This window comes from Plecotus auritus (genome assembly GCF_963455305.1).
Source record: "Plecotus auritus genome assembly, chromosome: 3".
Lineage (NCBI taxonomy): Eukaryota > Metazoa > Chordata > Mammalia > Chiroptera > Vespertilionidae > Plecotus > Plecotus auritus.
Genome location: NC_137772.1, coordinates 93,871,462 through 94,448,177, shown reverse-complemented (window position 1 = coordinate 94,448,177; position 576,716 = coordinate 93,871,462). Strand labels below are relative to the sequence as shown.

The window sequence follows — 576,716 nt, the reverse complement described above, 5'->3', positions numbered from 1 at the left end:
TCTCAATTTTTTTTTAATATCACCAAAAGCCTGGAATGATAGATCATCCCTTCCCCCAACTGGTGGGCGGAGTTATAACATAACTGGCATCTGCGCTGGGACATCCCTAAGACATTCAACCACCTATCAGCGCGTGCCGAGTGCCCTGGGCCCCACCCCTTCCCATTCCTCCCCTCAAAAGGCGTGTTCACCACTGCACGTGTTGCTGCTCTCCCAGTCTGTGAGTCAGCCTGGCTGGGTCCCTCCTTCTCCTCCTCCACCTCCTCTAATCCTGGTCTTTCTACCCTCCTCCATAATGAATCTCGCTCGTTAGTGCGGAATAAACCTCCTCTTTAACATGCCTTGGTCTCCGACTCTCGTTTCCTGCGCCTCGAACCTTACAAATATAATTATATTTTTCAAAACAAAGCTTTCCAGCTTTGTATCATCCCACTCTACATTTCAAATTTCATTAAATTTCATTAAATTCTCTATGCATAAAGAGTTAGTTCTCAAAAAGCCCTAGAAGTATTAATTTTTTAATGGATTATCTCACCCTATTTTATCATTTAAGACTGGGGCAACCCAACACATGTGGAGTTCTTATGACTAGGCCAGAATCTCATGTTAAAGGTGTCTGAAAAGATGGCAAAGGAACCCAGAACCAGGACAGAAATCACATACTGAGGAAAACAACCTGTAATGTAGATCCCATTTTAAGCCATAAATCACCAAAATAAGGACTAGTAGTGTGCTTGGCACATAAACGATTCTTGCCAAATTTGATTTAAATAATTAATTTGTTTTAAAGTTATGTGTGAATAAATCAGACTCTCCTTTTGAAAAGTAGTCTTGAAATCCCATAATAAGCAATTTATGTTACTGAGAAGGTAGGGTTGTTTAACATATTTCACTGGGTAATTGAACCTCCACCCTGGGTTAGATATACCTATTGGATGCTCTTATACATTCCTGCACCTTTTGTAGACCTTAGCACTTTGTAATAATTTGTCTACATTCCTTCCCAAGAAAGCTATAAGTTTCATGGAGGTAAAGATTTCTAGATTATGTTCACTGCTGTATTTCTAGGGCTCCACATAGTGCCAAGTTAATACAAGATAGATTGAATAGGTTTCATTGTAATGAGTGAATTAACAAATGAATGAATGAAAGAATGAAACACGCATTCTAGTGCTAGATAGAACAATGAGAGCTATGCAATTCATTCTGGAACCATCTTTCATCAAGCCACAAGAAACTTCAAGTACTTATATTAACACGGTCAGGCTTTCTTCAGCCAGGAGTTCTCACTGCTGTTCTATCTTCCTCTCCTTATTCCTTTCTTCTATTTTTTGTCTTGAGTTCATCTGTTTTGGTCTTAGTGTTCTTTCTTAAACCACCTTAACTCTTCTTTATTTAAAAAAAAAATAGAGCTAAATTAATAAATATCTATAAATACTCCACAGAAACTTATGATGAGTAACATGAAACCAAATTTGCCTACTACAGAATTCTCTATGCATAAAGAAATGTTCCAAATATTTATTTCTGGCCAAAGACTTGTGTATTATTTTGACTTTCCAAGAGAATTACCTTTATGTTATTGAATTTTTCACATGTAGCTAGATGATTTGCACACTGATGATTTGGGAATTACATTGACCCTAAATTGACCCTTTTCTGTCTAAAATTAAAATTTGCAGCTATCTCAAAACATTAGGAAGTCTAATGCCCCTGAAGGTTTGTAGTTAAAGTCATAACACAAAGGCTTAGCATTCATAGGACTCATCTCTGATTTCCTGGATTTGGATCTATAAAATGAAAAAAGGAGGGAGAAAGAGGAAATATGGTAAAAAGGCATCCAGCTTTCTGGGTATTTCTCAACATTACTGGCACCTTCTTTTCATTCCTTTGAATGAAACTATTGGACTCTGAAGTGCAGTGCAGAGATCGTGTTAGAGAGTACTCTGGGCTGGAATCCGACCTCCTTAGCTACTTATTCTGCCTGGCCCAGGTTCAGGAAAAAAAATCCACATCCATGGCCAACAAGTAAAAACTCACCTGACTCAGGTGCTATACTTCCAGCCATCTTCAGATGAAACGAGACCTTTGGATCACGAGTCTACAATATTTCTCATCCCTGCTATTTTGAAGGATGCTAATAACAGGCTCATTATAGAGACCCAAAGTCTGGACACAAACCTGTGAAGGGGATCATTTGATTCTGAGAATGTCATGTAATAGGAAGGGTGCTGTGCTCAGTCTGAGACATAGGTCTTAAGCCCAGTTATACCACTAACTTGTGTGACAGAGATGGGTTCCTTTATCTGCCTGCACTATAGAAAAGGGAAACCTACCCTGCCAACTCCACCCATATTTTGTGAAAACAGATCAGCAGATGACTTAGTACTGTACTTTGAAAAGCACCTTGCAAATGAATACAATAGTATCTAACACCCGCCCATGTCCCCTTTCCAGAATGCATTGGGTTTTTGTATGTCTTTGTTTTTGCTAAGACCCTCCAGAAAGCCCTCAGGCAATGAACAAAGCCTTTCCTTCAGCACATCAGTAATCTCCCAGGGTGTAGCTGGGAAAGAAAAAAAAAAACAACACACTATATTAATGGCCTATTCTTTCTCCTCCTTTTCCTCTTAACAAAAAGAAAAATAACAAAAACTACAACTATCACTATTGAGAATTATATGAAATATTTGTTTTGCATTGTCTCATTTGACTCCATGAACAACCCTTTGGTAAGAATCAGTTGCCTCATTTTAATATCAGTAAGTATTATTTTACCAATTACTAATCAATTATTAATCAGTAGGTATCAGTAGCCCCATTTTACCCATGATACTGAAAATGAGTTTAAATAACTTGCCCCACTAAAATATCCAGGGACTCCCAAACCCCAGTGTTGAGAGGAAGAAATCCCTTCAGATCAGAATTTCAGACATTGTGGGAAGTTAGTCAGAAAGAGTATTTTTGTTTGAAGATTCAGAGACTAGCTTTTCTAAATTATCCTTCAAACCTTCTTTCAGGGAGCACTTATGAAAATAAGTCAGTTCCGGAGTTCTCAACCAAATCTCTCTCAATTTAGAGAGACCTAGATTCCAAAACAAAAAAAGTATCTAGTGCGATTTACAAAGAGAAGAGGCACATGAGAAAGAAGCATGTCAAAGTATGCACAAACAAGTTTTCACTCCACCACCCGGCATATTTATAAGTGACCACGTAATTGTCATTTAACAGTCCAGCCTGTAGTATAAAATGTCAGCAACTTTAACAGTTTTGAAAACTGAGCAAAAGAGAGACAGAGAGAGAAGTCTGCTGTTTACACCCACACAGTATTGTACACATGGCTTGAGTGCCCCAAAAATTCCCCTAAGCATTTTTATCTTTACATATCATTTGTATCACTTCACAATTTAGTCAGCCAAACCATATCCTTTTCCAGCTTTAGTAAATTGCCTTTTGAAAAACTGCAACAGACAAAATATCACAAAGTCTCCAAGTTGTAATCTCTACCCTGTTTTTCTACCAAGATGAGTAAGATTTTCCTATTTAGCTTTTTTAAGTACATAAGCAGCAGATGTATATAACATATGAGTGTCACCATTAGTATATTTACTTACACTTTTCTTGCATTGTATTGAGTTTTATCACTGTCTGGATTACAGCATTTGCAAAAGGTAGTAAAGAAATTACTGTGCAAGAGTATATTGGTTGAAAAAGGGGGCAGTTTTTGCCCTTCCTAACTCTAATTATTATGGATAAAACCTTAGCTATCTTTAGGGAGAAAATATAATCCAAAAGTGCAAATGCTTTGTCACTTTTACCAAATTTATTGTCAACATTTAAGTAAATCCTTTAATACACTATGGAGAAGCCAAACTTTATAAACCACTACAAAATGTTTAAGCATAATTCATTTTAGGCAGTCAAATAAGAAATCATCTCACCTTTCTGTATTGTAAAAAGACTTTGTTAATATTGAAGAGGATATATTAACTAAAACTTTATTCATCCAGCTAATATTAAACTGATGTTCAGTAGTTACTCAAGAATATATTTAAAACTAAGATTAGAGATAGAAAAATAAGTTCAAAATTCTTTGTGACCCTATACCCATTAAGGTTGCTAACACATTAGAAAGGCATTTGTCATATAAATAAGTACAGTGCTTTGCCAAGCTAATGAAACTGTTGGCATAGGACACACACACACCTGGAAAGACTAGAAGCCACTGGCAAATTAAAGCAGTAATTGATCTAAGAACAGCAATAGAAACATAACACTGATACCTGGTGCCTAACAGTGACAGGAACTCTGTATTTGTTCATGGATATGGCTGGATTGTAACCCTAAAAAAATTGCTTAGGGAGAACTGTAAAAATGCTGAACATCAAAGGCAAAAGTGTTGAACATTTTTCACATCTCAGTTTTGTTTTGTTTTTAACAAATTTCCTACTTGAAATTAATATAGTATTTCTTGAGATTAGTGTTACACAAGTTGCTGAGTTTATTTTCACATCCTAAGGTATATGAGTTTTACTTTCAGTTTTTACATAATGAGATGCATGTTTAATCAATACACATTTAATTCACGCAATTCTCTACAAGGTCAGGTGCTTTCAAAATGATTGTACTCTGTATTTGTAGAGCACTTTAGCGTTTTAAATCATTTTCTTTTTGTTTGTTTGATTGGTTGTTTTATTTATTTCAGAGAGAGGAAGAGAAAGAGAGAGATAGAAACATCATTGAGAATCATTGATCGTCGGCCTTCTACATGTCCCCTACTGGGGATTGAGCCCACAACCCAGGCATGTGCCCTGACTGGGAATTGAACCAGTGACCTCTTGGTTCATGGGTCGACACTCAACCACTGAACCACACTGGCTAGGCAGTTTTCAATCATTTTTATTCCCTTTATCTCATTTAATGCAAACAACAACCATGGGAGTAAACACACACACACACACCCAGCTTCATTGTCCCCATTTTACAAGTAGAAAACCAGCTCACAGAAGTCAAAGTGTCTGGGCCAATGTCACAGAACTAAGTGACAAAACTAGGACTAGAATCCAAGCCTTCTGGGTTTTCCTTCAACGTGCCACCCATACATAGTCAGCATAACAAAACTACAACCATAAGATTAATCACACAGAAACTATTTCTACTGTCTTCACTCATTGAACAAGTATCTATTCACTACCTATACATATGCTAGACACTGAACTAGAAAGACAAAGAATAGTTAAACAACTCTGAATGCTTTTTCAGGACTTTTGTCTAACTCTTTTCTTTCTTCTCCCTGAGGAGTGTACTGAGCCTTAGTTCCCCTGTGATCCCTGAAAACCAGCTAACCCCTACCTCAGTTTCTCCTACAGTGGCCTAAGTGAGGCCATAATTTGAACAGATGCTTCAATATAATAAATAATAGGGTAATGATAGAAAGTGTCAGAAAAGTACCACAACACCTTACATAAAAAAAAACTCTTAAAAATGGATCCAAATATATAAATAGGGTACGAAAGCAGATCTTTCCCTATAGATCAAGCAAACAGAAAATCAATGAGAAAATATCAGCCTTAAATGACACATTACACCAAATGGACATAATCAACATTTAAAGAGCTTTCTATCGCAAAATGACAGAGTATACATTTTTCTCAAGTGCACAAGGAACAGTCACAAGGATAGACTATATTTTGGGGCTCAGGCTTAGTCTCAATACACTTTAAAAGACTACAATCATATCAAAAAGAAAGCTGGGAAAACCACAAATATGTGAAGATTAAAAAACATGCCACTGAATAATTACTCAGTCAAAAAAATAAAGGAAGAAATCAAAAGATACATAGAGACAAATGAGAATGACAATAGGACATAACATTTTTAGGATGTAGCAAAAGCGGTACAAAGAGGGAAGTTTATAGCATTACAGGCTTACCTCAAGAAACAAGAAAAATCTCAAATGAACAATGCAACATTAATCCTAAAGAACTAGAATATTAAGAAAAAATTAAGCCCAAAGTCAGCAGAAAAAAGGAAATAATAAAAATTACAGAAGAATTAAATGAGATAGAGAACAAAAAGACAATTTAAAATTAATTTTTTAAAGAGCTTGTTCTTTTAAAAGATAAATAAAATTGACAAACCTATGGCTAGACTCACCAAAGAAAAAAGTGAAAAGACTCAAATAAATAAAATTAGAAATGAAAGAGAAGTTGCTATGGACACCATAGTAACACAACAGATTATACAAGAATACTATGAAAGGCTATCCACCACCAAATTTGATAATCTGGAAGAAATGAACAAATTCTTAAAAATATACAACCTGCCTGGACTGAACCTTGAAGAACTGGAAAACAAACAGGCTGATCAACAGTAAGGAAGTTGAAACCATTATCAAAAACCTCCCTAAAAACAAAAGTCCAGAACCAGATGGTTTCACTGGTCAACCTGATGGAATGTTTGGTGAATGCTATCAAATATTCAAAGACAACTTAATACCTATCCTTCTCAAACTCTTCCAAAAAATTGAAGAAGAGACAATATTTCCTATTTTGTGAGGCCAACATTACCCTGATACCAAAACCAAGAAAAGACAACATAAAGAAAATTGCAGGCCAATATCTGTAATGAACATAAATGCAAAAATCCTAAACAAAATACTAGCAAATCAAATACAACAATACATTAAAAAGATAGTACATCATAATTAAGTGAGGTTCATTCCAGAGATGCAAGTATGGCTCATCTTATGCAAAGCAATTAATGTGATACACCACATTAAAATAAAAGATAAGAAGTATATGATCAAATGAATAGGTGCAAAAAAAAAGCATTTGACAAATACAATACCCACTTATGATTAAAAACTCAATAAAATGGCATAGTAGAAAAGTAGCTCAACATAATAAAGGCCATATATGACAAACCTTCAGTTAATGTCATACTCAATGGTGAAAAACTAAAAGCTTTTGTTCTAAGATCAGGAACAAGATATCCTCTCACTGTTATTCAGCATAGTTTTGGAAATCCTAGAGCAATCAGGCAAAAGAAAGAAATAAAAGGCATCCCAACTGGGTATAAAAAAGTAAAATGGTCACTATCTGCATATGACATGATTCTATATATAGAAAACTTTAAAGGCTCCACCAAAAGACTATAAGAAACAATAAACAAATATAGTAAAGTCACAGAATATAAAAACAATGTACAAAAGTATGTTGAGTTCTTATATTCAAATAATAAAATATCAGGAAAAGAAACAAAAAAAAAAACACATCTCATTTGCAATTGCAACAAAAAAGATAAAATACCTATGAATAAATCTTAACAAAAGAAGTGAAAGATCTATACACTGAAAATTATAACATAATATTGAAAGAATTAAAGAAAACACAAAGAAATAGAAAGATATTCCATGTTCATGGATCAGAATTAACATAGTTAAAATGGTCATATTACCTACAGCAATATACAGATTTAATATAATCCCCTCAAGATCCCAATAGCATTTTTCAAAGAAATAGAACAAACTAATCTTCAAATTTGCATGAAACCACAAAAGACCCTGAATAGCCAAAGCAATTATGAGAAAAATGAACAAAGCAGAAGGTATCACACTCCCTGACTTCAAATTAAACTACAAAGGTGCAATAACCAAAACAGTAAAGTATTGGCAGAAAAATATACACAAGAGACCAATGGAATAGAATTGAAAGCTTAGAAATAAACCCATACAAACATGGACAACTAATTTTCAAAAAAAAAGGAGCCAAAAAATACAAAGGAGAAATGAAAGCCTCTTTAATAAATGATATTAAGAAAATTGAAAAGCCAAATGCAAAAGAATGAAACAACACTGCTATCTGACACCATACACAAAAAAAATTAACTCAAAATGGATTAAAGACTTGAATATAAGACCTGAAACAATAAAACACATAGAAGTAAACAGATACCAAACGTATGGACCTTGGTCTCAGAGGGGCTTTTGTGAATTTGACTCCAAATGCAAAAGAAGTAAAAGTAAAAATAAACAAATAGGACTATATCAAATTAAAAAAGATTCTGCACAGCAAAAAAAAAAAAAAAAAAAAAAACCTGCAATAAAACAAAAAAGCAACCAACCAAATGGAAGGAGATATTTGTAAATGATACTTTCGATAAGGGGCTAATATCCAAAATATACAAAGAACTCATACAACTTAACAACCACAAAATAATCCAATTAAAATATGAGCAGAGGACCTGAACACTCTTCCCAAGAAGACATGCAGATGGCCAATAGATATATGAAAAGATGCTTAACTTCATTAGCTATAAGGGAAATACAAATCAAAACCATGATGAGATACCACCTCATACCTGTTAGAATGATTACTATCAATAAGATAGAAAATAACAAATGTTGGAGAGGACATGGAGAAAAGGGACTCCTCCACACTGCAGGTGAGAATGTAAATTGGTACAGCCAATATGGAAAACAGTATGAAGGTTCCTCAAAAAATTAAGAATAGAACTACCATATGACCTACCAATCTTTCTTCTGGGTATCTACCTGAATATTATGAAAACACTTACTCATAAAGATATATGTACCCCTATGTTCACTGCACTATTATTTATAATAACCAATATATGGAAAACAACCTAAGTATCCTCTGACAGATGATTAGATAAAGAAGATGTGGTATATATGTGCAGTGAAATACTACTCAGCCATAAAATAATGATGCAATATTGACATTTGCAACAACATGGATGGATCTTGAGACTATCATGCTAAGTGAAATGTCAGACAACAAAGGACAAGAATCATATAATTTACTCACATGTGGGTTATTAAAGAGAAAGCAACAAATGAACAAACAAGCAAACTCAAAGACATAGACAATGGTGATTACTAGAGGGGAAAATGGGTGGTGAGAGATAAAAAGGAAAAAGGGGGTCAAGTATATGGTGACAAGAGACGTAACTCTCAGTGGTAAGCATACAATGCAATATACAGATGTTGTATTATAAAAATGTACACCTACAACTTATATGCCATTAACCAATGCTACCCCTATAAATTTAATTAACATTTTTTAAATACTGACACTAATTTGTTTTATTTTTTTTAAGATTTCAATTTTTAGAGTAGTTTTAGGTTCATAGCAAAATTGAGTGGAAGAGATTTCCCACGTCCCCATACATGCATTGCCTCTCCCATTATCAACATTTTCCACTGCAATGATACATTTATTACAATCCATATACCTATATTAACACATCACCACTCAGAGTCCATATTTAAATTAGGGTTCACTCTTGGTGTTGTACATTCTATGGTTTTGACAAATGTGGAATGGCATGTATATACCATTAATACAGAGTATTTTCATTGCCTAAAAATCCTGTGTGCTCCACCTATTCATCCCCCTTTCACTCCCTAACCCCTGACAACCACTGATTCTTTTTATTGTCTTCATAGTCTTACCTTTTCCATAATGTTATACATTGGAATCATAGCATATGTAACCTTCAGGTTGGCTTCTTTCACTTCGTAATATGCCTGATGTCTTTTCATGGCTTGATAACTCATTTCTTTTTAGTGCTGAATAATATTCCATTGTATGGTTGTACCATAGTTTCTTTATCCATTCATCTAACTGAGGACATCGTGGTTGCACCCAAATTTGGCAATTATGAATAAAGCTGCTATAAATATCCATGTTCAGGTTTTGTGTGGACATAAGTTCTCATTTCCTTGAGTAAATACTAAGGAGCATGATTGCTTGATTGTATGGTAAGAGTATGTTTATTTTTTTTTAAGAAACTGTCACACTGTCTTCCAAGTGGCTGGACCACACCAGCAATGAATGAGAGTTCTTATTGCTCCACATCCTTGTCAGTCAGCATTTGTTGTCAGTGCTTTGAATTTTGGCCATTCTAATATGTATGTAGTGATATCTTCTTTTAATTTGCATTTCTCTGATGACTTAGGATGTGGAGCATCTTTTTATATGCTTATCTTCCATCTGTATATCTTTTGTGAGGTGTCTGTTAAGGTCTTTGATCCATTTTTAAGTCTGGTTTGTTATCCTGTTGTTAAGTTTTGAGAGTTCTTTGTATATGTTGGTTAACAGTTCTTTATCAGATATGTCTTTTGCAAATATTTTCTTCCAGTGTGTGGCATATTTTAATTCTCTTTACAGTGTGTTTTCACAGAGCAGAAATTTCTAATTTTAATGAAGTCTAGAGGATCAATTATTTCTTTCATGGATCATGCCTTTGGTGTCATAGCTAAAAGTCATCACCAAACACAAGATCATCTAGATTTTATCCTTTTAATGTCAATGGGTTCTGTAGTGATATAGTAAATGTATCTTTCCCTAGCTTTTAACCCCACTAACATTCTATAAGACCAGGTTAAATTCTCCAACTGGACCCTACACACCCCCTTCATAAAAAATTCCACCCATTTGTCTCTGTTTTCTGTCTATCTTGTTACTGGACAGTAAGTTCTTCTAGGATAAAAACCACATCTGTTTTATTCTTGTTCAAATCCCCAGCAGGTTCCACAGGCCCAGCCTATCGTAAGTGCTTGATAAATATTTAATTGTTTTCTTGGCCAGTTGTGGAAACTTGAGCAAGTCATGTCTTCTCTTTGAACTTCAGTTCCTTCATTTATCAACTCACAGATTTGAACTATGTCTATAGTCAAAATATCTAACCATGTGTATGGTTAGCATTTCCCAAAAGGAAATGGATTGAGATGAAGCATGCTCAACCTAGGGCAGAACCAGAGGCTCTGCCCCAACCTTCATTGTGCAACACCAGTCTCAAGGGGACACCTGATACGAGATCTGAAGGACAGACAGAGGATGCAGGACCCAATGTAAAAAGACCCAATTGGGAATTAGGAGACCTGGTTCCAGCACTGGTTCTGCTAGTCCAATCTGTGACTAAGAGGAAATCACTGTGGGCCTCATATTTCCTTGTCCATAAAATGACTAGATGAGCACTAAGAGATCTAAGATTTCTTTTTTTTTCCTCTTCAGAGCCAAAAGTTGCTCAGTCAGAGCTGTGCTGACCATAAAAGAGACTTGAGCCCATTATTATTGCTAATATTCCCATGGTCTCGTGAGCTCCAGATCTGCACATTTTTATAGGGATATGGATGGGAGGTTGAATTAATCAGAAAAAAGAGACTTCATTTCCTCTAACATAAACCATATTAGACTACCAGGAAAAAAAAAAGTAAGGGTTATCTGTAGGGAAAATTCGTATCATCAATATAATAACTCCCCAAGCTGGAATAAATGCACTTTTCAGTTTTGCATCTGTGTTGTCTCTGGGGAGTTATTCTACTATGTCTGTGTTTTAACATCTGTCAGCTAAATCAGAGACTTAACTGCAAAAATTGTAGGGCTCAGAAGCACCATGTGGTTTTGACACTCCCTGGGTGACACAGGGTCAAGAAAGCAATAAATGAATTGCCATGAGACCCAATATAACATTTTCATCAGTAACACAGCTTTTTGTTTGTTCCAAAAAAGTTTTTGCTCCAAATAACATGTACCCATTTTCTCCAGAACCATATTTGGAGATTTCAAAGGAGCAGTCCATAACAACTAGAAGCATCTGGGATGAACAAATGGCTTTCTTTTTAAAGAATGTCATGTCTCTAAACATAACAGAACTGATATTATTCATCAGAATCTACTCCAGGTATGTGGAGTATTACCTTGAAACAATATATGTGTGTTTTGTTATCTACTACACAGTATTACAAGTACCCTAGCCATGTGGGCTCACATTAGTATAGAAATGTTTCCTATAGTCCTACTGCTTTAACCAAAAGTTAGTCCTTCAACTTCCTCTGTTTTATACATAAAGAAATTTTACTAGGAGGCAGTGAAGTAACCCATCAGCTCAAACAGCCTGATTTACATTAACATTAGGACTTGAAATCACAGAATTCTCAAGATTCATATAAAAATTGAGTTACCAAATCACTCTCACTCACAAGGCAGAAAAGCAGTATCAATGTTTGAGAATACCAGGTGGCCCATCAACAAATCCATATAGCAAGTCTTCCTTTAGGGTAGTATTTCCTTCCCTAAAGTGGCCTACATTTTTAAATACTACCTACTAATTCCAAGCAGGCTCTCTTGACTATAAATGTGATAGCTAAAGCCCTATAGAAAGAATAGCCAATCGATTTCTATACCACATTTTCACTTAGACTTCTGCTTCAAAAGCTAATGTTCGCTAAAATGAGGGTTTCTGAGTTCCTTTGCTTTTCACAAGTTTTGAACTCCACACCCAGTAGACACTCAGAAGGCCTCACTTAAATACTTATTCTATACTAACCAGAAACATGAATGTTTTCTTGCTCTTCCCTATCCTTAGGCAGCAGCTAAAGCTCATTTGATATATAATTGTTAATATTTAGTTCTTACTAAAATGCATCCACTGTTGTAAGCTCTATACATGTATATCATCATTTAATCCTCAAAACAACCTTATGAGGTAAGTACAATTTTGTCATCCCATTTTGTAGACATAGAAACAAAAGGCATGAAAAGGTTAAGTTATTCAAGGTTACATAACTCATTTATGTAACCTTAAGGTAATATCTGATGGAGTCGGGATTTGAACTCAGGCTTTTCTGCACTAATAGGTAAGCTCCATGAGAACAGACTTGTTTTATTCTCTGCTGTGTTCTCGGCCATCTACACGATACTTGGTATAATGTATATGCTCAATAAATATTTATTGAATGGATACACTACATCCTCAAACCAAGAGAATGACCTGGCATCACAGCACCAACTTGAACCAAGAGTAAGTTGCTTAGAGAAGCATTTTGGATGAGAATTCTTCATGCAACATCTGGGCTTTGCAAAATGCAAAAGCCCCTTGTGTCTGCCTGAAAAGAGCTGGGAGAAATCCTTCTGACCTATTTCTTACAAGCTACTGCCTGAGCCCCCTTCTCCCAGGCTACCCTGATTAGATCACTGCTGAAATTGGGTCAATGTTTAAACACCTCAGTCATCTTATAATGCTTTAATCATTCAAGTTTACTCAATCATCTGCACATTAAAGAAAGAAACTGCTATTCCAAATAACAACACCCAGAATCTCCTTTAGATCTGTCTATAGAATCACATTAAGACACAGATTTAGAGTTTGCCTTTAGTTTATCACAAAGGAACTCTTCCAGAACTTGACTAGAGCACATGAGGCCTCACTCCTCCACTTCCCACCCTTCATCACAAGGCCACCTAATTCCTGTCTTCTGCCTCTCTCCCAGGCTCCTTCCTAAATTAAAATTTTGGCTTACCCAGACTCTAATGCCTATTTAAAATAAAACCTAAATTACTACCTTATGTTTGGGGCAAGTCAACACTACGTCTGGCATCTCTCATTTCTGCAGGAGATTTGAACAACCCACCCGGCACAAGTGGAAAATTGGTCTTGCATCACATACTCTGTTGGGATCACCACATTTGGAATTCTAGGTTTATTCTCCCACAGAATCAAATTTAGCCCAAGCCTAGAGAACAGTTCTGTGCACTTTGACATTCAAAATAATATTTGCTAAAATGTGTGGGGGTTTGCAGGCAACTTGAGCTGCAGCAAGAGGCATGTTATTACTGACTCAACTCCTACATGGGTCCCATCTTAATCATCAGGCACCTGGTCACAGCCTTGGCTTGGTTTCACAACCTCCCCCTTTTTTTCAGTTCAACCTCAGAAGATACAGGTATGTGTTGTGGAGTTGTTTTGCTTTGTGAAAGCCTAAGAGTAAGCTATAATGGTTATAGTATTTTCTTTTAAGGAAATCTTATCAGACAGACAAAACTTATATGAAGGCAAATATGTCTTGGATAAATAGAAATAATGTTGGTTGTCTCCAAAGTAGCCAAAACTGAAGAAGTAAGTGGCAATCTTTAAAATTCTCCCTTATTTAAAACCATATTTCATACCTATACTTGATCCTCAGTTGGATTTGTCCCTCCTGATGCTGGTTTTCACAGGCAAAATGGCACTGATAAGGATAATTTCTCTTCTGTAGTAAAGATTAAGCATTATTCAGGTTAACTCAAGGAAAAATTATATTTATGGTTTTTAAAAGATAAGTGAGCTGGACTGGCTCAGAAACTATCAGAATCTTAGGTAGTTACTCTCTTCCTTCTCTCTTTAATCATATCTCTTCCTCTTGACATGTTAGTTTCATTCTTTCCCTTTACCAACTGGTCTCCATGTAACTTCAGCTTCCACCTGACCAAAACTGCTGCTTTGGCTCAAAGACCAGCACAAGACCTTTTTAGCTAGCTGACCTAAGCCTCAGTGCACCATCTTCTGATTCTGAAGGACCCATAATATCTTTGTGGGCCAGTATACACAGGTGCTGGTGACTAGTCAGTCAGGCTGCAGACATCCCTGGATGAGAAGTCAAGAGCCCAACAAGGTCCAGACAGACAAGGCGATATTGTGTAGTATACAATGTAATTATTAAGGGACTGTGGGTGGTCAAGCAATGCCTGGCATCTGCAGTACAAATGTTTTTAAATTTTTATTCTCATTGAGAGCAAATTTGCTGACACCCACCATTTAAAAGTAAGGTTTAATCCTACTATAATTTTTAATCCTCTTTCATTCTTCTTTGTAATAGAGCTATATTGCCCTCCCTCATTCTTAAAAGTAAAATTGGACAAAAACTTTAAATGGTAAATATGGTCATAATTTGAAAAGTTCTGAGAGTCTTTGATCCAGTGGAATAATGTATGAACATTTGAGTCTTTCAGAAAGTTATTTGTCAGTGAACATCATTATGCCCTCTCCAAATTATCCCAATATCAACCAAGAACCTAAAACATGTAGGATGCACACAGTTTGAAGTAAAATCAATAAATATTGGTTAATGTCTCTCAGCATCTCTGTTTTATACAAGCTGCACCTACCTCCTGCAGCTCACAAATGCTCAGAAAATAATAAGACCTCCTATTGGCAATTCTATCACCGTTTTAGCATGCCAATTCTTGACACTCCTTCCAATTTTCTTTCTGATATTAAGAATAATGTTTACAATGTGATAACAGCACATTCCCAGTGTGAGTATGGCCAACAGTCATTAAAGCAAACACCTAGGGCCATCTCTGCAGAATGTGCTTTACAATACTGATCCCCATGGGACAAAGTAGCCTAGTGCGGTGAGGGAATTATAGAATAAGCATTCATTGACCTGCCGCTGAACTTACCACTTGCTGTTTTTCTCTTATAATCTAAATCTGGAAATGTGCTGTCTGGTCAGCAGTGCACTATCAAGTTATTCAGCAAAGTGCTCCAAATGCCATAAAAGCATGCCTGTGTGTTAGAAAATGAACTTGTAAAATATAGTCTAAGGATTGTGTGAAGGCCATATTTCAGACAGCCAAACTGCTTCTGCCAAGACACCTTTGTAATGCATCCAGGCGGCAGCTGTGTGTATTGTAGACACTGTGGGTGTGAGTCTGTCTGCAGAGTCACAGCTGACCCTGCCACTGGCCTGCCCTGTCACTGAACACCCTTGCTGGGACAGCATCTGAATTCATCTCACTGGGCACTGACAACTTTCCAGGCCTGCCTCAGAGAGTTCCTGTCTAATCAGCACTTTCTTTAGGCTAACTTCATAAGACACATCACTACTCTCCAACCACTGCAAAGTAAAACACAGACACAAATAATGTGACAAGTCTTATATAATTTGATAAAGAGCAAGTCAATTTTTTAGAAAACACTTTAGTGTCTATTTTGAAGGAATAAATTGTGCTTAAAAATATACCAGGTATTCCATAATTATACCTGGGCTTTTTGTTTTTCAGATGGGGACTTGATTTTAATTTATCCTTGGGTTTATTAGTTAGGCTGTTGTTTTGCCTTTTGTCTTTTGCTTTTTTTTTTTTTTTTTTTTTTTTTTTGCTTTTGCTTTTTAATAAATACTTTGTGTTGATTTTTTTTAGTAAAGCTACCTGTGTATTTATGTTATCTGTATCTATAAATTGTTATCACTCCATAAACATTTTTGTTGGCTCCACCTCCTAATTTTCACTTAATTCAGATGACTATTCTTCAGAACAATCGCTCTGTCTAAGTCTCTGTCACTCGGTCTAAACTGCCCATCCACTTGCTACTGCTCCCCCAATCATTCTATACACTGCACTCGGAGTATTGGTTTAGTTTTCCCCACAATACGAAATGGTGCAAAGTGAAGAAGCAATTACCATTACTGTCATTTATATGGAAAAAAATTGAGCATTCCCAGACCCAAAAAATAGCCTACCAAATCATACCAAAATACGCTTAATTACATCCAGTTTTACACTAAGTATAGCACACTACGAACTCTCTTAGTCATTTCTGATAACTCAGGACACATTTTCCAAATAATACACAAAGTTAATTGAAATAAGGCACAGATACTCACAGATACAGTGCAAAGCTCTGGCAGCTGATGCTGAGATGCCCTGTGCAGTTCCAAAGGGAAGAGCTGGCTGGCGAGACCACTCTCCTGCTCAGATTGCCACTGCCTCCATTATGGCTCTCTGCAAGACAAATGCTGAATGTTATTTCTGCTTTTTACCTTTTCACATGAAAGTGAAAATCTTCTTCAGAGTGTGTGTGTGTGTGTGTCTGTGTAAACAGGTACTAATGTAGATCTTTCATGAAAGCAAAGGAGCATAACTTTCAAAGAGCATATCTGACCAAGACATCTCAGGGCTTAAAAACTTTCGGTGACTACTTAATGACCCCCTTCCTATTTCTGCACCTTAATTTCACACCAACGTTCCTTTTCTATCCCCCACCCTAGCACCTGTCCGCACACCTCAGGGCTACAGGAGTTTCTTTCAGTTCCTCCTGAATTCTTGCCCCATCAGTCATTCCCTCTGCCAGAAATGCCCTTCCCACCACCGCTTCACCTGAAGTACTGCTGCTGCTCCTGCTCTCAGCTTAAACTATATTCCCTTCAGAACCTTCTCCAACTGCCCACCCAGGTGAGATCCTGTCATTTATTCTCAAAGCACCCTGTTTTTCATCATGCATATCATCACAATTGTACTTGGCGTGCAATTAGCTGTTGAATGTGTGGTTTGTGCCTGTGTTCATCTTTGTCCCTCCCAAATGTCTGACATAATAGGCACTCAGCAAATACCTGCCACAAGCAGAGTGCATTACCTTTACATGATATGATAAAAGTTCAAAAGAACAAATTAAGTTGCATGTAGAGCAGGCTGGGGGGTGGGTCAGAGAGGGGGGCTTTCCACCAAAGGGAAAATTTTCCCCTCAGTGCTTCCTATTGCCCTGAAATCCACAAATAGACTTAATCTGGGTCTGGCTGAGAGGCTAACTGGTGATGCTTAGACCCCAAAACTTAACTGGTCAAACTGTACAGGAATCTTGTTGCTAAATAGAGGGAGCTGCAAGATTTTATTTCTTTCTAGGAGTTAATGTCTAACAATGTAATAAGCTCTTAATTACATTTTCTTATTACTCTTTTCTTAATACATTTTTTATTTTAGAACATTTTTATTGTTTAAAGTATTACATATGTCTTCTTTTTCCCCGATTGACCCTCTCCCCTGGCCACTCCCATTCCCCAGGACAAGCCCCCACCACCCCAGTGTCTGTGTCCATTGGTTATGCTAATATGCACTTCTAACTCCCTCCTTCCCCCGCCTTCTCTCTGAAGTTGGACAGTCTGTTCAGTGTTACCTTGTCTCTGGATGTATTTTTATTTATCGGTTTATGTTGTTCAATATATCCCACATATGAGTGAGATCATTTTACATTTATCTTTCTCCAACTGCCTTATTTAGCTTAGTATAATGCTCTCCAGGTCCATCCATGCTGTTGCAAATGGTAAAAGTTCCTTCTTTTAGCCCTGACTGGTTTGGCTCAGTGGATAGAGCATCGGCCTGCAGACTGAAGGGTCCCAGGTTCGATTCCAGTCAAGGGCATGTACCTTGGTTGCGGGCACATCCCCAGTAGCGGGTGTGCAGGAGGCAGCTGATCGATGTTTCTCTCTCATCGATGTTTCTAACTCTCTATCCCTCTCCCTTCCTCTCTGTAATAAACCAATAAAATATATTTAAAAAAAAAAAAAAGAAAAGTTCCTTCTTTTATATAGCAGCGTAATATTCTATTGTGTAGATGTAGATGTACCAGTTTTTTAATCCACACATCTGCTGATGGGCACTTAGGTTGTTTCCAGATCTTAGCTATTGTAAATTGTGCTGCTATGAACATAGGGGTGCATATGTCCTTTCTGATTAGTGTTTCTGGTTTCTTGGGATACATTTCCAGAAGTGGGATTACTGGGTCAAATGGGAGTTCCATTTTTACCTTTTTGAGAAAACTGTATACTGTTTTCCACAGTGGCTGCACCAGTCTGCATTCCCACCAGTGCACAAGGGTACCTCTTGCTCCACATCCTTGCCAGCACTTGTCCTTTGTTGATTTGTTAATGATAGCCACTCCGACAGGTGTGAGTTGGTACCTCATTGTTGTTTTGATTTGCATCTCTCAGATGATTAGTGACTCTGAGCATGTTTTCATGTCTCTTGGCTTAAAGTGTCTATTTAGGGCCTTTGCCCATTTTTTGATTGGATTGTTTATCTTCCTTTAGTTAAGTTGTATGAGTTCCCTGTAAATTTTGGAGATTAAAACCTTATCTGAGATAACACTGGCAAATATGTTCTCCATAGGGTGGGCTTTCTTGTTTTGTTTATGGTTTCCTTTGCTGTGCAGAAGCTTTTTATTTTGATGTAGTCCCATTTGTTTATTTTCTCCTTAGTTTCCATTGCCCTAGGAGCTGTACCGGTAAAGATATTGCTTCGACATATGTCTGATATTTTGCTACCTATATTGTCTTCTAAGATTTTTATGGTTTCCCATCTTAAATCTAGGTCCTTTAACCATTTTAAATTTATTTTTGTGTATACTGTAAGTTGGTGATCTAGTTTCATTTTTTTTTCAATGTATCTGTCCAATTTTCCCAACACCATTTACTGAAGAGACTGTTTTGACTCCATTGTATGCTCTTGTCTCCTTTGTAAAAAATTAATTGAGCATAATGGCTTGGGTCGATTTCTGGGTTCTCTGTAGTATTACATTGGTCTATATGTCTGTTCTTGTGCCAGAACCAGGGACTTTTGAGAACAGTGGCTTTGTAACATAGCTAAATATCTGGTATTGTGATCCCTCCAACTTTTTTCTTCTTTCTCAGGATTGCTATGGCTATTCAGGGTCTTTTTTATTCCAGATGAATTTTTGGAGAGTTTGTTCTAGGTCTGAGAAATATGCTGCTGCTATTTTAATGGGGATTGTATTGAATCTATAAATTGCTTTGGGAAGTATGGACATTTTAATGATGTTGAGTCTACCAATCCATGAACATGGTATGTTCTTCCATTTGTTCATGTCTTCCTCTATCTCTTTTTTCAATGTCCTGTAGTTTTCTTTATATAGGTCTTTTACCTCCTTAGTTAGGTTTATTCCTAGGTATCTTAATTTTTTTGGTGCAATGGTAAATGGAATTGTATTTTTGTTTCTCTTTCTGTGAGTTCATTATTGGAGTATAAAAAATGCATAGATTGCTGGGTGTTAATTTTTTATCCTGCTACATTGCCAAATTCATTTATTAAGTCTAGTAATTTTTGATAGAGTCTTTGGGGTGTTCTATGTACAATATCATGCCATCTGCGAATAATGACAGTTCTACTTTTTCTTTTCCAATTTGGATGCCTTTTATTTCTTCTTCTTATCTTATTACTATGGCTAGCAGTTCTAGTACTATGTAGAACAGGAGTGGTATAATTGGGCATCCCTGTCTTGTTCCTGTTCTTAGGGGAAATGGTTTTAGTTTTTGCCCATTGAGTATGATGTTGGCAGTAGGTTTGTCATATAGGGCTTTTATTATATTGAAGAATGAACCCTCTATTCCCACTTTGCTGAGAGGTTTTATCAAGAAAGAGTGTTGGATTTTGAGAAATGCTTTTTCTGCATCAGTTGATATGATTGTGTAATTTTTGCTCTCAATTTGTTTATGTGATATATCACATTTATTGACTTGTGGATATTGTACTATCCTTGCATCCCTGGAATAAATCCCACTTGATCATGGTATATGATCTTTCTAATGTAATGCTGGATCCAATTTGCTGGAATTTTGTTAAGGATTTTAGCATCTATGTTCATCAAGGATATTGGCCTGTAGTTCTCTTTCTTTGTAGTGTCTTTATCTGGTTTGGGAATTAGGGTAATTCTGGTTTCATAGAAAGAGGTTGGAAGTGTGCCTTCCTCTTGGATTTCTTGGAATAGTCTGAGGAGGATAGGTTTTAGTTCTTCTTTGAATTTTTGGTAGAACTGCCCTGTAAAGCCGTCCGGACCAGGGTTTTTGTTTGCTGGAAGATTTTTGACTACTGCTTCAATTTCTTTGGTAGTTATTGGCCTATTCAGGGTTTTATTGTTGTTGGTTTTTGTTTTTTGTTTGTTTGTTTTTAGCAGGATTTCAGGCACCTTTATTCAGGGCAGATACTGTGGTCAGTGGAGCTTCCCTCAGGAATCTTCCCATTACTAAAGGAAGCCAACTCCTACCTAATTCCTAACTATCCGTCCTGCCTACCATGTCCAGTTGCTGTTTACTAGGCTTGAAAACACCCTGCACACAGGTTCCATCTGATTGGCTGGAGTGCAGCAGGCTCTGGGGCTTGCTGGGCTAAACCTGCAGCACATCAAAGGAGTTTCTGCACTGGGCAATTAACAGAGTTAGTTCATTTTATCACAGAAGAAATTTACTCCTTTGTGTTTTCCATATAATTTATAAATAGAAAAAATTATTTAATATTATTATATATTTGCAATACAATCAATCAAATCTGGTGATATAGGAAACAAAAAAATCATAGTGTTCATTAAGCGCAAATCTAACAGTCACTGAAAAAGTCAACTTTTTCACTTTTTTCTATAAAAATCACTTCTCTGTGATAATCACATGGATCTCCTCCAGTTAATACTGGCCTTTGGGCTTAGCATTCCCAACACTACATTTTTGAGTGGCAAGAGTTATCCCTGTCTTCTACCATGAATAATAAAACCATTACTCTGCAGTTTAGGTAAGAAGTAGTTTAAAGAAACAGTATTTCTTTAAAAACTTGAGCCTACCACAAGTCTTTTATTATTTTCTAGTGAAGCAACTGGCATGGTCTCTTTTCCTTTTCTGTTCCTTTTTTCCAATCAGTAATTCAAAGAAAAGATGGAGTAACTGAGTTTTAAAATCCTGCCACATTTTATATGGTAACTATTGCAGATGAACAATGTAGGGTCCTACTGAAGTCTTCAAATCTCATGCAGAACTCTAACTAATGAATGCCTCATTACATTAGGCAATTCTATCATTTTCTATATTTAAAAGTGCTCACACTAAAGTGGCAGTGGTTACTATTCATTACTTCAGCATCTGACCTCAAAGACTTAGACAAAATCATGGTTCAAGTCTGTTTTGGCAACAGAGTAGTGCCAGGTATTTCTGAATAAACAATTTTTAAATGTTCTTAACTATTGGAAAAGTATTACCAACACATTATTTGGTGTTAGTTCATCAATCACACTGGTGAAAATCAAAGAACCCTAAACTCTATAAATGTCTTACTTTACAAAGTCTAACTATAAAGGAATAACTTACTATATGTCTAATAGAAAAAAAATTACACAGCAACTTTTATTAAACAGCAACTACTACAAAAGGAATGATAGAAAAAAATGACTTCACAAAAATACACTAAAAATTTTGACAATTTTATGGAAGAACCACCAAAGTTTTAGTGTTTAATATTTAATAGCAAAACTGACCAAGATCTGAGGTGTGAAGTTATCATGTTCAAAAAATGGGGGGTTGGGGATCACTCTATCAACTAAATATATAGTATGTGATAAGAAGAATGCACGCTTTACAACATAAAACCTGTCTACACATAGTAATTAGTTGCAAAAAGCCATCTGGTCTTCTCTTGGCTTATAAAAACAATGTTGCAGATTCCAGTGTAACTCTTCAACTCTTTTGTGTAGCAGGTATCTTGTTTTCACCTTGCAGTTCTTCCACGCCAGCCTATGTCATGAGGTCTGCAATGTTTTTCTCCAGGTCATCAATTCGACTACTCATGTCATCAATTCTTCCAATGATCTGGTCGGACATGGTCTGAAATTTATCTTTCATCTGTTGCAGGAGTGTCTGCACCACCGAGGTGAGCTACTGCACGGTCTTGGGATCAGTCTCGGCCATCTCCCCGGTTCCCAGCTTGGCCTATTCAGGTTTTTTTTATTCTTCCTGATTGAGTTTTGGAAGCTTTTATTTTTCTAAGAATATGTCCATTTCGTCTAGGTTTCCAGTTTGTTGGAATAGAGATATTCATAGTATTTTATCATAATCCTTAGTATTTATGTGGGTTAATTGTTACTTCACCTCTTTCATTTTTGATTTTGTTTATTTGGTCCTCTCTCTTTGTTTCTTGGTGAGCCTAGCTAGAGGTTCATCAGTCTTGTTTATCCTTTCAAAGAACCAGCTCTTGGTTTCAATCATCTTTTGTATTGTTTCTTTGGTCTCTATGTCACTTATTTTCCCTCTGATCTTTATTATTTCCTTCCTTCTGCCTACTCTGGGCTTTTCTTACTGCCCTCTTTCTAATTCTTTGAGTTGTAGGATTAAGTAATTTATTACCATTTTTTCTTGTTTTTTGAGGAAGGCCTGTAATGCTATAAACTTCCCTCTCAGGACTGCTTTCACTGTGTCCCATAGATTTTGGATTGTTGTGCTTTCATTGCCATTTGTTACCAGGATGCTTTTTATTTATTCCTTGATCTCTTTGGTAACCCAGTCATTGTTTAATAGCATGCAATTTGGCTTCCAAGTGTTTGGGGGGTTTTTTCATTGTTTTTATTGTAGTTGGTTTCTCATTTTATGCCATTGTGATCTAAGAAGATACTTGATATGATTTCTATCTTCTTGAATTTGAAGAGATTTTCCCTTTTTCCTAATATATGGTCTATCTTTGAAAATGTCCCATGTGCACTTGAGAAGGATGTATACTCTGTAGCTTTGGGATGAATATACAGTCTGAGGATGTAAATAAAGTCCATCTGATCTAGTAGGTCATTTAGGATTAATGTTTCTTTGCTGTGTTTTTTTCTTTGTTTGTTTGGAGGATTTATCCAGTGATGTCAGTGGGGTATTAAAATCCCCTACTATGACTGTCCTGCTGTCAATCTCTCTCTTGATATCTTCCAGAAGTTTTTTTATGTATTCGTGTGCTCCTGTATTGTGTGCATATATGTTTACCAGAGTAATTTCCTCTTATTGAATTGCTTCCTTTAGTATTATGAAGTGGCCTTCCTTATTTCTTGTTATGGCCTTCACTTTGAGGTCTAATTTGTCTGATATAAGTATTGCTACCCCAGCTGTTTTTTTTTCACTTCCATTCACCTGAAAATATTTTTTTCCATCCCTTCACTGTCAGTCTATGTGAGTCCTTTGTTCTGAGGTGGATCTCCTGTAGACAGCAGATATATGGGTCATGTTTTTTTATCCATTCAGCTACCCTGTGTCTTTTGATTGGAGCATTTAGTCCATTTACAATTAAGGTTAATGATAGGTACTTGTTTGTCGCCATTTTTATTTTTTATGCCTGTGTTCCTTCTTCCCTTCCTATTTCTTCTTTCTACAACAGTCCCTTTAGCATTCATTGCATTGTTGGCTTGGTGATAATAAACTCCCTTAGCTCTTTTCTGTCTGTGAAGCTCCTGATTTCACCTTTAATTTTGAATGATAGCCTTGCTGGGTGTAGTATTCTTGGATTCAGTCCTTTGCTTGGCATCACTTTGTATATTTCATTCCATTCCCTTCTGGCCTGATGTGTTTCTGTTGAGAAATCAGTTGATAGTCTAATAGGAAATCCCTTATAGGTAACTCTCTGTCTCTCTCTGGCAGCCTTTAAGATTCTTTGTTGCTGGTGTTTGCCAATTTAATTATCATGTGTCTTGGTGTTGGTCTTTTGTTGTTTGAGACTCTGTGAGCTTCTTGGACTTATGTGAGTTTTTTCTTCCCAACATCAGGGAAGTTTTCTGTCATTATTTCTTCAAACAGGTTTTCTATTCCTTGCTTAGTTTCCTCTCCTTCTGGCACCCCTACAATGCGAATGTTGTTTCGTTTAGTGCTGTCCCAAAGCTTTCTTAGGATCTCCTCCTGCTTTTTAAGTGTTTTTTCCAGTTGCTTCTCTACTTGGGTGTTTTTTCCTACCTTGTCTTCTAGTTCACTGATATGGTCCTCAGCTTCTTCTAGTCTACTGTTGATGCTTTCTATTGTGTTCTTTATTGCAGCTATGTCATTCTTCATTTCTTCTTGGTTCTTTATTTCCTCTTGATTCTTACACATGTCTTTGAATTTGTCTTCCATCCTTTTCAGTGTCCTTATGACCATTGCTCTGAATTCTTTCTCTGACAAATTGCTTGCCTCCATTTCGTTTACTTCCTTTTCTGGTGAGGCCTCCTTTTTTTTTGTATGGGGGCTGTTTTGTTTGTTTTTTGTCTCCCCATTTTTGCTCCTCTCAGGGAGTCTAGTTATGTGGCTCACTCTCTACCACATTGACCAAAAGGCACAAAATGCAACTCAAGAAGACACAACACAGAGGGAATAAAACATGAATGTATCATGACACCTGTAACTCCAAATAAAGCTGACCACCAGAGAAAAGAGAATTAGGGGAGAGAAAAGAGTGCAAAAATGATATTGAGAAAAGTAAAAGAGGTAAGAGATAAAAGAAATAGAATAAAAATGAAGGAGAAATAATATATATGTACATGGGTAGAACACTCCACAAAACCAACAAATAAACCAAAAAATCCAAACAACAAACATCCAGAAAAAAAAAGAGGGGAGGGAGGGCTGAATGTGAAGAGGCAGAACTTATTTCCAGAAGGTAAGGTAAATGAATTGAATGAGTGGGAGAATTGCCATGATTCACTATAGAGGAGGTAGAAAGAGAATGAGTGTATAAGAAGAAAAGTAAAAAACAAAATACTCAATAAAATAATACGTATAGAGGGAGAAACCAAGATGGCGGCATAGGTAAGCACCTAAACTGCTGCCTCACACAACAATTTCAAAACTGCAACCAAAAGACAGAACGGACACCAACCAGAACCACAGGAAAGCTGGCTGAGTGGAAATTCTACAACTAGAAGGAAAGAGAAGAGCTCACTGAGAATTGGAGGAACGGTAAAGGGTTGAGGTACAGCAAAGGGTTTTTGTGCATGCAGAGAGGAAGGGCGGCTGAGTGCCTGGCTGACTTTCTCTGGCGGAGGTGGAAGGAAGCCCCCGACTGCACTGAACCCCAGTTCCGACTGCACTGGAACCCAGTTCCAGGCGAAAACCCATGGACCCAGGCTCATACAGGGGGGAGTCTGGACTGTCACGTAGAGAGAAAGGCACCTGGAGACTTGGAGACCCAGGGGAGACCCAGGGGAGCCCGGGTGGGCAGGGGTCTGGAGGCGTGCACACCAGTGCGCACAAAGACTGCGGAGGTTGCCACAGGCTTTCCCTAGCAGAAGGGAGTCGGAAGCTCCTGACTGCACTGAACCCCAGTTCTGACTGCACTGAACCCCAGTTCCAGGCGAGCCCCTGGGGACCCACACTCTTACGGGGAGAATCTGAACTCTCGGGCAGAGACTTGGGAGCCGGGGAAAGCAGAGGTCTGGAGGTGTGTGCGCAAGGGCAGGGCTGATGGGAAGCCAAGACTGTCTGCTCTACCCTGAGACTCCACCCCATCCAAGCTGAGCACAGAGGCTTTTGCAATTTGGCAAGTCTAACCCTATAAGGCTGTCTCCAGCACCGAACTTCTCCCAGCGTAGACACAGCTGATCCTCACAGCCAACTGGCTAGGAGGTCAATTCCTCCCAGTGATTCCAACAACAATCAAGACTTAACTACAACAAGGCTGTACACACAGTCCACAAAGGGGTGCATCAAGAGTGTCCACCTAAGGTTAACTGGGGAGGTTGACCCACTGGGCCATATAGAAAACCTAGCACACAAAGCTACTCTACCAACTCAGGGAAGCAGTGAAAATGTGGTGACAAAGAAACAGATTCACAAATGAAAGAAATGGAGGAAAACAAACGACTGGATATAGAATTCAAAACCAGAGTTATAAGGCTTTTCAAGAATATCCTAGAAAAGGCCGATAAATATAACGAGACCCTTGAAGATATGAAAAAGGACCAACTAGAAATTAAACATACACTGACTGAAATAAAAAATATTATACAGAGACCCAACAACAGACTAGAGAAACGCAAGAATCAAGTCAAAGAATTGAAATACAAAGAAGCAAAACACACTCAACCGAAAAAGCAAAAAGAAAAAAAAATCCAAAAAGTTGAAGATAGTGTAAGAAGCCTCTGGGACAACTTCAAGCATACCAACATCAGAATTATGGGGGTGCCAGAAGAAGAGAGAGAGCAAGATACTGAAAACCTATTTGAAGAAATAATGACTGAAAACTTCCTCCACCTGGTGAAAGAAATAGACTTACAAGTCCAGGAAGCATAGAGAACCCCAAACAAAAGGAATCCAAAGAGGATCACACCAAGACACATCATAATTAAAATGCCAAGAGCAAAAGACAAAGAGAGAATATTAAAAGCAGCAAGAGAAAAACAGTTAATTACCTACAAGGGAGCACCCATACGATTGTCAGCTGATTTCTCAACAGAAACCATGCAGGCCCGACGGGAGTGGCAAGAAATTTTCAAAGTGATGAATAGCAAGAACCTACAACCAGGATTACTATACCCAGCAAAGCTATCATTCAGAGTTGAAGGGCCGATAAAGAGCTTCACAGATAAGAAAAAGCTAAAGGAGTTCATCACCACCATGGGGAGCTATGGGGGGAAAAAGGAGAAACAATTGTAATAATCTGAATAAAGATTTATTTAAAAAAATAAAATAAAAATAATACGTATATTAAGTATATATATAAATATATATGACCAAAAAAATCCCCTTTCTTTAATCTATTCATCTATTTTTGGAAAAAGAAGAATAGAGTAGAGAGCACATAGGCCTGAGTTTGGTGAGTGAAACTAATTAAGCTATTAGTAGAAGAAGGGAGCAAGTGAGGAGAGGAACAATAAAAGCATAAAATAAAAACAAACAAAAAATCCAACAAGCAACAGCAGTGAGAAAAGAAAAAAATCGGCTAGCAAAGAAAAAGAAAAGAGTAGGTTCCATGGACTTGGAGCAGGGGAGAGGAAATTAGATATATAAGTAAGCCAACAGAGACTACTATAATAGTAATGCATCAATAAAGCAGATAAAGAAGATTAATTTTTAACAAGGAGTAAAAAGAAAGGAGAGAGAAAAAGTAAAGCAGGAACATGAGAAGGGAAACAGGATGAAAAAGGAAGAAGTGGGGAAGAAAAGGTTGGCAAAAAGGAAAATATGAGATAAAGTAAAATAATGATAAAAAATAAAAATAGCATGTAGAACACTAATCCCCCCCCAAAAAAAATAAAAGGTCAAAATAATAATAATAATAAATAAAAATTATATTAAAATAAAATAAAGGAAAAAGAAAAATATTTTTAATTTCTTAAGTAAAAGATAAAAAATAAAAGTGAAGTAGTGAAGTTTGTTTGCTTCAGCTTGGTTTTAATGTCCCATGGGGGCTGGTTTAAGACCTCTCTCTACTGTCCTGTATGCCATGTCTCAGTTTCCTGTTAGGTAGTCAGCACCGTGTTGAAGTTCCCAGCGATCCATACCTCTTCTGTGTCAGACTCCACAACCTTGGTTTCAGGCAGGTGGGATCAATCTGCCTGCTTTGTTTTTCTGCCTGCTTTTAGTTGTATTTACATAAGTGTCTATTTCTGACACAGGCTCTAGGTGGCAGTGTTTCTGTATTAGTTTCTGGGACCAAATGGCCCCTCAACCCAGTCCCCGTGGGCTCCCTGGGGTATTCAGAATTCTTGTTTCCCTGTGGATCTCATGGCTGGGTGTGGCTGCACTGCTAGGAGGAGCCCAGTCTCCAGGAGAAAAATGGCTGTTCAGGGTTGGAGGGATCGGACTGTCCCAGATCTGGCTTTCTAGTCATCTCTCCCTATTTTGCTCCCCAGCTTCCACAAAACCACCTTCCCCTGCACTGCAGCCTTAGTGAGTGTTTGTAATGGAAAGATCCTATGTACTGGGTTTAGTGAGTAAAAGCAAGGAAATTATAAAGACAGGGCAACCACGCCGCTGCACGTCTCTCTGGGCACAGCCTCTCAAGGCTGTGGACTTAGATCTAGAGTCCCCCACTGCCAGAAGCTCTGTGGACCCCCTTCCACAGTTGAGTACTACACTGTCCCCAAGGGACATGGACTTGTTGCAGCGCAGTTTCCTTCTGACCCTCTAGTCCCAGTTGCGTGAGTTTCTCTCTCCAGCCCAGATCCCTGATCCTACTATTCTCCAGGCACCCCCCATCCTTTCTGTCCATGGACTATCTCACCAGCTGTATTTAATTCACCAATTCTGGGTGGATATTATTCGATTCAGCTGTTCCTTCTGTCTGCTCCATGAGAAGGCACCAGACCCATCCACCTATTTGGCTGCCATTTTGTCTCCCCCTGGACAAACTTTTTAGGAGCCTGCGGCCAGGGAGGCTGGAGTCTCAGTGTTCTTGGGTTCGTAGCCAAGGCAGTAAGTCCCTGGCCAGTGTGGCTGTATGGTCCCAGGTGGTGTCTGAGGTTTCTCCTTCCAGATGGCATGGTCTCTGCAGCAGAGCCAACCACCCCGGGAGAGATTGCAGCTGCAGCAGAGGCTGCCCAGATAAGGGAGCCTGGTCCACCAGCCCCCAACAGTCCTGTGGAATATAACTGTCACACACACACACACACACACACACACACACACACACACCACATCCACGCACTCCCATTTCGCTCTCCCACTCACTCACACTTTTCCCCTCACTGCCGTCCTGTCAGCTGCCATCTTTGATCCAGTATTTTAGAACATTTTTTAATTATTGTGAAGAAGTACAGTGACTTCTCATATACTTCACACCTAGTCTCCCCTATTTTATACTGGTATAGTATATTTTTCACAATTAATGAGCCAATATTGATACATTATTTATTAGTAACTAGAGTCCATACTTTCAAATTTCCTTAGATTTTTCCTAATGTCCTTTTTCTAACCCAGAATCCCATCCAGGATACTAAATTACATTAAGTAGTCAGATATCCTCAGTCTGTTCTTAGATGTGATAGTTTATCAGACTTGACTTGTTTTTAATGACCTTGACAATTTTGAAGATTACTAACAAGTATGTTGTATACACTCTTAATTGACTTTTTTAAAATCTAAGAAAAATATGCAAATTTACCGTACCTTTGTGACACCCACAAGCCAATCAGGAGTGAGTATGCAAATTAACCCAACAAAGATGGTGGGTTAATTTGCATATGCAGGCGCTGAGTGGCTGGGGGTGGGATGCTTGCATCATCACCGTGGCGACGACACAGGTGTTCCGCACTGCCCCAGCCACACTGGGCCTCTAGGCAGAGTGGGGAGGTGGAAAGGTGGCTCTGGGCCAGATGAAGGCAAAAAGGCGGCTCCAGCCAGAGCAAAGGCGGTGCTGGCAGCCAAGGGAAGGAAGGCCCATTCTTGCACAAATCTTCATGCATCGGTCCTCTAGTTTAGCTATAATTCATATACATAAAATTTATCTTTTTGAAGAGTGCAATTCAGTGGTTTTTAACACATTCAGAAAGATATACAACTGTCACCACTATCTAATTCCAAAACATTTTCATCATCCTAAAAAATAAAAATTCAGATTGGAAGATGGCGAATGGCAGGAAGGTAGGGGGAGGGAGAGAGTGTGAGAGAGTGAGGGAACCATAGAGGAGAGTGTAGACGTGTGTGGTGTGTGTGTGTATGAGCTAGGGACAGTTAGATTCTGCAGGTCCTCCAAGGGGCTGCCAAACCAGGCAGTCTTAGACGGCGGAGCCCCGCGCACAAAGCGGACACTTCTGGGTGGCCAGTGCGGGCACAGAGACCACGCCATCTTGAGAAACAGAGCTGCTTGAGACTAGGATCCTGGCCTCGGCACTACCCAGTCACATCTCAGATGCAAACCAGGACCCTGCAGCCACTGGGGACAGAGAACTGAGACCATAGCTTCAGACCAACAGACAACAAGAATCCAGACTTCCTGACCACAGATTTCTGTGAGTCAAAGAGCTTATCCCGCTCCCCGCAGGATCACGGATAATGCCATAGTAACTGATAGACCCACCCCTCGCTTGCGCTGCAGTGCCCCTACGGGAATTTGAGCTTGGGAGCGTGCGCAGGGATGCAGCGCCTCTATAGGAATTTGAGTTTGGGAGCCCGCGCACACACAGAGACTGGTATCTTTCCCCGCAACGCAATCGGGCAACCAAACCCAAAGCCCACGCAGGGCGGCAGTGCCACCTGACTTTGATTCTGGGCAAGCACACATGGAAGTCTGTTTTCCGCAGTGCACATGGACGTCTGTTTTTCACAGCGCACACGGAAGTCTGTTTTCCACAGCACACACTGAAGTCTGTTTCCCCGCAGCGCAGGCATGCCACAGTGTTACTGTGCAACCCAGTCCCCCATGGTGACCAGGACCCAGATTCTCCCAGCAAGAGGCAGCACTGAGCAACACTGACTTGACTCTGTTTCTTATCGTGTGCGCCTGGGATCCCTGACACACAGCGCATTCACACTAAGAGCCAGTGACTCCAATTCTTGGTGCATGCGCACACGGGGACCCTGATTCCCAGCGAGAAGCCGCACGAGACAACAGAGACTCTGATACTCAATTCTTGGTGCAGACACAGGGAAACTCTGACTCCTGGCATGCGCTAGGGGACTCATTTTCGGCACACGCCAACAGCGCAGTGCAGGCGGGGTCCCTGATTCTAGGTGTGCACATGAGACCACACTGAACGCTGGTAACACTGACCCTGGGTGAGCCTGGTTCCCACCAACCCACGGCAGCCACATGTCCTAGTGTCAGAGCACTTCAGTGACACTCGGGTGGTGCGAAGCTCCCACGGCACACAGCCCAGGTCCACGCAACTCAAAGTTTGAACCTTCTGGTGATAGTCAGAATGGGGAGACGACACAATCCCCAGAGGAAAGAAAATGAGGAGTCGCCAAGAAAGGAAATTAGTGAAATTGAAGCATGCAACATGACCGAAAAAGAATTCAGAGTAATGGTCATGGAATTCATACATTGGATGGAAGAGAAAAATCAACAACCTATGCAAGAATCAAGAAGAAATGAAAAGTGATATAGCTACAATCAAAAACACCATGGAAAGTTTCAACAGTAGACTAGAAGAAGCAGAGGACCAAATTAGTAAGTTAGAAGATCATGTACAGAAACAAGCCAAATCTGAAGAGCAACTGAAGAAAAAAAATTAAAAAGCAGGAGGAAAGCCTAAGGGAGCTTTGGAACAACATGAAACGAAGTAACATATGTATAATAGGGCTGCCAGAGGACAAGAAGAGCAGCAAGGATTAGAAAATCTATTTAAAGAAATAATGACAGAAAACTTCCCAGATATGGGGAAGAAAAAAGTTACACAAGTACAGAGAATCCCAAGCAGGATCAATCCCAAAAGACACACACCAAGACACGTCATAATTTAAATGGCAAATGTTAACGAAAAAAGAGAATCTTAAAGGTGGCAAGAGAGAGACAGAGGGTTACCTACAAAGGATACCCCATCAGATTATCAAATGATTTCTCAACAGAAACACATCAAGCTAGAATGGAATGGAAGGAGGTATACAAAGTGTTGCAAAGCAAAGGAGTGAATCTAAGAATACTCTATCCAGCAAGACTATCAATCAAAATTGAAGGGGAAATCAGGAGCTTCGCAGACAAAAAAAGGCTAAGGGAGTTTATCACTACCAAACCAGCAATGCAAGAAATGCTAAAAGGAATACTGTAAAAAGAATAAATAAAAAGGTAATAAGGAACACAGACACAAAAATAGATATGACTACAAACAAGTACCTTTCAGTAATAACTTTAAACGTAAACAGATTAAATGCTCCAATCAAAAGACATCGAGTGGCTGAATGAATAAAAAAAACACAACCCATATATATGATGTCTACAAGAGACCCACCTCAGAACAAGGGACTCACACAGATTGAAAGTGAAGGGATGGAAAAATATCTTTCAGGCAAATGGAAATGAAAAAAAGGCTGGGGTAGCAATACTTATATCTGACAAAATAGACCTCAAAGTGAAGGCCATAACAAGAGATAGGGAAGGCCACTTCATAATACTAAAGGGATCGATACAACAACAGAATATAACCCTGATAAACATATATGCACCCAATGCAGGAGCGCCCAAATATATAACAAAACTGGAAGATATCAAGGGAGAGATCGACAACAATACAATAATAGTAGGGGACTTTAATACACCACTGACATCACTGGATAAATCCTCTAGACAAAAAAATCAGCAAAGACACAGCAATCCTAAATGACTCACTAGATCAGATGGACTTAACTGACATCCTCAGAACATTGCATCCCAAAGCCAAGGAATATACGTTCTTCTCAAGTACACATGGGACATTTTCAAAAATAGACCACATATTGGGTCACAAGCAAAGTCTCCCCAAATTCAAGAGGATTGAAATCATACCAAGCATCTTCTCAGACCACAATGTCATAAAATTAGAAAAACACTACAATAAAAACAATCCAAAAATCTCAAACACTTGGAAGCTGAATAGCATACTATTAAATAATGACTGGCTTACCAATGAGATCAAAAAAGAAATTAAAAGCATCCTGGAAACTAATGACAACAAAAACACAACAATCCAAAATCTATGGGACATAATGAAAGCAGTCCTGAGAGGGAAGTTCATAGCTCTACAGGCCTACCTCAAAAAGCTAGAAAAAATGGTAGTAAATCATCTAACTCTACAACTCAAATAATTAGAAAGAGAGCAACAAGAAAAACCCAGAGTGAGCAGAAGGAAGGAGATAATAAAGAACTGAGCAGAAATAAATGACATAAAGACAAAAAAAAAATACAAAAGATCAATGAAACCAAGAGCTGGTTCTTTGAAAGGATAAACAAGATTGATGAACCTCTAGCCAGGCTCACCAAGAAGCAAAGAGAGAGGTCCCAAATAAACAAAACCAGAAATGAGATAGGCGAAATAACAACAGACCCCACAGAAATACAAAGGATTGTTAAAAAATACTATGAACAACTCTACTCCAACAAACTAGACAACCTGGAGGAAATGGACATATTCCTAGAAAAAGATAACCTTCCAAAACTCAATCAGGAAGATTCTAAAAATCTCAATAGGTCGATAACTATGGATGAAATTGAAGCAGTCATCAAAAAACTTCCAGAAAACAAAAGCCCAGGGCCAGATGACTTCACAGGGGAGTTATACCAAACATTCAAGGAAGAACTAAAACCTATCCTCCTCAGACTACTCCAAAAAATTCAAGAGGAAGGAACACTTCCAAGCTCCTTCTATGAAGCCAGCATCACCCTAATACCAAAACCAGATAAAGACAACACAATGAAAGAGAATTATAGGCCAATATCCCTCATGAACATAGATGCCAAAATCCTTAACAAAATTCTAGCAAATCAGATCCAGCACTACATCAGAAAGATCATACACCATGACCAAGTAGGATTTATACCAGGGATGCAAGGATGGTACAATATCCGCAAATCAATAAACATGATACATCACATAAAGAAATTGAGAGATAAAAATCACATAATCATTTCAATTGACGTAGAAAAAGTATTTGACAAATTCCAACACCCCTTCTTGATAAAAACTCTCAGCAAAGTGGGAATAGAAGGATCATACCTCAACATAATAAAAGACATAAATGAAAAACCCACAGCCAACATCATACTCAATGTGAAAAACTAAAACCATTTCCCCTAAGAACAGTAACAAGACAGGGATGCCCACTCTCCCCACTCCTGTTCAACATAGTACTAGAAGTACTAGCCATTGCGATTAGACAAGAAGAAGAAATAAAAGGCATCCATATTGGAAACGAAGAAGTAAAACTGTCCTTATTCGCAGATGACATGATATTGTACATAGAAAACCCTAAAGACCCCATTAAAAAATTCTTAGACTTAATAAATGAATTTGGCAATGTAGCAGGATACAAAATTAATGCCAAGAAATCTATGGCATTTCTTTACACCAATAGTGAACTTACAGAAAGTGAGACTAAAAAAGCAATCCCATTTACCATCGCATCAAAAAAATTAAGATACCTAGGAATAAACTTAACTAAGGAGGTAAAAGACCTATATGTGAAGAACTACATGACACTGAAAAAAGAGATAGAGGAAGACATAAACAGATGGAAGAACATACCATGTTCATGGATTGGTAGAATCAACATCATCAAAATGTCCATACTACCCAAAGCAATCTACAGATTCAATGCAATTCCCATTAAAATACCAATGGCATATTTCAGAGACCTAGGAAGAAGTGTCCAAAAAATCATCTGGAATTTTAAAAAGACCCCAAATAGGTGCAGCAATCCTGAGAAAGAAGAACAAAGTAGGTGGGATCTCAATACCAGATTTCAAGCTGTACCACAAAGCCACTGTTCTCAAAACAGCCTGGTACTGGCACAAGAACCGACATATAGATCAATGGAATAGAATAGAGAATCCAGATATCGACCCAAACCACTATGCACAATTAATACTTGACAACGGAGGAATGAATATAAAATAGAATCAAGACAGTCTCTTCAACAAATGGTGTGGGAAAATTGGACAGATAACATGCAAAAAAATGAAACTAGACCACCAACTTACACCATACACAAAAATAATCTCAAAATGGATAAAGGACTAAAACATAAGATGGGAAACCATAAAAATACTAGAGGAATCCACAGGCAGCAAAATCTCAGACATATGCCGAAGGAACTTCTTCACCAATACTGCTCCTAGGGCAATGGAAACTAAAAAGAAAATAAACAAATGGGACTAAATCAAAATAAAAAGCTTTTGCACAGCAAAAGAAACCATCAAAAAAAACAATAAGAAACCCCACTGTATGGGAGAACATATTTGCAAATGTTATCACTGATAAAGGTTTAATCCCCAACATCTACAAGCAACTTATACAACTTAATAAAAGGAAGATAAATGATCCAATAAAAAAAAATGGGCAATGGACCTAAATAGAATCTTTTCGAAAGAAGACAGAAGGAAGGCCAAGAGACACATGAAAACATGCTCAAAGTCACTAATTATCCTAGAGATGCAAATCAAAACAACAGTGCGGTACCATCTCACACCTGTCAGAATGGCAATCATCAACAAATCAACAAACGACAAGTGCTGGTGAGGATGTGGAGAAAAAAGGAACCCTCGTGCACTGCTAGTAGGAATGCAGACTGATGCAGCCACTGTGGAGAACAGTATGGAGTTTCCTCAAAAAATTGAAAATGGAACTCCCATTTGACCCAGTAATCCCACTCCTAGGATTATATCCCAAGAAACTAGAAACACCAATCAGAAAGGATATATGCACCCCTATGTTCATAGCAGCACAATTCAACATAGCTAAGATTTGGAAACAGCCTAAATGCCCATGAGCAGATGAGTGGATTAGAAAACTATGGTACATATACACAATGGAATACTATGTTGCTATAAAAAAGAAGGAATTCTTACCACTTGCAGCAGCATTGATGGACCTGGAGAGCATTATTTTAAGTGAAATAAGCCAGGCAATGAAAGAAAAATACCACATGATCTCACTCATTTATGGAAAATAAAGAACATTATAACCTGATGAATAAAAAGATAGATACAGACGCAGTAAAGCACTGAACAGACTGTCAAAATACAGCGGGAAGGCTGGGGAGTGTTGGGGAGAGGGGGAAAGAGATCAACCAACGGACTTGTATGTGTGCATATAAGCACACCAATGGACACAAGACACTGGAGGGGGGGGATGAGGGCATGCGACAGGGGGTAGGGGAGGCTGGGGGAAGGTCAATGGGGAAAAAAAGGAGATATATGTACTAATATATGTAATACTTTAAACAATAAAAAAAGAAAAATAAATAATAAAAAAATAAATAATAAATTAAAAATAAAAATAAAAATAAAAATCCAGTACCCATTAGCAGCCATTTCCCATTTCCCCATACCCCCAACAACTGCCAACCACTAATCTATTTTTCTATTGCTACAGATTTGCTTATTTTGGTATTCATATAAATAGAATCATAATATATGGTCTTTTGTGTCTGATTTCTTTCATGTAACATAAGGTATTCATTCATGTTGCAGCATATATCAGTATTTAATTCCTTTTTGTAGATGCATTGTATTTCAATGAATGAATATAAAACATTTTATTTATCTCTTTATCATGAACATTTGGATTGTTTCCACTTTTTAGCTTATGAATAACGCTACTATGAAAATTCATATATGAGTTCTTGTGTGGATAAGTGCTTTTACTTCTCTTGGGTATATATCTAGGAGTGGAGTCACTGGGTTGTATATAGTAACTCTATGTTACTACATAGTAACTACAAAACTGTTTTTTCTAAAGCAGCTACAACATTCCCAACTTCTACACATCGTTGTCACACTTGTCTGGTTATTTAATTTTTACCTTTCTATGGGGTATTCGGTGGCATTGATTGTAGTTTTGATTTGCATTTTTCTAATGTCAAATGATGTTAAATATCTTTGACATGCTTATTGACCAATTGTATGCTTTTTTGGAGAAATATTTATTCAAGTGTATTGACCATTTTTTAATTGAGCTATCTGTCTTTTTATTGTTAAATCATAACAGTGCTTTGTATATTCTAGCTACACCTTTATCATATGGATTATTTGCAAATATTTTTCTATTATGTGAGTTTATTTTCACTTTCTTGATAGTGTCCTTTATGATCAAAGTTGTTTTTTTTTTGATGAAATTTAACTTACCTATGTTTTCTTAGTTTGCTTGTGATTTGGTTGCCTTATCTAAGACCATTGTCTAATCCAAGGACAAAGATTTGCATCTGTTTTTTTCTAAGAGTTTTATACTTTTGGCTATCACATTTGTGCTTTTTAATATTGTGATTAGACATTAAAATTTACAATAAGGAACCAAGCTATATTAAATATGAACAACCACAACAATGTGAATAGAAAGGTATGTATTACAGGTCCTGCTGTACCTCAAAATAATCATTTAACACAGAGAATTAAGGGAGCACTTCACCTTTATGATCCTGTTTTTCTTACTTATAACCTGGGGTAATGAAATATGGTCTCTAAGGGAAATATCAGCTCTAATAATCTGTAAAGTAATAAAGTCAGGTGGAACAAGGCATATTCTTTTTAGAAGAAAATATTAAATATTAAATTACACATAAAAATCATGTTAATGGATATATCCATTAAGTCATGTCAGCAAGATTTCTTCAATTGATGTTCATACTTGCTGAGAACCAAAGGTATAAAGTATTCAGGAAATACCACAAAAAATAAGACAAAAATCCAAGTCTCTGGTTTGGGAGTATTTATCCAGACATTTGGGGTATTGATACTTTTTTAGTTAATTTTTTTATATAGTACAACTTTATTCTTTCACATGTAGATATCCAGTTGTTCCAGTGCCATTTGTTGAAAAAGACTATTGTTTCCCCCATTGAATTAACACCTTTGTCAAAAATCAATTGACCATACAAGTAATCTCTGACAAAGGAGACAAGACTATATAATGGGGTAAAGACAGTCTCTTTGATAAATGGTATTGGAAAAACTGGACAGATACATACAAAAAGAAATGGAACTAGATCACTTTCTCCTACCATATCTATACTAATAAAAGTGTAATCTGCTAATTAGACCAGGAGACCTTGTGGACATCCTTCCAGACAAAGCCATGGTGGCGGGGCCAAGGTAGAGGCAGTTAGGGACAATCAGGCCAGCAGGGGAGGGCAGTTGGGGGTGAGCAGGCTGGCAGGGGGGCTGTTGGGGCAATCAGGCCAGGAGGGGGGGCAGTTGGGGGCAATCAGGCAAGCAGGGGAGGTCAGGTTGGAGTTGGGGACAAGTAGGCCGGCAGGCAGAGTGGTAAGGGGCAATCAGGCAGGCAGGCAGATGAGCTGTTAGGAGCCAGCGGTCCCAGATTGTGAGAGGGATGTCTGTTGCCAGTTTAGGCCCGATCCCTGCAGTCGGACATCCCCCAAGGGGTCCCAGATTGGAGAGGGTGCAAGCAGGCTGAGGGACACTGCCCCCCTTCATCCATGAATTTCATGCACTGGGCCACTAGTATAAAAATAAACTCAAGCCAAAACCGGTTTGGCTCAGTGGATAGAGCGTCGGCCTGCAGACTCAAGGGTCCCAGGTTCGATTCCGGTTAAAGGCATGTACCTTGGTTGCGGGCACATCCCCAGTAGGGGGAGTGCAAGAGGCAGCTGATCCATGTTTCTCTCTCATCGATGTTTCTAACTCTCTATCCCTCTCCCTTCCTCTCTTCCTCTGTGTAAAAAATCAATAAAATATATTAAAAAAAAAAAAAAAACTCAAAATAGATTAAAGATTTACATGTGAGACCATAAAACTCCTAAGATAAAACATAGGCAGTAAACTCCTTGACATTGTTCTTAGTAATATTTTGGGAGGATATGTCTCCTCAAACAAGGGAAGCAAACAGACAAAAATAAACAAATGAGACTACATCAAACTAAAAAGATTTTGTGCAGTGAAGGAAACTATCAACAAAATAAAAAGACAATCTACTGAATGGAAGAAGATATGTGCCAAGGATACATCCAATAAGAGATTAATATTCAAAATACATAAGAAACTCATACAACTTAACACAAAAAAAAAATCTGATTAAAAAGGGGCAGAGGACATGAGTATACATTTCTTAAAAAAAGACATACAGATGGTCAACAGGCATCTGAAAAGATGTTCAATATCACTAATCATCAGATAAGTACAAATAAAACCACAATGAGATATCACCTCACACTTGTTGCTTTATCAATAAGTCAACAAACAAGTATTGGTGAGGATCTGGAGAAAAGGGAACCCTTGTACACTGTTGATGGGATTGTAAATTTGGTGCAGCCACTATGTGAATGATATGAAGTTTCCTCAAAAAAAAAATATTAAAAAGAGAATTACCATATGACCCAACAATTCTACTTCTGGATATTTATGTGAAGAAATCCAAAACACTAATTCAAAAAGATATATGAACCTCTATGTTCATTGCAACATTATTTACAGTAGTCCATATATGGCAGCAAGCTAAGTGTCCATCGATAGATTAATGAATAAAGAAATGTACATATATTCAATGGAATATGATTCAGCCATTAAAAGAATGAAAGCCTACCATTTATGACAAGGATGGATGTAGAGGGTATTATGCTAAGTGAAATAAGCCAGACAGAAAAACACAAATGCCATATAATTTCACTTACATATAGAATCTAAAAGAATAAAATTAATGAACAAACAAAACAGAAACAAAGTCATAGGTACAGAGAAAAAAATTAATGGTTGCCAGATGGGAGGGTGTTGAGGGATGGGTGAAAAAGGTGAAATGGATTAAGAAGTACACATTTCCAGTTCTAAAAACAGTCATGGGATGTAGAGTACAGCATAGGAAATATAGTCAGTAATATTGTAATAACTGTGTATGGTGTCAACTGGGTACTAGACTTATTGGAGTGATAACTTCATATCCATGCATAAAAATGTCTAATCACTATGCTGAGTGCCTGAAACTAATATAATCTTATATATCAACTATAAGTGAAAAATAAATTTTAATATACACTAATCCTATCTAATAAAAGAGTAATATGCAAATTGACCATCACTCCAAGACACAAGATGGCTGCCCCAATGTGGTCAAAGATGGCTGCCCCCATGTGGACACAAGATGGCCACCACAAGATGGCCTGCAGGGGAGGGCAGTTGTGGGCAGTTAGGGATGACTGGGCCAGCAGAGGAGGGCAGTTGGGGGGACCAGGACCACAGGGGAGGGCATTTGGGGGGGCAGGCCTGCAGGGGAGGGCAGTTGGGGGAGACCAGGCCAGCAGGGGAGGGCAGTTGCGGGGGAACAGGCTGGCAGAGGAGGGCAGTTGGGGGTGGAGGAACCAGGCCTACAGGCGAGGGCAGTTAGGGGTGACCAGGCCTGTAGGGGAGGGCAGTTAGAGGCAATCAGGCCGGCCGGGGAGCAGTTAGGCATCAATCAGGCTGGTAGGGGAGCGGTTAGGGGCAATCAGGCAGAGGCAGGCAAGTGGTTGGGAGCCAGCAGTCCTGGATTGTGAGAGGAATTGGGCCTAAACGGGCAGTCGGACATCCCTTGAGGGGTCCCAGATTGGAGAGGGTGCAGGCTGGGCTGAGGGACACACACCCCCGTGCATGAATATCATGCACCTGGCCTCTAGTAATAATATAAAATGAGATAAATAAATAAGGTTTTTAATAATTGATCATAAATATTTGTATTTATTTCTAGACTCTTAATTCTCTTACACTGACCTATATGTCTATTATATGACCATATAATCTTGATTACTATAGCTTTGTATTAATTTTCTAAATTAGAAAGTGTGAATGCTCTTTGTTCTTTTTTAAGATTATTTTGGCTATTCTGAGTCCCTTGTATTTCTGTGTAAATTGTAGGATTAGTTTGTGATAACTTCAAAAACAAAAACAAAAACAGCAAAGGTAAGAATTGCATTGAAACTGTATATCAATTTGGAAAAAAAATGCCATCCTAAAAATTTTATGTCTTCAATCTTTAAAGTTGGGATAGCATTTCATTATTTAGGCCTTACTTAATTTATTACAACAATGTTTTATAGCTTTATGTGTACAGATCTTATACTTCCTTTGAAAAATTTATTCCTAAGTATTTTATTATTTTCTATTCCCTTTTAAATTGTTTTATTAATTTATTTTTAGATTGTTCATTACTAGTGTGTAGAAATACAATTGATTTTGTGTATTCATCTTGCATCATATGTATTTGCTGAGCTGCTTTATTATCTCTAATAATCTTTTGTAGCTTTCTTTGGGTTTTCAATGTATGAAGTCAAACAATTTATAATTGAGATCATTTTAATTATTCCCTCTCAATCTAGGCACCAGATTTCTTTTCCTTTTTTTTTCCTCTCTCTCTTTTTTAACTAATTACCTTGGCTAGAACTTCCAGGATAATGTTAAATAAAAGTAGCAAGAACAGATATTCTTGTCTTATTCTTGATCTTATGGGAAAGCTTCCAATCTTTCACTACTAGGCTTAATGTTGGCTTTGGGTTTTTTATAGATGCTCTTTATCAGGTTATGTAAATTCCCTTCTATTCCTAGTTTGCTGAGTGTTTTTATAATGATTGATATATTTTGTCAAAGGCTTTTTATGTGTCTATTTAGATGATCATATAATTTTTTTTACTTTATTCTATTAATATATTGTATTATGTTGATTAATAGATTTTCATATGTTGAACCAACCTGGGATTCCTAGGAGACATTGCACCTGGTAATAGTGTATAACCCTTTGGTTTGCAATTTTTGAAAATTTTTTGCATTTATCTTCATAAAGTATACTAGTCTATAGTTTTCTTGCGATGTCTTTCTGTGACTTTTAGTATCAGGGTAATATTGGCTTCATGGAATGATTACAGAAATGTTTCCTCCTTTTTCAGGGGGAAGTGTGCTTGCAAATAATTGGTGTTAATAAGCTAGAATTCACCAGTGAAACCATTTGAGCCTAGACTTTTCTTTGTGGGAAGTTTTCTGATTACTAATGCAAACTATTTGCTAGAGATCTGTTCAGATTTTTTATTTCATACTGAGTCCATGTCAGTAATTTGTTTCTTTCTAAGAATTTGTCCAATTTATTTAGGTTATATAACTTGTTGGCATACAATTGTTCATAGTATTCTCATATAATCTTTTATTCTGTGATTGATAGTAATGTATCTTCTTTCATTCTTGATTTTAGTAATTTTAGTCTTCTCTCTCTTTTTCTTGGTCAGCATAGACAGAAGTTCATAAATTTTGTTGACCTTTCAAAAAAACCAATTTTTGGTTTGTTGATTTTCTCTATTGTCTTTCTAGTCTCTATTTCTATTATTTCCACTTTAGTATTTATTTCCTCCTTCTTGCTTTGAGTTTAGTTTCATCTTATTTACTAGTTTCTTTAAAAATTAAACTATTTTGCCTGCCCTGTGTGGTTCAGTGGATTGTGCATTGTCCCATGCACCAGGAGGTCACAGTTTGATTCCCAGTCAGGGCACATGCCCTGGTTGCGGGCTTGAGCCCCACTATGGGGTGTGCAGGAGGCAGCCCATTGTTTTTTTCTCATGGATATTTCTATCTCTCTCTCCTTCTTGCGGCTTCTCTCAAAAAAAAAATAATAATAATAAATATTTTTTTTAAATTAGACTTTTCAATTAAGGTATTGTTTTGAGATCTTTCTTCTTTTTTAATATAGGCATTTACAACTATAAATTTTTCTTTAAGCACTGCTCTAGCTGTGTCCCATAAGTTTTGGTATGTTTTACCCTCCTTTTTATTTATTACAAAGTATTTTCTAATTTCCTTTCTGATTTCTTATTTTACCAATTGGCTATCTTGTTTAACATTTCCTCAAATTTGGAAAGTTTGTGGACATTATTTCTTTTTTTTTTCTTTATTGATTAAGGTATTACATATGTGCCCTCCCCCTCCCACCCCATTGCCCTCTCTACCCCCCTACTCCTGCCCTCACACCCCTGGTGTCTGTGTCCATTGGTTAGGCTTATATGCTAAGCCATTATTTCTTTGTAATAATAATATTCTTTCTGTCCCTTTCTTCCTCTTTTGCTATTTTGGGACTCCCAGTATATGTATGTTGGTACTTTTAAGAGTGTCCCACAGGTATCTGAGGTTCTATTCAACTTTCATAGATCTTTTTACTTCTCTTCATACTAAATAATCTCAATTGACTTATCTTCAAGGTCTTTGATTCTTCTGCTTACTCAACTTTACTGCTGAGACCCTCTTGTGAATATTTTATTTCATTTATTGTAATTTTCAACTCAATAATTTCTATGTGGCTCTTTTTAATAATTTCTATCTCTTTTTTGATATTTTCTATTTGTTGAGATGTCATTTGCCTATATTCCTTTAGTTCCTTAAATATATATAAAATAAATTTATTTAAAGTCTTCTTCAGCATGTGGAGAGAGGGAATAATGGCGGCGGAATAGACAGACGTGTTCTGAGCCTTGTCCCGGAGCAGAAAGAAAGAACAGCTGAGGGTCGCACAAGGAGTGTTTGTTGGCTGGTTGGGAGACAGCTGAATTCCAGAAGGAGGTGGGGGACTGCTGAACGGGGTTCCCCTGACCTGGCAGCACCAACTGCGGCTGGGTCCCCTCCCGGAGCTGCGGGCTTGGACGCGGAGTCTGCGCCATCTTGATCTGGAAAGTGGAGCTTATCTGAAGCCTGAGAGTCCACAACTGCGGCACCCCAGGAACAGCTGCGAGCCCCAGAACAACGCTCCCCAACTGGCGCAAGCACACGGGTTCAGAGGAGCTCTACACTCCACCACGGAAAGGTCAGATTTCGCCTGGGATAAGGTGAGGTCTCTGGTCCCAGCGGGAGAGAGGAACGCGCGTTTTGCGGGAGCTGGAGGACCAGGGAAGTCTGTGCCTAGAAAAATCCGTGGCTGTAGGGGCTGGCGTGATCTGTGATTGTGGAAAGGGGTCCTCAGAGCTGCTAAGAGAAGGGCACTCTAAAAAGCAACCCATTTTGATCTGAAGTGCAGGGACACCCTAAGAATTTCAGGCAGTCCAGACTTACGCGCAGCCCGTGCGCTCCCTGGGTGCCTGGGCTTACTCGCAGTCCTGGAGTTCGCACACTTGGGCTTTTTCCTCTTCAAATCCTTGCTTCTGATTACTAAGCCCAATACATAGGATCACCCAGTTGGGGACACCCTGGGAGACTGCAGGGGAAGGTTGTTTTTCTGGAACCTGGGGATCGGAGCGGGGAGTGACCATCAGAGAGTCAGCTCTGAGGCAGCCCACTCCCACAGGCCAGTGGCGAGTGCCACAGGGAAAGAAGGCTCTAACACTGCCTAGAGAGGCCATAGATAGACCCAGAAGTCAATCCAGAAACACTGCCACCCAGGGGCTGAATCACAAATTGACTCTTGTGTAATCAAAAATAAAGGAATACGAGAAATTAAGACACACCGCCTGCTTAAAATCAGGACTGGCTTACAACACCGAAGAGCAGTGGATCGCAGGGAACTGCAATACTGTCTGGACTGAGAAACAGGCGTGCCAAACAGAAAAACAGAGGAAGTGAATGACCTTCACTACTTCACATTTTATTTTTACCTTTTATTTTTTTATTTTTTTTTTATTTTCATTTTTTGCATCTTTTAATCAAGAAACTTTTTTTTCTTTTTTCATCACTTGATTTTACCTTTTTAATGATTACATTTTTATTTTCAATCCGTATTATCACTACTGCTATTTTATCTTTTTTTTTTTTTTAAAGTGTCATTTTATTTTCTCTTCATTTTATTTTGGGATTAGGGTTCAACATTCTATTTTTTATCTTTCCTTTAGCATCGTTTTACTCTATCTCAACTCTACCTTTAGGCCATCACTCTCTTCCTAACCTCCCCCTTTTCAGTGTCCTGTTTGTCTTACCCTTTTACTGCTTTAGATTTTCCCTATTCTTTCTGTTTACCCCTTGTTAAAATTTCACCCTACTTACATATCTAATCTCTAATCCCCTGCTCCAAGTCCACATACACCTCTCCCTTCACTGTCTGAGCTATCCATAAACTTGTCCTTCTCTCTGTCCTTTTGTTGTTGTTTGCTTGAATGTAGATTATATCCAATTTTTATGTTTTTTTTGTGAGATTGTTTTGCTTATTCTTCTTTTGTTTATTTTTTTGTTTGTTTTGTGCTTCAGCTTTCCCTTGCCTCACTCCATATTAGTTGGTGTTGTAGTTTGTACTAATCCCCAGGCACTTGTTGCTGGCATTTGCTGGAATTAGTGATTGTTCTATTGGAGTTTTATCCCCAATATATATAGTCTGTTCCCCTTTCTCTCTTAGTCACTTTCTTGTCTCTCTTACTTTTTTTTTTCTCTTTACTTTTCCTTTTCCCAATTTCATTTTCACACTCCTTTTTTCTTTTTTTCTTTCTTTCTTTCTTTTTTCCTCTTCTTCTTTCTCTCCTATCACCTAATTTGCCTTTCACTGGTGGTCACCTTTATTGGAGGTTATTAATATCGTGAATACATTCCTGTTCAGTGCCTTGTGAGTTGTACCTGGTAGTGCTGTATTTTGTGCCTTTAAATCAACCCAGGAGAGAGAGAACTACATAACCAGACACCCAGAGAAGAGAGACCATGGGGAGACAAAGAAGCAGCCCACATATGAAAGAAAAGCAGGCATCACCAGAAAAGGAAGTAAACGAAATGGAGGCAAGCAACCTTCCAGAAAAAGAATTCAGAGAAATGGTCATAAGGTGGCTGAAAAGAATGGAAGACAAATTCGACAATATGAGCAAGAACCAAGAGGAAATGAAGAAGAACCAAGAAGAAATGAAAAATGACATCGCTGCTGTAAAGAACTCAATAGAAAGCATCAAGAGTAGACTAGAAGAAGCAGAGGACCGCATCTGTGAGCTAGAAGACAAGATGGAAAAAAATACCCAAGAAAAGCAACTTCTAGAAAAAAAAATTAAAAGGCAGGAGGAGAGTCTAAGGGAACTTTGGGACAACACGAAACAAAACAACATCCGCATAATAGGGGTTCCAGAAGGAAAGGAAGCTGAGCAAGGAATAGAAAACCTCTTTGAAGAAATAATGACAGAAAATTTCCCAGATATAGGGAAGAAAAAACCCACACAAATCCAAGAAGCTCACAGAGTCCCAAGCAAAATGAACCCCAAAAGACCGACGCCAAGGCACATTATAATTAAATTGGCAAACACCAACGACAAAGTAAGAATCTTAAAAGCAGCAAGAGAGAGACAGAAAGTTACATACAAAGGAACCCCCATCAGACTAGCAACTGATTTCTCAACAGAAACTCATCAGGCCAGAAGAGAATGGAATGAAATATACAAAGTCATGCAAAGAAAGGGGCTGAATCCAAGAATACTGTACCCAGCAAGGCTGTCAATCAAAATTGACGGTGAAATCAGGAGCTTCACAGACAAAAAAGGACTAAGGGAATTTATTACCACCAAACCAGCAATGCAAGAAATGCTAAAGGGTCTACTGTAAAAAAAAAAAAGAAAGAAAGAAAGAAAGAAAGAAAGAAAGAAAGAAAGAAAGAAAGAAAGAAAGAAAGAAACAGGAAGCGAAGAAGTAACACAGGGGTAAAGAATAGGAATGGCGACAAATAAGTACCTATCAATAATAACTTTAAATGTAAATGGATTAAATGCCCCAATCAAAAGACATAGGGTAACAGATTGGATAAGAAAACACGACCCATATATCTGCTGTCTACAAGAAACCCACCTCAGAAAAAAAGACGCACACAGACTGAGGGTGAAGGGATGGAAAAAGGTTTTCCAGGCAAATGGAACTGAAAAAAAAGCTGGGGTAGCAATACTTATTTCTGACAAATTAGATCTCAAACTGAAGGACATAACAAGAGATAAGGAAGGCCATTTCATAATACTAAAGGGAGCAATCCAACAAGAAGAAATAACTCTGGTAAACATATATGCACCCAATACAGGAGCACCCAAATACATAAAAAAACTCCTGGAGTATATCAAGGGAGACATTGACAGCAATACAATCATAGTAGGAGACTTTAATACCCCACTATCACCATTGGACAAATCCTCTAAACAAAACATCAGCAAAGAAACATCAATCCTAAATGACTCACTAGACCAGATGGAATTAATTGACATCTTCAGAACATTTCACCCCAAAGCCACAGAATATACATTCTTCTCAAGCGCACATGGGTCATTTTCAAAGATAGACCATATGTTGGGACATAGGCAAAGTCTGTTCAAATTCAAGAAGATAGAAATCATATCAAGCATCTTCTCAGACCACAGTGGCATAAAACTGGAAATCAACTACAATAAAAACAACCCAAAGAAATCAAACACATGGAGACTAAGCAGCATGCTATTAAACCATGACTGGGTTACCAGAGAGATCAAAGAAGAAATAAAAAACATCATGACAACAAATGACAATGAAAACACTACAATCCAAAATCTATGGGACACAGCGAAAGCAGTCTTAAGAGGGAAGTTCATAGCTCTACAAGCCTACTGCAAAAAACAAGAAACAGGGTTAATAAATTACCTAACCCAACAACTCAAAGAGTTAGAAAAAGAGCAACAAGAAAAGCCCAGTGTAAGCAGAAGGAAGGAAATAATAAAGATCAGAGCACAGATAAACGACATAGAGACCAAAGAAACAATACAAAAGATCAACAAAACTAAGAGCTGGTTCTTTGAAAGGATAAACAAGATTGATGAACCTCTAGCCAGGCTCACCAAGAAGCAAAGGGAGAGGACCCAAATAAACAAGATCAGAAATGAAAGAGGTGAAATAACAACAGATCCCGCCGAAATACAAAGGATCGTTAAAAAATACTACGAACAACTCTATTCCAACAAACTGGACAACCTGGAGGAAATGGACATATTCCTAGAAAAATATAACCTTCCAAAACTCAATCAGGAAGAATCTAAACAGCTCAACATGCCAGTAACTATGGAAGAAATTGAAGCAGTCATCAAAGAGCTTCCGGCAAACAAAAGCCCGGGGCCAGACGGCTTCACAGGAGAGTTCTACCAAACATTCAAGGAAGAACTAAAACCTATCCTCCTCAGACTATTCCAAAAAATTCAAGAGGAAGGAACACTTCCCAGCTCCTTCTATGAAGCCAGCATCACCCTAATACCAAAACCAGATAAAGACAACACAATGAAGGAGAATTACAGGCCAATATCCCTCATGAATGTAGATGCCAAAATCCTCAATAAAATTCTAGCAAATAGGATCCAGCAGTACATCAGAAAGATCATACACCATGACCAAGTAGGATTTATCCCAGGAATGCAAGGATGGTTCAATATCCGCAAATCAATAAATGTGATACATCACATAAACAAATTGAGAGATAAAAATCACATAGTCATATCAATTGATGCAGAAAAAGCATTTGACAAAATCCAACACCCTTTCTTGATAAAAACTCTCAACAAGGTGGGAATAGAAGGATCATACCTCAACATCATAAAAGCTATATATGATAAACCCACAGCTAACATCATACTCAATGGGCAAAAACTAAAACCATTTCCCCTAAGAACAGGAACAAGACAGGGATGCCCACTCTCACCACTCCTGTTTGACATAGTACTGGAAGTATTAGCCATTGCAATTAGACAAGAAGAAGAAATAAAAGGCATCCAAATTGGAAAAGAAGAAGTAAAGCTGTCCTTATTTGCAGATGACATGATATTGTACATAAAAAACCCGAAAGACTCCATCAAAAAACTAACAGACTTAATAAATGAATTCGGCAATGTAGCAGGATACAAAATTAACACCAAGAAATCTATGGCATTTCTATACACCAACAATGAACTTACAGAAAGAGAGACTAAAAAAGCAATCCCATTTTCCATCGCACCAAAAAAATTAAGATACTTAGGAATAAACCTAACCAAGGAGGTAAAAGACCTATATGCGGAAAACTACAGGACACTGAAAAAAGAGATAGAGGAAGATGTAAACAGATGGAAGAACATACCATGTTCATGGATTGGTAGAATCAACATCATTAAAATGTCCATACTACCCAAAGCAATCTATAGATTCAATGCACTCCCCATTAAAATACCAACGGCGTATTTCACAGACCTAGAAAGAACTCTCCAAAAATTCATCTGGAATAAAAAAAGACCCCGAATAGCCACAGCAATCCTGAGAAAGGAGAATAAAGTAGGAGGGATCTCAATACCAGATTTCAAGCTGTATTACAAAGCCACTGTCATCAAAACAGCCTGGTACTGGCACAAGAACAGACATATAGATCAATGGAATAGAATAGAGAATCCAGATATTGACCCAAACCAATATGCACATTTAATATTTGACAAAGGAGGCATGAGCATACAATGGAGTCAAGACAGTCTCTTTAATAAATGGTGTTGGGAAAATTGGACAGATACATGCAAAAAAATGAAACTAGATCACCAACTTACACCATACACAAAAATAAACTCAAAATGGGTACAGGACTTAAATATAAGACGGGAAACCATAAAAATACTAGAGGAATCCACAGGCAGCAAAATCTCAGACATATGCCAAAAGAACTTTTTCAGTGATACTGCCCCTAGGGCAATGGAAGCCAAACAGAAAATAAACAAATGGGACTACATCAAAATAAAAAGCTTTTGCACAGCAAAAGAAACCATCAACAAAACAACAAGAAACCCCACTGTATGGGAGAACATATTTGCAAATGGTATCACTGATAAAGGTTTAATTTCCAACATCTACAGGCAGCTTATACAACTTAATAAAAGGAAGATAAATGATCCAATAAAAAAATGGGCAACGGACCTAAATAGAAGCTTTTCGAAAGAAGACAGAAGGAAGGCCAAGAGACACATGAAAACATGCTCAAAGTCACTAATTAACCGAGAGATGCAAATCAAAACAACAATGCGATACCATCTCACACCTGTCAGAATGGCTATCATCAACAAATCAACAAGCGACAAGTGTTGGCGAGGATGCGGAGAAAAAGGAACCCTCGTGCACTGCTGGTGGGAATGCAGACTGGTGCAGCCACTGTGGAGAACAGTATGGAGTTTCCTCAAAAAACTGAAAATGGAACTCCCATTTGACCCAGTAATCCCACTCCTAGGAATATATCCTAAGAAACCAGAAACACCAATCAGAAAGGATATATGCACCCCTATGTTCATAGCAGCACAATTTACAATAGCTAAGATTTGGAAACAGCCTAAATGCCCATCAGCAGATGACTGGATCAGAAAACTATGGTACATCTACACAATGGAATACTATGCTGCCGTAAAAAAGAAGGAATTACTACCATTTGTAGGCACTTGGATGGAATTAGAGAACATTATGCTAAGTGAAATAAGCCAGTCAATGAAAGAAAAATACCACATGATCCCACTCATTTGGGGATAATGAAAAACATTATAAACTGATGAACAAAATGATAGTTACAGAGGCAGTAAAGCATCAAACAGACTGTCAAATTACAGTGGTAAGGTTAGGGAGAGGTGGGGGAAATAAGAGATCAACTGAAGGACTTATATGCATGTATATAAGAGTAACCAACGGATGCAAAACATTGGGGGGTGAGGGCATGTATGGGAGTGGGGTGGGGGTGGGGGGCAATGGTAAGATATGTACACATATAATACCTTAATAAAAATTTGAAAAAATAAAAAATAAAAAAAATAAAACAGTTAAAAAAATAAATAAATAAATAAATAAATAAATAAAGTCTTCTTCAAGGAAATCCATTATCTTGGGTTCCTCAGATACAGTTTCTGTTGACTGCTTTTTTTCCCTGTGTATGGGCTATACTTTCTTGTTCCTTTGCATATCTCATCATTTTCGGTTGAGAAGTGGTATTGTAATTAATATAATGAGGCAATCCAAGAATACAGATTCTCCCCCTTCCTTAGGTATTTTTGTTACTGCTATTTGGGGGTAGTTTTTTAGTGACTTTCCTGAACCAATATTATAAAGTCTGTATTCTTTGTTACATGTGGCCATTGAAGTCTCTTCTCAGGTGTTCAGCTAATACTTAAAATTTTCTCAGATGCCTGGACTCAACAAATTTCCCAGGCTTTCCTGAAGGATTCTGTATACCAATACATGTTTGGCCATACTTTCAACCATCAACCAGGCAGTTTACAACTCCACCTTACCCTTTATGTTCTGCTTGTACAGAGCCTCAAGATTAACCAGAAGCAGCCAAAGGTGAGAGCTTAGAGGTCTTCCCTGATTATATAAACAGCCCTGGACCTGCATAAACCCACACATTGCATGTGACCTTTTATATTCCCAGGTATAAGTCAGAGCTTTTTAAAGTCACCTACGCACATCTCATTCCCCAGATTTTCCTTTTAAGCCTTTTGGTTATCCCACTGTTTGCCACAACTGTTATCCACTGCTTCAGGCAGTTGAGATTTCAACATTTGCTTCTCATTGCTTTTAACAAACATCCCCAAGGAACCAGCGATTCATATTTGGTAACCTCTGAATCAGGTCAAAATAAAGACAGCCCTGTAAGTGGGGCCTTCCAGAGGAACCACCGGACAAGTCAAATAATGACAAGTCTCTGGAAATGGGGATTTGGAAGAACTTCAACCCCATAATTCCCTTTCCAGTGACTACCAGGCTGCTGATTTTTACTGTGATTTGTTGGCCATTGGTTCTCATGGCTACTGTGGAGCTGGAAAAGGGGTGGGGAGAAAATAGCCAAAATGAGACAAGTTAAACAGCACAAAGCTCTAGAGCAAGCATGTCAAAGTTCTGTCATTTTTCTTGAATAAATGCTCCCTGATTGCTGCAAGCCCTTAGATCTGAGAAACTCAATGAATCACAATAGAAGAAATATACACATTTAAACCCCAAGGTATATCATAATCAAGTTGCTGAAAACCAATAATAAAGAGGAAAATCTTCAAAACAGAGAAAAAAGACATGTCACAGAGAACAATAATTACAAATAGCACTGACCAGAAATAATGTGAGCTAAAAGACAATGGAATATCATCTATAAAGTGAGAAAAAGCTATACGTTAAAATGCAATATCCAGTAAAAAGTATATTTCCAAAATAAAGCGGAAGTAAAGGCATATGCAGACAAAATAAAGCTGAGAGAATACATAATAAACAGAAGATATGTATGTGAATAATACTGTCCCTAATGGCCATTGGTGCCAATTTAACTCCAAGAGGAACACCCAATTTGGGGAGAAGACTTTATTCAGTACAAACAGCTCAATTGTGATACAGCACCGCTCTGCAACAGCATGACTGTGAGGGGGCCTTCAGGAAAAACCCCTGTCCCGCTAGACACCACTGCTCTGCTTCAGTCTGGCCCTCTCTGCTCCTCTCTGCCAAGACAGCACAGCTCCCCTCTCCTCTGGCAGAAACTTCTTGATGTTTCAGCTCCTGCTCCACTCCCCAGCCAGGAAAAACAGTCTTTAGTCCTCAGAGGAAAAGAAAAATGAGCTCTCTGAGCCAGAGGTAAGCTGACTTATATAGACAGAAGTCTCCACTCCTGGTCCCTGACTGGTTGATCCTCATGCAAATGAGGACTCCAAATCCTCAGTCTGATTGGTCCAAAGTGCTGTCCTAATTGGTCAGAATGGAACTGCTCTGATTGGTAGGTGAAGATGCAAATAAAAATATAGCTGTGCAGCTCCAATTGGACAGGGAAAGTCTCAATCCTATTGGGTGAAATATGATTCCAGAAGCTCCTTTATGAAGGTTGGCTCAGAAGGCAGGAATATAGTGCATGCAGGTAGGTCAGTGCAGGAGGAAGGCAGCTTAGTGCAGGCTTCTACCTCTGAAGTGTGGCTTGTGTGAGAAGCCTTGTTTACCAATGGCTGCTAAGCTCTGTTTATAAATTAGAGTCCTGTTAGCCACCAGGAGCCCTTCTCAACAGATACATTCATTCTTGGGGTCAACAGTATAAACAACCTTTTTCTCATTTATTAATTCATTAAAAGTCAATTGATTATTTAAAGAAAAAATAATTACAATGTGGTGTATGATTCATAACATAAGTCTAGGATCCCCTCAGTCTGTGGACTTCTTTTAATCCAGCATGGCATAATAAACTGACATGCATTGCCAGGTAATATAGCAGCAGAGAACAGAGACATAAGGCCTGCATTTGAGCCTAAACAACACACCCCAAAAATAAATTCATCAGAAGCAGATGTACTTTCTAATTACCCACATACACCTTGTACTTCTTAAGCCTTTGCTTCTGTTTTCCTCTTCCTCTGTTGTTTGAAATAACTTCCCCTTCCTATCTCTACCTAACTAAAATCTGACTTTCTTTCAGAATCCCATTCAAATCCTTCCTCATTTATGAAGCTTCTTATAAATATTTATCTCTTTTCCGCATCCAGCGCAGCTAGAGAGAGGTCCAGTTCCTGAGTAGGGGTGACTGGGGATTGAGAAAATGAAAGAAAGAGACAGACACAGAGATAGAAGGAAAAAGTTGGGGCCGGGTGGGACAGCTGTCCTCTGATGGAGAGACAGTGACCCAGAGCCGATACAGTGTGTTCATTTTATACAGCAAAATACCAGGAAGTTTTACTAAAGCCCAAGACAAAGGAGATTATGTGCATTCTTGTGGCTTCTTGGTAATAGTCACTTCTGGGTGGGCCCGGATAATTGTGTTTGTTCCTGGTGCTTGGCTGGATTTAGATAATGAAACCCACCCCCTGGCACCTGAGCTAAAGGTCAGGCTGACAACACACCTGCCTCTGGCAAGGGATGTTTCCAGGGCATGGCTCTGCCGGGCACCGCTGGATTCAGATGACAATCAGCTCAGGGGCCTTTCCCAGGTGCTCTCTACAGCTTCTCTTGACTTTCCCAATGCTAGAATTAGAACTCGGTCCTCCAGACACTTTGTTCAATGTTCTTTATACCATATCAATGATTCTCAAAGTTTTTCTGGTGGAGAGTTGCATGAAAGTAATGATATTCTTGCAAAGCACGCTGAAATATTTATACATTTAAAAATTATTTTATTCCTCAGTTGAGGACATTGTTTGTTTTGTTTTTAATTGTTTGTGTGGTTTTTTTTAGAGAGAGAGACAGACAGAAAGAAACCTCTATGGGAGAGAGAACATTGATTGGCTGCCTCCCATACATGCCCGACCAGGGATTGAACCCACAACCTAGGTATGTGACCTGCCCGGTAATAAAGACTGCAACCTTTTGGTGCAACCAACTGAACCACCAGGCCAGAGGTATATATTTAAATTTTTAAAAGTTAATGTGCTATGCTTAATCAGATACTCTCTTACACTAGATTCTAGCAGAAATCAGATATCAAAGCTTAAGAAAATATTGGGCCCTGGATAGGTGCCTCAGCTGGTTGGGCATTCTCCCCTGCACTAAGAGATTGCTGGTTTGATTCCCATTCAAAGGCATATGCCTGGGTTTGGGGCTTGATCCCTCATAGGGGGCATGCAGGAGGCAACTGATCTCACATCGATGTTTCTTTCTCTCTCTCTCTCTCTCTCTCTCTCTCCCTTCCTCTCTTCCTAAAAATCAATAAACTATTCTTTAAAAAGAAAAGAAAATATTGGAATAAAACAACATGTAATGCTAGGGAAATTCTTTTTTTTTAAATCAAGAAAAGGCATTCACTTTTCCAATATTTTAGTGGCAAAACAACTTGGTCCTGCCTAAAGAATACCAGTGTACCATGTGCCATCCTGAAATTTTACTTTACTCTCCATGAAAGTTTCTGAGCAACACTTTACTGAGACAGAACCTCATTCTAATTTCCAAGGAGATATGCAGAAAAATAATTTTCCCAATCTCATATTGCTCTAAAATAAAATGGACTCTTTGTAATTGGACAATGTTTTATTTTAGAATAATGATATTTGGATTGATGGCCTAGGATATAGTTTGTTCCATTATATTAGATGTAAACTCTCTTAGTAATCCGAATATACTCTCTAGTCTCAGGGCACTTTATCTAATGTATCTCATAGCACATACACTAATGTTAAAGTGAGAAAATCCTGACATGGAGAAGAGAAGCCATTTCCACTTCATATGGCACTAATTAAGGATTCTGGTGCTGAAAGTCTGGCTCTATCTAGAGCACATGTGGATTTCTAGGGTTATGTGATGTACTCCATTACCTGTTGTGCTTGTTACCAAGAGAGGTGCCAAAATCTTTGCTACTCATTCCTGAAAGAAGTCCACCTTTCTCACCAGACACCTGCTGAATTACATATCACCCCACTGAGAGATGCAGTATGGGTTAAGCTATAAACAAGTCTGAGGAAAAGCAATTCTGTGTTCTCCATAGAGGAGACAAGGACACAGGGGCCAGGCTGGTTCTCCAAGGTTAGTCCCCTTTGGAAAAGCTACTGCTTCAGAGTTCCCACAGTATTCAGAGGTTGGAGTGCAGCTGGCTTTAGTCACCACTAATGGCAGAACAAGAGGAAATGAGTCTAAATCTCATCAGAGGAATCTAGGTTAGACAAAAGGAATAATCTCTAAAGACAATTAGCAGGATACAATGCCCATGTAGTTGTCCAGCATTTTTAAAATTAATCACCAGTGGCTATGACTAATTAAAAATCATGTCACCATATCCAGAAATGAAAACTGGCTATTGCCACAGCCAATTTCAAGAATATATTATTATGCCCTGGGAACTATATAAAAGCCTTGTTCAACTCAGAAATGGCTCCTGGAATATGTCTATACAATGTGAAAATTCAAAATTTTAGTTTTAAGTGACTATTGAAATAAACGTTGTGAAGCAAGCAAGCTACAAAAAATAAACCAGAGAGTGTTTTAAAATCTGTTTATTCAAAATTGGAGAAAAGCCACATCATTCACTATATATCAAGTCTAAACTTAGATATCCCAACATCATATAACATTATGTGACAACCAGTTTTTGAAAAACAGTCAGACCCCCAATTAGTAATAAGGAATCTTTGATTTCAAAAGTGGACATTGGCCCTGACCGATTTGGCTCAGTGGATAGAGTGTCGGCCTGCGGACTGAAGGGTCCTGGGTTCGATTCCGGTCAGGGGCATGTACCTGGGTTGCGGGCACATCCCCAGTGGGGGGTGTGCAGGAGGCAGCTGATAGATGTTTCTAACTCTCTATCCCTCTCCCTTCCTCTCTGTAAAAAATCAATAAAATATATATTTAAAAAAAAAAAAAAAAGTGGACATTGTTCTTTGACTAAAAATAGTAGAAAAGCTCAATCCCTTATATACAGAGTAATCTCTTATGATCTCTTTAATTTATTGCACTTCCTGTGACCAACAAAAACGTACTGAATACCCATTATGTGTCTATTTTGTGTAAGGCTTTTTATAAACATCAAACTGAAAATTTAAATATAAGATAAAAGTTTAAAAAAAAAACCCTAAAAGATTTTTTTAAACTATTTAGCATGTTTATACATTTTAGACATGATAATGTAATTTAACTAGTTCATGTGTGTGTTTTTCCTTTTCAAATTTATGAGACATATATAAAATTCAATTTTCAAATAATATTTTAAGAGGCTAAGACTTTAAGAGCACATTTTAGAACTGTGACACTCTCTCACACAAATAAATTCAATGATGTATGCACATGAATACTATAATTATGCTCCCAACCCTGCCCCCTACACTTCACTCCCCCCACTTCTCATTTACCTCACTCCCCTCTCCCTCCACCCACCCCTGGGATGTCTGGTCTCTAGTCTGGGAAAGGAAAGTGCCTCCTCCACTTCCTCTCACAGGGTCTCTCCCCAGGCCTGCGTCCATGGGGAGAAATGCTGACTCATAGCCTCACCGGTTAGCAGCTCTCACTTCCCTAGCACTGCTAAATGGGAAAACAAAGTGAGCAACCCCATGGGTGTGGAGAAATTGTCTTTAAATTCTCCAGAGGGCTGTGAGAAAAAAACACCCCAAAGCCTAGAGAGTCTGGCAGACTGTAGGAGCTACAAGCAAAACCTCAAGCACAAGGATCAGAATGTTCCGCTGCCAAAGACAGAAAAGGAAGAGAAAGAAAAGAAAGGAAATTAAAGGTCAAGGGGACACAAAAGGCAGAAAGAAACGTGAAAAAAAGAAGTACCTAAGGTGAAGTGGTCAGTGGCCTGCCCACCTTTTCTTGGGGGTCACTGTTCTTCCGGTGCCCCTCCCACCAAGGCTGGGGTCCTCTCTGCAAGAGTGCCTCTGTGCCTGGGGCAACCAGCCAGCATAATGGTTCCCTGCTTTCAGCTGACTAAAAAATACAATAACCTTTGGTCTTACACCTGCAAAATTGTGTTTGTATGCTCACTAGATTCCTTTCCAAAAGCTCTTCACTTTTTCATTCCACAAAGGAGATAATTTAATGCAAGTCACTTGCCCAAGAACATAGTTCGAGCTGTGTCTCCTCAACTAGACCCAGGAGACTCCACTGATAATAATCTATGATTCTATGTACTTTAAGACCTAAGATATATGGTTCATCATCCCCAAAATTTAAAGTGTTAACAATAAAATTAAAAAGTTTTATTCTCAAAAGTAGTTGTAAAATTCTAGTTGTAAGTTCTAGAATAGGTAAAACTAATCTATGATAGGAAAAATCAGAACAATTGTTACCAGGGATGGGGAGTAGGGCATGAGGATTATCTGGGAAAGATCATGAAGGGAAATTTCTGGAATGATAGTAATCCTATCTAATAAAAGAGTAATATGCAAATTGACCATCACTCCAAGACACAAGATGGCCGCCCCCCGTGGTCAAAGATGGCTGCCCTCATGTGGACACAAGATGGCTGCCACAAGATGGTCTGCAGGGGAGGGCAGTTGTGGGCAGTTAGGGGTGACCAGGCCAGCAGAGGAAGGCAGTTGGGAGAAACCAGGCCAGCAAGGGAGGGCAGTTGGGGGGAACCAGGCCTGCAGGGTAGGGCAATTGGGGGTGACCAGGCCTGCAGGGGAGGGCAGTTAGGGGCAATCGGCCCGGCCTGGGAGCAGTTAGGCATCGACCAGGCTGGCAGGGGAGTGGTTAGGGGGTGATCAGGCAGAAGCAGTTAGGGGCAATCAGGCAAGGCAGGCAAGCGGTTGGGGGCCAGCAGTCCTGGATTGTGAGAGGGATGTCCGACTGCCCGTTTAGGCCCAATCCCACCTAAACGGGCGGTCGGACATCCCTCAAGGGGTCCCAGATTCTAGAGGGTGCAGGCTGGGCTGAGGAACACTAGAGGCCCGGTGCACCCCCCTCGTGCACCGGGCCTCTAGTGTTAAATATTTAATACTGGTTTGGGTTACACAGCTATATGCATTTCTCAAAGCTTTACCAGTGGTACATCTAAGATTTGTGCATTTCGTCCAGCCGACTTGGCTCAGTGGTGGAGTGTCAGCCTATGAATCAGGAGGTCACGGTTTGATTCCTACTCAGGGCACATGCACAGATTGCAGGCTCCATCCCCAGAGTGGGGCATTCAGGAGGCAGCTAATCAATGATTCTCTCTCATCATTGATGTTTCTATCTCTCTCTGTCTCTCCATTCCTGTCTGAAATCAATAAAAATACATTTTTTAATTTTTTAAAAAAAATTTGTGCATTTCACTGCATGTAGATTTTATCTCAAAGGGGAAAAATCATAGAAAATATTTAACTTAAGTGAAAGATAATGCATACTGAAGTGTCTATGGATGAAGTGTTTTGATGTCTGCAACTTACTTTGAAATGTATTCAAAAAAAATAAGATGGGTTGATGAAAGGAAAAAGAAGTAGATACATGGAGATCTATAAATGTGATAAAGCAAATATAGTAAAATGTTAATTATAGAATCTGGAAGTTTTAAATTTATATATTTAAATAATAAAAAAGCATTTGACAGGTGTTACTGAGTGTGAGATTTTATATTCAAGTATATCCTTCTGGAGCAAATATTATATCTGACTTTCATATCTACATGATATGCATGTATAATGCACCTATTGTATGTATACATATGCCACAGATACACACATAACATGTTTTATATTAAAATATAGTGATTAAAAAGGCATCATTTAATTAATAAACAGTATCAAACAGCTTTTATATTATCACTTGAACAAGCTGACTTTTGTTAACATGAGACAATAATTTTTATCTATTGACTCACAGTTTTACATGCAGAGATCATGCAGAGAAGTATACTGGGCATCAACCTTATGCATAGATTTCTAGGGATCTGCTACATAATGTTGTATGTGGGTGACAGGAAAATATCCCATACACCTCCCCTTGTGTCTATCCCTACATGACATATCCACATTGCTAAATCCTTTAGATTACAAGAAGCAGCAATTATAAAACTAACTTAAAGAAGACACATGGAAAGGGATATGGGTAGGTGGGGGAATTTGGGAATTAAACTCATATTGAATATTAATAATTGGTATTTATTTATGACTGCCATCCTTCCATAAAGATTTTGATGTGCTTCCAAAAATATATATATGCAATAATTGATAAAACTAAAAAAGAACATCAGCACCATTGAAAATATGAATAAGAGTGGTGGTTTTAGATTTGTTATTATTCTAGTCTCTGTTTTTTCCTTCATATATCAAATTTTCCTCTTCCCTTTTGCTACTCATTTTTTTTCTTTTGTCTTTTTTTCACTGCTCAAATTTTTTTCTCTTTTCTTTTCCTCCTGCTTTCTCATCATTTTTCTTTTTCTTATTATAGGTCTATCTGCTTTCTCCTCTATTTTTCTTTTCAAAGTTTTTTCTTGTCCTTTTTTTCCATTTCTTTTCTCCCTTCTTTATTTTAAACCATTTCCTTCCCCTATTACTCTAATTCTTTATTCTTATTTTCTTTATTTCAGCTCTGTATCTACATATTCCATCCCCCCACTTTTTGTTGGTTTTTGTTTGTCCTTTTGTTTGTTTGTTTGTTTGTTTGCTTTGTTTTGTTTCCTCCTCATATTTTTTCTTTCTTTTTTTTCTATCATTTTTGCTCTCTTCTCTCTTTCCTAATCCTCTCTCCTCTGGTGGTTGCTTTTGTTTGTGCTGTAGAGGTCTTGTATACGTTTTGGTTCATTTCTTCTGCTTAGTGTTCTTTTGTGTTGTATTTTGTTCTGTTCAGTCAGTACCACCATAACAGCTCATACTACATTGTTTGGGGTGAGTGAGCCACATAGTCAGCCAGCCTGAGATGAGACTCCATCCACAAATGGGACAATAACATTTAAGACCCAACTACAACAGAAGAACCCAAATAACTCAAGCAAGAGAGTTGCCTAGAGCACCCAGCTCAGGAGATCTAAGAGACTGCACCACTGGATCCCACAAAACACATCTCCTATATAATAAAAGGCCAGAGGCATCACAACCAAAACATCCAGAGACCAGACCACCACGGCCCCTCCCTGGGCTGGCCCCACCCCCAATCTAGTGGTTAGGGGCAATCAGGCAGGCAGGCAGAGTGGTTAGGGGTGATCAGGTAGGCAGGCAGTGGTTAGGGGCAATGAGGTAGGCTGGCCAGCAGTTAGGGGAGATCAGGTAGGCAAGCAAGTGGTTAGGGGTGATCAAGTAAGCAGGCTAGCAGTTAGGGGTGATTAGGTAGGCAGATGGCCCCCTAAGAACTGGCCCCGCCCCCCAGCAAAGGAAGAGGGAGGCCCAGGCCAGCCAAGCTATCGCACCCCAGCCTGTCACCTGCAGAGGGAGGCCACCAGTGGCAGGGGAGGCGGACAGCGTTGCACAGATGGCAAGCATTGGCAGCTGTGGGGGTGGGGCCAGCTGCCTTCAGCCAGGGGAAGGAAAGCCCCGATTGGCCCTGATCTCAGGCCAGGCCTAGGGACCCTAACCAAAGGGTCACGGGTTGTGAGAGGGTCCAGGCCAGGCAGAGGGACCCCCCCGAGTGCATGAATTTTCATGCACCAGGCCTCTAGTACTACATAAAACCACCCCACAAAATCTGGGAAGCATAGCAGTTTGATATAATACATAGTAGAAACAAAAACAAAGGGGCAGCAAAAATGGGGAGAAAAAGCCCTAACCAGTTAGCTCGGTGTATAGAGCATCAGCCTGCAGACTGAAGAGTCCCGGGTTCAATTCCGGTCATGGGTACATACCTGGGTTGTGTGCTCTATCCCCAGTATAGAGCACAACCAATCAATGATTCTCTCTCATCACTTGTGAAACTTATTGGATCCTGCTCTGAAGATGTCTGAAGTTGGCCATTGGGTGTGCTGGTCCTGGGCCTCCGACTCTGGTGCAAGCCAATGTAAGACACTGCCTGTGACTGGCCCTCAGCAACCTACTTAGTGCTACAAGCAATCCACAGTTTATGGCTGCCTCTGCTGGGCCTGGGTGTTCCCAGAAAGGACCAACCTGTGCACCAAGGCTGTATTTTACCATCCCTGGGCCCTAGGAGCAGGTTGGTAAAAGTCCCAAGGCACCCTGAGATCCACTGCCTTAACCTGCTGGCTTCCTGTTAGGCTTAGTCAATGAAAGGACCTCTGAGAGTGCTCAAGTTGAATGAGAAAGGTTTTCAGTGAGTCACCAGGTAGGGGCAAGTGGTATTCACTAGATTGTTACACGTTCAAACTTAGTGCCAGTGCTGGGTCTGGGGCCACTCAGCCAAAGTCCCAGGGAATACCAAGTCTAGTCGTCACCTACTGGGTGCCAGCAGATCCTTGTTGGTGGAGTGGTGCAGTCTCAGGGAATCTTCAGAATGATGCCAATAGAGTTATCAGGCCCAAACAGACCAAAATTTAGCTGTGTGAAGGGAGGGCTGGTGTGAGAGGGAAAAAATGGCCCCTGTTCTAGAGCCATGCAGCTCAGCCTGCCCCAGATTCTGCCAAGAGGATGTGGAGCTCAGTGGAGATCCTGGGAGATGTGAGGATGTGGCTAGTGGGTCTCCTGTGACCGGAGGTACTGGTCAGGCTTTAGGGAAGGTGGGGCATATGGCCTCCACCCCAGAGCCACACCACTCAATCTATCCTGGGTTTTTCCCTACCTCAAGCAGGGGAGAGCTACTAGGAGTAGAGCAGGTGGAGCCTCTGGGGCTAGAGTCCAGAAGGTGGTTCTGAAAGATCTTCCATGAGGAGGAAGTGCCACTTTTTCATGGGAAAGTGGGGGAAATGGCTCCCACCCCAAAGCCACATAACTCAGTGACTGACACCCCCTGAGTCTACCCAGAACTCTACTCTGCAGCAGGGCATAAGTTCCACAGGGTGGGGTGAGGAGTCCAGAGGGTGGGGCTATTGCTTTCCCCAAACTGGTGCTGCAAGGAAAAGAGTGCTTCCCTCAAGAAAAAAATTGCATCTGTGGTATGGGAGAATGACTCAGCACAGGGATCCTGGTGGCTGTCCCTTCAGCTCTCTCCCCAGAAGCACAAATCCCAGACTTCCCTCATGAGACTCTAACCCACTCTTCCCTCCCTCCACTGGAGCCAGGGTGAGTGGCTATGAATTAAATGTTGTGCATTGGTCTATATTTCTAGCAGTCTCCAATCTCTCCCTGGTGGACAGAAACCCCACTGCTTTTCACATCCAGATGTTATGTGGGTACCTCTTCCAGGCTCTGGTGCTCTGGGCTGGGGAGCCTGGATTGGGGTTTAGACCCCATGCTTTTCATTCTTTTTTTTATTAAGGTATTATATGTGTACATATCTTACCAGTGCCCCCCACCCCACTCCCATACATGCCCTCACCCCCCAATGTTTTGCATCTGTTGGTTACTCTTATATGCATGCATATAAGTCCTTCAGTTGATCTCTTATTTCCCCCATCTCTCCCTAACCTTCCCACTGTAATTTGACAGTCTGTTTGATGCTTTACTGCCTCTGTATCTATCTTTTTGTTCATCAGTTTATAATGTTTTTCATTATCCCCAAATGAGTGAGATCATGTGGTATTTTTCTTTCATTGAATGGCTTATTTCACTTAGCATAATGTTCTCTAATTCCATCCAAGTGCCTACAAATGGTAATAATTCCTTCTTTTTTATGGCAGCATAGTATTCCATTGTGAAGATGTACCATAGTTTTCTGATCCAGTCATCTGCTGAAGGGCACCTAGGCTGTTTCCAAATCTTAGCTATTGTAAATTGTGCTGCTATGAACAGAGGGGTGCATATATCCCTTCTGATTGGTGTTTCTAGTTTCTTAGGATATATTCCTAGGAGTGGGATTACTGGGTCAAATGGGAGTTCCATTTTCAGTTTTTTGAGGAAATTCCATACTGTTCTCCACAGTGGCTGCATCAGTCTGCATTCCCACCAGCAGTGCACGAGGGTTCCTTTTTCTCCACATCCTCGCCAACACTTGTCGTTTGTTGATTTGTTGATGATAGCCATTCTGACAGGTGTGAGATGGTATCGAATTGTCGTTTTGATTTGCATCTCTCGGTTAATTAGTGACTTTGAGCATGTTTTCATGTGTCTCTTGGCCTTCCTTCTGTCTTCTTTCGAAAAGATTCTATTTAGGTCCGTTGCCCATTTTTTTATTGGATCATTTATCTTCCTTTTATTAAGTTGTATAAGTTCCCTGTAGATGTTGGGAGATTAAACCTTTATCAGTGATAACATTTGCAAATATGTTCTCCCATACAGTGGGATTTCTTGTTGTTTTGTTGATGGTTTCTTTTGCTGTGCAAAAGCTTTTTATTTTGATGTAGTCCCATTTGTTTATTTTCTCTTTGGCTTCCGTTGCCCTAGGGGCAGTATCAGTGAAAAAGTTCTTTCGGCATATGTCTGAGATTTTGCTGCCTGTGAATTCCTCTAGTATTTTTATGATTTCCCGACTTATATTTAAGTCCTGTATCCATTTTGAGTTTATTTTTGTGTATGGTGTAAGTTGGTGATCTAGTTTCATTTTTTTGCATGTTTCTGTCCAATTTTCCCAACACCATTTGTTGAAGAGACTGTCTTGACTTCATTGTATGTTCATGCCTCCTTTGTCAAATATTAATTGCACATAGTGGTTTGGGTCGATATCTGGATTCTCTATTCTATTCCATTGATCTATATGTCTGTTCTTGTGCCAGTACCAGGCTGTTTTGAGGACAGTGGCTTTGTAATACAGCTTGAAATCTGGTATTGTGATCCCTCCTACTTTATTCTTCTTTCTCAGGATTGCTGTGGCTATTCGGGCTCTTTTTTTATTCCAGATGAATTTTTGGAGAGTTCTTTCTAGGTCTGTGAAATATGCCGTTGGTATTTTAATGGGGAGTGCATAGAATCTATAGATTTCTTTGGGTAGTATGGACATTTTAATGATGTTGATTCTACCAATCCATGAACATGGTATGTTCTTCCATCTGTTTATGTCTTCCTCTATCTCTTTTTTCAGTGTCCCGTAGTTTTCCGTGTATAGGTCTTTTACCTCCTTGGTTAGGTTTATTCCTAAGTATCTTAATTTTTTTGATGCGATGGTAAATGGGATTGCTTTTTTAGTCTAGACCCCATGCTTTTCAAAGGGAAGCCCCTGCAGTTGAAATATCCCTCCAGAACCTCAGCTGCCACCCATGGGAGTAGGATCAGCCCTTTTTATGTCTCCATCCTTCATACCAGTCTCAATGTGGTTTCTTCTGTATGTCCTTAATTATAAGACTTCTGTTCAGCTAGTCTTCAGTTGGTTATTCAAGATGACTGTTCTATAATTTACTTGTAATTCCACTTTGGTCCTGGGAGGAGGTGAGCGTAACTTCCACCTACTCTGCCACCATCTTGGGTCCTTTCATTTATTTCATCTTTATAACAACCCTCAAATGTGAATGCCATTTTCCCTCCTTTATAAATGGAAAAACAGAGGCACCAAAGGGCTAAGTAATTTGCCCAGTAGGGAGTAAAACCAGAATCCAAAGCTAGGCAGGCTAACCCCACTGGATCCTGCTCTAACACTACTGTGCAGGAAAACCTCATATGTGATGTGGGGTATTATTATTTCAGCAAAAACCTACAGTGTTAAGTTGAAGCTTCTGCCTGCCCATTTGAGATACAGTAGATGTTCCCACTTAGATGCCCAAAGCAGATATCAGTACCTCAAACAAGCCAGCCTTCCAAAGCCACGAGCCATGCCTATGTATCCCAGCTACTTAAGTCCTACTCGAATGACTCCTAGGAATGACTACCAGAGCCCTGCCTCTGGAACCTAGTTTAAATAACTAAGCAAATCCAAAAAGAAGCCTTTGGCCTGAGAACTCAAGTTATTCCTTGTGGGTCAGATTCTAACTGTGCTTTTTCACTGGAGATGGCTAAGTGGAGCTCCTGACATAGTCAGACCTTACTCATAGAATCAAAAGGCCTCCTCTGGAGCATTCCACAGTAGCAGTCCAAACAACTTGTGTGAACTGCAATACTAAGAGAATTTATTCCCAAACAGTACAGAAGGGGGAGCGAGGAGGGGTGGAAATCCCAAACCTCTGCTCTCTTTCCAAGATTTCAAAGGCTGAATGCAATAAATTAAAAATAACAAGATTAAATTGTGAAATTGTAGTGAGTTTAATGTCTCCAATAGTTTGTTTTACCATAAATTCTTTTTTTTAATCTTTATTGTTCATATTATTACAGATGTTCCTCTTTTTCCACCCATAGCTCCCATCTACCTGGTTCCCACCCCACTCCAGGCCTTCCCCCCACCCCCACTGACCTGGTCCATAGGTGTAAGCTCTTTATCCAATCTCTTCCCGCACCCACCACAACCCCTTCCCCCTGAGAATTGTCAGTCTGCTCCCTTTCCATGCCCCTGATTCTATTACATTCACCAGTCTGTTCTGTTCATCAGGTTTTTTATTCATTTGATTTTTAGGTTCACTTGTTGATAGATATGTATTTGTTGTCACTTTGTTGTTCATAATTTTTTATCTTTACCATTTTCTTCTTCTTCCTCTTCTTAGAGAATACCCTTAGCGTTTCATATAATACTGGTTTGGTAGTGATGAACTCCTTTATGTTTTTCTTGTCTGTGAAGCTCTTTATCTGACCTTCAACTCTGAATGATAGCTTTGCTGGGTAGAGTAATCTTGGTTGTAGGTTCTTGCTATTTATCACTTTGAATATTTCTTGCCACTCCCATCTGGCCTGCATAGTTTCTGTTGAGAAATCAGCTGACAGTCATATGGGCACTCCCTTGTAGGTAACTAACTGTTTTTCTTTTGCTGCTTTTAAGATTCTCTCTTTGTCTTTTGCTCTTGGCATTTTAATTATGATGTGTCCTGGTGTGGTCCTGTTTGGATTCCTCTTGTTTGGGGTTCTCTGCACTTCCTGGACTTGTAAGTCTATTTCTTTCACCAGGTAGGAGAAGTTTTCCATCATTATTTCTTCAAATAGGTTTTCAATATCTTGCTCTCTCTCTTCTTCTGTCACCCTCATAATTCGGATGTTGGTACACTTGAAGTTGTCCCAGAAGCTCCTTACACTATCTTCATATTTTTGGATTCTTTTTTCTTTTTGCTTTTCCAGTTGGGTGTTTTCTGCTTCTTTGTATTTCAAATCTTTGACTTGATTCTTGGGATCCTCTAGTCTGCTGTTGGATCTTTGTATATTATTGTTTATTTCAGTCAGTGTATGCTTAATTTCTGATTGGTCCTTTTTCATATCCTTGAGAGTCTCACTAAATTTCTCAAATGTTTCTAGAAGATTCTTGAGTAACCTTATAACCGTGGTTTTGAACTCTATATCCAGTATTTTGCTTTCATCCATTTCTTTCATTTGTGACTTGTTTCTTTGTCTCCACATTTTGGCTGCTTCCCTGTGTTTGTTTCTATGTACTGGGTAGCTGCTAAGTCTCCTTGAGTTGATAGAGTGGCCTTGTGTGATAGGTGTCCTATATGGCCCAGTGGCTCAGCCTCCCCAGTCATCTGAGGTGGACGCTCTTGGTGCACTCCTTTGTGGGCTATTTGCACAGTCTTGTTATAGTTAACCCTTGATTGATGTTAGTATCACTGGGAGGAATTGACCTCCAGGCCAATTGGCTGTGATGACCAGCTGTGTCTACACTGGGGCAGGACTTGCTTCAGTGGGGCTTTGGTGCTCACTGAGTCTGCCTCTTGAGTGTGTCTCTTATGGATGTGAAGAGTTATAATCCGGTATGGTCTCACTCTGACCACTGGGTACACTGGCTCTTGGACCTCCAAGGAGGTGCAAAGTCAGCCACTGTCTGGGGCTGCCCAGCAGGAGCTACAGAGACATCTGCATATTCCTCCTCTTTCAATGGAGTTTGGAATTGTCCAGATAAGACCCAGCTGTGAAGCAAGGCTGGCTGCTGCTGCCAGGCATTGGGCCTTCTTTTGGAAGCTCTGGGGCTCTCTGACCCAGCTGCAGTTTGACAAGTTTTAGGTGGAGAAAGGACAGGCCATTTATATGCAAAAGCCGATGCACACAGCTTGGGTGGGGTTGTAAATTGGGTGGGGCGGGGTCTCTGGGAATCACCAGGGCAGAGCAACCAGCAATGGCTGCCAGGCTGCACCAGAGAGGTCCCCATGTCTCCACATCCCCTATGCCCCTGTGCAGAAACAATGATCGCTGCGAGCACCTCTGAGAGAAAGCCGCCCTTGCATTCCTGTCCCGATGCCAGACAGTCCAGTTTCTCCCCATATGTGTCTGGGTCCCCCATAGTCTTACCTAGAACTGGAGTTCAGAGCAAGCGGGAGCTTGTATCTCCCTCTCGATTAAAAGAGCAGCACATCCAGGTGGCAGCACTTTCCACGCCTCCGCACCTCTTACCAGTCTCAATGTGCATTCTTCATCTCTCTAGTTGAACTTCCACTCAGCCAGCTTTCCTGTGGTTCTGGGTGGTAGTTGTTCTGCCTTTTAGTTATAATTTTGATGTGGTTGTGAGAGGCAGCAAGTATAGGTGTTTACCTATGCCACCATCTTGGTTCGTGTTTTACCATAAATTCTTAATCTGCCAATGCCTTTTCATTTCAGTAAAGTGTATCCATGCCTGACTCTAAAAGAGCTATGGCTGAATCTAAGGATGGCTCTATCAGACTGGCTGTGATTTCAAAATGTAAATCTGAGATTGTAATGGTTTTCAGTTTTATTCCTCAACAAACAAGGCAGCTCTAAGAATTTCATGCACACACATGTTTCTTTTACAGAGTGATCCTAATGATAAAAAACAAAACAGTACTGTAATGTGAATGCCTCCTTAGGACAGACCCCACTCAGCCTTTTAAAAAGAGCCTGATAGCTGTTTTTAGTGCTCCTCAAAATTGTGTTCAGCCCATCCCACTCAGGCCCAGGGAGAAGAGACTTCTGAGTACCCCAATTATAGAGTCCAGCAAGCCTCCTGCATACAAGCCTACAGTCAACCCCTCTCCTCAGGAAGAGTACTCCATCAGTTGCCAGAAGGCTTGACAAACTGAAGTGTGTAAGATACAAAAGGGACAAAGGAGCACTTCCTAAGGGAAGGTGTAGGTCACCAGGATAGGGAGTTTGAAAAGGGGGCTGGGGAAGAAGGACAAAGGAATTCAGTGGGAGCAAGAAAGGGAGGTAGGGGTATGGGATGCCTGCCTTAGTCAATAGTAGTAGTGTGTCTTCTCACAAAGAGTAAAAGTAGAACTAATCCAGCAATTCCACTTCTGGGTATTTATATCAAGAAATCCAAAACACTAACTCGAAAAGACATATGCACCCTATGTTCATTGCAATGTTATTTACAATAGCCAAGATATGGAAGCAACCCAAATACTCATCAATAGATGATTGGACAAAGAAGATGTGATACATATATACAATGGAATATTACTCGGCCATAAAAAAAAGAATGAAATCTTACCATTTGTGACAACATGGATAGACCTAGAGGGTATTATGCTAAGTGAAATAAGTAAGACAGAGAAAGACAGATATATGATTTCACTTGTATGTGGAATCTAAAGAACAAATAAATGAATAAACAAAACAGAAACTGACTCATAGAGTCTGAGAGTTGCCAAATGGGAGGGGGGTTATGGGTTAGAAGAAAAAGGTGAAAGAGTTAACCATTAAAATTGGTAGTTACAAAATAGTACAGCATAGGGAATATAGTCAATAATATTGTAATAACTATGTATGGTGCCAGGTGGGATTTATGAGGGGATCACTTCATAAATTATATAAATGTCTAACCTTTGTGCTGTATACCTGAAACTAATATAAAATAATATTGAATGTGAACCATAATCTGAAAAAAATTTTAAAGTTTAAAAAAAAAAAAGAATGGGCTACTCTGTGGATTAGAACTGAACACCTGAGTGTCACTAGTTGCAATGGGTAGGTGTGGAGGAACCAATAGTCCTACAGCAACCAAGATACCTCACCCCCAGGAATAGGAGACAACAACACTATACTTTCTAATGTTCCCTAAATACAACAGATTGACAATCAACAACCTGAAGTGATAAGAAAGGTGGATTTCCTGCTGCACAGGAGTTATAGTGCTTGCTTCTACATTGTTATGTTTGCTCTCCTATTAGCTCCTTTTTAGTTGCAGAGCTCTGAAGTCTTTTAAACAAAAATGGTATTTGCTGATTCATGAAGACAGAAAGTAGAATGGTGGTTGCCAATAGCTTGGGTAAGGTGGACTGAGGAATTGTTTAATGAGTATAGTGTTTCAGCTTCGCCAAATTAAAAGAGTACTGGAGATGGAGGGTGGTGATGGTTATACAATAATATGAATGTACTTAATGCCACTGAACTGTACATTTAAACATGGTTATTATGGTAAATTTTATATTATGTGTGTTTTACCACAATTTTTTAAAATTAAATGGTATTTGCTGATTTTCAGGGTCAATAAAGAAAAGGGAAAGGTACCCCGGTGAATGTGTCCCCCATTCCACAGCTAATTTTGAGATCAGAAACCTAATGGGAAAAAGGGAGTATTAGCAATTGCTGAAAGAAAAAGAAAAGTAAACTCTACCCCAAGAGTCTGAAGCATAGAAATGAGGGAAAACTGTTTTTTGAGAGGCAGGAAAAGCCTCCAAATTGGCTCTGGGTGGTGGCAGTAGAAAAGCCTTTGAGCAAGTCAAGTTTAGCATTCTTCCAGGTATACCCCATGAAAAGGCCACCACTCTCTCACTCTTTTTTTATTTTTAAGGAAATGTTTTTCTTTAATTTTTCTTTTATTTTTTTAATCTTTATTGTTGAAAGTATTACATATGTCCCTTTTTCCCCCCATTGACCTCTCCCACCCCACCCCACCCCCCACCCACCCCAGGTCTTAACCACCCTATTGTCTGTGTCCATGGGTTATGTATATACCCAAATGAGTTCATTGGTTGATCTCTTCCCACCCACCCTCCCCTGCCTTCCCTCTGAGGCTTGACAGTCTGTGTGATGCTTCTATGTCTCTGGATTTTTTTCCCCCATCAGTTTATGCTCATTAGATACCACATATGAGTGAGGTCATGTGATACTTACCTTTCTCTGACTGGCTTATTTCATTTAGCATAATGCTCTTCAGGTCCATCCATGCTGTTGCAAATGATAAGAGTTCTTTCTTTTTTTACAGCTGTGTAGTATTCCTAAGATTTGGAAACAGCCTAAGTGCCTATCAGCAGATGAGTGGATTAAAAACACTCTCTCACTCTTCATTGTCTTTTCTAAACCACTGCTGTTCTATCTTTCCTCAAGAGCCTCTTTGAAGCTTGTGCTATCCTGTAACACCATTGTTTTCCAACCTCCCCTCCAGTATACCAGAAGGCCTTGGTGTCAGGCTCAAAGTCTCTCCTGGACTCGTGCCAGCATCTGAGGAACTTCAGTGTTCATGATGATGACTTAGCTTATCTGATTTCCTTGGTACTCATGAGTACCAGGCACCGTATCAGTGACTTTGCATCACCACAACCTCACAACATACCTGAAGTTCAGCTATAGCTATTTAGAAATGACAGAGGCTGGGAATTCTAAACCATGTTGGTCAGCCTCTTAAGTTCATGCTCTCCTCCTCTACAACACTGTCTCAGAATGCATCTAAAATGTAAACCTGAAAATCTTGCTCTCTGACCATACCCTTACATAGATATCTCTCTCAGTAAACTCCCTCCATTTCATCAAGAGTCCAAACCCTCAAGTCTGCCTTTAACCCCAATTTATCAACCCTTCCTAACACTTCTTCCTTCCAGACCTATGGCAAAAGAAATGCCAGGAAAACCTTTCATGAGATTGTTTCTTTGACTCAATGCCCATGTGATGACTCTTCCCCCACCCCACCCCACCCGCTCTGCCCTTTGATCACCAGACTACTGATTAAATTAGTGAAATCCTCTAGGCCTAGAATTATAAGCAATGTTATGATGGTGATGTAAGTTCTGGTTTTAACTTTAATAAGTGTGTTAGATTGGTTGAAACCAAGTGGAGAGTAAAGAGCTGAAGGCAGGTGGCACTGGTTAGAACCATAGCTACTCCCAATTAGCCTCATTAAATGAGACACTCTGCTTCCTCTTAAGGGTCTTTGTCTAACAGGATGATGTCACTGCTAGCATTCACTGAAAGACATGTTGTCTCTCTCCATCCTAAAGACAGTGACTCAGCACAATAGGGGTCCCACACGTGGCTGGAAAAATTCCTCAGTCCCTTTACCTTCCATCAACACATACCTACTACTATGAGACAACAAAATGCACTCTTCAATAATGAACTCCCTCCCTCTTCTCAGGGGTCAAGGTTTGCAGAGGGAATTTGGAAGTGAATAAAGTGAACTTTTGTAATTTAATGTAAAAGCATATTTATGCCAATGTGTTCTATGCAATTAGACATAACAAAAATGTAAAAGAATATGAGATAGATCTGTAACAAGTTCTGAACCCTTGGTTATCAATAATACATAGAATATCTGGTCAATCACATCAACAACATTCTCAACATCTCTAGTCTCTTGTTCTCTTGTTCTGTCCTGTTCCTTCTCTCTGACAAATCCCCAGCAGCTCTCTGACTTCCTCAGTTCTGAATATTCTGCTACTATTGGAGAGAATCACCAAACCCTGTTGATTACCCAAATTACAAATTTAAGAGCTTCAACCTCAGCTCTGCCTTAAATATTCCTCTATTGTATTTCCCTATAGAAGCACTTCTTAAAACTATTCCATGTTCTTCAAGTTCCATACCCAACCATAGCCCCTAACTTCAAAAAAGAAGTCATCCACATGTTCCATACCATCCACTTTTCAAGTTTTATTTCCATTCATCTTCCTTACTTCTTTCTTACCCCTAAAAAAAAGTATGCTACTCCTTTCCAGGGCCAGTCACTTTATCTGAATTTTGATCCCATCTTGCCTTCCTCTTCTAGGATATTTCATCAGTTCTTGAGTCTTCTCCATCAAATAATCAATAAATCAAACATTTCCTCAATTCCACCTACTCCTCAAACCACCACTCGTAGCTTCCCTTTCATTTGCCACCAAGATTATTTGTGGTACTCATGCCCTCCACTGCCTCACCTCCCATTCACTCTTCAGCTTGTCATAATTTAGTTCCCAATCCTATTCCTATATTGAAGTTTTCCTGGAAATGTGAAAAATCTCCTATTTGTCAAACCCAGTCTTAAGTTCTCATCCAACTCCCCTTTCTGGAGTTATGACATGGCCATAAGGTGATACAATGCGGGGTTAAAAGCAGGAATACTACACTCGGTGGCCTCGGTGCAGTTCAATTTCCATTAATTACAAAACCTTTGACCTTGAGTTGAATTACTCAAGCTACCTGTACCTCAGTTTCCTCATCCTTAAAATGGAGAATGTGCTAATAATAGCTCATGGCATTTAAGATTTATTAGCTAGCTTAGTAAATGAAGAGGTGCAATCTGAGATAGTGAAAAGCTAGACTGGGAGTCAGGGGAACAAGTGTTTAATCCCAGCTATAGAATCTTTGTAATAACAATATGTTTGGGTCTCATTTTTTAAATTGACTGAGAAATCATAAAAGTCCTTGCCAGCCCTAAACACTTCTATGAGAAATTAAACAGTTTAGTAACAATTTGAGAAAATGTACAAATGAGTGTTAAATGAACAACTTGTGGTAAGGGCCTCAAGGAAAGGTAAGGTTACTATGAGCAGAAAATTTGAAGGAAGATGAACCAGTAAAACTTCAGTGAATCCTAAATGATGAAGAGGATTTTGATAGACGTAAAAGGAGGGTGAGGTTTCCAAGTTTTAGAAGCAAAATAACAAAAGCATGTAGTGACTTAAGGCACAGCCAGAAAGACCTCCATGCCAAAGATATCTTCCCCATGACCTTCCCATGTCAACAGGTTCTGAATTTCAGTTAATGGTTTTGAAGTTGTAATTAAACTATAAATGAGTTTTTTATAATTAATAGAATGAATTTAACCTACACTCTACCACCATTTAAAGTAATTTGTAGAAGATTGGTTAATGAAGGATGTACACCAAGTATTAATGGTGGTTGTCTCTCGGCAGGGGTTGAGATACTTTTTAGATTTATCTATATTTTCTAAAATGATCATGAATTATCATTTATAATTAGAAATAATAAAAGCATATTTAAGGTTTAAGTGCAATGCTAATGATATGCTAAGGCCACTCAACAGCTCGCTATGATGTGCCTGACCACCAGGGAGCAGACGCTACAACCAGTAGGTTAGCTTGCTGCTGGGGTTCAGCCCATCAGGACTGAATGAGACGGGCCAGACATGCCCTGGAGCCCTCCCGCAGTCCCTCCCCAGATGACCAACCTCCCGTGTCCCTCGCCGGCCCTGATCATGCACCGGTGGAGTCCCTTGCGCCCTCTCGCAATCCAGGACTCCTTGGGAAATGTCAGAGAGCTGGTTTCGCCCAATCCTGCAGGCCAGGCTGAGGGACCCCACTGGTGCACAAATTCGTGCACCAGGCCTCTAGTTGGTACGTAAAGGGTAATAACTACTCATTCTTTTTTGATGTTTTTTCAGTGACAAATGTCTGTCAGTTATTCTTCACCTCAGTCCTTACTCTCAGATTTGTGGAACATTGGAGAAGTTACTGGAGTTCTGAGGAGTAAAAGGTGGGCAAGATGATTCATAAACAAGCATGATGGGGATTATTTTTATATACTTTAAGATATATTTTAATTCATTTTTTCCTATAAATCAGATTTTCCATAGCCTTTCCACCATTATGGTCTCAGAGAAGGGAAAAAAAGCAACTCTTTCCTCAGGAGCGAGGACACTACTTAGGAATATTTCCTACCAACCTGAGAGGACGTTAAATAAAACTTTCCAGTGACGTCAAAAAAAGAGACAAGCAGGGAGAGAATTATGGCATGGTTTCTATACCTTGGGCCTAAATCTCAAAGTGAGAGGTTGTTAGATAGAGACTGAGGGGGAAATCAAAAGTAGAGGGGTTTCCACCCCCACTTCCTATTGAGACTCCAAGAAGAAATCTCATCCCAAAACAATTTCTTCACCAATATAGAAAAGTTTCAGGAGAAGAAAAACAGTATGATTAGAAGAAAGAAGTTCTGAGATAGCACCCCAAATTTTTCCTCAGCTCCCATGTGGCATGGAAGAGATCCACAAATTCCCATGTGACCCCACAGAGGGATTCCTGGTGGATTTCCAAGCAGGTTGCCAAGGACACAGAGCAAACCACCTAGTGTGGGAATAAATGAGAATCCCAACAGGCCTCAGGAGCATGTGTAGCGCCAGCAAGAGATCAGGTGGGTCCAGTCATGTAGGGAAGAGCAATCACCAGGGTCCAACTGAAAGGAGAGAAACTCAAGTTGCCAGCAGACAGGCAATGACCTGCAGACAAGTGACACTGCTACAGAGCACAGAGGGCAGCACAAAGGCCTAAGTCTCCTCTGCCCAGACCTTGAGGTAACTTAATATCCATGGCTCTGTGGTAACTGTTTAACAAAAGACTTTCCAGAGAGGAAAAGCTCTAATTTGTTGCATTTGGGGATTTTCATGCCACCAATGCAGACTTCAAGCTACCATTGTACTTGGAGTTGGGAAAAGATGAGATACATATAAACCATTATATAGTATTTTCACTTATAGATATAACTAGAGGCCTGGTGCACAAAATTCATGCACAGATAGGGTCCCTAGGCCTGGCTGGTGATCAGGGCTGATCGGGGCCTTCCAGCTGCTGGCTGGGGCCTCCCTTCATTCTGCACCACCCCCTGGTCATCAACGCATGTCATAGCGAGCAATCGAACTCCCAGTCTCCCGGTCAAACTCCTGAGGGGACACTTTGCATATTAGCCATATATATATATACATATATATATATATATATATATATATATATGTATATATATATATATATATGGACATAACTTTGACAGCATATATAATAGTGAAATGTAGTCAAATAATTAGGAAGTGATGAGTTTTGAGCACTATTTTTTCACTATTATTTATTTAATTGTAAGTTTATATAACTTAATAGTTAATAAAGATTGTGTTTAAAAATTCACTTGCAAAATTTCCAAAAATTTAACAGTCAATTCTAGTAAACTAATGCAAGACAGCTAGAGCATGCTTAAGAACACCTACTCATTTTCTCTGAATGTCACCTAGGAGCAATATAGGGGGAATGCAAGGAAAATAAAACAACTGGATCATTCACCCAATATAAATTATCATTGATTGACATGTGTAAGTATCTACTATCACCTCCAACACCATTATTTCTAACCTTGAAGGCTCAGGAAGAAGATGAAATCAGTCACACAAAAAATTAATGAAACTATATTTTCTTGACACATCTACATTTTAGTGTGTGTCAATTAGAAATTCTGTGCCAAGTAATGAATCCTCCAATGACGATAGCATATGTGGGTGGGGCTTTATTATTCTCACATAACAAGGCTTGTACTTCATAGTCACAAAATGACTGCCCCAGCTCCAGACAATATATTTGCATTCAAGCCAAGATGAAAAAGAAAAAGCCCAGCATTTTCTGTACCTTCTTATCAGGGGCAAAAAAACTTTCCCAGGAATCTGCCTTCTCTTGCCCCTCCCCAATCTCTTCCTCCCAGTGGACTTCTGCTGCTTCAGTCTTATTGGTCAGAATTGGTTTTTACTCAGCCAGCCCTAGATGTAAGGAAGACTGGGGGAAATATCCTAATTGGCTTAGGCCAGTCAGGATTCACTGTCCCAACTTTGACATGCTGCTGCCAATATATGAACAAAATCAGGATTCTGGTAGCACGGAAGAAAGCAGTAATGGAGAACTGCTGGAAGCAAGTCTGGTACAACATAAGTCAATATTTCTGATCCCAATTCACACGAGAAAGTGGAAGGACTATTTTAAATGGAGAGGAACCAAGATTGGCATTTGTTTACCAGAGTATAAGATGGAAATACAAGAAGATTCTGGAAGTATCTCTCATATCTATGGCAGAGGTTATTAGGGTGCAAACAGAAGTGAGGCCTGGAAGAAGTCAAACTCCTAGAGGAAGGCATTTTCTTTTAGCCATTTCAAGAGCAGGAAATGGGGTAAAGACAATGCAGTCCAATGTTAAGGAGGTTTCCCTGTCAGGAAATATTAGGGAATAATAGACTCTTGTTTTAATACTTAAGGTTGCTTAGAAGTTTTATCAAGCAATGATTTCTAGGGACCTGAGTTCCACTTGCTCCTTCCTTAGCACACACTTCAGGTGTCATTCTTAGATCTAGGAAGAACAGTAGAATAAGAAGGAAAGTGAAAGGAAGATCCTTCCTTCCCTGCCTCTGGGTAACCTCTGGACTGGCAGAGGTTAATTACCTAAGAGGTTGGGGCTTATTCCTTGGTAAAGGAGCTGAATGACTACCAAGGGTCCTCAAACTTTTTAAACAGGGGGCCAGTTCACTGTCCCTCAGACCGTTGGAGGACCGGACTATAGTTTAAAAAAAAAAAAAAAAAAAAAAAAAACTATGAACAAATTCCTATGCGCACTGCGGGCCCGGGACGAGTTGGCTGCTAAGCAGGACAGGCAGCAGCACCCGGCGGGCCAGATAAATGTCCTCGGCGGGCCACATGTGGCCCGCAGGCCATAGTTTGAGGACCCCTGGACTAAACATTCATGGGTGCTAAGTAGCACAGCCCAGAAGCAAATGAAACCCATCTTACCCTGACTGGGAGTGTGACTGTCATTTGGTTAATCAACTAATTGTAGGAGTCAAACCAGATCAGGAAAAAGGCAAGTCACAGATGCTCAGGACTGGGGCAGGTGGGAGCAGGCAGAGTGAAAGACTAACTACTTAGTCAAGAATTAAATGTTAAAGTAAAAGTTCCACATTAGCTTTTGTGAAATAAAATGTAGATCCTTTAATTGAAAAAGTTGAATAAATGCAAATAATTTCAAGTAAAAAGGTTCTGAGATTCATCTGCCAAAATTACACTTGTGAAATAAGTTTATTCCTTTTTTTAATGTTTTTTATTGTTTAAAGTATTACATATATTAGTACATATATCTCCTTTTTTTTCCCAATTGACCTTCCCCCAGCCTCCTCTACCCCCTGTCGCATGCCCTCATCCCACCTCCCCCAGTGTCATGTGTCCATTGGTGTGCTTATATGCACACATACAAGTCCTTTGGTTGATCTATTTCCCCCCCCACCCCCGTCCCTAACACTCCCCAGCCTTCCCGCTGTATTTTGACAATCTGTTCGGTACTTTACTGCCTCTGTATCTATCTTTTTATTCATCAGGTTATAATGTTCTTTATTTTCCATAAATGAGTGAGATCATGCGGTATATTTCTTTCATTGCCTGGCTTATTTCAATTCACATAATGCTCTCCAGGTCCATCCATGCTGCTGCAAATGGTAAGAATTCCTTCTTTTTTATAGCAGTATAGTATTCCATTGTGTAGATGTACCATAGTTTTCTAATCCACTCATCTGCTGATGGGCATTCAGGCTGTTTCCAAATCTTAGCTATGTTGAATTGTGCTGCTATGAACATAGGGGTGCATATATCCCTTCTGATTGGTGTTTCTAGTTTCTTGGGATATATTCCTAGAAGTGGAATTACTGGGTCAAATGGGAGCTCCATTTTTAGTTTTTTGAGGAAACTCCATACTGTTCACCATAGTGGCTGCATCAGTCTGCATTCCCACTAGCAGTGCATGAGGGTTCCTTTTTCTCCGCATCCTCGCCAGCACTTGTCGTTTGTTGATTTGTTGATGATAGATATTCTGACAGGTGTGAGATGGTACCCCATTGTCATTTTGATTTGCATCTTTCAGATAATTAGTGGCTTTGAGCATGTTTTCATATGTCTCTTGGCCTTCCTTCTGTCTTCTTTCGAAAAGATTCTATTTAGGTCCATTGCCCATTTTTTTATTGGATCATTTATCTTCCTTTTATTAAGTTGTATAAGTTGCTTGTAGATGTTGGAGATTAAACCTTTATCAGTGATAACATTTGCAAATATGTTCTCCCATACAGTGGGCTTTCTTGTGGTTTTGTTGATGGTTTCTTTTGCTGTGCAAAAGCTTTTTATTTTGATGTAGTCCCATTTGTTTATTTTCTTTTTAGCTTCCATTGCCCTAGGAGCAGTATCGGTGAAGAAATTGCTTCGGCATATGTCTGAGATTACTCTGCCTGTGGATTCCTCTAGTATTTTTATGGTTTCCCATCTTATGTTTAAGTCCTTGATCCATTTTGAGTTTATTTTTGTGTATGGTGTAAGTTGGTGGTCTAGTTTCTTTTTTTTTTTTTTCTTATTTATTTATAATTAATTTCTTTATTGATTAAGGTATTACATATGTGTCCTTATTCCCCCATTACCCTCTACCATTCATGCCCTCACCCCCCTGTTGTCTGTGTCCATTGATTAGGCTTACATGCATGCATATAAGTCCTTTGGTTGATCTCTATCCCTTACCCCCACCCTCCCCTATATTCCCTGAGGTTTTACGTTCTGATTGATGTTTCTCTGTCTCTGGATCTATTTTTGTTCATCAGTTTATGTTGTTCATAATATTCCACAAATGAGTGAGATCATGTGATATTTATCTTTCTCTAACTGGCTTATTTCACTTAGCATAATGCTCTCCATCTCCATCCATGTTGTTGCAAATGATAAGAACTCCTTCCTTTTTACCGAAAAGTAGTAAAAAAATTCTAGAGGAATGTACCACAGTTTTTTAATCCACTCATCTGCTGATGGGCACTTAGGCTGTTTCCAAATCTTAGCTATGGTGAATTGTGCTGCTATTAACATAAGGGTGCATATATCCTTTCTGATTGGTGTTTCTAATTTCTTGGGATATATTCCTAGAAGTGGGATCACTAGGTCAAATGGGAGTTCCATTTTCAGTTTTTTGAGGAAACTCCATACAGTTCTCCACAGTGGCTGCACCAGTCTGCATTCCCACCAGCAGTGCACGAGGGTTCCTTTTTCTCCGCATCCTTGCCAGCATTTGTCATTTGTTGATTTGTTGATAACAGCCATTCTGACAGGTGTGAGATGGTACCGCACTGTTGTTTTGATTTGCATCTCTCTGATGATTAGTGACTTTGAGCAGGTTTTCATATGTCTCTTGGCCTTCCTTCTGTCTTCTTTCGAAAAGTGTCTATTTAGATCAGTTGCCCATTTTTTGATTGGGTTGTTTATCTTCTTTTTGTTAAGCTGCATGTGTTCCCTGTAAATGTTGGAGATTAAACCCTTATCGTTTATATCTTTGGCAAATATGTTCTCTCATGCAGTGGGCTTTCTTGTTGTTTTATTGATGGTTTCCTTTGCTGTGCAAAAGCTTTTTATTTTTATGTAGTCCCGTTTGTTTATTTTCTCTTTAGTTTCCATTGCCCTAGGAGCAGTATCAGTGAAGAAATTGCTTCAGCGTATGTCAGAGATTTCTCTGCCTGTGGATTCCTCTAGTATTTTTATGGATTCTCGTTGTATGTTTAAGTCCTTTACCCATTTTGAGTGTATGGTGTAAGTTGGTGGTCTAGTTTCATTTTTTTTTTTTTTGCATGTATATGTCCCATTTTCCCAACACCATTTGTTGAAGAGACTGTCTTGACTCCATTGTATGTTCATGCCTCCTTTGTCAAATATTAATTGAGCGTAGTGATTTGGGTCAATTTCTGGGTTCTCTATTCTATAGCATTGATCTATATATCTGTTCTTGTGCCAGTACAAGGCAGTTTTGAGAACAGTGGCTTTGTAATACAGCTTGAAATCTGGTATTGAGATCCCACCTACTTTGTTCTTCTTTCTCAGGATTGCTGTGGCTCTTCGGGGTCTTTTTTTACTCCAGATGAATTTTTGGACAGTTATTTCTAGGTCTGTGAAATATAACATTGGTATTTTAATGGGGAGTGCATTGAATATATACATTGCTTTGGGTGCTATGAACATTTTAATTATGTTGATTCTCCCAATCCATGAACATGGTATGTTCTTCCATCTGTTTACATCTTCCTCTATCTCTTTTTTCAGTGTCCTGTAGTTTTCTGCGTATAGGTCTTTTACCTCCTTAGTTAAGTTTATTCCTAGGTCTTAATTTTTTTGGTGCGATGGTAAATGGGATTGCTTTTTTAGTCTCTCTTTCTGTAAGTTCACTATTGGTGTATAGAAATGCCATAGATTTCTTGGTGTTAATTTTGTATCCTGCTACATTGCCAAATTCATTTATTAAGTCTATTAGTTTTTTGATGGAGTCTTTTGGGTTTTTTACGTACAATATCATGTCATCTGCAAATAAGGACAGCTTTACTTCTTCTTTTCCAATTTGGATGCCTTTTATTTCTTCTTCTTGTCTGATTCCTGTGGCTAGCATTTCCAGTACTGTGTTGAACAGGAGTGGTGAGAGTGGGCATCCCTGTCTTGTTCCTGTTCTTAGGGGAAATGGTTTAAGTTGTGCCCATTGAGTATGATGTTAGCTGTGGGTTTATCATATATAGCTTTTATTATATTGAGGTATGATCCTTCTATTCCCACCTTGTTGAGAGTTTTTATCAAGAAAGGGTGTTGGATTTTGTCAAATGCTTTTTCTGCATCAATTGATATGACTATGTGATTTTTATCTCTCTTTTTTTTGTGTGTGAAATTATAGTTTAATTGGCATTTAGGTGGTTTGTAATCCATTCATCCACAAATACAAAAAAATATCTTAATTTTCTCTCATGGAAAGATATTTGTTTTTTTTTTTAAGCAATCTATAATATTCACATTTATTATTTTACTTCATTTTAACTTATTAACACTTTACTATACTATCCAAGATAGTCACAACAAAATTTATGATAATATATCCCCTGAAGACAAAAGACAACTTTCTGTCTTCCTTTCTCCTTCTTTTTTTTTTTTTTTTTTTTTTGGAAGATTTTAGTATGTTTTTGTTTGTTTGTTTGTTTGTTTTTATTTTTTTTAAGTTTTTTTTATTTTTATTTTTTTAATTGTTTGAAGTATTACGAATAGTAGTACATATGTCTCCTTTTTTTTTCCTTCCCCATTGACCTTCCCTCGGCCTCCCCTTCCCCCCAGTACATGCCTTTACCTGCCCCCTCCCCCCAGTGTTTTTTATCCATTGGTTATGCTTATATGCATGTGTACAAGTCCTTCGGTTGATCTCTTACAGCCCCCCCAACCCCCCGCAACCTCCTCTGCCTTCCCACTGTAGTTTGACAGTCTATTCAATGCTTCTTTGCCTCTGTATCTATTTTTTCCCCATTTCATTCCTTTAAAAAATCTTGCCTCTGCAGATTAGAAATAAACATATAATAACAAAAAATGTTTGAGTCCCAATTTCCATGTCCAACAGTTCTGAGTCCCCATTTCAATGTCAAACAGTTCCTTATGTGTACATGTCAGCAATGATATCTGGATGGTGGGCACATGGTGGCAATGCAGGTCCGACCCTCTCTGGTTTGGTCCTAGGCAACTTGCTGCATCGCACAGCTGCTGACTGCTCGCGTGGCAAGGCGTCATCAGCGTCTTCCATCTCTGGACTGTTTCTCCTCTTGTCTTCATGGTTGGAGCAGACCTGTCAATTCCTCTCTGTTGCAGGAATCCACATGGTCTTGGAGTTGTTTTCTGAAAATGTACAAACATATTCTCGACCAAAAGTTAATAAAGGAATCTTTTCTATATAATTGCTTTGGGATCCTTTTTATTTTTGCCCAAACGATTTTCCTTTGTCTTATTTAGACACCATGTGTGTTTTTCATGGGTGTCTTGCTGTTAGCATTACAAATGAAAACTAATTTTGTAAAGTAAAAATTTTCTAGATGTAATTTACTTATAGGATATTTTTCCTTACATGGTATTACCCTTCTATCCCCCCTTTTTTGATTAATGGAGGCTTTTGTAACTTTTATAATGCAGTCTTGATGACTTTAAATTTTAATTTTTTGACAAAAATATGACTGCTTTAGTTTCATTGCATGTTCAGGAATTTTACCATGAGATGAACTACCAATAGAAATTTTAGTTACCATATTAGGCACAGCTTTTTGTCCAGTACAATTAAATTTTCTTGAATATTCACTTATTTCAATTAGCCTATTTAAATTAATCTGAAAACTTGATTATTATTTTACTGTCAAATTTAATACTCTACCAACAATCTTAATTTACCCTGTAAATATTAGTGGAGAGGATTGTTTGCATTCTTGAGTAGGCCCTGAGCATTCCTGGTGCTAGGCTGGATTTAGATACAGGGCAGCTGCTGTCGGCCAAGTCTCAGTCTGTTACCTGGGTCCCAATCTGAGCTGGGCCAAGTCACTGTCTGTCACCTGTGTCCCGATCTGAGCTGGGCGTGGGAAGCAAAGCAGCCACCGGGGCAGGAGACCTCCCTCAGACGGGGTGAGGGTTCAGGCCCCTGCAAGGTTGGGGGGGTGAGGGTCTGTGCCCCACTTCTGTTGATCCCCAAGTTCTCTCCTGATGGCCCCTCTGCGACTGTGCCTATCTTAGGTTGTTCCTTCCCTGAGGAATCTTACCCGTCTCTGGCTAACCAGTCATCCTCTGGGGCCAAGCAGGGTGATGTGAGGTTCAGTTCTGTCTCCTTGGTAGCCTATGCCCCCGTAGCCTCCACGCCCAGCACCTGCCTTGGGATCCCCTGGCCTGCTGGCGGGGCCTCAGCACTGATCACATATCTCGGGGAACTCAGGTTTCTTCTCCAGGGAGGGCCCAGCTCACACGATTGGGCGAGAGACAGATCCATGGTACCAGCCACCACGAGGCTTCATGCTCAGCATGAACAGAAAGCTCAGGCAACAGCTGAGGGCAATTGGATTGTGAGAAGAGGGTCCCTCTTGGCACAAAAGGCAAGAGGGGCCAATATAGAATGCTCAAGTGCCTTCCCAATGCCTTAATTCCTTCTGAAAGGGATTATATCCTTTCATGTCCTTTTTTTTTTTTTTTAATTGCTGCCAAACATTCCAAGAATTAGTTTGTAAGTTTGTTTGGGATAATTGTACAATATGCTGTTGTAAAATATCTAAAATTTTAATAACATTGTAGAATAATATCATGTAAGGATTTTCTTTGCTCTAGGCCATGGCTATTAAATTTCAAACTGGCTGTCAATTTCTTTTTGTAACCTTATATAAATTTTGTCAGGAAGGCAAAAACACAAATTATTTCCCCATAACCCCCCACCCCCTATTTATGTCCCACACCCTTGTTGTCTGTGTCCATTGATTAGGCTCATATGCATGCACATAAGTCCCTTGGTTGATCTCTCCCCCTTACCCCCACCCTCCCCTACCTTCCCTGTGGTATGACGTGCTGTTTGACGTTTCTCAGTCTCTGGATTTGTTCTTGTTCATCAGTTTATGCCGTTCATTATATTCCACAAATGAGTGAGATCATGTGATACTTATCTTTCTCTGCCTGGCTTATTTCACTTAACATAATACTCTCCATCTCCATCCATGTTGTTGCAAATGGTAGGAACTCCTTCTTTTTTACCGCAGCATAGTATTCCATTGTGTAGATATAGCAGTTTCTTAATCCACTCATCTGCTGATGGGCATTTAGGCTGTTTCCAAATTTTAGCTATGGTGAATTGTGCTGCTATGAACATAAGGGTGCATATATCCTTTCTGATTCGTGTTTCTAGTTTCTTGGGATATATTCCTAGAAGTGGGATCACTGGGTCAAAAGGGAGTTCCATTTTTAGTTTTTTGAGGAAACTCCATACTGTTCTCCACAGTGGCTGCACCAGTCTGCATTCCCACCAGCAGTGCACGAGGGTTCCTTTTTCTCCACATCCGCGCCAGCACTTGTCATTTGTTGATTTGTTGATAATAGCCATTCTGACAGGTGTGAGATGGTACCGCATTGTTGTTTTGATTTGCATCTCCCTGATAATTAGCGACTTTAAGCAGGTTTTCATATGTCTCTTGGCCTTCCTTCTGTCTTCTTTCGAAAAGTGTCTATTTAGATCAGTTGCCCATTTTTTGATTGGGTTGTTTATCTTCTTTTTGTTGAGTTGCATGAGTTCCCTGTAAATGTTGGAGATTAAACCCTTATCGTTGATATCATTGGCAAATATGTTCTCCCATGCAGTGGGCTTTCTTATTGTTTTATTGATGGTTTCCTTTGCTGTGCAAAAGCTTTTTATTTTGATGTAGTCCCATTTGTTTATTTTCTTTTTAGCTTCCATTGCCCTAGGAGCAGTATCAGTGAAGAAGTTCCTTTGGCATATGTCTGAGATTTTTCTGCCTGTGGATTCCTCTAGTATTTTTATGGTTTCCCGTCTTATGTTTAAGTCCTTTATCCATTTTGAGTTTATTTTTGTGTATGGTGTAAGTTGGTGATCTAGCTTCATTTTTTTGCATGTGTCTATCCAATTTTCCCAACGCCATTTGTTGAAGAGACTGTCTTGACTCCATTGTATGTTCGTGCCTCCTTTGTCAAATATTAATTGAGCATAGTGATTTGGGTCAATTTCTGGGTTCTCTATTCTATTCCATTGATCTGTATGTCTGTTCTTGTGCCAGTACCAGGCTGTTTTAAGAACAGTGGCTTTGTAATACAGCTTGATATCTGGTGTTGAGATCCCACCTACTTTTTTCTTCTTTCTCAGGATTGCTGCAGCTATTCGGGGTCTTTTTTTATTCCAGATAAATTTTTGGAAAGTTCGTTTTAGGTCTGTGAAATATGTCTTTGGTATTTTAATGGGCAGTGCATTGAATTTATAGATTGCTTTGGGTAGTATGGACATTTTGATGATGTTGATTCTACCAATCCATGAACATGGTATGTTCTTCCATCTGTTTATGTCTTCCTCTATCTCTTTTTTCAGTGTCATGTAGTTTTCCACATATAGGTCTTTTACCTCCTTAGTTAAGTTTATTCCTAGGTATCTTAATTTTTTTGGTGTGATGGTAAATGGGATTGCTTTTTCAGTCTCTCTTTCTGTAAGATCATTATTGGTATATAGAAATGCCATAGATTTCTTGGCGTTAATTTTGTATCCTGCTACATTGCCGAATTCATTTATTAAGTCTAGTAATTTTTTGATGGAGTCTTTAGGGTTTTCTATGTACAGTATCATGTCATCTGGGAATAAGGACAGTTTTACTTCTTCTTTTCCAATTTGGATGCCTTTTATTTCTTCTTCTTGTCTGATTGCAATGGCTAGTACTTCCAGCACTATATTGAACAGGAGTGGTGAGAGTGGGCATCCCTGTCTTGTTCCTGTTCTTAGGGGAAATGGTTTTAGTTTTTGCCCATTGAGTATGATGTTGGCTGTTGATTTTTATATCTCAATTTGTTTATGTGATGTATCACATTTATTGATTTGCGGATATTGTACCATTCTTGAATTCCTGGGATAAATCCTACTTGGTCATGGTGTGTGATCTTTCTGATGTAGTGCTGGATCCGATTTACTAGAATTTTGTTGAGGATTTTGGCATCTATGTTCATGAGGGATATTGGCCTGTAATTCTCTTTCATTGTGTTGTCTTTATCTGGTTTTGGTATTAGGGTGATGCTGGCTTCATAGAAGGAGCCTGGAAATGTTCCTTCCTCTTGAATTTTTTGGAATAGTCTGAGGAGGATAGGTTTTAGTTCTTCCTTGAATGTTTGGTAAAACTCTCCTGTGAAGCTGTTAGGCCCCGGGCTTTTGTGTGCTGGAAGCTTTTTGATGACTGCTTCAATTTTTTCCATGGTTATTGGCCTATTGAGATATTTAGATTCTTCCTGATTGGGTTTTGGAAGGTTATATTTTTCTAGGATTATGTCCATTTCCTCTAGGTTGTCTAGTTGTTGGAATAGAGTTGTTCATAGTATTTTTTAACAATCCCTTGTATTTCTGTGGGGTCCGTTGTTATTTCATCTCTTTCATTTCTGATTTTGTTTATTTGGTTCCTCTCTCTTTGCTTCTTGGTGAGCCTGGCTAGAGGTTCATCAATCTTGTTTATCCTTTCAAAGAATCAGCTCTTGGTTTTGTTGATCTTTTGTATTGTTTTTTTGGTCTCAGCGTCGTTTATCTCCACTCTGATCTTTATTATTTCCTTTCTTCTGCTTACACTGGGCTTTTCTTTTTGCTCTCTTCCTAACTCTTTGAGTTGTAGGGTTAGGTATTTTATTACTATTGTTTCTTGCTTTTTGCAGTAGGCTTGTGGAGCTATGAACTTCCCTCTCAAGACTGCTTTCGCTGTGTCCCATAGATTTTGAATTGTTGTGTTTTCATTGTCATTTGTTGCCATGATGTTTTTTATTTCTTCCTTAATCTCTCTGGTAACCCAGTCATTGTTTAATAGCATGCTGTTTAGTCTCCATGTGTTTGATTTTTTTGGATTGTTTTTATTGTAATTGATTTCCAGTTTTATGCCACTGTGATCTGAGAAGATGCTCGATATGATTTCTATCCTCTTGCATTTAAAGAGACTTTGCCTATGACCCAACATATGGTCTATCTTTGAAAATGACCCATGTGCACTTGAGAAGAATGTATATTCTGTGGCTTTGGGGTGGAATGTTCTGAAGATGTCAACTAATTTTATCTGATCTAGTGAGTTATTTAGGATTGATGTTTCTTTGCTGATTTTTTGTTTAGAGGACTTGTCCAATTGTGATAGTGGGGTATTAAAGTCTCCTACTATGATTGTATTGCTGTCAATCACTCCCTTGATAACTTCCAGGAGATTTTTTATGTATTTGGGTTCTCCTGTATTGGGTGTTTATATGTTTACCAGAGTTATTTCTTCTTGTTGGATTGCTCCCTTTAGTATTATGAAGTGGCCTTCCTTATCTCTTGTTATATCCTTCACTTTGAGATCTAATTTGTCAGATATAAATATTGCTACCCCAGCTTTTTTTTTTTTTTTTTCATTTCCATTTGCCTGAAAAACCTTTTTCCATCCCTTCACCCTCAGTCTGTGTGCGTCTTTTTTTCTGAGGTGGGTTTCTTGTAGACAGCAGATATATGGGTCGTGTTTTCTTATCCAATCCGTTACTTTATGTCTTTTGATTGGGGCATTTAATCCATTTACATTTAAAGTTATTATTGGTAGGTACTTATTTGTCACCATTTTTATTCTTTAACCCTGTGTTCCTTCTTCGCTTCTTATTTCTTTTTTTCTTTTTTCTTTTTTTTTTTTTTTTACAGCAGACCCTTTAGCATTTCTTGCATTGCTGGTTTGGTGGTAATAAATTCCCTTAGTCCTTTTTTGTCTGTGAAGCTCCTGATTTCACCTTCAATTTTGATTGATAGCCTTGCTGGGTACAGTATTCTTGGATCCAGACCCTTCCTTTGCATGACTTTGTATATTTCATTCCATTCCCTTCTGGCCTGATGAGTTTCTGTTGAGAAATCTGTCCCTCGTCTGATGGGGGTTCCTATGTAGGTAACTTTCTGTCTCTCTCTGGCTGCTTTTAACATTCTTACTTTGTCGTTGGTGTTTGCCAATTTAATTATAATGTGCTTTGGCGTCGGTCTTTTGGGGTTTGTTTTGCTTGGGACTCTGTGAGCTTCTTGGATTTGTGTGGGTTTTTTCTTTCCTATATCAGGGAAGTTTTCTGTCATTATTTCTTCAAACAGGTTTTCTATTCCTTGCTCAGTTTCCTCTTCTTCTGGAACTCCTATTATGTGGATGTTGTTTTGTTTCATGTTGTCCCAAAGTTCCCTTAGGCTCTCCTCCTGCTTTTTAATTTTTTTTCTAGAAGCTGCTCTATTTGGGTATTTTTTCCTACCTTGTTTTCTAGCTCACAGATGCGGTCCTCTGCTTCTTCTAGTCTACTCTTGATGCTTTCTATTGAGTTCTTTACAGTAATGATGTCATTTTTCATTTCTTCTCGGTTCTTCTTCATTTCCTCTTGGTTCTTACACATATTGTAGAATTTGTCTTTTATTATTTTCAGCCACCTTGTGACCATTTCTCTGAATTCTTTCTCTGACAGGTTGCTTGCCTCCATTTCGTTTACTTCCCTTTCTGGTGATGCCTGCTTTTCTTTCATCTGCAGGCTGTTTCTTTGTCTCCCCATGGTTTCTCTTCTCCGGGTGTCTGGTTATGTAGTTCTCTCTCTCCTGCATTGATTTAAAGGCACAAATTACAACACAACCAGGTACAATGCACAAGGCACTGAACAGAAATGTATTCATGATATTAATAACCCCAAATAAAGGTGACCACCAGAGAAAGGCTAATTAAAGGATAAGAGAGAAAGAAGAGGAACCAAAAAAAAAAGGAGTGCAAAAATGAAATTGGGGAAAGGAAAAAAAAAGTAAGAGAGAAAATAAAGAGAATAAGAAAGAAGAGGGGAACAAACTATATATATGGGGAGAAAACTCCAATAGAACAGCCACTAATCCCAACAAATGATAGCAACTAGTACCTGGAGATGAATACAAACTACAAACAACAACTAATATCAAGTGAGGAGAGGGAAAACAGAAGCAAAAAACAAAGAAAAACAAAACAAACAAAAAAAAAGAATAAGCAAAACAATCTCACAAAGGAGCATAAAAAAATCAATATCATCAACAATCAAGCAAACAACAACAAAAGAACAGAGAGAAAAAACAATTTTTTGGCTAGTGAAGACCGAGAAGAGAGAGGTGTGTATGAACTCGGAGCAGTGGATTGGAAACTAGATATATAAGTAGGGTGAAATTTTAACAGGGGGTAAAAAGAAAGAATAGGGAAAATCTAAAGCAAGAAACGGGTAAGAGAAACAGGACAACAAAAGGGAAAAAGTTAGGAAGATAGTGATGGCATAAAGGTAAAGTTGAGATAGAGTGAAATGATGCTAAAGGAAAGATGAAAATAGAATGTAGAACACTAATCCCAAAGTAAAATAAAGAGAAAATAAAATGACACTTTTTTTAACAAAGGTAAAATAGTAGTAGTAATAATACTGATTGAAAATAAAAATGTAATAATTAAAAAGGTAAAATCAAGTGAGTAAAAAAGAAAAAACAATTAGTTTATTAAGTAAAAGATGAAAAAAATAAAAATAAAAATGTGCAGTAGTGAAGGTCATTCACTTCCTCTACTGTTCTGTTTGGCACGCCTGTTTCCTAGTCAGGACAGTCTTGCAGTTCCTTGCATTCTACTGCTCCTCAGTGTTGTAAGCCAGTCCTGATTTTTAAGCAGGCAGTGTGTCTTAATTTCTTGTATTCCTTTATTTGTGTTTACACAAGAGTCAATTTGTGATTCAACCCTTGGGTGGCAGTGTTTCTGGATTGACCTCTGGGTCTATAGGTCCTCTCTAGCCAGTGCTTAGATCCTGCTTTCCCTGTGGCACTCAATACCAATTTTGTGGAGTGGGTTGCCCCAGAGCTGGTTCTCTGATGGTTATTCCCCGCTCTGATCCCCAGATTCCAGTAAAACAACTTTCCCCTGCAGTCTCTTAGGGTGTCCCCAATTGGGTGATCCTATGTATTGGGCTTAGTAATCAGAAGCAAGGATTTAAAGAGGAAAAAGAAAAAAGAAAAGAAAAGAAAAAAAAAAACAGCCAGTGTAAGTGTGCGAACTCCAGGGCTGCGCGCAAGTTTGTGCAGTCTTTTTTCCCCTTTGGGTCTAAGTAGCCAGCACACTTTTTTTTCTCTTTTTTTATTTTTTTTTATTAAGGTATTATATGTGTACATATCTTACCAGTGCCCCCCCACACCACTCCCATACATGCCCTCACCCCCCAATGTTTTGCATCCATTGGTTATTCTTATATGCATGCATATAAGTCCTTCAGTTGATCTCTTATTTCCCCCACCTCTCCCTAACCTTCCCACTGTAATTTGACAGTCTGTTTGATGCTTTACTGCCTCTGTGTCTATTTTTTTGTTCATCAGTTTATAATGTTTTTTATTATCCACAAATGAGTGAGATCATGTGGTATTTTTCTTTCATTGAATGGCTTATTTCACTTAGCATAATGTTCTCTAATTCCATCCAGGTTGCTACAAATGGTAAGAATTCCTTCTTTTTTACTGCAGCATAGTATTCCATTGTGAAGATGTACCATAGTTTTCTGATCCAGTCATCTGCTGACAAGCACCTAGGCTGTTTCCAAATCTTAGCTATTGTAAATTGTGCTGCTATGAACAGAGGGGTGCATATATCCTTTCTGATTGGTGTTTCTAGTTTCTTAGCATAAATTCCTAGGAGTGGGATTACTGGGTCAAATGGGAGTTCCATTTTCAGTTTTTTGAGGAAACTCCATACTGTTCTCCACAGTGGCTGAACCAGTCTGCATTCCCACCAGCAGTGCACGAGGGTTCCTTTTTCTCCACATCCTCGCCAACACTTGTCGTTTGTTGATTTGTTGATGATAGCCATTCTGACAGGTGTGAGATGGTATCGCATTGTCGTTTTGATTTGCATCTCTCGGATGATTAGTGACTTTGAGCATGTTTTCATGTGTCTCTTGGCCTTCCTTCTGTCTTCTTTCGAAAAGATTCTATTTAGGTCTGTTGCCCATTTTTTTATTGGATCATTTATCTTCCTTTTATTAAGTTGTATAAGCTCTCTGCAGATGTTGAAGATTAAACCTTTATCAGTGATAACATTTGCAAATATGTTCTCCCATACAGTGGGATTTCTTGTTATTTTGTTGATGGTTTCTTTTGCTGTGCAAAAGCTTTTTATTTTGACGTAGTCCCATTTGTTTCCGGCACACTTTTAAAATTTTTAGGCTGTCCTTTTGCATCAGATCAAAATAGGTTGCTTTTTAGAGTTCCCTTCTGTTAGTAGCTCTGAGGACCCCCTTCGACATTTACAGATCACACCAGCCCCAACAGCCACGGATTTTTCTAGGAGCAGACTACCCCCGGTCCTCTAGCTCCCACAGTCTGCGCACTTCTCTCTCCTGCTGGGACCAGAGACCTCACCTTATCCCAGGTGAAATATGACCTTTCTGTGGTGGAGTGTAGAGCTCCCCTGAATCTGCGTGTTTGCGCCAACTGGGGTTCGCAGCTGTTTGATGGGTGCCACAGTTGTAGATTTTCAGGCTTCCGATAACATCCACTTTCCCTTTCAAGATGGCGCAGTCTCAGCATCCGAGCCTGTCACTCCAGGAGGGAACTCAGCAGCAGTGGGGGCTGCCAGGTCAGGGGAGCCCTATCCAGCAGTCCCCCACCATCTCCTGGAGTATAGCTGTCCCTCAACTCACCAACAAACACTCCCCGTGTGACCCTCAGCTGTTCTTTCTATCTGCTCTGGGACAAGGCTTGGGACACGTCTCTCTATTCTGCTGCCATTTTTTCAATCCTCTAAGTTTATTCTTATAGTGTAACGTATCTAATGCTTTTCCCTTCTCATATAGTATTAACTTGTTTAAAGAACATTTACACAATAACATTTTGAATTTATTGTTTTCTGGGTTTCTCAAAGTTTTCTCCTTAAAGTCTTGATTTGTGGGAAGAAAAAAAAAAACAGTTGCTATGTCTTTAAACAAGTGCTCAGACTTAAAAATGTTAACTAATTTCATTTCCTTGACAAAGTTTGTCTGTGATCAGAATTGAGTCATACCAAAAGTACTTCTACAAGATTTGACCTTTTACTTAAATCCCACATTGATATGATATACTTAAAATAGTTATCAAGAAGATCTATATTTTTAAAAGCACATTTAAAATAAATCACTTTTTAAAAGCAGAACACTGTTTTCAATTAAGTTTTTACAATCAGTTTCAAAGTTATGTTTCCTCTTCTATTTTCTTTATATTTAAATTATGCCCTACAGTGCCATGAAAACAATGCTATACAAACTGCACTTCATCTTTGTATTTACTTCTTGTCAAAATAAGCTCTACAAATTGATTTGTTTTTAGAGTCCTTTATGACCAATCAGCCCAAGGGTAAAAACAATACAAGCAGCAACATTTTTATTGTTAATAAGAAAAACCTAGTCCAATTATATGAGGATAATTAATTCTTAATTACTTTCAATAAAGAGTTTTATTGGAGTAGAAAAATTTCACTCAATTCTAACAATGTTTTATCATTTAGAAAAGTTTTAAAGACAGACTTTTTGCTTGAGTCCCTGAGCAAAGTGATCCTGTGACACCAAAATGGGGTTAACTGCTAAGCTTGGCCTTCTTTATATTTTAACCACATAACACTTTTGTCATCAAACTCCTGTTTGCCCCTTAAAATGGTGGGAGCTTACTAGATAGATATGTAATCTAAAAAGTATACATTCCAAAATAGATATTTTTCTTATTTCTCACATTTTGTATTTTTCTTTTTGGTTTGGCCCTTTACTCCATCCATGTTAGAGGCTGTTTATAAGTGGCAGATTTTACATTTCCCTTAGTGATATACTATGAATGTCCCAGAGAAGCAAAATTCTGATCTGAGTTATTACAAGTCGGGAAAGAAAATAATCTAGAAATAAAATATTTTGATATGTGTATATTTATTTATACATATATATTTAATATAGAAATGTAATCAAAGTCACTATAAAATGAACTTGTTACTTCTAAAGTTGGCTCTGGTAAGTGCAAGATTTTTATTTTATTTATTTATGTATTTATTTATTTTTACATTTTTTTCCTCTTTTTTCTTAATTGATCTTTATTGTTGAAAGTATAACAGATGTACCCTTTTCTTTTTCCCATTGACCAGCATCCACCTTGCACCTGCCCCACCCAGGCCTTCACCACACTATTGTCTGTGTCCATGGGCTCTGCATATATACATATAAGTCCCACAGTTAATATCTCCCCTGCTTACCCATCGCCACCCCCATCTTCTCTCTGAAATTCACCAGTCTGTTCCATGCTTCCATGTCTCTGGATCTATTTTGTTCATCAGTTTATTTTGTTCATTAGATTCCATATATGAGTGAGATCATGTGATACTTATCTTTCTCTGACTGGCTTATTTCACTTAGCATAATACTCTCCAGGTCTATACATGCTGTCTCAAATGGTAAGAGATCCTTCTTTTTTATAGCTGCATAGTATTCCAGCTTTTTTATCCCCTCATCTACTGATGGGCACTTGGGCTGTTTCCAGATCTTAGCTATTGTAAATTGTGCTGCTATGAACATAGGAGTGCATATATTCTTTCTGATTGGTGTTTTGGGTTTCGTAGGATATATTTATTTTTTAGTCCTCTACCGAGGATATTTTTTCCATTGATTTTTCAGACAGAGTGGAAGGGAGGGAAGAGAGGGGCAGGAGAGAGAGAGAAAAAAACATGGATGTGAGAGAGACACATAGATTCTTGCCTCCAGCACACAGGTATTGAATCTACAACTGAGGTATGTGCCCTTGACTGGGAATCAAACCCGAGCCCCTTCAGTCCAGTGGCCAACACTCTAACCACTGAACCAAATTGGCCAGGGTTGATTTTTTAAATATTGAATCTCATAGAGTATTTGTTAGATCCCTCCTCCTTTACTCCTCATACCATAGCCTACGTACATTAGCACAGGATAAAGCCCCAGAGCCCAGAGTGTGATTGGAAAACAAATTTATTAGAAGAATTTAATGAAAGAGTGAAGGTAGAATTTAATGAAAGAGTGAAGACAAATTTATTAGAAGAATTTAATGGAAGTGTGAAGGCAGATTGGTTTGGCTTGCAATTAGAAGAGTTATAGAAGAGTCAGGGAGTGGGGAAGCTGAAAAATCTCATCAACCCAAAGGGGTAAGCACAGGCTGGAAAGGAAAGACAAAGGTCAAGTTTGGGATGCTAGTTGGATGGCAGCAAAAAAACAGTCTAGGAGAGGGTCTGAACAAGTAGGTCACACTTGTACCAGGCACAAACCACAATGAAGAAGGAACATGGATGGAAGACAGGTCAGGTGACCAAGTGGAAGATCTGATTTGAAGGCACAAAGGACAGCAACAAGAATGACCATAGACTGCAAGTAAAGTCAACCTTTCTCTTGAGTCTTTCTTTTGGCCCAGTTGCTGGACCAAAGATCTCTCAAAAGATTTACCACTGTAGTAGAAAAATATACTGTAGTAGAAAAAATACTAGTACGGTATATTTTACTTCCAGGGAATTGGCTTAGGAAAGTTAGGAGCTACATCTCCACCTTGCTGAAAGAGAGAGCCCCATACCCAGAAGGCCCAGTCCACCCAACAGGGATTTCCCTGTGCTGTGCCCCAAATATCTCCACCAATTAGATAAAACTGTAATCTGAATTTGACGTCTCTCTCAGTCAAATTCTCAGATGAAAAAAGCTGACAATACAAAACCCAAAAGGCATAATATTGCGGTGAGTCAGCTCAAGCAACTTCTCAGACAATTCAAGTTAGAGAAACCTAACAGGGGGGCTCAAGAGGGATGGGGGGAATACCTATCATTCAGACAGAAATTCTGGCCTGTTTCTTTTGAGGTGGGTAAACCATTTAAAGACATTATGAAGTAGATATAAGCACCTTCTAGTGAGAAAAAAAGGACATTGTTTTTAATAGAACAAAGATCTATCACATCATTTCCTGATACCAAGGATGACAATATAAAGTATATACATTAAGTTGTTAAATAAAGTGGAGGAAAGGATATCTATAGATTAATAAAACTCTGAGAAAAAAATGGAAATAAATAATTTTATTATTATTATCTCGTTGCCTTTCCTTTCATTGAACTCTAAAATCATGATCATATCCAACAAGTAATACCCATAAATATGAATGTAAATTGAATTATAAATTATATGTTCCTACATTTTTCATAAATACTGTAATGGATAATTTATGTGTCAACTTGTCTGAGCCAGGGGTGCCCAGATTTTTGATCAAACATTATTCTGAGTGTGTCTGTGAGGGGGTTTCTATTAACATTTGAGTTGGTAGACTCAGTAAAGCAGACTGCCTTTGCTACTGGGGGTGGGCCCCATCCAATCAGTTGAAGGTCACAATAGAAAAAAAAAAAGGCTAAGGAGAGGAAGATGGTGGCTTGCAGGACAGAGGTGAGGGAGAGGAAGTGAGTGAGTGAGGGTATGAAAGGAGAGTGTGTGGATGTGTGTGGTGTGTGTGTGAGTGAGAGAGGGAAAGTTAAATATCGCAGGAGCAGCAGGGGCTGGCAGACAGGCTCTCTTGGACAAGGAGAGACTACCACTGCTGCGGGCACTCCCTGGACTACAGGACTCCAGCACGGAGCCCACGCCATCTTGAAGGGGAGAACGGCCTTTTTTTAGGAACTCATCAACACCACCAACCAGACAGGCCTTGGAGCTGCCCTGCAACCCAGCATCCACTCCAGCCAAAATCCTGCTGCCCCACCCGCAGACCCGCGGACCCTGGGACCACCACCTCCAAATGTGCACCACTCGGCAGCAGTAAGTGCAACCTCCCCATCCCCAACAGCAGAACTCCAGACAAAACATTTGCGTGTTTCCAGCCAGGGCACTCCACTCCCATAGGCAGCGCCTGGGAGCCACTGGGAGCCCCCGTGGGTGTGATTTTGTACAGACAAGGGTGCATGGCCCTGCAGTAGAAATTCTGAAGTCCCTCTTCCTGAATAACTGCCCACGGACACCCCAGCTGTGCAAATTCAGTGCCAGGACCCCTCGGAGTGCATCAGAGCTCTGCGCCAGCAAACTCACTGCCACAGACATGCACATTTCCAAAGGGCAGACACCCTGAGCCCATATATCCACAGGGTCCTCTGGGGAGCTGCTTTGAGCCCCTGCAGGGTGTGATTCTGTACAGACAAGGACACGCTGCCCCACAGTAGAAACTCTGAACACCTTCCTCCTGAATAACTGCCCACATACATCCCAGCTGTTTAACTTCAGTGCCAGGGCCGCTGCTCAAAGTGTGTCAGAGCTCTGCGCAGGCAAACGCACCACCAGTCTGCTCACGCACTTCCAACAGGCAGGCACCCTGAGCCCATCTACCCACAGGGCGCTTGTGGGAGCTTCTGTGAGTCCTGGCTGGGTGTGATCTTGGACAAACAGGGACATGCTGACCCCGGCAGTAGAAATTCTGAATTCACTCATCCTGGACACCTGCACAGACACCCCAGCTGCTCAACCTCAGTGCCAGGACCCCTCAGAGTACATCAGAGCTCTGTGCCGGCAAACACACCTCCACAGATGCGAATTTCCAACAGGCAGGCACCCTGAGCCCATCTACCCACAGGGTGCTAGTGGGAGCCACTGTGAGCTCTCCCTGGGTGTGATCTTGGACAAACAGGGGCGCACTGCCCCCCGGCAGTAGAAATTCTGAATTCACTCATCCTGGAGACCTGCCCACAGACGCCTCAATTACGCGGCTACACTACCAGGGCCCTTCAGAGAGCTTCAGTGTGCCTTGCAGGCAAACATACTGCGGGTGCCCCTGTGAGCCGCCACTGGGAGTGAGCGCCTATTCACCACAGGTACAGCAGCAAAAGCTGAGTATGCCCACCCCACAACTACAGAACTCTGGACACCACAGTCACACCTTTCCAGAGTGCAGGGCCCCAGAACCCCATGACCCCAACAGACAGTTCCTGGGTGCCACTATGAGTCCCTGCTGGGCACGCGTGATTTCAACTAAGGGTGTGAGACAGCAAAAATTGGGACACTCCCCTCCACAGCTGCTGACTTCTAGATACCGCAGTTGTGCCTCTCAAGTTCGCAGGCCTACATCAAGAGAACTCAAATAGCTCAAGTAGGGAGCTACACTAGATTACCAAGCCCAGGAGAAGTGAGAGATCACACCAGTAGCACCATCCCCAAAAGAACCTGGGTAGCAAAGCAATTGGATCTAAAATTAAAACATTACAGGAAAACAAGGGAAGACAAAAAAGCAATCCCCAAAAGAAAGAAAAAGAGGAATCACCAGAAAGGGAGTTAAATGAAATTGAGGCTAGCAACTTAAGAGAGAAAGAATTCAGAGTAATGGTTATAAGGATGTTTAAATGGCTGGATGACAAATACACGCAACTCAATGAGAATTATATGGAGCTGAATGAGAATGTCACCAACATGAAAAGAAACCAAAAGGAGATGAAGAACGACATAGCTGCAATAAAGAACACAATGGAAGCCTTAAACAGTAGACTAGAAGAGGCTGAGGACCACATCAGCGAATTAGAAGACAAGGTAGGAAAAAACACACAAACACAGCAGCAACTGGAAAGAAGACTTAAAAAGCAAGAGGAGAGCCTAAGGGAGCTTTGGGACAACACAAAACGAAACAACATTCGCATAATAGGGGTATAAGAAGGAGAGGAAGAGAAGCAAGGAATAGAAAACCTGTTTGAAGAAATAATGACAGAAAACTTCCCTGATACTGGCAAGAAAAAAAACCCACACAAATCCAAGAAGCTCACAGAGTCCCAAACAAGATGAACCCTAAAAGACCAACACCAAGACAGATCATAATTAAATTGGCAAACACCAACGACAAAGTAAGAATCTTAAAGGCTGCCAGAGAGAGACAGAAAGTTACCTACAAGGGATCTCCTGTTAGAATATAAACGGATTTCTCAACAGAAACACTCCAGGCCAGAAGGGAATGGAATGAAATTTCCAAAGTGATGCAAAGCAAGGGACTGAACTCAAGAATACTATACCAAGCAAGGCTATCATTCAAAATTGAAGGTGGAATCAGGAGCTTCACAGACAAAAAAAGACTAAGAGAGTTTATCACTACCAAGACAGCAATGAAAGAAATGCTGAAGGGACTGCTGTAAAAAGAAGAAAGAGAAAGGCAAGAAGAAACACAAACATTAAGGAAAAATATGACAACAAACATGTACTTGTCAATAATAACATTAATTGTAAATGGATTAAATGCACCAATCAAAAGACATAGGGTAGCTGAATGGATAAGAAAACATGATCCAGCAGAAACCGGTTTGGCTCAATGGATAGAGCGTCAGCCTGCGGACTGAAAGGTCCCAGGTTCAATTCCGGTCAAGGGCACGTACCTTGGTTGCGGGCACATCCCCAGTAGGAGGTTTGCAGGAGGCAGCTGATCGATGTTTCTCTCTCATCGATGTTTCTAACTCTCTATACCTCTCCCTTCCTCTCTGTAAAATATCAATAAAATTATTTTTAAAAAAAGAAAAGAAAGAAAACATGACCCATATATTTGCTGTCTGCAAGAGACCCACCTCAGAACAAAGGATTCAAACAGACTGAGAGTGAAGGGATGGAAAAACATTTTGCAGGCAAATGGAAATGAGAAAAAAGCTGGGGTTGTGATACTAATATCTGATAAAATAGACCTCAAAGTAAAGGCCATAACAAGAGATAAGGAAGGCCACTACATAATACTAAAGGGAGCAATTCAACAAGAAGATATGACTCTGGTAAACATATATGCACCCAATACAGGAAAACCCACATACATAAAACAACTTCTGGAAGATATCAAGGGAGAGATTGATAGCAATACAGTCATAGTAGGGGACTTTAATACCCCACTAACACCACTGGATAAATCAACCAAATAAAAAAATCAGCAAAGAAACACCAATCCTAAATGATACACTAGATCAGTTGAACTTAATTGACATCTTTAGAACATTTTACCCCAAAGATACAGACTATACATTCTTCTCCAGCACATATTGAACATTTTCAAGGATAGACCACATATTAGGACACAGGCAAAGTCTCTTCAAATTCAAGAAGATAGAAATCATATCAAGCATCTTCTCAGATCACAGTGGCATAAAACTGGAAATTAACTACAATAAAAACAATCCAAAAAAATCAAACACTTGGAGACTAAATAGCATGCTATTAAACAATGACTGGGTTACCAGAGAGATCAAAGAAGAAATAAAAAAACATTATGGCAACAAATGACAATGAAAACACAACAATCCAAATTCTTGGGACACAGCGAAAACAGTCTTGAGAGGGAAGTTCATAGCTCTACAAGCCTATTGCAAAAAACAAGAAACAATGGTAATAAATTATCTAGCCCTACAACTCAAAGAGTTAGAATGAGAGCAACAAGAAAAGCCCAGTGTAAGCAGAAGGAAGGAAATAATAAAGATCTGAGTGGAGATAAACGACAGAGAGACCAAAGAAACAATACAAAAGATCAACAAAACCAAGAGTTGGTTCTTTGAAAGGATAAACAAGATTGATGAACCTCTAGCCAGGCTCCCCAAGAAGCAAAGAGAGAGGACCCAAATAAACAAAATCAGAAATGAAAGAGGAGAAATAACAACAGAACCCACAGAAATACAAAGGATTATTTAAAAATATTATGAACAACCCTATTCCAACAAACTAGACAACCTAGAGGAAATGGACATATTCCTAGAAAAATACAACATTCCAGAACTCAATCAGTAAGAATCTAAAAATCTCAATAGGCCAATAACTATGGAAGAAATTGAAGCAGTCATTAAAAAGCTTCCAGCAAATAAAAACCCGGGGCCAGACGGCTACACAGGGGAGTTTTACCAAACATTCAAGGAAGAACTAAAACCTATCCTCCTCAGAATATTCCAAAAAATTCAAGAGGAAGGAACACTTCCAAGCTCATTCTGTGAAGCCAGCATCACCCTAATACCAAAACCAGATAAAGACAACACAATGAAAGAGAATTACAGGCCAATATCCCTCATGAACATAGATGCCAAAATCCTCAACAAAATTCTAGTAAATCAAATGCAGCAGTACATCAGAAAGATCATACACCATGACCAAGTAGGATTTATCCCTTGGATGCAAGGATCATACAATATCCACAAATCAATAAACCTTATACATCACATTAACAAACTGAGAGATAAAAACTACATAGTAATATCAATTGATGAAGAAAAAGCATTTGACAAAATTCATCACCCATTTTTAATAAAAACTCCAGCAAGCTGGGAATAGAAGGATCATACCTCAACATAATAAAAGCCATATATGACAAACCCACAGTCAACATCCTACTCAATGGGCAAAAACTAAAACCATTTCCCCTAAGAAAAGGAACAAGACAGGGATGCCCGCTTTCATCACTCCTGTTCAACACTGGAAATGCTAGCCACAGGAATCAGACAAGAAGAAAACTACAAGACATTGAAAAAAGAGTAGAGGAAGACATAAATAGATGGAAGAGCATACCGTGTTCATGGATTGGTAGAATCAACATCATCAAAATGTCCATACTACCCAAAGCAATCTATAGATTCAATGCACTCCCCATTAAAATACCATTGGCATATTTCACAGACCTAGAAAGAACTGTCCAAAAATTCATCTGGAATAAAAAAAGACCCCGAAGAGCCACAGCAATCCTGAGAAAGAAGAGCAAAGTAGGTGGGATCTCAATACCAGATTTCAAGCTGTACCACAAAGCCACTGTTCTCAAAACAGCCTAGTACTGGCACAAGAACAGGCATATAGACCAATGGAATAGAATAGAGAACCCAGATATCGACCCAAACCACTATGCTCAATTAATATTTGACAAAGGAGGCATGAACATACAATGGAGTCAAGACAGTTTCTTCAATAAATGATATTGGGAAAATTGGACAGATACATGCAAAAAAATGAAACTAGACCACCAACTTTCACCATACACAAAAATAAACTAAAAATGGATAAAGGACTTAAACATAAGATGGGAAACCATAAAAATACTAGAAGAATCCACAGGCAGAGAAATCTCAGACATATGCCGAAGCAATTTCTTCACTGATACCACTCCAGGGCAATGGAAACTAAAGAGAAAATAAACAAACGGGACTACATCAAAATAAAAAGCTTTTGCACAGCAAAAGAAACCATCAACAAAACAACAAGAAAGCCCACTGTATGGGAGAGCATATATGCAAATGTTATCACTGATAAAGGTTTAATCTCCAACATCTACAGAGAGCTTATACAACTTAATAAAAGGAAAATAATGATCCAATAAAAAAATGGGCAATGGACCTAAATAGAATCTTTTCGAAAGAAGATAGAAGGAAGGCCAAGAGACACATGAAAACATGCTCAAAGTCACTAATTATCTGAGAGATGCAAATCAAAATGACAATGCAGTACCATCTCACACTTGTCAGAATATCTATCATCAACAAATCAACAAACGACAAGTGTTGGCGAGGATGCGGAGAAAAAGGAACCCTCGTGCACTGCTGGTGGGAATGCAGACTGGTTCAGCCACTGTGGAGAACAGTATGGAGTTTCCTCAAAAAACTAAAAATGGAACTCCCATTTGACCCAGTAATCCCACTCCTAGGAATATATCCTAAGAAACTAGAAACACCAATCAGAAAGGATATATTCACCTCTATGTTCATAGCAGCACAATTCACCATAGCTAAGATTTGGAAACAGCCTAGGTGCCCGTCAGCAGATGACTGGATCAGAAAACTATGGTACATCTACACAATGGAATACTACGCTGCAGTAAAAAAGAAGGAATTCCTACCATTTGTAGCAACCTGGATGGAACTGGAGAGCATTATGCTAAGTGAAATAAGCCATTCAATGAAAGAAAAATACCACATGATCTCACTCATTTCTGGATAATAAAGAACAGTATAAACTGATGAACAAAAAGATAGATACAGAGGCAGTAAAGCATCAAACAGACTGTCAAATTACAGCGGGAAGGTTAGGGAGCGGTGGGGGAGATAAGAGATCAACCGAAGGACTTGTATGCATGCATATAAGCATAACCAATGGACACAAGACATTGGGGGCTGAGGGCATGTATGGGAGTGGGTTGGGGGGGGGGCAATGGGAAGATATGTACACATGTAATACCTTAATTAAAAAAATGGGGGGGAAAAAGAAAGGAAAAAAAGGCTAAGTACGAGAGAATTCCTTCTGCCTGACTGCCTTCAACCTGGGACATCAGGTTTTTAAGTTCCTCCTTCCAAACTTGAACTAAAACTCCACCTCTTACTGGGTCTCAAGCCTGCCAGCCTTCAGACTTGAACTACACCATTGACTCTCCTGAGTCTCCAGTTTGCCAACTTACCCTTCAGTTCTTGGGACTTGTCAGCCTCCACAATCACATGAGTCAATTCCATCTATACATGTATATGAGCCAATTCCATGCATTTATTTATGTATTCCATACACATACACGCATATACTCACACACACACACACACACACACACACACACACACACACACACACGTCTTACTGGTTTTGTTTCTTTGGAAAACCCTGACTAATATAGATATTTCCATAAATTTTATAGCAAGGTTGTATGAAAGATAAAGATATATCAAACCTTAGTTTTCCTCTTACCCAAATGCCCAGCCATATTTCCTGTTGTGACAGAAACTCAAAGTATGATTTGAGGTAGAAGTCACACCCAGATTAAAAGGGAACAAGCCACAGTACCGCCCCTACCACTACCACTGTATTCAGAGCTGCCACATTCAGTCAAAGTAATTTGCATCTAAATCCCCCACCTTCATATGGCCTTCTGGAGACAAGTTGTTTTAAACAACATTATTTCTAAAAAGAGATCAAGAAGTAAGTGAAGAGTATTCTTTGGGACCACATCTGGTGTATACTGTAACTATAACTATATACCTCCCCTCAGAGTGACCTCACTGATTTAATGAAAGAGTGAAGGTAGATTGGTCTAGCTTGCAAAATGACTTGATTTGACTAAACACATCGTATCAATGTAAGAGTTAGCGATATGTTTCAAGCCAAAATCAAAGACAAAATAAGAGCAAAACTTTTAAAATTACATGAAAATTTTATTCACCAGAATTCTAGGCAATGGTAGCTAATGCTCACAAAATAAACAAACAAACAAAAAACACCTCCAGAGCTAGATAGTACATGTTTCAGAGAACTGCACACACCACAGAAAATCAGTGTGGCATGCAAGGGCACAGAATGGGAGAACCACCCAGAAGTACACTCTAGGCAGAACAAGAGAGAGATTTTTTGCAGTTGTCCTGACTGGGGAGCTGGTGAGAAGGAAAGAGGTGTAAAGGGAATTTTTAGAAAGCTTTCTGTATGATTTCACTATGTGAAACCTCTAAATGAAATCCCTTAAAAATAAACCTAGAATACATATTTACATTATTCTTCAAGGTTTCTCAAGTTAGATTGATATTGAATGTTGCACTTAATAAATATTAGACCCATAAGGAGACTTGGCTCTATGTGAGTTGTATTTCATTTAAACAAAACCCATCTTCAGCTTTTAACATCTTTCCCAATCTCCAGGCAGTACAGATCTTTCCTATTTCTATAACAACTTAGAATCCGCAGTAAACAATGGAGTCATTATCAGGAATGATAAAAAGACTGAGCTTTGGTGTTTTTTGGTGTTTACCTTCAGATATCTTATTTTATTTTTGTGATTCTTCATGTCTTGTGGCATACAGCATCCATCAATCAACTCTAAAACAGTAAACTGAGGTGTATCCAACAATTTGGCTCTTGGCATAACTCTAAGTTTCCTCCATAATGTCTCAGATCAGTAGAAAGGTTGCATAGACCTCATAAAGCAATTGTAAAGAAGGCAACAAATACCAGCTCAAATATATAAAAGGCTAATATGCTAAGTGTCTGACCTTCCAACTGGTCACTATGAATGACATGCACTGACCACCAGGGGGCAGACGCTCAACGCAGGAGCTGCTGTGATGTGCACTGGCCATTTACAGAGAAACAGCACCCTGGGTGGACCTGGTGCCCACAAAGCAACACATGGCCTCCCCCAAGTGGGACACAGGCCCTGCCACCACCCTGGAGCCACACCCCACCAAATCATAGCCAACGCTGCCGAGACCTCAGGGGGCAAAATGTGGCTCACAGCCCAGCCTACCCTGGAAATGGTCACTGTGGGTGCCAGTAATGATATCACGTAGCAATGCCTGGCTTCCTCTCCCTAGCAACTATCCTCCTTGCAGTTTCTTCAGCCCAGGAACACACTTGCATTATAGCTAGGTGCAAACATTTTACACTTCAACTAAATGTCTGTGAAGCGTTTTCCCATGCCTCATCTCATTTGATCCTCACGGAAGTCCTGGAGTAGGTAGATAGGAGACTTGGTGGAATCCTATTTTCTTTGCATTAGCCGGAAAAACGAAGATTTAGAAAGCTTAGAAACTTGATCAGACTGAAAAGAAGTAAGAAATGGTGGACCTTGAAAATGACTTCAGGTTTTCTCGCTGCGCAGAATATAGTCAAACACTGCTGCAGTTAAATATTTTACCCTTTGTTCTCCCTGTGTGATCTACAATAATAATCTGTTTTGTGTTGGTATTTACTGCTGTGTTGCTGACAATTACCTGAAAGAGAAGTTGGGGTGCTTCACTGGGCTGGAAAAAAATTAGCTAAATCAGAAAGCAGGTCTAATTAACCAAGTTTATTCTATATCTATAAAAGGTTAAGTTGACTCACTCATGCACAATACATATAAAGCTCTCACTGGCGCCAATCACACGCATGTGTTTCAATCTGTCATTGTCAATCGTGAATTTGGTTGACACTTCTATTATAAAGAAAGGGCAAATAGTGATATTAAAATATTTCTTCTAATTAATTTCCTTTCAATATGCACGAATTCGTGTACTGGGCCACTAGTGTATTATAAAATTACCATCGAAAATCCCTAAGGAGTGTACCATATTGTAGACACAGTCTCTCAGTTCAGTCTAACACATCTAGATTTCCCTCCAAAGGTGGAACAGATGAATATAGCTTTTATTAAGATCAGAGACCTAGCTTCTGTTTAGAGACTATGTGGTAACAACAATATATTGTACCAATCAATATTAGAATCACACTCAGCACAATGAAAAATTCACATCATGAGCAGTACATGGAAACTAAGATAACCAAGGGAACAGCAGGTTCTTTTCTATAATTTCCTGTGTGCACCAAGGCAAATAGTCGTTGGAGTAGAGAGCATAATTATTTAGGTATAATTGTATTTAAATTGAACATACATTTGATAGGATTCCACTCTATGCAGAAGAAAACAACACAATGAGAAAGAAGATACATCAAAGTGGTGACTTTAACCCTATAAGTAAAGACCCAGTGCCCCTCACTCTGAATCTGTTTGAATGTTTAGACTCACCAGGAAATACATTTGGCAAAAAAGTCCAAAAGATAACAATTTTTCTTAGATTCTTAGAATTAGCCTAAAGGTGGAGGAAGGAGAAACTGCCTCCAAGTAGGCACTAACCCAGAAGAGTTAGAGAAAATATCTAAGAAAAGCCACAGTCTGTTTTCCACTGGCTTCACAGATAGTTGTGGCCATATGAAAACCAGAAATGACAATGATAATAGACACAACCCATGTTCTAGAAAGCTGAGAAGTTAGAGGAGAACACTTTCCTGTTCCAGAGTTAAGAGCATGCAATTCATCCAAAGGATGCTGAAATAAGGAGATGTGTGTGAGCATAGCTAATTTTCAACCCCTTGGCTAAACAAAGCATTAGAAACCCAACTTGGAAACTGAACAGTTGCTCTTCTACGTAAGCCCTTTGGCCACCTATGACCATCCCACCTATCCAATCATCAGAACAGGACAGCCCAATGTAGAGGCAAGTGTCAATGTCTGCATTTGAGAGGAGCTACAGAGGGATCTGATTGTACAGTATCCTCACTCTATAACCTCTGATTGCCATCAGCCTAAGATGTGATTCCCAAACTAGCGCTTGTCTTTTTATTGGGTTAGAGAAGAAAATGCAGAGCAACAATGGGACAGTAATGATGAGAGGTTGGGGGTTGAGTGTAAAGAAGTAAGGTCTGGGAAGCTAAACAGAGATAGCTGCTGCCTAAAGAGGGGCTGAGCTGGGAATAGCATGACTCATTCATCTATTCATTCAACAAATACTGATTGAGTGTCTCATGTATGCTTTGTTGGACATTTCTCTCATTTTTGACTTCTTAAGGTGGGATTGTTTCCAGTGCAATTTTTATTGAATCTCACTGCTTCATTTGCTTTTCCATATGCTGGGTCACACTTACCTTCATGCAGTCAGAGGCTTCTGGCCCTGGAGGCTATGAAAAGAAGAGGAGAATTCAGCCACAGCTCTAGACTAGGAGAATTGCCTCAGATATTGTCAGCTTCCAAAATCAAAGCAGAAACTGGGTTCACAGTGTTCAGTGGTTAAATGGCGCATCATTTTCACTGCAGATCCCTGAAGAGACATTTTTAGAACAGAAATTTGAGAACACTTGGATTATTCACTAGAGTTTAAAAAGGAAGCCAGTGAAAGTAATTTATTGTATTACAAGAGATTTTCAAGTTCAGAGATCAAGGACAGAGTCTATAAGATTTCAATAAGTTAGCATAAAGCAAGAGTTTTATGTGGTGAGGCTGCCTGAGGATCCATTTCATCTTCTGATGGAAGAAAGATGCCTGCAATTCAGTTTCCACTTCTCAAAAATACCTTATTCTGCCTGGGGTTAAGCAGTTGAGGAAAAGCATGTTCCAAAGCCACAAAATTTATATTTTCCTTGAGCTAGCATAAATGTGACAATGCAGAATTGAAAAGTTAGAAAACAAGATCATAAGCAAGGAAATCACAACCACTATTTTCTGAAAGCTGTCCTCAAGACCCAGACTAGGGTCTTTGCTCTCCTTGATACTGTTTATTAATCTATCTTTCTTTTCTGTCAAAAACTATATCTATCAAAAAGGAAAAAAAATAACACTGACAAGCTAATGTCCTGCTAAACCTATACCTGCCTGAGACAAAGCTGAGAGTAGATAATAAAAAGATACTATAAGCAAGAGAAAGAAGAAAGCAGAAGATGAAGCCTCTCTCACCTCATTTAATGTTTTGTTCTAAAAGCATCCCATTTCAAACAGTCTGGTTATTTTTATGATTAATTGAAGCAATAAAGCCATAAAGCATAGTACAAAATAAGTTATGTTATTATTATCCTATTAGCTTGAGTCTGATAAGGAAGAAAAACTTTTTAATGATATGAACACTGAGAAACACAGAACTGCAGATTACCTAACTCTAACCTATAGTTTGTCATCTAATTATGGCAGCTCTTAAATTGAATGTGACAACTGTTAATGACAGGGAAGAATAATAAAAATACACAAGGATTTTGCACTCTTTATATTACAAGTGTCTTTAAGATCTTGTTCCAATTTAAAGAAACAAGCTGAAAATCAGAGGTGATTCATTATGAGTATGGTTTCAGTAAGAAAGATAATATGAATAATCAGTTGGCCCATTTTCAAAGACAATGCCTAGACCCTACATTAATAGATTGGCTAATGGAATGTACATTGATATGTCTTATTTTAAAAAATGTTTCTGTATCTTTTTCTTTGATTTCTCACATTAACCAACTTTTTATGATTAACCAACCCAACTACCGATTCTGATCACAAGATATAAGAAGGCTACTGCTAAAAACAAATCAACGGATTTATTAAAAGATATTGTGGTTCAAATAGAGAGGACAGATCTGAAAAATGAAAGGAAATGCTTCCCTTCGATTTACTACAAGGGAGAGAAGTCATTTAAAAAAATTTTGGAAGTTAATTTGCTAAATGATCAGTTCCCTGATGACTAATTCAATGAATGACCAATTCCCTGAGCAATCATCTGACAAATACTTTAGACAGGGCAATTTGTCATAGTCATTGCCTCAGGCCTATACAGGGGCAGAAGCAGAAGCAACAGGGACAGGAACAACAGTAATTAAGACAAAAATTAGTGTTTTAAAAAAAACTTGATCATTCTACAGAGAGTGTTGAACATTCTAGATGTTCTAAGGCAGTGGTCAACAAACTCATTAGTCAACAGAGCCAAATATCAATAGTACGATGATTGAAATTTCTTTTGAGAGCCAAATTTTTTAAACTTAAACTTCTTCTAACACCACTTCTTCAAAATAGACTCACCCAGGCCGTGGTATTTTGTGGAAGAGCCACACTCAAGGGGCCAAAGAGCCACATGTGGCTCGTGAGCTGCGGTTTGCCAACCACTGTTCTAAGGCTCTGGAATGTAAAATACAGGCACAGTTGATATTAAACAGCAGTTGACCAATACATTTCCAGGAGAAGAAATGCAATGGCACAAAGGCAAAATAAATTTATTTTTAAAACTCAGTTTTTCAGCAAATTCATCATTTGGTCAAATGATTCCTGGAGAATTAGCTTTTGGTAAGTTGGTCATTCACCAATAATTTTGGCAATTTTATGTTGCATGAAGCAGCCAGCTTCCAAGGTGAAAGAGCAGAGTATTCTGGCTTAAAGAAAGGAATTAACTCCTAAGTCAGTTCCATGGGGTAAGGGTCCACGTCTCTTTGGTTTACTGCTGCATCCATAGCACTTATCTCAGGGCCCAACACCTACCAAACATTCAAAAAATATTTGTTTCATGAGTAAATGTTGAGAATTAATAATGGACAGTAATATTCTATACACATTAAGAACCCAGATAAGGGGTGTTAAGCTATGAATTCTGCACCTGATCCCATCTGTAAGAAGGAATTCATTGAGCAGTCAAAGTAACATCAATGAAGTAGGCAGAGGAACATTAATCTGTTTACAATTAGTAGGACCTGCTGAAAGAGGAGAAACTACAATCTAAATGTCTCTTGATAGGTGAATGGATAAACAAAATGTGGCATATACATACAATGGAATGTTATTGAGCCTTAAAAGTGAAGGAAATTTTGACACATGTTACAACATGTATGAACCTTGAAGACAAAATAAGCCAGGCACAGAAGGTCAAATATATAATTCCACTTATGTGAGGTACCTAGAGAAGTCAAATTCAAAAAAGAGTAGAATGATGGTTGACAGGGGTTGGTGAAGAGAGTAATGGAGAGCTATTGTTTAAAGGATATAGTTTCAGTTTGGGAAGATTAGAAAGTTCTGAAGATGGACAGTGGTGATTGTGCACAACAATGTGAATGTACTTAACGCCACTGAGTTGTACACTTTTAACCAAAATTCACCAAATGTTTTATCAAAATGTTAAGTGTTATGTTATGTATATTTTACCACAATTTTTTAAAAATATCTAAAAGTCAGAGAGAATGATTAGATTGGGAAATTGCATTTCCCGTACGGTTGGAACAAAGCATTTGAAGTACACAAGATCTGAGTTAGAGTGGTGATCAAATAGCATATCATTGAGGAAACATAGCAACCCCTATACAGAGTTTGGATTTGGTACTGATGTTTTAGTAATTCTGACTGAAATGTATTCATAGTCATTCATTGGATGGGGGGATGGGAGGCGGGGGAATACTGGTCATAAGATGATCTAGGAGGATATTTCATGGTCTAACCCAGGATCTCAGGTAGAAATGGAAAGAAAGAAAAAAACATTAAGACTAAAAGCATCACAAAGAAAGTATAAATGATTTGTTGATATATTGGATGAATGAAGGGGTTAAGAAAAAGAAAACATCAGTGTTTAGCCTGGAGGTAGAAAAATAATGGTGCCATCAAGAGAACAGGTATGGTCAGAAGAAGTGGTTTACAGGTTAAAAATGATGATTTCCCCTTTTGGAATGTTAAGTTGGAGATGACAAAAGAAAAATCAAAATGGGGAAGTCCAGTAGCAGCTGAAGATGTTTAGTGATGAATAAACAGTAGGCAGCTCAATCTACCAAAGGGAGGCTGAGGACATGAGCCTCATCATGTGGCAGCTGGTGAATTAATAGCCTTCAAATAAAAAGAAAATAAAAAGAGTCAGTATGAGTGTAGTAAACAAACTGTCATCATTGAAAAAGATTTATTACTACCACAAAAACAAATTATTGAAAAGGTTATGAAATAAAGAATAATATAACTCTGGCCAGGTGGCTGAGTTGGTTGAAGCATCATCCCGTACAACAAAAGGTTTTGGGTTCATTTCCCATCAGAGCACAATCCTAGGTTGCAGCATATCCTTTGGTCTAAAATTAAGCACATTCTATTGAGATGGATTATAATGTTCTTCATGTAGTATCCTATATAATAAAAGCCTAATATGTTAAGTGTCCAGTCATCAGGTCAGCTGTTCAACCAATCAAAGTGTAATATGCTAATGACATGCTAAGGCCGCTCAACCACTGCTCTGACATGCACTGACCACCAGGGGGGCATACAGTCGACTGGTCGACCAGTCACCATGAGGTGCACTGATCACCAGAGCAGACGCTCCGACCTGTAGGTTAGCTTGCTGCTGGGGTCCGGCCGATTGGGACTGAGTGAGATGGAACGGACATGACCTGGAGCCCTCCTGCAGTGCCTCCCCGGCTGGCCAACCTCCTGCATCCCTCCCCAGCCCTGATCATGCACCGGTGGGGTCCCTTGGCCTGGCCTGCGCCCTCTCGCAATCTGGGACCCCTTGGGGGATGTCGGAGAGCTAGTTTTGGCTCAATGGTGGAATGACACATGGCTATGATGCACATTGACCACCAGGGGGCACCACTCAGCCAGAAGCCAGGCTCACAGCTGATGAGTGCAGGTGCAGTGGTGGGAGCCTCTCCCACCTCCACGCCAGTCGGACATCCCCTGAGGGCTCCTGGACTGCAGGCCAGGCTGAGGGAAGCCGCCCCTGAGTGTACAAATTTCGTGCACCAGGCCTCTAGAACTTAAATAATTTTTGAGACAAATTTCCTTGGATGAACTAATGGAATCAAAAGAGAAAACTTCAGGATCTATGCTGTCAACATTTCAATCCAGTTTTCTGAATAATTCTGAGATTTCTTAGTCAAACATCAGCATACATTCTAACAACATAATGTATGAAGTATTGCCAATACCCTATCCTTTGATAATATTATCACATTTAGTCATTCAACACACATGTACTGAGAACTCACTAAAGATATTGACACAGAATTAGAGTGGCAGGAATGCAAAGAGGAATACCACATACTCAATGCCTTAAAAGAGGTCACAGTCTAGAGCAGTGGTTCTCAACTTTCCTAATGCCGCAACCCTTTAATACAGTTCCTCATGTTGTGGTGACCCCCAACCATAAAATTATTTTCGTTGCTACTTCATAACTGTAATTTTGCTACTGTTATGAATCGTAATGTAAATATCTGATATGCAGGATATCTTAGGCGACCCCTGTGAAAGGGTTGTTCGACTCCCAAAGGGGTTGCGACCCACAGGTTGAGAACCGCTGGTCTAGAGGATAAAATAAAATAGATGAAGCATTGATCCTGACCTAGTACACTAATATACTCTTATCCTGGCTCCTGGTGTACGTCTCCTAGGAAAAATGCCCACTTCTAGTGTTTACCATAGTTTTTTTTTAAAAAAGCTAGTATAGTATCAATTAATTATAGCAAATTATTACAACCAATTGTTACATCTTGGTTAATCAATACATAAGCAATTATTATAATTACTAGAGGCCCGGTGCACAAAATTCATGCACGGGGATGTGTGTCCCTCAGCCCAGCCTGCACCCTCTCCAATCTGGGACCCCTCAAGGGATGTCCAACTGCCCATTTAGGCCCGATCCTGGTAGTATCAGGCCTAAATGGGCAGTCAGATATCCCTCTCACAATCCAGGACTGCTGGCTCCCAACCGCTCACCTGCCTGCCTGCCTGATTGCCCCTAACCGCTTCTGCCTGCCAGCCTGATCACCCCCTAACTGCTCCCTTGCCAGCCCAATTGCCCCTTACTGCCCTCCCCTGCTGGCCTGGTCACTCCTAACTGTCCTTCCCTGCAGGCCTGGTCCCTCCCAACTGCACTTCCCTGCAGGCCTGATCACCCCCTACTGCCCTCCCTTGCAGGCCTGATCCCTCCCAACTACCCTCCCCTGCAGGCCTGATTGCCCACAACTGCCCTCTCCTGCTGGCCATCTTGTGGTGGCCATCTTTGACCACATGGGGGGGGGCTATCTTGTGTTGGAGTGATGGTCAATTTGCATATTACCTCTTTCTTATATAGGATTACTTTATTTGTTTGGAGAAAGATAAGTGATAGAAGTTAGGCAGAAAGGAAATAATGACCCTGGCCAGTTGTTCCATGGTTAGAGCATCAGCCTGTGGACCGGAGGGTCTCAGGTTGGATTCCTGTTCAAGGGCACATACCTCAGTTGCAGGTTCAATCCTGGCCCTGGTCTAGGTGCATGCAGTCGACAACCAGTGGAAGTGTCTATCTCACATAGATGTTTCTCTCTCTCTCTCTCTCTCTCTCTCTCTCTCTCTCTCTCTTGTTTTTCCTCTCTCTCTCTCCCCCTCCCTTCCACTCTCTCTCTAAAAATCAATGGAAAAAATACCCTCGGGTGAGGATTAAAAAAAGAAAAAGGAAAAGAAAGAATGAGACATCAGGTTACCAAATAATTTAAAAGCTCCTTTCTACTTAAATATGTAAAAAGTCTTCTTTGATTAACCCAGAATCAACAATACTACACAGCCCCTCCAGCTGGAACTTTTGCAGCTTTTGCTATCTAGCATTTCAATCTGACATGTTAAAAAGGACTGATTCATCCTGTTAACTAATTATTTCATAAATGTATCCTTTCCTCTCTAAATATCATGCTGGCTCCTTAAGGATAAGAATTATGTCTTACTTTTCTTTTTAGACTCCTATGAGCTTAGAGTGGGTCTTAGTAAATATTTGTATAACCTAATTAAAATGAATTAATTATGTGTCCTGAAGTCCTGTGTCAGTTACATTATATTGTAGAACATTGCCATATTCATAATTAAATATGTTGTCCTTGATTAACATCAAATGATTTATTCACTTTTTGTTATTTTTAATATCTAAAATGCTACTTCTCTTTCTCACAGCTAGTTCCTACATCTTTGGAATTTACAATATTTTCATATTTCCATAATGACACCTGCTGGTAAGAGAAGAATGGATGAACTGCAGGGATTTTATGCTTCTAGCTATAGGCAGTCATAGTCCAGTTGAAACAACTAATGTTTCTGAATAAAGAGTAAATCTCAATGACTCCACTTATTCAAGTGCTAAAAATTTGACAAAATAAAATAAGTACTATTTCAAATACTATTTTCTAACTACAATTAAAAGTTATCACTATAAATTCTGTCCAAAGCAACTGATGTAGGATAGTCATTATTAGGGTCTTAAAAAATATCAGTTTACTTATGTTAAATACTAGAGGCCGAGGGCACAGATTCATCCAGGGCGTGTCCAGCCCATCTTGCCCAATCCCGATCAGCTGGACCCTAGCAGCAAGCTAACCTACTGGTCAGAGCATCTGCCCCCTGGTAGTCAGTGCATGTCATGCGACTGGTCGAACAGTCAAATAAACGGTCGGACACTTAGCATATTAGGCTTTTATTATATAGGATTTTACTCCATTTGAGAGGCATTTAAAATATGACTATTTAAGAGATTATCATTAGTAGCCTGCACATCTTACCATTTGGAAGAGCAAGTGAAGAAAATCAGAAACCTGAGCACATCTGGAAATACTGCTGGAAGCTTAGTACGAGCCCTAGGTTTCCTGTGATAACCAAATAAGAGACATGACCACTGTGTTCATTGGCTCTACACTATAAGCTTCAAGAGACAGTGCTGGCTCACACTCTAAGTACTCAGCACGTTCCCTGGCACAAAGTGGGCATCATGAATATTTTTAAACAAACATGCATGCTCGTGTGTGTGTGTGTGTGTGTGTGTGTGTGTGTGTGTGTGTGTGTGTAGTGGCCAAATAGACTAGATTCTGGGTAGATTTTGTCCATACACCAAAATGTTAACCAGGTTAGGTATACTCACTTTGGCAATACCTGAGTGAGCTTATTTATATAACTTAGTAATTTTGAAAGCAGAAAAATTAACCAGGATAGCCTCAAATACAATATGGGTAAGCTGTATGCACCCAGGTTTCTTAAGCAATTTCTTAAATATATAACTCATTATAACATGTATTACACAGACTCTTTCTTACTTAACTAATAATTCCTCTTCATTAGAAATCAGTTATGTGTGCCAGCGACAAGAAATAGGTGATCTCAGGAAGAGTTTTCTTTCTAACTGCCTGTGGGTGAGAGTCCACACTGATCTCATTCAGCTGACAGTCTACTTGGAATTGTTTGCTCTTTACAAGTATACTATCTTCTGGACTTGCTTCAGTTTTATTTCTTTCACACAAAGAAGGAAAAGCTTATAGGCAAAGTCTGTGAAATAGAGTGTTTTTTATTTCCTATTTCAAAAACATTCCCCTCCTTCCAAAACAGCTACACAGGGAACATCATTATCATGGCCTATTAATCAAAAAATGCAGTTTTCTTTAAAAAAAGAAAACCCTTGGGGAACTTTAATGTTTCTTTTTTATACCCTCACTATATGTTTATAAAACAATTAAATAAATATTATAAATACCTACTAAATACCAGCCTTCAAAAGCACTGAAAAAAATATATATTTTTGGATTTTGAGCTCAAAGAAAATAGTTCATTGTCCAGTATTACAGGTAGTAAGTAGCCTCATCTGCTATGAGGACTAACACACTCTGAGAGCAAGTCAGTTCCTAACTTTGTCAGTTCCCACCCCCATCTCTGTGTGCATGTGGCGGAAGCAAACATAGCAGGAAGATTGTGCTGTTCCAGGGTACAATGGCTCATTATGACACTCCATGAATGGTAAAGCATAGTTCTCAGATTCCTACATGTCATGTGTATTCAGCATCTCGCTTGGGACTTTGCTCGTCAATATTTTTTATGGATAGATGAAGCTTTGTAGAAAAACTAGAGGGATTCAGAATAATCTAATCCTTGGGCCATCTATATATATAAAAGCCTAAGTGACTGTTCCACCATTCAACCATTTGACCATTCAACTGGTAGCTATGATGCACACTGACCACCAGGGGGCAGATGCTCAACACACAGGCATGAAAACATGAAACAGACTGATGAATCTCAGAGGGAAGGGGGAGGGGGAGGAAGAGAAGAGATTAACCAAAGATCTTATATGCATGCTAGAGGCCCGGTGCACGGATTTGTGCACTGGTGGGGTCCCTCGGCCTGGCCTGTGGGGATCAGGCTGAATCCGTGCACCCAGCCTCTGACATCCCCCAAGGGGTCCCACATTGTGAGATGGCACAGGCCAGGCCAAGGGACCCCATCTGTGCATGAATCCATGTACCAGACATCTAGTATCAAATAAATGCGAGTGTGTGTATGTGAGTGTGTATGAGTGTGAGTGTGGTGGCAAACACACTAAATTGAAACTTCTGGCCCAAAACATTATATAGCTAGCTGATTAAAGCACTTCATTCTTTGCTTTAAACTCAGAGAAAATATCATTGTGATTCATTTTGTCTAGGGCTTTTTAAAAACAAGAATCAAGGGGAAACCCCAACTCTTTTCTTCATACCCTCATATCAAAATTCCTAACCTGGGTCCCTGATCTAAGGTAAACCTGAGAAAAATTTGAGAAAGGTCAAAGAAAATAGGGAAATAATATATATTGAGTGCTTATCACAAGCTGAGCATTATGCTAAGTATTCCTTTAACACAACAATCCTGGTTGGTTATCATCCAAACTTTACAGCTGAGAAAACTGAAGTTCAGAGAGGCTAAGAAATTTGCTGAAGCCACAACTCACAGATGGCAGAATAAAGGTTTCTCCTTCCATAACAGCATGCTGCTTCCCCTCTACATATGTACTCCCAGGTGCTACAGAACCTGTCCACAGGAGAGTGAAGGTATGGAAGAGGGCAGATCTGGGTTTATGGAGCCTAAAGCTTATACAAATTTTAGGTCCCTCAATTAAATTCAAATGATTACAAAAATGAATATTTATGGAGAATAAGTAAAGAAATTACACGTATTAAAAACATTTTTAAAGATGAGAAGTATCACAAATATTTTCTTCTTTTTTATTGTTTAAAGTATTACATAGGTCTCCTTTTTCCCCAATTGACCTCTCCCCAGCTACTCCCACTCCACAAGACAAGCCCCCACTGCCCCAGTGTCTATATCCATTGGTTATGCTAATATGCATGCATACAAGTCCTTTGGCTGATCTCTTACCACCACCCCCTCACCCTCCCGTGCTTTCCCTCTGAGGTTGGATGGTCTGTTCAGTATTTCTTTGTCTCTAGAACTGTTTTTGTTCATCAGTTTATGTTGTTCATTATATCCCACATATAAGAGAGATCATGAAATATTTATCTTTCTCTGAATGGCTTATTTCACTTAGCATAATGCTCTATGGTCCATCCATACTTTTGCAAATGGTAAGAATTCTTTTTTATAGCAGTGTAGTATTCTACTGTGTAGATGTACCAGTTTTTTAATCCACTCATCTGCTGATGGGCACTTAGGCTATTTCCAAATCTTAGCTATTATAAATTGTGCTGCTATGAACATAAGGGTACATATAGTGATTAGTGTTTTTGATTTCTTGGGATATATTCCTAGAAGTGGGATTACTGGGTCAAATGGGAGTTCCATTTTTACCTTTTTGAGGAAACTCCATACTGTTTTCCACAGTGGCTTCACCAGTCTGCATTCCTACCAGCAGTGCACAAGGGTTCCTTTTTCTCCTCATCCTCGCCAGCACTTGTCATTTGTTCATTTGTTGATGATAGCCACTCCAACAGGTGTGAGATGGTTCCTCATTGTCATTTTGATTTGCATCTCTCAGATGATTAGTGACTTTGAGCATGTTTTCATATGTCTCTTGGCTTTCCTTATGTCCTCTTTCAAAAAGTGTCTATTTAGGTCCTTTGCCCATTTTTTGATTGGATTGTTTATCTTCCTTTTGTTAAGATGTATGAGCTCCCCATAAATGTTGGAGATTAAACGCTTATCTGAGATAGCATTGGCAAATATGTTCTCAATGAGGTGGGCTTTCTTGTTGTTTTGTTGATGGTTTCTTTTGCCCTGCAGATGCTTTTTATTTTGATGTAGTCCCATTTGTTTATTTTCTCCTTAGTTTCCATTGTCCTATGAACTGTATTGATAAAGATATTGCTTCAGCCCTGACCGGTTTGGCTCAATGAATAGAGCATCAGCCTGTGGACTGAAGGGTCCCAGGTTTGATTCCAGTCAAGGTTGGTTGTGGGCACATCCCCAGTAGGGAGTGTGTAGGAGGCCCTGATTGATGTTTCTCACTCATCGATGTTTCTAACTCTCTACCCCTCTCCCTTCCTCTCTGAAAAAAAAAATCAATAAAATATATATTTTTTTAGAAAAGATATTGCTACAACATATGTCTGGCATTTTGCTGCCTATGGAGTCTTCTAAGATTTTTATGGTTTCCCATCTGACGTTTAAGTCCTTTATCCATTTTGAGTTTATTTTTGTGTATAGTGTAAGTTGGTAATCTAGTTTCATTTTTTTGCATGTATCTGACCAATTTTCCCAACAACATTTACTGAAGAGACCGTCTTGACTCCATTGTATGCTCTTGCCTCCTTTGTCAAATATTAATTGAGCATAATGGCTTGGGTCTATTTCTGGGTTCTCTGTTCTGTTCCATTGCTCTGTATGTCTATTCTTGTGCTTGGACCAGGCAGTTTTGAGAACAGTGGTTTTGTATTATAGCTTGATATCTGGTATTATAATCCCTCCAATTTTGTTCTTTTTTCTCAGGATTGCTATGGTTATTTGGGGTCTTTTTTTATTCCATATGAATTTTTGGAGAGTTTGTTCTAGGTCAGTGAAATATGGCATTGGTATTTTAATGGGGATTACATTGAATCTATAAATTGCTTTGAGTAGCATGGACATTTTAATGATATTGATTCTACCAATCCATGAACCCAGTATATTTTTCCATTTCTTTATGCCTTCCTCTATCTCTTTTTTCAACGTCCTGTAGTTTTCCAAGTACAGGTCTTTTACCTCCTTAGTTAAGTTTATTCCTAGGTATCTTAATTTTTTTTATTGCAATGGCAAATGGGATTGTTTTTGTTTTGTTTTTTAGTTTCTCTTCCTGTGAATTCATTATTGGTGTATAAAAAAAAGCCATAGATTTTTGGTGTTAATTTTGTATCCTGCTACATTGCCAAATTCATTTATTAGGTATAGTAGTTTTTTGATGGAGTCCTTAGGGTTTTCTATGTACAATATCATGTCATCTGCAAATAATGAAAATTTTACTTCTTCTTTTCCAATTTGGATGCCTTTTATTTCTTCTTCTTATCTGAACGTTATGGCTAGCACTTCAAGTACTATGTCAAACAGGAGTGGTGAAATGGTTTTCTTTCTGTTTTCTTTCTGTTTTCTTTCTGTTTTCTTTCTGTTCTTAGGGGAAATGGTTTTAGATTTTGCCCATTGAGTATGATGTTGGCTGTAAGTTTGTCATATAAGGCTTTTATTATGTTGAGGTATGATCTCCCTATTCCCACTTTGCTTAGAGTTTTTACCAAGAAAGGGTGTTGGATTTTGTCAAATGTTTTTTCTGCATGAATTGATATGATTATGTAATTTTTGTCTCTCAACTTATTTATGTGATGTATCATATTTATTGATTTGTGAGTAGGGGACTTCAACACCCCATTGACACCACATACAACTTAATATCACATTTATATACATGCATCCCCAGAATAAATCCCACTTGGTCATGGTGTCTGATCTTTCTAATGTAATGCTGGATCCTATTTGCTAGAATTTTGTTGAAAATTTTAGCATCTATGTTCATCAGGGATATTGGCTGTTCATCAGTTCTCTTTCTTTGTGGTGTCTTTACTGGTTTTGGAATTAGGGTAATATCGGCTTCATAGAAAGAGCTTGGAAGTGTGCCTTCCTCTTGAGTTTTTTGGAATAGTATGAGGAGAATAGGTTTTAGTTCTTCTTTGAATGTTTGGTAGAACTGCCCTGTAATGCCATGCGGACCAGGGCTTTTGTTTGAGAGTTATCAGCCTATTCAGGTTTCTTGATTCTTCCTGATTGAGTTTTGGAAGGTTGTATTTTTCTAAGAATATTTCCATTTCTTCTAGGTTGTCCAGTTTGTTGGAGTGGAGTTTTACATAGTATTTTTTACAATTCCTTGTATTTCTGTGGGGTCTGTTGTTACTTCACCTCTTTCATTTCTGAGTATTTTTATTTGGGTCCTCTCTCTTTGTTTCTTGGTCAGTCTGGCTAGAGGTTCATCAATCTTGTTTTATCTTTCAACGAATCAGCTCTTGGTTTTATTGATCTTTTGTATTTTTATTTTTTTATTTTTTGTCTCTAGGTCATTTATTTCCACTCTGATCTTTATTATTTCCTTCCTTCTGCTTACCCTGGGCTTTTCTTGTTGCTCTCTTTCTAATTCTTTAAGTTGTAAGACTAGATAATTTGTTACCATTTTTTTCTTGTTTGTTTTTTGTTGTTGTTGTTTTTGTTTTGCAATAGGCCTGTAGAGCTATGAACTTCCCTCTCAGGACTGCTTTCACTGTGTACCATAGATTTTGGATTGTTGTGTTTTCATTATCAGTTTTTTATTTCTCCTTTGATCTCTTTGGTAACCCAACCATTGTTTAATAACATGGCATTTAGCCTCCAAGTGTTCAATTTTTTCATTGTTTTTATTGTAGTTGATTTCTAATTTTATACCATTGTGATCTGAAAAGATGCTTGATATGATATCTATCTTCTTGAATTTGAAGAGACTTTACTTGTGTCTCAATATGTGGTCTATCTTTGAAAATGTCCCATGTGCACTTGAGAAGAATGTATATTCTGTAGCTTTGGGGTGAAATGTTCTGAAGATGTCAATTAATTCCATCTGACCTAGTGAGTCATTTAGGATTGATGTTTCTTTGCTGATTTTTTGTTTAGAGGATTTATCCAGTGGTGTCAATGGGTTATTAAAGTCCCCTACTGTCAATCTCTCCCTTGATATCTTCCAGAAATTTTTTTATGTACTTGGGTGTTCCTGTATTGGGTGCATATATGTTTACCAGAGTTGTATCTTCTTGTTGAATTGCTCCCTTTAATATTATGAAGTGACCTTCCTTACCTCTTGTTATGGCCTTCACTTTGAGGTCTATTTTGTCAGATATAAGTATTTCTACCCCAACTTTTTTTTTTTTTTCATTTCCATTCGCCTGAAAAATCTTTTCCCAACCCTTCACTATCAGTCTTTGTGAGTCCCTTGTTCTGAGGTGAGTCAGCAGATATATGGGTCATGTTTTCTTATCCATTCAGCTACTCTATGTCTTTTTATTGGAGCATTTAATCCATTTAGGTTTAAGGTTATTAATAATAGGTACTTGTTTGTCACCATTTTTATTCTTTATGCCTTTGTTCCTTCTTCCCTTCTTAATTCTTCTTTTTACAGCAGTCCCTTTAGCATTTATTACATTGCAGGCTTGGTGGTAATAAACTCCTTTAGTTCTTTTTTGTCTGTGAATCTCCTGATTTTACGTTCAATTTTGAATGATAGCCTTGCTGAGTACAGTATTCTTGGATTCAGACAGACCCTTGCTTTGCATCACTTTGTATATTTCATTTCATTCATTCTGGCCTGATGTGTTTCTGTTAAGAAATCAGTTGATGGTCTAATAGGAGATCCCTTAGAGTTAACTTTCTGTCTCTCTCTGGCAGTCTTTAAGATTCTTACTTTGTCGTTGGTGTTTGCCAATTTATGATGTGTCTTGGTGTTGGTCTTTTAGGGTTCATCTTGTTTGGGACTCTATGTGCTTCTTGGACTTGTGTGGCTTTTTTCTTCCCAACATCAGGGAAGTTTTCTGTCATTATTTCTTCAAACAGGTTTTTTATTCCTTGCTCAGTTTCCTCTCCTTCTGGCATGCCTACTATGCAGATGTTGTTTCATTTCATGTTGACCTAAAGCTCCCTTAGGCTCCCCTTCTGCTTTATAAGTTTTTTTTTTCCAGTTGCTGCTCTTCTTAGGTGTTTTTTCTACTTTGTCTTCTAGCTCACATATGCAGTCCCCAGCTTCTTTTAGTCTACTGTTAATTCTTTTCATTGTGTTCTTTAATGCAGCTATGTCATTTTTCATTTCCCCCTGGTTCTTCTTCATTTCCTCTTGATTCTTACACATGTTGTTGAATTTGTCTTCCATCCTTTTCTGTGTCCTTATGACCGTTGCTCTGAATTCTTTTTCTGACAAATTGCTTGCCTCCATTTTGTTTACTTCCTTTTCTGGTGCTTCCTCTTTTCTTTCATATTTGGGCTGTTTCTTTGCTCCCCATTTTTGCTGCTCCTTTGTAGTTGTTTCTATGTATTAGATCAAACTTCTATATCACCCAGATTTTTTGGGGTTTGTCTTATATAGTTGATGTTTTGTGGTACCCAGTGGTGCAACTTCTCAGGTCTTTTGGGCTGGGTACTCTAGGGATGTTCCTTACTTGGGATATTTGGGTTCTCTTGATGTAGTTGGGTCTTGAGTGTTATTATCCCATTTATGGATGGAGTCTCCTCTCAGGGTGTCTGTTATGTGCCTCACTCTCTACCATGTTGACTGAAAAGCACAAAATACAACTCAACAAGACACGGCACAGAGGGAACAAAACACAAATGTATTCACGACACTGATAACCCCAACAAAAGTGACCACCAGAGCAAAGAGAATTAGGAGAGAGAAAAACAGAGCAAAAATGATATTGAGAAAAGTTAAGAGAGAAAAGAAAAGGAAAAAAAGAAGGGGAAAAAATATACATATATGGGAAAACTCCCCCAAACAAGCAAATAATACAAACAATGAAAACAACAAAGACCCAGAAAAAAGGTGGGGACAGAATCTGTAGAGGCAGAGCTTATTTCCAGAAAGTAAGGTAAAGGAATTTAATGAATAGGGGAATGGCCACAGTTCAGTATAGAAGAGGTAGAAAGAGAATGAGTGGATAAGAAGAAAAGTAAAAAACAAAATAATAAATAAATAAATAAATAAAAAGACAAAAAAAGTTTTCTTTAATCTATCTATCTAGTCATCTATTTTTTGAAAAGGAGAATAGAACAGAGAGAAGATAGGCTTGAGTTTAGTGAGTGAAACTAATAAGCAATTAGAAGAAGAGAGCAAGAGAGGAGAGGAAAAACAAAAGCATAAAAAAATTGGCTAGCGAAGAAAGAGAAAAGAGAAGGGTGCATAGAGTTGAAGCAGGGGAGAGGAAATTAGATAGATGAGTAAGCCAAAAGAGACTACAATAATAATAATACACCAATAAAGTAAATAAAGAAGACCAATTTTTAACAAGGGGGAAAAAGAAAAGAGAGAGAAAAACTAAAGCAGGAGCAGGAGAAGAGAAACAAGATGAAAAGGGGAGAAGTGAGGAAGAAAAGGGTGGCAAAAAAGAAAAAATAAGATAAAGTAAAATAATGATAAAAACTAGAATGAAGTTGCCCTGGCCGGTTTGGCTCAGTGGATAGAGCGTCGGCCTGTGGACTGAAGGGTCCCAGGTTCAATTCCAGTCAGGGGCATGTGCCTTGGTTGCAGGCATATCCCCAGTGGGGTGTGTGAAGGAGGCAGCTGATCAATGTTTCTCTCACATCGATGTTTCTAACTCTATATCCCTCTCCCTTCCTCTCTGTAAAAATCAATAAAGTATATTTTTTAAAAAATAGAATGAAGAAAAATAATCCAAAAAATAAAAGGTTAAAAAATGTTTAATAAGATAAAATAAATTAAATTTTTTTCTTTCTTAAGTAAAAGATAAAAAATAAAGAAGTGAAGTGTTGTTCGCTTCAGCCAAGTTTTAATGTCCCATGGGGGCTGGTTTAAGACCCCTCTCTACTGTTCTGCCTGCCACATCTCAGTTTCCTGTTAGGTAGTCAGCACCGTGTTGAAGTCCCCAGTGATCCACTGCTCCTCTGTGGTTTCAGGCAGGTGGGACCAATCTGCCCACTTTGTCTGCCTGCTTTCAGTCGTATTTACACAAGTGTCTGTTTCTGACACAGGCTTTAGTGGGGGTGTTGCTGAAAAGTTTCTGGGACCAAACAGCCCCTCAACCCAGTCCTGAAGGCTCCCTGGGGCTATTCAGATTCTTCATTTCCTCTGAAGAGCTCAAGGCTGAGTGTGCCTGCACTAGTTGCCCTCGGGTGCTGGGAGGGGCTGGCTCTTCAGGAGAAAAATGGCTGCTTAGGGTTGGAGGGACAGGAATGTCCCAGTGCCAGATTCCTGGTCACCTCTCCCTGTCCTGCTCTTCTCTACAGCCTCTTCCCAGCCTCCACAAAACTGCACCTCAACCTGCACCGCAGCCTCAGTGAGTATTTGTGATTGAAAGGTCCTATGAATGTTCTCCAGGCATTCTCTGTCCTTTCCGGCCATGGATTGTCTCACCAGCTGTGCTTAATTCGCCAATTCTGGGTGGATGTTAATTCGATTTAGTTGTTTCTTCTATATGTTCCATGAGAAGGTGCAGGACACATCGGCCTATTCAGCTGCAATTTTGTCTCCTCCCCACAAATATTTTCTTGCAATGTATTCTTGTACTTTTGGTTTTTAATAAGGATATATCCTGCTATCATATCTGAATTTTAATACGAAGAATAATTCTGGGGGAAAAGACAAAATTAACCTGAAATTAATGTATGCACAAGAACAATTCAAATATTGCTACATTGCATTGAGCTACATAATTGGATAATTGGGTTCCTCTTATATAGTGAGTTTATAATTGTATATGTGGCATTACCAAGCATATTCCAGACAGGAGAGAATGTATTGAGCTAGGCATCAATCTTCTGCTCACAATTTTATGTCTGTTGAAGGTAAGAATTTCCCCCAGTTGAGCTTCTCAAGCCTTGCTTGAAACCTTCTTTATTCTCCACTATTCCTTACTTGTAGTGCCAAGTGTCCTAGGGCTGGCTCCTATCCTTAAAATCTCAAGCCATCCCCTTTGCTCACCATCCATGCTGGATGAGTCACCCAGTGGGCTGTAGGAGTATTCCTAGAAGCCATTCCTCACTCCCATGGCCACAAAAGGGACTGCAAACTGCATTAAAAGTGGTCTTGAGTGACTGATTTAAAACATCTTGCTTTTGCAAAATTTAGAAACACACATGATCAGATGAACACACTGGTAGAGCCCCTTGCAGAACCTTCATTAGATTGCTGCAGACTGGCAGCTGATGTGGAATAGATCATATTGTAGGAAAGTAGAATTGAAAGAGAAGCAATCCAAGAACCAAGAGGACATTTAATGAGCCTACTAAGATCTCTGAGTGCCCCTATCTATAAGATAGGCTTAGTTCAAAGCAGACCCAGAGTAAGAGAAGAAAAGTAAAGGTCCAACAATAATGCTTCCATAATGTTAACAAACTGAAATCGCCAGTGAAACAGAGTCTCCTCCAAATGTTGCCTCCACAATCCACTCTTAAAAAAACTTTGGGAAGCAGTTTAAGTTAGCCTTTTGACCTTTTTTTCCCTCTCTCCCAGGGTGGAAGTTGTTTTGTTTTTTTGTGTGTGTTTTTTTTTTTTTTATCTTCCTTACATGTGTATAAAAGGTCACTTTATAGAAAAATTTTGCAGTACTATTGTCCCATAAATTATTTTTAAGAGCCTATTATAGACTGAAAGGTTGTTGTTGTTGTCTTCCCCCCCCTCTTATCAGTTCATCAAAGCTTACATGTCTGGTTTCAGGGAAGGCAAATTGGTTTTCATCGAGGATTGAAAAAATAAATATGATCCTTCACAGAAGGACTGCGAGGTCCCTTTATTCCATTAGATATTGCCTCTAGAGTTGATCTTTCAAAGGGAAATGTCCATTAATTTCAGCTCCAAATGACAAACAAAATTGACCCCTTAGGATGTGAGGCCTTCATTTATACGTCTTTATATAAACAACTGCCTCTTTCCCCTCCTGTTGCTACCTGAATTGGGTAGGGTGGACCAGGGAGCTTAGAATGCCTCTCTTCCCAGACATAGATAATCTCCAAACAAATCCTGCAATTTTGTAGCCTTCTCCTAATCCCTAAGCCCAAATGCATAACACAGGTTTTGCTGACAGTCATGACATTGAAAACCAAATGCCTTACCATACTTGCTTAGAGTTCTACAACAAAAACACATCACAGATTCTCTTGTCATAATGCTGCTTCATGAAAGAAAGGAAACATAAAATTTAGCTGCTAGCTATCATGTGCTAGGAACTTTCATATATTCTTCATACATACTCTTTTGAAGTAAACAGTATTATTCATACCTTATGGATAAGGGAACTGAGGGTCAGAATAATTAAGACATTTTCTCCAAGATCTTACAGCTGTAAAGGGGCAGGAGCAGAAGACATCTAACATCTGGTGAAGTGGTATACACAGCATAAAGTGAGTAGGCCATGGGTTTTGGACTTAGCTCCTGGCTCTGCTCCTAAAAGTAGTGTGACCTGAGACAGATGATGGTGCCCCTTTCCTCATCATAAAATAGGTATAAAAATAGCACCATCTCAGAGGTGCTACAAATACTGATTGAATTTTTTATGTAAAAGACCAGCACTTAAAAGTTACTCAGTAATTTTTATTATTTCCACTTCCTCTCAAGCTTCTTAGAGGCAGAGGCCACATCTTTTTTTCTTATTTTCACACACTTAGCCCTTAGCAAGTATCTGTGAAAATGGACCCTGCCATGACCAGTCCTTTTTTGTGACAGCTGACATAGTATTTTCCAAAACAACACTGGCATTATTGTGCCCAAAATATTAAAATTCTCATTTCAATAGATTGATTGGATGAAATACCTTACATGAAATGCAAATAAAATGGGAAATTGTGGGGATAGCATTTTGCAATTTATTAAAGCATAAGTTCCAGCATCTCTTCTTCATTAAAAATTATTTTAAGCCCTGGCAAGCAAGATTAGAATGTCAGCCTGTGCACCTGAGGGTCATGAGTTCAATTCCTAGTCAAGGTCACATACCTGGGCTGCAAGTTCGATCTATGGCCCCAGTCGGGGTGCATGGGTGAGCAACCAATTGATTTGTCTTTCTCACACTGATGTTTCTCTCTTTCCCTCCCCTTGAAAATAAATGGAAAAATATCCTCAGGTGAGGATTAACAACAGTAAATATATAGAGAGGCCCAGTACATGAAATTCATACACTCAGTGGCGGGGAGAGGGGTACCTCAGCAGTCCAGGAGCCCTCGGGGGATGTCCAACTGATAAGCTAGCAGTCGGACATCCTTAGCACTCCCACCACCACCGCTGCTCTCCAGCCGTGAGCCAACTTCTGGTTGAGCAGCACTCCCCCTGTGGGAGCACACTGACCACCAGGGAGCAGCTCCTGCATTGAGCGTCTGCCCCCTGGTGGACAGTATACATCATAGCGACCAGTCATTCTGCTGTTCAGTCGATTTGCATATTAGCCTTTTGTTATATAGGACTAGTGGCCCAGTGCATGAAATTCATGCACATTAAAAGGGAATTCATTAGAGGAAATATTTTAATATTGCTATTTGCCCTTTCTCTATAATAGGAGTGTCAGAGATGAAAGAAAATTAGGAAAATGTATATGAAAATCTCCCTCCTGTCTGAGTCTGGGAGTGCTGTGCGACCCAGAGTCAAGTCCCTGCCCACCTGCTCTAAGCCAGTGGAATGCAAGGTGAAACAATAATCAAGTTATCAAACAAGCATTCTGAGCAGCATCATGCCTCTACAACAGGCATAAAAGGCTAGTAGGCCAGGATTACATCTGATCTAGTCAGGCCTGGCTTCTAGGATCCCAAACCAGCTGCTCAGACACTAGCTTAAACACATGAGTGCTGAAGGCAGTCCTTAGCCCTAAATGAAGGCTACACTAGTATAAAAAATTTAGCCTACAAATACACATTTCAACAAGAATTGGTTCACTTCTCTTCATTTCCATTTCAAACACCCTAGTTTAAACTATCATTATCTCTAGCCTAGAATTCTTCAATAGCTTCTCTAACTGGTCTCCTGTTTCTGCCTCTTTCATCCATTCCACACTGCAGCCAGAGAGAATTTTTAAAAACACAAATCAGACCATATTACCCCCTGGCCTCCCACAGTCCTTAGATGCAAAACAAAACTCTTCATTATGGCCTGGAAGGCCTAATGGTAACTGGCTTCTGCTAAACTCTGTATTCATGAATGAATGAATGAATGAATGAATGAATGAATGAACGAATGAACAAGTGAATGAGAGAGGCATAGCAATGCACTGTCTATCTAGGATGAAGCCTAGGATGTCTTTCATAAGACAGGTGACTATTATTGTTCTCACTTAACGTTTATATATAGAGTCTTGAGCACACTGAGATATGTACAGAAAAGCAAGGGTAATTCAACCCCTATACTTCAAGAGCTATATTCCAGTATGTGGTTTCCAAACATAAAAGCAAGGGAAGGGTCTTGCTTGGTTACACTTGTGTCATTCTCTTTTTTCTTCTTCAGACTTACACAGAGACAATGGTGTATATAGAGCCATGAACAATTGTGAGAAAATAAACTAGAAATACTAAGAAAAAAGTAGATACACTGCTAGGAGGAACAGAGAGAAAGAAATTAGTAAAAAGATTAGGAATGGATCAGGGAGGGCAGAGAAGGGAAGAAGCAATGAGGAAGAAAGGGAAAATCCATATATGGCTCTCCATCTCTCTCTGCCTGAAAGAGCCATTTGACTGGGACTCATTTGAAAAACCATAAATTAAGGTGAGTTTCTGTGACCTCAGACAGAATTGTGACCATCCAGGAATGGACTGCAGTAGCTAGAAGAGTACATAAGTACACTTGGCTCTCTGGGTGGATAGACAGAAGGCAAGAGGTACAGTTGGTTAATATTCTACCATTATTGCCTTACCTCCATTTCTTAAAATTCTTTTCCCGCCAGTCCCCAAATATCCACAGACACTGACTATACAAGAACAACATTGCCTGAGTGAGCAAGTATGAGATGAATAAACCTTCTTCCATTCTCCCTACCCTTTTTCTCCCATGATTTTGGAGTCATCAACCACTAACGTGAGAGGAGCAAACTGCAGGTATTTTAGCTCTTTAAATAATCCTACTGTTTCCCCCTTTTTCTAAACTACTAGATTATTGTAAGTATATGTGTTATATCTTGTCTTATCTCAATATTTATGAGATAAGATGATGCTTCTCTCTCATTGATATTTTTATCTCTCTATCCGTTTCCCTTCCTCTCTCTCTCTCTCTCTAAAGCTCAATAAAAACATATTTTTTAAAAAAGAGTGCCCTCTCTCTCTTTTTTTTATTAATTTCTTTATTGATTAAGGTATCACATATTTGTCCTCATCCCCCCATTCCCAACCCAAACCCCTCCCCACGCATGCCCCCATCCCCCTGTTGCCTCTCTCTCTTAATAAATGATAAGTTCCTTGAGGGTAGAAACCATGTATTCCCTCTTTTATTTGTATTCCCCAGCACTCAGCACAGAGTCAGAAATATAGCAAGCATGTAACAAAGACTCATCACAATAAATATGATTTGATTATTTATTATCTGTAAAAATCCTCTCTCAAGGGCATGAAAATTTACAGCCTGACATTAAAGAAAAAACTGAGAAAGACTCTCAGCTAAAATGTCAACAGTAATCTTAATCAATCAGTGCACTCAACCTCATCTGCATAGCTGGTATACCACAACAAAAAAAACATTCTGATAGTCCATGATGTGAGCAGTACTAATAATAGTTCATCCCATTGCCATGTAAACATTGAGGAGTTAGCCCATCAATAGGTTTGCTGGAAATGCTGATCCAATTCTAAAAATATAACTTCCTTTTCTCTTCAAGAGCAATTTTCTAGGTTAATACAAATATGCAAGAATACTGAGACCCATCAAGGCTTCCAGAACTCGTTCATTAGCTGAATGTGTCAAGTGCTTTTTACACTTGTGAGGACTGAACTGAGTTGTCACTGCCAATACTGATCTACTAAATAGTAAAAAATGCAGCAGAATCTAAGGTTGTGATGACCACTTCTTCCCCTTGAACCCATAGCAGGAATCCTGAAATGATGAAATTCTTTCCCCTGAGTCTATTCTTGGCCTCAGAAATTTTCTGGACCCAGCACCCCAGCCCAGGCAGCCTGAGTCAAGCAGACTGAAAATTTGAGATGAAGTCTTGTTCCCACAAAAAGCGACTGTAAAAACCAAATTTAAATCAGACTGTGAAACAGTTTGCATTTATCTTCAGTGACACTGAAAGCCTCTTTATAGGAGTTATCCCTGTTGTTTCTATCATCCTGTCCCATCCCCAACAAAGCTATGATTCTAGATGTTTAAGCTAAATCAAGCTGCCAAAGTTCCATGCTGTGTGCCTACCCCTGACCTTCCACTGGTGTTATTATATTCTCAGGACCTTTCTTCCTCCAGCTTCCTTCTCTGTTAATACCTGAATATCTACTGTGTTATTCCTCTTGGATCCTTTTTTCTTAGTTCCATATTTGATAACTGCTTAGTCTGACAAACTCACCAAAATCAATGTGCTAATGCTCCAAAGAAATATATTTGAATTTTAGCAGGGCCCTTCGGGAAACAATGGCCTCAATCACAATAATAGGAACAACTTCCGACTTTAATGTTAATTGGCTAGATGAGAGATTTGGGATCCTGAGAGAGAAACTGCTCCTTGTCATACCTCCTTGCTTTTCTTTCTGAGTGCCCACTTAACAACTCTTTTTCAATTTGTCACTGGCCTGGGTCTTTTCTACATCCATTTCAGCAAGCCAACTTAACCACCACATAAGAACATAAACCATAAAACACCTAAGAAAATTCCCAAGAAAAGCTAATGTAGTTGAAAAAATAAGTACCTGATATCTGTGAGTCTTTGGGCACATGCTAACTGGAAGAGTTTGCTATTCCCCAGCACTCAGCACAGAGTCAGAAACATAGCAAGCATTTAACAAAAACTCATCACAATAACTACGATTCGATTCTTTATTATCTTTAAACATCCTCTCTCAAGGGCATGAGAATTTACATCCTGACATTAAAGAAAAAAACTGAGAAAGAATCTCAGCTAAAATGTACCTTCCCCCCGCCACCACCACCAAAATTTAAAATCCTGCCTCTATAAACATTAACCTGGAACCTTCCAGATACTGAATAAATTAACTATCCAATACCACTTAGGTTAAGTGGCTTAATGTTTTCACGGGATCTGAATAGGCCTAGACAACAAAAAGTGGGTGGGGATGAGTGTGTGTTTTCATTTCTTTCATGATCCCTAGTCTCTGTGGACTGGTTGTTTCTAAAACTACACATCAAAAAAGCTTTAACTGCTTGAGTAATTTTTGTTTTGCAGTACATTATTATTCACTTTCAGTCATGCAACACAGAAATGACTTAGAGGATTACAAGAGTGTAGTATAAAGTTTCTAATACAATTCAATGGCCCTTAAGTAAAAACACGAACACCATCGACTGCAGTTATCCTGTGCAATGGCAGAGAACTGTCACTCACGATTATGTGAAAATGCAAGAGAACTGTTTAGACAAGTTCCTCACCAAGACTTTCCATTGCTCATACAATAGAGGATGCTTAAGATCAAAACTCTAATGATATTAAATCAGTTTTCTGGTTATAAAGCATGCTAATGTATATTAGGATAAACATTATAATAGTTATTCCTAGGAGGAAGATCACAGAAGTCACTTGCCAATCAAAATTTGTGCATTCCAAGTTAAGCTAGAGAAAATTATTGAGGCAAATTTACTACTAAAGAGTAGTAAATGTAAAATGCTTGAGATACACACCTCAACCCCTGTTGTGGGTCCTGTTTTACTAAATGTAATCCACTTCCTTATATACTTGTTCATTTGAGGTTTTGGAAAACTATCAGATTAACAATGGGCATAGAGTAAGTGCACAGAAAAATGTTGAATGAATGAATGAATGAAAAAATGAATGGATGAATATACTAAAATATACTAAGGAGCTCCAATAAATGTAGAACATTTAGAACAATAACATATAGAGTCATATCTCACTTTCTTCAAAACTGCTGTTACTACTCTGCTTGTTATTTATTCTCCTTAAGGCAATTTCTCCTTTTGAAATGTTTTAAGACTTTTATTTTCCCAGCAATAAATTAAATGTTGGTTAAGCATCTGCAGATCTATATACCATTTAGTTATACTATTTTTTTTCCTATTTCATAAAATGCAACGGTTGTATAACCCTGCCAGTGTTAAGTCATTAGCAGACAAAGATAAAAACTCATGAACTTCCTGTTTTAGTTTATCTCACATTCTGCTTCATAGCCCAAGCAGGTTTCATAATGAACATTTCCATCAGCTGGTGTCTCAAATTCTTTATTTTTAAAATACAAATGATTTGAGCAATATCACTATGGTTTAGAAATGTTTTTCTCCCTGTTGATCTATGCCATGATCTCCTCTGGATGTTGTTCAATTAGATGTCTTCTCACTTTTTCACAAGTAACCTGTTTTAGTAGAAGTTTGAAAAACCTTGGAAAAGAACTATAAAACATTTTCACTGTCAATAGAGTAAAAAAAAAAAAAAAAAGAAAAAAAAAGGATTGCTTGAGCCAGACACAGCTCCCCATAGAGCTAACCTTTTGATCCTGGAATCCTTTCATGCACTTAAGTCTTCTCTAGAGTCAATGGAAGTGTTGTGTATGCAAGGGCAGTAGGATCAAGTTCAGTCTCTTCTTTAGTACTCTGTAGCCAAGTGGAATAGCCAGCTGAATCTGGTTTAGTTAAAAAAAAAAAACTTTCCTGATGCTTTGAAGTTTGGGGGGGGGGGGGCAGTATAATAATATCAGGATTTGTAGGAGGTTATTTTGCATAATCCTTAATAAGATATTCTTGTGGCTTCAAAAAGTTAGTGGGATAAGAAAAGCAAGAACCACTGATACTCATATGAAGTATTTTGCAGAAATAACCCAAAATGTATTCTAGAAAGATGTGAAATTACAGGACCATCCAGGAGGGAATGCACCTAAAACTGTTTCTGATAGATGGATTTCTTCTAGTTTTAACAGAAGAGATGTAATATAATATCCCTCAAAAAAAAAAAAAAAAAAAGAAGTCTTCACATAAAGTAGAATGGTGGTTGCCAGGGACAGCGGGGAGGAAGGAATGGGGAGTTGTTGTTTAATGGGTACAGAGTTTCAGTTTTGCAAGATGAAAAAAGTTCTGGAGATGGAGGGTGGTGAGGACTGCACAACACAAATGTACTTAATGCCACTGACCTATACACTTAAGTTAAAATGGTAACTTGTATGTTATGTGTATTTTAACCACAATTTAAAATATATAAAAATAAAATTTTACTGTATCCAAATGTTTACACTATTTAGAATCAGCAAAATTAACTGGACTATTTCTGCATGGTTTGCATTCACTTGTTCTTTTTTTCCCCCTTGAAATGAGTACAAAATATTCTGATAAACACAAAGAAGCTTGTTGGAGGATTCTACTATTTGTAAGTGGATTAAGTATCTCTGTGACTAATCCAACTATTTGAATTGAAACAAGGCACTCTTTACTTTAGAATCCTTATCACCCTAACCCCACAAGTACTCACTGATGAGGCCAGAGGGTTGAGCAAGGTGACTCTGCACTGCCAAGTGGAAAGGGGGCTGGAGAAGGGAGAAGGAAAGGGGCACGTCACAGAAGCCACAGAATCTCCCCTCTGGAAGCCTGTACATTTCATTATATCAAGAGACTAAATTTCATTTTCTGGCATTTTGACCTGGACATGAAAAATTTAAATTAACACCACTGGATACAATTACTGTTTTTAAAAATAAGCATCTTATTATCAATTTATGGAAGGGTTCTAAAACCTATGTGATTTACTCATATTGGGAATCCAGCAGCAACTTGGGTCTGGAAACTAAAGTGGTCTGACTAAATAAGTGATGGTCTCAACACTAAGTGAGAGGTAGGAATTACTTTCCTTCTGGTTAGACAACACACACACACACACACACACACACACACACACACACACAACATGATACAGCTGAAACAAACGGCAAGCGCTATGTTCAGTAGCTGATAATAAAGTATCACTTTAATATAGATGAATAATTAATTTTCCCCACTTTTCTGAATCCAGATGTTGGACAACCTAATCTTTGCTCCAAACAATGATTGCCTCTTTAACAAATCTCTTAAAACTTTAGTAATGGTCTTCAGACAAAAAGAAACTCCACTAAGAGGTAAAATCTCCAAATTCTCTTCTTTGCTATTTCTGACCCAGGAGATATATGGCTCCACATGTTCACTTATCAGTCTACCCAACTAAAGGAAGCATTTTGTTACCTGTTTGTGGTATATTATAGGATTATAAAATTAAATGACTTTGGCAGAATAAAACAGGTCTCTGGTGTTCAAGAGAAAATCACTGGGCAAAGAACAAGCAATGCATAATGGCCAATAAACATGCAAAGAGATATTCAGCTTTGTTTGTAATGTAAACAATGCAAATAAAACCAATACTGTTTTTTTTCTATCAGAATGGCAAATTCTAAAAGACTGACAACAATAAGACTGTAGGGGAGAATATGTGGAACAGATATCTTTGTGTACTGTTGATGATAAGTATAAACTGGTACAACTTGAGCATACATTTAGAAACTCAGCAAGTTTATCACTGTCAAACTGTTAAATATTTGTACTTTTTGACCCAGAAATTCCACTTCTTAGAAGTTTCTTTAAACAGATCATTGTACATGTGGACAAAGAAGATGCAAAAGGATATCCGTTCAGTGTAATTTATAATAGTAAAAATTTGAAAACAAATCATGTCCATTAGTAGGAGATTAGTTAAATAAATCATTGCTCATTCATTCATCCACTGTTGGTTGAGGGACTACTGAGTGCCTGCCAGTTGGTGGCCTGGGCCTCCCTCTGTGGGGCAATCATGGAGCCGCCCTGATTGATCGCCCTGCTGGCCAGTCACCTGGGTCACCCTCTGTGGGGAGATCATGGGGCGATGGCCGGGCCCCTGACCAATCGCATTACACCTGCCTTGGCTGGCCTGGCACTAGTGGGTGTCATAGTGTAGTCCCGGGTGGTCGTTCCACTGTTCAGCCATTCAGTCAATTTGCATATTATGCTTTTATTATATAGGATTATATAGGATATACATAATATATCCATTAAAATAATGATGTAGATTTATAGTTATTAGCATGGAAATAGATTACAAGACAGTCTGTATAGTATTATTTATGTAAAAGTGAGTGTGCATTTACTTATATATATTTACATATAAATATATATACATTGAGAGACATCTATAAGGATGATCACTAATGTGTTATCATATTAAAAGTGGTTATCTCTGGGACTTTTTGTTGTTAATCTCCATACTTTTCTATACTGCTTAAATATTTTTACAACAAAGCTATATCATTGTTATAACCTAAAAATATTAAGAGTATATTCATTCTGAAGAGATGAAAAGAGAACCATTGTTACAACTTAATCATATAAATGTTCAGAAGAAAATACCAGACAGCCACAGGATTCCAGAAATCCAGCTGCACTTCTAAAAAGTAAGATGCAAAAACAGATGCTGCCCACAAGGATAAGGTAAATAGGGATGAAGCACAAGGATTCCATAGAACTCAAGTGCATAGAGCAGCTGAATGTACTCTGCTAAACTAGAAATCCAAGCCCACAAAGTGCCCAAAGACAGCAAAACCTAAAAACTAATAACAATGCACATATCATACACAGAGCTTTTATATAAGTTGGATGTTTATTTGCATTGAAATCTTGGTCCTTTAACAGTTTATAATGTTGCTTTTTAACTCTATATATTGGGATTTTTTTCTTTAAAAATGATTTCCCATGAACTCTCCATCCGTTTAATCCTACAAGACAAATTTTAGTCTGAGCAGGTGGAGAATGCACATCTTGGTTAAAAATTCAAAATACACTGGGTTTTATCTGATTTATGATTTTCTTAGACAAAGTATCAAGTGCATATCAATAGCACAATCCTCATCAAAATAATTCCTCTTTTGCCTTAATGAGTAGAATAAACAGGATGTGAATCATAAAGATATACAGAAACTGTAGCACAGAATGATATACCAGAACTCATACCAGAAATTCTCCCATGATACTATTGAATCTCAATACAGTATCCTATATAATAAAAGCCTAATATGCTAAGTGTCCAACCAATCAGTCACTATGATGTGCACTGACCACCAGAGGGCAGACGCTCCAACCAGTAGATTAGCTTGTTGCTGGGGTCTGACCAATCGGGACTGGGCAAGATGGTCTGAACACACCCTGGAGCCCCCCCCCCCGCAGTCCCTCCCTGGCCCCAGTAGTGCACTGATGGAGTCCCTCAGCCTGGCCTGTGCTCTATCGCAATCCAGGACCCCTCGGGGGATGTCAGACTGCCAGTTTCAACCCTATCCCCACAGGCCAGGCCAAGGGACCACACCAGTGCATGAATCCATGCACTGGGCCTCTAGTCCTATATAATAAAGAGGTAATATGCAAATTTACCATCACTCCAACACACAAAATGGCTGCCCCCATGTGGTCCAAGATGGCCACACCCATGTGGACACAAGATGGCCACCACAAGATGGCTGGCAGGGGAGGGCAGTTGTGGGCTATCAGGCCAGCAGGGGAGGGCAGTTGGGGGTAACCAGGCCTGCAGGGGAAGGCAGTTGGGGGGACCAGGCCTGCAGGGGAAGGCAGTTAGGGGGGACCAGGCCTGCAGGGGAAGGCAGTTGGGGGGGACCAGGCCTGCAGGGGAAGGCAGTTGGGGGTGACCAGGCCAGCAAGGGAGGGCAGTGAGGGGTGACTGGGCCAGCAGGGGAGGGCAGTTGGGGGTAACCAGGCCTGCAGGGGAGGGCAGTTGGGGGGAACCCAGGTCTGTAGAGGAGGGCAGCTGGGGGGGACCAGGGTGGCGGGAGGGAAGTTAGGGGTGACCGGACCGGCACGGGAGGGTATTTGAGGGTGACCAGACCTTCAGGGGAGGACAGTTAGGGGTTATCAGGCTTGCAGGGGAGGGCAGTTAGGGGTGACCAGGCTGGCAAGAGAGGGCAGTTGGGGGCAATCAGGCCAGCAGGGGAGCAGTTAGGCATCAATCAGGCTGGCAGGGGAGTGATTAGGGGGTGGTCAGGCCAGCAGGCAGAAGCAGTTAGGGGCAATCAAGTAGGCAGGCAGGTGAGCAGTTGGGAGCCAGCAGTCCTGGATTGTGAGAGGGATGTCCCAGATTGGAGAGGGTGCAGGCTGGGCTGAGGGACACCTCCCCCCCCTCCTCCCATGCATGAATTTCATGCACCAGGCTTCTAGTATGAATAATAAGAGGACAGAAACATAACTACATCAGATCTTTTAACTTTTAGGAATGAATGTTCAGAGATTTCTCATGTTAAATGCATGGAACAATTCTTTAGAGGGTACTAAGTATTCTATTTTGAATATATTTTTGTTTTCATCATGTTGTTGTTTACCCTTACTGTGTTAGTTTACATTTTTTTACCTTGTAGTATGTACGCATCATAAAACATCAACTTTATATGAAACCCATATGAAACATCTGCTCCAAGTTTTTTTTTTACATGAAATATGACTTTTAATATTGCTTGTGTTTAAAGATGTCAAAGGACAGTATGAATGGACCTAGATGGTATTATGCTAAGTGAACTAAGTCAATAAGAGAAAGACAAATATCATATGATTTTACTAGTATTTCTTTATATAATTTAAAGAACAAAATAATCGAACAAAAAAATTAAAACAGATTCATAGATACAAAGAATGGGGGTTTGGGGACTGGGCAAAAAAGGTGAAGGGATTAAGAACTACAAATTGGTAGTCAAATTGATAGTCACAAAATAGCCACAGGGATGTAAACTACAGCATAGGGAATATTATCAATATTGGTGCAATTACTATGTACAGTGTCAGATGGCTATTTGAAATATCGGGGGGAACACTTTGTAAAATATATGATTGTTTAACTACTATGCTGTACACCTGGAACTAATACAAAATAATGTTGACTGTAAACTAGAATTGGAAAATAAATATTTTAAAAGTTAAAATCAAAATAAATAAATGAATAAAGATGTCAAGTGATCTTAGATACTGAATTTGGATTCAGAATGCAAAAAATGTTTCTTTTTTGCTCTTGTGTATTTTATCTCTTTGGAAAAAATATTGTAGTAAAATGACTAATGAATTAGAAGAGACTGGTAATTCTTTATAGATTTGAAATTTTAACTGGATTATATGGCCAGTTTAAATTGAATTTATGTGCAGATTTCTTTAAAATGTGGTAGTTTATGCTGAAAAATGTGTTGATTCAATATGTTAATTCTAGAAATGTACAGTTCTTATAAAAAACACACATTAGAGCTGTCTTATTGAATAATTGCCAAGTTTCTGTGACATTTCAGTGTTGTACAGAAAATCTGGTATAATCAGACCTTATTGCATTGATTATGGAATGAATCTGCTCCAAGTCTTTAAGGTGGAATCAAACCTTGCATTCACAGTTTTTATGATAAAAATTGAAAACAAAACTTGAAGACATTTGTTCAAATAGAGCAAAATAGTCTGAACAGCAAGCTCTTTGGCCACATAGAAATCTTAACAACAAGTGTGTGTGTGCACATGTGTTAAACTCTATTATAGATGCATTAGCTATATCAAATATTCCAGCTTTTCTCCTTTCAAAAGTTGTTTCAAGGAATCAGAATAACCTCCCAGTAGATTTTTAAAAGATGAAAAAATATTCTATCATATATGGCTTTTCTGATTAGAGTTAGGACACATACAACCTTACTGACAGAACCCGTGCTTCAGGCTGCCATTGTTAGCAAAGCTGAAAGACTTGTTAACTTAACTGTAACCTGGGCCGGAAGCATAAAGCTCTTTCTGGTTTCTCGCCCATACTTCCCCATTTGTTATATTCTTTAGATGAAAAATCCAACTTCAAGCAGTCTGCTGGCGTTCCTAAAAATAAATTAAGTTTCACAAACCTGACTATATTGCAAGAACAAAGAAAATTTAGGAAGCCCTACGAATATCAGACTGACCCATTAATTTTTTTTATGTTTACCAAGTTAACATGAATAGGTCCAGTTACCCGAATTGGGAAAGGAAAAGGTAAGAGTTCAGGTTTCTGGGCTTTACATTAATAGTTCAAAGCTAGACAGCAGGGTGGGAGATTGAGCACAAGTCCCCTGCTTGCCTGCCAAAGCACGTCCTCATTGCAGTTGCCTCTTTGTAAACCTTGGTTAATGGAGCACTAAAGGAAATGACTAAAAAAGAAAGAATATACCATGTTCATTAGTTTGATGCTGCACAGTAAAATGTTACTTTCATTTTCTTTAATGACATTTTTGTAGAATGATGTCAGAAATAAAGTTTAAAACACAGTTTTAACCTCAAAACCTCTTAAAATAGTTGAAAGAGAATTATCTCTAGGCTGAAAAGTGCAGTAGTATAATCTTTCATCTTAACTGTTCAGGAACAAAGGGTTTACATTTGGTTTACTATGTATGTGTGTTTTCATCACCAGCGATCAGTATTGAATCAATCCCTCCTGTTGGTTCTATTGCAATAATTATGTTTGAGCCCTAGCTGGTTTCGCTCAGTGGATAGAGTGTTGGCCTGTGAACTGAAGGGTCCTGGGTTCGAGTCCAGTCAAGGGCACATGCCCTGGTTGCAGGCTCAATCCCCAGTAGGGGGCATGAAGGAGACAGCCAATCAGTGATTCTCTCATCACTGATGTTTCTATCTCTCTCTCCCTCTTCCTTCCTCTCTAAAATCAATAAAAAATATATTTAAATAATAATAACTATTATTTTTATGTTTGAAATGACCAAAAATATTTTATTAGCCAGTATTCAAAATGTTGGTACTTAAAACTGAGTAAATGTTGTGAAATCTCTTAGACTATATCTAAATGATAGTTTATTTTTTAAAAACTAAAAAGCTCACTTCAGTAGAATGTAGTGTACTAACAGCTTATTTAACAAAATAACAAAGAGTTGTTTTTAATGTGATTTTACTTAAGTTTTTGTAGTAATATTTACAATAATATATTTATCACTGTCATGGCAATACAATTTGGGAATTATTAATAAAGGTAGAAAAATTCATCCACTGTGTTAAAATAAATGGTCTCTGAAGAATTTCATGAACAAACTGAACTACCAAGCAAAATAGAGACAGACTCATAGATAGAGAGCAGGCACATGTGAGGCGACAGTTGGGCAGGGGCGGGGGGGAGGCGGGTAACTGAACAAAAAAAAAAGAGAGAGAGAACTCATGGACATGGACAAGAGTGTTGGGGGAGATGGAAGAGGGTATAGAAGGGATAAAAAGTGATGGGAAACTAAATAAATAAATAAAGTTAAAAAATAAAAAATTCCATATAAGGCTAAAATCTCACAATTCTAATCAGTTTATTAATAAGAACTAAATGAAACACTTCTTCAAGACATATGCTTCTATCCCAAAAGGTTAAAGGAAGGAGCAGATTTCATGAACACATAGAATCTATATACTGTTGAAAAAAAATGTGTTTTTTTCCTTCAAAAACAAAAAAGGAAAAAATTAAGAGGGCACTTCACACACCTTACCCTTACTCACTCAGAATTCTTTGAAGGGGGCCTATGTATGTTTTATCCTGTGACAAAGCTGTACTCTTTACCTCCTTCTCACCCTTGCCCCAATCACTAATTCCCTCCAAATAACAATCGAGTATCAGTAAATTTGAACCTGTGGCAAAGTGAACAAATGCTCAGCATCTGCTGAAATAATCAAAGACATGAACTAGACTGGTACTTCTTCACACCTTATCAGGCTAAGGTCCAGTTGGCTTGGTGTAGACTTTAAGGACCAGCAGACGGCTTCCACAGGTCACCTGGTTGATTCCTAGGTAAGGTTCCACCTAGCTAAATAATTTCTCCCACATCAGTTTCTTTCTTATTGCCAAACATCTCTAGAAAAAGAGATTCCAAAGTAATCATTCCAATGCTTAACAAACCTCTTCCCTATGTCCAACCTAGCTCCCTCCTGTTGAAATTAAAGACCTTTTCCTTTTGTTCTATTCTCAGCAGCAAGGAGAACAGCTGGTCTCCATACAATATCCCTTCAGATTCTTGAAAAGTTTTATTAAGCCACTCATCAGTTTCTCTCTTCCAAACTGAATAATCTAAACTTTGTAAGTCCTATTTTTCTCTAACCTTTTGATCAGTGTTTTTCTTTCTTCTGTATTCTCTTCTTGCTCTAATGTATGTAATAGGCCTGCACTACTGAAAGCGAAATCTGAGATATAGAGGCATGCATTAAAGTGGACTTAAGAGAGGTTTGGGGGATTATTTAACAGTGTCTAGGGATGCCAACATGGGGTGACAGAAAACTGAAGAATTTAATTTATAAAGCCAAGATGGTCTTGGAAATATAAGTCTTGGTCATTCTAAATTTTCCAGTTTCTTGCAGAGTCATTGTATTTTCAAGACTAACACTGGATAATGTTACGTTCAGCTACACATTTTGTGAATGTGAATCTTGCCCAAAAGTTGAAAAACATGCTGTCCAAGGCACTCTTCAGTACAACTTTGGACTGCAAGAAAAACAGCTAGATAATATTGGCTGACTCAGAAAAATGCAAATCTCTAGCAACTCATTGGCTAATAAATGCTGAATGAATTCAAATGTTAAAATCACACACCAGGACACATGGTTTGACTTTATCTCAAATTTTTATTAATGCATACAGGATAATCAATGCCTGAGATAAACATTCCTTAACCCAAGATGGTCAGATATGCCTTTTAGTTCTTGGGTGTTTTTTATTTTCAATCCTTACTGAAGGATATGTTTTTTAATTGATTTTTTAGGGGGAGAGAGAGAGAGAAGCATCAATCAGTTCTTCCTGCACACATCCCAACCTGGGATCAAACCCACAAACTAGGTATGTGCCCTGACCGGAAATTGAACCTGCAATGTTTTTACTGTATGGGACAATGCTCCAACCAACTGAGCCACCCAGCCACAGGATGCCTTGCAGTTTTTATCTAAATTGCAGGTGGCAGAAAGTCCTGAAAATGTCAAAGTGTTTCTTAGAACACCCTGGGATCCTGTGCCTCAAAGAATGTGTTACACATAACACAGTAAGAGTATTATTTACATGGTGGGGTGTTGTTGTGGGTTTTGTTTTTTGTTTTTTTTTTTCAATTTTTATTAAATAAGAATAAATGCATTCAAATGTATGAAGTTAAACATTTTACTCTTGTTTATGACCAGATACTTTAAAAAAGAAAAATTATTTCCTCAAAATTAAAGATGAAAACTTTCCTATTTTTATGGCCTCAATAAGATTAAATACTGATTAGGTATACTCTGGCAAGATGCTTAATTTCTATTATCCCAATTTTGACAAAGTGTAGTGCTTTACAAGTTCTTGTTTCTCAAATACCACATTTCTGCCTCAGAACTTTTTTTCTCTCAAGGTATAATTTCCCACACTCCCAAACATATGTGGTTCAGTCTGTATTTCCCAATTGTAGGTCAAATTCTATTATTAAGGACAAAACAGGGTGTCTTAACTGTTGTATGACTGTTACTGAACACATTTGTGAACTTTGTGTATAAGTGTGTATTTGAAATGTGTCTTTAATTTACCATCCTAGTATCTAGACAAGTTGGTCTTTCACTGACTGAAAAGATATTGAGCTACTTATCAAAAACAAATTGCCGCCATCCTATATAATAAAATAGTAATATGCAAATTAACCATCACTCCGCTACACCCACAAGCCACGCCCACCAGCCAAACAGGAGTGAATATGCAAATAAACCCAACCAAGATGGCTACGGCCACAGAGAGCAGGAGGGAGGCTTGGGTTTCCCGGTAATGGAGGAAGCCAAGCTTTCCGCCTGCCCTTGCCAGCCTAGGCCTCCACTCAAGGCTACAAAGTTTCAATGATAGAAGATACATAAACCCAAACAGAAATGGCAGCAGCCACGGAGCTGGAAAGAGCAGGAGGCTAGGGTTGCCCCCGGTGATGGAGGAAGCCAAGCTTTCCGCACACCCTGGCTGGCCCAGGCCTCTGCTTAAGGCTACAAAGTTTCAATTATGAAAGATACATAAATCCCCCAAAAAATGGCTGCCGCCACAGAGCAAGCAGAAGGCTTGGCTCCGCTCCAGGCTACAAAGTTTCAATTGTAGAAGATAAATAAACCCCAGATACCAGGGCCTCCACTTGGGTCTCCAGGGGGCGTGGCCAACCTGCAGACCACCACAGGCCCCTCACCCAGGCCACCTCATGCCCCAAGGGAACCCCCACCCTGATCCGGGACACCCTTCAGGGCAAACCAGCTGGCCCCCACCCATGCACCAGGCCTCTATCCTATCTAATAAAAGAGTAATATGCAGATTGACCATCACTCCAACACACAAGATGGCTGCCCCCATGTGGTCAAAGATCCTGCCCCCATGTGGACACAAGATGGCCACCACAAGATGGCCAGCAGGGGAGGGCAGTTGGGAGGGACCAGGCCTGCAAGGGAGGGCAGTTGTGGGTGATCAGGCCAGCAGGGGAGGGCAGTTAGGGGTGACCATGCCTGCAGGGGAGGGCAGTTAGGGGAAAACAGGCTGGCAGGGGAGCAGTTAGGCATCAATCAGGCTGGCAGAGTTGTGCTTAGGGCAGGGGTGGGCAAACTTTTTGACTCGAGGGCCACAATGGGTTCTTAAACTGGACCGGAGGGCCAGAACAAAAGCATGGATGGAGTGTTTGTGTGAACTAATATAAATTCAAAGTAAAGGAGCAGAGGGGAGAGCAAGAGAACCAGATAGAACAGCCGGATCTGGCCCGCGTGCCATAGTTTGCCCACGGCTGGCTTAGGGGGTGATCAGGCTGGCAGGCAGAAGCGGTTAGGGTCAATCAGGAAGGCAGGCAGGCAAGCAGTTGGGAGCCATCAGTCCTGGATTGTGAGAGGGATGTCCAACTGCCCATTTAGGCCTGATCCCACCGAGATCAGGCTTAAACGGGCAGTCGGACATCCCTCGAGGGGTCCCAGATTGGAGAGGGTGCAGGCTGGGCTGAGGGACACCCCTCTCCCCCATACATGAATTTCGTGCACCGGGCCTCTAGTCTGTAAAATAAACAACTAAATAAATTAGTAGCATAATGAAATTCAGAAATCAAGATCAATTAGGAGATGGATACATTTAATATCCAAAATTTGTGCTTTTTTTCCCTCCCTTCCAACCTCTGTATACTGAAAGAAGGTTCAGGCAGCAATAATTGCAAAGATAAGCCCTTAACTCCCACTGTGAAGCCAAGGGTGAAATTCTTGACAGGCTTGGTGTACTTGCATTGTAATGCAAAATACAGGGTGCCAGATGTAGGGTGGGCTCCTTTTATGTGTGTCTTCCAGCCTTACTCCTCTGACTCCAACCAGTGTAAATTTAATTGGGTAGCACATGAGTGAAGAAGAAAAGGTTGTAGATTCTAGATCATATCTTATTGGTACCAACATTTTGCTATAGCTGGAGAAAGTCAGGCAAAGAGGAATAACAGGCCTGTCAATATGGCATAAACCAAATTTGGTGAAGTGTTCTTTTTATCCAGTTGTATTTTGATCACCTGGTTTAATGAAGACATCATGGAACGTTAGGACCCTGAATTGCTCAGCCACACCACTATTTATTAGATGCCTACAGTATGTTGTCATTACCTGCCCAGAGTAACCCTGGCTATTAATTAATTCAGGGCCAAGAATCAAACGCGAGCATCTTGGCTTAGGTTTGAACCTACTCCACATTACACCACAACCTCAATTCCTGGGTGACTAGTTATTGCTGCATTCCACTGTCATAAACTGAACCCCACAGCAGAGTGCTATATTAAAACGGTGTTGGCTGTATTCCAAAACATCGCCTATTCATGAGCTCTGTTTCCTAGAAAGAAGGCTTAGTAATAACTGTAGTGTATCTCCAGAGTCACAAAATCTAAAGATCAGGATGACATTCAACTGAAATGTAACACAGGACTTTAATGATTGAATAAAATTGTAGGTTGCTCTTAATCATCACAGTTCACTAAAATCAAAGTGCTAAAATGTGTTATTCAATGCAGATAAAATATTATTACCTTTACTATTTTATGTTTAAAAGAAAGCATTGAATCTTGGTCATTTTAAACTCCAATGTATTTAAACTGCCAGTCATTATACTGAACCTCCATGTAGTCCCCTTTTCTTTCTCCAACAATTACTCTTGCCCTTGGATATGGGGCCCTATCCACCAATCTTGAGCTCTTTTCCCCTACCCCACTAACAAGGATTTTTATAAGCTCAATCATACTAGATTCCAGTTACTAGAATATAAATGATTATATCTTTTAATAGGTTATTATTTCCAAAGGACTCTATATTTTAATAGAAAAAAAATCTAAGCCAGTTTCAAATTTTAAAGGAATATATAAATTATTAATCTGAGTTTAGTATATTAAATAAAAATAGAAATATAGTATAGTTGAACTTAAAATTCCCAAGAATCCTTTACAAAGTCTCACAAGAAGAATCAAAGATGATCAAGGCTCCAGAGTATCTGAATTACTTTTTTTCCTATACTTTGAAAGGAATGTCCTGAACTAAAATTGAGGCAAAAATTGATGCAGCAATGATGAAAATTGTGTCTTAAATTTTGACCAGATCAGAATTGGAGAAGAGGAAGACAGAGCTTTTCACACAAGGCTTGCAGGAATGTAAACCAGGATGAACTTTCTATAGGAAAATTGGCAATACATACCAAAAGCCACATGTATATAGCACTTGACTAGTCATTTACATCCAAGAATTTAGCCTTGTTGTGAAACAGTCAAAGATACACTCGAGCTCTGGCCAGTGCTCAGTTGGTTGAAGTGTAGTCCCATACACGGGGACGCATAGGGGAGGCAAGCAATTTTTTTTTCTCCCCTTCCTTTGTCTCTAAAATAAAATTTTTTTAAAACATACCTTCACATGAGGATTTTTAAAAAAAAAGACAGACAGGCATCACCTTGTAGCCACTATGGTCAGACAATTCTGGCTGGATACACTGATTAGAAAACATCCACCAATGGATGGTGAACACACAGTACAGAGTATAGATGATGTGTTGTATAAATGTACACATGACACCATTATAATTTTGTTAACCAGTGTCACCCAATAAATGCAATAAAAAGGAAAATATTTTTTAAATAAATCTTTATTGTTCAGATTACAGATGTTCCTCTTTTTCCCCCCTTGGCTGCCCTCCACCTGATTCCCCCCACCTAACCCATGCCCTTAACCCCCACCACTGTCTTTATCCATAGGTGTAAGATTTTTGTCCATTCTCTTCCCACACCCCTCACACCCCCTTCCGTCCGAGAATTGTCAGTCCACTCCCTTTCTATGCGCCTGATTCTATTATATTAACCAGTTTATTCTGTTCATCAGATTTTTTATTCACTTGATTTTTAGATTCACTTGTTGATAGGTATGTATTTGTTGTCACTTTGTTGTTCATAATTTTTATCTTTACCTTTTTCTTCTCCTTCCTCTTCTTAAAGAATACCCTTCAGCATTTCATATAATACTGGTTTGGTGGTGATGAACTCCTTTAGCTTTTTCTTGTCTGTGAAGCTCTTTATCAGACCTTCAATTCTAAATGATAGCTTTGCTGGGTAGAGTAATCTTGGTTGTAGGTTCTTGCTGTTCATCACTTTGAATATTTCTTGCCACTCCCTTCTGGTCTGCATAGTTTCTGTTGAGAAATCAGCTGACAGTCATATGGGTACTCCCTTGTAGGTAACTAACTGTTTTTCTCTTGCTGCTTTCAAGATTCTCTCTTTGTCTTTTGCCCTTGCCATTTTAATTATGATGTGTTTTGGTGTGGTCCTCTTTGGATTCCTTTTGTTTGGGGTTCTCTGTGCTTCCTGGACTTGTAAGTCTATTTCTTTCACCAGGTAGGGGAAGTTTGCTGTCATTATTTCTTCAAATAGGTTTTCAATATCTTGCTCTCTCTCTTCTTCTGGTAACCCCATAATTTGGATGTTGGTACGCTTGAAGTTGTCCCAGAGGCTCCTTACACTATCTTCATATTTTTTTATTCTTTTTTCTTTTTGTTTTTCTGGTTGGGTGTTTTTTGTTTCCTCATATTTCAGATCTTTGGTTTGATTCTTGGGGTCCTTTGGTCTACTGTTGAATTTCTGTATATTCTTTATTTCAGACAGTGTATGCTTAATTTCTGACTGGTCCTTTTCCATTTTTTTGGCATTCTCATTAAGATCCTTAAAGGTCTCACTTAGTTCCTCAGAGGTTTCTAGAAGATTCTTTAGTAACCTTATAACTGTGATTTTGAACTCTATGTCTAGTAGTTTGCTTTCCTCCATTTCTTTCATTCGTGACATGTTTCTTTGTCTCCGCATTTTGCTGCTTCCCTGTGTTGATGGAGTGGCTTTGTGTGGTAGGTGACCTATAGGGCCCAGTGGTTCAGCATCCCCAATCACCTGAGGTGGACACTCTTGGTGCACCCCTTTGTGGGCTGAGTGCACAGTCTTGTTGTAGTTAAGCCTTGATTGCTGTTGGTACACTGGGAGGAATTGACCTCCAGGCCAATTGGCTGTGAGGACCCGCTGTGTCTATAATGGAAGAACTGCTGCGCTGGAGACACGCTTATGGTGCAGGACTTGTTTCAGTGGGGCTTTGGTGCTCACTGAGTCTGCCTCTTTAGTGTGTCACTTATGGATGTGAGGAGTTGAAATCTGGTGTCGTCTCACACTGACCACTAGGTACACTGGCTCCTGGATCTCCAAAGAGGTGCAGGTCAGCTACTGTCTGAGACCACCCAGCAGGAGCTACAGCGATATCTGCAGATTTCTCCTCTTTGCTTGGGGTTTGGAAGTTTTGGAGCTGTCTGACCGGAGTTGTAGTTTGTTAGGTTAAGCTGAGATGGGGCAGGCCATTCATATGCAAAAGCCGCTGCACACAGTTTGGGTGGGTTTGTAAATTGGGTGGGGCAGCGTCTCAGGGAATCACTAGGGCGTGGCAAACAGCGATGGCTGCCAGTCAGCCCTCTCTGTGTCTCCCTGCATTTCCGCGTTCTTGCATTTCTGTTCCCGCGTTTTTGCGTTCCCGCATCCCGTGCCCCAGTGCAATAAACAATGATTCCTGTGCGCACCTCTGCAAGAAAGCCACCCTCACTTTCCGACCCGATGGCAGACAGTCCAGCTTCTCCCCATAGGAGTCTGGGTCCCCAGAGTCTCGCCGGAAACTGGAGTTCAGAGCAGTCGGGAGCTTGTGTCTCCCTTCTGATTTAAAAAAACAGCGCACTCAGTCGCCAGCCACCAGCCCAATTCCCGCACCTCCGTACCTCTGCTTTTCTGCACTTGTGCACGTCCTACCCAGTCTCAATGCTCTATTCTCTTTCCTTCTATTGTAGAACTTCTATTCAGCCAGCTTTCCCATGATTCTGGGTGATAGACGTTTTGTCTTTTAGTTGTAGTTTTGGTGTGGTTGTGAAAGGCAGCACATACAGGTGTATACCTTGTGCCGCCATCTTGGTTTCTTCAGGAAAATATTTTTTTAAAAAAAGAAGATATCCACCTCATAATGCTGCCTGAAAAATCACAAACTGTAAAGTGCATGAGTGAAATGACTTTTTTTTTTTTAAGGAAAAAACTATCTCATACATAGTCATGCATATATATTTACATACTTACTTTAAAAAAATAACTGTAAAAATATACTCCAAGCTTTAAGTGGAGTTATCTCCAGGGAAGGTGATAAAGAGAGAGTTGGCAATGTGTGAGAGAAAGTTTAATTTTCTGCTTTATAAAACTAGTTTATTGTTGCAAACTAAGATGGTAGTGTAGGTAAATGTGGGTACACACTGCCTCCCATAACCACATCAAAATTCCAACTAAAAGAGAACCCTGATAACTGAGGACCAAAAAAAGGGAGACTGCATAAAGACTAGTAGGTGGGGCAGAAGCACGAAAGGGCTGGCCCAGCTCCCACAGCAACTGAAGTTCCAGAGAGATATCTCAGCCATGGATGGGTTGCCGCTGAGAACTCTGGGGTCTAATCCTCAAGCTGGGTCCCCCAGAAGAGAGCACCAGAACTGAGAAGGGTACCCACATAACATCTGGCTGTGAAAAGTAGCAAGGCTGCTGTCTGCCAGGGAGAAATGGCTAGAAATTCAGGTACCTCTTAAAGGGCCAATACACAAAATTCCTGTGTAGCCACCACCTTGTGCTCTGGCAGAGGGAGGGCAGTGTGGACTTGAGCTGTGTGAGCAGAATCCAGGATCAGGGGCTCTAGGGTTAGAACTCAGAAGGCAGACACCCCAGTTTCCTGAACTGAGTCATTCCCTCACACTGCAAAGGTCATATTTCTCAAGCAGACATTTGCTATATAGGCGACCTTGCTTAGGTGGAAGACAGTTGATCCACCCTATTGGAAAATACCTTGCCCCACAGTGCAGAGTTGCTCAGGCCCATTAAGGACTACAATTAGCCTCCACCCTGTTGAAAAAACTCTTGCCACATCTTTGGATGCTTGCCTGAGGGCAATTCAAGACAAAATTCTATTAGTCTGTAGATAGAGGTAGTCTCTGGAGGTTTTGAAACTTTGCCTGATCTAATTACTCAGAAACCACATCTGACATTGTCCTGCAATAGAAACTGAGGGGCATAGCAGATCTACCTAATACATAGTCATAAACCCAAACAGGCAGACAAAAATGAGGAGACAAAGAAACAACCCCCAAATGAAAGAACAAGAGAATTCTCAAGAAGAAGAGATAAATGAAAAAGATAAGGAATTTATCTGATACAGAGTTCAGAATAATGATGATAAAGATATTCAACAGCATGAGGAAAGATATAGTAACTATGAAAACAGAAATAAATAATGGTATAGCACAAATAAAGAACACATTGCAAGGAATACATGCAGATTAGGAGAAGCTGGGGATCAAATCAGTGAATTAGAAGACAGAGTAAAAAAAAATCACTTGATCAGAGAACCAGAACAAAAAACAATTAAAAAACAGGAGGACAGATAAAGGGAGCTGTGGGACAACATGAAACATAACAATATTTGAGGGCAGTGAGTGGCGCAGTACCTCCCAGCAGGCTTCCAGACATTTGCAGGGAGTGCGCACCACCAGAGTGAGCAACCATACCAGGCCTCCTCACCAGCCTGCTGAGACCCAGAGTCCTAGGATCCGGCTCCAAGACCCCACAGTGAGTGCAAGCCAGGGGGAACCCTGTGCTCCACCCTCACCCCGGACCCAAGAACCATACTACTAGCCTGACCCAGAGCCACCCGGCGTCAACTCCACCATGAGCCCCAGGACTTGCTGCCAGGGCAATCTGTAGCAACCAGAGCACATCCTACTCCACACCACAGGAGAGTGCCAAGGGGAGCTCTGACTGTGCAACCCAGAGCAATCTTTGCCTGCTCCACCTCAGCCCCCATGAAGTCCTGCCAGGGCCACCAGGAGAAACCCAGGGCATGTCTCACTGTGGGCTACAAGAAAGTGAGAACTGTGCAACCCAGATCAACCCACACACACTCCACCCCAAGCCCAAGGTCTTGCTACTGGTGCAATCTGGAGTAAGTCAGTGTGCACCCCATTCAGGCCACAGGGGAGCTCTGACTATGTGACCAAGAGAAGCCCACATCTGCTTCTCCCTGGCACCTGGGACAGGCCTGCAGGAGTTAACTGGAGCAACCCAACACACACCTCACTCTGGCCATGGGAGAGTGGTGCCAGAGTGACCCAGAGCAAGCTGGTGTACCTATCCAGGGGCCACAACACCACACTGAAAGTGCACTGCCAGAGGGACCTAGGGTGCCATCCTGCCATGGGTGCAAAGGCCGCACAATGAATTGCATGCCAGAGGGCTCTGGGTCCACACAGGGAGTGGCACACCAGAAGAACTGTACACATGCTCCCACCACCCCGAGCATCTGAACCAGACAACTGAGGGACTAGATCAGCCGTGGGCAAACTACGGCCCGTGGGCCGGATACGGCCCGTTCGGCTGTTCTATCCGGCCCGCGGAGTCGAAAGAGCAGAGGGTTCTCTTGCTCTCCCCTCCGCTCCTTTACTTTGAATTTATATTAGTTCACACAAACACTCTATCCATGCTTTTGTTCCGGCCCTCCGGTCCAGTTTAAGAACCCATTGTGGCCCTCGAGTCAAAAAGTTTGCCCACCCCTGGACTACATCCATAGGAGAAGGAGATACAACTCAAAGCAGAGAAAATAAAGGCATGAGACTCATGGCAGACCCAGCCACTGGGCTAACGATTTCTGGACCATTGCCCTGATAGGGTCTTCAACCTCTCAAACCCCAAACAGGGTGCCCAGGGCCAGAAAGAGACAGAAAAAATGGAAAAACAAAAAACCCTCAAAGGAAAGAAAAGGGGGAATGGCAGGAAAAGGAATTAAATGAAAGAGAGGCATGCAATATGTCAGAAAAAGAATTCAGAGTAAGAGTCATACAGTTCATAAACCAGATGGATGAGAAAATCAACAACTTACGTAAGAATCAAATGGAAATCAAAAATTATATAGCTACAGTAAAAAACACAATGGAAGGTTTCAACAGTACACTAGAAGCTGACGACCAAATTAGCGAGCTAGAAGATAAGGCAGAAAAACACCCATTCTGAACTGCAATTGGAAAAAAAAATTAAAAAACAGGAGAAAAGCACTAAAGGAGGTTTGGGACAACATGAAATGAAGTAACATACATATAACAGGGCTTCCAGAAGGACAAGAGGAGGAGCAAAGATTAGAAAACCTATTTGAAGGAATAATGACAGAAAACTTCCCTGGTTTGGGGAAGAAAAAAAATCACACAAGCACAGAGAACACAAAACAAGATGAACCCAAAAAGGCCAACACCAAGACATGTTGTAATAACAATGGCAAAAGTTAATGACAAAGAGAGAATCTTAAAGACTGCAAGGGAGAGACAGAGAGTTACCAACAAAGGATCACCCATTAGATTATCAAAACAATTTCTCAACAGAAACACATCAGGCCAGAAGGGAATTGAATAAAGTATACAAAGTGATAAAAAAAAAACAAGAAACTAAATGCCAGAATACTCTATACAGCAAGGCTATCATTCAATATTGAAGGGGAAATCAAGAGCATCACATTCAAACAAAGGCTAATGGAGTTTATTACTACCAAGACAGCAATGCAAGAAATGCTAACGGGTCTGCTGTAAAGAAGAAATAGAAAACAAAGAAGGAACACAGGCATAAAGAATAAAAATGGCTATAAACAAGTACCTATCAATAATAACCTTAAATGTAAATGGACTAAATGCTCCAATCAAGAGACACAGAGTGGCTGAATGGATAAGAAAACATGACCCATCTATATGCTGTCTACAAAAGACCCACCTCAGAACAAGGGACTCACACAGACTGATAATGAAGGGATGAAAAAATATTTTTCAGGCAAAGAAAAATTTTAAAAAAGCTGGGGTAGCAATACTTATATCTGACAAAATAGACCTCAAAGTGAAGGCCATAACAAGAGATAAGGAAGGCCACTTCATAATACTAAAGGGATTGATACAACAAGAGGATATAACTCTGGTAAACATATATACACCCAATGCAGGAGCACCCGAATACATTAAAAAAAAACAAAACTCCTGGAAGATATCAAGGGAGAGATTGATAACAATACAATCATAGTAGGGGACTTAAATACCCTACTGATATCACTAGATAAATCCTCTAAACAAAAAATCAGCAAAGAAATAGCAATCCTACATGACTCAATAGATCAGATGGACTTAATTTACATCTTCAGAACATTTCACCCCAAGGCCACAAAATATATGTTCTTCTCAAGTGCACATGGGACATTTTCAAAGATAGACCACATATTGGGTCACAGACAAAGTCTCTCCAAATTCAAGAAGAATGAAATTATATCAAGCATCTTCTCAGACCACAATGGCATAATATTAGAAATAAACTACAATAAAAAGGATCAAAAAAATTCAAACACTTGGAAGCTGAATAGCATCCTATTAAACAATGATTGGGTTACCAAAGAGATCAAAGAAGAAATAAAAACATCCTGGGAACGAATGACAAAGAAAACACAACAATCCAAAATCTATGGCACACAATGAAATCAGTCATGAAAGGGAAGTTCATAGCTATACAGGCCTACCACACACACACAAAAAAAAAAAAAAGAAAGAAAGAAAAGAAAAGAAAAACTGGTAGTAAATTATCTAACTCTACAACTTAAAGAATTAGAAAGAGAGCAACAAGAAAAACCCAGAGTCAGCAGAAGGAAGGAAATAATAAAGATCAGGGCAGAAATAAATGACTTAGAGACAAACACGCACGCGCGCGCGCGCACACACACACACACACACACACACACACACACACACACACACTACAAAAGATCAATGAAACCAAGTGCTGGTTCTTTGAAAGGATAAACAAGATTTATGAACCTCTAGCCAGGCCCACCAAGAAGCAAAGAGAGAGGACCCAAATAAACAAAATTAGAAATGGAAGAGGCAAAATAACAAAAGACCCCACAAATACAAAAGATTGTAAAAAAAAAAATACTATGAACAACTCTATTCCAACAAAATGGTCAACCTAGAAGAAATGGACATATTCCTAGAAAAATACAAGCTTCCAAACCTCAATAAGAAGAATCAAAAAAATCTGAATATGCTAGTGGCTATGGAGGAAATTGAGGCAGTAATCAAAAAACTTGCAGCAAACAAAAGCACTGGGCCAGTCAGCTTCACAGGGGAGTTTCACCAAACATTCAAAGAAGTACTAAAATCTATCCTTCTCGGACTATTCCAAAAAATTCGTTGGAAGGCACACTTCCATGCTCTTTCTATGAAGCCAGCATTACCCTAATCCCAAAACCAGATAAAGACACTACAAAGAAAAAGAATTACAGGCCAATAACCATGATGAACTTAGATGCTAAAATACTCAACAAAATTCTAGCAAATCAGATCCATCATTACATTAGAAACATCATACACCATGACCAAGTGGGATTCATTCCATGGTTGCAAGGCTTGTAAAATATCCACAAATAAATAAACATGATACATCAAAAAAAAAAACAAATTGAGAGGCAACAATCACATAATCATATCAATCGATGCAGAAAAAGCTTTTGACAAATTCCAACATCCTTTCTTGATTAAAACTCTCAGCAAAGCTGGAATAGAGGGATCATGTCTCAACATAATAAAGACTTACATGACAAGCCTACAGCCAACATCATACTCAGTGGGCAAAAACCAAAGCCATTTCCTCTAAGAACAGGAACAAGACAGGAATGACCACTTTCACCACTCCTGTTTGACATAGAACTACAAATGCTAGCCATATCTATCAAAAGAGAAGAAATAAAAGGCATCAAAATTGGAAAAGAAGATGTAAAATTGTCATTATTCACTGATGACATGATATTGTATGTAGAAAATCCTAAAGACTCCATAAGAAACTACTAGACTTAATAAATGAATTCAGCAATGCAGCAGGATACAAAATTAACAATCAGAAATCTATGGCTTTTTTATACACCAAGAAAGAGAAACTAAAAGAAAAATCCCATTTACCATTGCACCAAGAAATTAAGATAACTAGGAATAAACTTAACTAAGGAGGTAAAAGACCTGTACTCAGAAAACTACAGGACATTGGAAAAAGAGATAGAGGAAGGCATAAACAAATGGAAGAATATACCGTGTCCATGGATTGGTAGAATCCACATCATTAAAATGTCCATACTACCCAAAGCAATGTATAGATTTAATGCAATCCCCATTAAAATACCAATGACATATTTCATAGACCTAGAACAAACTCTCCAAAAATTCATATGGAATAAAAAAAAAAAGACCCCGGCGAAACCGGTTTGGCTCAGTGGATGGAGCGTTGGCCTGCGCACTGAAGGGTCCCGGGTTCGATTCCGGTCGAGGGCATGTGCCTTGGTTGCGGGCACATCCCCAGTGGGAGGTGTGCAGAAGGCAGCTGATCGATGTTTCTCTCTCATTGATGTTTCTAGCTCTCTGTCCCTCTCCCTTCCTCTCTGTAAAATATCAATAAAATATATTTTTTTTAAAAAAAGACCCTGAATAGCTGCAGCAATCTTGAGAAAGAAGAACTAAGTTGGAGGGATCACAATACCAGATATTTAGCTATATTACAAAGCCACTGTTCTCAAAACTGCCTGGTACTGGCACAAGAACAGTCATATAGATCAATGGAACAGAACAGAGACCCCAGAAATCGACCCAAGCCATTACGCTTAATTAATATTTGACAAAGGAGGCAAAAGAATACAATGGAGTCAAGATGGTCAGACTGTCAAACATCAGAGGGAAAATAGGCGAGGGTGGTGGTAAAGGGGAGAGATCAATCAAAGGACTTTTATGCACACATATAAGCCTAACCAATGGACAAAAACATCAGGGGGGTGAGGACATGAGGGGGGGCGGGTTTGAGAGGTTAATGGAGGGATGAGGACACATATTTAATACCTTAATCAATAAAGAATTTTTTTAAAAATCAAAGGAAAAGAAAAGAAAAAAAAAGACGGTCTCTTCAATAAATGGTGTTGGGAAAACTGGACAGATACATGAAAAAAAAATGAAACTAGACCACAAACTTACACCATACACAAGAATAAACTCAAAATAGCTAAAGGACTTAAATGTAAGATGGGAAACCATAAAAATCTTAGAAGATTCCATAGGCAGCAAAATATCAAACATATGTCATAGCAATATCTTCACCAATACAGCCCATAGGGCAATGGAAACTAAGGATAAAATAAACAAATGGGACTACATCAAAATAAAAAGTTTTTGCACAGCAAAAGAAACTGTCCAAAAATAAAATAAAATAAAAAGAAAGCCCACTGCATGGGAGAACATATTTGCCAATGCTATCTCAGATAAGGGTCTAATCTCTAACATTTACAGGGAACTCATACAACTTAACAAAAGGAAGATAAACAACCCAATCAAAAAAATGGACAAAGGACCTAAATAGATACTTTTCGAAAGAGGACGTAAGGAAGGCCAACAGAAATATGAAAACATGCTCAAAGTCACTAATCATCTGAGAGATGCAAATCAAAACTACAATGAGTTACCATCTCACACTTGTCAGAATGGCTATCATCAACAAATCAACAAATGACAAGTGCTGGTGAGGATGTGGAGAAAAAGGAACCCTCGTGCACTGCTGGTGGGAATGCAGACTGGTGCAGCCACTATGGAAAACAGTATAGAGTTTCCTCAAAAAGTTAAAAATGGAACTCACATTTGATTCAGTAGTCCCACTTTTAAGAAATCAGAAACACCAAACAGAAAGGACATATGCACCCCTATGTTCATAACAGCACAATTTACAATAGCTAAGTTTTGAAAAATGCCTAAGTGCCCATCAGCAGATGAGTGGATTAAAAAATGGTGGTACATCTACACAATGGGATAGTATGCTGCTGTAAAAAAGAAAGAACTCTTACCATTTGCAACAGCATGGATAGACATGGAGAATATTATGTTAAGCTAAATAAGCCCCTCAGAGAAAGATGAATATCACATGCTCTCACTCATTTGTGGAATATAATGAACAACATAAACTGATGAACAAAAATAGATCCAGAGACAAAGAAACATCAATCAGAACGTCAAACCTCAGGGAAGGTAGGGGAGGGTGGGGGTAAGGGGAAGAGATCAACCAAAGAACTTACATGCATGCATATAAGCATAACAAATGGACAGAGACACTAGGGGTGTGAGGGCATGAGGGGTTGCCAGGGAGAAATCAATGGGGGGAAAGGGAACATATGTAATGCTATATGTAATACTTTAAACAATAAAGAACTTTTTTAAGAAAAAGAAAAGAAATGCTAAAAAGACTGCTGTAATGAAAAGAAGAAATAGAAATACTGTACCCAGCAAGGCTGTCAATCAAAATTGAAGGTGAAATCAGGAGCTTCACAGACAAAAAAGGACTAAGGGAATTTATTACCACCAAACCAGCAATGCAAGAAATGCTAAAGGGTCTACTGTAAAAAAAAAAAAAAAAGAAAGAAAGAAAGAAAGAAAGAAAGAAAGAAACAGGAAGCGAAGAAGTAACACAGGGGTAAAGAATAGGAATGGCGACAAATAAGTACCTATCAATAATAACTTTAAATGTAAATGGATTAAATGCCCCAATCAAAAGACATAGGGTAACAGATTGGATAAGAAAACACGACCCATATATCTGCTGTCTACAAGAAACCCACCTCAGAAAAAAAGACGCACACAGACTGAGGGTGAAGGGATGGAAAAAGGTTTTCCAGGCAAATGGAACTGAAAAAAAAGCTGGGGTAGCAATACTTATTTCTGACAAATTAGATCTCAAACTGAAGGACATAACAAGAGATAAGGAAGGCCATTTCATAATACTAAAGGGAGCAATCCAATAAGAAGAAATAACTCTGGTAAACATATATGCACCCAATACAGGAGCACCCAAATACATAAAAAAACTCCTGGAGGATATCAAGGGAGACATTGACAGCAATACAATCATAGTAGGAGACTTTAATACCCCACTATCACCATTGGACAAATCCTCTAAACAAAACATCAGCAAAGAAACATCAATCCTAAATGACTCACTAGACCAGATGGAATTAATTGACATCTTCAGAACATTTCACCCCAAAGCCACAGAATATACATTCTTCTCAAGCGCACATGGGTCATTTTCAAAGATAGACCATATGTTGGGACATAGGCAAAGTCTCTTCAAATTCAAGAAGATAGAAATCATATCAAGCATCTTCTCAGACCACAGTGGCATAAAACTGGAAATCAACTACAATAAAAACAACCCAAAGAAATCAAACACATGGAGACTAAACAGCATGCTATTAAACCATGACTGGGTTACCAGAGAGATCAAAGAAGAAATAAAAAACATCACGACAACAAATGACAATGAAAACACTACAATCCAAAATCTATGGGACACAGCGAAAGCAGTCTTGAGAGGGAAGTTCATAGCTCTACAAGCCTACTGCAAAAAAACAAGAAACAGGGGTAATAAATTACCTAACCCAACAACTCAAAGAGTTAGAAAAAGAGCAACAAGAAAAGCCCAGTGTAAGCAGAAGGAAGGAAATAATAAAGATCAGAGCACAGATAAACGACATAGAGACCAAAGAAACAATACAAAAGATCAACAAAACCAAGAGCTGGTTCTTTGAAAGGATAAACAAGATTGATGAACCTCTAGCCAGGCTCACCAAGAAGCAAAGGGAGAGGACCCAAATAAACAAGATCAGAAATGAAAGAGGTGAAATAACAACAGATCCCGCCGAAATACAAAGGATTGTTAAAAAATACTACGAACAACTCTATTCCAACAAACTGGACAACCTGGAGGAAATGGACATATTCCTAGAAAAATATAACCTTCCAAAACTCAATCAGGAAGAATCTAAACAGCTCAACATGCCAGTAACTATGGAAGAAATTGAAGCAGTCATCAAAGAGCTTCCGGCAAACAAAAGCCCGGGGCCAGACGGCTTCACAGGAGAGTTCTACCAAACATTCAAGGAAGAACTAAAACCTATCCTCCTCAGACTATTCCAAAAAATTCAAGAGGAAGGAACACTTCCAAGCTCCTTCTATGAAGCCAGCATCACCCTAATACCAAAACCAGATAAAGACAACACAATGAAAGAGAATTACAGGCCAATATCCCTCATGAATGTAGATGCCAAAATCCTCAACAAAATTCTAGCAAATCGGATCCAGAAGTACATCAGAAAGATCATACACCATGACCAAGTAGGGTTTATCCCAGGAATGCAAGGATGGTTCAATATCCGCAAATCAATAAATGTGATACATCACATAAACAAATTGAGAGATAAAAATCACATAGTCATATCAATTGATGCAGAAAAAGCATTTGACAAAATCCAACACCCTTTCTTGATAAAAACTCTCAACAAGGTGGGAATAGAAGGATCATACCTCAACATCATAAAAGCTATATATGATAAACCCACAGCTAACATCATACTCAATGGGCAAAAACTAAAACCATTTCCCCTAAGAACAGGAACAAGACAGGGATGCCCACTCTCACCACTCCTGTTTGACATAGTACTGGAAGTATTAGCCACTGCAATTAGACAAGAAGAAGAAATAAAAGGCATCCAAATTGGAAAAGAAGAAGTAAAGCTGTCCTTATTTGCAGATGACATGATATTGTACATAAAAAACCCGAAAGACTCCATCAAAAAATTACTAGACTTAATAAATGAATTCGGCAATGTAGCAGGATACAAAATTAACACTAAGAAATCTATGGCATTTCTATACACCAACAATGAACTTACAGAAAGAGAGACTAAAAAAGCAATCCCATTTTCCATCGCACCAAAAAAATTAAGATACTTAGGAATAAACCTAACCAAGGAGGTAAAAGACCTATATGCGGAAAACTACAGGACACTGAAAAAAGAGATAGAGGAAGATGTAAACAGATGGAAGAACATACCATGTTCATGGATTGGCAGAATCAACATCATTAAAATGTCCATACTACCCAAAGCAATCTATAGATTCAATGCACTCCCCATTAAAATACCAACGGCGTATTTCACAGACCTAGAAAGAACTCTCCAAAAATTCATCTGGAATAAAAAAAGACCCCGAATAGCCACAGCAATCCTGAGAAAGAAGAATAAAGTAGGAGGGATCTCAATACCAGATTTCAAGCTGTATTACAAAGCCACTGTCATCAAAACAGCCTGGTACTGGCACAAGAACAGACATATAGATCAATGGAACAGAATAGAGAATCCAGATATCGACCCAAACCAATATGCGCATTTAATATTTGACAAAGGAGGCATGAACATACAATGGAGTCAAGACAGTCTCTTTAATAAATGGTGTTGGGAAAATTGGACAGATACATGCAAAAAAATGAAACTAGATCACCAACTTACACCATACACAAAAATAAACTCAAAATGGGTACAGGACTTAAATATAAGACGGGAAACCATAAAAATACTAGAGGAATCCACAGGCAGCAAAATCTCAGACATATGCCAAAAGAACTTTTTCACTGATACTGCCCCTAGGGCAATGGAAGCCAAACAGAAAATAAACAAATGGGACTACATCAAAATAAAAAGCTTTTGCACAGCAAAAGAAACCATCAACAAAACAACAAGAAACCCCACTGTATGGGAGAACATATTTGCAAATGGTATCACTGATAAAGGTTTAATTTCCAACATCTACAGGCAGCTTATACAACTTAATAAAAGGAAGATAAATGATCCAATAAAAAAATGGGCAATGGATCTAAATAGAAGCTTTTCGAAAGAAGACAGAAGGAAGGCCAAGAGACACATGAAAACATGCTCAAAGTCACTAATTATCCGAGAGATGCAAATCAAAACAACAATGCGATACCATCTCACACCTGTCAGAATGGCTATCATCAACAAATCAACAAATGACAAGTGTTGGCGAGGATGCGGAGAAAAAGGAACCCTCGTGCACTGCTGGTGGGAATGCAGACTGGTGCAGCCACTGTGGAGAACAGTATGGAGTTTCCTCAAAAAACTGAAAATGGAACTCCCATTTGACCCAGTAATCCCACTCCTAGGAATATATCCTAAGAAACCAGAAACACCAATCAGAAAGGATATATGCACCCCTATGTTCATAGCAGCACAATTTACAATAGCTAAGATTTGGAAACAGCCTAGGTGCCCATCAGCAGATGACTGGATCAGAAAACTATGGTACATCTACACAATGGAATACTATGCTGCCGTAAAAAAGAAGGAATTACTACCATTTGTAGGCACTTGGATGGAATTAGAGAACATTATGCTAAGTGAAATAAGCCAGTCAATGAAAGAAAAATACCACATGATCCCACTCATTTGGGGATAATGAAAAACATTATAAACTGATGAACAAAAAGATAGTTACAGAGGCAGTAAAGCATCAAACAGACTGTCAAATTACAGTGGTAAGGTTAGGGAGAGGTGGGGGAAATAAGAGATCAACTGAAGGACTTATATGCATGTATATAAGAGTAACCAACGGATGCAAAACATTGGGGGGTGAGGGCATGTATGGGAGTGGGGTGGGGGTGGGGGGCAATGGTAAGATATGTACACATATAATACCTTAATAAAAATTTGAAAAAAAAAAAAAGAAAAGAAGAAATAGAGAAAGGAACCTCAGCATACAGAATTAAAATGGCAATAAATAAGTACCTGTCAATAATAACCTTAAATGTATGGATTAAATGCTCCAATCAAAAGCCATTCAGTGTAGCTGAACGGATACAATAACGTGACCCAATTATATACTGTCTACAAGAGACCCACCTCAGAACAAAAGATGCACACAGGATGAAAGTGACAGGATGGAAACAAATTTAAAGCTGGAGTAGCAATACTCATATCCCACAAAATAGCTTCAAAATGAAGGCCATCACAGAGACAACAAAGGTCACTACACATACTAAAGGGATCGATCCAACAAGAGATTATAACCCTTATAACATATATGCACCCAATACAGGTGCACCTAAATATATAAAAAACCTTAAAGAGGACTTTAACGGAGAGATAGACAACAATACAGTCATGGTAGGAGACTTTAACAACCCGCTGACTTCACTGGATAGATCTTCCAGACAAAAACTTAACAAGGAAATAGTGACTCTAAAGGACAAACTGGATCAGATGGATTAATTGACATTTATAGAACATTTCACCCCAAAGCTGCAGAATATACATTCTTACCTAGTACACATGGATCTTTCACAAAGATAGGTCACATGTTGGGACACAAAACAAAAATCTACAAGTTCAAGAAGATTGAAATCATATCAAGCACCTTCTCAGATCACCGTGGAATGAAATTAGAAATCAACTAAATACTAGTAGCATCTTATTAAACAATGAATGGGTTACCAACCAAATCAAGACAGAAATCAAAAACTTCCTGGAAACAAATGAAAATGAACACACAACAACCCCAAATCTCTGGGACATAGCAAAAGCAGTCCTGAGAGGGAAGTTCATAGCACCACAGGCCTACCTCAAAAAACAAGAAAAATAAACAATAAACTATTTAACCCTATAACTTAAAGACCTAGAAAAAGAAAACAACAAGAAAAGCCCAGAGTAAATAGAAGGGATGAAATAATAAAAATTAGAACAGAAATAAATGACATAGAGATGAAAAAAATAGAAAAAATTAATGAAACCAAGAGCTGGTTCTTTGAAAGGATAAACAAAATTGATGAACTTTTAACCAGACTCAAAGAGAGATGACCCAAATAAATAAAATCAGAAACAAAAGCAGAGAAGTAACCACTGACACCACAGAAATACAAATGATTATAAGGAAATACTATGAACAATTATATGCCAACAAGCTGGATAATGTGGATGAAATGGACAAATTCCTAGAATAATACAATCTCCCAAAACTATATCAGAAAGAATCAGAAAAACTGAATAGGCCAATAACAACTGATGAAATAAAGCAGAAATCAAAAAACTCCCAGCAAACAAAAGCCCAGGTTCAGATGGCTTCACAGTGAAGTTTTATTAAACATTCAAAGAAGAACTAACATCTATACTTCTTAAACTGTTCCAAGAAATCTAAAAGGAAGGAACACTTCAAGCTCTTTTTATGAGGCCAGCATTGCCCTAATTCTAAAAGCAGATAAAGACACTACAAAGAAAGAGAATAATAGGCCAATATCCCTGATGAACATAGATGCTAAAATCCCCAACAAAACATCAGCAAATTGGACCAAGCAATACATTAAAAAGACCATACACCATGACCAAGTGGTATTTATTCCTAGGATGCAAGGCTACTACAATATTTGCAAATCAATAAACATGATACATCACATAAACAAAGTGAAAGACAAAAATTACATGATCATATCAATAGATGCAGAAAAAGCATTCAACAAAATCCAACACCCACTTTTGGTAAAAACTCTCAGTAAGGTGGGAACATGATAAAGGCCATATACGACAAACCTACAGCAAACATCATACTCAATGGGCAAAACCTGAAACCATTTTCCTTAAAACAGGAACAAAAGTCAGGGATGTCTGCTTTCAACACTCTTATTCAATGTAGTACTGGAAGTCCTAGCCACAGCAGTCATACAAGAAGAAGAAATAAAAGGCATCCAAATTAGAAACGAGGAAGTAATACTGCTGTTATATGCAGATGACATAATACTGTACATAGAAAACCTTAAAGACTCCACCTAAAAACTACTAGATTTAATGAATGAATTTAGCAATGTAGCAGGATGCAAAATCAACACCCAAAAATCGATGGCTTTTTTATACTCCAATAATGAATTCTCAGAAAGAGAAACTAAAGAAGCAATCCCATTTACCATTGCAACAACAGCAAAAAAATTTTAGGAATAAACGTAACCAAGGAAGCAAAAGACCTGTACTCAGAAAACTATAGGACATTGAAAAAAAAGGATTTCAGGACATTGAATAGAAGAAGATATAAACAAGTGGAAGAATACACTGTGTTCATGGGTTGGTAGAATCAACATCATTAAAAGGTCGATACTACCCAAGGCAATATACAGATTCAATGCAATTCCTATTAAAATATCAATGGCATATTTCACAGATCTAGAACAAATACTCCAAAAATGTATATGGCACCAAAAAAGACCCCTAATAGTTGCAGCAATCCTGAGAAAAAAGAACAAAGTTGTAGGGATCACAATATCAGATTTCAAGTTATACTATAAAGCCACCATAATAAAAACAGCCTGGTACTGGCACAAAAACAGTCATATAGATCAATGGAACAGAACAGAGACCCCAGAAATCGACCCAAGCCATTACGCTTAACTAATATTTGACAAAGGAGGCAAGAGCACACAATGGAGTCAAGAAGGTCTCTTCAATAAATGGTGTTGGGAAAACTGGACAGATACATGAAAAAAAAATGAAACTAGACCACATACTTACACCATAAACTAGAATAAACTCAAAATGGGTAAAAGACTTAAATGTAAGTCGTGAAACCACAAAAATCCTAGAAGAAACCATAGACAGCAAAATCTCAGACATCTCGTAGCCATATGTTTACAAATACATCTCCTGGGGCAAAGGAAACTAAGGAGAAAATAAACAAATGGGACTACACCAAAATAAAAATCTTCTGCACAGCCAAAGAAACCATCAACAAAACAAAAAGGGAGCACACTATATTGGAGAACATATTTGGCAATGATAAATCTGATAAAGGGTTAATATCCAAAATATATAAGTAACTCATACAACTTAACAGAAGGAAGAGAAACAATTCAATTAAAAAATGGACAAAAGACTTAAATAGATACTTCTTCAAAGTGGACATACAGATGGCCAAGAGACATATGAAAAAATGCTTAAAGTCACTGTTCATCAGAGAGATGCAAGGTAAAATGACAATGAGGTATCACTTCACACCTGTCAGAATGGCTACCATCAACAAATAAACAAATGACAAGTGCTGGCAAGGATGTGGAGAAAAGGGAACCCTAGCACACTCCTTGTGAGAATGCAGACTGGTGCTGCCATTATGGGAAACAGTCTGGAGTTTCCTCAAAAAATTAAATATGGAACTGCCATTTGTCCAGTGAACCTACTTCTAAGAATATATCCTAAGAAACCTGAAACACCAATCAGAAAGAATGTATGCACCCCTATGTTTATAGCAGCGCAATTTACAATAGCTAAGATCTGGAAACAGCCCATGTGCCCATCAGTAGATGAGTGGATAAAAAAGCTGTGGTACTTTTATACCATGGAATACCATGCAGCAGTAAAAAAAGAAGAATCTCTTACCCTTTGAGACAGCATGGAGGAACCTGGAGAATATTATGCTAAATGAAGTAAATCCGTCAGAGAAAGACAAGTATCACATGATCTCACGCATATGTGAAATCTAAGTAACAAAATATACTGATGAATGGTGACCCAGAGACATGGAAGCATGGAACAGAGTGAGGAATCTCAGATGGAAGGCAGGGGAGGGTCAGTGGGTGGGAGGTAATCAACCAAGGATCTTGTATGCATATATGCATAACCCATAGACACAGATAATGGGGCGTGAGGGCCTGGGGCTGGGGGTGGGGGCAGGCTAGAGCGGGGTCAATAGGGGAATAAAGGGGACATAGATAATACTTTCAACAATAAAGAATTAATTTTTAAAATAATAATAAATTACACCTAAAATACAGAACAACCATCATTCAGAACCACCTGAAATCTGGCTGAATGGAAGTCCTACAACTAGAGAAGAATAAAGTTCATTGAAACTGGTGAGAGGGGCAGAAGCACAGAATGGAGTGGTCCAACACCCACAAGTAGGGTTTTTTCTAATCAGGAGGGTTATCTTGGCTGTGGACGCCTTCTGTGAGGAGCAAGGGGTCCCAGCCCCATACCAGACCCCCAGCCCAGGGTTCCAGAGCTGATAAAAGAAGCCCACATGATTTCAGGCTGTAAAAACCAGCCAGGATTATGGCTGAGTGACAGGGAGGCTGCTAGAGACACAGGCAGTTCCTCTTAAAGGGCTGGTGCATGAACTTACTTAGATTGGCTTCCTGTGAGCTCCAGTGCTCGGGCAGCAGCTTGGCGGTATCCAGGGACATACAGGGAGAAACTGGATTATCTGGCATTGGAGCAAGAACTTGGGGTGTCTTTCTCTCACATAGGGGTGCTCACAGGGGTCATTGTTCTTAGGTTGACACATTCCCCATTGCAGAGCTGACTGGAAGCCATATCTGAGTTTCCATCAGCCAGGCTCACACTGATATCTCCACCCTGGTAATTCCTGGAGACGCTGCCTCATCCAATTTTCAGCCCCATCCAAGCTGTCTGCAGTGGCTCTTCCATATGAATGGCCTGTCCTGGCTCAGGTTTCAGACTTTCTTAAGCAAGACGCAGCACTAACAGCAGCCTGCTTTGTTTCACAGCTTGGCATTGCCTGGGCACTTCCAAGTCCAACACAAGTAGCAGCAATCTGCAGATGGCTCTAGCTCCTGCCAGGTGGCCCCAGGCAGGGCATAGGAAGTGGCTGACTTTGCACCTCCCAGGCGGCTCTAGAGCCAGTGCATCTAATGGATAGCTTCAGACCATACCAGATTACAACTCTGCACATACACAAGTGACACACCCAAAGGGCAGACTCAGTGAGCACCAAAGCTCCACTGAAACAAATCCTACTCCATAGGGGTGTCTCCTGCACAGCAGCTCTTCCACTGTAGTCACAGCTTGTCCTCACAGTTAATTGGCCTAGAGGTCAATTCCTCCCAGTGACATCAACAGCAATCAAGGCTAAAATACAAGACTGCACACAGTCCACACAGGGGCTCACCTAGAATGCCCAGCTCAGGTGTCTAGGGAGGCTAAACCACTGGGCCCCACAGGGTACCTACCACACAGGGCCATTCTATCAATTCCTGGAGACATAGCAGCTCTACCTAATACATAGAAACAAACACAGAGAAGCAGCCAAAATGCAGAGACAAAGAAACATGTCACAAATGAAAGAACAGAAGTAATCTCCAGGAAAAAATAAATAAATGAAATGGAAGCAAACAAACTGCTAGATACAGAGTTAAAAACAATGGTTATTAGGATGTTCAAGGGACTTAGTGAGACTTTCAAGGATCTTAGTGAGAATTCCAAAGGCATGAAAAAGGACCAGTCAGAAATGAAGCATATACTAATTGAAATGAATAATTTACAGACATTCAACAGTAGAGTAGATGATTTCAAGAATCAAATCAATGACTTGGAATATGAGGAAGCAAAAAATCAGAAGAGCAAAAAGAATCCAAAAATATGAAGTTAGTGTAAGGATCCTCTAGGACAACTTTAAGCATACTACCATTTGCATTATGGGGATGCCAGAAAGAGAAGAGAAAGAAAAAGATATTGAAAACCTATTTGAAGAAATAATGACAGAAAATTTCTCCTACCTGGTGAAAGAAATATACATATAAGTCCAGGAAGCATAGAAAGTCCCAAACAAGAGGAACCCAAAGAAGCCCACACCAAGATACATCCTATATAATAAAAGGCTAATATGCAAATTGACCAAACGGTGGAACAACTGGTCACTATGCGGTGCACTGACCACCAGGGGACAGATGCTCAATGCAGGAGCTGCCCCCTGGTGGTCAGTGCACTCCCACAGGGGGAGTTCTGCTCACACCGAAGCTGGGCTCTCCAGCAGGCTCACAGCTGGTGAGCCCAGTGGTGGTGGGGGGAGCCTCTCCCGCGTCCAAGGCAGCACTAAGGACCACTTGGGGGATGTCTGACTGCCAGCTTAGGCCTGCAGGAGCAGGGAGCCTTTAGTCATAAAATTCCAAGCATTAAAGACAAAGGGAATCTTAAAAGCAGCAAAAGAAAAGCAGTTAGTTAGCTACAAGGGACCACCCATACAACTTCCAGCTGATTTCTTAACAGAAACTTTGCAGGCCAGAAGAGAATGGCAAGAGATATTCAAAGTGATGCATAGCAAGTATCTACAACCAAGATTACTTTACCCAGCAAAGCTATTATTTAGAATTGAAGGTTAGATAAAGAGCTTCACAGACAGGAAAAAGTTAAAGGAGTTCATCTCTACCAAACCAGTATTACATTAAATGTTGAAGGGTATTCTATAAGAAGAGGAAGAAGAACAAGATAAAAAATATGAACAATAAAATGGCAATGAATACATATCTCCCAACAATTGAATTTAAAAATCAAAATAAACAAACAATGAATCTAATGAACAAAATAAACTGATGAATAAAATAGAACCAAAGGCATGGAAACATGGAATAAACTGATGAATTTCAGAGGGAAAGGGAGGGAAAGGGGACGATAAGAGATTAACCAAATAACTTATATGCATATGTGCATTACCTATGAACACAGACAACAGGGTCATGAAGGCCTCGGGTGGGCCAGGAACCAAGTGGAGGAGGACAATGGGGGCAAAAAGGAGGACATCTGTAATACTCTCAATAATAAAGATTTTAAAAAAAAAATTAGTAGGGAAAAAAACTACTTATTACCTAAATCTTTATATCAAGTAGGTATCTTTTATAGTTTAAAAACAAAAATTAAAAAGCTTTTAAAAGTTATGCTTCAGAATAGGGACATGGGAAGCAGCTCATGATGTTTTCTCAAGTGAAAAAAGCAAACAAGATACAAATAGCACAAACAATATAATTCCAAAATTGTAAAAGTAAATCATATATGGCATAAAATATAAGAAATATAAAGAGCCAAAAGAAATAAAAACATATCAAAATATTACTGTTTGGTTCTGAGCGGTGACATTAAATTTTTTTTATGAATTTCATAAAATCTCCGCTATGAATATAGATTATCATAACAGAAAAAAATATTATTCTAATGTATTTAAAATTTTAACTGCTTTTCAGTAAGTTAATGGTATTTGCTTCTCTTTTGAAATTTCAGCACATTTTTTAAAAAACATATTTTTATTGATTTTAGAGAAGAAGGGAGAGGGAGAGAGAGATAGAAACCTCAATAATGAGAGAGAATCATTGATCAGTTGCCTCTAACCCAGGCATGTGCTCTGACCGGGAATCGAACCGTGACCTCATGGTTCATAGATTGACACTCAACCACTGAGCCACACAGGCCGTGCTCAATCCCATTTTTTATTTTAAATCATTTTTTTTCAATTACAGTTGACATACATTATTATATTAGTTTCAGGTGTATACCCTAGAGACTATACTAGCAACTAACTTACTAAGTGATCATCCCAATAAATCTTGCACCTATCTAACACCATATTTATTAGAATATCATTGACTATATTCCCTAAGTTGTATTTTACATCCCGATTACTATTCTGTAACAACCAATTTTTTCACCCATCCTCCCCAAACCCCCACCCATCTGGCAGCCATCAAAATCAAATTATTCTCTATCTATGAGTCCATTTCTGATCTGCTTGTTTATTTTGTTTTTTAGATTCAATTATTGATAGGTATGTATTTATTGCCATTTTATTGTTCATGTTTTTTATTTCTTCTTCTTCTTCTTCTTCTTCTTCTTCTTCTTCTTCTTCTTCTTCTTCTTCTTCTTCTTCTTCTTTTTCTTCTTCTTCCTTTTGAAGACCCTTTAACATTTCATATAATACTGGTTTGGTGATGCTGAACTTCTTTAGCTTTTTCTTGTCTGTGAAACTCTTTATCTGTCTTTGATTCTAAATTATAGGTTTGCTAGTTACAGTGATCTTGCTTATAGGTCCTTGCTTTTCATTACTTTGAGTATTTATTGCCAATCCCTTCTGGCCTGAAAAGTTTCTGCTGAGAAATCAGCTGACTGTATTACAGGATCTCCTTTTTAGGTAACTGCTTTTCTCTTGCTGCTTTTAAGATTCTTTCTTGTTTTTAATCTTTTTCATTTTAATTATGATGTGCCTTGTGTGGGTCTCTTTGCATTCATCTTGTTTGGGACACTCTGTACTTCCTGGACTTGTATGTCTATTTTCTTCACCAAGTCAGGGAAGTTTTCTGTCATTTTTTTTTTTTCGAATAGGTTTTCAAATTCTTGTTCTTTCTCTTATCCTTCCTGTACTCTTATGATGTGAATGTTGGTATGATTGAAGTTTTCCCAGAGGCTACTTATACTATCCTCATTTTTTTTATTCTTTTTTCTTTTTGCTGTTTTGATTGGGTATTTTTTTGTTTCCTTATATTCCAAATTGCTGTTTTCATTCTCAGATTCTATTCTACTGTTGATTCCCTTTTAATTATTCTTCATTTCAGTCAGTGTTTCCTTCATCTCTGTCCATTCCTTTTTTATGCCATTGAGGTTCTCACTAAGTTCATTGCATCCTTATAACCAGTGTTTTGAACTTTGCATCTAGTAGATTGTCTCCATTTTGTTTATTTCTTTTTCTGGAGTCTTGTTCTGTTCTTTCATTTGGAACATGTTTCTTTGTCTCATCATTTTGGCAGCCTCCCTGTGTTTGTTTCTAAGTATTAGGTAGAACTGCTACATCTCCTAGGCTTGGTAGAGTGGCCTAATGAAGATGTTCTGCAGCATCCAGTAGCACAGGCTCCCCCAATTACCCATGCTGGGCACTTGAGGTGTGCTCCCATATGTGCTGTGTACACCCTCCTCTTTTTTTATTTTTTAAAGTATTACATATGTCTTCTTTTCCCTGATTGACTCCCTCCCTGGCCACTCCCACCCCGTAGAAAAAGCCCCCACTGCCCCAGTGTTTGTGTCCATTGGTTATGCTAATATTCATGCATACCAGTCCTTTGGTTGATCTCTTACTCCCCCACCCCTGCCTTCTCTCTGAGGTTGAACAATCTGTTCAGTGTTTATTTATCTCTGGATCTATTTTTGTTCATCAGTATATGTTGTTCATTATACACCACATATGAGTGAGATCATGTGATATTTATCTTTCTTTAACTGGCTTATTTCACTTAGCATAATGCTCTCCAGGTCCATCCATGCTGTTGCAAATGGTAAAAGTTCCTTCTTTTTAATAGCAGCATAGTATTCCATTGTGTAAATGGACCACCATTTTTTAATCCATTCATCTGCTGATGGACTGTTTCCAAATCTAGCTATTATAAATTGTGCTGCTATGAACATAGGGTACATATGTCCTTTCTGATTGGTGTTTCTGGTTTCTTGGGATATATTTCCAGAAGTGGGATTACTGGATCGAATGGGAGTTCCATTTTTAATTTTTTGAGGAATCTCCATACTGTTTTCCATAGTGGCTGCACCAGTCTGCATTCCCACCAGCAGTGCACAAGAGATCCTTTTTCTCCACATCCTCACCAGCAATGTTGTTTGTTAATTTCTTGATGATAGCCTTTCTAACAGGTGTAAGATGGTATCTCATTATTGTTTTGATTTGCATCTCTTAGATGATTAGTGACTTTGAGCATGTTTTCTTGGCTTTCCTTATGTCCTCTTTGGAAAAGTGTCTATTTAGGTCCTTTGCTCATTTTTTGATTGGGTTGTTTATCTTCCTTTTGTTAAGTTGTATGAGTTCCCTATAAATGTTGGAGATTAAACCCTTATCTGAGATAGCATTGGAAAATATGTTCTCCCATGCAGTGGACTTTTTTATTGGGGTTGTTTTTTGTTGTTGTTTTTTTTTTGTTGTTGTTGTTGTTTTTGACAGTTTCTTTTGCCATGCAGAAGCTTTTTATTTTGATGTAGTCCCATTTGTTTATTTTTTCCTTAGTTTCCATTGCCCTACGAGCTGTATTGGTAAAGATATTACTATGACATACGTCTGATATTTTGCTGCCTATAGAGTCTTCCAAGATTTTTATGGTTTCCCAACTTATGTTTAACCATTTTGAGTTTATTTTTGTGTATGGTGTAAGTTGGTGATTTAGTTTCATTTTTTTTTTTTTTGCATTTATCTGTCCAATTTTCCCAACACCATTTATTGAAGAGACTGTCTTGACTCCATTGTATGCTCTTGCATCCTATGTCAAATATTAGTTGAGCATAATGGCTTGGGTTGATTTCTGGGTTCTCTGTTTTGTTCCATTGGTCTATTTGTCTGTTCTTGTGCCAGTACCAGGCAGTTTTGAGAACAGTGGCTTTGTAATTCAGCTTGATATCTGGTATTGTGATTCCTCCAACTTTGTTCTTCTTTCTCAGGATTGCTGTGGCTATTCGGGGTCTTTTTTTATTCCATATGAATTTTTGGAGAGTTTGTTCTAGGTCTGTAAAATATGCCACTGGTGTTTTAATGGGAATTGCATTGAATCCGTAGATAGCTTTGGGTAGTATGGACATTTTAATGATGTTGATTCCACCAATCCATGAACACCGTATGTTCTTCCATTTGTTTATGTCTTCCTCTATCTCTTTTTTCAGTGTCCTGTAGTTTTCTGAGTACAGGTCTTTTACCTCCTTAGTTAAGTTTATTCCTAAGTATCTTAATTTTTTGTTGCAATGGTAAATGGGATTGTTTTTGTTTTGTTTTCTTTTCTTTTCTTTTTAGCTTCTCTTCCTGTCAGTTCATTATTGGCATATAAAAAAAGCCATAGATTTCTGAGTGTTAATTTTATATCCTGCTACATGCTGAATTCATTCATTAAGGCTGGCAGTTTTTTGATGGAGTCTTTAGAGTTTTCTATGTACAATATCGTGTCATCTGTGAATAATGACAGTTTTACTTCTCTTTTCCCAGTTTCAATGCCTTTTATTTCTTCTTCTTGCCTGATCTCTATGGCTAGCACTTCCAGTACCATATCAAACAGAAGTGGTGAAAGAGGACATCCCTGTCTTGTTCCTGTTCTTAGGTGAAATGGTTTTAGTTTTTGTCCATTGAGTATGATGTTGGCTGTAGGTTTGTCATATAAGGCTTTTATTATGTTGAGGCATGATCCCTCTATTCCCACTATGCTGAGAGTTTTTATCAAGAAAGGGTGTTGGATTTTGTCAAATGCTTTTTCTTCATCGATTTATATGATTACTAATATGTGATTTTTGTCCCTCAATTTGTTTATGTGATGTATCACATTTATTGTTTTGCAGATATTGTACCATCCTTGCATCCCGAAATAAATCCTTCTTGGTCATGGTGTATGATCTTTCTAATGTAATGCTGAATCTGATTAGCTAGAATTTTGTTAAGGAATTTAGCATCTATGTTCATCAGGGATATTGGCCTGTAGTTCTATTTCTTTATAGTCTCTTTATCTGGTTTTAGAATCAGGGTGATGCTGGCTTCATAGAAAGAGCTTGGAAGTGTGCCTTTCTCTTAAATTTTTTGGAATAGTCTGAGGAGGATAGGTTTTAGTTCTTTGAATGTTTGGTAGAATTGCCCTGTAAAGCCGCCCGGACCAGGGCTTTTGTTTGCTGGAAGATTTTAATGACTGCTTCAATTTCATCGGTAGTTATTGGCCTATTCAGGTATTTTTATTCTTCCTGATTGATTTTTGGAAAACTGTATTTTTCTAAGAATATGTCCATTTCATCTAGGTTGTCCAGTTTGGTGGAGTGGAGTTGTTCATAGTATTTTTTAACAATCCTTCGTATTTCTGTGGTGTCTGTTGTTATTTCACCTCTTTCATTTCTGATTTTGTTTATTTGGCTCCTCTCTCTTTGCTTCTTGGTGAGCCTGGCTAGAGGTTCATCAATCTTGTTTATCTTTTCAAAGAACCAGCTCTTGGTTTTATTGATCTTTTGTATTGTTTTTTTTGGTCTCCATGTTGTTTATTTCTACTCTGATCTTTATAGTTCCTTCCTTCTGCTTACTCTGAGCTTTTCTTGTTGTTCTTACACCTTCTCTTATAGTTGAGCCTTGATTGCTGTTGGTGTGTCAATGGGAGGGATTTACCCCCAGGACAATCAGCTGCAAGAACTGGCTGTAACAACCAACCACCAACCTTCAACCCCTTTGGAAGATCAGCCGTGCAGGGGTTCACCCCACAAAGCAGGACTTACTTCAGCAGGGCTCTGGTGCCTGCTGAGTCTGACCCTTGAGTGTGTCATTTGTGGAAGTGGTTGGGTGGTGGTGCTTTGACGTGGTCTAAAGCTGTCTACTGAGTGTGCTGGCTCTGGGGCCTACTAGTACACTTGTGCTCAGCCCGAGACCACGTGACATGAACTACAAAGTGATCTGCAGATGGCTGCTACTTGTACTGGACTTGGAGGTGCCCTGGCGAGGCCAATCTGTGAACCAAGGCCGGCTGCTGCTAGTACCAGGCCTGGGGCCACTCAGCGAGAGGTACAGGGCTCACTGAGACCAGCTGCTGCTTGTTTGAATCTGAAGCATGAGCAAAAACAGGCCATTCCTATGGAAAAGCCACTGGAAATGGCTTGGGTGGGCTAAAAAATTGGGCGGGGTGTGGTCTCAGGGAACCAGCAGGGCTGAACAGTGTGAGCCGGGTTTATGGAGATACAGATGTGGTGCCTGCCTATCTGCCTTGTTGGGGAAGGGGCATGTTTCATAAAAGGAACAATGGCCTCTGCCAATACTTTTGTTTGGCAGAAAGGTACCCCCCACCGCCACCACCACAGTTCTTGTCCTGATAATTCCATTTCTTCCCTTATGTCTCTGGTGCCTTTTCAGCTGCTGCCCCAACGCTGGAGCTCAGAGGGAGTAAGTCTGGGTAAATCCATGCATGGGCCCTTTTAGAACTGCCTGGGACTCCAGAAGCCCTCTGTCTCCCTCACAACCCCCACTGGTTTTTACAGCCAGAATTTATGGGGACTTCTCTTTTTGGCACAAGAACCCTGGGCTGTGGGGACTGGTGTGGGGTTGGGACCCCTTGCTCTTCAGGGGAAACCTCTGCAGCTGACATATCCCTCCTGATTTTTATCCACCACAGGTGCATGTGGGACTGTTCTGCATCTCCACGCCTCCTACCACCAGTCTCAATATGGCTTCTTCAATTCCTTAGCTGTAGGACTTCCAGGCAGCTCAATTTCAGGCAGTTCTGGATGATTATTGTTCTGTTGTTTAGTTGTAAATTTTATGTGGTTTACGGAGGAGGAAAGGAGTGTATTTACCTACGCTGCCATCTTGACCGGAAGTCTGGTATTTGCTTTTCTAATCTAAGACTTACACTTCTGCCAACATTGACATTCACTTTAAATGCAATGCAGTATTACTCTAAAGCTTGAAATGTCAAATTTCTATAGATGAGTATCCTTTTAACTTTGATGTGCATGTTCTACTAAAGACTTAAAAAGTTAGATTTTTTTTAAAAAAAAAAGAGACCTAACATAGCAGATCAACACAGCTGATGAACTGACGTCCAAATAGTTAATGTGGTTTTCCAGAAGCTCAAGTCTTTTCATTAGTGGAAGAATTCAGATGAGAATTGATTCCCCCAACCCATGGTTTTTCCATGACACGATGCTGCAATGTTTTGGATGAGAATCACTGAAACCACAATAAAAATAGCACTTTAAGAAATGTACAACAAAATGGCAAATGGATAAACTTCGCATGTAGCATCATGGTGAACTATTAAAATATTAAGTTCCACTCTCAAAATGCCATTGGCCTTTCTGAAGATCCTATTTAGAGAAATGATTAGGTTGGACCTAGAAGGATACTTGTTTTTATTTTAGTAGTAACACAATTGAAAGCTTAAATGAAAACATCTGTTTTCACTTTCACTAATTATGATAGCTAAAGATTCTGAGACATCAAGCATGACTGTCATTTATTTGATATGCAAATATATTTCTTGGGTTGAGTGTAAATCTCATACTCTTGATTGTGTCCCTTCTAGCTAATTGTTTTTTATGTTCCCTCCTGGGTCTAAAAAAAAGCTTAAGATAGAGTTAGTCATTAAGAAATACATCCTTCCCACAAAATGACTACAGGCACAATTCCCCAAAAAAGTGAACTTAATGAGTTAGAATCCACATCACTGTGATAATTGTCAATTTTGCTTTTTTCCACCCTTCCCCAAAGGTTCTGACCCAAATTCAAGGATGAAAGGCCAAATAGGTGGAAAGGGGAACCAGGAAGAAAGCAAGCACATGGCAGAGGGATCAATTTCTATAGCAGTTATAAAGCAAATCCATTTATTAAGAGCCAGGTACTGTGCTAAGTGATACTCAAAGTTTACCAGGGTCAGATGATAAAGTTGGAGTTGTTCTCAATGGGATCAGACCCCCAGAACAGTTCTCACACTACCTGGATCACTAAAGACCATCTACACATACACACACACACACACACACACACACACACACACACACACACACACACCAAACCGTCCATAGCTCTGAACCCTCTCATTAATCAAATAAGTTTGATATAACAGAATATTAGACACTTTCACTCTTGCTAATGCTTTGATTTTGTGTACCTCAACGCCAAACAGATAATTCTGGATCTCAAAAATGAACTATTTCTGGGACTTGTTGCAACGCATCCTCATACTTAAAGGGGCTTAGGCCTATCTTTTCCTCACAGGGCATCATACTCTTCTAGTAGGGATTTGTGCATATATTCACTGACATTTGCTGGATATCAAAGTGTGACTATGTATTCATGTCAGGCAACGGAACATTTCAGAACATGGGGAACTAGGAGGCCCCTCTTTCTCAGTTTTTATTTCACCAGGCCTGGATATAAGGCTGATAATTCCATCTGGACCAGAAAGAGGCACTGATGAGAGAACCCAGTTAATAAGGTACAAATATATACCTCTCCACAGTCAAGTATCATAGTGTCACTTCATAATATTCCTAAATTTGAGGTGGAGAAGATCAAATCCAGAATATTCCTTCATTTATTTAAGCAAACAGATTAAATCATTAGGAAAAAGGAAGTAACCCACAAATCACAATTAATTACTGTTTCACTTTTTTTAAAACAGATAAGTAAACTAGCCAGTTCATATAGCTCTCAAATTTTTAAAAATATGTTCTGCAATATACTTTTATGAAATGAGGGCAAACAACATGCATTCATACTTGCAGCAGGATATTCAAATAGGCAACTGCCAGGTTATATCATTAAATTTGTATCTATTAAGCCCAGTCCCCACACTTTCATGCCCAATACCGCATAGTAACAATTGTTTATAACCTATTGAAGTTCACAGTAGTCACTGTAATATCCTGAAATGCCTACTAATAAATCAACTAGACTAAATTCTATTTAGTATAGTCATACTAATTAATATATCTCTTATCTTTTCTCATGTTTTAATTTATTTTAAACCGGCAAGCCACATATGATAATAGAGTCCAATTAGTCCAAAATAGCCCAATCCTGAACATTTAAAACCACACCTATTTTACTTACTACAGATATGGTAAGTAAAACAGAAAAAGAGACGGAAGGAAGCTATAAATGCTGCACTGTCTCATTATTTGATATTATGAAATATATAAGTATGTCCAAGTTTTTACATCGGTTCAGATCTCGGATCATCCCTAAATAGACATAAACTATTTTCCAAGTGCAGAAATCAAGCTGTTTTTTCTCATCCTAGCTTCTTGAATATTCTGACCACTGCCCTTCACCACACATACATGTTCACCATTTGGGATATTGCAGGGGAGGGAGAGAAAGGAGAAAGAATTTTCATGACTTCTGAAATTGGAAAGAGGAATTAAGTTCTGAGAAGGAGAAAGAGAATGAGTATTGAGTAAATATTGTTGCTTAATTATTTTTTAAAAGATACACTGGGTTTTATTAGCCATTTATTTCTTTATTTAATTTATAAAAAAATTAAACTATAATGTAATGAAGCTTGTTCAACATGCAAAAAGCCTTTGCCTCTCACACCTGATCCCCTCCACCCCCTGCCCCTGCTTCCTGAAAATCTATGCTTGAGTGATAGGGGCCTTACCCTTGTCCTTAAATACCAAGTAACCTAAATGCTAAAATGAGTAGCCTGACACAGCTGAACTGGGAAAAACACAAAGTGGAAATTTATCCCCCTAGGAAAAATAAGTAAAATATATATTAAGGAAATGGGTAATTCAGAGAACCAGAATATTTAAATAAATTACCTGATGTTTGTGCTGCTATCTGAACTTTTTAAAAAAGGAAATAGCTTTTCATTACTTCATGAACCCTCCCTCATTATGAAGATGATCTCAAAACCCCCAACATTCAAAAGAGAAAGCCTGTTTTCAGAGTTGTCAGGTTCCTGCTGTGTCTCAGGTACCACAAATGTTCCAGGAACCCACAGAAAAAGCTCAGGCCTGGAAACATGTCTGATTTTGACCTCCCAACCCTTGAGTCTGTGTTTATATAATTTATGATTAAGATGGACTTATGAAGCTCAGATAAAACCATATTTCACATTTCCCCAATCAGTATTTCAACAGCCCATTTTAACATTAAGAGCACATATAGGATGGGCATGAATCCCCACATCTGCCCCTGGACATCACACACCTTTACTGGAAAGCTCTACCTCTGTCAGTGCCAGTGATTGTGGTAAAAAATCAAGCTGAAAATGTCCCAATGTGCACACTTAGCTTCATGATTTACACTGTCTAGAGTAAAAAAAAAATTCTAAAGCAATTTTCACCCAATTTGGCTTGCCTTTCTTGCCTGTAAATTACAATACTGCCAAGTTACAAATTAAAGATTCTGCCAGTTTTTCAGTCTTGTAAGCAAAGAAAAGAAGGTCAGTGTACTTTCCCTAAATGGGTAAAGTGTGTGTGTGTGTGTGTGTGTGTGTGTGTGTATGTTGAGTTCATACTTGGCTATAGCAGTATACTATAACAACATATGGAACTCTTGTTCAAAATTTCCAAAATAAAATACACACACACACACACACACACACACTCACTTTGTATATAGATCATTAAAAAAAAAAAGTCAAACCCAGATTGAACTGAGAGGGACTAGAAAAGATAGTGTTAGCTACAAATGCTAATATACATAGTCATTATTGCTGTAATTTAGGCAGAATAATTTACAACCCTTCTAGTTCTTTATTCTGATGTGACTCATTTCACTAATATGATCAAGTGACTAATTTCAGCCTCCACAAAAATAAATTTAACATCTAGAAAAGTTCCCAAAGCAATTTACAGCCCAAGACAGACTCAGTTCAGAAGTGATGGTGGTCATGGTGGCAGAGGTTCATCTAGGGTAATGTCTCATTTAGGCCCAGTATGAAGCTCTGAAGTCAAGACGGAAACACTCAGAATGCCCTGTGGGCATTAAGAGCAGCTGCCATGGAGCCAGCTCAACAGCTTCCTTAGACTTGGGTGCTTTTTAAGAAAAAACTTTTTTTTTTTTTTTTTTGCTTTTTACCCATCTCCCCACTCCCTCCTCTTTGGCAATCATCAGCTTGTTCTCTGTATCTATGGGTCTGTAAAAAAACAAAACAAAATATCAAGATAGATTTTTAATTGTAAATTCTGGAAAAGATCTACACTCAGGTCTAAAAGCATCTCTTCCTTCCCAAAGCTAGGAAAGGAGTATGCTCACTGTCAAATAACCAATACTGATCATAATCAGAATGTCATTGCAGACAAAGAGTAAAACTCCGTTGTGTGAAGCAAGAACTTGAATACATCGTCAGCAGGAGTCTATCTTGGTACAACCACTCCGGAAAGCAATTTGGCCTTATACATCAAAGCCTTAAAAAATACACATACCTTAAATACTGAGACACAGACACACACACACAAAGATTAAAGGGTATTAATGTCCCATTGTTCATAATAGTGGAAAAAATAACCCAAATGTTCAACAATAAGAAATTTGTTTGACAAAATGTGATACACCTTTCCATAGATTATGATACAAAAAATTTTTAAATCACGTTATAGAACAATATTTAGTAAAAGGAAATATTTGTGTATATTATTTAGTGATAAAAGCAAGATACTAATAACAGCATTCTCTCAGGAAAAGTAATTTTATTTCCTTCTTTGTACTTTATTGTATTTTTCAAAATTCTACAATGAAATTATGTGTAATTCTTAAAAAGAAATTTTTTTCTTCTTTTTTGTCCTATACTACTACCAACTCCCCCATCCCCAACACACACACACATACACACAGACACACACACACACAAAAGCAGCCTGGATTTTCCTGATTTCACCTGGGTTCTTTTCCTGATGAAATCAAGTGGAAATAGTCCCAGAGTAAATTGGACCATAAAAGCCAATGCTTACTAACTTTATATTTTAAAAAAGGCAAACAAGACCATAAGTGGCTAAGAGAATTTGGTGATGAAAATGAGCCACTAAATAGATTATTTATCTTGGTCTTTACTGATAAAAGTATTAGCAAGGTTTTTGCTCTTTGGTTATATTTTGAAGTAAAAATTATGTCATTTCACTAATTTATTCATCCAGTCATTGTCTTAGTTCATTTGTGCTGCTATAACAGAATACCATAGACTGGGTAACTTATAAACAACAGAGATTTATTTCTCACAGTTTTGGAAGCTGGGAAGTCCAAGATCCTGGTACCAGCAAATTTGGTGTCTGGTGAGGGCCAGCTTCCTGGTTCACAGATAGAAATATTTTCACTGTATTCTCACATGGTGGAAGAGGTGAGGGAGCTCTCTGGAGTATCTTTTATAAGGGCACTAACGCCACACATGAGGGCTCCACCCTCATAATTATCACCTTCCAAAGACTTAATCTCCAAAACATCATCACACTGGGGATTAGCTTTCAATATATGAACTGGGGTGGGAGGGACACATTCAGTCCATGGTAATCATCAAATACTGTGCACATCTTATGTGCCTACATGGTGCCAGGCCTGGAATACAAAAAAAGGCAAGCTTAGTCTCTGGCTCAAGTACCTCATAGACTGCTGACTGCATGGCTGGCTGCATAGTGGTTTTCTGACACCCAGCTCTTCTTCATCCATCCTCTTCTTTAGCCTCAATAGTTCTTCTTTATATGTCAGCCTTTCATTAAAGTTCTCTTTGAATAAAAGATTCCTTGGCTCCAAAAAAAAAAATTGGACTCTCTGTTGAACTCTTATTTAATTAATTAGATGCTATGGAATTGAGTAACATCCACTAACAGTTTTAAAAGAACTCATGTATAAAACTATTAGCAAAATGCTTCCCCAACCCATATAATGTGTTATAATTTATGTCATCTATGTCTGTCTTGAAGATTTCCTGCTAATCTTTCTCACTCCTTAGCTCACCAACTTCCCTTAATGGGTTTACATTCTTAACCTTTGCTGGTAGAGTATAACCACATCCTTGTCCACACGATCAGGGACTAGGGGAGCTATTTTTCTTTAGGCCACTTGACTACAATCAAGGGTCAAGCTCTTTTCCCAAATTCTAGTCTCAGCAGACTTCTTAAAAACTACTGGACAACTTGTTTAAAATACTAGTAGTCAGGCTTCACCTCCAGAAAATTTGATTCTGCAAGAATTAAAGTGCTATTCTGTTTTTAACAGCTGTCTCTTAGCTTGACAAACACTTTTAGGAGGCAAAGCTTCTAGCTTAGTTAGGTGAGGGAGGCTCAGAATGTTGTTAGCTCCCAAGAGACCTCAGCACCTGTTATCACACATTTTCATAATTTCCCTGTCTATATGTCTCTTTCACCCTAATTTCTTATCTATAAGCTCTGTAATTCTATCATGTCCATTAAATATTTGGCATTAAGTTAAGTAATAAAGCAAAGAAGAACAGTTATTCATCAAATTCTGATCCTACTGAACTAGAAGGTTTTTTCATCAATAGATTATTATAATAAACCTGTTGTTAGGACTCATGTTTTTTCTCCTGTAAGATTAAATTAAGCTAAACTATTAGGAACAGCTTTTAAAAAATAAAATTTTTACACTGTTTTTGGGTTTTAAGATTGCTCCATGAAGTAAACAGGATAAGAATCACTATTCAGCTATTTACTTGAGGAAAGAGACCAAAGAGGAATAAAATAAGTACAATTTTTATTTTTTGCATAGTCAAGGATACAGTGTAGCATAGTGAAAAAGCATAAGCTTCATTTCTGGGTTTGAAATGGTGCTCTGCCATTTACTGCTGTGTGATCTAGACCAAGTTATTTAAACTTTCTGAGCCTCCCTTTTTTGTGCATGTTCTGTATATAAAGGAACAGACAGGCTTGTATGAAGGATTAAATGAATCTAGGAGAGTGTTTGCCACATAGTGGGAGTTGAGCAAGCATTGTTTTACTTCCTTCCTTATATACTTTCCACAGCAAACCCAGTTTATCTTGATCGATGTTATAACCTTAGTACACAGCACTGTATCTGATAGGTAGTATGTGTCCAAAATATAGTTATTGAATTAATTGATTAATTAATGGAACTCTAAGACTTAGAAACAAAAAAACTTTCCTTTTACATATCAAATGTTATCATTCTATAAAATTATAATATTATGCCCTGACCGGTTTGGCTCAGTGGATAGAGCGTCGGCCTGCGGACTCAAGGGTCCCAGTTTCGATTCCGGTCAAAGGCATGTACCTTGGTTGCGGGCACATCCCCAGTCGGGGGTGTGCAGGAGGCAGCTGATTGATCTTTCTCTCTCATTGATGTTTCTAACTCTCTCTCCCTCTCCTTTCCTCTCTGTAAAAAATCAATAAAATTATAATGTTATTATAATCCCTCCCCAGATGGTCTACATACTAATGACAAGTCATCTTCAGTCAAAACCCAAGGAAAGTGACCTAAAGACTACGCATTAGAAAATCAAACATTTACATTTAAATGTAAGACTATACACACGTTTCTCTGTATAATAAAACAAAACTAATATCTCTTTATTCTGAAAATGTTCTAGCAAGCAAAGGATGGTAAAGAGAAATTAATCAAAATGTGTGAATTCAATTTGAATAAAACATTCTTGGTGTTCTTACTGTGATCTCTTAATTTTTGTACTGGCAACCATAAAGTATAATTTATAGAGATACTATAAATTCACACAATCCCACTTTTTCCACCAGGATTTAAAGTCCTCAAATGTCAATTCCCTTAATATGAGTATCTTTTTTAGGATCAATAACCTCTGGATTGGGAAGAGAGTCCATGAGAAGAGTGAAGAGAACACAGACTTGGAAACAGACAGTTCTTCCACTTACTTGCCAAGTGACCTTCATAAACTCACTGAGCCTGAGTTTCCTAATCTATAATATGGAAATAAAAACACCTACTTTGTGGAGTTGTTATGAGCCTTAGGAAAGGTAATATGTGTGGAGTGCCTATGAAACATAGCAGGCACTCGATGAATTGTTCCCTCCTGCCCTACTGACAATGCTACAAAGGGATTCAGTAGCTCCAATTAGGAGTTTAAATTTTTAAAGAAGTACCACATCTAAGTATTTTCATTAATAACAATTGTGATGTCAAAGTAACACTTTTTTTTAAGTAACACTTTCACCAGGGATATGTCCGTGTTTCTGTTTCATGGCATGGTTTTTCTCTATAGAGAAAATTGGACTGTGAGCTCTGTGAGGATAGGAACTGTCTTGTTCACAATCCCATTCCTGCGCCTGGCATGCAGTAGGCTCTCATTAAATATCTGTTAACTGAATGACTTCTTTTGGTAAGATTTTCAAAAAACACTAAAGACTAAATAGAAAACAAATGGGAAAGAACCTTAAAATCAAGAAATTCAGACAGGAAAATACAGATTTCCAATCCTAGCTTGGTCTCTGGAATCTCAGGCCTTGTCTCATCCACCTTTGGACTGGCCATATCCACACTGTCTTTTTAATCAAGGCAGCAAAACTCCCCAGCCCTCTTTTTCACAGAGAGAGAACTATCCTAACCACCCCCAGCCCTCCACACAAGCTCTGAGTCCTGTCTCCTGGTCTTTTACATGGCTCCCTGTAGTTACTCTCAAGTCTGCCAGGTTGGCCTCTCACCCCCGTGTCAGGCTAGTTCTGCAGGGAAGCCCACCTCCTCAATATAGTGCAGTACCTCCCCTGGCAAGCCCAGGAGTGTGAGGAATATGCAGGTCCCAAGATGGAGAAACATACCTGAACAATGGTTAAATCCTTCCCAGGCCTGCAACCCACCTTTGGTCAGTGTGACCAGCTCACTTGAGGGAAGAAGACAGTCCCAAATTCACTTCTACAGGCAAAAATACTGATAAGATCCTAAGAAAGTAGTCAGCCCCTGAGTTCACTGAATTCAGATTGGAGAGACTTATGTAATTCTTTTTTGGTGGAAGAAGAAACCTAACTCTGAGCTAACTAACCGCTGGCCAGAAGCTACTGAGGCCTGGAAATACCTTTGTGGATTCTGTGTGTCCAGGACAGGTGCCTGCGGGTTCCCTGCCATCTGGCCAGAGGGCTAGGCCCGTCTCCACTGGAGGACCTGTGGCCAACTGTGTCCAGCACCCAGGAGGCGGAGGCCCCTGCACTCCCTTGGCTGGAAGCTTGGCTGGGTCGCTCAAGTCAGGCCCAGCTTGTTGCTTGAAGCTCTCAGGCTCCTGCGTCCCTCACCCCGAGTGCTTCCGCTGACCGGCTCAGACCCACAAGATCCACGAGAAGAACTGAGAGTTTCCGACCCTTCTCCCTTCCCCGCCAGACTTGCCTGCACCTCAAAGCTGGAGAAGCAATTACGCTCCGCTCCCCTCACTCGGGGCCCAGCCCAGAAGCACCTCACACTTCTGCGGCATCGGAACCGGCGTGGCTGCCCTTCCCCGCGGCTCCCTGTGCCCTGGGCTCGACGCGCGACGCCGTCCTCGCAGTCCCGCTGCTTGTGCCCCTCCGTGCGAGGCCCCGCGGGACACGGGGCACCCTGAGAGCCGCGGATGAGCCCTGGACGTTCAGGTGGGAGAGCCCTGGAGTTATTCTCGGGCGGCGGGGTGGGATGGAAAATGGGGGCTCACTCCAAGTCTCAGTTTGCAAAAACAATGTTCCTGGCACACTGATGCCAGCCGCCCTCAAAAGGCAAGCGCGTGATTCCGCAGGTCCTTCAGGCACGGTGTCCAGTTGCGCAGAGTAGAGCAATCCCCGACTTCCACGCTTCGGGGAGGATTTTGAGGGGACTCTGGGCTGAGCCCCTGGCTGGAGCCCCTAGCAAGACTTGTGTGTTTTTTTGTTTTGTTTTGTTTTGTTTTGTTTTGTTTTTTTCTCAATTCAGACTGGGCTCCAGGCTCTGAACTTACTCTGACCCCTACGCCCCCGCCTTGGGCTCTGCGTGAGCAGGAACCCGTGCGGGACTCGGAGGAGTCACACTCCCACGGGGCTGGCAGACCACTGGAGTGGAGGGCGAGGAGATATTTATCTATGTTCGTGAATGGTGTATTTTTCTAAAAGGTGCTAAAAAGATCTCAAAAGAGCTGAGTTCTAGCCCCGAAGCCACAACTGCGCCCCTCTAGCTCTCCATATTCCCAAGGGGGCTGGTCTGGGGAGAAGGTATCGGTGCCCCTAGTTTTCCTCACGCCCAGCAGGCGACTCTGGGTATGGCTTTCCAGACGCGCGCACTGTGCCCACGCTCACGCTGGGGGCTCCCGGCGCCGGAACTAAGGAGGTGCCGCTGTTCCCTGGCTCATTCCACAGGGCAGCGGGGCTTCAGGAGCCTGAGACCTGCCTGGGGGGGTGGAGGTCACCCGTCACGACCGGCCTCATATTTTTAGGCAAAAGAGCAAAAAAAGTTGCGCTGAACAGTTTTTAAATTCTTAAAAATTTGAGGCTGGAAAGCCTGTAAGACGAGGCGAACGTGCGGGAATTCTCCATTTAAAAAGCAGTACGGAGTTGCCAGGAAACTCACTAAGAAGTGACTTTACTCCCGCAGAATGGGCCCCCCAAAAAGGGCTACCAGGTGACCTGGCAGAAATCCGAAAAGCCGCACCCTGCGCCTGTCTTCTCCAGCAACTCAGCGCAGGAGGAGCGGACAGGTGGGTTTTCGCCACCGTGAGTGCTACAACCTCCTACTCAATTTTCTCATTTTTTAAAAGAAAAAAAAAAAACGATCACAAGTCTCAAATGTGGGTAGCTGAACAGCGTCCAGATAAAATTTGCGTTATGAAAATGTGAAGTGGAGAGAGAGAGGTTTGTGGGTGAATGCAGCTCTAACAGAAATGCGGAAAGTGAGCAGGAGCCCACAATTTTCGTTTTTACTGTAGAAATCAGTAAACGAAATCAAATGGTAATAGTTGCCTCTTACAGCCACTGAAAAGTTTGAAATAATTTAATGTGTTTCGGATTTATATGTATGTAACCACCATACTTTTTATTTTGTCTAGCTATTTCCATTGAGTTTTAATAAGCTCTTAAAGTTCCCTGGATACATTTTGTGAGGTTTTTTTTTTTTCAAGTGAGTGGAGATTACATGAACCAGAAGTGAAGTTTGAGCATAATTTCCTTAGCCACTGGGAAGCCTGTATCTCCTGCCAAAATTTCCAAGGATGGGGAGAAGAAATGGAGAGAAAGAGACTAAATATTTATTGAGTACCTACTATGTGCAGGCACCGTGATAGGGTTAGCTTTACAGATTTTATTTCATATTAATAATTGTTTATCAATAAGAACTCTTTTTTAAAAAAAGATGGAAGCTTCCTTATTCTACATATGTACCTCAGATAGCTAGCTTCCATAACTTTGTTTCATTCTCAAGAATTTCGTTTTTACTTCCTTCTTCAAAGTGACATAATTGCCAAGGTTAATGGAGAGATCAGTGTTTAATGATATTAAAATCTGTTTTGTTTAACTGATTACATTGGTTAGTGTTAATTCTGTCTGTGGGGGAAAAGTGATGTCTTCTAACTCTTTAGTTCCTTGCAAAAATCAAGAAATCCCGAACCGTTTGGGAGGAGAGGGAAACTTGCTATTGGGAGGAGAGCACCATCGCTAAACGCTATGTGAAAAAAAGAACATACAAAGCAAAGCTTTTCCATTGCTGCGGTTCACAGGAACCGAAAACGTGGCCGGTTTTGTGAGGGCTATGCAAACACTGTGGCTTGTAGCGACTATTGATAAAGGCTGAGTTAGATTAGCGGCTACATGTGTTATAATGGATGCCTGGAATTGAGTGCTCGGAACTTAAAAAAAAATGAGAAAGGAGTTGATAATCAGATGAAGTGGGAAAGGAGAAGAGGAGAATACACCCAGGAGCTCCAGCAAGCAGGTAAATCATCAAAATTCAGTTCCTGCAACTAATGAAAAAACAACAACAATCTTGCTATATAGTCCTGGGGAAATTGTTCTCGGAGGCAAACCTGATGGTAGGTCTATTTGTCTTTTTTCTTTTACAGACTATCAAAAAAGTTATTTCAGAGATTCAGCCAAATGTTTTGACTGGGAGACAGAAAACAACAACAACACAACACAAAACAAAACCACACAAACAACAAACGGGACAAAGCGTTTCCGGCTGTCGCGCTCAGGCCAAAACGGGACCCAGAGCCCAGGGAGCCCCAAGCCACGCACTTCCCGCCCCCAGCTGCTTAAGGACGCTCCCCGCGGCCCTGGGAGGAGCCGGAGGGCAGCCGGCAGGGACTGCTCGGTTTCCTCGCGGGGCCTGAACTTCAGTATTCCTTTGGAAGCACACTCCTTTAGTTTTGTTCTGCAAGGGGGAATGGGCGCAGCAATTCCAGAGCTATCAAGATTTCCACTCACTTGACAAACCTGGAAATTTTGGGAAGTTCTAAACTGAGCTTCCCGCGTTCCCAGAGTCCCTCTCTATCTACTTTACCAGGACCACGGGGCGACTTGCCAAGGGGGTGCGCTTTCAGATGATTTTTTTCCCACAGAGACTGGAGAAGCGCCTCCGCCCCGCTCCGAAGGCAACTTGCAGACCTCAGCGTCCAGGGCTCGGCGTGGCGCTCCGCCCGCCCCCTCCGAGCCCGCCGGGCCCCAGTCTTGGAGAAGGCGGGAGGGGGAGTATCTTATCCAGCTAGAGCTTGGTGCCACGGCGCTCTCCTGACTTAACCCCGTCCTGGGGGCCAAGACATGCACTAACCACTACGTGTTCCCTCCCTCTACCCTCACCCCCGCCCTTGCTGCGGGCTCGGTCCCCATTCCCGCGGGACTCGCCCTTGGAACCAGTTCCCGATAGCAGAAACTCTCGTGTCACACCTCCCCTACGTCCCGGCTCTCGGGCCCTTTTCGGGATCCCACACCCCACCCGGCGTCTCCCGCCCCTCCAGGCCAAAAGAGACACCACTCCTCGCGCCCAACCCGCAGCGCCATTTTAACCCCATAAAGGTTTCCAGTTGCTGAGGGAACGGGAAACACCTCACCCTACTCCACACACTGCCTGGGTCCACGCCTAAAGCAGCCCAAAGGGGGTTGTGAAATAACGCGGCGGGGGGCGGGGAGGGGTCGGTCACGCTGCCTCCGAACTCTCCAAACTCTGGCAAAGTCTCGGGGACACTTGTGCTCCCCAGGACAGTTTTCTTTCCCTTGGGGGGACTGCGGGGTGTTTGAGTTTCCTGGCACTAACTGAGAAGAGCCTCCTCTCCTTTTCCCCAGCCCCTTTAAGGACATGTGATCTTCAGTCTCAAACTTTCTCCTCTGGTCTAAAACCACCATCAGCCGCGGAGAGCGACCCCAGGCGAAGCGGAGAAGGCAGAGCACTGGTGTGGGGTTAACCCAAACCAGGGCGCCTCGAGGTTGGCTGAGGCCCTGCGGTCCACCCTTGGTGCGCTGTTTGCCCCAGGGAGCCCCCGGGTTCGCGAGGAGCGTGTTGCCGCTCCTGAAACAGTCATTCCCTTGTCCAGATCATATTCCCTATAAAATCTAAAGCCAGATGCATCGCTTGGGCAAGTTCCCATTTCACCGCGAAAAGCACAGATTTGTTTCCAAACTGGACTCCAAATCGAGCTGTTGGTGCGGGTTCCAGTGGTGTGAGCGAGGTTGGCCCTTCGATGGCTCAAGTGACTGCCTGGGGGCGGACAACGTTGTAGGCACTGAAGTCTGAACTTAACGCAGGCAAAGCACCATTTGCGAATGCGGAAGGTGTGTGGTGTGTGTGTGTGTGTGTGTGTGTACGCGCGCCCTTTTTACGTAGGTGGAGGAGAAAAGACCAGTTTCATAATTATAGACGCCCAGTTTAGCAAGATAACCTGATGGAACTTATTTTTCACAAAAATAAGTTACAAGGGGAAAAACTTGCAAGCAAGTGAGAACACTGGCCACGTCTGAAACCAAGGACTGGCATGGTGAAAGCAGGCATTTATATCAGTCTGTTGCGTTGAAAACAGTTTTTGCTGAGTTTTTTGTGGTTTTTGTTTGTGTGTTTAAGAAACAGATGCTCTTTTAAAAAGGAATTAGCCTAAGAGACTATTTCACCTACAGCATCCCTCTCATCATTATATAAAGAAATTTTGGTGGAGTAAGCCATCTTTTTTACAGTTAGAACTTTCTAATATTTGCAGTTGTGATGAAGAGGGAAGGAATAAAAACGAACAAAGTTACTCTGAGATTGATTACTGCCTGTTACCGGCAAAACGTCAGCAGGAAACCAAGACTGTATTCCCAACGTTCGCCTAAGCGAACTCAATTCTGCATCTTTTAAGATTACAGCCGTTTTTAGTCCTGTTAGTGAATAAATAGCCAGCAACACATAATCTAAGCAATGCAAACAAGTATACGATTTCGAGTCTCCCTGTTTAAAAAAATGGAAGGGATTTTGTGAACGTGCCTCTGAACAGCTAGAGGTGTAACAGCATTGCGTGCCCCCTGCATTAGGTGCCAGTGAGAGAGTACAGACCCAACTACTGGCACAAACTATGTTTCCACATTCGACTCATTTAGGATCACATGATTTTTTAACATTTGCCAAAATCCACAACAAAGGTGCCATTAAATAGAATAGGTTAGTTCTTTGGCTCTGCATAAACGTACTGGAGTGACAGAGCGAGCATCTCAGTATTCCAGTGCTGGTTCGCTACGGAGGAGGGTGGGATAAGTGAGGACTCATTTTAGCTGACCAGACTCGGGCTGGCTGCCATCCTGAGGGTGGTTGTGAGGGGTTACCTTCACTTTCTGAAGATATTCTCATGCTTTTCCTTAACTGAAAAGGTCTTGGTAAGGCCTTGGTAAGGCCGCCCACAGTGGCTGCGCTTCCGTCCAAATCTGCGCAGGCCGCCTTGTCCCTGCAGTGAAGACCGCAAAGAAGGAGGGCGGGTGCGAAGGATATCACCAAAGTTTCCTGAAGTCCTGACGTCTTTATACCGCTTAGAGCTCTGGTTTTTGATGAGAGGCGGATACTTATCCAACATCATTGGCACAATTCTGTGGGCCTCCAGTACCCCTGGCTTCTGGGATCCGTGCCAGGCTCTTCGCCTGGATCTCTCCCCAAGACCCGCCACTGGGGACCAACGCAAGCCTTCCCGCCCCACTCCTTTGCCTCTACTTCCCCTCCTCAGCGTCCAATCAGTCTCGAATTTCAACTCAAGACCCAGGCCAAACGTTCCCTTCTGAGCTGGTATATTATCATACCCTTGACTTTTCTCAAGAGGAGGAGGAGTTTCCCCGCGCCCTCCCGATACCACCCACGACCCGGTTTCCATGAAGCTGGTGCGCCCACCCTTGCCTCCTGACCCCAGACCTTGGTCACCCCGGGCTGCGCTCTGGGAAGCTGCTCCGGCTGATGCGGCCCGGGTGCTTTCGTTTTGCTTTCGCTCCCTTCTCTCGGCAGCCGGATAAGATTTCGAAAGAAAAAAGTGGGGGTGAAAAGCGTGTGCCTGACAAAGTGGCGGCACACCTTGGTTGGCGGGAAGCTGGGCGGGGAGTGGGGGAAAGCAAGGCTAAAGCTGGGGCCTGTGCACCCTTGTTCCTAACTGGGGCCAAAAAGGCCAAGAGGCTCTGACTTGTTTTCTTCTTGCAAAGAAACTTGCTTTGTATACTTCAAAATTGGTGGGGGAAAGGAGAAGGTAGACATTGTCTTTCAAATACAGACAACGGTCAGCGGGCTTTCACTCAATTGTAAGGAAACCGGGAGAGACGGCGCGAGAACCCAGAGAATAAAACAGGCCCCCGCACCAGGCTCTGAGCACCATTAGGTGTGAGGAGACCAACGCGCGCCCAGTTTGCTGAAGGCGGGCTCAGCTCTGCGCTTTGGAAACCCAACAAACACTGCACGGGTTCGTTTTACTTCATCTCGCTCCCTCTTTCTCGGGAGTGAAGCATGCAATGCTAAACTGATGAATTCAGGGCCTAAGATCTCCCCCCTGAGGGGCGGGGGGGATCCAAACCTGGAAAGGTTTCTCAGAAAGAGTCAAACATTGCTGCTGGGTGTGGCCCATTCGAAATCCTTCCAGAGTTTGGACGAGCCCAGTGCCGGGGCTGGGGTGGGCGCAGGGGACAGCTTGTGCGGAGTCCCGCTTCGCCCCCTTCCCCAGTCTGCTCTTGAGCCCAAGGAGGGTGAGTGAGGAAACAGTCCTCCAAACTCCTTAAAAAATAACAGAACACTTCCAGACTGTTTACCACACTGTCCAGCTGCCTGGAAAAGTCAGACGTGTTTCCTGCACTTGTCCCAGCTCAGCCCCCAGCTTTCCACTACCCCTGATCTGATGGGCTAAATTATTTTATTCCGACCCAGTAAAGTTCAACTCCGATCTAAGTAAATCACTAGGGAAAAGACAGGAAGCTGCTAAGGTAAATCACACTCAGACTAGCTACTTGCAGTTGTATTTACCACCCTCCCTGTTTACATTGAGCTCAGGAACTGAAGCTTTAGGCCAGCAGGGAGCTCAGTTTCACTTCGAGGGTATGACGGGGCCTATCATTTTCGCCCTTGCGTTTTGAAGAAAAGTTCGAATGTTTTTGTCACCGATCCAACTTCGAGTAACTCCTCAAATATTATATCCCCGCCCCTCCACTGCGGTCCAGGTCTGAAAACTGCTTGTTCCCTAGCTGTCCGGGAAGCAGTAAGTGAGCTCGCGCAACGCTCGCTGCACCTGCGGAGCAGGGAGGGCATCTGGGGAGAGCGTCTCCGCGGTCTGGTAAAGGCCCCATCGCGCTTCCCGCTTTTTGCGGGCCACCCCTGCGAGTTGCTGCAAGCCACCCCCGCACCCCTTAGTCTCCCGCCCCAACCCAACCGTGCGGGGACCAGGGAAGACTGGTATCTCAAGGCCTGGGAAAGCGGAGGCGCCAGAGACAAGTCTGGCCCCTGGCTCCCAGGCGAGGCCCAAAGACGCGCACACTCTGAGACCAGGGCGGTGGCACTCTAAAGGAGAGGCAGGGCAGGAAGAGGGCGGAAACGGGGAAAACTAGGGAACACACCCACAAGCCGGGGACCCAGGGGTACCCGCTGGGTGGTTAAGGCAGGGGTGCCCACACTGTGCGCGACGCCTGGGCCACGGCCGGAGCCCACCAGCTAGGCGCACGGGTGAGCAAGACAGCCGCTGCCTTCACGAAGCCTGGCAGGCAGCGCAGAGCCCCCGGTAGCTGGTTTTCCCTGGCGGACACGTGACAGGGTTGGCAGCGCTCTGGAGGAGGGGGAAGCGGCGAGCTGGAGGCTGGGGCTGGCGGGCGACTAACGCGCTGTGTACTTAGGTCGTGTGCTGGGGCTTTTCTCTCTGGAGCGGGTGGGAGGAGGGGGAGGGGCCACCGCTCCGCCTTCTTCTTTTCGCAATGTTGACGCAATCTATAAATAGTGGAACAAAAGGACCAACTTCCTCGGAGCTTTGCTGAAACTGCACAAAAAAATCGAGCTGGGGGGTTCCCTGGTCCCTGGCGACTGGGCTGGGAGCGCGGCGCCGGAGGAGGGGGCGGGCGCAGCGGGGCCGCGCCGCCAAGGGGACACCTAGCTGATGCACCGCTGCCGCCGCGCCACTCCGTGCGGACCCTGGGCTCCCGTCCCTGCGCGGGCTCAAAAACTCGCCCTGACCAGGGGTCTTCCTCCCCCACCGATGACAGGTCAGTCTGTACAGCCCCTTTCGGCATTGGGTTTTCTTTTCCTTCCCCCCGCAAGCCTCTACTTTTAGAAGGGAAATGAGGGAAAAAATAGAACCAGGCGCAGCAGTGACAGCCACCAGATCTGTAATCCCAGGAGTCCACGGTGGGGTGGCCGAGGGCACTCAAGGAGGAGGTCTGCGCCTGGTCCCCAGTCATACAACCATTGCCCGCGCGGCCGCCGGAGAAGACACCAGGCAGGACTAGCAAGCGCCGTCCAGGCGGCAGGGAGAGCGGAGGCGCGAGCGCCGCGGAGGTGCGGGCCGCAGGGCAGGGGTTGAGGGCGGGTCCCCGCTGCCGCTCCCGCTTAGGGGCCAACCCCCGACGGAGACCTGCCAGGGACTGGCGCCCTCGGAGCTCGGACTTGGCTGAGCAGAAAATCGCTGTTACTGAAGGCCGCCGCGCACCCCGGATCCAGTGCTCACGCACCCAGGCGTCAGGGATTGGGCTGGGTGGAGGCAGGGGCACGCTCCTCCGAGAGCGAGGACCTGAGGAGCGACAGCCGGCCGCGCCGCCGGGGCGGTTACACTGGGCGCGGGGGAGGGGGCGGAGCTGGCGCTGTTGACAGCCTTGCTAGAGCGGGAGGGAGGGCGAAAGTGGGGAGTCGGGACTAGGGAAGGGAGCTGGCGCGGGAGGGGGAGCGGGGAGACGAGGAGGAGGAGGAGGAGGAGGAGGAGGAGGAGGAGGAGGAGGAGGAGGAGGAGGAGGAGGAGGAGGAGGAGGAGGCTGGATCACGTGACGGGCAGACGCCCCCGCTACAGGCTAACAGTAGCGGTGACGTCACCGTCCCCTGACTGCAGGGGTTGGCACTTCCGCTCGCTCCCCCTTCCCTGCACCCCGGCTCCCATTACGGGCTCACAGCCTTTGGGGAGTGTGGGAGTGGGCTGAGGGTGTACTGGGGTTTTCCTGATGGCCCTAGCTCCGTTCTGCTTCCCCAGCTTCCCAGGGTCCCGGGCTAGGGACCAGCGGCATCCTGAGTGGCCCGCCGGGAACGCGCTCCATTGTGTGAGCTGCGGGGCGGTGCTGGGCGGAGGTTGGTGCAGGCCCCCGCGGCTCCCAGCTCAGGGGGGGTGGGGGGGTGAGGGGGGCGGGACGGCCCTGGAGCAGTCAAGGCCAAGTTCTGCAGCGTCTCTGAGCGCCTTCCGCGCTCCAGAAGCCCGACACTCTCCACTGTGGGCTGGCAATCAGCGGCTGCGCCCGCGTTTCCGAGGCGCCAGTGGTCGGCCTCCCGCTCAGCTGAACGGGCCTAGCGTCCAGTGCCACGGAAGCGTGGTATAAGCTATTTGGGGAAACTCCGGGGATTGGTGATTAAGCGTGGTGAGCGCTGTTTATGTTGATGCATTACTAGAAGGGAAATACACTTCGCACAGATCCTTGGCCCAAAGAGGGCAAAGAGCTTCGCTGGAGGCAACAAAATACTTTTTTTTTTTTTTTAAGATTGTGACAGACTGTGCTGTAAGGTATTAGCAGACTAGTTAGAGCAAGGTTTATCTAAAAAAGTTGGAACATCTTCCAGGGTAGATAATTTCAGGGACACATTATGATAGTAAACTGCCTTTTTTGGGTGGTGTTGTAGTAAACTAGGAACAATAATCCAGATAAATTACCTCCTAGTGGGTCACTGAATATTAGAATTACAGGATTTGTTAAATATGTAACACCATGTGGTGGCTAGGTATAAAATAAAACTTTTATATTGAAAATTCCCATACAGCATTCTGTAACAGGAAGGTGTGTGGGGGATTGTTATTAAAAATCTGCTAGCAACTATAAATTATACATGGGAGGCACAAGAGCGGGCTGGGAGAGTTCAATAGTAGAAAAGAGGGGGACATATGTAATACTTTCAATAGTAGAAAAGAGGGGGACATATGTAATACTTTCAACGATAAAGATTAAAAAAAAAAAATACAGCCTGGGGTTCAATTTGAAAATCCAAGAGGTAAATGCTAACAGAAAGAGCAATTGGTAGGCTGGCTTTAGGGAAGCAAGAGTTCACACCCCATTTGTCTAGCCTGCACAGCTTACTGTAGGTTATGACCTGAGGTGTTTTTTGAAAGAAAGAAGGTAACTTACTGGTTGGCAAAAGTTAGGCCAGCTAAGAAGAAAGGAAAGGGCTTCCCAAGCTGAGAAGCAAAGCCACGTGGACAAAGGCCTGCAGTGAAGAATTAAGGCAAGACACGTATGGGTGAGAATGTGGGGAGAAAGGAAGCTGGAAGAATGGGAATAGGCAGGTCACGCAGGGCTTGCATTCTATGCTGAGGAGTTTGCACTTTAGACTGAGACCTACACCTTTTCAGCCTTTTCAGGTACACATACCCTTTTGAAAAACAAAAACAATGCACCTATAGACCCATACTACAATTTTGCATACAATTTCAAAGGGTTTACTGTAGTTGGTGAGTAAATGACTATTGAGCCTTAGGATTAAAACCTGTAGCAGAGATTTCAACTGGTGTGCCACAAGATTTTTTAAAACATATAATACCTGACCATTTAGTTAGGGGCACTGACCTCTTTTCCCTTAGGTTGGTATATAAAAAAATGACAACGGCCAACACAATAGCTGTTGGGTGCGAATAAATCAAAATTATACCTAATTTTTTGTCAAATCAGGCAAAAATATATTTTTTGTTGTGCCACAGAATTTTAGTAATTAGTTTATGTGTGCCATGAGATGAAAAAAGATAGAAAATCTCTGACCTATAGGAAAGGGAAAACCTTGAAAAGACTTTTTTTTTTTTTTTTTTTTTTTTTTTAAGGAAAGGCATGTTCAGGGGTGAAAAGATTACAGTTCTTTGCAAAGATTACACTGGTTAGGGTTCTGGAGTTGAATTGTAAAATTGACTGGGATCACTGCTGTGTATGTAGTGGCAATGGGGATTGAGAGAAGAGGGGTTCAAGAAAAGAAATTAAAATGATTCAGTGGAATGGGAAACTGATTGGCAGTGTGGGGCAAAGGATCCCCAAGTTTCTGGTCTAGGGGTGGACTGGCCAGAGGAGTGGACTTCAAGTCCAGGAGGAGGAAGTATGTTTTGTCCCTGTGGAATTTGAGGTACCAGGGAAGTATCCCAGGAGGGTTGGAAAGAAGGTCTGGTTAATGCCAGTGTTCTTGTTCCAGCATTAAGAAGGGTTCAGCGATCTGGAGAAAGACTGTGCGTAGATTAAGTAGGAGTCCCGAGATGAAAGATAATTTTGAAAGGCATTGGAGGTCAGAGGAGCTTTAGCTAAAGGAGCTAAGTTCTCTCTGTCTCAGGACCCTTGCTTTTTATTAACACAATTTGTCCTAAGGCAAGGTGGAGATAATACACTTCAAAGGGTAGGGTACAGAAGCATTGTCAGATTGGGGAATAGCCTAGGGCTGTTCAGGTATTTGGCCAACAGGAGGCAATAACATGTAGATTAAGAAGCCCCAGCTGTCTGACAGCAAACAATCATCCTATTCAGGTTTGCTGGCTCTTTGGAATCATTATAACATTAGGTAGTAGCTAAAACCACGTAGTGATAAATGGATCAGAGGGTGTGTTAAATGAGAAGAGTTCTGAAAAGGGAACCCTGGGGACCCACTCACATTTAGGGAAAGGGGAGGAGCCAGAGGAACCTCTGAAGGATAGTGAAGAGTGACTAAAGAGAGCCTGGTGTCCCTAGTTTGTAACTTTGATTAGTAAATCCTGCTTCCCTGATAAGGGATGAAAACATGTTGCTGATTTGGTCCCCTTATAAGATCGAAAAGGCTGTATAGTCTTTCAATGAAAAAGAAAGCATCTTTTGAAAGCTTCTATCAGATGGGAGATGAATGCAGGAGAGGATTAAATCTTGCTTCCCCTCTTTTTTTGAAACTAGAAGAAAAGAAGTGTAAGAAATCAAGCTTTCCCTTTTTCTTGTTCCCTTCTCCCTTATGACCATTCCCTCCCCTCCAGGTCTGGCCTTACTGGCATATTAAGTCAGTAAGCTTTCAAGGAAAAGGAGTTCAGACAGACTGGGTCCCCATGATGGTGTTTTTTGTTCTTAATGGCACTTCAAAACCACACCAACAGTTAGTACTAGGAGGTGCTAAGATTTCAGTCTAGCTAAGGAAACAAGGAAAAGTAGAGGGAAAGAGTTTTTATTTGCTTCCTACATCTCCTACCTACTTGTTACAGCTAACCTGAGCTATAGGTTTATTGGAAGCAGGGACTCAGGTACATAACAAATAACCCAGAACTTAGTGGTTTTAAACATTACTAATGAACATGCAATTTGGGTAGGGCTTTGTAGGAACAGCTTGTTTTTAATCCACTTGGCATCAGCTAGGACAGCTCATAGTCTGGAGGCTTGCATCATCTAAAGGCTCTTCACTTGCGTGTCTAGGGATTAGGACTGACTGAAGTCTAGGACCTTAGCTGCAGCTATCAGCCAGAACACCTACACCTGGCCTTCCCCTGTGGTCTGGGATTCTTTACAGCAGGATTGCTGGGTTCCATTTATGACCTAATCTTAGAAGTCATGCAGCATCATCTCTATCAAATTCTATTCATTAGAGACAAATCACTAATGTTATACATATTCTAGAAAGGGGAGACATTGGTCAACATGAACATATAGGTTTCATGTGTGGATTTCTAAGTTACGAAATCTGTATAATTAAAAAAGGTGGGGGGAGGGGGGGCAGGGAATAGACTGTCTTTTAATGGGAAGAGTTTCAGAGTTTGCTATGTGTTTAAAATCACCACACATTAACTTCAGATAAAATGATTTATAAACAATGTGTTGGACTTGGTATGACCATTGTTGAGCATGATCTGGTAGTAAGTACAGTGTGAGTTTAGCTGATACTGTCACTTGCATTTTATGTATATACTCTTGTGGTGTACTCACCCATCCTGCATCCACAATGCAAATTAAGGTGGTTCTCTGCAGAAAATTTCCAGGGATTCCAATCTGGTATGTCTGCATATAGAAGGTATGGACTTGGGTTAGGCACCATGACTTTCTCACACACTATCTCAGGTAAAGAAGGCATTGTAAATCTCTGAAAATTTTCTACCAAGAATGTAAAAAAAGGCAAACAGACCCAATCACAACCAAGAAGCAGCCTTGAGTTTTCAAATATGTTTTTATTTTACCAAAGAAAATCACATTCTGATTAAAAATCCAAGAGGCATTTTTCTAAGATACAAACAAAAAGAAAGAAAGAGACACAATGCAGGAAGATCACTATAAGGCTCAGAGATAACATTTTAACAAAAATACAATGTGTTATATGTGAAAAATGCTTAGATATAAGAAACCAAATAAGTGTCCTCTTTTTTTTTTTTTAAATATATTTTATTGATTTTTTACAGAGAGGAAGGGAGAGGGATAGAGAGTTAGAAACATCGATGAGAGAGAAACATCGATCAGCTGCCTCCTGCACACTCCCCACTGGGGATGTGCCCGCAACCAAGGTACATGCCCTTGACCGGAATCGAACCCGGGACCCTTCAGTCCGAAGGCCGACGCTCCATCCACTGAGCCAAACCGGTTTCGGCTAAGTATCCTCTTTTTGATATTAGAATGAAATATAAAACTCCAAACATTTCAGTTTTTAATTACTTTTAGCTCTATATTTTATTTTCATTTTTTAACTTATCTTTATTGTTGAAAGTATCACAGATGTCCCCCTTTTTAAACATTTCATTACAGCAAAGCTAATCCCAAGCCAATCTGAGGCAGTTTGTCTCATAATCATCCCCTTTCTCTTTTATGACCATTCTCTCCCCTCCAGGTCAGGCCTTCTGAACACAGACACCTCTTTTTCCCAAACTAGGCCGGACCCCCACAGTGGCTATACTTCCAGGGCAATGATCAGTTCCTAAAAGTTTTTTCTGTTCCCTTCTTAAATTGTTCCTGACTTTGGACCTCATTATCAAGGCCATCATGTCTCAAAGTTAAAAAGCAAAATGATATGGAGATTATTCCAATAAGTAATTTTATAATAAATTCATGTTACATAATTAAAACAAAATGACATTTCTATAAAAAAAACTGTTATGTTTTTAGATGTCAGGATCTTGACTTGGACTTGTTTATTCATAAAACTCAGTAATCCCCAAAAATGGTTGAGATTTTAGGTAGTTTATAAGAATTTGCATGTTTCCTTGAAGGTGATATAACACTTTGATTATTACAATACAAAATTTAAATGACTCTTCTCCCACTTTTACGATGCAAATTCCTTTATTTTTTCTTTAAAACCAGTACCAATTTTTGAAGTAGCATGCTTTTAAAAAAAAATAGTTATTTAGTTGGTAAATGAGCTCGAATTCTTTAAGGAACTGAAAATACTTCCTTTCCTTGAGTAATCAAGTAAATAATCTCTTTTAAAATTGATTTTAGAGAGAAAGGAAGGTAGAGCAAGATAGAAACTATTGATTTGTTGTTCCACTTATTTATGCATTCATTTGGTTGATTCTTGTATTGTACCCTGACCAGGAATCAAACCTGCAACCTTGGCATATCAGGATGATACTCTAACCAACTGAGCTACAAGGCCAGGGCAATAACCTAGTACCTTTTAAATTATCCTAAAACTGACATAATTTATACGTCTTTGATGTTCTCTTAGAAAGATTTCCTTTATGACTTAGAGAAATAGTGCTTAGGGCCATTTTAATAATTCATACTCTCCTAATACTTCTATATGTTTTGATTTTACATAACTATTTACAGTTATAGAGTCAAAACCACACTGTAAATTCATACTATAGAATATGTTTTAAATGTGCATCTGGATAATGAGCAAGTATATATTTATGAACCCTTTGTTTTATGTGTATTTCTTGATTTTGAAGTGGCATGCTTTTAAAAAAACAAAATGAATTAAGTATATCTTTGATTTTAAAGTTTCTTATTAGTAATTTTAAAAAAATTGACAGTGTTCATGTCAAGCTAACAGACTTTGTTATCGGGCCAGAACTGTTCCTGACAGACTTCACAGCTACCATGGAGGCAGCCCGAAGAAGCTTAAGCAAACACTTTAAAGTTATGTAATACAGTTCCAAAGGAGGAAAAACCGCAAACAAAATGTGCCATATAGTTTTACAGATGCTATTTTTCTGTATGCCAGAAGGTATTACTCTATCTGTACAATGATTTCATAGTAATGATAACATGAAAGAAAATTGGGAATGAGCCAGTCTGTTTGTAGGTATCTTGATGAAGGCAGGGATGAGGAAATTATTTTAAAGTAGTTATCTAGTGAATGTTTTGCTTACTCTTATACTAGTAAACTAAGCATTTTAGAAAGTGCTATAGTGAAAATAGCACATTAAACAATAAACAATATTTCAATAAAGAAATAAATTCAATAAAATGATATTGCTAGCTGATAGTAATAATAGTCTATTATTAAGAACTAAATACAATCTTACTTTTTATTAAATAAAATAATTTGGATCCTTCTTTATGTTAGTTTTCTCCACCTTCCTTTGTGTTCAAAGTATAATTTATTTTAAAAGAAATAATGCCAAAGCCAATAAAAAAAACATACTTTGACATCTAGGCAAGGTTCTATGTTAAGGAAGCATCATGGAGAAGACAAAGAAGTGTAAGTCCTTGAGATAGTAAAGTTACTAATGTGATTATATGAATAACAATTCAGCTTTACCAAACTGAATTACAGTCTCCTAATCAGAAGACAAAGATTGAAAATAAGCGCTCATAAGGAATGTTGCTAAGAGTGCAATGAAATTTACAACCTCAACAATTACTATATTACCTTTCAGGGGTCTAAAAAACTGTCCAAATTTTGTTAAAGTAGTTCCACTTCCAGGAACCAATCCTAAGCAAATAATCAAATGTGAAGTAAAAGATTTATATATACTACAGTATCTATACAGAGGAAACAATCTAAATATTCAACAGTAAAGAAATGGTAAATAAACCAAGGTCTATCAATCTAATGGCCACTGAAAATATTTAATGCCACAGAGAAATATTTAATTTAATGTACAATTAAAATTTTTAGGTTATATAGCTATTTCTCCTCCTTTATTTAAAAATGTATTTATTTATATGCATAGAAAAAGGGTGGGGGGAAATACACCAAAGTGTGTAATGTTATTATGGTCATTTTTACCCTCTTTTTCATGTTTTCTAAAATGAGTACACATTATTTTAACAATCAGAAAAAAATAATTAAAAATTTTCTCCAAAATATGTAAATCAAATGACATATATTTACATTCTTATAACCTAACATAGTAACACAATATATTACTTATTTTATATAAGTGCATTTTCATTTTGTATATTTGTAATAATGTCTGCCAGTGAATAATCTCTGCTTTCTAAAATTAAATTAGATAAGGTATAGGCAAGTACAGAGTATTATGTGAAGGGTATAATTTGAGGGGTAAAGTGTTATGGCAACGTTGATTTGGGAAAAATTTGGTAGAGTCAAAATCCAACTGTAAAGTTACTATAAGGGCTAGATCTATTTTATAAGTTTTATAATAGCATTTACAATTTTTTAAATTGTGGTAAAAAAGAATTATGATCATAACCATTTAAAATGTACAGTTCAGTATATCCATATGTATGTAATCTTAAGGATAATATCTTTATTGGTTTCAGAAAAATAATACATGTTCATTTATAAATAATTCAAACAATATAGAAAGTGACAGGAAAACATTTTAAGTATGTTTTTTTAACTATATTTTTATTGATTTCAGAGAGGAAGGGAGAGAGAGAGATAGAAACATCAATGATGAGAGAGAATCATTGATCAGCTGCCTCCTGCACGCCACCCACTGGGGATCGAGCCCACAACCCAGGCATATGCCCTTGACCAGAATAGAACCCATGATCCTTCAGTCAGCAGGCTGACGCTCTATCCACTGAGCCAAGCCGGCTAGGGCTAAGTATGTTTTTATTGATTTCAGAGAGAGGAAGGGAGAGGGAAAGAGCGATAGAAACATGAGAGAGAATCATGCACCCATAAGAGAGACTCATCCATTGCTGCCTCCCACACGCCCCCTACCAGGGATCAAACCTGCAACCACGGCATGTGCCCCAACTGCAATCTCCTGGTTCATGGGTCGATGCTCAACCAGTGAGCCACACCAGCTGGGCTACAGGAAAAATTTTAAATCTCACAGATCCCAGATTTTACCATCAATATTAAATGAACTTCATGGTAGGCATATTTCTATGCATTTATACAAATAAGATAATCTTTAAAATATATATATTTATACTTTTTTATATATATATTTATACTTTTTATTGATTTCAGAAAGAGGATGAGAGAGGGAGATAGAAACATCAATGCTAATCTGAGGATAAAAACATGTACACTACTTTTAAATAATACAGTATTACATTTCAATTCCAATTTGGTAGTAGCAAGATCAGCTTAAGGAATTGCTGAACTTTTAAAAAATGTTTCTTTGCCACAAAAGATCTTATTTCCTAAAATATGTAAAGTTTTAAAAAGTATAAGAGTTTGGAGACTTTTAAAAATGTTTGTATTGATTTCAGAGAGAGGAAAAGAGAGGGAGAGAGGGATAGAAACATCAATGATGAGCAAGAATTATAGATCATTTGCCTCCTGCACGTCCCCTTCCTGGGGAACTGAGGATCCAGCCCCAAACCTGGGCATGTGCCCCAACCAGAATCAAACCGTGACCTCCTAATTCATGGGTCAGTGCTCAACTACAGAGCCACACCAGCCAGGCTTGGAGACGTTTTTATCTGTATGTTTCAAATATAATAATGCCAATAGACTCTGATGTGAAAAAATGTAATATTATTATGTCATTATTTTTACAAAGCCAAGGTATTAATGCTTATTTCTCTTTTGTAACCCTAATTCCTTTGGTCATTTGGTCTTAGTCTGTATTTTAAAATCCAGTGCTCATAACTTGCCTCGATTCCAGAAATCCTAGTTATTAATTTTCATTCATCACTTAGTTATCTGCCCTTCACTAAGTAGTTTCTTATTATTTTTATTTTATTTTAACATGGACTCATGGATGCCCTGTTTGCCTTTTTCATTAATTCTGGAATGACCTTTATTTAGATAAAGGCTCGGTGCATGAATTCATGTGTGGTGTAGTCCCTAGGCCTGGCCAGCAATCAAAGCACAAGCGTCTGGCATGGAAGGGCAGGTCCCAACTGACCTCTGGGCCCTGGGCAGCACTTGGGCCCCTGGGCCCCCACACACCCCCCTCTCCACCTGAGTCACAGCGCCCAAGTCCCCATGCAGAGATGCAGTGAGTGCTGCCAGATGCCATGGACCGCCCAGCAGTGCCACACGGAAGCTGGGCTGGCAGTGCACTCTCTCCCAGCCAGCCTCGGCCTCGACTGGCCCCTGTGGTCCTGGAGGCTGCGGCCCTGCTCATCTGGAAGAGGGCATGTGGGTATGGGGAGGGCTCCTGTGCACGGGGCTTTCCAGGTGCTAGAGCCCTGGCATCCCAGGGGAGGGTAGCAGGGGGAGTGAGAGCCAGTTTGGCGAACAACCCGCATTCTCACTGCACCTCCATCCCTATTACCCCCACCCCCAGGTAGCCAGCAAGAGGTTGCAGCCCCCTGCCCAGGCGCTGCGGGAGGTTGGTTGACACCACCCACCCCCAGATCCCTGTCCCAGCCCCTTGGGGCCGGGCCCACCACCAGCTCCCTTAGTGCCTGGGCACCCCCCCTCCCCCATTACCGCTGCTGGTAACCATCCTCTGGGCGATTGGTTTGGCGAGTGATCAGGCCCCTGCTCCACCCACCATGGCCTGGCTCCGCCCACTCACCTGCTCCACCAAAACATCACGGTCCTGGTCTGGTCCTGGTCTCATCGGCCAGCAGCACCTCCACTGCTGCCCACTGCCAGCGCTGCATCGCTGACACCTGCCATGTTCCACGCCACCCCCTGGTGGTCAGCGCACGTCATAGCAAGTGGTTGAACTCCTGGTGGAGGGGACAATTTGCATTTTAGGCTTTTATTATATAGGATAATAGTTCAGGGTCATCCTGGCTTTGCTTTAAAACTGTACAGACAGTTTTCCTTTGTTTTCTGGCTTTGAATACTGCTTAGAGGAATTCTAAGGCCAACATGATTTCCTCCCTTTTTAAGTTATTTCATTTTTCTGTCTAAAAGTCTGAAAAGTTTTTCCTTCATTCTTTATGGTCAATAGCTTAATCATGAGATGCCTCAATATTGAATATTATGTGTTTATTTGTCCTTGGCCATATTATACTACAGATTCAGTTCTTTCAAATTTTTGTAGAAATTTTCTCCTATTACATCTTTAAGAGCTTTTTCTTATCCATTTGTTGTATCTTGTACTTAGGGAGATTAATCAGGCTACAATATGTTGTTTTTGTCTCACTTGTATATTATCTTTTTTGCAATTACTTAGGTCTAGTTTTCTTGTGCTTTCACTTTAATTTATTTATTAAATTCATTTGTCAGCTGGAATTTACTAAGTGTCAGCATTAGTGGTAAATAAGGTCACGTACCTGCTTTTATGAAGCTATGTGCTTTTATGAAGCTACTAGAGGCCCGATGCACAAAATTCGTGCACGGGGGGCGGGGGGGTGTCCCTCAGCCCAGCCTGCACCCTCTTCAACCTGGGAACCCTTGAGGGATGTACAACCGCCCAGGATGGGGCCTAAATGGGTAGATGGACATCCCTCTCACAATCCAGGACTGCTGGCTCCAAACTGCTCACCTGCCTGCCTTCCTGATTGCCCCTAACTGCTTCTGCCTACCAGGCTGATCACCCCCTAACCACTCCCCTGACAGCCTGATCGACACCTAACTGCTCCCTGGCTGGCCCGATTGCTCATAACTGCCCTCCCCTGCCATCCTGGTCCCCCCAACTGCCCTCCTCTGCCGGCCTGGTCCCCCCCAAGTGCCCTCCCTGCTAGCCTGATCACCCACAACTTCCCTCCCTTGCAGGCCTGGTCCCCCCCAATTGCCCTCCCCTGCAGGCCTGGTTCCCCCCAACTGCCCTCCCCTGCAGTCCTGGTCCTCCCAACTGCCCTCCCCTGCTGTCCTGGTCACCCTCAACTGTCCTCCCCTGCTGGCCTGGTCTCCCCCAACTGCCCTCCCCTGCTGGCCTGGTCTCCCCCAACTGCCCTCCTCTGCCAGCCCGGTCACCCCTAACAGCCCTCCCTGCTAGCCTGATTGCCCACAACTTCCCTCCCTTGCAGGCCTGGTCCCCCCCAACTGCTGTCCCCTGCAGGCCTGGTCCCCCCCAACTGCCCTCCCCTGCAGGCCTGGTCCCCCCCCCACCAACTGTCCTCCCCTGCAGGCCTGGTCCCCCCCAACTACCCTCCTCTGCCGGCCCAGTCACCCCTAACTGCCCTCCCTGCTAGCCTGATCACCCACAACTTCCCTCCCTTGCAAGACTGGTCCCCCCCCAACTGCCCTCCCTTGCAGGCCTGGTCCCCCCCCAACTGCCCTCCCTTGCAGGCCTGGTCCCCCCACAACTGCCCTCCCCTGCAGGCCTGGTCCCCCCCAACAGCCCTCCCTTGCAGGTTTGGAACCCCCTCAACTGCCCCCCACTGCAGGCCTGTCCCCCCCCAACTGCCATCCCCTGCAGCCCTGGTCCCCCCAACTGCTCTCCCGTGTAGGTCTGGCCCCCCCAACTGCCCTCCCCTGCTGGCCTGGTCCCCCCCAACTGTCCTCCCCTGCAGGCCTGGTCCCCCCCAATTGCCCTCCCCTGCTGGCCTAGTCTCCCCCAACTGCCCTCATCTGCTGGCCCGGTCACCCCTAACTGCCCACAACTGCCCTCCCCTGCAGGCCATCTTGTGGTGGCCATCTTGTGTCCACATGGGGGTGGCCATCTTGTGTCTTGGGGTGATGGTCAATTTGCATATTACTCTTTTATTAGATAGGATGAACATTTTAGTTTAGGATGGGTGAGGAAGAAATAAACAAACTTGTGATGTTCAATATAATAATATTAAGAAACCCAAGTAAGGAATTGAAGGTTGGGGGAAGGAATTTGGCATTTTATTATTTTATTTAACATTTTATTGATTTTAGAGAGGAAGGGAGAGTGAGAGATGGAAACATCAATGATGAAAGAGGAACATTGATCAGCTGCCTTCTGCACACCCCCTATTGGGGATTGAGCCCACAACCCAGGCATGTGCCTGACCAGGAATTGAACTGTGACCTCCCAGTTCAAGGTCAACGCTCAACCACTGAGCCATCCTGGCTAGGCGGAATTGGGCATTTTAGATAGAGCAATGAAAGCAGGCTCTCTATGATGATATTTGAGAAGAGACTGAATGAAGTGAGGCAGTGAATTAGGAGACCTGGATCATCCAGATGTAGAGAAGGGCCAGGACAAAGGTCCTGCAGTAGGAAGATGGTATGTCCAAGACAGAATGATTAGAGCCAAATAAGTAAACAGAAGCTGGTGAGAGATGAATCTAGAGAATTAGATAGGGCAGGTCACAAAAGGGGTTGAAGGCCCTAATAAGGGGTTTGAATTTTGTTCTAAGTATGAAGAGAAGCAGGGAGATGGTAAGTGCTTTAGAGGAATCCCTCTGCCACTAAATACTTCAACAGTAATAAATTGAGTATAGTAGTCCCCCTTTATCAGTGGGGGATACATTCCAAGAACCCCAGTGGGTGCCTGAAATCACAGATAATAATGAACCCTATATATATTATGTTTCTTTGTATACTTACACACCTATGATAAAGCTTAATTTATAAATTAGGCAGAGTAAGAGATTAAAAACAATAATAATAGAACAATTATAATAATATACTGTAATAAGTTATGTGAATGTGGTCTCTCTCAAAATACCTCATTACACTGAACTCCCCCTTGTGATTATGTGAGATGATAAATGCCTATGTGATGAGATGAAGTGATGAAGACATTGTGGAAAAGAATGAGGCTATTATAAGGGTCACTTGAACACAAGCACTTACATACCTCAACAGTTGATCTGATCACTGAGAAGGCTATTAGATGGGGAGTGTATATGAGGATATGCTGGACAAAAGGATGATTCATATGCTGGGCAGGATGGATCGGGATGGCATAAGATTTCATCACACCGCCAAAGCCGGTTTGGCTCAGTGGATAGAGCGTCAGCCTGTGGACTGAAGGGTCCCAGGTTCGATTCCGGTCAGGGGCATGTGCCTTGGTTGCGGGCACGTCCCCGGTGGGAGGTGTGCAGGAGGCAGCTGATCGATGTTTCTGACTATCTATCACTCTTCCTTCCTCTCTGTAAAAAATCAATAAAATATATATTTAAAAAAAATAATAAAAAAAAAATAAAAAATAAAAAGATTTCATCACACCACTCAGAAAGACATGCAATTTAAAATTTGTTAATTGTTTATTTCTGGAATTTTTCATTTAATATTTTCAGGCTTCAATTGACTGTGGGTAAGTGAAATAATAGAATGTAAAAATGTGGATAAGGGGGACTACTATTTAAATAATTGGTCAAATAGGTGTTGTAGAACTGAAAAGGGAAAAGGGAAGTACTAAGGTAATGGAGTAACTTCAGGAAGGATCTACTGCTGGTACTGGATAAACACAGGGAAGACCTGAAGTTATTAGAACACAGAAGTTATGAGAAAAGACTCAGCAGAGCTCGAACCCTGACCTCAGAGGAGGGATTGCTGCCCATTTGCTGGTGGTACCTCTGAGCAGGTATGTTGAGGCTGGTTACAGGAGAGTATAAAATAGGTGAACTTTGGAGCTAACTGCTGCTGTCAAGATGAAGGACCATAACTGGGGCAATGCTGAAAACCAAGATGCAGAAAACCACGGAGCAAGTTCTTGTTCTCTCTTCTTGATTCTTAGTCTTTCTCTAATGCCCCTTGTTGAGAGACTGTAACAGGGATTCAGCTGGTAAAGTAGAAATGTACTTTAGTTTGTAAAGTCCCAATCCCAGCATCACAAAGCAGAGAATGGAAAGGTTTATTGCTAAGAGACAATAGCTTAATAATTGGCAATTAAGAACAATTTCTAGGTTTTTGCCTTAAGCAAATATGTGAAAATAATGCTGTTGACTGACATGAAGGAGACAAATTGAATTGGAGAAGAAAATGAGATTTGTTTTGAATGTGCTAACTTAGAGGTCCTTATTAGGCATCTAAATAGAGTCCCCAGGTAGAAGGTTGGATATGAGTTCAGATCTTATACAAATTTTAGAAGTCCTAAAAATATAGACAATATACCAGAAAAATTGGATGAGATGACCTAGAGGGAAATGAATGTTGATGGAGAAAAAGAAAAAGAGTGAGGAATATGCATGGGGGCCCCAAACATTTAGGAAGAGTAAAATGACCTGGCAAGAAGGTAATCATGATCTCAGCAGGAGCAGTTTAGGTGGAGCTGTGAAGACAATAATCCTAATTAGATTGGATTGAAGAGATAGTATGTAAAGTGAAGAAGTGGAGACTGCAAGTATACACAGTCTTTGAAAAGTTTTGTTATATAGGGGAGCAGAAAAATGGACTCCTAGTCACCATATAAGTAGAGGGGGACATGGGGTCTAGGGTGATGCTATTTTTAGGATGGGAAATATTACAGTATGTTTACTTATTGGAATAATCCAGTAGAGAGAGAGAAATTGAGGATGCAGGGAATGGAGAGTATAATCACAAGAACATAGTCCTGGACTATGGAACATGGGATCCGGGGCACAAGTGGAGGGTCTTGCCTTAGATAAAAGCAGGGATAGTTGATCCTTTATAAAGGAAGGGAGACAATATATGAGTAGAGATTAAAGCAGGTTGGTAGATTTAGTGAGAGAAACATACGTTTCTCTTGTGACAGCTTCTATTTATCAATGAAACAAGAGTTTGAAGTAAGGAGCAGGTAGATGTGGGAGATTTCAGAGAGAGAAGTCATAATTGACTTGGAGAATTGAAGAATGAGTTGACTAAGGTGATGTGCTGGGATTACCAGTTTTTCCTTTTGGTGAGAAGTCAATTCTAGCTATGTCTATTTCATTTCTTGCTGTCCCAAATTTATTTGTTTTGAAATAACAATATTATTTTGGCCCTTGTTGGTCTAGGTTGTGGATATTTTCTGGTTACTTCTAGTAATGTTGTTAAAAGAATTTTTACTGTTCTTTGTTTTGCCCATTTTGTAAAGTGTTTGGGTAGGAATATTTTGTGGTCTTCCTTCACTCCTATCTTTATCTGAAAGTCTAGAAAAATGTTTTTAAATAGATTGCACTGTGTACTTTTTAATTCACCCTACATATAGGAATATAATAGATAAGAAGTCATAATTATGATATATATTATTATAACAGCCACCATTTACTATGCCAGGCACTTTGCATATTTGATCTCTAAAACTTATAACAACTCTACAAGGTAAAATGTTGTTGCCAGTTATTTCCCCAAGAAACCTTTTTTACTGGTGATGTCAGATCACACAATATTACCTGAAGCTCACAGCTGGCCAAAATAAACAAGCTAAGAAGAAATTTTCTCTTTTGTGTTAGAAAAAATTTAGCACTTAAGAGACTATTCTTTTTGATGTACAAAATAATAGTTTGCAAAAATGCACCATAGCCCTAGCTGGTTTGGCTCAGTGGATAGAGCGTTGGCCTGCAGACGAAGGGTCCCGGGTTCAATTCCAGTCAAGGGCAGCCCATCAATGATTCTCATCACTGATGTTTCTATCTCTTTCTCTCTGAAATAAATAAAAATATATTTAATAATAAAAAAAGTGCACCACACAAACTAATGACAATATTATGGACAGCTTTTTGACATCATACCATATCATTAAACTCTTGTTGGGGGATTTATTAACTGACAGATTCAAGGAACTTGGTAAATGAATTGAGGTATCTCCATCATCAACCATCAACAAACATAGTGAGAGCCCACCATATCAAAATAATTAGTAAATTATACTAAACCATTATAATTTATAAGTTATAGGATATGTATCAGTGTTTGTTTTGGAAAGTCCATTATTTGGATTTAGATAATATCAAACTTTTCTTTTGGTCAACAATATTTATATTCACATGATGATACTGAAAACATTATTGGAACATAATCACTTATTTATGACAAGTAAAGGATTTCTTTGTCTGATTATAAAAGTTGTACACATAGGTAAAGAAAATTTTGAAAATATTTTTAAATAAAAACAGGAGCCCTAGCTGGTTTGGCTTAGTGGATAGAGCATCAGCCTGTAGACTGAAGGGTCCCAGGTTCGATTCCAGTGAAGGGCATATGCCTGGGTTGCGTCCCCCTAGTAGGGGACGTGCAGAAGGCAGCCAATCAATGATTCTCTCTCATCATTGATGTTTCTATCTCTTTCCCTTTCCCTTCCTCTCTGAAATCAATAAAGATATGACCTGCAATTCACATATTCCATGTAGTTTTTTAAGCTTATGAAGTTTAAACTGTTTGCTTAAGTACACTGCCTTTTTTCATAACAATTTATCAGAAATGTTTCCTTAAGTTATTTTAAACACTGCAAAACATTTCAATGACTGAAATAGTCACTGAGTACTATCCTTAAGTGGTCATTAAAGCTATTTTCCTTACTTTCTTATAAATGGTGTTGTTATGAACTTTTTGATGCATAAATCTGTTTTAAATTTCAGATTATTTCCTAAATTAGGATAAAATCCTAGAAATGGTCTATAAGGCCAACATTTTAAAGCTTCTTCATCTGGCAAAATTTTGCTGTAAAATATATTTTAATTCTCTATACATATTAATATTGAAAATAAATCTAAGGAGAAAAATTTTAAGTGCACTGACTTTTAAAACTGAGGTCATTATTTAAATTTAGGCTCAGTGTTTTGTTTTTGTTTTGCTTTAATATCTTACCTTTAAGGAAAAAATGTGCTTCTTAAAATATTATTTACTTCTTTTTGTCAGGTTTTAAACTTACACTTAATTTGAGAATATAAGTTTAAATGTATACTTATTTCAGCCTAATGCTTGTATTTTTCAAGGCATACCATCTTGCTTTTTTTTTCTAATTCTAAACATGCTCACCCAGCAGTGTTGCCTTCTGACTTATCATCAGTTTAATTTCACATGTACACCACTAGTTTATGGTGTAAGTGTACACATTCATCTGTGGATAAAAATATAAAAATTAAAATTACTTGTCAAGGTAATTCCCAAACTTAACAAATTTGGCACAAGAGTTTTAAGAGTCCTAAATTAATATTATAAAACATTTCACTTGTGCTAGACTGAAATGCAGAGCATATGAAGAATAGAGTAGATTCACCCAATTCTAAAATTAATTTTGAGTGGTGATGGAATGACAAACTTGGGGAAATTTCCAGAATAAATCTAGTCAAAGTAAATAAAGGATTATTGCATTATCATTATGGCTATCATTTATTCATTGATTCACTTACCTATTGAACTTATTAAAATACTTATTGAACATCCTTTATATGTCAAACACTTGCTAGGCACTGGAATCAACAACAAAAAAAGATATAGGCCTGCCCTCCTGGAAGATACATTCTAGAGGAAGAGACAGACAAAAGCAAATGAATAAATAAAATAGTTATAAGTTGTAATCTAGTCACTCCCATTACTCAATATTATTTATGTGAGACAAAGAAATTATTTGAGTTCTTCCCCAAGAATTTTTAAAATTGTACTGAATAAGAACACAGTTAAAGACTTAGAATTATGAAAAAATATAGATGATATCCACAGATATTTTATGACTGATCATTATCATTCCCTTGTGCCCTGTATCACCTACTCTCCCGCCCCCACCTTCCCCCCCCACCCCAATAAAAAAGGATAGATAGAATAAAGTTCATACTCTTTGGTCTAACCTGTATTCATTTATCCCTGATTTTGCTTTCCAGGGTTTCAGTTACCAGAGGTCAATGACTATAGTCCAAAAATATTAAATGGAAATTTCCAGAAATAAACAATTCATAAGTTTTAAATTGCACATTGTGTGGAGTAGCATGATGAAATCTCATGCCATCTAGCTCTGTCCTACCTGGGACGTGAATCATCCCTTTATCCACAAGTATATGCTATAGGCCTTTTAGTCACTTAGTAGACAACTCTGTTTAGATCAGCTGTTGTGGTATTACAGTGCTTGCATTCAAGTAACCCTTACTTTACTTATTAATTGCCCTCAAGTTCAAGAGTGGTGATACCTGGCAATTTGGATGTGCCAAAGAGAAGCTGTAAGGTGCTTCCTTGAAATGACGAGGTATGTAAGTATAGGAAAAAAATATAGCATATATAGAGTTCAGTAGAATCCCAGGTTTCAGGCATCCACTGAGGATCTTGGAACATACCCCCAGTGGATAAGGGGGGACCATTGTAATCTGGTCTGACTCAGCCTCAAATGTAGCATGTTGTAGTAGAAGGTACAATGTGCCAAATTTGGAGAGTAAGGAAACCTAGTTTTCACCAAGTGGCAATGTTGGGATTGAGACCTTAGATGAGACATTTAATTTTCCAGAGTGTCAGTTTCCTTTGTAAAATGATGGATTTTGACTAAGTGATCTCTGAAATCCCTTTAAGCTTTAAAACTCGCTAACTATGCATCTCTCCTTAAAACATTTCTTCCATTATGCTCCTATATATACTGGGAGTGGGGAGGAAATAACATGAGGAAGAGTACAGGGTTGGAAAGAATAAGATTGATTCCTGTTTGATAGGAATAATGGATTTATAGTCTATAATGACCATTTTCTCATATTATTGGATACTTAAAAAACATGTTTTTAATATCTGCTTATCATTTCAACTTATGGATATACCAAAATTTATTTATCCATAACTCATCTTAAAGATTGTTTCCTAATTTCTGTAATTTAAAAAAAAATGTATCTTTATTGTTTAAGGTATTACAGATGTCCCCTTTCCCCCTCCCCAGGCCTTCACCCCACTATTGTCTGTGTCCATGGGTTATGCACTTATGCATGTAAGTTCTTTGGTTGATCTCTTCCCTCTCCCCCATTTCCCTCGGAGGATCCTCAGTCTGTTATATGCTCTGTTACAATCCACACTTGTATACTAGTATTTAAAATAATATTGCAAGTTTTCTCTTTTGTCTTGTTCTTTTGCACGGGAAAAAGTGTTATTGTGATTTCTTATCTACTCCAGCTTATATGGCTTTCTCTTAACATTCAAAACTTCACTTTGGACAATATTATAGAGCCTTTCCTTTCTCCTTTATAAAACGGCATCATCCCTGAATGAGGTCCATATTTCTGCAACTCTCTTATAGCAAAAGAATGTGAATGAAAGCCAATTCCATGCCTGTATCAAGTCTGGATAATGTATATTTTAGTTTAAACCAAAGTTGAAATCCATGAGATCAGAACCCCACCAGCAAACAAACAGGTAAATATTCGTTTCTGTAAGCTATACCCAAAATGTGATTTAGCACTAAGCCATATATGACTTAGTTAACTATGACAAAGATAATTATGACTTTGGTGATTTTGCCATGATCCTAAACTTGCTATAGTATTATTACATTGAAACATTCGAGTATAAGTATATAAGGGAAGTAAAACTTAAGATTTTAGCCCTGGCCAGGTAGCTCAGTTAGTTAAAGCATTATCCTGATACACCAGGTATGGGTTTGATCCTGGGTCAGGGCACATACAAGAATCAACCAATGAATGCATAAATAAGTGGAACAACAAATCGATGTTTCTCTCTCCCTTCCTCTCTTTAAAATCAATTTAAAAAAAATTTTAAAGTTAAGGTTTTATCTGCTCAGTTCAGTGAACAACTAAATTTGGCAAATAACTAAATCTATTTAGGGTTTTTAAACTTTTTTTGTAATATGGTATATCATTTCAATAGATATCATTACCAGTGGGGTGCCATCTGTGTCCCTACCTGTTACTGGTGGAAGTGGAGCTCTTGGGGTACTGCAGGAATAAGAATTTCCTGAGGCCCCATGGGAGGATAAGGTATCTTAGAAAGCTTTATTGATGATATAACATTAAGGGAGTTCTCCTCCAAGGTCCCATCTCCCTCCATTCCACCACAGAAAAAGTCCCATCTTGTCTTCAGGAGAGCTAGAATTAAAGCCACTGCCCAGAGTTTTTGTTCCATATTCATAGTCCAGTTCAGCATCTGGCTAGCTTAGCTTGTGTTCCCAGCTGCAGGTGCATATGGGGTCCACATGGACATGGGCCATGTAGCTTCTTAGGCCACATGGCAGGCAAGTGTGGAATACAGAGCAAGCAACTGCAAGGAAGCAGGAGCAAATCAAGAGAAATAAGAGCAAGCAAGATTCCTTTGTCTGCTTATTTTAACTGGGAGCTTACTCAATGAACCCTTCAGCATTCCAAGTGTTGCTTTGGCCCCACCCTCCTAGCCAAATATTTTTTTTCCGAGCTAGACTGACAGGCAAGCACCTTCCCTATGTCATCTCAACTTCACTATGCACCCATGCTCCCATCTTCCTCTTTGTTGGACCCCCTCCCCCAGTGATTTGCAGGGAATGGACTAGTGGTTCCCTGGGGAGTGTGAAGGGCACCCTGGTGAAGCTGCCCAGATTAGTGGTCGGCAAACTCCTTAGTCAACAGAGCGGCAAACCGCGGCTCGCGAGCCGCGGTTTGCCGACCACTGGCCCAGATGACTGTGCTTACAATGTCTGGCCTTCCCTTTGCTGCTTTCCTGTTATTAATATTAACTAGCTAGTTATGATAGTAACAATATCACATTCTACATTAGCTTTGCTACTTGTCCACCCACTGAGTAATCAAAGAAGTGACACACTGCTTTAAAATTACTCTAAAAAATATCCTGACCGAGTGAAAAATATTTTCAATTTAATAGTTTTTGTTTAGAAGAGTAGAATCTTTGTAGTCATAAATATAATTTTAGTGAAGGGATCTTTGAGGTCATATAATCCAACTCTCATTTACAGATAAGGACATGTGAAACCCAGATCATTTTTATTACTCATACCAGTAAGTCTGGGGGGGTGAAGGTGCAGGGGGTAGTCCCAACACACTCTTTTGGTCTAATGCATGCCAGAATATCATAGTTTATAAGAACAGCATGTAGCTAACACAGTTGAACAAATCTAAGAAAGATGTCTGATTTGATTCTGATTTTCCCTTACCATTTTTATTATATGATCCATTCCACTCCACCTTAATCTGTTACCACCGACACAAAAGGGAAGTGCCTTTACACAAATTGATGTTCATATGCAATAAAACCCAAGAGGGAAGTGGGTGCTAGTTTAACGAAGCTACATCATTGCACAACTCCTTGGGGCGGGGGTGCATTTATGTCTATCCATGTGTATACATACCTGTAGCCTCTATTTTATTTATTATTTTTTTAGAGCGTAAGGGAGGGAGAGAAAAAAACATCAATGTGATAGAGAAAAATCAATCGGTTGCCTCACACAAGTGCCCCAACCAGGGATCAAACCTGCCACCTTTTGGTGTACAGGATGATATTCCAACCAACTCAGACACACCAGCCAGGGCCACACCTATAGCCTCTTAAGTGTGCTTCAGAAAATGCCATTTATATACATTATGATGTAAATGGTATACACTGTAGTTGTGCATCTTAGGGACACTGCAAATAGGTGTTGTGTGTGTCATATTAATCAGGGTAGGCTAATTGCCATAACAATCAATCCCCAAGTGTACAATCAATGACTCAAATTTATTTCTTGCTGAAATAAACAAGTAGTTCAATACTTAGTTTCCAAGGTCTTTCAGTACCTGGGCTTTCAATACCAAATTCCAAGGTATCCCTGTGGTTTTTTTCTCTATTTCAGTCTGTTGGAAGGGGAATTTTTTTTAGGCAGGGGGATTGAAAGTAGTGCATATAACTCCCATTCTCATTCTATTGCCCAAAATTTAGTCACATGCCCACAACTAACTGCAAGAGAGGCCAAAAAGTGAGAACATGGATTTTGATGTCTAGCTAGCAGTCATTGCTCATGTATGTTCTTTCTCTCTATCTCCTCTCTCTCTCTCTCTCTCTCTCTCTCTCTCTCTCTCTCTCTCTCTCTCTCTCTCTCTCTCTTCACACACACACACACACACACACACACACACACACACACACACATTTTGAAGTCACAAAAAATAAACTCAATTATGCTTCAGATAGAACAAGTTAATAGTGAAGTAAAGGGACTTTTATTTAAGAATTGTCTTCACCTCTACCCTTTCAGGCAGAATTGTTAATGAATATATAACAATAGTCAACTGAAACCTCAAAATGAGGAAAAAAGCAAATTTTTGCAAGCATAACATTTATATATATAAAAATATATACTTTAACATATATATGATGTGGTTTGGCTTGGTTTTCGTATTCCATTAACTAGTAAGATTCAGAACTAAGACTCATGTCTGGTTGCTTGTTTTAAAAGCCATCAAGCTCCATTTTAACTACACAATTAGTAAATGATTTTTGAGAAACATTCGACTCTGTATACAACAAAGATAAGAATTCCAGAAATGAAGGCAGCAGTCATTTTAGTGTTTTTTCCTTTGGGTAAGTTATCATTTACTTAAACTGTTCCCAATTATTCTGTTTTTAATAGAAGCACTACATGGTTGCACTTCTGAAGTCATAAACAGGAAGTGTAATATATAAATGTCAGTAAAACTAAAATTCTATGGTTTGATGTTTTCTATCCTTCATATTTTCTCCCCCGCCCCCCTCTTATTAATACTTTATTTATTTGTCTTCCCTCTGTCAAACCATGAGCCAACCACTTTCCCCAGACTTCCTGGGAAGGTATAAAGGAACACACAGGGCAGACAAGACATGGGAGAAGGAACTATGGGAGGTGGAGACAGCTCCTTCACATGGTGAAGCAAATGAGAAAGGCCACCATCAGGCAAAAGAGTCCCATGACCTCTGAGAGGGCAAAGCCCAGAAGAGCATAGGAGAAGAGCCTGTTGCTCCTAGCATAACCAGTGATGAGGCTCCCAAACATAGTCCCAATCCCAGCCCCTACTGTGGCAGCCCCAGCCCCAGTGAACTTGGCTCTTGTGTCAATGTCCCTCGAAATGGTGCTGGTTTGAAAAGCTGTGGCTAGAAATAAGTCACGGGAGCTGCTGAGGTTCTCACTATCAGTGTCTCAGGTCCTTTCAGCACCACTGCAGACAGTGATCAGCTCAGCAGCACAGAGGGGCTCCTGACCAAGGAGGGCGTGGAGACAAACTTGATCCAGGGGTACACTTTTAGGGGATGATGGGATGTGGCAGGAGAGCTGCTCCCAATCCAGAGAGCCCTTTATATTTTCATGTTAATGTCTAATTTTGTATGTACTTAGAGACTACATGAAGGCAAGTAGTAATATTATCTGATCAATTTTCTTTGACAACCAAACACTGGGGTGTAAGGGAAATATGTGGGATAATCTAAATGTTGTACACTTTCATGGAGGAGGGAATAGAAATGACTTGGAACTGCGTTTATTTGGCATCATTAGAAATTGCTTTAATGTATAGATTACACAACTTTATTGTTGTCAGAAGACAGTGCAGATGGACAGAGGACAGAGAGTGAATGACTAAATTTAGCTAGTTGAAAATCTTACACTTTGTACAGTCTTATTATGACACCTCAGCCATGCCATGACTATGTTCTACTACATTGATTCCTTTGTGAGGCAACTAAGGAATCGCTTAAGTATTGTAAAAATCCAGGATATTATCTCTCGTTGTCTTTGAATAAATTATGTTTTTAACAGTTAATAATATTTTCTATCTAACACTAGTTTAGTGTCTCTGTTAAACAAACATTTCTATGGAGACCATGAGAAAAGATTCAAATTGACTAGTCCAGAGCTTTTATATTATATTACACTAGAGGCCCGGTGTACGAAACACGTGCACTGGGGTGGGGGGGAGGTGTCCCTCAGCCCAGCCTGCACCCTCTCCAATCTGGGACCCCTCGAGGGATGTCCAACTGCCCGTTTAGGCCCTATCGTACCTGATCCTACCAGGATTGGGCCTAAACGGGCAGTCGGAAATCCCTCTCACAATCCAGGACTGCTGGCTCCCAACTGCTCGCCTGCCTGCCTTCCTGATTGCCACTAACCGCTTCTGCCTGCCAGCCTGATCATCCCCTAACCACAACCCTGCCAGCCTGATTGATGCCTAACTGCTCCCCTGCCAGCCTGTTTTCCCCTAACTGCCCTCCCCTGCAGGCCTGGTCCGCCACAACTGCCCTCCCCTGCAGGCCTGGACCCCCCAACTGCCCTCCCCTGCAGCCCCGGTCACCCCCAACTTCCCTCCTCTGCCGGCCTGGTCATCCCTAACTGCCCTCCCCTGCAGGCTTGCTCACCCCCAACTGCCCTCCCTTGCAGGCCTGGTCCCTTCCAACTGCCCTCCCCTGCTGGCCTGATCGCCCACAACTGCCCTCCCTTGCAGACCTGGTCCCTCCCAACTGCCTGCCCCTGCTGGCCATCTTGTGGTGGCCATCTTGGGTCCACATGGGGGCAGCCATCATGTTGGAGTGATGATCAATTTGCATATTACTCTTTTATTAGATAGGACTAGAGGCCCGGTGCATGAAATTCATGCATGGGGGGATGTCCCTCAGCCCAGCCTGCACCCTCTCCAATCTGGGACCCCTCGAGGGATGTCCGACTGCCCTATCACAATCCAGGACTGCTTACTCCCAACTGCTCGCCTGCCTGCCTTCCTGATTGCCCCTAACCACTTCTGCCTGCCAGCCTGATCACCCCCTAACCACTCCCCTGCCAGCCTGATTGATGTCTAACTGCTCCCCTGCCAGCCTGTTTTCCCCTAACTGCCCTCCCCTGCAGGCCTGGTCACCCCTAACTGCCCTCCCCTGCAGGCCTGATCACCCCTAACGGCCCTTCTCTGCAGGCCTGGTCGCCCCCAACTGCTCTCCCCTGTAGGCCTGGGTTCCCCCCAACTGCTCTCCTCTGCAGGCCTGGTCACCCCTAACTGCCCTCCCCTGCAGGCCTGGTCCCCCCCAACTGCTCTCCCCTGTAGGGCTGGGTCCCTCCCAACTGCCTTTCCCTGCAGGCCTGGTCGCCCCCAACTGCCCTCCCTTGCAGGCCTGTTCCCTCCCAACTGCCCTCCCTTGCTGGCCATCTTGTGATGGCCATCTTGTGTCCACATGGGGGCAGGATATTTGACCACCTGGGGGCAGCCATCTTGTATATTGGAGTAATGGTCAATCTGAATATTACTCTTTTATTAGATAGGATAGAGGCCTGGTGCATGGGTGGGGGCCAGCTGGTTTGCCCTGAAGGGTGTCCCGGATCAGGGTGGGGGTTCCCTTGGGGCATGCAGCGGCCTGGGCGAGGGTTCTGTGGTGGTTTGCAGGCCTGCCATGCCCACTGGCGACCCAAGCAGAGGCCTTGGTATCTGGGGTTTATTTATCTTCTATAATTGAAACTTTGTAGCCTGAAGTGGAGCCAAGCCTTCTGCTTGCTCTGAGGTGGCAGCCATTTTTTTGGGGATTTATGTATCTTCTATAATTGAAACTTTGTAGCCTTAAGCAGAGGCCTGGGCCGGCCAGGGCTGAAGAAGCTTGGCTTCCTCCATCGCCATGGGCAACCCTAGCCTCCTGCTCTTTCCAGCTCCATGGCTGCCGCCATTTCTGTTTGGATTTATGTATCTTCTATCATGGAAACTTTGTAGCCTTCAGTGGAGGCCTAGGCTGGCAAGGGCAGGCGGAAAGCTTGGCTTCCTCCATTACCGGGGAAACCCAAGCCTCCCTCCTGCTCTCTGTGGCCGTAGCCATCTTGGTTGGGTTTATTTGCATATTTGCTCCTGATTGGCTTGTGGGCGTGGCTTGTGGGTGTGGCAGAGGTTCGGTCAATTTGCATATTACTCTTTTATTAGATAGGATAGAGGCCTGGTGCATGGGTGAGGGCCAGCTGGTTTGCCCTGAAGGGTGTCCCGGATCAGGGTGGGGGTTTCCTTGGGGAGTGGGGCGGCCTGGGTGAGGGGCCTGTGGTGGTTTGCAGGCCGGCCACGCCCCCTGGAAACCCAAGCAGAGGCCCTGGTATCTGGGGTTTATTTATCTTCTACAATTGAAACTTTGTAGCCTGGAGCAGAGCCAAGCCTTCTGCTCGCTCCGTGGCCACAGCCATTTTTGTTGGGATTTATTTATCTTCTATAATTGAAACTTTGTAGAGGAGGCCAAGGCAGGCCAGGGCTGTGGGAGCTTGGCTTCCTCCATCGCCGGGGGCAACCCAAACCTCCTGCTCTCCACCTCTGTGGCTGCCGCCATTTTTATTGGGATTTATTTATTTCTATAATTGAAACTTTGTAGCCTTGAGTTGAGTTCAGGGCCAGCCAGGGTGTGCGGAAAGCTTGGCTTCCTCCATTGCTGGGGAAACCCAAGCCTCCTGCTCGCTCCGTGGCCACAGCCATCTTGGTTGGGTTAATTTGCATACTCACTCCTGATTGGCTGGTGGACATGGCTTGTGGGCGTAGCAGAGGTACGGTTATTTGCATATTACTCTTTTATTATATAGGATATTTCTGGAGAAATGTTACCAACATATAGATATTTCTGTAACATTAAAATGTTTTTCTTTAAGAAACTGTTTCTTTTCTTAAATTTTTCTTAAACTAAACACTGAAGAAACAATTTTACTCAAAGTTACAATATATGAGCCCTGTCCAGTGTGGCTCAGTTGATTGAGCATTGTCCCTTATACCGAAAGGTCACAGGTTCAATTCCCGGTCAGGGAACTGGCACACAACAAATGATATATTTGTTTATACTATAATTCTTATTAAAGCATCTATCCAGTACTTGCCCCTTAGTATGTTTCAAATAAATGTTAATTCCCTTTTATATTACAATTGAAATTATTTTCCTTTTCTCTAGATACATTTAAAAATATATTTATTATAAGGTTTATTAAGGCACTAGAGGCCCAGTGCATGAAATTCGTGCACTCAGGGGGTTCCCTCAGCCCGGCCTGTGCCCTCCAGCAGTCTGGAAGCCCTCGGGGGATGTCCAACACTTGGCTTAGGCCTGCTCCCCGGAGGAAGCGGGCCTAAGCCAGCAGTCAGACATCCTTAGTGCTGCTGCGGAGGTGGGAGAGGCTCCCACCACTGCCGCTGTGCTCACCAGCAGTGAGCCCAGCTCAGGGCTTCTGGCTGAGCAGCGCTCCCGCTGTGGGAGAGCACTGACCACCAGGGGGTAGCTCCTGTGTTGAGCATCTGCCCCCTGGTGGTCAATGCACATCACAGTGACCGGTTGTTCTGCTGTTCAGTCAATTTGCATATTAGGCTTTTATTATATAGGATAATTGATATTCAATAAGCCATACATGTTTAATGTATACAACTGATAACTTTTAACATGTGTATTTAAAGTGTACAATTGATGTTTTAACATGTATACACCCATGAAACCATCACCAGAATAAGACAGTGAACATATCCAACATCCCTAAGGGTTTTCCCTGCGTCTTTGTAATCCTTCCCTCCTTAACACTTCTCTCCTCAGGCAACCCTGGTCTTTTGTTCCTATAGATTAGCTTGTATTTTCTAGAATTTTATATATGTATAATCATATGTATGTTCTCAACTCTGTCTCTTCACTCAGAATGTTATTTTGAAATTCATCCATGTTGTTGCATGTAACAGTTCATTCCTCTTTATTACTGAGTAGTAAGCCATTGTATGACTAAATCACAATCTGTTCACCAGTTGACAGACATTTGAGTTGCCTCTAATTTGAGACTGTTAAAAATAAAGCTGCTATGAACATTCATGTACAGATCTATGTAGGAACACATGCTTCCCTTTCTTGGGAAAATACCTAGACTGAAATGGCTAGATCATATGTTGGGATATGTTTAACTTTTTTAAGAAATTGACAAACTGTTTTCCAGACTGATTTTATAATTTTACATTCCTATTAGAAGTGTATCAGAGTTCCAATTCCTCCACATCCTCAACATCACTTTTAATTTTAGCTGTTCTAATAAATATTTATACCTTTTTTATATATACAGATAACTGGTTGTTGCATCATAGTTTTACTTAGTTTTCCATAAAGACTAATGAGATTAATAAAGTTGAATGCCTTTTCATATGCTTGTTTATTATCCAGGTATCTTCTTGGTGAAGTGACTATTCAAGTCTCTTGTCCATTTTTTAATTGAGACTTGTTTTTTCATTGTTCAGTTTTGAGAGTTTATTTTCTTGATACAAATCTTTTATTATATGCTTTGCAAATATTTCTCCCAGTCTGTAGTTTGTTCTTTCTTTTAGCAATGTCTTTTAAAGAATAGAAGTTTGTAAAATTTGATTAAGTCCAATTTATCAATTCATTCATTTATAAATTGTACTTTTGGTATCACATCTAAGAAATCTGTCTAACTCAGAATCACAAAAATTTTCTTGTTTTCTTCTATTATAGTAACTTTAGGTTTTATATTTTGATCTGTGACCACTTTTGAATTAATTTTCTATATGGTATGACATATGAATCAAAGTTCATATTTTTGTATATGGATATTCAATTCTTCCAGAACCATGTTTGAAAAAAATATATTCTTTCTTCATTGAATTACCTTTGCACTTTGTCAAAAACCTGTTGTCCTTATGTATATGGGTCTTTCTGGACTCTGTATTTTGCTGCATTTATCTATTTGTTTCATACTAATGGATTCTATTTTGATTACTGTAGATTTATAATAAGTCTTGGAATCAGGTAGTGTCAGCCCTCCAACTTTGGTCTTTTTGTCAAAATTAGTTGTTTCAGCTATTCTAGATTTTTGCATTTCTATATGAATTTTAGAATGAGATTGTCAATTTTTTTAAAGCCTATTGGGATTTTAATTTGGATCATGTTGAATCTATAGATCAAGTTGGGGAGAACTGACATCTTAACAATATGAATCCATGAGTCAGATATATCTTTCCAATTATTTAAGTCATCTTTAATTCCTCTCAGCAATATTTACAGTTTTCAGTGTATAGATCTTTCATGCCTTTTCCCAGATTTATCCCTATTTCTTTTTAAAAAAATCTTTATTGTTGCAAGCATTACAGATGTCTCCCTTTCTTCCCCATTGACCTTCTTCACCCCACATCCACCTCCTCCAGGCCTTTACCACACTACTGTCTGTAGTAAATCTCCCCTAGATTTACCCCTATTTCATGAATAACCATCAAAGTCATTGCTCCTCAAACTTTTTCACAAAAGTGTAGTTAATAGCAGAGAAGAATGAATAATTGCCTAGAAGACTGATCCCAAGCTATAATTTTCTTTAGTTTCATGTTTTGTCTTAAATTTAATATAAATGTTGCATGATATACCATAATAATCCTATATGTAGTATAAATATACTGCTTATAAATCTCTTAAAAAATCTCTGAGTAAAATTGATATCTGAGAAGATGCCTCATGTTTATTCAGTCACTTTTAACACCCTGGCATAAAACAAGTTCTCCTTTTCCCCAAGCTGGACATTTACAGACAAGATTCTAGACTATTTCATGGTTGTATAATATGCTCCTTTTCATTTTTCTCTTGTACAGTTTAGCTTAAGCTATTTATAGTATGGCAGGGAGTAGATTAATTGATGCTTGCCCACTTTGAACCTGGGAGTGTCACAGGGACTGAAAATTCAATATAATCTCCAACAGACTGCATTGCTTCTGAAGGCCCTTAACAATATATTACTTTCCTTTCTCCTTCAGTTTTGATAAAGGGCCAAGAATAGATCTATTTGTATTATTTATAGTCTTTTTTATTATTTAAAATTATTCCCCCAAAACAAACATTTTAATGGCTAGGATACAAAGTTAACCAACCCTTGGTATATATTTCAGACCAAATATAGTAGATGATTTACCATTCTGGATGTCACTTTTGAGAGAGGCCCTATTATCATGAAGAATAACCAGAAGAAGGGAGCCAAGATAGTAAAGGGTTTAAAATCATAAAGCCATCAAAGAAACAAAAGGATTTGGGGGGAGTGGAGGTTCAGTTATCTTCTGGTTGAAGATAAGGGTTATCACGGATAGGTGGAAATGAATTTGTTCTCAGTAACTACAGGGGGCACTCTGACAATGGTGGCAATTACAGAATCATGCTTTTGCTGTTAAGATTCTATGACTCCACATCCTCGCCAGCACTTGTCATTTGTAGATGATAGCCATTCTGACAGGTGTGAGATGGTACCGCATTGTCGTTTTTTGATTTGCATCTCTCAGATGATTAGTGACCTTGAGCACGTTTTCATATGTCTCTTGGCCTTCCTTCTGTCCTCTTTCAAAAAGTATCTTTTTAGGTCTGTTGCCCATTTTTTAATTGGGTTGTTTACCTTCCTTTTGATAAGTTGTATGAGTTCCCTGTAAATGTTGGAGGTTAAACCCTTATTGGAGATAACATCAGCAAATATGTTCTCCCATGCAATGGGGTTTCTCGTGCACTGCTGGTGGGAATGCAGACTGGTGCAGCCACTGTGGAGAACAGTATGGAGTTTCCTCAAAAAACTAAAAATGGAACTCCCATTAGACCCAGTGATCCCACTTCTAGGATATATCCCAAGAAACTAGAAACACCAATCAGAAAGGATTTATGCACCTCTATGTTCATAGCAGCACAATTTACAATAGCTAAGATTTGGAAACAGCCTAAGTGCCCATCAGCAGATGAGTGGATTAAAAAACTGTGGTACATCTACACAATGGAATACTACGCTGTTGTAAAAAGGAAGGAACGCCTACCATTTGCAATAGTATGGATGGAGCTGTAGAGCATTATGCTAAGCAAAATAAGATAAATATCACATGATCTCACTCATTTGTGGATTATAATTAATAAGATAAACTGATGAACAAAAACAAATCCAGAGACAGAGAAACATCGATCAGATGCTCAAACCACAGAGGGAAGGTAGGGGAGGGTGGGGGTTAGGGGGAGTGATCAACCAAAGGACTTGTATGCATGCATATAAGCACAACCAATGGACACAGACACCAGGGGGGTGAGGCATGAGTGGGAGGTGGAGGTGGGGGGGGCAATGGGGGGATAAGGACACATATGTAATACCTTAATCAATAAAGAAAGAAAAAAAAGGTAAACAACAATAAGAAATAATAAAATAGAATAATACTAACAACATACTGTAATAAAAGTTATGTGAAAAAAAAAGATTCTATGACTCCAAACCTGAATAGGTTAAATTTTCTTTATTAAGCTCTTATGAAAATTACATTATTTTAAAAACATTTCAAAACATTGTTTTTAATATTTAATCTAAGGCCAGCATTATCACACTAATTTTTCAGAAAGTAGATAACTGCAACAAATGGGTTTATCCATATCCAAGTATCCTTATTGGTAAAAAGAGGGGAAAGTTCAAACTTCTTCAATAAATATTAACCATTATTAACTGTAAAGGAATTTTAGATCCATAGCTGGTTGAGTCTTTCTCACATCTTACTACTCTGACACTGACTCTTACTCTTCTGTCTTCCACATTTAGAAGAACCTTATAATTACAATGGGCGTACTCAGATAATCTGGGATAATCTGTTTTCAAACCTTAATTCTATTTGCAACCCTGCCATGTAACATAACATATTCATTGATTCTGGGGCATGGACATCTTTGGGAGGACCATCATATATATATATTAAAAACTGTTCATACAGTTTTTTCTGTTTTTCTTCAGGATCTCGTATCAGGCATCATCCATTTCTGAAATTATGCAAACCCGTGTACATAAATCTAGAGAAAGGATTTACAGCTTTCAACAAATTCTCAGTTTCAGAATCACTGGTCTAGATCATAGAACACAAGTGTTCCTTGGAAGCATAGTTTGGTGGTGTCAACAATTCCAAATTTTAGATTGGCCTTTTAACATGTATATTTTTATTTTTAACTTTGATTAGAAAACATTAATATGGGTTGAAAGTTTTTGCTTAAGTATATTTTTGTCTGTGTTTTTTTTTAAATATATTATTTATTTATTTATTTATTTCAGAGAGGAAGGGAGAGGGAAAGGGAGAGATGGAAATATCAATGATGAGAATCACTGATAGGCTGCCTCCTACACACCCCTTACTGGGGATTGAGCCTGAAACCTGGGCATGTACCCTGACCAGGAATCGGACCCTGACCTCCTGGTTCATAGGTCTATGCTCAACCACTGAACACACCAGCTGGGCATTCTCTGTGTGTTTTTAGATGTAGTTATAATCATGCTAATTATACTTCTTTATATTTTGCACTTCATAACATTTTCCATGTTGATATGCATCATTTTGTGATGACGCTAATAGCAAATGCAGTACATATTCCATAACTTAATTAATAATTTTCCTATTATTAGACATTTCATTCTCCTATCCCCTTTTTTTATTATTATTTTTAATGCTTGAATGAGGCTCCTGTATAGATTTCCCCCCATATTTCGGATTTATTTCACCTAGACTAGATTCCTGAAATTAGAGTTTCTGAAAGGAAAAATATGAATATTTTTATAACCCTTTTTTATGTATCACTAAATTACTTTCCAAAAGGTCTGTTTTAATTTACATTGCCACTAGCCTTTCTTTACTTTACTGATATCACAAATGTGAGGAGGGTTGTTTTTTTTTTTCATGTTTCTTGGATTTTCTAATCTGTTCTCCAGTACCCTTGTTAAAGTAAATTTCTAAAATATAAATCTGATCATATTACTCATTGGTCTAAGAATTTCCAATATAAAGGTGACATGCAAGGCCCTTCATGGTTTAACCTCTATCCACTTATCAGACTTAACTTTCTCACCTCCTCCAAAGACACCTAGGCAACAAATCACATTAACTACCTGAATTTTCTTGAACCTCCCTGGTTTTTCATACTACAGTGGTTCTGCTTTAAATGCTTCTATGGCCTACTTCTACTCTCTTTTACACTGGGGTAACTCCAGTCCTTTAAGGCTCCACTAAGGTATCCTTCAAGACAACTCTATCAAGCTGTACTTCAAGACACAGCTCAATTATAACCTCCTCCTGTAAAGGTTTTCTTTTTTTTTTTTTTTTCTTTTCAAATTTTTATTAAGGTATTATATGTGTACATATCTTACCATTGCCCCCCCCACCCTGTAAAGGTTTTCTGAGCCGCGTACTCCTAACCTGAATTATAAGCTCTTCCTCTATATTTATCAAACTACAATTTTAAAAAAATTTATGGTTCTTCCAATAGACTTCCAGCACCTTGCTAACAGAGACTAGATTCTTTTCATCTTTATTTATCCAATTCTGATATGGTAAATGCTTGGTTAATTCTGTGTGCTAGCTAGTACATATCAAACCCATCAAAACATACCTACATTTTGAGAACTGCTATTCTCATATCTGGGAAATCTTCCAATAAACAAGCAAATAAATAAGAAAGTCAATTAGGAAAGGTATATGCATAAAAGGGTTCAGTTCAGAATTTTTAACAAAAGCAAAATATTGGAAACAACTTAAATGCCAGAAATAAATGAATGGCAGAATTGGCTAAATGATATGAAATATGTAGCCCAGCCATTTGGAATGAAGGTTGTAAAAATGATATAGTAACTCAGATGGTTATGTAACTCAGATGGTTATGACATGTTTAGTTGAAAAAGACAAAATAATTTCGCACTAAAACCCTATAAAAATAGATGTATAGACATTAACAAAGGGAAAATGAAAAATGTGAGTTGTTTATGTGGACTATGATTTCATTGCCTTTATTCAGAACTTCATGAAATTGCTATGACATTTCAATTATAATAAAAATAATTTAAAATTAAACCCATGCCATTAACATATATGTATATACTGGTGTATTCATATATATATATATATATATATATATATATATATATGCATATATATCCTAGCTCTGCCTCTGAAAGATCCAAGAAGCAGAGATACCTCAGTAACAATGAGCATACATAGCCTTGGTTTCTAATACAGTTCTCCACTAAGAGGGCTCCTTAGAGAAAAGGTTAATTCCAGGGTGGGGCAGGGTAAGGATAAGATAGACATAGAACATCTTATTATACCACAAAGTTAGGAAGAGTTAAAAAAAAAAATGATGTAGGCATGTCACAAAGACACAGGAACCAGACCAAAGGTCTTCCCTCTAGCTAAATCTGGGACAATTTGAACAGCGAAATGATTAAATATTAGACTTAAATATTTAGAGGTGAAAGGTCATGATGTATGTAATTTACCTTCAAGTATTCAGAAAAAAATTACAAAATGTACACAAATAAATATAGATAGAACATATACACTTAAATGGTAATTTTGATGAAGAGCTGTATATATCTTCAAATGTCTTCCCAGAAATTGCTTATTAATTGCCAGGAAGAAAAATAAAAAAACAACACCTAACTATACAGTGGAAAACTCAAGCCACATATGGATCATGTAATCAAAATTAACATCATCAGTGAGGGACAGATGGATATCATGTGCTTCCAGAAGTGATACCCTGAGAAGGACACATACCATCTGCATAGTAATCCAGTTGAACTGCATAACCTCAATCTGATTATATGGAAACATCAGACAAAAACAAAATAAGAAATGTTCTATTAAAAATGAGGGTGGGGGGAAATGGGGGTGGGGAGACAAGCTGTATTCTTCAAAGATGTCAAGGTAAAGATTTTTTTCTTAAGGCTATGAAAATGTTCCAAAATAAAGGATGTTAAAGAGTCAGGACAACTAAATGCAGTACCTAACCCTAGTCTGGAGGTAGAAATGCTCTAGGAATCAACCTACAAAATTGGAATATCATGGCAGATTAAAATATTACTTCAAGGAAAATTAGGAAGTTTATAAGAAATACACTCTCAAAAATTTAGGAGTGAAGGACCATGATGTATATTACTTAACCTCAAATGGTTCAGAAAAAAAAAATTGTATATGAACACACATAATTGTGAAAAGAGAAACACTGTATAAGAGGAAGCAATTTCCTCCCAATTTTTTGTAAATTTAAAGTTATTTCCAAATAAAAGGGTTTGTTGTTGTTTTTTAATTAAATCCCCCTCAGAGAAATAAGACCAACAGGAAAATAAAAGGTACCCATCTAAATAAGTTTTTTTAAAACATTCAATAGTGCATATAAGTTTTCAAGTTACCGTTCAAACTGCTTTCTTCTTTAACAGTCTTCATTCTTTCTTAAAATATGAACATACCTGTAAATTTCACAATTTTATCTAAATAAGTTAATATGTTGAAGCCAACATACCATCATCCACCCTACATCTTACATCCTACATTCACCCTACATCCATATTTACTATTTGGTGACTGATGACTGCATTCCAGTTTCCAAGTAAAACTTCAGATTTTAAATTATGACTTCAGTTCTACTGTTATGACAAGTAAAGAGTATGTAGAGACACAAACTTGATAGGTGAAAGGGGTGAGGGAGATGAAAAAAGCTGAAAACTGCCCTAATTTAGTACCTAAATAATCAAGTTCTTTCTTTTCATAAAGTACATCATTTTGTGGAGTCTTAAAATTTGGAGAAAGTATTCTTACTAGTTTCTTACCTGTGAATTTTATGGTCTAAACGCATTTTTTTTCCTTTGAAATTCAACTCAGGAATTTGCACCCCCTTGTGGTCAAATAAAACTTTTCATTTTTTTCAATTGGGCTTTTTATTCAGGCACTAGAGGCCCAGTGCACGAATTCATGCACCAGTGGGGTCTCTTAGCCTGGCCTGCAGGATCAGGCTGAAACCAGCTCTCCGACATTCCCTGAGGGGTCCTGGATTGCGAGAGGGCGCAGGCCAGGCCAAGGGACCCCACCAGTGCATGGTACACAATCGGAGCCAGGGAGGGATACAGGAGGTTGGCCAGCTGGGGAGGGGCCACTGGAGGGCTCCAGGGCATGTCCAGCCCATCTCACTCAGTCCTGATTGGCCGGACCCCAGCAGCAAGCTATCCTACAGGTCAAAGTGTCTGCCTCCTGATGGTCAGTGCACGTCATAGCGACTGGTCAATGGGTCAGCTGTCTGCCCCCTGTTGGTCAGTGCACGTCACAGCAAGTGGTTGAGCAGCCTTAGCATATCATTAGCATATTATGCTTTGATTGGTTGAACGGCCGACCGGACAACTGGACACTTAGCATATTTGGCTTTCATTATATAGGATAGGAATCATGTTACTTGATTTTGTTTTCTCCCATTTTAGTGAATCAAGAGCTTTAATTAAATATTTTGGGTTTATTAAAAAATATTTTAAACAAAATAGCTTAAATCTAAAAGTAACCTCCATATAAACTTTAGTCTGTACAAAATGGAGACCATAATTGCACCCACCTCATACGTTATTATGAGGATTCAAGTGAAAATTGCATATATACTTAGCACAGTACCTGACAGAGTAGGCACTCAGTGGTATTATTTATAAACAACATTATCAATTTTATATTGTCATTCTCTTGACGGACTATACTAAAAGGGAGCTAGATCAAAATTTACCAATTCATGAAGTTCAATATAGTCTTGAAAATAAGTTCCCCAAATATATCACTTATCTAGACTTCCTCTAGCTGATTTTCCCCAAAGGTACATTATATTTTTAAAATACAAAGAATATGTAATTATCTCTGGATTACAGAAATTTGGATGGTTTTTACTTTATATATTTTAGACTGGCCTGATTTTTTTTTAACTTTAACATTTAGAAAGAGCAATAAAACCATTCAATTTCCAGGTTACTCTTATACAAATTATCATCCTTATTCATCTGACAGAAATCATTACTTGTATTTGGCAAAAAACATAGGTCAGGCTAATTTATCATTTTAAAAGACTCTTGAACCTGAATACTAATTCCTAATGGCACTAACCACAGTTTGACTTTTAAAACATCTCTTAAAGAAGCCATTTTGAAAGATCAATGTTAAAGACTATTAGTTGATATTTACTAATATACCAAGCACTGTTCAATGCCTTAAATATATTAGCTCATTTACATCGTTACAACCATCCAAGGAGGCATTAGCATTACTGCTTCAACAGAAAATCAAAGTCAGAAAAAGTAACTCCTGTAGGGTCACAGCTAGCAAGTAGCAAGGCTGGGATTCAAACCCAGGCAATTTGATTCCAGAGTCCACTTACTTAACCTGTGCACAAAAGTACCATACAGATATAAGATACACATACTACTTAGCCATGTTACTTTTAGATCTGAAATTACTAAAATCCATTTCTTTTTCAATTGTACCTTCATAATGCAAATGTGCCAGCCTTCTTCCATTTCCTCACTCCTTAATACTTCCTGCACTTATTCATTGTTTTAACCTTCACAAAGATAATGTCTTCATATACTTAAACACAAATTGTTTTGCAACAAAAAACGAAGGAAAACAACACAGCAATACCCCAGATTTTAAACTGTTGGATTCTTTAGAAACTGCATTATAATTTGGAATCAGGAAAAAGGTAACCAATCAAAAATAATCTTAAAATCTAATAATTTCGGATCAATTGCAGTTTAAATTTTTTTTTCATCTTAACTAGCCTGTTGGCATAAAGGATAACTACCAAGCAAATGAACTACTGAAAGAAATTTTTAAGGAAGGTGTTAAAATACTGACAAGTTTATCATCATTTTACTTGCATCGTAGCACCTCGTTTTTAAGGTGGACACAGATTTGCCTAGGTCTTGTGCTTCCACTTACTAGTTGTAATACTTTGAGGCAAGTTCCTTGATCTGAGTCTCGGGTTTCATGTGTAAAACGGGGATATTACCTACTTCTTAGGGCTGTTGTGAGATATAAACAGGATCTATCCATAAATAGTTGAGCACCGTGCCTGTCACAGACAATATGTGGTAACTAGGTATTATTACTTTATCAGTGTGTCACACAATGGAAACCCATCTTTGCTAGATTCAGTTCACTTAACAGGCCTTTTTTTTTAAAAAAAAAAATTAAACTACGTGACACCCATAGACTGCCCATAAGGACAAGTACGATGGTGAGGTAAACTGGATTCGACGAAAGCGTCTTTGCAACAGGACCGGGGAGGACTACGGCAAAATTTAAGTACTCCTAAACTACACACACACACACACACACACACACACACACACACACACACACACACACACACGGTTGTGGAACAGGGGAAACCACGCCTGCTGTGTGTGCTCCCGTTGGATTGCACAGCAAGGAGAATGCCTCGGGCTCCAGAATCTGACAGATGCGGACTCATCCACATGCTTGCTACCTGGCAAATTACTTTAAGTCTCTCAGTCTTGGTTTCCTGGTCTGCAAACAAAATAATAGTACCTACCTCATAAAGTTGTTCTGAAGCTTATATGCGATAACTCCTGCAAAGCGTTGCCATACAGCAAGAGCTCTGCACACAGGCGGGGTTGTTTTAAGTACGCGTGTATCCATGCAATACAGATGGTCTCGGAGACACATTCCGTTGTTAGTTTAGACACTGGCAATAGGACATTTTTCTTTTCGCTTAAGCTGCACCCTTATGTGTTTTCCTCGAACAGTAGACTAAATGCTTATAGACTGATATATCGTCTATGGATCTTCAGGCCCACAGTCACACAGTCTCTCTACTTCCGAGGCTGAGTAAAGGAGGACTTGCACGCACGCGCAAGGAAAAGAGGTAGGAGGGTTGCCACCAAGGAAGTGATGGGAGAGCCGGGAACAGCTATAATTCTGCGCATGTGCAAGGAGAGAGGGTTGGGGAGTTGAAGGGAGGGGTCGGCGCGTGCGCAAAATTGTTGGGAAAGACAGAAGGGGGGGTAGGAGGTATTGACAGCTGTGGAGGCAGCCCGCGTTCCCGGCATGCCCCGGGGCGGCGGGGTTGGCTCTAACGAATTTGAATGAGGAGCCTTAGCGCTTTCGGCGCCATTTTCGAGTGATGCCTGAGCCCATCAATCTAGCGGGAGAGATGGGATAACCTGTCCGACAGTATATCGCCGATAGGACTCCACCGAAAAAAATCACTAAAAAAAAATCTCCAAAAATTACTTCAAGCCAAGGGCAGTTCGCGGAGCTTGGCCAGGGTTGGCGCAGTCGGTAAGAGACTGAAGTAGCAGAGCGGGACTCGGGAGGTGGGAGTGGTGGGACTGGCAGGCGGTGGGGGTGCAGGGAGTGGGCACTGGGTCCGTCTTCATTTTAATCACGAAAAAAGCGAGGAGGTAGGGTTGGGGGTAACTGGGTGTCTGCGAGTGGGCGGTGGCGGGCGGAATCGGCGGGAGCGCGGGGACGGGGCGTGGGGGGAGGGGAGCTGCAGTTTGAGCGGGACGAGCTGTGGCTGAGCGGCCGCCGCCCAGCGGATCTGTCAGCGCGACCCCCGAGGACCCGGACGGACGCGCGGGGCTCGGCGGCCGCGGCTCCTTGACAGGAGGAGGGGGACAAGCGCCTCCTCTCCCGTTGCGGAACCGAGCCGTCTTTTATTGCAGTTTTCCTGGCCTGCTGACGGCCGTCTTCTCATGACAAGAAAGTTAAGGTTGGCGGAAAATTGAGGACCCGAAGGAGCGGGTGCCTCCCGCCCGTCGTGCTTTGACGCTAAACGTGAGGTGCCCTCGGAATGGGAGTTTCACATTGCCGCCCTCGGGTTCCGAGCGCCTCGGTCCGGACAGGGGTAGTTCTGACCGCTTTAACAATTTGGGGCAGATAGGGCTTCTGAGGTTTTAGCGGGCTCCTAGGAAAGGTGCTGGACTTTCACTTTTTGCTTGGGATCTTTGTCTTTTGCTCTCCCGGTGTTGTCCTTTCCTGGGGGGGGGGGGGGGCGGGGGGTTGGGTGAGATAAAAGATGGGGCTTTGAGCCTTGCGCTTTCCTCCAAGTCACTTTTCTTAAAATACTTTTTTCTTCTCCAACCTTTGAAACATGTCGCGAAGAAAAAAGCAATCTGTGAAGCAGTATTGATGTTTTCCTCGGGAAAGTCTTTACCGGGACAACTTAGCGGCAATTTTGCCACCCCCACCTTTTCTTAGGAACTCTCTTGACCCTGAGGCGGAGGGGAGAGGGATGTTATTTATCTTTCCCTTTAGTGATTGCTTTTTTGTTGTTTTTTTAGCTCCCAGTTTCTACCAATTCTTACTCGACAGCTCGAATGATTTGAGCCAGTGACGGCTTTAAGTAATACTTTATAGATAATGACCTTTGTAAATATATTGGATCTGGAATCCTTTTCTGCGGCGAAGGCGCCACTAGGTTAACTCTTTGCAGGCGTGATATTTTGCGTGTGGGATGCACGGCTCTGAGTTGGGAATACGCAGGAGATGGTTTTTGCAACAGCTATTAAATTGTTCGCCAAGAGGAATAACGCTTCAGGGGAACCGCAGTCACACACTCGAGGCCCGCCTGCGGAAAGCCCCCACCCCCACCCTCCACCTCCCATTGATGTAACGATGGATTGATTTCTTATTTCTGTAAAGACTGGGGGAGCCGCCTTCACTTAGAATCTTTTCCCGAAGAGAATAGGAGAACGAAATGTGATGTTTTTCAAATTGTGTTTAACAGAGCACCCAGAACACTGGACTCGTTATCCCCTGATTGGCTGGAAGAAAGCGGACAGGGGGATTTGAATGTTAAACACTAGATTATAATTCTCGACTGGACGAAAAATTATATTTTTAGACAACGGAAATAGTTACAAAACGTTAATACGGAGAGTTGAAAAAAAGCTGGTGTTTAATTTTTTTCCATAAATGAACTTCGAGTGATTCTGAAATGTATATTAAAAGTAAAATTGAGGAGACAATTTTCGCAAAATAATAATTCTGCTGGCAGAAATTACAAGATTTTTATATATTTGCCCCTGTTCTCTCTTGGTTAAAAAATGAGTGAAGCATTAAGATTATTTATTCTTTTGACAGAAATTTTTCATCTTAAGCTACATATATTTATTAGATGCAGATTGCGGGAGAATTGGTTTATTTTTATTTTTATAAGAAGAAACTTTAATTTTCTTAATGTTGAGAAAGAGCTTTCCCACATTTTTTACAAAAATTGGATATATTTTTTTTTAACTTTTCACATCTTTAAAATAAATGTTTTATTAAATCAGCCAATGTAGTGGGCTTAAAACTTTATTTACAGGAAATTTATATTGCTTAATTTACACAGTACAACACGTAAGTATGCACAGGTGCGTATATGATTTCATTCCTTTGATAAATTTATTATGAAGAAAATATTGCATACAACAATGGGTATGATGTGTTTTATTTGGTAGGTTTTAAGTTGATTTTTGCTTGAGACAGCCATCTATATACTTGTTTATTACCAAGCTTGTCATTGCGTTTAATTGCATCTTGATAAAAGTCCGGTGTGGTTTTCAAAGAAAATTTGTAAACTCACTGATAAACAAGATAACTGTTGATCCTTTTTAAAGTTTTTTTTAAATTTAATAGAAATTTGCACCCTTTTATGAGTAGTAGTTGAAATTTTGAAACTTAGAGTTTGTATTCTCACATTAGGTCAAATATGCATTGTTAGGAAATATTCAAATGACAGGCTTCTATATGACTTTTATAAGTCTCCGCAGGGCTATAAATATAATTTATATTAATAAGTGGAATAACTGAATTTATAAATGGTACTATTTTATATTGCCTTCATAACAAGAATTGCAATTACAGAATCTATGTCATTACCTTTTTTAAAAGCTGTTTTATTTTCAATCATCTCATCAAAATTTCATAGAAAATACTAATTATTCTTTATTAAATTTGAGTTCATGAAATTATAGGCAACCTCTTTTCTATTTTTAATGTAATTTTACCTATGATACCAGTGAGTTGTTGTTTTTTGTTGTGTGGTTTTTTTTCCTGTAGTTTTGTTTTTTGTGTTTTAATTTTCACTCAAGTTATTATATAACTTGGAGAATTTGATGGTGGGGGGAGGCTTTCATATTCCACCAGGTTGGTTAAATTTAACCATACTTTTTTTAGTATTTTGGTTTATGGTTTTTGTTTTGGGGGTGATGGGTGAAAGATTGTCTTGCTTAATAAGATATTTTTTAAAGAAGAGAAGGATTCCTTTATTTAAAACACTGCACTTAAAGCTTGAAAACACACTAGCATCTAAATAAAATCCACAGCACTCAAAATATTTTCCCTTTTATGTGATGGTAGATAAGAGGAAGGTTTTGGTTTTAGATTTGTAGGCATATAGATATGAGTTCCAACAGATGCATATGATTATTACATTATGTATATGATTAAATTTATTTTTTATTGTACTGTAAAGACTAGAGAAGTCATAATACCACAGGAAAATAATGGTGGGTAAAGGTGTTACTATAGTAGCTCAACTCTTTTTTAAAGCTATGTTTACATATTGGTGGAGGGAGAGGGAACTAGAGGAGGTAAGGTATTAGTCTTCTGTTAGCATTGATTTTAATTTTTGTCTTTACTATTTTTAAAAATCCAAATAAAAGTGCAGTTTTAGACTTTGTTTTAATCCTGTCAACTATCTTAGCTGTACATTTACAAAATGTACTCTCAGGTGTTTGTATGTAGCACTGTATTTTTTCTAATCAGATTAATATCATTTTTAATGTTTATCATGAACTAGAGCTAAAGATGAAAATTTCAAAATAACTTTCATTTCATAACTTGTATTATCACGTTTGGTATACTACATTTCTGGTTTTTGTTTTGTGGACACTTACCTATATTTTATTTCTGTTTATTTATTGATATGTAGTAACAGTTCAGAATGTAACAAAATATTGTAGTACAGAAATACTGATTGGTTGATTTGGTTTACAAAAATAAAATAGCCAGAAGATTATATTAATTATTTGTTCTACATGATACATAAACTTTCTCCAATTAAAAAAATCAGTATAAATTTATACACTATTTTGAAATTTTATTCTACAAAAAAATTGTCTCTTATTTTAACAAATTACTGGCCTAAAATTGGCTCTTGTTTTTTATTTTTTTTGTTTAATGAAGCATAATGATCCCCATATTGATTTCTTTTTAATCTGTTTTTAAAAGAAACAGGCTATGAATCTGATTATAACTAGAAAACACATCTTAGAAAGAATTGTCATATTTTAGAGTATGAGTATACATGCCATTTTGTTTTTTTATTATTATTATTCAGCAAGCTTACAAACACTATGTGCCAGGCAACTAATCTGGGCATGTAATTAGAACTCAAACTATGACTTGCTGAAATTTGGTAGCCCCTCTCTTAACACCAAAGGAAATCGGTAATAAAATACAATTACCACTTTCTTTTAAATAAATGTTGAAAATGAGATTAAGCTGTTTGCATTTTTTACAAGTTACTGTTAGAGCTTTAAAGTTGATTGTCTTATTAATATAACATCCGTTTTATAATATCACATTACTAAATGTGTTTATATATTTTTCTGATTATTTGCATATACAAATGACTGTAAAGCCTTCCTATAAATACTGCTTTCTGGAGGGGAAATAATTTCGATTTGCCTTCCCTCCCTCTCTGCCCGCCCCTCCCCCCCGCCCCCCTTGACTGTCTTCAAGATTCTTTAAAAGGTCTTCCTTTAAAGATAAGTTTCAAATATTAGAATTGATATTAAATACATATGAATTTAATTCTAAATATTTCTTATTAAATTATGAGAAGTTTAACATACTTTTGTTTAATCCTGACTTATTTTACTAAAGAATTTTTGCACTGGAAAGACGTGGGTTCTAAGTATAAATAATAAACTATTTCATAATAGATTTGAGATTTGAGTTTCATTATTTAAAGGTTTTTTTTACATCATATTTTTTATCATTTAGTTTAATATTTGTCTTGTCTTTGAACTTCCTTTGTTCTTTATTATCTAGTATATTTTGTTTTCCTACTATGTAAAAAATTAACTTTTGGCATGGAGTACATATTAGTATCAACTACATTTCTTTTGTGATTTTTAAAGCTAAATTACCTTAATTTTTAGAGTGCTCAAATATAGAAAACTTTGTCTCCATCTCTGAGGAAAACTGTGTAGTAATGATTTTAATTTTTAAAAATATCATGGTATTTAATTGGTGTTTGTGGGTTATGTGTGTGTGGTTTTTGCCATTAAATAATCAAATATTTGGCACCAAAGGAGTAAAAATTTACTTGGTTTTCATTTCTTTTCCTAAGCTATTTTTAAATAAATATGGATAATTCAGAGCATTATGGTTCACTTATAGTACATTATAAATCTGTGGTAATTAAACAATTTAATATTTTTATATAATTGATTGCCACTAAGTCAAGATATAGGTGAAACAAATCAAAAAGCCACATATACATTTGGTTACACCACGTCTGCTTGGAACATTAAAAAAAGCATTGGCCCAATATTCATCTGTTTATTATTTATATTTTAATTTGCTTAGAGAGTAAGTTCTAAATTTTGTTCTGTTAGAATTGTAATGTCTTAAAATATTTAGAAATGTCAATATTATTGTTCACTCAGGTATGGCAAAAGACAAAAGTTGAAAATAATGATAATTTCTATAATCATTTAAAGTTTGATAATTTGGGGAGAAAGGAAGTTAAAAGTTTCTCTCTATCCCTTAAGTATTTTTTTAACCTGGGTTTTATAAGTTTCAGAAGCACAGACAAACTGTATCTCTGGTATTTTCCTTGTGAGTCCCCTTTACCAGTTCTCTAACACCTACTTATGCACCCTACCCCCCTACACTGCTTTGAAAAATTAATGCCCTAAAGAGAAATGAAAGCAGAAGCATATTAATCTGGTTTGAAGAGGCTTCAAATGATAAAGCATATCACAGGTGTTTCTAATCAAGTTATTTCTATTTAAATAACATTATTTTCAAGTTAATGTGTGTTTTCTAACATATGCAAGATTGAGGTCATTTTGAAGACCTTACTACCTCTGTCCAGGGATCCACTGTGGAACTCCAGGAGGCGGAAATCTGTTGAGTGTCTTCATGCTATAATACATGACATTTTTATTGCAGGTTTTGACCTTTAAGAGAGAGCCAGTTCTGGAGAACAACCTAACTTCTTTGAGCACTCACATAATGCACTGGAACATGTTAGGAGATTAAGGTATACTAAAGGTATACTAATGAATTTTAGAAGCATACAATTTTATATCTTTTCAATATAATTGAGTTGCAAAATTGGTAAAGGTAGAACTTTTAGGTAAGTTAAAAATCAGTAAAGATATATTAATACATCCTGTGAAGTAGCCATGGTTAAGTACTCTTATTAAAAATCCAGATTCTTTTACATAGTTGATCTCATCATCTTGTATTAAGTCCATCGCCAACTGAATTTATTTAGTCTAAAAATAAACATATATAGGGATTTCTCTTTTTTCCTCTTAGGGTTGTTATTATAGTGTTATATATAAAAGAATTAAATGTTGGGCTTTTCATCTTATAAAATAGAAAGTTTCAATCATATGGAATTTGGTGCTTGGCTGTATGACGGGTTTAGTGGTCCGTAGAGCCTATAAAATTAGATAAAATTAATAGAATATCTTAAAAGCATTTAAAGATTCCAAGTAGTATTCTAACTAAAAGTGGCAATTTGGTTGAAACTGAAAAACCCACTTTCTTAAGTAGAAACTAGTGTCTGACTCATGGGTACTCCAAGTAAAATATTTAAATTGTTCGTATCAGAAGTTGCAAGCTCCTTTAAAAATAAATGGGAGAATGCCAAAATTTCTAGTGACTTATTGTCTTTTCCTCTAGAAAACTTTACAACAGAATCACTTCCATAACATATTTATTTTCTTTGAATAGGTTTAGTTGAAAGTTTTGGCTACTTAGCTAATAAAATTCTTGATTGTTTTCTAAATGGTAATCTGGTATAATGAAAATGAATTTGAACAGTATTACTATGATTTTTTAAAAACTATTTGCTACATAAATAGTTGAGGTTTACTAAAATGTAACATATTATAATTTTTCTTTAAATATTTTTTCACCTAAAAATATTTACTTTATATACTTAAGATATAGGAATTACAAAAGTGAGGTGTGTTTTTTTCCACAAGAAAAGTGTAATTTAGTCTTAAGAATAAAGTGTAATTATCATGGTCATAAAACGACTTTTATCTGTAAACATCTTTACACATTACTAAATATTTTTAAAGAAAATTCTCAGATGTATAAGAATTTCTGAACATTGAGATATATATCAAAATACTAAAAAGCTAATGTTGGATATTTCTGCATTAGTAGATATTAGATAATCCAGGAATGTGAATCTATTAACAGTTAAGGTTAAATAAAATGTTAAAAATTTAATAGAAATTAGTTTAATATAAGGGTGAAATTCATATGTTGATGTCATTATACTGAGATAAATACATAGTATTAAAATGTCTTCATAACTTTGATTTGAGAATGTTATGAAAAACCTGAGTTTAATTGGGAAGAAAATGAAAATTTGCTCCCCTTTAACTTAACCATTGTTTTCCAGGTTAGAGAACTATAATGAAAAATAAAAAATATGATTTCTGAATGTTGGGGAGAAAAAAATCCAGGTTCAATTTATTACTTTCAAACCAGGTATCTTTACACACAGCCTTATTGAATTAAATGGGTGAAGAGAGACAGCTTTTGCATTTATATTGTAGATTAGGACATAAATCCATAGAGTTATGCCTAATTTAGAGAGCTTATGATTTGTGTTCTTTGAAATTGTCAAAACTTATTGTTTGGACACAAATTTTTAGCATCATAAAATTGTCCTCTCTATACACTGGCTTAAAAACTTCCAAATTTTAAACTTAGTAAATAATTTAACATCTAAAAGCATCAATGCAGATATATAGTTTTCTTATATTTAGTCACTTTTTATAAAGGGTCAGAAACTTCAATTTGTAGTATGTTATTTTAGGAGACATGTTAATAAGTTTTTATACTGCAGAGTGTGATTGGTTATCTTTTAACTGCCCCTTAAAGGACATTTTGTAAGGATTTTGGCTGTTGTAAATTTGCAAACCCGCTTATCTATATCTAAGCCTTGATATGTACTTCATTATGTCAGAATTTTGAGAAAGAATTTGTTATTTTTTTCCAGTGATAAACTTATATCTTGTGCAAATATCTATATTTTTTGTTAAATGCATTTTTGGGGGGTTAAATGACATTTGTTTTAATGAAAAATTCTTAATTGTTTCTAAAATACAGCTATACTGTCAGTGTTCCTATTTTATTGAAATAGTTATCCTTAGGATGTGGGGAGAGAATATTTGGATAAACTAGAATAGAGGTAATTTAACATGTGTATGAAGGGACTTGAAATTATTCATTATTTGTCATTGGTATATAATGCTAATTTATAAGGACAACTTATATTTTAAGTAACTTGTCAGCTATAACAACTTTATTTAATAGAGGTTTTATTAAAGAGTAGATACAATTATCTTTCATAATAAAAAATGGGTTTATTTGAAGCAGTTTTGTACGTGAGTATAGTTTGTTTTCTTTCTTGACTAGGAAATTCATCCTAATTCTATTTCTGTTATTTTTTAAATAAGACCTAATGCATCAGAATTACATTTTCGGATAAGCATTTTTAAAAGGCAATATTTAGTGTGAGCATTTAATTTTTTTGTTAAACATCATTTTGAAGTAGAATTTACGTTCTCAGCAACACATACCACACTTTTGGTATTTCATTAACATATAATTTGGCTTACTTTTATTTTTCTATTTTCCTGGTTAGAGTCACTTGGAACAGAAACATGCAGTATGTTTCAAAAGCACCTGCTGATACTGATTAATCTTCTGGTTAATAGTTTATTTATTACTGTTTGCAAATGTCTTAATTTTAAAAAATCCTTTTATTTTGCTTTTAGTATTTTATTGTATAGCCTTTATATTAAATACATATATTTAGAAGTTTTATTATCCTGTGACCTTCAGAATTATTTTTTATTTTTATTATTTGTTTCCTATTGAACTGCTAAGCAGAAAAATTATGTTTTCAACAGAAAAATAAAAGATTGGGTGTTTTTTTCTTTTTACAGAGTATTATCATCTGAATTTTAAATATTACTGTATTTTATACTTTTATTTTAAGAAATATCAAACCTATCCTTTTTTACCAAATATTTTTAAAAATGTATTAGCCAGTTCTAGCATTTATAAAAATTTTTATAGGTTTCCTCTAATTTTTCTGACTTCTAAAATATTTTTTCAGAATCAAAAATTTCCCTAGGTGTTAAAAGATACGAATTGCTTTTAAATATACAGTTTTAAGTTCATAAATAGCGTCACATTTAAATTTAAAGGTAATTTGACAGAACAATTTATTTCTCTTATTCATCATTAATTTATATTATGTACTAAGTTTTTATCTTTGTGTTACATTTAAAGTAGATAAGTTACATGTAGAAATTTTTTAATAGTTGGGATTTTTGTAAACTTTATGGACTAAAAAAAAATCTTGTTTTTTTGTTAGTGGTATCTAATGTGAAACATATGGTAGTGATTAACTGGGAACCTGGAGCTTTTTATAAGCAAAATACAATTTCATTTCTTGGTTAAAGTTTAGATACTTTCTTACTCTCCAGGAGACTAGCTACAGAAAATACTCTATGAATTTACCCTGAACCTGGGTAATAAGACAACCTGAGAATTTTGGTAATTGAGCAGTTAAATCTAAACTAGGAGTTGCAGATCATTACATGTCATTAATTTATTTTCTGAGATACATTAATAGGTGCCATTTCTAAACAAAACACCAATCAATTTTATCGTTTTTTCTTGTCTTCCCATCCTGCCTTTTAAAGAAAAAATTCCTTCTAAATAAGTGTATTGTATAATGATGTAAGCAGACCTGCTAGATAGGTTGGACTGAACCATTTTTTTTTTCTTATTAGTTGTATATGCTTTTCTCAGTTTGCTGCTTCAGTAGCAGCAACAGTGAATAAACAAGTATCACCACAGCCCTCGTTCTTGTCCCTCATAGCTGGAAACAGGAGCTGGGAGATTGCTCTTTCTACTCAGCTGTTGTACATAATAGCATCAAATATGCAATAATGGTGGCCAAAAGAACCTAAACCCACCAGTTCTTACAGATTAGGTGTGACAGGCCTGTCAGTGTAACCCTATGTAGTATATTGAATACATTCATTGACAAAAAGGTATCTTCTTCCCAGAGGAGCATAAAGAGAACCGTAGGTACTTACAGTTTTTAGAATCTTATTATTTTTACTATTTACTCTTGTTTTACGTAATATAATTTTCATTTAGTTAATTTCCTCTGTTTGAATGTAAACTTGTCTTGCATCTGAAAGTGTATGGTGTTTCATGTTTTTCACTTTTAAGCTGGTAAACTGGAAAAATTAATAGTTTCTAATAACACAAGTTGAAGAAAGAAAAGTTGATGGTGGCCATATAGGAGTGTTTTTTTCACATTGGGGCCATATTCCGAACCCATATTATTTTCATTTTCTATAGCCCAATCTAAGCAAGGCCAACTTATTGTTGATTTCACTATGACTAGAAAGAATACCACTCTATACTACTTAGTATTATATATAACTAATACAAAGCATGCTGCAGATAGAAACTCATAAGTCTTTGCTTTTTCTCACTGTTAATGTCTTATATCTGGAAAATTCAGATTGTTCTAAATCTTTCAGAGATAGGACTTTGTAATTTCAAATAGATAAAAGAGTGTTTTTATAATTTAACACAATTTGAATTTGCACAGGTTTGTATCACCTAAATATCTGTACATTTTCTCATCTTTACTATCTAAATCATTCCAGTAGGTTGTAATTACAGGGAAGTGAATATTGGTTTCTATTAAATTACTGATTACATTTGTAGCATTCTTGCTGGGAACTACAGTGACATTTTATTTTAGTGTGTGAGCATAATGTCTTAAAGTCTGACATTTGCAATAGCATTTCTTTAAAAAGGTAACAAACGTCCTCATTTAAATCACAACTAGTCACTCCCACTCTTAATGTTTTTCCCTTACTAATTACAGTAAACAAAGAATATTAGTTCTCTAATATTATCTAAAAAAATTTTGTTGTAGTATGTGCTTGGTTATCTGAAATGATAAATGATCCTACAACCTAGTTTAACATTGTGAAGTCAAAAATATTCAACCAGAAATTGAGATTACTATGTTTTGCTAATACTGAAGTGTTTTCTTTAATATGTTGATGTAACTTACAGATAACATTAATTAGTGTTAATTGACCTTAACCAAAAAGTGAGTTACATAATCCTTTATATCGAAAACACCTTGTTTTTACTACTAATTACTGTGTAAATTGTCTGTGGACTACCTGTACCAGAATAACCTGGAATAAAACATTTTCCAGACCTGCTGAATCAACATCTAGAGCTGGGGCTCAGGAATTTGTGTTTTTTTTCCAAGCTGTAATTTTTTGTTTTGTTTTGTTTTGTTTTGTTTTGTTTTTAGAAGTACTACATGTGAGAAGCACTGCCCAAAAAGAAATGAGGGAGGATTCTTCACATCAATAAACCATTTATATTTTCTGCTTTCTTTTCTCTTTGATCATTGTGTATCTAAGTTCAGTAACTAATTATGAACCTTATCATTTCTTCCACAGTAGTTCTAGATTAAGTCTTGGTATTTCTTCAGTCATATGAGGAAAATATATATTATGTGAGCTTTATTTTTGTGCAAGTATCTTTGGCCAAATTTCAGTCTATTCTATTTCTTTGGAACATTTAGTATATCTACACTTGATAAATTGATCATTTAAGAATTTTTTTAGTTTTCATCTGCATAGTAGCTCTTTTTCTTAAATGTAGTTTTAAATGGAGAAAATACAGAAAGGAGAACTTTTCTTATACTGCTTGTGGGAGCATTTGACAAAATTCTAATAAAGTTGAAGATATATTTAGGCTTGTACACAACAATTCCATTCCTAGATGTCCTAGATAAACTAAGATGTGTGAAAAAACCTTGTTTACTTTTACTTTTCATAGGAAAAATTTTGAGAGCAATTTGAATGTTAAGTAACAGAAAATGATAAATTGTGACATAATCATATGATGAATTCTTTGTTATACTGCTATTTAAGTGAGAGCTGTGTGTATTGTTACAGATTAATGATAAAAATAAGTTGCAAAGGTTATACAATACATTATATAAAATATATATGGTATGGTAACATTTATGTAAAGTTTGAAAACAATCCTATATATTAAAAGCATAATATGTAAATTGACTGAATTGTGGAATGACCAGTCACTATGACATGCACTGAGCACCAGGAAGCAGACGCTCAACACAGGAGCTGCCCCTGGTGGTCAGTGCACTCCCATGGAGCGCTGCTCAGACAGAAGCTGGGCTCACGCTGGCGAGCGCAACGGAGCCTCTCCTGCCTCCGCTGCAGGTGGCCCCTAAGGAGCAAGGGGTCCTGGACTGTGAGGAGGTGCAGGCCAGGCTGAGGAGAATCCCCCACCCCCTGCCAGTGCATGAATCTCATGCACCGGGCCTCTAGTGATATATATTATTTTAAATACTTGAATTTATAATAATAATATAAAAGCATGCATAGGAAATAAAAACCAAATTCAGGATTATAATCAGGAGAGAGGGGGAATGGGACTCAACTATATATGTAGTCTTTCTTAAAAAAATTAAGCAAGCCCAGCCGGGTGTAGTTCAGCGATTGAGCGTCGACCCAGGAACCAAGAGGTCACCGGTTTGATTCCTGGTCAGGGCATTTGCCAAGGTTGCGGGCTCAGTACCCAGGGTGGGGTGTGCAGGAGGCAGCCAATCGATGATTCTCATCATTGGTATTTCTCTCTCTCCCTCTTCCTTCCTCTCTGAAATCAATAAAAGTATATTAAAAAAAATTTATTTAAGCAAAGTAAGCATGGCAGAATATTAGAATTAAAGACAGCTGGATTGGAGAGCCAGGGCTAAGATGTGGAGATTTATTTTGGTATTCTCTTGGTTTTTCTTTGGATTTAAAATGTTGGGGTTTTGTTTGTTTTTCAAATTAATGAAACAAAATGGTACCCTTTTTTTTTTTTGGTGAAGATCTTCAACAATAAGATGTACAATTGGAATGAATATTTCATTAAGCATGGATGGGTTTATTCTCTTCTTTCTATTCTGTGACTTGTAGTAAGTGCTTAACTGTTATATAAGAATAGTTTATAATATGTCCCACAGAAGTCAAACCTTTTAACAAACTTAAGATTCCAGAATATTTTTCAATGTTTTTATTTTTAAAGAGAAGATGTAATGTTTTCTTTTGCATACTGGCTTTTAATCCTTTCTACTCTTAATAACTAAAGGGCAACCATGGAAATAAATTTCTCTTATCAATACTCTTTCATTTACTCCTGTGTTCAGGCAATTTCACAACTATATTTTCTCTTGTTTTGGCCATAGATTATAACATTACTAGAGGCCCAGCGAACGAAATTCGTGCACTGGTAGGGTCCCTAGTGGCTGCCTACTGGGTACTCCCTCCCTTCCCCCGGCCGCCTGCTGCCACTGCTGGCCAGGGCCTCCCTCCCTTCCCCACGACCGGCCACCCCCTTGTGGAACTCCTGGAAGAACTCCAGTCAAGGGGACAATTTGCATACTACACTTTTATTATATAGGATTTTCAATGATTTATTTATACATATTTAAACTCCACCTTAAGCTTTGTATTTATAATAGAGTTATTGAAATTGGGCATTGTGGTTTTTAGTTTTTGCAGTAGCATACATGTCTATGTATGTGTGTGAGAGAGAGAGGTTTGTCAATCTTGTGGTATGATCTTGAATTTATCTTAAAATATCTGTAATTATGATGTTCTCCAGAAGCTTAGTGTGCTTCAAGGTAGACATTGAAGAATGAGTTTAAATTACACTTACATATTTGACTTTTATTTATTTATTTATTTTTATGATTTTTTTTTTAATCTTTATTGTTCAGATTATTATAGATGTTCCTCTTTTTTCTCCCCCATAGCTCCCCTCCACCCGGTTCCCACCCCACTCCAGGCCTCCCCACCACCACTGACCTCGTCCATATGTGTAAGCTCTTTGTCCAATCCCTTCCCGCACCCCCCACCCCACAACACCTTCCCCCCGAGAACTGTCATTCTGTTCCCTTTCCATGCCCCTGATTCTGTTACATTCACCAGTCTGTTCTGTTCATCAGGTTTTTTATTCATTTGATTTTTAGGTTCACTTGTTGTTAGATATGTATTTGTTGTCACTTTGTTGTTCATAATTTTTTATCTTTACCTTTTTCTTCTTCTTCCTCTTCTTAGAGAATACCCTTAGTATTTCATATAATACTGGTTTGGTGGTGATGAACTCCTTTAGCTTTTTCTTGTCTGTGAAGCTCTTTATCTGCCCTTCAATTCTGAATGATAGCTTTGCTAGGTAGAGTAATCTTGGTTGTAGGTTCTTGCTATTCATCACTTTGTATATTTCTTGCCACTCCCATCTGGCCTGCATAGTTTCTGTTGAGAAATCAGCTGACAATCGTATGGGTGCTCCCTTGTAGGTAATTAACTATTTTTCTCTTGCTGCTTTTAATATTCTCTCTTTGTCTTTTGCCTTTGACATTTTAATTATGCTGTGTCTTGGTGTGGTCCTCTTTGGATTCCTCTTGTTTGGGGTTCTCTGTGCTTCCTGGACTTGTAAGTCTATTTCTTACACCAGGTAGGGAAAGTTTTCTGTCATTATTTCTTCTAATAGGTTTTCAATATTTTTCTCTCTCTCTTCTTCTGGCACCCCAATAATTCGGATGTTGGTACGCTTGAAGTTGTCCCAGAGGCTCCTTATACTATCTTCATATTTTTGGATTCTTTTTTCTTTGTGCTTTTCCAGTTGGGTGTTTTTTGCCTCTTCGTATTTCAAATCTTTGACTTGATTCTTGGGATCCTCTAGTCTGCTGTTGAATCTCTGTATACTATTCTTTATTTCAGTCAGTGTATGCTTAATTTCTGATTGGTCCTTTTTCATATCCTTGAGGGTCTCACTAAATTTCTCAGAGGTTTCTAGAAGATTCTTGAGTAACCTTATAACCGTGGTTTTGAACTCTATATCCAGTATTTGGCTTTCATCCATTTCTTTCATTTGTGACTTGTTTCTTTGTCTCTGCATTTTGGCTGCTTCTCTGTGTTTGTTTCTATGTACTGGGTAGCTGCTAAGTCTCCTTGACTTGATAGAGTGGCCTTGTTTGGTAGGTGTCCTATAGGGCCCAGTGGCTCAGCCTCCCCAATCACCTGAGGTAGATGCTTTGGTGCACCCCTTTGTGGGCTGTTTGCACAGTCTTGTTGTAGCTAACCCTTGATTGCTGTTGGTATCACTGGGAGGAATTGATCTCCAGGCCAGTTGGCTGTGAGGACCAGCTGTGTCTATACTGGAAGATCTGTTGTGCCGGAGACACCCTTATGGGTCAGGACTTGCTTCAGTGGGGCTTTGGTGCTCACTGAGTCTTCCCCTTGAGTGTGTCTCTTATGGATGTGAAGAGTTTTAATCCGGTATAGTCTCACTCTGACCACTGAGTACACTAGCTCTTGGATCTCCAAGGAGGTGCAAGGTCAGCCACTGTCTGGGGCCGCGCAGCAGGAGCTACAGCGATATCTGCAGATTCCTCCTCTTTGTATGGGGTTTGGAAATGCCCAGATGAGACCCAGCTGTGAAGCAAGGCAGGCTGCTGCTGCCAGGCCTTGGGCCTTCTTTTGGAAGCTCTGGGGCTCTCTGACCCAGCTGCAGTTTGACAGGTTTTAGGCGGAGAAAGGACAGGCCATTCATATGCAAAAGCTGATGCTCACATCTTGGATGGGGTTGTAAATTGGGTGGGGCGGGGTCTCTGGGAATCACCAGGGCAGAGCAAACAGCAATGGCTGCCAGGCAGCCCTGCACCAGAGAGGTCCCCATTTCTCCACACCCCCATGCAGGAACAATGATCGCTGCAAGCATCTCTGAGAGAAAGCCGCCCTTGTGTTCCTGTCCTGATGCCAGACAGTCCAGTTTCTCCCCATATGTGTCTCGGTCCTCCATAGTCTCGCCCAGAACTGGAGTTCAGAGCACACGGGAGCTTGTATCTCCCTCCCGATTAAAAGAGCAGCACATCCAGGTGCCAGCACTTTCCACACCTCTTACCAGTCTCAGTGTGTGTTCTTCACCTCTCTAGTTGTGGAACTTCCACTCAGCCAGCTTTCCTGTGGTTCTGGGTGGTGGTTGCTCTGCCTTTTATTTTATTTAATTAATTAATTTATTTTTTTTAAGATATCTTTATTGATTTCAGAGAGGAAGGGAGAGGGAGAGAGAGATAGAAACATCAATGATGAGAGAGAACCATTGACTGGCTGCCTCCTGCACATCCCCTACAAACCTAGGCATGTGCCCTTGACTGGAATCGAACCTGGGACCCTTCAGTCCACAGGCTGAAGCTCTAGCCACTGAGTCAAACCAGCTAGGGCTGCTCTGCCTTTTAGTTGTAATTTTGATGTGGTTGTGAGAGGCAGCAAGTATAGGTGTTTACCTATGCCGCCATCTTGGTTTGCTCCCACATATTTGACTTTTAAACTTCAAGATGGTATTAGTAATAGAAAAGTGAGTTTTAAAAACTAATAATAAGCCCTGGCTGGCAGGCTCAGTGGTTAGTGTGCCAGGTGTGCACTTGTCCCCTCCCTTTCCCCCCCGCCACACACACACACTGTAGGGTTGCTGGGTTCAATTCCCAGCCAAGAGCAGGTACCTGGGGTTCCAGGTTCCATCCCCACCCAGATGGGGGCACCTGCAGGAGGCAACCAATCTATGTGTCTCTCTCTCACATGATGTTTCTCTTCCCCCTCCCTCCCTTCTCTCTCTAAAAGTCAATGAGAAAAATATCTTTGGGTGAGTATTAACATACAAACAAAATACCCAAAGCAAACAAACTTTGGACTAAAATATATAAATGTTGGTGCTGGATTTTATTATCTGTGATTGTTCTATGCTTAATAGGGATCAGAAAACTGTCAACTTCGGTTGCTAATTTTATAACATATAATGTGAACAAATTTTTAAAGTCTTCACTTTTATTTTTTTCTAGGTTTATAACAATAAAATGAAGACCATAATAAAACAGCCTCGTACTTAGTTCATCATTTCTTACCTTGTAAGTATTAACTCAGCCCCCCTACCATTGCTATAAAAAAGTTACTGTTTGATATCATTTTTTGCTTTATTTCTGATTTTTTATCATCCTAGAATGATAACTTACTAACATCCCCTTACCCTCTACACATTGAAGGTTGGTGTTTTCTTGTGTTGTTGTTGTTCTTTTAATATATTTTTATTTTTTTAAATACATTTTTATTTATTTCAGAGAGAGGAAGGGAAAGAGAGATAGAAACATCAGTGATGAGAGAGAATCATCAATTGGCTGCCTCTTGCATGACCCCTACTGGGGATCGAGCCCCCAACCCAGACATGTGCCCTGTCCAAGAATTGAACTGAGACCTCCTGGTTCAAGGGTCGATGATCAACCACTGAGCCATACTGGCTGGGCAAAGTTTGGTGTTTATTTAATCCATTCTAGAGCAAGAATAATGCCATTGCCGTAGGTAATTTTTCTATTTAGGAAATTATTTTACAGCTAGGCCCTAGCATCTCTTACTCTGAGAATCACAATTATACACCCTTTTCCTTCAAAGGAATTTACATATAAGTATGGTCTTTTCTTACCATCATTATTCAGGTTCCTTGACAGTTGTTTTATGGTTTTATAAATTGGAAGTATTCTCTCCATTTAAGAAATTGTTTTATTATTATTATTATTTTTACATTTCCCTAGGTTACACTTCATACTTCTTTGTGAAGTGCTTAAGATTTAGCTGTTAAACTTTAGGAGGTGGAAAAAACAGGAAGACAATCCCTTTTCCTTCCTTTTATATATACACATGCACACCTCTTTTCTTAGAATAAGAAAGATTTTTACCCTGATTCATTTAACTTTTGAGAAACAAGTAAATTCTAAGGGAATAATTCTAACACAGCTAAAATTAATATTATACCGTTAGAAAAACTCTCAAATCCAGGAAATACTTATTTCCCTAAAAGTATTTGAGATTCTCTACCAAAAAGATTAATTTCCATATATTTCTTGAGCTAATTCTATATCTCTAAATGAACGTAATGTGCAGCTGTTTCTGTTCTTGATGTTGAAGGATGGCCCTGTTTAAACGAAAACTAATATTTGAGATGCTTTTCTTACATTATCTCTTACCATTGCATTAGTGACCCAGTAAATAATGTCTATGTGCTGAAGAGTGACCTTATTATGATCACTAGAGGCCCGGTGCATGAAATTTGTGCACGGGGGTGGGGGGGGGAGGGGTGTCCCTCAGCCCAGCCTGCACTCTCTCTAATCTGGGATCCCTCTCACAATCCAGGACTGCTGGCTCCCAAATGCTCGCCTGCCTGCCTTCCTGATTGCCACTAACTGCTTCTGCCTGCCAGCCTGATTACCCCCTAACCACTCCCCTGCCAGCCTGATTGATGCCCAACTGCTCCCCTGCCAGCCTGTTTGCCCCTAACTGCCCTCCCCTGCAGGCCTGGTCACCCCTAACTGCCCTCCCCTGCATGCCTGGTCCCCCCCAACTGCTCTCCCCTGCAGGCCCAGTCGCCCCCATCTTCCCTCCTCTGCCAGCCTGGTCACCCCTAACTGCCCTCCCCTGCAGGCTTGCTCACCCCCAACTGCCCTCCCTTGCAGGCCTGGTCCCTCCCAGCTGCCCTCCCCTGCTGGCCATCTTGTGGCAGCCATCTTATGTCCACATGGGGGCAGCCATCTTTGACCACATGGGGGCAGCCATCTTGTGTGTTGGAGTGATGGTCAGTTTGCATATTACTCTTTTATTAGATAGGATAGAGGCCTGCTGCACGAGGGGGCCAGCTGGTTTGCCCTGAAGGGTGTCCCGGATCAGGGTGGGGGTTCCCTTGGGGCGTGCGGCGGCCTGGACGAGGGGCCTGTGGTGGTTTGCAGGCCAGCCATGCCCCCCAGTGACCCAAGCAGAGGCCCTAGTACCTGGGATTTATTTATCTTATATAATTGAAACTTTGTAGCCTGGAGCGGAGCCAAGCCTCTTGCTTGCTCTGTGGCCGCAGCCATTTTTGTTGGGATTTATGTATCTTCTATAATTGAAACTTTGTAGCCTTAAGCAGAAGCCAAGGCAGGCCAGGGCTGCGGGAGCTTGGCTTCCTCCATCGCTGGGGGCAACCCAAACCTCCTGCTCTCTCCAGCTCCGTGGCTGCTGCCATTTTTGTTGGGATTTATTTATCTTCTATAATTGAAACTTTGTAGCCTTGAGTGGAGGCCTGGGCCCACCAGGGTGTGCAGAAAGCTTGGCTTCCTCCATTGCCAGGGAAACCCAAGCCTTCTGCTCGCTCAGTGGCTGCAGCCATCTTGGTTGGGTTAATTTCCATACTCGCTCCTGATTGGCTGGTGGGCGTGGCTTGTGGGTGTAGCAGAGTGATGGTTAATTTATATATTACCCTTTTATTAGATAGGATTATTAGATAGGATAGGTGGTCATCCACTGAATTTTATAAGTAGTTTTTAGGGTACAAATCAATTAAATATTAAAATTTTTAATAATGAGCTAGTTTGAAGAGTAGTAGCAAAATGTCACAGGTCACTTCTTTTTAAAAATTTTTCCCTCAATATTTTTGTCTTTGAAAAACTAGAATGGAAACATTTGCAAATCCCCAAAGAATCCTATATAATCCAGGCTTGGGTTTTTTAATTGGTCCCTTGGAAGCCAGCTCAGCTTTTCTTCAAGTAAAGTCTCAGAAAAAGAAGTCTTTTCAATTTGTATTGCACTTACTGTAGACTGAGGGCAGTCTACTCTTCAAAAAGAAATGGGTATCATTTAACTTTTAACAAATTTTTAAGCACACATAACATCACGTTGTTAACCTCATTTCACCTCCTTTATAAATTTCTAAGCAGTTTTTCTTGGATACTCTGCAGTATCTTTTAAACATAGGTCATTTGCAATATTTTATAGTTGGAATTCTTTCTGTGGTTTGTTCTAGGTCAGTGGTCGGCAAACTCATTAGTCAACAGAGCGGCACAGTTTGCCGACCACTGTTCTAGGTAATATGCCTGGAGTTCCCTTTAAGGTACTAAAATGGTAATGTTTCCAATTAAACGATACCCAGGAAAATAGCACATAGTGACAGTAGTCAGTGATTCTGTATGATTGTGTATATGCCTCTTTTCTTATTTATTTATTGAACATAACAGGAAAAGTAAAACTGACAGCCTAGGCAAAAAGTGTGATTGCTTACTTTTGGACATATATTTATTTCAATTCTGCATTCAATTTATTCCTGTTTTCACATGGAAATAACTTTGAAGACTCAAATATTTCTGACAAATTAGTAACAAAGGGCAAGACTGCATTGAGTAGTCTATTGATGTTACCTATTTTATTTATGCTTAGAACATGAAATCCCTACTATACTAGAGTTCATTACATTTGTATGTTTATTTCCTATTTAAATCAAGACCTGTGCTATTAAATTTTGCCTTGTTTTCATTTTCCTGATGTTTACAACACAAGGTTTAGCGATAAACAGATTCATACTCATGCATTCTCTCCTTTGTCACCTGAGAGATATAAGCATGAAAGGATTGTGGAGTCGAGAAACAAAGTTTCATTCAACAACCGAGACATTTTCCCCCATAAACAACTTGGTTGAGAACCAAATTCTTTGAGGTGGGAGATGTTTAAGAACCGAGGTTTGGCTATATTTATTAGTTCTTATCAACTTTTTATGTATTGTATTTCTTGGCTGACATCATGGTATATATATATATTTTTTTAATGTATTTTATTGATTTTCTACAGAGAGGAAGGGAGAGGGATAGAGAGCTAGAAACATCGATGAGAGAGAAACATCGATCAGCTGCCTCCTGCACACCTCCCACTGGGGATGTTCCCGCAACCAAGGTACATGCCCTTGACTGGAATCGAACCTGGGACCTTTCAATCCACAGGCCGACGCTCTATCCACTGAGCCAAACCAGTTAGGGCCATCATGGTATATTTTTAATTGATTCATATCTAGAGTAAAATCATCAAAAATTTAATACCCCAAAAATATGAATGTTTAGCTTCTAAGTAGTTTAATTTTGTATATAATGAAACTATTATTAGAAAATCTAATAATATCATGATAACATAGTTTGGGGACTTATATATAAATATCCTGACTTTTCTGGGATGAATTATCTAAATTGAAATCCACTTCACAATTTCCAAATAATCATTTGTTCATTAATTTCTCCATCAGAAAAAAAAAAATCAAGGGAATATAAAAACAATACAACTGAAATGCAAAAACTAGGTTTTTTGGATTATAAAACAAGCTTTTTGGATTATAGCTAAATATTATTTCATTGCACGCCTCATCACCACACTGAATTTTAAATGTATCTTCTGTAGTTAATATCTTTTTGTACTTAATCACTTGTATCTAAAAGACAAGTAGAAAAAAAAAAGCGAAACACATTTTAATCTGTTACCTGTGAGTTTTATATATTTGGACATTTCATAAAACTCTCAATTTCTTAATAGGATAATGAAAAAATTACCATATTCAGTGAAATTGCCATGCTGTTTGCTTTGACCCCCATAATTTAGGCTTTGCTTTGAAGATATTAAAGAGTGGCTAATTTAAAATGTTCTTCAAGTATAATAATACAGGGTAGGGCCCTGGACATTGTGGCTTAGTGGTTAGAGGGTTGACCCGTGCTCCGAAGGGTCGATTCCCAGTCAAAGGCATGTTCCTGGGTTGCAGGATCGATCCCCAGCCCAGGTTGGAGTGCCTTCTGCCTGCGGGAGGCAAACAGTTGATGTGTCTCTCTCTAGTCCCTCTTTCCCTTCCTCTACTCCCTCCCTCCTTTCCACTATCTAAAAATTAAGGGGAAAAATAACCGGTGAGGATTAACAAAGAAAAAGAATAATAATACAGGGTGGAGCAAAAGTAGGTTTACAGTTGTTCATATGGAAAATAATACAATAATTAATAAATAATACAAGAATAAATGGTTTTGCATACTCACAACTGTAAACCTACTTTTGTCCTACCCTATATATCATTACTTAAGTAGTATTCCACTGTCCTGAGCAAGGATAGTCATTCTGCAGCCCAGAGGTTATATATAGCCAGCTCCAGAGGTTTATCTGCAGAATTTAAAGCATACTTGAAGAAAGTAATTACTATTATAAAATGTATTGATACCAGGTTAAAAGTAAAATTAAGATATTTGATAAATCTAAAGTAATGTAGTGAGACATAAGGATAGCGAAATAACAAAGGAACAGAAATATTTTTATGCCATGTAAAGAGATACTCCTTCTCTATCTAGCTGGAATTGCTCCACTGGAATCTTTCACTTTATTAATAATTTAAATCAAGAATTTTCACGTTTGATTAAAATAAATCAAGAATTTCTGTATTTTATGAAAATATCTTTATCACGCTTTCAAATAGTAGTTATTTTTAATTATCTCAGATAGTTAAAAGTAGAAATAAAAATAGGGGGGAAAATCCTCCTCCTCATGAGGGTGATTATTAAAACATCGGTAATAAAACTACAATATGTATTGTCACAGAAAGCAATAACCTTTGCCTTGGCCAATGTGGCTCAGTTGGTTACATCATCCTCCCATGCACCAAAGGGTCTCCAGTTCAATTCCTGGTCAGGGAGACAACCAATTGATGTTTCCCTCCCTCTCTTGTCCCTCCCTCAGTTCATCCTTCCCTCCATCCCTTTCCCTCCTTCTCCTCTTCCTCTTTCTCCCTCCCTAGGTAGTTAGTATTTAGTGGTTATAGTTTTAGTTGCTGTGGATAAAAAGGTTCTAGAGAATGGAGGGTGGCAATGATTGCACAACAATGTGAATGGTCTTAATGCCATAGAACTTTAAAATGGAAACATTTATGTTAGATATATTTAACTGCATTTTAAATAAAATAAATGACATTCTTAATGTGAATTATTTTAAAAGGTTTTAAAAACTGATTGCATTTTACAGTATTCACATTTCAAGTATGGTATACTTGGCTTAGTTTAAAATATATACTAGTAGACTTAGCAAAAAGGAAGTATTGGAATTGAAATGACTCATTTTTCTTGATTTTGAAATAATCATTCATTTGACTTTGTAATAATTATTTAATGTATACATCTACTGTGCAGCAGGCTCAAAGAACAATATATAATCTTGAATAGTTATTTCATGATTTTTGTTTCAATCTAAATGATTTTAAATTTTTTTGGAAGGGATTTTGTCTGGTATATTAGTGTACCAATTAGTGTAACAACTGGGACAGTGCCTAGCTCATAGTAGGTATTCAATAAAGTATCAAATAAAAAATATATATTTATAAGGTATGTATATTTGAAAATTGTCATGCTTACATTTTTGTCTGAAAGGGTGTGCTTTTTGTCTGGAAAGTGGGTTTGAGGTGAGAGGGTAACTGAAGGTCAGTTTCTTAGTGTAATTGGTAAATACAAATAAGTATTATGTACTTTCATGTTACTGCAAACAGATTTATTTTGGCTACATATTAAAAATTGTGTGGAAAAGTAAGACACTAATAGAGTAGAATAAGATGTGAAAAACAGGTTGCTCAGATAGATTAGCTACATACGTTTTTTAATAATAGTGAAAATATTCACAAGAAAATTAATATGGACTATATGACAGTTGTGCTTTTTCTAAACAATTAGATATTAGGAGGAATGGACAAATTTCAGTGCACATCTCCTTATTCTGTAAAAGTTTTGTAGCTTTAGCAAAGCTATTTTAATGGTGAGAAAACGGGGGTAAAAAAGGTTATCAAGATTTGAGCTAGAGGCCTGGTAGTTTTATCTTTTAGAAGAGGGTTGGGGATCGTCCAGTCCATAGGCTATATAAAGCCCCCAAAATCATTTGATCTGGCCTTGTCAAAGCATTAGGGGTGAGTTAATTATATGTTTGACAAAATATAGCAGGCTAATTTTTAAGTTGACAATTTTTCGTGGCCCAATAATGATGTTATAAATATCCAAATAGCCCTTGGCAGAAAAGAGGGTTCCCCTCCCCTGTGACAGAAATATGTAATTTAATTCCCAAAGTTGAATAAGTGGAAAATGTTTAGGAGAATATTTTCTTGCCTGGTGAAGAGTGGAGACAGGTAAGGGGTAGAAAGATAAAGAGCGACAGGATGCCTGTTTTTATTTCTCATCTCTGGGTACAAAGTTAACTTATCTTTCCAAGGCTTCATATTCTAGAATTACTTCTTATATAAAATGATATCCAACTTTGACAGACTATTGTAGTAGAGAGATAAATGTTGAGGGTAAAACATTTGGGTTTTTAAACATAAATTATTTAAGAAAATTGATTTGCTTGGGGTCTTTTTACTTAGTATTCAATATTTCATGTGACTTCATGTTGCCAGCTTTAGTTTATTGAAACTGAGCTCTTGCATGTCATTTTTTATTTTTCTCTTGATATGAAGTCTTACCTACTTAATGAAGATGTCTTATGAAAAGTGTACTTCGAGGAATGAAATGCTGTTTATAATTTATGCTGTTACTAAGGTAAAGACCAAATTTTATTAATTTACTTTTTATAAAATGAAAAAATAACTTTATTTAATACATTCAAAAATTTGATTAAATATTTAACTGTATTAACTTATTAAGGTGACATGGAAAAATGCTTTTCTTTTCCTCACATTATGCATTTTAAATGTGTTCCTAACTATAGAAAGTGCTTGGCACATAGTTGGCTTTCCTTAAATTTTTGATGTAGAAATAAATTATTATGCTACTTAAAAGCTTCTAAGAAACTAATTATGCAATCTTTAAACATGTATTTTTTTAATGGTTTTATTCTCTTTTTTTCCCTAAAAGAATAAATACTTTTGTATCTTTAGGTTCTAATGTGAGTTTAAAAAATAAAACCTTGGAGTAAAGTAGCAGCACATAATGGTTTGTGGGTTTTGAAAAGGTGCAGGCCATATTGTGCTGCCTCAAAAATACAAGGATCTGATCTTCTGAAGAAAATGTATTTCTTTTAACTCTTCATAACTCATGATAGTGATGTCAACAGTGCCTTAGCAGCACGTAAATATTGGCGTTAAGATTCTAAATTATCTCCAGTATTAACTGTGCTGCTTAAGTAAGGTTGACCATATTCTACAGTCATATTTTAACATATATTAATATTACTAATGAACTTCGTTTTATTGACAGTGTATTTTCAGTGTTATTAATAATCTTGTTATGTTTATGATTCTATAATCTATAAAAATAAGTACTAACTTTTCAGATGTATTATGTATGTGTAATTGCAATTTAATGTGTTGAATGCCATCAAGAGTTTATTGAAAGAGCTTATACATCAAATAAATATTTCTTAATGCACATTTATATTCAGTGTAAATATACAGATTTTTACTTATGATTAAACAAATATTCGTTTTCCCTTTGTTTCTCTAGTAAAATGAAATTACTTGAAAGATACTTACCTCACAGTTAAATGGACATTATAACATATACATTTTGGAAAGAACTTAGAAGACTATTTAATAATGTTTCTAAGTATTTCCTTATAAGGGAAGGGGAAAAATAATGAAATGTGAATTAAATTCCTGAAATTCTGAGTCTCAAAATGCACTTATCATAATTTTCAAGGTAGGAAAAATCTTACAGATGATCAACCTATTCCTGGGATCACTTGGGAAACAACAACTCAAATTAAGTAATTTGCTATATATGACAGATTAGAATCTTAATCCTATGTCTGACTTTATGTTCTCATATTTTTTCCTGTTCTTATTAAAATGTTATTTTTTAATAGCAGAAGATTTTTGTTTAACAAGTCAAAAACAAACATCTTGCCCTGGCTGGTGTTTTCAGTGGTTAGAGCGTCGGCCATCTCAATGAGGTTTCAATTCCCAGTCAAGGGCACTGAACCTGGGATACAGTTGGCTCCTGGCCCTCAGTCAGGACATGCAAGTGGCAACCAGTCAATGTGTCTCTCTCACATTGATGTTTTTTCTCTATTTCTCTCTCCCTCTCTCCCAGTCTCTCTCTGAAAAAGCAATGGAAAAAATATCCTCGTCTGAGGATTAACAAAAAGCAAACTATATATATGTGTGTGTGTGTGTATGTGTGTGTATGTGTGTATATATATGTATGTATAAATATATATATGAAGGCCTTGTTTGCTTTTTATATCCCAAAATTTAACTTCATAGTAAAACCAAAAATTAATTTTATAGATGCAAACACAGTAAAAATTTTAAATTAAAATTTAAAGGAATATGTTTTCTTTACCTTTTATTTTTTATTTGTTGGAGTTTTAAGTCATTCAACTAAAAGTTGATGTTCAGGATGAGACAAGTATGTTTGTGTAGTGTGCCATACTTCTGGTTTTATTTCCTGCCAGGAATATCTTACCCTTTTCCATATAACCAAGCAGAAAATATACAAAATAAAAGAAGTTCTTAGTCTATAATTTCCAATTTTAATTGTCAATTTTGGAAGCCCTGAAAGTATATTAGATGTAATTTAAGGAATTGTATTCAAGTATCTTTTGTTTAAATTCTAATTTGAAGGTAAAGAAATATTATATAAGACATTTTTTTAGAACAACCTCACTTTTTTCCAGCAATTTTTTTGTCTCAAAATAAGGAAGCAATACACCATATTGTTAGAATTAAATGCCAGCTTCACATTGAAATAATATTGCCTGGTGCTTTCATAAATCATTCATCCAGCTCTTAACCTGTTTCCTTTACTTCATTTCAACCATTTTATGAAAGACTGTACAAATATATGATAGTTTTTGGTTTCACTAAAAATATTCCAGCGTCTAACAGGGGTCCTCAAACTGCGGCCCACGGGCCACATGCAGCCCGCCGAGTGCCGCTGCCTGTCCTGCTTAGCAGCCGACTCGTCCCGGGCCCGCAGTGCGCGTAGGAATTTGTTCATAGTTTTTTTTTTTAAACTATAGTCCGGCCCTCCAACGGTCTGAGGGACAGTGAACTGGCCCCCTGTTTAAAAAGTTTGAGGACCCCTGGTCTAACACATAGATGCTTAGAAATAGTTACTGAATGAATTACATAGTTTGTCTAAAATTTTCCAGAACACCCCAGGAGTTAGATTTCTTTTTTTGCTTTCTTTTTGTTTTTCTAAATGAATTTGAAGTCAAATGTTACAAAATTATATTTAGTCTAATCTGCCTTCTAAATGACAGAGAAAACTTGGATTTTACATTTACTAGGTGAATATTTATATCTAGGTGCTGCAGGTGTGAAGAAGGTCCATTTGGGACTATTATAGCTAAAAGAAAACTTTCTTGTTTTAATCCTGAGAGTAGATTTTTAAAAATTTGAAATATTGGGAGAGTAAGACAATATTGCATTGAAATTTATTGTAGCTATGCAGTTCCTTTCCAGTCTTTTATCATAGAAGAGGAAATAGCCTGTCAGTACCTGATGAAACAGATAACTCAACAGGACTGGAAGGTTTTTTTTATAAAAGTTAATATAATTCCATCTTTGTGTAATTTTGAAACACAAAGAACAAATAGTAAAATAAAATGTTAATCTTAATTTGGCTATTGATTTTGCAAGGAAGAAATAGTTACATATAGGTGTATATATTTTTCATTTTTCCCATCTTCTTTGGGAAAAAAAATCCTAATCTTTTTTATTCAGGTTTTTTTTTTTTTTAAGTGATTGCCAAATAATTCCAGTTTTGATCATCTTAAATCTGTTATTTGGAGTATAGATTGAGTTTGGTGCTAACTCAGAGTACTGCAGGCAAATATCCAGGTGACAAGAAGAGGAATATTTTATTCAACAATTCAGTTTGCATCCTATAATCAAATGCAAATCTCTTAAGATAACACATGTTGATATATGATAGATTTGAAAATGGCCATAGACTAAATTTCATATTTAAGTTGATTTTCTTCATTTATATATTCTTTGGTTGTTACAGAATTATAGGTGTTTTAAGCAACTAAGCATTATTACTGATACTAGCCAATCTTAGGCATAATTGGATTAGTAAGATTATACTTTCATAATCATAAACTGTGATCTCTAAAGTAATATATATATGTATTTAGAAGTTGACATTCTAATTCAATTTTTTTTTCCTTTTGCAGGTGGATATTACTATCCCTTATTTATGGAAAAAGTTTTATTCTAAGTGTTGTTTCTCATTGAGTATTAACAAAAGGGAGACAAATTAATGTCCTAAACTTTTGAGATATATTTGGTTCTAGTAAGTGTTTAGACATATTACTTTGTATATCTGGGAAAATAAATAAGAGACCTTCATCAGTACATTTCCAGCTTTAAAAAAATCTTATTTTCTTAACTTTTATCAAGGGAATTTTACAGTTTAGAATAAAACAGTTTCTGTTTAACTTGAGCCCCTTTAATGAAGAATTAATTCCTCCACCAGAAATTTAAGAGTTTATGTTCTTACCATGTTTATTTATAAAATATAACTCATGAATTTCTGATGTCTTTTTTTTTTTTTTTTTTTTTTTTAGGCTATATGCTATGAAGAAAATGTGGCAAATAAATAAGTTTAAACCTTTTCTGTTAAATTTCTGTGCAAGGTGACAAGTTAGTTGCTGTTTTTTGTCTTAATTATACTGAAATTAAATTCATTCATAATTTCTATTTGGGTCTATTTCTTGATTATTAACACATGCAACATGAGTAATTAACTTAGATTAGCATATTAATGAACACAGCTCCCCTTAATTCTCTGGGATTTTGAATAATCTGATAGTTATTATTTTCATATGATTGGACTTTTATGTTTTGAAAAAAAAATGTAAACTACCTGTAGAATCTTGTCGTTATTTTATTTATCTTACGCTATGGGGTTAGATTTTGTTTGAGAAATTGTGTTGAGGAAAAAAAAAATTTTAAGCCACTTTTACACTATAAATGTTCCTCAATTTAATTAACTTGTTATTAAAGGTATTCTATATATCTTTGTTTTATAACTTAACCACTTAGCATGGATTATTCTATTAAAGAATATCTTCAGAAAGTGGTTGAAATTTTAAATCACCCCAGAGATTGTTTCCTTCTGGATCTCATTATTTTATAATCTTTGGGAATGCTTTTATATATGGAAGTAACGTTTTAAGAATATAAGTTCTTATGGTACTACTAAAACTTTTTTGTCTGGACTTAATTCAATGATAAATAGTAAACTATAAAGTAACTTTTTTTGTTTCCATGGGAACAGTTTAAAATATTTTAGCCTGATGCAATGAAGGTAGAATATTTGTTGTTTGGTAGTATACATCGAGAAAGTTTAAGTACATCACTTCTTAAGAGAATTTGTAAGTTTTAACGTAGTCTATACAGATTTTTATATTTGTTTGTGTTTTCTGGCAGTGTAAAAATGCTAATGTTGGACAAGGAACATTCAAAATAGATTTGAGCCCTTAACTGGTTTGGCTCAGTGGATAGAGCGTCAGCTTGCAGACTGAAGGGTCCCAGGTTCGATTCCGATCAAGGGCATGTACCTTGGTTGCAGACACATCCCCAGTAGGGGGTGTGCAGGAGGCAGCTGATTGATGTTTCTCTCTCATCGATGTTTCTAACTCTCTATCCCTCTCCCTTCCTCTCTGTAAAAAATCAGTAAAATATATATATATTTTTTTTAAATAGATTTGAAACATTTATATATAGAAAGTAAGGTACAAATTTACTTACATTATATAGGTACTGAGGATCAGCACTGAACAAAACATAAATTCCAACCTTCATGGAGCTTGCAATCTTGGGAGTGAGGTGTGGGTAACAGAATAGACAAAGTTAATAGGTACCATAGTGGCATGTCAGATGGTGATAAATTCTATGGGGAAAAAGAAATCAAGGGCTGTGGGAGAGCTGGCATAAAGTTGTTTGGAAGGCAGGAGAGGCATATTTTTAAATAGATAATGAGAAAATGCTTCACAGAGATGACATTTGAACAAAGACAAACCATAAGGGAGCACACCATTAGGTATCTGGGAGAAAAGGCTTTCTGGTAGATGACATAGCAACTACAAAGACATTTCTGGTATAGCAAGGAGGTCTGGGAGGCTATGATCAATTATACAAGAGGGAGAGTCGTAGCTCATAGGATCAAAGACTTTATAGGGGGCAAATGTTATGACTACTTAAGCTTTTTAGCTTAATCTACAGATTTAATTTTTCATTCAGTTGGTTTCCTCTAAGCCTGTTTGACTTTTGTAAATAGAACGTAATAGTTTTATGAATCAGACTCAAGGTTAATAACCTCCATTTGAGACCATTTAGAGTATAAAAAGTGTTTGGTTGGTTAATAGATATATGTGTGATGATCAGGTTTTTGCAAATTGTGTTTTGATGACTCTGAAATTGTTTTCCACTTGACCAGTTTAGTCAAAGCTAATGGCTCCAAGGAACACACTGAACTTGTTCATGTTTGTCATTTACCCAAACATTGTCTGACATCATTCTTAGAATTGCTGCCATAGTTAAGTACTTCGTTATTTCTTGCTTACTCTTATTTTGCAGCATTTTAGCTGAGGAATTCTTTGCCTGTAATTGTTTCATCATCTGCTACAGTATATCCCATTGATTTAACCTTCCTAAAACACTGCTTTTTATTGTATGAAATCAGAATTTTTTAGCTTGTACCTCATGATCTTGCCCCAACCTTTTCTAAAGTTTTTTCATATTTCTTCAAGTGAACTAGTCCTGATACATGCATTTTTCTATCTCTTTGCTTTCCAATAATCTGTGTGCTATTTCCTGACTTTAATAGTCTGGCATTATTCCTTCTGATGGTATGAACAGTTTATATACCTAGTTCTTAACCTTGTTCTCTGACTTAACACACCTGAGGAACATAATAATACCTTTATCATTAATTGCACCTCATTTATTCATACATATTAACCTTTAAAATGTATTAGCAATATGAACAAAAATTTTAAGAAACAAAACGAAGAAAAAGCAGGTTGACTAAAATATCCAGAACTTCAAAACATCAGCCTAAATATTAGGTCCCAAAGTTTAGATACTAGTTTTATGCTGACAAGTGGTATAGTTGATTATTTTCTGTTATATGAAAAACTATATATTAATCACATAAAAGTGTAGAATAGCCATAATATATTTTTAGGATTTTAGCACATTAAATGAATAATTATTTCCCTTTTCTAATATTATAAAAACAGTTAATAAATGTACTCTTTTAAGAAGTAGTCCATGTATTTATTATAATGTTTATAATACTAAAAGATTGAAAGAGTTATTTTTAAGTGTCTAACAATTAAAAGCTGATTAAATAACATGTTGAATGGCATACTGTCTGAATAATTCTGGCAAAGAGGTTTCAGGGAAGGTTCTCATTGGCTTGTTTCTAGGATATGTCCATTCCTAAACCAATCACCATGGTCGAGGGGGGTGGGGTGGAATATAAATGGAGTACTCTGGCTGGTCTAAATCGCACCTACCTAGTGGTGGGGATGGTCAGGCCTGCTCAAACCACATAGAATAAGTTCTTGGAATAGAGGAGAGAACAGGCTAGAGAGCAAAAAATAACAATATATTGTGACAAGTGGTACTATTCAAACTTATTAATATAATGTAGTTATATTAATGAGCTAGAAGTTGTTCATGATTAAGTGAAAAGGTTACCAAATAGTACAAATGAACTAATTAGAATACATTTGCTAAACTTACTATTACTGGTTTACAATAGTAAGTGTGAGATCAATCTTATTAGCATTGGGGGAGGGGAGGTGCCATAAATAAGAATGTATGATAATGAATGGGGGAAAGTTTGTTTTTTCTTTTTTTAAATATATTTTTAATTGATTTCAGAGAGGGAGAGAGAGATAGAAACATCAATGATGAGACAGAGTCTTTGATCAGCTGCTTCCTGCACACCCCACACTGGGGATCAAGCTCCCAACCCTGCCATCTGCCCTGTCCAGGAATCGAACTGTTACCTCCTGGTTCATAGGTCAACACTCAACTGCTGAGCCAGGCCAGCTGAGCAGAATGAGAAATCCTTGAAAAATAAATAAATAATTTGAAGCAGCCTTACCACCATGGAAATCTGTAATAGAAATCCTACTGGGTTTGGGAACTGTTCAATTGATAATGAAGGATACTATCATGGGAAGAACTTGAATAGATAATTTCAAAAATTAAGTCATTTCAAAAATAAGATCATCTACCTAATAAAAGAGTAACATGCTAATTGACCGTACCTTCGTGATGCCCACCAGCCAATCAGGAGTGAGTATGCAAATTAAGCCAACAAAGATGGGTTAATTTGTATACACAGGCACCGAGTGGCTGGGGGCAGGGCAGGATGCTTGCATCACCATGGCTACTATGCAGGCTATCCGTGCCACTCCAGGCCTCTGGGCAGCATGGGAAGGCAGAAAGGCAGCTCTGGCCAGAGCGAAGGCGGTGCTGGCAGCCAGGGGAAGGAAGGCCCATTCTTGCACGAATCTTCGTGCATCGGGCCTCTAGTTTTAAAATAAGCTTCAGGGGAGCAATCTACTCTTGTCAAATGAGTGCTAAAAAAGGAATTCTTGAAGCCCTAGCTGGCTTGGCTCAGTGGATAGAGCTTTGGCCTGTAGACTTAAGGGTTCCAGGCTCAATTTTAGTCAAGGGCATGTACCTTAGTTGCAAGCTCTGGCAACCAATCCATGTGTCTCTCACATCGATGTTTCTCTCTCTCTGTCTCTCCTCCTCCCACTCTCTAAATATCAATGGAAAAACATCCTTGGGTGAGGATTAACAACAACAAAAATAATTCTTGAATTTGTTGAGAGGTTTTTCTGTCATTTTCCCACTCTTCCAGTCCCAGACCTCAAAAGGTAAGTATAAGAAATGGAGTATAGCCCTAACCAGTTTGGCTCAGTGGATAGAGCGTTGGCCTGCGGACTGAAGGGTCCCAGGTTTGATTCCGGTCAGGGGCATGTACCTGGGTTGCAGGCACATACCCAGTACGGGGCGTGCAGGAGGCAGCTGATCGATGTCTCTCATCGATGTTTCTAACTCTCCCTCTCTCTTCCTCTCTGTAAAAAATCAATAAAAATATTAAAAAAAAATGGAGTATATAAATCTATTTTAATTTTGAAACTATATTAACAAACTAAAGGAAAATCTGACTTATAGTGTATTTAATAGCACAACAAAACTGATTTTCAAATCTAAAAATTAAGTGTTTTTTATGTTTAAAAAGTTTGAATTTTTCCTATCATAAAAGTAATACATGAACATATAGAAACGTCAGAAAGAGCAAAAAATTTTATTTAAAAATCACAGTTTTACCCCCCAATGGCAACTACTACTATTTGGCTTTATTCCCCTCTAGTTACATAGTTGTATTAGCAATTTTTTTTTTTTCTTAACCTGATTCATAAGGGACTAAAGGGAGCATCTCCCTCTCAAGATATGCTCTGGCCCAGAAAACTTTTCTTTACATTTGTCTAAAATATACCTGAAAAATACCATGAATTGTAGAATTTGTTCCATAATATGTAAATACATAAACTTGCTCAAGATGTTTTAGTAAACTTGAGCATATGAGATGTTTTATCCTGTGGCTTCCTCTGCCACACTTGCTTATCATCCCCACAGGTACCTTCCCATAGTGTAAGAAGCATTCTGATGCAAGGGAAATCATTGAAGGTTTTTTAAACAGGAGAGTAAGAAAAATACTCAAGATTTGCTCAGAGAGAAATCCAAGATCAATATGAGTTTGTTTCTTTTGTACCCCAATCATCACACCAAATTTATCAAAAAGCTGAGCTGTTTGGAAAGGGTGGAATTTACATTTGATAATCAAAAAACCTTTAAGAATAGTTATGGACATTTCAGTTTGAACATGTGGCTATGGTTTAAAAAATGTAACCAATACACATGAATTCAGAGTCTATGACCTGTCTGTTACAGTGCCCCATTTAGAATGTAAGCAAAAATGGTATGTCTCAACCTATTTTTCTCATGTGCTAATATTTTATAATTTAAAACTCTTAAGAACTAGGAGTTTAATTTGGAAAGGCAGGTTTAGAATCTGAAAACTTGGTCTGGCCAGTGTGGTTCAGTGGTTGGGTGTCGACCCATGAACCAACAGGTCCCAGCTCAATTCCCTCATTGTGGACTCTATCCCCAGTGGGAGGTATGCAGGCGGCAGCCAATCAATGTCTCTCTCTCATCGATGTTTCTATTCTCCCTAAAATCAATAAAAGCTTATTTTTAGAATATGAAAACTTGGCTAATAGAATAAAGAAACTATATTATTTGGGGATCTAAAAATCGGAGGGGAGTGGTGTTTGTCATCAAAACAGGCCTATGATACAGATTTCAAGTCAGGCCCTGTTATGCCATTTTTGTCAGCATTTTAATGAGTATTGTATCCTTTGGAAAAATAGGAAAATACCCGAATAGGGATTATGGACCAAATAAGTCCATAATAGTTATTGTACCATTTTGAATAGGTGATTCTTAGATGAGTTTATGTCTAAAACTTCAGGAATTTGGAGCTTTGAAAATGGGTGACTTCTTTTTTCTACATACTTTTACTCTTCAGGAAGAATTTGTGGTGATTTTATATTACTTACTAGAGACCTGGTGCATGATTTTCATGCATGGGTAGGGTCCCTAGGCCTGGTCAGCAATCAGGGCTGATTTGGGGGGCGGGGGCCCACTGGCACCTGCGTTGGCCGGCCTGGCGCCACCTGCTTGCTGGCCTCACCCCCTGCCACCACTGCTGGTCGCCTCCCTCTGCGGGTTGACCAGCAGGGTGATTGGGGGGCCCCCTGCTCACACCCACCTTGGCTGGTATAGTGCTGCTGGCTGGGGGCAGCTCCTGCATTGAGCGTCTGCCCCCTGGTGGTCAGTGCTCATCATAGTGACCGGTCATTCTGCCATTTGGTCAATTTGCATATTAGGCTTTTATTATATAAGATATACATTAAGAAAATAAATTCCTAAAAAGAAAAAAAGACCTCCTTCACTGTAATTTTTTTATTTTAATACCAGATGGTCTTGGTTTCTGGATAGCCAAATTAGATAATTTAATTTGGGGTTTAGCTAAAAGTTCAACAGATTTAAAAATTAGCATCGAAATTCATTTATTAACTTATTGCTATATACTAATAAATGCATGTTCATTGGAAGTCTTGGTGTATATGGCTTATTTTAGGCCCACATGTAGAGTATGGATGTGAACTAAGTAGAGGGCATTCAGAGAATTGAAAATATATGTGTTCAAATATATTGAGTGATTGAAAAAGGAAAGACATAATTTTGAGACTTCTTCTGTATTATACTGGATGACAAAACAGTAGATCAAGTTTCAGTATTTTATACCAACTGGATATATGCATTAGACTGATATGCCAGGAACCTTGAAAAGTAACTAAATAAGGGGCGGGGGAGAGTAAGATTTAAAGACATTTGAAATGAAAATACATCAGCTGAACAAATCCTTGCCTTTAAAATGTGTGCTAACAAAGGACAATTTTTTTTTTTCCAGGAAGTGGGGGAGAGAGAGCAAGAAACATCAGTGATGAGAGAGAATCATCAATTGGCTGCCTCCTGCATGTCTTCTATTGGGGATCAAACCCGCAACCTGGGCATGTAACCTGACCGGGACTTGAACCCTGACCTCCTGAATCATAGGTGGATGCTCAACCACTGAGCCACACCTGGCTGGGCAAAAGGATGATTTTTTACTAAAGGAAATTATAGGGAAACTTCCTGGATGTTTTGTTTTGTTTTAGGACAGTATTTACTGAAAATAACCATTGTTTTAACAGAACTGACAGTACCTACAAAAGATACTCTTAAGAAATTCCAGGAACATGTGCCACTTGTCTGGAAACTAGACTAAACTTAAGTACTAGAGTTGGAACATTTTTTTAAATATTAAAGGCTTTTATACATTGTCATTTGTGTTCAAGGAGGGTTACTTTTATTTTAGAGAGAGAAACCAATTTGTTGTTCCACATATTTATGCATTCATTGGGACAGTGCTCTAACCAACTGAGTTACCCAGACAGGGCCCAGGAGGGTTACCTTTTAAAGGCTTTTGGACAAATCCAGTATAGAACTAATCATTAAGTTTTCATTTTCCTCTTAATACTACCAAGAAGAGCCCTAACCAGTTTGGCTCAGTGGATAGAGCATCGGCCTGCGGACTGAAGGGTCCCGGGTTGATTCCGGTCAAGGGCATGTACCTTGGTTGCAGACACATCCCCAGTGTGGGGTGTGCAGGAGGCAACTGATCGATGTTTCTCTCTCATTGATGTTTCTGACTCTCTGTTCCTCTCCCTTCCTCTCTGTAAAAAACCAATAAAATATATTTAAAAAAAAAAAAAGACTACCAAGAATAAGTTTGAATAATTTGAATAAACAGGAAGGAATCGATTCTACAGAAAAATTTTAACCATACTGTTCTGATTCGAGGAGATGGGTTATAGTGTCAATGGGGCATTCTTTGATGTTTATATTCTATGGTGTTTGGATATTAAAATTTAAAAGTCATAGCTTGGGCTTATACCTCTCTTTAAATTCTCTTCCTGTAGTTAAATATAAGGGAATTCAGTTTCAATTGGAGATTTTCTTATCTTACTAGGCACATACTAGGTGCTCAGCTAATTATTAAGTGGGGTATTCCCAGGAACATCAATCTCACTCTGAAACTGGCACTGCTTCTAGTTGATTCTGGCATCATATATTCAGTAAGTAATCATTCTATATATCATTACCAGTCATGAACCCAAATCATTGTTGAGACTTGATTAGACAATGCTATGGCTTGGCTGAAAAGATAATTTTTATGAAAACACTTTTTAATGCAGGCTTCTTAGTTTTTAAAGTTCAAGTACTTTTCAGACTACTGTGCTTCCAAATTACATGAGATTTTTTATATAAGAGAATTGTAAATATAATAATGAACATCAACCCTGGCACATATATTAATGTTTATTTTCCCCTCTGGGAAATAGGCCAATAAGTTGTTATTGTTTCTTTTAAGTGCTTAGTTTAGTGAAAATTACCCAAATCAATCAAAACAGCTTAACACCTACACCATAGGGTTGCTGATTTTTTTTAAGTGCATATAGAAACCACTCAAGCTTTAGGTGCTGCTAAAAATGATAGAAGTAACAACTAACACATTGATTGTGTAATCCTTTGCCAGAAATTTTAATAACCCATTTAATTCTCATAACCATCTTATGAGGGAGGTACATAATTATCCTCATGTAATACCGTAGGTAAGGAAACTGCGTCAAGGGGAAATAGTATGCTTAATGTCAACTAGTAAGTGGAGTCGGGATTCAAGCTCAGGTGGTTTGATTGCAGAGCTCATGCTCTTAATAATTATATCTATATCCTCTGTTTTATAGCCTACGAGATAGGGGAGACAAATTAACATATTAAGCCATAAAATACAAAATGATAGTGATACCTTCCAAATAATGTCTTACATACAGGTTTGTATTTGGTAGTACTATACCAAGCGCAAATTATTTCCTCAAATATTCCAGGATGGTACTACTGTCCCCTGCAAGAAGGCATGCTTTTAAAAGTGTGTTTCAGTAACAATGCATATGGGTGTTTGTGTCCGTGTCCTCCTGTATGTATGTGTGCCCCATAGATAATACATGCTGATATGTGAATTCAGTCAGCTCTTAATGTAATAGTCATCCCCTGAGAAAACTGCCCCTGCCCAACTATCCATAGTAAGCCTACACAATCTATAGGTCGTACTTGATTGTATTGTTTTTAAGGCATTTATAGCATCAGATGTTGTCATCTCAAGCATACTGTCTCTTTGGAAGCTCATCAAAATCTAAGAGAAAATGACCTTTTGTAACTAAAAGACTGCAGACAAACTATATAATACATCTAAATTATAAACATTTTGGAGATTACCTATCTCTAAGCTATCAGATATACTTTAAAAATATTTCCTGTCAATTGGACTTCTGGCAAGGCTTAATGATCATTAATTTTATTCTGTCTCATAGAGCAGTCCCAGGCAGTATAACCTTCAGAAACATTCTCAGGTATTACTCAGAAGGGCAACCTCCTCCCAACCCCCTGAAAATTAACTCCCTTTTCTGTATTATCACCCTTATAATAGCTTTATTATATCTTATGATACTTCATATTGTGATTATTTTCTTCCTTATTTTTTGTACTATTAGGCTATAAGCCTAATAGGTTTGAGCTCAGAGACTGTATCTTAATTCAGCTCATTTGGTGACTAATGTAACTGATGACCTCACATAGCACTTAGTAATATAGAATACATTGATACCAATTTTGATATGGCTACTCAAAATAATTCACTGATCAGAAAGCCAGAAATTAGATCTTTTCAGTGGAATTCTCCCAGGCTCAAGTCAAATCTATTTATATAGACCACTTATATCAACTACATTGAAGGATCAAAAAGAATGAGAAACATGAAATAGTACTTGCCAGATAATATAAAGTTTTATATGTGAAATAATTCTTTGTTGGGACCTTTATTTCTTTTTTTTAAATCTTTATTGTTCAGATTATTACAGGTGTTCCTCTTTCTTTTCCCCCATAGCTCCCCTCCACCTGATTTCCCACCACACCCCACTCCCTTATCCCCTGCCACTGTCTTCATCCATAGGTGTAAGAATTTTGTCCAATTTCTTCACACACCCCTCACACCCCTTTCCCCTTGAGAATTGTGAGTCCACTCCCTTTCTATGTCCCCGATTCTATTATATTCATCAGTCCATTCTGTTCATCAGATTTTCCATTCACTAGATTTTTAGATTCACTTGTTGGTAGGTATGTATTTGTTGTCATTTTGTTGTTCATAATTTTTATTTTTACCTTTTTCTTTTTTTTTGTTTTTTTGGGGTTTTTTTTGTTTTTTTAATAAATCTTTATTGTTCAGATTATTACAGGTGTTCCTCTCTTTTCCCCCGATAGCTCCCCTCCACCTGATTCCCCACCCCACCCCATGCCCTTACCCCCGCCACTGTCTTCATCCATAGGTGTGAGCTTTTTGTCCAATCTCTTCCTGCACCCCTCACACCCCCTCCCCCCTGAGAATTGTCAGTCCACTCCCTTTCTATGTCCCTGATTCTATTATATTCACCAGTCCATTCTGTTCTTCAGATTTTTTTATTCACTTGATTTTTAGATTCACTTGTTGGTAGGTATGTATTTGATGTCATTTTGTTGTTTATAATTTTTATCTTTACCTTTTTCTTCTTCTTCCTCTTCTTAAAGAACACCCTTCAGCATTTCATGTAATCCTGGTTTGGTGGTGATGAACTCCTTTAGCTTTTTCTTGTCTGTGAAGCTCTTTATCTGACCTTAAACTCTGAATGATAGCTTTGCTGGGTAGAGTAATCTTGGTTGTAGGTTCTTGCTGTTCATCACTTTGAATATTTCTTGCCACTCCCTTCTGGCCTGCATAGTTTCTGCCAAGAAATCAGCTGACAGTCGTATGGGTGCTCCCTTGTAGGTAACTAACCGTTTTTCTCTTGCTGCTTTCAAGATTCTCTCTTTGTCTTTTGCCCTTGGCATTTTAATTATGATGTGTCTTGGTGTGGTCCTCTTTGGATTCCTCTTGTATGGGGTTCTGTGTGCTTCCTGAACTTGTAAGACTATTTCTTTCACCAGGTAGGAAAAGTTTTCTGTCATTATTTCTTCTAATAGGTTTTCAATATTTTGCTCTCTCTCTTCTTCTGGCACCCCAAAAATTCGGATGTTGGTATGCTTAAAGTTGTCCCAGAGGCTCCTTACACTATCTTCATATTTTTGGATTCTTTTTTCTTTTTGTTTTTCTGGTTGGGTGTTTTTTGTTTCCTCATGTTTCAAATCTTTGGTTTGATTCTTGGGGTCCTTTGATCTACAGTTGAGTTTCTATATATTCTTTATTTCAGACAGTGTATGCTTAATTTCTGACTGGTCCTTTTCCATTTTTTTTGGCATTCTCATTAAGATCCTTAAAGGTCTCACTAAGTTCCTCAGCGGTTTTTAGAAGATTCTTGAGTAACCTTATAAATGTGGTTCTGAATTCTATGTCGTCCAGTAGTTTGCTTTCCTCCATTTCTCTCATTCGTGACATGTTTCTTTGTCTCCGCATTTTGCTGCTTCCTTGTGTTGATGGAGTGGCTTTGTGTGATAGGTGACCTATAGGGGCCAGTAGCTCAGCCTCCCCAATCACCTGAGGTGGACGCCTTTGGTACACCTCTTTGTGGGCTGAGTGCAAAGTCTTGGTGTAGTTAAGCCTTGATTGCTGTTGGTACACTGGGAGGAATTGACCTCCATGCCAATTGGCTGTGAGGACCCGCTGTGTCTATAATGGAAGAACTGCTGCGCTGGAGACACGCTTATGGTGTAGGACTTGTTTCAGTGGGGCTTTGGTGCTTACTGAGTCTGCCTCTTGAATGTGTCACCTATGAATGTGAGGAGTTGAAATCTGGTGTCTCACACTGACCACTAGGTACACTGGCTTCTGGATCTCCAATGGGGTGCAGCTCAGCTACTGTCTGAGGCCACCCAGCAGGAGCTACAGCGAGAACTACAGTTTTCTCCTCTTTGCTTGGGGTTTGGAGGTTTTGGAGTTGTCTGACCCGGGCTGCAAGTTTGCTAGGTTAAGCTGCAATAGGGCAGGTCATTCATATGCTAAAGCCGCTGCTTGGAGCTTGGGTGGGTTCGTAGATTGTGCAGGGCGGGGTCCCAGAGCCAGACCAGGCTAGGGCATGGCAAACAGCGATGGCTGCCAGGTAGCTGGCTCTGCCTCTCCGATCCTGTCCCCTCGTCCCGAGCCCCAGCACAATCAACAATTATTCCTACGTGCGGCCCTGCAGGCAAGCCTCCCTCACTTTCCGATCCCACGGCAGACAGTCCAGCTTCTCCCTGTAGGAGTTTGGGTCCCCCGCGTCTCCCCAGAAACTGGAGTTTGGAGTAATCGGGAGCTTATCTCCCTTCAGGTTGAAAACAGCAGCACTCCCAGATGCCGGTCGCCAGCCCGATTCGCGTGTCTCCGTACCTCAGCTTTTCAGCACTTGTGCACCCCTCAATGCTGTTTGCTCTTTCCTTCTAGTTGTAGAACTTCCACTCAGCCAGCATTCCCGTGGTTCTGGGTGATAGACGTTTTGTCTTTTAGTTGTAGTTTTGAAATTGTTGTGCGAGGCAGCAGTTTAGGTGTTTACCTACGCCGCCATCTTGGATCCTCCTATCTTTACCTTTTTCTTCTTCCTCTTCTTAAAGAATACCCTTCAGCATTTCATATAATACTGGTTTGGTGGTGATGAACTCCTTTAGCTTTTTCTTGTCTGTGAAGCTCTTTATCTGACCTTCAATTCTGAATGATAGCTTTGCTGGGTAGAGTAATCTTGGTTGTAGGTTCTTGCTGTTCATCACTTTGAATATCTCTTGCCACTCCCTTATGGCCTGCATAGTTTCTGTTGAGAAATCAGCTGACAGTCCTATGGAAACTCCCTTGTAGGTAACTAACTGTTTTTCTCTTGCTGCTTTCAAGATTCTCTCTTTGTCTTTTGCCCTTGGCATTTTATTTTTTTTAAATAAATCTTTATTGTTCAGATTATTACAGGTGTTTTTTTTTCCCCCATAGCTCCCCTCCACCTGATTCCCCACCCCATCCCATGCCCTAATCCCCCGCCACTGTTTTCATCCATAGGTGTAAGATTTTTTGTCCAATCTCTTTCCCCACCCCTCACACCCTCTTCCCCCTGAGAATTGTCAGTCCACTCCCTTTCTATGTCCCCGATTCTATTATATTCACCAGTCCATTCTGTTCTTCAGATTTTTTATTCACTTGATTTTTAGATTCACTTGTTGGTAGGTATGTATTTGATGTCATTTTGTTGTTTATAATTTTTATCTTTACCTTTTTCTTCTTCTTCCTCTTCTTAAAGAATACCCTTCAGCATTTCATGTAATCCTGGTTTGGTGGTGATGAACTCCTTTAGCTTTTTCTTGTCTGTGAAGCTCTTTATCTGACCTTCAACTCTGAATGATAGCTTTGCTGGGTAGAGTAATCTTGGTTGTAAGTTCTTGCTGTTCATCACTTTGAATATTTCTTGCCATTCCCTTCTGGCCTGCATAGTTTCTGCCAAGAAATCAGCTGACAGTCATATGAGTGCTCCCTTGTAGGTAACTAACCGTTTTTCTCTTGCTGCTTTCAAGATCCTCTCTTTGTCTTTTGCCCTTGGCATTTTAATTATGATGTGTCTTGGTGTGGTCCTCTTTGGATTCCTCTTGTATGGGGTTCTATGCGCTTCCTGAACTTGTAAGTCTATTTCTTTCACCAGGTAGGGAAAGTTTTCTGTCATTATTTCTTCTAATAGGTTTTCAATATTTTGCTCTCTCTCTTCTTCTGGCACCCCAAAAATTCGGATGTTAGTACGCTTAAAGTTGTCCCAGAGGCTCCTTACACTATCTTCATATTTTTGGATTTTTTCTTTTTGTTTTTCAGGTTGGGTGTTTTTTGTTTCCTCATATTTCAGATCTTTGGTTTGATTCTTGGGGTACGTTGATCTACAGTTGAGTTTCTGTATATTCTTTATTTCAGACAGTGTATGCTTAATTTCTGACTGGTCCTTTTCCATTTTTTTGGCATTCTCATTAAGATCCTTAAAGGTCTCACTAAGTTCCTCAGCGGTTTTTAGAAGATTCTTGAGTAACCTTATAAATGTGGTTCTGAATTCTATGTCGTCCAGTAGTTTGCTTTCCTCCATTTCTCTCATTCGTGACATGTTTCTTTGTCTCCGCATTTGGCTACTTCCCTGTGTTGATGGAGTGGCTTTGTGTGGTAGGTGACCTATAGGGGCCAGTAGCTCAGCCTCCCCAATCACCTGAGGTGGACGCCTTTGGTACACCCCTTTGTGGGCTGAGTGCAAAGTCTTGGTGTAGTTAAGCCTTGATTGCTGTTGGTACACTGGGAGGAATTGACCTCCATGCCAATTGGCTGTGAGGACCCGCTGTGTCTATAATGGAAGAACTGCTGCGCTGGAGACACGCTTATGGTGTAGGACTTGTTTCAGTGGGGCTTTGGTGCTCACTGAGTCTGCCTCCTGAATGTGTCACTTATGGATGTGAGGAGTTGAAATCTGGTGTCTCACACTGACCACTAGGTACACTGGCTTCTGGATCTCCAATGGGGTGCAGGTCAGCTACTGTCTGAGGCCACCCAGCAGGAGCTACAGTGAGAACTATAGTTTTCTGCTCTTTGATTGGGGTTTGGAGGTTTTGGAGTTGTCTGACCCGGGCTGCAAGTTTGCTAGGTTAAGCTGCAATAGGGCAGGTCATTCATATGCTAAAGCCGCTGCTTGGAGCTTGGGTTGGTTTGTAGATTGTGCAGGGTGGGGTCTCAGGGCTTGAATAGGCTAGGGCGTGGCAAACAGCGATGGCTGCCAGGTAGCTGGCTCTGCCTCTCCGACCCTGTCCTGCGCCCCAGCACAATCAACAATTATTCCTGCGTGCAGCCCTGCAAGCAAGCCTCCCTCACTTTCCGACCCCACGGCAGACAGTCCAGCTTCTCCCCGTAGGAGCCTGGGTCCCCGCGTCTCCCCAGAAACTGGAGTTCAGAGTAATCGGGAGCTTGTCTCCCTTCGGGTTGAAAAAAGCAGCTCTCTCTCTCTTGCCCTAACTGGTTTGGCTCACTGGATAGAGCGTCGGCCTGCGGACTGAAGGGTCCCAGGTTCGATTCCGGTCAAGGGCATGTACCTTGGTTGCGGGCACATCCCCAGTGGGGGGTGTGCAGGAGGCAGCTGATCGATGTTCCTCTCTCATCGATGTTTCTAGCTCTCTATCCCTCTCCCTTCCTCTCTGTAGAAATCAATAAAATATATATTTAAAAAAAAAAAAAAAGAAAAAAAAGAAAAAAGCAGCTCTCCCAGTCGCCCGTCGCCAGCCCGATTCGCGCGCCTCCGTACCTCAGCTTTTCAGCACTTGTGCACCCCTCAATGCTGTTTGCTCTTTCCTTCTAGTTGTAGAACTTACACTCAGCCAGCTTTCCCGTGGTTCTGGGTGATAGACGTTTTGTCTTTTAGTTGTAGTTTTGAAATTTTTGTGCGAGGCAGCAGTTTAGGTGTTTACCTATGCCGCCATCTTGGATCATCTCCCTGCCCTTGGCATTTTAAATATGCTGTGTCTTGGTGTGGTCCTCTTTGGATTCCTCTTGTTTGGGGTTCTCTGCACTTCCTGGACTTGTAAGTCTATTCCTTTCACCAGGTAGGAGAAGTTTTCCATCATTATTTCTTCAAATAGGTTTTCAATATCTTGCTCTCTCTCTTCTGTCACTCCCATAATTCGGATGTTGGTACACTTGAAGTTGTCCCAGAGGCTCCTTACACTATCTTCATATTTTTGGATTCTTTTTTCTTTTTGTTTTTCTGCTTGGGTGTTTTTTGTTTCCTCATATTTCAGATCTTTGGTTTAATTCTTGGGGTCCTTTGGTCTACAGTTGAATTTCTGTATATTCTTTATTTCAGACAGTGTATGCTTAATTTCTGACTGATCCTTTTCCATTTTTTTGGCATTCTCATTAAGATCCTTAAAGGTCTCACTAAGTTCCTCAGCAGTTTTTAGAAGATTCTTGAGTAACCTTATAAATGTGGTTTTGAACTCTATGTCCAGTAGTTTGCTTTCCTCCATTTCTTTCATTCGTGACATGTTTCTTTGTCTCCGCATTTTGCTGCTTCCCTGTGTTGATGTAGTGGTTTTCTGTGGTGGGTGACCTATAGGGCCCAATCGTTCAGCCTCCCCTATCACCTGAGGTGGACACTCTTGGTGCACCCCTTTGTGGGCTGAGTGCAAAGTCTTGGTGTAGTTAAGCCTTGATTGCTGTTGGTACACTGGGAGGAATTGACCTCCAGGCCAATTGGCTGTGAGGACCCGCTGTGGCTATAATGGAAGAACTGCTGCACTGGAGACACGCTTATGGTGCAGGACTTGTTTCAGTGGGGCTTTGGTGCTCACTGAGTCTGCCTCTTGAATGTGTCACTTATGGATGTGAGGAGTTGAAATCTGGTGTCTCACACTGACCACTAGATACACTAGCTTCTGGATCTCTAATGGGGTGCAGGTCAACTACTGTCTGAGGCCACCCAGCAGGAGCTACAGCGAGAACTACAGTTTTCTCCTCTTTGCTTGGTGTTTGGAGGTTTTGGAGCTGTCTCACCAGAGCTGCAGTTTGTTAGGTTAAGCTGCAATCGGGTAGGCCATTTATATGCAAAAGCTACTGGGTGGAGCATGGGTGGTTTTGTAGATTGTGCGGGGCGGGGTCTCGGGGAGTCACTAGGCTAGGGTGTGGCAAACAGTGATGGCTGCGAGTCAGCCTCTCTGCGTGCACCTCTGCAAGAAAGCCACCCTCACTTTCCGACCCAATGGCAGACAGTCCAGCTTCTCCCCATAGGAGTTTGGGTCCCCAGCGTCTCCCCAGAAACTGGAGTTCAGAGTAATCGGGAGCTTGTCTCCCTTTGGGTTGATAAAAGCAGCGCACCCAGTCGCCTGCCGCCAGTCCAATTCGCGTGCCTCCGTACCTCAGCTTTTCAGCGCTTGTGCACATCTCAATGCTCTTTTCTCTTTCCTTCTCGTTGTAGAACTTCGACTCAGCCAGCTTTCCTATGGTTCTGGGTGATAGACATTTTGTCTTCTAGTTGTAGTTTTGAAATTGTTGTGCAAGGCAGCAGTTTAGGTGTTTACCTATGCCGCCATCTTGGTTTGTCCAGGACCTTTATTTCTCATTGAAATAATATACTAGTTAAGGAATAAAGAATTTTACAGCATATTTTATCTCTTACCAAGAAATTTTGACATATCTGATGTAAGTCTTAAGAAAAATTGTCTCTAGCAGACTGAAATGGATTCTCAGATGTTCTTTCTGAGAAGTTATGAAAAAGCACTATGAAGGTCAGGAATAGTTAGCTTTGCAACCATCTCAATTTAGGGTTTTTAAAACTATTAAGTACCTTTTAAAGTGTTAAAATTATTTAATGGCTATTTTTTCTGCTTCATCCATGGCGTTCAGATGTGTTGCCCTGCATTGGGAAATTATCTGGCTTCTGAGCTCTTTTGTGTGGGGGGATCCAAAGATATTCATTCCCAAATGAACTGAAATCTAGCCCTAATACCCTGCTTGCTTTATGCAGCCTCTTGGGTTGATTTCACATGGTGGCCTCTGTTGCTCTCCGTAGTTAATTCCTCCCAAATTAGGCAAGACCTGCCTTCCAGTGAAATATTTGGGTGTTTTATAGTTAACAAATGTATTTCTTGATAATTTACCTGATATGTCTGCTACTCTAAAATACTTTTTATTTTTAAGAAGTTTTCTAAAATGAACTATTCACTGCCATTAACTATTCATTACCTTCTTCATTTATAGACAAGAAAAAAGCCTAAGATATTGTTGCTTTAGAATAAGATTATGACACCAAGATTCTAAAATACAGCACATGGCACTGTGCCAACACTTAGTTAACTTTAAATAGATAATTGCTCATTTGAATGAATCCAGAGAACTGAAAGAAAGCATGAGAATGATGAAATCATCTTAAAGTCTCATCTTGAATCTAGTCCTGCATAAAAGCCCAGGAGAAGTCTGAAGAGTGGAAATTCCTTTTTTTAATATAAATATATTTTTCATCTTGTTTCATTTCCTTTCTTAGTATGATAATCTTTTTACATTAAATCATGCTCTTTAAATTTTCATGATTTTAATTTTCTCACTTGTACAATACAATTTTACAATTTGTGGTATCTGATATTTCAAGTAACAATTTCCTTATAGATGTAAGGACATTGAAATTAAAACATATCTGACACATGGCAGATACCTAATAAGCCTTTCAATTAATATTGAATGAGTTAAACTGATTTATGTAACATGGTAGTTTAAAAGGTAAGTCAGAATTTTTAGAATTTTGTTAGCAAATCTTATAATTTTAGAGTTTTCTCTGTTTTCGAAGTGTTTACTTTTAATATTCAATATTTGTATTGAAAAGATGAGAGTCATAGAGACAGTAAAATGGGTTAGATTAAATCTTTTTAGACTATGCTTTTGTTATTTGCTCCAATGGAAAAGAAATTTTTCTAATAAAGGCATGTCTAAAGAAATAACTTAGAATTAGGATTCATTTAAGAATTCATACAATAATAATGTGGAAAAACAAGTGATATAAATTAGAAGTGAAAATTTCCATTGGATTAATTTGATGAGTCAAGACATGAGAATCTAAATTATTTTCTATCATTTTGTCCTCATTTTTAAAGGCTCAGACAATGAAACTTCCATTATATCAATCTCATTCAATGTGTGTACAGCTATTCATCCAATAAGTCACTTTGTTCAGAAGCACTTGCCTCTGATACTTATCTCTTCAATGTCATCAATGTACATCTTATTAAGATAAGAAGCATGTGAGAAAAGCTAAAACTTTCCCACTGGTTAAGAAGACATGAAGCAGAAAAAAAGGTTATAATGCAGTAAAATGCACAAATTCATAATTTGTGAATATTATGTTTGATTACTTTTCCAGAGGAATGACAATGCAAACAGAAGCTTACATTGTTACTATCCCAGAGAAGTTAGTGTGGTCATATACTTAAAAATTGGCTCTGCTATTGGTTAGTTGTGTGACCTTGACCAAGTTGCCGTCTCTCCAGGCTTCAGTTTTAAGTAAAAGGTTAAATTTGGTTGTCTTGTCCCAAATTTTATAATCGTAGAACTGAGTTGTTGACCTTCAATATAGGGTGGAGCAAAAGCAGTTGTTTGTATGGAAAACAATATAATTAATAAATAATAATACAAGAATAAACTTCATAGTCACAACTGTAAACCTACTTTTGTCCACCCTGTATATTTATTTTGCAAATAATTCTGTACACTGACATAGTACTCATAAAAGCAAAGGGAAAGGTAAAATATTGTAGATTTATGTGGGAACCTCTTGAAAGTGTATGTTTAACTTTGCCATCATAGAAAAAAAATTTAGGTTATGTTACATACATGTGGTAGAGTAGGTCAGTTTTATTCCTGCAAATCTATTTTTGAATGGTGTAAGAATCTGAAGTGGTGATAATTTGAGCTTTAAAATTCTATAAATGAGAGTGAATATAATAATTTTACCTCATCAAAAATAGTTATAAAATACTTTAAATGCCTTAAAAATTTTTTGTTTGCATTTTTAAGTGAGGTAATCTTTTATTATTAAGGGCCTATTCTATGTCCAGTATTTCACTATAGTCTAAAAAAAAAAAAAATGGTCTCTGTTGGCAAAGAACTTTTAGCCTAGATGGAATATTATACTTATGTACAACAAACAACTAGAGAATAGTGGACTATAAAGTCTTTCTTGCTGACTTGAAGTGCAGCAGAAGCTCAAGGAAATGAGGACTTAAACTCATAAGAGAAGACTCAGAGAAGGTGGAAGATGAGCCGGGCTTAAAGAATGGATTACAGACCCACCAGTATGGCTCAGTTGGTTAGAGCATCCTCTTGTGCACTAAAGCAGTGGTTGGTAAACCGTGGCTCGCGAGCCACATGCGGCTCTTTGGCCCCTTGAATGTGGATCTTCCACAAAATACCATGTGCAGGCGCGCACGTACAGTGCGATTGAAACTTCGTGGCCCATGCGCAGAAGTCGGTTTTCGGCTCTCAAAAGGAATTTCAATCGTACTGTTGATATTTGGATCTGTTGACTAATGAGTTTGCCGACTACTGCACTAAAGGATCTGGGATTTGATACCTAGTTGGGGAGTGTACTGGAGGCAACTGAATGATGTTTCTCTCACACCAATGTTTCTCTCTCCCTCTCTCTCTCTCCCCCTCCCCTCCCTCCCTCTCTTTCCCTCCTCTTCCCCTTCCCCCTCTTCCTCCCTCTCCCCCTCTCCCTCTCCCTCTTCCTCCCTCTTCCCTTCTGTTCCTCTTCTTCCTCCCTCTTCCCTTCTGTTCCTCTCCCTCTCTTGCTCTCTCCCTCTCTCTTCCTCTCTAGAATCAATGGAAAAACAAAACAAAACACCATATCCTCAGGTGAGGATTTAAGAAAAAAATATTGGAAGGAAATCTAGGCTTAAATTAAGACAATTCTATCCTGAACATTAGAGGATCTATGCCTTTTAACTAAGCAAATCAAGTGAGAAATATTGAAAAAGTTGCAGAGAAAAATTCTATCAGGATATTTTTTGCCCTAGTAAGATTGACCTTTACCACTATGGGAATGATTGTGAATTAATACCAAAGTATTTTTAAGCTAAATAGAAACATCCCTTTTCCAAACTATTCTAATTTGCATCCAAGCCTTAGCTCAAGTTATCTACTCCTACAGTGTCCTTTCCCTCATCTTCAACTGTCTAAATCTTGGGTTATCTACTCCCTGCATGAAATTTTCCTAGTTCATTTTCCTCTTCAGCCACAAATACCATTTTTCTTTTGTGCTTCTATACCTAACTTAGAACAATGAATATATCCTGCCTTATAAGCAGGGACTATCATTTTTTATTATGTACTCTGCCAGCCTAACATAGTAGGTGTTTGATAAATTGCAATTGAGTGCTGAAAATCAGTAGAAATGGCTTTATGATAAACTTAATATATTCTAAAAAGAATACCAGCTAGATAAATGTAATGCTTATTTCCTGGTAGTTTAGGCGTTTTCTGCCTTTTACCACGTATCGAGGTTTTTCTCATTCTGTACTATGCATTTACGTTCATACCTCAAGTTTTAGCTACCTTACAGTGTCCTTTTAAAAAAATTTAAAGTTAGAAACTTATGGATGGTATAAATAGTTGGAAGACCAGTGAAATTTTAATATTTCTTTTTGAGGGTTGTTAGTAATCTAACATCACCTAAAGCTTTCTGAATATAGTTTGTTTTCTGTTGGCCTTTATTTGTGTGTCTGAGGAGATTGACTATAGTAGAAAGGAAAGTCCTTACATTAAAAAACACTTTTCAAGAAATAACATTACCATAATTTAAAAAACATGTATTGAGTATCAGCTGCAGTTCTTTTTAAAATAAATATATATATTTTTTACTTCAGAGGGGAAGAGAAGAGAAAGAGATAGAAATGTCGATGAGAGAGAATCATCAATCTGCAGGCCCCTTTACTGGGGATAGAGCCCACAACCCTGGCATGTGCCCTGACCAGGAATAGAATCATGACCTCTTGGTTCATAGGTCGATGCTCAACCAATGAGCCACACTGGCCAGGCTTGGCTGCAGTACTTTAAAGTGAGTCTCTAAAGAAAACAGTATGCTTCTGACTTCTTATTGGAGCTATCATATTGAGTGGAATAGCTTTTCTTAGAAACTTTGGATAATTTTATTAGAGACTAAATTACACCCAAAAAAAGGTTTAAGAAATCTAAGAAGGCAAAGATAATTGTGGATCAAATATGCAGCAGTTGCTTTCACTGTTATCATAATGTGATAAAAAAAAAAAAATTAGGTGCCCTAAGCTTTTATGTAAAATCTATAGGACATGTCTGTTTTTCCAGAATCTAGGTATAAAGTATACTTCACTTTTAGTCAAAAGTCAGGAATTTAACCAGCAATTAAATTATGAATCCTATGGCAAAGCAGTTTCCCCATATATTGATTTACTTTATAACCTGTTTTCTAGGCATATATTTTTACACCATCCACTGAAACTGACTATACCATTGGTACCTAAGGCACATGAAGAAAGGATTGAGATTGGAAGCTGTAGACATTGTCTGTTCTGAGCAGAGTTCCTGACAACAGACTACTCTAGCAAAGGGCAATAAATGCCACTGAGAATATCACTCAACACAAATCTGTAAGTAACTTTTGGGAATTACAGGGGGATTAGAAAATTGTCTCTGCTAACTCAAAAAAAAAAAAAAGTCTTCATTTTGTAATTTGTAGCCTGCATGCTTGTAAATTAAGATACACTGAGTTGTCAAGTAGAGGACTGGTTTGTGGGTGAGAATTTAAGTCAAAATACAATGCAATAACTTGAAACCTTTGTCTTAAAACCTTAGACAAAAGGTTGCATGAATTTGGATAACTAGATTATTATTTATTGGACCTTTGCCTGGAAAACCAATTAGAGGATTTTAGTCTTGATATGGCATGAAGTTAGCATAGCCCAGCATCTTGAAATAACAGTGGAAGTTGACAAAGTAATGGAATTTTTGGAAATCAAATGTGGCAGTACTATATATAGAAGGATTCTAAGAAATAAAGTCTAGTGGTAAGGAAACTGGGAATGTGACTATTGTAGTAATCTAGGAGTGAAGAAATCCTGGACAGAATAGTGGCAATGAGAATGGAAATGAAAGAATAAAAGATATTTCAAAAGGAAAAAGTATAGAACATCACAATGAGTTGGATAAAAGGGTGGTGTCAAAAAAATACATGTTCTGCCGAAACCGGTTTGGCTCAGTGGATAGAGCATCGGCCTGCGGACTGAAGGGTCCCGGGTTCGATTCCGGTCAAGGGCATGTACCTTGGTTGTGGGCACATCCCCAGTGCGGGGTGTGCAGGAGGCAGCTGATTGATGTTTCTCTGTCATCGATGTTTCTAGCTCTCTATTCCTCTCCCTTCCTCTCTGTAAAAAGTCAATAAAATATATTTTTAAAAAAATACATGTTCTGCACTAGAAATCATGGTATTATTGAAAGTGGACAGTTGAGAAGCTGGTTTGAGAAGATGCTGAGTCCCATTTTTGTCATACTGAATTTAAGACTTTATGCAGGAATTTCATTTGAAATGCTTTTATTAAAGGTTGTGAATATATAGAACTAGAATTCTGTGTAAAAGTCATTCTGGAGAGGTAAATTTGTCAGTATCCACATAAAGCTGATAAGGATGGACAAGCTATGTGAAGCTCTTTGTTATGGACAATAGTTCCCTTTCTTTAAAAAGAAATACGTAGTCTTGCCGGTTTGGCTCAGTGGATAGAGCATTGGCTTGCAGACTGAAGGGTCCCAGATTCGGATCCAGTCAAGGGCACATGCCCCGGTTGCAGGCTCGATCCCAGTAGTGGGTGTGCAGGAGGCAGCTGATCAGTGATTCTCTCTCATCATTGATGTTTCTATCTCTCCCTCTACCTTTCTCTCTGATATCAATAAAAATATATTTAAAAATAATAATAAATTAAATATGTAAACACATGTTTATGTAAATAAATTATTTGACTAAGTATGTAATCTTAAATAAACATTTCCAAAATTGAATTAAAATTCTTAATTTTTTTCTTGGAGTGTCATATCTCAAGCTTATTATGCCTGTAAGAAAATCAGTTATATGAGGGTCAATGACTAAAATGTGTTCATATTCTTGAACCTTAACCTATACTTCCATTAATAAAACAGAGATCTTTCCCAGTATTAGATTGAAGGAGTGAAATTGAGAATTTAAAATCCAAATAATTCAATCAATTAGAACTTTGTAAAATTGACATGGCTTTAATTTAGCAAATGAAAAGGCAGATAATTGAATTGTGGGAAATGTGCTGCTCTCTAGTTTCAAGAAACAGCACAACACAAAGAACTGGCATTTTACTGAAGAACTGTAATAATAAACAGAAATTTGAAAACCAGGAAGACAAGTTTTTCAAGAGTACAACTGTAGCATTTCAAAGGTGGTATAACAAGAAATTCCAGAGTTGGCCAAAAATGGTTTAGATAATTGAGATTCCTTATTTGAATAATTGTTTTTGATGGAGAAACATGTTAAGAGGAAATGAAGGTTCTAAGAGATTTGGAACTTTTTCTCCTTACCCTAAATTGGGCTTGCTTCTGAAGAAAAGGGTTAGCCAAAAATAATCAAATAGGAACTCAGTACTGCTTAAATTGTAGGCAGGTGTTTAAAAAGTTACCAAAGGGACAACAATTTTAAAAATTGTTTAATTAATTGAAAGCAAATATTTTGGTTTTTTAGAAGCTAAACATTGTTTTGTAGGATTCCTATTTAACTAGCTATTACCTGTCTGTAAAGTAGCCACATGTCATTAGACAGAAATACCATATTATTCTACATCTTTAGTTGATTTTGTGTGTTCTATTTTAATGAAATGTAAGGAAACCTAAAATGTTCATCTGTGCTTCCAAACAACCTTTTAAAAACTCAGTAATGTGTCTTCTGGGCATATACTAGGATCTTTAGACTAATTCACTTCTATCCTTGAACCATTTGATTAATCCAAGTTCAGTGAACTTCCAGTTGGGTTATCCAGAAATGGGAACTTTTTTTTTTCCTGTATTTTCATCCTAGTTACATCTAATTTACATGCCTGATCTACTCACTTCTTTTCATGACTAAATTATGGAGGTAAGTAAAGATTTAATATCGATCGTAGTCATGTGACCTTCATTCTGAACTTACATTTCTTTAATGTTTTTTTTAAATTACTAACCATTCTTGTAGCATTGTATTTTTTATTAGCAAGTTATGTATATTCCAGTTTTAGGTGGGCTGTTTTACTGATTAGATGTATACTTTTGGGTAACTTTCAACTAGTTAGTATTTCTATATACATCTATATTTTCATCTCATTTTGTAATCACCCAAGAAAACATCTAATAGAAAAATGCTATGGGTGTTGTTTTTTTCTGTAGTCTTTTCTTGAATCAAGTCTTTCAGACTTCTTACATAAAGAATCCTCATCCATCTTTGAATCTACTATAATTCTTGTTTTTCCAAGTGCCTGTTCACTGATAATGTACCATTTCAAATTTTTCTGTTCAGTCAGTTTGGACTGTTGGATGTCCAGCACTGTGGGAGAAATAAAGCATAGTGCCAGCCCTCATCTTAAAAGAATTTGTGGAATCTCAGACATTGCAACCAGAATTTCTCAGGGTCTCTTTTTACAAGAAGGGTAAGACAAACCTATCCTGTTTGGCTTCCATCTTGGGAACCCAAAGACATTCAAATTTTTACCAGAGTGTGAAAATGGAGAATAACATGAAATAAAAACACTGGATATTTGGTATGTTTAACTCAACTGATAGAGGAAAAAGCCTCTTTAAAATAATGTTTTCTGGTTTTGAGGTACTGATATGAAATCTGCAGGTGCAGAATGCTGCCTACCTAAAAGCTCTCTCTGGTTACACAAGTCTTAGGCACATTTTAGTTTTGGGAGCATAGTCTTATTTATTTTGCTGCCTATTATTGCTTTTTTGTTCTATGCCATGCTTACTACTCATTTCCCATGTAAGGTGTTAGCTTTTTATCCATTTAAAGACATGTGGTTGGATCTATCTCATCGTTTAGATAAATATTAAGGTATTTTCTAAGCTTAATAATTATGAGATGCTGAGTTTTTTGGCAAAATTTGTACAGAACTTTTTTTCTCTAGTAGGTCCACTAGAAGGCCAAATAATTCTTTAGGTGTAGTTCTATGGCAAAGCTGGTAATTGCGTTTTGTTTAAAACACTAAGTTTGATGTCACATTATTCTCTTTGATGGCTTCTTTGGCTCCAGGACAATAGTAAATATTCCTAAATTAAAAAGTATATTTTCCTTAGTGGCTCTATATTGCTAGACTTGCTGTTACAGAATCAACTTCCCCCAACACAGAGGAAAAATAACAGTAGCATATGGGAGATTTAGAGGACTCTTAACAAGTCTTTCATTATCCCCCCAGCAAGGTCTGTGGTGATGTGACCATTTCTATTATTTATGATAGAGAATCAATGCAAAAGCTTACAAAGCGAAGCTGCAGTTTGTCAGATTAAAACAGTATACAAGACAAATTAGAAACAGCAATTATTCCCTAAACCAGTAGTCGGCAAACTGCGGCTCGTGAGCCGCAGTTTGCCGTTCTGTTGACTAATGAGTTTGCCGACCACTGACCTAGACTCTCGATTCCAATAATTACAGGCTGTTGTTGTTCCTTGTGATTAAGCCCCTATCCCAGTGGTTGGCAAACTCATTAGTCAACAGAGCGGCAAACCGCGGCTCGCGAGCCGCAGTTTGCCGATCATTGCCCTAAACCATATATTTCTCAAGTTGCTTTCCCTTGACCATTTTATATTATTTTGGGCTCCTGATTTTAGTTATATTTTCAAAGCAGCTCAAATTAATTCTGAACTCTTTCTAATTATGACATATTTTAAATCCAAGAGTAAAATTCAACACTAGAGCTTCTTTTTAGAAAATCTTTGTAGAGAGAACTTCCAATTGCTTATAAGGTACATTAAGGAGATTCAAGAATAAGCTAAAATCTTTAGTGCCTTATCAGAAATGAAAGTGGGTGGTGGAAAAACACTGAAACAAAAGAGAAGTGGTATAATAAGGGAGGCCCAACTATTGATGATACAGTCAAGACTGACAAACATTAACATGTCATTGTGATGAGTCATACTTGTGTATATGAGATGGATTGATATGTGTATATGATTTGATGAACAAAGTTTTCAGCATGGTTTGCCAAGACGAACTTCTGCCATTATTTTTTTTAATCTAATCTTTATTGTTCAGATTATTACAATTGTTTCTCCTTTTTCCCCCCATAGCTCCCCTCCACCCGGTTCCCACCCCACCCTTTGCCCTTACCTCCCCCCACACTGTCCTCATCCATAGGTGTACGATTTTTGTCCAGTCTCTTCCTGCACCCCCCATTCACTTTTCCCCCTGAGAATTATCAGTCTACTCCCTTTCTATGCCCCTGATTCTATTATATTCACCAGTTTATTCTGTTCCTCAGATTTTTAATTCACTTGATTTTTAGGTTCACTTGTTGATAGATATGTATTTGTTGTTCATAATTTTTCTCTTTACTTTTTTCTTCTTCCTATTCTTTTTTTTTTTTAAATATATTTTATTGATATTTCACAGAGAGGAAGGGAGAGGGATAGAGAGCTAGAAACATCGATGAGAGAGAAACATCGATCAGCTGCCTCCTGCACACCCCCCACTGAGGATGTGCCCGCAACCAAGGGACATGCCCCTGACCGGAATCGAACCCGGGACCCCCCAGTCCGCAGGCCGACGCTCTATCCACTGAGCCAAACCGGTTTCGGCTCTTCTTCCTATTCTTAAAGAATACCTTTCAGCATCCTATCTAATAAAGAGGGAATATGCTGATTAACCATCACTCCATCACAAAGATGGCTGCACCCACAGCTGAGGCCAACTTCCCATAAGGAGCCTTAACAAGCAATCAACAGGGACCTGAGGCTACACCCTCCCCCACCCCCGTGGGGCTTGACAGGGGACCTCAAGGTGCTTCCCGTCCTGGTACTGGGCTAGAGGACCTCAGGCTGCTCCCCCCCGCCCCAGTGCCAGGCCAGGGGACCTCAGGCCGCGCCCCCCCCCCCACCTGGCAGGGCTTGACAGGGGACCTCAGGCCACGCCCCCACCAGGTGGGGCTTGACAGGGGACTTCAGACCATGCTCCCCACCCCGGCACCAGGCCAGGGGACCTCAGGCCACACCCCCCACCCCAGCACTGAGCCAGGGGACCTGAGGCTGCACCCCCATGCCTGGCGGGGCTTGACAGGGGACCTCAAGGTGCACCCCCAGTGCTGGGTCGGGGGAACTCAGGCCACACCCCACCCAGGAGGAACCTGAGGCTGCACATCCCTGCCGATGGGGCTTGACAGGGGACCTGAAGCTGTTCCCCCCTCCCAGTGCCAGGCCAGGGGACCTGAGTCTGCACCCCCCCCACACCTGGAGGGGCTTGACAGAGGACCTCAGGCCATGCCCCCCACCCAGCGGGCTTGACAGGGGATCTCAGGCCATGTCCCACACCTGGCGGGGCTTGACAGGGGACCTTAAGGCACTCCCCCCCCCCCCACCCCGGTCTGGGCTGGGGGACCTCAGGCCACGCCCCCCGTCCTGGCACCGGGCCAGGGGACCTGAGGCTACGTTCTCTGCCCTGCGGGGCTTGAAAAGGGTGGGACTAGCCAGGTCTGGATCTATCCCAATGAGCGGGGGGTGGGGGGGGGCTGGCCGGGTCTGGGTTTCATGTGATTTTGAGGCGCATGTCGGTGGATGGGAACTTGACTCTGGGTCCCATGGTGAGCCCCAGACTCTGACAGGAGGAAGGCTTTCATATACATTTTACTAATTTCCTTTCATCTCTGACACTTCTATTATAGAGAAAGGGCAAATAGCAATATTAAATTATTTCCTCTAATTAATCCCCTTTTAATGTGCACGAATTTTGTGCACTGGGCCACTAGTTTCATATAATACTGGTTTGGTGGTGATGAACTCCTTTAGCTTTTTCTTATCTGTGAAGCTCTTTATCTGACCTTCCATTCTGAATAATAGCTTTGCTGGGTAGAGTAGTCTTGGTTGTAGGTTCTTGCCATTTATCACTTTGAATATTTCTTGCCACTCCCATCTGGCCTGCATAGTTTCTGTTGAGAAATCAGCTGACAATCATATGGGTGCTCCCTTGTAGGTAACTAACTGTTTTTCTCTTGCTGCTTTTAATATTCTCTCTTTGTCTTTTGCTCTTGGCATTTTAATTATGATGTGTCTTGGTGTGATCCTCTTTGGATTCCTTTTGTTTGGGGTTCTGTGCGCTTCCTGGACTTGTAAGTTTATTTCTTTCACCAGGTCGGGGAAGTTTTCTGTCATTATTTCTTCCAATAGGTTTTCAGTATCTTGCTCTCTCTCTTCTTCTGGCACCCCCATAATTCTGATGTTGGTACGCTTGAAGTTGTCCCAGAGGCTTCTTACACTATCTTCAACTTTTTGGATTCTTTTTTCTTTTTTTTGCTTTTCCGGTTGAGTGTTTTTTGCTTCTTTGTATTTCAAATCTTTGACTTGATTCTTGCGTTCCTCTAGTCTGCTGTTGGGTCTCTGTATAATATTTTTTATTTCAGTCAGTGTATGTTTAATTTCTAGTTGGTCCTTTTTCATATCTTTGAGGGTCTTGTTATATTTATCGGCCTTTTCTAGGATATTCTTGAAGAGCCTTATAACCGTGGTTTTGAATTCTATATCCAATCGTTTGTTTTCCTCCATTTCTTTCGTTTGCGATCTGTTTCTTTGTCTCCCCATTTTTCATTGCTTCCCTGAGTTGGTAGAGTAGCTTTGTGTGCTAGGTTTCCTATATGACCCAGTGGGTCGGCCTCCCTAGTTAACCTGAGGTGGACACTCTTGGTGCTCCCCTTTGTGGACTGTGTATTCAGCCTTGTTGTAGTTAAGTCTTGATTGTTGTTGGTATCACTGGGAGGAATTGACCTGCAGGCTAGTTTTCTGTGAGGATCAGCTGTGTCTACACTGGGAGATTTTCGGTGCTGGAGACAGCCTTATAGGATTAGCCTTGCCAGATTGCAAAAGCCTCCATGCTCAGCTTGGAAGGGGTGGAGTCTCAGGGCGGGGCAGACAGTCTTGGCTTCCCGTCAGCCCTGCCCTTGCGCGTGAGTCTCCAGACCTCTGCCTTCCGCGGTTCCCAAGTTTCCGCCTTACAGTCCAGATTTCCCCCATAAGAGCGTGGGTCCTCAGGGGCTCGCCTGGAACTGGGGTTCAGTGAAGTCAGGAGCTTCCGATTCCCTTCCGCTAGGGATAGCCTGTGGTAACCTCCACAGTCAGTCTTTGTGCACACTCGTGCCTCCAGACCCCTGCCGCCACAGCTCCCCTGAGTTTCCGAGTCTCCATGTGCCTTTCTCTCTACCTGACAGTCCAAACTCCCCCTGTATGAGCCTGGGTCCACAGGGTTTCGCCCGGAAATGAGGTTCAGTGCAGTCGGAACTGGGGTTCAGTGCAGTCGGGGGCTTCTTTCCCCCTCCCACCAGAGAAAGCCAGCCAGGCACTCCGCCGCCCTTCCTCTCTGCACGCGCGTGTCTCCATACCTCAGCTCTTTGCTGCTCCTTCTCCGTGAGCTTTCCTCTTTCCTTCTAGTTGTAGAATTTCCACTCAGCCAGCTTTCCTGTGGTTCTGGATGGTGTCCGTTCTGTCTTTTAGTTGTAGTTTTGAAATTGTTATGCAGGGCAGCAGTTTAGGTGCTTACCTATGCCGCCATCTTGGTTTTTCCTCTGCCATTATTTTCTTATAATTGAAAATAAGATTGACAAATCATTTCATTCAAGCAGTTAAGAGTTAAGTGGTGTCCATATGAAAATATTAGTCTTTTTTTTCCTAAGGCAAGCAAGTTTTTAATTTGCCTGTGGTGCATCTAAACATATCACTGTTTCCTTCTAACTACATTTGCCTGCCTCCCTTTCTTTAAAAAGACTCAATTTTTTGCATGTCTTCATATCCCAATCACAGAGTCCCACTCTATTTTGCAGTGAACACCAGAGGCTTACTGAAGTGATCTTGACAGATGTGTCTCCAGATGAGATATCTCTAAAATATTTACTAAAATAAGAAATTCAGTCCACTCCAGAAGTCACTTCCGTCTAATGAACATTTTTTTAAGTGTGGCAATCTGTCTCCTAGAAATCTCTACATTGTGAACTCATGACTTTTAGACACTATTTAATAAAAGACAAGTTATTTTAATTTAAACCCATTGTCAATGTTATGAGTTATATTTATAGCAAGCTCTAGAAGGGAAGGCATTGTTTTGTTCCTTGCAGTATCTCCAATGTCCAGAATAGTATTTGGCACATAGGAAATGCCAATAAATATTTATTGAATGAATTAATAAATGTTATGTATATTATGTTTCCACAGATAATGTTTTTATTAGTGCATTAATAAGAACATTTCTCATCAAACTAGTTTTCTGCAAATGTGAATGATAAGAACACATTAATAGCAGTTTAAATATTTCCTGTTACAATATTTTTTGTTTCAGTATTTTAACCAGTTATCAGTTTTAATAATCTTACTAGCAAAGCACTATAGAGAATTAAACAGTGTTACCTATAGAGCCATATCAACTATACTCAACTAGTTAAATCACATACATGCCAAAAACTTAACAGAATAGAAATATTGTGCCCTAGAATATGATGCTAGCAAGGGAACCAAATCAAGCAAATCATCCCCAAAACTAAAATGATATACTAAAACAACTAAGTTGGCTTTTCTGCAGAAAAGAGTATGCCACCAAAATCAAAACACTTTGTTCATAAAGCTTTTTTCTTTTTTTTTTTTCTTATATATTTTATTGATATTTTACAGAGAGGAAGGGAGAGGGATAGAGAGCTAGAAACATCAATGAGAGAGAAACATCGATCAGCTGCCTCCTGCACACCTCCCACTGGGGATGTGCCCGCAACCAAGGTACATGCCCTTGACCGGAATCGAACCCGAGACCCTTGAGTCCGCAGGCCGACGCTCTATCCACTGAGCCAAACCGGTTTCGGCAAAGCTTTTTTCTTATTTGGGTATTTTCAATTGCTAACCTTAACATTACTAGTCTTCAAGTATTTTGCACTTTTATATTATACATAATCTTTTCAGGTACTGTTAAGAAAATTTTTTAAAAAATTATTTCTTCCCTACAACCTAGTACACATATCTGTAAGTAATTACTAAAAATGTCTGGAATACATTTTTTTTACTAAGTGGAGGAGTTTCACAGGAAGGGTGGTAGAGTAAAATTTGTGTCAGTGTGAGGTAATGGACCATAATATGCCATAACAGTCCCCCCTCTTCAGGTATAGCTCTTCCTTTTTTTTAAATAGATAATACTTTTACATGGTCTGGTGAAAAATAAGCCTTTCTCCCATGCCTAAACCCCACTCACCCAGTTCCCTCTCCACAGGTGACCTGGATCTTTGCTGACAATTTCATGGATATATAAGAAAATGAGTATATATATATACATGTATATGTATATGTATGTGTGTATATATATATATATATATATATATATATATGTATATAATTTTCACAAATGGAAACTATAAAGTGGAAATATATCTTTTTCAACATTATACATTGTTCTGCACCTTTTTTCACCTTATAAATATTTGACAATCCTTATCAGTTTATGAACTGTTGTCCTATTCTAAGAGTTGCATAGTATTTCATTGTATGAACCATAATTTACCCATTCCCTATTGATGAACTTTGAGTGTATTTCTAATCTTTTGCTGTTATGATGATGTAAATTATCAGTTGAATGTGATCTCCTTGAGAATAAGAATTTATTTCTTACTCATTTTTTTAATCCTGAAAACTAAGTATAGTGTCCAACAAATGTTTAACAGGTGTTTTTGAATGAGTTAATTGTACTTTTTAAAATGGTGCTCAACTGCTTCCACTCTATGGTTTTTTAATCCTATTATTTACAAAGTACTTGGTGCTCTTTGACTTAATGATTCCTCTTCTAGATGTTTATCCTATTTAAAATGATACATATATAAGAATTCCTACAAGAGGAATCACTAAGTCCAAGTATATGTGTATTTAAATGTTAGTAGAAGTTATTCAAAAAGTTTTGATCAAATGTAGATGCTAATTAGTAACATATATTATTCCTCTCACTAAATATTTAGCACAGTACTTTACACTTAGTAATGTTAACACTATTGATAGATGAAGCTCATATTCAAGTGAGAAAAATTTGTTTTTATAATGGCATATAAGTCCATACAGAGGAAAGGGAGCCATCTTCATCATCATCGTCACTAATAGTTACTGAGTGCTTACCATATGCCGGGAAATGTGTTGAGTATATTATCTCCTTTGATCCTCATATATCCTATAAAATATATATTTATTATCCCCATTTGATAGATGAAGAAGTTGAGGCACATATAGTTTAAATGACTTGCCCAAGCCATATAGCTAGTAAGTGATTAAGCTGGGATTAGAAATCAATCAGCATGATTCCAGAACCCATTCTTGAAAGCTGTATAAATGTTCATGAAAAAGAGAAATGGAAAGAGGCACTGAAGGTAGAAGGAATATGTGGCAAAGCACCAAGTGCACAGTGTTGTTCAGAAAGCAGCAAGCAGTTAGAGTGGCTTAAGCATTGTTGAGGTGTGGTTGCCCAGAGATGGTATAGCAGGAGACAAGGAAATGGCAATTTCCCTTTACTCTAAAAGAGAGCAAAAAACTCATTTCTTTTTCTGAGATTGCTCTGGCATGATGGCAGCTTCTGGTTTCACAGTTTTGTTCATGGCAAGAGCTTCAGGTCTTTTTATCCTTTCAAAACTATAGCATTCAGTTTTGTCTTCAGAGGATACTGTTCTATTACCGACCAGATGGAAGCCTTCCATTAATAAAGTGTCAATGAGTAAGCCGAGGACATTAGTTCCATTGGCTAATTTTCGACTATCAGGTTTTATAGAAACATACCTAGAAAACACACACACACAAAAAAAAAACAACAAAAAAAAGTTTAATTATAAAGCATCTCTCTAATAACTAGCAAAACTAAACACATAAATTTGACTTACAACCACACATAAATGCATCATTACCATTTTTATCAGATTTTGTTTTGACACTTCATTTATAAATCCACATCAGTAATTTCAGGGTACTGAAAATAGATATCTTACTATGATTTCCAAAGTCATTTTAATTCTACATTTAGGAATGTAACAGGCACTGGTGAATTTTCGTTGAGAAACTATTTTCTGAAGCAAACAATTTGGTCAAACAATTACATTTACTAAACATTGTTTTAATTAAAATAATTTAATTAATTGATTTAGTCATAATGAACATTTTATACATTTACAATCTTCCCCCTAGATTTAATTTACCAGCACTGATATTACACATTTTCAGCACTGATATTATACATTTTCTTTTATGACTTATTCCTATCAAATGCATTTTCTCCAGTTAAATTTTACAGATATAAAATATCAAGAAGATTTTATTGTCAATTTTTACTCCATAACTGTCTAATATTGCAAAGCAAAACATGGGGTCAGAAGGCCTCTGGCTATTTCCTGGGAAACTTGATAGAACCAATCTAAATAATTATAGAAAAATGTATCTGAACTTTTCAGATTGGTTATATATTGGCTTTAATAATGTCAATATAACATATTCAATAGATAGAGCTGTATTACTCCTTTATTTACCATCAAGGATATTTTTATGTCTTTGTGTCCTCCCACCATTTGTTTATGAGATGGGAAGAAGAGGCCAACTTAAATTAGTTCTAGGCTGCAACCTAAACTATCTGTAGTTTTATGGGATAAAAAGAGCCTTGGGGACATCCCTAACCTCCTTTTAATTATGATTGAAATAGAGTGGCTTATTGTAGTTCACATTTAGAAGCTCATTCTAGGCGAAGAAAGCAATTCAATAATAAAATGTAAGAATTGTAAAACTACAAAGTACAACATATCAAAAAAATGTTTATTGCCCTGGCCAATGTGGCTCAGGGGTTAGAGTGTCAGGCCACAGACTGAAGGGTCACAGGTTCCATTCCTGGGTTACAGGTTCGATCCCCGGCCCCGGTCCCGGTCGGAACCAGCCAATCGATGTAGGAAGGAGCCAATCGATGTGTCTCTTTCACATCAATATTTCTCTCTCTCTCTCCCTCTCCCTCCCTTCCACTCTCTCTGAAAAAACAATTTAAAAAATATCCTCAGGTGAGGATTTTAAAAATAATGTTTATTATGCCTGAGATAGTAAATTTTTAACCTTAGTAAGTCATTCCATCTACCCCCAAGTCCCAGATCTTAATTATATAGCCTAGGAACATTTTTCAATGAGAAAAACAGTTATAGAGCATCTCATAAAATAAAGATACATATACTGTAGGTTATAACAAAGTGGAATGCACTTGCAAGAAATCACTGAGCCAAAGTACTTAATTCCCTCTGAAGCCAAATTGAGAAATGACAGATTTCACAGCACCAGAAAAGGATAGGAGAAACCAATGAGAAACAGAAAACATAATGTATTTTAAAAACTTAAAAGGCAGTTACACTTTTCCATTTGACCCAGTTTAAAAAATAATAAAAGGCTACTGGGATTCTATGGTCCTGTGACCATAACTTGAGCTTGATAATGTTACCACATCTGCAAGATGCAAGCCAAGTATTTCATTTCTAGTACTGTGAACTTGAGAGATAATAACTGAGTAACCTGTTAGGTTAACAAAACTTAGAGTAGTAAATTACATTAGTTGGACATACCAAACAACTGGATGGTACACCAGACTCCTAGAAGTCATTCAGGTTTATTCTCCTCCACTTTCTACCTTCAAAAAACAACTGAATGGACAGATTCAGACCAGGGAGTGAGCAAGAAAAAAAAATGATTGCCAGCTAGGCAGTCATTCTAAGGTGGATCTTTTAAGGCTGGAGGTTTCATCTAGAAATCTGAAATTATAATAATGTCACCTTATTCAGGTTATCTGTCTCTACTTTGAAAATGGCACTATAATCCTATATAATAAAAGAGAAACTTGTAAATTGACCATACCTCCATGACACCCACCAGCCAATCAGGAGTTAGTATGCAAATTAACCCAACAAAGATGGCGGGTTAATTTGTATACACAGGCACTGGGCGGAGAGCAGAGCGGGAGAAATGGCAGAGAGTGGAGTGGCTTGGGGAACTTGGCTCCCCAAGCCACCAGACGGAGAGCAGAGAGGGAGAGCTGGCAGTTTGGAGGACTTGGCAGAGTGGGAGGCCCTGGGACAGAGACAGAGCAGGAAGGGAAAACCAAGAGCATGGGGAGCTCCAGGAATTCTGGGAATCATAGTTCTGGTGGCAGACACATTGAGGCATCTCCTAGACCAGTGGTTCTCAACCTTTTTAATGCCGCAACCCTTTAATACAGTTCCTCATGTTGTGGTGACCCCCAACCATAAAATTATTTTCGTTGCTACTTCATAACTGTAATTTTGCTACTGTTATGAATCCTAATGTAAATATCTGTGTTTTCCAGATGTCTTAGGCTCTACAGCAGTGGTTCTCAACCTGTGGGTCACGACCCACAGGTTGAGAACTGCTAGCAGGGTCGCCTAAGACCATTGGAACATGAGGAACTGTATTAAAGCGTCGCGACATTAAAAAGGTTGAGAACCACTGTCCTAGACACTAGAGCAAAGTGAGCCTGGAGCAAGTTAGTGTTGCGGTGGGGGATGGAGCGAAAGCAAAGGTGAGAGACATAAGTAAAATCAGAGTGTCTAGGAAAAATGAAAGGGAAGATATCCTAAAACTTCCAGGAAATCTCCACCAATGAAGCAAAGAAAAAAAAAATGCCTCTATTATTCTGTGAGCAACAAACCAAACTGGGTTGGGGTCTCAGACAATTCGCTCATGTGATTGCAGACAGACAGAAACTCCTGGATTGGACAGGGTTCCCCTGAGGGCTCCCAGATTGGAGAGGGTGCAGGTCGGGCTGAGGGACCCACCACCTATTCACGAATCTTTGTGCACCGGGCCCCTAATATAAAAATAAAATCAAACACTTCTGGGATAAAAAAAAAATTCTGAACTTCAACTGAAAAGAATACTATTTAGGGCTAAAAAAAAGGCTCTCAACTTTTAAAACTAGCTTTTGGTTTGGGAATTATCTATTTTGGATATTTAAATAATACCATTCTCACGTTAAGATGAAAACATTTTGTAATATTTCTAAAACATGAACATTTTAATAACAAAGGGGAAAGCACTTGATACAGTGTACATGCAAGGATATCCCAACCTGAGTTTCTAATCTTGTTTTTCAAGATTACAATTATTTTCTCCAACTGCATAGTTTTTAAAGAGCATTTAAGTATTTCCAGGATATCTTTTTTTACCTTGCATGTTTCTTCTTAAAACCAATAATACCATTTTTTCTTAGGTTTCCTTAGGATCCCTTTTTCAAAAAGGGGTCACTCAAATTTTAAAAACCAAAAAAACTGGTCATTTCCTCTCTATTTATGTTAGTGCACCACCAACAAAAAGAATAGAGGTATCTTAAAACCATTTGAGGTGAGAGGGTCTTACTTTTCTTCACAATCAGCCTATTACTTTAACTGGCTATCTTCTCCCAAAATGGCATTTCAACCTTTTTGCAAGGGCAGGAATTAAGAAGTATAAAAAGTTAAGAATTATACTGCTCAGTGTTCTCCAGTTGCAAGACCAAGGGATGTCTTGTGGATGGGCAAACATTGGTAGTTACTGATAGCTGCTGCTGAAGTTAAGAAAATATCCCCAAATATGCCTATCATTATGTCCCAAAAAAGTAATTTTATGTTAAATACTACAAGTAATAAAACATATGCAGACTTTTTCTTCCTCCTAAAAATCGAAGCAAATTTTCACAGCTAGTAAAATAATGGTGGGACAATATTAAAGTAATTTTAAGGGGAAAAAAGATACTGACAGCAGAGTGGAAATTAGCCTTAGGGTCCAGTCAAGAACAGTAGGGGGATAAAGTAATTGACTCAGCAGCAATTATCCTTAACATACCGATGGCCTATCCCAATAGTTTGAGTTGTTTAAGAGTGCCAAAGATATAAAAGGATACCAGATTTGCCATGGACTATCTGCCTTAATGTGTTTAAAAATAAAGTAGAATGGAGAAAAATCAGTAGTCAGATCATAAGGCCTGAAAAAACATACATAAAGTATGAGATCAGGATAAACGTTGAGCCTTCACTATATGCCAGCCATTATTGGGGGTTAAAAAAAAAAAAAGTTTTATTCCTAAGCCAAATTTACTAGCAATGGAACATTTTCTATAAAATTATTTCTTCCTACAACTTTAGTGGCCACAGTCCCAGTTTTCCCTGGACAGTCTTTGTTTATTCCTATTGTCCCACATAGTAACAAAACCCTCTTTCACTCTGAAAAGTATCCCAGTTTGGACAATAATTATCTGGTCATTCTGCCCAACTCTACTGGTTTCCCCAAAACAATGAGTCATAATTTATTCCCAGAAAAGTTGTAGGCATGAAAAACTTTCAGTTTTGAGGGGAAACATCAGGAACTGATATAGAAGAGAGATGCTTCAAAGTACAAAATACCTGACTCCAGTTTGGTTATCAGTAATGCTGTCCGAGCCACACTGGAAAACCAGGTCATGGTAAGAAGGTCTTTGTGGAGGCAGTGGAAGTAAGGTCATCTGAGGAGGGCAACAGTTACTACTCCAGGTTGGTGCTGAAGGTTGCTCTATAAACACTGTAATCCTCCCAGTTAACATCTCAATTGTTTTACTGCAAGAGCCAAACACCCTGAAAAAAGCTTGAGTGTTTCGGCTTAGGAAATACACCTGCATAAGAGCAGGTCTTGGCTGTAGCAGGAGTTCTTGGTTTAAGAGATCAACCAGAGGATCAAGTTCATAGAAAAGAGCCTCTCTCTGAAGCCTAAGACAGTCTGAAAAATCAGTAGGTAATATAAGCCGTTGAGTTCTCAAAAAATCTAAGATGAAACTAAATAAAACACCATCTCTGTCCACAAAAATCTGGCCACCATCCATCTTGAATTCTTGGTCTCTGCCATCTAACATTCGTGTTAGCCGAGAGGTAGGAAACTGCTTAATGGTAGAAAATCTTGTTGTGAATATCTTCCCTCCCACATTCAGAGTGACCAGTTCCTGACTACTCATTCTTCCCTTGCCTCAGATTAGAGGCTACAAACCTTCTGCCACAAACTTAAGAACTTGTAAATCAAACTATAACCATAAATGTTGCTAGCTATATATGATTAATAAGTGGAGAGAGGAGAAATAACAAAAAACAAAGACCTAGATTTCCAGGTAACTACTGTAAAGCAAATAGTGTATCCATAGTTGTGTTTGCAAATTTGAGTTGCTTGGGAACTTACAGTACACAAAATAAAAAAGCAACAGATGAGAAACTGTGGACAGTTTAAGAAAAACTGACAATATATAAGGATAGGTGTCAAATAGATCCCTTTCCTGTATTCCATAAAAAATTCTCCATGAACAGCTACTGTAAATCTCTATTTTAAAAAAAATACTGGGAACAGAAAAGTACTCCTCCTCCCCAGACTGCTTTTCCACTGAATCCTCATGGCAGCGGTTAAGATTTACAGAGAAACATTGTCATTTCTTATGACCCCTTTAGCAATTTCAATCACAAATTGTTAAGGATGAGACAGCCACTACCTCAACTAGCAAGTTAACTTGACTTTTCTCATAACTAAAATGATTCTTCTGTACTTTAAATTTCATTGCCATCTTTTTTCCTATTCCTCTTGTATTACCTCTTCTCAACCAAATTAAAGGACTGGGGTAAAGACACTTTGAGCTTTCAAAGAAATGTCTTGTTCCATGACAGACGTAAGTTATACTAGAGAGCAGTTCTAAGATAAGCTCACTCTTGTTTTCCTTGAATTCTTTACAAGGAAATTAAGTATTCTTTGGGAGATAGGGTATCTTTGCCTCATGTGAACAGATTGGACAGCATTAATGTTTAATGATTACTTTGTACTTTATAGTAGCTGACAGATTGTCTTCTCTATTGTCAAAAGTCTTACTACTCTTAAATTCTTCAAGCAAGTGGTTTGTTTGGTTGCACGGTTGCCAGGATACTTTGGGACAACCCACACTTTGCTGTCAGTAAAAGGAGGCTTTCCCATTTCCTGCTTTTACCATGTTACTTTTTTTAACCTATGCTTTCACTTGTACAGCCACCTAACACTTCCGTAGTTTATCACCAAACTCCTTTAGTGATAAATTTATAATACCTCAGGAGAAAAGGGCAAGCTAAAATCTCCACCCTCTTAAAAATGTACACTTATCACAAGGAAATGCCACTTTTTATTTGCACTTTATATGATTTACACGTTAGCAAAAAAGAAAATCTACCCTTGGCAGAAAAAAATCTGGAAATCCAATCCACCTGTTTCTTTCCTTAAAAAAAAAAAGTTGCTTTACAAGAGTAGTCTTTATTAGATACAATCACTATTACATTACCTCATCAATATAGTATTACATCATGTGCTCTTTCACCTCCCCTTTTTACATAGCATAAACACAATATTGGGAAGTATGATACTTATTTCAAAAGCACTCTTTAAAAAGGAAGAAGGGTTCAGGACTGTACAATTAAATTTCACTTTTAGCTTTATGCTACCTAATTTGAAAGGCATATGTAAGTTACTTTTGAAGGAAAGTATCTGACTGGAATCTTTGACCAAATCTGAACTACCACTCTGTTCTCTAACAAATGTCTAACAAAAAACAGAGCACTATGCACTTAAAACAGATTTTATAATAGTTTATATTTGCACATAAATTCTGCCACATTATTCAGCACCACCAAAGTAAAATTCTTGAATCTTTCACTGAAAATGAAAAACCCATCTGTCACCTGTTCCCAGTAAAAAACTGATTGTTCTACAAAATCAGGCGACTTAGTCAGATAGGAACTGAAGTGTGCAAGATGGTCTTTCCAGGTTGAGAACACATCAAATAAAGACCATTCTAGGAATATAGTAGGACTGAAGAAAATGAGAAGGCCAAGCAGAATGACTACTACAAACTTATAAAAGCTCCAGGGAATCTTGCCAATGAGTATGCCAGTGTCTTGAGGCAAAGAAAGTTTATCCACATCTACTAGTTTTATGTCTTCCCACTGACTGGTATCAAAGTTCTTCATTAAAGGGCTTGTGGGCAAATTGGAAGGAGGTAAAGGAGTTTCCTTGATTACTTTTATTTTTTCCCTGAATTCCTGCATCTGTTGCAGAAATATGATTGGTTCTGACACGTCTTTGAAGGCCTCAGCAATGTTAAAGGCCATTCGTTGTTCCTGTAAGATGGTGTTGAGTTTGTTAATCTCTGGGTCATACGCTTGCATAACTGCAAGCTTCATGGTCTCAAAGTCAGACAGGATTTCATTCTTCTTTTGATCTAATGTGTGTTGTAACTTCTCAAAAAACTCCTTCACTTTATCTGAATCTTTAGTCAGTAACTGTAGAGATTTCCTTTTGTTAGTTTCCAAGGTATCCAAACGAGAAAGGGCATCTCCCCGACGCCAGGTCTGAAAGCTCTGAAAGAGGGACTCAAAGGCATCCCTTTCCTGAGCATAGGCATCTTCAATAGAACAGAAGACATGTTTGGTGTGGTCACCACGTGTAGCACAGATTCCACAAATCAGCTGCATATCAGTCAGGCAGAAAATGTTGAGAGGCTGCCCCAAGTGTCCTTTGCACACTGGCATTTTTGGAGAGATCTTGATCTTGTTATACTTCTCCACAATACCCTTCAGGGAGTAATTAACCTGCAGGCTATTGACTCCAGAGGCTGAAGTTTCCTTACGGCATGTGGGGCACTTGAATGGAGATGACCTCCACAATGAGTTCCGCCCAGTCCCCTCTAAGATCCCTTCTAAGCATTTTTTGCAAAAGTTGTGAGAGCAAGGCAAAACTCGAGGATCATCAAACAGACTGCAACAGATTGGGCACGTAAGATCTTCTTCAAGCAGCTCCATCACATCCTACCACAGAGAAATAAACATTTTATTTTATTCCAGTAATCTCCACTTGCACTATGTAAAAATTAAAAGAAACTATATTCATATATATTAAAAATAACCTTACACTGAAATAACAGGGCAAACAAAGGAAATAAGAAATCTGGGAAGGGAATGCACACCAAAGCAGATTTAATCTGCTGGGACGAGAACACACTCCTTATTAGAAGGGCTCCCTGTACACAAGGCCTTTGTGTGGGCTTTCCAACAAGTCTTTGGCTGAGATAGGGTTAGGACTAGGACAACTGCAAGTTGAGCCAGCAGCATCCAAGTGATTGTTCTAAAACAGAGAGCTGACTACTGCTGTCAGAAACAAAGCTACTCAGTGTCTGAGTAGAATGAGTTCTTTAGTCTGGGCCCACAATTACAAAATGTGCTATTTAAAAGAAAGCAGCACAGAAATATAAAGCCAAGCATGTATTCTCATGCAGACTTATTTTAAAATGGCATTTTTGCCTGGTCAGTGTGGCTCAGTGGTTGAGCATCGACCTATGAACCAGGAGGTCAAGGTTTGATTTCTGGTCAGGACACATGCCCGGGCTGTGGGCTCGATCCCCAGTACGGGGTTGTACAGAAGGCAGCCAATCAATGATTCTCTCATCGTTGATGTTTTTATCTCTCCCTCTCCCTTTCTCTCTGAAATCAATAAAAAATATAAATAATATGGCATTTTCCCTATTTCAAAGGCAAAATTACAATTAAAATGATAGGTAAAGACATAAAATGAGAGAGTTGCAATTCATTCTTCCTTAGAGAATTAAATACATTTTTAAAATAGCAGAGCAGTAATCTAAGCCATCTTGTAGAGCATCAGTTTTCAAAATGTGGTGGACAGAAACCTGGGTATCACTAAGACTCTTTCAGGGCATCTGTGAGGTCAATACTATTTTCATAATAATACTGAGATGTTACTTGCTTTTGGCACCATGTTAACCACTGCACTGTAAAAGCAATGGTGAGGCTGCTGGAAACTTAGCAGGAATCAAGGAATACATAGTACCGAACTGTATTGTTGAGTCTGTATTCCTCTCACCACCACATCAAACTGGGGGTAGCCAGTTTCATTTAAGAATGTTCTTGATGAAGCAGTAACAAGTATTCATTTTATTAAATCTTGATCCTTGTATGATAAAATAGGAAGTAAACACACAGCATTTCTGCCACATACCAGCAGATAATTGCCTGGAGGAAAAACGCTTATGTGACTGAGTTGCAAGCTGAAATGAACCAACTGTTTTTGTCATGGAACACCATTGTTACTTGAAAGAACAAGTAATAAAACTATGGCCATTTCAATTTAGGTATCTGGCAGACATCTTCTTGAAAATGAATAAAATGAGCCTATCACTTCAAGGGAAAAAAACAGTATTTCTTCCCAATGATAACAGTTGAGTTTTTTGGTGAAAACTAAACCTTTGGAAAACATTGTCCTTTAAGAGCTTGATAACTTCCCATTAATTAAAGACTTTTAGTGAAAGAAATGGTGATAATAATAAATATGGGGTTTTTTTAGTGGGAAGATTACTATATGATAAAATATGTCAAGATTTGCACAACACAATGAATGAACAAGTTCAATCACCAATGCATGTTACAAATTACGCATGGGTGAAAGATCAAAAGACCAAATATGTTAAAAAAATATGATTTCAGATTCCATACTACAACTTAACCTTTAGGCTATTAAAATATTCCTCCCCTCACCATCTACATATCTGTGCAAGGTCAGATTTTATTTTCTTTGTTTATTTCAGCCCAAAGAACTTACTACATCAGAGGCAGATAAAAGACTCCAGATGTTTTCTATTAAACAGTAATTCACCCAAGTGGTTCAACGGTTAAAGCAGAGACCTGCACACCCGAGGTTCAAAGTTCAATTCCCAGTCAAAGGCACATACCCTGGGCTGCAGGTTCCAGGTTCAATCCCTCCGCCCCTGGTTGGAGCACGTGGGAGGCAACCAATTGATGTGTCTCTCTTACATCATTGTTTCTTTCTCTCTCTCTCTCTCCCCCTCTCCCCTCTCTCCCTTTCTCCCTCTTCTCCTTCCCCTCCCATCCACTCTCTCTAAAAATCAATGGAAAAAAATATCCTTACTCTGGTAAGGAATAAAAAATAATAAATAAATAATAATTCATTAAAGAGACCTATATGCAAACCAATGCCACTCTTCTCACAAATGTCTAGAAAAAGTTTTTTCCCACAAATTATTTGTTAAGATGTAATAGATTTATCTTGTTATTTAAATTAGTATCTTAAATTTTTTCATTTATAATACAGTAAATATCTACTGTACTGTACACATGTAAACAAAAGCTTCTCAATGCAAAGCTTATTTTTATATGAACATTTTAAAACTCCTAAAATTTTTAAATAGTGCTATAAATGTCCTCATTCAGTTGTAGTTAGGGATACACACACACACACACACACACACACACACACACACACATATATAATGTTATCACCAAAGTAATAAAAAACAGGGTCTAACATTCAGAAGGCCATCTTATAATAAAAAATAGTAAATAATTTTTAACAGTAATTTTAAGAGTCACAATTAGAGTTACAATCCAGAAGAGAAATAGTATTTAAAAGCTGAGCTTGCAGGGCTAATCAGTTTATGGTTTTATGTTAAGTTGTGAAAGATATACTAATATACTAGTATGTAGAACTAAAGCAAAGATTATTCTGTCAAATTTAGTGTCATATGGCAAATGTGTGATGAGCTGATTTTTCGGAAACTCTTTTGTGAGACAAATCATACAGCCTTTGAAAAGCATTGTGAAGAGAATAGCTGTGAAGACTGTTGTGCTAGCTGTAAAACATTGACTCTAGTCAGGAGGGAAAACTTGAATATCCTCCGATCCTACTCCTGGTTCCACACTTTATCACTTCTATCTTCTTTCACCTATGAATTCTATGCTAAGGCTAGATTTTGGAGTAGGCAGTAAAAATAGGAAATTAGTAGGTTTTACTTATCCTTGCAAGGTTAATATTTCCAGTGAATCCTATTCAAGCATATTAAATAAATAAGAAAGGAAGAAAAGGAAGGAAAGAAAGGAAAGAAAAGGAAGAAAGAAAGAAAGAAAGAAAGAAAGAAAGAAAGAAAGAAAGAAAGAAATAAAGAAAGAAAGAAAGAAAGAAAGAAGGAAGGAAGGAAGGAAGGAAGGAAGGAAGGAAGGAAGGAAGGAAGGGAGGGAGGAAGGGAAAAAAGGATGCATGGTTGGAATGAAGAGGAGAAAAAGAGCAACCATGGCAAAGAGAAACTTTGAAGAAAACTGAGGATACTGCAATAGGAGCCAAAAAGAATTTTAAGGCAATTAAGCATGATGAAAAGGAAAATGACACACAGAGGAAAATTCAGAAATAATAAACAGTCATCTCAAAGCCATAATTAACTTACAACTCTTAAAATGAACCAGAGAAAAAAATTACTATTTTAAAGTCCCTTTTTTATAAATTGCATCAAAATTATGATAGACCCTATTGTTCCATTTTTAATAATATAGCATACAAATTTTGGTTTATAATTTAAAGATTCTTATTTTCATTCACTTTAAATACTTTTACTTTCTCATCACTTAGCTTTATACTCAAAACTTTCTCTATGACAAAACTATGTGACCACTTCCATAGCTGACTTTTAGAGAAAACTGAGACATAATATTCTAATCCAAGAAACCATGGCAAGTTTACTGCCTCAAGTTTTAAATAAAACCCTGTCCGGTGTGGTTGTTGGTTGGAGCGTGGTGCCATACACCAAAGGGTGTATGAGGGAGGCAACCAATGGATGTTTCTCTTTCTCTCTCTCCTTCTCCCTCTCCCAACTTTCCCTCCACCCTTCCTCTCTGAGTAAAAACTGAAAGTTTTAAATGAAAATACACAGTAAGATTTTAGTCTCACTACCTGACGAGTATGCTTTACAGTAAAGGAATTTATAGAATTTTCTTAAATTTGGAATTTTCTAACACATAAAATCTGAAGAAATCAATAAAGCTTACCCCTTTGAAGAAACTAAAGTACATAGCTCCTCTTTTGGGGGCTAATTTTCCTAATAGAGAAGATAAGCTCTACTAACATCAAGAAACTATGTAAACAAAATTATTGTTCAGTCATAAATTTTGACTTAACCAATGTCAAATTAAGTGTATAAAGGCAACCAAGTTTCCCAAGATTCATTTCTTTTTTTGACTGTGTTTCTGGATATCAAAAGGTCTCAATTGTGAAGCACCAAAATCTGTTTTCCTAACAAATATTTACCAAGTTTTGTTATTTTTTAAATCCTCACCCAAGGACATGCTTATTGATTTTTAGAGAGAGGAAGGGATAAAGGGAGAGGGGGAGGGAGAAACATTAATCCCATAGCCAAATGCACCCCAACCAATGTATGTGCCTTGACTGGGAACTGAACCTGCAATCTTTTGGTGTACAGGACCAACCAACTGAGCCACACTGACCAGGGCAAAAATTTCCCAAGTTTTATAGCAGCAACGAAAGTAAATGAATATATACCTTGTTGTCTACCACCTCTTTGTCTTTCAACTATGTTTTCCAAAATCATTACAATGCAAAAGGTGTTCATTTATTCATTAAGCAAAAGTTTAATTTTAATAAAAACTTATTTATTAAAAGAAACATTCCTATAAAACTTTTAAATTTCATGGGTTGATAGCAATATAAAGTTGTTCAAAATATTACCCATGATTTCTTTCCAAATCCCATTAAGAAAAAGAAAAACCAATATATTATACTTCATATCTTATGGATTTAAACCAAATTTCCACCCCCTTTTGAGGCATCTTTGAATTCAGGAATTTCAAAGCAGTATCCAAATACCTAACAAGTAACTAGATAACAAATACTGAAATTGAGTTCACAGACAAAGCTAAATATGAGAAGCTCTACTACACTGAGATACCAATCTTCTCTTGGAACAATGCTTAGAATAAAAGGGATCACCTTTTTTTCTTTTTTAAATCACTTCCTCTAAGCACACTAATTAAGCTTATTTTCAAGTAGTATAGTGTATTCTATTTTATATGAGATCCATTAATAATGCTTTCTTGAAACTTAATAAGGATCCAATAAATAATTATTGAATGTAAGTAAGGATATTTATTTTTTCTGTATATTTGTACAATTAAAAAGCTGGCAGAGCCCTGGCTGGTGTGGCACAGTTGGTTGGAGTGTTGTCCTATTACACCAAAAGGTGGCTTGTTCAATACCCAGTCAGGGCACAAAACCAGGTTGCGGGTTTGATCCCTGGTGGGGGAGCATGCAGTCAATCAATATTTCTCCCTTTCTCTCTCTCAAAAACCAACAAAGTAGCCTGGCCAGTATGGCTCGGTGGTTAAGTGTGGACCTATGAACCAGGTCTCAGTTCGATTCCCAGTCAAGGAACATGCCCGGGGTTGCAGGCTTGATTCCCAATGGGGAGCATGCAGGAGGCAGCTGATTGATGATTCTCTCTCATCATTGATGTTTCTCTCTCTACCTCTCACTTCCTCTCTGAAATCAATGAAAATATATTTAAAATAAATAAATAAATATCAATAAAGTAAAATGAAAAAGGAAAAAAGTTGGCAAAAAAAGAAAAAACTAAAAAAGATAGCCAATTATAAGAAAACCATACTGAGCTAAAAAAACAAAACTTCAGAAATATTAAATATGCTAAGCATCACAAAGAGCTTAATCTGTAATAGTATATTCAAATTAAAGAATATATTATTCAGAATCCCCGAATACAGGTCTGTGAGGAGACTGACATACTATATTTTTCTGGCTCTTAGTCTGTGACCTTTGACAAAACATTTACACATACTAGTTTCTGTCCTCATTGTACGACTGTTTTGAAAAGTAATAATATGTGAAAATTATTTACAAAGCTTTTAAGTACTTTATGTCAATGTGTTATTACACTTCATTCTGGCTTTTACAGACCATTTCATAACTTACTTAATCAAAACAGGACAAAGTAAGATTAAGATTTCCAATATCTCAAAAAAGAATGTTAAAATTAATATTTTGGATATTTCTGTGTCTAAAAATAGTTTATCTGCCCCAGCCAGGTGGCTGAGATGGAGCATCATCCCATACACCAAAAAGGTTGTGGGTTCGATCCCTAGTTGGGGCACATTCAATGTTTCTCACTCTCTCTCTAAAAAAAAAATCATTAACATATGTAAGGATTAAAAAAATAATAAATAAAATAGCTTATGTAATTGTTATGTAGCTCTTGCAAACACAATACGAAAGTTAACTATGAATCCATATAGACTAATTAGAAATTTCCCTCCAGATATTTCTAATCAGAAACCTAGTAAACAAGGCAAAATGAAGCTAGTACAGAAGGTCCACCTACTCAGAAAGTTCAGTTTTCAGTTTTTGGACTAAGGTGATATTCTCAAAAACTAGTTATTACCTAACTAGTTCAGACCACTCAGAAAAACTGTTTTGTTTTTTTCTCTCTCTTTTCTTCATTCTCTTATATGTACCACTATTTCACCTTGGCTCTTTCCTTTGTTTATTCTTCTTTTAACTCATCTTCTTCATACTTGTTTCAATGAGTAAAATCTCCGATTTCCTCTTATTTTTTTTATTTATTTTATTGATATTTCACAGAGAGGAAGGGAGAGAGATAGAGAGCTAGAAACATCAATGAGAGAGAAACATCGATCAGCTGCCTCCTGCACACCTCCCACTGGGGATGTGCCCGCAACCAAGGCACATGCCCCTGACCGGAATCAAACCCGGGACCTTTCAGTCCGCAGGCCGACGCTCTATCCACTGAGCCAAACCTGTTTCGGCTTCCTCTTATTCTTTTCTTATTTCCCACCCTTTTCATCTTTCTTTCCCTTTTTTACTTTTCCCTGTGACACCTGATAACTACCCAAGATATTATTCTACTAAGACCTGATACACAAAATTTGTGCATGGGGGGAGGGGAGGCGTCCCTCAGCCTGGCTTGTGCCCTCTTGCAATCTGGGACCCCTCAGGGGATGTCCAACTGCCTGTTTAGGCCTGACTGGGCCTAAACCAGCAGTCGGACATCCCTCTCGCAATCCGGGACCGGTTGCTCCTAACCGCCCGCCTGCTTGCTTCTTACTGCTTGGCTCGCAGCTCCTTAGTGCTGTTGTGGAGGCAGGAGAGGCTTCCGTCACTGCCACTGTGCTTGCCAGCCCTGAGCCTGGTTCTGGTTGAGCAGCACTCCTGCTGTGGGAGCATACTGACCACCAGGGGGCACTCCTGCTTTGAGCATCTGCCCCCTGGTAGTCAGTGCACGTCATAGCGACCAGTTATTCTGGTCATTCCGCCATAATGGTCTCTGGGCTTTTATATAGATAGATAATCCTGTAAGTATGCAGTATTAAATCAGTAGGGTTTTAAGATACCCAATAGATATCATTATCCCATTTATGTACAACTACTGAAAATCAGTATGGACTCCAAATGGTGTTGAATCCCATTCTCCCCCACTGAGATGAAATCAATTTGAATAAACTGTGTGTCTGAATTGCAGGGAAATATACATACAGACTAAACTATTCTCCTATTCTGGTACCAACCAGACCCAGATATTTATCTTTACCTGTTAATAGTTCAAATCAAGTTAATTTAAGTTCCAACTACTGACTTCTGCAGAAGTTTGAAGAACCAGAAATGTCTGGTTTTCTCCCAGAAAAACAGGTTTATATGAGGGTGGCAAATTCTTATCCATAAAACAAATTGTCTTCTTTATAACCATAAACTTGGCAATCATTGACCTAAATTATTATCCCAACAGGTTAATACCTATTAAAAGATTCTATCATCTAACTCTGTATTTGAGGTTAATTCCAGTTTTCAGAAAGTGCTGCCAAGTCTAGCATTCAATAGACAACTGGCTGGGTGTATTACATAAAATTATTCACTGCGCCAAGTGAAAATAGGCATTTGGTACATAACTGATAAGTACCATCTACCAACTAATAAGAATTTATTTTTGAGATGACTATTGGAAATGTAATTGGTGTGAACAATGTTCCATTTGTTCAGTGTAGAATGATATACACATATTATTCTACAGCATATATCAAGTTGGAAGCTAATGGTGCTAAACTTTAAGCAATTTTTAGGTTGGCTTTATTATACATGTTGGCACTCCATGCTTATGCCACAGAAAATACAATAATTTAAACTACCAGCACAAATTTTCAATTCAGCCTTTCCTTAAAAATGTATATATTTACATCTGTAATGAGATTAATTTAAAAGAGTTCATGTTGCCTGGCCAGTGTGGCTCAGAGGTTGAGCACTGACCCATGAACCATGGTCATGGTTTGATTCCCAGTCAGGGCACCTGCCCAGGTTGCAGGCTCAATCCCCATTATGGGGCATCCAGGCAGCAGTCAATCAATGATTCTTTCTCATCGTTGATGTTTCTATCTTTCTCTCCCTCTCCCTTCTTCTCTCTGAAATCAATAAAAACATATCTTTTAATGGGGAAAAAAAAGAGTTCATGTTATGGGAATTTGCTTTATAGAAGGCTTAACTTGAATATAACTATTCTGTATGTCAAAGTTCACTTGTATTTGGTTAACTGTAGCCAGAGGTGGACCCAGCACTCTATTCTAGTGCTATTCTAGTTATCTAGTGCCAGCCCAAAGTAATGACAAGGCAGTGTCTTTTATGAATAACAAAAATGGATAGTCCAAGGTTCTAATAATATTTATAAAGATTAAATATAAACCAAAAGTCAATTCCTGCCCTAAATCCAGAAATATAGCACATTTACAAAGATACTGTTATTCTAAAACAGGGTTGGGACCTTTTTCTGCCAAGGGTCATTTGGATATTTATAACATCATTCACAGGCCATACAGAATTACTAACTTAAAAATCAGCCTGTTATATTTGGTCAAAACATTTAATTAACTCACCTGTAATACCTTGGCAGGGCCAGACCAAATGATTTCATGGGCCATGTGGCCCATGAGAAGGCCATTCCACAGCCCTGCTCTAAAGGTATGATTAATGCCTTATAAAAAAGACATATAAAGTTGACACCATACTGAAGTTTGGAAAGTCTATCCATGCAATTAGCTTTTATGTCTTTCTTAAAATACAGGAGAAAAAAATTCATAATTAAATTAGCAAGAAATAACTGCTATTACTATTTTGGTACATTTCTTCTAATATTATTTTGGCATATTTCTTCCAATCTTGTGTGTTTGTACACATACACATCTTAACAAAACTGATAGCATAACACAATTTTGTATCCACTTTTTTCTCTTATTTTATCATATGCATTTCTCCCATCACTATATATCCTTCTAAAACATGCTAGTATATATTACAAATATGCTCTTATTGGTTATTTTTCTGGTATTACAACATTTAAGTGCACATCTTGTAGAAAAGTCTTGGTACACAGCTCTGATTATTTCCTTAGACAATTCTTTTAAGTGTATTGTTGGGTGGCTCAAAGATTAGGAACATTTTTAAGGCTCTTGAAAAGACTGCCAAGATTCCCTCTAGAAAGGGTACACTACTTTATGAACTCTAACCAGAGATGAGAGTGCCCCACCTCTCCATACAGTTCCTAACCTTACAACAGAGCCATACTTTCATAGAGCTTAATAAAAAAAAAAAGGCATACTTTACCATATCTATCCAAGTTTAAAATATAAAACAGTTTAAGGCAGTTAATATTAGTATGTGTCTGTGTATTACTGATACATATAGGAAATACAAAAGTTATAGGGAAGGAATAAAATAGAAGTACTGAGCTTAAAAACACCTTAGAGATCATCTAAGCACCTAACCTTAAAAGTGAAAAAAGAAATACCTCCTTTCCCCCCAGCCCCAGGAGATTTCTCAATCATACTCAGCAAGCTAGGCACAGGATCTAAGTTTTCCCATTCTTACATCTTAGCACTATCCAAGAAGTGGGCCAAGAATTTAGTACCCTCTTTAATAAAGAGGAGAAGTTTAATCATGGGCCTTCTAAATCCCTTATAAAATTATATGACTTTTACAATTTAGATTGTAACAGGTTCCCCAGCAAAGGGGAAAGAACATTGAACCTGCTTCTAAATACCTAGGTTTATCAGGGGTGAGAAACATCTGGCCCGAGAGCCATATAAGGCCAGAAAAATCATTTGGTCAGGTCCTGCCAAGGCATTAGGGGTGGGTTAATTAAATGTTTGACCAAATATAACAAGCAAATTTTAAATTGATAATTTTGTATGGCCCATGAATGATGTTATAAATATCCAAATGGCCCTTGGCAGAAAAAAGCTTCTCCACCCCTGGTTTAACTACCAGTTTTACTGTTCACAGAATAAGGATTTTTATAGTACCTTCATAATGTTCTTGGAAAGATTAAGTGACAATCTTGTAAATTGCTAAACTATATAAATATAGAGGTTTAATTACATATGTTTACAAACACTGTAAATACATTCAAAGCATTATGTTCCAGCATGAGTGTATTAATCAAGAATGTTCCTAAAATAGAGCTGGACTCTCGAACTGTAATTTCAAGGGAGAGCATAGCAAGTATTACATAGGATAACAGCTACAAAGCAATATCATGGAAATGGGCATATCTGAACAAAAGCTGTAGCAGAAGTAAGGCAAGGTAACCACCCTATCATAAATGTAGAAAATGAAGAGAATAATCTGGTACATTATGGAAAGACTTAGCAGGGAGGTTTAGTACATCAGCTGGTGCAAAAAAAAGATGGTATTTTTAGGGAAAGATGGGAAAGCCTAAAGAAATGTATCTTCTCTTTGTGCAAGATAAGTATAACCCGTTAGTCAACAGCTACATCAAATTCTACCAAAGGGAGTGCCTATGTAAATGAAATTCTGCTTTTAAAATATCTAGTATATAGTCAGAAAATTCAAGCCCTGTTGTACAAGCTCTAGCAGCATGGCATAGGAGAAGGAAAAAAAAACATAAAAAAGCAAAATGCTGCTGAAGCCTCCCTTTTCCATTGCAATATAAACCTCTGGATTATAATACATTTCAGGTAATTGCCACATAAAGAATTTCCAAATCTGGAATCTTTTTTTTTTTTTTTTTTTTAGTTTTGACAAAATACTTAAAGACAAGTCACCCATGAGGGTACATCTTACGCAATTTTAAAAGGTTCTGGGCCTAAAGGAAATGGGAGTTTTTCTTTCTTTTTTTTTTTTAATGTAGGGAAATGTGTTGTAGTTTACCTCCGTCCCTGCAAGCAGGTGTATTCTTCTGGGTTACTACTCCCAGGTTGTGACTGACAATCAGAGGAGGCTACTGCAAAGAAAGAACAAAGAAGAGGGTGTTAGGCATTAACTCGCACAGGATTCTTAGTCTTAACCATCAGTTTTTTTCAATTGTCCCCCACAAACAAAACCAGTCTGCTAAGACCTGGTGAAAGCCAGGAGCATGGGGGGAGGCTGGAGATTTCTGTACTAAGAAGCTTCTCGGTTATGGTTCACGGTCGTCTTCTCTTTTCTAGGCGATAGCGAGGTGCTGGCAGTGGAGCCGGGCATGCTCGGTAGCGGGGCAGGCCTCCTGAAGGAGATCCACACCGCCCCGGGCCACCCACCGCTCGCCGCTCCTCCCCACCCCCGGTCCCGGCGCCCCGCAGGTTCCCGCCGCGCTGCTGGACTGGACTCCCCCGAGCTCTCGGCCAGCCCCTCACCCCCTGCAGGTGCCTGCCCTGCCGGAACGAGCCCCCACCCTGGCAGCAGCTCTGGGACCACCGTTCCCCGAGAGGAGCACGGCGGCTAGCACTTAGCTAGGACCTCCGGGGGACGGAAGGGCCCTGTCTGGGGCCGCGCGGACGCCCATCTCCCAGCTGCAAAATGGACTCGTGGGGCCTATCCGGCCCGCCCTGCCACCCTCCTCCCCCGGCACCTCGGTCCGCCTCCCGGGTCGGGATTCGCCTTTGTTCCGCCTCCCGGTCTTGCCTTTCCCAGGGAGAAGGAGAGGGTGAGGGGAGGCAGGAGTCCTTCCGGCGCCTCCAACCGCCTCCGCAGCTGTGCTCCTGGAAGAGGGGAGGGTCCCGAGCTGCCGCTCCTCCCAGGGGGACTGCGCGCGTCGGGAGCGCCGAGCCTGCAGGGGGCGGGGCGCGGCGCCGGGGAAACGGCCGGGCGAGAGGGGGCCCCGCCTAGAGCGCGCGCGGACGCGGGCGCCGGTGCCTTCCTTGGGGAGCCAGCCCGGAAGCCAGCGTGCAGAAAGATGGTTGGGTTTGGATTGTTGTACTTTTTTTTTTGTTCGTTGCATTTTAAGGAACAAAAAAAAAAGCCCAACCCTTCACACCACTTCATTTGCATCTCTCAAGACCAGAAGTCCGGCCACAGCGGCCTGCGGGGGCGGAAGACAGCTGTCTGCCCCGCTCCGCACAACCGGGTGGGTGAGACGGGCACTCCTGTTGGGACCAAAGCCAGGGCTCTGGTCAGGGTTCCAGCCAGAGCACAACCAAGGTGAAGTGAACTGTTGACCACCCCCTCACCCAACCTTGCACCTGTATCTTTGCAGGCTTTAAGCTGAACACTAAGTGGCCCAATTCTATTTAAGATTTTCATTCAGGAAAAACACCACTGCTCTTTCCGTCAGAGAGAAGGAAGAACTTAAAATTAGCTTTAATTTAATGAGCCACTAACGGCTTTTCAGTCACTAACCTAACTCACTGTTCTGATGTGCAGCTCTCTGTAGAAGGATCTTATCCTCCTATATAATAAAAGCCTAATATGCTAAGTGTCTAGTCATCCGTTCAACCAATCAAAGCATAATATGCTAATGATATGCTAAGGCCATTCAACTGTTCGCTGTGACGTGCACTGAACACCAGGGGGGCAGATGCTCCAACCGGTAGGTTAGCTTGCTGCTGGGGTCCGGCTGATCCAGACTGAGACTGGCCAGACACGCCCTGGAGCCCTCCTGTGGTCCCTTCCCAGCTGGCCAACCTCCCGTGTCCCTCCCCGGCTCTGATTGTGCACTGGTGGGGTCTCTTGGCCTGGCCTGTGCCCTCTTGCAATCCGGGACCCCTAGGGGGATGTCAGAGAGCAGTTTTAGCCCAATCCCACAGGCCAGGCCAAGGGACCCCACTGGTGCACAAATTCGTGCACTGGGCCTCTAGTCCTATCTAATAAAAGAGTAATATGCATATTGACCGTCACTCCAACACACAATATGGCTGCCCCCATGTGGTCAAAGATGGCTGCCCCCATGTGGACACAAGATGGCTGCCACAAGATGGCCAGCAGGGGAGGGCAGTTGGGAGGGACCAGGCCTGCAGGGGAGGGCAGTTAGGGGCAAACAGGCTGGCAGGGGAGCAGTTAGGCATCAATCAGGCTGGCAGGGGAGTGGTTAGGGGGTGATCAGGCTGGCAGGCAGAAGCGGTTAGGGGCAATCAGGAAGGTAGGCAGGCAAGCATTTGGGAGCCAGCAGTCCTGGATTATGAGAGGGATGTCTGACTGCCCGTTTAGGCCCGATCCAGGTAGGGACATCCCTTGAGGGGTCCCAGATTGGAGAGGGTGCAGGCTGGGCTGAGGAACACACACCCCTGTGCACAAATTCCGTGCACTGGGCCTCTAGTATATATATATAAAAGCCTAAGTGACCAGATGACCGAACAACTGGAATGTCAGGTCGACCGACATTATGATGCGTACTGACCACTAGGGGGCAAATGCTCAACGCAGAGCTGCCCCCTGGTGGTCAGTGCACTCCCACAGCCAACCTCCCGTGGCCCCTCCCCCTTGCTGCTGGCCCTCCCCAATAGGCCATTATTGGGGGGGCCGGCCGGCCAACCTCCCGGGGTCCATCCCCCTGGCCAGCCCCCCAATAGGTCTCGATCCCTGGGCAGGCTAAGGGACCCCACCCATGCACAAATTTGTGCACTGGGCTTCTAGTCTACTATAAACACATTAAGCACTTAACCAATGAGCAGTTATAAGAAGGATACAAAGATGAAGGAATGGCTTCTCCAAATTTTATAATCTGGGGGAAGTGAGACAAGGACAAAAATCACAGAATATGCCCTGGGGTTGAGTTCACCCAGGTGGGGAAGTCTGGGCTTAGAATTTGGGGGAAAGGTATTCGAGGCCTACCATACATAGAACTTGGGCCCCATGACTAATAAATGTTTTGCTCAAACCCCATAAAAAGCACCTCCCTATTATTCTGAGATGTCCAGCTCCTCACCATGCCCAAGGCCCTTAAATCCAATTTTGTCTTTCTAGAACGTTGCTATATTTATGTCATTTAGTCTTCATAAGAACACTGTGGAATAGAAATTATCCTTTCTATAGATGAAGAAAGGGATGAAGGGAGTTCTCTGAGGTAAATAAGAAGCAGAGCTAAAGTTAGGTTCCAGGTTTAGGTTCTTTCTATAGCACAGTAACTGTCAATGCCAATAAAAACTGCACCCCAGTCTCCTATATTAGTATTTTTAAAGCCTGATTTATAGAAACATTTTAAATATCTCACTATTAAAATGATACAAGAGAGAAATTTAGGTTATTAACAGATAAATCACAATTTATTCTTAATGTAATTGTATAATACATATTTGTATAGTTCTAATTAATAAACTTCTGCCAAACTAAATGTAAAACACTGGTTAAACATGCATAGAAACCACTAGATTGTTTTTTAAAAAATTACTAAGAGAACATTATATACTTAAACTCCTAAGTATAGAAAAATAAGGAAGACTGGCCTCTCTCTCTTCCCATGATCCTAAAAAAACACCAGTCAGGGAATCTCACATCTTACCTAATAAAGAAACATGCAAATTAACCATCACTCTGCTACACCCACAGCCAATCAGAGTGAGTATGCAAATTAACCCAACAAAGATGGGGGTTAATTTGCATATGCAGGCGCAGAGCAGTGTGAAGCCTGCTATAAGGGGGAGGGGGGCGGCAGAGGGAGCTACTGGAGTGGTACTCCAGACAGAAGTGAGGACTTGCTGGCTCCGGGGCGGCCCGGGAGGGGGGACTTGCCGGCTCCCAGTAGGAGCAGGGACATGCCGGTTCTGGGCGGCCCGGGAGCGGGGACTTGCCGGCTCCGGGCAGCCTGGGAGCGGGGATGTGCCAGCTCCCAGGCAGCTGGGAGTGAAGCCAGGGGCCTATTCTTGCACAAATATCGTGCAACGGGCCTCTAGTATAGTATAACTAGAAAAGAGAGTAACGGTGGGCGAGATTAAAACATACACAGTTTACATCCTTCCTGGAAGAGCACAATGTAACTAGATCCTGTTAGAGATAACATTGAGGGATTGTCAAAATTCTGTCACACTGCAATTTCCTTCTATTGACTGGTCTTCAAATAAGTAAACTAACAAAGATTGGAATTAATGCATCAGCACAGTAATAAGACTATGGATATAGTCTTATTTCTGTCATTTGTGATAAGTATATTTATAGGTAGAATTTCATATATACATAATCTTACTTGTTGCATTGTTTTATTTCATGCTGTTGTTTTTGTGCTGAGCCTTGGGCCCCATGACTAAGATAAAAAAAAAAGGGACAGTGCCAATTTGGTGTACACTGAAATATAAATTTTCAGACTGAGGAACATCTAATAAGTAAGCCTGGAGTAATTTTGTGCAGGAGAGGGGTGCTGTTGAGCCTCCTCAGATACACTTGAACGTTTTACTTTTCTGTCCTTTCCAACAGCTGCCAAAGTCGGGAGTGCAAGCCCCAACATTCCCCAAGGAGAATCTCTAACAATAAAAGGCACTAACATTGCAAGGTGTGAAAAGAGCAGAGGCTTTGGAACCAGTTCTGCATCCATAGTCTACCTCTACCACTTACTTCCTAGTTGTTCAAGTTACTTAGCATCTCAAAGCTTTAGTTTTCTGTAAAATGGGGATCATGATATACTTGAGTATGGAAATAATATATAAAGCCACCAACATTGTGTCTGACACATAGGAGGTGCTTAATAAGTGGTTGCTACTGTTATATGAAAGAAGAAACCATGGGGTTTGATTACAGTTGCCTTGGATTTATATCGTTGAGGCTCCCATGATAGTCTTAAGCAGAGCTAAACTGCCTATGAAGTAGAGGAAGCGAGCATCATAATTTTTCACACCCAGCCCAGGATGACCTTTTAAAAAGTATATATCCTTCCACTTCTATCTATACCTCCTTCCCTGTACCTAAGAAAATGAGAGAAAAAGGGAAAAATGTCACACTCGATGAAAGGAAGACTGCAGTTTTTTAAAAAGCTCTAGAATTTCAGAGAAATTTAACATCCAAAATATTCCATTAAAAGGAAAAAAGTCTACCTGTAAAAATACATTTATCACAAAAGGCAGAAACTTACCTAAAACTTGAGAAATTAAAGGAATTAGTCCCTGGTTTGAAGAAATTCCAGATTCTATATATTTCAGTTATATAGAATTTTGGTTCTGAATATCTAGATTTATCAGATACCTATAAGAAATTGTACAAGTATTGTGCAAGAAATACATTTCATGTTTCTTTTCTTTTTTAAAAAATTAACTTTATTGTTGAGAGCATTACAGATGTTTTTAAATAAGAATCCAGTTGATTTGATGTCAAAGCATTTGGTAATAAATGCCTTGTCAAAAATGTGTTTTTCATATAATGCTTTTGTTGTTTATAACGCCATGTTGGTTGTAGCTAGAATGTGGCTGGACCTCCAGGAGCTTGCACTGGATCTAAAGCAGCCCACACCCCTCCCAGTCAGGCAAAAGACACAGACAATTCAGAAGATGCATGAAACTCATTATACAATATCAGCAGAGTTTAGGCATTTTGTAAAGGTCGTTGGCCTCCATGTTGTGAAATTCAATGGACTTTTTTTTTCAGTTCTCATTTACCTTAATCTCTTAGCAGCACTCACTGCCTCCTCTTTCAAAGGCCCTCTTTCCCTGGCCTTTAGTTATATCATGTTCTCTCCTGGCTTTTCTTTTTTCAACTCAGGAACATCCCTTCTATCCAACACTTAAATTCTGGAATTTATTGAACGCTCAGTTTCAGGACACTCACAGGACTTCAACTATCATTCAGTGACTCACACAACCTGACAGCCTATATTTACATCATTTTTGAATGGTGAAAACTATTTGAATTTAAATACTTTAGCAGAATTTAAATCCTTCTTCCTCTTTGCAGGCATTTCAGTTAGCCCTTCAGTTGCCCAAGGCTTATCCTCCTTCCAGCTTCAGGGTTCCAGCCCTCATAGTTTCTTCTCTCTGTAATGCACCCCCTCACCTGCCACCAAACCCACCTCTCCATCCTTACCCTCCAACCACAACACAACTGATACACCCCAGGTTAGCTTTCCACGATGTTCTAAGCCCAGGACAGTTCCATCTTAATCAGCTCTTTCCTATACTCTTCTTCTATTGCACACACTTCAGTTTGTTATTATGTATTTACGAGAGGCCTGGTGCACAAAATCCGTGCACAGAGGGGGGGTTCCTCAGCCTGGCCTGCACCCTCTCCAATCTGGGACCCCTTGGGGGATGTCCGACTGCCATTGAGGCCCAATCCCACAGGAATCGGGCCTAAACGGGCAGTCGGACATCCCTCTCACAATCTGGGATGACTGGCTCCTAATCACTCACCTACCTGCCTGCCTGATCGCCCCTAACCCCTCTGCCTGCTGGCCTGATCGCCCCTATCTTGCCCATCTGCCTGCCTGATCACCCCTAACCTCTCTGCCTACTAGCCTGATCTTGCCCCCAACTGCCCTCCCCTGCAGGCCTGATCTCGCCCCCAACTGCCCTCCCCTGCCGGCCTGATCGCCCCTAACTGCCTCTGCCTCGGCCTCCACCACCATGGCTTTGTCCAGAAGGAAGTTGGACATCCAGAAGATGGCTGGTCGACCCAGTCTAATTAGCATATTACCCTTTTAGTAGTATAGATAGATTATATAGGATAGGATTGCTTAAATGGGGGGGAGCCTTTTTCAGCAGGAGGAGATGCCCTTGGAAGACAAAAACACATAATCCCTATATCTGGACTGATAGCCAGCCAAATGCATTATATTGCCAAACCGGTCATTAAAAAATTGAATCACTTTCTTACACCTTACACCAAAAAGCTGTTGCCCTTAAAACCCCTCCTCAGCCCCCACCTTAGGTTCTGCCTTTGCAGTTCACCAAGATTTGGTTCTGATTGGTCCGTTTCTATGCCAGTCAGCGTCAAAAGCTCTGCCTCCTAGGCAGCCATTAGCTCCTCGCACTTCACCCAGATTTGATTCTGAATGGTTGGTTTCTATACCATTCAGCATCTCCGGGCCTATCTCCGGGCCTGATCATAGAGGCAGGGCTGATCAGCAGCCACCCCAGGCTGCTGGTGAGCGGGCTGAACTGCTGATCTCTGGAAGAGAGAGAGAGGCTTGGCTGCTGGCGAGGCTGGGAGAGAGAAGCAGGGTCTGATCACCCTGCTTCTCCCTGGGCCTTGCCAGCAGCCCACTGCCACTGCTGATCAGCCCCGCCTCTCTCTCTCTCTCTGTCTCTCTCTCTCTCTCTCTGAGAGGTCAGCAGTTCAGCCTGCTCACCTGCTGTCCGTGCAGCCTGATGTTCGGTCGAGCCTCCGGTCGTTGTGGATGTTACGACCCTGGCTCTTTATATATATAGATTTGCATCATTATTTGAATAATGTTTGTCTCCCACTTAACTGTAAACTCTGTAAGAGCAGAGATTGTGTGTGTTTAAAGCATCTGTGTGCCTGTGTTTTCTCAGTGCATTCCTAGACTTAACACAGTGCTTATGAATTTTTTCATGAATATTTTGGGGTAGTAAGAGTTCTCTCTTTCAAAGATCATTGATGTATTTTAAATCTCTAAAAATTAGCTGTTGAGATCAGCTGAAATGGCAATACATTATGAATTTTATTCACTTAAAATAGGCACTTCAATATATTTTATTTTATCAAGACAATATTTTCCTCATTCATTTGCAAAGTTTTTCCAGATTCCTCCTATAGTTTATACAAATGTGTCAGTAGTCTTCACTCATTCACAACATAATTTGTCTTTTAAAATGAGGATAATTTCTTGAATAGTTCATCAGAAAATTCTTATAAAAAATTGAGAACCTTCTAAGCATAAAAATTGAACAATATGCCACATAAAACTTAATATGATTAAATAAGAATATAAAATTTGTATATTAAAAACACAACACAGTTAATACTATACAACTATTAAAAAGAAGATAAAGCTGGATATGTTGACAATGAGATATGTATAAGATATTGTGATTGAAAAATCAGGTTAAAAACTATGTATACTATGATTGCAATTTTGAAAAGAAATGTAATTGGTAGCATATGGATAGGAAAAAATACTTGGAGGAATACACACCAAATTGTCAATTTGAGGGAATAGAATTTGGAAAATTTTCAATATCTGTTTTATCCTATCTAATAAAAGAGTAATATGCAAATTAACCATCACTCCACTACACCCACAAGCCATGCCCACCAGCCAATCAGGAGCGAGTATGCAAATTAACACAACCAAGATGGCTGCAGCCACAGAGAGAGCAGGAGGCTTGGATTTCCCTGGCGGAGGAAGCCAGGCTTCCCTGCCGCCCTGGCCAGCCGAGGCCTACACCCAAGGCTACAAAATTTCAATTATAGAAGATAAACAAATCCCAACAAAAATGGTGGCAGCCACGGAGCTGGAGAGAGCAGGAGGCTTGAGTTGTTCCCGCCGATGGAGGAAGCCAAGTTCCTAAAGCCCTGGCCTGCCTTGGCTTCCACTACAAAGTTTCAATTATAGAAGATACATAAATCCCAACAAAAATGGCTGCTGCTGCCATGGAGTGAGCAGGAGGCTTGGCTCCACTCAAGGCTACAAAGTTTCAATTATAGAAGATAAATAAATCCCAGATACCAAGGCCTCTGCTTGGGTCACAGGGAGGCATGGCCGGCCTCCAAACCACCACAGGCCCCTTGCCCAGGCCACCCCACGCCCCAAGGGAACCCCCACCCTGATTGGGGACACCCTTCAGGGCAAACCAGCTGGCCCCCACCCGTGCACCAGGCCTCTATCCTATCTAATAAAAGAGTAATATGCAAATTGACCATCACTCCAACACACAAGATGGCTGCCCCCATGTGGTCAAAGATGGCTGCCCCCATGTGGACACAAGATGGCCACCACAAGATGGCCAGCAGGGGAGGGCAGTTGGGAGGGACCGGGCCTGCAAGGGAGGGCAGTTGGGGGCGATCAAGCCTCAGTGGAGAGCAGTTGGGGGGACCAGGCCTACAGGGGAGGCCAGTTAGGAGTGACCAGGCCTGCAGGGGAGGGCAGTTAGGGGCAATCAGGCTGGCAGGGGAGCAGTTAGGCATCAATCAGGCTGTCAGGGAAGTGGTTAGAGGGTGATCAGGCTGGCAGGCAGAAGCGGTTAGGGGCAATCAGGAAGGCAGGCAGGCAAGCATTTGGAAGCCAGCAGTCCTGGATTGTGAGAAGGATGTCCGACTGCCCATTCAGGCCTAATCCCGGTAGGATCGGGTAGGATAGGGCCTAAACAGGCAGTCGGACATCCCTCGAAGGGTCCCAGATTGGAGAGGGTGCAGGCTGGGCTGAGGGACACACACCCCCATGCATGAATTTTGTGCACCGAACCTCTAGTATTATTATAAACTGGAGGCCCGGTGCATGGATTCGTGCACCAGTGGGGTCCCTCGGCCTGGCCCTCGCCCTCGCCCATTCGCAATCTGGGACCCCACCAGTGCACACATGATCGGGGCTGGGGAGGGAATATGGGAGGGTTCCAGGGTGTGTTCAGCCCCTTGCGCCCAGTCCCTACTGCAGCAATTGGGATGATTGGGGCCATCTCTCTCAGTCCTGACTGGGGCTGACTGGGGCCAATCAGGGCTGGGGAGGGACCACAGGAGGGCTCCAGGGCATGTCCAGCCCCTCTCACCCAATCCCGATCAGCCGGACCCAAGCAGCAAGCTAACCTACCGATTGGAGCATCTGCCTCCTGATGGTCATTACGTGTCATAGCTACTGGTCGAGCGGTTGAACGGTCGAATGGTTAAGCAGTCGCTTAGGCTTTTATATATATAGATTTTTGTATTTTACAATGAGTATTTATACTTTTATAATGTATTTTAAAAAGATAAATTTGTAAAAGAAAAATAAACTTGATTAGAACAAATATATGTCATATACTAGTATGTAACTATGTCAAAAACTCTTCCTAAGAAATAATAAGGCAAACACCAAGTTAAAAATATGGGCCAAGTATATGAAAAACAGGACTTAAAAAAGAAATGCAAATGGTTAATAAGCATGAGAAAAAATATTTATTCTCATTGATAAGGAAATACCAAGCAAGCCCTGGCTGGTGTGGCTCAGAGGATAGAGTGTCTGCCCTCACATTGAAGAGTCTTGGGTTCGATCCCCAGTCAAGAGCACATACCTGGATTGCAGCTTCTATCCCCACCTCTATCTTACATCAATGTTTCTCTCTCTCTCTCTCTCTCTCTCTCTCTCTCTCTCTCTCTCTCTCAAATCAATAGAAAAAATAAATAAATAAAATCAATAGAAAAAATATCCTAGGGTAAGGATTAACAACAAAAGAAATACCAAACAAATAATGATAAACCTTCTCTAGTTCATTAAATTTGAAAATTTTAAAACATTATAATGACCAATAGGCCAGCATTGAGTATTACAGGCCATCTTGTTTGTTGCTGAAAACCAACACAGAAAGATACAATTCTTTGGGGGAAAGTTTGGTAATCTGTATAAAAAACACTCAAAAATATAATTCAATTTCTAGGAGTTTATCCTACAAAAATAATCATAACAACCACAATTTATATACCAAGTCTATTTGTTATAGAGCTATCAGGGGAAAGCTAGAAATATCCTAATTATCCATCAAAAGAATATGAGTTAAATAAATCCTGGTACAGTCATAGTAAATAATAATATGTAGCCATGTAAAAATCATGTTTTAAAAAAAACAACTTGAAAATTGCACAATCTTTAATTAAGTAAATAAAAGCAAATTTCAAAACAGTACTAGTATACATAGCATGAAACTGATTATTAGTGTGTGTCCATGCATATGCACATATTAAAAAGACACCACAATGTTAACAGTTGTTATCCACAAATAGTACAAAATGAGAAGACTTTTATTTTGTCCTGATTCATTACTGGATTTTTCAAAGTTTCTATAATGGTTATATATTACTGTTATAATAATACAAATTAAACATAGAGTTATTACTTGATCCAGCAAGTCTACTCTTAGACATATACCCAGGAGAATTAAAGAATATGCTCATATGATAACTTGTATATGAATGTTAATAGCATTATTATTTAGAATAGCCAAAAACAAAAAAAAGAAAACAACCCAAATGTCCATCAACTGATGGATGGCTAAGCAAAATAGCAAAATGTGGTATATACATACAATGGAATATTATTCAGCTATTAAAAGGAACGAAATACTGATTCATGTTACAACCTTGATAAACCTTGAATTCATTATAGTAAGTGAAAGGAGCCTACACAATCATCCATTCAGATGATTTATCCAAAATAGGCAAAACTATATAAACCAGAAGTTCATTAGTAGTTTCCAGGGAGTGGGTAGAGGAAAGAATGATGAGATAATGCTAACGGGTAGAGGGCTTCTTTTTGGGGTGATGAAAAATTCTGAAATTAAATAGTAATGATGGTTGCGCAACCTTCTGAATATACAAAAACCCACTGAATTGTACACTTTAAAATTGTGAATTTTGGAGTGCAGAGATGGTGGCATAGGTAAATGTGGTACTTGCCACCTCCCACAACCACATCAAAATTACAACTAAAATACAGACCAACCATCATTTAGAATTATTTGAAATCTGGCTGAATGGAAGCCTTACAACTAGAGAATCAAAGAAGACAGTACATTGATTGGTAGGAGGGGCAGAGGTGTGGAACAGGCTGATCTGACACTCACGTGTGGTGTTTTTTAATCTTGGCTGCAAAGGTCCCCCATGAGGAGCAAGGGGTCCCAGTCCCACACCAGATCCCTCAGCCCAGGGTTCCAGTGCAGTGAAGAGAAGCCCCAATAACTTTGGGCTATAAAAACCAGTGGGGATTATGGCCTAGTGACATTGAGGCTGTGGAGTCCTAGGCAGTGGCACTTGCACAGCCTCACTTGGACTCACTCCCTCTGAGCTGCAGGGCTGGGGCAGTGGCATGGGGGGTGGGGTGGATCCAGGGACATATGGACAGGAACTAGATTGTCTGGCATGGGGACAAGAACTCAGGAGCAGCTTTCTCCCAAATAGGAGTGCTCACAGAGGTCATTGTTTCTATGCTGAGACCTCCTCTGTTGCAGAGCTGACTGGCAGGCACCCTATCTGAGTGTCCACCAACCTGGCTCACACAATTCCCTCTGCCCTGATGATTTCCTGGAACCCTGCCACACCCAATGTGCAGCCCCACCCAAGCTGTTTGCAGTGGCTTTTCCATATAAATGGCCTGTCCTAACTCAGGCTTCACATTTTCCTAAAATCATTCAAACAAGCAGCAGCTGGTGTCAGCATACCCCATACTTCTCAATAAGAGGCTCCAGGCCAAACACTAGCAACAGTCTGCCTTGTTTCACAGCTTGGTCTCTCCCAGGCACTTCCAAGACCAATACAAGTAGCAGCCATCTGCAGATCACTCTGTAGCTACTGTCAGGTGGCACCAAGCAGGGCACAGGGGTTACTTTGCACCTCCCAGGTGGCCCCAGAGCCAGTGCACCCAGTGGTCAGCTTCAGACCATACCAGATTATAACTCTACACATCCATAAGCAACACACTCAAGGGTCAGACTCAGTGAGCACCAAAGCCCCACTGAATCAAGTCCTACCCCATAGAGGTGTCTCCTGCACAGAAGCTCTTCTGCTGTAGTCATAGGTGGTCATCACAGCCAGTTTGCCTGGAGTCAATTCTTGCCAGTGACGCTAACAGCAATCAAGGCTTAACTACAACAAGACTGTACACACAGCCCACATGGGGCACACCTAGAGGGCCTAGCTCTGATGACTGGGGATGCTGAGCATTGGGCCCTACAGGACACCTACTACACAAGGCCACTCTACCAATCCCAGAGACATAGCAAATCTAACTAATAGAAACAAAAACTGGGAAGCAGTCAAAATGCAGAGACAATGAAACATGTCACAAATAAAAGAACAAAAGAAATCACCAGAAAAGGAACTAAATGAAATGGAAGCAAATAAACTACTAGATACAGAGTTCAAAACAATGGTTATAAGGATGCTCAAGGATCATAATGAGAGTTTGAAGGGACTTAGTGAGAATTTCAAGAATCTTAGTGAGAACATCAAAGATATGAAAAAGAACCAGCCAGAAATTAAACATATACTAACTGAAATAAATAATAATTTACAGGGTTTCAACAGTGGAGTAGAGGATACTGAAAACCAAAACAGCGACTGGAATGTGAGGAAATAAAAAACATCCAATCAGAACAACAAAAAGAAAAAAGAACCCAAAAATATGAAGATAGTGTAAGGAGCCTCTGGGAAAACTTCAGGCATACTAACATTTGCATTATAGGGATGTCAGAAGGAGAAGAGAGGGAGCAAGAAATTGAAAACCTATTTGAAGAAATAATGATATAAAACTTCCCCTACCTGGTGAAAGAAATAAACTTACAAGTCCAGGAAGTACACAGAGTCCCAAACATAAGGAACCCAAAGTGGCCCACACATCATAATTAAAATGCCAAAGAGAGAATCTTAAAAGCAGCAAGAGAAAAGCAGTTTGTTATGTACAAGGAACACCCACATGACTATCAGCTGATTTCTCAACAGAAACTATGCAGGTCAGAAGAGAGTGGAAAGAAATATTCAAAGTAATGAATAGCAAGGACCTACAACCAAAATTACTCTACCCAACAAAGCTATTATTTAGAATTGAATGTCAGATAAAGAGCTTCACAGACAAAAAAAATGTTAAAGGAGTGCATCATCACAAAATCAGTATTACATGAAATGTTAAAGCGTATTTGAAGAAGAAGAAGAAGAAGAAGAAGAAGAAGAAGAAGAAGGAGGAGGAGGAGGAGGAGGAGGAGGAGGAGGAGGAGGAGGAGGAGGAGGAGGAGGAGGAGGAGAAAATGGCAATAAATACATATCTATTAACAATTGAATCTTAAAATTAATATAAATGAACAAGGAATTTAATGAGCAAAATGAGCTAATGAATAAAATAGAACCAGAGGCATGGAAACATGGAACAGACTGAAGGATCTTAGAGGGAAGGGGGAAGAAGGGACAGGAAGAGATTAACCAAAGAACATATATGCATATATGCATTAACTATGGACACAAACAATAGGGTGATGAATGCCTGGGGCAGGGCAGGAACCAAGTGCAGAGGGGCAATAGGGGGGGACAAAGGGGGACATCTATAATACTCTCAACAATAAAGGTTTAAAAAATAAAAATAAATAAAAGTATGACTTTTATGGTATATGAATTATATCTCATTACATTTTTTATTTTTTTAAAAAATCTTTATTGTTCTAAGTATTACAAATGTCCCCTTTTTTCTGCCATTGATCCCTTATATCCCACCCCCACCCCTCACCCCAGGGTTTCACCACCCTATTATCTGTGACCATGGGTTATGCATATATGCATATAAGTTCTTTGGTTGATCACTTCCCACCCACCCACCCTCCCCTGCCTTCCCTCTGAGTTTCAACAGTCTATTCTGTACTTCTAGGTCTCTGGACCTATTTTGTTCAACAATTTATTTTGTTTATTAGATTCCACATATGAGTGAGATCATGTGATACTGGTTTTTCTCTGACTGGCTTATTTTGCTTAGCATTATACTTTCCAGGTCCATCCATGCTGATGCAAAAGGTAAGAGATCCTTCTTTTTTACTGCTGCATAGTATTCCATGGTATAAATGTATAACAGCGTTTTTATCCACCCATCAACTTGGCCTGTTACCAGATTTTAGCTATTGTAAATTGTGCTGCTATGAACATAGGGTTGCATATATTCTTTCTGATTGGTGTTTCTGGTTTCTTAGGATATATTCCTAGAAGTGGGGTCACTGGATTAAATGGCAGTTCCATATTTAATTTTTTGAGGAACTCCATACTGTTTTCTATAATGGCTGCATCAGTCTGCATTCCCACCAGCAATGTACTAGGATTGCCTTTTTTCCACATGCTCGCCAACACCTGTTGTTTGTTGATTTGTTGATGGTAGCCATTCTGATAGGTGTGAAGTGATACTTCATTGTTGTTTTAATTTGCATCTCTCAGATGATTAGTTACATGGAGCATTTTTTCATATGTCTCTTGGGCTTCTGTACGTCCACTTTGGAGAATTATCTATTTAGGTCCTTTGCCCATTTTTTTAAAAAATTGGATTATTTGTCTTCCTTTTGTTAACTTGTATGAGTTCCCTGTATGCTTTGGAAATTAACCCCTTATCAGATGTATCATTGCCAAATATGTTCTCCCAGGCAGTGGGCTTCCTTGTTTTGTTGATGGTTTCTTTTGCTGTGCAGAAACTTTTTATTTTGATGTAGTCCCATGTGTTTCTCTCTCTTTCTGTTTCTTCTTCTCATTACAGCAGTCCCTTTAGCATTTCTCACAGTGTTCGATTAGTGGTGACAAATTCCTTTAGCCTTTTTTTTTTTTTTTTTTTTTTTTTTTGGTCTGGGAAGCTCTTTATTTTACCATCTATTTTGAATGATAGCCTTGCTGGATAGAGTAATCTTGGTTTTAGATCCTTGCTTTTCATTACCTTGAATATTTCATGCAATTCCTTTCTGGCCTGTAGAGTTTCTGATGAGAAATTAGCTGACAGTCTAACAGAAGCTCCTTTTTATGTAACAACTTGCTTTTCTCTTGCTGCTTTTAAGATTCTCTCTTTGGCTTTAATGTTTGGCATTTTAATTACAATGTGTCTGGGTGTGGGCCTGTTTGGGTTCAACTTGCTTGGGACTCTCTGTACCTCCTGAACTTGTGTGACTTTTTCCTTCACCATGTTAGGGAAGTTTTCTGCCATTATTTCTTCAAACACATTCTCTATCCCTTGCTCACTTTCTTAACCTTCTGGCACCCCTATTATGAGAATATTCTTACTTTACATGTTGTCTCACAACTCCTATTTTTTGGTTTTTCTTTTTGGTTCTCTGATTGAGTGATTTCTTCCTATCCTGTCTTCTAATTCACTGATCTAATATTCGGCTTCCCCTAGTCTGCTGTGTATTCATTCCCCTGTGTTCTTTATTACTGCTATGTCATTCTTCATATTACTATATATTTTCTCATCTGTTGAGCATTCTTGCCATCATTATTCTGAACTCTATATCTGATAAATTTGTTATGTCTATTTCATTTAACTCTTCTTCTGAAGAATTCTTTTGTTCTTCCGTTTGGGGTTTGCTTTTAATTTCCTCATTTTGGCTGCCTATTTGGGTTTGTGACTATGTATTACGTAGGTCTGCTATGCCTCCCAATCTCTAGTGCAGAACAGTGTTAGATGCTGTTTCTGACTGGCCCTGCATACCAAGTTTGGAGCTATGAGCAATCCAGAGCTTGGGTCTCTCTCTGCTGGGGCTGATTACCTTTGGAAAGGACCAAGATGTTCACCAAGGTCTGCTTTTCCTAGTCCCATGCCCCAAATTAGACCAGGAAAAGACTCAAATCCTCCAGAGACCTGCCTCTGCCTGCAGTCTGTTTGTATTCAGTCTTGATTAGTCTCAGGCTATCGACCACAGGTTGGGTGAGATGTTTTCCAATAGGGTGGGGTAATTGCTTCTGCCTGTAGGGTGATTGTTATTTTTAGCCTCTTATTGGGCCTCAGAGTGGGGCAAGGGGTTTTCCAGTAGGGTGGGGCAACTGCCTTCCCTCACAGGTAAAAACTGCATGGATAGCAAGATGCTGGAGAAAGATGTTTTCTGCAGCTTGAGGGAATGACTGCCTGGATAGCAAGATGCTGGAGAAAGATGTCCTCTGCAGCATGAGGGAATGACTTGGCACAGGAAACTGGAATGTCTGCCTTCTGAGGTCTTACACCTGAGTACCCAACACTGGCTTCTGCTTACAAAGTTCCAATCCACTCTTCCCTCCCTCTGCTGGAGCCCAAGGTGAGTGGCTGCAAACTAAATTTTGTGTGTTGGTCTTTAAGAGGGTGCCTGCATTTCCAGCTGTCTCTGGCTGGCAGACAGCAACACTGCCACTTTTCACAGCCAGATGTTATGTAGACACCTTTTTCAGTTCTGGTGCTTTGGGCTGGGGAGTCCAGCTTGAGGTTTAGACCCCAGAGTTCTCAGTAGGAACACCCCCCCCCCCCCCGCCCAGCTGAAATATCCCTTTAGGACTTCTGCTGCTGTCTGTGGGAGCCTGGTCAGCCCTTTCACACCGTTGCCTTTCCTACCAGTCTCTATGTTGTCTCCACTTTCTATCCTTGGTAATCAGGGTCATCTCTAACAAGTCTTCAGTTGATTATTCAGGATGATCTTTTTTAATTTTAGTTGTAACTCCAGTTGGTCCTGGGAGCATGTCAGTGTAGCATCTACTTACTCAGCCACTATTTTGGAATCTCCTACATTTTTAAATACAGAATACAGTTTATGGCCTTTCCAAGTTTCCTGGAAAAGAAGAATAGTATTTTTTAAAATTATATAGTACTTTATAACTAGAACCTACAATTTCTTAAGTACTGTGATGGATAGATGACAACATAAAGGGAAAATATCTAATAGTACAAAGGGGTTAGAATAAAGTTTTGTTAAAACAGAGATTCTTTGTTTGAGAATAATAAATAAAAATAACATATATTTATTAATCCATTAAAAATAATAATCCATTGCATCTCTCAGTTCTTTCAATGATGATATCTTTATATAACTATAGGACATTATTAAAACCAGGAAATTGATATTGGCACAATACAATTAACTAGACTACAGACATTATTCAGGTTTTACCAGTTTTTGCATGCACTCATTTTTTAATTAAAATTTTTAATTGAAAAGACAATACAATGATAATATTAAAAATTTTTAAAGAAATGATTAGAACAACCTATAATCTCACTTACCAGTCCATTTGCGTTATACAGAAATATATTAAATTTTTATTATGTAATAGTTTAAATATACAAAAAAGTAGTAAATAAAAAGTAGCCATGTACCCACATTATCTCCATGTATTAGTATGTTGTTTACATTTTTACCACACATGTAAAATGTCTTTTAAAATACATAATCTTATTTTTAAATTTGGAAAATCTTTTAAAATTTTTTATCATAATATACCAAAGATGCATGCTTTTAAATATTAATATTTCTAAAAGAGTAATACATGCTGTCAACTGCTAGTTGGAAATGAAACTTTCCACCTCTTTTCCCACTTTCCCCAGGAAGGGGCTATCATGAAGGTCAGAGCTGAGACTCTAGAGAGGCTTTGCCTAGATTGGAATCTGAATCTTCTGTTCATCAACAGTATAACATTAAATAAATTACTTAATTACTCTGATCCTTAGTTTCCTCACATATAAAATAGAGGTGATGACAGTCCTTATCCCATAAAGTCATTTGAGTATAACTTAAAGTTATGCATGGGAAGCACTTAGTACAGTGAAGCATGCATAGTACCTATAAGTTCTCAATGGGTATTTATCATCATCATTATCTTATTTGTTATTGTGGATACAAGCCCAGACATCACTCTCTCTTCCTGTAATGAAACAGAGTCAGGCACATAATCAGGGACAATACAGTAAGATTGTTTACTGCCTTCTCCTACTGGCATGCTGATAAATAGTCAACATTGAACTTTAGGCAAGAAATGGGGATGGAGAGCCATACTTTGTAGTGTTTACCAATTACTATGGTGTAAATACTTCCACCATGGCTGACTGCAAGCTACCAAGTTGAGTTCACTGAATGCAGAGTTGGGAAGGGATGCTCAGAATCAGCTCTCTAAAGCCAGAATGAGCCTGATCCAGCACAACTCAGGGACGATCTCCTCTCTTTTGCTGCCAATAAGCCCCAGGGAAGCCCTCAGGGACTGGGTTGAGGGACCATTTGGTCCCAGAAACTAATACAGAAAAACTGCCAACTAGGGGCCATGTCAGAAATATACGCTTGTGTAAATACAACTGAAAGCAAGCAGAAAAACAGATTGATCCTGCCTGCTTGAAAGCAAGGTTGAGGCATATGATACAGAGGAGCAGTGGGTCACTGGGAACTAAACACGGTGCTGACTACCTGACAGGAAACTGAGAGGTGGCAGACAGAACAGTAGATAGGGGTCTTAAACCAGCCCCCATAAGACATTGAAGCTCCACTGAAGCAAACTAACTTCACTACTTCACTTTTTTATTTTTTATCTTTTACTTAAGAAACTAAAAAATGATTTTCTTTCACATTATTTTTTATGACTTTTATTTATTTATTTATTATTTTTGTACCTTTCTTTTCTTTAAAAAAATTTTTTTGGTTTAGTGTTCTACATTCTATTTTTATTTTTATCATTATTTTACTCTATGTCATTTCCTTTATGCCAACACTTTCTTCCTCATTTTTCCCCTTTTCATCCTGTTTCTCTTCTCCTGCTCCTGCTTTAGTTTTCTCTATCCTTTCTTTTTACTCCTGTTAAAAATTGATCTTCTTTTTTTTAAAATAAATCTTTATTCAGATTATTACAATTATTTCTCCTTTTCCCCCCCATAGCTCCCCTCCACCCATTTCCCACCCCACCTTCTGCCCTTACCTCCCCCCCACTGTCCTCATCCATAGGTGTATGATTTTTGTCCAGTCTCTTCATGAACCCCCCATACCCCTTTCTCCCTGAGAATTATCAGTCCACTCCCTTTCTATGCCCCTGATTCTATTATATTCACCAGATTATTCTGTCCCTCAGTTTTTTAATTCACTTGATTTTTAGGTTCACTTGTTGATAGATATGTATTTGTTGTTCATAATTTTTATCTTTACTTTTTTCTTCTTCCTCTTCTTTAAGAATACCTTTCAGCATTTCATATAATACTGGTTTGGTGGTGATGAACTCCTTTTGCTTTTTCTTGTCTGTGAAACTCTTTATCTGCCCTTCAATTCTGAATGATAGCTTTGCTGGGTAGAGTAATCTTGGTTGTAGGTTCTTGCTATTCATCACATTGAAAATCTCTTGCCACTCCCGTCTGGCCTACATAGTTTCTGTTGAAAAGTCAGCTGACAGTCGTATGGGTGCTCCCTTGTAGGTAACTAACTGTTTTTCTCTTGCTGCTTTTAATATTCTCTCTTTGTCTTTTGCTCTTGGCATTTTAATTATGATGTGTCTTGGTGTGGTCCTCTTTGGATTCCTTTTGTTTGGGGTTCTGTGCGCTTCCTGGACTTGTAAGTCTATTTCTTTCACCAGGTGGGGGAAGTTTTCGGTCATTATTTCTTCGAATAGGTTTTCAGTATCTTGCTCTCTCTCTTCTTCTGGCACCCCCATAATTCTGATGTTGGTACGCTTGAAGTTGTCCCAGAGTCTTCTTACATTATCTTCAACTTTTTGGATTTTTTTTTTTTTGCTTTTTGCTTTTTCGGTTGAGTGTTTTTTGCTTCTTTGTAATTCAATTCTTTGACTTGATTTTTGTGTTCCTCTTGTCTGTTTTTGGGTCTCTGTATAATATTTTTTATTTCAGTCAGTGTATGTTTAATTTCTAGTTGGTCCTTTTTCATATCTTCGAGGGTCTCGTTATATTTATCGGCCTTTTCTAGGATATTCTTAAAAAGCCTTATAACCGTAGTTTTGAATTCTATATCCAGTCGTTTGTTTTCCTCCATTTCTTTCGTTTGTGATCTGATTCTTTGAGGCCACATTTTTCACTGCTTCCCTGAGTTGTTAAGGTAGATTTGTGTGCTAGGTTTCCAATATGGCCCAGTGGGTCTGCCTCCCCAGTTAACCTGAGGTGGACACTCTTGGTGCACCCCTTTGTGGACTGTGTGTACAGCCTTGTTGTAATTAAGTCTTGATTGTTGTTGGTATCACTGGGAAGAATTGACCTCCAGGCCAGTTGGCTGTAAGGATCAGCTGTGTCTATGCTGGGAGAAGTTCGGTGCTGGAGACAGCCTTATAGGATTAGACTTGCCAAATTGCAATAGCCTCTGTGCTCAGCTTGGATGGGGTGGAGTCTCAGTCTTGGCTTCCCGTCAGCCTTGCCCTTGCGCACTTCAGACCTCTGCCTTCCCGGCTCCCGAGTCTCCGCCCAAGAGTCCAGACTCCCCCCACAAGAGCGTGGGTCCCCAGGGGCTCGCCTGGAACTGGTGTTCACTGCAGTCAGAACTGGGGCTCAGTGCATTCAGGAGCCTCTGACTCCCTTCCACTAGGGAAAGCCTGTGGCAACCTCTGCAGCCTTTGTGCGCACTGGCGCGTGTGCGCTTTCAGTCCTCCGCCTTCCCCGGCTCCCGAGTCTCCGCCCGAGAGTCCAGACTCCCCCCGTAAGAGCGTGGGTCCCCAGGGGCTCGCCCGGAACTGGGGTTCAGTGCAGTCAGAACTGGGGTACAGTGTGGTCGGGGGCTTCTTTCCCCCTTCCGCCAGAGAAAGTCAGCCAGGCTCTCAGCCGCCCTTCCTCTCTGCGCGCACAAAGACCCTTTGCCGTACCTTCAATTCTATGTGAGCTTTTCTATTTCCTTCTAGTTGTAGAATTTTCACTCAGCCAGCTTTCCTGTGGTTCTGCATGGTGTCCGTTCTGTCTTTTAGTTGTAGTTTTGAAATTGTTGTGCAAGGCAGCAGTTTAGGTGTTTACCTATGCCGCCATCTTGGTTTCTCAAAAATTGATCTTCTTTATCTGCTTTATTGATGCATTACTATTATAGTAGTCTCTGTTGGCCTACTCATATATCTAATTTCCTCTCCTCTGCTCCAAGTCCATGCACACTTCTCTTTTCTCTTTCTTTGACACCCAAATTTATTTTCTTTCTTGTTGTTGTTGTTTCTTTGATTGTTTGTTTTTTTGTTTTGTTATTTATGTTATGTTTTTGTTTTTTGTCTCCTCACCTATTCTCTTCTTCTACTAATAGCTTAATTAGTTTCAATCACAAACTCAGGCCTATCTGCTCTCTATTCTCCTTTTCCAAAAATAGATGACTGCATAGATAGGAAGATTAAAGAAAGGGAAAAATTTATATATATATATATTCTTTTATATATATTTTTAATTTTTTTCAATTATATTCTACTATTTTTTGAGTATTTTGCTTTTTACTTTTCTTCTTATACACTCATTCTCTTTCTACCTCCTCTATACTGAATTGTGGCCATTTCCCCACTCACTCAATTCCCTTACCTTACCTTCTGGAAAGCTCTGACTCTTCAGATTCAGCTTCCCTCCTTCTTTTCTGGGTGTTTATTGTTTGCATTTTTTTGGATTAGTTGTTGGTTTTTTTGGAGTTTTCTCCCCATACACATATATTTTTCTCCCCTTATTTTTTCTTCTTTTTATTTTCTTTCTTACCTTTTTTCCTTTTCTCAATATCATTTTTGTGCTCTTTTCTCTCCCCTAATTCTCTTTTGTCTGTTAGTCAACTTTATTTAGGCTTATTGGTATCGTGAACACATTTGTGTTTTGTGCCCTCTGTGTTGTGTCTTGTCAACTTGTATTTTGTGCCATTAAGTCAACACGGTAGAGAGTGAGCCACATAACCAGACACCATGAGAGGAGCAAAAGTAGGGAGACAAAGAATCACCCCCATACGAAAGAAAAAAGGAATTACCAGAAAAGGAAGTAAACGAAATGGAGGCAAGCAATTTGTCAGAGAAAAAAATTCAGAGCAATGGTCATAAGGATGCTGAAAAGGAGGAAAGACAAATTCAACCACATGTGTAAGAACCAAAAAAAAAATGAAGAAGAAACAAGAAGAAAAGAAGAATGACATAGTTGCAATAAAGAACACAACAGAAAGCATCAAATTAGAGTAGAAGAAGCTGAGGACCACATCAGTGAGCTAGAAGTCAAGGTAGGAAAAAAATGTCCAAGCAGAGCAGTAACTGGGAAAAAAACACAAAAAATAGGAGGAGAACCTAAGGGAGCTGTGGGAAAATATTAAATGAAACAACATCTGCATAATAGGGGTACCAGACGGAGAGGAAACTGATCAAGGAATAGAATACCTGTTTGAAGAAATAATGACAGAAAACTTCACTGATATTGGGGGGAAAAACTCACACAAGTCCAAGAAGCTCACAGAGTCCCAAACAAGATGAACCCCAAAAGACCGACACCAAGAAACATCATAATTAAATTGCCAAACACCAATGATGAAGCAAGAATCTTAGAGTCTGCCAGAGAGAGACAGAAAGTTACCTATAAGGGATCTCCCATCAGACTATCAACTGATTTCTCAACAGAAACACATCAGGCCAGAAGGGAATGGAATGAAATATACAAAGTGATGCAAAGCAAGGGTCTGAATCCAAAATACTATAGCCAGAAAGGCTATCATTCAAAATTGAAGGTGAAATCAGGAGCTTCATAGACAAAAAAAGACTAATGGAGTTTATTACCACCAAACCAGCAATGCAAGAAATGCTAAAGGGAATGCTGTAAAGAGAAGAAATAGGAAGGGAAGAAGGAACACAGGCATCCTCCTATCTAATAAAGAGGGAATATGCTAATTAACCATCACTCTGTCACAAAGATGGCTACACCCACAGCTGAGGCCAAGTTCCCATAAGGAGCCTTAACTAGCAATCAGCAGGGACCTTAGGCTATGCCAGCCTTGGGCAAACTACAGCCCGTGGGCCGGATCCAGCTGTTCTATCCAGTTCTCTTGCTCTCCCCTCTGCTCCTTTACTTTGAATTTATATTAGTTCACACAAACACTCCATCCATGCTTTTGTTCCGGCCCTCCGGTCCAGTTTAAGAACCCATTGTGGCCCTCGAGTCAAAAAGTTTGCCCACCCCTGGGCTATGCCCTCCCCCACCCCCGTGGGGCTTGACAGGGGACTCAAGCCATACCTCCCGCCTTGGCACCAGGCTCGGGGACCTCAGGCCGTGACCCCCACTCAGTGAGGCTTGATGGGGACCTCAGGCCGAGACCCCCGCCCCAGCGCCAGGCCAGGGGACCTGAGGCCACGCCCCCCGCCCAGCGGGGCTTGATGGGGGACCTCAAGGTGTGCTTCCCGTCCTGGTGATGGGCCAGGGGACCTCAGGCTGCTCCCCCCACCCCAGCACCAGGCCGGGGACCTCAGGTCGTGCTCCCCACCAGGTGGGGCTTGACAGGGGACCTCAGGCCATGCTCCCCACCCAGCGGGGCTTGACGGGGGACATCAAGGTGCACCTCCAGTGCTGGGTCGGGGGAACTCAGGCTGTGCCCCTGCCCAGCGGGGCTTGACAGGGGACCTGAGGCTGCACCCCCCCTACCGGTGGGGCTTGACAGCGGATCTGAGGCTGTGCCCCCCTCCTGGTGCCAGGCCAGGGGATCTGAGGCTGCGCACCCCTGCCTGGCGGGGCTTGACGGGGGACCTCAGGCCATAGCCCCCACCCAGCGGGGCTTAACAGGGGATCTCAGGCCATGTCCCCCACCTGGCAGGGCTTGATGGGAGACCTCAAGGCACGCCCCCTGCCCTGGTCTGGGGGACCTCAGGCCACGCCTCCCGTCCTGGCATCGCCGGGCCAAGGAACCTGAGGCTATGTCCCCTGCCCAGTGGGGCTTGACAAGGGTGGGAATGGCCGGGTCTGGATCTCATGTGATTTTGAGGCACATGTGGGCAGGCGGGGACTTGACTCTGGGTCCCATGGTGTGCCCCAGACTCTGACAGGAAGAAGGTTTTCATATACATTTTACAAATTTTCTTTCATCTCTGACACTTCTATTATAGAGAAAGGGCAAATAGCAATATTAAATTATTTCATCTAATTAATCCCCTTTTAATGTGCACAAATTTTGTGCACTGGGCCACTAGTAAAGAATAAAAATGGAAACAAGTACCTATCAATAATAACTTCAAATGTCAATGCATCAAATGTCCCAATCAAAAGACAAAGGGTATCTGAATGCATAAGAAAACAGGACCCATATATCTGCTGTCTACAAGAGACCCACCTCAGAACAAAGGACTGACACATACTGGTAGCGAAGGGATGGGAAAAAAACTTTCAGGTGAATGGAAATGAAAAAAAAAAGCTGGGGAATCAATATTTATATCTGACAAATTAGACCTCAAATTGAAGGCAATAACAAGATACAAGGAAGGTCACTTCATAAAACCAAAGGGAGCAATTCAATAAGAATATATAACTCTGGTAAACATATATGCACCCAATACAGAAGCACCCAAATACATAAAAAAAAACTTCTGGAAGATATCAAGGGAGACATATACAGCAATACAGTCATAGGAGGATACTTTAATACCCCACTAACACTACTGGATAAATCATCCAAACAAAAAATCAGCAAAGAAACATCAATCCTAAATGACTCACTAGATCAGATGGAATTAATTGACATCTTCAGAATATTTCACCCCAAGCCACAGAGTATATATTCTTCTTAAGTGTACACAGGACATTTTTAAACATAGACCACATATTGGGACACAGGTAAAGTCTCTTCAAATTCAGGAAGATAGAAATTATATCAAGCATCTTCTTAGATCACAATGGCATAAAATTAGAAATCAACTACAATGAAAAAAATCACAAACACTTGTTGGCTAAATAGCATGCTATTAAACAATGATTGGGTTATCAAAGAGATCAAAGAATAAATAAAAAACATCCTGGGAACAAACAACAATGAAAACACAACAATCCAAAGTCTATGCTACACAGCAGAAGCAGTCTTGAGAGGGAAGTTCATAGCTCTACAAGCCTACCTCAAAAAAAAAAAAAAAAAAAGGGTAATAAATTATCTAACCCTACAACTCAAATAATTAGAAAGAGAGCAACAAGAAAATCCCAGAGTGAGCAGAGAAGGAAGGAAATAATAAAGATCAGAGTGGAAAAATTGACAAAGAGACAAAAAGAAAAACCCACAAAAACAAAAGATCAATAAAACCAAGAACTGGTTCCTTGAAAGGATAAACAAGATCAATGAACCTATAACCAGGCTCACCAAGAAGCAAAGAGAAAGGATCCAAATAAACAAAATCAGAAATGAAAGAGGTGAAGTAACAACCGATCCCACAGAAATACAAAGGATCATGAAAAAAATACTTTGAACAACACTATTCCAACAAACTGGAAAACCTAGGCTAAATGGACATATTCTTACCAAAACACAAGCTCCCAAAGCTCAATCAGAAAGAATTAAAAAACTTGAATAGGCTGATAACTACCAAAGAAATTGAAGCATTAATAAAAAATCTTCCAGGAAACAAAAGCTCAGGTCTGGATGGCTTTACAGGGGAGTTCTCCCAAGCATTCAAAGAAGTATTAAAACCTATCCTCAGACTATTCCAAAAAATTCAAGAGCACTTCCAAGCTCATTCTATGAAGTCAGCATTACCCTAATCCCAAAACCAGATAAAGACACCACAAAAAAGAGAACTACAGGCCAATATCCTTGATGAACATAGATGCTTAAATCCTCAACAAAATTCTAGCAAATCAGATCCAGCATTACATTAGAAAGATCATACACCATGACCAAGAAGGATTTATTCCAGGGATGCAAGGATGGTACAATATCGCAAATCAATAAATGTGATACATCACATAAACAAATTGAGAAACAAAACTCACAGAATTATATCAATGGATGCAGAAAAAGCATTTGACAAAATCCAACACCCTTTCTTTTTTTTTTTTTTTTTTTTTTAAATATATTTTATTGATTTTTTACAGAGAGGAAGGGAGAGGGATAGAGAGTTAGAAACATCGATGAGAGAGAAACATCGATCAGCTGCCTCCTGCACACTCCCTACTGGGGATGTGCCCGCAACCAAGGTACATGCCCTTGACCGGAATCGAACCTGGGACCCTTCAGTCCCCAGGCCGACGCTCTATCCACTGAGTCAAACCGGTTTTGGCCCAACACCCTTTCTTGATAAAAACTCTCAGTAAAGTGGGAATAGAGGGATCATGCCTCAACATAATAAAAGCCCTATATGACAAACCTACAGACAACATCATATTCAATGGGCATAAATCTATTTCCCCTAAGAACAGACACAAGACAGGGATGCACACTTTCACCACCACTGTTCGATATAGTACTGGAAGTGCTAGCCATAGCAATTAGACAAGAAGAAGAAATAAAAGGCATCCAAATTGGAAAAGAAGAAGTAAAACAGTCCTTATTTACAGATGACATGATACTGTACATAGAAAACCCTAAAAACTCCATCAAAAAACTATTAGAGTTCATAAATGAATTCGGCAATGTAGCAGGATAAAAAATTAACACCCAGAAATCTGTGGCCTGTTTATGCACCAATAATGAACTCACAGACAGAGAAACTACAAAAACAATCCCATTTACAATTGTACCAAGAAAATTAAGATACCTAGGAATAAACTTAACTGAGGAGGTAAAAGACCTGTATTTGAAAAATTACAGGACATTGAAAAAGAGATAGAGGAAGACATAAACAAATGGGAGAACATATCATGTTCATTGATTGGTAGAATCAACATCATTAAAATGTCCATACTACCCAAAGCAATCTACAGATTCAATGCAATCCCCATTAAAATACTAATGGCATATTTCACAGACCTAGAACAAACTCTCCAAAAATTCATATGGAATAAAAAAAGACCCTGATGGGGCGGAGGGCGGGGGGCAATGGGGGACAAGGACACATATGTAATACCTTAATCAATAAAGAAAAAAAAAAGACCCTGACTGGCCACAGCAATCCTGAAAAAGCAGAACAAAATTGGAGGGATCACAATACCAGATATCAAGTTATATTACAAAGCCACAATGATTAAAACTGCCTGGTACTGGCACAAGAACAGACACATAGACCAATGGAACAGAACAGAGAACCCAGAGATTGATTCAAGCCATTATGCTCAATTAATATTTGACAAAGGAGGCAAGAGCATACAATGGAGTCAAGACAGTCTCTTCAATAAATGATGCTGGGAAATTTGGGCAGATACATGAAAAAAAAAGAAAGAAAGAAATTAGATCACCGACTTACACCATACACAAAAACAAACTCAAAGTGGCTAAAGGACTTAAATGTAAGATGGGAAACCATAAAAATCTTAGAAGACTCCATAGGCATCAAAATATCAGACATATGTCATAGCAATATCTTTACCTATACAGCTCCTAGGGCAATGGAAACTAAAGAGAAAATAAACAAATGGGACTACATCAAAATAAAAAGCTTCTGCACAACAAAAGAAACCATCCACAAAACAACAAGAAAGCCCACTGCATGGGAGAACATATTTGCCAATGTTATCACCGATAAGGGTTTAATCTCCAACATTTACAGGGAACTCATACAACTTAACTAAAGGAAGATAAATGATCCAATCAAAAAATGGGCAAAGGATCTAAATAGAAACTTTTCGAAAGAGGACATACAGAAGGCCCAGAGACATATGAAAACATGTTCAAAGTCACTAATCATCTGAGAGATGCAAATTAAAACAACAATGAGATACCATCTCACACCTGTCAGAATAGCTATCATCAACAAATCAACAAATGACAAATGCTGTGGAGAAAAAGAACCCTCATGCACTGCTGGTAGGAATGCAGACTGGTGCAGCCACTGTGGAAGACAGTATGGAGTTTCCTCAAAAAGTTAAAACTGGAACTCCCATTGACCCAGTAATCCCACTTCTAGGACAATATCCCAAGAAAACAGAAACACCAGTCAGAAAGGATATATGCACCCCTATGTTCATAACAGCACAATTCACCATAGCTAAGATTTGGAAACAGCCTAAGTGTCCATCAGCAGATGAGTGGATTAGAAAATGGTGGTACATCTACACCAGTGGTCGGCAAACACATTAGTCAACAGAGCGGCAAACCGTGGCTCGCGAGCTGCATGTGGCTTGCGAGCCGCAGTTTGCCGACCACTGATCTACACAATGGAATACTATGCCTCTATAAAAAAGAAGGAACTTTTACCATTTGCAACAGCATGGATGGAACTGGAGAGCATTATGCTAAGTGAAATAAGCCAGTTGGAGAAAGATAAATATCACATGATCTCACTCATATGTGGGATATAATGATCAACATAACTTTTCTATATATAGCTACACTAATAACAGACAAATATGTAAATTGACCATACCTCCACAATGCCCACAGCCAATCAGGAGCGAGTATGCAAATTAACCCGACAGAGATGGTGGGCCTGTGGGTGTTGAGGAAGTACGCAGGTGCTGAGCAGCCGGGGGGATAGGCTGGCATCCCCAGGACCCTGCCCACTTCGAGCCTGTGACCAGCGCACATGCGCACTGGTGCCAAGTGGCTGGGGTCCATGCCAGAAACCAATCATTCTCCCACTAATAGAAAGATGTGGACAGGAAACTGGGAAGGCTGGTCAACAACCTTAAATGTTTTAATCGCTCACTGTTTAGTAAAAACATTGTTAGCTGAAGCAGCCTCCACCTGTTTGTTTCATGTAAATTTCTGTTATTGGAATTTCCTGCCTAAAGGTTATGGGCGTATCCCAGAGTCTCAATAAAAGGGATTGCAAGGCCAGAGCAAGGGGTAGTCCTTCCACTAGAGTTGGGCTCCCGCCTGGCCCCCAATATTCCCAAATTAATACTTTTCCAAGTCTCTTTTCATTTGTGTGCGGCCTTCTCCAGAACCCGAACCCTGAACCGGAACCCTGAACCACGCGGGACGTGAAAGGGGTTCCCACATCTGGCGCCTGAACCCGGGACTTCTGGAGGAGATGATATTTTTTGCCTAAGAGCGAAGGAAAGGAAAAAATTCACCGAGAAAATGGTGAGGGAGATTCACCGCACACAAAGCCCACGGACTAGCTGCAGAGTCGCAATCTGTAAGTAGGGTGGGAACGTCTTTTTCAGCCAGGCTAATGGGGAAGAATTAGGTTATAAAATAATGTGGTTTCTTATGCAAATTAAAATCTTAATTGGTATTTGGAATTTAAAATCTGTAATAAGAAATGAAACTCCGCTGCTGAAACCGCCTCTGGTATGGAGAAATTTAAAGGTGGCAGGAGAGGGCAAGGCTATCTGCTCTCCCGCAATGAGATTACTTAAGGTTTCGTTTAAAAATTATAAAAGAACTCGCAGGGAAATGCAAATCTTGGCCAAATTGGGTGCTAGTTATTACTTCGGAAAGCAAAAAAGAAAGAAAAAATTTAAGATTTGTCTATCTTTTAAACATGAAAAGAAATTTGGCCAGATCTGTTGCTGAAACTTCCCCCGAAGTAAGCAAGATGTTATTAATCTAGGAACTGCTAAATGTTTGACTTGCCAGCTTTAAAAGTACAAAGTGCAAATTAATTTGGGAGAAATTATATAGTTGTGGTAATTTAAATCATATATGGATATATATATTTGATCATTTTTTCCATGTTAAAATTTCAAGGCTTTAACAGAGATGATTCTTGGAAAGCTCCAAGGGCAAGGAGTAATAAAGGAAATTTGTTCCCTCTTCTTAAAGGAAATATTTTTGAAATTTAAACGATTGATATTTGAAATCACATGGAAAGCTTTATCAAAAAAATTAATAACTATATTTTACTTTTAGACGTTATAAAGGTTTTGGCCTTTAAAGTAGGGGACTATCACTACTTGCTCCTGGGAGAGGTGCAAAAAAATGTAACTTAAGACCTTGTCTATACAAAAAGAAATTGCCAGCCAGTTTGAAATTGAATTGCTATGGCCTAGAGCAAAGAATATTCTTACATGATATTATTCTACAATGTCATTATAATTTTTGATATTTTACAACAGCATATTGAACAATTATCCCAAACAAACTTACAAACTAATTCTTTGCATGTTAGGCAGCAATTTAAAAGGACATGAAAGGATTTAATCCCTTCCAGAAAGGAATTAAGGCCTCCCTGGGAAGGCACTTGAGCATTCTATACTGGCCTTTTTGACAAGAGGGACCCTCCCACAGCTGTTGCCTGACCTTTCTGTTTATGCTGAGGTTAAAAGCCTCGTGATGGCTGGTACCATGGATCTGTCTCAGGCCCAATGGCATGAGCTGGGCCCTCCCTGGAGAAAAAACCTGGGTTCCCCAAGATATGTGATCAGTGCCGGGACCCTGCCAGTAGGTGAGGGGATCCCAAGGCAGGTGCTGGGCGTGGAGGCCATAGGGGCATAGGCTACCAAGGAGACAGAACTGAACCTCACATCACCCTGCTTGGCCCCAGAGGATGGCTGGTTAGCCAGAGATGGGTAAGATTCCTCAGGGAAGGAACAACCTAAGACAGGCACAGTCGCAGAGGGGCCATCAGGAGAGAACTTGGGGATCAACAGAGGTGGGGCACAGACCCTCACCCCCCCAACCTTGCAGGGGCTTGAACACTTGCCCCTTCTGAAGGAGGTCTCCTGCCCCCATGGCTGCTTTGAGCTTCCCACACCCAGCTCAGATCGGGACCCAGGTAACAGAGCCCAGCTCAGATTGAGATCCAGCTACAAACAAGAGACTTGGCCCAGCTCATATTGAGACCCAAGCAACAGAGAAGTGGCTAATGGTGACTGCCCTATATCTAAATCTAACCTAAATCTAGGAGTGCTCAGGGCCTACTCAAGAATGCAAATAATCCTTTCCACTAATATTTACAGGGTAAACTAAGATGGTTAGAGTATTAAATTTGACAGTAAAATAGTAGTCAAGTTTTCATATTAATTTAAATTGGCTAATTAAAATAAGTGAATATTCAAGAAAATTTAATTGTACTGGACAAAAAGCTGTTCCTAAACTATTAACTAAAATTTCTATTGGTAGTTTCTCTCATGGTAAATTTGCTTAACATGCAAAGAACCTAAAGCAGTCATATTTTTGTGCAAAAAATTAAAATTTAAAGTTACCAAGACTGCATTATAAAATTTCCAAAAGCCTCCATTAATCAAAAAAAGGGGGGATAGTGGAAAAATAGCATGTAAGGAAAAATATTCTGTAAATAAATTACATCTAGAAAATTTTTACTTTAAAAAATTTTAATTTTCATTTGTAATGCTAACAGCAAGACACCAATGAAAAACATATGGTATCAAATAGGCCAAAAGGAAAATCGTCTGGGCAAAAAATAAAAAGGATCCCAAGTAAAATTTATAGAAAAGATTCCTTTATTAACTTTTGGTCGAGAGTATGTTTGTATATTTTCAGAAAACAACTCCAAGACCATGTGGATTCCTGCAACAGAGAGGAATTGTGACAGGACTGCTCCAACCACGAAGACAAGAGGAGAAACAGTCTAGAGATGGAAGACGCTGATGACGCCTTACCATGCTAGCAGTCAGCAGCTGTGCGTCGCTGCAGGTTGCCTTGGACCAAACCAGAGAGGGTAGGACTTGCATTGTCCACCATCCAGATATCATTGCTGACATGTACACATAAGGAACTGTTTGACACTGAAACTGGGACTCAGAACTGTTGGACATTGAAATTGGGACTCAAAACATTTTTGTTCTTATGTGTTTATTTCTGGTCTGCAGATGCAAGATTTTTTTTTAAGGAAAGAAACAGGGGAGATGCCGGAAACCAATCATTCTCCCACTAATAGAAAGATGTGGACAGGAAACTGGGAAGGCTGGTCAACAACCTTAAATGTTTTAATCGCTCACTGTTTAGTAAAAACATTGTTAGCTGAAGCAACCTCCACCTGTTTGTTTCATGTAAATTTCTGTTATTGGAATTTCCTGCCTAAAGGTTATGGGCGTATCCCAGAGTCTCAATAAAAGGGATTGCAAGGCCAGAGCAAGGGGTAGTCCTTCCACTAGAGTTGGGCTCCCGCCTGGCCCGCAATATTCCCAAATTAATACTTTTCCAAGTCTCTTTTCATTTGTGTGCGGCCTTCTCCAGAACCCGAACCCTGAACCAAAACCCTGAACCACGCGGGACGTGAAAGGGGTTCCCACAGGTCCAGGAGACGCCACTGGAGTGTCCGGTCCTGTCAGCCCAGCCTAGGGCGGCTGGAGTTCACAATCCTTTTTGTGAAGCCCCTGAACCGGGCTTGTCTTATTCTTGTTCTTAGAGGGAATGAGTTTAGTTTTTGCCCATTGAGTATGATGTTAGCAAGTCCTTGTCTTGTTCCGGTTCTTAGGGGAAATTAGTTTTTGCCCATTGAGTATGATGTTGGCTGTAGGTTCGTCATTTAGGGCTTTTATTTTGTTGAGGTATGATCCCTCTATTCCCACTTTGCTGAGAGTTTTTATCAAGAAAGGGTGTTGGATTTTATCAAATGCTTTTTCTACATTGATTGATATGATTCTGTGATTTTTGTCTCTCAGTTTGTTTATGTGATGTATCACATTTATTGACTTGCGGATATTGTACCATCATTGCATTCCCGGAATAAATCCTACTTGGTCATGATGTATGATCTTTCTAATGTATTGCTGAATCCGAATTGCTAGAAGTTTGTTGAGGATTTTAGTATCTGTTCATCAGGATATTGGTCTGTAGTTCTCTTTTTTTGTGGTATCTTTATCTGGTTTTGGGATTAGGGTAATGCTGGCTTCATAGAATGAACTTGGAAGTGTTCCTTTCTCTTGAATTCCTTGGAATAGTCTGAGGAGGATAGGTTTTAGTTCTTCTTTGAATGCTTGGGAGAACTCCCCTGTAAAGCCATCTGGACCAGGGCATTTGTTTGCTGGAAGATTTTTGATTGCTGTTTCAATTTTTTTGGTAGTTATCAGCCTATTCAGGTTTTTTTATTCTTCTTGGTTGCGTTTTGGGAGCTTGTATTTTTCTAGGTATATGTCCATTTCATTTAGGTTGTCCATTTTGTTGGAATAGAGTTGTTCATAGTATTTTTTCATAATCGTTTGTATTTCTGTGGGATTGGTTGTTATTTCACCTCTTTCATTGCTGATTTTGTTTATTTGGGTTCTCTCGCTTCGCTTCTTGCTGAGCCTGGCTGGAGGTTCATCAATCTTGTTTATCCTTTCAAAGAACCAGCTGTTGGTTTTGTTGATCTTCTGGATTTTTTTTTTTCTTTTTGGTCTCTATGTCATTTATCTCCTCTCTGATTTTTATTATTTTCTTCCTTCTGCTTACACTGGGCTCTTCTTGTTGCTCTCTTTCTATCCCTTTGAGTTGCAGGATTAGGTAATTTATTACCATTGTGTCTTGTTTTTTGCAGTAGTCTTGTAGAGCTATGAACTTCCCTCTCAAGACTGCTTTCACTGTGTCCCATAGATTTTGGATTGTAGTGTTTTCATTGTCATTTGTTGCCATGATGCTTTTTATTTCTTCTTTGATCTCTCTGGTAACCCAGTCATTGTTTAATAGCATGCTATTTAGTCTCCAGGTATTTGAATTTTTTTGATTGTTTTTATTGTATTTTATTTCTAGTTTTATGCCATTGTGATCTGAGAAGATGCTTGATATGATTTCTATCTTCTTCAATTTGAAAAGACTTTGCCTGTGACCCAATATATGGTTTATCTTTGAAAATGATCCATGTACACTTGAGAAAAATGTATATTCTGTGGCTTTGGGGTGAAATGTTCTGAAGATGTCAATTAAATCCATCTGATCTAGTAAGTCATTCTGTGACTTTGGAGTGAAATGTTCTGAAGATGTCAATTAAATCCATCTGATCTAGTAAGGATTGATGTTTCTTTGCTGATTTTTTGTTTGGAGGATTTATCCATTGGTGATAGTGGAGTATTAAAGTCCCCTACTATGACTGTATTGCTATCAATCTCTCCCTTGATAGCCTCCAGGAGTTTTTTTTATGTATTTGGGTGCTCCTGTATTGGGTGCATATATGTTTACCAGAGTTATTTCTTCTTGTTGGATTTCTCCCTTTAGTATTATGAAGTGGCCTCCCTTATCTCTTGTTATGTCCTTCATTTTGAGATCTAATTTGTCAGATATAAGTATTGCTACCCCAGCTTTTTTTTCATTTCCATTCGCCTGAAAAACCTTTTTCCATCCCTTCACCATCAGTCTGTGTGAGTCCCTTTTTCTCAGGTGGTTTTCCTATAGACAGCAGATATATGGATCATGTTTTCTTATCCACTCAGCTACCCTATGTCTTTTAATTGGGGCATTTACTCCATTTATATTTAAAGTTATTATTGATAGGTACTTGTTTGTTTCCATTTTTATTCTTTATGCCTGTGTTCCTTCTTCCCTTCCTATTTCTTCTTTTTACACCAGACCCTTTAGCATTTCTTGCATTGGTGGTTTGGTAGTAATAAACTCCCTTAGTCCTTTTTTGTCTGTGAAGCTCCTGATTTCACCCTCAATTTTGATTGATAGCCTTGCTGGGTACAGTATTCTTGGATTCAGACCCTTGCTTTGCATCACTTTGTATATTTCATTCCATTCCCTTCTGTCCTGATGTGTTTCTGTTGAGAAATCAGTCACTAGTCTGATGGGGGATCCTTTGTAGGTAACTTTCTGTCTCTCTCTGGCTGCTTTTATTATTCTTACTTTGTCATTGGTGTTTGTCAATTTAATTATAATGTGCCTTGGCATCAGTCTTTTGGGGTTCATTTTGCTTGGGACTCTGTGAGCTTCTTAAATTTGTGTGAGTTTTTTCTTCCCTATATCAGGGAAGTTTTCTGTCATTATTTCTTCAAACAGGTTTTCTATTCCTTGCTCAGTTTCTTCTCCTTCTGGCACTCCTATTATACAGATTTTGTTTTGTTTCATGTTGTCCCAAAGTTCCCTTAGGCTCTCCTCCTGTTTTTAAAATTTTTTAACAGATGCCGCTCTGCTTGGGTATTTTTTCTACCATGTCTTCTAGCTCACTGATGCAGTCCTCTGCTTCTTCTAGCTTACTGTTGTTGGTTTCTATTGAGTTCTTTATAGCAGTGATGTCATTTTTCATTTCTTCTTGGTTCTTCTTCATTTCCTCTTGGTTCTTACACATGTTGTTGAATTTGTCTTCCATTCTTTTCAGCGACCTCATGACCATTTCTCTGAATTTTTTCTCTGACAGGTTGCTTGCCTCCATTTCGTTTACTTCCTTTTCTGGTGATGCCTGCTTTTCTTTCCTATGCGGGCTCTTTCTTTGTCTTCCCATGATCTCTCTTCTCCAGGTATCTGATTATGTAGCTCTCTTCTCCTGCATCGATTTAATGGTTCAAAATACAACACAACAAGGCACAATGCACAAAGCACTGAACACCAATGTATTCACGATGTTAATAACCCCAAATAAAGTTGGTCACCAGAGAAAAGAGAATTAGGGGATAAGAAAAAAACAAAGGAGTGCAAAAATGATATTCAGAAAAGGAAAAAAAGTAAGAGAGAAAAGAAAGAGAATAAAAAAAGGGGGGAACTATTTATATGGCGAGAAAACTCCAATAGAACAACCACTAATCCCAAAAAGTGCAAACAACAAACATCCAGAGATGAATGCAAACTACAAACAACAACTAATAACAAGTGAAGAGAGAAAAAACAGAAGCAAAAAACAAACAAAAACAAAAACAAAAGAAGAGTAACAATCACACCAATAAGCACAACAATCTTATCAACAATTAAGCAAACAACAACCACAGGACAGAGAGAAAGCATGACAAAACAATACATAATAAAACAAAAAAACCTAGAACAAAAAAAAACAGAACAAATAAAACAACAACAAAAAAAATAACAGACAAACAAAAAAAGGGCAGAGAGATAAAAAAAATTTCGATAGTGAAGAAAGAGAAGAGAGAGGTATGTATGGACTTAGAGCAGGGTATCGGGAATTAGACATATAAATAGAGTGAATTTTTAACAGGGGGTAAAAAGAAGGAATAGGGAAAATCTAAAGCAGGAATAGGGTAAGAGAAACAAAAGGGGAAAAGTGAGCAAGAGAGTGTTGGCATAAAGGTAAATTTGAGATAGAGTAAAATGATACTAAAGGAAAAATTAAAATAAAATGTAGAACACTAATCCCAAAATAAAATAAAATGACACTTTAAAAAAGGTGAAATAGTAGTAGTAATAATACTGATTAAAAATAAAAATATAATAATTAAAAAGGTAAAATCAAGTTAGAAAAAAGATAAAGAATTTAGTTTCTTAAGTAAGATATGAAAAAATAAAAATGTGCAGTAGTGAAAGTCATTCACTTCCTCTACTGTTCTGTTTTGTATGCCTGTTTCCTATCCAGTAGTCAGGACAGTATTGAAGTTCCCTGTGTTCCACTGTTCCTCTGTGTTGTAAACCACAGTACTGATTTTGAAGTAGGCAGTATTTCTTTGTTTCTTAGAATCCTTTATTTGTGTTTACACAAGAGTCAATTTGTGATTCAATCCCTGGGTGGCAGTGTTTCTGGATTGACCTCCAGGGCTATAAGTCCTCTCTAGCCAGTATTTAGATTTTGTTTTCCCTGTCACACTTAATACTGGTTTGGGAGTATGGACTGCCCCAGAGCTGGTTCTCTGATAGTTACTCCCCGCTCTCATCGCCAGGTCCCACAAAAAACAACTTTCCCCTGCAGTCTCTGAGAGTGTCCCCAATTGGGTGATCCTATGTACTGGGCTTAGTAATCAAAAGCAAGGATTTAAAGAGAAAAAAAAGAGCCTGAGTAAGTGTGCGAACTCACAATTTTTACCCTCTGGCACTAGGCACAATTCTTTAAACGTCTCTGTGCATGTCTTTTTTTTTTTTTTTTCCCTTGGCACTAAGCAGCTGGCACACTGTTAAAATTTCAGGCTGCCTTTTTTGTGCCCAGTCCAGCTATGGGTTGCTTTTTAGAGTTCCCTTCTGCCAGCAGCCCTGTGGATCTCCTTCCACATTCATGGATCATGCTAGCCCAAATGGCCGTGGATTTTGTGGGGCGCAGACTTTCCCAGAAACTCTAGTCCCCATTGTGCGCATTTCTCTCTCCTGCCTGTATTGCAGACCTCACCTTTTCCTAGGAAAAATCTGACCTTTCCATGAGAAGGTGCAGAGCTCATCTGCGTCCGCTTATTCACGCTGCTTAAGGTCCGGTGTTCCTGGGTTTGCAGCTGTTCCCTCAGTGTTGTTGTAGATTTCCAGGATATATAGGCTTCTGATAACAGCCACGCTCCCCTTCAAGATGATGTGGTCTCCACATCAGAGCCAGTTGCTCCAGGAGAGATTTCAGCAGCAGTGGAGGCTGCCTGGTCACTAGAACCCAGTCCAGCAGTCCCCAACAATCCCTCACCCACAAATATACACTCCCCAGGTGACCACACACTCTCCTTTCATTCTCTCACTCACACACTATCTTGCACTCTGCCTTCCCGTCGGCAGCCATCTTACCAGTGCCACCTCCTCTTTGTCAATGATCAACATAATTTGATGAACAAGAATAGATCCAGAGACAAATGTTAGGGGAGGAGCGGGGTTAGAGAACAACCAAAAGACTTGTATGCATGCATATTAACATAACCAATGGACACAGACACTAGGGCGGTGGGGGCTTGCCTGGGGTGGGAATGGCTGGGGAAGGTCTAATTGGGGAAAAAGGAGACATATAAAACTTTGGATAATTAAAAAATAAAAATAAATAAATAAATAAATAAATAAATAAATAAATAAATAAAGTAACACAGAAAATGGATGATTCAAAATATTTGTTTTTTTGTTTGCATAGCTTAATCTTCTAAAGCAGTTGCACTCCCAGAAAAGGTGACAAAGTTGTAGCTTTTGCTTTTATCATCAGATTGTCTGTAGTTTTGGGGTTTTGTTCCTTGTTTTAAAAAAAATGGATCATTAAAAAATTTTTAGCCCTAACCGGTTTGGCTCAGTGGATAGAGCGTCGGCCTGCGGACTGAAGGGTCCCGGGTTCGATTCCGGTCAAGGGCATGTACCTGGGTTGCGGGCACATCCCCAGTAGGGGGTGTGCAGGAGGCAGCTGATCGATGTCTCTCTCTCATCGATGTTTCTAACTCTCTATCCCTCTCTCTTCCTCTCTGTAAAAAAAAAAAAATCAATAAAAAAAAATAAAATAAAATAAAATTTTTAATTCTAAAAGTACTCCCTTAATGCATTTTTAAAACAACAACATCAGTGGAGAAACCAAGATAGGTAAACACCTAAACTGCTTCCTCACACAACAATTTCAAAACTACAACTAAAAGAGAAAACGGACATCATCCAGAACCACAGGAAGGCTGGCTGAGTGGAAATTCTACAACTAGAAGGAAAGAGAAAAGCACACTGAGACTCAGAGGAGCTGCAGGAGGCAGAGGTACTGAGACACACGCGCGGAAAGGACTGGCAACTGAGTGCGCGGCTGGCTTTCTCAAGAGAGAGGGAGACAAAAGCTCCCGACTGCACTGAACTCCAGTTCCGGGCGAGACTCTGGGGACCCAGACTCATATGGGGTAAAACTGGACTGTCAGGAAAGAGAAAAGCACATTGAGACTCAGAGGAACTGCAGAAGGCAGAAGTACCAAGGCGTGTGAGTGGAGAGGGTGTGCAACTGAGTATGTGGCTGGCTTTCTCAAGTGGGAGGGATACAAAAGCTTCCGACTGCACTGAACTCCAGTTCTGGGCGAGACTCTGGGGACCCAGACTCATTCTGGGAGAAAGTGGACTGTCTGGCAGCGGGCGTAACTCGAGGGTGGCTTTCTCTCAGAGATGCTTGCTGCGATTACCACAGGACACTGAGACACAGGGGACTATTAGGGCAGAACTGACAGGAAACCAATGCTGTCTGCCCCGCCCTGAGACTCCGCCCCATCCAAGCTGAGCACAGAGACTTTTGCAAGTCTTGTCTCATAAGGGTGTCTCCAGCACAGAAGTTCTCCCAGAGTTGACACAGCTGATCCTCACAGCCAGTTGGTCAGGAGGTCAGTTCCTCCCAGTGATACCAACAACAACCAAGGCTTAACTACAACAAGACTGTGCACACAGCCCACAAAGGAGTGCACCAAGAGTGTCCACCTCAGGTGACTGGGGAGGCTGAGCCATGGGCCCTATAGGACACCCAGCACACAAAGCCACTCTATAAACTCAGGGAAGCAGCCAAAATGCGGAGACAAAGAAACAGATCACAAATGAAAGAAATGGAGGAAAGCAAACAACTGAATATAGAGTTCAAAACCACAGTTATAAAGTTTTTCAAGAATTTTCTAGAAAAGGCCGATAAATTTAGCGAGACCCTCGAAGATATGAAAAAGGACCAACTAGAAATTAAGCATACACTGACTGAAATAAAAAATATTATACAGATTTCTAACAGCAGACTAAAGGATCGCAAGAATCAAGTCAAAGATTTTAAATACAAAGAAGCAAAAAACACTCAACCAGAAAAGCAAAAAGAAAAAAGAATCTAAAAATATGAAGATAGTGTAAGGAGCCTCTGGGACAACTTCAAGCATACCAACATCAGAATTAGGGGGTGCCAGAAGAAAAGAGAGAGCAAGATACTAAAAACCTATTTGAAGAAATAATGACTGAAAACTTCCCCCACCTGGTGAAAGAAATAGACTTACAAGTCCAGGAAGCACACAGAACCCCAAACAAAAGGAATCCAAAGAGGACCACACCAAGACACATCAATTAAAATGCCAAGAGCAAAAGACAAAGAGAGAATCTTGAAAGCAGCAAGAGAAAAACGGTTAGTTACCTACAAGGGAGCACCCATACAACTGTCAGCTGATTTCTCAACAGAAACTATGCAGGCCAGATGGAAGTGGCAAGAAATATTCAAAGTGATGGATAGCAAAAACCTACAACCAAGATTACTCTACCCAGCAAAGCTATCATTCAGAATTGAAGTGCAGATAAAGAGCTTCACAGATAAGAAAAAGCTAAAGGAGTTCATCACCACCAAACCAGTATTATATGAAATGCTGAAAGGTATTCTTTAAGAATAGGAAGAAGAAGAAAAAGGTAAAGATAAAAATTGTGAACAACAAATACATATCTATCAACAAGTAAATGTAAAAATCAAGTGAATAAAAAAATCTGATGAACAGAATAAACTGGTGAATGTAATAGAATCAGGGGCATAGAAAGGGAGTGGACTGACAATTCTCAGGGGGAAAGGGGTATGGGGGGTGTGGTTAAGAGACTGGACAAAAATTGTACACCTATGGATGAGGCAGTGTGGGGGGGTAAGGGCAGAGGGTGGGGTGGGAACCAGGTGGAGGGGAGCTATGGGGGAAAAAAGAGGAACAATTGTAATAATCTGATCAACATTTATTAAATTTAAAAAAAATAACAACATCAACAACACACTTAAAACTAACAGCAGTATTTCTCTCCCTCACCTCAAATGCCTACTAAAATCTACCCTTATGGAGCCTACATTCTAGTGGAAGACACAGAATATAAATATATGAATGAATATAGCATAATTTCATGTGGCAATAAATGCCATGAAAAATGAAACTCGGCCAGGCGACAGAGACTGCCTTTTATCTATGTGATCAGATAAAACTTCCCTGAAGATATGACATTAGATCTGAGAGCTGAGTACAGTTGAAGAATAAGATATGATGGGAACAAAAGAGCAAGTGCAAAGGCCCTAAGGCAGAAACAAACTTCAAGTGTTGGAGGAGCAGCAAAAAGGCTAGTGAGCTGAAACAGAGTGTAGCAGAGAGAACAGTGGCACATGAAACATCACTTTCCACCGTCACCTCCTATTTTCCTGTAGTACCCCAACTCCAAAGTTTCTTCAACTCCATTGGATCCCATCGTCTACTGTATTACTACCTTTTAATTGTTCCTCTCCTCCCTCATGTCCTCACTTTCCTCTTTAACCTGCATAGATCCAAGGTCCACTGGTCTAATCACTCCCCTCTATATATTAAACTCCTTTTAGCTTCATATCATTTTTCTTTCCTCAAACTTCAACACTTCCTCTCTAATCCTCACTCTTCATTGATGAACCACCTATTTCACTAAGAATATAACAGCAAACAATAGAGAACATCCACAAGCTCCCAGCACTACATCTGCACAGCCACTGCACTTGTGCCACATCCTTGCGGGCTGTCCATCACCTGGACTAAAGGCCTTTCTACAGGCCACAAACTCCATTCCCTTTCACCTTTTCTAACAGTTTCATTCTTTCTCCTTCATCAGTCCCATCAGCATAAGAAATTGCTGTAATCTATCCACAACTGCAGCACCCACGGAACAGCTGCGAGCCCCAGAAAAACGCTCCCCAATTGGCGCAAACACACAGGTTCAGAGGAGCTCTACACTCCACCACGGAAAGGAGAGAGAGAACTACATAACCAGACACCCAGAGAAGAGAGACCATGGGGAGACAAAGAAACAGCCTGCATATGAAAGAAAAGCAGGCATCACCAGAAAAGGAAGTAAACGAAATGGAGGCAAGCAACCATCCAGAAAAAGAATTCAGAGAAATGGTCATAAGGTGGCTGAAAAGAATGGAAGACAAATTCGACAATATGAGCAAGAACCAAGAGGAAATGAAGAAGAACCAAGAAGAAATGAAAAATGACATCGCTGCTGTAAAGAACTCAATAGAAAGCATCAAGAGTAGACTAGAAGAAGCAGAGGACCGCATCAGTGAGCTAGAAGACAAGATGGGAAAAAATACCCAAGTAGAGCAACTTCTAGAAAAAAAATTAAAAGGCAGGAGGAGAGCCTAAGGGAACTTTGGGACAACACGATACAAAACAACATCCGCATAATAGGGGTTCCAGAAGGAAAGGAAGCTGAGCAAGGAATAGAAAACCTCTTTGAAGAAATAATGACAGAAAATTTCCCTGATATAGAGAAGAAAAAACCCACACAAATCCAAGAAGCTCACAGAGTCCCAAGCAAAATGAACCCCAAAAGACCGACGCCAAGGCACATTATAATTAAACTGGCAAACACCAACAACAAAGTAAGAATCTTAAAAGCGGCAAGAGAGAGACAGAAAGTTACATACAAAGGAACCCCCATCAGACTAGCAACTGATTTCTCAACAGAAACTCATCAGGCCAGAAGGGAATGGAATGAAATATACAAAGTCATGCAAAGGAAGGGTCTGAATCCAGGAATACTGTACCCAGCAAGGCTATCAATCAAAATTGAAGGTGAAATCAGGAGCTTCACAGACAAAAAAGGACTAAGGGAATTTATTACCACCAAACCAGCAATGCAAGAAATGCTAAAGGGTCTGCTGTAAAAAAAAAAAAAGAAAGAAATAGGAAGCGAAGAAGGAACACAGGTGTAAAGAATAGGAATGGCAGCAAATAAGTACCTATCAATAATAACTTTAAATGTAAACGGATTAAATGCCCTAATCAAAAGACATAGGGTAATGGATTGGATAAGAAAACACGACCCATATATCTGCTGTCTACAAGAAACCCACCTCAGAAAAAAAGACGCACACAGACTGAGGGTGAAGGGATGGAAAAAGGTTTTCCAGGCAAATGGAACTGAAAAAAAAGCTGGGGTAGCAATACTTATATCTGACAAATTAGATCTCAAACTGAAGGACATAACAAGAGATAAGGAAGGCCACTTCATAATACTAAAGGGAGCAATCCAACAAGAAGAAATAACTCTGGTAAACATATATGCACCCAATACAGGAGCACCCAAATACATAAAAAAACTCCTGGAGGATATCAAGGGAGAGATTGACAGCAATGCAATCATAGTAGGAGACTTTAATACCCCACTATCACCATTGGACAAATCCTCTAAACAAAAAATCAGCAAAGAAACATCAATCCTAAATGACTCACTAGACCAGATGGAATTAATTGACATCTTCAGAACATTTCACCCCAAAGCCACAGAATATACATTCTTCTCAAGTGCACATGGGTCATTTTCAAAGATAGACCATATGTTGGGACATAGGCAAAGTCTCTTCAAATTCAAGAAGATAGAAATCATATCAAGCATCTTCTCAGACCACAGTGGCATAAAACTGGAAATCAACTACAATAAAAACAACCCAAAGAAATCAAACACATGGAGGCTAAACAGCATGCTATTAAACCATGACTGGGTTACCAGAGAGATCAAAGAAGAAATAAAAAACATCATGGCAACAAATGACAATGAAAACACTACAATCCAAAATCTATGGGACACACCGAAAGAAATTGCTGTAATCTCATCCATTTTAATCAAGTCTTCTCTTGAACCCACTTGCCCCTCTAGCCACCACCACACTTTTCTAATCTTCTTTCTAGCACAGCTACTTTTACTCATTGTCCTCACTTGCTCCACTCCTTCCCATGGCTCCCACCATATGCCCTGAATTCTCTCCAGTCAGGCTTGTGTCACCATCCCACTGAAACTGTCTCTGTTGCTACTTCTTTCACCTTGGTAAATTCAATAGTTAACTACCTATTCTTGTTTACCAGACCTATGGACAACTTTTGAGCACTTTTCTTTCTCTACCCAGTCATGCCACTGCCTTGCTCATATTCCTCCCCTGGCTTCCATCACACGCTGTCAGAGTCCAAGTCCCTTTAGTGAGGCAGGGGAAAGGACCTGCACGTTCCTGCATGTCTGCCTCTTGCCAGCCCACCTCCACTCTGCTCTCCACTTCCTCCCGTACCTTACTCTCTCTGCTCTAGCCACATTTGCCTCCCTGCTGTTCCTTAAACATACCTTTTCCTTAGGGCCTATTGCACTTGCTATTCCTTCTGCCTGGAATGTTCTTCCTCCAGAATCCTCTTGACTCACTCCTTTCTCTCCTACAGGTTTCTGCTCCAAAGTCACCATCTCGAGAAGGCCTTCCTGCCATCCATTCAGCTGTCCCCGTGGCCCCTTACTGCCACTCAGCAGTTCATATTCTCCTTTTCCACTTCATTTTCCTCCATAGCGCTTATCTTCATCTGATATCCTCCATATTTCTTTGACGATTGTCTCCTCCCACTGTGCAAGCTTTGTATAGCAACAATATGTTCAGTATCTAGAAGGTGCCTGGCACATAGTAAGCCCTCCATGAATATCTGTTGAGAGAACAAAAAATCTGCACACAGAGCTGGATCATGTAGTAGGGTCTTGTAAGTTCCCGTAGGGAGTTTGAATTTTATTTTAAACTAGAGGCTCGGTGCATGAAATTCGTGCATGGGGGGTTCCTTAGCCCAGCCTGCACCCTCTCCAATCCGTGACCCCTCGGGGGATGTCCGAATGCCGCTGGTTCCTAACTGCTCGCCTACCTGCCTGCCTGATTGCCTCTAACCCCTCTGCCTGCCTGCCTGATCGCTCCTATCCACCTCTGCCTGCCTGCCTGATTGCCCCTTACTGCTCCCCTACCGGCCTGATCATCCCTAACTGCTCCCCTGCTGGCCTGATCGCCCCTAACTGCTTCTGCCTTGCCCTGCACCTGGGGCCCAGGATTCCCTCCCTCTGGTTGGCTGCAAGCACCCAGTACCCGAGCCAGCTTCACACAGGCCGGCCACAGCTGCAAGGGACCATGGGCATGCGGCTTTGCTCGGGCCGCAGCTGCAGTGCCCGGGACCACGGGGCGGGTGACTTGTCCCTCTCCCAGGCTGCAGCCTGGCTGGTCCCCATTCCTCTCTCCCCAGTGTTGAGTGTCTGAGCCGTTATGATGTGACAGCGTGAGGGCATGATGACCATTTGCATATTAGCTCTTTATTATATAGGATGTGAAGGGGAGTCATTGGAGAGTATATGATCTGACTTAGAGTTTTAAAAAACTACTCTGGCCCTTGTGTGGAGGGAAGACTGTGCTGGGGTGAGAGTGGCATTGGAGGGGCAGTTCAAGGCTAATCCAACATTCAAGCAAGAAAGATAATGAGGACTTGAGTTAGAGTGGAACAAAGGTCAGATTTTAAAATATATTTTGGAGTTACAGCTGACAGACTTGTTAACAAGTTGGATGAGGGGCCTGAGTGAAAGAGAGAAACTGAGGATAACGTGTAGGTTTTTGGCCTCAATACTTAAACTTTCTGAGCTTGTTTCCTCTTCTGTAAAATGGGTGCAATTAGAGCATCTCCCTTGTGGGATTGTTGTGGAAAAGGCAGTAGAGGACATGGAGTGCTCACAGCGTTGGGCACATCGTAAACACTCAGTAAACGTTAGCTCTTGTTATCTCCCAAAGGAAACTGGGATTTCTTGTTTCTTCGGCAAGGGGTTACAAAAATATCCACCCCACAGAGACTGAGGAAAAGAAAAACTTTTTTTTTTGTAGGGTGTACTCTTACCCTCTCCTAAGAGATAGATTTTTACTCTATTTACAGAATACTTTACATTAGTGTTGGAATATTTTAGTTGCACACACACATAAAGGATTCCTCACATTTCAAAAGAATTGTAAGTATCCTCTAAGTAGTGTTTGTCCATTTAATACCTACGAGGATGAGTAACTGAAAACTGAAATTACAAACCCCTGATGATTAAAAAAACAATCAAAAGTATGAAAAAGTATACCTGAATAATGAATTTTTTAAAACAGGTATTTACTACATTTTTATACACCAAAACCTAAAATACCACACTGCCGGGTTCAATGCAGGACACCTGTCAACACTATTTGTCAGTGTTTCACTCAGCTTTCTGCAAAGCCAACACCCAAGCCTCTTTGGCAGCCGTGGCCTGTCCTCATTTCCCCCTGGAAAACTGTTTTAAACTTAGTGCAGATAACATTCTGCCTCTATTACAATTAGCAGCTTCTCTCAATAGAGTCACCTGGTTTGGCGAGTGCTTGTGTGAGGTAACTGTGTATCTTCTTTCAAAGCCTCCAAATGTGACCTCCAGGTAGCATGTGAAAAGCTGCCTGTGGGGATTTTAGGGGCTGCTTTGGTCCTGGGACTTTCCTGCTAGCATCTTCTTCTGCCTCACCAGATCTCCCTAATTATTGGTGATCTGGCCTCACCTAACCATTCTTCTTATCAGCCCCCAATCACACTGGGAGGTCAGTGAGGGCTTCTTGAATCTGTGTTTCCTTTCCTTCTTTATTTTATTTTATTGAAATTTTTTATTTTTTAAAATTTCTTTATTGATTAAGGTATCACATATGTGTCCTTATCCCACCATTGCCCCACCCACTCCTCATGCCCTCACTCCCCGTTGTCTGTGTCCATTGGTTAGGCTTATATGCATGCATACAAGTCCTTTGGTTGATCTCTTCCCCTTACCCCCACCCTCCCCTACCTTCCCTCTGAGGTTTGACGGTCTGATCAATGCTTCTCTGTCTCTGGATCTGTTTTTGTTCATCAGTTTATGTTGTTCATTATATTCCATAAATGAGTGAGATCATGTGATATTTGTTTTTCTCTGACTGGCTTATTTCACTTAGCATAATGCTCTCCAGTTCCATCCATGCTGTTTCAAATGGTAAGAATTCCTTCTTTTTTACTGCAGTGTAGTATTCCATTGTATACATGTACCACAGTTTTTTAATCCACTCATCTGCTGATGGGCATTTAGGCTGTTTCCAAATCTTAGCTATGGTGAATTGTGCCACTATGAACATAGGGGTGCATATATCCTTTCTGATTGGTGTTTCTAGTTTCTTGGAATATATTCCTAGAAGTGGGATCACTGGGTCAAATGGGAATTCCATTTTTAGTTTTTTGAGGAAACTCCATACTGTTCTCCACAGTGGCTGCACCAGTCTGCATTCCCACCAGCAGTGCATGAGGGTTCCTTTTTCTCCGAATCCTTGCCAGCACTTGTCGTCTGTTGCTTTGTTGATGATTGCCATTCTGACAGGTGTGAGATGGTACCTCATTGTCGTTTTGATTTGCATCTCTTAGATGATTAGTGACTATGAGCAGGTTTTCACATGCCTCTTGGCCTTCCTTCTATCTTCTTTCAAAAAGTATCTATTTAGATCCATTGCCCATTTTCTGATTGGGTTGTTTATCTTCCTTTTGTTAAGTTGTATGAGTTCCCTGTAAATGTTAGAGACTAAGCCTTTATCAGTGATAACATTGGCAAATATGTTCTCCCATGCATGAGCTTTCTTATTGTTTTGTTGGTTTCTTTTGCTGTGCAAAAGCTTTGTATTTTGATGTAGTCACATTTGTTTATTTTCTCTTTAGTTTCAATTGCCCTAGGAGCAGTATCTGTGAAGAAATTGCTTCAGCATGTCTGAGATTTGCTGCCTGTGGATTCCTCTAGTATTTTTATGGTTTCCTGTCTTATATTTAAGTCCTTTATCCATTTTGAGTTTATTTTTGTGTATGGTGTAAGTTGGTGGTCTAGTTTCATTTTTTTGCATGTATCTGTCCAATTTTCCCAACACCATTTATTGAAGAAACTGTCTTGATTCCATTGTATGTTCATGCCTCCTTTGTCAAATATTAATTGAGTGTAGTGGTTTGGGTCAATTTCTGGGTTCTCTATTCTATTCCATTGATCTATATGTCTGTGCTTATGCCAGTACCAGGCTGTTTTGAGAACAGTGGCTTTGTAGTACAGCTTGAAATCTGGTATTGTGATCCCTCCTACTTTATTCTTCTTTCTCAAGATTGCTGCAGCTATTTGGGATCTTTTTTTATTCCAGACTAGAGGCCTGGTGCACAAATTAGTGCACGGGTGGGGTCCGGCCAGCCTGCCCCAATGGGGGCCCATCAGGCCAGGCTGGTGAGGGGAGGGGCTGTGAGTGGTTGGTGGGCAGGCCCTGCCCCCGATTGAGGTGTTGGGGGTCGACCGGGGGCGGGGTGAGCCAGGAGGGAAGGGGGACCAATCGGGGCCCAGATCAGGCTGGTTGGCTGCCAGTGCGTGTCAAAGCCACAGGTTGTTCTGGTCATTCCACCGTTCCAGTGGCTGGGCTTTTATATATTTAGATGAATTTTTGGAAAGTTCGTTCTAGGTGTGTGAAATATGCCGTTGGTATTTTAGTGGGGAGTGCATTAAATCTATTAATTGCTTTAGGTAGTATGGGCATTTTAATGATGTTGATTCTACCAATCCATGAACATGGTATGTTCTTCCACCTGTTTATGTCTTCCTCTATCTCTTTTTTCAGTGTCCTGTAGTTTTCCAAGTACAGGTCTTTTACCTCCTTAGTTAAGTTTATTCCTAGGTATCTTAATTTTTTTGGTGTGTTGGTAAATGGAATTGCTTTTTTAGTCTCTCTTTCTGTAAGTTCACTATTGGTGTATAAAAATACCATAGATTTATTTGCATTAATTTTGTATCCTGCTACATTGCCAAATTCATTTATTAAGTCTAATAGTTTTTTGATGCAGTCTTTAGGGTTTTCTATGTTCAGTATTATATCATCTGCGAATAAGGACAGCTTTACTTCTTCTTTACCAATTTGGATGCCTTTTATTTCTTCTTCTTGTCTGATTGCAATGGCTAATACTTCCAGTACTATATCAAACAGGAGTGGTGAGAGTGGGCATCCCTGTCTTGTTCCTGTTCTTAGGGGAAATGGTTTTAGTTTTTGCCCATTGAGTATGATGTTGGCTGTGGGTTTGTCATATATGGCTTTTATTATGTTGAGGTATGATCCTTCTATTCCCACCTTGCTGAGAGTTTTTATTAAGAAAGGATGCTGGATTTTGTCAAATGCTTTGTCTGCATCAATTGATATGACTATGTGATTTTTATATCTCAATTTGTTTATGTGATGTATCATGTTTATTGATTTGCAGATATTGTACCATCCTTGCATCCCTGGGATAAATCCTACTTGGTCATGGTGTATGATCTTTCTGATGTACTGCTGGATCCGATTTGCTAGAATTTTGTTGAGGATTTTGGCATTTATGTTCATGAGGGATATTGACCTGTAATTCTCTTTCATTTTGTTGTCTTTATCTGGTTTTGGTATTAGGGTGATGCTGGTTTCATGGAATGAGCTTGGAAGTGCTCCTTCCTCTTGAATTTTTTGGAATAGTCTGAGGAGGATATGTTTTAGTTCTTCCTTGAATGTTTGATAAAACTACCCTGTGAAGCTGTCTGGCCCTCGGCTTTTGTTTGCTGGAAGCTTTTTGATGACTGCTTCAATTTCTTCCATAGTTATCAGCCTATTGAGATTTTTAGATTCTTCCTGATTGAGTTTTGGGAGGTTGTATTTTTTCTAGGAATATGTCCATTTCTTCCAGGTTTTCTAGTTTGTTGGAATAGAGCTGTTCATAGTATTTTTTCACAATCCTTTGTATTTCTGTGGGATCTGTTGTTATTTCTCTTCTTTCATTTCTAATTTTGTTTATTTGGGTCCTCTCTCTTTGCTTCTTGGTGAGACTGGTGAGAGGTTCATCAATCTTGTTTATCCTTTCAAAGAACCAGCTCTTGGTTTTGTTGATCTTTTGTATTTATTTATTTATTTATTTTGGTCTCTATGTTGTTTATCTCTGCTCTGATCTTTATTATTTCCTTCCTTCTGCTTACACTGGGCTTTTCTTGTTGCTCTCTTTGTAATTCTTTAAGTTGCAGAGTTAGATGATTTACTACCATTTTTTCTTCTTTTTTGAAGTAGGCCTGTAGAGCTATGAACTTCCCTCTCAGGCCTGCTTTTATTGTGTTCCATAGATTTTTGATTTTTTTGTGTTTTTATCGTCATTAGTTTCCAGGATAATCTTAACTTCTTCTTTGATCTTTTTGGTAATCTATTCATTGTTTAATAGCATGCTATTCAGCTTCCAAATGTTTGAATTTTTTGGATTGTTTTTATTGTAGTTTATTTCTAATATTATGTCATTGTGGTCTGAAAAGATGCTTAGTATGATTTCAATCTTCTTGAATTTGGGGAGACTTTGCTTGTTACCCAATATGTGGTCTATTTTTGAAAATGTTCCTTGTACACTTGAGAAGAACGTATATTCCGTGGTTTTGGGATGAAATGTTCTGAAGATGTCAATTAAGTCCATCTGCTCTAGTGAGTCATTTAGGTTTGCTATTTCTTGCTGATATTTTGTCTAGAGGATTTATCCAGTGATGTTAATGGGGTATTAAAGTCCCCTACTATGATTGTATTGTTGTCAATCTCTCCCTTGATATCTTCCAGGAGGTTTTTTTTTTTTATGTAATTGGTTGCTCCTACATTGGGTGCATATATGTCTATCAGGTTTATATCCTCTTATTGTATCAATCCCGTTAGTATTATAAAGTGGCCTTCCTTATCTCTTGTTATGGCCTTCACTTTGAGATCTATTTTGTCATATATAAGTATTGCTACCCCAGCTTTTTTTTCATTTCCATTTGCCTGGAATATATTTTTCCATCTCTTCACTTTCAGTCTGTGTGAGTCCCTTTTTCTGAGGTGGGTCTCTTTTAGACAGCATATATATGGGTTCTGTTTTTTCATCCATTCAGCCACTCAATGTCTTTTGATTGCAGCATTTAGTCCACTTACAGTTAAAGTTATTTTTGATAGGTACTTGTTTGTAGCCATTTTTATTTTTTGTGTCTGTGTTCCTTCTTACCTTTTTATTTCTTCTTTTTACACCAGTCCCTTTAGCATTTCTTGCATTGCTGGCTTGGTAGTGATAAACTCCCTTAGCCTCTTTTTTGTCTGTGGAGTTCCTTATTTCCCCTTCAGTTTTAAATGATAGTGTTGCTGTATAGCGTATTCTTGGATTCAGTCCCTTGCTTTGCATCACTTTGTAAATTTCCTTCTATTCTTTTCTGGCCTGATGTGTTTCTGTTGAGAAATCATTTGATAATCTAATGGGAGATCCATTGTACGTAACTTTCTGTCTCTCTCTTGCAGCCTTTAAGATTCTCTCTTTGTCCTGAACATTTGCCATCGTAATTATGATGTGTCTTGGTGTGGGTCTTTTCGGGTTCATCTTGTTTGGGACTCTCTGTGCTTGTGTGACTTTTTTCTTCCCCACATCAGGGAAGTTTTCTGACATTATTTCTTCAAATAGGTTTTCTAACCCTTATTACTCTTCATGTTGTTCTGGCACCCCTATTATTCGTATGTTGCTTTGTTTCATGTTGTCCCATACATCCCTTAGGCTCTCCTTATGTCTTTTAAATTTTTTCTTCAATTGCAGTTCAACTTGGGTGTGTTTTGCTTCCCTGTCTTCTAATTTGCTATTTCAGTCCTCCGCTTCTCCTAGTCTATTGTTTTAACTTTCCGTGGTGTTTTTTATTGCAGCTATACCACTCTTCATTTCTATTTGATTCTTACATAAGTTGTTGATTTTTTCTTCCATCCAGTTTATGAAATGTAGGACCCTTATTCTGAATTCTTTTTGACATAGTGCATGCCTCTGTTTCACGTAGGTACTTTTCTCCCTATTCCTCCTTTTCTTTCCTTTGGGAGGTTTCTTTGTCTACCCATTTTTTTTTATCTCACCAAAGGATCTAGATGTGGAGTCATGCTGGGGCTACTCCTTGGGTGGCAGTGGCTTTCTTGGGCTGCAGTTGCTCCTTGGGTGGTTGTGGCAGCAGCTGCTCCTCAGATGGCAGCAGCTCCTCTGGTTGGTGTTGTTCACAGTAGTGGTGGCTCTTCTGTCTGGTGGTGGGAGGCTGCTCACACAGTTGCTGCTCCTTGGACGGGGGTGGGCTGATCACAAGGCTGCTGCTCCTCAGATGGGGGTGGGCTGCGAGCGACTGCTGCTCCTCGGATGTTGGAGGGCTGCTTGCATGGCTGCTGCTCCTTGGACGGTGGCGGACTGCTCACGTGGCTGCTGCTCCTTGGACAGGGGCAGGTTGCTTGCAGGGCTGCTGTTCCTCATACGGGGGTGGGCTGCTCACGAAGCTGCTGCTCCTGGGACATGGGCGGGCTGTTCGTGCAGCTGCTGCTCCTTGGACGGCGGACAGGCTGCTTGCACAGTTGCTGCTCCTCACATGGGAATGAGCTGCACGTGCAGCTGCTGCTCCTCGGATGGGGGCAGACTGCTCACCCAGCTGCTGCTTGTCAGACGGGTGTGAGCTGTGTGTGGCTGATGCTCCTCAGACTAGTGTGGGCTGCGCAGGGCTGCCGCTCCTCGGATGTGAGTGGTCTGCTTGTGTGGCTGCTGCTCCTCAAATGGGGGTGGGCTGCTTGTGGAGCTTCTGCTCCTCGGACAGGGGCAGGTTGCTCACACAGCTGTTGCTCCTCAGATGGGGGCAGGCTGCTTGTATGGCTGCTGCTCCTCAGATGGGGGCAGGCTTGTGGGGCTTCCACTCCTCGGTCGTGGGTGGGCTGCTTGTGTGGCTGCTGCTCCTCAAATGGGGGCAGGCTGCTCATGGAGCTTCTGCTCCTCAGACAGGGGCAGGTTGCTCACACAGCTGTTGCTCCTCAGATGGGGGCAGGCTTGTGGGGCTTCCACTCCTCGGTCGTGGGCGGGCTGCTTGTGTGGCTGCTGCTCCTTGGATGGGGGTGGGCTGCTCACGCAGTTGCTGTTCCTCAGACTGGGGAGCAGGCTGCTCACACAGCTGCTGCTCCTTGGACAGGGGCAGGCCACATCAGGCTGCTGCTCTTCAGCCTGGAGCAGGATGCTTGCAGAGCTTTTGCTCCTTGGACAGGAGCGGGCTGCTCATCTGTCTGCTGCTCGCATGGTCACAGTGCCCTGGGCCAAAGCATTGGGCCTTTCTCCAGGGGTCCTCTGCCCTTCCCAGCTGCAAATTGTCTCACCAGGTGTGTCTCTTTTGCCAATTCGGGGTGGATGTTATTGGTTTAAGCTGCTTATTCTATCTGCTCCAGGACAAGGCTCGGGACACATCCGTCTATTCTGCCGCTATTTTGTCCTCTCTCCTTCCCTTCTTTGCCCCATAATTGAACTCCTCCTTAAATAGTTTTACTACCTGGGAAACTGCAAAGGCAACCTTGAATTTGAACGGTAGCTATAAGGATTTCCTCCCAAAGTATGTGCCCTGTGGTTGAGTGTCTGCTCCATGACCTCCAGTGCTCAGCTTTCTCTCTTCTGACATTTGGAAGAGAACCCAACTTCTGAAAGTGGGGTAGAGGGACCAGCATCCTCACCAGGATAAAATGCAGAATTAGAGGCAATATCCTGCATCTGTTGAATTAGAATTAGTTTTAACAAGTTCTCCAGGTGTTTTCCATGCATCTGCAAGTTTGAGAAGCATGAGTGCTCAGGCCCCTCGCTTTTGTTGGCTAGAGACAATTCTTATAACATGTCCTGTCTAAGTAAGCTCCAGCCTATTTCACTGTCAGTCACTTTCCAAAGGATTCTGAGCCATGGCCTTCTGACAGTCTTCTGCCTTGTTCACTCAGCCAGTTCCTCTTCTGTGGACTTCTTTCCCTTGTAGGAGATGTCAGAAGCTTCTGGGGCATTTCCTCAAAGGGTGCTTTTGTCTTTTCTCCTAAGTAGGGTCTGTAACACCAACCCAAGTGCTGCCTCTGCCGCATCTCTTAGAGCTGCTCTGACCTCTTCAGTGACAACCCCTGAAAACTGGATCCCACTGCTCTTGACCCTGGTCCTCAGCCAGGATCTGAGTTGCCTTTCACAGGGCCAGGGACTCCCCTTTCCCACTAACCCTGAATTTGAGATTGGATGTACTATTCTCGTTCCTCTTTCCTGCCAGCCATTCCCTACAGCCTCACCAGAGGAACAGATACAAGCCATGGCTGCCTTCAAATGGAGACACCCAGGGGTATGGGGAGGCGATGCTGATTAAGAACCAGCCTGGGATAGAGGGTCATGGTTCCTCTGAAACAAGGGTGCAGGAGAGGCAGGTAGTGTTAAATGTTCCAAGCACCTGCTCCATTGAAGGTTTGTGAACTTGACTTTGGGTTGCTGTTTTTACACTTTCCAAAATGAGGGAGGAAAGTCAAATAACTTTTCTGGAAGGTGGAAATCAGAGCCTCACCTGGAATCTAGTGGAAGGCTTTTTGGCTCTCCATCTGGTGGTCAAGTTCATTAACCACACCTTCTTTCTCATGCCTTTGTAATATATTACACAATTGATTTTCCCCAAGAGAGATATATTAAAAGCTCACTTCCAACCCTTTAAAAAGTACCCTTGAAATATTATTCTTTTTCACTGTTAAAATAGTATCTTTCCAAAATTTTATGTTTTATTTATTACATTATATAATCATTATAGTGCCTTTAATATACCAAGCACTGCTCTAAATGCTTTACAAATTTTAACTAATTGAATCCTTAAAAAAATCTAATGAAACAGGTACTCTTAAGAAACTCATTTATAGATGAGGAAATTAAATCATAGAGGGTTTAAGTAACTTGCTCAGGGTTATACAGCTAATAAATGACAGAACTAGAATTCAAACCCAGACAGTCTGGGTGGTCCATATGTTGAACCAGTAGACTACGCTGCCTCTCTAAAGGGTCTGGAGAAATAAGTATTTATTTTTTTATATAGCATACTTATTATATATAAATATTACATGTTTTATATATGTCCAGTCTGCTGATGCAAGCCGCCCTCTGCTGGCCCGTGAAAAAAAATCCACCCTCATAAAGGGGCCTCTTCAGAGCCCGGGGTACAGCACAAACTTTTGCCCCTCCCTTCCTCCTGCAGCATTCTAAGCAATATCTGTTTAACATGACCCCTGAGCTAAGCACAAGTGTGCTTATGGCTGGGGATCAAAAGTAAAGAAAAGCATGGCAGCCTTAAAGGTTCTCACAGTCCATTAGGGCACCCAGGTCAGATCATTATAGCACAGCTTGAGCGGTGTGTCACTCACTGGGGCTGTGCCGCATGTCCCATGAGTTTGCAACCACAAGTTGTACACAAGAGCCCAAATCAAATCATACAGCACAATGCCCTTTTGTTAGGAGGGGAGGACTATGACTCACTTTGCTCTGTGCACAGAGATGACCTGAATAGGAGCAACCTGGCTAATGACTGCTTCCCTGGAGACAGGCTACCTGGGAGTGGTCCTAACAGCCAGCTCTCTGGAGTGGGCACAGAAGGCGATGCAGAAGTAGGTCCGGATTTAACAGGGAAAGGGGGAATATTAAGAACAGGGGCCAGGAAGATATCTTTGCATTTTTATATTAAATTAATAAGTAATAAGTGCATTTAAAATATACAACCATGATTTCTGATACCTTTAGTAACAACTAGCCTATATTTCTAACTAGATTTTGTTGGATTTTATTTTTTTAATAGAATATTATTTGGTCATGTTTTTCAATTTTTAAAATACAAATCTTTTCTGCTCCTCTTCTTAAATCTAATCAGATTCTGGATACACCCGGCAACAGTGTGCCTTTTAGTTAATTCTCTTTTTTGCCTTTTTTAAAAAATGTTATCTTTATTATTGAAAATATTACAGATGTTACCCCCCCTTGCACCCTGCATTCCTCCTCCCCACCTGCCTTCAATGCACTATTGTATGTGTCCGTGGGTTATGCATATATGTTCTTTAGTTGATCTCTTCCCATCCTCTCACCCCTACCTCTGAGATCTGTCAGTCTGTTGCATGCTTCTATGTCTCTGGATCTATTTTGTTCATCAGTTTAGTTTGTTCATTAGATTCCACATATAAGTGAGATACTTGTCTTTCTCTGACTGGCTTATTTTGCTTAGCATAATACTCTCCAGGTGTCTCCATGCTGTCTCACAGGGTAAGAGATCCTTCTTTTTTACTGCTGCATAGTAATGATTTCCTTTCACTTTAGAGAAAGTTTTGCTGGTAAAAAACAAACAAACAAACAAACAACAACAACAAAATAACTGTTATACAAGCCAGGAGGAAAAAGAACGTGGAGGAAGAGGAAGAGCACATGTTTTAGTTTCTTTTCAAAATATGTAAAGGGAGAAATATAAGAAGTAAAGAAGTATGCTACTCAGTGCAGTAGTCATTCTAGACAAATTTCTTGAAAACATGGCCTAAAGGAACAGCCATCATAGCACCCAAAGGTGGATATAATTACAAGTGAGAATCTTTGACAAATCTCTAAAACAGTTCCTATAGAGGGTGTAGCTCAGAAAACTCTATGCAAAGGAAGAAGAAAGAAAGGAAAGACAAAACTGGAACTTCCTGAAAGTAGAGAAAAAGCAAAAGCTGAGAAAGAAAGGAGAAGTGTGGAGAAACAGAGAGGAATAAGAATTGAGTATGGGTTGCCATGCAGCAGGGGCTGCACCATAGTGAACATCTTACATTTAAAATTTAAGAAATGCATGTGTTAAGAAATGCAGGTGGAAGAAAGTAGAACTTCAATGTTCTTACCCTCCTCCAAAAAGTAAATATATGAAAATTCAGGCAATACGGAAGTGCACAAGGTAAACAGTGAAAGCCTCTACCCACAGCCCCACCCTCACAAATACATACCCACTAACAAGTGAGAGAGGTGCAGGTGAGGGTGCACTTAATAGATACAACACACTTTATCGAAAATAGGATTTCCTGGGGGAGCAATAAAATCAAGAATGTCACAGTAATTTAGTGGACCATTAGGCATAATTGCCAAACAATAAAAGTAAAACATCTCATAATGCTCTCATTTTCATTACATATTGATTCATAAGGCATTGTTCTATTGTTGGCTTTGATTAAAACCAAGTCTTTAAAATCAATATCCTATATCTTTCAGTATGTACTAGACGGAAATCTTAATAATCTTAATGGAATTTTATGTGCAAAAAGCTGCCTAGGTACCAGCCAGGTGTGCCATGAGCACAATACACAGGAGCATCATTGTGGCTCAAGGGCCCTAAGAACTGGTTGCCTGGGCTTTACCCAAGGGGCCCTGAAATAACATAGCCTAAGGTGGAGACACAGAAGCCAAGGTGTCAGCTGGTAAGATGGACCTTGCTTAGGGTCAGAGAACAAGTAAAGTTGACAGTAGGAGTACAGTAGTGCATTAGAACCTGAAAGTTGAAAAAAAACATAAAGCAAGGCTTCATGAACCCTAAATTAACTATAACAGTTCAAAACTAAGGCTGTGGATGACAAGATGAGCCAGAATATTCTTGTGATGAGAGAAGACATCCTTGCATTGTTCCTGATCTTATCAGGAAAGCTTCCAGTTTCTCATCATGAAGTATGATGCTAGTTTTAGGATTGGAAGACTTAATATTGTTAAAATGTCCATGCTACCCAAACTAATCTACAGATTCAATACAATTCCCATCAAAATCTGAATTCCATTTTTATTTTCAGAAATAGAGAAAAAAACCCTAAAATCCATATAGACTCTCAAAGGGTCCCAAATAGTCAAAACAATCTTAAGAAATAAAATGAAAACTGGAGGCCTCATACTTTCAATTTCAAAATATATTACAGATAGGAGAAAAATGGCGGCGGAATAGACAGACGTGTTCCGAGCCTTGTCCCGGAGCAGAAAGAAAGAATAGCTGAGGGTCGCACTAGGAGTGTTTGTTGGCAAGTTGGGGGACAGCTGAACTCCAGAAGAAGGTGGGAGACTGCTAGACGGGGTTCCCCTGACCTGGCAGCTCCCACTGTGGCTGGGTCCCGTCCCGGAGCTGCGGGCTTGGAGGCGGAGTCGCTGCCATCTGGAACCAGAAAGTGGAGCTTATCGGAAGCCTGAGAATCCACAACTGCGGCACCCACGGAACAGCTGCGAGCCCCAGAACAACGCTCCCCAATTGGCGCAAACACACGGGTTCAGAGGAGCTCTACACTCCACCACGGAAAGGTCAGATTTCGCCTAGGATAAGGAGAGAGAGAACTACATAACCAGACACCCAGAGAAGAGAGACCATGGGGAGACAAAGACACAGCCCGCATATGAAAGAAAAGCAGGCATCACCAGAAAAGGAAGTAAACGAAATGGAAGCAAGCAACCTTCCAGAAAAAGAATTCAGAGAAATGGTCATAAGGTGGCTGAAAAGAATGGAAGACAAATTCGACAATATGAGCAAGAACCAAGAGGAAATGAAGAAGAACCAAGAAGAAAAAAAAAATGACATCGCTGCTGTAAAGAACTCAATAGAAAGCATCAAGAGTAGACTAGAAGAAGCAGAGGACCGCATCAGTGAGCTAGAAGACAAGATGGGAAAAAATACCCAAGTAGAGCAACTTCTAGAAAAAAAAAATTAAAAGGCAGGAGGAGAGCCTAAGGGAACTTTGGGACAACACGAAACAAAACAACATCCGCATAATAGGGGTCCCAGAAGGAAAGGAAGCTGAGCAAGGAATAGAAAACCTCTTTGAAGAAATAATGACAGAAAATTTCCCTGATATAGAGAAGAAAAAACCCACACAAATCCAAGAAGCTCACAGAGTCCCAAGCAAAATGAACCCCAAAAGACCGACGCCAAGGCACATTATAATTAAATTGGAAAACACCAACGACAAAGTAAGAATCTTAAAAGCGGCCAGAGAGAGACAGAAAGTTACATACAAAGGAACCCCCATCAGACTAGCAACTGATTTCTCAACAGAAACTCATCAGGCCAGAAGGGAATGGAATGAAATATACAAAGTCATGCAAAGGAAGGGTCTCAATCCAAGAATACTGTACCCAGCAAGGCTATCAATCAAAATTGAAGGTGAAATCAGGAGCTTCACAGACAAAAAAGGACTAAGGGAATTTATTACCACCAAACCAGCAATGCAAGAAATGCTAAAGGGTCTGCTGTAAAAAAAAAAGAAATAGGAAGCGAAGAAGGAACACAGGTGTAAAGAATAGGAATGGCGACAAATAAGTACCTATCAATAATAACTTTAAATGTAAACGGATTAAATGCCCCAATCAAAAGACATAGGGTAATGGATTGGATAAGAAAACATGACCCATATATCTGCTGTCTACAAGAAACCCACCTCAGAAAAAAAGACGCACACAGACTGAGGGTGAAGGGATGGAAAAAGGTTTTCCAGGCAAATGGAACTGAAAAAAAAGCTGGGGTAGCAATACTTATATCTGACAAATTAGATCTCAAACTGAAGGACATAACAAGAGATAAGGAAGGCCACTTCATAATACTAAAGGGAGCAATCCAACAAGAAGAAATAACTCTGGTAAACATATATGCACCCAATACAGGAGCACCCAAATACATAAAAAAACTCCTGGAGGATATCAAGGGAGAGATTGACAGCAATGCAATCATAGTAGGAGACTTTAATACCCCACTATCACCATTGGACAAATCCTCTAAACAAAAAATCAGCAAAGAAACATCAATCCTAAATGACTCACTAGACCAGATGGAATTAATTGACATCTTCAGAACATTTCACCCCAAAGCCACAGAATATACATTCTTCTCAAGTGCACATGGGTCATTTTCAAAGATAGACCATATGTTGGGACATAGGCAAAGTCTCTTCAAATTCAAGAAGATAGAAATCATATCAAGCATCTTCTCAGACCACAGTGGCATAAAACTGGAAATCAACTACAATAAAAACAACCCAAAGAAATCAAACACATGGAGACTAAACAGCATGCTATTAAACCATGACTGGGTTACCAGAGAGATCAAAGAAGAAATAAAAAACATCATGACAACAAATGACAATGAAAACACTACAATCCAAAATCTATGGGACACAGCGAAAGCAGTCTTGAGAGGGAAGTTCATAGCTCTACAAGCCTACTGCAAAAAACAAGAAACAGGGGTAATAAATTACCTAACCCAACAACTCAAAGAGTTAGAAAAAGAGCAACAAGAAAAGCCCAGTGTAAGCAGAAGGAAGGAAATAATAAAGATCAGAGCACAGATAAACGACATAGAGACCAAAGAAACAATACAAAAGATCAACAAAACCAAGAGCTGGTTCTTTGAAAGGATAAACAAGATTGATGAACCTCTAGCCAGGCTCACCAAGAAGCAAAGAGAGAGGACCCAAATAAACAAAATCAGAAATGAAAGAGGTGAAATAACAACAGATCCCGCCGAAATACAAAGGATTGTTAAAAAATACTACGAACAACTCTATTCCAACAAACTGGACAACCTGGAGGAAATGGACATATTCCTAGAAAAATATAACCTTCCAAAACTCAATCAGGAAGAATCTAAACAGCTCAATATGCCAGTAACTATGGAAGAAATTGAAGCAGTCATCAAAGAGCTTCCGGCAAACAAAAGCCCGGGGCCAGACGGCTTCACAGGAGAGTTTTACCAAACATTCAAGGAAGAACTAAAACCTATCCTCCTCAGACTATTCCAAAAAATTCAAGAGGAAGGAACACTTCCAAGCTCCTTCTATGAAGCCAGCATCACCCTAATACCAAAACCAGATAAAGACAACACAATGAAAGAGAATTACAGGCCAATATCCCTCATGAATGTAGATGCCAAAATCCTCAACAAAATTCTAGCAAATCGGATCCAGCAGTACATCAGAAAGATCATACACCATGACCAAGTAGGGTTTATCCCAGGAATGCAAGGATGGTTCAATATCCGAAAATCAATAAATGTGATACATCACATAAACAAATTGAGATATAAAAATCACATAGTCATATCAATTGATGCAGAAAAAGCATTTGACAAAATCCAACACCCTTTCTTGATAAAAACTCTCAACAAGGTGGGAATAGAAGGATCATACCTCAACATCATAAAAGCTATATATGATAAACCCACAGCTAACATCATACTCAATGGGCAAAAACTAAAACCATTTCCCCTAAGAACAGGAACAAGACAGGGATGCCCACTCTCACCACTCCTGTTTGACATAGTACTGGAAGTATTAGCCATTGCAATCAGACAAGAAGAAGAAATAAAAGGCATCCAAATTGGAAAAGAAGAAGTAAAGCTGTCCTTATTTGCAGATGACATGATATTGTACATAAAAAACCCGAAAGACTCTATCAAAAAACTAACAGACTTAATAAATGAATTCGGCAAGGTAGCAGGATACAAAATTAACGCCAAGAAATCTATGGCATTTCTATACACCAACAGTGAACTTACAGAAAGAGAGACTAAAAAAGCAATCCCATTTTCCATCGCACCAAAAAAATTAAGATACTTAGGAATAAACCTAACCAAGCAGGTAAAAGACCTATATGCGGAAAACTACAGGACACTGAAAAAAGAGATAGAGGAAGATGTAAACAGATGGAAGAACATACCATGTTCATGGATTGGTAGAATCAACATCATCAAAATGTCCATACTACCCAAAGCAATCTATAGATTCAATGCACTCCCCATTAAAATACCAACAGCATATTTCACAGACCTAGAAAGAACTCTCCAAAAATTCATCTGGAATAAAAAAAGACCCCGAATAGCCACAGCAATCCTGAGAAAGAAGAATAAAGTAGGAGGGATCTCAATACCAGATTTCAAGCTGTATTACAAAGCCACTGTCCTCAAAACAGCCTGGTACTGGCACAAGAACAGACATATAGATCAATGGAATAGAATAGAGAATCCAGATATCGACCCAAACCAATATGCGCAATTAATATTTGACAAAGGAGGCATGAGCATACAATGGAGTCAAGACAGTCTCTTCAATAAATGGTGTTGGGAAAATTGGACAGATACATGCAAAAAAATGAAACTAGATCACCAACTTACACCATACACAAAAATAAACTCAAAATGGATACAGGACTTAAATATAAGACGGGAAACCATAAAAATACTAGAGGAATCCTCAGGCAGCAAAATCTCAGACATATGCCAAAAGAACTTTTTCAGTGATACTGCCCCTAGGGCAATGGAAGCCAAACAGAAAATAAACAAATGGGACTACATCAAAATAAAAAGCTTTTGCACAGCAAAAGAAACCATCAACAAAACAACAAGAAACCCCACTGTATGGGAGAACATATTTGCAAATGGTATCACTGATAAAGGTTTAATTTCCAACATCTACAGGCAGCTTATACTACTTAATAAAAGGAAGATAAATGATCCAATAAAAAAATGGGCAACGGACCTAAATAGAATCTTTTCGAAAGAAGACAGAAGGAAGGCCAAGAGACACATGAAAACATGCTCAAAGTCACTTATTATCCGAGAGATGCAAATCAAAACGACAATGCGATACCATCTCACACCTGTCAGAATGGCTATCATCAACAAATCAACAAACGACAAGTGTTGGCGAGGATGCGGAGAAAAAGGAACCCTCGTGCACTGCTGGTGGGAATGCAGACTGGTGCAGCCACTGTGGAGAACAGTATGGAGTTTCCTCAAAAAACTGAAAATGGAACTCCCATTTGACCCAGTAATCCCACTCCTAGGAATATATCCTAAGAAACCAGGAACACCAATCAGAAAGGATATATGCACCCCTATGTTCATAGCAGCACAATTTACAATAGCTAAGATTTGGAAACAGCCTAGGTGCCCGTCAGCAGATGACTGGATCAGAAAACTATGGTACATCTACACAATGGAATACTATGCTGCCATAAAAAAGAAGGAATTACTACCATTTGTAGACACCTGGATGGAATTAGAGAACATTATGCTAAGTGAAATAAGCCAGTCAATGAAAGAAAAATACCACATGATCTCACTCATTTAGGGATAATGAAAAACATTATAAACTGATGAACCAAAAGATAGTTACAGAGGCAGTAAAGCATCAAACAGAGTGTCTAATTACAGCGGTAAGGTTAGGGAGAGGTGGGGGAAATAAGAGATCAACTGAAGGACTTGTATGCATGCATATAAGAGTAACCAACGGATGCAAAACATTGGGGGGTGAGGGCAGGTATGGGAGTGGGGTGGGGGGGGGCAATGGTAAGATATGTACACATATAATACCTTAATAAAAATTTGAAAAAAAATATATTACAAAGATACTATAATCAAAACAGTATGATAGTGACATAAAGATAGATGTATTGACCAATGGAACAGAATAAACCCTCACACATAGTAAAAGATCTTCAACAGGATGCCAATGACATACTAGAAGAAAACATAGAGGAAAAGTGTCATTACAGTGGATTTGGCAGTACTTTATTGACTATGACACCAAAAACACAATCACCAAAAGCAAGAATAGACAAATGGGACTATATCAAAATTGAAAATCTCTGTATAGCAAAAGAAACCATCAATAGAATGACAAGGCAACCTATGGAGTAGGAAAAAATATTTGCAAACCATAAATCTGATAAGGGATTAATATCCCGAGTATATAAAGAACTCCCACAACTTAACAAAACGAAATCCAATTAAAATATGGGCAAAGGACTTGGACAGTTCCTTGAAAAAAATATACATATGGCCAACAAACATATGAAAAGACTAGAGGCCCTGTGCATGAATTCGTGCATGGGTGGGGTCCCTTTGGCTGGCCTGCAGGGATTGGGCCGAAACCGCAGTCCAACACCACCTGCAGCTCCTACCTGCCGCTCCCGCTCATCCTGGCCCCACTGTGCCTTGCCGCGGGCTTGCACCCAATCAATCCGGATCAGGAGAGGCTCGTGCTGCTGCAGCAGCGCTTGCCAACCATGAGCCCTGCATCTGGCACCCTCCCAAGGGGAGTGGTCTGCAGGATTGGGCTGAAACCAGCTCTCTGACATCCCCTGAGGGGTCCCAGATTGCGAGAGGTCACAGGCCAGGCTGAGGGACCCCCTGGTGGTCAGTGCAGGTCATAGCGAGTGGTTGAGCAGCCTCGCCTGCCTGCCTGATCACCCCTAACCACCTCTGCCTGCCTGCCTCATTACAATTTGATTGGTTGTTCGGTCGTTCTGCCATTTGGTCTATTTACATATTACCCTTTTATTATATAGGGTACTTAACATCGCTAATTGCAGGAGATTGCAAATTAAAACAATGAGATATTGACTTAGATCCATTAAAATGGCCACTATTGAAGACAGAAAATAGTAAGTGTTGGTGAAGATGTAGAAAAATTGGAAAACTTGTGCATTGTTAGTGGAATGTAAAAGTGTGCAGCTACTATAGAAAACAATATGGAGATACCTCAAAAAATTAAAAATAGTACTACCATATGATCCAGCAATCCCACTTCTAGTTATATATCCAAAATAACTAAAGCAGGATCTCAAATAGATATTTGCACATTCATGTTCATTGAAGCATTATTCACAACAGCCAAGATGTGAAAGCAACCTAAATGTCCATCAATAGATGAATGGATAAAAAAAAAAAAGTGGTGTGTGTGTGTGTGTGTGTGTGTGTGTGTGTGTGTGTGTAGGAATATATTCAGCCTAAAAAAGGAAGGAAATCCTGTCATATTCTACAACATGGATGAACCTTGAAGAAATTACACTAAATGAAATAAACCAGTCACAAAAAAGACAAATAATACATCCGCTTATATGAGGTATCTAAAGCAGTCATACTCTTGGAAACAGAAGTGGAATGGTGATTGTCAGGGGCTGGGGGAGGGGAAAAGAGAAATTGTTCAATGGATATAGTTTCAGTTGTGCATGATGAAAAAGTTTCAGAGATGTGTTGCAAAGTACAGTTAACACTACTAAGCTGTACATTTAAGAAGATAAATTTTCCATTATGTTTTACATATGATGGTACCTTGGAACTGGGTTTGGACAGAAGTGGTTACTTGGAAGATGCTCAAGGTACAAATTTATCAAAACATCATATTTTCTACTACAGGCCAGTGCACAAAATTTGTGCACAGGGTTGGGGGAGGTCCCTCAGCCCAGCCTGCACCCTCTTGGAATCTGGGACATCCCCCTCTCAATCTGGGACCGCTGGCTCCTAACTCCTCTCCTGCCTGCCTGCCTGACTGCCCCTAACCACTCTGTCTGCCTGCCTCTTCGCCCCTAACCACTCGCCTGACTTCCTGACCGCCCCTAACCACTCGCCTGCCTGCCTGATCATCCCTAACCACTCTGCATGCCTGCCTAATCACCCCTAACCACTTGCCTGCCTGCCTCTCCCCTAACCGCCTCTGCCTTGGTCCCTGCTGCAGTGGCTTTGTTTGGAAGGACATCTGGAATGACGTCCAGAAGGTCGTTTGGCTGTCCGGTCTAATTAGCATATTACACTTTTATTATTATAAACTGATGAAGTCACTAGGCAAAAGTGTTTTAACCTGAAAGCCTTATAATTAAGAGAATACTCCTGAAGAGTACTGCTATGAAACAGTTGTCATAATTCCTCACTCAATATCCCAAAAGCATAGTATTTCTACCATGACTCAGTGAATCTTCGGGGACTGAAAAACAAGTTATCTCACATGTGTATGAGAAATGAGAAGCACTGAGATGAGGTTCTGGGAGTTACAAGCCTGCCACTGCCACTCTCTAGCTGTTTGACCTTAGATAGCCACTGAAATCCATCTGTAAATGGAGATACTGGTACCTCCCTTTATACAATTGGTGGGAAAAGGGGGACAAGGCCTATGGAGCCCTCAGCACTGTGCTTAGCAGTCCTCAAAAAAAAAAAAATGGTGATAGTGATTTGCCTCTCCAATCTCCAGGCCACTTTCAACACACTCAATCTTGTATATGACTTGAACAGCTTAGTCCGACTGGTTTGGGATAAGGAAATTTTTCTTTCCTAATTCCATTACATTACTTAGGCATCAGGAACCTCCATTCCCAGACTCAGTTGAATGAATTCATTTGTGCACTAAAACAACCTGATGAATAAAGTGGAGCAAGATGACTCTACTTTTATTTCTTTCAGGAAGTGTCCCTATTTTCCCATGAGAGATTGTTAAAATAATGAGAAGACAAATGGCACCAATTTAATAAAAATGTAGGTAAAATGAACTTCTGTTGCCTATTTTTACTCCATTGTAATTGAGGAACGCAGTGGTTAACTGCCAGCAGACCAAATCAATAAATAAATAATCATATGCTTCTCCTGATGCCCAAGTGGTCTTGGTTAAACCACATGGTGATGGAGGCTAGAACTACGTGGCGTCACTGCCTGTGTGGCCTAACCAAGGTAATGGTGATCCAAATCCAGTTGGACCACAAATCCCACAGCGGAGTGACCTGTGCTCCTCAGGTTATATTTTTGTATGTGGGCAAGTGTGGGCCGCGCAGTCTCTCTTTGTTGGTGATGAGGTTGCTTTATGGCCCAATGATTGCACTCTGTAGATCAGCATGTTAGTCTGAACTCCCTTGTGTGGGTCTTAATGGGTTATAGCTTTGTTTTGGACCTTATCCTGGCAGTCTGAAATTAGATCTACTGAACCCCTTTGGGACTTATTCTTAGATAGCTGAGCCTGTGCCCTTGGCAAGGAGGGGTATGATTGAGGTAGATTGCAAGGTGACCTCATCCTGCTGCTTGGAGTCCTGTTGATACTAGATTTGATTAAATGCTAATGAGACTAATTAAATGAATTTTCTCCCAGTCTCTATAGTCAGATTAATCAGAGTGGCTAATCAGAGTGGTATACTCCTATAAAAACCCAAGTTCTGCCAAGAATGTGTTATTGTGGGCTGAGGGATGAATTGTTGAGAGAGGCAGTCTGCCATGGGTACTGAGTGTGCCTGCATGTTCCTTCTGGGTATGCCATGAATGCAAAGCTCTGGCCATTCTTTACTGGGGCCATTTCTCAGGGCTGTGTTTGTAGCAAGCAATCTTGAAGAATGGGGTAATGTCTCCCCCAGACAAAGGGCAGCTGGCTTTCACTTACTATACAAACAATGAATCTCTCAAGACCGTGTTTCTTTCTTTTAATGCAGCCCACTGCATCCCCAGGTATCCATCATGGACCCTTTGTGTCACCTTCAGGGGGTTTGTGAGGTATGGGGAACCAACACAAAGGAACATGAAGCTCTGAACACTACTTTCTGTGAGCAATAAAGTCCTTTGTCCCTGGCTCAGAAATGTTGTGTCTTCTGCCAGTGTCCACAAAAAGGAACAGGCTAACTTATTAGCTTGTAAGCAGGGTGAAATGCCAGGATTTGCACAGACCTTGACAATCCTACATCTGGATTTGGCTGATTGTGCTCTAATTAAATAATTTCACTTGTTCTCTGTGCCCTTATTTTCTATAAAGTGGAAACCTAATCCAGAAGTTTCATCAGATTCAGGTTTGGCATTTAAGGTGGAAAAACTTCGCATTGGTCCTGTGTTCTTCCTATTGCACGACATTAGGAGACATAATGTCAGGCCTCCCAGTTTTAGTGATACTAAGTTTATTCAGTGTATTCAATTGGTTTCAGTAATTATAGAGTTCCCATCAATATTTTACCTAATAATTTTAGCATTCATTGATGATCATTGCCTAGATCTCTTATTTCATTAGTGGTTTTCTTAAAGGGACAATTTCATCATCATGCATTTATCTATTGCAATTCTTTGGTAGAGGAGAACTTTCTATCATCAATTATTTGTTTGCCCTAAAATCAGTTCAGCCTTTGACCCAGACAGCAATGGCTTCTTCTCTGGGCCCCTTTGTTTCAGGGACCCCCATACTTTAGAGTGCCTTCTCCAAAAATTTCTGTGTCTGTCTCTGGCACCTGAAACCAGTCAGGGGTAGCAGGGCTCCAAGCCCAGGATAAACTTAAACTTCATATATCGAAACTTGGGTTCATTTGTTTCAGTTTTACATTTTACTTCATTTTGTTTTAGGGATAACTTTTGTTTCAATTTTGTTTTTTTGTTTTTTTGTGGGGTTTTTTTGGATAGAAACAAACTTGTTTTCTTTTCTTTTTTTTTAAATAAATCTTTATTCAGATTATTACAATTGTTTCTCCTTTTTCCCCCCATAGCTCCCCTCCACCCCACCCTTTGCCCTTACCTCCCCCCACACTGTCCTCATCCATAGGTATATGATTTTTGTCCAGTCTCTTCCTGAACCCCCCCATACCCCTTTCCCCCTGAGAATTGTCAGTCCACTCCCTTTCTATGCCCCTGATTCTATTATATTCAACAGATTATTCTGTTCCTCAGGTTTTTAATTCACTTGATTTTTAGGTTCACTTGTTGATAGATATGTATTTGTTGTTCATAATTTTTATCTTTACTTTTTTCTTCTTCCTCTTCTTTAAGAATACCTTCCAGCATTGCATATAATACTGGTTTGGTGGTGATGAACTCCTTTAGCTTTTTCTTATCTGTGAAGCTCTTTATCTGACCTTCAATTCTGAATGATAGCTTTGCTGGGTAGAGTAATCTTGGTTGTAGGTTCTTGCTATTCATTACTTTGAAAATTTCTTGCCACTCCCGTCTGGCCTGCATAGTTTCTGTTGAGAAATCAGCTGACAATCGTATGGGTGCTCCCTTGTAGGTAATTAACTGTTTTTCTCTTGCTGCTTTTAAGATTCTCTCTTTGTCTTTTGCCCTTGGCATTTTAATTATGATGTGTCTTGGTGCAGTCCTCTTTGGATTCCTTTTGTTTGGGGTTCTGTGTGCTTCCTGGACTTGTAAGTCTATTTCTTTCACCAGGTGGGGGAAGTTTTCAGTCATTATTTCTTCAAATAGGTTTTCAGTATCTTGCTCTCTCTCTTCTTCTGGCACCCCCATAATTCTGATGTTGGTACGATTGAAGTTGTCCCAGAGGCTTCTTATACTATCTTCAACTTTTTGGATATTTTTTTCTTTTTTCTTTTTTGGTTGAGTGTTTTTTGCTTCTTTGTATTTCAATTCTTTGACTTGATTCTTGTGTCCCTCTAGTCTGTTGTTGGGTCTCTGTATAGTATTTTTTATTTCAGTCAGTGTATGTTTAATTTCTAGTTGGTCCTTTTTCATATCTTCGAGGGTCTCGTTATATTTATCAACCTTTTCTAGGGTATTCTTGAAAAGCCTTATAACCGTGGTTTTGAATTCTATATCCAGTCGTTTGTTTTCCTCCATTTCTTTCGTTTGTGATCTGTTTTTTGGTCGCCACATTTTCACTGCTTCCCTGAGTTGGTAGGGTAGATTTGTGTGCTAGGTTTCCTATATGGCCCAGTGGGTCAGGCTCCCCAGCTAACCTGAGGTGGATACTCTTGGTGCACCCCTTTGTGGACTGTGTGTACAGCCTTGTTGTAATTAAGTCTTGATTGTTGTTGGTATCACTGGGAGGAATTGACCTCCAGGCCAGTTGGCTGTGAGGATCAGCTGTGTCTACGCTGGGAGAAGTTCGGTGCTGGAGACAGCCTTATAGGATTAGCCTTGCCAGATTGCAAAAGCCTCCATGCTCAGCTTGGAAGGGGTGGAGTCTCAGGGCGGGGCAGACAGTCTTGGCTTCCCGTCAGCCTTGCCCTTGCGTGCGTGCACCTCCAGACCTCTGCCTTCCCAGGCTCCCGAGTCTCCACCTGAGAGTTCAGATTCCCCCCGCAAGAGCATGGGTCCCCAGGGGCTCGCCTGGAACTGGGGTTCAGTACAGTCAGGAGCTTCCGACTCCCTTCCACTAGGGAAAGCCTGTGGCAACCTCTGCAATCTTTGTGTGCACTGGCGCGCGCACCTCCACACCTCTGCCTTCCCCGGTTCCCGAGCCTCCGCCCGAGAGTCCAGATTCCCCCCCGTAAGAGCGTGGGTCCCCAGGGGCTCACCTGGAACTGGAGTTCAGTGCAGTCAGAACTGGGGTTCAGTGCAGTCAGGAGCTTCCGACTCCCTTATGCTAGGGAAAGCCTGTGGCAACCTCCGCCGTCTTTGTGCACACTGGCGCGCACACCTCCAGACCCCTGCCTGCCAGGGCTCCCCTGGGGCTCCCCCGGGTCTCCGAGTCTCCGGGTGCCTTTCTCTCTACCTGACAGTCCAGACTCCCCCTCTATGAGCCTGGGTCCACAGGGTTTCGCCCGGAACTGGGGTTCAGTGCAGTCAGAACTGGGGTTCAGTTCAGTCAGGGGTTTCCTTCCCCCTCCCACCAGAGAAAGTTAGCCAGGCTCTCAGCCGCCCTTCCTCTCTGCGTGCACAAAGACCCTTTGCCGTACCTCCAATTCTCTGTGAGCTTTTCTCTTTCCTTCTAGTTGTAGAATTTCCACTCAGCCAGCTTTCCTGTGGTTCTGGATGGTGTCCGTTCTGTCTTTTAGTTGTAGTTTTGAAATTGTTGTGTGAGGCAACAGTTTAGGTGCTTACCTATGCCACCATCTTGGTTTCTCCCAATTTTGTTTTTAAATAGATAAAATAGTTCTATGGTTTCAAGTCAAAATTATAAACTAAGGCACATTGACAGAAGCTTCCCTTAATTCACAGCCCTGTCCACTTTGCTTCTTCCCTCCTCCTAGTTTATAAAAGGATAGTTTTTGTTTATCCTTTCATTATTTCCTTTAAATTGCAATCATATACATTTATATATTCTTATTCCCATTAACCATTTTCTAAAATATATTTTTTATTGATATTTTACAGAGAGGAAGGGAGAGGGATAGAGAGTCAGAAACATCGATGAGAGAGAAACATCAATCAGCTGCCTCCTGCACACCCCCTACTGGGGATGTGCCCGCAACCAAGGTACATGCCCTTGACCAGAATCGAACCTGGGACCTTTCAGTCCACAGGCCAACACTGAGCCAAACCAGTCAGGGCCCATTACCCATTTTTTATACAAAAGGCACCATACTTTACTATCCTGCAGCTTGATTTTTTTCATTTAACAATATGTTCTGGAGTTTATGTCATTTCAGTATATAGGAATGGTCCTCATTTTTTTATCAGCTGCATAATATTTCATTATGTGGATGTATCATGGTTTATTCAATCTTTCCTATCAATGAGACATTTGGGTTGTTTCCATCCTTTTACTATTACAAATAATGCCATTAGAAAGAGCTTTATACATACTCTAGAGGCCTGGTGCATGAGATTCGTGCAGTAGGGGGGTTGTCCCTCAGCTCAGCCTGCACCCTCTCCAATCTGGGACCCCTCGGGGATGTCTGACTGGCAGAGGGATCGGGCCTAAACCGGCAGTTGGACATCTCTCTCACAATCTGGGACTGCTGGCTCCTAACCACTCACCTGCCTGGCTGCCTGATTGCCCCTAACCACTCTGCCTGCCAGCCCAATAGCCCCCTAACCACTCCCCTGCTGGCCTGATTGACACTTAACTGCTCCCCTGCCAGCCTGATCACCCCCAACTGCCCTCCCTGCAGGCCTGGTCACCCCCAACTGCCATCCCCTGCAGGCCTGGTCACCCCCAATTGCCCTCCCCTGCCGGCCATCTTGTGACAATGTGGGGGCAGCCATCTTGTGACAACGTGGGGGCGGCCATCTTGTGATGCGAGGGCATGAGGGTCAATTTGCATATTGCCTCTTTATTATATAGGATTATTTGCATTTCTGCTAGTATATCTTTGGGCTAGAGTTCCACAAGTGGGAATGCTGAGTTAAAGGGGACATGCATATATAAGTTTACTAAATCCCCTCTCATAGTGATCCTATCATTTGTGTTTACATCAGCAATGTGTGACAGTAATTACTTCTTCAAAAGAGTGTATAATGGAAGTTTTGGGTTTTTGACAATTTAATAGATAAAAAGTGGTATATAAATGTCGTTGTTTTTTGTAAGCTATTCTAAAAATCATTTTAAGTTTAAAATTTTATTTAATCTTTTATTTTATTTTTCAATTACAGTTGACATTCAATATTATTTTATAATAGTTTCAGGTGTACAGCATAGTGGTTAGACATTTATGTAATTTATGTAGTGATCTTCCCCAAAGTCTATTACTCACCTGGTACCATACATAGTTATTACAGTATTATTGACTATATTCCCTTTGCTGTACTTTACATACTGGTGACTGTTTTGTAACTACCAATTTGCACTTCTTAATCCCTTCACCTTTTCACCCATTCCCGAACCACCCTACCAACTGGCAACCAGTTTGTTCTCTGTGTCTATGAGTCTGTTTCTGTCTTATTTGTTCATTTATTTTGTTCTTTAGATTGCACATATAAATAAAATCATATGGTATTTGTCTTTCTCTTATTTCACTTAGCATAATACCCTCTAGGATCAACCCTGTTGTCACAAATGGTAAGATTTCATTCTTTTCTATGACAGAATAATATTCCCATGTATATATGTACCACTTCTTTATCCAATTGTCTATCAGTGGGCACTAAACTGGCTTCCATATCTTGGCTATTGAAAATAACGCTAAGATGAACATAGGGGTGTATTAATCCTTTTGAATTTCTTTGGGTAAATACCCAAAAGTGGAATTGTTGAGTCATCAGGTAGTTCTATTTTTAATTTTTCGAGGAACCTCCATACTGTTTTCCATTAGTGATTCCACCAATTTGCAATCTTACCAACAGTGTACAAGGGTTCCCTCTTCTCCACATCCTTGCCAAAACTTGTTTATTGATTTATTGATGATAGACATTCTGACAAATGTGAGATGATATCTCATTGTGGCTTTAATTTTAATTTCTCTGATGATTAGTGATGTTTGAGTATATTTTCATATGTCTATTGGCCATCTGTACGTACTCTTTGGAGAAATGTATATTCAGGCCCTCTGCTCATTTTTTAATAGGATTGTTTCATTTTTTGGTGTTCAGTTGTCTGAGTATTTATTTGGGATATTAACCCCTTATGGAATATATCATTGGGAAATATCTTCTCCCATTTGTCACATTATTTTTTTTAATATATCTTTATTGATTTCAGAGAGGAAGGGAGAGGGAAAGAGAGATAGAAACATCGATGATGAGAGAGAATCATTGACTGGCTGCCTCCTGCACATCAATGGGGATCAAGCCCGCAACCCAGGCATGTGCCCTTGACCAGAATTGAACCTGGATCCTTCAGTCCACAGGCTGATGCTCTATCCAATGAGCCAAACCTGCTAGGGCTTGTCACATTCTCTTTTCATTTTGTTGATGATTTCTCTTACTGTGAAAAAAACTTTTTAGTTTGATGTAGTCCCATTTGTCTATTTTTTCTCTTGTTTCCCTTTCTTAAGGAGATATATCAGAAAAAAATATTGCTAAGAGAAATATCAGAGCTTATTGCCAATGTTTTCTTCTAAGGGTTTTATGGTTTGAGTTTTATATTTATGGTAAGTCTTTAATCTTTTTTGAGTTTATTTTTGTATATGGTGTAAGAAAGTGGTCTAGTTTCATTTTTTCAAATGTATCTTTCCAGTTTTCCCAACACCATTTATTGAATAGACAGTCTTTACCACATTGTATATGCTTGCCTTCTTTGTCATATATTAATTGACCACATAGGTGGGGGTTTATTTCTGGACTCTCTATTCTGTTTCATAGTGTCCATTTTTATGCCAGTATCATGTGGTTTTGATTAATATATCCTTGTAGTTTAGTTTGATATCAGGTGGCATGATACCTCTAACTTTGTTTTCTTTCTCAAGATACTGTAGCTATTTGTTTTTTTGTGTTGTTGTGGTTTTTTGTTGTTGTTGTTGTTGTTTGTAGTTCCATATAAATTTTAGGATTAGTTCTAGTTTTGTGAAACTTGACAGGGATTGAACTGAATCTATAAATAGCTTGGGTAGCATGAACATTTTAATGACATTAATTCTTCCTATCATTGAGCATGGTATATGCTTCCATTTATTTGTATCTTTTTCAATTTCTTTCTTCAATGTCATATAATCTTCCAAGTACAGATCTTTTACCTTCTTGGTTAAATTTATTCCTAGGTATTTTTTGATGCAATTGTAAATGGGATTATTTTCTTAATTTTTTTCTCTGATACTTCATTATCCTAATATATAAAAAGCCAGAGACCGTCATGACTAAGACAACCAGACAGATGACCGAACAGAGGCTACGTGGGGCAACCAGGTCGGCAGTGGGGTTAGTGAGGGATGACCAAATGACTGAATAGCAGGCTGTGTGGGGCGACCAGGCTGGTAGGGGGGTTAGTGAGGGATGACCAAATGACTGAACATCAGGCTGCGTGGGGTGACCAGGCCAGCAGGGAAGGCAGTTGGGGGCAACCAGGTTGAGAGGGGGAGTAGGTAGGGGTGACCAGGCTGGCAGGGGAGCAGTTGGGGGCGACCAGATCAGTGGGGGGGGCAGTTGGGGGTGACCAGGCTGATAGGGGGGGCGGTTGGGGGTGACCAGGCCAGCAGTGGGGGTACAGTTAGAAGTGATCAGGCCATCAGGCAGAGGCAGTTGTTAGGGGTGATCAGGCAGGCAGGCAGGTGAGCAGTTAGGAGCCAGCAGTCCGGATTGTGACAGGGATGTCTGATGGCCGGTTTAGGCCCTAAACTGGCTGTCAGACATACCCCAAGGGGTACCGGATTGGAGAGTGTGCAGGCGGGGCTGAGATGACCCCCCCTCCATGCACTGGGCCTCTAGTTGGTATATAAAATGCTATTGACTTTTGAATATTAATTTTGTATCCTGCTACTTTACTGAATTCATTTATCAGTTCTACTAGTAATAGTTTTGGGTGGAATCTTTAAGGTTCTCACTATATCATATCATTTCATTTGCAAATAATAACAGTTTTATTTCCTTTCCAATTTGGATGCCTTTTATTTCTTTTCCTTGTCCGATTTCTGTGGTTAGGATTTCCAATACTATGTTGAACAAAAGTGGAGAAAGAAGACATCCTTGTCTTGTTCCTGATCTTAAGGAAAATACTTTTAGCTTTTCACCACTGAGTATGGTGATAGCTATGGGTTTGTCATATATGCCCTCTTACCACTTACTGAGAGTTTTTATCATAAATAGATGTCAGTTTTTGTCAAATGCATTTTCTGAATTTATTGCTATGATCATATGATTTTTATCCTTTATTTTATGTGATTTATCATATCAATTGATTTGCAGGAATTGAACCAGACTTCCATTTTGGAATTAAATCCCATTGATCATGGTATATGATCTTTTTAATGTATTGCTGAATTTGGTTTGCTATTTTGTTGAGAATTTTTGCATCTATTTTCATCAGCGATATTGACCTATCTTTTTCTTTCTTCCTTGTTTTTTTTTTTTTTCCTTTTTAATATCTATATTTAGTTTTGGAATCAGTGTGATTAATACTAACCTCATAAAATGAGGTTGGGAGCCTTCCATCCTCTTGAAATTTTTGGAATAGTTTGAGAAGGATAAATGTTAGTTTTTCTTTGACTGTTTGGTAAAATTCACCTGTGAAGCCATGTAATTTAGGATTTTGTTTATTAGGATTTTTTTAAATTGCTGATTCTATTTCATTAGAGTTAGTCTTGGAAGATTGTATGTTTCTAGGAATTTATCCATTTCTTTCAGATTGTCCAATTTGTGGGCATATAATTGTTCATTGTATCTATCTACACTAATAAAAGAGAAACATGCAAATTGACCATCCCTCTGCTATGCCCACTAGCCAGTCAGGAGCGAGTATGCAAATTAACCCAACAAAGATGTTGGTGGCCACAGAGCTGGAGCGAGCAGGAGGCTTGGGTTGCCCCTGGCAATGGAGGAAGCCAAGCTTCCTGCCCGCCCTGGGCGCTGCTCATGGAGTGGCTGGGGGCCTGGGTCACTGGGGGTGACCCAGGCTTCCAGCTAGCCCTGGCCTCCGCTCAAGGAGGGGCTGGAGGAAAAAAAAAGGAGGGGCTGGGAGCCTTGGTCGCCGGGAGGCATGGCCAGCCTGAAAATGGCCCTCAGCCCTTCACCCAGGCTGGCCAAGCACCCCAGTGTGTGCCCCCCGACCCTGAAGGGGCTGTGGCCAGCCTGGAAACAGCTCTCAGCCCCTTACCCAGGCTGGCCATGCCCCCATGAAGTAAGAGTTCCCACTGGGGGATGTGGCCAGCCTGCAAAGAGCCATCAACCCCTCACTCAGGCTGGCCAGGCACCCCAGAAGGAACCCCCACCCTGAAGGGGGTGTGGCCAGCTTGAAAACAGCCCTCAGCCCCTCACCCACGCTGGCCACGCCCCCCCAGGGGACCCTCACCCCATGGGGGCGTGTCCGGCCTGCAAACCACTACAGGCCCCCCCCTTCACCCAGGCCGCCCCACACCCCAAGGGAACCCCCACCCTGATCCAGGAGACCCTTCAGGGCAAACCAGCTGGCCCCCAACCGTGCACCAGGCCTCTATCTATACTAATAAAAGGATAGTATGCTAATTAGACTGGGAGACCTTCCAGGAGACCTTCCAGATGTTCTTGGACAAAGCCATGGTGGCGGGGCCAAGGTAGAGGCAGTTAGAAGCCAAGCGGGGAGGGCAGTTGTGGGTGATCAGGCTGGTGGGGGGGGCCATTGGGGGTAATCAAGCCAGGGGGGTGCTTGGGGGTGAGCAGACCAGCAAGGGGGCCAGTTGGGGGCAATCAGGCCATCAGTGGGGGTCAGTTGGGGGTGATCAGGACAGCGAGGGGGGGCAGTTTGGAGTGAGCAGGCCAGCAGGGGGGCCAGTTGGGGGTGAGCAGACTGGCAGGGGGGGCAGTTGGGGGTGAGCACACTGGCATAGGGGGAAGTTGGGGGTGATCAGGCTGGTGGGGGGGCATTTGGGGGTGAGCAGGCCTGCAGCAGGGGCCAGTTGGGGGTGAGCAGGTCAGCAGGCAGAGTGGTTAGGGGTAATCAGGCAGGCAGGTGAGCAGTTAGGAGCCAGCAGCCCCGGATTGCAAGAGGGATGTCCAACTGCCAGTTTAGGCCTGTTCCCTGTAAACCAGCAGTAGGAAATCCTTTGAGGGGTCCCAGATTGGAGAGGGTGCAAGCCAGACAGAGACATCCCCCCCCCATGCACGAATTTCGTGCACTGGGCCACTAGTAAATATATAAAAGCCTAAGAGACCATCACAACCGAACAAATGACCAAGCAGGCTGCGTGGGGCGACTAGGCCGGCAGGGGGGTCACTGAGGGGCAACCACATGACTGAGCAGCAGGCTGCATGGGGCAACTAGGCCTGCAGGGGGGACAGTTTGGGATGACCAGGCCAGCAGGGGGGTCAGTGAGGGGCGACCAGGCCAGCAAAGGTGGGCAGAGGTGACCAGGCCAGCATGGGGGGGGCAGTTGGGGTGACCAGGCCTGCATGGGGGGCAGTAAGGGACAACCAGACCAGCAGGGGGGTCAGTGAGGGGTGACCAAACGACTGAGCAGCAGGCTGCGTGGGGTGACCAGGCCAGCAGGAGGGTCAGTGAGGGGCGACCAGGCCAGCATGGGGGGCAGTACGGGGTGACCAGGCTGGCAGAAGGGTCAGTGAGGGGCAACCAAATGACTAAGCAGCAGGCTGTGTGGAGCGACCAGGCCGGCAGGGGGGTCAGTGAGGGGCGACCAAACAACTGAGCAGCAGGCTGCGTGGGTCGAACAGGCCCATGGGGGGGCAGTTGGGGGCAACGCCACTGGCAATGGGGAGCAGTGAAGGGCGTCCAGGCCAGTGGGGGGGGCAGTTAGGGGCAACCAGGCTGGCGGGGCGGGGCAGTTGGGGGTGACCAGGCTGGCGGGGGGGCAGTAAGAGGCAACCAGGCCGGTTGGGGGACAGTTAGGGGCCACCAGGCCAGTGGGGAGGCAGTTGGGGGTGACCAGGCCAGCAGGGGGGGCAGTTAGGGGCGATCAGGCAGGTGAGCAGTTAGGAGCCAGTGGTCCCGGATTGTGAGAGAGCTGTCCAAGGGGTCCTGGATTGGAGAGGGTGCAGGTTGGGCTGAGGGAACTCCCCCCCCCCGTGCATGAATTTCATGCACCTGGCCTCTAGGTTTCTTATAATCCCTTTGATTTCTGTGGTGTCCGTTGTCACTTCTCTTTCATTTACAATTTTATTTGGGTCCTCTCTTTTTTTCTTGATGAATTTGGTTAAAAGGGTTATCAATCTTGTTTAACTTTCAAAGAACTAGCTCTTGGTTTTATTAATCATTTGTACTTTTTTTTCCTACTCTATTTCATTTATTTCCACTCCAGTCTTTATTATTTCATTCCTTCTACTTACTTTGGGCTTTGTTTGTTATTTTTCTAGTTTCTTTAGATGTAAAGTTAGATTGTTTATTTGAATTTTTTCTTGTTACTTGAGGTAGGCCTGTATTGCACTGAATTTTCCTCTTTGGACTGCTGTGTCCCATAGATTGGGGTTGTTATGTTTTTATTTTCATTTGTCCCTAAGGTATCTTTTGATTTCTTCCTTGACCTCATTGTTTGCTCATTCATTATTTACTAGCACAATATTTAGCCTCCATGTCTTTGTGGGTTTTTCAGGTTTGTTTTTCTTGTAATTGATTTCTAGATTCATGACATTATGGTTGGAAAATATGATTTCAATCATCTTTAATTTATTGAGACTTGTTTTGTGGCCTAACATGTGGTCTATTCTGGAAAATGTTCCACATGTACTTGAAAAGAATGTATATTCTGCTGCTTCGGGATGGAATGCTCTAAAATTATCAGTTAAATCTATCTGGCTAATGTGTCATTTAAGACCACTGTTTCTTTGTTGATTTTCTGTCTGGAAGACCTACCCATTGATGTCAATGGGGTGTTAAAGTCCCATACTGTGACTATATATTACTGTCAAATTCTCCCTTGATGCTGGTCTATATATTCCTCTGTTGGTGCATAAATGTATACAAGGATTGTACTCTCTTATTGGATTGATCTCTTTATCATCATAAAATGTCTTCCTTTGACTCTTATTATAGTCTTTGTTTTTAGTTCTTTTTTAAAAATCCTCACCTGAGGGTATGTTCTTCATTGATTTTTTTTTTTTTTTTGAGAGAGAGAGAGGGAGAGATGTGAAAGAGAAATATCAATTTTTTGCCTCCCATATGTAAGCACCTTAACCAGGGATTGAACCCACCACCCAAGCATGTGTCCTAATTGAGAATCGAATGGTGACCTCCTGGTTCATAGGTTGACGCTCAACCACTGAGCCATGCCAGCCCAGCTGACCTCTCCTTTCTAGTGGTTCTTCTGCTTCAACACATGATCATACTCCAATATCTTCCATTAAAAACAAAATGTTCCTTTATTCCTTCATGTTACATTCCTTTTACCCAAGGTCCATTTTTAGTTAAGGGTCTTTATCTTAAAACAAACTTATAAAATACAAAAGTTAGACCTATTACTTAGAAAAATTTTAAGGAAATGATTGTCAGTAAAAATAAATAAAATAACTATCAACTATCTTCCAGAAATAACCATGGTTAACAATGTCTTTATGTGTGTGAATATATATATTCACATTCCCCCCCCCAAATGAATCATATTACCCAGTTTTATTTTTGCTTTTTGTATTTAATATATTATGAATATTTCCCAATGTCATTTTATATTCTTTTATAGCACAATATATTTTTTATTGATTTCAGAGAGGAAGAAAGAGGAAAGGAGAAATAGAAACCTCAATGATGAGCGAGAATCATTGATCGGTAGCATCCTGCATGTCCCGTAATGGGAACTGAGCCTGCAACCGAGACATGTGGCCCTGACCAGGAATCGAACTGTGACCTCCTGGATCATAGGTCGACACTCAGCCACTGAGCCACACTGGCTGGGCTATAGCACAATATTTAAATAGTTACATAATATTCCATATTTTGTATAGATGTGTCACCATATTTATATATTTATTTAATTAAGCTAATTGTGGACATTTGGAGTGCATTCATTTTTTTAATTCCTCACTGGAGGATATGCTTTTATTGATCTGCGAGAAAGAGGAAGGGATCAAGAGAGAGAGAAACATTGAAGTGAGAGAAAAATATCCATCGGTTGCCTCCCAGAGGCACCCTTACCGGAATGGAACCCACAATCTTTTGGTGCACAGGATGACATTCCAACCAACTGAGCCATCTGGCCAGGGCTAGACTGCTTCCATTTTTTCATTTTTGTAAGAGCTGCTGAGATGAATATCATTGTAACTCTTTATTTGTGTGCACCTACCCATGATTATTTTATTTGGATAAATTCCTAGAAGTGTAATTTGAAAAGACGATCAGATGAGATAAGGCATGGGAAAATGCTTCACAAACATTTGGTTGAACTGTAAAATGTTTGCACCTGGCTATAAAGCAAGTCAGGTTCCTGGGCTGAAGAAACTCCAAGGAGGCTAGTCGCTAGGGAGAGGAAGCCGGGCATTGCTACATGACATCATTACCCAGTGCCCACAGTGACCGTTTCTAGGCTGGGCTGGGCTGTGGGCCGCATTTTGCACCACTGAGTCTTGGCAGCATTGGTTGTGATATGGTGGGGTGTCGCTCCGGAGTAGTGGCGGGGCCTGTGTCCCACTTGGGGGAAGCTGAGTGTCGGCACCAGATCCATGGAGCTGTTTATTTTTAAATGGCCAGTATGCATCATGGCAGCTCCTGCACTGAGCATCTGCCCCCTGGTGGTCATTGTGCATCATAGCTACTGGTCAGAGGGAAGGAAAGACACTTAGCCTTTTATTATATAGATAACCAGAAACTGCAAATAACTAAAATGTCCATCTATAGGAAAATGGAAAAATTGGCATATGTAATTTTTAAAAACACACAGAAATTTTAAAGAACTAATACAACAACGTGAATAACTCTCACAGACATTGAGTAAAAGAAGGCAACACACAAAACAGATAAATGGTGAAAGAAATCACAGTAGTAATTAATTACCTCTGGTGTGTGAGGAGTTACCTGGGAGGGGCAAAAGTAACCTTCTGGGATGCCGTAAATTTACTAGCTGTTGATGGGGGTGATAATTACATAGGTCTATCTAATATATAAAAGGCCAGGGTTGTAACGACCGATCACAACCAAAGGCTGACCAACCAGGAAGTCGTTCAGTCAGTGCTGGGTTGCCGGGGTGATCACTGACTGCCCAGCTGCAGCCTGGTGACCCAGCACTGACTGCCCGGGGGGCTGAGACCCAGAGAGAGAGGCAGGGTCTGATCTGCAGCCTCAGTGGCAGCTATTGATCAGTACTTGCCTCTCTCTTTCTCTCCCTCTTTCTTTCTGAGCTTCACCAGCAGCCAGGCTTTTCTTTCTCTCCCAGCCTCTGAGGGGGCTTCTGTTAAGCCCCGCCTTTCTGATCAGGCCCAGAGATAGGCCCGGAAATGCTGACTGGCATAGGAACTGACCAATCAGAACCAAATGTGGGTGCTGTGGGGAGCCAATGGCTGCCTAGGATGCAGAGCTTCTGATGCTGACTGGCATAGAAACCAACCAATCAGAACCAAATCTGGGTGCTGTGGGGAGCCAATGGCTGCCTAGGAGGTGGAGCTTTTGACACTGACTGGCATAGAAACTGACCAATCAGAACCAAATCTGGGTGCTGTGGGGAACCAATGGCTGCCTAGGAGGCAGAGCTTTTGACACCAGGATAGAAACCAACCAATCAGAACCAAATTGGCTAGCAGAGGAGTGCAGTTGGAGATGAGATCAGGCCTGCAGGGGAGGGCAGTTGGGGGCGAGATCAGGCCGGCAGGGGAGGGCCGTTGGGGGTGAGATCAGGCCAGCAGGGGAGGACAGTTGGGGGCAACCAGGCTGGGAGGGGAGGACAGTTGGGGGTGAGATCAGGCTGGCAGGGGAGGGCAGTTAGGGGGGTGAGATAAGGCTGGCAGGGGAGGGGAGTTGGGGGAAACCAGGCCAGCAGGGAGGGCAGTTAGGGGCAATCAGGCCAGCAGGGGAGGGCAGTTAGGGGTGATCAGGCTGGCAGGCAGAGGCAGTTAGGGGCAATCAGGCAGGCAGGTGAGCAGTTGGGAGCCAGCGGTCCTAGACTGTGAGAGGGATGTCCGACTGCCAGTTTAGGCCCGATCCCATAGGGCCTAAACCGGCAGCCGGACATTCCCCAAGGGGTCCCCATTTAGAGAGGGTGCAGCCTGAGTTGAGGGAACCCTCCCCCCCGCTTCCGTGCACGAATTTCATGCACCGGGCCTCTAGTATGTTTATAAAAACTCACCAGGCTGTATACTTACTATTAGTGCACTTTATGTACTTTCCTGTATATATTAGCTTCCTATGATGACTGTAACAGATAACCAAAAACTTAGTGGCTTAAAATAACACAAATGTATTATCTTACAGTTCTAGAGGTCAGAGTTCTAAAATGGGTCTGCAGGACTGCATTCCTTTTGGACACCTCAGGGGAGAATCCATTTCTTCACCTGTCCCAGCTTCTAGAGACCACTTGCATTCCTTGGCCCCCATCACTCTGACCACTGCCTTCATCATCTCATCTCCTCTGATTTTTCCCCTCTTGCCTCCTTTTCATCAGGATGCTTGTGCCTACATTGGCCCAACTGGATAATCTTGGATAATCACCCCATCTGAAATCCTTATTTTAATCACATTTGCAAAATCACTTTAACATGTAAAATAACATATTCAGAGTTCTGGGGAGTATGACATGGACATCTTTGGGGGCCATTATTCTGCCTAAAAGATATGAATAATGATTTTTTTCTACCTCAATAAAAAAAAAGAAAACTAAGTCTATAAATGATAGATTGTTTCACAAACTGCAATAAAAATGAAAATCAAATGTATTTTTCAAGCACAGAAATAAGAAGCCTTGCCACTGGAAAATATTTTTTAAGTTAAAATATTGCAAAATTATGTGATGTCTTTTGAATATATTTGAAAAATCAAATGAACTTTTTCAAGTTGAAAGAAAATGAGAACAATCTCATTAAAGGGAAGGATATATCATAAAATTTATCATCAAACTTACATTATTTTAAAATACATAACCTTTTCTTTAAGATTTTCCAATTTCCATACTTGCAATTAATATGTAGGAACATGTTTAATGATACTGATTTGGAAATGTATTGCTCTCACTTAGATATTGCTTTAATAGACATGATAATAAGATTTAAACATTTTTATAAACATTAAAATACCAAATTGGATGATTAATGTATTTGAATGTGGACCATGTTATCCAACTTTTTAGGAACATAAATATTTTGAAGGAGGCCAAAGAACAATTTAATCAGTTTAATTATAAAAGGTCTTAGATGCAGTTAAAATGTTCATACTTACTTTCTTGGAAAGCTAAATGACTTATAGTGTTTCAAACTATACAATTAGTGGAAAAGGGACTCAGTGCAGTAGTGTAGTTACTACAAAATCATCAAAACCAACTGAAAACACATAACAAAGGAGATTACAGGATCATATTAATAGACTCAAAGCCAATATTATAAATTAGTTTTGAGTCATATATGCAAAGATTTTATTGAATTTCATTAACAAGGCTGTTTTTAAAATACTCATACTACTGCCATCATAAACAGGAGTGGGCAAAAGTAGATTTACAGTGGTGAGGACAGTTGTAAACAGTTTATTCTTGTATTATTATTAATTACTAGAGGCCCAGTGCACAAAATTCGTGCACGGGGGCTGGGGGGTTCCTCAGCCCGACCTGTGCCCTCTCGCAATCCAGGACCCCTCAGGGGATGTCTGACTGCCAGTTTAGGCCCGATCTCTGTAGTTGGACATCCGGCAGTCAGACATCCCTCTCACAATCTGGGACCACTTGCTCCTAACCGCTCACTTGCCTGCTCACTCCTAACCGCTCACCTGCCTGCCTGCTTGCTCCTAACCACTTGCCTGCCTGCCCACTCACTCCTAACCACTCGCCTGCCTGCCTGCTCAGTGTACATCATAGTGACCGGTTGTTCCGGTCATTCTGTCATAATGGTCGCTTAGGCTTTTATATATATAGATTTATTATGTCTTTTTCCGTATGAAAACTGTAAACCTACCACTGAATATAAATACATATTTTATTTTTAGTGTCATACTAAGAACATTATTTATTGAAATTATTTCTTTATTTTGGCAACATTATTTGACTTGTTTTTTTACCCTTAAACTAACACTGTCCTGAGAAACCTTCTTAAAACTTTTTTTTAGCATTTCGTACTAATTTCTGTTCTCAATCCAGACCTTATTTTCTGGTAGTATTAAAAAGTATGATCTCTAAGACATTGATAAGTACTAAGGCCTGAATGCACACCTCTTCATTTTATAGTAATGACACAATATAATTTCTTTGAAATTATCTATATATATTGTTATTTATGAATTAATTTAGATTATTTATATAAATGGAGGCATAAGATCTGGTGAGGATGAGAACCGATGAATTAAAGGTAGCGGTCCTGCCGAAACCGGTTTGGCTCAGTGGATAGAGTGTCGGCCTGCGGACTGAAGGGTCCCGGGTTCGATTCCGGTCAAGGGCATGTACCTTGGTTGCGGGCACATCCCCGGTGGGAGGTGTGCAGGAGGCAGCTGATCGATGTTTCTCTCTCATCGATGTTTCTAGCTCTCTATCCCTCTCCCTTCCTCTCTGTAAAATATCAATAAAATATATTTTAAAAAATAAATAAATAAAAAATAAAGGTAGCGGTCCTAATGAGGTAAAAACCAAAAACAGGATGATGAAACTAGGGAACTAATGAGCAGAGATGGGGTGGGAAAGATAAAAACTGACAAACTGGAGGCCTGCCTGAAGGATCAGGAGGGAATGCAGTTTTGCTATTCACTTTTATAAAAGTAAATAAAAAACGAGTAGTCAACACAGAAACTCCCAGTAAAACTTTACAACCATAAAGCATGCACAAAGGTATTTTTAAAATCTTGGTATTTGCTTTCTTACTACCCATATTAAAATTAAACCAAGCATGTTTATTCTTTGTAAAATCAAATCAAATCTTTGTTATCTGGGTTATAAAAAGTCCTGTATAATTTTCAATAAGGACACCAAGACAATTCAAGAGGAAAAGAATGGTCTTTTCAACAATACCTGCAGTGCAAAAGAATGAAGTTGAACCCCTACTTCACACCACATACAAAAATTAATGCACCATGTATGAAAGACCTAAATGTAAAAGTGAAACTATATAACCCTTAGAAGAAAACATAGGAGTCAATCTTCCTGGCCTTGGATTAGACAATGGTTTCTTAGATATAATACCAAAAGCACAAGTGACAAAAGAAAAAATGGATAAATTGGGCTTCATCAAAATTATTTTTTGTGCCTCAAAGGATATTATCAAGAAAGTGAGCCTTAGCCAGTTTGACTCAGTGGATAAAGTGTCGGCCTGCAGACTCAAGGGTCCCAGGTTCGATTCCAGTCGAGAGCATGTACCTTGGTTGTGGGCACATCCCCAGTTGGGGGTGTGCAGGAGGCAGCTGATTGATATTTCTCATCGATGTTTCTAACTCTCTCTCCCTCTCCCTTCCTCTCTGTAAAAAATCAATAAAATATATATTTTTTAAAAGAAAGTGAAAAAAACAACGCACAGAATGGGAGAAAATATTTACAGATTATTTAATCTGATAATGTCTTATATCCAGAATACAACTAAAAAAAATAAGGATAAATAACCCAATTTTTAAATGGGAAAAGGATCCTAATAGACATCACTCCAAAGAAGAAATATAAATAGTCAATAAGCACATGAAAAGATACTCAACATCGCTGGTCATTAAGGCAATGCAAATCAAAACTACAATGAGGCCCAGCCAGCATGGCTAAGTGGTTGAGCATTAGCCCATGAACCAGGAGGTCAAGGTACAATTCCCAGTTGGGGCACATGCCCAGGTTATGGGCTCCATTCCCAGTGTGGGATGTGAAGGAGGCAGCCAATCAATAATTCTCTCTCATCATTGATGTTTCTATGTCTCCCTCTCCCCTCCTCTCTGAAATCAATAAAAATATATTTTTAAAAAAAACTACATTGAGATATTGCTTCATATCTACCAGGACAGTTAAAATAGAAAACACACACAACAACAAGTATTTGAGAAGATGTGGAGAAATTAGAACCCTTGTACAATGCTAATGGGATTGTAAAATGATGTAGCTACTTTGTTAAATATTTAACAGTTCTTCAAATATTTAAACATAGAGCTATTATATGACCCAGTAATTTTACTCCAATGTATATAACCGAGGAACTTAAACATATGTTCACTAAAAAACCTGTATATTAATGTTCATAGGTACATTATTAATAATAGTCAAAAGGTAGAAACAACCCAAATGTCTATCAACTAATTCATGGAGAAATAAAATATGGTATATGTGTTATACTGGAATGTATTTGACCATAAAAAGGAATGAAGTACTGATATAAGCTACAACACAGATGAACCTAGAAAACATCATCCTAAGTGAAAGAAGCTAAACAAAAAGACCACATATTCTATGATTCCATTTCTATGAAATGTCCCAAATAGGCAAATCCCTAGAGTCAGAAAGTAGATTACTGATTGCCAGAGGCTAAGGGAAGGACAGAAGGGGAAGTGACTGTTTATGGGTGTGAGGTTTCTTTTGGGGGTGATGGCAATGGTTGCACACGTCTGTGAATATACTAAAAACCATTGAATTGTATACTTTAAAGGGTTGAATTTTCTGGTATATGAATTATGTCTCAATAAAGCTGTTATTTTAAAAATTTCTATGTACAGAGTTCCAACCTACCTTACTGGATTTAATATAGAAATCTGTTTCTAAAAACTCAGTTTATATGCTATTCTCTGGGCTTTAGATGAAGTTAAGTATAATTTCAATGTACCATATTTTTCTGTGTATAAGACACTATTTTTTTCTAAAATCGTTAGACTGAAAATCGAGGGGTATCTTATACACGGAAATCAGGCGAGGAGGGAGCCACACAGGTGCATAGCTGCCCATACCTTGTCAAACAGGCTTCCTCCAATCATGAGCCTTATTGTTACTGATGTCAGCTGATGCCATAATTGGAGGTGGAGGTGGAGAGTGTGCAGATGCAACAGGGTCCAGAGCATTCTGAGCCCATAAAGATGTCAAAAAAATAAAAAGATAAATACTGGTAAGCAATTGTGTTACTCTGCAAAATTCAAACTGAATATAATCAGCTATGCAAAAGAGTATGGAAATAGAGCTGCGGAGAGATAATTTGTTTTTGTTTTGTTTTGTTTTGTTTTTTTATATTTTATTTATTGTTTTACAGAGAGGAAGGAAGAGGGATAGAGAGTTAGAAACATCGATGAGAGAGAAACATCGATCAGCTGCCTCCTGCACGCCCCCCACTGGGGATATGCCCACAACCAAGGTACATGCCCTTGACCGGAATCGAACCTGGGACCCTTGAGTCCGAAGGCTGACGCTCTATCCACTGAGCCAAACCGGTTTTGGCTGCGGAGAGATAATTTGGACCTCCTCCCATTGAGTGTATGATCAGACAGTGAAGAAAACAGGAAGAACAACTCCTTAAGATGCCAAAAAAGAAAAAGGCCTTAGGAGGAAAACCAGAAAAATGTTTAAAATATTGATTTCTTAATTTTGGGTTGGAAAAGTGTGTGTAGGGGGTGTCTTATACATGGGGGCATCTTATACACAGGAAAATATGGTATTTATTTCAGGGGCTTTATTCATTTGATGTTATTATAAACAATTACAGAGTGCTGATGAATTAAGAACATATACAATGGAATTTTTTTTTTCTGAAAATTTGGGGTAGTTCAAGTATTTTCCTAACTTTTCTATTTAACTCTTTTCAAAGCTTTACATATCTTTTTATAGAATGTACTAGAGACCTGATGTATGAAGATTCGTGCAAGAATGGGCCTTCCTTCCCCTGGCTGCCAGCACCGCCTTCGCTCGGGCCAGAGCTGCCTTTCCGCCTTCCCACACTGCCCAGAGGCCCAGAGCTGCTGGGGTGGTGTAGAATTTCTGCATCATCTCCATGGCAACGACGCAAGCATCCCGCCCCCTGCCACTGGGCACCTGTGTATGCAAATTAACCCACCATCTTTATTGGGTTAATTTGCATGCTCACTCCTGATTGGCTAGTGGGCGTCACGAAGGTATGGTCAATTTGCATCTTTCTCTTTTATTAGTGTAGATTAAGTACTTAGTGTAGATTAAGTACTTAGTGTAGATGGGGTATGCATTAGATGTTAGACATGATACCTACAAAAGCATAATTTAAAATAAGAAATATATAACATTTTAAAGCGTTTGGTTAAAAGCTGGAACGGCCAAAATAAAAAGAAAACTATTTCAATCATACTCAGTTCTTTGCAGGTCCATTTTCCTACACTGAAATTCTCTTGGCCATAGCATACCCCTGGAGCTTTTTATCATTGTTGCTATTTCAAATTTATTTACTCCAGAGGTTTTATTGTTTTTGTTTTTAGCAGTTTTCAAATATTGCTAAGTTTTATAACCTTTCACCAACAATTTTAAATAGTCTCACATTCCCTGTGATTTACTCTACCAGTGGCCTACTAGCTGTGCCCAGAACTACACTAGCCCAACCCAGGATAACATATACAATCATAAACAAACATGTCTTAACAAATGGAGGTAGAAAATGCCCCCTCAACACGAAAATCTAGGTTCTGACAACTCCTGCATTTGAAATATTCATGTGCAGGATCATTACTGAGAAAATAGGTTTAGAGAGATGGTAACTATAAGTAAAAACCTTATGAAAAACTTTATATTTTTACATTCATAAAAACAAAACCATAGACACTAAATGACATTGTACCTATCTTAAATTAGTAGTGTTGAGTACACTTTAACTAATAATCTATTTCTCTTCTTTGTTACTAGAAACATCTTAGGATCTTCCTCAAATCATTTAAATGTCTGAGATGCTTTGGGAAACTTTTATTTTAAATATTTGGCACAGCTAAGTGTTTTCCAACCTCCCTTTCATAATACAGGTTATGTAGCTTTATTTTTGGCCATGGGAACTTCATACAAAACACTAATCATCAGCCCCTTGAAGACAAGTGACAGGTTTAAGTATCAGACAAGGAGTGTGGATCCAAGGACTACCTTCCCTCCCTTTCTTTATTTCATCTGGGAATGCAAAACCCACTTTGGTATCACCCTTCACTTTTCATCCTTTTTTAAAATCCTCAATGTCTCTTTTTCCTAATTATTGCAGCATAGTACTTAGAATCTAAATTGGTGAGGGAAAGGTACACCAGGACACTTGCATTTTGAGTAAGAGAACTTGAGTTGGAAAGGAAATCACAGAATTCCCTTTGGTTTATTAGAGCCTGCTTTCTCTTCTATGAAAGGAAGGGAGATTAAGGTACTGTTCTTCCAGGTTCAAAGTTTTTGGTAAATCACATTTTTTATTCCAAGGGGTCTTATTTATAGAACAGTTGCTACTAGCTTCTTTTTCTTCTTTCTCAATATTAAACAGTTTTTGCTTTATCCTCTATTATTCTTATTTTTCTGTACATCAAATTCTTTTTTTTTTAACCCCATGTTCTCTTTTCTTCCTAATGCCAGATCAGTGTATTTTCCAAGTCTCCAACCTGGTTTAACTGTTTTAGCAATTGAAAGTACCACATATCCTTTTCTTTGGGATCATTTAGAGACACCCTGTGAAGAACACCTTGTGAAAGTTTGATGGTGAAGCTAACAGAATTGTTGCAATAGAAGGTTCTCAATGTAGATAAAATACTTTATTGATCAGCAAATACAGTTAAATGTAAATGTCAGTTTCAGAGGTGAGAAAAAATAAGGAAGCAAATAAACATTAGGGACTTATTGTTAAATATAGCACCCTAGGGAGAAAGTTTGCAAAATGACTAAGAACATAGACCCTTGAGGTGGACTGCCTGTATTTGAATGCACTGTCATCTCTGATTGACTGTGTGACTTTGAGCACCTTTCAAAATCTTTTCTCTGCCTCCGCTTTTTCATCTGTAAAGTGGAGGATAGTTTTCCCTCAAGGGGTTGTTACAAGGATTAAATTAGTTTATAAAAACTACTAAGAACAATTCCTGGCAATAGTAAGCACTACAAAAATGTCAGCTACTCTTACTTAAAATAACAATAATAAGTAGATCAAGGCCCCAGAAATATTTTTACTTTATATAAGTATGAGATGTTTGTAATCTTTTCAATTTTTAAAAGATCATAAATTTGCTTTGGATTACCCCCAAGAAATTACATCAAGCATGTTTTGTGACCACAATGGCATGAAACTAGAAATAAACTACAGAAAAAAAGAAAAACAAATACATGGAGATTAAACAACATGCTCCTAAACAACCAATGAATTAAAGGGGATATGAACTAGGAAATCAAAAACTGCCTTGAGACAAATTAAAATAAAAACACAACTAATGCACAAATTTACAAAATTGATGGGATGAAGCAAAAGCAGTTATAAGAAGAAAGTTTATAGCTATACAGGCCTACCTCAAGAAGTAGGAAAAATCTCAAATAAACAATGTAAATTTAGAGGAGATCCACGATGACAGGAAGTAGGTGGAAGCTACACTCACCTACTCCTAGGACCAAACTGGAATTACAACTAAAATATAGAACACTCAATGTGAATAACCAACTAAAAAAGAGCTGAACAGAAGTCTTATAAGCAAAGGTTTACAGAAGAAGCCACATCAAAACTGGTAGGAAGGGTGGAGATGCAAAAAGGGCTGGCCCCACTCCCACAAGGGGCAGCAGCTAAGATTCTGGAGGGATATCTCAGCTGTAAAGGTTCCCCCTGAGGAGTGTGGGGTCTCAACCCCATGGTGGGCTCCCCAGTCCAGAGCACCAGAGTTGGGAAGAGTCAACCACCATAACATCTAGCTATAAAAATAAGCAGGGATTCTGTCTGTCAGGGAGAGACGGGAGGCAGTTAGAGACACAGATGCCCTCTTAAAGGCCAACGCACAAAATCTTGTTCACAGCCACTCACCCTAGGCTCCAGCAGAGGAAGGGTAGACTGGAGTCATCTGAGGAGAGACTGGGTTTGTGGCTCGGAGGAGAGAGCCGAAGGGTCTGATGCCAGGATCCCTGTGCCAAGTCCCTATCCAATACTGCGGATGCCATCTTTCTTGGGTGGAGTATTCTCCTTTCAGCATCAGCCTGGGTGAATGCAATAGCCTCATCTTCTGGTCTCCCTGTCATCTTACTCTGCAAAGCTCATGCCCTGCTGAGGAGTCAGCTATTGAGTCCAGAGAGCAGAAGTCTGGGCAGACTCGGGAGTGTCAGTGACTAAGTTGTGTGGCTGTGGGGCAGGGACCATTCCACTCACTTTCCCGTGAACCTGTGAACCACTAGCCCTAACTTCCATGCTCGGGTGGCTCCACTGTCCAAACTCCTTCCCTGGGAGGAGGTCTGGACAGAATCCTAGAGAGATTGAGTTGTGTGGCTCTGGAGAAGGGGCCACTCCTCCACATTCCCCATGTCTGACTGCTACATCCCCCTAGTGGAAGATCCAATAGCCCAACCCTCCTGACTCCCAGTGTCACCCTGCTGAAGTTGGGCTGCTAGCAGAATGTGGAACACAATGACTTGTGTGGCTCTAGGATGGGGCCATTATACCCTGGCACACCAGACCAGTGCAGAGCCCTCCCTTCACATGGCTAGATCTCAATCTGTTTAGGCCTGATACACTGCTGGCCTCGCCCTTACAAATCCCCGAGACTGCCATGAGTGTCTGTAGGCACCTGGCGGGTGACAGCGAGACTTGGTATATTCTGGGACTTTTGCCTCAGACACAGCACTGGCATCAAGTTTAAACCTGTATCAAACTGTTGAACACCACTGGCCCCAGCCTAGTAACTTACTGAGAACCTTTCTCATGCAACTTGAGAACAGTCAGAGGCTCTTTCAGTGACTGAGCCTAACCAGGCAGCTGGCAGGAGGCAGGCGGAGGTAGATCATGGGGTGGTTTGGGCTTTTTGCTGACTTGACCCCAAGCTCAGTGCTGGTAGAAGCCAACTTTAGTGCATACCTTGGTCCTTACCACATACAATCAGGCACAGCAAAGGCCCATGCAGCACCAAACAAATTCCCAGGGCCAGACAAAGGCAGTGTCTGACATTGACCTGCAACAGAGTCCCCAGAACAAACACACCAAGTGTCCAGCTTCAGACAACATGAAAGCAGGATCCAATTAGCCTCAAAAGTGGCATATCAAAAGGGAGACCTCAGCAGGCACTAGATTCTACTGAGGTGAATTCCACTTAGTGTGGTCAGCACCAACGCAGCAACTCATACACTGTGGTGAGGTTCAATAATCACAGTCACCCAGTCTGAGGGTTGATCCCACACATATATAGGTCAATAGCAACCAAGACTCAATTACAAGAAGAGGACCCACATAACACATACTAGGGGCATTCCTGGAACATCCAGATCAGGTCATCAAGGAGACTGCATCACTTGGTCCTAGAGAACACCTAGTACATAAGCCCACCCTACCAAGACTTGGATACATGGCAGATCTACCTAATACATAGAAACAAACACGAAGAAGAGGCAGCCAAAATGGGAGACAAAGCAACATGCCCCAAATGAAATAACAGGACAAATCTCCAGAAAGAAAAAAACAAAAAGATAAATGAAATAGAAGCCAACAATTTACCAGATATAGAGTTTTAAAAACATGGTTTTAAGGATGCTCAAGGAACTTAGTAAGAATTGCAACAAAGAGAGAGAGGAACCAAATGGTGGCATAGGTAAACACCTGAACTTGCTGCCTCACACAACCACATCAAAACTACAACTAAAAGATAAAACAGATATCATCCAGAACCATGGGAAGGCTGGCTGAGTGGAAGTTATACAACTAGAAGGAAAGAGAAAAGCGCACTGAGGCTGGGAGGAGGTACAGCAGTGCAGAGGTATGGAGGCAGGTGGAAATGGGCTGGCAACTGGGTACGCTGTTGTCTTTTTCAATTGGGAGGGAGATACAAGCTCCCAACTGCTCTGAACTCCAGTTCTGGGCAAGACTCTGGGTACCCAGACTCATATGGAAGAAACTGGACTGCCTGGCATCAGGCCGGAACAGAAGAGCGGAACTGTCTCTCAAAGGTGCTTGCAGCAATCATTATTCCTGCACTGTGCCGTGGGACACAGAGACCAAGGGACCTCTTCAGGGGGGGCTGACAGGCAGCCATTGCTGTTTGCTCTGCCCTGGTGATTCCCTGACACCCCACCCCACCCAATTTACAACCCCACCCAAGCTGTGCACAGAGTCTTTTGCATATGAATGGCCTGGCCTTTTGCAATCTAAAACTTAACAAACTGCAGCTGGGTCAGAGAGCCCCAGAGCTTCCAAAAGAAGGCCCAAGGCTCGACAGCAGCCTGCATTGCTTCACAGCTGGGCCTCATCTGGGCACCCCCAAACCCCAAACAAAGAGGAGGAATCTGCATATTTCTCTGTAGCACCTGCTGGGTGGCCTCAGGCAGTGGCTGACTTTGCACCTCCTTGGAGATCCAAAAGCTAGCATACCCAGCGGTCAGAGTGAGACCATACAAGATTACAACTCTTCACATCCATAAGAGACACACTCAAGGGGCAGACTCAGTGAGCACCAAAGCCCCACTGTAGCAAGTCCTGCTCCATAAGGGTGTCTCCAGAACAACAGTTCTCCCATTGTAGACACAACTGTCCTTACAGCCAATTGGCCTGGAGGTCAATTCCTCCCAGTGATACCAACATAATCAAGGCTTAACTACAACAAGACTGTGCACATATCCCACAAAGGGGTGCACCAAGAGTGTCTACCTAAGGTAATTAGGGATGCTGAGCCACTGGGCCCTATAGGACATCTAGCACATAAAGCCACTCTATCAACACAAGGAAGCAGCCAAAATGCGGAGAAAAGAAACAGGTCAGAAATGAAAGAAATGGAGGAAAGCAAACTACTGGATATAGAGTTCAAAACCACGGTTATAAGGCCACTCAAGAATCTTCTAGAAACCTCCAAGAAATTTAGTGATACCCTCAAGGATATGAAAAAGGGCCAACTAGAAATTAAGCATACACTGACTGAAATAAAGAATAATATACAGAGATCCAACAGCAGACTAGAGGATCCCAAGAATCAAGTCAAAGATTTGAAATACGAAGAAGCAAAAAACACCCAACTGGAAAAGTACAAAGAAAAAAGAATCCAAAAATATGAAGATAGTGTAAGGAGCCTCTGGGACAACTTCAAATGTACTAACACCCGAATTATGGGGGTTCCAGAAGAAGAAAGAGAGCAAGATATTGAAAACCTATTTGAAGAAATAATGACCGAAAACTTCCCCCACCTGGTGAAAAAAATAGACTTACAAGTCCAGGAAGCTCACAGGACCCCAAACAAGAGGAATCCAAAGAGGACCACACCAAGACACATCATAATTAAAATGTCAAGGGCAAAACACAAAGAGAGAATCTAGAAAGCAGCAAGAGAAAAACGGTTAGTTACCTACAAGGAAGTGCCCATACGACTGTCAGCTGATTTCTCAACAGAAACTATGCAGGCCAGAAGGGAGTGGCAAGAAATATACAAAGTGATGAATAGCAAGAACCTACAACCAAGATTACTCGACCCAGCAAAGCTATCACTTAGAATTGAAGGTCAGATAAAAAGCTTCACAGATAAGAAAAAGCTAAAGGAGTTCATCACCACAAAACCAGTATTATATGAAATGCTGAAGGGTATTCTTTAAGAAGAGGACGAAGGAGGAGAAAAAATGGCAGCGGAATAGATAGACGTGTCCCAAGCCTTGTCCCGGAGCAGATAGAAAGAACAGCTGAGGGTTGCACAGGGAGTGTTTGTTGGTGAGTTGAGAGACAGCTATATTCCAGGAGATGGTGGGGGACTGCTGGACAGGGCTCCCCTGACCGGGCAGCCCCCACTGCTGCTGGGTTTCCTCTTGGAGCGACCAGCTCGGACATGGAGACCGTGCCATCTTGAAGGGGAAAGTGGATGTTATAGGACACCTGAAAATCTACAACTATGGCACCCACCGAACAGCTGCAAACCCCAGAACACTGGTTTCCAATTGGCACAAACACGCGGATTCAGAGGAGCTCTACACTCCTCCACGGAAAGGTCAGATTTCGCCTGAGATAAGGTGAGGTCTCTGGTCCTGGCAGAAGAGAAAAACGCGTGCACTACGGGAGCTGGAGGACTGGGGGAAGTCTGCGCCTAGAAAAATCTGTGGCTGTAGGGGCTGGCGTGATCTGTAAATGTGGAAGGGGGTCCTCAGAGCTGCTAGCAGAAAGGAACTCTAAAAAGCAACCCATTTTGATCTGACTCAAAAGGACAGCCTAAAAATTTTAAAAGTGTGCTGGCTGCTGAGACACAAGGGGGAAAAAAGACTGCACAGACTTACACACAGCCCCAGAGTTTACACACTCACGCTGGCTCTTTTGTTCTGTTTTGTTTTTGTTTTTTCTTTTTCCTCTTTAAATCCTTGCTTCTGATTACTAAGCCCAATACATAGGATCACCCAATTGGGGACACCCTAAGAGATTGCAGGGAAAAGTTGTTTTTCTGGAACCTGGGTATCAGAGCGGGGAATAACCATCAGAGAACCAGCTCTGGGGCAACCAACTCCCACAAACCAGTATTGAGTGCCACAGGGAAATCAGTATCTAAGCACTGGCTAGAGAGGACCTATAGACCCGAAGGTCAATCCACAAACACTGCCACCCAGGGGTTGCATCACAAATTGACTCTTGTGTAAACACAAATAAAGGAATACAAGAAATTAAGACACACTGCCTGCTTAAATATCAGGACTGGCTTACAACACTGAGGAGCAGTGCAATGCAGGGAACTGCAATATTGTCCTGACTAGGAAACAGGCGTGCCAAACAGAACAGTAGAAGGAGTGAATGACCTTCACTACTGCACATTTTTATTTTTATTTTTTTACTTCTTTCATCTTTTACTTAAGAAACTAATTTTCTTTGGTTTTTTTCCTCACTTGATTTTACCTTTTTAATTATTACATTTTTATTTTCAATCAGTATTATTACTACTACTATTTTATCTTTGTTAAAAAAAAAGGGTCATTTTATTTTCTCTTTATTTTACTTTGGGATTAGTGTTCTACATTCTATTTTCATCTTCCCTTTAGCATCATTTTACTCTATCTCAACTTTACCTTTATGCCATCACACTCTTCCTAACTTTTACCCTTTTGTTGTCCTGTTTCTCTTACCCTTTTCCTGCTTTAGATTTTCCCTATTCCTTCTTTTTACCCCCCGTTAATATTTCACCTTACTTTTATATCTAATTTCCAATCCCCTGCTCCAAATCCATACATAACTCTCTCTTCTCTGTCTTCACTATCCAATAAATTGTTTTTCTCTCTGTCTTTTTGTTGTTGTTTGCTTGATTGGTGATTATATCGATTTTTTATGCTTGTTTGTGAGATTGTTTTGCTTATTCTTTTTGGTTTGTTTCTTTTGTTTTTGTTTGTTTTTTGCTTCTGTTTTCCCTAGCCTCACTTGATATTAGTTGTTGTTTGTAGTTTGTATTCATCTCCAGGTACTTGCTGCTGGCATTTGTTAGGATTAGTGGCTGTTCTATTGGAGTTTTCTCCATATATATATATATATATATATATATATATATATATATATATATAGTTTGTTTCCCTCTTATTTTGTATTCTCTTTCTTTTCTCTGTTACTATTTTTTTTTCCTTTTCCCAATTTCATTTTTGCACTCCTTTCTTTTTTCTTTCTCTTCTTCTTTCTCTCCTATCCTCTAATTTGCCTTTCTCTGGTGGTCACTTTTATTTGGGGTTATTAATATTGTGAATACATTTCTGTTCAGTGCCTTTTGTGTTGTACCTGGTTGTGTTGTATTTTGTGCCTTGAAATCAATGCAGGAGAGAAAGAACCACATAACCAGACACCCAGAGAAGAGAAACCATGGAGAGACAAAGAACCAGCCCACATATGAAAGAAAAGCAGGCATCACCAGAAAAGGAAGTAAACGATATGGAGGCAAGCAACCTGTCAGAGAAAGAATTCAGAGAAATGGTCATAAGATGGCTGAAAAGAATGGAAGACAAATTTGACAATATGTGTAAGAACCAAGAGGAAATATAGAAGAACCAAGAAGAAATGAAAAATGACATCACTGCTGTAAAGAACTCAATAGAAAGCATCAAGAGTAGACTAGAAGAAGCAGAGGACCACATCAGTGAGCTAGAAGACAAGGTAGGAAAAAATACCCAAATAGAGCAGCTTCTAGAAAAAAAATTAAAAAGCAGGAGGAGAGCCTAAGGGAACGTTGGGACAACACGAAACAAAAAACATCCGCATAATAGGGGATCCAGAGCTAGGAATAGAAAACCTGTTTGAAGAAATAATGGCAGAAAACTTCCCTGATATTGGGAAGAAAAACCCCACACAAATCCAAGAAGCTCACAGAGTCCCAAGCAAAATGAACGAAAAGACCGACGCCAAGGCACATTATAATTAAATTGGCAAACACCAATGACAAAGTAAGAATCTTAAAAGCGGACAGATAGAGACAGAAAGTTACCTAAAAAGGAACCCTCATTAGACTAGCAACTGATTTCTCAACAGAAATTCATCAGGCCAGAAGGGAATGGAATGAAATATACAAAGTCATGCAAAAGTAGGGTCTGAATCCAAGAATACTGTACCCAGCAAGGCGATCAATCAAAATTGAAGGTGAAATCAGGAGCTTCACAGACAAAAAAGGACTAAGGGAGTTTATTACCACCAAACCACCAATGCAACAAGAAATGCTAAAGGGTCTGCTGAAAAAAAAGAAATAGAAAGCGAAGAAGGAACACCGGGGTAAAGAACTAAAATGGCGACAAATAAGCACCAATCAATAATAATTTTAAATGTAAATGGATTAAATGCCCCAATCAAAAGACATAGGGTAACGGATTGGATAAGAAAAAAAGACCCATATCTGCTGTCTACAAGAAACCCACCTCAGAGATCCAAGATGGCGGCGTAGGTAAACACCTAAACTGCTGCCTTGCACAACAATTTCAAAACTACAACTAAAAGACAAAACGTCTACCACCCAGAACCACGGGAAAGCTGGCTGAGTGGAAGTTCTACAAATAGAAGGAAAGAGCAAACAGCATTGAGGGGTGCACAAGCGCTGAAAAGCTGAGGTACGGAGACAAGCGAATCGGGCTGGCAACTGGTGACTGGGAGCGCTGCTGTTTTCAACACGAAGGGAGATAAGCTCCTGATTACTCCGAACTCGTTTCTAGGGAGACACGGGGGACCCAAACTCCTACGGAGAGAAGCTGGACTGTCTGCCGTGGGGTCAGAAAGTGAGGGAGGCTTGCTTGCAGGGCTGCGAGCAGGAACAATTATTTATTGTGCTGGGGCGCGGGACCCGGGGACACAGTCGGAGACGCAGAGCCACAGAGCCAGCTTACTGGCAGCCATCGCTGTTTGCCACGCCCTAGCCTAGTCACGCCCTGAGACCACGCCCTGCACAATCTACGAACCCACCCAAGCTCCAAGCAGCGGCTTTAGCATATGAATGGCCTGCCCTATCGCAGCTTAACCTAGCAAACTTGCAGCCCGGGTCAGACAGCTCCAAAACCTCCAAATCCCAAGCAAAGAGGAGAAAACTGTAGTTCTTGCTGTAGCTCCTGCTGGGTGGCCTCAGACAGTAGCTGACCTGCACCCCATTGGAGATCCAGAAGCCAGTGTACCTAGTGGTCAGTGTGAGACACCAGATTTCAACTCCTCACATCCAGAAGTGACACATTCAAGAGGCAGACTCAGTGAGCACCAAAGCCCCACTGAAACAAGTCCTGCACCATAAGCGTGTCTCCAGCGCAGCAGTTCTTCCATTATAGACACAGCGGGTCCTCACAGCCAATTGGCCTGGAGGTCAATTCCTCCCAGTGTACCAACAGCAATCAAGGCTTAACTACACCAAGACTTTGCACTCAGCCCACAAAGGGGTGTACCAAAGGCGTCCACCTCAGGTGATTGGGGAGGCTGAGCTACTGGCCCCTATAGGTCACCTACCACACAAAGCCACTCCATCAACATAAGGAAGCAGCAAAATGCGGAGACAAAGAAACATGTCACGAATGAGAGAAATGGAGGAAAGCAAACTAATGGACGACATAGAGTTCAGAACCACATTTATAAGGTTACTCAAGAATCTTCTAAAAACCGCCGAGAAACTTGTTGAGACCTCCGAGGAGCTTAGTGAGACCTTCAAGGACATTAATGAGAATGCCAAAAAAATGGAAAAGGACCAGACAGAAATTAAGCATACACTGTCTGAAATAAAGAATATACAGAAACTCAACTGTAGATCAACGTACCCCAAGAATCAAACCAAAGATCTGAAATATGAGGAAACAAAAAACTCCCAACCAGAAAAACAAAAAGAAAAAAATCCAAAAATATGAAGATAGTGTAAGGAGCCTCTGGGACAACTTTAAGTGTACCAACATCCGAATTTTTGGGGTGCCAGAAGAAGAGAAAGAGCAAAATATTGAAAACATATTAGAAGAAATAATGACAGAAAACTTTCCCTACCTGGTGAAAGAAATAGACTTACAAGTTCAGGAAGCACACAGAACCCAATACAAGAGGAATCCAAAGAGGACCACACCAAGACACATCATAATTAAAATGCCAAGGGCAAAAGACAAAGAGAGAATCTTGAAAGCAGCAAGAGAAAAACGGTTAGTTACTTACAAGGGAGCACCCATACGACTGTCAGCTGATTTCTCGGCAGAAACTATGCAGGCCAGAAGGGAGTGGCAAGAAATATTCAAAGTGATGAACAGCAAGAACCTACAACCAAGATTACTCTACCCAGCAAAGCTATCATTCAGAGTTGAAGGTCAGATAAAGAGCTTCACAGACACGAAAAAGCTAAAGGAGTTCATCACCACCAAACCAGGATTACATGAAATGCTGAAGGGTGTTCTTTAAGAAGAGGAAGAAGAAGAAAAAGGTAAAGATAAAAATTATGAACAACAAAATGACATCCAATACATACCTACCAACAAGTGAATCTAAAAATCAAGTGAATAAAAAATCTGAAGAATAGAATGGACTGGTGAATATAATAGAATCAGGGACATAGAAAGGGAGTGGACTGACAATTCTCAAGGGGGAGGGGGTGTGAGGGGTGCAGGAAGAGACTGGACAAAAAGCTTACACCTATGGATGAAGACAGTGGCGGGGGGTAAGGGCATGGGGTGGGGTGGGGAATCAGGTGGAGGGGAGCTAGGGGGAAAAAAAGAGGAACACCTGTAATAATCTGAACAATAAAGATTTATTAAAAAAAAAAAAAAAAGAAACCCACCTCAGAAAAAAAAGACGCACACAGATTGAGGGTGAAGGGATGGAAAAAGGTTTTTCAGGCAAATGGAAATGAAAAAAAAAAAAAGCTGGAGTAGCAATACTTATATCTGACAAATTAGATCTCAAAGTGAAGGACATAACAAGAGATAAGGAAGGCCATTTCATAATACTAAAGGGAGCAATCCAACAAGAAGAAATAACTCTGATAAACATATACGCACCCAATACAGGAGCATCAAATACATAAAAAAAAAAAACTCCTGAAGGATAAAAAGGAAGAGATTGACAGCAATACAATCATAATAGGAGACTTTAATACCCCACTATCACCATTGGACAAATCATCTAAACAAAAAATCAGCAAAGAAACATCAATCCTAAATGACTCACTAGACCAGATGGAACTAATTGACATCTTCAGAACATTTCGCCCCAAACCACAGAATATACATTCTTCTCAAGTGCACATGGGTCATTTTCAAAGATAGACCATATGTTGGGTCATAGGCAAAGTCGCTTCAGGTTCAAGAAGATAGAAATCATATCAAGCATCTTCTCAGATCACAGTGGCATAACACTGGAAATCAATTACAATAAAAACAAACCGAAAAATCAAACACTTGGAGACTAAACAGCATGTTATTAAACAATGACTGGGTTACCAGAGAGATCAAAGAAGAAAAAAAAAACATAATGGCAACAAATGACAATGAAAACACAAGAATCCAAAATCTATGGGACACAGCGAAAGCAGTCTTGAGAGGGAAGTTCATAGCTCTACAAGCCTACTGCAAAAAACAAGAAACAATTGTAATAAATTCCCTAAGCCTACACCTCAAAGAGTTAGAAAGAGAGCAACAAGAAAAGCCCAGTGTAAGCAGAAGGAAGGAAATAATAAAGATCAGAGCGGAGATAAACGACATAGAGACCAAAAAAAAAAAAAAAATACAAAAGATCAACAACACCAAGAGCTGGTTCTTTGAAAGGATAAACAAGATTGATGAACCTCTAGCCAGGCTCACCAAGAAGCAAAGAGAGAGGACCCAAATAAACAAAATCAGAAATGAATGAGGTGAAATAACAACAGACCCCACCGAAATACAAAGGATTGCGAATAAATACTATGAACATCTTTGTTCCAACAAACTGGACAACCTGGAGGAAATGGACATATTCCTAGAAAAAATATAACCTTCCAAAACTCAATCAGGAAGAATCTAAACATCTCAATTGGCCAATAACTATGGAAGAAATTGAAGCAGTCATCAAAAAGCTTCCAGCAAACAAAAGCCCAGGGCCAGACGGCTTCACAGGGGAATTTTACCAAATGTTCAAGGAAGAACTAAAACCTATCCTCCTCAGACTATTCCAAAAAATACAAGAGGAAGGAACACTTCCAAGCTCATTCCATGAAAACAGCATCACCCTAATACCAAACCAGATAAAGACAACACAATGAAAGAGAATTACAGGCCAATATCCCTCATGAACATAGATTCCAAAATCCTCAACAAAATTCTAGCAAATCAGATCCAGCAGTATATCAGAAAGATCATACACCATGACCAAGTAGGATTTATCCCAGGAATGCAAGGATGGTACAATATACGCAAATCAATAAATGTGATACATCACATAAACAAATTGAGAGATAAAAATCACAAATCACAGTCATATCAATTGATGCAGAGAAAGCATTTGACAAAATCCAACACCCTTTCTTGATAAAAACTCTCAACAAGATGGGAATAGGAGGATCATACCTCAACATAATAAAAGCCATATATGATAAACCCACAGCCAACATCATACTCAATGGGCAAAAACTAAAACCATTTCCCCTAAGAACAGGAACAAGACAGGGATGCCCACTCTCACCACTCCTGTTTGACATAGTACTGGAAGTATTAGCCATTGCAATTAGACAAGAAGAAGAAATAAAAGGCATCCAAATTGGAAAAGAAGAAGTAAAGCTGTCCTTATTCGCAGATGACATGATATTGTACATAAACAACCCAAAAGACTCCATCAAAAAACTAATAGACTTAATAAATGAATTCGGCAATGTAGCAGGATACAAAATTAACGCCAAGGAATCTATGGCATTTCTATACACCAATAGTGAACTTACAGAAAGAGAGACTAAAAAAGCAATCCCATTTACCATCGCACCAAAAAAATTAAGACCTAGGAATAAACTTAACTAAGGAGGTAAAAGACTTATATGTGGAAAATTACAGGACACTGAAAAAATTGATAGAGGAAGACGTAAACAGATGGAAGAACATACCATGTTCATGGATTGGTAGAATCAACATCATTAAAATGTCCATACTACCCAAAGCAATCTATAGATTCAATGCACTCCCCATTAAAATACCAACGGCATATTTCACAGACCTAGAAAGAACTCTCCAAAAATTTATCTGAAATAAAAAAAGACGCCAAATAACCACAGCAATCCTGAGAAAGAAGAACAAAGTAGGTGAGATCTCAATACCAGATTTCAAGCTGTATTACAAAGCCACTGTTCTCAAAACAGCCTGGTACTGGCACAAGAACAGACACATAGACCCATGTTCAGCAAACTGCAGCTCACAAGCCACATGTGGCTCTTTAGCCCCTTGAGTGTGGCTCTTCCACAAAATACTACAGCCTGGGTGAGTCTTTTTTGAAAAAGTGGCGTTAGAAGAAGTTTAAGTTTAAAAAATTTGGCTCTCAAAAGAAATTTCAATCGTTGTACTATTGATATTTGTCTCTGTTGACTAATGAGTTTGCCGACCATTGACATAGACGAATGGAATAGAATAGACAATCCAGATATTGACCCAAACTACTATGTTCAATTAATATTTGACAAAGGAGGCATGAACATACTATGGAGTCAAGACAGTCTCTTCAATAAATGGTGTTGGGAAAATTGGACAGATACATACAAAAAAATGAAACTAGACCACCAACTTACATCATACACAGAAATAAACTCAAAATGGATAAAGGACTTAAACATATGATGGGAAACCATGAAAATACTAGAGGAATCCACAGGCAGAGAAATCTCAGACATATGACAAAGCAATTTCTTCACCGATACCGCTCCTAGGGCAATGGAAGCTAAGGAGAAAATAAACAAATGGGACTACATCAAAATAAAAAGCTTTTGCACAGCAAAAGAAACCATCAACAAAACTACAGGAAAGCCCACTGAATGGGAGAACATATTTGCAAATGTTATCACTGATAAAGGTTTAATCTCCAACATCTACAGGGAACTTATACAACTTAATAAAAGGAAGATAAATGATCCAATAAAAAAATGGGCAACACTCGTGCACTGTTGGTGGGAATGCAGACTGGTGCAGCCACTGTGGAGAATAGTATGGAGTTTCCTCAAAAAATTAAAAATGGAACTCCCATTTGACCTAGTGATCCCACTTCTAGGAATATATCCCAAGAAACTAGAAACACGAATCGGAAAGGATGTATGCACCCCTATGTTCACAGCAGCACAATTAACCGTAGCTAAGATTTGGAAACAGCCTAAGTGCCCATCAGCAGACGAGTGGATTAAAAACCTGTGGTACATCTACACAATGGAATACTATACTGTGGTAAAAAAGAAGTTCTTACCATTTGCAACAACATGGATGGAGATGGAGAGCATTATGCTAAGTGAAATAAGCCAGGCAGAGAAAGATAAATATCACATGATCTCACTCATTTGTGGAATATAATGAAAATAAACTGATGAACAAAAATAGATCCAGAGCCCTAACCGGTTTAGCTCAGTGGATAGAGCGTCGGCCTGCGGACTGAAGGGTCCCGGGTTCGATTCCGGTCAAGGGCATGTACCTTGGTTGCGGGCACATCCCCAGTGGCAGGTGTGCAGGAGGCAGCTGATCGATGTTTCTCTCTCATCGATGTTTCTAGCTCTCTATCCCTCTCCTTTCCTCTCTGTAAAATATCAATAAAATATATTTAAATAAATAAAAATAAAATAAAATAAAGAAATAGCCTAATAGCCTAATAGCCTCTTAAAAAAAAAAATAGATCCAGAGACAGAGAAACATCAATCAGAACGTCAAACCTCAGGGAAGGTAGGGGACAGTCAGGGTAAGGGGGAGAGATCAACCAAAGGACTTATATGCATGCATATAAGCCTAATCAATGGACACAGACAACAGGGGGATGGGGGCATGAATGGGAGGTCGGGGGTAATGGAGGAATAAGGACACATATGTAATACCTTAATCAATAAAGAAATTTTTAAAAAATGGGCAACAGACTTAAATAGGATCTTTTCAAAAGACAGAAAGAAGGCCAAGATATGTATGTAAACATGCTCAAAGTCACTAATTATCCGAGAGATGCAAATCAAAACGACAATGCGGTACCATCTCACACCTGTCAGAATGGCAACCATCAACAAACCAACAAACGACAAGTGCTGGCAAGGATGCAGAGAAAAAGGAACCCTTGTGCACTGCTGGTGGGAATGCAGACTGGTGCAGCCACTGTGGAGAACAGTATGGAGTTTCCTCAAAAAACAAAAAATGGAGCTCCCATATGACCCAGTAATCCCACTTCTAGGAATATATTCCAAGAAACTAGAAACACCAATCAGAAAGGATATATGTACCCCTATGTTCATAGCAGCACAATTCACCATAGCTAAGATTTGGAAACAGCCCAAATGTCCATCAGCAGATGTGTGGATTAGAAAACTATGGTACATCTACACAATAGAATACTACGCTGCTATAAAAAAGAAGGAATTCTTACCATTTGCAACAGCATGGATGGACCTGGAGAGCATTATGTTAAGTGAAATAAGCCAGGCAATGAAAGAAAAATACCACATGATCTTACTCATTTATGGAAAATAAAGAGCATTATAACCTGATGAATAAAAAGATAGATACAGAGGCAGTAAAGCACTGAACAGATTGTCAAATTACAGCGGGAAGGCTGGGGAGTGTTGGGGAAGGAGGGAAATAGATCAACCAAAGGACTTGTATGCATGCATATAAGCACAACCAATGGACACAAGACACTGCTGGGGTAGGATGAGGGCATGCGACAGGAAGTAGGGGAGCATGGGGGAAGTTCAATGGGGAAAAAAAAAAGAAGATATATGTACTAATATATGTAATATTTTAAACAATAAAAACATATATTAAAAAAAGAAGAGGATGAAGAAGAAAAAGGTAAAGATAAAAATTATGAACAACTGCCAAAACCGGTTTGGCTCAGTGGATAGAGCGTCAGCCTGCGGACTGAAAGGTCCCAGGTTCGATTCCGGTCAAGGGCATGTAACTTGGTTGCGGGCACATCCCCAGTGGGAGGTGTGCAAGAGGCAGCTGATCGATGTTTCTCTCTCATCGATGTTTCTGACTATCTATCACTCTTCCTTCCTCTCTGTAAAAAATCAATAAAATATATTTAAAAAAAATTATGAACAACAAAGTGACAACAAATACATATCTATCAACAAGTGAATCTAAAAATCAAGTGAATAAAAAATCTGATGAACAGAATGAACTGGTGAATATAATAGAATCAGGGACATAGAAAGGGAGCAGACTGACAATTCTTGGGGGGGAAGGGTGTGTTGGGGGTGCAGGAAGAGACTGGACAAAAATCGTACACCTATGGACAAGGACAGTCTCTGGTTCAATTCCCAGTCTGTGGGGGGCGCGGTAAGGGCATGGGGTGGGGTGGGAACCAGGTGGAGGAGAGCTATGGGGGAAAAAAGAGGAACAACTGTAATAATCTGAACAATAAAGATTTATTATTTTTTAAAAAAGAATTGCAACAAAGAGACATGAAAAGGGACACAGTAGCCACAAAATAGAACCAGTCAGAAGTCAAAAATACCATATCTGAAATGAATGCACTAGAAGGAATAAACAGTAGGTTGGATGAAGCAGAGGAGGAATCAGCGATTTGGAAGACAAGGTAGCATAAAACATCCAATCAGAACAGCAAAAAGAAAAAAGAATTTAAACAAAATAAGAATAGGTTAAGTGATCTTTGGGACAACATGAACATAACAACATCCACATTATAGAGGTAACAGAATGAGAAGACAGCGAGCAAGGGATAGAGAACATGTTTAAAGAAATAATGACTGGCCCTGATCAGTTTGGCTCGGTGGATAGAGCGTTGGGCTGCGGACTGAAGGGTCCCAGGTTTGATTCCAGTCAAGGGCATGTACCTTGGTTGCGGGCACATCCCCAGGGCTGTGCTGGAGGCAGCTGATTGATATTTCTCTCTCATCGATGTTTCTAACTCTCTATCCCTTTCCCTTCCTCTCTGTAAAAAAATCAATAAAATATATATATTTTTTTAAAAAAGAAATAATGACTGAATACTCCCCTGAGTAAGTGAAAGAAACAGACACATAAGTCCAGGAAGCATAAAGAGTCCCAAACAAGACGAACCCAAAGAGGCCCACACCAAGACACATCATAATTAAAATTCCAAAGGTTAAAGACAAAGAGAGAATCTTAAAAGCAGCAAGAGAAAGACAAAGTTATCTACAATGGAGCTCCCATAAAACTATCAGCTGATTTCTCCACAGAAACATTTCAGGACAGAAAGGATTGACATGAAATATTCAAAGTGATGAAAAGCAAGGACCTATAAATAAGATGACTTCACCCAGCAAAGTTATCATTTAAAATTGAAGGAGAGCACAGCCAGCATGGCTCAGTGGATTGAGCATCATCCCATGCACCATAGAGGTCTCTGGTTCAATTCCCAGTCTGGGCATATGCTCAGGTTGCAGGCTCAATCCCCAGTAGGAGGCATACAGGAGCAGATGATCTGTGTTTCTCTATCATCAGTGTTTTTATCTTCTCTCCCTCTTCCTCTAAAAAATCAATAAAAATATATTTTTAAAAAATTGAGGGAGAAATAAAGAAGTTCCCAGACAAGAAAAAGCTAAACGAATTCATTATTGCCAAACCAGTATTACAAGAAATGTTAAAGGGTCATTTTTAAAAAGATGATAAAGCAAAAACAGCAAAACATAGTTATAAAGAATAAAATGGCAATAAATGAGTTCATTACAAAACCAGCATTGCAAGAAATGTTAAAGGGACTGCTTTAAGAAGAAAAAGAAAGAGAGATGGGGAGGGAGGAACATAGGTAAAAAGAACATAAATGCCAATAAATAAGTACCTATTGATTATAATCTTAAATGTAAATGGATTAAATGATCTCATCAAAAGACAGAGGGTAGCTAAATGGATAAGAAAATATGACCCATATATATGCTGTCTACAAGAGACCCACCTCAGAACAAAAGATTCACACTGACTAAAAGTTAAGGATGGAAAAAAAATATTCCATGCAAACAGAAACGAAACAAAAGCTGGGGTAGCAATACTCATATATGGCAAAATACACTTCAAAACAAAGGTCATAACAAAAGACAAAGAAGGCTACTAGATAATACTAAAGAGATTGATCCAACAAGAAGACATAACCCTGATAAACATATGCACCTAATATCAGAGCATGTAAATACATTTTTTTAAAAAAACCTTGGTGGACTTTAAGGGAGAAATAGGTAGCAATACAGTCACACTAGGAGATTTTAACACCCCATATCATCACTGAATAAATCTCCCAGAAAAAAAATCAACATGGAATCAACAACCTTAAATGACACACTGGATCAGATGGATTTAATTGATATCGAAAGAACATTTTATCCCAAAGCAGAAAAATATACATTCGTCTCAAGTGGACATGGAACATTCTCAAAGATAGAACAGATGTTAGTTCACAAAATAAGTCTTAATAAGTTCAAGGAGATTGAAATCATATCAAACATCTTCTCAGATCACAATGGTAAGAAACTAGAAATCAACTATAATTTTAAAAAAACCCTCTTAAATAGATAGGGGATAAATAGCATGCTACTAAACAATGAATGGGATATCAAGGAGATAAAGGAAGAAATAAAACCTTATCTGGAATTAAATAAAAATGAATACACAACAATCCAAAATCTATGGGACACAGTGAAAGCAGTCTTGAAAAAGAAGTTCATAGCATTACAGGTCTATTTCAAGAAGCAAGGAAAATCTCAAATAAACAATCTAATCCTACACCTAAAAGAACTAGAAAGAGAACAAGAAATGCCCAGAGTAAGCAGAAGAAAGGAAATAATAAAGATCAGCATGGAAATAAGTGATATAGAGTTCAGAAAAAATACAAAGGATCAATGAAACCAGAAATTAAATCAGAAATAAAATCAGAAATGAAAGAGGTGCTGTAAAAGCTGACACTGCAGAAATACAAAAGATTGTAAGAAAGTACTGTGAACAACTATATGCCTGGGCAAAATGGACAAATTTCTAGAAACATACAATCTTCCAAAACTAAATCAGGAAGAATCATAAAACCTGAATAGATCAATAACAACTAATGAAGTTGAACAGTAATAAATAAATAAATAAATAAATAAATAAATAAATAAATAAAACTCCCGGCAAACAAAAGTCCTGGACCAAATGGCTTCACAGGCAAATTTTACCAAACATTCAAAGAAGAACTAAGTATATCCTTCTCAAACAATTCCAAAAAATTCAAGAGGAGGGAAAACTTCCAAACTCTTTTTACAAGGCTAGCATTATCTTAATTCCAAAACCAGATAAAGACACTACAAAGAAAATTACAGGCCAATATCCATGATGAATATAGATGTTAAATTCCTCAATAAATATTAGCAAACTGAATTCAGCAATCCATTAAAAAGATGATACACCATGACCAAATGGAATTTATTCCAGGGATGCAAGGCTGGTCCAAAATCCACAAATCAATAAATGTGATACAGCCCTGGCCAGTGTGGCTCTGCTGGCTGGACATCCTCTCATGCACCAAAAGGTTGCCAGTTTGATTCCCAGTCAGGGCACATGCCCTAGTTGTGGGCTCAGTCCCTGGTAGAGAGAGTGCAGGAGGCAACTTATTGATGTTGTGCTCTCACATCAATGTTTCTCTCCCTCCCTTTCTCTAAAAATCAATGTAAAATCTTTAAAAATAAATACATAAATAAATAAATAAATAAAAGGATACATCACATAAACAAAATGAAAGCCCTGACGAATGTGGCTCAGTAAGTTGGAGTGTTATCTCATACCCCAGAAAGTGGTGGGTTTGATTCCTATTCAGGGCACATACTCAGGTTGCAGATTCAATCCCCTGTCAGGGCATGTGCAGGAGGGCAACTGATCAATATTTCTCTCTAACATTAAAGTTTGTTTTTCTCTCTGTCTCTCCTTTCCTCTCTCTAAAAGTCAATAAAAAAAATTTAAAGTAATGAAAATAAAAAAAATGTTGAAAAAGGAAAGATAAAACTCACATGATCATATCAATAGATGCACAGAAATCTATATTATAAAAGCCTAAGCAATCGAACAACCGGTCACTATGATGCGCACTGACTACCAGGGGGCAGATGCTCAATGCAGGAGCTGCCCCCTGGTGGTCAGTGCACTCCCACAGCCAACCTCCCTCGGCCCCTCCCCCCACTGGCCAACCTCCCGCAGCCCCAAACAGCCCCAATAGCTGGCCAGGCAGAGGGACCCCACCTGTGCACGAATTTGTGCACCAGGCCTCTAGCCATTCTATAAAATACAACACCCATTTATGACAAAAACTCTCAACAAGGTAGAAATAGAGGAATCATAACTCAACATAATAAAGGACATATATGGGAAGAGGGGCCAAGACAGCAGCAGAGGTAAGTGTAGTACTTGCCTCATCCCACAACCACATCAAAATAAAAACTAAACCACAGAACAACTATCATTTAGAACCACCTAAAATCTGGCTGAACAAAAGTTCTACAACTAGAGAATTAAAAAAGAAGCCACGTTGAGACTGGTAGGAGGGGTGGAGGTGTGGAATGAGCTGGTCCAACACCACGTATGGCATTTTTTTAATCACGAGGGATATCTTGGCTGCAGAAATCACCCATGAGGAGCAAGGGTTCCCAGCCCCACACCAGACCCCTAAGCCCAGGGTTCCAGTGCTGGGAAGAGAAGACACCATAATTTTGGGTTGTAAAAACCAGCAGGGACTGTGGCTGAGTGACACAGAGGGTTGCTGGAGTCCCAGGCAGTTCCTATTAAACAGCTGGTGCATGGACTTACTTGGACTTCTTCCCTCTGAGCTCCAGCATGTTGCAGCAGCTTGAAAGGATCTACAGATATACAGGAGGAACTAAATTGTCTGGCATCAGGGCAAGAACTGGGGGTAGCTTCCTCCCAGACAAAAGTACTGGCAGAGGTCATTGTTCTTTGCTGAGATATTCCTCTGCTACAGAGCCAACAGGCAGTCACCATATCTGAGTCTCCATCAACCTGGATCACACTGTTTGACCCACACTGGATATTTCCCTGAGATCCCATCCCACACAGTTTGCAGCCCCATCCGAGTTGTTTGCAGTGCCTTTTCCATATTAATGGGCTTTCCTGACTCAGGCTTCAGACTTTCCTAAAATCTCTCAAACAAGCAGCAGCTGGCCTCAGCATGCCCCATAACTCTTGCTAAGTGGCCCCAGACCTGGCACTAGAAGCAGCCAGCCTTATTTCACAGCTTGGCCTCTCTTGGGCACCTCTAAGCCCAACACCAGTAGCAGCCATCTGCAGATAACTCTGTAGCTCCTGCCCAGTGGCTCCAGGTAAGGCACAGGCAGTAGCTGACTTTTCACATCCTGGGAGGCCCCAGAACAAGGTGCACCCAGTGGTTAATCTCAGACCACACTAGATTACAACCCTACCATATCCATGAGTGATACACTCAAGGGGCAGACTCAGTGAACAAGTTCTGCTCCATAGGGGCATCTCCAGCACAAGCAACTCTTCCACTGTAGTCGCACCTGGTCCTCAAAGCCAACTGGCCTGGATGACAGTCCCTCTCAGAGACGTCAACAGTAATCAAGGCTCAACTACAACAGGATAGTACATACAGCCCACACAGGGACACAATAGAGTGTCCAGCTCAGGTGACTGGGGAGGCCGTACAGGACAACTACTACACCAGACAACTCTACCAATTCCAGGAGACATAGCAGCTCTACCTAACTCATAAAAACCAGCAGAGAGAAGCAGCCAAAATGCAGAGATAATGAAACATGTTGCAAATAACAGAACAGAAGAAATCTCTAGAAAAATAACTAAATGAAATGCAAGCAAGCAAACTACCAGACACAGAGTTCAAAACAATGGTTATAAGGATGCCGCAGTCTGTTCCCAGCAGAAAGGGTTCAGGAATCTGGTGAAGGGCTATGCATAAATGAATAGAGACTAGACAAGAAATATAAATTTGGAAGGCATTTTAGGGGAGCCAGACAGAAACATAGTTCTAGTGACTAAGCTCTCCAAATCTCCAGACCCACAGCTTTTTATTTACACATTTTGCCCTTTAGCAATAATGTGTTTCAAATATACATATCAAAGGTAAGGTTTGATAAACAATAAAGGATTATCAGGTTAAGGGAATTGCCCACAGCTGTTTGGCAGCAGGTAATAATATGCAGATCTTCAGCCCTGCTGAAGACATCCATCAGCCTTCTGACAAACTTCTCACATTTATTATGCTAACTACAGTTAGTCTTTTCCTCCAGCATATCCCCCTTTTTGGATTTAATGAATTTAACAAGAATGTATGCCATTTGCAGAGCTCAGCTCCTTTTAAGATTTTTAAATTCAATGGAAAGGATTGAGTTCTTTCATGTCCTTTTAAATTTCTGCCAAGCATCAAAGGAATTAGTCTGCAGTAAGCTCCTTTCTGGGCCAACAGTCCTTTGAGTCCCCTTTCCAATCACTGTCCAACAGTTTTTTTATGGGTTCCCTTCTCAATTACTGTTCAACAGTTTTTTATGGGTTCCCTTCCCAATCACTGTCCAACAGTTTTTTATGGATTCCCTTCTCAATTACTGTCCCCTGTGACTTGAAAGCAATGATATTCCAGCTCTGGATGGTGGACAAACAGTGAGCAATGGCAATGCAGGTCCACCCTTCTTTGGCTTGGTCCAGGGCAACCTGCAGCATTGCACAGCTGCTGACTGCTAGCATGGCAAGGCATCTTTTTAAAAAAAAAAAAAATCTTTATTGTTCAGATTATTACAGGTGTTCCTCTTTTTTTTCCCCCCACAGCTCCCCTCCACCTGATTCCCCACCCCACCCCATGCCCTTACCCCCCACCACTTGTCTTCATCCATAGGTGTTAGATTTTTGTCCAATCTATTCCCGCACCCTTCACACCCCTTTCCCACTGAGAATTGTCAGTCCACTCCCTTTCTATGTCCCCGATTCTATTATATTCACCAGTCCATTCTGTTCTTCAGATTTTTTATTCACTTGATTTTTAGATTCACTTGTTGGTAGGTATGTATTTGATGTCATTTTGTTGTTCATAATTTTTATCTTTACCTTTTTCTTCTTCTTCCTCTTCTTAAAGAATACCCTTCAGCATTTCATGTAATCCTGGTTTGGTGGTGATGAACTCCTTTAGCTTTTTCTTGTCTGTGAAGCTCTTTATCTGACCTTCAACTCTGAATGATAGCTTTGCTGGGTAGAGTAATCTTGGTTGTAGGTTCTTGCTGTTCATCACTTTGAATATTTCTTGCCACTCCCTTCTGGCCTGCATAGTTTCTGCCGAGAAATCAGCTGACAGTCGTATGGGTGCTCCCTTGTAGGTAACTAACTGTTTTTCTCTTGCTGCTTTCAAGATCCTCTCTTTGTCTTTTGCCCTTGGCATTTTAATTATGATGTGTCTTGGTGTGGTCCTCTTTGGATTCCTCTTGTATGGGGTTCTGTGCGCTTCCTGAACTTGTAAGTTTATTTCTTTCACCAGGTAGGGAAAGTTTTCTGTCATTATTTCTTCGAATAGGTTTTCAATATTTTTCTCTCTCTCTTCTTCTGGCACCCCAAAAATTCGGATGTTGGTATGCTTAAAGTTGTCCCAGAGGCTCCTTACACTATCTTCATATTTTTGGATTCTTTTTTCTTTTTGTTTTTCTGGTTGGGTGTTTTTTGTTTCCTCATATTTCAGATCTTTGGTTTGATTCTTGGGGTACGTTGATCTATGGTTGAGTTTCTGTATATTCTTTATTTTAGACAGTGTATGCTTAATTTCTGACTGGTCCTTTTCCATTTTTTTGGCATTCTCATTAAGATCCTTAAAGGTCTCACTAAGTTCCTCCTCGGTTTTTAGAAGATTCTTGAGTAACCTTATAAATGTGGTTCTGAACTCTATGTCGTCCAGTAGTTTGCTTTCCTCCATTTCTTTCATTTGTGACATGTTTCTTTGTCTCTGCATTTTGCTGCTTCCCTGTGTTGTTGGAGTGGCTTTGTGTGGTAGGTGACCTATAGGGGCCAGTAGCTCAGCCTCCCCAATCACCTGATGTGGACGCTCTTGGTACATCCTTTTGTCTGCTGAGTGCAAAGTCTTGGTGTAGTTAAGCTTTGATTGCTGTTGGTACACTGGGAGGAATTGACCTCCAGGCCAATTGGCTGTGAGGACCCGCTGTGTCTATAATGGAAGAACTGCTGCGCTGGAGACACGCTTATGGTGCAGGACTTGTTTCAGTGGGGCTTTGGTGCTCACTGAGTCTGCCTCTTGAATGTGTCACTTCTGGATGTGAGGAGTTGAAATCTGGTGTCTCACACTGACCACTAGGTACACTGGCTTCTGGATCTCCAATGGGGTGCAGGTCAGCTACTGTCTGAGGCCACCCAGCAGGAGCTACAGCGAGAACTACAGTTTTCTCCTCTTTGCTTGGGATTTGGAGGTTTTGGAGCTGTCTGACCTGGGCTGCAAGTTTGCTAGGTTAAGCTGCAATAGGGCAGGTCATTCATATGCTAAAGCCGCTGCTTGGAGCTTGCGTGGGTTTGTAGATTGTGCGGGGCGTGGTCTCAGGGCGTCACTAGGCTAGGGCGTGGCAAACAGCGATGGCTGCCAGTTAGCCAGCTCTGCGTCTCCAACTGCGTCCCCGTGTCCCGCGCCCCAGCGCAGTAAACAATTATTCCTTCGCGCAGCCCTGCTAGCAAGCCTCCCTCACTTTCCGACCCTGGCAGACAGTCCAGCTTCTCCCTGTAGGAGTTTGGGTCCCCCGCGTCTCCCCAGAAACTGGAGTTCAGAGTAATCGGGAGCTTGTCTCCCTTCGGGTTGAAAAAAGCAGCACTCCCAGTCGCCCGTCGCAAGCCTGATTCACGCGCCTCCGTACCTCAGCTTTTCAGCGCTTGTGCACCTCTCAATGCTGTTTTCTCTTTCCTTCTAGTTGTAGAACTTCCACTCAGCCAGCTTTCCCATGATTCTGGGTGATAGACGTTTTGTCTTTTAGTTGTAGTTTTGAAATTGTTGTGAGAGGCAGCAGTTTAGGTGTTTACCTACGTTGCCATCTTGGATCCTCTCTCATGGCAAGTATCTTTACCATCCCCCATCTCTTTACTGTTTTTCCTCTGTTTATTCAGCGTGTGGATTGGGGCCACCACCATCTGTGGCTGGAGTAGTCTGGTCAGTTCCTCTCTCGGATCCATTGTTGCAGGAATCCACACGGACTTGGAGGAGTTTTCTGGAAATATATAAGCATATCCTCAACCAAAGGTTAATAAAGAAATCCTTTCTATAAACTAGATTAGGGATCTTTTCATTCTGCCTAACTATTTTCCTTTGGCTTATTCTGACACCATGGGTGTCTTACCATCAGCATGACAAGTGAAAAAATTTTAAAGTGAAAAAACTTAAAGTAATTAAGGCTTGATGTAGTTTACTTACAGGAGATTACTCCACTATCCCCCCTTTTTTGTTTTAAATAATATCAAGAGGCTTTTGGAAACCCTGCAATGCAGTCTTGATAGCTTTTAATTCAATTCTTAGTACAGAAGTATGACTGGTCTGAATTCATTGTACGATAAGCAGCTTTACTCTGAGATGAACCATCAGTAAAAAATAGTTAATGCTCCAGGAATAGATTCCTGCCTCGTACAACAAAGTTCCCCTGAATATTTACTTATTTCAATTTGCCAATTTAAATCAGTCAGAAATAAGGCTTATTTTCTAACTTTACTTGCCCTTGGGTGTGGACAGTAAATGACACTAATTGAATTTCTGCTATCAGTCTTTGAGTATCTATACTAATAAAAGGGTAATATGCTAATTAGACCAGAAGACCTTCCGGGAGACCTTCCGGACATCCTTCGGACAAAGCCATGGTGGCAGGGCCAAGGCAGAGGCAGTTAGGGGCAATCAGGCCAGGAGGGGAGGGAAGTTGGGGGTGATCAGGCTGGTGGGGGGGGCAGTTGGGGCAAGCAGGCTGGCAGAGGGGGCCAGTTGGGGGCAAACAGGTCAGCAGAGGGGGTAGTGGGGGGGGCGAGAAGGCCGGCAGTGGGGGGAAGTTGGGGGCGATCAGGCCAGCAGGGGGGGGGCAATTTGGGGCGAGCAGGCAGGTGAGCGATTAGGAGCCAGTGGTCCAGGATTGTGAGAGGGATGTCTGACTGCCGGTTTCAGACATCCCCTGAGGGGTCCTGGATTGGAGAGGGTGCAGGCTTGGCTGAGGGGATCCCCCACCATCCACGAATTTCATGCACTAGGCTACTAGAATAAAGAAAGTGAAGAAAATACAAATAAATGAAAGCATATACTATGCTCATGGATTGAAAGGATTAATATTGTTAAAATGACCATACTACCCAAAGCAATTTATAGATTAAATGTAATTCTTACCAAAATAGCAATGTAATTCTTTTCAGAAGTAGAATAAATAATCCTCAATCTTATATGGAATGACAAAAACAAAAACAAAAAACAAACAAACAAAAAAAACTAAATAGCAAATATTCTTGAGAAAGAAGAACAACGGAGATTTCAAAACAGTATGGTACTGGCACAAAAACAGACACACAAATCAATGGAAGAGAATAGAGAGTCCAGAAATAAACCCTCACTTATATGGTCAACTAATCTATGACAAAGGTGGTAAAAATAGACACTGGAGTAACAACAGTTTCTTCAACAAGTGGTGTTGATAACTCTGGACAGATATATGCAAAAGAATGAAACTGGACCACTCTCTTATACCATTTACAAAAAAAAATTCAAAATGGTTAAATATTTAAATTAAGGCCTGAAACTATAAAACTCCTAGAGGAAAACAAAGGAGGAAAATTACTTGACATCAGTCTGAGTAATATCTTTTTGGAAACATCCCTTGAGCAAGGGAAACAAAAGCAAAAACGAACAAATGGCACTACAGTAAACTAAAAAGCTTCTGTACAACAAGGGAAAACTTCAACAAAACCTAAAGCAACCCACTGAATGGGAGAATATAATTACAAATGATATATCCAAAATATCTAAGAAACTCATACAACTCAATAAGAAAAAAACAACCAATCCAAATGAAAAATGGCCAGAGGACATGAAAAAACATTTCTCCAAAGAATGGATACAGATGGTCAACAGACATATGAAAAATGCTCAACATCACTAATCATCAGGGAAATGCAAATCAAAACCACAATGAGATTTCACCTCACACCAGTCAGAATGGCTTTTATAAAAAAATGAACAAATAAGGTGTTGGTGAGGATGTGAAGAAAAGGGAACCTTTGTGTACTATTGGTGGAACTTCAAACTGGTACAGTCCCTATAGAAAATAGTATGAAGATTCCTCAAAAAAAAACAAACCTGAAAATGACCTAGCAATTCCACTTCTGGGTACTTATCCAGAGAAAACAAAAACACTAATTACAATATATACACTGAGTGGCCAGATTATTATGATCTCTGAACACATAATAATCTGGCCACTCAGTGTATATCCTATATAATAAAATGCTAATATGCAAATTGTCCCCTCGACCAGGAGTTCAACCAGCAGGCAGGCCAGCCAACCGCCCATGTCCCCTCCCCCTGGCCAGGATGGCCGGACCCCACCCATGCACAAATTCATGCACCGGGCCTCTAATATATATATACACACACATACACACACACACACTGAGTGGCCAGATTATTATGCGTTCAGATATCATAATAATCTGGCCACTCAGTGTATATTCCTATGTTCATTGCAGCATTAGTTACAATAGCCAAGATATGCAAGTAACCTAGGTATCCATCAGTAGATGAATGGATAAAGAATTGTGGTATATATATACACAATGGAATCTTATGTGACAATAAAAAAGAATGAAACCTTGCCATTTCTGAAAACATGGAGGGATGTAGAGGGTATTATGCTAAGTGAAAAAAGTCAGACAGAGAAAGACAAATACCATATGATTTCACTTATATGTGGAATCTAAAAACCAAACAAAATAAAAACAGAAAAGGAATGGTTACCAAAGGGATGGCTACCAGAAGGAAAAGGGTAGGGGAGACTGGTGAAAGGGGAAGGTAATACAGTCAATAATATTGTGATAAGTTTGCACAGTGATAGATGATTACTAGAATTAGTGGGGTGATCACTAATTATTAAAGTTATTAAATGTCAAATAACTACATTGTACATTTAAAACAAATATCACCAGTATAAGATTTTATACCAACTATACTTACATACAACAATAAATTTTTAAAAATAAATAAATAAGAACCCATGTGGAGACTGCTAGGAGGGGGTGGAGCCTAGAAACAAGCTGGTCCCACACCCAGAGGTAGCATTTGAGATTCCGGTTATCTCAGTTATGGAGGTCCTCCCAGGGGCAAGGTGTCCCAGCCCCACACCAGGCTTCCAGTGCTGGGAAGACGAGTCCCCAAAATATCTGGATGTGAAAATCAGTGGGGTTTCAGTCTGGGTGAGATGGAAGACTGCTGGAAACCAAAGTATCCTCTTAAAGGGTTATGTGCAGACTCACTCAACCTAAGCTCCAGCAAAGGGACAGCAGTTCAAAAGGTGCCAGGGACATATGGGAAGAAACAGAATTGTGTGGCTTCAAGAATAGGGTTGAAGGGGAAGCCACTACTGTTCCTATGTTGAGCCCTCCTCCCACACAGCCTATAAACACAGGTGGGCACCAGATCTGAATCTGCATTAATCAGGTGAACATTGCTCACCCCATCTTGGTGACTCTCTGAGCCTCTTTCAGTAGCTGTTCCTGACAGGCAGCTGGCCTCAGCCTTTCCTGAAAACTCTCACAGGTCTGTGGCTGGCCTCTCTATGCTCTGTGCCTTTTGCTGAGCATTTTGCCTTGGCCCCAGGTCTGGCGCTGATGGCAGGCAGCTCAGTTCACAGCATGGCCTTTCCCACCTGTCTCTAGGCCAAGCACAGGCAGCTACCAAGTGTGGATTGCTTTGTAGCTCCTACCAGGCGGACCCGGGGCCAGGCACAGGCAGCGGCTGCCCTTGGCCTGAAACAGCTCATCCCAAGAGGCCCCAGAACCAACACACCCAATAGCCACCTTCAGACCACACCAGAGCACCACACAAATAGCCCCATCAACAACATACCCAAAGGGTTGGAGGTATCATGCTACCAAACATCAAACTATACTATAGGCTAGCATAATCAAAACAGAATAAGACTGGCATAAAAACAGACACATAGATCAATGGAACAGAATAGAGAGTCCAGAAATAAAGTCACACCTATATGGTCAATTAATAAATGACAAAGGAAGCAAGAATATACTATGGGGGGACATACAGAAGGCCCAGAGACATATGAAAACATGCTCAAAGTCACTAATCATCTAAGAGATGCAAATTAAAACAACAATGAGATACCATCTTACACCTGTCAGAATGGCTATCATCAACAAATCAACAAACGACAAGTGCTGGTGAGGATGTGGAGAAAAAGGAACCCTCCTGCACAGCTGGTGGTAATGCAGACTGGTGCAGCCACTGTGGAAAACAGTAAGGAGTTTCCTCAAAAAGTTAAAAATGGAACTCCCATTTGACCCAGTAATACCACTTCTAGGACTATATCCCAAGAAACCAGAAACACCAATCAGAAAAGATATATGCACCCCTATTATCATAGCAGCACAATTTACAATAGCTAAGATTTGGAAACAGCCTAAGTGCCCATCAGCAGATGAGTGGATTAGAAAACTGTGGTACATCTACACAATGAAATACCACGCCACTATAAAAAATGAACTTTTACCATTTGCAACAGCATGGATGGAACTGAAGAGCATTATGCTAAGTAAAATAAGCCAGTCAGAGAACGAGAAATATCACATAATCTCACTCATATGTGGGATATAATGATCAACATAATTTGATGGACAAGAATAGATCCAGAGACAAATGGCAGGAAAGGGGGAGTGGTTAGAGAGCAACCAAAGGACTTGAATGCATGCATATTAGCATAACCAATGGACACAGACACTGGGGCAGTGGGGGCTTGCCAGGGGTGGGAATGGCTGGGGTGGGGGGGTCAACTGGGGAAAAGGGAGACATATGTAAAACTTTAGACAATTAAAAATATATATATATATACTATGGGGTAAAGACAGTCTATTCAATCAGTGATGTTGGGAAAACTGGACAAATATATGCAAAAAAATGAAACTAGAATATTTTCTTATACCATATACAAAAAAAAAAAAACCCTCAAAATGGATTAAAGACTTAAATGTAAGACCAGAACCATAAAACACATAGAAGAAAACACAGGCAGTAAACTCTTTGACATTGCTTTTAGTATTTTATATATATATATATATATATATATATATATATATATATATATATGGAACAGAATAGAGAGTCCAGAAATAAAGTCACAAGGACAACCTACCTGAATGGGGGAAGATATTCACCAATAATGCATCAATGGTAAGGGGTTAATATCCAAAATATATAAAGAACTCATACAACTTAACACCAAAAAACCCCCACAAATAATCTAATTACAAAATGGGCAGAGGACTTCTCCAAAGAGGGCATACCAATGGCCAATAGACATATGAAAAGATGCTCAACAACATCACTAATCATCAGAGAAATGCAAATTAAAACCACACTGAGCTATCACCTCACACCTGTCAGAATGACTATCCTATATAATAAAGAGCTAATATGCAAATGGTCATCACACCCTCATGTCATCATGCCCTCACACCCTCACACCGTAAGAGCTCAGATATTCAACACTGGGGAGAGAGGAATGGGGACCAGCCAGGCACAAATGAGCTCACAAGAGAGGAATGAGGACAAGCCAAGCTGCGGCCCCAGAGAGGGACAAGCCACATGCCCCACGGTCCCGGGTGCCAGCGGCTGTGTCTGCACCTGTGGCCTGGGAGAGGGACAAGCCACCCTATAGTCCTGAGCACCTGTGGCTGTGACCTGGGAAAAACCGCCTGCCCATGGTCCCCTGCGGTTGTGGTCGGCCTGGGCGACGCTGGCCTGGGTCCTGGGTGCCTGCGGGAGGGAGGGAAGCCCGGGTCCCGGGTGTGGGGCAAGGAAGAGGCAGTTAGGGGTGATCAGGCCAGCAGGGGAGCAGTTAGGGGTGATCAGGCAGGCAGGCAGAAGTGGTTAGGGGCAATCAGGCAGGCAGAGGTGGTTAGGGGCAATCAGGCAGGCAGGCAAGCAATTAGAAGCAAGCAGCCTCGGATTGTGAGAGGCAGTCGGACATCCCCCGAGGGGTCCCAGATTGGAGAGGGTGCAGGCCGGGCTGAGGGACCCCCACCCCCATGCACGAATTTCGTGCACTGGACCCCTAGTCATTAATAGATCAACAAACAACAAGTATTGGTGAGGGTGTGGAGGAAAGGGAGCCCTTGTGCACTGTTGGTGGAATGCAGATTAGTGCAGCCACTGGGGAAAGCAGTATGAAGTTTCCTCAGAAATTAAGTTTCCTCCATACTGTTTTCCATTGTGGCTGTACCAGTTTGCATTCTCATCAGCAGCGACAACATGGGTGGATCTTGAAACTATCATGCTAAGTGAAATAAGTCAGACAGAAAAAGTTAAGAACCATATGACTTCACTCATATGTGGGATATAAAACTGAAACAACAAATGAACAAATAGGACAAACAAACAAAAACTCTTAGACACATCGCCAAAACCGGTTTGGCTCAGTGGATAGAGCGTCAGCCTGCAGACTGAAAGGTCCCAGGTTCGATTCCGGTCAAGGGCATGTACCTTGGTTGCGGGCACATCCCCAGTAGGAGGTGTGCAAGAGGCAGCTGATCGATGTATCTCTCTCATCGATGTTTCTGACTATCTATCCCTCTTCCTTCCTCTCTGTAAAAAATCAATAAAATATATTAAACAAACAAACAAACAAAAAAAAAACACAGAGGTGTCAGCCTGGGCTCCCTGGACAGGGAGGGACTCAAGTGTAAACTTTGAAAAAAAACAAAAAACTCTTAGACACAGACAACAGGATGGTGGTTACCAGAGGGAAGGGGGATAGAGGATATTAAAGGGAAAGAAAAAAAGTAATAAATAAATAAATACAAAAAATATTGACTCAGCAATTCTACTTCTGGGTATTTATCTGAAGAAATCCAAAACACTAATTTGAAAAGATATATGCATTCCTATGTTCATTGCAACATTATTTACAATAGTCAAAATACAGAAGCAATCTAAGATTCCATCCAAGGATGACTGGATAAAAAAAAAGTGGTACATTATAAAATGGAATATCACTCTGCCATAAAAAAGAAATCCTACCATTTGCGACAACATGGATGGATCTACCAGGGGTGGGCAAACTTTTTGACTCGAGGGCCACAATGGGTTCTAAAACTGGACGGGAGGGCCGGAACAAAAGCATGGATGGAGTGTTTGTGTGAACTAATATAAATTCAAAGTAAAGGAGCGGAGGGGAGAGCAAGAGAACCCTCCGCTCTTTCGGCTCCGCAGGCTGGATAGAACAGCCGAACGGGCTGGATCTGGCCCGCGGGTCATAGTTTGCCCACGGCTGATCTAGACAGTATTACGCTAATAAGTCAGATAGAGAAAGACTAATACCATATGATTTTTACCTATATGGACTCTAAAAAAGCATAATAAATGAAGAAACAAAACAGAAACAGACTCATAGATACAGAGAACAAACTGGTGGTTGCCAGTTGGGAAGGGGTTTGGGAGACTAGGTGAAAAAAGTGACAGGATTAAATAGTACAAATTGGCAGTTACAAAATAGTCACCAGAATGTAAAGTAGAGCTGAAGGAATATAGGTAATAATGTTATTAATAACTATGAATGTTACCAGGTGGGTTTTAGGCTTATCAGGGGGATCACTTTATAAGTTATAAAAATGTCTAACCACTATACTATATACCTGAAACTAATATAATATTGAAAAATATTGTCAACTATAATTGAAAAAAATTTTTTGACTTTTGTATTTTTATTAAATTTATTGGGTGACATTGGTTAATAAAATTATATAGGTAAAAGTATATAAGGTACAATTCTATAATACATCACCTGTATGTTATATTGTGTGTTTATCACCCCAAGCCAAGTCTCCCTCCGTCATCATTTATCCCCCCTTTACTTTCTCCTATCTCTCCTTTCAAAAATATTTTTAAATTAAAGAATAAAAATAGCCCTAGCTGGTTTTGCTCAGTGGATAGAGCATCAGTCTGTGGACTGAAGGGTCCCGGGTTCAATTCTAGTCAGGCCACATGCCAGGGTTGCAGGCTTGATCCCAGTAGGGAGCATGCAGGAGGCAGCTGATCAATGATTCTCTATTATCATTGATGTTTCTATCTCTCCCTCTCCCTTCCTCTCTAAAATCAAATTTAAAAATATAAAAATAAATAAATAAATAAATAAATGATAAAAATAAAATCCTAACATAACGTTACACTCAACTTGGAAATACATGCTTCACGTTATTGTCCCATCAGTTGTAGAGTTCCTGGCATATGTTGTTGAAGCAAATAGACTTTTTTTTAAAAAAAATAGTAATTCTCTGTAATTGCTTTTGACTTAGATAAACAACCTTCTAACTATTGGAAAACTTTTTGTAGGCTCTATTTGTGGTTGTTATTTAAAGTGATAACTGTAAAAGACTGTCAAAAAATCTTTAGCACTGTGCTTTTCAAAAAGAAAGGATAATTCCTTTGAAAGAATAATAGAATCCTAGATATAAAAAGGAATAAGGTCTGCGAGCTCATGGATGGTATTCACCTGCCAAAACAGGTAAGTCCGTTTTAGGAGCTAACGGGGTTTGCTGGCTTCATATGCTGAGTACACTTGAATTGCTACAATGGGGGCAAAGTGCACTGGGCAATGCTCCAGGAGATTATTTTTCTAGCCAGGAAAGACTATGGCAATTCTGCTTGTATAGTAATGGTCAATTCACAGCCATCTAAGAGCTGGCTTTCATTGAAGATGTGACTAACTTAAATGACCTGAATGTTTATTATATATTTAATACATGTACTGCTTTAAGTAATATTTCTTTTAAAGAAAAATATGTATTTTTATTCATTTCAGAGAGGAAGGGAGAGGGAGAGAGATATAGAAATATCAGTGATGAAACAGAATCATTGATCAGCTGCCTCCTGCATGCCCCCCACTGGGGATCAAGCCCAAAACCCTGACATGTGCCCTAACCAGGAATGGAACCATGACTCCCAGGTTCATAGGTCAATGCTCAAACACTGTGACATACCAACTGGGCAAGAAATGCTATACTTTAAAAATGGTAAATTGAACCTGGCTGGTGTGGTTCAGTGGTTGAGGGTCGACCCATGAATCAGGAAATCACGGTTCTATTCCCGATCAGGGAACATGCCCCAATAGGGGGCTCACAGGAGGTAGCCAATTAATGATTCTCTCTCATCATTGTTTCTTTTTTTTAAAAAAAATAATTCTCTATTGTTGAAAGTATTACATATGTTCGTTTTTTTTCCCCTTTGACCCCTCCAGCCCGCCCCCGCCCCAACCCTCCACCCTAGGTCCTCAGCACCCTATTTTCTGTCCATGGGTTATGCATTAAATAATATTTCTGAACAAATATTTTACCTTATAAAAACTCATTTTATTTTATTGTCTATATATATGTTATGACAGTTTGTAGCCAATATGGAGATTAATGAGCCATACAAAAATAAATTGCAAATCTTCATTTTGCTGAGAGGACATTTTTAGATTGTAGCATTAATTACAAGATAAATTCAGAATTTAAGAAGCGGCATGATCTGGTGGAGCAAACACAAGCTTAGGAGTCATACTGATGTCTTTGAATCCTACCTTGTTTATTTCCTAGTCATCTGAAGCTAGTCTAGTTCTTCATCTATGAAATGGGGGTGGGGGAACAATATCCACCCTGAAACCTTCCAAGAATCCAATTAGATAACATATGTGAAAGAGTGCTTACCTCACAGACAGGCAGAAAAAATTTCTCTACAACATTCTATATCAACTTTCCCTTCCTTTCCAGTGGGAAGAAAAGCAGAACACTAACACTTCTCCAAATAATAATCAAGGATTTCAGTAAGAGAAAATTCCATGTGTAAAATGATTACCAAGACAGTACTTTACAGCAGTGAGGGAGGTCTACTGTGAACCAGTTCAATAATCTCCTTGATTATTAATTCTATGTTTCCTAAATCTCAAAGTACAAAACAGTATTTGTAGACAGCAAAGAGACCCTATTCCGTGGAGAAAAATCCTTCATAAAGAATATGTACTCAAGTCAGTAACAAGATATATACAGGAACCAATTACATATTAAGTGGACATTTTTTATGTCCGGTTTCCCAAGACTTGAACCCTGGGAAAGCCTTCAGGATGAAAACCTTATCTAGGAACAGAGGTTTGAGCTAGGTTAATTCTAGAGTTTGTCCATTTTAGACGCCAAGTGGTATCTGAAGATATTAAATTGACCAGGGACGGATGATAAAATAGGCAAGAACATGACAGGTGACCGCCATGTGAGCCTTTTACCTGTAAGCAGAAAGGAATAGGCAGAGGGAACCGAGGGCTTCCTTTGGGGATCCGGCAGCCTTCTTGCTGCTTCCAGGGTTCCCTTCCCACTCCTCGGAAACCTCAGTTCACGAAGAGGATGCACTTGGAAGAGACAGGTCAAGAATCACCCTCCCGGCACGCCCCGATCCCCTTCCCCCGCCCCCCCCCCCCCCCCCCAGCGGCCTCCAGCGCGCTCCTGACCGCCGGCATCAAGGGTCAAGAAATGCGTTATCTCTGCACCTAAAATGCAGCAGGAACGACTCTGGTGCAATTACTCCAGGGGCCTGTGCGTCTGTTCAGAATTTGAGGAAATTCTTCAGAAACCAGCCATGGTAGGGGGACGGAGGCTCTCAGTAGAGGCAAAATTCTCTCAGCCTTGGGCGCGCGGAGTGGTTACCTCCGGGATCTTATCAACTCCCACTCACCCAGCCTGATCTGCCTTTGTCAATTTATCTTTAAAGATAATGCCGACGTGGGAGGTGCAGTGTTAAAAACACAGCATCGATGACCCCTCAGTGTTCAGAGGACGCAGACACCCTCGCGAACCCTAAGTACTGGGGCGCACACGCGAGGCCGCCCCAAGGGAGAAAACCCCGTGCGCAGGCGCCAGCCGTGCCCTTTTCCCCGCCTGACCGTCACGCTCTCTGCCCCGGCCCGCCCCGCCCGCCCCGCCCTCCCCGGCCCGCCCCGCCCTCCCCGGCCCGCCCCGCCCTCCCCGGCCCGCCCCGCCCTCCCCGGCCCGCCCCGCCCTCCCCGGCCCGCCCCGCCCTCCCCGGCCCGCCCCGCCCTCCCCGGCCCGCCCCGCCCAGACACTAGCCTAGCCCCTCCCCGCCCCGCCCGCATTCCTTGCCTCTTCCGCTGGGCCTTCATCTCAGCCTGCGCTGCGCCCTCCCAGCCTGGGGCGTCGCTGTCCGGGCCTCCGCGCTCCACACCGACACCTCCGGCGCTCGGGCGGGCCAGGTGGAGAGGAGGGGTGAGGGCGGGCTCGCCGCGGTCTAGGAGCAAGAGGCAGCGGAGGAGTCAGTGGTCCCTGTGTGATGGCCGCCTCGGTGTTCTGCTGCCTGCGGTGCTGCAGAGACGGCGGAACGGGGCACATTCCTCTGAAGGAGATGCCGGCCGTGCAGTTGGACACGCAGCACATGGGTAAGGACCCTCCCTTCGCCAGACCCAACGGCCCACTCGGGGTCGGGCGCCGCTGACAGGTCCGGGGCGTACGGGCTCGGAAGAACCACCTTCGGCCCAGCCCCGCCGGGCGCCGCCCCCTCTCCTCCCCCAGCGACGTCGCCCCGACCCCCCGTTTGGTGTCGCGGACCTCCTCCAGACGCCTCTGACTCCACCTCGACCTGGCTCTGTGTTCAAGGCTACGCAGCTCCTGTCATCGGGAGGTGGGTGCGTGGACCTACCCATTTTCACTGGAATTTCACAGGAACCTCCTTGGAGCTTCCGCCTTCTGAGAGTCTTCGGAGGTCCCCTGGCGAGGGGCGCGGAGAGCGGTGCGGTGCTCCTACAGTGCCCTACTGTCGAGCTCCAGTGAAAACCTGAACGTTTTCAGAGTGCTCTAGGTCTTATCCCCGCTCCTTCTGCCCTGACAGCCAGTTTTCTCTTCAGCCCATCATTTATAGGTTGAAGCTGGACTTCTTGGAAGTGATTTTCCTTTCATCTTCTAAAGTCAAAACGAGGCAAATTGCCGGAGCCTGAAGTCGCATATCAAGATCACACTCGGCCATTTCAGCTAAAACCTCTCATTACCTTACTTCTTCTTAGTCACGATCAAAGGTGGTGTAATTTTACTAGACTGGCCTGTTCCCAACAGGTCAGGCTATTGCAAAATAAAATAGCACTTTGCTCCTTTGCATCTATGATTTTTCCTCCCAATTTCAAATGGGCATATAACTTCTTATCTAATATTCTTCCTCTCCCTACTGTAGCCTCTATCACCACATTATTTCTATTCTTAGACTTTTCCCACATAGTTCCATGCTTCTATGAGGGACATGGGTTGGGTTCTAGAAGCAGATATTTCCCACTACAATTATTTCAGAGTACTGTCTTTTTGTGTATTATTGTATTCTAAATGTACTTAGGCGCTTTCGATTTTTCCCACATCTCTCATTGGCTAAAGGACATTGCATTGAAATAACAAAGGCAATTCTTAGGTGCTGGGAACACAGTAAAGGATAACCATATGTAGTTCTTGGAATTTATGATCAATCAGCTTTAGCTCTTTTTATCTACTGCCAAATTCCTGATTTACTGCAGTTTGCTCTTTGGAGCATTCCTTTTCTCTGGTCTCTTCTTTATGAAGAGCTGGTCAGTTGTACTCATTCCACTAATCTTTTCAACATCTGGCCAGCAGTTTCAGTAGAATAATGTCATCTCCAAATTTTCTACCTGTATGGAGAAAACCTTTCTTCCATTAAGTTAAAATTCTTCAATCACAGAGACATTGGATTTTAGAAACTGAATAACATGAAAGAGAGGAAAGGCATGTTGTGTTAAGAGTACATTTCAAGCATAAATTCATCTTCCATTGAAAATATGAGAAGCACACTGAATAAGTATGGGTATACCAGTATTTGGGTATGTGAAAGGTTGTATTAGATAACCTAAAGAAGGTGATTGCTTTTTTTTTTCTTTAACAAAATAGCCTGTACATTTCACATCCAAATGAATGTTTTCTCTTTCAAAGTTGTCACTTATTTTGGTGATATCGCATTGCTTAAAACCATTTTGAGTTTCTCTATTGGAATTTTCTGTGGCATAGTTTTTGTAAATGTTTGCATTTTTTTGCCAGATCTTTTGCATTAATTGTGAATTGACTTTTTAGTAAGAACTGTCTTCCAAGGTATCTAAGGTAGCTACTTTGAAAAAGATGCCATATATTTGAAAATGTCCCATGTTTCTTAAAACATACTCTCTTTTAAAAATCTTGATTGTTGAGAATATTACAGATGTCCTCCTGTTATCCCCCTATTGCCCTCCTCCACCCAGTTCCCAACCTGCCCCAGGCCTTCACCACCCTATTGTCTGTGTCCATGTGCACACAGTTCTTTGGTTAACCTCTTCCCTCCTTCCCCCTTTCCTCTGAGATTCGTCAGTCTGTTCCATGTTTCCATGCCTGTGGTTCTATTTTATTCCTCAGTTTATTTTGTTCATTACATTTCACATATAAGTGAGATCAGGTGATATTTGTCTTTCGCTGACTGGTTTATTTTGCTTAGCATAATAATCTCCAGGTCCCTCCGTGCTGTCTTAAGGGTAATAGATCCTTCTTTTTTACAGCTGCATAGTATTCCATTCAGTAAATGTCCCACAGCTTTTTTATTCACTCATCTATTGATGGACACTTGGGCTGTTTCCAGATCTTAGTATTGTAAATAGCACTGCCATGAACATAGGGGTGCATATATTCTTTCTGATTGGTGTTTTGGGATTCTAAGGATATATTCCTAGAAGTTGGATCACTGGGTCAAATGGCAGTTCCATTTTTAATGTAAGGAAACTCCACAGTTTTCCATAGTGACTATACCAATCTGCATTCCCACCAGCAGTGTTCTAGGGTTCCTTTTTCTCCACATCCTCACCAGCACTTGTTGTTTGTTGATTTATCGATGGTAGCCATTCTGGCAGGTGTGAGGTGATACCTCATTGTCACTTTAATTTGTATCTCTCTGATAATTAGTGATGTTGAGCATTTTTAATAAGTCTCTTTATTAAGGACCATTTGTATGTCCTCTTTGGAGAAGTGTCTATTCAGGTCCTCTGCCCATTTTTTAATTGGATTGTTTGCTTCCTTTTGTTGAGTTGTATGAGTATTTTATTTACTTTGGAAATTAACCTCTTATCAGATGTATCATTGGCAAATATGTTCTTATATACAGTGGGTTTCCTTTTCATTTTAATGTTGGTTTCTTTTGCTGTGCAGAAGCTTTTCAGTTTGAGTAGTCCCATTTGTTTATTATTTCCCTTTATTTCTCTTATTCTCCTAGATAATGTATCAATGAAAATTCTGTTATGTGGCATGTCTGAGATTTTGCTGCAAATTTTTTGGAGTATTTGTTCTAGATCTGTTTAAAAAGCCTTTGATATTTTAATAGGGATTGCATTGAATCTATAGATTGCTTTGGGTAGTGTGAACATTTTAATGATGTTAATTCTTCCAATACATGAACACAGTATATACTTTCACTTGTTTGTATTTCCTCTATCTCTTTTTTCAACATCTTGTAGTTTTTCTGAGTACAGGCTTTTTATTTTACCTCCCTGGATAAGTTTTTTTTTGGTTGTTGTTGTTGTTGTGGTGGTGGTGGTATTGCTGTAGATCTCTCCCTTCAAAGTTCTCCAGAAGTTTATTTTATATATTTAGGTGTTCCTATATTGGGTGCATATATGTTTACCAGGTTTATATCCTCTTGTTGGATCAATCCCTTTATTATGTAGTACTAGAGGCCCAGTGCACGAAATTCTCGCATGATGGGGGGTGTCCCTCAACCCAGCCTGCACCTTCTTCAATCTGGGACCCCTCTCACAATCCAGGACTGCTGGCTTCCAACCACTCACCTGCCTGCCTGCCTGATTGCGCCTAACCGCTTCTGCCTGCCAGCCTGATCACCCCCTAACCACTCCCCTGCCAGCCTGATCGATCCCTAACTTCTCCCCTGCTGGCCCAATTGCCCCTAACTGCCCTCCCCTGCCAGCCTGGTCACCCCTAACTGCCCTCCCCTGCAGGCCTGGTCACCCCCAACTGCCCTCCCCTGCAGGGCTGATTGCCCCCAACTGCCCTCCCCTGCAGGGCTGATTGCCCCCAACTGCCCTCCCCTGCAGGCCTGGTCCCTCCCAACTGCCCTCCCCTGCTGGCCTGATTGCCCACAATTGCCCTCCCCTGCCTGCCTGGTCCCCCCCAACTGCCCTCCCCTGCCTGCCTGACCACCCACAACTGCCCTCCCCTGCTGGCCATCTTGTGGCAGCCATCTTGTGTCCACATGGAGGCGGCCATCTTTGACCACATGGGGTGGCCATCTTGTGAGTTGGAGTGATGGTCAATTTGCATATTACTCTTTTATTAGATAGGATTATGTAGTGACCTTCTTTGTCTCTTGCTATAACCTCTGTTTTAAAGTTTATTTTGTCAGATATAAATATTGCTACCCCAGCTTTTTTGTTTACTTGTTTCTATTTGTATGGAATTTTTGTTCCCATCCCTTCACTTTCATCCAGTGTGAGTCTTTTGTTCTGAGGTGGGCTCTTGTAAACAACATATATATGGGTCATTTTTTTCGTATCCATTCAGCTACCTTATGTCTTTTTTTTTTTTTTTTTTAAATATATTTTATTGATTTTTTACAGAGAGGAAGGGAGAGGGATAGAGAGTTAGAAACATCGATGAGAGAGAAACATCGATCAGCTGCCTCCTGCACACTCCCTACTGGGGATGTGCCCGCAACCAAGGTACATGCCCTTGACCAGAATCGAACCCAGGACCCTTCAGTCCACAGGCCGACGCTCTATCCACTGAGCCAAACCGGTTTCGGCAGCTACCTTATGTCTTTCGATTGGAGCATTTAATCCATTTATATTTAAGGTTATTCTTGATAGGTACTTACTTATTACCATTTTTATTCTTTATGCCTATGTTCCTCTGTTTCTCTCTGTTTCTTCTTCTTCTCCCAACAGTCCTGTTAGCATTTCTTGATGTGCTGGTGTGATGGTAATAAACTCCTTTAGCCTTTTATTGTCTGGGAAGCTCCTGATTTCCCCTTCAATTTTGAATGATAGCCTTGCTGGATAGAGTAGTCTTGGTTTCAGATCCTTGCTTTTCATTACTTTGAAGTATTCATGCCATTTCCTTCTGGTCTGTAGTGTTTCTGTTGAGAATCAGCTGACAGTCTAATGGGAACTGCTTTTTATGTAACTGACTCTCTCTTGCTGCCCTTAAAATTCTTTCTTTGTCTTTAATGTTTGCTATTTTAATTATGATGTGTTTTGCTGTGGTTCTCTTTGTGTTCATTTTGATTGGGACACTCGGTGCTTCCTGAACTTGTATAACTTTTATCTTTGCCGGGTTAAGGAAGTTTTCTATCAATATTTCTTCAGATAGGTTCTCTATCCCATGCTTGCTTGCTTTTCCCTCTGATATCCTTATGATACAGATGTTGCTCAGTTTCATGTTGTCCCACAGTTCCCTTACATTGTCCTCATGCATTTTAAGTAATTTTTCTTTTTGCTGCTCTAATTGAGTGCTTGCCACTGTTTTACTTAGCTGTTTTTATGGCTATTCCTCCTGTTCTTTTATTTGGGACCTATTTCTTTGTTTCCCCATTTTTGCCATTTCTTTGTGTGTGTTTTCTGTGTATCTGATAAGAGTGCTATGTCTCCCTGTCTGGTGGGGTGGCCTTCTTGTGGAACCCAGTGGTATATTCTCTTTGATCTTCTGAGCTGGGTGCTCTAGAAATGACCCTTGTATGGGTTATGTGGGCTGTCCTGTGGAATTTGGGTCTTGATTGTTGTGTTTTTGGTGGGCTCAGCCCTCAGGCTTGTTGACTGTAAGTCTCAACCCAACCACATCATGCCAACTGTTATACAGGTGCTAAAACAACAACAAAAAAAGACAAAACCAGACCTAACCAAAAACAACATGAAAACAAACAAAACAATAATAAAAACAACAGCCACAACAAAAAGTCTCTTCGGGACTGATCTGCAGCCCCCTCGGCAGTCAGTGCTGGGTCGTGGCCCCCGCAGCAGCGGACAGTCAGTGCTAGGTCGTCACGGCAACCCAGCACTGACTTCCGGTCAGTTGAGCCTTCGTTCGTTTTGGATGTTACAGACCCTGGGTTTTTATATATTATGATGTGCTCTGACTGTATTCAAATTGGCCTTGACTTTCTAATTAATAAAACTGTACAACTTACATAGATCCAAATATAGGATATCTTTGTGCTAAAAGAAATGGAATACATCTAAATTCCCTAATTATTCACATCACTCCAGTGTGTTCCTTGAATATACTTATCTTTTTATATAAAATATCTCAGTACCTAGCAGAATGCCTTGGAGATAAATGATATCAAAGTTAGAGAATAATACCATGTTCATAGTTAGTTCTGTGGTTCTGACAGTAGACTGTATTGTATTGAGGGTCTTCTGATATTTCTATTGACTTAGCACCTTAGGATGATATCTACTATAGGAGCTTGACATTAGAGGATTTTAGTATGTATGGGAACCACAGAGCTTTGCCAGTTGAGAAAAAATGCCATTTATTCACATAATTCTTTGAAATGTGTTTTACTTAAAATGCTTTTAGTTACAAGTAGTAAAAATTATAACTCAGAATTGTTTAAACAACGAAGGAAATTTATTGGTACATTTAACTGAAAAAAGTACAAAGGCAGCACAAGCTTCAGGAAAGACTGCTGCCTAGGACGGGGTTTCTTTTCTCCTCTTCTGGAGGCCAGCTTCCTTGATAACTTGCAGCAGCTCCCTGGGTTTCCTCATTTAGGTCCAGCAAGAATGAGAGAGTGTCTTTATCTCTTTGTTTTCTGCAGAAGTCCTGAGAGTATCTTTGATTTTAGTGGCTTAGTTCATATAACCATTTTTCACTTAATCACTGTGGCCAAGAAATATGGAATGCATTGATTGACTTAACCTAGGTCAAAGCTGTAACCCTGAAGCCAAAAATTGAGTCAGCTTCCTTGGAACTGTTTTGATCTCCAGAGGGAAGGCTGTTGGGAAAGGGGAAACAGATGCTACATGTCCACCGCAAAGTGCTTAGCAGAGCATATTTATTCATTCATTTTTATATTAGTTATTTGCTGAGCATCTGCTAGATGCCAAGCACTACATGGTCTTTACATCAAGGAGGAGCTGGGTCCTGGGTGCTCTCCAGTTTAAATTGCTGGAGGTATATTTTGCAGCCAGATGTAAATTATTTATAAAGTTACTCAGAATTTGGAGTTGAACATTTATAATGAGAAACAAATGGATGCTAGTGAATTTTTAATAATCATATAATAGGATCTTAGTTTTACCTTATTTAGGAGAGTGTCTGTGATAGAGTCTGAAAATTTAGAATTGTGATTGTGGTTGAAAATTTTGCATTTCTATTATGTATTTATCTCAAATAATTTTTGTTTAAACATTAATTCAATAGTGAGTTAATGTAATAATTGCCTCCCTGCTAATACCTTTCGTTACTGTGCCCTAGTTTTATTCAACCCCCTTAGAAGGAGTACTATGTAATTCCAATAGCCAGATCTTCTTGGCTTTTACACTTCCTACTGGCCACAGATCTTGGGAGTCACATGCCTCGGTGCTATAGTATATTTCTTGCATATTAGAATTAAATTAAGTCTCTTCATGTTCTCTTATATACATCCTTAATTGAGATTTGGAAAAGAATTGGTATTGAGGTCACACTACAGTTTTTTTTCTCACAGTCTCATCTATCAAATGTTATTTGAGCTAAACTAAAAATTTCCATGAAAATAAAATGCTTTTAATGATGTTAAAACCTTTATTACATATTTGCAATATGATTTATAGTAGCTATCTTATAAACATTTTTAAAATCCTAAAGTTAGCATTTTTTAGTGTTACCTATTTCAAGAACAAAGATGTATGTTTCTTTCCATATTCCATGTACTCTTCATTTCTTCCTTGACTAATGCACTAGCATAGTACTTTGTACTTAGTAGATATTCAGCCAGCTTTTAGTAGATTGTTTTAATTCATCTGGATTGAATTGAAAATTACACCAATTTACCAGTTTCTAAGTGTTTATGCTTTTATTTAAATTAAGAGATTTAAGAAATCAAATTGATTTATTGGCTAAAAATTAAAGAAAGTTTTTTTTTATTTTTAAAGTATTTTAAATATCAGCATAATTCAGGGTTTGGAACTGCCTAATTAAACAAGATTTGTAGCTACAAATGAATATTAAATATAAATGTTCTTTCAGGAAAAAAATAGTGAATTAAATATTTATCATTAATTCCATATTTTAAAGTACATATAGTGTACTTTTTTGTTGTTGACCAAGAGCTAAAAGTGAAAACAGAAATTGGCCTTGATCGTTGGATAAGAAAATACAAAACTTTACACATTGTCTGCATTTTTTGTTTAGGAACAGATGTTGTTATTGTAAAAAATGGAAGAAGAATATGTGGAACAGGAGGTTGTTTAGCCAGTGCACCTTTACATCAAAACAAAAGCTACTTTGAATTCAAAATCCAGTCCACAGGTTGGTATAATGGTACTTTACTAGTATAGTCCTAATTGTTCTAAATATTAGGAGTAATTTTCAATATATGAAAAAGATTAATGAGGTAGTAAAAAAGCTCTAAGCTCTTACTTAGAAGACATTTTCTTCCATGTCTTTTTTGTGTGATTCTGGTTTAATAAGTTAATTTAGTTTAATTAGATTTAGTTTTCACCTCTATAAAGTGGGAGTAACGGAGCTGCCCTTCCTTTCCTTCTTCACATGAGCTAGAAAGTGGTTTTTTTAAATATTTTTTTATTGATTTCTTTTTTTAGAGAGAGAGGAAGGGAGAGGGATAGAGAGTTAGAAACATCGATGAGAGAGAAACATTATTGATTAACTGCCTCCTGCATGCCCCCCACAGGGGATTGAGCCCACAACCCAGGCATGTGCCCTGACAGGGAATCGAACCAGTGGCCTCTTGGTTCCCGGGTCAATGCTCAACCACTGAGCTACCCAGGCTGGGCCATGTAAGTGTTTTAACAACAGGACATACTAGATCATTGTGAGGCACTAGCATTATTATTAATATAATTAATTATTAATTTGCAGCTAGGTGCACCATTTCATTTGGTCAAGCATATAAGATATAGATTCTTACTATTTATTTTAGGATAAAATCAATCTTATGATTCTGAGTTTTTCTCTTAGCTCCTATTAAGATACCCTGATTCAGTATTATCTGAAGCAATCAGCAGATTTAGAAATCTGATAGAAGTCTAAAGTCTATGTTTTCTTTAAAAATTTGTAGAGTTTCTTGAATTGTTAACAATTTTACATGAATATTAAAATAGTTAATAATCAGTTAAGTTGTGGCAGTATTGAATATGGGGGAATTATTTTATTTATTTTTAAAAAAGAGAGAGAGAAACTTTGTTGTTCCACTTATTTATGCATTCATTGGTTGATTTCTGTATGTGCCCTGACCAGGGATCCAATCTGCAACTCTGGCACATTGGGATGGCACTGTAACCAACTGAGCTACCGCCCAGGGCATGGGGAAGTTTTTTTTATAAAGCTTTATTATGAAGAAACTTCTAATGAAATACAGCATGGAGTAATATAGGTATAGAATAGGAAAACTAGAGTGGAGTTAATCAATCCTATTCTTATGCGACTGGCTTGAATGATATAAAAATTCTTCTGGAGATTGTTTTCTAATTAGTTTTAAATTCTGATTTTCTTTAGTGTATGAAATAAATATAATCTGTCCTCCATTCAGTTCTAAGTTAACTCACTGGCTGCAAAATGTCTCTGTTTACTGTTGTCTTCTGAGGTATAGGCTCAAGAAAATACTGATTTAAGGCTCAAGCAAATATTTTCCTGAGCCTTAAATTTAACACTAATTTTTATGTGGATTTTCTATAAAGGATGGTGTCCCTAGGATAAATGTGCTGTTGGAATTTATTGCATTGATCTCAATGAAAGCTTGAGACAGTTATGCCAAAATGTTATCACAGCATGCATAGTTCCTTAGCATAAGGAGACCCTGTAACTCCATTTAGAACTGTTGTCCTGTGAAATTCAATGTGTATCTTCTAAAATATCATTTTAGAGAAGAAAAGTGAATGAAAATAGCTAGTATATTTTAAAATATTTACTCTGTGTTTTACATATTTTTATATTACCTCTTGCCACTCTCTTTTTTTCTTTTTTCTTTTTTTCTTGTCACTCTTAAAGTTGTCCTACTTTGGAAAATCCTATCTAATAAAAGAGTAATATGCAAATTGACCGTCACTCCAAGACATAAGATGGCTGCCCCCATGTGGACACAAGATGGCCTGCAGGGGAGGGCAGTTGTGGGAAGTTAGGGGTGACCAGGCCAGCAGAGGAGGGCAGTTGGGGGAGACCAGGCCAGCAAGGGAGGGCAGTTGGGGGGTGGACCCAGGCCTGCAGGTGAGGGCAGTTGTGGGGACCAGGCCTGCAGGGGAGGGCAGTTTGGGGGGACCAGGCCTGCAGTGGAGGACAGTTGGGGGGGACCCAGGCCTGCAGGGGAGGGCAATTGGGTGGGGGGGGACCAGGCCTGCAGGGGAGGGCAGTTGGGAGCCAGCAGTCCTGGATTGTGAGAGGGATGTCCGACCGCCCGTTTAGGCCCGATCCCAGTGGCGGTCGGACATCCCTCAAGGGGTCCCAGATTGGAGAGGGGGCAGGCTGGGCTGAGGGACACTCCCCCCAACCCCCATGCACGAATTTCATGCACCGGGCCTCTAGTAAATTATAATAGTCAATTTATTTAGGAAGATAAGACAGTGAAGTTCAAACATGCAGCTTTTTTTAATGGTCTCACTCAGTGCAGAAAAATTGATTGACAACATGATCTTCAGATCTTCTTACATTTATAGAATTTCCCTAAATGATTTTGATTAAAAAAAAAAAAATACTGGGAAGGAGACAGTTTGAAACAAAATCCATAGATCTAGGTATTCTGTTTGGCTGAGAGCTGTTTATTCTGAGAGTTGCTTGCTTTAAAAGTCAGCCTAAGACCAAAAGGTTTTTAATTCACTGATTCAAGTATTGGATAAGAAAATGATTTTATACTTTATGAATAATTTTTTCTCCATGATATTGATCCGGTCATATGTTATTTGTCACATATTATATATAGATGCAAAAACAAAAGATAGTAATTTCTCACTTCTCAGAGATAGTGCTAGAAATAGAACCCCCAGGCTCTTTAAATTCAATGTGTAGCTTCTTAAAAAATCATTTTTAGAGAAGAATGAAAATAGCTCATATATTTTTTAATATTTACTCTGTGCTTTACTTACACATTATTTTAGTACTTACACCATTCCAAGTGCTTTACTTGAATTATCTCAGTATCTATATATAAAAGCCCAGTGGCCATTACAGCGGAACGACCAGAACAACTGGTCGCTATGATGCACACTGACCACCAGGGTGCAGACGCCCAACGCAGGAGCTGCCCTCTGGTGGTCAGTGCGCTCCCACAGCAGGAGCGCCGCAGGGCTCACCTCTGGTGAGTGCAGCGGTAGTGGCGGGAGCTTCTCCCACCTCCATGCAGTGCTAAGGAGTGGCAAGCCAAACAGTAAGGAGCGAGCAGGCGGGTGGTAAGGAGAGAGTGGTCCCGGATTGCGAGAGAGATGTCTGACTGCCGGTTTAGGCTTAAACCGGCAGTCGGATATCCCCCAAGGGGTTCTGGATTGCAAGAGATCGCAGGCCAGGCTGAGAGGGACCCCCCTCTCCACCCACTCCCCCCCCCCTCCAGTTGGATTTCATGTATCCGGCCTCTAGTATCTTATAATAACTTTGTGAGGTAAGTACTGTTGGGATCCATAATTCACAAGTGAGTAAGCAGAGAGAGGTTAAGCAACTCACCCAAGATGACATAGCTACATCAGGATTTAAATCTAGGTACAACTCCAAGGCCCATTCTCATCTCCTAGGCTATGCTATGTCTGCAGAGAACCTACTATAACTTGCAAACTACTTTTAAAATAAATTTTTGAAAATAAATTTCAAAACAATAGTTCATTATATTTTTAGGAATATCATTATATTTTTAGGAATCTGGGGTATTGGTGTTGCAACTCAGAAAGTTAATTTGAATCAGATTCCTCTCGGCCGAGATGTGCACAGTCTGGTGATGAGAAATGATGGAGCTCTATACCACAACAACGAGGAGAAAAACAGGCTGCCAGCCAATAGCCTTCCACAGGAGGGAGACGTGGTGGTGAGTTTTCTTCAGGAGTTGTCTTCCACTGTATATTGTTAAACTTGAACTGCTTTTAGTATATGTACTTTGCCTGGGAGTTTATGGTTTGAATTCCAAAGCATGGGGTGGTACATTTTTCAAAGAGAGCACTTGGTGAAGATGCTGCTGCCTTACCGAACTGTCTGCTTTCTACAGCTGTTGCTGGTGAGGGATATCAGTGTGAGCCCTTATTTCCATTCAGGAGAGTTAATGACAGATTGGCTGCTGATCAACATTTCCTGCTTCTCTAACATCAGAGAAATCTTGGCCCACAATTTTAAAAGTTCACTCACCCGGAGTAGGTATTTTTGCAGCTGGAGATCTCAGAGAAAATTTTGACATTTATTATTTAATTTTTTATGAATTTCTGTTAAAGAATAACATTTTATCAGGAGTGCTGCTCTTCATTAAACTAAATCTTATTAAACTTACTTTCTGAACTTTTCAAAGAAATGGACTTGAAATTCTAAGGCTTTACTAAAACTGCCCTATTGAAAATATTATCCAAAGATCCCTTCCTGTCTTTTTCAGATACTTCCTCTCAGATGGTGTTATCCAAGAACCTTGTACACTGAGTTCAGGCTGTTAGCTATTGATTGAGAACAGAGTTCTTGGTTCTCCTTTACCAAAAGTGCCCTTATACACAGAACTGTGAGTTCCTGGCTCTGGTACCAAGTTGAAAGGAATCTGTAAATAGGGAAAGTTTCTAATAATAAGATGACACAGACAAGGTAAATTCAGGTTATTGAGTTAAAGAAATACACAGTATTTTGGAGAGAATGAAGAAAGATGTGGAAAAATTTTTAATTAAGGTCTGATCTCTTTTCTGCAATTCAAAAAATATAAAGAACACTTTTTTAAATAGGTAAATTGTTAAAATGTTTTCCCCCTGAGATTGACTAAAGAAAAAAGAAGATGAAAGACAAACTTTTTAAAAAATCTGCTTTTCTCTCTTCTTTTGAATAGTTGGTTCTGTATTAGTAGGTCATTGCCAGATGTTCATAATATGGAATACTGTTATTCAAATGGTTATTTCTTGAAAGAGAATCTCGAAGTCAAGTTGATGCTGCCAACCTGTTTACACTAAAAGATGAAATTCAAACATGAGAAAGGATAATCAGTAACAAATGTTTTTCTTTGTTAATGTAATGAACTTCTGTGTGTTATTCTTGCCTTCCTATTTCATTCATTGAGATGACTGATACCACAAGTTGACAGATTTAAGAATGCCATTTTTTCTGTCAGCGTTATTAAAACTAGACATTGATTTTCATGCCCATTTAATAAAAGGAGGACTAAAAAAGATGAAATATATGCAGAATCAAGAAAATAAGACATTACTCTGCCACATTAATTTTATCTTCCTAGTTCAAACACTTGAGAACAAATTTCATCAAATTGCTCACAATGGCATAGGAAAAGTAGAATGGATTATAAGCCAGGAAAAACATTCTCATATATGTAGAATTTCAGTTTATACTATTCTCTGAGGAGAAATCAAGAAAAAATAAGCTTTCAACATTTAACCAATGATTATATTCATACAATAATCATACAATAACAGTGACCTACTCCATACAGCACTAGGAAGGCATGCCTGAAACAGTTCATGCTTATTTTTCCCTTTTATAAATAGTTTTGAAAAGTGTAAACTACATTCTAAAATGGCATTTTTAATTTAATTTTAGAGAAGTTTGGTAAAAATTCTATGCAATAATAAGAGCAAATACTTATCTAGCATTTATTATGAGACAGTCACTGTTTTAAGTGCCTGTCAGGGATTAAATTGTTTAATCCTCATAATGATCCTATGAAATAAGTAGTATTGTTATCACCATTTGACAGATTAGGAGAAGTTAAGTAACTTCTTGTAGAAGGTGATTCTAGGGTTATAATACAGACAGTTTAATATGAACCTGTTCGCTAAACCTGCAAACAATTATTGATAAATGCACCATTATGTCAAAATCAAACCAATTTTTAGATCATGTGAAAGGACAGGTTAAGTTTGAAAATATTTGAACCAAATGCTGCTGATTGGGGCTGGGGTTCTCACATGCTTCTTCACTTCTTTCTTTGGTATTGGGATGTATTGGGATTTTGCCCTTATGCTATAGGTTATGCTGCCACCAGGTGGTGAAGGGTGCCTGGATTACCACCTGATCTGAATGCTAGATTTCCTGTAGTCCTCTAAATCAAGCATGTCAAACTCAAAGGCTAACATGGCAAAATAAACAAGGTTTAAGTTTATATGGGCTGCAAAAAACCAAAAACTTCAATTTTCATAGAAACATAGGTTTATTTCGATAGAGACATGCTGAATACAAAGGGCTAAGATAAATGAGTAATCTAAAATAATAAAACATTTTAATAAAATAATAGAACATTTTAATAAAAATTAATATTTTTTCTTGAACATTCACTTACCAGACACTGAATAACTGCACAAATTAATAAGTGTAACACAAATAACCCTATTTCTCTTGTTCTCTGAAAGCAAAATATTTCCTGTTGCGCACACCAAACAAGTTAGTACAAGACTAATGACGTGGCAATCGGCTGCTAAAATATTCACTGCTAGTATTAGTGGAGAGAAATGGTGTGCCTGTGAGTAAGATGCATAAGGGAAATGAATGAAACACGATTATAGTAATCAGTCATTAGCAAACATTATAATTCGTTATTAATAATTATGTATAATAGGATTTTATAAAAATTAAGTTATAAAATCTTTATTAAAATGTTTCTTACATACCATTATATTGGCTGGGCCACAGAAGTATTCCTTGTGGGCCGCAAGTTTGACATGCTTGCTCTAAAGAGAGTTAACGCTGCTTTTTATGTAATTACTAGAGGCCCCATGCACGAAATTTGTGCACTGGTAGGGTCCCCAGTGGCTGCCCCCTGGTCGAACTCCTGGAAGAAATCCCGGTCGAGGGGACAATTTGCATACTACACTTTTATTATATAGGATTTTTTTTTAAGTGAACAGACCTTTTCATTAAAAAAGCTAATCCCAATTATCAATTAGCTTTATTATTATTATATTTAAACTAGAGGCCCGGTGCACAAAAATTAGTACACTGGCAGGGGGGAGTTCCCTCAGCCCGGCCTGTGCCCTCTCGCAGTCCGGGACCCCTCAGGGGATGTCCACCTGCCACGGGGAGTGGGCCTAAGCCATTAGTCAGACATCCTTAGCGCTGCTGCGGAGGTGGGAGAGGCTCCCACCACTACTGCTGCACTGGCCAACTATGAGCTGGCTTCTGGCTGAGTGGCACTCCCCCTGTGGAAGCTCACTGACCACCAGGGGGCAGCTCCTGCTTTAAGCGTGTGCCCCCTGGTGGTCAGTGCAGGTCATAGTAACAAGTCATTCCCAGTTGTTCCACCATTAGGGTCAATTTGCATATTACCCTTTTATTATATAGGATTATTATTTAGGATACCTAAACTGAAATGAAACAAAGGTAACTTGTTTATCTTAATGTTCCTTAACTTTTAATAAATCATTGTTTAACTTGGTTTTGCTAAGATTTGAAGAAAATATTTCATAGCCTTAAACACCATGACTTATCTGAGCCTTTGCTGTCTTAACTGGAAAGTGAGGGAGTAAAGACTAGATCATCTAAGAGATCTTTTTCTACTTCTAAAAATCTTTTAAAGTGGTACAATTTATCCACAGTCAAAAGTGGTTGCTTCTTGGTCTGTGATGATTTCTCTGTTGAAAAATCTCTGCTGTTTATTCTTAATTCTTCCAAAGAAAGCTCTCTTTCTGTCATCAGTCAGTAACTACTGTGCAAAGTTTTAAAGAGTGTTTTAAAAGTTTAAAATTATATGCAAATTAAAAATAAGTATTCCAAAACCATTCTGCATAGGTTTAAATCCCATCCCTGCCACTTGCCAGCTGTGCAGCCTTAGGTAAATTTTTTAAACTTGGTGTGCTTTAGCTACTTCATCTGTAACATGGAGATGATAATAATACCTGTCTTGTTGTGAGAATTAAATAAGTAAATATGAAGTGCCTAGAATAGTGCTTGGTATCTAAGTGTTTTCCAGCATTTTAGTAATAATTGTTAATAATTGTGATTTATATTTTTACCATTTTTAATATTTTCTTTTGTTCCTAGGGTATTACATATGACCATGTAGAATTAAATGTATATTTGAATGGAAAAAACATGCATTGTCCAGCATCAGGTATACGAGGGACAGTGTATCCAGTTGTTTATGGTAAGCTAAAATATTTCTAAATATTATTAAATATATGTTAACTTTTGCTAAGGGCTTTTTATAGGAAATGTATTCAGTAGGATAAGGAAGGTTTTTATTCTCAATAAAATGTGTATTATAGTTTCTGTATAAATGTGTCCTGCAAGAATTGGGGTACTTAAGAGATAACCCTATACCACTTAATTACTTTAATTTTTATTATAGAAAATATTAAACATGTTTAGAAATAAAGAGAATAATATAATGAACCCTCATGTACCCACCACCTATCTTCAAACATTTATTGTAGCCAATTAGATTTCATCTAACCCCAATACTCCTATTGTTTTTCATCTCTCTCTTCATTATTTTGAGACAAATGCCAAAAAATAAGGTATCTCTCTTTAAAAAAAAAATAGCCAGAATGATTTTATCATTTTATTCTGCTTTATTTTTTATATTATCAACTTTAAGTCAACAGGTGCATGGTTTTAGTAGATCTAAAAATATTTTATCTTTTAACTACCTTATTTAAGTTCTTAGAATTGAACCATAATGAAAACTAATTATTAACTTTTTGCAGTAATTTCCTAAAAATTAGCAATGTTAGTGAGGACATATTGTTTGGGATGTCAGAAAAATAATAACAAATATAAATATTTAATATAAATATTTAATAATATAATAACTGTCAGAGTCTGTGCTTTACTTTTTAATTAAGGTTTTTTTAGTCTTCTTTTCTCTAATAAATTACTTTTCAGTGATTTTACCTTCTGTATCTTTGCATGTAAAAGTGTTTTTTTGTTTTGTTTTTTAAAATCTCACCTGAGGATATGTTTATTAATTTTAGAGAGAAGGGAGAGAGAGAAAAACATTGATGTGAGAAAAACATCTATTGGTTGTCTCCAGGGGTCCTGACTGGGAATTGATCCCACAAGCTTTTAGTGTATAGGTTGGCGTTCCAACCGAGCCACCCAGCCAGGGCAAAAGTGTACTTATAAACTCTATGTAGGTTAGTTTTCTTTCTATATTGGGTATACCTAAAAGCAATTCCTTTATTTACTTAAATAAATGGAAATGTAGTTTAATATTAAAAATCATTTAGCCTGAGAAATGAAATAAATATCAGTAGAATGACTGAATTATATAAACGAGTAGTAAATAAAATTATTACTGTAAATTGTATCTAATACAGCATTATTTTTTTAAAATAAATCTTTATTCAGATTATTACAATTATTTCTCCTTTTTCCCTCCATAGCTCCCCTCTGCCCAGTTCCCACCCCACCTTCTGCCCTTACCTCCCCCCCACTGTCCTCATCCATAGGTGTATGATTTTTGTCCAGTCTCTTCCCGCACCCCCCATACCCCTTTCCCCCTGAGAATTATCAGTCCACTCCCTTTCTATGCCCCTGATTCTATTATATTCACCAGATTATTCTGTTCCTCAGGTTTTTAATTCACTTGATTTTTAGGTTCACTTGTTGATAGATATGTATTTGTTGTTCATAATTTTTCTCTTTACTTTTTTCTTCTTCCTCTTCTTTAAGAATACCTTTCAGCATTTCATATAATACTGGTTTGGTGGTGATGAACTCCTTCAGCTTTTTCTTATCTGTGAAGCTCTTTATCTGCCCTTCAATTCTGAATGATAGCTTTGCTGGGTAGAGTAATCTTGGTTGTAGCTTCTTGCTATTCATCACATTGAAAATTTCTTGCCACTCCCATCTGGCCTGCATAGTTTCTGTTGAGAAATCAGCTGATATTCGTATGGGTGCTCCCTTGTAGGTAACTAACTGTTTTTCTCTTGCTGCTTTTAATATTCTCTCTTTGTCTTTTGCTCTTGGCATTTTAATTATGATGTGTCTTGGTGTGGTCCTCTTTGGATTCCTTTTGTTTGGGGTTCTGTGCGCTTCCTGGACTTGTAAGTCTATTTCTTTCACCAGGTTTGGGAAGTTTTCGGTCATTATTTCTTCAACAGCATTATTTTTAATATAATAAAATTGTAGGTAATAAATTATATATAGTAAGTTAGTTTTATAAATTGGAATTGATAAATCAGTGCAATTAAATCAAATATTTTAGTAGTCTGATACTATCACATATAAATGTAAAACTTAAGTTTCCTTACCCTTTGTCCTCCATCCCATTCCTAATTCTAGATCAATCCAGCCATTCATTTTGTCTGTTCTTACATTCAATCTATGGGGAGAGAAAAACTGTATAACATTGAAGAAAAGTGTCATTGCAAAGTTGACTTCCAGTGTAATCTAAGCTCTCAGTATTTTTGGCAGTTCCTTTACATCTCTAAACATCCCAGACCTTCACTATGCTTCTTGAATTTCCTACTCACTTCTCTGCAGATGACCTTACCCTCTACTTTACAAAGAAACAGGCTATCAAGATGACCTTCACTCCCTACCCTCCTGAAGCTTTTCTGGATCTACTCCAATCTTGCCTCCTTTCATCCCTTCTCAGAGGAAGTGGTGCCCTTCATGTTCGGAAAACTCATTCTGTAATCTAGACTTAAAACTCCCCAACTCTGGGACTTCACTTTTTCAGCTCTTCATCTGTATCTCATGTCATCAACCTCTCTCTTCAATGCCTATAAGCATTCTGAATCGTTGTAATCTGAAAAACTCTTTCTTAAACTCTACCCCCCACTAGCCCTATGTTTATCCTTCCCAACATGGCTGCATTTTTTATAGAATAGCCTATACCAGTGGTCGGCAAACTCATTAGTCAACAGAGCGGCAAACCGCGGCAGCTCACGAGCCGCAGTTTGCCGACCACTGGCCTATACTACTGTCTTTATTGTATCACTCATTTGTTCTTCAATCCAGTTTGGCTGCCTTTACTACCACTTCACTGAAACCATCCTTGTTAAAATCACTTATGACTTCAAGAATGTCAAATCCAGTACTTAACTTTTTTTCAGCATTTATTATGAAATATAAAATATTTAGTAATGTTCATTAAATATATCTGTGCAATTTGACAAGAGCTATAAAGTGATAATCCATGTCATTACCATAGTCAAGATAGCCAACATATTTATCACCCTTAAAAGTTTCCTCCTGCTCCCCTATAATCCTTCCTGCTCCTGCCCATCGCAGCCCCAACCAGGCAACCTCTGATCTGCTTTCTGTCACTATAGATTATCTTGCATTTTTAGAGTATTACTAGAGGCCTAGTGCATGAAATTCGTGCGGGGGGGGGGGGGGGGGGCGGGTAGGGTCCCTCAGCCTGACCTGCACCCTCTCCAATCCGGGAGCCCTCAGGGAATGTCTTACTGACAGCTTAGGCCGCTCCCCATGGTTCTCTGCTCTCTGCGGGGCCTGCCTGCTCCTGGGTCACCATGGCAATGGCCAAGCAGGCCCTGCTGGGTGCCCCAACCAGTCAACCGCTGATCTGCTTTCTGTCACTATAGATTATCTTGCATTTTTAGAGTATTATATAAACAGAATTATTCAGTTTGTATTTTTTTTTTGGTCTGGCTTCTTTCACTCATCATAATTATTTTAAGATTGATTTGTGTTATCTTACCTAATAATAGACAAACACGTAAATTGACCGTACCTCTGCTACACCCACAGCCAATCAGAGTGAGTATGCAAATTAACCCAACAAATATGGTGGGTTAATTTGCATATGCAGCCACGGGCGGGATGCCTGCTATGGAGTGGGGGGGCGGCAGAGGGAGCTAGAGGAGCGGTGCTCTGGACAGAAGTGAGGACTTGCCAGCTCCCAGGCAGGCCGGGAGCAGGGACGTGCCGGGAGCAGATACATGCCGGCTCCCAGGCAGCTGGGGAGCAGGGACGTGCTGGCTCCCGGGCGGCTAGGAGTGAAGCCAGGGGAAGGAAGGCCTATTCTTGCATGAATATTGTGCAACGGGCCTCTAGTAGTATTAATAATTCAGCTTTGTTTGTTCGTTTGTTCATTTATTTATTGCCAAATAGTATAGTTCATTATGTGGAAGTATCACAATTTGTGTTTCCTTTCATCTTTTAATGGATATTTAGGTTATTTGTAGTTTTTGGCTATTAAAAATAAAAGCTGTTACAGCCCTGGCCAGTGTGGTTGTGGGTTCGATTCTTGGTCAGAGCACACACCTAGGATGTGGGTTCGATCCCCAGTCAGATTATGTACTGGTGGCAGCCCATGGATGTCTCGCTCTCTCTCTCTCTCTCTCTCTCCCCCTCTTTCCCTCTTTCCTCTTTCCTCTCTCCCTCTCTCCCTCTCTTCTTCTCTCCTTCTCTCTTTCTCTTCCTCTCTCTGCCCCTTCTCTTTAAAATGAATGAGCATGTTCTCAGGTGAGGATTGAAAAAATAAAATAAAGCTGTTACAAATATTCATGTATAAGTCTTTATATGGCTATAGCATTCATTTATTTTGGGTAAATGTTGGTAAAAACATGTACATGCTAAATAAGACTAGTTAACAGTATTTTATCAGTGTCAGTTTTCTGGATTTAATATTGTACTGTAGTTGTGTAAGATGTTACCCCTGGGAACTTTATATTATTTTTGCAACTTCCTGTGAAGCTATAATTTTTTTCAAAATGAAACTTTAAAACAATGTTAATTGTAGAAAGTTTAGAAAATACAAGTTGGCAAATAAGGAAAAATTAAAATTTCCCCTAGTCTGCCCTGGCCAGTGTGGCTCAGTTGGTTGAGAGTCATCCTTTTCACCAAGAGGTTGCCAGTTCAATTTTCAGTCATGGCACGTGCCAAGGTTGCAGATTTGATCCCTGGTAGACAACCGATCAATGTTTCTCTCTCTCCTCCTTCTTTCCTCTCGTTCTAAAAAAACAAAAATCAATAAAAAATCTTGCCGAAACCGGTTTGGCTCAGTGGATAGAGCGTCGGCCTGCGGACTGAAAGGTCCCGGGTTCGATTCCGGTCAAAGGGCATGTACCTTGGTTGCGGGCACATCCTCAGTGGGAGGTGTGCAGGAGGCAGCTGATCGATGTTTCTCTCTCATCGATGTTTCTAGCTCTCTATCACTCTCCCTTCCTCTCTGTAAAAAATCAATAAAATATATTTAAAAAAAAATAAATAAAATAAAATAAAATATATTTTAAAAAAATCTTAAAAAAAAATTACCCATAGTCACACCCTTTAGAGATAATTATTAATAATATTTTGATGTATAGCCTTTCAGTGGTTTTTTGGGTTTTTTTTAAATATATTTTATTGATTTTTTACAGAGAGGAAGGGAGAGGGATAGAGAGTTAGAAACATCGATGAGAGAGAAACATCGATCAGCTGCCTCCTGCACACCTCCTACTGGGGATGTGCCCGCAACCACGGTACATGCCCTTGACCGGAATCGAACCCGGGACCCTTCAGTCCACAGGCCGACGCTCTATCCACTGAGCCAAACCGGTTTCGGCTCAGTGTTTTTGATAGATTTTGTTTTTTGTTGTGGCTATTTTTACCCAATAGGATCATGTTTTGTAACCTGGACAGTAGATATATTTATCCTTTTTGCCTATTGATATTATAGTTATTCTGGAAACAGTTTATTTTATAATTATGTATTCATACAAATTAAGGTGTTTGCTTCTAATTTATTTTGTCTTTTTCTATCTCTAGTTGATGACAGTGCAATTTTGGATTGCCAGTTCAGTGAATTTTATCATACTCCTCCACCTGGTTTTGAAAAAATACTATTTGAACAGCAGATCTTCTGATTGTATTTGTTTTTGAAACTTGTACTTCTGCACTGTTAAACGTGTTTACCATTTAATAAAGCTTTACCTGACCTATAGATGAAAATATATTATTAAAAATATGCTTGTTAATATTGTTTCAGGAACCAATGTATTCAATATATCACCCCAAAATTGTGATTTAAAGTACTTACGTTTTGTGTAATGAAATCAGCATTTTGGGTAGTTTATTTAATTCTTATTTAAGTAAATATAACTATGGTATGATTAACAGTATTAAGTTGATATATGTATATATATTTAAAAGGGAATCTGTCTTATATAAATTATTTGTTTTGATAGAGACGTAGAGTTGGGTGGGGTTTTGTCATTCTGAAGTTTAGATCTCTTTAACTATTTTAAGTTTGCAGTCCAATAATTTTGTGTCTCGTGTTCTTTTTTATAAAGTATAACAAAGTGACAGAGATTTATATTATTGGCAACTTCACTTTTAGCAATTTATTTACTGTGAGATGTATCATTTTCTTAAAATTTAAATTGCCTAGTTTGTTTGTATGTTTTTGCTTTTGATTTGCTTTGTGAAAGGAGATAAGTGTTCTAGTATTGAAGACCATTATGCTGTGTTACTTCAATTCCAGAGTAAGTAGTGGGGATTGGTGATATAGTACACACTGGCAGACACTTAGAATAGTGGGATGCTTTAAACTTAAATGTAAATGAGATTATTCTTTTAGGGACTTTTATTTAAATGTGTGTTTTTTTCTGTAAGGAACAATAAAATAATAGTAATTAATGAATATTCATTACTATATTAAATACATTTTCTTCTGTTCTGTTAATTATACAGTAAATTCACTTCACCCTTGATTATTTCAGAACTTTAGAGATAAATGAATCCTCTTCATGACCCAAAGCCTTTATGCAGTTTTCAGTAAGAATCTGTGAGTTTATACCCTACTAACCCGATCTAATCACTGTACATATCTTGGTACAGTCTCCTTTTCAAATGAACATGCCAAGGATGCATGCATTTCACTCCTTCGATAACAAGGGATCAGTATGTTGTACTAGAAAAAAATGGGCATTAGAATCCAAGATCTGAATTCTAGTTTTACCTCCTAATTCCATTATCTCCTCAAGTGAGTTTTTCAGTCTCTCTGAGCCCAGATACCCCATTTACAAAAGGGATAATCATATTTTTTTATAACATTTTGTAACTAGTTAAATAAGGTAATATATGTAAAACACCTTAATCATCATAGGCACTTAATGAATGTAACTTGCTTGTTGACTCTAACAGAGTGATTTTCATAGTGTGGTCCTCAGACCAGTAGCATCAGCATCACCTGGGAACTTGTTGGAAATGCACATTCTCAGGCCCCACTCACTGAATCTGAAACTACTGGGGATTGTGCCCAGGAATCTGTGTTTGAACAGCCCTTCAGGGGATTTTAATACACACTAAAGTTTGAGAACCACTGCTCAAGAGAGAATTCTTTGAGAATGATTATCTACTATAAATTTTCTAAGGATTTAAGACAAATTATTTTTGACCTGTAGACGAGAATACTGTACCGTATTTTTTTTTTCTTATTTGGTAGACAAACACATGATATTATGCTTTGAAAACATTGATTTACTTGATTAACATTTATTAACATAAATCCCAAATTTTACCTCTGAAGGTGGTTCATATTGAAAATACAATAATTAATAAATAATAATACAAGAATAAACTGTTTCATGTACTCACAGCAGTGAACCTACTTTTGCCCAACCCTGTATATAGAACTGAACTAACTATAATATTTATGCATTTTTGTCTGACTTTCTGTCTTAGTAATTTTAATTGAGAATATGCTTACTTAAGAAAGAAAACTAAAATGACTGTTTGCTGTCTTTATAATGTTATCTACCTCTTAGTTATTTTTTAAAGCATACCTTTTTTAATCATCATATTCTTTTCTCAAGACTATCTTTTCCGCCTATGATCATACAGAATAGGCACAGTACCAAAAATGATACATAAGTTATGTCAATGGAATAGTTTGAGGAAGTCTAGATGTGTTTTTAAACTGTAGGTATCTAGGAAAATTACCTCCCAAAACACTAACCTCAGTCTAAACTTGAGAAAAACATCATACACATTCCAGGGACATTTTACAAAATACTTGAACAGTATCTTCCCAAACTTTCAAGGTCACAAAAAACAAGAGACCTGGAGAGTATTATGCTAAGTGAAATAAGCCAGACAGAAAAAGACAAGTATCACATGATCTCACTTATATGTGGAATCTAATGAACAAAATCAACTGATGAACAAAATAGATCCAGAGATATGGAAGCATGCAACAGACTGATTCTTAGAGGAAGAATGTGTGGGGGAGGAGATTAACCAAAGAACTTGTATGCATATATGCCTATCCTATGGATACAGACAACAGGGTGGTGAAGGCCTGGAGGGGAGGGGGTTTGGAGCAGGGTGGAGGAGGTGAATGGGGGGGGAGGGTGGGGAGCGGGGACTGTAATACTTTCAACAATAAAAAATAAAAACCGCAAAGAAAAGTCAGAAAAACTGTCACTCCCAAGGGGGAGCCTAAGGGGACATGACAAGTAAATGTAATGTGGGATCCAGGAACAGGAAGAGGATATTAAGTAAAAACTAAGGAAATTTGAATAAACTATGGATTTTAGTTAATAATAATGTATCAATATTCATTTATTAATTGTAGCAAATGTACCACACTAATGTAAAATGTTAATAGCAGGAGAGAAGGAGAGGATATATGGGAACTCCATAATAATCTCAATTTTTCTGTAAATCTAAACTAAAAAAGTCTATTAAATTACATTGAACCAGGAGAAATTTAAAATGAAGCCAATAGAATATTAGTACATTTTATATGCATAGCTTAAATATTTAATAATAGCTAAATATAGATGTAGATAGGACATAAAGCATTCTTGTATTTTAACACACAAAGACCTGCATTTGTTTCTGGCTGAAGAGAACACTGCCCACTGTCTTGATTTTGTATATTGCAAAAATCCATTTATTCATACTAGTGCACTTACTCAGACTGCAGATAATTTACCCATGTTATTATTTAAGTGGCTTAAACATTGCAAAGGATTTGTAATGTTAAATATGTGAAATTTTTATAAATAATCAGTTTACATATTAAAAACTAGAGCCCTAACTGGTTTGGCTCAGTGGATAGAGCGTCTGCCTGTGGACTCAAGGGTCCCAGGTTCTATTCTGGTCAAGGGCATGTACTTTGGTTGCGGGCACATCACCAGTGGGGGTTGTGCAGGAGGCAGCTGATTGATATTTCTCTCTCATCGATGTTTCTAACTCTCTATGCCTCTCCCTTCCTCTCTGTAAAAAAAAAAAAAAATCAATAAAATATGTTAAAAAAAAAAACTAGAAAAAGAATTTGGCTTTTAACTGCCTTTGGCTTATCAGTTAAGATTATCTGAATATATTTTCAACTTGGATTCTGAACTCTTCTAAATTCATTTAAGAATAATATAAAATATAATTTGAATTAAGGCTTTTCTAAATCATTAACAAAAACACACATGCATGATATTGTTGCTCACATCTCTTTTTACTTTATGTTTACTTCTTTCAAGTCTAGATAAGGACAGTAAAAGCATAGCTAAAAATGTTAGTGAAATCTTTGACAAATCTTGACAAAACACATTAAATCAAAACTTATTTTAAATAATGCAAAACATAAGATATTATTATGAGAAGAAAAATCTGTAATCCAAACTGGAATTTGTGGTACATAGTCATAAATGGGATATCATCAATTACCTCTTATATCAATTTGCATTATTTATGCAACTGGCTGGGAACTACCTTTGGGAGCTAACTGGGCTGTTAATGTGAATGAATGGAAACAGAATAATAGAATCAGTTAACTATTGTTCTTCCATTTAATAGATATGAGACTCCCCTTAAACTTGCTCTTTTAAAATAACTGGGACCAAGTTATTTAAATAGATATAAACACAGTAATCTTAGGTGTCATTAGAAATACAAATAAAAACACACCAAGAATTCTATAAAAATTTAAAGGAAAAATTATTCCAGCATTAGCTGAAATGTATAGTCTGTAGTTATGTAGGAATCATTACAATGTAGTCATTCAACAGTTGAATCATCTATGTGTTTCAAAAATACTTAAATAAGATAGTCCCTGACCTCAAAGAACTCTGCTAATTATAACTTATTTGTAAGTATGGCTCTAGAATATCTAAGATATATTGATAAATGAAAAAAGAAAGTTGTTAAACATTTGTATATATAACTAGAGGCCCAGTGCATGAAATTCGTGCACTGGGGAGGTGGGGAGGGGTGGCCCTCATCCCAGCCTGCACCCTTTCGGCTTGCAGGTCCTTAGTGCCACCGAGGAGTCAGGAGAGGCTCCTGCCACCACCGCTGCATTTGCTAGCCATGAGCCCGGCTTCTGATTGAGCAGTGCTCCCCCTGTGGGAGCGCACTGACCACCAGGGGGAAGCTCTTGCATTGAGCATCTGCCCCCTGGTGGTCAGTGCACATCATAGCAACTGGTCACTCTCTTTGTTCCACTGTAAAAGTCACTTAGGCTTTTATTATATAGATATGATCCATTAAAAACAAAAACTAGAGACATATGTATAGGGGGGAAAAGTATGAAGTGATATACACCAAAATATATCTATCTTGGGAATAAGATTACAGTTTTATATTTATGTAATAAATTTCATATAATAAGTATATTGTTTGGAGAATAAAAAATAATTTAAAAAATAAGAGGAAAGACTAATTCTGGAGGAAGCCCTGTACACTAGAGAATGGTGAATCTTAAATTCATAGCTAAAATAATCTAAAAAGCTGCAATAGAATCACAATTGAATCACTTAATTACAGGATGCATGTGTTTCATGGTAATTTAATTTTAAAAATTCAGAAACTTTAGTTGATGCCATGCCAGTCACTAGTATACACCTGACTCTAACCCAGGGAAGTAATAGTGCTAGTAAGCCACATGAGGAGGCAAGTTCTAGTAGACACTTTAAAAAGGACACTGATAAACCAGCAAAGGCTACCAGGCTGTTGAGGGTCTGCTTAATCCATGAATGAATGATCCATAAGTGCCAGGGGTCTTATCCAGCATCTAGAAGGGTTCAGGAATCTGGAGAAGGGCTGCAATAAATTATTAAAGAGTCTAGAGATGAAACATAATTTTGGAAGGCATTTTGGGGAGCCACAGGAGACTTAGCTAAAGAAACCAAGTCCTCCTGAATCTCCGGACCCCTTGCTCTTTATTAACACAATTTGTCCTAAGGCAGGATAGATATACACATCAAAGGCCAAGGTTTAGTATACAGAGGCATTGTTGGATTGGGGGAGCTGCCTATGGCTGTTCAGGTGTTTGGCCAGCAGGAGGCAATAACATGTAGATTGAAATGCCCTCAGCTGTCTGGCAGCAAGCAATCATTTATGCATCCTTTTCAGGAATGGGGAAATGCCCTCAGCCATTCCAGATTATTCAGCCCTGCTGACATGCTGGAATTAGCTGCCAGCTTATCACCCTTTTTGATTTTATAAATTTAACAAGAATGTATGTTTTAAGATTTTTAAATTCAATGGAAAAGATAGGATGTCTTTTAAATTGTCCTTTTTATGTCCCTTTAAATTGCTGCCAGGCATCAAAGGAATCAGCCTGCAGTAATTTCCTTTCTGGGCCAACAGTTCTTTGAGTACCAATTTCAGTGTCCAACAGTTTTTTATGTGTACATGCCAGCAATGATATTTCAGTTATGGATGGTGGACAAACTGTGAGCAATGCAGGTCCGACCTTCTCTGGCTTGATCCTGGGCAACCTGCAGAGATACACAGCTGCTGACTGCTAGTATGGCAAGGCATCTTCACCATCCTCCATCTTTGGACTGTTTCTCCTCTTGTCTCATCAGCGTGTTGCTTGGGGCCACTGCTATCTGTGGCTGGATCAGTCCAGTTAGTTCCTTGCTCGAATCCATTGTTGCATGAATTCGCACAGGCTTGGAGGAGTTTTCTGGAAATATACAAACATATTCTCGACCAAAGGTTAATAAAGGAATCTTTTCCATAAACTGGACTTGGGATACTTTCATTTTTACCCAAACGATTTTCCTTTGGCTTATTTTGACACCATGTGTGTCTTTTATGGGTGTCTTGCTATCAGCATTACAAATGAAAGTTAATTTTCTTAAAGTAAAAATTTAAAGCAATTAAGGCTTTTTTATTTTCTTTTACAACAGAATTTTATTTTATTTTTTAAAATAAATCTTTATTCTTTATTGTTCAGATTATTACAGGTGTTCCTCTTCCCCCCCCCCCCCCATAGCTCCCCTCCACCTGATTCCCCACTCCACCCCATGCCCTTACCACCCCTTCCTGCCACTGTCTTCATCCATAGGTGTAAGATTTTTGTCCAGTCTCTTCCCACACCCCACACACCCCCTTCCCCCTGAGAATTGTCAGTCCACTCCCTTTCTATGTCCCTGATTCTATTATATTCACCAGTCCATTCTGTTCTTCAGATTTTTTATTCACTTGATTTTTAGATTCACTTGTTGGTAGGTATGTATTTGATGTCATTTTGTTGTTCATAATTTTTATCTTTACCTTTTTCTTCTTCTTCCTCTTCTTAAAGAATACCCTTCAGCCGAAACCGGTTTGGCTCAGTGGATAGAGCGTCAGCCTGTGGACTGAAAGGTCCCAGGTTCTATTCCGGTCAAGGGCACGTACCTTGGTTGCGGGCACATCCCCAGTAGGAGGTGTGCAGGAGGCAGCTGATCGATGTTTCTCTCTCATCAATGTTTCTAACTCTCTATCCCTCTCCTTTCCTCTCTGTAAAATATCAATAAAATAAAAAAAAAGAATACCCTTCAGCATTTCATGTAATCCTGGTTTGGTGGTGATGAACTCCTTTAGCTTTTTCTTGTCTGTGAAGCTCTTTATCTGACCTTCAACTCTGAATGATAGCTTTGCTGGGTAGAGTAATTTTGGTTGTAGGTTCTTGCTATTCATCACTTTGAATATTTCTTGCCACTCCCTTCTGGCCTGCATAGTTTCTGTTGAGAAATCAGCTGACAGTCGTATGGGTGCTCCCTTGTAGGTAACTAACTGTTTTTCTCTTGCTGCTTTTAATATTCTCTCTTTGTCTTTTGCTCTTGGCATTTTAATTATGATGTGTCTTGGTGTGGTCCTCTTTGGATTCCTCTTGTTTGGGGTTCTCTGCACTTCCTGGACTTGTAAGTCTATTTCTTTCACCAGGTAGGGGAAGTTTTCTGTCATTATTTCTTCAAACAGGTTTTCAATATCTTGCTCTCTCTCTTATGGCACCCTCATAATTCGGATGTTGGTACACTTGAAGTTGTCCCAGAGGCTCCTTACACTATCTTCATATTTTTTTATTCTTTTTTCTTTTTGCTTTTCCAGTTGGGTGTTTTTTGCTTCTTTGTATTTCAAATCTTTGACTTGATTCTTGAGATCCTCTAGTCTGCTATTGAATCTCTGTATATTATTCTTTATTTCAGTCAGTTATGCTTAAATTCTAATTGGTCCTTTTTCATATCCTTGAGGGTCTCACTAAATTTCTTGGAGGTTTCTAGAAGATTCTTGAGTAGCCTTATAACCGTGGTTTTGAACTCTATATCCAGTATTTTGCTTTCATCCATTTCTTTCATTTGTGACTTCTTTGTCTCCGCATTTTGGCTGCTTCCCTGTGTTTGTTTCTATGTACTGGGTAGCTGCTAAGTCTCCTTGAGTTGATAGAGTGGCCTTGTGTGGTAGGTATCCTATAGGGCCCAGTGGCTCAGCCTCCCCAGTCACCTGAGGTGGACACTCTTGGTGCACCCCTTTGTGGGCTGTGTGCACAGTCTTATTGTAGTTAACCCTTGATTGCTGTTGGTATCACTGGGAGGAATTGACCTCCAGGCCAATTGGCTATGATGACCAGCTGTGTCTACACTGAAATATCTGTTGTGCAGTATACACCCTTATGGGGCAGGACTTCCTTCAGTGGGGCTTTGGTGCTCACTGAGTCTGCCCCTTGAATGTGTCTCTTATGAATGTGAAGAGTTGTAATCCAGTATGGTCTCACACTGACCACTGGATACACTGACTCTTGGATCTCCAAGGAGGTGCAAGGTTAGCCACTATCTGGGGTCACCCAGCAGGAGCTATAGAGACATCTGCAGATTCCTCCTCTTTGTATGGGGTTTGGAAGTGCCCAGATGAGGCCCAGCTGTGAAGCAAGGTAGGCTGCTGCTGCTGGGCCTTGGGCCTTCTTTTGGAAGCTCTGGGGCTCTCTGACCCAGCTGCAGTTTGACAGGTTTTAGGCAAAAGGACAGGCCATTCATATGCAAAAGCTGATGCACACAGCTTGGGTGGGGTTGTAAATTGGGTGGGGCGGGGTCTCTGGGAATCACCAGGGTGGAGCAAACAGCAATGGCTGACAGTCAGCCCTGCACCAGAGAGGTCCCTGGGTCTCCGCGTCCCACCCCTCTGTGCAGGAGGAACAATGATCGCTGTGAGCACCTCAAGAGAAAGCCGCCCTTGTGTTCCTGTCCCGAAGCCAGACAGTCCAGTTTCTCCCCATATGTGCCTGGGTCCCCCAGAGTCTCACCCAGAACTGGAGTTCAGAGCAAGCGGGAGCTTGTATCTCCCTCCCGATTAAAAGAGCAGCACATCCAGGTGCCAGCACTTTCCACACTTCTGCACCTCTGACCAGTCTCAATGTGCTTTCTTCACCTCTCTAGTTGTGGAACTTCCACTCATCCAGCTTTCTCACAGTTTTGGGTGGTAGTTGTTGTGCCTTTTGACGTGGTTGTGAGATGCAGCAAGTATAGGTGTTTATATATGCTGCCATCTTGGTTCCCCTTGAAGAGTTTCTTTTAAAAATCTTTGTCTTTTTTTTTTTTTTTTTTTTTTACACCAAGCAACAATGTAACAAATGTAGTTGCTTTTTGAATGCTCACCAATACTGCCAGGCCATGTAGTCACATTAAACGACTCCCCTTATAGCCATGGTGACTGCTAGTAATGATCAGATTTAGTGCTTGAATAACAATTTTCAGTTAACCCTGTAAATATTAGCAGAAGAGATTTAAAATTTTTTTAAATTTCCTTTTTATTAAGCTTAGAATTTTATTTTTAAAGAGTATCCCCTTTGGCTCATTTGCATATACAGAGGGATTAGGGGAAGCCTTTAGTAACTTTCTTAGAAGACTTTACTAGGATTCAATTGGTTATAAAAATATTGGTTTCTTATATAACTGAAATTATATGAAACCTTGATTATATTTTTAAAAGCTAATTTATTTAAGTAATTAAAGTAGGCATCTTTATTTAAAAAGCAAAGCAAATAAATTTATATGTTTCGCCCATGAGGCACAGATGCCGCCCCACTCCCAGCCTATTTAAAATGCAGGCTGTTTGGGGCTTTTTGACTTTAAAATTTCATTTTAAAATTCTGCTGTTGAATTTTAAGAAATATTTTGTTACTTTATTTTGCCCTCCTTAGAGGCCAAAAACTTCATAACATTTAAAATATATGTATATAGCCCTAGCTGATTTGGCTCAGTGGATAGAGTGTCGGCCTATAGACCGAAGGGTCCCGGGTTTGACTCCAGCCAAGGGCACATGCCTGGGTTGCAGGCTTGATCCCCACTAGGGGGCATGCAGGGGCAGCCAATCAATGATTCCCTCTCATCACTGATGTTTCTGTCTCTCTTTCCCTCTCCCTTCCTCTCTGAAATCAATAAAAATATATTTTTAAAAAATTAAAAAATATATGTATATAAGTAAAATATAGTTATTAATTTTTATTTGACAAAGATTTCCACATGATTTCAAGTATATTAGATCGGCTTAACTCAAAAATATTTCTTTTAAGAAGAGAGAACAAATTTTTTTAGTCACTCTGGGCCCTTGGAGTTTTCCAAAAATCATTCCTCGGTTAAAATCTTGAAATTTAACTTGGAAAGACTATCAAATATATATATATGTATGATTTAAAGATTATATACTTTTTATAATTATTAAAAGATATCAATTAAATTTAAATTGTTTTTATATTAAAAATTTGGTTCAGATCACAGAATTAATCCTCTTTTTTAATTAGACTTAAGTTAAAATTTTACCACATGGCTATAATATATTTTGAATTATTAATTTTTCCAGAGAAAATACAAAAATTATTTTCTCAAAAATAATTTTTTTACTTAATGCATTTTGTTATCATGTTACAGAAAACTGGAGAAGAACCAAGCAATACTTAGAGTGATGGAGTTCCATTTATTACCCGCGGGTCCAGAGAAAATGTCTCTCAAATTCTGGGCCCCAACATGGAGGAATTCTCCCTATTTATATGTTTTTACCTTCTTTGTCTCCCAAATATGGGGTGTTTCTGGCCCCTTTTGCAAGTTCTTAAAGAGCCCCTATGTGCTGGAGCCTTGAGACCTCAACCAAAGGCCTGGCCTGTTGCCAGCACTGATATTTTTGTCCGTGGAAGGTTTAATGGCCTCTCTGAAGTGGGAGTAGTCTCATTTTCCTTATTATTTAAGCAAGCAAGCATTTACAGAAGCCAAATAGCAGGGTTAAAATTTCAAACAGCAGTTTGAATATTTTATATAAGATGGATGCTTCAATTACAAGTATATAATTTCTTAGATGGTAAGTTAAATACTTAGCATTTCTTAGATTAGTAACACCTTAATAATTTTAAGAATAAAATTTAAAAATACAAGACATTTAATTTATAGATCTAACTTGAGGCCCAGTGCACGAAATTCGTGCACAGGGGAGGGGGGGTGTCCCTCAGCCCAGCCTGCACCCTCTCCAATCTGGGACCCCTCGAGGGATGTCCGACTGCCCGTTTACCGGGATTGGGCCTAAACGGGCAGTCGGACATCCCTCTCACAATCCAGGACTGCTGGCTCCCAACTGCTCGCCTGCCTGCCTTCCTGATTGCTCCTAACCGCTTCTGCCTTCCAGCCTGATCACCCCCTAACCACTCCCCTGCCAGCCTGTCTGCCCCTAACTGCTCCCCTGCCAGACTGATTGCCCCTAACTGCCCTCCCCTGCAGGCCTGGTCACCTCTAACTGCTCTCCCCCGCAGGCCTGGTCACTCCTAACTGCCCTCCCTTGCTGGCCATCTTGTGGTGTCCATCTTGTGTCCACATGGGGCCAGAATCTTTGACCACATGGGGGCAGCCATCTTGTGTGTTGGAGTGATGGTCAATCTGCATATTACTCTTTTATTAGATAGGATAGAGGCCTGGTGCATGGGTGGGGGCCAGCTGGTTTGCCCTGAAGGGTGTCCCAGATCAGGGTGGGGGTTCTCTTGGGGCGTGGGGTGGCCTGGGGGAGGGGCCTGTGGTGGTTTGCAGGCCGGCCATGCCCCCTGGCGCCCCAAGCGGAGGCCCTGGTATCTGGGATTTATCTTCTACAAATGAAGCTTTGTAGCCTGGAGCGGAGCCAAGCCTTCTGCTTGCTCCATGGCGGCAGCCATTTCTATTGGGGTTTATGTATCTTCTATAATTGAAACTTTGTAGCCTTAAGCAAGGCCTGGGCCGGCCAGGGTGTGCAGAAAGCTTGGCTTCCTCCATCGCTGCAGGCAACCCTAGCCTCCTGCTCTTTCCAGCTCCGTGGCTGCCGCCATTTCTGTTTGGGTTTATGTATCTTCTATCATTGAAACTTTGTAGCCTTGAGTGGAGGCCTAGGCCAGCAAGGGCAGGCGGAAAGCTTGGCTTCCTCCATCGCCGGGGAAATCCAAGCCTCCCTCCTGCTCTCTGTGGCCATAGCCATCTTGGTTGGGTTTATTTGCATATTCACTCCTGATTGGCTTGGGGGCGTGGCTTGTGGGTGTAGTGGAGTGATGGTTAATTTGCATATTACTCTTTTATTAGATAGGATTGTATCCTCTAGATTTTTCATGAGGCAAATTTTTTTTAAATTTCTTTATTGATTAAGGTGTTAAGATATGTGTCCTTATTCCCCCATTACCCTCCCATTCCCCCCACTCATGAGGCAAATTTAGATTAACATTTCAGTATTTTGTCATTTCAAAATACCTAGATTTTTAAATTTTTTATTGTTTATTTAATTTAGCAAACTCCCAAAGTTTTAAGCTGCCAGAGTTTGGTAGCAAGCCTGTAGCCATTCAAATGCAAATTGCTACATTATTTCCTGCCAGGTTGCTGCTGGCGGGAAATTTCAAAAGAGCCACATTTTTTTTCTGCTGGGGGAAGTTCAGAAGCAAACTTGTAACTATTCAAATGCAAAATAGTCACATTCTTTCCTTAGAGATTGCCATGGGAAGCCAACCTTTTTAATTAACAAAAGGCATAGCTAGTCTTTACCTGGGCTACTAGGACCTTTATTCATATATTATTATCTATGTTTCAACAATTTTGAGATTCTAGAGCCAATTATAACTATTCAAGGCATTTACTTTGGCAAGTTTTATAACAGAGATAATTTACTGACTTTTTTTTTTAGCAGTTTTAATGTTAACTTTTTAATGCTGTCCATTATTATTTAAATAAACTACTTTTTATTATGGAAATACCAATCTTGTTGGTAGAACCAGCCTGCATTTTTCTTTTTGGTTTATCTCCGCCATCTTTCTTTTGCAGGAAAAAACACTTTGGGTTTTTATTCTGTAGCTTACGCAAAGAAATTAAATTTAGCTCAAAACCATCTAATATCCGAAATTGGATGGTGTGCGCACATTTTTCAAGCTAACTTCTCTCCTTGCACATGCATAGAAATCCCAGACACATTTCTAAATTTTGTAAAACATTTCATGGCGATAAGGAGACTTTTCCTAGGATTTGGCCACATTTCTTTTACCAATTTAATTAAAGGCATGCTTAATAGACAACAATAAGCACATTAAACCAAATATAATGACAGATTCTGAATTTTTTCTATTTTGCTTCCCATAATAATGACTAGCTTTTAGAGTTATTCTTGCCAACATTTGCTTACCCCAACGTGTTCTTCAGTAATTTTTAAACAAAGCATTAAGGAATCTCCAGGGGAGAGAGCTGATAGCTCCGCCCTCTCCAGCTGCTTTTGAATCTCTCTGTACTAGAAGCGGATTCAGCAGTGGGGCTTTAGTTTTTATTACAGACTTTTGACCCAAATATGAATTAGGATTTTAATTTGAACAAGAAGCCACATTTTTAAATATGATAACAGCACTCCTTCTTGAGCCTGATTTTAAAAAGTACCTTTTAATATTTCAGTTTCTTTATAATTTTGCCTTTTAACCGAATTCTTCCCCATTATAATCTGACTTAAAACAAAAAGAAATTACTTGCTCACTTATGGATCCACGGGCTTCCGAAGCTGGCACAAGCTTTACGCACAGTTGATCTTACCACCCTTACCAGTGCTGTTTTCCACTCAGGCAAATTCTTCTCCAGAGGTCCCTGAGTTTGGGCGCCATTAATACTGGGAGTCTTATCCAGCATCTAGAAGGGTTCAGGAATCTGGAGAAGGGCTGCAGTAAATTATTAAAGAGTCTAGAGATGAAACATAATTTTGGAAGGCATTTTGGGGAGCCACAGGAGACTTAGCTAAAGAACCAAGTCCTCCTGAATCTCCGGACCCCTTGCTCTTTATTAACACAATTTTTCCTAAGGCAGGATAGATATACACATCAAAGGCCAAGGTTTAGTATACAGAGGCATTGTTGGATCAGGGGAACTGCCTATGGCTGTTCAGGTGTTTGGCCAGCAGGAGGCAATAACATGTAGATTGAAATGCCCTCAGCTGTCTGGCAGCAAGCAATCATTTATACATCCTTTTCAGGATTGGGGAAATGCCCTCAGCCATTCCAGATTATTCAGCCCTGCTGACATGCTGGAATTGGCTTCCAGCATATAAGGACACTGGGATTGTTAGAAGAAAATATTCAATCCACTGAGATATTAAAGCCAAAATGATTTGTGAAATGTTAATCATTATAAGAAAGAGACTAGTAATAAAAAACACCCAAATCTATAGATTCATGTGTGATTCTCACAAATGTCTTTCAGAAAAGACAATCGTCGATGTGTTTCAGATATCTGATTGTTCATCACTTGAAAATTCTCTGTTGCTCTGGAGGCAGGATTATGAGAAGGTACAGGGAAGCAGATTTCAGTTTAAGATGGGAAGAAACTTTCCTGTTACTAGTTCACTGATAAAAATGCTGCCTTACAGAGAAATGAACTTCTGGTCCCTGGAATTGTTCTAACAGGGGTTTTAAAATATATGTTTTATTATTATTCAGGTATGGTGAGCCAACATATCAGGAGACAACTGCCACTGGAAAAGATCAGAGTTCATAGGAGGAGAGGGCATCTCATGTCACACAGGAATACACTGACAAGCATTGGGGTCGGTCAGGAGCCAAAAGGAGCATGGGCATGCGCCTTTATTGTAGTTTCCACATGCAAGGCATGGTAAGCATACTTGGGATTGGCTAGTTTGAATAATTTTAGCGGACTCTGAAGTATAGGGGCTGTCCCCAATTGTTTGGTACTTTGCACCAGGGTGATTAGGACAGAGGAATATTGATTGACCTGGAGTGTGAGAGCCTGAGAGATGTGGTTGGGGCTCTGAATTGGTTGGTTTGCAAATAAAAGGCAGACTCCTGAAACAAGTGGTTTGCTGTCTCTAGGAATTAGGTAACTCTACATGGGGCAGCCCCTCCTCTATTGGTAAGGCCCCAGATGCCAGAGCATCATGAATACAGAAACTAAGAAAATATAATTGATACACAGGCTAGATGACTATCCTAGAGATCTTGTAAATATGGTTCATGCTTGGATAGAGGCTAACCTAGATGCTTTCTAAAACTCCGTGATTCTGATTCATTCAGACTGTCATCAAGTCTCTAAACAACTTAAATTGAAAACAAGGAAATGGAGGATTCAAGATCTCCAGGGATCTAGACTAGTATTTGCCATATTAAAATTGGTGTTAATTCTGGAAAGGGGAGGTTACATTCAAGTAAAGTAAAAATATAGTGCTAGCTCAACAGGGTAAACTGGAGTTCTCACACAGTGTTGTGAGTAGACAGAAGTGACTTATAGGTGATGAACAAGAAACTGTGAGGTTTGGGTGCCAGGATTCTTGTTCCAGCATTAGGAAGGGTTCAGCAATCTGGAGAAAGGCTGTATGTAACTTAAGTAAGAATCCAGAGACGAAAGATAATTTTGAAAGGCATTGGGGGTCAGAGGAGCCTCGCTAAAGGAGCTAAGTTCTCCTTGTCTCAGGAACCCTTGCTTTTTATTAACACAAATTGTCCTAAGGCAAGGTGGAGATATACACTTCAAAGGGTAGGGTTTTGTACAGAAGCATTGCCAGATTGGGGAATAGCCTACAGCTGTTCAGGTGTTTGGCCAACAGGAGGCAATAACATGTAGATTAAGATGCCCTGAGCTGTCTCACAGCAAATAATCAATTTAATGCATCCTTTTCAGGTTTGGGGAAATGCTTTTAACCATTCCAGCAGGTGTTAACATATGTGACTCAGCCCTGGTTGAGTCCCCAAGTTCCATCAACCTTTCGATGAAACTTGCAATTATGACATGCTGGAACTGGCTTCTGGCATTTGGGGATAAAGTCAAAACTATTAATATGATGGACTTCTAGGTATTATTTAAACTCAGAAAGAGATCTCTGTAGGTACCAGTCCAGTGTGTGGTCACAGTCAAATGTATAACCCTTTTGGAAGGGTTTTGAACTTAGGAAGAGTTTTGAAAATTAAGCAGAGAATCTCATCAACCATTATAAGAAACAAGACACAAAACTTGTCTCTCTTCATCTATGTATGGTTTGTTTATTGCATTTCAAGTGAAAAGGTGAGTTGAAGAAAGCCCAAAGAAGAATAGCAAAGTGATCAAGAAAAGGCAGGCCACTAGACATGTGGGCCTAAACCAGGGGTGGGCAAACTTTTTGACTCGAGGACCACAATGGGTTCTTAAACTGGACCGGAGGGTCGGAACAAAAGCATAGATGGAGTGTTTGTGTGAACTAATATAAATTCAAAGTAAAGGAGCGGAGGGGAGAGCAAGAGAACCAGATAGAACAGCCGGATCCGGCCCACGGGCCGTAGTTTGCCCACAGCTGGCCTAAACCAACAGTAGGACATCCCCCAAGGGGTTCCGGATTAGAGAGGGTGCAGGCTGGGCTGAGGGGACCCCCCCACCCATGCATGAATTTCATGCACCGGGCCTCTAGTATACTTATAAATGAGATTGGACTATGTATCAAGCCTCAGAAAATTCATGATACTTTAATGAAGTTTACTACAATATTTCTTCTGTAGTTAGTATTCCTGAATTATTCTCTAGACCAGGCGTCCTCAAACTATGGCCCGAGGGCCACATGCGGCCCACCGAGGACATTTATCCAGCCCGCCGGGTGCCGCTGCCTGTCCTACTTAGCAGCTGACTCGTCCCAGGCCCACAGTGCGCACACAGGAATTTGTTCATAGTTTTTTTTTTAAACTATAGTCTGGCCCTCCAACGGTCTGAGGGACAGTGAACTGGCCCCCTGTTTAAAAAGTTTGAGGACCCCTGCTCTAGACTCTTTTCCAACAAACTTATCTTTTTAAAAGGCTCATTATTTTCTGGATTTTACAAATTTAGACTATGAAGATTCAAATTCTGAAGCTCCTTTATTTTTACACTTTAAAGCAAATAATATAAATTAAATTATAGGAAAAAAATGTTTAAACTCATCACAAGAACAATTTTACAACATTTTTGTCTTTAAAATTTGACTCCCAGGAAAATGGGCTGTGAGGACCAGCTGTAACTAGAGTGGATAAGCTGCTGTGCTTATCCACTCTAGGAGCTGACCCTAGGAGCTGACCCTTGCTTCAATGGGGCTTTGGTGCTCAATTAGTTGGTCCCATGAGTGTGTTGCTCATGGAGGGGGTAGGGTTGTAATCCAGCATGGTCCAAAGCTGTCTACCTGGTGCACTTGCCCTGGGGCCTCCCAGGAGGTGCAAAGTCAGCCGCCACCTGTGTTCTGCCTTGGGCCACCTGACACAACCTACAAAGCAATCTGAAGATGGCTTTTACTTGTGTTAAGAGGCCAACCTGTGAACCAAGGTGGGCTGTCACTAGTGCCAGGCCTGTGGCCACTTATGGTATGCAGAGGTCAGCTGCCCACAGGGATGCACCATGTGCCACTGCCCACAGGGTGCTGTTGACCCCTGCATAATGTAGGAGCCCAACCTGACAGCAACCCTTGCTGCAGGAGCCTAGTGAGAGAAGCACATTGGATCCTACCCCTCCTTCCTCCAGTGTCCCTATAGTATTCTCTACTAACAACACTCAGCACCATATCATCAGGCAAAGGATAAATATTTACATGACCCAGCTCCATTATCTCACAGCAGGCAATGAAATGTGAATTTAGATCTGAGAGGCAATAAATTGATAACTGACACAGCCTACCCCTTTAGCTACCCAACTTCCATATATATCCTTTTATACACATTGCAACTTCTGTAAAATAGCAAAACAACTTTATATTTCTACTTAACAATGCACAGGGCATCCTTATATGAGTAAAGAAGTTTTCACTCTTTCCCCAAAATGAAGAGAGTTAAGGTCCAAGTAGTCACTATATCCATCACTGGTTATATTAATTAATCTTCAAATTTATCACAATTCTGTTTACTATTCTACTATCCTAAGTACTAAGTTATAAAGTTAACCTCCAACAACTTATATATAAAATAAAAAATGGAACAAGGAAAGAGATGAACAAAAGGTTTGGCATCTATATACTGTATATAAAAGCCAAGCAACCAGAAAGGCAGAATGACTGGAACAACCAGAACAACCAGTCGCTATGACATGCACTGAGGCAGCCAACCGGACTGATAGAGGCCAGATCGGCACCCTCAACCTCCCACAGGCCCTCCCACCAGCTGGCCCCACCCCCGATCAGCCCCCGAATCGGGGGCGGGGCCAGCCAGCCAACCTTCTTCGGCCCCTCCCCTTGGCCAGCCCCGCCCCTGATTGTCCCCCCCACCCCAATCCAGGGCAGAGCCGGCCCCCCAACCTCCCACTGGCCCAGCCCCAATTGGCCCCCATCAGGGAGGGAAGCCGGACCCCACCCGTGCACGAATTTGTGCACCGGGCTTCTAGTATACATATAACAAGCAAAGAGAAAATATGCCAAACTATACAGGCCTCATTTCTTCAATTGGCCATAAGGCCATAATTGACATGTATAACTTTTTTCTTTAACTGCCCATTCTATATTTTCCTCAACCAGAGCCTTAGCTGATGGGGTTCTTTCCCTGATGGAATAATCCAAACCTTCATTCCCAATAGGACTGCTACGCAATTACCTTGCTTTTTGTGTGTGTGTGTCTCCATTAGCCCTTAATGTTGGGCATGGAAATACTAAAGCTATCCCAGAAACCCCCCTGGATTCCATACATAATCCTGTTTGCCCCCATTGTGTAGCAGCAACTCAGTTACCCCTTGGTAACTAAGATCAGTACTCCAGCCAACAGAGTGACCCTTTTTCTGCCTATTGTTTCAGTAGCATAAGGATCCCCAAATGGCCAGGTGAAAGTCTCATCTTCTGGTTTAATTGAACCATTGTTATTTCCCCTCTCAGGGGACTAATACTTCCAAACCAGCAGAGTTAAAGGTTATCAGGATGAGAAGCAAAAGTTTACTCTGTCAGCGGTTTGCCACTCTGTTGACTAATGAGTTTGCCGACCACTGCTCTAAGTGAATTCTTAAATATAATATAAGAAGAGCCACTTGATCTGGACTCATGTTTTGATTATGTGGGAAACAGCAAGGTGCTTTCTCAAAGGGGCCTAGCCTCCTCTTTAATCAAGAAGCTTATTAAAGTAACGGAAGTAACTTACATCTAGAAGCTGGATCAGTGGCCATGACTGTCCACTGTGGTGCCTTAACTCGGGTTTTAGGCTTCCAGACCTAGAGATTTTTTTCCTCTTTTATGGATCAAGCAATACTCTACTGGACTGCTTATCTATTTCACTTCTATGAACACCATGGTATGTTCATCACCATCAGAGAGCTTTATAGGCCAAGGCATTCTAATTACCCTTCATCGTAGACATATCCACTTTGTCTTTGGTGATTAAATGCTGCCACTTCCTTGCCACTTATAGATCCCATCGTTCCCCTTGGGATTGGGGAGACCATGTCAATGGAGGTATCTTCCATCCGACCTGCTAAAGAGAGGACCACAGAGCTCTCCTCTGGGAAAGCTTGCAGGGCGCCTCTCATTAACGTATTCCTCGGTGCCTTAGTGAGGGAGATGTGTTCTGCGCCTTGTCCTGGAGCATAGTTGAGGGGCAGGATGGAACAATGACGATGAGAACAGTAAAGAACTGTTTTGTACTATCTCCTAGACTCTGTTCTCTATTGACTAATTTTTTACTGGTAAAATGGACTGTTTAAATATTTTAGATCATGACAGAAAGTATAGAAAGATATTAGTGTATTTTATGAATCAAAACCTCAGGATGGCAGAAACCAGGGACGTCTCTGCTTTTTTCAGTTTTATTCACTTGTGTCTTTTCTTTTTAGGATTCTGCTATTATTATGACAAATTTCACATCTTTAGTCTTGGGTCTCTCTGTTCAAATTTTAGAAAACAATGCTGATTTCTTTTTCTCCTATTTTATCAATATTCTTGGAGCCTCTATTGATTAAAGCCAAATTCAGTAACAAGGCAAACTTTTAACTGGTCTGGTTAACAAGTATTTTAAAGAGCAAAAACCTTCCACATCAATTTATACAGGTGTATCCAACATCATGCTTTTAAACTGGAAAGAGTGCTTGGGGAATTGCATAACAGTATGTATAAACCTGAACTGGCTGTACTCACAAGGAAAAATATGTGATTTATCTAAGCATAGTAAATACTTCAAAGTTTAGTTTCCAGAGTAGGAATGTCTCGTGTAAACAGTAGCAGTGACTATCCCTATAGGAACTTTTCTAAGCCTGAGAAGAAATCAAATTTTTCTAATTTTTTTTTGTTTAGTAATATCTTTGCCCTCTTATTTGCAGGATAGAAGAGGGAAGAAATGTGTAAAGCATACCTTCTCTTTTTTCATATCCTTTTCCTTACCACGAGGGGGAAAGTACTGTGCATAGCACTGAAATTCAAAACCAATGCTATATCATTGAAGCTGTCAAGTTTTGCAAAGTCACACTATGACCAGTCAGTGCTTCTAGATTGGCAAACCTCTCTAGGTGCAGGTGTCCCTGAAGCTTCCCAGTCCCCTGTGTCAGTACTGCTACTGAATAACACACTAGCCAGGCCTTTAAAGAAAATTTTAAACTGCATTCATATCTATACTAATAAAAGGGTAATATGCTAATTAGACCAGGTTGACTATCCATCTTCCAGATGTCCGACTTCCTTCTGAACAAAGCCATGGTAGTGGGGGCTGAGGCAGAGAGGGCAGTTGGGGGCCAGATCAGGCTGGCAGGGGAGGGCCATTGGGGGTGAGATCAGGCCGACAGGGGAGGGGAGTTGGGGGTGAGATCAGGCCTGCAGGGGAGGGCAGTTAGGGGCGATTAGGCAGGCAGAGGCAGTTAGGGGCAAGATCAGGCTGGCAGGGGAGGGCCATTGGGGGCGAGATCCAGCCAGCAGGGGAGGGCAGTTGGGGGCAACCAGGGTGGCAGGAGAAGGCAGTTGGGGGCGAGATCAGGCCGGCAGGGGAGGGCAGTTAGGGGTGATCAGGCAGGCAGAGGCAGTTGGGGGCGAGATCAGGCCGGCAGGGGAGGGCAGTTAGGGGAGATCAGGCAGGCAGGCAGAGGCAGTTAGAGGTGATCAGGCAGGCAGGCAGGTGAGCAGTTAGGAGCCAGCGGTTCCAGATTACGAGAGGGATGTCCGACTGCCGGTTTAGGGATCGGGCCTAAACCAGCAGTTGGACATCCCCTAAGGGGTCCCCGATTGAAAAGGTGCAGGCTGGGCTGCGGGAACCCCCTACTCCCTCCCCGTGCACAAATTTTGTACACTGGGCCACTAGGTGTCAAATAAAACAGGTTTGTTGTTCTTTGTTAACCCTGTTTCACTTTTGCCTACAGAATGCAGACAACTTGAGGTGCCTAAAAATATATTATTTTTAGAGCTGAAAAGCAGCTCCATCATTTCAAAAATAGATAATAGGGATGTGTGCAAAGAAGAGCACAGCCAAAACTTTATATTCTGACCTATGGGCAGGAAAGATTCGATTTTCCTGTTCTCTTCCACCTGTGTTCTGTTTTTCATCCCTGCTGAAATCCCTGATTGATGCTTATTTTCTCAGGGTTATGGTTTCATGTTTTCCTGCCAAAGTTACATCTCCAGCAACTTCCACCCACCCTTCTTTTTATAGGAACTGATTTTTTTTTTCTTTTTTCCATCCACTGAACTAATTGCATTTGAACTCAATGAATATTCAGTCTCTGGATTCCTTTATTTTAACCAATTGAGCTTTCTAATTAAATTTGCACACTAACTCTTGAACAAGCCAGATCTGCATGTTTGATTTAGATTGGTTAACCACAATGCTAATCATAGAGTTAGTTGGAAAAAATGGCTCTGTCTTCCAGATGCTTGCAAAACTAGAAGTGAGCTAGACACCAGTTTGTAAAATAATTACCCAATCTGGACAAACCTAACTATTTTGGGGAGTGGGTAACCCCAGGTACAGAGGAATGTATTAGGATTAATCATAATCCTGTTTATGATATACTTTCCTCAATTTCCTTGCACCCTCTTCCAGTAGATATGATAATGTTGATGTAAATATAGATATAGATATTGATAAGTACTCATGAACTCACCATTTAAGCTAAAACTAAGACCTTGACAATAACCTACATCTAACCATCCTATCCCTCTGCCTTTCCCACTCAAGAAAACCATCATGTTGAATTCTATATTAACCATTTCCCTAGCTTCCTTTTTAGGTAGTTTAGTTGCATCTGCCTATATTCATAAGAGAAAATATTTTTATCTACTTGGTTTTAGCTTTATTTAAAAGGGTATCATACCATATATAGCACTTTGTAATTTTTTCTCTTAATATTATATTGCTAAGAATCACCCATATTTTTGTGTGTTGCTATAGTTCATTCACTTTGATTGATGAATAATATTTCATTGTGTAGACTTACTACAATTTACTTATTCTATCTTCAATAGCTAAACTTTTAGGTTTTTTGCGGAGTTTTGCTCTTGTGAACAAAAGTACTATATGGTTACTTTCTGCACACATGAAAACATTTCTGTTGGGCCTACACCTAGGAGTAGAATTGTGGGGTCATTAGGTATGTGAATTAGATTCGCAGGGCTGCTATAACAAATTATCACACACTGGGATGCTCAAAGCAACAGAAATTTATTCTATCAGAATTCTGCAGGATAGAAATCCAAAATTAAGGTATCATTAGGATTGGTTCCCACTGGAAGCTCTGAGGAAAAATTTGTTCCATATCTCTCTCTTAGCTTCTGAGGATTACTGGCCATCCTTGACATTTCTTGATTTGTAGACTCATTACCCCAACCTTGGCCATCTTCACATGGCCTTCTTCCCTGTGTATTTCTGTCTCTATCTCTTCTCTTCAGTCATTGGCTTTTACTCCAGTATGATGTCATATTACTTAGCTAATTATATCTGCAAAGTCCAAATAAGGTTCCAGGAGTTAGGACTTCAATATATCCTTTGGGGGGACACAATTCAACCATATCAATATATAAATGTCCACATTTCAGAAAAAAATGCCAAATTATTTTCTGAAGTAGTTACAAAAATTTATACTCCCACCAGCATTGAATAAGACTCAGTATTATCATGCCCTGACCGGTTTGGCTCAGTGGATAGAGCGTCGGCCTGCGGACTGAAGGGTCCCGGGTTCGATTCCGGTCAAGGGCATGTACCTTGGTTGCGGGCACATCCCCAGTAGGAGGTGTGCAGGAGGCAGCTGATGGATGTTTCTCTCTCATCGATGTTTCTAACTCTCTATCCCTCTCCCTTCCTCTCTGTAAAAAATCAATAAAATATATTTTAAAAAAAAGACTCAGTATTATCAGACTATTTGAATTTTTATCAACGGAATGAATATGAAATTGCATGTCATTGCAGTCTGGATTTATAGTTCCCAATGGATAATTATGTTCCACAGCTCTTCGTGTGTTTATTGGCCATGTGTTCCCTCTTCTGTGAAAACATAGTTCTTTTTTTTAATATTGAGCTGCTTATGCTTTTTTCTGTTACTGATCTGTAGGAGTTCTTCATAGATTGATACAAATCTTTTACCTGATTTATGCATTTTGAATATCTCTTATATATAACTTTTCACTTTCTCTAAGGTAACCTTGATAAACAAAAGTTCTTAATTTTATATAATAATATTTATCAATCTTTTCTTTCACAGTCAACATTTTTGTGTCTTCTTTAAAATATATTTCCCTACCACAAGTTCTAAATAATGTCTACCTCTATTTTCTACAATGAATTTTAAGTATATTTGGGGATGGGGTGGTATCTGCTCAACCTATTAACAACCAAGAGAGGAATGTTGAAATTTCCCATTAAGATGGTGGATTTATCCATTTCTGTCTGGCATTTCATCATATTTTCTTCATAAATTTTGAATTATTTTGTTTATTAACTGCATATTGTGTACTTCTTGCTTTTTGTCAATTTTATCTAATATTACTGTAAATAAACAGCTTTATTTTGATTAGTATTTTACTAATTTATCTGGTTCCATTCATTATACAACCTTTGTATTTCCTTATGCTTTAAGTTTGTCTCTTGTCAATAGCACATTTTTAAAAAGTCCAATTAATCAATCTTTGTCTTTAATTGATGGATTTAGTTTGTGTATATTTATTGTAATTATTTATAGATTTGGACCTCTTTCTGTGATCTTAATTTCAGTCTGACCCACATTTCTATATTTATTGTTAAACTTTTCTTTAAATTAATTGCTGTAACTTCACCCAAAGAAGAAGAAAGCTTTCTTATATACTCATATTTCTTAATCTCTACTCCCCAAATTCATATCATGCAACTTATTATGGATATGTATCTTTTTTTTTAAGTCATAGCTATTCTTTTAAGTCAAACAAATTTACCAAAGCACTTGATCCTCTTTACTTCACATATCTCTTATGACTTCTACTAGTTTTCTCACCCCTTATTTAAGCCCTTTGTCCTAAAGAGTTTCAGTGTAGTCTTTGTATGAAAAATTTTCTAAGGACTTCTAATGTATGAGAATAATTTTTATCATGTCTTTGCTTTTGAATGGCAGTCTAGATATGGGATAGAAGCTGGTTCTAGGTTCTTTTCTTTTAGTACTTTGAAAATACCACTTTACTATTTTTTTAAATCAATTGTTGCTACCGTATTTAGAAATCTGATGTCAATATGACTTCTGTGCTGGTTTTGTGATCTTTTTTTTTTTACAGTCGTTTAGAATTTTCTCTGCTTCTTTGAAATTCTTAATTTTACTATAAAATGTCCTGGTGTGGATTTTTTTTTAACTTGTCTTTCTTCTACAACCCTTTTAAACTTCCATCTTTTTATAATTATAGAAAATTATTTCAATATTTCTTCAAACATTTCTTTCTCTTCATTTTTACCCCTCTCTTTCTAGGATTCTTATTATACACACAGTAGTTCTACTTCTACCTTCCAAATGCCTACCTTTTACTTTATATTTTATATGTCTTTGTCCTTTCCTTCTTCATTCTGAAAGATTTCCTCCACCTGGTCTTTCAAGTTGCTAATTTGTTCTGCAGCTCTATTCATTCTGTTATTTATCCATCTGAGGTGTTCACTTCAACTATTAAATTTTCCATTCCTAACCTTTTAAAATTTTGTTTTCTTATTCTTATATATATTGCTGTTATATATTTATCTTTTTGTATGTATATTAGGCCAATATTAAATTATTGAGTTGTTTTCATATGTGTACTTGGATTCTATAATCTAATATGTTGTTTTTTTTTATGTCAAATAGTTGTGCTTCTCAAATCTCTTACTGAACATGTGAATTCATGTTTCCCCTGAGATAAAGACTCTTCCATCTAGTAATGCATATATGGGAAGTCCTAATTAGCTCATTTCCAGTCAGCCCCAATTAACCCAGAAGGTGGGGATGGATTAACCACAAGTGAGGAAAGAAACCAGGACACGGGAAAACCAGTCACTCAGTTCCCACTTCACAAAACAATGAAGTCAGTACTTTACTCTTTTTCTTCCAGGGATGTTCAGCATTAGGAGGAGACCTTCTTGGACTATAATTTGCCAGTCCTAGAAGTGTAGAAGGGAAGGGGACGCAGTAACCCAAGGTTAGTTAGTCCTTACCTCGAGCACAACTATTAAACCTAAAGTTGTGAATCTGATTTGATGCCTTTGTTTGGTATCACTGGCAGGCAAATCCCATCACTGGGCACTATTTGTGCTAACATTCTCTTCAATGAGTACCAGGAATCTCCTTCATCCAGAAATATCTCTGTTTCAAGAATTTCCCAATTCCTTTCCCACCCCTTTGCATTTCTTTCTCTGTGATTCTTTTGCCTTCTTCAAACATTTATTAAGAAACTGTGCTAACCATTTACCATAGCTAATATTTGGAAACAGCCTAAGTGCCCATCAGCAGATGAGTGGATTAAAAACCTGTGGTACATCTACAAAATGGAATACTACGCTGCTATAAAAAAGAAGGAATTCTTACCATTTGTAACAGCAAGAATGGAACTGGAGAGCATTATGCTAAGCGAAATAAGCCAACCAGAGAAAGATAAATATCACATGATCTCACTCATTTGTGGAATATAATGAACAACATAAACTGAAGAACAAAAACAGATCCAGAGACAGAGAAGCATCAATCAGACTGTCAAACCTCAGAGGGAAAGTAGGGGAGCGTGGAGGTAAGGGGGAGAGATCAACCAAAGGACTTGTATGCATGCATATAAGCATAACCAATGGACACAGACAACAGGGGGGTAAGGGAATGAGTGGGAGTTGTTGGGCAATGGGGGGATAGGGACACATATGTAATACCTTAATCAATAAAGAAAAAACACAATAAAGATTTTTTTAAAAAGAAAGAAAGATACTTCCAAGAGAATAAACCCAAATGTGCAAATGCTAAAAAGAAAAGAAAAGAAAAGAAACTGTGCTAAGTCCTAATTCTACAGGTGTGAGAAGCAAATGTGCTTAAATAATGTTAAAAGGTAGAGCAGAAATGTGGCCTCCTTCCCCTGGAGAGAGTACAGTCTTCCTCTGGGGTGGAGCTCAGAAATGGTGATAAATAGACCCTCTAAGACAGTGATTCTAACTTGACTGCTCTTAGAACCACCTAAGGAGCTTTTAAAAATCCTAATGTCTTGATACACACTGTATCAATTAAATCATAATCTGTGGGAGTGGAATGCAGGCCTAAATATTTTTTAATATATTTTATTGATTTTTTTTTTTTTTTACAGAGAGGAAGGGAGAGGATAGAGAGTTAGAAACATCGATGAGAGAGAAACATCGATCAGCTGCCTCCTGCACACCTCCTACTGGGGATGTGCCCATAACCAAGGTACATGCCCTTGACCGGAATCGAACCTGCGACCTTTCAGTCTGCAGGCCGACGCTCTGTCCACTGAGCCAAACCAGTTAGGGCGAGGCCTAAATATTTTTAAAATATTCTTCAAGTTAATCCAATGTACACCAAGTTTGAGAACCTCTACTTGAAAAGGCAGGCAAATACCAGGCTTAGTATCAGGAGTTCTGGGTTGTTATGTGTTGAATTGCGTCCCCCAAAGTCTTATGTTGAACTTCTAATCCCCACTATCTCAGAATATAGCTTTATTTGGAGACAGTCTTTATAAAGATAATCAAGTTAAAATGTGGTCATTAGAGTGGACTTTAACTCAACATAACTGGAGTCCCTATAAAAAGGGGAAACTTGGAGACAGACATGCATTAGGAGAAGCAGGGCATCAACATGAAGACAGCCATCTACAAGCCAAGAGAAAGGCCTGTACTAGACACTTCCCTCTGAGCCCTCCAACACCTTATTTCAGACTTCTAGCTTCCAAAACTGTGAGATAACAAATTTCTATTGTTTAAGCCACCAGTTTTCGTTTTCTTTTTCCTACTCGCCTTCTTCCACTGTCAGGGCTCTAAGCCTGCCTTCCTTAACATAATCTCAGCCCCACCCTTTTAGTAGAAGCTGACATAGAGGAGTAAGAGAAATAAAAACTGCAGATGGGGATCCGGGGAACGCATCCATAGCTGGATCAGGGGAAAACATGTGATTCATGAACCTTACTGGTACTCTGATGGTATAGCCAGAGAAACAATTATAAATGGTGGCTCTGGGATGTAATGAATATTGCCATTATACCAAAAGGTAGATGCTTATGGACTGGCCAGGAACCCAATTACACTTTAGAATGTTGCTTGTGTGAAAACAATGCATTTATAAGATTGCATTGAGAAATGTATAAACAAGACTTTCAGACACAAGCTCTTCTGACTTGAGGACTACCAGAGTGATGAAAATCTACATGCATTTATTATTTATTAGCAATAACTTCAAAATATACATTATACACAATAAGAAAGACCATTTTGTAAAGAAATCAAGGCAAAAGGAAAATAACATCAGTTAGGAAAGACAAGGTGAAGCCATAGATAATTCCTAGTTTTAAAATGCAGGCCTAAAGACAGGCTACAAATTTGGCCCTAAGCTACCTACTAACAAATGCAAAGAAAGAAATTCACTAGTTACATGATTCCTGAGGTTTTGTTTTGGCCTGATTTCTCAGGGAAAAGCCCAATTATTTCTGGTACTGCAGGCTGAGAAAAAATTCTCCCATGGACCCTCTAACATAACACTTAGTGGGAACTATCCAAGTACTTTGTCTACATGGTTTGCCTTCACATCTCAGAAATACTCTATGAAGCTTTTCTGAGATGAGGAAACTGAGGCTCAGAGAAGTTCAACAATTTTACTCCACCCAGCTTTTGGCCCTTTGTTATGGCAGCCATAGCCAACTAATAAAAATCCTAATGTAGCCGTGTTTCAACTGTGTGCAAATAACTTCCCTTAGATTGCTTCAGTTACTTGATCAGAAACCCAGAAGATAAACCCTTCCCCACAATGTTGCTGAGAAATTTAAGTGAAAAAACGTAAGTGAAAATATCCAGCACAAGGTTTGGAACATAAGTAGGTGCTTAGTAAAAGTTAGTTGAATCTGAGTCTTTCCTGCTTGAACAAACCAAGTAGCCTTTTCAGCTAGCTGACGGTGTCCAGTTCGGCACTCTGGGGATGCAAGCTAGTACTGACACAATTCGTCCCAGGCCTCCAGAAAACGGGAGTCAAAAGCATTGCCCACTCTTTGTAACCCCTTCCCACCTTTGCATTGGCCTAGGGCAGTGGTCGGCAAACTGAGGCTCGCGAGCCGCCGCGGTTTGCCGCTCTGTTGACTAATGAGTTTGCCGACCACTAGATAGGGGCTTACTCACAAGGAACAACAACAGCCTGCAATTATTGGAACCGAGAGTCTAGGGCGCCTCCAAACGTTTTATTCAGCCTTGTCTTGGAAGCAACCCTTGTTCCTCAGATAGACCTCTAGAGGGCGCGCTGTCTCCACAATTCGCCCCTGATTCCAAGGCGCCTGGCCAAGAACAGAATGCGATTTTGAGGCCTGGTGGAGGGTTCAAGTCTAGCTGTCTTCCTTCCGACTGCCTCCTCCCTTCACCTCGCCCCCTTCCAGCCGCGGACTTGTGTTAACTCCGGGGAGGGAAGCCTCTCTCACTCCCCAGCGCGCTCCGCCCACACCCGCCGTCCCCCCCACATCCAGGCAAGTGCTTCCAGTGCTTCGCTGAGCGCACCCTAGCAAGGCACCTTTGTGGCCAAAAGGAGCTCTAAGTGTCCAGCCCTCCACAGAAGGGCCAAATGATTCACAGACCTCGTCAGGGGCCAGCCAAAGACCCCACGGGCAAGAAAGCCAAGCAGCCTTTATGAATCCTTTCCTTTCTCCCAGGAAACCTGCTGCTGCTACTGTATCCACTGGTGATTCTTTTTATTACCCTGACTCATTTGGGAAGTGGTGTTGAGGATTAATTTTTTGCTTTCTTTTCTCCCCTTCTCTATCACTCAGGAAGGTTGGTTTTCACAGCCACTCCCAATGAGCACTGAGAACAGTTTATGAGCAAGTGTTTTAATTGTTTACTGCCTCTCCACTGAGGGAGTCAGGGCACATTAAAAAACAACAGCGGTGGCTACATGTATCCCACTGCCTGTCAATGACAGGGTTTTTCTTCCAAGACATAGCCTTCTGTGCCAGAAAAGCTAACCATTGATAATTTGATGTTCCCTGTCACTGCATTTTTTTTTTTATGGTGTAGGCTTTTAAAAAAAATCTTTATTGTTGAAAGTATTACATATGTCCCCTTTTTTCCTCCATCGACCCCCTCCAGCCCACCCCTCCCTCCCCCCTCCCACCCCCACCACCTCACCCCAGGCCCTCACCACCCTACTGTCTGCTGTCCATGGCCTGTCACTGAATTGGTACTCTGAGGCTATCCATGTGATATTCTCCTACTCTTTTCTGCAATCATCCATCCACCCACCTATTCACCCACCCATTCATTCACCCGTCCATTCATCCATATATCCATCCATCCACGTATCCATTCATTCACTCATCCATCCATTGTGCAGGAGTTCAGAGGCCACCACATGAAGCCATGGAAAGGTGTACTTGGCTTGGTTTCTGCCCACAGGACATTTGTGATGCAGTAGAATAGTGCTCATTGGAGAACAGACACCAAGAGAATATTCAGAAAACACTTTTTAACGAAGGCTGTGCTCATGCAAAAGATGACAATTCTTTCTGGGTTTTTGTTGTTTGTTTTTGTAGCAATTCTTTTTTAAATGATAGGAGTGATTAGAGGAACCACTGGGAGCCTGGAATTTTGGTTCTCTCTGTTGCACTAATCACCCCTGAGCCTGCAGACATGGTCCTTGCTTTCTGTGCTTGTGAAACTAGGAGCAAAGGCTTCTTCCCTGGCGCTGCTGGTGTCTCATGTTACCAGCTGGCGCCATCAACTGCAGCAGCTTTGAAACTCCTCTAATATCTCTCCTGCCCAGTGCACAAGGCATGATGCTGTCCGTGTGCAAGACAAACTGTATTGAGAACTCTGGAAAAGAGATCCTCGCACGGAGACAGCCTCGATGCCCCCACCCTTTGTGCATTTATTTGGTCTATAGGTTAGAGGACACAATGGGTTGATCTGCCTCTGAGTCCCTCCCAGAACGCTTTGATCTTCTAACATCTTTGTTCAAAGATGTCATCACCAACATATAAGTAAGTATTATTGGGTGTCATAGAAAGCAAAGACACTTGAAAGGTGCTTGCGAGTGAAAGTCATGCAGAAGAGCGGAAAGTCTACAGAACAATGCTTGTGCTTTGGGTAGAGCCTACAGGATCCAATCTTCAGGCCAAGGCACCCTTTCCTTCTCCCCATTCTCACTGAGCACACTTACCCCAGCCTAGTGTCCAGTGGCCTCACCCTGCCCTCCCAAGCTGCAGGAGCAGGGAGAGTTCAGCATTCAGAGGGAGGCAGGAGAAAAGGCAGGGCTGGCTCTGCCCCTCACAAGTTCTGCGAATTTGGGCAAGTCACCTGGTCTCCGAGTTCAGTGTCCTCATTGGTAAACTGAGGATAGTAATATCCAGTGCACAGGATTCCCACCGAGCACATGAAGTGATGGGTGTAACACCAGCATGTGACATGTGGTAAATGAATGATAAGTATTTTTTTGTGAAGAGTGTTACCTTCCTTGGAGTATCTGCATTTTACCAGGGCTCAAAGTCCAGCCAAAGGAATGACCTCGTAATGTAGATTGCAGATCATGACCAGAAGGGGAACTATATTTGGAAGGATTGGTCATTTTCCTACTGCCATCGTATCACAACAAGTGGGCAGCTACCAGCCAGAAACCAGTTCCGACCCTAGAATCTTACAATAATAATGGAAATATTTAGAATACTATCTTCCTTATATTTGTAAAATGATCTAGAATTATCAATGAAGTTTTACTTGTATTGGCTCATTTGACTCTAATCATAGTCCTTTTACACAGTTAGGACAGATACCATAATTCACACTGAAGAGATGTACAGGCTGGAGCTCACAGAGGTAAAATGACCTGAGAGGAAGCAACTTGAAGCCAGGGTCTGACTCCTCTGCGTTCCAAGTTCAGTGCTCTTTCCAGTGTCCCCAGCTACAGGCATGACATGCTGACAAACTTCACCAGACAGAAAGCCTGGATGACATTGTCATACCATGTCCCACAGTGGCCAGTGCCCCGCTCCTGCAGAAGCACATATCCAATTGCATGCTGGGCACTAGTGTGGAATGCGGTTCTTACCCACAACTTCACTTTCCGGCTAACTTCTCTGGAACGTATTTGCCTGTACCATGGACAGAACTGAACTTTTGATCTTGCCCTAAAAGTTGGCTCCTTCTCCACCCTTTCCATTCCAATGCACAATACTCCCATTTTCCCCAAAACCTGGTGCCTTCCATTCCCTCACCCACACATCCCTAGTCCTTCCTCCACTGAGCTACAGCTCCATCCACACCCGCTTCACTGCCCTAATCCAAAGCACCATCTTCTTTTGTCTGACTTTAACTTACATTTAATCACTGGGAGAGCTTGTTAAAACTGATTTCAAGATCTTACCTGGGAGTTTCTGATTCAGTGGGTCTGGATGGGGCCGAGAATGTGCATTTCTCTAACAAGTTCTCAGTGATGCTGATGCTACTGGTCTGAGGTCCACACTTAGGCGTCATCTGGTATAGATAACTATAATAGCCTCCTAGTGCAGGTCACCTCCCTCCAATCCATTCTCCATATAGCAGTCAGAGAGATCTCTGCAAAATCTCAGTTGGATCATGTATATTTCTCACTGTCTTAGTATAGGCTGCTATAACAAAATACCACTGACTGGGTGGCTCATAAACAACAGAAATTTACTTCTCAGTTTCCAAGACTGGGAAGTCCAATATCAAGGCACCAGCAGATTCGGGATCTGGTTAGGAACCACTTCAGAGTTCATAGAGTCTCTTCTCTGTGTCCTCACATGGTGGAAAGGGCAAAGTGCTCTGAGGTCTCTTTTATAAGGGCACTAATCCCATGTCCTGGTCACATCCTAAGGGCCCCACCTCCAAATAGCATTACTTTGGGGGTTAAAATTTAACATATGAATTTGGGGAAGACACAAACATTCAGTCCATAGCACTTGCCTAAAACCCTTCATGGCTTCCCATTGCACTTAGGAGAGGGACCGTGACTGTCTCATATCCTTAGAACCTGGCAGAGTGCTGTACAGAGCTTCTTCAATGTTCACGCCATCAAACTAAAAACCTGCCACCCCTCCTGATTGCTTTTATCTGCCAGCCTCCCTGTCACTACCTTCATTTTCACCAGCCATTTCTGTTGTTATTTGGGGGGGTGATCCTGACACCTTGGCCTCTCTATTCCTTGACCTTCTCACCTCAAGAGATCTTTAGCTTTCCACTCAGGAGGTCATACACTTGACCTTGTCATTACCTCTAAATCTCCATTTGAAGCCCTTCACTTCTGGACCACCTCTTCCTCTCTTTCTAGCTTATTCCCTCTAATGCTCCCACCCCAGCAATTTTTTTGACCTCATCAAGGCCCCTGATTCATTGGCCCTATCACTTTTTCATCATCTGTCATATCTTAGTTTTTCACTTTCTTCGTGACTCTGCTGAGGTTAAATGTCCATCATTAAAAATACTTCCTCATAAATACCACTAACTCCTTGGCTCTCTCTTTAGCCTCGATTAAACCCAATTATCCCTTACTCCATCCCTGTACCTAAGCAGGAAAGAAGAACACCAACCAGGGTAACTGCCCTTACTTAAATTGATGGCCACAAACCTCAAAGGTCCCCACACATTTCCCGCAAATCCTACATAAAAGGTGGTCCTGGAAAGACAGCACAGGCACTGCCCAGGGAGGTTTTGGCAAATGCAGAAGCTCTAGGGTCCACCCAGACCTACTGAATCAGGGTCTGCATTTGAACAAAGTCCCCAAGTGATTCATTCCCACATTAAAAGTTCACAAACAATGCCCTGTGATTTGCTTTTGGACCACCAGAAAAACCATTCCTCATCTTTTTATTTCTCCTCAAACCTGTGAACCCCCATGGCCCATCACTCAGCCTCACACTCCATTAAAAATTCAGAAGCAGTCATACCCAACTTCCTGTCTTCTCATTGTATCTTCCACCTGCTTCCACCTGTGCTGCATCCCGTCTTCCCTCTGGTTTCAGTGGGAGCAGGCCCCAGCTCTGTCAGAGGCCATTGTCTCTTCTCTCTCCTGCATCCCTGAATCATGAGTTGCTCCATGCTTACAGGACATTCTAGTGTCATCTTGGAATCTTCCCAGTCCTACTTCCCGCTCCCACTACCCACTTCTTTTTTTTTTTTTTTAATATATTTTATTGATATTTTACAGAGAGGAAGGGAGAGGGATAGAGAGTTAGAAACATCGATGAGAGAGAAACATCGATCAGCTGCCTCCTGCACACCTCCCACTGGGGATGTGCCCGCAACCAAGGTACATGCCCTTGACCGGAATCGAACCCGGGACCCTTCAGTCCGCAGGCCAACGCTCTATCCACTGAGCCAAACCGGTTTCGGCAGACCACTACCCACTTCTTGACTTCCTAGCAAACTCCTAAGTCCTCTCTCCTCCAACATTTTCATGGCTCACCCCTGCTCTTCATTAAGGTCTTTGCTCAAATGTCTCCTCAGCAGAGGCCTTCTCTGACAACCTTTTATAAAATATCACACACACACACACACACACACACACACACACCACACTTTTTATCTTTATTTTTTTAAACACATCACCACCGGGTATGGTCTCCATTTCTTTAATGCCTGTCTCTCCAGAATGTAAGCTCCAGCGAGCGGGGTCTTTTTCTATTTTGTCTGTGGCCATATTCCCAGAGCCTGGCAGGCACGCTTGTTGCACAGACGAGTAGAGACTAGTGTGGAATGCCACATGCCAGGAAGAGACTCAAGGCTACCAAGAAGGCCTCTGGAAGGGCAAGGCCTCAGAGATCCCTACACTTGATGAAAGGTGATGGGACAAATAATAGTGTTTTTTCTCTTTCCGTTGCTTTCTTAGTTGGGGTTCATTTGTTGCCAGAATGTAGAAATGCACTTATCTCAAGTAAAAAAGAGGAAGATGGTTCTTATAAGAGTAAGGAGTATTTTGCTGAACCACTTAGGGGTAGTTTGGAGAGGCTTCACAGGCATGAAAAAATCACCTGATGGTCTCCAGAGGGTCTCCCCTCCCTATACTCTTGCCCTGGTGTGGGGCCTGACCTGTGTGTAATCAATAGGATTGTGGGAACAATCGTGTGTGACTTCTGAAGTTAGGTCATAAAAGACACTGCCTTTTCCACCTTGCTTTCTCTTGGATCACTTGCTCCAGGAAAAGCCAGCTGCCATCTCCTGAGGACACTGAGGACAATGGAGAGATCCACCTGGGGAGAGACTGAGGCTTCCTGAATACAGCCAGCACTACTTGCCAGCCATCAGGGCTTTCCTTCTTGGAACAGGGTTACACAGTCCTCGTCCAGGCTTTCTAGTCTCTGCCACTCCATTCTCTGTTCTCTTGCTTTCTGTGATCAAATGGTCTGTTGTCTGTATAGTTCACCCACTTCTCTCTGCAGATCGGCCTTTTCTATTTACTATTTAATATGGCAAATGAAGAAAAATGGTTGCCAGTTTGTGTCTACACCAGGAGTTTGGACAACTTTTTCTATAAAGTGCCAGGGAGCAAATACTTTATGTTTTCTGTTGTAACTATTCAACTCAACTCTAGTAGAAAAGCAGCCATGGATAATAGCTTAGTGAATGGGTATGACTGTGTTCTAATAATATTTTATTTAACAAATCAGGTAGTGAGCTGGGGTTTGACCTGAAGTTTACAGTTTAGTAACCTCTGGTTACAGGACCTCACAGCCTCAGAGCCCAATACTGTTTGATCAGCTAAGTCTGAAGCTGGTGCCCACTCTTGGAGAATCAATGTTGACCAAACCAGCAGCAGTGGAACCCTTTGGCTTAAGGGAGGGGCATGTACAGGTTCTCCAAGAAAGGAATGTGGCCAGTCAGGAGATAATATGCATCTTTAGCACAATCACACTTAATAAGTTTATGAGTGTTAACTAAACACACATTAATTGACCATCTACATTGTGCTGAGTACTTTGGTAGGATCTGGGAACATAAAGATAACTGCTACATGCTTCCCAATAATAGCTATCATGAATCTCATGCTTAAATGTGCCAAACTTGCCATAAAGTACTTAATGTACATTATATCATTTAACTCTCAAAGCAACAATGAGGAAATGAACGTTCCAAGCTGTTAAGTAACCTGCCTAAGGTCAGACAGTAACAGGGACCAAGCTGCCTACTTCAAAATCAGGGCCCTTCACCCCTATGACTGCTGCTATTCAATGCTGCTTCCCAGATTCCTTAAGGATTTCTGCCCTCATAGTCTACTAAGACTTTGTTGTTTTATATATTCTCTTTTTATTTTTTTGTATAGTAGTTTGATGCCCTTTTCTAAAAGTCTTTTTGAAGTTGATAATCTCAATTATGTACCAATGATCTCAGTAGTTAATAAAGTGACTCTACAATTTAAAATGACATTGGAAGGAGCCCTGTTAGCTGGACAGAGGCTGCATCTGGCCAACTTCCTGGTGTTTGGGATTTGTGGGCCACTTATAGACCTGCAGCTGCTGTGGCTTATCGCAAAAGCACATTTAGGATTGTTGCTGATGAGGTCAGGGATTTAGCCCCAGTTAGTTTCTTTCTCTCTCTCTAAACTCTCAGAAACTGAAATGTGAACAAACATTTTAATAGTTCATTTGCATTAATATTCAGAAAATTAGAAAGTAAACAGCAGTAACTTAAATACAGAATTTCCCAGAAGAGGTTCCTTATTCTTTTAATCATGACACATTTTAATTTGCTTTTTCAAGGAGCCCCTTAGACACAATAGAATTTAAACTGTGGATATTACTGTGTTTCTATTCAGGTTCAAATCCCCATTAATAATATCTACAAAAAAAAACACACAACCTGTTTCAGAACACCATTATATTTGTATTAATACAACTTTTATAATTCTGAAATATAGTAGTAATATTATAATTTTTAAGATCTGAATTGCGATTCTGTTTCAAAAACAGAGTCTTATCTTTTTTAAAAATATATTTTTATTGATTTCAGAGAGGAAGGAAGAGGGAGAGAGAGATAGAAACATCCATGATGAGAGAGAATCATGGTGGATCAGCTGCCTCCTTGTAAGTCCCTCACTGGGGATCGAGCCCACGACCCGGGCATGTGCCCTTGACTGGAATCGAACCTGCGACCTTTCAGTTCGCAAGCCAACACTCTATCCACTGAGCCAAACCAGCTAGGGCACCGAGCCTTATCTTGAAGAGACTATGGTAGAGTGAAAAACCTGGCCATAGTGCTTTGCAGTTCCCCTATGAAGGGAAGGAGTCTGCTTTCCTGCTCTTGTATATGGGTTCGCCTTATTATTTGTTTAGATCAATGAAATGATGTGGAAGTGAAGCTGTGTGGGTTCTGAAGCCTAGACCTCAAGGGAGTCTTAGAGTTTCCATTTCACTCTCGTAAAACACTGCCACTGCCACATAAAGAAGCCAGAATTAGACTAATAAAATGATGGAAGATGACATGGAGAGAGAGAGAGTCCCCACTGGCCATTAGCACCAAGACCCCACACATGTGTGTGAGGCCATGCTAGACCCACCCACCTCACTCAAGCTGCTAGATGACTGCAGCTGCATGAATCACCAGAGGGGAGACCATTAGAAAGAAATGACCCAGCTGAGCCCAGCCTAAATTGCAGAAGTGATTGTTGTTGAGCAAATAACTGACTGTTGTTGCCACCCACTATGTTTTGGGGTGACTTATTATATAGGTGATAGATAACTGATACAGAGATCCATACTGAAATATTTATGCATGAAATTATATATTTTCTTGGATTTGTTTAAAAATAATCTGATGGGAGGAGAAAAATAATGACGGTGGAATAGACCGATGTGTCCCGAGCGTTGTCCCAGAGCAGACAGAAAGAGCAGCTGAGGGTCACATGGGGAGTGTTTGTTGGAGAGTTAAGGGACAGCTATACTCCAGGAGAAGGTGGGGGACTGCTGGACAGGGCTCCCCTGACCGGGCAGCCCCCACTGCTGTTGGGTCCACTCCCAGAGCCACCAGCTCGGACGCGGAGACCATGCGATCTTGAAGGGGAAAGTGGATGTTATCGGAAGCCTGAAAATCTGCAACTACGGCACCCACCAAACAGCTGCGAACCCCAAAACACAGATCCCCAATTAGCGCAAACATGCGGATTCAGAGGAGCTCTACACTCCACCACAGAGGGGTCAGATTTTGCCTGGGGTAAGGAGAGAGAGAACTACAGAACCAGACACCCAGAGAAGAGAGACCATGGGAAGACAAAGACACAGCCCACATATGAAAGAAAAGCAGGCATCACCAGAAAAGGAAGTAAACAAAATGGAGGCAAGCAACCTGACAGAGAAATAATTCAGAGAAATGGTCATAAGATGGCTGAAAAGAATGGAAGACAAACTCGACAATATGAGTAAGAACGAAGAGGAAATGAAGAAAAACCAAGAAGAAATGATCGCTGCTGTAAAGAACTCAATAGAAAGCATCAAAAGTAGACTAGAAGAAGCAGAGGACCGCATCAGTGAGCTAGAAGACAAGGTAGGAAAAAATACCCAAGTAAAGCAGCTTCTAGAAAAAAAAATTAAAAAGCAGGAGGAGAGCCTAAGGGAACTTTGGGACAACACAAAACAAAACAACATCTGCATAATAGGGGTGCCAGAAGGAGAGGAAACTGAGCAAGGAATAGAAAACCTGTTTGAAGAAATAATGACAGAAAACTTCCCTGATATAGGGAAGAAAAACCCCACACATATCCAAGAAGCTCACAGAGTCCCAAGAAAAATGAACCCCAAAAGACCAACGCCAAGGCACATTATAATTAAATTGGCAAATACCAACGACAAAGTAAGAATCTTAAAAACGGACAGAGAGAGACAGAAAGTTACCTACAAAGGAACGCCCATCAGACTAGTGACTGATTTCTCAGCAGAAACTCATCAGGCCAAAAGGGAATGGAATGAAATATACAAAGTCATGCAAAGGAAGGGTCTGAATCCAAGAATACTGTACCCAGCAAAGCTATCAATCAAAATTGAAGGTGACATCAGGAGTTTCACAAACAAAAAAGGACTAAGGGAATTTATTACCACCAAACCAGCAATGCAAGAAATGCTAAAGGGTCTGCTGTAAAAAAAAGAAATAGGAAGAGAAGAAGGAACATAGAGGTAAAGAATAAAAATGGCGATGAATAAGTACCTATCAATAATAACTTTAAATGTAAATGGATTAAATGCCCCAATCAAAAGACATAGGGTAATGGATTGGATAAGAAAACACAACCCATATATCTGCTGTCTACAAGAAACCCACCTCAGAAAAAAAGACACACACAGACTTAGGGTGAAGGAATGGAAAAAGGTTTTTCAAGCAAATGGAAATGAAAAAAAAGCTGGGGTAGCAATACTTATATCTGACAAATTAGATCTCAAAGTGAAGGACATAACAAGAGATAAGGAAGGCCACTTCATAATACTAAAGGGAGCAATCCAACAAGAAGAAATAACTCTGATAAACATATACACACTCAATACAGGAGCACCCAAATACATAAAAAAACTCCTGGAGGATATCAAGGGAGAGATTGACAGCAATACAATCATAGTAGGAGACTTTAATACCCCACTATCACCATTGGACAAGTCCTCTAAACAAAAAATCAGCAAAGAAACATCAATCCTAAATGACTCACTAGACCAGATGGAATTAATTGACATCTTCAGAACATTTCACCCCAAAGCCACAGAATACACATTCTTCTCAAGTGCACATGGGTCATTTTCAAAGATAGACCATATGTTGGGTCATAGGCAAAGTCTCTTCAAATTCAAGAAGATAGAAATCATATCAAGCATCTTCTCAGATCACAGTGGCATAAAACTGGAAATCAACTACAATAAAAACAATCCAATAATATCAAACACATGGAGACTAAACAGCATGCTATTAAACAATGACTGGGTTACCAGAGAGATCAAGGAAGAAATAAAAAACATCATGGCAACAAATGACAATGAAAACACAACAATCCAAAATCTGTGGGACACAGCGAAAGCAGTCTTGAGAGGGAAGTTCATAGCTCTACAAGCCTACTGCAAAAAAACAAGAAACAATGGTAATAAATTACCTAACCCTACAACTCAAAGAGTTAGAAAGAGAGCAACAAGAAAAGCCCAGTGTAAGCAGAAGGAAGGAAATAATAAAGATCAGAGAGGAGATAAATGACATAGAGACCAAAAAGACAATCCAAAAGATCAACAAAACCAAGAGCTGGTTCTTTGAAAGGATAAACAAGATTGATGAACCTCTAGCCAGGCTCACCAAGAAGCAAAGAGAGAGGACCCAAATAAACAAAATCAGAAATGAATGAGGTGAAATAACAACAGACTCCACCGAAATACAAAGGATTGCGAATAAATACTATGAACATCTCTGTTCCAACAAACTGGACAACCTGGAGGAAATGGACATATTTCTAGAATAATATAACCTTCCAAAACTCAATCAGGAAGAATCTAAACATCTCAATAGGCCAATAACTATGGAAGAAATTGAAGCAGTCATCAAAAAGCTTCCATCAAACAAAAGCCCAGGGCCAGACGGCTTCACAGGGGAGTTTTACCAAACAGTCAAGGAAGAAATAAAACCTATCCTCCTCAGACTATTCCAAAAAATTCAAGAGGAAGGAACACGTCCAAGCTCTTTCTATGAAGCCAGCATCACCCTAATACCAAAACCACATAAAGACAACACAATGAAAGAGAATTACAGGCCAATATCCCTCATGAACATAGATGGCAAAATCCTCAACAAAATTCTAGCAAATCAGATCCAACAGTACATCAGAAAGATCATACACCATGACCAAGTAGGATTTATCCCAGGAATGCAAGGATGGTACAATATCCACAAATCAATAAATGTGATACATCACATAAACAAATTGAGAGATAAAAATCAGAGTCATATCAATTGATGCAGAAAAGCATTTGACAAAATCCAACACCCTTTCTTGATAAGAACTCTCAAGAAGGTGGGAATAGAAGGATCATACCTCAACATAATAAAAGCCATATATGATAAACCCACAGCCAACATCATACTCAATGGGCAAAAACTAAAACCATTTCCCCTAAGAACAGGAACAAGACAGAGATGCCCACTCTCACCACTCCTGTTCTACATAGTACTGGAAGTATTAGCCATTGCAATTAGACAAGAAAAAGAAATAAAAGGCATCCAAATTGGAAAAGAAGAAGGAAAGCTGTCCTTATTTGCAGATGACATGATATTGTACATAAAAAACCTGAAAGACTCCATTAAAAAACTATTTGACTTAATAAATGAATTCAGCAATGTAGCATGATACAAAATTAATGCCAAGAAATCTATGGCATTTCTATGCACCAATAGTGAACTTACAGAAAGAGAGACTAAAAAAGCAATCCCATTTACCATCACACCAAAAAAATTAAGATACATAGGAATAAACTTAACTAAGGAGGTAAAAGACCTATATGTGGACAACTACAGGACACTGAAAAAAGATATAGAGGAAGACGTAAACAGATGGATGAACATACCATGTCCATGGATTGGTAGAATCAACATCATTAAAATGTTCATACTACCCAAATCAATCTATAGATTCAATGCACTCCCTATTAAAATACCAACGGCGTATTTCACAGACCTAGAAAGAATTCACCAAAAATTCATCTGGAATAAAAAAAGACCCCTAATAACCACAGCAATCCTGCGAAAGAAGAACAAAGTAGGTGGGATCTCAATACCCGATTTCAAGCTGTATTACAAAGCCACTGTTCTCAAAACAGCCTGGTACTGGCACAAGAACAGACATATAGACCAATGGAATAGAATAGAGAATCCAGATATCGACCCAAACCACTATGCTCAATTAATATTTGACAAAGGAGGCATGAACTTACACTGGAGTTAAGACAGTCTCTTCAATAAATGGTGTTGGGAAAATTGGACAGATACATGCAAAAAAATGAAACTAGACCACCAACTTACACCATACACAAAAATAAACTAAAAATGGATACAGAACTTAAACATAAGACGGGAAACCATAAAAATACTAGAGGAATCCACAGGCAGAGAAATCTCAGACATATGCCAAAGCAATTTCTTCACCGATACTGCTCCTTAGGCAATGGAAGCTAAAGAGAAAATAAACAAATGGGACTACATCAAAATAAAAAGTTTTTTCACAGCAAAAGAAACCATCAACAAAACAACAAGAAACCCCACTGTATGGGAGAACATATTTGCAAATGTTATCACTGATAAAGGTTTAATCTCCAACATCTACAGGGAACTTATACAACTTAATAAAAGGAAGATAAATGATCCAATAAAAAAATGGGCAACGGACCTAAATAGAATCTTTTCCCAAGAAGACAGAAGGAAGGCCAAGAGACACATGAAAACATGCTCAAAGTCACTAATTATCTGAGAGATGCAAATCAAAATGACAATGCGGTACCATCTCACACCTGTCAGAATGGCAATCATCAACAAATCAACAAAGGACAAGTGCTGGGGAGGATGTGGAGAAAAAGGAACCCTCGTGCACTGCTGGTGGGAATGCAGACTGGTGCAGCCACTGTGGAGAACAGTAAGGAGTTTCTTCAAAAAACTAAAAATGGAACTCCCATTTGACCCAGTAATGCCACTTCTAGGAATATATCCAAAGAAACTAGAAACACCAATCAGAAAGGATATATGCACCTCTATGTTCATAGCAGCACAATTCACCATAGCTAAGATTTGGAAACAGCCCAAATGCCCATCAGCAGATGAGTGTATTAGAAAACTATGGTACATCTACACAATGGAATACTATGCTGCTATAAAAAAGAAGGAATTCTTATCATTTGCAGCAGCATGGATGGACCTGGAGAGCATTATGTTAAGTGAAATAAGCCAGGCAATGAAAGAAAAATACCACATGATCTCACTCATTTATCGAAAATAAAGAACATTATAACCTGATGAATAAAAAGATAGATACAGAGGCAGTAAAGCACCAAACAGACTGTCAAACTACAGTGGGAAGGCTGGGGAGTGTTGGGGAGGGAGGGAAATAGATCATCCAAAGGACTTGTATGCATGCATATAAGCACACCAATGGACACAAGACACTGCCAGGGTGGGATGAGGGCATGCGACAGGGGGTAGAGGAGCCTGGGGGAAGGTCAATGGGAAAAAAAAGGAGATATATGTACTAATATATGTAATACTTTAAATAATAAAAAATAATAATGAATATGATAAGAAAAAAATCTGATGGAAGACATAAGTTGTGGAGGTGTTTGGTGGGATGTAGATGAAATAAAATTGGCTGTAAACCAATACTTGTTGATGCTAGATGATAGATATATGGGAGATTCATTATTTACTGTCTTCTTTTTAATTTTTTATAAATACTTGACATTTTCCCTAATAAAATATTTTTGTTTGTTTGTTTATTTTAAATGAGTCAGCATTGCAATATTGCAAACAAGTGGAATATTACCATTCTAGTATGGTATAACTTAACCTCTAATGTTGAATATTAGAAGCCTTCATATTTGGTTCCATAAAAAAATTAGAGTCAAGACCAAATAAATCAAACAAGTTGGATTATATCAACTAGAAAGTTTTTTTCACAGCAAAGGAAATCATCAACGAAAGGGAAAGACAACCTACTAAATGGGAGAACATGTTCACCAATGGTACATCTGATGAGAGGTTAATATCCAGAATTTATAAAGAACTTATAAAACTCAACACCAAAAAACAACAACACTCACAAACAATCCAATTTAAAAAAAGAGGCAAAGGACCTGAATAGACACTTCTCCAAAGAGGACATACAGATGGCCAATAGACATATATGAAAATATGCTCAACATCACTATTAATCAGAGAAATGAAAATTAAAACCACAATGATATATCAACTCACACCTGTTGAATGGTTATCATCAATAAATGAACAAATCACAAGTGTTGGAGATGTAGGGAAAAGGAAACCCTTGCATATTGTTGGTGGGATTGCAAATTGGTACAGCCACTATGGAAAACAGTATGGGAGTTCCTCAAAAAATTAAAAATAGAACTACCATATGATTCAGCAATTCCACTTCTGGGTATTTAGCAGAAGAAATTCAAAACATTAATTTGAAAAGATATATGCAGCCCTATGTTCATTGCAGTATTATTTTTTAAAATATATTTTTATTGATTTCAGATAGGAAGGAAGAGAGAGATAGAAACATCAATGATGAGAGGGAATCATTGATTGGCTGGCTTCTACACGCCCCTACTGGGGATCGAGCCTGCAACCTGAGCATGTGCTCTTTACCAGAATCGAACCTGGGACCCTTTAGTCCGCAGACCGATGCTGTATCCCCTGAGCCAAACCAGCTAGGGCTCATTGCAGTATTATTTACAGTAGCCAAGATATGGAAGCAACTTAACTGCCCATCAATATATGAATGATAAAGATGTGAGATTATATATATACGTATGTATGTATGTATATATTTTCCCCAAAAATGTATACATGCTTTAACAGCTGATCTATTACATTTTGAAAATGAAATGCATTTTAATAAACACTGCCTTTATAATTATTCAAAGTATGTATACTTTTTTTGGGGGGACACACATTTGGGACAACATGGGTGGACCTAGAGGGCACTATGCTTAGTAAAATAAATCAGAGAAAGACAAATACAATGTGATTTTCATTTACATGGAATCTAAAAAACAAAATAAGTGAGCTAACACAGATGTAAAAATCCTAAACAAAATACTAATAACTTGAATACAACAGTACATGAAAAAAATAATACATCATGATCAAGTGGGGCTTATTCCAGGGGCACAAGAATGGTTCAATATATGCAAATAAATCAATGTATACCACATTAACAAAAGAAAGGACAAAAATAATATGATCTCATCAATAGATGCAGAAAAAGCATTTGATAAGATACAACATCCATTTACGATTAAACACTCAATAAAATAGGAACAACAGGAAAGCACCTCAACATAATAAAGGCCATATATGATAAACCCTAAGCTAATATCATACTCAATGGTGAAAACTGAAAGTTTTTTCTCTAGGATAAGGAACAAGACAGGGATGTTCATTCTCACCACTATTATTCAACATAAGAGTTCTGGAAGTCTTAGCCAGAGCAATAAGGCAAGATAAAGAAATAAAAGTCATCCAAATAGGGAAAGAAGAAGTCAAACTCTCACTTTTTGTGGATGACATGATTCTGTATATAGAAAACCTTAAGTACTACACCAAAAAACTATTAGAAACAATAAACAAATATAGTCAAGTTGTAGGAAAAATCCATTGCCTTCCTGTATACTTACAACAAAACTTCAGAAAAAGAAATGGGGAAAAATTTCCTTTTGCAATTATAACCAAAAGAATAAATTACCTAGGAATAAACTTAACAAAGAACATGAAAGACCTATATACTGAAAATTACAAAGCATTATTTAAAGAGATTGAAAAAGACACAACCAAATGGAAAAATATCCTGTGTTCATGGATTGGAAGACTCAACATAGTTAAAATGGCCATATTATCCAAAGCAATATACAGATTTAAAGCAATCCCCATCAAAATCCCAATGCCATTTTTTAAAGAAATAGAATGAGAAATCATCAGATTTGTATGGAACCACGAAAGACCAAAGTAATAGCCAAAGCAATCCTGAAAAAAAGAAAAGAACGACATTGGAGGTATCATGCTACCTGACTTCAAATAATACTACAGAGCTACAATAATTGAAACAGCATGGTACTGGCAGAGAAACAGACACACAGATCAATGGACCAGAATAGAGAGCCAAGCTTTAAAACCACATGTATTTGGGCAGATAATTTTTGACAAAGGAGCCAGAAACACAAAATGGAGTAAAGATAGTCTCTTCAAGAAATGGTGCTAGAAAACTGGAAAGCCACATGCAAATGAATGAAACTGTATTACAGTTTGTCCTCATGTGCAAAAGTTAATTCAAAATGGACCAAAGACCTAAATATAAGACTGAAAACAATAAGTTACACAGAAGAAAATATAGGTACCAAACTTATGGACCTTGGTGTTAGAGAACATTTTATGAACTTGACCCCAAAGGCCAGGGAAGTAAAGGTAAAAATAAATAAATGGGACTATATAAAACTAAAAAGCTTTTGCACAGCTAAAGAAACTGACAACAAAACAAAGAGGCAGCCTACCAGATGGGAGATGATACTTGCAAACAGTATCTCTGACAAAGGTTTAATTTCCAAAATATATAAAGAACTCATACAACTCAACACCAAACAAACAACCCAATCAAAAAGTGGGCAGAGGACCTGAAAATACACCTCTCCCAAGAAGACATACGAACAGCCATCTATACAAATAAAAGGGTAATATCCTAATTACACCAGACACCCATCTGGAAGTCCTTCTGGACAAAGCTACGGTGGCAGGGGCCAAGGTAGATATGATTAGGTGTGATCAAGCCTGCAGGGGAGGGCAGTTGAGGGCGATGAGGCCTGCAGGGGAGGGCAGTTGTGGGGGACCAGGCTGGCAGGGAGGGCAGTTGAGGGCGACCAGGCTGGCAGGGGAGGGCAGTTGGGGGGATCAGGCCTGCAGGGGAGGGCAGTTAGGGGCAACCAGGCTGGCAGGGGAGGGCAGTTGGGAACAACCGGGCTGGCAAGGGAGGGCAGTTGGGGGTTACCAGACAGGCAGGGAAGGGCAGTTGGGGGCAATCAGGCTGGCAGGGGAGCAGTTAGGCATTGATCAGGCTGGTATGGGAGTGCTTAGGGGGTGATCAGGCAGGTAGGCAGGTGAGTGGTTGGGAGCCAGCAGTCCCGGATTGTGAGAGGGATGTCCGACTGCCAGTTTAGGGATTGGGCCTTAACTGGCAGTCAGACATCCCTTGAGGGGTCCCAGATTGGAGAGGGTGCAGGCTGGGCTGAGGGACACCTCCCCCAGTGCAAGAATTTCGTGCACCAGGCCTCTAGTATATAAAATAATATTGAATACCAACTGCAATTTAACAATAAAATTAAAAGATCATAAAATTTACAATAATGCAGTAGGCCTGGGGGGTTGAGTACAGGATGGAGAGTGTCAACGGTGGAGCAGAGAGGGACATCTGTAATCCGTTCAAAAACAAAGATAAATTTAAATAATTAATAATAATTTTTAAAAATAAATAATAAAGCCGAAACCGGTTTGGCTCAGTGGATAGAGCGTCGGACTGAAGGGTCCCAGGTTCGATTCCGGTCAAGGGCACGTACCTTGGTTGTGGGCACATCCCCAGTGGGAGGTGTGCAGGAGGCAGCTGATCGATGTTTCTCTCTCATCGATGTTTCTAGCTCTCTATCCCTCTCCCTTCCTCTCTGTAAAATATCAATAAAATATATTGGAAAAAAAATAAATAATAAAAATGAAGTCTAAGCATCACAAATCATTTTTAACTGATAGGTACACCTGAGACCATCCTGAATGAGACAATTAGTACCACATATTAGAAAAATGATAGCCAGTGATCCTGGTTTCTAATCTATATATATAAAAGCCGAAGCGACCATTACGACCAGACAACTGGACGACCAGACAACTTGCCGGTAGTTATGACATGCACTGACCACCAGGGGGCAGACACTCAATGCAGGAGATGCCCCCTGGTGGTCAGTGCTCTCCCAAAGCCAACCTCCCACGGTCCATCCCCCTGGCAAGCCGTGGTCCCTCCCCCCGCCTGGCCCAATCTGATCAGATCAGCCCAGATCGGGGCCAGCTGGCCAACCTCCCACAGTCCCCCCCACCCCAGCTGGCTGGCTCCAGTTGGCCCCAATCGGGTCTGGGTGAGATGGCTCTCATTGGCCCCGATCGCCGGCCAGGCCAAGGGACCCCACCCTTGCACAAATTTGTGCACCGGGCCTCTACTAAATAAATAAGTAAGTAAAGAGAGTCTCCTGTAGACAACATACTGTATAGCTGGATCATATTTTTAATCCACTCTGCAAATCTCTATATTTTGATTGGAGAGTTTAATGCATTTACATTTAAAGTAATGACTGATCAGAAAGGCCTTACTTTTGTCATATGTTTTCTATATGCCTTATAGCTGTTTGTCCCTCATTTACTGCATTACTTTCTTCTTTTCTGTTTAGTTAAGTTTTTTTATATTGAAACATTTAAATTCCTTTCTCATTTGCTTTTATGTGTATATTCATTAGCTATTTTTTTGTAGTTACCATGGATATTGCATTTAACAATCTAAGCTATAACACTCTAATTTAAATTTGCACCAGCTTAACTTCAATAACATTAAAAACTGCTCTTTTACAACTCCATTCCTACCCCTTTGATTTTTTGATGTTACAAAATTACATCTTTATACATTGTGTAACCAAAATATAAACTAATAATTTTTTAAATGTATTAATCTTTTAAATTATGAAGAAAACAAACTGTAGAGTTACAAATTAAAATTATAATGCTGGCTTTTAGACTAATAATTATTTTTAAAATGTATTAATTTCCTAAATCACATCCTATATAATAAAAGGCTAATATGCCAATCGACTGAATGGAGGAACAACCAGTCACTATGACGTGCACTGACCACCAGGGGGCAGATGCTTAATGCAGGAGCTGCCCCCTGGTGGTCAGTGCGCTCCCACAGGGGGAGCGCTTCTCAGCCAGAAGCCCAGCTCACAGCTGGTGAGTGCAGCCATGGTGGCAGGAGCCTCTCCCACCTCTGTGGCAGCGCTACCGATGTCTGACTAATGGCTTAGGCCCGCTCCTAGCCATCAGTTGGACATCCCCCAAGAGCATCCGGACTGCAAGAGGGCGCAGGCCAGGCTGAGGGACCCCCCTCCCCCAACTCCCTACCCCTTGAGTGCATGAATTTCATGCACTGGTTCTCTAGTACAATATAAAAAGTAGAGTTAAAAACTGTTGTTACAATAATACTAGCTTTTAGAATTGTTCTCATATCTACCATTATTGAGGTCTTTATTTCTTCATACAGCTTCATATTATTGTCAACTGTCCTTCATTTCATCCTGCAGTACCCCTTTGAGCATTTCTTATAGAGCAAATCCACTGGTAACAAACTCTGTCAGGTTTTGTTTATCTGGCAGTGTCTTAATATGTGAGTTTCTCCCTCACATATTAAGACAGTTTTGCTGGATATTAGATTCTTGACTGACAGGTGGTTTTTGTTATTGATGTTGTTTGCTTTTATTAGCACTTTGAATATACTGTCCCATTGCCTTCCAGCCTTCAAAGTTTCTGATGAGAAATCTGCTCTCAGTCTTAATGAAGATCCCTTGTATGTGGCAAGTCACTTCTCTCTTGCTGCTTTCAAGATCCTCTCTGTCTTTGTTTTTGAAAGTTTGATTATAATGTGTCTTGTTGTAGGCCTCTTAGTTTTTAATGTCTAGTTCCCAAAATGGTAAAAAGAGAAACATAAAGAGGAAGTAAGAAGAAATGCTGATCCTTTAAATCCCCAGACTTCACTTCAGCTGGAGGGGATGGAGCATGCAATAATGGGGATTGGTCAACAACAATGCCACTTGCTTCTTTGCCTGCACCTCTGTGCTCAGAAGCAGCAATCAATGATCAGAGAACAGATCCCAGTATTTGGAGAACAGGGTCTTCTTTGCCCACCTTGACTCCAACAGGCTGTGTGTAAGTTGCTCCAGGAACATGTGCACAGCTGCCTACCGTGGTTCTGCAGTGTGGGAGGTGGGTAGTTGCTTCTGTGCAAAGAATTTACTACTCAAGCCTTTCCCTGGAAGTTGCAAACCTTGAATAGACTTCAAAGTTCCAAAATAATTATATCACACAGATTCTATCAGTGCAATTGTTATCTAGATAGGGAGAGAGATTCCTGGTGATTCCTATTTTATCATCTTCCCAGAATCTTCTCCCCATTGTTGAATCTTATGCCACAAGTTTCCATGACATTTATGAGAATTTTTGAATGAAAAAAAAATGAACACATTGCTTTGAGAATGAAAAGTAATTACTCTGTCTAGAGCAGGGATGGGTATCGTCTTGCCCACGAAACATACAAGGCCCGTGAAATCATTTGATCTGGCCCTGCCAAGGCATTAGGGGTGAGTTAATTAAATGTTTGAGCAAATATAGCAGGCTAATTTTTAAGTTGATAATTTTGTACGGCCTATGAGTGATGTTATAAATATCCAAATGGCCCTTGGCAGAAAAAAGGTTCCCCACCCCTGTGATGAGTAAAAACATTAGCTAATATTTGCATACTACTTAACATAATATTTAAGTAAAATAAGTATGTGTTTATTCTGTACCTGGTCATCATGTTCTTGGACTTCTGATTACTTAAAAGAGCATTCATGTCATAGTCAGTTTAATCTCAATATCTCTTCAAAGGATTGTTGTAATCTTGAAACTATGCATATTTGTTAGAGAAAATAGCGTCTATAAAAATACGTGTGATAAAGATTGCATTTGTCATCATCACTGTGGTTTTTCTAAAATCGTTGCATTTTCTCACTAGCTTTGTCAAAAATACCAACTGAGTCTGACCTCTATAATCTGGTTACAAATAATTAACCAAATGTATAAACTGTCTGTTTTCTTAATTAGTTAGGGAAAGTATCTCAATGCCTTTCCTTCCTGAGAAGGGAATTTCTGCAAGTGAAGTGAGTCAGTGGTTCTAATAGATTATTTTGAAAGAACAAATCAAACTCTGATTCTTTCGTATCAATGTATATAGTTTGTGAAAGACTGCTTAGGAGGAAAGATCAATGAGAGGAAAAGAGAGCCTAGAACAGAGCCATGAGGAACAGCACTGAAGATGTATCAGAGTATCAGACACCCCGGTGCCTGCTTCATTACATCCGGCCCAATTCTTTTAGGTAGCAATTGCTATGGTAACCACAGGCAAGTATACCCTATCAGCACCTCTGGTCAGCAGCCTGTTAAATCTCTAGCTTGCTACTAGGATGGGGGCAGGGACTTCTCTACCACCAACCATGACATGCCTGAGGGACCCACTGAGAAATTCTGACATGTGTGAAACCCCAGAAGTACTAGGGAGTTACCCACCTTTGGACAACCCTTGAGAGGTTGGGGGCAGCAAGACAATTTTGAGGCCCGTTCCCCTCAGCAACTCAGAGTCCCCAGCGGGATCAAGTCCTAGTTGTCCACAGCAGTAACTGCCTTGATCATACAGCCTTGGATTCAGTCTCCCTACTTTCTGCTTTTATCCAGACCCAACTCCCATTCCTTGGGATCACTTTCTAAATAAATTACCTACACACAAGTCTTGTCTCGGGGTCCAACCAGTAAAATAGAAAGCATTGAGTATTTTAAACAGAGGGAATGTATTCAGAGAAATGGTAACATGTGTGGCAGAAAAACCTGAGAAGCCCACAGTCAGAAGTCACTGACACATCTAGGCAGGAGGGAGAAAGGATAAGGGTGATGTCAGCAGAGCCTAGAAGACATAAGAATCACAGTGGGCCTGTCAGGCAGGAGCTAGAGCAGGAGATGGCTTTGCTGCTGGAGGTGCTGCCCTCCACCTGCCACTGGCAGAACTCAGCCAGAAGCCAGCTGACATGGGAGCCTAGGAAATGCAACCTATGGGGTCAGCATGCTGCAGCAGAGGGTAGAGACAGGAGCCGGTCAAGGAAGGGACAAGACAAACTGATCTGGACTGGCACAAAGGAACAGGCAGGGAAAATAAAGCAAAAGAGATTAAGAGTGAATGACCAGAGAAGTCTAAATGCTCTAATTTTTTAAAATGTGCATTGTGAGATTAAAGAACTGTCCCAATTAGTGTATACCCATATATTTCCTTTCTTTGTCTCGGAGAGGGCTTGATAGCAGGAACACCCAGTAGCAGTGAGCACACTGAGTGCCCCCATTTTGGTTTATAATATTATCCTATATAATAAAAGCCTAATATGCAAATTGTCCCCTCGACCAGGAGTTTGACGGGAAGTTCGACTGCTCGCTATGAAGTGCGCTGACCACAAGTGGGCGGCGCGGAACATAGTGGGCATTGGCGACGGGGTGCTGGCAGCTGGCAGCGGGTGGCAGTGGAGGCACTGCCAGCCCTGATGGGCCCCAATGAGAGCGGGACTGCAGCAGGATGGTGGAGCAGGTGAGCATGTGGCGCCAGGCCACGGCGGGTTTAAGCAGGGCCCAATTGCCCTGCAAATGGTGACCAGCGGCCACAGCAGGGGGCAGGGCTGCCACCTGGCTCCCAGGCACTGAGGGAGCTGAGCGGGGGCCCAATGACTCAGGAGGAGGGGGGCGTGTAGGGGCCCGGGGGCCCAGGTGCTGCACAGGGCCCAGAGGTCGGCTGGGACCTACCCTTCTATGCCAGATACTTGCACTTCAATCGCCGGCCAGGCCTAGGAACCACACCCATGCATTAATTTTGTGCACTGGACCTCTAGTTCTTCAATAAAAGGAACTAGGGCTCCTTCGAAAAATGGCTGATTCTAGCAGTAGGTTAGGGGATATAGAAGATGAGCCTGGAGCATCTGTAAAAGCAGACGGTAAAGAAGTGCTAAACAAAACAAAAACACCTGCACAATGATGGAAGTATGTGAAAGGGACAAAGGAGCCAAATAAAAGAGCCCCCGTGGCCAAAGGTGGAACATTTGAGCAACAAAATAAAGTAGTAATGGAATAGAATCCAAAGTATGGAATAAATATCCAGGAGTCCAGACTGATATAAATAAATAAATGGGAAAGGATAGACCAGAGGTCAGCAAACTCATTAGTCAACAGAGCCGCAAATCGCGGCTCGCGAGCCGCAGTTTGCCGACCACTGGGATAGACAAACCTCCCCCGAGAAGAATTCCTAGTAATTTATGTATCTTAGTCCTGAGGAGGTGGCACATAACTCCCTACACCTTAAATGTGGCAGCACATACTGACTTTTTCCCCCAGGAGTATCATGTGGTAAGGGGGCGAGGGGAGGGGAATAGTAACTTTAGAGTGAAGAAACCTGACAAACTCTACTTCAGCCAGGTGATCACGGTCAAAATCCACAGTGATAGGACATACGGATAGTGTGCACCCTTATATGGTGTGAGAAGAATATCACTTTTGTCCTGCGACCTTCACCCCCACAACGCATAACCCCTGTCAAATCAGAAGAAAAACATCAGACACTTTGAAGTACGTCCTACAAAGCAGCTGACCAGGTTGTTCAATACAGGGAAAGTCTGAGAAACTGTCCTGGCCAAAAGGAGCCTAAGGAGACAACTAAATGAAATGTGGGACCCCGGAACAGAAAAAAAATGACCTTTGGTAAAAACAAAGGAAATCTGAATAAAGTGTTGTGGAGGAGAGACTGCTCCATGGCAGGACCGCTGCCAGCCCCTTGTGCTAGATCCAGGCCAGAGCAGAGATTGTTTTCTGTAAACGCCTTCAGAGACTGTGTGAACACGCCCCTATGCCCCAGATGTGCTGGATCCTGGAATAGGCCCTGGCCCTGCCCTGGGCAAGTATGTAAGGCTTTTTCCCCTTCTCTGGCGTGGGTCAGGCCCCAGTATCCCTATCCATCATACCCTGTTCTATATAACCCCTTAGTACCTGCCACGTGGCAGGGAGGATATCCATGTCATCTTTCTATCACTCAAGATACACCTTGTATGTAAATTCCCTTAATAAACGTGATGTAATGCTGGAGTTGTCAGGCTCTGTCTCTGGTTTCTCCACTTGGGGAAATTTTCCATAACAAGTAAGGACTTTATTTAATAATAATTTATCAAAATTGGTTCATTAATTGCGACAAAGGTACCATACTGTTAGATATTAATAATAGGGGAAAGTGGGTGTGGGCCACATAGGAACTCTTTGTACTGTGTTCGCAGTATTTTTATAATTTGAAAAATTAAAAGAGTCTACTCTGGTGTAAAACTGTGTATCATTCAGTCTAACAGACATTTATTGAATGCTTTCTCTAGACAGGCCTGGGCTATAGGATCTGAAAAAACAACAGGGTCCTGCCCTCAGTCAGCATGCAGCCTGGTGTGATACAGGTCTATACCAATACATAACACATATGCAACAATAGAAACATGGACACTGCACAAAAACAATTTAGAGGAGTGATTGTGATTTGTATAATTTGTTATCTGAATATAAGATTTCACTAGGAAGATAACAGAGGGGATATTGTTAAGTAAGTCTTGAACACTGAGAGGAGATTGGTACTATATATACCTACCCATAAAAATGAAAACACTTAACGCCTGTCAGAGATCTGTAGCATAGTGATCTCCAGTCCTAGAGTCAAGTTATCTAGATTTAGATTGCCACGTGCTGTCCATCAACCTTATCTCTCAGCCTCACCAGTCTCTCTCAGCTACTGCCTGTGGCCCACACAGGTGTGCCACCTGCTACATACCTAATGTATGGCTTCTCCCACCATTTCCAGATTCAGATGAAGTGCCAACCCACAGGGCATGGAATCTAGCTTCTCCAAAGAGGCCAGATGATGGCCCCAGAAGTGTGGGATTATTGACTTCCCTTGGGGCAAACTTGAGCTATTGGGAGAAAGACAGGGGAGAGCTAGCAGCAAACTCCCTCTCCCCTTTTCTTTCCAATGGACCCTTCTGCAGTGTAGTTTTCCCACGCAGCCATTTGGAGATGTTCCATGAGGCCAGGATCTGCTCCTGCCCTGAGACTGGGTGGATTGCTTCTGGCTCGCAGTAAAGTGGTAGCTGGTGTGGTAACACATCACCTTGCATTTGCTTCCCAAACTTCCCTGCCTCACTTTCCCTTCACTTTTTGCTGCCTTGGAATTGTACTTCCCAAGAGCACTAGTTTTTGGCTTTGACTTAAGATTCTTTTTTTTTTTTTTTTTTTTCAGGAAACTTGAGCAAGTTATTATCTCTCTGGGCCTCAGTTTCCTCGTCTGTAAAATGAAGAAAATAATAGAACCTGTCTCATAGGGATTAAGTGAAATAATTCATGAAAAGCACTTAGGTCAGTATTTAGGAATAGTAAGCATTTGATAAATTGTAGCTATTGTATCTAGAGCAACCCCTCAATTTTGCAGCTGTGGTTTATGAGGCTCAGAGAGCCTGAGTCACTTGCTCAGAATGACTTAGCAGTTGGTGGCAGAAATAGGATGAGAACCTAAAGTGATGCACTTATATTTGGATGAACTCAAGAACATGATACTGAATATTAATGTTCATAAACTAAACAACTAATTGATTTTATATTAATGAGCAGGTCTTGATCTTGGACAGCTGTCCCACAGGAGCATACAATGGACACATCAATCTGTAGCATCCAGGGCCTTCTTACCAGGCACACTCAACAGGAGGTCAGTATGAGTTCAGAGAAACTATTGCATCTGCAGTGCCTAGCATAGTGCTCAACTCTTCTGGTTCAGCTCTAACCTTTTTGACCCTTTTTTTCTCATTTATTTTACTAGTCCTTTTGAATTAAAACAGAGATAGAAGAGATACAGAAAACTATAAGAGTATGTGCAACCCTCTAGCTATACATTTAAAAATTAGAGGAAATTGATGGCTTCTTAGTAAAATGTAACTTACTAATATTGATCCAAGAAAAGGAAGAAAATCTAAACAGATCAATACCCATGAAAAAGATTAGAAGAGTAATTTAAACCTAACATTTGAAAAAGCAGCTGCTAGGTGGCTTTGTATCTATGTTTTATCTACCCTTTAATGCTTTCAGTTATGGAACTGTTAGTTATGGGCCTGCAAAGAGATAAGTGCTATTACTAGAACATACATTAACATATTGTTTCTTTAACCAAGAAAGTCTTGCTAAAAAAAAAAAAAAAAAAAAAGAAGGAAAGAAAGTCAGCTGATTTCATTAAGGGTGTCTTGAACTGACCCTTTTGGATTTAGTAAGTCAACCTGGGGTCACAGGAAATATCAAAGAAGAGAAAAATGAACTTTTCAGATATTGGGATATATATTTTCAAATGAATATAGCCATATTGTATGGCCCTATTATATTGTAGACTGATGAGATTAATGTATATAGCAGTTTATTTTGTATTGATGTTGTTATAGGTTGGTGGGGAGAAGATTTGTTAAGAATACCTTTAACATAGCCATTCAGAATCAGGCAATATTAATATTTTGGGATATATACTTTCTTGTATAAATGTACAAATGCAGATATGGGACAGTTAGTCTCCCCCAAATTAAATATTACACAAAGTATTTTATACTCTGCTTTTTATACTTAAAAATGTGAATAACTTTCCATATCAAATATAGATCTACATCATCCTATATAATAAAAGGCTAATAAGCAGATTGTCCCCACAGGTGGGAGATTGACTGGGAGTTAGAAGTGTGCTGACCACCAGGGGGTGGCGTGGAACATGGCAGGGGTCAGTGATGTGGCACTGGTAGCAGGTAGCAGGCAGCAGTGGAGGCGCTGCCGGCCCCAATGGGCCTGAACGAGAGTAAGATGGGATGGTGGAGCAGGTGAGCTACGGCCCAGATTGTTCCACCGGTCGCCCCACAGACAGCCACCTGCAGCTGGGGGCAGGGCCGATGAGCGGGTGGCACCACACCAAGGCTGGTGTGAGCGAGCAGAGGCTCCAATCACCTCGCTGGTCACCCCACAGACAGCAACTGGTGGTGGCGGCGTGGGGCGGGGCCTGAGAGCAGGCAGCACCGGGCCAAGGCAGGTGCGAGAGGGGGCCTCGATTGCCCCGCCAGTTGCCCCACAGATTGGCCCTGATCACTGGCCAGGCCTAGGGACCCTACCCATGCATGAGTTTCATGCACTGGGACTCTAGTTTATAACTGAATTGTATTTGATTGGATGGATATACCATAATTTTTAGAATATAATTTATTAATTTCAGAGAGGAAAGAAGAGGGAAAGAGATATAGAAACATAAATGATGAGAGAGAATCATTGATTGGCTGCCTCCTGCGTGCGCGCACGCACACACACACACACACACGCACACGCACACGCACACGCACATACACACTCCAAATGTGGATTGAGCTCTCAACACAGGCATGTTCCCTGACCAAGAATTGAACCGGGACCTCTTAGTTCATATTTTGACACTCAACTGCTGATCCACACAGCTGGGCTATACCATATTTTTTTAACCCCTTCTAACTTGACCCACCCCCATCCCAGGCCCTCACCACCCTATTGTCTGTGTCCATGGGTTATGCATATATGCAAACAAATTCTTTGGTTGATCACTTCCCACTCACCCACCCACCACTGCCTTCCTTCTGAGATTCAACAGTCTATTCCATGCTTATATGTCTCTGGATCTCTTTTGTTCATCAGTTTATTGTATTAATTAGATTCTACATATGAAAAAGACTGTATTATTTCACTTAGCATAATACTCTCTAGGTCCCTCCATGCCATCTCAAAGGGTAAGAGATACTTATTTTTTACTGCTGCATAGTATTCCATGGTGTAAATGTACAACAGCTTTTTTTATCTACTAATCTACTGCTGGGCACTTGGGCTGTTTCCAGATTTTAGCTATTGTAAATTGTGTTGCTATGAACATAGGGGTTCATACATTCTTTCTGATTGGTGTTTTAGGTTTCTTAGGATATAGTGGTCACCTTTATTGTCTCTTGTGATGGCCTTCATTTTGAAGTCTATTTTGTCAGATCTGAGTATTGCTACCCCAGCTTTTTTTCATTTCCATTTGCCTAGACATTTTTTTTTGCCATCCCTTCACTTTCATCCTGTGTGTCTTTTGTTATGATGTGGGTCTCTTGTAGGCAGCAAATAGTTGGGTCATGTTTTCATATCCATTCAGCTACCCTATGTCTTTTGATTGGAGCATTTAATCCATTTACATTTACAGTTATTATTGCTAGGTACTTATTTATTGCCATTTTAATTCTATATGCCTATGTTTCTCTTCTATTTCTTCTTCTCATTAGAGTAGTCCCTTTAACATTTCTTGCAGTGCTGGTTTAGTGGTGATAAACTCCTTTAGTCTTTTTTTTTTTTTTTTTTTGTCTGGGAAGCTCTTTATTTCACCGTCTATTTTGAATGATAGCCTTGCTGGATATAGTAATCATGGTTTCAGATCCTTGCTTTTCATTACCTTGAATACTTCATGCCATTCCCCTCTGGTCTGTAGAGTTTCTGATGAAAAATCAGCTGACAACCTTATGGAGGCTCCTTTGTAGATAATAGATTGCTTTTCTCTTGCTGCCTTTAAGATCCTCTCTTTATCTTTAATTTTTGTCATTTTAATTATAATGTGTCCAGGCATGCGCTTGTTTGGGTTCTTTTTGTTTGGGGTTCTCTGTGCCTCCTGGACTTGTGTTACTTTTTCCTTTACTGGGTTAGGGAAGTTTTCTGCCATTATTTCTTCAAACACATTCTCAATCCCTTTCTCCCTTTCTGCCTATTCTGGTACACCTGCTATTCAAATATTGTTATGGTTCATATTTTCCCACAGCTCCCTTAAGATGTCCTGCTGTTTTTAATGTTTTTTTCTTTTTGATTCTCTGATTGAGTGATTTTTTTTCCACTCTGCCTTCTAACCCACTGATTCGATCCTCGGCTTCCCCTAATCTGTTGTGTATTATTTCCATTATGTTCTTTATTAGTGCTATGTCATTCTTTATAGTTACTATATCTTTTCTCATGCTGTTGAGCATCCTTGCCATCATTATTCTGAACTCTATGTCTAATAAATTTTTATTTCCATTGCATTTAGCTCTTCTTCTGAAGAATTCTCTTGTTCTTTCATTTGGGGGTTGTTTTTTGTCTTCCCGTTTTGTCTGCCTGTTTAGGTTTGTGCCTATGTATTAGGTAGATCTGCTATGACTCCCAATATCTAGTGCAGAACAATGTCAGATGCTGCTTCTGACTGGCCCTAAGTACCCTGTTTGGAGCTATCAGCAATCCACGAGGCATTTGGCTCCCTCTGCTGGGGTTAGGTGCCTTTGGAAAGGACCAAGATGTATAACCAGGTCTGCTTTTCCTAGCCCCAGACCCTGGATTGTTGAGGTAAAGGCTCAAAGCCTCCAGAGACCTGCCTCTGCCTGCAGTTCATTGTTATTCAGTCCTGATTAACCTCAGGTTATTGACCACAGGGTAGGGCAAAAAGTTTTCGACAGGGTGGGGTTATTGCTTCTGCCTGCAGGCTGATTGTTATTCTCAGTCTCTTAATGGGCCTCAGAAACTCCACAGGGTGGGGCAAGGGGTTTTTCAATAGGGTGGGTCAATTGCTTCTCCCCAGGCAAAAGATGCCTGGATGGTAAAGGTGTGCTGGAAAAAATGTCTTCTACAGTGTGAGGGAATGACTCAGCACAGGAAACTGGGATGTTTATCTTCTGAGCTCTAACCCCAGAGCCCCCAACCCTGGCTTTTGCTCACACAGCTCCAGTCCACTCTGCCCTCCCTGTGCTGGAGCCCAAGGTGAGTGGCTGCACACGAAATTTTGTACATTGGTCCTTTAAGAGGGTGACTACATTCCTAGCCATCTCTCCCTGGTAGATAGCAACCCTGATACTTTCCACAGCCATATTTTCTGTGGGCACCTTTCTCAGTTCTGGTGTTCTGAATTGGGGAGCCCAGCTTTGAATTTAGACCCCAGAATTCTCAGTGGGAACCCCCCATAGCTGAGATATCCCTCCAAACTTCAGCTACTGTCTGTGGGAACCCAGCCAGTCCTTTTGTGCCTCCTTACTTTCTACCAGTCTCTATGCGGTCTCCACTTTCCATCCTTAGTTATTAGGGTTCTCTCCAGCTAGTCTTCAGTTAACTTTTCAGGGTGGTTTTTCTAAGACAACCCATCATATCCAACCTGTCCACTCTGAAGCTTCCCTACCTCCCCTTAGCTCCTAGATCAAGAAACTTCTCTTGGAGTAGTGTTTTCCAGGAATGAAAGACATTTCTCTAACTCCTGCCTAAGGAGTACTGTACTTTGGTTTTCTAATGTCTGAGATGCCTGAGTGTTACCTGAAAAGAGGAGAAACCAGGCTGCATGTTCCCCATTCTGGCCCAAGTGAGAGTGGGGTAACAACATGTCCAGTAAAATATACCCAGAAAAACCTTGTCATTTCATTTATGATTTACTTTAATATATTCGGAAATATTCTTTTTCTGGCTCTATATTTGTTCATCTGTTTACATTGTCCATTATATTCCACAAATGAATGAGATATTTATCTTTATCTGATTGGCTTATTTCACTTAGCATAATGCTCTCCGGGTCCATCCATGCTGTCACAAATGGTAAGAGTGCCTTCTTTTGTACAGTAGCATAGTATTACATTGTGTAGATGTACTACAGTTTTTAATCCACTCATCTGCTGGTGGGCACTTAGGCTGTTTCCAAATCTTAGCTATTGTAAATTGTGCTGCTATGAACATCCAAAATTTACTTTAAGATTAGTCAGCATGAGGAGTGTGGTATGTATGAATATGTTGGTTTTTATTTATCCCCTAGGAATGGTTATTACTGTCTTTAATCTAATGGTCATCTACTTGATCCACCAGTAGCATTTAAGGCATCTCTCTCCTCCTTGGAACAACATGATTCCCAGGATTTCTTGCTGCCTTCCCGGGCACTCTTTCTCAGCCTCCTTTGCTGCTTCTTCCTCATATCCATGGCTTTTAAGGGTCTAAATGACTCAAGGATAAATTCTTGAACTTCATCTCTTTTCTATCTATTCTCATCATATTATCTCACAGCTTTAAATACCATATCTATACTGATGGCTCCAAAATTTATCTATCCAGGCAGGACCTTTCTTCTTAATTTAAAACCCTCCTAACCACCAGTTGTCCATTTGACAGCTCCAATATTCCATTGGCCTTTCAAAATCAACGTGCTCATAACCAGCATAATTTGTCCCTCAAAACCTGCTTCTTTCTTTCCCATTTTAATAAATGGCAACTCTGCTCTAAAAGTTCAGCTTTGACAAAAAATAAAATAAAACCACAAATAATGTAACCCTGGAGAGGCATCCTTGACTGCTGTCTATCATACTTCCCCTTTTGCTCAGCCTAAAAACTAGAGTCCTTATGACGCAGGGGTGCTCAAACTTTTTAAACAGGGGGCCAGTTCACTGTCCCTCAGACCGTTGGAGGGCCAGACTATAGTTTAAAAAAAAACTATGAACAAATTCCTATGCGCACTGTGGGCCATCACTGTCCTACTGCCAATCAGTTCTTCCTGCTCTTTTGTACTGATTTCTACTCCCAGAAATAGGGCTGCTGAGGGAAGGCTGTGTACTGCACAACCCCAGGGAACTACAGAGCCTGTACAAATGGTGCCCCCTGAATTTGTGCAGCAGGGCATCCCTGAGCAGGAGCCTGGTCATCTCATGCCATCTTTGAGTTTGGACTCCTTAGTCCTAACCAGGGCTATTTCCTCGTCTTTGCTAAGGCCAATGGGTAATAATGGTACAAATGATATTTGATTTTTTAAATTGGTATTTTTCCAGGATTCCTATTAATATCTTTCTTCTATGATAAAATTTCCATGGGGTGGGGGCAAAAGGGAACCTGGCCTCTTGCTGTTTTAGACTTCATCCATCTAGGGCAAGCATGTCAAACTTGCAGGCCGTGGGCCACATGCGGCCCACAACGAATATTTTTGTGGTCCAGCCAATTAATGGTATGTAAGAAACATTTTAATAAAAATTTCATAACTTATTTTTTACAATATCTTGTTATAATCATTAATAACAAACTACAATGTTCGCTAATGACTGATTACATAATCATGTTGCATTCATTTCCCTTACACACCTTACGCGCTGGCACACCATTTCTCTCTACTAATACTAGCAGTGAATATTTTAGCAGCCGATTGCCACATCATTAGTCTTGGACTGACTTGTTTGGTGTGCACAACAGGAAATATTTTGCTTTCGGAGAAAGAGAAATAGGTTTATTTGTGTTACACTTATTAATTTGTGCAGTTATTCAGTGGCTGGTAAGTTAATGCTCAAGAAAAAATATTAATTTTTATTAAAATGTTCGATTATTTTAGGTTAACAATTACTCATTTACCTCAGCCCTTTGTATTCAGCATGTCTCTATGGAAATAAACCTACATTTCTATGAAAATTGAAGCTTTTGTGTGTGTGGTTTTTTTGTTTGTTTGTTTGTTTTGCAGCCCACATAAACTTAAACCTTGTTTATTTGGCCCGTGTTAGCCTTTGGGTTTGACATGCTTGATCTAGAGGTGGGACGACTGGGTGCCTAAGGGTGGGGCTAGCAGATATCCCATTTGGGGGAGGTGCCTGTCAGCTTCACGAGAAAGTGGGGAGGATGGTCCCTTCCCCAAAGCCAAACAACTCAGTCACTGAGTTTGACATGCTTGATCTAGGTCTCCAAGAAGTCCTTCACTGGGTCTGCTGCAAGAGAAGAAAGCATGGAAAGGTATCTTCAACTGAATGGTGCCTGTCACAGAGGTGACACACATAACCTTCACTCACATGCCAAGGAAAGCAATGGTGATGTTTAAGAATAACCAGCTAGCATTGATGGTAGCTGGGTTCATCCTGTGCCCTCTCATTCCCTCTGCTCCCACCTCTGCCCATGTTCTGCTGTGCCACGCTGTGCTCTGAAGAGACACCCACCATCTCCCCTAGCAAGAGGACCCGGCCTGCACAGGAGGGTGGCCAGCGGCTCCACTTTGCCGGACTCTCGGAGTATGCCACCGCCCCGTCCAAGGGCTCTGCTCAGGCATGGGCTGCAACCTGTGCAGTGTCTACGCTTATACAGTACCACCTATGGAGAAAACCCTTGTGAAAACTGACATTCAGATGGCTCTTCCTTCTGGGTACCATGGAAGAGTAGCTCCATGTTCTGGCTTGGCTGCAAAACACTTCATAGATGTAAAAGCTGGTATTGTAGATGAAATTACAGAGGAAATATTGGTGTTGTACTGTTTCATTTTGGCAAAGAAAAGTTTGAAGTAACTAATTTGTGAATGGATTTTTTATCCAGAAATAGAGGAAGTTCAAGTGTTTGTTTGTTTGTTTGTTTGTTTGTTTTAATCCTCACTGGAGGACATGCTTAGAAAGAGAGAGATAAATAGGTAGGTAGGCAGGTAGATGATAGATAGATAGATAGATACCATGTTTCCCCGAAAATAAGACAGTTTCTTATATTAATTTTTGCCCCCAAAGACACGCTAGGTCTTATTTTCAGGGGATGTCTTATTTTTCCATGAAGAAGAATACAGTACACATTTATTGTTAAATGAAAATAAAGGGAATTTATTACCTGTATATACGGTAGTACAGTAGTTGTCAACACAAACCAGACAAACTGTGAACCCTACAGTATCAAGAATTTACTCATTTATTCAATGACAATCATGTCATCATCTTCTGGAACATCATCATAACAATCCAATTCCTGAATTTCCTGGTGAATTTCTTGTGACTCCATTTCTTTCAGAATCAGTGGACCAAATCTCTCATGTTTAGCAATAGCACTGTCTTTAAATGAGTACTTCTTGTCAAGGTAGCCTGCTCGCAGTGCATTTGCAATGCAACTGTCAGTGATTTTCTCCCATGAATTCTTCACCCAAGTCACAACTTCTTGCAGTTGAGGTTTCACAAAGTTTCCACGCTGATTTCTCTCCATTCTATTTTCAATGTAGTCATTAATTTCCATGCGCAAATTGTCTTTGAATGGCTTGTTTATTGCAATATCAAGAGTCTGGAGATAGGCCGTCATTCCTGCGGGAATCATTATCTGATCTATTTTTCTTTCGTGAAGAAATGTCTTCATGTTTTTAGGGTGGTGAGTGCTGGCTGCATCCCAGACTAGCAGACCTCTTTGGCTCCCTCGCATAACAAGCGGCAGCATTAAATCGACCCACTTCCTTATATGCTTGTGTGGCCCAGGCTTTTTCAGTTTCAGGAATAAAAACGCCCAAAACAAGTTCAATCTTTTCCTTCTTGCCCTTAGAAATGATTAAAGGTGGGATTTTAGTGCCATCCAGATGAATTGCCAAAATACAGGAAACATGTGCACTTTCGTAAGCAGTGGAGGGAATGTACACTAAGGAGGCACCCCACTGTTCAATTGTTGTTTGAGATGATTGGCCCATAAACACTGCAGTTTCATCCATAGCAATCATGTTGGAAAGATTTTATTTAGAGAAGTCAGCATCATCAATAAAGGACTTGAATGCAAGTGCTTGCTTAATAACTTGAGTATCTTCCAACCTAAACAATGTTGTAGATCTTCTTAAAGACAGTTCACTTTGCTGAAGGAAATTATCCAGCCAGTGTTGTGATGCTTTGAAGTCTTCGGGGGCTATGTCAAACTGTGGTGCCATTGCAAGGGCAAATTCTTGAATCTGAGCCCTATTCACAACCAAAGCCTTTGCTCTCCTGTCAACAACCCATTCACAGATCAGGTCTTCCAGCTCGGAAAATAATGGTTGCCGACCTGATCCACACTTGCACTTTTTAGCATTTCCCTTGTCCACTTGTTCAATGAGGTTACCATACTCTGCTCGCCATTTTTGGACCAATCGGATACTCAACATCTTCTCTTTGCAGAAAGCAGTAAGATTTTGGCCCCAAGAGTCTTCCACGATTCCTTTCTTGTACTCCACGGAGTAGCTTTTTCTTTTTGTGCTCATTTCTAGAGGTAAAAAAAAAGGAATTGGGGTATCAAGGTGGGGGGAGGGGGATCACTCAAAATGACACAGGGGGGATCAGAGGGGGGAATCAAAATGGCACAGGAGAATCAGAGGGGGGATTACCATTTTAGTAACCCCTTTTGAGCCTCCTGTGTCATTTTGATTGCCCCCTCTGATCCTCCTGTGCCATTTTAAGTGATCCCCCTCCCCCCACCCCTGTGCCACTGAACACCTTCACCAGACATCCCCCCTACCCCTTTATCAGACATTTACCCTCTGGGGCCTGCCTGGGGACTGTCACTGGGGTTGCTGGGGCCTGGATCTGGGCTGGAGCAGGGTCTGCCACTAACTGAGAACCTTCAGTCATCATGAAGGCGGCCGCGAGCATCAGGTAGTGTCACCAGAGACAGACCAGCACTCACCACCTTTGCTGCGTCCCGTCCGCTCTAATCCTCCTGTTCTTCTACACGCATCTGTGAAAGTCTCCTCCTCTGTCCGGCCCCACGCTCACCGCTCACTCTGACCTCCGCTCCGCCTCCACACAGCAGTGACGTCAGGACTCTGCGTAATGTCACTGGTTGCTAGACGCCAGTCGGGGCGGACCTAGTGACCAGTTTACAGTAAATTAATTTTCATTCTGAGACAGAGCCTGGGCCTTATTTTCGGGGGATGCCTTATATTTCACTCAGAAGGAAACCTGTAAGTAGGTCTTATTTTCTAAGGATGTCTTATTTTCGGGGAAACGCGATAGATAGATAGATAGATAGATAGATAGATAGATAGATAGATAGAAACATCAATATGAGAGAGAAACATATAGATCGGTTTCCCCAACTGGGGATCAAACCCAGAACCCAGGTATGCGTTCTGACCAGGAATCAAAATCAAATCAGGAGAACCAGCAAACTTTCCTGTGCACAGAGCCATGCTCAGCCAACTTAGCCACTCCAGCTTGGTGAGGAATTTCAAGTTTTGGATGACATTGAAAGGGCTTCGGGAGGTTTTGTTTCCACTGGAAAGAATTAAAATTTATGCCAAGAATATGAAATGAAAAAATATACCTTTTTCTTAAAAGTAAAGAGTTTTTGTTTAGTGTTTTGCATGTCTATAAACTTAATAGCTTTAGCTCCTAAAAAATATTTGGTTCTCTAAGGGAATATTTGGATCATATCAAGGGAAGGTTACTCTCTTGTCATCACATAGAACTTTACTTTCTTGTATTTTTCTACATTTGGTTGTTGTATAAATCTGCATGGTAACCTAATACAATTTCTTTGCCAATCAAATGTACATCAATTACAGATCCCCCAGAACTGTATTATTTAATTCACTAGCTGCAACCCCTTTAACAACTTATTTTTATTGCTTATAAATCATAAGCAAAGCTTTTCAATAAATTTGAATTCTTTTACACATACAAATTATTATACAACTAGTGGCCCGGTGCACGAAATTCGTGCATGGGGTAGGGGGTTGTCCCTCAGCTAGGCCTGCATCCTCTCCAACCTGGGACCCCTGTGGGATCAGGCCTAAACTGGCAGTCAGACAACTCCCTCGCAATCCAGGACTGCTGACTCCTAACCGCTCACCTGCCTGCCTGCTTGATCACCCCTAACCACTCTGCCTGCTGGCCTGCTTGCCCCCAACTGAACCCCCCTGCTGGCCTGCTCACCCCCAACTGCCCTCCCCTCCTGGCCTGATCACCCCCAACTACCCTCCCCTCCTGGCCTGATCACCCCTAACTGCCTCTGCCTCGGCCCCGCCACCATGGCTTTGTCCAGAAGGACGTCTGGAAGGTCTCATGGTCTAATTAGCATATTACCCTTTTATTAATATAGATAGGATATGACATACTGCCATAACTATAACATATGTACCAGTATTACTCTATGAGAATACATACTTCATGCGATAGGAAGGCATCTAATACATTACATTGTATATGTTGTAAGTAGTAGGAAATACTGTATTCGTAGCAATAGTATACACCCTGTGACTTCCCTTCCTGATTTGGGAATGGTTCCCCAGTTCTTTGAACATTTCCTGGCCCCTAATGTATTTTTTTTTTTTGTCATTCAGTGTAACTTTATTTACTGTTTATTGCACATGATTTGAGGTCTTTAATTTCTAACCACCAAAGATTCAAAGGACTATTTTTTCCATGAAGTTTAACATTAATATCAGTGAATTCATGTATTCATGTGTTTTTATTGTAAACATCCATTGTCATAGATCCTGAACTCATAAGCATGGACCATGCACAGGCTGGCAGCAAGCCAGGAAGCCACTCTGCAAGCAAACAGATACTCTGCATAAGGAGAAAAGTCATAGCACAACATTTAATGTCCAACCTGAGTCACCTCAGAATGTTATATATATTGACTTCTTAATTCATATAGTATCAGGAACTCAACTGCTTGGTTGGTGACAGGGTTGACCTGGTTTCAGGAGGATTATTCCTGAAATAATTAAGGAAAGGGGGGCTCAATCTTTTCTTGGTTGCTTGCTCCTCCCCAGCACCTTCATCTTTCTTCTCGTCCTCAGCTTCTTGGACATCTTCTCCTTCACCTTCACCTCCTTCTTCTTCCTCCTTTGCATCCTCAAATTCTTCCTTGGCACCTTCTTCCTCTTCCTCTCCTTCCTCTTCATCAGCCATTTCCTTCTCCTTCTCCTCCTCTTCAGATTCTCCTTCAGAGGGGAGTTCATCCTTAGCTTCCTCTGCTTTTGCAGCCTCAATGGTCTCCTCCACCTCGATCTGCTCCTCCTGGACGTGGCTGGTGTATTAAGAAGGGAAGGAGCGAGCGGACATAGAGTAGGAGCTAGTCTGTAAACCACCGTAGGCAGATCGACCAAAGACCTGGGAACTCTGGGAGTAGCCGCTGGCTATGCTTCCCATGCTGGTGAAACTGAGCTGGGTCTCCTCACCTTCCAAGAGTTTCCTGTAAGCTGCAATGTCAATGTCCAAAGCCATCTTCACATTGAGGAGATCCTGGTATTCTTTTAAATATCATGCCATTTCACTTTTTGTAGTTCTCAACTCATTTTCTAATTTGTTGATTGTGTCCTGCATAGCACTAACATCGGAGTTCTGCTTATCCTCCAGCTCTTGCAGCTGCTTTCCCAGAGCTTAGTTCATGCCCCGGCTTGCTTTGATCTCCAGGGTCTTGGCCTTGAGCAGGCTGAGGCTTTCAGACACCTTGTCCTTGGCGGCACGAGCCCCGTAGGTGTTCTTGGCAGTGCTCTCAGTCAGCATGGTGAAGCAGCTCTTGTACCATTCTTCTGCATTCTGCATGTTCTTGGCAGCCAGCTTCTCGTACTGGGCGCAGATGTCCTTGAGTGCCACAGAGAGGTCAGACTTGGAGAACATGTCTGAGTACCACGGAGATCTGAGGTACCGGATCTGCAGCTCGGCGATCTCCTCTTCATGCACCTTCTTCAGAAAGGCGATTTAGTCCATCAGGCTGTCGATGTGCTTTTCCAGCTCAGCTCCAGCGAGAGCCGCCTCGTCTGCACCTTTGCACACCTCCATCAGCCAGCCCTCTGCGTCATCATGGTTCAGCACCTCTTCCTGGTAGCATGCCTGCAGGTTGCTCCCAGTCCCTTCCAAGCCCTGGTGCCTGCTAACTGCCCTCTCCTCGCCAGGGCTGGGGCTCGGTGGGCCGGGGCACAGGCATCCCATTTTCATTAAAATGTTCAACCCTGGCCTGCTCCACCGGTGTCCACAGGCTGCCAGGGGGCAGACAGTGATCCCAGAGACACTGGCCATGCCCAGGTCCCCGATAGCGACCTGGACCCTGTGGGGGGCATCAGGCGCTGCCCGCCCGGCCTGCCCAGTTATCAATCACAGCCCAGACCCCGCGAGCAGCGTCAGGCACAGCCCACCCGGCCTCCCCGGTTACCGATCTCGGCCTGGACCCAGCGGGCAGCGTCAGGAGCTGCCTGCCTGGACTGCCTGACCCCGATGGCGGCCTGGACCCCGCAGGTGGTGTCAAGCGCAGTCCGCCCCTCCTGCATATGCAAATTTACCCACCATCTTTGTTGGCTTAATTTGCATATCACTCCTGATTGGCTGTGGGCATAGCATTTTTCTCTTTTATTAGTGTAGATTGAACTAGAAGATAATAAAATGTTAAAGTTAAAAAAAAATAACCAGCTAGTCTCAGCCACACTACTTAGGGTAGCAATGCCTTCCTTATTCCCTGGAAATCATATGTAAAATTTGTGTTTGTGTGCAGTTTTGTGGAAGAGGGTCCATAGTGTGGCATAGAGGAAGCATTCAATAAATATTTCTTCTAAAAACTCAAAAAGAAGTCTGTATTAATCAGTGTTCTCCATAGAAACAGAACCAACAGGATGTGTATATATTTCTATATATGTTTTGAGAGAGTGAGATTTATTTTAAGAAATTAGCTCACATACCCTAGCCAGGTGGCTCGGTTGGTGGGAGCAACCTGTATACCGAAAGGTTGAGGGTTTGATCGCTGGTTGTGGCACCTCACAACAATGTCTCTCTCCTCCTTCCCCCTCCTCCTCTTTCTTTCCCTTTCTCTAAAAAATAAATAAATAAATAAATAAATAAATAAATATCCTCAGGTGAGGCTTAAAAAAAGAAGAAGAAATTAGCTCACACAACTCCAAAAACTGCTGGCAGGCTGGAGACCCAAGTCCAAAGGCTGTCATGCTGGAGAATCCCTTCTTGCTCAAGTGAGGTCAGTCTTTTGTTCTATTCAGGCCTTCAACTGATTGGACAAAGCCCACCCACATTATGGAGGAAGATCTGCTTTACTAAAATCCACCTATTTAAATATTAAGCTTATCAAAAAATACCCTCTCAGAAAAATCCAGAATAATGTTTGATCACATTTCTGGGCACTAGTGGTCCAGCCAGGTTGACACGTTAAATTAGCTGGCACAGGGTCCTGGACCCAAACAAAGTGTAGAAATTAGGAACTGCTGTTCTAAGAAATTTCCATCCTTCTCCTTCATTTTCTAGTCAGGCTTCTGTACTCACCCCAGATTCTGTGCCTGGCCCTAGAATAGGTTACTTATTCTGGTGGCATGTAGAAATTCTGCCTAACCATTTCCTTCTAGCAATTTCCATCAATACCTAATTGAAAGAATTAGGGCAGAAATTCCCAATTCAGCTTTAGTAAATGGTAAATAATGTTGAAGAAGGCATTATTTTTCTCCTGGAAAAAAAAAAGTTAGACATTATTTCCAAAAATGTTTCTTAATCAAAACATTTTACCTTTTCTACCCTGTACATGTCAATAATAGTGTAATTGGCTAAGATTATACATCTTTAGTGTTTACTAGTATATCTTACAGCCCTGCTTCTAGTCATTTGTTTTTGAATAAATCCTCCAGAAAAAAATGAAGTGCCTTGAAATCACAGATTATACTTTACTAGAGGCCCGGTGCATGAATTTGTGCATGGGTGGGGTCCCTTGGCCTGGTCGGTGATTGGGGCAATCAGGGCCGTCTCACACAGTCCTTATTGGGCCGACTGGGGCCGGCCGGCGGGGGAGTGGGGGTGGGGAGGGACTGCGGGAGGTTGGCTGGTGGGGGGGAGGGGCCAATCGGGGCCGGCCAGCTGGGTGGGGAGGAGGGACCACGGGAGGTTGGCCTGCCATGGGAGGTTGACTGTGGGAGTGCACTGACCATCAGAGAAAAGCTCCTGCATTGAGCATCTTCCCTGGCGGTCAGTGCGAGTCATAGCGACTGGTCGACTGGTTGTTCGGTCATAATGATCACTTAGGCTTTCATATATATACTAGAGGCCCGGTGCACGAAATTCACGCACTGGAGGAGAGGGGTCTCTCAGCCTGGCCTGCGCCCTCTCACAGTCCAGGACCCCTTACTCCTTACTGCCCACCTGCTCGCTGCTCCTTAGGGCTTCTGCAGAAGCAGGAGAGGCTCCCGCCACTGATGCTGTGCTTGCCAGCCATGAGCCCAGCTTCTCACTGAGCAGCACTCCCCCTGTGGGAGCGCACTGACCACCAGGGGGCAGCTCCTGCATTGTCTGCCCCCTGGTGGTCAGTGTGCATCATAGCGACCAGTCATTCTGATCATTCTGCTTAGGCTTTTATTATATAGACTAGTGGCCCAGTGCACAAAATTTGTGCACGGGGGTGGGGGTGTCCCTCAGCCTGGCCTGCACCCTCTCTAATCTGGGACCTCTTGGGGGATGTCCAACTGCTAGTTTAGGCCCAATTGCTGTGGGATGGGGCCTAAACCAGCAGTCAGACATCCCTCTCGCAATCCAGGACCACTGGCTCCTAACCACTCACCTGCCTGCCTGCCTGATCACCCCTAACCACTCTGCCTGCCAGCCTGATCTCCCCAACTGCCCCCCCCTTCTGGTCTGATCAGCCCAAATTGCCCCCCACACACTGGCCTGCTCACCCAAAACTGCCCCCGCTGGCCTGCACACCCCCAACTATTCCCCCTGCCGGCCTACTCACCCCCAACTGCCCCCACCTGCTGGCCTGCTTGCCCCCAACTGCCCCCCACCAGCCTGCTCACCCCCAATTGCCTCCCCTGCTGGCCTGCTTGCCCTCAACTGGCCCCCCCCCCGCTGGCCTGATCACCCCCAACTGCCCCCCTCTGCTGGCCTGTTTGCCCCAAACTGCCCCCCCTGCTGGCCTGATTGCCCAAAACTGTCCCCCCCCCCATGCCAGACTGCTCTCCCTAACCGCCTCTGCCTTGGCCCCGCTACCATGGCTTTGTCCAGAAGGATGTCCGGAAGGTCTCCCAGAAGGTTTCCTGATCTAATTAGCATATTACCCTTTTATTAGTATAGATAGATTCCCTTGCCATTTTCCACATTGTGGAAAATGCTACAGGCATAGGCAGGAGTGCTGATTAACTGGTAGTGGTGTCACATTCTGTTTTATTTGACTCCATTTCTATTAAATCACCAGCTAGCACTGGTATTAAAATAATCCAGATTTATCTTTCAGGATTGTCACTTCACTTTGACATCTCTACCTTGTTTTCACAGAAAGAAAACTGAGACAGGGTTGGGGCAAGAGCCTTCTTATTTTGTGGCTATTTCTTAGCATAGGATAAAGTCTGGTGACTAATACAGATGTTCTCTCCCATCCTTCTTAGCCCAGTTTTCATCTGGAAGAGTCCAATGGTTACGTCTGGAAGAAAAGGGCTCTTTCTGCTGTTGGTCTGCAGTGGCCCTACTCATGCTGCAATGCCACATGGCTGAGACTCTCTTCCTGTGCTGGGAAAGAAAGGAGGTTCTGTTTTGTGAAGTACTGAGGGACCTGGATGGTCAACACTGCTCTATCAGCATGAAATGAGATTACCACCAGCTGTTGTTTCATTGCTTTCAGCAGAGCCATTGAAACATTTGCAAAATAGCAAAGGGTTCCAGATGGGAAGGGCCATTGTTCAAAATCCAGACCACCTAGTGGGCACCTCAGTAATGGACTTTGCACCCAACCCATACAGAAATTCAATAACACGTCACAGGGTTTGCATGATGGGTCTATGCCTCTGGGGAACCAGGTTGCCCTCCTTTTCCTTCACACTGACTTCTTTTTCCCCATTATTTCCTCCCTCCTCTTGTATGACTATAGACCTTCCTAAAGTTGTGTTCAAAATGAGTTATTATACTAAGTTAAACTAAAAACAAATCCAGCTTCAAAGAGAGCAAATGTTGTTTGCATATAAAATTTGCCTTTTAGAACCCACAACCGACCTGCATGTTTGATTTTCATAGATTGATAGAACATTATCTAAGAGGCCTGGTGCACAGATTCATGCACTGATGGGGTCCCTCAGCCTGGCCTGCACTCTCTCGCAATCCAGGACCCCCCGGGGGATGTCGGAGAGCCGGTTTTGGCCCGATCCCCACAGACAGGCCAAGGGACCCTACGCATCAGGCCTCTAGTCTATACTAATAAAAGAGAAACTTGCAAATTGACTCCACTACATCCACCAGCCAATCAGGAGTGAGTATGCAAATTAACCCAACAAAGATGGCGGCAGCCACGGAGCTGGAGCGAGCAGGAGGCTTGGGTTGCCCCCGGTGACAGAGAAGCCAAGCTTCCCACCCACCCTGGCCTCCGCTCAAGGAGGGGCTGGGAGCCTGGGTCACCTGGAGCGACCCAGGCTTCCAGCCCACCCTGGCTGCCTCTGAAGGAGTGGCTGGGGGCTTGGATCACTGGGGGCAACCCAGGCTTCCAGCCCACCCTGGCCTCCACTCAAGGAGGGGCTGGGGAAAAAAGGGCGGGGCTGGGAGCCTGGATCACTGGGGGCTATGGCCAGCCTGAAAACAGCCCTCAGCCCCTCACCCAGGCTGGCCATGCCCCCATGGGGTGAGGGTCCCCTCTGGGGGGCATGGCCAGCCTGAAAACAGCCATCAGCCCCTCACCGAGGCTGGCCAGACATCCCAGCGGGAACCCCCATTCTGAAGGGGGTGTGGCCAGCTTGAAAACAGCCCTCAGCCCCTCACCCAGGCTGACCACGACCCCCAGCTGGGACCCTCACCCCATGAGGGCATGGACAGCCTGAAAACCACCACAGGCCCCTTGCCCAGGCCACCCCACGCCCCAAGGGAACCCCCACCCTGATCCAGGACACCCTTCAAGGCAAACCAGCCGGCCCCCACCCATGCACCAGGCCTCTATCTATACTAATAAAAGGGTAATATGCTAATTAGACTGGGAGATCTTCCAGGAGACCTTCAGTACGTTCTTCTGGACAAAGCCATGGTGGCGGGGCTGAAGTAGAGGCGGTTAGAGACCAAGAGGGGAGAGCAGTTGTGGGTGATCAGGCCAGGATGGGACGGCAGTTGTGGGTGATCAGGCCGGTGTGTGTGTGGGGGGGGCCGTTGGGGTTGATCAGGCCGTCAGTGGGGGTCAGTTGGGGGTGATCAGGACAGCAAGGGGGTCAGTTTGGAGTGAGCAGGCCAGCAGGGGAAGCAGTTGGGGCAAGCACACTGGCACAGGGGGCAGTTGGGGGCAAGCACACTGGCACGGGGGGCAGTTGGGGGTGATCAGGCTGGCGGGGGGGTCATTTGGGGGCAAGCAGGCCAGCAGTGGGGGCCAGCTGGGGGTGAGCAGGCTGGCAGGCAGAGTTGTTAGGGGCAATCAGGCAGGCAGGTAGGTGAGCGGTTAGGAGCCAGCAGTCCTGGATTGCGAGAGGGATGTCCAACTACCAGTTTAGGCCCGATCCCTGTAAACTGGCAGTAGGGCATCCTTTGAGGGGTCCCAGATTAGAGAGGGTGCAGGCAGGGCTGAGGGACACCCTGCCCCCTGTGGACGAATTTGTAGAGACTAGTGGCACCTGGCCACTAGTCTCTATATATAAAAGCCTAAGTGACCAACCAACCGGCTGGTAGCTGACCATCAGGGGGTAGACGCTCAACACAGGAGCGGAAACCACAGGCATGGAAACATGGAACAGACTGATGAATCTCAGAGGGGAGTGGGGAGAGGGAAGGGCAGAAAGAGATTAACCAAAGATCTTATATGCATACTAGTGGCCTGGTGCATGAAATTCATGCACGGGGGGTGGCCCTCAGCCTGGCCTACACCCTCTCTAATCTGGGACCCCTCGAAGGATGTCCTACTGCCAGTTTACAGGGATCAGGCCTAAACTGGTAGTTGGACATCCCTCTCACAATCCAGGACTGCTGGCTCCTAACCGCTCACCTGCCTGCCTGCCTGATTGGCCCTAACCACTCTGCATGCCGGCCTGCTCGCCCCCAACTGCCCCCCCTGCTGGCCTGCTCACTCCAAACTGCCCCCCCTTGCTGTCCTGATCACCCCCAACTGACCCCCACTGACAGCCTGATCAACCCCAATGGCCCCCCTACACACACCGGCCTGATCACCCACAACTGCCGTCCCATCCTGGCCTGATCACCCACGACTGCCCTCCCCTCTTGGTCTCTAACCACCTCTACCTCTGCCCCGCCACCATGGCTTTGTCCAGAAGAACGTCCTGAAGGTCTCCTGGAAGGTCTCCCAGTCTAGATAGAGGCCTGGTGCACGGGTGGAGGCAGGCTGGTTTGCCCTGAAGGGTGTCCTGGATCAGGGTGGGGGTTCCCTTGGGGCGTGGGGTGGCCTGGGTGAGGGGCCTGTGGTGGTTTGCAGGCCGGCTACGCCCCCATTGGGTGAGAGTCCCCGCTGGGGGAACATGGCCAGACTGGGTGCAGGTTGAGGGCTGTTTTCAGGCTAGCCACACCCCTTCAAGGTGGGGGTCCCCGCTGGGGTGCCTGGCCAGCCTGGGTCAACCCGCCCCTCCTTTTTTTTTTCCAGCCACTCCTTGATCAGAGGCCAGGGCGGGTGGGAAACTTGGCTTCCTCCATCGCAGGGGGCAACCTAAGCCTCCTGCTCACTCCAGCTCCATGGCCGCTGCCATCTTTGTTGGGTTCATTTGCATACTCGCTCCTGATTGGCTGGTGGGCATAGTGGAGGGACATCAATTTGCATGTTTCTCTTTTATTAGTGTAGATAAGTGGGAAAATGTCAGGGGAAGCAGCATGCTCCTCAAACTTCACGTGTACATAGAGTACCTAGACGTCCTGTGAAAATGCACATTCTGATTCAGTAGGTCTGGGGAAGGGCCCGAGAACCTGCATTTCTGAAAAGCAGTCAGGGGATGGACACCTCTTTGAATGGCAAGGGTCTAGAGTCAAGTTGTTCAAACATTTCCATTTTGTAGCACATCTGTAAATTTGCCCAAGTTATGGAAAAAGCAGTCCAAACAGATGATTAGGGTGGCAAAGTTATTCTTAAAATAAAACAAAACTGAATTCCTTAATAAATCCTTTACTACAGAAATATATCTAAGGCCTAGCCAGTTTGGCTCAGTAGATAGAGCATCGGCCTTCGGACTGAAGGGTCCCGGGTATGATTCTGGTCAAGGACACATGCCCGGGTTGCAGGCTTGATCCCCAGTAGGGGGCATGCAGGAGACAGCCAATCAATGATTCTCTCTCATCATTGATGTTTCTACCTCTCTCTCCCTCTCCTTTCCTCTCTGAAGTCAATAAAAATATATTTTAAAAAATACATCTAAGAATAGAATGTCATACAGTATCCATTTTTAAAAAATGGTCTCTCTTCTCTACTGATGGATCATTCAACTTTGATCGTCACTTTCATTGATTTTCTACTAAAGGTAAGTATAGGACACCTATTCTCTATTTGGATCCAGCATGTTAACCTATAACAACTTCTCCCATGAAATAAGGTATTTTCTGGGAATGAATTTCCTAGAAGGCACCTTGGCCTTGTGGTGGGGAAATCTGAATCTGGCTTTGCCAGTTAGGAACTGAAAGACCTTAGACAAGTTGCTTAACCACTCTGATCCTTCGTTTTTGCACCTAAAGGTAGGTGTGGGGCAATTTAAAAAAAAAAAATGTTTTTTAATTGTACATGGGGGAAAAGGCAATGTAGCTCACAGGATTAATGTAAGCTTTGAATATGAGAATGTATGCGAATTACTTAATAACATTACCTGAAGTAACTGTACACAAGAGTCCAAACAAAACCCTAAAGCTGACATTTAGAAACACTAATAAGTTCCTGTAACCATTTTGGAAGAAAATCTTTTTAAAGCATTCCTTACCCCCTACCTTGTATAATATGTGTATACTGGACTCAGTTTAGCTCTATCTTCATGACTCTGGGTGCTTGTTATGAATATGAGTGACTGCACTGTCCTGGAACACAAGTATGACCTTAGCCAGGGTGATGATGATCTTTCTAACACCCATCCTTTCTGTGCTCTCCCCCCCACCACCACCACTAGCCCTCCCACAGCTCTCTCTGTTCATACTTCTATGATAGCACTTACCACACTGAGGCAAAAAAAAAAATCTGTTTACCCAGGTTTTGGGCCTCAGACCCCCTTTCTCCGGGCAGGGGGCAGGTCTTCTCAGTGAATGATTGCTGTTGAATAAAGATCTCCCCAGGCCTCACATAAAGGACTTGGTGTCAGGAACTTAGAAGCTTGGCTTGTGTTCATTCTATTCAGACACTTTAAAAATGCCTCCATGTCCTCAGCCACGTGCCAAAAGCGCTGCTACATTTTTTCTTTTAGAGATAGCCCAGGGTAGAAATTACATTCTGCCTTAGAACCTTGTAATGGTTTTCAATTACTACAGGACCAGGAAGTTACCCTTCTGCTAAATTTTACGCCCAGTCTGTCTTCTTTGGTTATTTGTTCTGCTTTCATTTGCAGCAAGGACATTGCAGCCAGACAGCCCTAGGTTCAAACACTGATCTACAATTTAGTAGTTGTTGGACTCTGGGTGAGTCACTTAAATTCTCCACTGCTCAGCTTTCAAATCTATAAAACAGTTACCCTCAGTCTGCAGAACACTCAGTCTGCAGAATTGCTGTTGTGTATGGAGATTTTTGCATGTACCTGTCCAATTTTCCCCTCACCATTTATTGAAGAGACTGTCTTTACTCCATGTTCTTGGAGTATGTTCTTGCCTCCTTTGTCAAATATTAACTGAGCATAATGGCTTGGGTTGATTTCTGGGTTCTATGTTCTGTTCCATTGATCTATGTGTCTGTTCTTGTGCCAATACCAGGCAGTTTTGAGAACACTGGCTTTGTAATATAGTTTGATATCTGGTATTGTGATTCCTCCAGTGTTGTTCTTCTTTCTCAAGATTGCTTCAGCTATTTGGTGTCTTTTTTTATTCCATATGCATTTTTGGAGAGTTTGTTCTAGGCCTGTGAAATATGTCGTTGGTATTTTAGTGGGGATTGCATTAAATCCATAGATGGCTTTGGGTAGTATGGACAGTTTAATGATGTTGATTCTATCAATCCATGAACATGGTATATTGTTCCATTTGTTTATGTCTTTCTCTATCTCTTTTTTCAGTGTCCTGTAGTTTTCTGAGTATATGTCTTTTACTTCCTTAGTTAAATTTATTCCTAGGTATCTTAATTTTTTTGTACAATGGTAAATGGGATTGTTTATTTTGTCTCTCTTTCTGTAAGTTCATTATTGATGTATAAAAAAGCCACAGATTTCTGGGTGTTAATTTTGTATCCTGCTACATTGCCAAATTCATTTATTAAATCTAGTAGGTTTTTTTTATGGAGTCTTTAGGGTTTTGTATGTACAATATCATGTCATCTGCGAATAATGACAGTTTTATGACATTAAAATGTCACTTAATGACATCTTCTTTTCCAATTTGGATGCCTTTTATTTCTTCTTGTTGTCTGATTGCTCTGGCTAGCACTTACAGTACTATGTCTGAGAAGGCTAAAAGGCTAATTCCAATGTAACCCTGATGTTTGGGGGGCTAGCCATCTGAATCTGTGCCTGAAACCTAATGTATATTCTTGATAACCTATAATTACGTCACTGCCCCTTTCCCACAATCTGGTCTTGAAAGACCTGTTACCTAAATGCTCACATTTTACAGAGGCCATAAACCATGAACAACACACAACGCCTGGAGGGGGTTATCAGCGCTGGCACCAGGCCAGGCCCTTAGATATGATCTCAAGACCCCCATCCCAACCCATGGGGCTTTTTGCAAAGCCCACAAAAGGTCTGGAAGCCCCATCCATATTTGTGGGACAAAGAACCGGAAGGGGATAAAAAAAAAGAGCTTCCACCATATTGGTTTGATCAGACTTTTGAGGCGACTCCTCTGAGACCGCCGGCATAATAAAGCTGTGTAACTCCATTTCTCTAAGCATCGCTTGGGTTTCTTCAGTCTTTTACAACATCTGGTTCCCTGACCAAGAAGCCCAAACAAGCTGGACTTTTAGGCCTCTGGTGAGTGGACCAGGTTTGGGGCCCAAGGACATGGGATAGGCCTCTGGGAGGCGCACCCTGCTGATTTTAGCAGAATTGGACTGGGGGACCCCGGGCGATCCTGGACCTCAGCCTAGGATCTGGCCGGCATCTGGATAAAGTGGACGGACACCTCTGGACCTGTTGACAGAAACAATAAGGTAGAGGTCCCATGCAGTTAGGCCACTCCAAGAGAGTGGAAAGGGAGCTTGATCACCTCCCAGGAAGTCATACGACTCCATCAGGCAAATTAGTCAGGAATCAGGTGGACTATTTAACCTCTGAGTGAATGTCTGGTGAAAGTGTGTGAGTGTGGAAGGAGAGGGCTTGCACTCTCCTATCCATTTTTTGGCTCTACGACCTCGGTTACAAAGTCCGAGTGGGCCCTCACCTGCAGTTCCGTGATTCATCATAAGGCATAATGGTGACTCACCCCCACTTGGAGGTGACCAGTCCCGGGCTTTATACGGGTACACCTTAGCTAAGGCGAATCAAAGCTCCTGCGAGGGATGCGGCCAGGCAGGCATCTGAGTGGATCTGTGAAAACCGGTAACTCCCTCCCTTTTCTGTCTCTCACCACCAATCATCATGGGGTTGGGACAAAGTAAACCCATTGTCCTCAATTGCACGTTGCAAATTTTTAAAAAGGGTTTCAATGGAGGTTATGGTATTAAAATGGATCCCAAAACACTGAGGAAATTCTGTGAATTAGAATGGCCAACCTTCAGGGTAGCTAGCCCTCGGAAGGCTCTTTAGATGAAGGACTGGTCAGGGCGGTCTGGAATGTAGTCACAGGAGACCCTGGACACCCAGATCAGTTTCCCTACATAGAGAGCTGGTTAGAAATTGCTCAAACTTTGCTGCGTTGGGTCTGGTTCTGCATCAATAAAAAGGGACAGTGTAAGGTTTTAGCAGTAGAAGAGGGGAGCAGGCACCAGAGAAGAAGGGAACCCAACCCCCTGTTCTGCAAGGACCTCCTGAGGAAGCCCTGCCAGTTTTACCACCTCCATATGTGCCACAGGCGCCACCTAGTGCTCCTCCCGCTGGTCTGGAAGGTCTGGAAAGTCTAGAAACACCGCCCCCCTCAGTATCTCCTCAACCGGGCTCTCCAGAGCCAGTTGGGCGGCACTTGTGTTCAGCCAACCAAGGGCCCAAACCACAACTGGCACTTCAGATGCCTCTCAGGGAGATTCGGGGTGCCCAAGTACTTGGTGAAGATGGGACCTTGCAAGAGGGAGGGCCGGTCTATTATTATCAGCCCTTTACCACAAGTGACATCCTGAATTGGAAACATCACACCCCAGCTTATTCTGAAAAACCTCAGGCCATGATAGACCTCCTAGAAATGATCTTCCAGACCCAGAAGCCCACCTGGGTGGACTGCAAGCAGCTCCTTTTCACATACTTTTACACTGAGGAGCGCATGAGAGTAATACCAGAGGCTCAGAAGTGGCTCCAGACCCAGGCCCTGGCAGGAATATTAGATATAGACAAATGGGCCAGGGACCCCAGATGAGGAACCTGATTGGACCCTGAACTCAGAAGACAGAAGGGCCAGGCTAGAAAATTATCAGCTGGCCTTCCTCCACGGTGTCAGGGCCGGAGCCAAGAAGCCCACCAACATGGCTAAAATCTCCGAGGTCTTCCAGAAGCCTGATGAAAGTCCAGCGGCTTTCTATGAGAGACTATGTGAAGCATACCAGATCTACACCCCCCTTTAACCCTGGGGCCCTGGAAAATCAAATTATGGTAAATGCAGCCTTTGTGGGCCAAGCCCAGCCTGATATAAGGAGAAAGCTACAGAAGCTAGAAGGATTTGCAGGAAAAAAAGTGACTGAGCTGCTAGAAATCACAAACAAGGTTTTCATCAACTGAGACAGTGCAGCAAGGAAGGAAGAAGAAAAGAGAAGACAAAGAAGGGCCAATATAATAGCAGCAGCTTTTAGAGGCTCAGGCTCCCAGACAGATCAGCAAGAATACAGACCAGGGGGAAAGGAAGAGTGAGCCTGAGACGAGACCAGTGTGCCTATTGTAAGGAAACAGGACACCGGAAGAATGAATGTCCCAAACGGCAAAGTAAGAAAACAGGGCCCCCTTTTCCACCTAGTCGCTATCAACCAGAGCCACCTGAAGCAGATCTCCTTGGGCTAGCAATGGCTGATTCCGACTAGGACAGACCGGGCTCTCTTCAGCTAGGCCCCCACGAGCCCATGGTTAGAATGAAAATAGGGGGCCAGACTGTGGACTTTATGGTTGATACAAGAGCTGAGCATTCAGTAGTCACTCGGAAAGTAGTACTTCTCTCAGGAAAGGAGGTCACCATTATCGGAGTTACTGGGGACCTGACCCGTAGACCATTCTGCCAGCCTCACCAATGCCAACTTGGCGGCCACCAAGTAATTCATGAATTCCTGTACTTGCCAGATTGTCCAGTGCCTCTGATGGGTAGAGACCTTTTAGCCAAAATGGGGGCAGAGATCACTTTTGCTTCAGATGGCTCAGCACAGCTTCACCTAGGTGAGGAGACCTCCCCAATGATCCTACCCTTATCAGTGCTGAGGGAGGAAGAATGGAGACTTTATACCCCCCAGTCAAAGGCCTCACCATTAGAACCTGAATTAGAGAAAGAATTCCCGCTGGTCTGGGGGGAAGGGAATCCTTCATACCTGGCTAAGGACTATGCCCCAGTGCTAATCGACTTAAAGCCCGGGGCACAGCCTGTTAAAATCCGCCAATATCCAATTCCAAGGGAAGTACACCTAGGAATCCAGGTCCTCTTAGGCCGGCTGCTCCAGTGGGGACTGCTTAAACAATGCCAGTCACCATAGAACGCTCCTCTCTTGCCTGTTAAAATGCCTGGGACAAATGATTACTGCCCCGTGCAGGACCTGCGGGCTGTTAATGAGGCTGTTATAACCCTGCATTCGGCACTAGTGAACCCCTACACTCTTCTGTGACTCATTCCATCAGAGGCGGAATGGTTTGTTTACATGTATAGATATGAAAGATGCCTTTTTCTGCCTTCAGCTGGCACCCTCCAATCAGCTCCTGTTCACCTTTGAGTGGGAAAACCCAACTACAGGGGCCAAGGAGCAGTTCACCTGGACCAGACTGCCACAAGGATTCAAGAACTCCCCAACTCTTTTTAGCAGAGCACTAGCATCTGATATAAGTTCCTAGGACAGGACTTGGGGTGCGTTCTACTTCAATATGTAGATGACCTCCTACTGGCTCAGTGCTGGGAGGGAACATGAGCCCTTCTGAGACTCTTAACTAAAACAGATTACCGGGTGTCCAAGAAAAAGGTACAAATCTATCAGAAAGAAGTCAAGTACCTAGGCTTCCGAATCACCCAAGGGAAACGAAGGCTAGGGACTGAAAGAAAGCAGGCAGTATGTGCCATCCCAGTCCCTAGCACCCAGCAACAGATTCGGGAATTCCTGGGAGCGGCAGGATTCTGTTGAATTTGGATCCCAGGGTTTTCAGACCTGGCTAAGCCTCTCTATGAAGCTTTAAAAGGGGAAGAGAAGGCACCCATCGACTGGGGTCCCCGAGCAGTAGAAAGCCTTTATCACCATAAAGGCAAAGCTCACTGAGGCCCCAGCACTAGGGCTACCAGATGTGACACGGGACTTTAACCTCTTCATTCATGAGAACAACGGGGTATCCCTAGGAGTTCTAACCCAGGAGTTTGGACCCTGGCAAAGACCAGTAGCCTATCTCTCCAAGCAGATTCACCTTGTTGCCTCCAGGTGGACCCCGTGTCTCAGGGCCCTTGCAGCCACAGCATTATTAGTCAAAGAAGTGGGTAAGCTTACCCTGGGACAAAACTTAACTGTAAAAGTACCTCGTTCTGTTGTTACCCTAATGGACGCTAGGGGGCAGCACTGGCTAACTCATGCTTGGATGACCCAGTATCAGGGGCTCCTATGTGAAAATCCATGGGTACAACTAGAAGCAGTGAGAACTCTTAATCCTGACACCTTTTTACCTGTTGCTGAGGGAGCCCTGAGCATGATTGCCTAGAAGTCCTAGAGGAGGTTTACTCCAGCCAACCAGATCTAACAGACAGGCCCCTACAGAATTTGGACTCAGTATTGTTCACAGATGGCAGTAGCTTCTTAGATGAAGGAAAAAGACAAGCTGGATATGCAGTGGTATCAAACTTTGAGACAATCGAGGCACAGACCCTGCCTGAAGAATGGTCAGCACAGAGGGCAGAACTTTGAGCCCTAGTCAGAGCCCTAGAACTCAGTAAGGATAAGTGTGCCAACATCTACACTGATTCACATTATGCCTTCACTACTCTGCATATCCATGGTGCTATATACAAGGAAAGTGGGCTCCTGATGGCCGGAGGAAAAGGAATAAAAAATCAGAATGAGACCTTAAAGTTACTAGAAGCAGTCTGGGAGCCCAAGGAAATAGCCGTCATCCATTGCAAAAGTCAACAGAAGGGGAAAGACTCATTGTCAGAAAGAAACTGACTTGCTGACACTGCAGCCAAGCTGGCTGCTAAAGAATAAGTAGCACCATCACGGATCATGTTGGCCCCCGAATTACCTGAACCTCCAAAATACACTCCTCAGGAAGAGGAATGGGCTCAGCAAGAAGAAGGCAAGAGAAAGAAGGAAGGTTAGTAGATACTCCCAGATCATAGGGTCTATGTCCCAGAACAGTTAGCCCATAAGGTAGTCCTCCAGCAGCATGAACTTACTCATTTAGGGAAGACTGCTCTAGAAGCTTTGTTAGGCAGATACTACCTAATTGCCCATCTTCCTTCTTTGTGTGCCTCAGCCTCTCAGTGTTGCCTCCCCTGTGTGCAGAACAATGCCAAACAGGGTCCTGTAGGACTGATAGGAGTTCAGCGCTGTGGACAAGCTTCTTTTGAGGACTTAGAAGTAGATTTTACAGAAATAGTGCCTAGCAGAGGAAATAAATACCTGCTAGTTTTTGTTTGCACCTTTTCAGGCTGGGTCGAGGCATATCCCACTCTCACAGAAAAGGCAAGAGAAGTCACCAAGGCATTGCTGAAGGACATAATTCCACGGTATGGAATGCCCCTGACCATAGGGTCTGATAATGGCGCAGCCTTTGTAGCAGAAATAGTACAACAGGTAGCTAAGGGTTTAGGAATTAAATGGAACATACATACAGCTTACAGGACTCAGAGTTCAGGGAAAGTGGAGTACATGAACTGGGCTCTCAAGCAGGCTATGGCTAAGCTATGCCAAGAGACAACCCTACCCTGGACAGATATCTTGCCTCTTGTATTCCTGCAGGTATGCTGTGCCCCAAGGGCCAGGGTAGGTTTCTCTCCCTTTGAAATTCTATATGGCAGACCTTCCTCCCTTAATTCAGCCAAAGGGAGATTTGGGGAAAATAGGGAACTTAGAAATCCAGAAGCAACTACAAGGACTTGGGAAAGCTGTCTTTGAGGTCCACAGATGGGTTACTGATCAGTTACCCATCTCTAGGAACAGTCGTACATCCTTATAAACCTTGAGACCAGGTTTGGGTAAAGGATTGGAAAAAGGAACCCCTCAAGCCTACCTGGAAGGGACCCTATCCAGTCATATTAACCACACCCACAGCTCTCAAGGTTGTGGGATTGAGCACCTGGATCCACCACTTGCGTGTGAAGGCAGCTCACCAGCCAAGCAGCAATCAGTTCGAGTGGAAGGTGACCCCAGATCTTGAGAATCCCTTCTGGCTGCACCTCAGCAAGAAAACGAAGGCCTCATCATGAATTGTTGGACTACACCTTGTCATGCCATCCTTGGCTACATCTGCCTTGCAGGAATAGTCATAATACTACTCTTTGTCCTAGCAGTTCACTGCTGTGGACCCCCACTGAACAGGAATAGAGGGAATAACATTCTCCCACTAATAAGATTAGCTAGCACATACTTGCCTTCCTTAGGGCCACTACCATGTGTCCTTGCTTAGAGACTCGCTACCCAAATATGCTAGACGGGGTAGTCTACAGGAAAACCCAATCAAGCCAGATTTTTATTAGCTATACTTATCAGCCTGCAGCATGTTATGACTCTGCTACCAAATGCACGTGGGGGCGGGGGGGGGGGGGAATTGTATTGGATGGGAAGAGTTAAGCCCAGAGAAAAATGGGCAGGACACATCTGTCAAGGAAAGCCAGACTCAGTAACTTGCTGGACTAGCTGCACCTATGTTGGCTACTCTGATGTGTGTGGGGGGGGGGTGGTCCAGGACCAAGCCCAGGAGGCAGATATTAAAAAGACTATCAGGCAGCTTCTTGAACATAAAGCACCCAGATTACCTAAGCTGAAGACTCAGCCACAGAAGCGATATGATCAGCTCCTCAATTCAACCCACCAACTCCTCAATATTATCAACCCTTATTTGGCTAGGGACTGCTGGCTTTGTCTCCCCCCCAGGACCACTTCTATTAATGGTTACTCCAGTAAACATAACTAAACCAGGGAACTTAATGGAAGAAATAATAGGACCTGTCACGGCCAATGTGCAGCTAACTAACATTGCCTCTATTTGCTTCAACAGTACCCAGGGCCAACATCCAACAGGTCGCCTCCCAGATGAACTATGCAACTCTACTCTCAAGGCTGAAAACACCACCTACCCCTGGTGCCCCCCTGCAGGAACATTCTACATGTGTGGGACCACTGCTTACCTCTGCCTGCCTGCAAACTGGACGGGAGTGTGCACTCCTGCCTACTTAACCCAACAATATGTCTATTATACCCAACAACCAATCCCTTGAGACCCACCTTAAAGCAGTAACTAGATATAAGAGAGCTCTGCAAGTAATCCCCCTTCTAATAGCACTCAGAATTGTGGGTAGCATAGGAGCTGGGATAGGGGGACTAGCTCACTCTGTCTCCTCTTATCAAGTTTTGACCCAAGAATTTTCAGAAGACATAGAGAGAGTAACTGAGACTCTAATTGCCTTACAGGATCAAGTTGATACCTTAGCCACAGTAGTACTACAGATAAGAAGGGGATTAGACTTACTAACGGCAGAGAAAGGTGGAATCTGCCTCTTCTTAGGAGAAGAGTGCTGCTTTTACGCCAACCAGTCAGGGATAAGGCTAAGGATCTAATTGAACGAGCAACAAAAAGAAGACAGGAGCTATCTGAGTCCTGGGCTGTTTGGGGATGGGGAGTCTGGAAATGGCTTCTCCCATTGGCAGGACCACTGTTAATGCTACTTAGAGCCATAACATTAGGACCATGTCTTCTAAATTTCTTAACTTGCTTTACCTCATCTTGCCTAGATTCCTTTAAACTTCAGATGGTCCTACAAACCAGAAGAATTCCCTACAAACCCCTCCGAGAGGAAGAAACGAGATGCTAACCCCTTGGTCATCATCCCTTATCAGCAGGAAGCAGCTAAGAGCAGTCATCATCCCTGTCCATCATAACATCCCATAGTCGTTGTACCACAAGGCTAAGAAAAGTTTGTGAGACAAGGGGGAGGGGCGTGGAATGAGAAGGCTAAAAAGCTAATTCCAATGTAACCCTGATGTTTGAGAGGCTAGGAATCTGAATCTGTGCCCAAAACCTAATGTACAATCTTGATAATCTATAATTAAGTCACTGCCCCTTCCCCACAATCTGGTCTTGCAAGACCTGTTACCTAAATGCTCACATTTTACAGAGGCCATAAACCTGAACAATACATAACCCCCGGAGAAGGTTATCAGCGCTGGCACCAGGCCAGGCCCTTAGATATGATCTCAAGATGCCAACCCACGGGGCTTTTTGCAAAGCCCACAAAAGGTCCAGAAGTCCCCATCATATTTGGGGGACAAAGAAACCAAAAGGGGATAAAAGAAGGGCTTCCACCATGTTGTTTTGCTCAGACTCTGGAGGCAACTCCTGTGAGACTGCCGGCATAATAAAGCTGTGTAACTCCATTTCTCTAAGCATCACTTGGGTTTCCTCAGTCTTCTACAACATGTCAAACAGGAGTGGTGAAAGTGGGCATCCCTGTCTTGTTCCTGTTTTTAGGGGAAATGAATTTAGTTTTTGCCCATTGAGTATGCTGTTGGCTGTAGGTTTGTCATAAAAGGCTTTTATTATGTTGGGCATGATCCCTTCATTCCCACTTTGCTGAGAGTTTTTATCATGAAAGGGTGTTGGATTTTGTCAAATGCTTTTTCTGCATCTATTGATATGATCATGTGATTTTTGTCTCTCAATTTGTTTATGTGATGTATCACATTTATTGATTTGCGGATATTGTACATCATTGCATCCCCAGAATAAATCCCACTTGGTCATGGTGTATGATCTTTCTAATGTAATGCTGGATCCAATTAGCTGAAATTTTGTTGAGGATTTTAGCATCTATGTTCTTCAGAGATATTGGCCTGTAATTCTCTTTCTTTGTAGTATCTTTATCTGGTTTTGGGATGAGGGAAATGCTGACTTCATAGAAAGAGCTTGGAAGTGTGCCTTCCTCTTGAATTTTTTGGAATAGTCTGAGGAGGAGAGGTTTTAGTTCTTATTTGAGTGTTTGATAAAATTCCCCTTTGAAGCCGTCTGGCCCACGGCTTTTGTTTGCTGGAAGTTTTTTATTACTGCTTCAATTTACTCCATAGTTATTGGCCTATTCAGATTTTTTAATTCTTCCTGATTGAGTTTTGGAAAGTCATATTTTTCTAGGAATATTTCCATTTCTTCTACATTGACCAGTTTGTTTCTAGTAGAGTTATTCATAGTATTTTTTTTTACAATCCTTTGTATTTCTGTGGGGTCTGTTGTTATTCCCCCTCTTTCATTTCTGATTTTGTTTATTTGGGCCCTCTCTCTTTGCTTCTTGGTGACACTGGCTAGAGGTTCATCAATCTTGTTTATCCTTTCAAAGAACCATCTCTTTGTTTCATTGATCTTTTTGTTTTTGTTTTTGTTTTTGTTTTGTTTTTTGGTCTCTATGTCATTTATTTCCACTCTGATCTTTATTATTTCCTTCCTTCTGCTCACTTCAGGCTTTTCTTATTGCTCTCTTTCTAATTCTTTAAGTTGTAGAGTTAGATAATTTATTACCAGTTTTTCTTTTTTGTTGTTTTTTTTTTAGGTAGGCCTGTAATGCTATGAACTTCCCTCTCAGGACTGTTTTCACTGTGTCCCATAGATTTTGGATTGTTGTGTTTTCATTGTCATTTGTTTCCAGGATGTTTTTACTTCTTCTTTGATCTCTTTGGTAACCCAATCATCCTATCTAATAAAAAAGTAATATGCAAATTGACCATACCTTCGCTACACCAAAAGCCACTCCCACCAGCAAATCAGGAGGGAATATGCAAATAAACCCAACCAAGATGGCTACGGCCACAGAGAGCAGGAGGGAGGCTTGGGTTTCCCCGGCAATGGAGGAAGCCAAGCTTTCCGCAAACCCTGGCAGGCCCAGGCCTCCACTCAAGGCTACAAAGTTTCAATTATAGAAGATAAATAAATCCCAACAGAAATGGTGGCAGCCACAGAGCTGGAGAGAGCAGGAGGCTAGGGTTGCCCCCAGCGATGGAGGAAGCCAAGCTTTTCGCACACCCTGGCCTGCCTTGGCCTCTGCTTAAGGCTACAAAGTTTCAATTATAGATGATAAATAAATCACAACAGAAATGGCTGCCACCACGGAGCAAGCAGAAGGCTTGGCTCTGCTCCAGGTTACAAAGCTTCAATTGTAGAAGATAAATAAATCCCAGATACCAGGGCCTCCGCTTGGGTTGCCAGGGGGTGTGGCCGGCCTGCAAACCACCACAGGCCCCTTGCCCAGGCTGCCCCACACCCCAAGGGAACCCTCACCCTGATCCAGGACACCCTTCAGGGCAAACCAGCTGGCCCCCACCCATGCACCAGACCTCTATCCTATCTAATAAAGTAATATGCAGATTGACCATCAATCCAACACACAAGATGGCTGCCCCCATGTGGTCAAAGATCCTGCCCCTATGTGGACACAAGATGGCCACCACAAGATGGCCAGCAGGGGAGGGCAGTTGGGAGGGACCAGGCCTGCAAGGGAGGATAGTTGGGGGCAATCAAGCCTGCAGGGGAGGGCAGTAAGGGGTGACCAGGCCGGCAGAGGAGGGAAGTTGGGGGTGACTGGGCCTGCAGGGAAGGGCAGTTGTGGTGGACCCAGGCCTGCAGGGGAGAGCAGTTGAGGGGTACCAGGCCTGCAGAGGAGGGAAGTTGGGGGTGACTGGGCCTGCAGGGAAGGGCAGTTGTGGTGGACCCAGGCCTGCAGGGGAGAGCAGTTGAGGGGTACCAGGCCTGCAGGAGAGGGCAGTTAGGGGCAAACAGGCTGGCAGGGGAGCAGTTAGGCATCAATCAGGTTGGCAGGGGAATGGTTAGGGGGTGATGAGGCTGGCAGGCAGAAGCAGTTAGGGGCAATCAGGAAGGCAGGCAGGAGAGCAGTTGGGAGCCAGCAGTCCTGGACTGTGAGAGGGAGTCCGACTGCCCATTTAGGCCCGATCCCACTGCCTAAACAGGCAGTCGGACATCCCTCTAGAGGTCCCAGATTGGAGAGGGTAGAGGCTGGGCTGAGGGACACCCCCCCCATACACGAATTTTGTGCACCGAGCCTCTAGTTGTGTAATAACATGCTATTTAGTCCCCAGTTGTTTGAATTTTTTATTGTAGTTGATTTCTAATATTATGCCATTGTGATCTGAGAAGATGCTTGATATGATTTCAATCTTCTTGAATTTGAAGAGACTTTGCCTTTGACCCAATATGTGGTCTATCTTTGAAAATGTTCCATGTGCACTTGAGAAGAATGTATATTCTGTAGTGTTGGGGTGAAATGTTCTGAAGATGTCGATTAAGTCCATCTGATCTAGTGAGTCTTTTAGGATTGCTGTTTCTTTGCTGATTTTTTGTCTACAGGATTTATCCAGTGATGTCAATGTGGTATTAAAGTTCCCTGCTATGATTGTATTGCTGTCAATCTCTCCCTTGATATCTTCCAGAAGTTTTTTTTACGTATTTGGATGCTCCTGCATTGGGTGCATATATGTTTACCAGAGTTATATCCTCTTGTTGTATCGATCCCTTTAGAATTATGAAGTGGCCTTCCTTATCTCTTGTTATGGCCTTCACTTTGAAGTCTATTTTGTCAGATATAAGTATTAATACCCCAGCTTTTTTTTCATTTCCATTTGACTGGAAAATATTTTTCTATCCCTTCACTTTCAGTCTGTGTGAATCCCTTGTTCTGAGGTGGGTCTCTTGTAGACAGCATACATATAGGTCATGTTTTCTTATCCATTCAGCCACTCTATGTCTTTTGATTGGAGCATTTAGTCCATTTACATTTAAGGTTATTACAGAAAGGTACTTGTTTGTAGCCATTTCTATTCTTTATGCCTGTGTTCCTTCTTTCCTTTCTATTTCTTCTTTTTACTTCTTCTCTTTAGCATTTCTTGCATTGCTGGCTTGGTAGTGATAAACTCCCTTAGCCTTTTTTTTGGTCTGTGAAGCTCCTGATTTCCCCTTCAATTTTGAATGGTAGCCTTGCTGTATAGAGTATTCTTGGATTCAGTCCCTTGCTTTGCATTATTTGTATACTTCATTCCATTCCCGTATAGCCTGATGTGTTTCTGTTGAGAAATCATTTGATAATCTAATGGGTGATTCTTTGTAGGTAACTCTCTGTCTCTCTCTTGCAGCCTTTAAGATTATCTCTTTGTCATTAATGTTTGCCATTGTAATTGTGACATATCTTGGTATGGGTTTTTGGGGTTCCTCTTGTTTGGGACTCTCTGTGCTTATGTGACTTTTTCTTCCCCACATCAGGGAAGTTTTCTGTCATTATTTCTTCAAATAGGTTTTCTAATCCTTGCTCCTCTTCTTGTACTTCTGGCACCACTATTATATGTATGTTACTTCATTGCATGTTGTCCCAAAGCACCCTTAGGGCTCTCCTCCTGCTTTCTATTTTTTTTCTCCAATTGCTGTTAAGGTTGGGTGTGTTTTTCTGCCCTATCTTCTAACTCACTAATTCGGTTCTCTCCTTCTTCTGGTCTACTGTTGAAACCTTCCATTGTGTTTTTTATTGTAGCTATATCATTTTTTATTTCCTCTTGATTCTTACGTAAGTTGATTTTCTCATCCATCCAGTTTATGAACTGTATGAACCTTACTCTGAATTCTTTTTCTGACATATTGCATGCCTCCCTTCATTTAGTTCCTTTTCTGGCCATTCCTCCTTTGCTTTCCTTGGGGGGTTATTTATTTGCCTACCCATTTATGCTGTCTCTTTCTGGGCACACTGCTTGGGGTTTGAGAGGTTGAAGACCCTCTCAGGGTAAATGGTCCAGAAATCATTAGCCCAGAGGCTGGGTCTGCCTTGAGTATCCAGCCTTTATTGTCTCTGCTCTGAGTTATATTCCCTTCTCCCACGTATCTGGTCCCTCAGTTGTCTGCTTTAGATGCTTAGGGTGGTGGGAGCATGTGCATAGTTTCTCTGATGTGTGATTAACTGTGAGGACCCAGGGCCCTCTGGCATGCAATTTGCTGTGTGGCCCTGGCACCTGTGGCAGGGTGGCACCTTAGGTCCCTCTGGCAGTGTACTTGCAGCACGGTCCTATGGCCCCTGGCTGGGCACACCAGCTTTCTCTGGGTTGCCCCAGCAGTGCTTTCCTATTGCTCTGAGTGAGGCATGTGCTGGATTGTTCTTGGTAGCCCCTGCAGGACTGTCCCAGGGACTGGGGAGACGTGGGTGCGGGTTGCTCTGGGTCACACAGTCCCTGCTTTCTTATAGCCCAGAGTGAGATGCATGCTGGGTTGCTCCAGTTTGCCCCTCCTCACTGTGGAGCGGGGTTGGGTTGCCCTGGGTTGCTCAGTCTCTGCTCCCCTGTGGCCTGAGTTGGGTGCCCTGGGTTACTCCAGGTTGCCCTGGCAGCAAGATCCTGGGCTCTGGGTGGAGTGGGTTGCTCTGGTTCGCACAGTTCCCACTTTCTTGTAGCCCAGAGTGAGATGAATGCTGGGTTGCTTCAGTTCGCCCTCCTCAGTGTGGAGTGGGGTCGGGTTACCCTGGGTTGCTCAGTCCACACTCACTGTCACCAGGAGTGAGGTGAATATTGGGTTGCTCCAGATGGTCCTGGCAGGACTGTCCTGGGGGTCAGGTTGGAGTGGACACGGGTTGCTCTGGGTTGCACAGTCAGAGCTCCCCTGTGGCATGCTCTGGGTTGCTCCAGGTTGCCCTGGAAGCAGGTCCCAGTGCTGGGGGTGGAGTGGGTGCCGGGTGACTTCGGGTCAGGCTAGCAGCATGGTTCTGGGATCTGGGGCAGTGGTGGGGTGCAGGGTTCCCCCTGGCTTGCACTCACTGTGGGGTCTTGGGGCCGGATTTAAGACACTGGTTCCCAGTGGTCTGGTGAAAAGGCCTGGTGCGGGAGCTAACTCTGGTGGCACATGCTCCCTGCAGACATCTGGGAGCTTGCTGGGAGGTACTGTGCCACTCAACTGCTGGGGCAAGGTGGTAGTTCCATGAGGGTTATGGCTAGCAAGTGGCATTCTCTAGGCATCCTCTGCCCTTCCTTGTTGAAAATTGTCTCCTCAGTTTGTCTAATTTGTTAATTCAGGGTGGAAGTTCTCCAATTTAGTTGCTTTTCTGACCTGGCCCTAGGACAGCCTTGGGCAAACTACGGCCCGCGGGCTGGATCCAGCTGTTCTATCTGGTTCTCTTGCTCTCCACTCCACTCCTTTACTTTGAATTTATATTAGTTCACACAAACACTCCATCCATGCTTTTGTTCTGGCCCTCCGGTCCAGTTTAAGAACCCATTGTGGCCCTGGAGTCAAAAAGTTTGCCCACCCCTGAACTAGGAGGAGGTGCACTACACTGCTGCATATTCAGCCACCATTTTCTCTCTCCTGGTTTCCCTTCTTAACAACCACTCTCTCCTTACCCTTTGTCCTCATTACCAAACCCACTTTCCACTCTAGAAGCTAAAAACAACAATATTAGTTTTTATTACTAGGGCATGAGCATGTAACAACCCTGGTGGATGAGTTTAAAGGTAAATCTTCTGAGATGTTTCTAGAATATGTTTTCCTTCCCAATGGGATGGAGCTGAGTGAGGAGAAATTCTCCTCTTTCTATCTTTAGATGTAATTATCTGCAGATATAATTCCTGGAGCTATGACAGCCATGTTGTGACCATGAGGAGAACTCTAAGGATGAAAACCTGTAGGCTATGGGTGGCAAGGAAGAAAGGTAGAAAGCACCTGTGTTGGGTGTTTGATGACATTGTTGTACCTCTGAATTAACCAAGCCTAGAAATGACACCTCCAGGGATAATAAAACTTATTGCTTATGCTATATTTAGGTACATATTCTGTTACCTGTTACTTCATTATACATTCAGCATTAAATTGAGGAAGCTAAGCCTTGGAGGTGAAAGAGAAGGAGAAGTCTTGATGGTAGCATAGCAGAAGAGGACATCAGAGAAAAGCCACTCCTGTTGAAGATTTTAACTTCTATTGGATGCAAATTATAAACCTCTGCTCTGCTCCTTGGAGGAGGCTTCAGTAAATTCCACATTGCTTTTGAATACTTTTGGTGATAATTTGTTTGTTCTGGGTAATTTGAGGAAGGGTTGAGTCTACATCAAGAATGGTGCCTGATGAACACAGAAACACACCTGGGAATAGCTGTAGTTCTAGGTTATATAAGGATTAGAGATCATATCTGTTAACCTCCTAGAATGATGCCTAGAATGTAGGAGATATGCAACAAGTGATAGATGTTACTATTCTATATTACCAGTATTATTATCTTAGTTCCTGATTGGTAGCCAGAAAGGAGGCAGAAATTAGATGCTCTTGGGTGGGACATACTCCAGGGCAGGCCCAGTAGCAGTAAGCTCTGAGGAGAAATTCTGTGACAAGGCTGTATGAAGACAATAAGGAACAAGCATCACTCAGCAGCAGCTCTGGCAGGTAGGTGGGCAGTTGGTGCCAGGAAAATTTCTACAGATGGGACAAAAGGCTGGGTCCAGGGACTAGAGGAGAGGGAAATGGGGAGTTGTTCAATGGATATAGAGTTTCAGTTATGCAAGATGAAGAACTTCTGGAGATCTGTTGCCCAATAATGAACATACAGTTAATACTAACATATTCCATACTTATCAGTTTTTAAAATAACAAATTTTATGTTATGTGTTTTTTACTACATTTTTAAAAATTTAGATAATAATTAAGGCCTAAAATTAGAATAGGCTCAACAGAAGCCTGACTTTATTGTTTGGGCTGGGGCTCCTGAATTTTCCCTGAGTAGAAAAGAACTGGTCCCTGATCTCAGGTTGAGATTAACCCTCAAACTTCTGCATAGTAGTCAAGTTACCTCAGGAGTAATATATGTACTCTGTGTGTGTGTTTATACATTTATACATATAAAATTCCCTTTTCTTGGAGTTTTGTGTGTGTGTGTGTGTGCATGTGTGTATCTCCTTATTTAACTTAACCTTTCATAAAGAGCCTTCAATATCAACCTAATTTGCCCTGAAATCCATGGGGAGCTCTCAAAGTCAGGGACTTGCTGTGGTCGATAGGATGTGAAAAGATATAGCATAGATACCATATTTTGACTGAGGCTTAAAGAGCCATTGTGTATGTTTCCATCTATTTTCTTGCCCTTTGTATTCTACCGTAGGAATGGCCTGTCTCAAATAAGGGCTACTCCTGCAGCTGTCGTCCTAGAATATGAAAATACATAGAGTATAAGCGGAGCCTTCGTCCATATGGTAGTAGACATGTAATGGAAGAAGGAGGAGCAATGGTTCCTACAAGACACTGGGCCATAGGGAGTCATTTGTAATGGTGATAAAGCCAACAAATAAACCCTGACAGTCACCCGTGGTCAGCACACAGACTCTGGAAAAATAATAAATCATTGTTTTTTTAAGCTATTATATTTTAGGGTCCTTGTAAGGCAAGAATAGATAACTGGAGCATCCTATAAAGAAGGGATGTTTGATTGAACCTAGTCAGGGTAGAGAAAGAGGAGAGATTAATTTGAAAAATAGCAAAGATATTAGAACTCCTTCAATCACTAATGATAGAACTTAAGCAAAAAGTGGAAATTTTTCACTTACGGCATTGAAAAGGATTCAGGACTCAAATGATGTTACCAAGATTCAGTTTCTCTAAATATCTTGATTCTACCTTCCCCTTAATTGGGTTGTTTCTCTAGACTCCATGCAGTGGATTCCAGCTGCCTTGGGAAAAGCATCTCCAGGCTCATGTGCTCCCAAGTTCAAGCCCAACAGAAAGAGATCTGCTTTTCTGGTAATGCCTACAAAGACCCTGAAACTCACTCTGGAAAGATTGGCTTATGGCTTAGGTCACAGACCCACTCCTGAGGCAATCTCTCTACCAGGGTGGAGATAGCCACAGCTAGAGAAGATGGTGTATCAGTTATGGGTCTTTCTGCTGAAGCTCAAACAGGTTTTTGTTGTTGTTGTTGTTGTTTTAATCTTTACCCAAGGATATTTTGCCATTGATTTTTAGAGAGTGTGGAAGAGAGAGGGAAATACAGAGAGAAACATGGATGTGAGAGAAATACATCGATTGGTTGCCTCCTGCACAAGCCTTGACCAGGCCCTGGCTAAGGAGGAGGCTACAACCGAGGTATGTGCCCTTGACTGGAATCGAACCTGGGACCCTTTGGTGCACAGGCCAATGCTCTATCCACTGAGCCAAACCAGCTAGGGCTCAAACACGTTTTTTAAAGGGGAAATATATTTACTCATATGACTTTATATATTTTTACCTGCCCCAGCCATATTCCTGACAGTTACTGGGCTGTGTTTTTCAAAGAGAACTAACTCTCTTTATTTGTAATTATTTGGTATGAAAGAAAATCCAAGTAGCTCAACTAAAGGTGTAAGGAGGGGACAAACTAAATGTTTCTTTAATTAGTACATTTTGCAGTCTGGCTTTGAATAGTAAGGACAAAGTATTGTCTTCTATCTTTTTGTCATCTCATTGCATAATCTTGCTTCTTCTTCCTTTTTTTTTTTTTCTTTGAGAAGCTTAGAAAATCTGAAGTGTGATATTAGCCATTCATATCATGGTAAGTTGTAGGTTACTCATACCTTCCCTCGATTATTTTGGTTTGGGTTGTTTTATGTAGTTGTGGTTGGTAGAACAACTGTTCTGTGACTTTGGAATTATCTTGGCTCTGGCTGCTAGCATTCCCAACGATAATGTATCCCTTTGTGAGAGTGGCAGGGATTAAGCTCTGTGGGCACATGATCCACAGCTCTCTAGGTTTTGGATGCTCCATGTAGATCTGAAAGGGGGGAGTGTGGGTGGGGCAGGAGAGATATTTAGATAAGTAGAAGTACTTTTCCAAAGTGCTGGTGTGTGTAACTGCCTGGGGTTTTATCTCCAAGCTAAATGTTGGGGAGTGGGAGGGGGGGTGGTGAATTTTGCCTCATTGTTCTGCAAGTCAAACCTTAATAGCAAATAAACTTCTTTTAAATATGTATATTTAAAAGGGAGAGGGAGAGATAGAAACATCAGTGATGAGAGAGAGTCATTGACTGGCTGCCTCCTGCATGCCCTACACTGGGGATTGAGCCCAAAACCTGGGCATGTGCCCTGACCAAGACTCAAACTGTGACCTCCTGGTTCATAGGTCGATGCTCAAACACTGAGCCATGCCAGTCAGGCAGCAAATAGACTTCTTATACAAATACAAACATTTTCTGAACATGTCCCTGAATTAAGTTTCAGAGATGGTTTGGGAATCAGAAATCTCCCTGGTCAATTTATGGTTTTAAACTATTTTCTGAGGCTAAGCTTTTCCTGAGGCAATTCAAATTGTTTTTCTTTTAAAGATGTCATAAATGAAGAAATAAAAATGTGAAAATGTCCTATGATGTTTTTAAGTTAACTTAACCTTTTTGAGTAGCCAGAAATATTTATTGAGTATTCATAATATAAAAAAAAATTGGACTTAATGGAGCAATCCAAGGGTGGAGTAGGTGGAAGCTACACTCACTTCCTTCCAGGACCAAACTGCAATTACAACTAAAATATGCAGCAATCAACCTGGATAACCAACTGAAGACTAGCTGAAGCGATGTCTTATAACAAAGAATTTATAGAAGAAGCAACCCTGGTAGGAAGTACAGAGACACAAAAAGGGCTGGCCTCCCTCCCATGGGTAGTGGCTGCAAAGGTTCCTTTTAAAAGGTGTGAGGTCTCAACTCAAGCAGGGCTCCCCAGCCCAGAGCACCAGAGTAGGGAAGAAATGTCCTCATAACCTCTGACTGTGAAAATCAGCAGGGAGTCTGTCTACCAGAGAGAGACAGGAGACTGCTAGAGACACAGGTACCCTCTTAAAGAACCAACACACAAAATCTAATTTGTATCCACTCACCCAGGCTCCAGCAGAAGGAGGGCAAAACCAACTAGAGTTATGTGGACGAAAGGGGCCACATGCTAACCTGACAAGTTTAAGGAAGGCCTGCATAGCCGTCTTGCAAACCCAGAGACCTAAAGTAACCACAAAGGATGGTCTGAAATTAAACTATAACTAAAAGAAGTTATGGTAGGCAGTTACATCCTAAGCCAGTATCTTCACTGACAAGGTCAACCTTTACCTGAACTGAGCCTATTTGTCTTTTTGCATCTATGATAACATATCCTTGAAATGTGTGGGTGACTTGTACTTCCCTTTTTCAGGACTCCTTGGGGTCCTTCATTGTTATTGTTATCATGTTAATTGTTAACTTTGACTATCCTGCACCCACTTAACTATGTGTCTATCATTTTACTTTTTATCTAGTCCTAGGGTTACCCCCCCACCCCCCAACCCCTGCTTTGCTTTCTCTCGCCTCTTTAATCTACCACTAATGGATTTCATGTAATCCAAATAAGTCCCCTCCTTTGATTGTAATGTATAAAAATGGATAAAAACCTGCCATTCTCCAGAGCATTATCTCAATCCGTTGAGGTTCTGCTTCCCAGCAATTGTCGACAGTTTGGCTCAAATAAACTCACAAAAATTCTTTACAGGTTTCAATGTTTTTACGTTAACAGTTATGTGAGGAGATACTGGGGTTTGTAGCTCTTGGGAGAGAGCTGAGGGGACAACCGCTGAGACCCTCTGTGCTGTTACTCTTCTGTACCGCAGACACCATCTTTCTTGGGTGGAGCACTCCCCTCCATTCAGCATCAGCCTGGGGAATGCAATAGCACCACTCTCTAGAGACCCCGGTCAACCTACACTGTGGAGCTTACATCCTGCCTGGGCTGAGGTATAGAGGTCTGGGCAGACTTCAAGGTGTCAGTGACTGAGTTGTCTGGCTTTGGGGAGGGGACCATCCTCCCCACTTTCCCGTGAAACTGCCAGGCACTTCCCCCAAATGGGATGTCTGCTAGCCCTACCTTTAGGCACCCAGTCATCACACTAGATTCTTGGTAGCTCCGCCTTTGGTGGCAGAATCCAGGGAAGACTGAGGGGTGTGGCTCTGGGGCAAAAGCCACACTCCCCAACTCCCCCAAGCATGACAGGCAACTTACCCCTCCCAACTCCAAGAGGACTCACCCTGCTGAGATTGGGCTTCTGTCAGAATATGGGACAGACTGACTTGTGTGACTGTAAAATGGAGAAATTTTTTTCTTTGCATACCCAACCTGTACAGAGCCTTCCTTTCAGAGGGCCAAATTTTTGTCTGTTTGGACCTGAAAAACTCTGCTGGTATCTTCTGAAGACTCCCTGAGACCCACACACAACCACAAGGGTGTGCAGGTACCTAGACTTGGTATACCTAGGGACATTTGCAGAATGGCTTAAACCCAGAACTGGCACAATTCTGAACCTGTAAAAATCTGGTGAACACCTCTTCCCCCTACCGGGTGACTTACTGAGAACCTATGGCATACAACTTGAGTACCTTCAGAGGCTCTTTCGGTGACCAACCATAACAGGCAGCTAGCAGGCAGAGGCAGGCGAAGGCAGACATTGGGGTTCCTTGGGACTTTGGATGACTTGACCCTGGGCATGGTACTGGTTATAAAGATGCTCAAGGGGGTAAAAGCCAGCCTTGGTGTGCAGTTTGATCCTTCCTGCACAGACCTAGGCCCAGCAGAGCCAGCCAGAAACTGTGAAATTGTTTTGCAGTTCTTAGCAGGTTGCCAGGGCCAGATATAGGCAGCGTCTATGAAAACCTCATGGCCCCTGCCCTGAGGCCCAGCTCCCCAGCGGGGACCCCCCCACCCCTTCAGGGCAGGCCAGCTGGCCCCTACCCATGCACCAGGTCTCTATCCTATATAATAAAAGGGTAATATGCAAATTGGCCCTAATGGCAGAACGACCGCTGGACCAGTAGCTATAAGGCACACTGACCACCTCTTGGTTCCTTTCCCGAGCCAGCAGGCTCCGATCACCTGATGGCCACCCACTGTGAGGGCGGGGCCAGTGAAGGGCAGGAAGAACCAACCTCTCCATCCCTTCCCTTGGCCGTCAGGCACCAATCACCCGATGGCGAATGGGGAACCAGGGTGGGGGGCGGGCCGGCTGCGGGCAGCTGGGAAAGATGGCCCTGATCGCAGGCCAGGCCTACGGACCGTACCAGTGCATGAATTTCATGAGCCAGGCCACTAGTAAGTATGTAAGTTCTTTGGTTTATTTATTCTCGTCTCCCAACACCCACTTCGAGGTATGTCAGTCTGTTCCATGCCTCTATGCTTCTGGTCTTATTTTGCTGGTCAATTCATTTTGTTCATTAGATTCCACAAATAAGTGAGATCATGTGATAAATGTCCCACAGCTTTTTTATTCATTCATGATGAGCACTTGGGCTGTTTTCAAATCTTAGCTATTGTAAACAATGCTGCTATGAGAATGCATAGGTGTGTATATATTCTTTCTGATTGCTGTTTTGGGGAGGTTAGGATATATTCCCAGAAGTGGAATCACTGGGTCAAAAGGAAGTTCAATTTTTAAGTTTTTGAGGAAACTCCATGCTGTTTTCCATAGCGGCTGCACCAATCTGCATTTCCACCAGCAGTGAACTACTGTTCCCTTTTCTCCACATCCTTGCCAGCACTCTGTTGTTCGTTGATTTTTTTTTTATGGTAGCCATTCTGGCAGGTGTGAGGTGATATCTCACTGTGGTTTTAATTTACATTTCTCTAGTGATTAGTGACTTTGAGCATTTTTTCATGTGTCTCTTGGCCATTTGTATGTCCTCTTTGGAGAAATGTCTATTCAGGTCTTCAGCCCAGTTTTTAATTGTATTGTTTGTATTCCTTTTGTTGAGCTGTATGAGTACTTTATATATTTTGGATATTAAACTCTTATCAGATGTATCATTAGCAAATATGTTCTCTCATACAGTGGGTTCCTTTTTCATTTTGATGGTGATTTCTTTTGCTGTGAAGAAGCTTTTTATTTTGATGTAGTCCAATTGCTTATTTTCTTCTTAGTTCCCTTTGCCCTAGATGTATTCGTATACTGAATGCTATGGGAGATGTCTGAGATTTTACTGCCTGTGTTCTGTTCTAAGATTTTTATGGTTTCATGTCTTACATTTAAGTCTTATATACATCTTGAGTTTATTCTTGTGTATGGTATAAGTTGGTGGTCTAGCTTCATCTTTTTGCATGTGTCTGCCACTTTTCCCAATACTATTTGTTGTGAAGAGACTCTTTTTATTCCATTATATATTCTTGCCTCCTTTGTTAAATATTAACGTTGTGGGTCAATTTTTGGGGTCTCTGTTTTGATTCATTGGTCTATATGCCTGTTCTTGTGCCAGTATCAGGATGTTTTGGTTATAATGGCTTTGTAGTATCGTTTGATATGCAGTATTATGATCCTTTCTACTTTGTTCTTCTTTCTTAAGATTTCTGCAGCTATTCAGGGTCTTTTTAGTCCTATATAAATTTTTGGAGTATTTGCTCTAGTTCAGGGTCTTTTTTTGTTCCATATAAATTTTCGGACTACTTGCTCTACTTCTGCTGCCTGCCAAGATCTCACCTTGGATATGCCATTGGTAATTTAATAGGGATTGCATTGAATGTACAGATTGCTTTGGGTAGTAGAGACATTTTAATGATGTTAATTTTTCCAATGCATGAAGATGGTATACATTTCCATTTGTTTGTATCTTCCTCTATTTCTTTTTTCAATTTCCTACAGTTTTCTAAGTACAGGTCTTTTACCTCCTTAAATATCTTATTTTATTTTTTTCCTAAATATCTTATTTTTTTGTTGCAATGGTAAATAGGACTGCTTTTTAGTTTCTCTTTTTGAGAGTTCATTATTGGTGTATAAAAATGCCATCAATTTGTAGATGTTGATTTTGTATCCTGCTATCTTGCCAAGTTCTTTTATTAAGTCTAGAGTTTCCTGGTAGAGTCTTTAGGGTATTCTATGTACAATATCATATCATCTGCAAATAATGACAGTTTTACTTCCTCTTTTCCAATTTGAATGCTTTTTGTCTTTTCTTCTTTTCTGATTGCTGTGGCTAGGACTTCCAGTATTACATTGAATAAAATTGGTGACAGCAGACATCCCTATCTTGTTCCTGTTCTTAAGGGAAACATTTTTAGTTTTTGCTCATTGAGTTTGATGTTGGCTGTAGGTTTGTCATATATGGCCTTTATTATGTTGAGGTATGATCTCTCTATTCCCACTTTGCTGAGAGTTTTTATGAAAAGGGGGTGTTGGATTTTGTTGAATGCTTTTTCTGCATCTATTGATATGATCATATGGTTTTTGTATTTCAATTTGTCTATGTGATGTATCACGTTTATTGATTTGTGAATATTGTACCAGCCTTGAACACCAGGAATAAATCCCACTTGATCATGGTGTATGATCTTTTTAATATATTGCTGGACCCTATTTGCTAATATTTTGTTGAGGATTTAGCATCTGTGTTCATCAGGGATATTGGCCTGTAATTCTTTCTTTGTAGTGTCTTTATCTGGTTTTGGAATTACGATAATGCTGGCTTCATAAAACGAGCCTGGAAATGTTCCTTTTTCTTGAATTTTTTGGAATAGTTTGAGAAGTATAGGTATTAGTTCCTCTTTAAATGTTTGGTAAAATTCTTCTGTAAATCCACCAGGTCCAGGACTTTTGTTTGCTGGAAGTTTTTAAATTACTGCTTCAATTCCATCAGTTGTTATTAGCTTATTCAAGTTTTCTGATTCTTTCTAATTCAGTTTTGGAAGATTGTATGTTTCTAGGAATTAGTCCATTTTTCCCCAATTGTCCAGTTTGTTGGCATATAGTTGTTCATAGTATTTGTATACAACCCTTGTATTTCAGTGGAGTCCATTGTTATATTGCCTCTTTCGTTTTTTATTTTATTTATTTGGGTCCTCTTTCTTTGTTTCTTGATGAGCCTGCCTAGTGGTTCATCAATCTTGTTTATCTTTTCAAAGAACCAGCTCTTGGGTTAATTGATCTTTTGTACTGTTTTTTTGTGTGTGTGTGTTTGTTTTTTGTTTGTTTGTTTGTTTGTTTTAGTATCTATGTCATTTATTTCCCCTCTGATCTTTATTATTTCCTTCCTCTTACTTGCGCTGGTCTTTTCTTGCTGTTCTCTTTCTAATTCATTTAGTTGTAGGGTTAGATAGTTTATTAGAGCTCTTTCTTATTTCTTAAGATAGGCTTATAGTGCTATGAACTTCCCTCTCAGGACTGCTTTCGCCATGTCACATAGGTTTGGGGTGGTTTTGTGTTCACTTTCATTTATTTCCAGGAAGCTTTTAATTTCTTGTTTGATCATATTGGTAACCCATTTATTGTTTAATAACATGCTGTTTAGCTTCCAGCTATTTGAGTGTTTTTGAGTTTTTTATTGTAGTTGATTTCTAACTTCATGGCATCGTGATAAGAGAAGATGCTTGGTATTATATCAATCTTCTTGAATTTGTATAGACCTGTTTTGTACCCTAATATGTAGTCTATATTTGAGAATATTCCATACTTAAGAAGAATGTATAATCTGTTGCTTTGGGGTGAAATGTTCTGTAAATATCAGTTAGGTTCGTCCGATCTAATGTGTCATTTAAGGCCTCTGTTTCCTTGTACATTTTTTTGTGTGGATGATCTTATCCAGTGATGTCAATGGGGTGTTAAAGTCCTCTACTATGACTGCATTTCAGTCAATCTCTCTCTTAAAGACCATCAAGAGTTTTGTTTTGTTTTTTATGTACTTGGGTGCTCCTATAATAAGTGCATGTATTTTTACAAGGGTTATATTTTCTTGTTAAATAATTTCCTTTAAAATTATGAAGTGGCCTTCTTTGTCTCTTGCTATGGTCTTTGTTTTGAAGTCTATTTTGTCTCATATGAGTATTGCTACCCCAGCTTTTTTTCCCTTTCTGTTTGCACTCTCAGTCTGTATGTGTCTTTAGTTCTGTGGTGGATCTTTTATAGACAGCATATATTTGGGTCATGTTTTCTTTACCATTTAGTCATACTATGTCTTTTGACTGGAGCATTTAATCCATTTACATTTAAGGTTATTATTGATAGGTATTTATTTATTGCCACTTTAATTTTCTTGATGCCCATGATCCTCTCTCTCTCCTCTTTTTCTTCTTAAAGCAGTCCCTTTCACATTTCTTGCATTGCTGGTTTGGTGGTAGTGTACTCCTATAACCTAATTTTATCTGGAAAGCTTTTTATTTCTCCTTCAGTTTTAAATAATAGCCTCGCTGGATACTGTAGTCTTGGATTTAAGCCCTTGCTTTTCATTACTTTGAGTACTTCATGCACTACCTTCTGGTTTGAAGTGTTTCTATTGATCAGTCAGCTGACATTCTGATGGAAACTCCTTTGTAGGTAATTTTCTGTCTCTCTCTTGCTACTTTTAAGACTCTTTCTTTGTCTTAACATTTGCAATTTTAATTATGTTGTGTCTAAGTGTGGGTCTCTTTGGGTTCATCTTGATTGGGACTCTCTGTGCCTCTTGAATTTGTGTGACATTTTTTTCACCAGGTTGGAGAAGTTTTCTGTTATTATTTCTTTAAACAGGTTCTCTGTTCCTTGCTCACCCTCTTCCCCTTCTGATATACCTGTAATGTGGATGTTGTTACATTTCATGGTGTCCTAGAGCTCCCATAAACTATCTTTCTGCTTTTTAATTCTCTTTCCCACTTGCTGCTCTAATTGGGTATTTATTTCTACGTTGTCTTCCAAATTGCTGATTTTATCCTCTGCTTCATCCAATCTACTTTTAATACCTCCCAGTATGTTCTTGATGTCAGATATATCATTCTTCATTTCTGTCTGGTTCTTGTTCATGGCCTCTATTCCCTTTTCATGCTGTTATAATTTGTACTAAGTTCCTTAAGCATCTTTATAACCATCGCTTTGAACTCTATGTCTAATAGGTTATTACCGCCATTTCATTTCATTCTTTTTCTGGAGATTCCTTCTTTTCTCTCATTTGGGGTTGCTTTTTTGTCTCCCCATTTTAAGTGTCTCTTTGTATTTGCTTTATGTATTATATAGAACTAGTATGTCTCCAGTCTTTGTGGGATGGCTTAATGTAGAAAGTGTCTTGATGGTTCAGTGGTGCGGTCTTTTTGTTCATCTGAGCTGAATGCTATAGAAATGCCCCCTGTGTGTGTTGTTTTGGCTCTCTTGTTGTAATGGGACTTGATTGTTGATGCCCCATTTGTCAGAAGGATCTCCCTTCCAACTTGCTGCCAGTGAGGTTCAATCCCAATGTCATTGAGCCAGCTGTTATACAGGTGCTGACAGAACAGAATAAGACCTAGCCATAGCGATCAGACAAGAAGAAGAAATAAAAGGCATCCAAATTGGAAAGGCGAAAGTAAAACTGTCATTATTTGCAGATGACATGATATTATACATAAAAAATCCTAAAGACTCCACCAAAAAACTACTAGATTTAATAAATAAATTTGTCAATGTAGCAGGATACAAAATCAATATCCAAAAATTGATGGCTTTTTTATACACCAATAAAGAATTCTCAGAAAGAGAAACTAAACAAACAATGCCATTTACCATTGCAACAACAACAACAACAAAATAAGATATTTAGGAATAAACTTAACCAAGGAGGCAAAAGGCCTGTACTTGGAAAGCTACAGGACATTGAAAAAAGAGATAAAAGAAGGTATAAACTAGAGGAAGAATATACCATGTTCATGGATTGGTAGAATCAACATCATTAAAATGTCCATATTACCCAAGGCAATCTACAGATTCAATGCAATCCCTGTTAAAATACCAACAGTATATTTCACAGATCTAGAACAAATACTCCAAAAATTTATAATGAATCAAAAGAGACCCTGAATAACAGTAGCAAAATTGAGGGGGAAAAAAACATAAAGTTGGAGGAATCACAATACCAGATTTCAAGTTATACTACAAAGCCCTTAATCAAAACAGCCTGGTATTGACACAAGTTCAGGCATATAAATCAATGGAACAGAACAGAAACCCCAGAAATCGACCCAAACCATTAAGCTCAATTAATATTTGACAAAGGAGGCAAGAGTATATAATAGAGTTAAGAGGGTCTCCTCAATAAATGGTGTTGGGAAAATTGGACAGATACATGCAAAAAAATGAAACTAGACCACAAAATTATACAAACATAAACTCAAAATAGATAAAAGACTTAAATGTAAGCCTGGAAACCATAAAAATCCTAGAAAAAAATTATAGGCAGCAAAATCTCAGATATCTCTTTTAGCAATATGTTTATAGATACATCTCCTAGGGCAAAGGAAACTAAGGAGAAAATAAACAAATGGGACTACATCAAAATAAAAAGCTTCTGCACAGCAAAAGAAACCATCAATAAAACTAATAGGGAGCCCACTTTATGGGAGAACATATTTGGCAATGATATATCTGATAAAGGGTTTATATCCAAAATATATAAGGAACTTGTACAACTTTAAAAAAGGAAGATAAACAATCCAATTAAAAATGGGCAAAGGACCTAAATAGACACTTCTCCAAAGAGTACATACAGATGGCCAAGAGACAGATGAAAAAGTGCTCAAAGTTACTGATCATCAGAGAGATGCAAATTAAAACAACAATGAGGTATCACCTCACACCTGTCAGAATGGCTACCATCAACAAGTCAACAAATGACCAAGTGCTGGTGAGGATGTGGAGAAAGGGAACTCTAGTACACTGCAGGTGCGAATGCAGACTGGTGCAGCCCTTATGGAAAACTGTATGGAGTTTCCTCAAAAAATTAAATATGGAACTGCCATTTGACCCACTGATCCTACTTCTAGGACTATATCCTAAGAAACTCGAAACACCAATCAGAAAGAATGTATGCACTCCTATGTTGATAGCAACACATTTTATAATCTGGAAACAGCCCAAGTGTCCATCAGTAGATGAGTGGATAAAAAAGCTGTCGTTCATTTATACCATGGAATACTACACAGCAGTAAAAAAGAAGAATCTCTTACCCTTTGAGATAGCATGGAGGGACCTGGAGAGGATCATGCTAAGTGAAATAAATCAGTTAGAGAAAGACAAGTAAATCATGATTTCACTCATGTGGAATCTAAGTAACAAAATAAACTGATGAGTGAAGTGGATCCTGAGACATGGATGCATGAAACAGAGTGCAGAATCTTGGAGGAAAGGTGGGGGAGGTCAACCAAAGACCTTGTATGCATATATGCATGGCCCATGGACACAGACAATGAGGCAGTGAGGGCCTGGGACAGGGGGCAGGGGTGGGCTGGAGGGTATCAATGGGGGAAGAAGGTGGACATATGTAATATTTTCAACAATAAGAAATTATTAAAAATAAATCTATACTAATAAAAGCCTAGGTGGCCTCTCGCCCTCGCATCATCACAAGATGGCCACCCCCGTGTAGTCACAAGATGGCAGCCACAAGATGGCCACCCCCATGTCATCACAATATGGCCGCCCCAAGATGGCCGGCAGGGGAGGGCAATTGTGGGAGATCAGGCCAGCAGGGGAGCATTTAGGTGTCAATCAGGCGGGCAGGGGAGCAGTTAGGGGGTGATCAGGCTGGTAGGCAGAAGCAGTTAGGGGCAATCAGGCAGGCAGGCAGGCGAGTGGTTAGGAGCCAGCAGTCCTGGATTGTGAGAGAGGGTGCAGGCTGGGCTGAGGGACACCCCCCTTCCCCCAGTGCATGAATTTGCCTCTAGTAAGTAAATAAATAAATAAATAAATAAATAAATAAATAAATAAAGTAACTAATAAAATAAAATGAAGAAATTATATCACCTTCTTACACTACCATACATAAGAATAAACTCAAAATGGATTGAAGGCTTAAATTTGAGAATCAAAACCATAAAAATTCTAGAAGAAAACTGGCAGTAAAATCTCAAACATTTCTTGTATCAAAATTTTTCCTAATATGTCTCCTTGGGCAAGGGAAACACAAGAAAAAAATAAACAAATGAGACTACATCAAACTAAAAAGTTTTTGCATAGCAAAGGAAACCATCAACAAAATGAAAGACAGCCCACTGAATGGGAGAACATATTTGCCATTGATACATCTGATTAGGGATTAATATAAAAAATTTATAAAGAACTTTTATACAACTCAACACCCAAAAAACAATCCAATTAAAAATGGGCAAAGAACCTTAATAGACAGTATTCCCAAGAGGACATACAGATAGCCAATGGACATAAGAAAAGATGCTTAATGTCACTAATCATCAGAGAAATGCAAATTAAAACTACAAATGGATATCATCTCACACCCGTGAGAATGGCTATAATCAATAAATCAACAAACAAGTGTTGGCGAGGATGTGAGGAAAAGAGAACCCGCTTGCACTGTTGGTGGGAATGCAGACTGGTGCCGCCACTGTGGAAAGCAGTATGAAGTTACCTCAAAAAATTAAAAATTGGAACTGCCTTATGACCCAGTGCTTCCACTTCTGGGAATTTTTTTCAAAGCAACCCAAAACACTAATTTGAAAGAATAGATGCACCTTGTGGTCACTGCAGTGTTATTTCTAATAGTCATGATTTTGAAGCAGCTCAAGTACCTATCAGTAGATGAGTGGATAATAAAACTTCGGTACATTTACACAACAGAATACTACTCGGCTGTAAAAAAGAAAGAAATTTTATCCTTTGTGACAGCATGGATGGACCTGGAAAGCAGACAAGTACCATATAATTTAACTCATGTGGAATCTAATGAACAAAATGAACTAACAAGCAATAGAGACAGACTCATGCATGGATAGCAGGCTGACAGCTCTCCCGGGTTGGCAGGGGGCTGGATGTGGGCGTTGGAGAGATTGAGGAAAAAGAGAGAGAAAGAAATCATGGACAGGAAGAGTGTGACAATTGCTGGGGGGAGAGAGTATGAGGGAGGTGGAGGAGGGTATAGGGGGTTTAAATAATGATGGACATAGAGTGGATTTGGGGTGGTAAACACACAAAATAGTTTTTAGATGATGTGTTGTAAAATTGTGCATCTGAAACCTGTATAATTTTGTTACTCAATAAATTCAATAAAAAGGAAAAAAAGATTCATAAAACTTAGGTATGAAAAACTTATTTTGGAAAACTTCTATTGTACATTTTACTTAGGGGTTATTAATATATTAACAATGTTGATTATAAGGAACATAGTAATTTTTGAAAAGGGAAAAATATTTTACCCAGAATTGTATCCTTACTGCAAGATTCAGTTCTCTAACCATTTTCAATGAGGAAATCACAAATCCCCAAGTACTAGGGAAAAAGGAATATGATTACACTCAAGCTAATTAACCAAGCTTTTTTTATTTCTACTTTCAGGTGTTTCCTGCCCCTGTTTATCTTGTTTTCGATGAATGCCTTTAGAGCTGAATATTTACATGCCAAAATTGTTACTTCTCAATATTAATAAGCAGACTGCCTCCTACAAACAGTGATAAACAAACAATACATAGATGCCTATTTAATAGAACTCCAGATGATAATCCCTTTTTTGTCTGACCTCTGGATTTAGTGGTTTGTCTGGCTAGGACATTCCCCATCTCTGCTGACTTGGCTGTAAAATCTCTTTCAGCAGAGATTAACTTTCCACACTTGTTTAATTCTTCCTTTCTTGGAAACAAGCCTACCTAGACTTTTTTTTACAATTGAATATAACTTCACTGCTCTGTGGACACCCCTGCCCGCCCTCCCCCGTTCTTTTTTTGTTTTTTGTTTTTTATGGCTTAGGTGCATTTTGCTGGTTTTAGGAAACCCTTGTGTATATTATATCAAGGGGGTGTCTGCATGTGTTGTGGGCCAGAATGAGGACCTGGCTTTCAGAGGAAACGGTCCTGCAGGATATGTACACTGCAGACCCTGAAGATGCCCGAGGTCCGGGCTATAAAAATACTCCTGCCCTATTTCTCTGTGCAACTATCCTCAGAAAAACAAATTACAAGCAGGGCCCTGGGATCAAATTGCCTGAACCTTATCGCCTCCTGGTCATTTTTTGTCCTCATACATCTATAAAATGGAAATAAAAACAGTTTCTACTTGATAATATTGTGAGAATTAAATAAAATAGTCAAAGTAAGAGTTCAGCATAGATCCTTGAACTATGTAACGGCTATTTATTACTATTATTAATAACTAGAGGCCCGGTGCATGAAATTCGTGCATGGGGGGGGGGGTGTCCCTCAGCCCAGCCTGCACCCTCTCCAATCTGGGACCCCTTGGGATCTCCACTGGGATCGGGCCTAAACGGGTGGTCGGACATCCCTCTCACAATCCAGGACTGCTGGCTCCCAACTGCCCTGCCCTGCGGCCTGGTCCCCCCAACTACCCTCCCCTGCAGGCCTGGTCCCCCTCAACTGCTCTCCCCGGCAAGCCTGCCACCCCAAACTGCCCTCCCCTGCCGGCCTGATCGACCCTAACTGCCTCTGCCTTGGCCCCCACTATCATGGCTTTGTTGTGAAGGAAGTTAGACATCTGGAAGATGGCTGGTCAACCCGGTCTAATTAGCATATTACCCTTTTAGTAGTATAGATAGATTATATAGGATAAGATTGCTTAAATTGGGGGGGAGCCTTTTTCAGCAGGAGGAGTTGCTCTTTGCAGACAAAAATACATAATCCCTATATCTGGACTGATAGCCAGCCATATGCACTATACTGCCAAACCGGTCATTAAAAAATTGAACCGCTTTCTTACACCTTACATCAAACAGCTGTTGCCCTTAAAACCCTTCCTCAGCCCCCACTTTAGGTTCTGCCTTCGCAGTTCACCCAGATTAGGTTCTGATTGGTCAGTTTCTATGCCAGGCAGCATCTGCGGGCCTATCTGCAGCCGCTGTGCCCACCTTGCCCCCCCCCACCACCCTACCCACCTGCCGACCACCAGCCTTGCTGTGATAGGAGCCTGTGGGCCACGGAGGAGGGACCCAGAGGTGCTCCATGCACTTCCTGGTGACCAGTCATCCATCTGGTTGTTTCAGTCATGATGGCCCCTGGCCTTTTATAATGTAGATACTAGTGGCCCAGTGCACAAATTCATGAACATTGAAAGGAAATTAATTAGGAGAATTATTTTAATATCGCTATTCGCCCTTTCTCTATAATAGAAATGTCAACCAAATTCACGATTGAAAATGACAGATCAAAACACACACGTGTAATTGGCGCCAGTGAGAGCTTTATGTGTATCATGCATGCGTGAGTCAACTTGGCCTTTTGTAGATATAGAATAAACTTGCTTAATTAGACCTGCTTTCTGATTTAGCTAAACTTTTTCTAGTCCAGTGAAGCATCCCAACTTCTCTTTCAGGTAATTATCAGCAACACAGCAGCAAAAATCAACACAAAGCAGATCATTATTGTAGATCATACAGGGAGAACAAAAGGTAAAATATTTAACTGTAGCAGTGTTTGACTCTATTATGCACAGTGAGAAAACCTGAAGTCATTTTCAAGGTACACCATTTCTTACTTCCTTTCAGTTGGGTCAAGTTTCTAAGCTTTCTAAATCTCCATTTTTCTGGCTAATGAAAAGAAAATAGGATTCCAGTGAGTCTCCTATCTACCTACTCCAGGACTTCTGTGAGGATCAAATGAGATGAGGTACATGAAAATGCTTCACAGACGTTTGGTTACAGTGTGAAATGTTTCCACCTGGCTATAAAGCAAGTCATGTTCCTGGGCTGAAGAAACTTCAAGGAGGCTAGTTGCTAGGGAGAGGAACCTGGGATTGCTACGTGACGTCATTACCCAGACGGACACTTAGCAGATTAGCCATATATATACACTGAGTGGCCAGATTATTATGACCACCTGATGTTTGTAGGCAAATTAGCTGAACACTGCATCGTATGGGATATGGAAGCCGAAGGCCTGTTCGAACACCTTTGCTGTCTGCAGTTACCAAGATAAAATGTCTCCAATTCCCACAGGATCACAAAGATTGGATAGTCGAGCATTGGAAAAAGTCATGTGGTCCGATGAATCACGTTTCCAATTGCATCATGCAGATGGCAGAGTGAGAATTTTGCAGAAACAGAATGAAAGCATGCACCCCACATGCATGAGTACAACCCTTCAAGCTGGTGGGGGCAGTGTTATGGTTTGGGGCAGGTTTTCCTGGCATGACTTGGGCCCTTTAATTCATGTGGAACAATGTCTGAATAGCACAACTTACCTAAGTATCATTGCTGATCAAGTTCATCCTATCATGTTGATGATGTATCCCAATGGTGATGGCTTCTTCCAACAAGACAATGCGTCGTGCCACGGTGCTCATATTGTGCAGGAGTGGTTTCAAGAACATGAGGGAGACTTTACCTTGCTTAGGTGGCCCCCACAATCACCAGATCTCAATCCAATTGAGCATTTGTGGGACGAAGTTAAAAGAGCCATCAGGCAGCTGGTTCCACAACCATCAAATCTCACAAAACTGGACAGTGCTATTCATCAGGCATGGTGTCAGATTCCTTGCATTGCCTTTCAACATCTCATGGAGTCAATGCCAAGAAGAATCGCCACAGTATTGAAGGCAAAATGTGACCCAACGAAGTACTGATGGGATGGTCATAATATTCTGGCCACTTAGTGTATATATGTGTGTGTGTGTGTGTGTGTGTGTGTGTGTGTGTATATATATATATATATATATATATATATATATATATATATATATATATATATATAGTTTTATGACCATAATCTCTATCCTTACCATAATGACTTTTTATGCCATAAAGAAATATGCTCCTCAATTTTATTACACCAATAATTTTATGGATTTCCCTCCAATAGGTTAGTTTAATGTTTCTTCTCTATTTAAGTTTATGTATGTATTCATCCATCCAACATATTGAGGCTTCATGGGTGCCAGGTACTATCTTAGACACAGGGTCACAATGGTGAGTGAGACACAAATGCTTTCCTTTGAGTGCTCATATTTATTGAAGAAGATGACATAGAAACAGATGCCATATCTGGTATTCATTCAAAAAAGGCACTTCCCACTCTAGTATTATCCAGCAGGGATCAGCTGCAATTGGATGCCAAGGGACAGCATTTTGTTTTCTGGTGTGGGGAGGGGATGGTGGATGTTAATAATAGGTTAGATATACCAGACATTCCATCCACTGGAGTTCACATTCAGACCTTAATATGAATAAAATATTTCTTATCTGACATGAATAACTTTGAGAGAGTGAAACGCTGATTGGTGGCTTAATGCATGTGACACACAATTGGAGCTTAATACATGTTCAGCACATTGGGACACTATGAAAATCAGAAGGCCAATGAGGGACTGAATACCAGTGGAAAAAGTCAGAATACTCAGCTTCTAATTCCTCTGCTAATTATGATTATTTACCATCATTTAATTACTCATTTGTAAAATAGGGAAAGATAGGAGAAGGGATACTGCTAGACTGGATAGATGATAGGAAAGTGAAATAACCTGTTAAAGGACACACGGCTTTTTTTTTTTAAAGAACCAGCAAGTCACTAAACTTTTTTAAAAATATATTTTTATTGATTTCAGAGAGGAAGAGAGAGATAGATATATCAATGATGAAAGAGAGAATCATTGATTGGCTGCCTCCTACACGCCCCACACTGGAGATTGAGCCTGCAACCTGGCATACGTCCTGACTGGGAATTGAACCATGACCTCCTGACGCTCAACTACGGAGCCATGCAGGCAGGGCTCACTAAACTTTTTTTAAAAAAATATATTTTATTGATTTTTTTACAGAGAGGAAGGGAGAGGGATAGAGAGTTAGAAATATCAATCAGCTGCCTCCTGCACACCCCCCACTGGGGATATACCCGTAACCAAGGTACATGCCCTTGACTGGAATCGAACCTGGGACCCTTAAGTCCACAGGCCAACATTCTATTCACTGAGCCAAGGGCGACTCACTAAACTTTTAAGGCAGTGTTCACCTCTAGGATACCATTTGGTTCTATATCTAGAATATTGTAAAGTTACAATTAAGTTCTAGGATCATGAACTTGAGACATAGCAAAGTACTCAAGTACATTCTGAATTTTTGAATTATGCTTTTTATAAATAAAGTATGCTCACTACAATTTTAATATTAAGTTTATTTTATTATATTCTAATTATTTGAGAATGATATTGGAAGTGTAATGTGTGTGTCCTAGGCTGGTTGGCCCATTACTATAAAATGAAGTCACCTTATTTGTATTATCCACATTATTATGTATGCATGTTCAATGGCCAGACACTAGTGTCCCCCTTCTTCCAAATGTCCCTAGTTATTTCTAAGAACTTACCAGGTTCTTCCTCTCTAAATTTTCACGTTACTGCCACAATGGTATGTCTACTGCTACTAACTGTCATGCATCATGAGACGATTGCTCTGGTGGGCACAGCTATTTCCATGGCTGATGCCCCCTTGGAGAGGGGACATCTCTTAGAGCGGAGCCTCTGCTTTCCTAGAACCTAGGGACTATATTTGTTCTTTGGAAAGCTGGAAGTCTTCATCAGCACTGTCTCAGACATTGGCCACACCAGAAACCACTTGTCTTTCTTTGCTTTTGTCACTTCCATTGTTCTTGCTGGCATCACAGAACCTCCCAGGCCTTCGAACCAGAGCTCCAGCCCCATCTGCCCCAAAGAGCGATGGAGATGATCATCTTAAACATGCAGAGTCCTGGAGGTTTAGAGATGTTGTATGTAAATGCCTGATGCATAGTAGGTATTTAGTACATGAAAACTTTTATTATTTTTTTTAGATTTCTTTATCATCAAAGGTTTTAAGAACAGTGCAAGGTGATTGGGTTGATGCACTTGAATGTCATTTTCTTCAATTTTCTGTGCTCACCATTTGCTTCAGGTGTTTTTAAAGAGTAGTGAAATAGACAAAATGTGATCATGAGGAAAGGAAGGAGTGCATTCATTCACTTATTTATTCATTCAGAAAACATACATGAGATCCAGTTATTCTAGGATGGGGAACACAAATGTGTACAAGCCATTTCAAGGGCTTACAGGTAGTGAGAGAGGTAAGACTTTACACAAACTGCAGCAATACAAAACAGTAGGTAAGTTCTTCTGAGGCTTAAGAAAGGAAGATATCCTGGTTGGAAAGATATAACTAATAATAATGGAGCAATTTCAAAGAACTTCCACATGTATTTTAGAACTCGATTTTCAACAAAACAAACCAACAAAACAAAACAGTTATTCAGAATTCTCATTTGTAGATGAGAAGATGATTCAAGGAAGGTAAGTGACTTGCTTGGGCTTGCTCTAATAGGAAGTCAGCCCTAGGATCTGAATGTTCAGATTCTGAAGGTCCCTCCGCCATACCAGCTTCAAGGAGAAGGTGACCTCTTGGACTGAGTATTTAAAGAGGGACCAATTGCCTTGCCGGGTGGCTCAGTTAGTTGGAATATTGTCCTATACACTAAAAGGCTGCCGGTTCAATTACTGGTCAAGGCAAATGCCTGGGTTGCAGGTCCGATCCCTGATTAGGGCACATGCAGGAGGCAGCCAACTGTTGTTTCTCACATCGATGTTTCTCCTCCCCCTTCCTCTCTCTAAAAATCAATAAAAACATATCCTTGGGTGAGGATTTAAAAAATTAAATAACAAGGGACCAATTTTGACAGGTAGATCAGGGCCAGGGCTTTCTAGGTAAATGGAACATCAAAGATATAAAGGCTGGATAGGTTAAGGCATATTTGAAAAAGGTGATAGCTAAAGTGTAAACTATGTATAGCAGATTCAGAAATAAGAAAAGTGTATTGCACTGTGGCTGGATCACACATGATCTTAACCACCAGATTAAGGTGTTTAGAAAAGCTTCAATAGACAACAGGGGGGGAGGAGTGGGGGAAGAAGGGGTGTACTGAATACGAGGAGAAGGGGTAAAATCAGGAAAATCTGTAGAGGTGAGTCAGATTATTGTGAAAATGATGGAAGAGCCAAGGGAATCAATCCATCAGGAGGCACTAAGGTAAACTTGTGAGTTGCATGGGAAGAAGAGCTGGATTGAAGAAGCATTGGATGGTGAATTAGCATGGAAACTAGGTGAAGAAGTTGAGACAGTGGCAAGGAGTAGAGATGTCTCTCAGCTTTGAGTGGAGGTCCTGGAAGAATGGTTAGGCCATTAACAGAGTTGTTGAACTTAAGAGGGAAATCACCAGCTCCTTTTTGGATCTGTTGGTTTTGTGTTGCCTTCTGCATATTGCTACCTGACTGCCCAGTGGGAAGGTGGGTAGTGAGTCAGAGGAAGAAGAGTTTAACTGACCACTCAGAGGGCTCTTCCTTCCTGTTTCTGCTCTGCTTTCCACTCCCTTGCCCCTTAATTAATAAGTGCTTAATGAATACAATGCTTGGTATGTAATGGGCATTCAAAATATGTTTGGAAAATAAATCCACTTAGAAAAAGAGTTGTCAAGAGAAGTGTCAGAACAAAGGCAAAGACTAGAGTGAGGGAAAATAGGAAATGGCTGCTAACAATGAGAAGTACTAAATATGAGTCACTGGAAGTAGTCATTACATTAAGGATTCCAAAGCCTGATGGGAGCTACAAGTGGTAGAAACCTGGTGGAATTAAGAATATAGAGCCCTAACCGGTTTGGCTCAGTGGATAGAGTGTCGGCCTGCAGACTCAAGGGTCCCAGGTTCAATTCCAGTCAGGGGCATGTACCTTGGTTGCGGGCACATACCCAGTGGGGAGTGTGCAGGAGGCAGCTGATCAATGTTTCGTTCCACGAGGTCATGTTCACTGTGCCTCTAGACCCAGCTCTGGGTACCAGGGCCCTGGGATTCCTTACTGAAATGGCCAAGCCTGCTTCCAGGGTCTTCCCAGGCCTCTTTCCTGGGTCTGTCTACCTGGGGACACATGATACCACTGCTTTGCCCACTCCAGGCCTGAGTAAAGGCCAAGGGGCATGTTTTGAGGAAAGTAGGGAGATGTAAATAGAGTTTTGGTGGTGAGAGGCAGGACTTGATTCTTGTGAATATGGATATGCAAATGTTCTTAAGATCTACTCCAGTGAGGGATGGAGCTGAGATGGAAGAGAATGGGAACAAAAAGTGGCCTGGGGACTGGCTTCCAGATCTCTTTGTATCACCAAATTCTGAAGCAGATGTCCAAGAAGTCAAAAAATTTAAATTCAAACCTAGATTTTCAGGTGGTAAAGAAAGTGCATTTGTCAATGTCCAAGATTAGACTATATTTTATTTAATTTTGTAAGCTTGATTTATAACTTCTAAATATTTATATATATGCTATGTAGACTTCCATTTGCAATCTTGCCCTCATACATTAGGAGTCTTGGGAATCAGCGGGTTATAAAGATCTCCCTGCTGTGAGTCTTGAGCTTCCCTCCTGTTTCTTGACAACCACTGCACTTCTTGGGTGATAATTAACTTGTTTTATTATCTGTCTACTCTGATTGACACAAAGCTGTGCGAAGGTAGGAACCAGGCTGTCTTGTTTACAAATATATTTTGATATTAG

The 576,716-nt window shown here is 40.3% G+C and overlaps 3 protein-coding genes, 2 long non-coding RNA genes and 4 pseudogenes across 15 annotated transcripts; 3 read left to right on the top strand and 6 right to left on the bottom strand.

The window, feature by feature from the left end:
- Window positions 1-22,075: 22,075 nt before the first annotated feature.
- Window positions 22,076-22,306, bottom strand: LOC308244786 (heat shock factor-binding protein 1-like; annotated as a pseudogene). Its single transcript has one exon. The product of its transcript is annotated as a heat shock factor-binding protein 1-like (transcript).
- A 168,731-nt stretch (window positions 22,307-191,037) lies between these two features.
- On the top strand, window positions 191,038-345,495 carry LOC308245149. The gene is made up of 5 exons (XR_013960216.1): window positions 191,038-191,312; window positions 248,263-248,328; window positions 281,904-282,080; window positions 342,332-342,528; window positions 344,838-345,495. It is a non-coding gene; the product is annotated as an uncharacterized lncRNA (long non-coding RNA).
- On the bottom strand, window positions 207,872-230,867 carry LOC308245150. Its single transcript, XR_013960217.1, has 5 exons — window positions 230,569-230,867; window positions 227,399-227,455; window positions 209,697-209,808; window positions 209,323-209,404; window positions 207,872-207,991 (listed from the first exon to the last, which is right to left on the bottom strand). It is a non-coding gene; the product is annotated as an uncharacterized lncRNA (long non-coding RNA).
- On the bottom strand, window positions 215,126-226,793 carry LOC308243282 (ATP synthase F(0) complex subunit C2, mitochondrial-like; annotated as a pseudogene). The gene is made up of 2 exons: window positions 226,764-226,793; window positions 215,126-215,487 (listed from the first exon to the last, which is right to left on the bottom strand). The product of its transcript is annotated as an ATP synthase F(0) complex subunit C2, mitochondrial-like (transcript).
- KCNRG (potassium channel regulator) lies at window positions 293,223-298,678 on the bottom strand (the record flags this gene model as incomplete). The annotated part of the gene is made up of 2 exons (XM_080661950.1): window positions 293,223-293,463; window positions 298,098-298,678. The coding sequence occupies 2 exons, from the start codon at window positions 298,676-298,678 to the stop codon at window positions 293,223-293,225; spliced, it is 822 nt and encodes a 273-aa protein (XP_080518076.1).
- Window positions 299,828-439,820, bottom strand: TRIM13 (tripartite motif containing 13). 6 transcript variants are annotated; one of them, XM_080661946.1, is made up of 4 exons: window positions 439,446-439,820; window positions 438,893-439,037; window positions 312,781-312,853; window positions 299,836-301,532 (listed from the first exon to the last, which is right to left on the bottom strand). In XM_080661946.1, exon 4 carries the CDS (start codon window positions 301,524-301,526, stop codon window positions 300,306-300,308), a length of 1,221 nt encoding a protein of 406 aa, XP_080518072.1. In that variant the 5' UTR covers window positions 301,527-301,532; window positions 312,781-312,853; window positions 438,893-439,037; window positions 439,446-439,820; the 3' UTR covers window positions 299,836-300,305. The 6 variants fall into 6 exon arrangements, with proteins under 6 accessions (XP_080518067.1, XP_080518072.1, XP_080518069.1 ...); XM_080661941.1 differs by lacking the exons at window positions 438,893-439,037; window positions 439,446-439,820 and adding an exon at window positions 313,460-313,876 and having other exon boundaries at window positions 299,828-301,532; XM_080661943.1 differs by lacking the exon at window positions 439,446-439,820 and having other exon boundaries at window positions 438,893-439,303.
- SPRYD7 (SPRY domain containing 7) lies at window positions 439,006-462,853 on the top strand. Of its 2 annotated transcripts, XM_080661947.1 has the most exons (5): window positions 439,006-439,185; window positions 447,167-447,283; window positions 450,829-450,995; window positions 455,141-455,243; window positions 460,820-462,853. In XM_080661947.1, the coding sequence occupies exons 1-5, from the start codon at window positions 439,080-439,082 to the stop codon at window positions 460,915-460,917; spliced, it is 591 nt and encodes a 196-aa protein (XP_080518073.1). In that variant the 5' UTR covers window positions 439,006-439,079; the 3' UTR covers window positions 460,918-462,853. The 2 variants fall into 2 exon arrangements, with proteins under 2 accessions (XP_080518073.1, XP_080518074.1); XM_080661948.1 differs by lacking the exon at window positions 455,141-455,243 and having other exon boundaries at window positions 439,052-439,185; window positions 460,820-461,692.
- A 60,037-nt stretch (window positions 462,854-522,890) lies between these two features.
- Window positions 522,891-525,981, top strand: LOC308244092 (deoxyuridine 5'-triphosphate nucleotidohydrolase, mitochondrial-like; annotated as a pseudogene). Its single transcript has 2 exons — window positions 522,891-523,318; window positions 525,925-525,981. The product of its transcript is annotated as a deoxyuridine 5'-triphosphate nucleotidohydrolase, mitochondrial-like (transcript).
- Window positions 525,982-526,077: 96 nt separating this feature from the next.
- Window positions 526,078-528,634, bottom strand: LOC308244091 (neurofilament light polypeptide-like; annotated as a pseudogene). Its single transcript has 2 exons — window positions 527,394-528,634; window positions 526,078-526,084 (listed from the first exon to the last, which is right to left on the bottom strand). The product of its transcript is annotated as a neurofilament light polypeptide-like (transcript).
- Between the last annotated feature and the right edge of the window lie 48,082 nt (window positions 528,635-576,716).

What these genes read in the sequence shown, in the direction of transcription:
- TRIM13 (XM_080661946.1), bottom strand. Translation starts at nt 301,526, where the DNA reads ATGGAGCTGCTTGAAGAAGATCTTACGTGCCCAATCTGTTGCAGTCTG.
- SPRYD7 (XM_080661947.1), top strand. Translation starts at nt 439,080, where the DNA reads ATGGCCGCCTCGGTGTTCTGCTGCCTGCGGTGCTGCAGAGACGGCGGA. An exon ending in GTTGGACACGCAGCACATGG is followed by an intron (nt 439,186 to 447,166) that starts GTAAGGACCCTC and finishes TTTTTTGTTTAG; the next exon opens with GAACAGATGTTGTTATTGTA. An exon ending in AGTGTATCCAGTTGTTTATG is followed by an intron (nt 455,244 to 460,819) that starts GTAAGCTAAAAT and finishes TTCTATCTCTAG; the next exon opens with TTGATGACAGTGCAATTTTG.